The sequence below is a fragment of the Uranotaenia lowii genome, chromosome 1, assembly GCF_029784155.1.
Source record: "Uranotaenia lowii strain MFRU-FL chromosome 1, ASM2978415v1, whole genome shotgun sequence".
Classification (NCBI taxonomy): domain Eukaryota; kingdom Metazoa; phylum Arthropoda; class Insecta; order Diptera; family Culicidae; genus Uranotaenia; species Uranotaenia lowii.
In genome coordinates this window covers 92001189-92552890 of record NC_073691.1, presented here as the reverse complement: position 1 = coordinate 92552890, position 551702 = coordinate 92001189, and the positions used below count along the sequence as shown (strand labels likewise).

Genomic DNA, 551702 nt, shown 5'->3' with positions numbered 1-551702 from the left:
TAGGATGTTTTGCTTACGATAATGAGGAATGCGTTACGCTTTAAATAAATCGTAAGTTTTTCAAATACTGTTCGTGAGACAGTTGTTGAGAAAGCCAACACTATTAATAACTGTTCATTGGTCTTTATAGGAAAAGTTTTCCTAACAATAGTACTAACAGTCATCATCAGAATACGCATGTGGTTAAGGTATTAAATTGCCAACATTTTTAGAGATAATTTTTGTATATTTTTCACTTAATCACAAAAATACAAACATATAACATATTCACTAAAATATTCACCATTTTTTGGAAGCTTAATATCATTTTTCACTTTCCACGGAAGCTTTATACATTCCTCACTTAATTCGGGAATCCAGAAGTCCATACCCGGCGAAATGGCACAGATGTTCGACATCAAAGCAAATGACCGTCACTGTCCTCAGTGTCAAAGCCATGGCCTTCCGGAATTCGGACCAGAGGTAGATCAAATCGTTCCGGACCCTTCTTTCGGAGATGCGACCAACCGGCAGTACCATAACCTGAAAAAGGAGAAAAATATATTTCGATGTAGTTTTTTGTTCGTTTTTTCGGAGGATTTTCCACAACCGTGGTTTGGTGTTCCCCCGTCAGGTTTTCGTACCTCGATTGAATTCTAATGCTACCGGTGTCTGGAAAGTTAGGCATGCTGTAGCCTTTACACGGATGTTTTGAAAAACATCCGGCGCGCCGGGTTGTACACTTGCTGCTAGAAAGGTTCTATTTTTCACAAAGGTTGGATTTCACTGTCGCGTCGTTGTGAAAAAGATATCGAATTCAATGCTGATTGACCGTCAAGATACGGAAGGAACAATCCCCGAAACGTTTATCAAAAACAAAATTGCAAATTTCGCGCGAACTAAACAAAACAAACTGATCAGTGGTGCCAGATTGTCTGAACTTTCAAGTTTTAATTTTTTGGTTCTAGCTAGATTAATTCATAAAAACAATTTAATACAACTAAATGTGCCATTTGTGTTGCGTGCGATGATGTGATGAATATGCTGATAAGTGTCATTTGTGATGTATTATGCGTAAAAAAGTTATATATGATTATCAGCATAGATCCATCTTGATCCAAATTTATATAGAAATAGACGAAATCTAATCGTGAGTAAAAAATCTAGTAATCTTTGAATTCATATAGTTTAATTCAAACTCTGTTTCCGATGAATTAAGTTCATAATACATGGTATCCATCTGAAAATGAAATTTTAACATTAAAATCCTATGGCGTACTGACATTTTATTTAATAAGGGACACCTGGCATCTCTGCCCGGCGTTTTGATCAAATGCATGAACACTTTTGGTAATGGTTCGAGATCAATTTTACGCTTGAAAAATTGAAAACGAATCGATCATATCCATTATTCACTTTATCTGATAATGTTATTTTTAACATGAACGTGAGGGTATCGTTTTAATCGTTTCAGAGCCAAGGTATGATGAAATAGTAACATTTACAGAAAACTTCACTATTTCAACAACCGTTGATGTATCGTGATAACTATTTAAGATATGGTTTTTTCGTATGCGGGAAGTTCTAAAAATCGAGCGCTACCCGCGGGCCACAGGTTGCTCATCAATGTCCTAGAAGTATTTGAAAAAGACTAAATATATAAATTCAAAACAAACCCTAGCTAAGAAAAGAATCAAGAATATTAATTTAAAAAAACTTATGAAGGAAGAAGAAGATAATAAAACAGAATTATTTGAAAATAAAAAGTCTTTAGACGCAAAAATATGTTTAAAAAAAAAGTTGCAGAAAAATATGCAAACATTAAATTGATAAATAAAAGTTGAAATCTAAAAAAAATCAACGCAAGCCTGATTTCAGTACATGCACAGGTAACCAAAGCGACCATGAGACCTCTGAGATGGAATGAATAACTATTTCTTGAATATTTTTTTATGAAATGTACTTTAACAGAAGAGATTAAAAATAATGATATGATTCGTGGAAGATCTTTTAAAAGATAATTATATCATCTTCAACCATTCTCTTCATTTTTGTAAGAACTAGTTTTAATATTATGAAAGTATAAACCTTTGGAGAGTAGGGGCAAAGGAGATTGTAGGATACAGATGAATCGTGAAAAAATGAACAGCTCAAAGTAATGGTTAAAGATTTTGATCAATAAACACATTCGATTGAATGTTTCTTTTATGAGCGTGTAAAAGGCTTTTGTAGAAACGGTTAGGAAAGAGAGAGATGAAAAAGTCAGTCGATTAACGAATTTTGGCGTGAACGGACGCGAGTGCATAAAACCAATTGCTATTGTCCGGAACAATCAATCGACGAATCCGACATCATGGTCTATCTCATTGATTTTTATTATATTGTTTTGATTACAAAAGCTGCTTACACGCCTAGAGAATTGAACCGCTGCTCTCTAGTTTGCAATGAAACTCATCAGCCTCTCGACCAATCCATCAATAGCTAATTGCCACTGTAATGATTAGTATTTAAACTTAATGTCATTTGAGATGATTGAGTGGGTTGGTCAATAGAAGGTACCTTATTTCGTTCAAAGGACTTTCAGTACACAATATGAATCAAAACAAAAATTCGCATCATCAAAATTTATTCGAATATCTTATTTAACATTTATAAGAAAAATTCGAAAAAATCTTGAATTCCATTTGTAAATATCAGTACAGATATAAACAAAACAAATACCATGACAAAAAATTGACAGACATTTTTGACATGTCGCTTAGAATTCCTGTTCAAGCTGTTAGCTTGAAAGAATTTTCTCATGGAGTTTTCTAGAAGGTTCTAAACTATTCTACGAGATTCGGAGTAAATATTGTACTAGAAGGTTCCAGAACAATTTATTTTCTTATATTATTGTTGACTCGCGTGCACTCGAAGATTCTAGAAGATTCGATCATCATATAAATGTAGCTTTGCGTAGTCAGGAGAGTTAGTATTGATTCAAGTTTCTAAGTTGTAAGTTCAAGTAAAGTGAAGTTTAAATAAAGTGTTTCAGTGGAACAAGTGTTTGTCTTTGAATTTTGGAAAAGCGTATCCCTATCGGTGTCAGTTAAGTGTGGACTGTCGTCGAAGTTAGAGTTGCCAGTGCTCTGACTAAGTTTCTTTGAATAGTGAAAATTTGTCTTTCCGTTCCTAGCAACGGAACATTGGTCCTATCGAACCGGATTTACAGTGCAGTGAAGATACAGTGAACAGAAAGAAGAAACAGTTGAGGAAAAAGTGTAAAGGATAAAGACAAGGTAGAAAGTGTGAAGTGAAAAGATAAAAAGTTAAGTTCAAACGACTAAGTGGAAAAGTAGTGATAACCCGCATAATTAAAAACAGTTGGGGATATAGTACTAACTATTAACTTAATATATTGGTAGCAGTACCAGTATGAAATATCTTCCAAGTATCATTTCATTATACATGTTCAAAATTTTATTACCTCAATAAATTATGACAGGATCGTATCAGTGACAGTGACAATATGATATATGATTTAGTAAGTATAGTATAATAAGAGAATAAAAATTTGCAACCTTTGAATATTGTCTCTGGACCTTATCCAGGACTCTAACAGTGTACGACAAAGTTTCCTTATATTTTCTTAGCATTAGACATTAAATTAAAAAAAAAAACAACATTGACAACATTGTATGAGTTAGACAAGTCGTTATCATTTCACCTCTTGCGGATAATAACTAATATTGTTATTTTAAGATGTAGTTGTGAGCTTATGCATTTTTTCGCTCTTGGGTTCAGCATCTGCTAATTTTCACTTCACTTCGTTAAAATTTGTGTCGGCAACCCCACGCCAGGTTCGGAACTGAAAACTGTGTTCAAAATGGCTCCGAAAAAAAAGAATCACGCTGAGAAAAACACACAGAACGCGAAAAGTAAGTAAAACTATATTATATTATCGATAAAAACTAGTGAGATTAAATAAAACTAATGAAATTACAGAAACAAAGATCTCTGCTGAGCGGAGAGCGGAAAAAAAATCAACTGAAAGGCTGAACAATGCAGATCTGCACAAATAGGTAAGATTGTATAATCCATGTATAATATCAGAAATAAAAAATAAAAATCTCAACATTTAAATTTTTTAATTTTATTTTATTTTTTGTGGGAAAGAATTGGAACTATATTGGTTATGGTACAGGGAAGCTCTTTTTAAAAATATTTTACAATATGCGGAACGTATGATTGAGCGTTATTTTTACTACAAACTACTATAAGCAAACTATATCCATTGAAGTTGATGAAATCTATGATTTTGTATTCCAACGTAGCTAGAACATTCAGGTAGATTGTTTTGCTCGCCAAAAGTGGATGATATTTTAACCGTATCCAATAATGTAGCATGAAATATTTGTTCGAAAAAATCGCTCTTTTTGAATGGTAAACATGCTTAACAGCCCTTTCCCCATATGGTACTTTAACAGATAATCATAATACAGATTGTTAATATGGTCTGTGTTATTGTACATATACTGTTCACTTTACAATAAACGATAACGTTTAGAGACAATATAGAATATTCTCTATATATTGTAATTGATTATGCGGGAAGTGATAAAAGCAGAAAAGAAAAAGATCTTTTGAAAATGCCGATTGGACGTTCACCCACAAGGAAAGGCAGCGACACAGCCGGTGTCGGGCTCGAAGCAGCTGAAGGGTTTGCTGGATTTTCAGATGCATCATTACACCGTATGGAAGGGTTTCCAGAATGTTCTTCGGAGCCAGTTGCTGTTAGAAATAACGCAGGTGAAAAATGTAAAAAATATGAAGCTCTTCTACGGAACCGAGGACTCGTATTTGCAAAGGTTCAACGCATTGAGGCCGTCGTGCGAAATCCACGAATTCAGCTAAATTTAGCTCAGTTGAAGGTGTATGTCAAATGCCTGGATACAGCGTATCAAGAGTTCGTGAGTCTGCATAACGAGCTCAGCGAATATCTAACGGAAGACGATTATGAAGAAAACGAGGTATTCTATGGATCCTTTGAGCAGATGTATCAAGAAGTGTCTGCGATTGTAGAGACATATATTCTGGACTTTGCCGAAAATACGACCGCAAAACCGCCGCAAGTAGTCATCCATCAACAACCTCTTAAGGCGCCAATCCCAACATTCGATGGTAAATACGAAAACTGGCCTAAATTCAAGGCCATGTTCCTCGATGTGATGGCCCAATCTCACGATTCAGATACTATTAAACTGTTTCATTTGGATAAGGCTCTGATTGGTGCCGCGGCAGGAGTTCTAGATGCTAGAACCATAAACGAAAACAATTATGAGCTCGCTTGGAAGATTTTAGAAGACCGTTTTGAAAATCCACGGGTAATAGTAGATACCCATATTCGTGGACTCCTTTCATTTAAGAAAATGACTTCCGAAAGCTACCGCGAGCTTAGACAACTCTTAGATGATTGCACCCGTCATATTGAGAATCTACGATACATGAAGCAAGAATTAGTCGGCATGTCGGAGAATATTGTTGTCTACCTATTGACGTCTGCCTTGGATCGAAACACTCGGAAGCAGTGGGAGGCTACACTTTCACGTGGAACACTCCCCAAATATGAAGACACTATTGAGTTCCTGAAGAAACAATGCAGTATTTTAGAAAGTTGTGAGTTGTCAAACCAACAAGTAAAATCTGCCCAACTAGTAGCCAGACCTGTTTCATATGGACGACAAACGAACATGAGAAGTTTCATTGCAACAGATGATGTACCAACAAACGGTTGTAATATATGTCGTGATTCGCAGCACAAGGGGTTTGAATGTCCAGATTTTAAGGCAATGGTGGTCGCAGAACGAGTAGAAACAGCGCGTAAGCTTCGTCTGTGTTTTAACTGTCTACGCAATGGTCATTTTTTGCGCGATTGCCCATCTGATAAGAAATGTTTGAAATGCCATCTGAGACACCACACTTTACTTCATGAAGATGGAAGACGGAATAACTACGAAGCGAATAAATCAGTAACTTCTCAAGTGCTTCAGGAAGGCCCTGCAAACGAAGAATTGACATCACCACATTCATCAACTGAAAGTGCAACGTGCTCCATCAACAGTACACCCGTCAGGCGAACGGTGTTCCTACTCACAGCGGTAGTAAATATAATAGATTCTAAAGGAGTGCCTCATAAGTGTAGAGCGTTACTCGATTGTGGTTCTCAAATCAACTTGATAACCAAGAAAATGGCAAACCAAATCGGGACTCAAATTCTTCCAGCAAATATGAATATATGGGGAGTAAACAACAACACTACAAATACGAATGAGAAGGTTTTCGTCGAAATAAGATCAATGTGTACCGATTATCGTAGTGTGATCGAATGCTTTGTGTCTCCAGCAGTAACCGGAAAAATTCCAAGCTCCTTCATCGACACATCTCGTTGGTTTGTCCCACCAGGATTCCACCTCGCTGATCCTGACTTTAACAAACCACAAGACATTGATATGCTGATCGGCAACGGCCTCTTCTTTTAACTGATGAAAACCGGTTCTTTCAAATTAGAAGAAGGTCTCCCAGAGCTTCGCGAATCTTGCTTGGGTTGGATTTTCACCGGAGAATTAAGAGAAGTTGGCTTTAAGCAAGAATCGAGTTTTGCCAACGTGGTCAAAATAGAGGATTTGTACGATGCTTTGCATCAATTTTGGAAAATAGAAGAAGTTCCTCATTACGACGCAACATCCACGGAAGAAAGGGAGTGCGAAGACCAGTTTCTAGTTACTCATCGAAGAAATGCAGAAGGCAGGTTTGTTGTTCAGCTTCCCCTTAAAGACACCATTGATCAGCTTGAAGATTGTCGTTCACTGGCTTTAAGACGGTTCTACCAATTGGAACAACGGCTTATCAAAAACGAAGATCTCCGAAGACAGTACACAGAATTCATCAATGAGTATCTCCGGCTGGGTCATTGTCATCTAGTTGATGAGCGGCAAGACCCACCACAGCTCCAGAAGTATTATTTGCCTCATCACGCTGTATTACGCCCAGACAGTTCCTCGACAAAATGCAGAGTGGTATTCGACGCTTCGTCTAAGCCTGATAAAGACAGCCTCTCCTTAAACGACGTTCTGAAGGTAGGTGGCAATGTGCAATCCGATCTATTTTCTATAGTATTACGATTCCGCAAGCATCGATACGTCTTTACTGCTGATGTAATACCGTATTCGTTTTCACCACCCGAAAGTGTTGCACCTTCCACGATGAAAACGAGCATGAATCGAGTTTCGCACCCACCTTTGTTGGTGTACGTGAAATCGGGAGTGTCAACAGAAAACATCAAGCTGTCAAAAATCCATTACAGCTGGTATTTGTTTTCGTTTGACTTCGAAAATTGAAATGAAATTTACTTTAGTTGATCATTATCTTTTAAATAATATGAAAATTTTAGCATGAATTTATATACTGTGTTGAATTGTGAAGATTTCAGATTTATTTTGCTTGGTAGATTCGCCTCTGGCTCTGATGATAACTGCAATACCAGCTGATTCTGGGTGGTCTATGTTTGCTGCTGCTAGACTGCAGTTATCCCAGCTTGAAGGTTCCGGTATTTTGAACGTTTATTCCTCGCAAATACCTCGAGTACCTATTTCCGTTTTCAGATGACAAAAGACAAATTCTTGGAAGTCAAATTGGCGAACTCAGATCGCGGAAATCGGGGGAGAAAATTTAGCTAACAGACCGAAACGAAATTCAAGCTCCCAATGCGGGTGTAGTCTCGAACTACCGTTTTTGAAGGGCAACGGGTGGGAATCCGGGACTTGGCGCAACCGAGCATCGTCACCCCACAGCTCGAAGCAGAGTAGCTTCGATGCAGCTGAACGCTTCTTGCTGTGGAGACCAACTTATAGGACCCTTCCGAACAAGAAAACTTTTCGATTTGGGCGATTCCACCAGATCTTTGGGTTGACCTTTTTGCACTCGGATTTGCTGCTCTTTTTCGGCATCGCCTGGAACTGATTGCAGCAAGCCTTCTGGGCACATTTCTTCTTGGAAGCGTTGTTTGCTTTGAAACGTGCCATCCAGGTGAAATTCTCCGCCTCTGTTGGAAACGGCACTGGTATTGAATCCGGAACAAGTTTCCGTTCTTCGGGATAATAAAGAGAAAAAAAACAGCTCGAACGCAATTTATACGGTATAGAAATAAACCAACCAGCTGATATTTGTTTACATCGGGAAGCATGTGCTGTCAAAATTCATGATAGTATTGGTGAGAGCGCAAGTAACACCGAATATTTTCAGAGTGTTCCACCGTCCACTTTATGGTGCACTACCAGTGGACTACCCATCCTGAAAACGAGCATGAAAACAGCAAAAAGTGCACTACCGGTAGTGCCCCGGTGCACCACCACACGAAAACGAATTCTCTATAAGTAAAATGTACCGCCAAATCAATGTTGATTCAGCACACACTTCCCTGCAACGAATTTTTTGGAGAGAATCTCCACATACAAAGTTAGAAGTTCTTGAATTATCAACCGTAACCTACGGAACTGCTTGTGCTCCTTTCCTCGCCACACGATGTTTAAAACAATTGGCTTTAGATGAAAAAGAGCGATTCCCCCTGGGAGCATCCACTGTTATTGAAGATTTTTATGTAGACGACGTGCTATCTGGCGATGACAGTCTGGAGTCAGCCAAGAAACGTCAGCAGCAGCTGGTTGAACTACTTGAACTAGGTAAATTCCCTGTCCATAAGTGGTGCTCTAATTCAACAGAGATTTTGGATTGTGTTCCTCTTGCATTACGTGAACAATGCAAGGTTCTGGAGGATCATGCGGCAAATGAAGTAATAAAAGTTTTGGGCATTATTTGGAATCCCGTTGAAGATATTTTTCTATTTGTATCGGATCCTTTGAACACTTCATCAACAACAGCAACGAAACGCAGCATTCTGTCTGAAATTGCCAAACTCTTTGATCCACTGGGATTTCTGTCCCCTCCCGCATAATTAAAAACAGTTGGGGATATAGTACTAACTATTAACTTAATATATTGGTAGCAGTACCAGTATGAAATATCTTCCAAGTATCATTTCATTATACATGTTCAAAATTTTATTACCTCAATAAATTATGACAGGATCGTATCAGTGACAGTGACAATATGATATATGATTTAGTAAGTATAGTATAATAAGAAAATAAAAATTTGCAACCTTTGAATATTGTCTCTGGACCTTATCCAGGACTCTAACAGTGTACGACAAAGTTTCCTTATATTTTCTTAGCATTAGACATTAAATTAAAAAAAAAAACAACATTGACAACATTGTATGAGTTAGACAAGTCGTTATCATTTCACCTCTTGCGGATAATAACTAATATTGTTATTTTAAGATGTAGTTGTGAGCTTATGCATTTTTTCGCTCTTGGGTTCAGCATCTGCTAATTTTCACTTCACTTCGTTAAAATTTGTGTCGGCAACCCCACGCCAGGTTCGGAACTGAAAACTGTGTTCAAAATGGCTCCGAAAAAAAAAGAATCACGCTGAGAAAAACACACAGAACGCGAAAAGTAAGTAAAACTATATTATATTATCGATAAAAACTAGTGAGATTAAATAAAACTAATGAAATTACAGAAACAAAGATCTCTGCTGAGCGGAGAGCGGAAAAAAAATCTACTGAAAGGCTGAACAATGCAGATCTGCACAAATAGGTAAGATTGTATAATCCATGTATAATATCAGAAATAAAAAATAAAAATCTCAACATTTAAATTTTTTAATTTTATTTTATTTTTTGTGGGAAAGAATTGGAACTATATTGGTTATGGTACAGGGAAGCTCTTTTTAAAAATATTTTACAATATGCGGAACGTATGATTGAGCGTTATTTTTACTACAAACTACTATAAGCAAACTATATCCATTGAAGTTGATGAAATCTATGATTTTGTATTCCAACGTAGCTAGAACATTCAGGTAGATTGTTTTGCTCGCCAAAAGTGGATGATATTTTAACCGTATCCAATAATGTAGCATGAAATATTTGTTCGAAAAAATCGCTCTTTTTGAATGGTAAACATGCTTAACAGCCCTTTCCCCATATGGTACTTTAACAGATAATCATAATACAGATTGTTAATATGGTCTGTGTTATTGTACATATACTGTTCACTTTACAATAAACGATAACGTTTAGAGACAATATAGAATATTCTCTATATATTGTAATTGATTATGCCCCGCATAATTAAAAACAGTTGGGGATATAGTACTAACTATTAACTTAATATATTGGTAGCAGTACCAGTATGAAATATCTTCCAAGTATCATTTCATTATACATGTTCAAAATTTTATTACCTCAATAAATTATGACAGGATCGTATCAGTGACAGTGACAATATGATATATGATTTAGTAAGTATAGTATAATAAGAGAATAAAAATTTGCAACCTTTGAATATTGTCTCTGGACCTTATCCAGGACTCTAACAGTGTACGACAAAGTTTCCTTATATTTTCTTAGCATTAGACATTAAATTAAAAAAAACATGAATTGAACGATATTGTTGTAATCTTTATGAATCATAACATAAATAATCATTAATTATCGGCATCACCAACATCATAACAGAATGCATTGATTTTGTGAGCCGATATCGTCTGACATAAAATGAACCCTAACCATAACAGTTATTTCAAAGTGTAGTTGTGAACACCAGCATACCTGCAACAAATACTGTGACAACATTGTATGAGTTAGACAAGTCGCTATCATTTCACCTCTTGCGAATAATAACTAATATTGTTATTTTAAGATGTAGTTGTGAGCTTATGCATTTTTTCGCTCTTGGGTTCAGCATCTGCTAATTTTCACTTCACTTCGTTAAAATTTGTGTCGGCAACCCCACGCCAGGTTCGGAACTGAAAACTGTGTTCAAAATGGCTCCGAAAAAAAAGAATCACGCTGAGAAAAACACACAGAACGCGAAAAGTAAGTAAAACTATATTATATTATCGATAAAAACTAATGAGATTAAATAAAACTAATGAAATTACAGAAACAAAGATCTCTGCTGAGCGGAGAGCGGAAAAAAAATCTGCTGAAAGGCTGAACAATGAAGATCTGCATGATTTTTTCCTCATCAGTGTAGAAAGAACTGATATCAGAGTACAGATATTGCACTCAATCCATGTATAATATCAGAAATAAAAAATAAAAACATCAACATTTTAATTTTATTTTATTTTTTGTGGGAAAGAATTGGAACTATATTGGTTATGGTACAGGGAAGCTCTTTTTAAAAATATTTTACAATATGCGGAACGTATGATTGAGCGTTATTTTTACTACAAACTACTATAAGCAAACTATATCCATTGAAGTTGATGAAATCTATGATTTTGTATTCCAACGTAGCTAGAACATTCAGGTAGATTGTTTTGCTCGCCAAAAGTGGATGATATTTTAACCGTATCCAATAATGTAGCATGAAATATTTGTTCGAAAAAATCGCTCTTTTTGAATGGTAAACATGCTTAACAGCCCTTTCCCCATATGGTACTTTAACAGATAATCATAATACAGATTGTTAATATGGTCTGTGTTATTGTACATATACTGTTCACTTTACAATAAACGATAACGTTTAGAGACAATATAGAATATTCTCTATATATTGTAATTGATTATGCGGGGCGGGCTATCATCGTGTTAGCCAAGATCCTCATGCAGACCCTGTGGAAAAGCAAGGTTGATTGGGATGATCCTGTAGAAGATGATATTCAAAACAAGTGGCAACATTTGAAAAATTCTCTTCAATGCATAAGAACAGTGAAAATTCCTCGATGCGTGGTTGGCCGTGAAACTCAAGCTTATGAAATGCACGGTTTCGCAGATGCCTCGGAAGTGGCATATGGGGCTTGTATATACATAAGGTGTATATTTTCTGACGGTTCTGCTGAAATGCGGCTCTTATGCAGTAAATCGAAGGTTGCTCCATTGAAACGAATGACCATCCCTAGAATGGAATTATGTGCAGCTCTAATTCTCATCCGACTAAGCAAAAAGGTTCAGGATGCGATGAAAATGAATTTTCAACGTGTTACAATGTGGTCGGATAGCCAAATAGTATTAGCTTGGTTGAAAAAATCACCAGAACGACTTGAGACATTCGTACGAAACCGTGTCATGGAGATCACCAAAGAATCCAGTTATCATTGGTGCTATGTCCGATCAGAATTTAATCCCGCAGATGTAATCTCTCGAGGACAGCAACCGCTAGATCTTATTGCTAACTCTCAGTGGTGGTACGGACCTAAGTTTCTAACCTCAAGTAGCTATAACGAATTCGAAGTCTTCGACATACCGGATGATCAATTGCCGGAATTGAAGGTTAATTCTATCGTGTCTGCTGTTATCGGATGGAAGCCCCTAGAAGTATTTTGGAAATTTGATAGTTTTCGAAAACTGCAAAGAGTTATGGCGTACGTAATGCGTTTTGCACACAATTGCCGCATCAAAGGTGATGATAATCGAATGAAAAATCCAATCCCTACAATCAATGAAATGAGATGTGCCTTGAATGTCATTGTGAAAGTTATCCAGAAGCAGGAATTTGGAGATGAAATCGATAGAATAGAAAGGGGACAACCATTGAAATATCTTCAGCTCTTTCTCCAATCCTGGTCGATGGAATGTTACGAGTCGGAGGACGGTTACAGCATTCCAACTTGCCTTATTGTTCAAGACATCAGCTGATATTGCCCAAGAAGAGTCAAGTAACACGGCGGCTTATACGCACACTTCACGAAGAACATCTACATCTGGGTCCCACAAATTTGGTAAATGTTATTCGTCGTGAATATTGGCTGACCGATGCATATTCTGTGGTTCGATCAGTCATATCGTCTTGTGTAAAATGTTTCCGTACCAAACCATGTAGATCTTCACAGCTTATGGGGCAATTACCATCCTGTAGGGTGAATCCAGCACCTCCATTTTCCAAAACAGGTGTTGACTATGCTGGCCCTGTTCTGGTGAAGCAAGGGGCACGCAAACCTATCATCATCAAAGCGTATATAGCTGTTTTTGTATGCATGGTCACGCGTGCTGTGCATCTCGAATTGGTAACGGATATGTCTACAGAAGCGTTCTTAGCCGCACTCCAAAGATTCATTGGGCGTCGAGGCTATCCTACCGAGATACATTCTGATAATGGCACTAATTTTCGTGGAGCGGATCATGAGTTGAAACGTTTACGAGCTATGTTTCTAGAGGAAGCGAAGCAACATAAGATTGGGAGTTTTTGCCTGAGTAAAGGTATTGAATGGCATTTCATACCACCTGATGCCCCAGAGTTTGGTGGATTATGGGAAGCAGCTGTTAAAAGTACTAAAACCCACTTGAAAAGGATTGCAGGAAATGTGCCTTTAACATTTGAAGAATATTCAACTTTACTCGTGCAAATCGAAGCCGTCCTAAACTCAAGGCCGATATTTGTAACGACGTCAGACCCAGATACCCCTGAAGTGATAACGCCTGCGCATTTTTTCATTGGACGGCCGATGACCGCTTTGCCAGAGCCTTCACTTGAAAATATTCCAATCAATAGACTGAGTAGATTGCAACACCTGACACTCATGCGACAACATTTCTGGAGATCGTGGTCTGGGGACTACCTCCGGAGTTTGCAGCCTAAGAAGAAAAATCATATGATCCAACCAAATATTAAACCAGGAATGATTGTTCTGGTCCATAACAGGAATTTACCACCATTAAATTGGAAATTAGGAATAGTCGACAAGGTGTACCCTGGAGAGGATGGATTGGTGCGTGTTGTAGATATTTATAGTGACAACACAAAATTTCGCAGAGCAATTACGAAGGTGTCTATTTTGCCAATCGAAGACAATAATATTGAGAGCGACAAATGAAAGAGGTTTCATCCGGGGGGAGGATGTTCAAGCTGTTAGCTTGAAAGAATTTTCTCATGGAGTTTTCTAGAAGGTTCTAAACTGTTCTACGAGATTCGGAGTAAATATTGTACTAGAAGGTTCCAGAACAATTTATTTTCTTATATTATTGTTGACTCGCGTGCACTCGAAGATTCTAGAAGATTCGATCATCATATAAATGTAGCTTTGCGTAGTCAGGAGAGTTAGTATTGATTCAAGTTTCTAAGTTGTAAGTTCAAGTAAAGTGAAGTTTAAATAAAGTGTTTCAGTGGAACAAGTGTTTGTCTTTGAATTTTGGAAAAGCGTATCCCTATCGGTGTCAGTTAAGTGTGGACTGTCGTCGAAGTTAGAGTTGCCAGTGCTCTGACTAAGTTTCTTTGAATAGTGAAAATTTGTCTTTCCGTTCCTAGCAACGGAACAATTCCCATATAGGTTCTTTAAAACACCTTCAAGTATCTTAATGGTGCGCCTTAGAATGTTACGCGAACGTTATCGACCTTCTTGAAAAACATTTATGACATGTCGCTTAGAATTCCGATATAGGTTCTTTAAAACACCTTCAAGTATCTTAATGGTGCGCTTTAGAATGTTACGCGAACGTTATCGACCTTCTTGAAAAACATTTTTGACATGTCGCTTAGATTTCCCATATAGGTTCTTTAAAACACCTTCAAGTATCATAATGGTGCGTTTTGGAATGTTACGCGAACGTTATCGACCTTCTTGAAAGAAGTTCCATTGAAAGCGCCTAGAAGTTCTGTTATCGATAGTTTAACCTTTCAAAGGGCGATGGAAGTTCCTGAGTAACTTTTACGCGACAAGAGTCACCTGAAGTTCCCGTAAAACATTTTTTCAGCCAAATGTGAACTTCGGAGTTCCATCTTTAAGTAAAAACGCGACTTTTGGTTGCTTGGGATGTCGTGGTAGCCATCCCCACAAACGCAAACATTGGTTGCAGCGAGATTAATACGAAACAAGTGCGCGTCAAGCCAGCAGTGATTTGACATGAGCCGAGAAATCATGCGAATGAAGTCGCGACTCAAGTTAAAATGCTTAAACCATGCCTTCGTCGGAACCTTAGGGATAATCGTATGGAGCCAACGTCCCTTTGTGCCATTATCCCAGCTAGACTGCCAAGCGTTAATTGCTAAAGTGCGAGGTATTGAAAAGAATTCATTGTAAGTTATTATCCTCTCAAAGATTTCACCTTGTAACGCGCCCACCTTAGCCAATGAGTCCGCCTTCTCATTGCCTTGTATAAGACAATGAGACGGGATCCAAGCTAAGGTAATTCTATACGAATTTTCGATCAGAGCGCCCAATATCCCAGAAATTTCCAGCAAGAAATGGGAAGAGCGCTTCATCAGTTTCATCGATCGAATCGCCTCAACGGAGCTGAGACTATCCGAGTAGATGAAATAGTGGTCTACGGGCAGTGTGCGAATGTGTTCCAAGGTGCAGTAAATAGCGGCTAGCTCAGCAGTGTAAACGGAGCATGGCTCTCGAAGCTTGAACGAAGCTTCAAAGCCCTCATTATACACTGCGAAGCCAGTCGCGTTGTCGATTCTAGAACCATCAGTAAAGAACATTTTTATAGGATCAATTTCACGTACTTTTGAAGCAAAGATTGAAGGAATAATGTTGGGTCGGACGTGATCTGGTATTCCACGGATGTCAGCGGTCATGGACAGATCGAATCTTATCAAGGAACTGCTACTCGGGTAAAAGTGACTCGTGTCCGAATTTAATAAAGAAGGATTTATTTCTAATTGACTAAAAGTTTTATAATTATTTACATATTTTACTTGCGGATTAATATTCATAAGCCTTTCCAAATTTTCTATCACCAAAGGATTCATAGTTTCACTTCGAATTAGGAAACGTAGCGATAAATCGAAGAACCGATTTTTCAACGGCATGACTCCCGCCAGTACTTCGAGACTCATCGTATGTGTCGACTGCATACAACCCATGGCAATACGCAAACAACAATACTGTATTCGTTTTAGTTTGATCAAATGAGTTTTCGCGGCGGACTCAAAGCAAAAGCTTCCGTATTCTATGACCGACAGTATCGTTGTTTGGTATAACCTGATGAGGTCCTGTGGATGAGCACCCCACCAGGTTCCAGTAATCGTTCGAAGAAAATTGATTCTCTTTTGGCATTTTTGAGTCAAGTACCTAATATGTTTTCCCCAGAGGCATTTAGAGTCGAACCAGACACCCAAATATTTAAAACTAAGAGATTGAGTTAGAGTTCTACCCATCATAAGGAGCTCTATTTGAGGAGGGGAATGCTTCCTTGAAAAAACTGCTAACTCGGTTTTACTAGGCGAAAACTCGATGCCTAGATTCCTGGCCCAATGTGATAAATTATTTAGAGTTTCTTGTAGCGGAGGTTTAATTTGAGTGTCTGTTTTACCTGTGAAATGAACAACACAGTCATCCGCAAGCTGTCTTAGCGTGCAATTTTGTGCCATACAAGCATCGATTTCTCGGACATAAAAGTTGTATAGCAGGGGGCTTAAACATGAGCCTTGGGGTAGACCCATGTAACTAATTCGTTCAACTTTGGTTTCTCCATGACTAAAATGCATGATTTTTTCAGACAACAGGTTATATAGAAAATTGTTCAATATTGGTGGAATTCCGCAAGAGTTAAGATTACTAGATAGCACTTCTATGGACACCGAATCGAATGCCCCTTTGATGTCCAGAAATACTGCCCCCATCTGCTCTTTTTGGGCAAACGCCAATTGAATGTCTGATGAAAGTAATGCTAGACAGTCGCTCGTACCCTTGCCTCTACGGAATCCAAATTGTGTACTTGACAACAGATTGTTTGATTCAACCCATTTATCCAGCCGAAAGAGAATCATTTTTTCGAGCAATTTCCGGAGACACGAGAGCATTGCAATCGGCCTATACGAGTTGTAATCAGAAACTGGTTTTCCCGGTTTTTGGATGGCGATGACTTTCACTTGTCTCCAGTCATACGGAACAATGTTCAGCTCCAAACACTTATTGAATAAATTCAACAAGCGTTTCTTAGCGGTATCTGGCAGATTCTTCAACAAGTTGAATTTGATTCTGTCCAGTCCGGGAGCTGAATTGTTGCAAGACCAGAGCGCAAGTGAAAGTTCGACCATCGAGAATTGATCCTCCGTTTCGGAACTATTCTCTGTATCCCGATAGTGTTTCTGAGCTGGTGCTGCGTCCGGGCAGACCTTTTTCGCGAACTGTATCAGCCATCGACTTGAACTTTCTTCAGTTTCGTTCGAAGGAGTGTGATTTCGCATGTTTCGTGCCGTTCTCCAAAGCGTGTGCAAAGACGTTTCTCGAGATAACCCATCCACGAATCGCCGCCAGTACCCCCGTTGCTTGCCCCTGATTAAGTTCTTGAACTTGCGTTCCAAGGCCAAGTAACGTTGGAACTTCTCTGGCAATCCGGTTCTGCGAAACTCAACAAACGCCTTGCACTTTTCACCTCTCGCGCGTGAGCAATCTCCATCCCACCACGGAGTGGGAGGCCGTTTCTGTATCGTCGAGCTTTCATTCTGTCTGACCTGTGCTCCGATTGCACAGTCCACAATTGTTCCAGAAATAAAACTGTACTCTGCCTCCGGAGACAGTTCGTCTGTTGAGTCGATGGCTTCAATGACATCCGATGCATACGTTTTCCAGTCTATATTCCTTGTGAGGTCATAAGGAATATTGATTTCTTCGAGTGGACTACGACCACTGATGATAGAAATATTGATAGGCAAATGATCGCTTCCCTGAGGGTCTTGGATTACCTTCCACGTACAATCCAAACTCAGAGAGGAAGAAGCTAAAGAAAGGTCTAAAATACTATGCTGTGATTGGGATCCATTAATTCGAGTCACTTCCCCATTGTTTAAGACAGTCATGTTGAAGTCGTCGCACAGCTCATAAATAATGTTAGCACGTTCATCATCACGTGAGCTACCCCAGCCCACGCCATGGGAGTTAAAATCTCCCAGAACTAGCCGGAGTTCTGGCAGAAGTGAAATAATATTCGCCAATTGGTTCCGGCTAACGCTTGAAGATGGCGGAATATAAACCGAGGCTAGACAAAGGTCTTGACCTTTTATTCTAGCTTGGCAACTAACGACTTCAATACCTGGAGATAATTGTAGTGGAATACGATAGAAAGAGTGGCATTTCTTGATCCCCAAAAGAACGCCGCCCCCTCTTTGACCATCACGATCCAGGCTAATTATGTTGTGGCTATGGAAGGGGAAATCTACGTTTGGAGAGAGCCAAGTTTCGCATAAGGCGAACACATCACAATTCAAATTGTGTACCAATATTTTAAATGGGTCTAATTTTGGTAGAATACTTCTGCAGTTCCATTGTAATACAGAAACAATTTCTCTTCCCTCATTGAATGAATTAGCCATCAAAAGAAATTGTTTCTGAAATGAGGGTCATGGTGAGAGCTTCCTTTTTTCAAATTTCTCTCAAAAGGGGTACAAACATATTAATCATAGTCCTCCATCCTGCTGGTACACTGAAAAAGTCCAGGATGAACGAAACAATTTCCGAGAATTTCATCTTACCATCAGCCGAAAAGCTGGGAAAACTTTTCGACGATGGATCAGATGCAGTTTCTCTGGAAATTTTTGCATTCCTGTTAGCTACTGATGGGCCTGAATTCTGAAGGGAGGCCTGGGGTTTTGACTTCCCAGAAAGTGGAGGGAAGTCCTTCGGGGATGGATTAAAACCCGGAGGAATCTGAATAGGAGGAGAAGAATTACTATTTCCACTTTGAGGATTTTTTTTAGTTTTAATTTTGCTGGCAGCTAGTAGGGGTTGTGTGTTAGTTGTGCGTTTCCTTTTTGGAGCCTGTGAAACTTTTTTATTGAAGGATGGCCCAGTTGATGTTCCTTCACATGGATCCTCCTCTTCGGACTCATTCTCGCTTAGAAGGCCAAACTGGTTTTCTGAGACGATTGGCAAAGACTTTATCAGCATGTCTCTATACGACTTTTTGACACGAGTTTTTAGAGAAGTCTTGATTTTTTCTCGGCGCGATATGTACTTCGGACACGCCGAGAGAGCATGAGATGCTTCCCCAGTGCAATATAAACACCTGTTTGCTGCTGGTGTTGTCCACGAAGCTTCGTCATGCTTCTCCCCGCACTTAGAGCAGCGTGCCTGATTGCAGCAGTAGGCGGCCGTATGATCCAACTGCTTGCACTTCTGGCAGAACATGACCGAAGGCACATAAAGTCTCACAGGTAGACGAACCTTCCCGATCGCAACGTAATCAGGAAGTGCAGTGCCGGAAAAGGTAACCCGAAAAGAGTTCGACAGGGAAAACGTTCTTTCCTCCCCCTCGCCAGATGCTGATTTTAATTGTCGCGCGTCCAACACCTTGACCGTTGGAAGAGCAGGATCCTTGAATCGGCCAACCCCTGATTCCATTAGGTCATCGACGGTCAAACCCTCTTCAGTTACCACTCCGTCGATTTCCACGTCACGAGCGGGAACGTAAACGCGGTACTCGATCGTAAACTTCGGGTCACAAGCAATGGCATTTGCTTCCTTCAAGCTACCAACAACAATGCGCATCTTATGCGGTCTCATCGGCTGGTAGCTAATTACGGAAGGGTAAGATCGATCAAGGTCCCGGGCGATTGAAATCACATTGAGTGATTTCCCATTCGGTTTGGACCGGATATAAACTACCCAAGGTCCCGTCGATTCAGCTTGGTAAACCCGACGACGAGGGGCAGCTTGAGGCAACTCGTTAGCTTTTTCGAGAGGGGTTGATGATGATGGGGTGTTCACTTGAGGAGTTGACAATGACTGGGAGTTGCCAAACACAAAGGGAGTTTGGGAAGAAGGGGTTTGCGGTAAGGGGGAAGGGGTATCTTCCGTGTCCGAGAGGTACATAGGATAGAAAGTTCTTTCCTCAGAAAATCTTTCTTTGGAAACATCCTCCCGAAGGGGTGGATCTTTGCCCGCCTCGCCGTCGTCATCCATGAGTCGGCAATTTCCGAGCTAATGGGTTCGAGCGGCGAAAAAAACCTTGAAACTCAAAAAAAAAAACAAAACGCAAACAAAATTAATAATAATTAATAAGAATATAAACGAAATGTACAGCAGAATTGAGGGATAAATGAATTAAACCAAACCAATAAAAAACAAATAAAAAAAAATTGTTTGAAGAAAAAAAAAACAATATTAGGTGAGCCCTAATATGCGAGCCACCCTATACCACCTGATGCCAACGCGGTCTTTTGTGTTGGCTTCTGTTGATGAACCTTCTTTTGTTGTTGAGCACTTGAAGATGGTGATAAAACCACTACGCTTCCCGGTAACGGCACCTCAATCCGGATATTTCGGGAACCTTCAACAACCCGCAGGTAAGTTTATTGCGAAGCAATGCAGCAAAACTCAAACCTCACTAATTTTTCGAGCTTCACTAACGCGGGTAAATAAGAAAAGGCGACCACTCACGACGAGTTCTGCGGAACAAATGATAATCGAATTTAGTAAACTAAAAATCGTCTGCACAATTTTAAACGCCAGAAAGTAGACTAAAAAACGAGCTTCAAACGAATATTTCACACATTTAGAACCTATGTGTGACGTTTTATAATGTTCATGTTGTACATATATCACTGAAATATTTCCAGAAACTATGTGTGGCATATATTTTTTAATTGGCAGACAAATTGCAAAAATCTATACAGGCAGACACATACCCCTAATGTGTCGAATTTTTGCAGTGTACTATTTCAGGTTTTATCAGCGCTTCACCAAAATAAGAAATAGGAAATCAAAAAGGAAACTCATCTTATGTAACCGAATACTGCGAATTCCTAAACCATTGTTTTTCAAACATCTAAGAACTAATCTTTATCTGCAAATCGAATTTAAAGGTGAAATATAATTCTGACGAAGCTTTTTAGATTAAGATTTAAATCTAATTTTTAACAAAAAAAAAATCTTATATCTAGAAAACAAATAAAAAACAGAAATTCATATCCCTGTAATTTAAAATCTGAAATTCATATCTTCAATGTAAATCTGAACTGTGAATCCAAATTGAAAATTTATTAATCTGCGTTTTGATATTTTTTTTATTTTTATTTTTTTGTTGTATGTTCACATTTTTGTAGTTTTTAAAATTGTTGTATTTATTGTAGTTTTTTTTAACTTAAATTATGAAACTTTTGATTTTTTGTTTTAGATTTGTAATTTTAACTTCTTTTGATGCAGTTTGTTTTAATTTTAAAATTTTTTTTTGTTTTTTTTTTATTATTTTATTTATTTATATATGGTGTTCCGTCTTACGATCAGAGGTATGAAGTATTCATCGAATCCAATGCAAATCGAAAATCAAAGATGGAACAAAAGATCTCCAAGTATCAAGATAGTCGGACTGTAGTTTTTTCGAACAAATTTTTGGCGTCACCTACAATGTTTATGGTGCTGCCTCCCTACGAGATGGGATCCAACCTTTGCACACTCTAGGCCAAAACATCAAATCCATACATACATACAAGTTTAAACTCGAGGTTGGATCTCATCCCATCAACCCTTATTTGGCGCAAGTTTTTTGTCGCCTAAATTTCGTGGAAGCCGATAGGAACTGATGGAACGCACATCTTATGAACACTTGGTGAATTTTGCCGCACATCTGATGAATTTTGGTGCACATCTGGTGAATTTCCGCCCGTTCCAGCACACAATTCCGTATACTTCAGTACTGTCAATGTGCTTTCCTTTCCTTGCAAATGAACGTTGCACATATTTATATAGCTGCTCATGGCATTAACATGATGAACAATATTCCTCCAATTCCCTCGGTTCATGGCAACCATTCCCAACTTCTCGAGCATCCCACATTCGACAGATCACGCTCCACTTGGTCTATAACCACCTCGCTCGTTGCGTCCCTGCTCGTCTCGTTCCTACCGGGTTGGCAGCGAACACCTGTTTTGCAGGACAGTCGTCCGGCATTCTTGCAACATGCCCTGCCCAGCGTATCCGTCCAGCCTTCACCACCTTCTGGATACTGGGTTCGCCGTAGAGTAGCGCACTCCGTTCTCATGCACGTCGCCAAAGATGGTTCTTTCCACTCGTCGCTCGAATATCCACGTCTCGTGCCTGTAGAGAACAACCGGTCTAATGAGCATTGTGCAGATTTGCCGTAATCTGAAGGTCTGGTCCGTCGTAGACCGTCCCTCCATGAAGCCGGCTCGATAACTTCCCACGAATCTGTTTGCTTGTGGCGTTGGGCGGCGGAGTAGGATTCGGGACAACACTTTGTAGGCGGCATTGAGGACAGTAAATGGGGCATATTACCCCCTTATTCCACTCCTCCGGTAGCTGTTCTGTGTACCAGATCCGGACCATCAACCGGTGTAGGCAATCGGCCAATTTGTCCGGGCCCATTTTGATAAGTTCAGCTGTGATGCCGTCCTTCCCAGCCGATTTGTTGCTATTCTGCTGGCAAATGGCTTCCTTAACTTCACTCATGGTTGGGAGTGGCTCCTCTTCGTCATTGGCTACGCCGGCGATGTAGCTTCCCTCACCGTCTTGGTCTCCTACGTTCTGCCTCTAACTCAAAAAATTGATGTAGTGGCAGAGTAATGCATTCAGAGCCTCGCTTGATGTGCTTCGCATAGCGCCAGTTATAGATAGTGTTGCTATTCTTTGAAGCTTCGCTAGTTACTAAGGAGGCATAGGAGATTTTGGGTCTTATTATAGCTGTGAATATCCAATGGATAATTTTCAGCCTTAGTCCCCATTTTTCCCTGCTCCTATGAGGCAAACCCATAGAGCTGTTGTAGCCTTGGCTATTACATGCTCTAATTGTGGGTTCCATGATAGTTTTGAGTCTAGTATGATTCCTAGATATTTCACCTGTGATTCGAAGTTTAGCACTTCCTCATCTAGTGTTAGAAGTTTTAGTGCAGTTTTTCGTCTCGTAGTGAATGCTATCACAGTAGTTTTGAAAGGGTTAATGTTCAGTCCTTCTTCCCTGCACCAGAATAGTGCGTAGTAAAGTGCAGATTGCATTCTATTAGACAACACATTCTCATGTTTTCCCCGAACTGTAATAACTACGTCATCAGCAAAGCCAATAACATCGAATCCCATAGATACAAGTTTGCTTAGGAGGTCGTCCATGATCAGTGACCACAACAACGGTGATATAACCCCACCTTGGGGACATCCCTTAGTTGGAGTGGCACTGATCGTAAGTCCTCTCAAGTTTGCATCAATGGTTCTATCTGATGAAATGATGCTACTGTGCACCCCTTGTCACTACATTAAGTTAAGCGTGTTCATCGTTTTTGGCTGCACTGCCGCGAGCTGACTCGATGAGCGTATGTGTGTTAGTTGTAAGTTTGCCGTTCTCCCGAATATACGTTTTTTATACTTTGCGCCGTGCGTTTTATTTCCCCGGATAAAACAGTTTTCCGATAGTGTCATTTTCCGTTCGCCCAACGTCGATTCCACTTCGCACCTGTCCGCCTTGTGTCTAACAGGTTATGGGCCCAGTGGAGGTTTTCCGGAAGTGACTTTTTTGTGTTCGGAATTGTCGCGCAAGTGTTTTTTCGTTCGGACGCTGGCCGCCATTTTGTGAAATTCAAATTGTGGTGCGGGAGAAATTTTGCTTCGTGGTTTTTTTGTTTGCCGGTGTGCGGTTACGTGTATCCCGTGGCAACAATGGAAGCAATCAGCAAATTTGAAAAGCTGAACAACCAGAACTGGTCGTCCTGGAAGTTCAGGATGGAAATGCTCTTGACAAGGGAGGGACTTTTCCATGTGGTAGAAGAGCCGAAGCCGGAGCCAGTATCGGCAAAGTGGTCACAGGATGACAAGAGGGCTCGAGCGACAATGGGGCTCTGCATTGAGGAAAACCAGTATAGCTTGGTTAAGGCAGCCCCGTCGGTAAGTGATTTCTTGGAGTGTTTGCGGAGGTATCACGAGAAGTGCTCCGTGACCTCCAGAGTGTCGTTATTGAAGAAACTGTGCAATCTGAATCTGAGGGAAGGTGGCGATTTAGAATCGCACCTGTTCGAAGTGGAAGAGCTTTTTGATAGATTGCAAAGTGCTGGGCAGGATCCGGAAGACTCGCTCAAAATTGCAATGATTTTGCGGAGCTTGCCAGATTCATACAGTGGGCTGGTGACAGCGCTGGAGGGTCGACCGGACGGGGATTTAACAGTGCAATTAGTGAAATCCAAACTGTTGGATGAATATGAGCGCAGGAAAGAACGCTCAGGTGGATTCTCTGGAGAAGCGAAAGCGCTGAAGAGCGGTGCAAATCCGCGAAGAGCCGGTGGGAGCAAACCGGAAGTGGAATGTTTTCAGTGCCGGAAAAAGGGTCATTTCAAACGAAATTGCCCAGATTTGAGGAAGAAAATAAACAAAAGTGAGCCTTCGAAGGCTAAGGTAGCTGTGGAGCGGAATGCTAGTGCAGTGTTGTTTATGGCCGGAAGAAAAATCCCAAATTGTTGTGTGATTGATAGTGGCGCCAGCAGCCATATGTGGAATGTGAGGGGAGTGTTTACGTCGCTCAACGAAGAGAGTGCCCAGGAAATTATTCTAGCGGATGGTTCGGTGGTAAAGTCAGCCGGATGTGGTACAGTGGAGGTGACTGGTGTTGACGGCTGCGGTGGGACAGTTACGATTACTCTCGAAGATGTCCTGTATGTTCCTTCATTAACCACTAGTTTGCTGTCAGTGTCAAAACTGGCATCAAAGAACTTTGAAGTGTTTTTTAATCAAAATGATTGTGACATTTGTGACCAATCAGGCAAAGTAGTTGTGAAGGGAATAAGGTCAGGCAGTTTGTACCACCTGAAGTTGATTGAGACTGTACAAAAGTGTGAAAGTAAGCAGCACAATGAACTTTGTCAACACCAGTGGCACCGAAGATTTGGACACCGAGATCCGACATCCGTTGATAGAATCGCAAAAGAAAAAATGGCTGCTGGCATGAAAGTGAAAGATTGCGGAATAAGAATGGTTTGCGAAACCTGCGTCGAGGGAAAGTTGTCGAGGACGCCGATTCCAAAATCGGCAGAACGGAAGTCAACGAAGGTGCTGGATTTGGTGCACACCGATTTGGGCGGGCCGATGCAGACATCGACACCCAGCGGCAACCGATATTTGATGACCGTAATCGACGACTACAGCAGGTATACGGTCGTGTATCTCCTCGCCAGAAAGTCGGACGCCACCGACAAGATTATTGAGTACGTCAGGTATGTAGAAACCCTATTTGATAGAAAGCCGCGTATTGTCCGCTCCGATGGTGGTGGAGAATATGACAATAAGAGGCTACAAGCATTTTTTGTTGAGGAAGGTATAAAAGCTCAATTTACTACCGCATATACGCCTCAGCAAAATGGCGTTGCGGAAAGGAAGAATAGATACCTCCAAGAAATGGCAACAACGATGCTTCTTGACGCGAATCTCGATAAAAAGTATTGGGGCGAGGCTGTTATCACCGCAAACTATTTACAAAATAGGCTACTTTCACGAGCGATCGATTCGACCCCTTTTGAAAAATGGTTTGGAAGGAAACCGAATGTTGGTCACCTGCGGGTTTTTGGGTCGAAGGCGTGGGTTCACATACCAGATGTTAAGCGAGGAAAATTTGACAGTAAGGCTCAGAAGTTAACATTTATAGGCTACTCAGGGCAGCACAAAGCCCGCATAATTAAAAACAGTTGGGGATATAGTACTAACTATTAACTTAATATATTGGTAGCAGTACCAGTATGAAATATCTTCCAAGTATCATTTCATTATACATGTTCAAAATTTTATTACCTCAATAAATTATGACAGGATCGTATCAGTGACAGTGACAATATGATATATGATTTAGTAAGTATAGTATAATAAGAGAATAAAAATTTGCAACCTTTGAATATTGTCTCTGGACCTTATCCAGGACTCTAACAGTGTACGACAAAGTTTCCTTATATTTTCTTAGCATTAGACATTAAATTAAAAAAAACATGAATTGAACGATATTGTTGTAATCTTTATGAATCATAACATAAATAATCATTAATTATCGGCATCACCAACATCATAACAGAATGCATTGATTTTGTGAGCCGATATCGTCTGACATAAAATGAACCCTAACCATAACAGTTATTTCAAAGTGTAGTTGTGAACACCAGCATACCTGCAACAAATACTGTGACAACATTGTATGAGTTAGACAAGTCGCTATCATTTCACCTCTTGCGAATAATAACTAATATTGTTATTTTAAGATGTAGTTGTGAGCTTATGCATTTTTTCGCTCTTGGGTTCAGCATCTGCTAATTTTCACTTCACTTCGTTAAAATTTGTGTCGGCAACCCCACGCCAGGTTCGGAACTGAAAACTGTGTTCAAAATGGCTCCGAAAAAAAAGAATCACGCTGAGAAAAACACACAGAACGCGAAAAGTAAGTAAAACTATATTATATTATCGATAAAAACTAATGAGATTAAATAAAACTAATGAAATTACAGAAACAAAGATCTCTGCTGAGCGGAGAGCGGAAAAAAAATCTGCTGAAAGGCTGAACAATGAAGATCTGCATGATTTTTTCCTCATCAGTGTAGAAAGAACTGATATCAGAGTACAGATATTGCACTCAATCCATGTATAATATCAGAAATAAAAAATAAAAACATCAACATTTTAATTTTATTTTATTTTTTGTGGGAAAGAATTGGAACTATATTGGTTATGGTACAGGGAAGCTCTTTTTAAAAATATTTTACAATATGCGGAACGTATGATTGAGCGTTATTTTTACTACAAACTACTATAAGCAAACTATATCCATTGAAGTTGATGAAATCTATGATTTTGTATTCCAACGTAGCTAGAACATTCAGGTAGATTGTTTTGCTCGCCAAAAGTGGATGATATTTTAACCGTATCCAATAATGTAGCATGAAATATTTGTTCGAAAAAATCGCTCTTTTTGAATGGTAAACATGCTTAACAGCCCTTTCCCCATATGGTACTTTAACAGATAATCATAATACAGATTGTTAATATGGTCTGTGTTATTGTACATATACTGTTCACTTTACAATAAACGATAACGTTTAGAGACAATATAGAATATTCTCTATATATTGTAATTGATTATGCGGGAGTAACTATCAGTCGCGATGCCAAGTTCTTAGAGTTTGGTTGTCCAAAAGAACAAAATCCTGACACACCACAGATAGAGATAGAAACATTGGTTCCTCTGACAGGTTCCGATTGTGACCAGACGCAGATCCCAACAGGAGAGTCGGAGAGATACGCCGAACTCGACGATTCGGATGGAGATCAAAGTGAGGAGGAGCAGTTTTTTGAATTTAGCCCCGATTCAGCGTCAGAAGATCCATTGAGCGTTAAGTTAGAGCCTGATGAAATTGTCAAAGAAGTCCCTGGTAGCCGTAACTCTAGAAACCGAAAGTTGCCTGGTTATTTGTCAGATTTTGTAGTGGGTGTGGCCTCTCAAGCAGTTGTGGAACCGGTAACGTTTACCGAAGCAACAAAGTGTCCCGAGCGTGATGCTTGGAAGATCGCGATGGAAGATGAGCTAAAGTCTCATAAGGACAACAACACGTGGGAACTAGTGGACCTCCCACCTGGAAAGAAGGTTGTCGGTAGTCGCTGGGTGTATAAGGCGAAGACGAACGAGTCTGGCGAGGTGGCAAGATACAAGGCGCGTCTTGTGGCTCAAGGCCAGACACAGCGGTACGGGGTTGATTTCGACGAGGTGTTTGCTCCGGTAATTCGCCATGCTACTCTGAGGACGCTTTTGGCCGTGGCTAGCAGAGACAAACTTGTACTCAAGCACCTAGACGTCCGTACTGCGTACTTGTACGGTGAGATCAACGAAGAAATCTACATGCGCCAGCCACCAGGATATGCGGTACGTGGACAGGAGGAGAAAGTGTGTCGTTTACGCAGAAGTATTTATGGTCAAGAAGCTGTCGAATGTTCTGGCGAAGATGGAGTTCAAACCTAGTTCCACCGATCCGTGCTTGTTCACTGCCGTGAGGAATTCCCGTAAAGTCTACTTGATTGTCTATGTAGATGATATTTTGGTTGGATGTGCCAGTGAGGAGGAGATAGCCCAAGTTTACGAAGAGCTCATTACACATTTCGATATCAAGTGTTTGGGCGAAGCAAAGTATTTTCTGGGCTTGGAAGTAGCGAAAGACTCGGAAGGAATCTTCAGTTTGGGAGTGCAATCGTACATCGAGCGCTTGGTCGTTGCGTTCGGAATGAAAGATGCGAAGGTTGCCCGGACCCCAATGGACCAAGGTTTCTACAAGGATACGACCGACAGCAAGAAGTTTAAGGACATTACATTATATCGAAGCCTCGTTGGCGCTTTGATGTACGTCGCCGTATGTGCCCGACCCGACATCGCCGCCTCTGCGGCTGCGTTGGGCAGAAAGTTCAGTGGTCCCACGGAGAAAGATTGGACTGCCGCAAAACGTGTGGTACGCTACCTTAAGGGAACTGCTGGTTGGAGGTTGAAACTCGGCGGTGTCAACGATGGAAGTCTCGAGGCGTTCTCCGATGCTGACTGGGCTGGTGATCCAGATTCCCGTAAATCAACGACTGGATTTGTGGTTTACTTCGCTGGAGCTGCCGTCTCTTGGGCGAGCCGACGGCAATCGTGTGTCAGCCTCTCGTCCATGGAAGCGGAGTATGTGGCACTAGCGGAAACGTGCCAGGAAGTCTTGTGGATGCAGCGCTTGCTCGAAGACCTTGGTGAACAACGAGCGGGGCCCACCACAGTGCACGAAGACAACCAAGGGTGCTTGGCTTTCGTGCAATCAGAACGAACCAGCCGAAGATCGAAGCATATCAACACGAAGGAATGTTTCATACGCGACTTGTGTGAACGAGGAGTAGTAAAGCTGCAGTATTGCCCCACAGACGAAATGAGGGCAGACATATTCACCAAGCCGTTGGGAAAGGTGAAGCACCAGAAGTTTGCTGAGCTGATCGGTCTTCGAAGTAACGAAGGGGCACACGTAGAGGAGGAGTGATGAAATGATGCTACTGTGCACCCCTTGTCACTACATTAAGTTAAGCGTGTTCATCGTTTTTGGCTGCACTGCCGCGAGCTGACTCGATGAGCGTATGTGTGTTAGTTGTAAGTTTGCCGTTCTCCCGAATATACGTTTTTTATACTTTGCGCCGTGCGTTTTATTTCCCCGGATAAAACAGTTTTCCGATAGTGTCATTTTCCGTTCGCTGTAAGAAGTCATGGGCTGCAAGAAGAAGAAGAGAGTTGTTTCTTCCTCTTTGCCAGGCTCCGGCTAGCTCGTTAAATGGAGCCCAAAGGGAAACTCAATAGTTGTCTCCAACAGAATCAAAAGTACTAAGTTTTCATGTTCATATTCTGACTTTGTGTCAGACAGTCATTTTATTTCGACCAAATGGCCCATTATCGAGAAATTATGTGGGTGGATAATAACAAGGTAATCGTAACATTTCGACTTACATGTTTTTCTCGTTGTGCATTGCTCCACCTGATGAGTTGCTCGCCGCTGCGGGCCCTTCCAAAGTGTCGCTGAGTTCGATCGTCATCTGCTGACCACAGTTCCCGCTTGCCACCAGGCAATGCGCCTCCGGGGACCGGCTAACACACCCCGGTGGCTCACGGAGCAAACGACCGACCGTCGCTGTTGCTACCTTATGTGCCGAGTAGTACCGACACCAGCCACCAGATGTCGTGGCTGACACCATTGATGAATTTCGTAGAATCGTATGAAGCGACTGTGGCTCGACGATGGCCACCCACTTCCGGACGACAATTGACTCGCTGTTGATGTGGATTCGATAATCCGATCGTTGTTGTCGATTCGGAAGGAAAAAAATGCCGGCTCGGTCCCGGACACTAATCTTCTCCGAACCTCGTTGAAATCACCCGGGGCAACACGGCTGCTGTCGATGGTGACTGACTTCGATCGCGTTGTCTGCTTCCTGGACACTTTGCTCGATTTCGCGCTACCAATTCCCGCCACCAGATGGCGGAATTAACACCACTCACGGATGTTGACAATCCAGATGATGCTCCCGTTGTTCGGTGATTTTTGTCGGCGCTCCCCGAACAGCAAACAAGCTGCTGTCTTCGTCGGCGCAACTCTCCGGATGAATTGCTGTGGCCGAAATCTACTCCCAATCGCCAACAAGGCTCCTCTGCCGTAGCTTATCCGAATATCGGCTCCTTCGCGTTCCCGGATGTTCCGAAATCGACGATTCCAGCGATTGGCGTGCTTCCGCCTGGCAGCCACCCGCTCGAGCAGTACCCGAGATGGAGAGAAACCAAAAGAGAAAAAACTAAAGGGAAAGAAAAGAAGCAAAGAAACAAAAAGCCCTACGGCAATTTTGCCGTTAGATTGTGCGCTTTGGTTGGATCGTGCTCGAGTACTAACCCTTTTTCGAGGGGCTTCTTTGGCGCTTCCTTTTTTCTTCTTCCCACACGGGCGGATTCTTCCGTTTTACTTGTGTGAGCTGGTGAACGCAAAAATAAAACGCGAATAGTTAATGCGTTGTTCGCTTGATGCTTTTTTCGCACTGAAACTCACCAGTATTCCGAGCAATTAACGGATCTCTTCGTGCGTTTTCCGTGATTTGTGCCTCTGTCGTGTTCCAGCGGTAGTTCAAGCAAAAATCGGCTTTTTTGTCTTTTGCTTCCGCGTGTCGTGCCACTATCGTGTTCGCTGGAAATTTCACGATTAGTTCGTTGTTATGGCTTTGCTTTTTAGAAAAAACTCACCGGTGCTGATTTATTTTCCCAGCAAGGGATGGATTTTGCCACGATTTTCCCGGCCGTTTGTCCTAACAGCCTGGCAAGTTAAATTTTCACCGCTGCACTACCGACACACTTCTTACGACGCGAGCACACTAAGCGGAAATGCGCAGTTTTTCTCTTTTTGGTTTTGGTTCGACTCTCTTCTTGATTTGGCAACTTTCTTGTCGTTTGTCGACATCAGGGTTGTGTTTTGTTTATCTCGATTGATGCACAGAGCGAAATGTACAGTTACTTTTTTAGTGATCTGACTGTTTATTGTTATTTTGTTGAACATGAATTATCCGAATTGGTTTATATAATTAGCAAATAAACCAAGTATAATTTGATTGTTACACAGCACTGCCACAACAGAAAATTTTTTTCATGAGACGATGTGAGTCGGCTCATGAAAAAAATTACAAATTCATTTGAAAATTGGTCGGAGATAATATTGATCAGAAGGATTGAGCTAAACTCAAAATGCTTATTAACTAGCTTAGTTGCGTGGCCCTAAAGGCACACCAGAAGTAGTGCACATAGTACAAAACGAAGATACTTATTCTAACCAAAAGTAAGACCAGCGAATTCTGGCAAATGGTGATCAAAGTTGCGTCACCGAAGTGTGACAAGTCACCGACCAATATCTTAAACTTGCTTCTCTCTGAGAATTTCTGCTGCAGCAAACAGGCAGAAACGATCAAAAATCTTTATCAGGCAAAAGGGTTTAGATCGAACAATGATGACGAAACTAACGATACTATGTACAACTATTTACAGAGAGGCATGATGGTTTTATTTACAGGTTCGTGGTAATTCGCAGAGTTCCAGGTAAAGGAGGATTTAGTCTCCTAAATCAGAAAGAGTCCAGAGTAGAGGTTTTACCGCGCCTCCAATTCGCGTTCCTTTTGAATTTTCTTACTGACCCCCGAAAATTTCTACGAATGTTTGTATTTGGATTTTTTGGATAATAAGAGTTATTGACAGAGAAAGTAGCTTCAAATCCTCTACGTAGTACAAATACAAAGAGATTGTGATGGTTGTCGCTTTCGGTATGCACGGTTTGTCTCGTCCGGCAAACGGTTTCTTCTTCTTCAGTACTTCTTTCTATTCGTCATCGGTTTGTAGTCTTCATGGCTATGTGTCAGTTTGTCACGATCTGAGAACGGCTAAGTGTTGTTGCTCTTGAATTCTTGTTCTGTCAAGCTTGGTTCTTTCCTGTGTCAATAATGGTTGTGGTACTTAATAACATTTTCTGGTGGAGAGGTAGTTGTGGTGAATTTTGTTGCTCATCACACCATTTCTGTTGTTTTCGGAGATTTCTCGTTGTTGATAGGCTTCACCGTGTTTACATAGCTTGATTTCTTAGTGCATGGTGCTTTCGGCAGTTCGCGAGAGTCGATATGGAAGTAGCGACCGTCATAATGTCTACCCCTCACAACTTCTGCGCAAAACTCCGTATGTGCTAACTCTTTCGCCCGTTTTGAAGTCCTGATTATCGTTTCGACAGCAGCGACTTGGTGTTTGGAGCTACTGTACTTAGATTTCCCGTAATCCAATATCCCTAGCCTGAAGGGGCTGGTTTTGCCTTCGATGTTTCCTTCGGTTCGTAAAGGTTGATGGTTGGGTGTTGGTTGTTGTCAGTTTGTCACGTTCTGAAAACGGATGTGTGTTCTTGATTCTTGTGCTTCGTTCTATCAAGCTTGGTTGGTTGCTGCGTTAATATGACTTTGGTATTCTTGAACATTTTCAGGTGGAGAGTTGGTTGAGAGATTGTTGTTGCTCGTCACACCTTGGATGTTGTTTTTGGAGCTGTGCTCGTTGTTGACAGGCCTTGCCTTGTGTACATAGCTTGATTACTTAATCTGCTTTGATGTCTTTCGCGTGATAGCGTCCGCGTTTCCCGCTCGAGACATCTTCTAACTCATACAGATTCGCACCTAGCACATTTCGAATGACTGCTGGCACGAACTTCGGATTCAGCTTTTGGTTGACGTGATCTGCTTTCGATGACAGGTTGAACTTTCTTCTCCATACTACATCACCAACTTTGAAATCTACCGTCCGCTTCCTTAAGTTGTATCGCTGCTTGGAGTCTTCGTGACCTTTCTTGATCCTCTTCGTGATGAACTCTTGGATTCGCTTGATTCCTGACAGTCGTAGATCCTGTGTGATCTTTGGATCATCCGCGGCGTTCAAGTGCTGTTGTGCGTAGAGATCCGTGTGAAGAATCAAATCACGGCCGAAATTCGCGAAGTGCGGGCTGACTCCAGTGACTTCGTGCTTCGCGCTGTTGATCGCTGCGGTGATCGCCGGTAGATTCTCATCCCAGCAGCGATGATCTTCGTCTATTAGTGAGCGGATGCATGTGATCAATACACGGTTGGTGCGTTCGGCGTTGTTCACTTGAGGACAGTAGAAGGCAGTTCGCATATTGATGATCTTGTGGCGTGCCAGTAACGATTTGAATGCGGCTGATTCGAACTGTTTGCCATTGTCGGAAAGAATGATCCTGGGACGGGAGAACTTTAGGAACACCTGCTCTTCCAAGAAGCGTACCATCCGAACTGAGTCTGCTGCTTTCATGGGCTGCACTACCACGTACTTTGTTATCCAGTCCACTACGACGAACATCACGGTGTTTCCCTGCTTCGAGCGAGTCAGAGGGCCCACGAAGTCCACCGAAATCAGCTCCCATGGAACTTTAGCTGGTTTGGCGTTGCCCATTTGTGGCATCATCTTCGTGTTCGGCGCCTTGCTAGCTTTACAAGTGTCACAACTTCGAACAAAACGGCTGACATCGTCCTGCATTTTGGGCCAATAGAAGTGGGTTTGGATTTTGTTCAACGTCTTGTAGAATCCCAGATGAGCTCCTGTAGCGGAATCGTGGAACCTTTTGATTACCTCCTGCCGATTTTCAAGTGGAATAACTTTCTTCCATTTGTGTGTCACCAGTCCCGCTTCGTCACGACAGCGACAGTTCTTATACAGTTCATCGTCGATCGTCCGGAAATCTGGATACTTATCCGGCTCTTTTTCCACATGCTGAACAAGCTTGATGTACCAAGTGTCCTTCGTGTCGTCCTTGGAGAGTGTAATTGTGGCGACTGCTCTCGACAAGGCATCCGGAACGACGTTGATTGTGCCCTTTCGATATCGGATTTCAAAGTCGAAGGCGTTCAGACGAAGAATCCAGCGACTTAATAGTGCTGTTGGGTTTTTCATCGATTTTAAATAGCTCAATGCAGCGTGATCGCAATGCACGATGAACTTAACTCCTTCCACGTAGCAGCGAAACTTCTCTATTGACCTTATCACCGCTAAACATTCCCGTTCTGTAGTCGAATACTTCCTCTCCGATGCTGACAACTTTTGGGAGAAGTAGCATATCGGGTGTTCCTCGTCGTCAATCTCTTGGGTGAGCACTAGACCGCTGCAAAAACTGACTTTTTACTCCCATGTGTTTTTTCGATTCCATTTTGCTCTCCAATCATCTCTGTTAAATATAAAATGATTTGGTTCATCCCTGAATTAGCGCAACGGGTTTTAAATTTGTATGGAAATTAGTATGGGGAAAGTTTTTTTTTCAGATTAAAATCGCTAGGGAAGCGATTTTGGGTTTTATGCAAAAAATAACTTCTTCAATGGGTTACTGTATTCTTAAACTTCAATTTTTACTAAGGGTACTTTCAGCTAGATGCTACCAGAAAAAAGTTAAAGCAATCTGTAAAAAAAAATCATTCATAGTAGATCAACAGTCAAAACTGTCAGCAGCACTGGAAACCTGAACTTGCATGCAATATTTCTAGATGAATTCTTGAATACAAGCTAATGCGTGGCATACACAAAGGCGTTTTTAATCGGGTAACGCAGATAGAAAAAAAAACTGCAGCACTATGTAGAAAGTAAGATACAAACTTTTTGAGATTATTGGAGATACACGGTGATAGATGTGGTGAAACGATCCCGAAATTCACAACCAAGTTGAAAAATAAGATTAAGTTACGCAAGTGGTATACCTTTGCATACCGCGAGCGGTCAAATGACGGCAAACACTTTCCCCTAAAACTCTCTTGTTTCTCGACCGATTTCTACAAAGTTTATAGTTTTGGAAAACTCGTAATGTGACTCAAATAAGATTTTCAAACAAAATTTAGCTACAATTATTTTTCTCAAAGTTATTCAAAATCAAAGAAAAAAAATTCGAAAAACAGGCTTCGGCAAAAGGCTATAAATCAGTTATTAAGTACTCGGAAAGAATTTCACTTAGTGCCTGAGAACGCTGCGCTCCAGTGCAAAGCCAAATCTAGGTGCTAGAGTAGTTTCAGAAAAGGCAGATTGATAAAAAGCAAAAAAAGAAACAGCTACCTTTGAAAAGTCGTCAAAAATTCTGTGTTTAAGAAATCTAAAGATGCCAAAATGTCAATAACGTCAAATTTCCAGTTCACTTTACAAGAATTTTCTACTGTAACGAGAACAGCTTTGGTGGTTGATTTAATAAAAATTACGATTTTTACACCACTTTTTTACATTTTTAGTGGCCATGATCTTAAGAAATTTTCAAAAAATATTTCCATTTGTGTAACATATAGCTTCTAACTTCAGCGTTCTCAGACACTAAGTGATTTTTTTTTCGAGTAGTTAGTAACTGATTTATAGCCTTTTTCCCGAAGGCTGTTTTTTCGATTTTTTTTTCTTCAACTTTGAATAACCGTATTTGAGTCACATTACGAGCTTTCCAAAACTATAAACTTTGTAGAAATCGGTAAAGAAACAAGAGAGTTTTAGCGGAAAAAATATGGCTGCTCGCGGTATGAATAGGTATATAAAAAATGTCGGTATGTTTAGTGTTAAATTTGCAATTGATCATCTGAACTTCATTTTTGGGTAAATTTAACACAATACACACAGTATTTGTGAATTAATGATAGAAAACACGATAAATAACACATTTTTTTTTAGAAAAAAACAACTTTAGTTATGGTTTTGGACCTGATTTTAACATTTGAAAAAAAAATCATTTCCTGTGGATTCTGTGAATCAGTGAAAACAAATGATTCAAGAGGTTTTTTACCGAAATCGATTGAAAATTATATAAGTTATGATTTTTTTCAGTGTAATAATGGTGCTTTTTCTCTAAATAATACCACCATAGTGTAAAGTAAAGTTACTAAACTAGTTTATGAAGAATTCAACATTATAAATCTTCACATGTTAAACGGACTGACTTTGGACTAATTTCTGACCGATTTCGGGCCGATTCGGGACCGTTTCTTCGATCTGGGAAGGAATAACTTGCATGCAAGTTTTCAGCCAGCGATGCCATGAGTGAAGTAAACTCGTCTGAGTTTTTAATAAATATTTTCTAAATTCCAAATATCTTTGTTGTGTTACAACTAAGCATCATAGTACCTTCACATCATTTGTAGAGATTAATTCGAGGAATAGTACTCAGCCTCTTCTTTATTTTTCCGAAGTTTCTGTAAATCTGTAGCGATTTTTGAATAAAAAAAATTGATTCCCCATGTAATTCTCCATACAAAATTAAAACTCGTTGCGCTAAATCAGGACTCAATGTATCGCTTCCAAACTTTACGGAGATTTTTGTGTGTGAAAATCCCGTCAAAAAATGGTATGGGAGTTGTGATAACTTATAAATTTCAGATTTCCTATACAAAGCCTGCAGCGGTCTAGTGAGCACAGCTCCAATGGCGACATCGCTGGCATCACATGCGATCGCGAACGGCTTGGAGTAGTCCGGCATGGCAAGAATTGGTGCGGACACTAACATGGACTTCAGCTTTAAAAATGCCTCTTCTGCTTCCTTAGTCCAGCGAAATTTGACCTTGGTTCTGGTGAGTTCCGTAAGTGGTGCTGCAAGCTTGGCAAAATTATGGATGAAGCGACGGTACCAATTGCAGAGGCCCAAAAAACGCTGCAACTCCTTTCGTTGAGTCGGAACTGGGAACTTTACTATGCATGCTACCTTTTCATCGTCGACTTTCCAACCCTGCTCGTTCAAGACGTATCCTAAGTATTTGATCTCCTTCCGGCAAAACATCGACTTTTCCTTGGATATTGTTAGGTTCGCGATTCTCAGTCTTCGAGCGACCTCCTCCAATGTCTTCAGATGCTCCTCGAAGTCTTTTGAACAAACCACGATATCGTCGAGGTAGTGAAACACGTGCGGCTCCATGTCGGCGAAGATGTGCGTCATTACTCTCGCCAGCGCTTGACTAGCCGTGCATAAACCGAAAGGAACAACGCGAAACTGGAAATGACCCCGAGAAGGTACTGTGAATGCAGTTAGCGGACGAGAATCTGGATGTAATGGAAGTTGCCAAAATGCGTCCTTTAAATCGATGGTCGAGATGTATGTGCAACCGCTTAAGTTGTTGATGATTGACGAAATTTGTGGAATCGGGTAACCTTCGTTGATCATCACACTGTTCAGGTGCCGGGCGTCTAGGCAGACACGACATTTTCCGTTTTTCTTCTTCACAGCGACGAGTGGGTTGTTCCAAGGGGAGAACATGGCCTCCTCGATGACATCCATGGCCAACATCCTGTCGATCTCCTTATTTACCTCCTCCAGCACGTATTTTGACATCGGATAATGCCTTTGTTTCTTCGGTGGTGCGTTTCCAACGTCGATACGGTGCTCATATAGCTGTGTTCTGCCTAATTCGCCATCTTCTGCTTTGGGAAATTGCTGTACAACCATCTCTAACCGGTTCTGCTCTTCATCCGATAGTGTCTTCGTAACCTGTTCTTCTGGAGGATCTTCTACATCTGCTTCTGTCGTCATGGATTCCAGCGTACAACACACGGCCTTAACACCAAAGGTGTTCCAGAAGTCCATCCCCAAAATAATACAGTCTGGGATTGACGGAACTAATAAAACAGGGAGTGTTTCGTTACGATTGTTGTAGGCAATAGGCAGGCGAACGAAGTTTGATATCATGTGGCTCGTACCATCTGCTGTCTTTATTCCACCTTGCACCGTTCCTTTCCGTAATCCTAGATCGTCAACTATTCGTGTATGCTTGCCGCCTAGCAATGAGCAATTGGCTCCGCTGTCTAATAGTGCTTTCATCCTTCTACCTAATACTCCGATGATTGCATGCGGTCTGTTGTCATGTCCGGGATTTATGATGATAGCATTTAAGTGTGTCAATATCAGATCTTCATTGAGAGTGTCGCTTGGGTTAATTGAATCATCCCTCTCTACTGACGATTCCCCGCTTCGTAGTTTCCCGCGCTAGAACGACATGATGTGCAGTTGCGCAGAGTGAATCCCTTTTTGCCGCAGCCATGACAGAAATAAAATGTTTGCTCCTTCTCACAATCGACGAATCGATGTCCTGCTTCTTCACAATTCCAACAAGTTGTCAGAGTTCTCCGCTGGTCCTGTAAGTGCTGTTTTGGAGGCTGTGCTTCTTGTGTTTGCCAGGGTTGTCTGTGCTGCTGAAATTGATGTTGAGTTGTCAGGTACCGTTGATTCGGTTGGATGTGCTGATACTGTTGATTGTAATTCGAAGATCGTTGCTGCTGACCTTGCCACGGTTGCTGCGAATACTGGTAGTTGTTGTTGTTGGTTGGGTATCGACGGTTGATTCTGCCTGCTTGTGGTTCTGGGATGTCTACGATCCACAAAAGTCTTGATGGCGTTGATCTGCTCCGTCAGCTCTTCCATTTTCAGGTGCCAATACTCATCGTCGTCTGCATTTGCCGCTTCTTTTTGTAATCGAGTTGTTGCTGCAGATTCTCCCGCGTTGTTCTTCTCCACCAGATTCACCTTCGAAAAACGCTGGTTGTACGACGGTTTTTGTTGGTTCTTCGGAGTGGCCAACCTCGGTGCTAATAATGATTCGCGCGGAATAGACATGCGCTGTTGTCTGTCCAGTAAAAGCTTCATGTTGTCTTGGGTTTTGCACGTCCGAACTAGCTGCTCGAGTGTTGTAGGATTTGCTGCTGTGACTGCTGATAAGTAATCCATGCGCATATTCTTTTTTTACCAGGAACAGCTTTTCTGCGTTGGACATCGGTGGATCGGCAAACCGGAACAACGTAGAAATGTCCTTGAAGTATTGGTCGAACGATTCTGCTTCACCTTTGTAACGGAAAAACGCCTCAGCCCTCAGCAACTGACCATGCTCTTCACCTAGATAGTCACGGCGAATAATACGCTTGAACGCGTCCCACGACACCAGTTGACGTTGGTTATCTGCATACCACTCTAGCGCATCGTTCATAAGCAAATGCTTGACGCCTGATAGCAAAACCTCATCGGAAATATCGTCCGAAACCGCAAAGCTTTCCACTCGATCCAGGAACGTGTTGAGATTCTCGACGTCTTCGCGCCCCTTGAAGAAGAAACGCCAGTGGTGTATCGCCTTCTGCATCCTGCTATTCTCGTCGTTTCTGCGTGGCTGAAGTTGTAGCTGCAACAGGTTGTTCAAGAGCTCGTTTCTAAGATCGTCGAAACGCTCTCTTTCCGTGCTGCTGTATCCTGCCTGTGTTGATCTGGAGTCACGTCGATTACCTTCGTTGTTGTCTTCAGTTGATTGCTGTAGTTGTTGATCACGGTTGATTGCAGATGCATTGTTGTTCAAAACCCGTTGTTGTTGCGCATGAGGATTGGGGAGAAGGTGTGGAGGGTTGCTGGTTTCGAAGTCGTTGTTCAACACTCGTTGCTTTGGAACGGCTCCTGTCTGTTGATGTGGCGAAACTCCTCGCCCTCGTCCTCGGCTTGTGTTGATTGGTGAACCTGCCTGTATTGTGGTGTTTTGAATGCTTGCTGAAGCGTTGAAGATCTCTGCCAGACTGCTTTCTCCTCCGACTCCTTCCTCTTCCACTGCCACTAAACTAGAGTTTGCACTAGCACCGTTTTCAATATGCGCACGCACTTTTTTAAGCAACTCGCTTACGATTGACTGAAGGGACGTGAGAACATCATTAAGATAGTTTGGTGGATCTATAATTTTCAATCTTTGGTCATAATGAAGCAATCTAGCTCTAGCTACTTTAAGATCCTGGTTGTTGTTTGTTTTGCAAGCTAAATCGGCAAAAGTTTGCAGATCCTTAATGCCAACTGTGCAATTTTCAATATTGATTGTTGGACTCATGACATGAATCGAACTTTTGTGAAAAAAGTCTTTAATTTGTTCTTCTTGAAGAAGTGCTTTCAAACGCAACACTTTGCTGCGATGTGTAAGTGAATTCACATTCAAAATGTGTCGTAACGCTAATTCGTAAGCGATCTCTTCTTCTGATAGCAACGAAAAATCCATCTTAAAATTATTTACTTACTTTGTATTGTACTAATGATGATATTAATCTCTTAATGCTACTTATTCTGAAGCAGCAGAATCGAAACATAAATCCAAAAACGAACCAACTGATGAAATCTTAACAAGATTTCGAAATTTAAACGATAAGGAGGAAAAACCATCGAAAAACCATAATTTCTGTTGTGCTGTGTGGGTTTTTAACGTTGGGTGCCAATGTAAGAAGTCATGGGCTGCAAGAAGAAGAAGAGAGTTGTTTCTTCCTCTTTGCCAGGCTCCGGCTAGCTCGTTAAATGGAGCCCAAAGGGAAACTCAATAGTTGTCTCCAACAGAATCAAAAGTACTAAGTTTTCATGTTCATATTCTGACTTTGTGTCAGACAGTCATTTTATTTCGACCAAATGGCCCATTATCGAGAAATTATGTGGGTGGATAATAACAAGGTAATCGTAACATTTCGACTTACATGTTTTTCTCGTTGTGCATTGCTCCACCTGATGAGTTGCTCGCCGCTGCGGGCCCTTCCAAAGTGTCGCTGAGTTCGATCGTCATCTGCTGACCACAGTTCCCGCTTGCCACCAGGCAATGCGCCTCCGGGGACCGGCTAACACACCCCGGTGGCTCACGGAGCAAACGACCGACCGTCGCTGTTGCTACCTTATGTGCCGAGTAGTACCGACACCAGCCACCAGATGTCGTGGCTGACACCATTGATGAATTTCGTAGAATCGTATGAAGCGACTGTGGCTCGACGATGGCCACCCACTTCCGGACGACAATTGACTCGCTGTTGATGTGGATTCGATAATCCGATCGTTGTTGTCGATTCGGAAGGAAAAAAATGCCGGCTCGGTCCCGGACACTAATCTTCTCCGAACCTCGTTGAAATCACCCGGGGCAACACGGCTGCTGTCGATGGTGACTGACTTCGATCGCGTTGTCTGCTTCCTGGACACTTTGCTCGATTTCGCGCTACCAATTCCCGCCACCAGATGGCGGAATTAACACCACTCACGGATGTTGACAATCCAGATGATGCTCCCGTTGTTCGGTGATTTTTGTCGGCGCTCCCCGAACAGCAAACAAGCTGCTGTCTTCGTCGGCGCAACTCTCCGGATGAATTGCTGTGGCCGAAATCTACTCCCAATCGCCAACAAGGCTCCTCTGCCGTAGCTTATCCGAATATCGGCTCCTTCGCGTTCCCGGATGTTCCGAAATCGACGATTCCAGCGATTGGCGTGCTTCCGCCTGGCAGCCACCCGCTCGAGCAGTACCCGAGATGGAGAGAAACCAAAAGAGAAAAAACTAAAGGGAAAGAAAAGAAGCAAAGAAACAAAAAGCCCTACGGCAATTTTGCCGTTAGATTGTGCGCTTTGGTTGGATCGTGCTCGAGTACTAACCCTTTTTCGAGGGGCTTCTTTGGCGCTTCCTTTTTTCTTCTTCCCACACGGGCGGATTCTTCCGTTTTACTTGTGTGAGCTGGTGAACGCAAAAATAAAACGCGAATAGTTAATGCGTTGTTCGCTTGATGCTTTTTTCGCACTGAAACTCACCAGTATTCCGAGCAATTAACGGATCTCTTCGTGCGTTTTCCGTGATTTGTGCCTCTGTCGTGTTCCAGCGGTAGTTCAAGCAAAAATCGGCTTTTTTGTCTTTTGCTTCCGCGTGTCGTGCCACTATCGTGTTCGCTGGAAATTTCACGATTAGTTCGTTGTCATGGCTTTGCTTTTTAGAAAAAACTCACCGGTGCTGATTTATTTTCCCAGCAAGGGATGGATTTTGCCACGATTTTCCCGGCCGTTTGTCCTAACAGCCTGGCAAGTTAAATTTTCACCGCTGCACTACCGACACACTTCTTACGACGCGAGCACACTAAGCGGAAATGCGCAGTTTTTCTCTTTTTGGTTTTGGTTCGACTCTCTTCTTGATTTGGCAACTTTCTTGTCGTTTGTCGACATCAGGGTTGTGTTTTGTTTATCTCGATTGATGCACAGAGCGAAATGTACAGTTACTTTTTTAGTGATCTGACTGTTTATTGTTATTTTGTTGAACATGAATTATCCGAATTGGTTTATATAATTAGCAAATAAACCAAGTATAATTTGATTGTTACATCGCCCAACGTCGATTCCACTACGCACCTGTCCACCTTGTGTCTAACACTATCTATCAGCATGGTACTAGTCGAGTCAACAATTGCCGTGTGGCACCCTCGTCTTTTCATAGCTGATTCGATTGAGTAATGAGATGCGTTGTCGAATGCCCCTTCAATGTCTAGAAAAGAAGCAAGTGCTATTTCTTTCCTAGTTTTTGTGTTCTAACTTAAGCTAAGATACTGAGATTTAATGTGCTCGTCAAGTATCTTCTTCATTATTTTCAAAATAATGGATGTCAGACTGATAGGACTGAATGCCTTTGGTTGAGTTTTATCTTTTTTCACTGGGTGGGAATATGACAGAGGGTCATACTGGCGACGAACATCTCTACCAAGGCAGGTGTTACCATTTGTTTTGCTTGCTGTATTTGGATTGGTATAATTCCATCTTCACCAGCAGCTTTAAATGGCTCGAATGTACTTATCGCCCAGTCAACCATTGACGGTTTAAAGATTGCGCGCGATTTGCGGAGAGCTTCCTCGCGTCTGACATTTCGTCTGGGTCTTTCAGCCGGAGTGTCTACAATCTCTATCCCTTCAATAGATCCTGGAAAATGCGTACTTATTTAGTAGTAATTGAAGTGTTTCTTCTGGGTCTGTAAGCTCCCTATTGTTTTCCTTCAATTGACCCAGTCCATTTGAGTGTTCTTTAGATAGAACTTTCTGGAGCCTGGCAGTTTCTGGCGTAGTTTGAATGGATACACACATGTGCTTCCAACTACTTCTCTTAACTCTTCGAATATTTTTATTGTACTCAGTTAGGGACTTACGATAGTCATCCCAGTTTGAGTCAGCTTTTGCTTTGTTGAAAAGTTTTCTTGTTTTTTTCTTAACTTTTCTAGTTGTCTGTTCCACCAAGGAACTCTTCTGTTTTAAACACGTTCCATCAGTGGACAGCTTGCTTCGAAAGCGTATATGATTTTATTTGTAAAACTGTTTGAAGCTTCCTCTAAGTCATCGGCCATAGTGAGTGCGATGCGATGCGAATCAGCGAAAAATTTACGGACGCAGCCTACGCGAACTCGAGCGGCGGAACAAATTGACATCTGCTTCGCCGCGTTGAGTATGTCAGGTTTAAGCGATTCACATACATTTTCATCAAATGTGGTTCACCGCATTGAATCGCATTCACCGCATCGCATCGCATCGTATTCACTATGTCATCGGCCTAATTGCTTTGTTGTGCGTATTTTCCCATCCAACAAAGGTTTACAAGCTTCAAGTGTGTGTTTGTAGAGATCCAAGTTGGTGTTCCTAGGGTCTATATAAACGTCCCTGATTATTTCTCCTCCCATTATGTCGAACACGCAGAAAAAGAAAGGGGGATAGTTTCAACAAAACGTTTTGTTATTTTATTTTGTATTTTAAAATAAGATTTGTGAATAGCTTTCATAAAAAATTGGAATACAGATAAAAGAAAAATTTTGTTATTTTTACACACTCATTTTTTATTACATGTAATTGAAATTTTGTTTATTTTGAAACCAATATTGACTTCATTCTTTGAACGTGGAACTGAAAAACGATAAATCGAAAAAAGAAAAAAAATAGAAAATTAAGAGAACAAGTTTTCGGCAGCATCGGAACAAAATCTGCTTCCCGTGCAGCGCCAAGGCCTTTATATTCGGAACAGGCCGAATCGATAGCTGTGGACGTAAGCCTAGAACGGACCCCAGAAGGAAAAATTAGGTATGGCACAGGTACACCCCATCCGGAAGACGTCAGAGGAACTCAAAAAAGAACATCAATGGCTGGTAGGACACCATTCGGGCAAAGGCGAAGCTTGCCATCGTGCCTATAGTGATAAAACCATCGGAGGGCGCCTGGCCATGGCCCTGGCGAAGCATTTTAAATTATATCAACGAAAAACAACGGCATTTCTATCAGAGTGTTTATCGGCTAGCAGCTATCAAGGTAGGTTGCGAAATTTTCAAAAAGCCAGAAAACTGCCCATTCGCGTTCGAGAGAACAAAGTTGCAAAGTGAAATTAATTAATTCCAACTTTTTTTTTTATTTTTCAGATGCTACGACCCGAGATAGCCACCGAAAGACTCCCGAAGCACGTCCCGGACTCACTGGCTGTAGCCCATCTGAAATTCTGACGACCGGCATGGCATGACAAAATAAATTTGTTTATATTATATTAGTGATTCTATTTTTTACTTTCCGATAATTCCATCAAAAACATAAATTGAAAAAAAAACCATTTTACTTTAATTGGAAAAACTTAATTTCTTCAAACCTAAAGATTGTTTTTAATGTGATGCACATTTTGTTCATACTTTCGAATCAATGCATTTTTATGTGTTTTACCCAAAGTTTTATTATTTTGCTAACAATCATGGATCATTTTCAAAAAGGGTGTATTTTATTTTAGATCAAACGATAAGTTTAAATTGAATCGATATTTTTAGTCAGTGTGACCAGAAATATATTTGTGCTTTATCCCAACCAAAATTTTTATTATTTTCGGTCGAAATCTTATTGTTTCCAAAATAAATTTTTCTGCGTGAATGTAATATGTCTGTGATCAGACAGTGAGGCCGATGACATAATGAGTGCGATGCGATGCGAATTGGCGGATAATTTACGGACGCAGCCTATGCGAACTCGAGCGGCGGAACAAATAGACATCTCCTTCGCCGCGTTGAATATGTCAGGTTTAAGCGATTCACATACATTTTCATCAAATGTGGTTCACCGCATTGAACCGCATTCACCGCATCGCATCGCATCGCATCGTATTCACTATGTCATCGGTCTGATTCTTCATCCGACATCTCCCAGTTATTTATTTTCCCTAGAAGCAGTGGTGTGCATAGAGTTAAATCGAGGACTTCTTGTGTATTCGCCGCTGTGAACGTAGGTTTGTTTCCCTCGTTGCATATTTCAATATGGTTTTGTGAAAGAAACTCTAATAGAGACTCACCTCTATTGTTTATGTCTGTACTTCCCCTCAGCGTGTGATGTGCGTTAGCATCGCAACAGACGAGAAACTGTTGGTTTTGTGCCCGGCATTTTCTTACAAATTCTACTACCATCGGTAGGGTATATCGGTGCTATCTTCTCTTGGTGTCGGTATTTCCATTCGTATAGCCGTGATTCGTATAGCCGTGATCCATCGATAAATTCTGTAAAGGGAGTAAATTTAATTCTTTTATAAACTAGTAAAGCAGCCCTTGGGTGAGCGCTTCTATCGTCGTAAATAATCTTACCATTCGGCGTGTAAAGCCCTTGTACCTTACCCTTGTTAACCCAAGTTCCTGGATAAAGGCTAGGTCCAGGTTTTCGGAGACGAATCTTCTCAGTAGTGTACTTGAGGCTCCTGTCGTAACCTGTAATCCTGTAATAATTTTTTTTTTTTACCCTTGACGCTTTGTTATTTTTGGCCTTCTGCTTCCTGACTCATTGCTCTGTATGTTTTTTCTCCTGACTATAAAGTTTGACTTTTAGTTCTCTATTATTTTTCATGATTTTTCTACCTTTTTTAATTTAAAGTCCTAAAACTTAACTCCATATCTTTGGCTTTTGAACGTTCATCATTGGTTTTGACTTTGAATATTTTTTTTTAACGTTCGTACCATTGCTTTTAATTATTAAAATGTTATTCTGTCACACTTTTTTTTTTGCTTTTGTTTCTCAACTATTGGTCTTTAAATCCAATATATTTTTTAATATTTGCTCCGTGATTCATGAAACATGTTTTTACTTCTGATACTTCGCTCTCGGTTCATTGCCTTTATATCTAAACATTTGAATTTCCATTTTTCCATGCTCTTAATTTTTTTTTTTTTGCTCATCTAATTTATTCTAACTCCACCGTTTGAATGTTTAATTGTTGACCCTTGATCAAAAATCATCATATTCATCCCTATAACTGATACTAAATTCTTGTCTCCGTAGCCGTAGCTCTTGATTTTCAACTCTCTACCGAACTTCCGAATGTCTACTTTTCTTTCTACAATTTTTGACTCCCGAATCTTAACTTGACTTTTACTACTTTTTTGGTACTTCACTCTTTTTTTTTAACATTTATTTTTTTTTTGTGAGTTTTTTTTTTATCTGGACTATTCATTTATAATTTTCGATTCCTGCTTTCTGATTCATGGCTTCTCATTTTTTTTTCTCTTGACCTTCAACTTTTACTCTTTGTTGCCTGTTATTTTTCATGATTTTTGGACCTTTCAATTTCAGCTTCTCAATTTTAAATTAATTTTTGATCCTGGATTCTTTAATCTTCTGTAAAAATGCGTTTAGATTCACAACTTTTTTTTCTTTGTTACTTAACAACTTGTTGATCTAAATATTTAACTATTTTTCATGATTTCTTATCCTAACTTTTGTTTTTTTTTTTTTATTACTTGCTTCGTGGCTCATGACACCTGTTTTTTTTTACTATTGATTCTCTGCTTTTTTCTTACTTTTTTTTTAATAAATAAATTATAAATATTTCAATCTTGAATGCTTCTTTTTTTTCGTTACTTAACAACTTGTTGATCTTAATATTTAACTACTGACTCTCGACTTCTAATCCTGATTTTTTTTCTCACTTGCTCCGTGGGTCAGACCTGATTTTTTTAATCTTGATTTTTTGCTTTTGATTCGTTGAATATTTTTTAAAATATGTTTTATAATAATAAAATACTATTTTAATCTTTTATTGACTCTCCCTTCTTTTACCTTGACTCGAAATTCCTTTCTTTTTTTTTTTTTAACCATATTCGTAATTCTAGACCAGCCTCTCTGATTTTTTAAATTAGTTTTTGCTTCGTGATTCATGACAGTAATTTTGTTTTTTTTTTACTTCTGATATTTTGCTTTGCTTTTGCACTGACTTTATATTCATAAATTTAATTTCCATTTTTATGATAAATGACTGATAATTGTTTTAGTATTACCTCTTGAATACAGTCTCTCGGAATTTTTTGTAACCTTTGACATTCAACTTAAACTGTTGATTTTCTTGGTAATGAGCGTTTAATTTTGTTTTTGCCAATCAATTTTGATTTATAACCCTTTTTTGTTAAACTCCACCATCTAAATTTCTAACTGTTGACCCTTGGTAAAAAATCATTATATTCATCCTCGCTGATACTAGATTTATGTCACTACGGATCTTGATTTTCAACTCTCTACCACTAACTTTTGAATGTTCACTCTTCTTCCTATATTTTTGACTCCCGAATCTTTACGTGACACATGATTTTGATTTTTGATTCTTTTACTGCTTACTTGATACATCATTCTTGATTTTTTTAAGTTTTTTTTTTCTTTCAGTTTTATTATTTTTTATTTTACCTGGACTATTCATTTATGACTCCTGCTTCCTGGTTTATGGCTTCTATTTTTTTTTAATCTTGATTTTCAACTTTACTGTTAGTTTCCTATTCTTTTTCAAGATTTTTGGATCCTTGAATTTCAGCTCCTAAACTTACATTTTACTGTTGAACCTTTCACCTAGTGAACCTGTATATAATTATATACAGGTTCACTACTTTCACCATTTGCTTTAACTTGAAATTTTTTTTTTTACTTCTGCAAAAATGCTTTTTGAATCCCAACTTTTGTTACTTAACAACTTTGTTGATCTAAATACTATGCTATACTAACTATTGACTCTCGACCTCTGATCCCAGTTTTTGTTATTTATTACTTGCCTAATGGCTCATGACACCTGGTTTTTTACTCTTTATTCTTTGATTTTGATTTGTTACCTTCGGCCTCTGAATCTCCATCATTGGCCCTTCCTTCAATTTCCTTGACTTGAAATTTTTTTTTATTCGTTTTTCTAGATTCTTGACGTTTGAAACTTAATATTTAAATTCTAACTAATTTCACTCTTAATTTTGTTTTTGCCAATGAATTTTGATTCGTGATTTTCTTGTTGCTCGATATTTAATCTTATCTCTTTCCTCTATAATTTTTTTTACCGTTGACTTCTTGAATCATAAATCCTCATAATCATCCTCACTAATATTAGATTCTATAACTCTTGATTTTCGACCATTGGCCATTAACTTTTGACTGTTTACTCATCTTTCTTTACATATGTCTCTCGAATCTTAGCTTGACTCTCGACTGTTTGTTAGTTCCTTGACCCTTTTTATCACGATTCTTGACTCTTGTACTTTTCACTTGACACCTTACTTTTGCTTGACTTTATTAAATTTAGACTTACACACTTGACCCATAGTTTTTGAGTCATGATAACTTTCTTTTTTTTCCATGAATCGTTAACTATTGTTGCTTTCTGACTCTAAATCATTTAAATTATACACTTGATTTTGTTTGTTTTGTTTTATATTTTTCACTGTATACGGACTCTTTCTATCAATCGTGGAATCTTTTGTCTTGAGCCTCTCTTGAGACCATACGAGATATTCTTTTATAGGACTACGCCCGTTTATCATATTCAGTCTCACTTATCATGGAACTCCAATAACCCTACAGGACTTTGATAACATTTAAATTCAGCAATATTACATTTACTAGTTGAGAACTGTCTTAACCTCAACAGTTTTTCAGCTTCTAACGACCTCATATCTCAGAATTTAATCTTTCTCTTAGACGAACCAGCCAAAGGCTGAAAGTCTCTCTAATAAAGACAAAAAAACATTTCTTGTAATCGACCGATTTTTTTTTTCTTCCAAATTCGTTTTTGTTTTAACCCAGTTCCGAACCTCCGTTCATGAAACTACTCTGTTCATTCCCATCCTCTTTTCTATGCAATGTGCGTACCTTCTTCCTTCCAAAAACTCTACCAAGAGTTTCCGCTCATAGGAAGACCAAGATCAAAGACAAAACAACTGTGGCCGATGATGTTCTTTCAATTCTGTGTTTTAACATATAAGACATCTCTATTTAGTTATTAGTATTCTCATTTTTATTATTAGTATTCTTTAAACTTTACTCTTCTCTCTTCGAGTCATCGGATAATTTTACCGTTATCTAGTTATTTCTTGTTTTTTTTTTATAAATTCATAATATCATCTTTCCAGTTGCGCATTCTCCTTTTAATCTTTTTAACTTCTCCTTTTTTTTTAAATAGTTTTATTAGTTTTACTTATGACTCTTGTTTCAATTTACTTTTTTTTATTAACCAAGAATCTCGACTGTTAACATATTACTACCCTTGACTCGGGCTATTTTTTTTTTAAATTTTTGGCTTTTTATTCTAGATTTCCGACATGTTACTAATATTACTTTGTTCTTGGCTATTCACTTTGATTTTTTTTATTCCACCTGTTTGGGACTGTCATTCACCCAAAACAGGACTTAATTTTGGTTTCTTTTTTTTTTTTTTTTAATTTACTCAACCTGTTTGGGACTGTCATTCACCCACAACAGGACTTAATTTTGGTTTTTTTTTTTTTTAATTTACTGAACCTGTTTGGGACTATTATTCACCCACAACAGGACTTCATTTTTGTTTCTTTTTTTTTTCTCTCAACCTGTTTGGGACTGTTATTCACCCACAACAGGACTTCATTTTGGTTTCTTTTTTTTTTGAAATTTACTCAACCTGTTTGGGACTGTCATTCACCCACAACAGGACTTCATTTTCGTTTCTTTTTTCCTTAAATTTTCTCAACCTGTTTGGGACTGTTATTCACCCACAACAGGACTTCATTTTTGTTTCTTTTTTTTTCAACCTGTTTGGGACTGTTATTCACCCACAACAGGACTTCATTTTGGTTTCTCTTTTTTTTCTACTCAACCTGTTGGGGACTGTCATTCACCCTCAACAGGACTTTATTTTCACTAATTCATTTTTCGAAGATACTGATACTCATCAATGCTGATAAAATTTTGACAACAAACATATTCTATAAGCTTTCAAAGCTTTGAAAACGTTTTTCATCACGCAGCGAAAAGTAGTACCATTGAGATAAAAAAAATGCATCTTTGATTCAAAAACCTCATGTACATTGAAACAAAATCCATTTTCCTTAATTCAAGTAAATTTTATATTGTAGCGAATTTTTATTTTATTGAACCAATGTTCCAAGTTTTTGAATCAAAACATTTAAATTAAATTCAAGGAATTTTTGTTTTGATTCTGAATCAATGTAAAAATTCATTGATTTAGATGAATTTTCTTTTGAATCAAAGTATTTTTCCGTCAAACAGTCGACACATCTTCTTTAGCTACTGTTGGAAAACGGGTCGGCGAGAAGTTTTTCCGACAACCAGTCAGACCATTCATTTTCTGGGAAATCTTCCTGCCGCGCAACAGTCAGACAGCACCGGAATCACAAGATCCGGCGCAGGAAAGTCTTGACGGCTAGAGGCCAAACGATAGTGGACTAGGTAAGTCTATCGAAATACATTTAATTTCAAATAAACCGTCAACCTAACAAACTTTTTCAGGGCAACCATTCATCTAATTAATCGCTCCCGATCTGGTCCAAGGAGACATCTGGCGTCGAAACCCTTCATGAGGAACTGTCCGCCAACAAAAATCGTTCAGTAAGTACTTTTCATGCAATGTATATAAATTAATTTATTTTTTTTTTATTGTTACATATATGTGTACATTTTGTTCTCCTCTTTATTTACAGATGTGCCGGTTCAAAAGTCTAATTACAGGGAAAATCGATAATGTGAACATGGACTTACAAATGAATAAAATGCTTTAAACCATAAGTGATTTCTTTTATTTCCAATTGGACGAACATTAATAAAAAGTACTAGAATTTTTAGAAACAAAACATAGAATTGAAAAACAAATGCTTTAAAATTGAAACCCAAATACCGTTGAAATAAACGCAAATTTCATAAAATTAAACGAAAAGGCTTTTGAATCAAAAGCATTTTGTTATTTGGAACAAAGAAAAAGTTTTGATTCAAAGGAAAGCATTTCTTCGAAACAAAAGAAAATGCATTTAAATCAAAGGAATTTTTATTTGTCCCAAAATCAAAGGAAAAAATCCTTTGTTTTTGCGGCACTTTCCTTTGAAACTAATTTCTATTTTTCTGCGTGATCATTATTATGATATATCATCATTTTTTTTTAAATACACTCAATAATTGATAATAATTTTCTATCAACGATAAATGTATTCAAAGTTTTTTTTTTTTTTTTAGTAATAATTTGCAAAGTCTACTTCATCTGTTCTGAATATTTCTCAAGAAGAATTTATATATAATTTTCTTAACATTTGTTAATACATCCCAAATGTTTCCAATACCTTCTTTAATCTTTTTTATGAGCTAGATTAATTTTAAATTAGTATCACACAAAATAAAATATCCCCAAATAGTTACAGACCATTTTATAAAACGAGGACGTCGATTTCTTTCAACTTCAACTGTTTTATTATAATAACTTCATTTCATATTGGTAATTAATTGTTCACTTCGTTTATTAACAGAAACAAAGACATTCAGATTGTTTTAAAAGGTTCTTGAAATGTAAAATGTTGAAGAAAATCGTAATATTAATAATAATGATAATTTTCGACTTAACCATCACAACCCCACCTTTTTTGCCAAAGCACATTCATTTCTAATCCTTGTTTTCAGTTGATCAACTAATGCAACGATTTTTTTTTTCATTTCTCCCAAATATTCAATAAAAACAATTTGTTAGAACTATATTTTTATTTATGACATGTGTTAATCTTTTGCACAAGCCATTTTTCACTCGTTAAATAACTTGATACCATGAAAAATTTCTGAAAAAAATTACTACGAACCAAATCTACAACTTCAATAAACTGATGATCTCAAAGAAAAACTTTTTCTCGTTTAGAAGCCGCCATCTTGAGGCATCAAAGCATATTTAATAATTTCAAGAAAACTGGCTATCAGCCACACTTTTTTTTACTCAAATCACTGAATTTTCAACAATAAACTCTTAACAACATACCTCATGGGAGTCGCGACCACGCCATTGTCGTAACCGATGATATTTTCTTTCACCTCTATTCCGACTTCTTCACACTCCGTTTCACCAGATCTCTACTTTTATTGCATCTGGTTTGATCGATACACAAATGACACACAAAACAACTGAACTGTTCTCGATAACATCTCTTTACAAACTGACGGGACGCTCCAATAATGGAAGCCTTGTTTGCTTTTCTCTCAATAAAGAGCTCCTTTATTCACCACGATTACCTGACCTGAATACCGGGATACGCTCTCGCTCTCATTACTCTCAGTCCTACGTTCATAGTAATTCAAATTGAAGTTATCTCCGCTCCGAAGTTATCTACAGCAAGGTATATTAATAATCAATTAATAGGTTGGGTAGCCTTCGTACAACAAATATCATTACACTTTATTTTTCTTAATATTATAACCATCTATATTCTCTACAGCTCCTAAAGCATGGACCACGACAAATCTATCCGGGTCTATCTCGGAGCTATGTAAACGAAATAAAAATGTTTTGTTCTCAAAATGTAGGGATTTTATTGCACTTTAAAGGAAAAATAATCAAAAAAAATATTCCGATAGTTTTTTGATGAATTTCCGAACTTTTCGTCGAGTACCACTCATTATAGTTTGAACACCCTATTCGCTGACCTCAGCGGCCATTTTGTTCCACAATCTCTTCATTTCTGTTGCATCCCGAGTCGTCCCACAATTCTTCTTAATCTTCTGCTTGATAATTGTCCAACATTTTTCGATAGGGCGGGAGGGCAGTTGGGTGAGTTGATGTCCTTTTCGACAAAATCCACCCGTTGGCCCGATTCCACACTGTAGTACCTCTTTGCTGTAGTGGCAGCTTGCCAAGTCTGGCGAAAACTTTACTTTACTGGCGAAAACTTTACCGTGGTGGTGGGGCAAGACACCGGTTTTTGCCATTTGCACATGTTTGTTTGTCTCGTTTTGGTTTGCTCCATGTGCTGAGGCTTCTTGAACCAGTCTTAGTAGTTCTGAACTTTATGTTAGCAGGTTTGTTGATGGTTACTTTACCTTTAGAACTGCTCATTCCACTCGGGCCATGTTTAGGTTGATCTTGTTCCAAACATGGGCCCATGTTCAACAACCTAGTCCCTTCCGGTGAGTAATCTGCATTGAACTTACTGAGGCTTTCTCATTTTCCCTTTTGTCCCTGAGTCTTGTCCCTGGTCCATAGGTTGGCCCTGGTCCTTCGACTCTGGTTGATTGAGATTGAGTGTCGCCAAGGTACTTTCTTTGCTTATCGACTCTCCTTCTGTGGATTGGACCTAGTCTGTCGCCGACTAGTCCTTGACAAGGCCCTGTTTTGGCTGCCCGGGTTCTTGAGCAGCATTATCGGTGGTGTTCCCTTCAACAGTTCTGCTTTCTGGATTTTTCTTGGTTATTTTCCAAATTTTATTGGAACCAAATCCATAGTATATGACGAAGTTCCTTTTCTCCAACTCTCTCATCGAGGTTTCGTCTACTGTGAAAACCACTTCGAGAGCTTCATTCTTTTCGTGGATATCGTAGAATCTCCAGCTTTCAGTACTAAGCTCGTCGATTTGGCTTTCAATTGTAGCCTGAATCGTACCGATATAGTCCTCGGCAGCTACAGGTAGCTGAGCCTTCAGGATCTCCGATCTTGGGATTTGATTATCTCCGACGGCGACTAGTTCAGCTCTTACCCATGGCTTGATTGTTGATTGATTGAACGGAATACTTGGTAGCTCTGCAAATATTGTTCATATCTCATATCATCTTATAAAAAATGGTAAAAAATGATGAACATGTCTCGGTTTTCAACTTTTTAAATATATTTTTTGATGCTGTTTTATAGGGTAAATTTTAAATAATTTACTTTCAAAAGTTATTTATATAGGATCTACCAATAAGCTTCTAATATGTATGGTACGGCAGCACTGATTAAGAATGAGAGTCGAGCGAACCTGTTTCACGGCGGAGTGTTTGACCATGGATATTTTCTACTTCTTTGAATTTTCCAACCTTGGATGAGTGGGTGGGTGGTTGGTCGGTTGGTTGGAAAAACAACAACGAGAAGCGATGTAACAGATGACGGACGATGATGATGAGCGGGAGAGAGCTCTTTCTCTGTTTTGTTTCTCCCTCCGTTCGAGTGAGGCCGAGGTCGAGTCGAGTCAGTTGAGGCGCCACCACCAGCCAGGTGGAAATTTATGGAAAGTCAGAGAGTGCAAAATTTCCTGATATCCGCGCTCAGCTCTTCTTCATATAGCATATGGCGTATTTTCCTGCGAAGCTTCAGTGAGTGATAACATTCTTCTTTGAGTTTCAAACCTTTTCCCATACCATATGACGATGATGGGCTTGTGCTTGCTTCCGGTCGGATTGGAGATGTCGTTTGGTTGCGAGAATTGCTGAGAAATGCTGAGAGCGATTTATTCGGGGTGAGCAGCAGCACTTGGTATTTGGAGTGGAGCAACAAGCTTTGGGTTGACCGGATCGCGGCTAATCCGGGCGGGCGGCGACGGGTTGTTGTGGGGGTGTGTGTGTTTGGTTGGTTCGGAAGAAAGTGTCTTGGGAAAATTGTGGGGCTGCTACTGTGCAGGGTGATTGGAGAGCGTATTTGACGTTACAGCCAGGAGCCAGCTCTTTATGGAAAGTGAAAATTTGGGGGCCGATGGGTTTCCACACGGGCACTGGGAGCGAGTCTTCTGGTAGGTGTCATGCTGTCCGCGTTCTCTGCTGCGTTCAGGTTGCTGGATCGTTATCCGGATCGAGCTTTGCTGCACAACACATTTGTGGTGGCTGAAGAAATTCTTTCACTGGAATAAAACACTGATGGTGAACTTTTCTGGTGAGTTGTGAGTGTGGTGGGGTAGATATTAGTATTTCTCGTTTAGTGGGGGTCACGGGATAGTTGCTGTGTGGCAAGTTTGGGGCCAAGGTCTATTAGTTTCTTGGAGCGTTGCCGCGAGTTTTTCCATGCTCACGATGGAGCAGTGAAAAAAATGTGTTCTAATAATAATCAAATCACCTGTATTCGTGCTCAGTCGACGAGCTCTATGGGTAACACATTGTGGAAATAAGAGGATGATAGCAGCAACAAGAGGCCAGGCCATTTGAAGACATCCGCCCGAGAGGGGCAGCAGCAGCGTGTATGTGGAGCTGCTGAAGAGTGTGTTTTCATCCTTCAAGTAACATTTCGATGCCCGTTCGCTCTCAGTTATCAGAGTGGCAACATTGGAGAAGGATGCGATTAGCATTTCGTGTCGCGGGTTCGATGGTGTAAAAAGGGGGATACTTTTCCCAGCTTTTTCTCTCTCTGTCTCTCTAATTTGCTCTGTTTGTGGGAAAAGCGCTGATATCGATTTGGCTGGTCGGCCCTGTGTGTTACAACGCGGAGGGCAAAATTTTTACAAACCTTGTGCAAGTATCCGCATTTATAGGAATGAAGAGCAACCGCTTAATATCCGAGATCTTTGCGGTGGATTCTACCACATATTGCGGGTTATATCTAGTTTGAATAGTGACGCAAATAGGTGAAACCATTATCACTATTACCGAGTGCTAAGCGGCTAACGGAAGCATTACAGTGCAGTGCATTATAGTGTGAAATGTCCTGTTATGCTGTTCAGCGAAATAGTAAAAAATCGTTCATGGAAGTGTATGTGAAATTTTTAATCAAAGCAATCTATTCACCTTAGCTAACAAGTTTGGTTCCTATGAAAAGCAAACAAAGCAAGATCCTAGCGATGCACCGATCTAGTACGCGCTGAGATATCGTGATACTGCACTTAGGTATATACAGATATGCATACATCAGCAAATCTAGTGATTCGAGAAACCCATACAGCACATAAAAGCAGTTCAAATGGAAATGCAACAGCTTCATTGTAGAGCACGTATCTTGTTTATGCTCTTTTGAACGTACATAGTTGTATAGAAAAGGGGGCCATCTACGAAATGTTCAATTCACACAAATATTAGTTCTCTCAATTGAAATTAAACGCTGAAACACCCCAGCAGGCTGCAGTCACAGCCTGCTACAAGTTTACCATATAAATCTACATGTAGGTACATTCTAAGTTTGTGTATCAACAACATTACCGCGACGTCCCCGCGGATTGCTTCGATTGATTTGAACTTGAACGAATTTGAAACCGCGCGCTTGGGACAAACAGACACACACACTCGAGCCTCTGGGTACTGTACCATCTGCTCAAATTGGATTCGTCGGTCGGCTCGATTGATTACTTCATCGCCTCGCCATCAAAGAGAAGAAGAGAACATCATCGACCGCACATCTACCTACCTACTGACTGACTGGTTGGCTAGCAGCTACCACTGTCTGTCGGTATTTTCTCATTGATCATCGTCGTCGGAACCGCGATTTATGTACTTGAAAATTGAAAATCATATGGGACGGTCACACCGCAACGCCATCGAATCGCAACCGCCCAACGCCCCCCTGATAATTGATCGTAAACCAACAAACAACCAACAAACAACGAAATGGTCACCTTCCGGAAATAAAATCGAAACATATCTATCTACCCTCGCACGAGACAAGAAAAACCAATAGGTGGATCGGAGATTCGCAAAAATAATACTTGGGCACTTTTCTTTCCATTTTCCGGTTCCATTTTCTGGGGTTTTTCGATTGAAATTGGATTGTGTGGGGACTTATTTTTGGAAACCGGATTGGCTGACGTCCTCCTAGCCTAGGTTAACGACGACGACGATAACGGCTCTCTTTCTCTCTGAGGCACACGCTCCATGAAGACCCCCTCCCCCTCTTTAGTTTCAAGGATAAATCGGAGGGGACGGGGAGACCAAGTGAAGAGTATAGAAGGTAAGCACTCCGGGCAGATTCGATAATAATTAATGAAAACACCCGCCGCGCCGCCATCCGCCTTCCTCCAATCCATCCAAAGCGCCGTTCCGATTTGTGTATTTCGGAAGCCGTCCGTCCTTCTGTAGTCGTCGAAAATGTTGCTTTTAGTTAGTCTTTGTCTGCACCTGGATACCTTTTAGCTGCCTACTTACCTACCTCACCTATGTATGGTTGCATCAGGAGGTGAGCTGAGCAGATAATGGAAATCTACAAACATACCCATGCCCATCCAAACAGGCGGACGGGACGGATATCGTAATTTTCCGAACCCTGATGGGTGTCCGGTCCGGTGTGCAGCTAGCTTTAGAGTGTAATCTCTTATTTTGGGTAGGTCCTAATGTTTTATTTCGAGCTTCGGACACACCACACAGGGAGAAACAATATAAACCAACAACACTGATTCTGGTAAGCTTTCATACATACAATGTTGTTTTGGGTTTCGAATAAGGGTCAGGGGAGTTTTAACTATAAGGGATAATTTCTGGAATATGTTTTACTACTGTTAGGTCTAAGTGAGTTGTTTGGGCTTGAGTTGTTAATGCAGTTGATGGTATTATTCAGAATTGCGAGCATTTTTCTAAAATTGTGCCTCACGTTTTACAACGGAAATGTTGTGTGATGACTACGAGATGTTGTTTGTCATATAAAACTGAAAATTATAGCCATAATCTTCAAAAAACCTTCATAAAAGTTTCATGGCGATGATATTCAGAATGGATACTGATATTTTTCTAATGTGGAATTCCACTGTCGTAGCTACATCAATTTGACCATAGCAATCCACATGCAGTTTAACTACAGTGTGTATTTGCTTTGAACGTCGAATAATTCAGCCACTTTCAGAAAGTTTTGACAGATAAACACAATTTCGATAGTTCATTTAGTGCCATTTTAGCTATGAGTAAATACAGTCCAAAAGAAAGCTCTGAAATTGTGGTTATTTACATCGAAAACATTCGTTCAATTGTGCAGACTGTGCGTGCTTATCGAAAATCTCTTTGTCTAAGAAAATGATGCCTTGGACAGCCTCTTCGTTCTCCTGATTTAACGTTACTACATTTTTTTCTGTGGGCATATTTCAAAAGTAAAATTTACGTCAGCAAACCGAAGAAATTGAATTCTATGTTAATATACGAGCTGAAAATACCACTATGAAGTCCGGAATGCAGGCGATGCAGGCAAAAATATGCGAATGTCCACAAAAGCTCCGTTCTTTGCGTATCAAATTTATTATATTTCTAGAGTTGTTTTTGATTAGGTCGTATGAGCCACCTGACGTGTTTTGAGAAAATCGCTATTGAAGTTTCGTATTACGTTTCAAATTCTCACTTTGTGAGTGTTGCCCGGATCCGTCTGAGAATTTGGAATTCAACATATAAAAGGGCTTAGAACATTCCGATGTACTTAAATTGACTGTAAGTTAAGTCCTCTCCTGTGAAAACGTACTTACGACCTAAAGCATTTCTGAATTGGCGCATACGGCGTTTTACCAAACGATAAGCACCAATAAGTTTGACTGCAAAAACTTGTTCCCCTTACCTGATAATCCGCTAAATTATTCGCAGGTACTTAACGAAACGTATACACATCCCAATCTGATCGAACAGTACGCGGAAGTAACTCCAGGGCAACCGGAATTGTTGCTAAATAGAACTGTCACCTTGGTCACCTAGGGAAATCACAGGGTTTTTTTTCTGGTCCGCACCCGTGACTGTTCAAAGTAGTCGGAATCAGGGCCGTAGGAAGAACCGACTCATGGGGGGGGTTTTGGTGACTGATTTTTTCCAATGATTTTTTGATCAACAATGCACGGATACAATCAAATTTTAAATATATTATGTTTGTAACTATATGATTAATCATTTTGAAGTACGTTTACATTAATAGTTTTTGTATGAAATCGTGACATTAGAAAATTGGTCCTTAAGCAAAAAGGTGAACTTATTTCGCTTTCATAGATGGTTAAAATCTTTGAAATTGTTTACGAGTCTGGTAGGACATACTTAATTGATATGAGCATAAAATAAGTTTTTAGGAGAGCCTTCCATTTAAAAAAAAAGCTTATACTCAAATCAAACAAGCCCAATCTTCCAAAATATTTTACAAATTCAAAGATTTTGAACTTCAATGAAAATAACTCATATTAAAAAAAAAAAAAGTAAAAGATAAAAAACATCAGATATTCTGATCCAATTTGAATGGGAAAAACTTCAACCAAATTAATGCTTTTAGTTGCTGACCAAAGAGATATCGCGTTTTTTAGCATGCTGCTAATATGCTCCGTTAAAATGGAAATTTCAAATGTTATGAATCGAATAATGAAACCTCATTCTACAAAATTTAACACGATAATCAAATAAATTAAATTAGCAGTTTTTTGTCTATTGGTTTCTGAAATATAAAATGCCGAATTTTGGTGTTCTTTATGTATTAATAATATGAAACAATATACAGATAAAATAAAGAACTTTGTGCAGATTTTTGGTTTTATGAAGATCAAGTTTATGTTTCTTTAATATATTTTTCATATAGAATAAATTCTCTAATAAAAATATTGTTGATGATTTTTTTTAAAATAAAATGTGTATTTTTTGCTTAAAACAAAAAAGTGAAATTCTACTTTTTATTTGCGATTTTCAGCTGAATTGTGTTTAAATTTAATTTTGATTAAAAATTTGAAATCTGGAAATTGAATTGACAAGCAATCTTAAGTTCATGATCTTTTGAATTCCTCAGCCTTTTATGTTAATTATAAAATTTATTTACAAGCAAAAACTTTTTTTGAATTTGAATCTGAATTCTAAATCTGATTTCTGAATCTGAGTTCAAAAATTGCGCTTTTAATCTGTATCTGAATTTCCATACGATTTCTGAAATGTACAAAAAATAAAATTTCCGAATCTTATACCAGATCAGAATTTTATGGCCAAGTTGTTGAGACCTAATTACTAAATCTTTTAATTAAATTCTGTTGTTCAGGTTTGATCTAAATTCACTATTTCAATTATTTATTTTAAATCTGTATTGTGAATCAGAATTCAAATATGAATTTCAAATGATCTGAATCTAAGTTTTCAATATTGGATTGTCATATTGAAGCTTTAAATGTTTTAATTTTGTGTAGAATGAAGTTTAAGAACTTCGAATTTGAATACAAAACACTTTTTTTTTATATTCGGAATTGCATATGATCTTGAAAAACATGATTCAAATTTGATATGAAATGCAAAACAAAATTTAAACCAGGACTTCAAAGCAGCTTTTCATTTCTAATTTCTTATGATTATTCGAACTGAAAATCAAGAATCCTGAACTGGATACAGAATCCGAAATTTCGAAATATGAATACAATTTTGGTGATGGGAGTTATGGAATCAAAATCTCCGAAATAGGTTTTATTTAATTTAAAATTTAATATTCAGACCTGAATTTCTATTAAAATATGAAAAAATTTTGATAAAATGTAGCAGAATTTTGAACTTGGGGTGGGTTTTTGAAGTTTGGGCATAAGTTTTTGGTCTAGATTGTTATTCTTGATAAACCTTACCCTTTTATCATAATTTGGTTCTGAATTTAATATTTTGAGTGTAGAGTATAATACTTGCTTGCTTTTTTTGGATCTTCATGGGGGGGGGCCCCAAAACCCCCCCCGTTCCTACGGCCATGGTCGGAATGGTATCCGTTATTTTCAGATATTCTGGCTGACTGTAATGAAAAGAAAAACTCACCCCACAACTAATTAAAGCCAACAATTCTGTGAGGCATGGCTCGAATCACTCCCGCAGACATTTATTCTTAATAATTGCATTTTTTAACGTTAACTCTTACAGCATTATTCGCGGCGAAAGAAAAACGACGCAAAAACCAACTTGCCGAATTGTTCCCAGCAAACATTTTTGTAGGTATATTTCTCAATAAACTTTGCATTACGTTTCATATACATTATAAAATCATCTTATATAACTCGAAAAAACAGCATTTACGTACTAAAGTGGAGGCAATATACATACATGTTTTCATCTTCTGGCTTAAGCGATAAGAGTTGTAAAAATTGGACGATATACAACACCTTTTACCGCACATCCTGACAGTAAGCGAGAGAGCGCAAGTTTTGCTCTCAATGCATGCAAACCGTTGCCAGCGATAGTATTTGCTGCTTCTCTCATTGGCCAGTTTATCCAAATGGACCATCTGATTTTTAGAAATCTGGTTGCACTGCTTATCGCAAAGAGAACAACAAGGTTGTTTTCTCATTCGAATCCCGCACGCGGGAGACCAATTTGCAAACATGGCGGACTTTTGTCATATACGAGTCGGTAGACTTTAACTAACCATTTTTACGATCATTTACTTGGTTTGGTAGGAATTACGATTCGCATTAACATTGTTAACGAGTTAAGCTGACATTTCTAATGCGATGTTATGTTTGCTGGGTTGTTTAGGTCCTTTTGCATGCACGGCAAAACAGGGTGCCGCAAATAGTCGCAAAAACCAAAATGCACTCAGAAAAGTGAAAGTTATTATACGTCCAAAATTCCAATCAATTTATTAAACTTATCAATTAATCAATTAAAACCAAGTTTTTACCGAACATAGAATACATGTTTATCAAACGTTTGCAGCCAATAAATCAATTTTGTTTACATTGGTTCATACGACCTAATCAAAACAAACTCTAGATTTATTCATTTATTTCGTAAACCGTAACGTAGACCAGTTCGATACATGTGCATTTCCTTAAGAATAGGTTAAAGCAGTGTCAGCTTTAGAATTTTTCTAGAGAGTTTAGATTTCTTTGATTAAAATTTTGTTTGAGTTTTTGCCGAGACATTGTAAAGTGAATGGTTTCGCAGTGTTAATTGTAAGAGGCCATCATGCGATTTATTGGCCCGTTTTTTCCGTGATTAATGAAAAATAAATTTCAATTTCGGAGTTGCCGAGAAGGTGCATAAAAGTTTAATTTTGATAGAATGTCTTTTGAGTCTATACGCTGCGAAACGATATCGTTTACAAATGAAACCATTACATATTCGCGGCGTTCTTTTAGTGTTTGTATGTCAATGGGCATGCAGCGCGCTTTATATTATGGAAGTGGAAATGATGTCCAACCTAGTTTACGAAGGGCATATAGTAGAAATTGCTTTTGTACTGATTCTATTCTGTTCTATTATGTGAAATTGAATATGGGGACCAAAATCGCTGCAATATTCTAGTAAAGACCTTACATAGGCAAAAAAAAGGGGGGGAGTGGGGATACTTGATCCACTTTTCTTATTTTCACCATATCTTTTTGGAAAAATTTAGCAACTCGCCGTCTTTGACATTTTCTGAGAGCTTGAAACTTCAAGTTTCTATGCTCCAAAAATTAGAACGATAATTGAACCCGTTGATGAACTAGAAGCAATTTTGTGGGAGTAAAAAATTGCGATTTTTCTGAAGTTAGGGGAGACTTGATCCCCTATTGAAGGAAAATTGATCTGTTATTGAGGAAGCCCTAATCCTTGTATAAAAATCGAACAAAACTCCAAGATAGAATGTTAATTGACCAAGACCAAGATAGAATGTTAATTTGCACCACAGGTAGAAAATGTGAATTTCATTCTGGAATATGCTGATGTCTTCTTCATTTCTTATTTCCAAATAGAGCTTCATGTCGTCGGCATAAATGAGCATATTGAGATTTTTGAGATTTTTGAGAATAAAGGAAATGTCGTTTACATAAAGTATGAAAAGTAGAGATCCTAAATGAGATCCTTGCGGAACTCCTGAAGTGACTTGAATAGGGAGCGATTTCCTTCCATTGAAATTTATTATTTGTTGGTGATTCGTTAGGTATGATTCGAGCCATTTCAGGAGTTTAGAGTTTATTCCATTTTTTTGTGATTTGAAAAGAAGCATTGCGATCAAATGCCTTACTAAAGTCTGTATAAAGGGTTTCCACATGGTTGCCCTTATCCATTGCATTCAATGAAAAGTCTAAAAATTCAATTAAATTAGTTGAGGTTAAACGGCCTTTGAAAAAGCCATGTTACCTGTCAGTTATTCTTAATTTGGGAAAATAATTTTTCGTTTATAATTGCTTCAAAAAGCTTGGAAATGCAAGAGATTATGGCTACTCCGCGAAATTGAAAAGCCAAAACAATAGAGCTGTCAGTTCCATTGCCAAACCTTTCGAAGCGTCTAGATTTTTTAGTCCTTGCAAAATGGGAGTGGCCATTCATTTTATTTTCGAAAATCGGATGAATAATTAAGGTGTTATTCGACTTCGTATACATCCAGATGGCATCAGTCGAGTGCAAAATTGTCTTTTCTTAATACTTTACATGACTTCAGTTTTAATTACCTTTATCTTTTAAGAAGTGATTTTTGGTCTAGTCCATAGGTCGGCAACCGGCGGCTCGCGAGCCGCATGCGGCTCTTTTGATGTAAAGCTGCGGCTCTTCAGGACACTGTTCTAATATCACATATATTTTAAAATTAAATATTTAGTAAATCGTGTAAAAGCGATATTCGTGTCTTGTGACCTGGCATACGGATTTTCATAGATCCAGAAGAGAGTTTTCAAATGCATCCGCTGTAGGAACATGCGGAAAGAACCAAATTACAAAATATTAGTTTTAGGCGCCTAATTTCACAATTTTTTGCTCTTCACTGTTTTTGAAGCATCAGCATAGAGATCAAGATTTAATTTATTATTTATCGTAAATGCAATAAAGAATGTTTTGTAATAAAAAATCGTAAACTTCGTCTAATTTTATATTTGAGGCACTCGCAATCACTTTTTGCCCTCTATGAAGTGATCAGTTGAGATTTCCAAAATCTTATTAGTACTAAAACAACCATTTCAAAAAACATTCTCAACTTTGTCGCTTAACAATATAAAAATATTGAATAAACTATCTCAATCCTATCACATTTATGTATCTGGATATTTACGGTTTATTCGGGGCTTGCCCAGATTTTCAAAAAAAAAAAAAAAGAGTTGGGAGATGAGATGTCTGAGAAAAAGGCCCGGGTTTTTCCAGGAATATACACAATTTGCACGAAATTCCAAATTTTCATCCTGTTTTAGCGAAATAAATCCACGTGTATTTTTCGAAATTGTGTGTTAAGATTTGAACGCCGCTGATGTGTGTTGGTAAAATTTTTTTTCGTATGTTTATTGTTTAGCGTTTCTTTTGCCTGGTTTTGAGTTTTAAATTACGCGAAGAGCTACATGAAATTCAAACAAAAAATTTAAAAACTAAGAATTGATAGTTACAAATTAAAGTTTGACAATTTTTTAAACTCGAATCAGCATTGAAAATGAATGAAAATTTCAACTCTAAAAATCTATTTGAAAACTTAGTCACAAGCTAAATACTTATTATCAATAACAAAATTGACCTTTTCATCCCGAATCAGTTTACTTTAATATGTAATAAAATTGTATGTATTGAAAAGAAATGTAAACCTTTGGGTCTTTGAACAAATTAAAATTTCAACTATGATGCGTGCAGCAAATATTCACCAAAAGCACGCAAGTTACTCATCGTTAATTTTTTTTTACAAGTTGTTTTATCAAAGCATTTAACTCAGTAAGTGGGGGACCGTAATCGTCGCGGCACCGTTAATTTATTTTTATTTATTTTTGTTTTGGAACTTCAAAAGTATTCTAAAACTGATTTTGCCAGTTGAATAGTACTGTTTCTTTATTATTTGTCACGAATTTTCTATGAAGGCCACAAAATCAGATTATTACAGATTTATACTGGTCAAACCACAGATTTTTTTTCTAGTAATCTAAGCTTTGATGAATAATCTAAAATGTATTGTATCCTTTTTTCATTCTATTGAACGCACAATACTGAAGAATCACATGTGACATAAAATGAGATTTTTGAATTTTCCAGATGCTTAAAATTCTGAAGACACGTTCGCTTCATGTCATGAATACCAGTTGTCTTTTGAATAATTTTTGAAGATTAAGATTTTTGACTACATAAATTTAAGTTGAATTTTCCCTCATACTTCTGGATTTTGGAAAGGATCAGCTAAATCAGAGGAATGTCTTAAAAAGCTTGATAATATTAAGAAAATTTATTTCCCTTTACTTTGTTATTTAAAAAACTTTTCTTTACTTTTATAAATATGCTCAAATCTTTTCCTTTATCAACATACAAAGTATTCATTTAAGTTCAAGTTAAGATTTAAGTCCAATATTTCCAAGAGTGAGAAAAATAAAACTCAAACGGATTTAAAGTTATTTTCGTAAAACAAATGTTCATTGATGAAATTTTTTTTATTCAAAACAAAAATAATAAATCTAGAATGTGGCTCTTTCAAACTCTGAAATTTTGAAAATTTGAAGTTTTTGGCTCTTCCAACAAAAAAGGTTGCCGACCACTGGTCTAGTCCGGTTTCGTAGTAGCAGCAGTCGTGTATCACAGCAAAGAAAAGTGTTGCGATATTACATCAAAAACGTGATTATAACTTGAGTCGCAAATGATACCTAATATTACATTCTTTTGATGTGTCAGCTACTCCATAAATGTAACGGAGAAGACAAATCTGAGAATGAAAATAATATTCTAGACGCAATCATTTAAGATTTTACTTAGACTTTGTGATACATTAATTGATTCAGAATTCAGATTAGGGATTTTTATCAAGTCAAAAAGGGATGTCGAAGTTCAATCAAAAACAAACTGAGCCAAAAACATTGAAGCAATTATAAATTTATTACAAATTTATGTGATAAGATTAATTTTTATCAAATTCTTTATATTATACAAAGCCCCAAGCCCCCCTAACTATATTAAAATTTCATATAAACATTTCCTGTTCAGTATTCTCCTTATCTTGAAGCAGAACTTTCATGCTGGAGCTGTCCGAATAAAGGGCAATACGCTGAATCATCATCAATTTCCGGCGAAATCAGAATTCATGTTGGAACGATCACTGGACACTTATCTTCCCAAGTTTCGTTCTCGAATCGATTGGTTTATGCCACTCCGTTTTTTACAGGCCGCAACACATCATCATTGATTTCGGTAGTATTAACAAGCCAAACAAATACTGCTAACCTCCGTAATCCGTTTCAACCTTTTGGAAACAAATAAAATTTTCAACGTCAATTGAGCAAAACCATTGACTACTTGATGAGATATCACATGAAAGGTTGTGAGATTACACCACACGATGTGTTCGCATTGTGTACATCGTTTTGATGTATTTTTGCAACAGAAATCTCTAATACTACATCATCTCCAGAAATTACATCGTTCCTCGATACATTTTTTTTCTGTGTAGAACGTTCAAAAACTGAGTTTTGGTTACCTTTTGTTTACACTTATGAATTTTCGAAATTCAAAATTTTCAAGTTTGACAAGTCTATTGCTCGATTGGAATGACATTGACAAAAAATCTTCCAATTCTCAACGGAACATTTCGTTTTTTTGTTTTTACTACAGTCTCTTTGCACCCTGTAGTTATGAGGAGCTTTTCACGGATTACTACGATTGATTTGATATTCAATGAATCGGGAAGCGCGCACAAGCAAAGAACCTGTTGCTTATTTTACAATCTGAATTTTGCATAGATTCATTGAGAGATTACATATGGACATTAAAATTGATATTGAATTCATGTTTCAAATAAAAAAACGATATAGAATTCCTAGTTTCTACAGGTAAGGGCCGTGAAGATTACACTTGTTACCACTAAATTTTGTATAAAAGCAAATATAATAATAGTAAGTAGAATATTTCTCACTCCCCAAAAACTTGAGCGACACGTGAAATGCGCCTCCATGTGAGGAAAGTTCTTACGAACATGAAAAAATGCTATCGAGAAGATTTCAGTTGCTTTAGACGATTTTTTCTTCTCCGAACAATTACCTATATCATAACACAAGTATACTATTTTTTCATGATATCTTTCATGAAAAGTTAGTTGACTTCGTTGATAAATTTTACACTCGAAATATGATTTTGATTTATCGGTTCAACATGTTTTGGAGTTTTCAAAAAATCAGATATCCCTAAATAAAAGGTATTGATAAAAGCAAAGCCCACGTGAAGATTTTTTTTCCCTTTACCAGCTCATTTATTTTCGAGAAATGTGGATTTCCATTTACCAAATGTGCTCCAGAGCAATTGAGTTGTGTTTTGTGATATTTAATTAATGTAAAATCATATTGCAGAGTAGATTTTAAGATCAATTGTTTTATGCAATTTACTTAGTAAAATTGTTTCATTTTAATGATTTCTTTTATGAAATATTCAGTATTGTCCAAAAACTGAAATTTCGATCAAAGATTGTTCCAGATTTAATATTCAAATAACATGTAGAATCTCAATTTGAAGATATTTTAGCATACTCCGTCGATCGGGACCTTTTTTCCATTCGGCAGAAAACAACACCACTTGAGAACCATAGCAACATATATTGCTACACGGAGAAAAGTTGAAGTAGGCTTAAATTCCTATGCTGAAAATAAAACACAAACAAAATTTTCTGCGTGATCATAGAAATGCGAACTTTTGTAGTTAAGACGCGAACCCTTTGGTCGATGAAAAGAATCTTCAGAGTTGCCTCAGTTTCTCAATGTTTGAAATTTCTTTCTAGTAAGAACTTTCTCCAGAAGGTGGTGCTGAAGTAGGATGTCCTTGCAGAAGTATATGGAGTATGCTTAAAGTTACCAGTGTTGATTATAATATGTTTGATAAAAGTCTAAATAAATAACCTGAAGACTATGTCTTCAGGCTTTGTTCAAACTCCGAAGAAGTTTGATCTCCAAGACTGATTCAGCTAAATGGTCCAAGGGTACCGACATCGATCCATATAAAAAAAATGGGGACTAAGGATCGACTGCTATATAAATTTTTACTATTTTAGTACGTTTTTTTTAGAAAAAGCGTCCAATGAAGAAGTTCGACAATTTTTATTTTTAGGCGCCCCGTGCGCCATCTATAATGTATACTATGAACCACCCTTTTCCCAAATCAAGGCTAATTTTGATTACGTGTTCTGTTCAGGCGAGACTTGTCAACGAAAAATTTCTGGCTGAAGACCTTCCAGATGCCCGCTAAAGAGTTCGTTTTGCCATCAGTTACGTAGTTTTTAAAAATAAATATCTCCCAGCTAGTGGTCCAAATATTTTGAGCATGATTTGACCACCGTATTTTGTTTGTCTTATCGGTGGGCAGCTATTCAACCTTGTAGAAATGAAGTCAGGCCTGTTTCTTAGTCAGCTGGACAAAACAGTAAAAAAATCACTTCCCCAATCGAAATTTCCGGATTACAGATTACTCTTATTATAAATCTTGAATGGAGGCTTGTCTTTTGGCAAATCCGCAACATTGAAATTTGAAGGAAAACATCTAGCACAACATAGCATAAGGTGGCTACACACATCTTGCATTGGATGATGCATGAGGTAAAACGGATAATCAAGAGCAGCAAAAGATGCCAAAATGAGTATCTGGAATCAATATTCATCCCAAGTGCTGCTTTTGAAGATCAGTGGGGTGCCATAATGCACACCGCGACAAGTAAATGTAATTATAGAAGGGATTATTTGAAACAGCAAAAATAACTGTTTAGGTGTAGAGAACTCATACGACCCATAAAGTTGTTTGAGAAAGATTTTGGAAGGAATGTTTAAGTGTCAAATAGGATTGACGTAATATGTATAAAAATAATTGAAATAAAATGAAATAATTTTACCAAAGTCCATTGATAGGAGATGAGGGAAGGAGGCAGCAGGGGTTGATTTTTATTGGACGGTCATGTTGTACTAATGTTGATAATCCCTGCACGGAAAATAAAAAAAAAAAGGTAAACTTTACCGAGAAGCGAGGTGTTTTTTTTCCAAATTTTACCTTTTTTACATTCACCTAGCAGAAAGGTAAATTTTACCTTTTTTCAATTCACCCAGCAAAAAGGTAAATTTTACTTTTCTTCAACTCACCTGCTTCCTCCTGCATTGCGTTAATATATTCTTGCTCTTCTTCGTTACACAGAAAACACTTACAATTCTGTTCACATATTGAGCACTAAGCAAAGCTTCCTTCCTGACTGCCAAAAAAAATCATAACCTTAAAAAACGGGTTCGTCAAATAGTTACTTTTTTTCGAGAAGAATTGTACCGTTTTGTTTAGCTCAATCCAGGTCAACTTTTTCGCTACGAGGTAAGTTTTACCTTGTTTGGATTTACCTTTTTTCTAGGCGAATAATACTTTTTTATTCAGCTCAATTCAGATGAACTTCACCTCGCTAAGAGCTAAGGTTAACCTTTTTTGGATTCACCTTTCTCGGTGAATTGTACATTTTTTCCAACCTCGATTCAGGTAAATTTTACCTCGCTGTGAGTTGAGTTCCACCTCGAAAAGGTAGAAGTCACCTTTTTGGCTTTCACGAGCGTTCACCTTGCTATATCGGTAATTTTTACCTTTATATTATTTTCCGTGTGCATCTTCCAGTCACTGTTGCCTGATAGTCCAGTAAGAGCTTATGGATCACTTTTTTATCGTTGCTTTGTTTTTTTTTCCAAAGAATTTACACTCAATCGTAGCAATTGGCCAAATCAGTGTTTTATGGCGCGATGCCCTTGCGATAAAAATTTCTGACAACAGTTTTCAAGGTAAAAATCACAACCTTATCTACATTTCGAAGACCATATATTTCAAACATATTTTCCTAAATATTTCAGCTCATCTTAAATATATGGATATGTATCTATAACATCACCGAAACCAAAACACCTTTCTTTAAATCTCAATTACGTTTCTTTCACATTGGAAGTACGAGCTGGAATATACAAATATTCCTCATTTTCGAATCACATTTTTGACTAAACTGGAAAATCCTCGAAAAGCACCCTTCTATTTTAAATATTTTGGATTCTCTGGGAATTTAGATTCCATCATGCAAATTAGGAAATGAAAATCTTTTTTCCATTCAGAGGGCGCGGTCCTCGACAGCCATTTTCTTCACAGTTTACAACGGTTGCACATTTTCCAATTAAAAAAATGTAACTATTTTCCACTTAATTTTGCTGATTTTTTCAGATCAAAATTTTGTAGCTACGAAAAACGCTTGGTGCACTTTCAGCCGACGCCTACTTCTTTGAAATTTGAAGGATAACATCTATAAACAAATTCGTCGAGCAATGTTTCGTTTGTACCCGACAGCTTTGCGGGTTTAATTTAACTGTATTCAATGTCAAAAAACACATAACAGGCTATTACTCGGCCATCTGAAGAGATATTTAGTTACGGTACGAAGTTCTTCAGCAGAAATTTTCCTTTGAAGAATTTTTTTCTCAGATTTTTAAATCAGTTTCATGAATTCCAAATTTTTCAATTGATCAGGGGTCTGAAACTTGAAATTGTCTCATTAAAACTTTAGGACCTCAGAGAAATCTAGAATGATCTAGAAAAACACGTCTGACATAGATCACAGTATACTGTTCTTAAATCTGTAACTAACTTGTAGCATACTTTTAAATTTCAACGTTTTGAGTTTTTATGTAAACTCAAAAAGAATGCAATAGTTGAGCTGTTCTATTGACACTATTTTGTTTTCAAATTTATTGGATTGATGAAAAAGTCAATGAAGTCATCCAAAAAATGGATTATTTATTTATTTATTAAGTCAAACTATGTAGACTACAATACTTAAAACTACTTAAAACTAATGTAAGCTATTTTGTTGTTCTATGAAGTTGTTTTTGAATGCCTTTTTTAATTGTGTTTTGTTCATCGCTACGTCTATAATTTCACTTTGTAAATTGTATTTGTACATCATTTGATTAATAGGTTGATGTTTTGCATAGTCTTTGTCGTAAAGTTTAATGTAGAACAAATGTTTATTTCTTAATGGGCGGGAGGGTGCGTAAAAATTTAGTTTTGAAAGTAATTCAGGACTGTCTATTCTTTGTGTAACAACATCATTTACAAATGCAATTTGGGAAAATTCTCTGCGTTTACTGAGAGGTTCTATATCAATAAGCTTACAACGAGATTCATACGATGGCAGAGGAAAAGTTGTCCAATTTATTTTACGTAGCGCATATAACAAAAATTGTTTTTGAACTGATTCGAGACGTTGCTCGTGAATATTTGAATAAGGATTCCATATGATGCTACAATACTCCAGTATCGAACGAACATAGGATATATAAAGTGATTTTATGGTGTATGGGTCTTGAAAGTGTTTGCTGAAACGTTTTACAAATCCTAGCATGCAATTTGCTTTATTGATGATATTGTTCTGATGTTCTACAAACGTGAGTTTTGAATCCAGTATGACGCCGAGATCCCTTACAATTTTGCTTTTTTGTACTGGTTGATTGCCTAATTTTGTTTCAATGATGGGGTAACTTTGCTTTCTGCTAAATGATATAGAGTTGCATTTTTTAACATTCAATTGAAGTAAACTTTTGTTGCACCATTCAAAGAAAACATTGATTTCGTTTTGAAATGTTTCAACATCTTCGGTTGTTTTTATTTTCAGAAATAGTTTAATATCGTCGGCGTATATTAGGTATTCAATCCGTTTTAGAATAAAGGAAATGTCGTTAACGAACAGTATGAAAAGGAGAGGTCCTAAATGAGACCCCTGAGGCACACCAGAGGTCACAGCTACAGATTTGGATAATTCGTTCTGGAAACGAACGATTTGTGTTCGATCAGTTAAATATGATTGTAACCAGGAGAGAAGATTTGGATGAAAGCCAATTTTTTTTAATTTGAAGATTAAAAGGGGTATGTCAATGCGATCAAAGGCTTTGCTAAAGTCGGTATAAATAGCCTCAACATGAAAGCCTTTGCTCATAGAATCGATAACGTATGTAACGAATTCGAGAAGATTTGATGCTGTAGAGCGCCCTTTGAAGAAACCATGTTGTTTACTCGTTATAATATTTTTTACTTGTTGATAAATTTTTTCATTTATTATTGATTCAAAAAGTTTTGGGATGCAAGACAAAATAGCTATTCCTCTATAATTTCGTACATCTGATTTTTTTCCGGACTTAAAAATCGGAATTAAAAAAGATTTTTTCCAAAACTTGGGTACTTTTCTATAATTTAATGACATATTAAAAAGAATCAGAAGAGGCTCTGTCAATTCGGCCGCCAAGTTTTTAAGGAAACATGGGGGAAGTCCATCAGGCCCTGCTCCTTTGGAAGCATCAAGTTTTCTAAGTCCTTCGGAAACATTATTGTAATCAATTTCATTGACCTGAATGTCACACGCTAAATCTGGAATGACTGAAAAGTATTCCCTATCTCGGTCAGCCTCAGTGAAAGAAGTGTACACTTCTTGAAAAAATGTTGCAAATAAGTTAGAAATTTCCAGTGGATTATTTCCAATGCTTCCGTCAAGTGTCAATTGAGTAGGGAAGTTTGAATTTTTCATCTGCTTTTTAGTATAGCCAAAGAACGCTTTTGGGTTTTGTTTAATTTCTTTTTCAATTTTCTGATTGTATTTTTCAAAAGAACTTTTTATACATGAATTAAGCTGGTTGCATAAATTTATATAATTTTGATGATTTGTAACACTTCTATCACTTCTGTAGACTTTATGAGCTTTTTGCTTCCTATTTTGTAAGTTTTTCAAATCCTTGTTATACCAGACAGGGTGTTTAGAGCTGTAGGACCGTCTTTTAAATTTTGAAGGAACATAACTGTTTATTAGATTAATCATTATGTTATAAAAGGTTTCTACTGTTGTATCGACATTTCCTTCATTCTTCAATACACTTGACCACTCTATATTAATTAGTTCTAGTTTCAATAGTTCGAAGTTTGAATTCTGATAGTCTGGCATTTCCTCGTATTCCCAGTCGCGAGGTTTGGCACAGTTATGGATAAAGAGCGAGTATTCTATCGCTTTGTGAAATGCTTCGTTTTTCCATAGTGGATAAGCCGATTCGTTTACGCAAAAGTCTTCTGTACAGTTAGTAAAAAGTAGATCAAGATAATTATTGTTACTATTTTTAACATGATTTACTTGGTTTAAGCCTAAAATAGAAGCTTTGCCGAAGATTAATTGTAACGTTTCGTTTTCGCCTACGACTGGAAGTAGAATTGCTTCATTGTCATCATCCAAAATAAAGTCAGCGTTGCGTTGATTGAAATCGCCATAAATATGTAATTTTGCTTCCGGTTGTTCAGCTAATGTATTTTCAAGAATTTGGAAGAATAATTCAAAATAATGTGAAGTGGCATATTCAGGTGGAAAGTACACGGAAGCAAAAATGTGCATTTCTTTTGCCAATAATGTTTTTACAAAGATAGAATCAAATTCAGTATATGTTTGCGTTGTAATTTCTTCTGAGGGAAAAATAGAATCCAAAGCTACAAGAACGCCGCCACCTGACTTTTTTTTGGACAATGCTAAATTTCTATCGCTGCGGAACACATTAAACCTCGAACCGAAAACTTCTTCACTGTTAACGCTAGCGTCCCAGCTAGTTTCAGTAAAGAGAACAATTTGAAAAGAGGAGCCTAAAAGTTTCAAGCTTATTTCCTTCATTTTTACCGCGCTTCTCATACGGTTCACATTTTGGCAATAAGCTAGAATTTCGATCGAAGATCTAGTACCTACATTGGCACGCGTCGTTGGGGCAGAAAATTATATTGCCCATACATTACCGGGTAATCAAACGCCGTGGGAGCCGTTGGAGCGCGATGGCAGCATGGGGCAGCAAACGGTGTGACGTACGGGTTGGGAAACGGATAGGCAAACGTCGCTTGTGGGGAGACAGGTGGCACTGAAGGCGTCATGTTTCCGTTATGATTCGTTGGCAAATTTGATGGGACGGCAGGTACAGTAATTCTCGGACGTCTTTTACGGCGCGGTGATACTTCAGGCGAAGAATTCGTTGGCAAATTTGGTGGGACGGTGGGTGCAGTAATTACCGGACGTCTATTACGGCGTGGTGACGGCACGGGGCTTGGTGTTCCTCGAACGTTGTCCTTTGGAGGGTTTAAAGTTTCACCCCTTATAAATTGGATACCTCGTTTGCTTCTGCGTTTACTGGGGCTGGCTGGCGGACGCGAAAAAAGGTTTTTGGCCGCCGCAAGAAGCTCTCGATCAGGCGGTAGTGGATAATTCATGTTGTGGGTAGAACGGCTATTGATGTGGGGGTTCATATTATTGTTGTTAATATTACGCGCCTTGCGTTGCCGTCTTTTTTTTGCTCTATCGGCTTTTAGTTGCTGCTTCTTGCGGCGCATCTGTCGATTGTCGTACTCCGTCCAATCGGCTTTCCATACTTTTCTGGTACCCTGAAGGCGCCAACCTGAGTCAATTTTTTGACTTATTTGTTGATTCAATTCCTCGGCCAAACACGTTCTTGGTTCAAGCAAAGGGGTGACTGGTTTTGCTGCAACAGCGTCGTGAATCGACCGTAGTTCATCAATCAGGTCCACGTTACTCGATGGGTTTTGGACGGTTGCCCTTAGTGCATTAAGTTCCAAGGCAATGGACTGGAGCGAAGGAGTAAGCTCCTGTTCTAAATTGGAGAAGCAATTTTTGTGCTGCTCCTCCACCATGGACATAAGGCAATTTTGATGGCCTGAGATCATTTCTTCCAGCATTTCGAAGGTTTGCGCCATCTTCTTTTTATGTGCGTCGAAAGTTGACACGTATTGCTCTTTCATAGACGATGAGAGCGTGTCAAATAAATTATCTGCTGACGGAGATGGTCGCATGGCCGCTTTTATCAATGAGGAGAGTTAATTTTTTTGGATACTTATTTGATTCGAGAGTGTATCGATACCCTCAATCAAAGTTTCAATATATGACAATTTTGAAACCTTAGAGCTCAACTTCTCATGTGCCGTATTTTGCAATTTGAGCTGCTCCAATATTTGTGTTTGCTGGGTCATCATTTTTGTATGGTCAATCTGCTCGTTCATTGAAAGTTGGCAGTCATGGCACACCGGGAGCATGAACCGCCTGATCGATTCTTCGCAATTCCGCTGCACTCCAATACAGGCAGCATGGTACCTTCGGTGGCATGGTCCAGTACACGTCCAAAGGTGGACGCTATCAACGATATTACATGTGGCGATATGGCACGGCATGTTTCTATAACACTTTTTATAAACTTTTGAAAAAAAAAAATTATACTGACGAAGGCACTTCGAGCACTAGACGGCTATGACGAAAAAATAAATAATTTTAACTTAAGGAACTGCGCGAAAACACGTCTGTATCACACGGCGGTTCGAATCGAAAAAAAAGCCTTGATGCACTCATTGAAGACTATTTATGGCAATATATCAGGAATGACATAATTTTGAGAGAATTAGAAAATGATACTACTTATTTCACTTGAATTGGATTCTCCAAATTTCATAGTATGTGGTGGCTCCAGAGACATCAGCGGTCTGTAATGGCTTGAAATCATTTCAATGCACTAAATAATAGCTTGTTGGACAAATTTGCAGAAAGACATAATCTAGTAGGTGTGAGGTAATGACTTGCACTTGAATTGGCGCCTGCTATGTTTCTTAGTATGTGGTGGCTCCAGAGACATCGGAGACATGTGGTCAAATATGTCCCGCATATCATGATGATTCTCTAACGAGTGAATGTGAATGTGATTCTTGCTCTAGGATGAATCAACTACCATCTTTAAATCGAAAGCAGAAGCCACAATGTGAGGTGGTTCCAGATAGCTTGAAGCTGACAGAACATAGATATTATTCATTCAAAAAAAAAAACCATTAAATGTTTTGCACCCTGACACTGGTAAGGCTGCCAAAGTTGAAGTACTGTACATTCAGGTATTTATTCGCTAGGAATTTTCCCATTCCAATCCAAATGTGACAATTTAAATCTCGCAGCTTTATTTCTGAATGTTTGACTGCTGAGTGCGAAAGTGAGATTTTAAATCGTAAAATTGCGCCCAATGGTGTGAAACCGTTGGGATTGTTCGCACTCGTCAACCACTGAGATGCAAACACTTTCGCTGTTTATTTCTGACAATGTTTTTATGTGTCTAGCAAATTTAATGACTGGTGGCTTAATTACATTTGTTGTCTTTCGGTTCGAGAACTATCTACTTTGATATGTGATGATTTGACCGTTAAAACCACCAGCTGATTTGTGTGTTTTCATTCCGTTTTCCACCTCAAGAATTATAATTATGTGATACTCGATCACTGTCAAGTACGAAACACATTTTTATGAACTTTGCCGATGTTTCTGCTTCTGAGTGAATATTTTATAGAATCATAAACATAGTCAGCTTTGTGGTTGGAAACATGATCCATTAGGTAAATTTCCTACAGCACCTAAAGACTTGGACTTATTGCAAACCATCAAAACACATCAAGATAGCAATTTGCCAGTCCGAGGCACACCGGCGCAATTAGAATCCATCTCGTATCAATCCCAGCATCTGCTCCATCATTGAAGAATTTCACAAAATCGTACCTACCTACGCTGAGATGAAGCTCCCAGCAACTGAATTCTGCACCATTGCATCCATCCATCCATCAATCCCGACGAATGCATTCCACGAATGACTATTAAAGTGTTTCCATCTTCAATCGTTGTGCAGGTTGGGCGATGTTAAAGTGGTTCGATCTTAAGCCGCACACGTAAAGTTTGTTAATCTTCTTTGGCTTTAAACTTATTTTTCATTCCAATGACATGTTTATCAAATGCAGTTTTTCCAACTATTGCAATGTTGATGGACCAACCTATAATGACGATATTCAATAGAGGACAGAGGGGATTATAAATCTTCATTACGTCCTACTGCAGCGCACGACTTGGAAACTTCTGCTCTCTGGTCGTCGTCATGCTGAGGGTCGTTTAGAGTTTGATTGAAATACCTAGTTCTTCTGTCAGCCAAAAGATAGATTTTAAGGAAAAATGAGTTGCACAGCCTGTATTAGTTTTTCAAAATCACAGTCAATTATTATTTTTCTTTTAAGTTGAGATTTCAAGTCTGCAGTTTGAAACACTCAAATCGAAATTTGGAACATTTTTTGTCTACAGAGATTCGGAATTTCTAAACATAGCAAGCATAACCTTTGAATATAAACTCGATTTTTTGAGTTTCTGACAATTTTCATTTTTTTTTGTGTTTGGCTAACAAATTTTCAGGAATCCCGCAATATTTAAGCTAACAGAATACGTATTTGCACTCACTTTTTCATCAATTAATAATGCAAAACATTATTACCTCCACCCAACCCACCACCCCCACCTCCCCCCTCCCCCCCCGAGGAGATTTTTTCCATGTAAAATGTTCAATTCAAGAAATGAACTTACTCTAGTAACGCGAAACTCTACACGCAAAGCAATCTACACGTAGCGGCTACGTGAAAAAATTTATAATTTTTATCCAATTGATTTTCACGTTGCATCTACGAATGAAATGTGTAAACGCTCCCCTAATAAGAATTGGTGCAAAATAAATAAAAAATCAACTTGCTTGGATGGTGAAAGTAACGTTCAATTAATTTAGTATCGAGGTAGTATTTTGATCCGTTTCATTGTTTCTTTTCATTATACATACTATTAAAGGGTTATACGGTCAAAATTTGGTCAAGGGAAAACGCGTGTAAATCGGTGAAATCGTTTATTTAAAAAATCAAATTAAATTTCTTTTTCAAGTTTAATTAATATAAAATTCAGGAAAAATATTCAGTTAGGCTTCCGCTTTTCCAAATCCGAATGGCCGGGCCTTACGCTTAACCCCTGCCATCAGATTTTGTACAGCCACCTTGTCCGCCTTCTTCGCCGCAGAAAGCCAGTTTGCCTTGAACTGCTGCTCGTCCTTAGCAGTTTTTTTGGTATTCTTTAGGTTCCGCTTGACAATAGCCCAGTATTTCTCAATTGGACGGAGCTCTGGCGTGTTGGGAGGGTTCTTGTCCTTGGGAACCACCTGCACGTTGTTGGCGGCGTACCAGTCCATGGCCTTTTTACCGTAACTGCAAGATGCCAAATCCGGCCAAAACTGTACGGAACAACCGTGTTTCTTCAGGAAAGGCAGCAGACGTTTATTCAAACACTCTTTCACGTAAATTTCTTAGTTGACAGTCCCGGAAGCAATGAAAATGCTGCTTTCCAAGCCACAGGTACAGATGGCTTACCAAACCAGATATTTCTTCGCGAACTTTGACAGTTTCATGTGCTTGAAAATATCTTCTACCTTTCCCCTTCCTTTTGCCGTATAAAACTCCTGATCGCGCTTTGGCCGTCGTATTTTGTTTATCATCGCGATTTGGAGTCTCTACCTTCTTGTAAGTCGATAATCCGGCTCGTTTTTTGGCTCGACGCACGGTTGTAGACGATACACCCAGCTTATTTGCGGCATTTCGGAGAGAGAGGTTAGGGTTTCGCTTGAAACTACCGGCAACACTCTTTGTCGTCTCAGCGGCTTCCGGTTTTCGATTTCCTCCCGATCCAGACTTCCTGGCTGTCGACAAACGTTCCCCAAACACTTTAATTACATTTGTAACGGTTGATTTGGCAACTTTTAGCGGTTTCTACAGTTTTGCGTGCGAGTAGCTCGGATTTTCGAGAGGCGCGAGCAAAATTTTGATACGCTGCTCTTCTTCCTTGGACGGCATTTTGACAACTGAAGAGTGAATTCCAAAATCAAAATAGGAGCAACATTCTACAAACATACACATCTTCAAAATGAGGGGTGTTCAGGGTTTTTAAATGCAAAATTGAAAGAAATACGTCAAGTTGATATTGACTAAATTTTGAGCGTATCACTCTTTATAACTCAAATGGACTGAATTTGAGTGTTAAACTTTATTCGACAAAATTTAACACAACATTTGCCGTAACTAAAAATAAGTGCAGGGGTTTCTGAGAATTAGATTGCCGAATTCCAATGTTTCTAATTAAAGATTTCTTCCGGTCCTTAATGTGTTAAGATTGCTTGTCAATTCAATTTCTATGATCCAATTTTTAAATAAAATTAGTTTGTAAACACAATTCTATTGAAAATCACAAACAAAAGGTAGCATTCTTTGTTTTATCTGAAAAACCCTATTTTTATTTAAATAAAACATCCGCAGGATTTTCATTGTGCAACTGTTAAAGAAACATTTTCACTTATAAAATATGCACAAAATTGTATATTTTTCCAGTGTATTGTTAAAGATTATTAACACATTAAGAACACCAATATTCGCCATTTTATGTTTCACAAACTAATAAACAAAATTCAAATTGCTAGTTTAATATAGATATTTGAGTAACGGAAAGTGTTGTGTTAAATTTTGTAGAATGAGGTTTTATTATTAGATTCATAACGTTTGAATTATTTTTTTTTATTAATTTATTTATTTATTTATTGTTGACGGTCTTCGATAACTGAATATCATACAGACTGGTTACTTATATTACGCTTAAAACTATCCTTACTTATATTAAAATTAAAACACTCATACACTTGGTTGAACAATAATGCTTTTTAAATAGCGGCAACCGAAAAACACGATGTGTGAATATTGCAGTTTTTAAAGCCAAATTTCATACTAAAATAATGAATTTCGTTCAAGTTTGCATCAAGGAAGTTTTATCCGAAACTCTGATGATTTGTATCTCTTACTTTTTCTTGAAAATTTGATTTATTTTCATCAAAGACTCAAATCTTTGAATTTGCAAAATAGTTTGGAAGCTTGTGCTGGTTTGTTTTGAGTAGGTACAGAATAAGTTTTTTTTTCAAGAAATAGAAGACTCCTATAAAAGCTTGTTTCATGCCCAAATCAACTAAGTTTGATCTACCAGACTCCTAAGCAAATTCAAAGGTTTTTACCATCGATGAAGGTGAATTTAGCTCACCTTTTAGATTTAGGATCAATCTTCTAAAGTTACAATTTAATATGAAAACTCATATAGACACAAACATAATTTGTTTTTTTTTGTATTCGTGAATTGTTGGGAAAAATCATAGGTAAAAATCAGTCATCAAAACTCCCCCTATGAGTCGGTTCTTCCTACGGCCCTGTTCTGAAGACTTTATTAATGATTTTCCGGAAAGAGCATTTCCAGTCTTTTGCAAAGTTCTTCTTCTTCTTCTTCTAACACCAACATGGCCAAAACTTGTATGCATCCTGGAAAATGAAAAATTTGCGTTCCTCATTTTTCTTTTCAACATAGTATCTGATACATAGAACGTGCATTGCAGATACTACTACGGCCAGGCCAACAATGTGATGAAAACGCAAAAGATACAGGAACAAGGGAGAGATGAAGCGTGGAGTTCCCTGCCAAACGCTTCTTATGATTATGTAGGGTTAGGTTATAAAGTGATAATGTTTAAAATGTACAGTTGAAATCAGAAATAAAAACAAAAAAATGGATTGATCTCACCAGAAACTTCTTAGGTTGACGCTTAGCCAGGCAGGTCTGGGACGCTGATTTCTTCCATCAGTATTTTTGAACCGGTGATTCCTGTTCTCCTACTCCAGTAAAATCCCATTTAACTTGTCACTTCGTACCCCAAATTTGTTCCCGAGTTCGCTAAAATCAACGTTCCTGGAAATGTACTTTTCCTTGAGCTTTTTTTATGATTCATCGGTCGTTACGTGTAGACGCTGATGCTCTCAGTACAAGGTTCTTCGTTATTTCCAATCAGCTTTAGCACAGGCTCCAGCTGTTGCAGCGAACAGTAGACATCATCCACCAATTTTGGCAATAAATAAATCTTGTACACCTCAAAACATCAACATTTTTCAACACAAAAAAAAACAATTTATAAGTACATATATTTTTTCCAGGAGTTAAAATTAGCAGCAAAAAAAATCACAACTGTCGTTTACAGACGCAGCCTACTCTTTTTCGTATTTCCAGTCTTTTGCAAAGTTTTCGATAAAATCTGCAGGATTTACATGTTTTCTCAAAAGGGATTCGGTATGGGCCCAAAAACCTCATTCGATACGATCTGAATTTGTACACTTAGAAAAATACTATTATACATATATATCATAAGTTTCTCTTATGGAGTGGCGCCATAAGAAAAATGTATGAAATTCATAAGATTGTCTTATGAAACGAATGAACTCTTCAGATGAACACCTGCTTCGATGAGCGGTTATTGCTTTTCATAACAGGGTCTTATGGAAACAGAAAATTTCACGTTTGGGGCCGTTCACATACCACGTGGACAACTTAGGGGGGGGGAGGGGGGTATGGAAATGTCCACGCTTGTCCACGGAGAGGGGGGTAGGGGTTTGGGTCATGTCCACGTGGACAAACTTACTTTCAAAATATTTTCTAAAGGTGAATAAATATTAAGTATTCGGTATCGAATTTTGAATATGGCGAATGCACCAACATCACTGTTTCGAGAAAAAAACGCGTTCAAAGTTTGACATCTTCATAAGCTCCCAGCAAAAAAAAATATTTTGTTTTCATAATTTCTCGAAAACCAATTATCCTTCAGTTAACGTTGTACCATCAAAATGTAGGTCTCCGAACGTACTTTATCACCATGCTGAAAACACCATTTGTTTACATTTGGCGCATTTCGCCCTATTCAAAATTCACTACCGAGATGTTTAAATCAAAATTTAAAAATGGAATACTTTTCCATTTAAAGTTTATACAATAAGCAGCGACTTGAAAGCAAGTGATAAATATGATAAGTAAGAAATGTAAAAATTTTGAAAAAAAATTATATTAGGACATTCTTAATCGGTTTTACAAATTCAGCCATTTCTATAACAAAAAGGCAAAAAGTGGTGTTTTCTAACTATCAAATTTAAAATAAAAACTTTTTCAAATGTGTCCACGTGGACATCCGGGGAGGGGGGTAGGGGTTAGCCAAATGTCCACGCTTGTCCACGGAGGGGGAGGAGGGGGTCAAAAATCTCATTTTTCTGTCCACGTGGTATCTGAACGGCCCCTTTGATGAGAAAATATCGAGGTAATTGATTTCAAAAACTTTCAGTTTATTTTCTGGATAATTTGTTTAGAATTACTTTATGATCACCATAAGCACACACCAACGCCCGGTTCCAACAGTCATTCTGCCGCACCCGGTCCATTGAATTTATCCTTTTAGCCGGTCAACATACTGAAAAGTAAACAATAAATTGTGTTTAATTTATTGTTTACATATGATTTGAAAATTCACAAAAAAATAAACTTATCATTTAGAATAACAAAATCCCATTCAACTTTCAGGAAAAATGATTGCTCCACAACTGGTTAGTGCTTGGTATGACGGGGGAAAAAGACTGATAGAATGAATGTGTTCATTATTTATTCACAATGCTGCTTCTTCAATTTTTCATAAGAACTTCGTATGAAAATTGAAAGAATTTCATAAGACTTTAATGAAAAAAAAAATTTTGGGCGCAAAAAAACGGGTCATAAGACGTGTCTTATGAAATTTATAATAAGATTTCCTCTGAGTGTACCGAGCCATCGTGTCCTTTGAGAAGAAGATACCAAACCCGGTCAAAACAGTACTGGGTGATCATGCTTGCAGATCAAGGACAGCAGGCGTATTTGGACCCAATTTTACCTTGGTACGTCGGACAGGGCAGAGAGGAGATCCACGATTTTGGCTACATCCTGAACTGAGGTAGTTTTCTTACTTGCGTAAGCACGCATGACTTTCCGGTCCAAAGTTTTGTCCACCGGTATGTATTGTATTATTGTTTCTAAGGAAGGAGTTTCTAAGAAAGGAGTGGCAAAATCAGCTAACATTTTTGCCACTCTTTCCTTTGAAATTATACAACGTTTTCAATCTATAACTTTCTTTCTTACGCTGTAAATTTTTTTGATCCCATAGTAACTTCTCTCGTCTCATCACGATCTTCCGAAACGTAAAATGTAAATGTAAATGTAAAAACAGTAGTCCATTCGATTCCTCGTTTTTTTCTGCATAAGAAAGGATGGTTTACAAGAATATATCACGCGTGTGGTGCTTGAAAACGAAATATGTACCTTTTTTGATCGAAAACTCCCAGTGTGCAATGCCTTGAAAATATTGACATGTAATACAAAGGTAATTGAATAGACCGGCGACAGTAATATGATTATTTCTAAAAGTGTCCATATTGAAGTTTCCTTTCATCACTGCTGATGCTTTTGTAATAATTTGACTTGGCGTTGACATCAAAATCGATGACTTCCTGCTCGACGAAAGTTTTAAAATTTTAAACTGTCCCCATGCCATCCCGAGCAGACTTTGATGCCTGAATCGATAGCAAACAGTATCCAAAATGAGCTATCAATGCCAGAATGATAGCATTTTTAAGTATCGTATTTTACCCGATGACAAATTTAGGTTTCATTAAAGCATCAATATGTTGAAATATGATACCAAAACAATACCTTAATAAGGCGTTGAGACCAAAATGAAAGCACTGTTTGGTTTGGTTTTTTCCGATATAACAAAACGAGGTATCATTAAGGTTTCATTTATCATGATAGAGCAGAAAAGTTAGATCAAAATGATAGCATGATTTGGTATTCAATTTACTGCAACGAAAAATCTGGTTGATTATGGTGTTTGAGTTTAATTTGAACTGAAAACAAACGATGAACTATGTCATTGCCAGTACAGTGTGCGCATTATTTAGTGATGATTTTTCTATCATAGCAAAACTAGTCATGATCAAGGTATCGTTATTTTATATTAGCCATATGAATTTCGTGTATGTTGAGACAAGATAAGATTAATTTTTTTAGTTAGCCTTACGTGGGTCTTAATAAAAAAAAACATTAACCTTCTACCGCGTAAAAACAATATATGGGTCCAAAGTTTGTTTTAAGCATATCAGCATTTCGAAACTTTCATATTTATTTAAATGCCCGAATACGAAAATATTGTAACATAACAGTTCCAGTAATAGTCATAAAACGATTAGAAACAGCGTAAAAAAACGTTTAGAAAATGATATCTGAAACCATAAAAAACATTGCACTTATCTTGAATTCCAAAACGACGGTCTGTTGAATATGGCGTTAAGTTATGTTACTGTTTAAAACTGTTAAAACAATTGTATGGGGCGACTGTTCTACAAACAGTTAAGATAAAATCCAAAAAACGCTCATGGAAAACATACTCGGACAATCAAACTGTTCCTGTTACAGTTATTCTAAATGTTTTCTCATAACCGAACACTTACAGTAACAGTTGTGAAACGATTTGAAATGATGTTCATTCAAACGGTTCTGGGAATCGTGCTCGAAAAGAGCACGCACACAGATGTAAAAACGTATGGGGATTTCGGATTTCTTAATAAATTATGCTATTAAATTTCATTTCATTTTATTACTTACGTTTGAGGTTGTTTTTCATCATATTTAGATATCATAAATTCTTCGTTCGTGGACATCCAATCCGGTACAGATGTTTTTGGAACGCTACCATCTGGAATTTTCGGGACTGCTGAGAAATTTGTTGATGGTAAACCAGCTTTCTTTCAACGTTGAGTTCTCCTGGTTGGCCAAAGATGTACATTCCTAGAGTAACAAAACTGAAATTATGAATATATAAATACCATTATTACCTGTTTTATTACCTACCGGAAGTTTATAATCCCTTATGCCGCTGGCTTTTGTTAGCTTCAGCCTCGGGAATCCCAGCAGCTTAATCGCCATTATTCACCTTCTTGTTTACTTTTTTTACCGGTGCAGCCGGTGTGGGGCAGTGGTGCCAATTTTAGCTATTTTTACGATTATCTACTTTTTATTTCCAAAAACTATACAAATCGAAAAAATTAAAAAAAAAATCTTAAAAGTTTACTAGTGCATTCAGTATTTATGCTCAATGCAATTTCAACGAACAACAAATTCGATTTCAATGGATAGGAACAGGTTTTGACAGCTCAACCGCAATTCGCTTCACGTTCGCGTGCACTATGTCATCTGTCTGACACAGTGAACGCGAAAAGTTACGAACGCGAAGAAAATAAGAATTGCCGTGGTATGCGTTAAACATGTTCCAACCTTCACCCATAAAAGGACATAGAGTTTAAAGAACTATTATTGAAAACTAATTGAACGAAAGTATACTATAGGAGTACCTATACCTATAGGAGTGATATTTCCTAAACTCAAAGTTCTACATAGTTGGGTTATTTTTTTATTTTATCTTTTTATCACCTCATGAGATGTTAAAATAATGCTCGAAAAGATCAAACCTAAAAAATCTTTGTTCGTTAAAATATATAGATGTGTGAATTTAGCATATTAAAGAAACAAAATTTTTTTTTAAGGGAACCGATGTATTAAACTCAGCTAAAAGCACTTTATGAGAAATTGTAGCTTTTGTATCGAACATTTGACCACCATCAACTATAATGCTGTTAATGTTATCGATTCAATAATCAAAATTTAATTTATTTTTCTACAAAAGTTTTTTTCAAAATCTATGCTGAGTTTATTTTCTCGAATCATTTGGCATCTCTGAACCGCATTTTGGTCATTTTTGACATGAGTTTGACAGACGTCATGAACGCTTTGCGTTATGGTTCGAGAACAGTTTTACGTCTATTAATAAAATTGAAGTAAATCGTTAAACCATTCATTCACCTTTCCAGATACTATGAATTATTCACAAGAACGTTAATTTTAAGTTTTTATCGTTGTCGAAGTAAAGTTTAAAATAATAGCTACGTTTACAGAGACAATCACTTTTTCTGAAGCCGTAGATGTATCGTAGAGACTATTTGAAATACAGTTTTTTAGTATGCGGGTGTTTAAAAAAATCAGTAAGCAATAATAAAATTTATATATAACTCTGAGTCGCTTTAAATAAACGGAATTGTAAAAAAAAATTAAAATTTTTGAATTTTCTTCATTTTAAAAATCCAACTCTATAACACAGAGGGAATAAGGTGACCTTTTACATTTCATGTAATGTTTCGATTCATGTGAAGCTGAATTCGTTTCATTGTAAACTAGCACACATTGTACGTAATCTCAAAACTGACGTCAAAACTTTCAATTTGGTAGATATATTTCATTTGCACCTGGGGGAGGAAGACTGAATAAAAAAAGAAAAAAATCTTTCAAACGTCAAATTTCTCTCATCAATCTACCGACCAGTGCGGAGGTTCAAAATTTTACTTTCTTATTTAGTGATTTTTAATAGAACTTGTTTGATGCTGAAAAGCACTTGTTTTGCATAAAACAATGATTTAATTCTATTTGTTTTGCTCTGGAAAATTCTTGTTTAATATGGCGTATTTAATCGCTCAAATTTCGTCAAAGTTTGAAGCTGATAAATAAAAATGGTTTGATTAATTGTTGTTTTAAAAATTTAGCTAAATTTAAATTTAGCACCCAAACAACTGAGTTACATGACTCGCAACACGAAACTAATCATCTAAAGTTAAAATTTGAACGATTACAAATCTTTTCAACAATTGCTTGCTTTTTGCCGAACAGTAAAAAAACGATGCAGAAAATTTCAGTCTTCCTCCCCCAGATTTGCACCTTTTCGAACCTTATTTTACTTCACCGGGTATGAAATATTTATAACACAGTTCAGGCAAAACTATTTCATCGTGTAACTAAGAAAACAAAAACAAACCGAAATGTTTATTTCTCTTCGCGACCAAACAGCGGCGTTGCTACAGAATTGTGGTTTAGTGAATTCCTTACCCTGAACGTTGTTGCTTCCACTGGATCTATCATTTTATACTCGGTTCTAAAGCGCTATTTCAACCCGGACAATAGAAAAGGTAAGCTGAAAAATTTGGTAAGTACACAATTGTTGGGTGAAAATTCATTTCATTTACTTTTTGCAGCAACATCGATAGTAAATTTTCTTCAAGAGTCGGACATCATCAGCTAGAGCCAACACACATCCGACCCAGCAGGTCCAACCCAACATCGAAATCGACCCGGTTCAATCTGATCAGCCGGAAGAAGATATGATCGGCCGGAGATGGCATCGGTGGAGGAGCGCCAGAAAGTGGCTGATCCGAGAGCCGGAGGATTGGCCGATCCGAGGGAAACCAGAAGGATGACAGAGGAGAAAAACCGTGTACCAAAAGTTCTCCAAGCACAACCGGAAGATCCGGAATCGATGCTCCAAGGCTGTGCCCGTGTTGAAAGGTCAATACGTCGCCGACAAGTGCATTCCATTATGCACCAGCACTAACAGAAACCAGAAAAATGCGCATGGAAAATAAACAAGTCAGATAATAGAAAATCCGAGAAATACAGCAGGCCAATAACATCGTATTGGCGCTTTTATGATGTGAATACGCTGTCTCGATAAGGTTTCCTCCAAGCGGTTGATTATTCGACACTTAAATATCATGACTACTAAACCCAACTGTGGATTGGCCGTTCTTGATGCTACCGTCAAAATGGTAAGTCAAATTAGATCTAAATTTCACCTATAATCAGATTCAATATTTGGGTTAGTTTAGCAAAATTTAAAATTTTTGTCAACCTTTGTTCATAATATATTGCCATCACGATTTTCTGAAAAAAGGTTTTTATTGTTGGACTTTGTTTTTCAAATTGTTAAATTGTTCTCTTGAAGCATTGAGTGAATTCATGAAAAATTGATACAAAAACAGAGATGGCAAGCATTTTGTTGCGAACAATTTACAAGCCAACAAACAACAATTATTTAAACCGAACCATTGTTTTTAAATCATAAGTCTGAATACAGCGGATGAATTTGAAAATGTAGCCATTACTAGATAATTTTTTGCCGGTTCTTGCAAACCTTTTTTTTCATAAATTAAATTCTACTTACTAGTTGCCTTGCTTAAAATTAACTAAAAAAATTGTTCAAAGAAAGACAAAACCATAACTTTTTTCATCAAATCATTTGTGTATATTCTCATTGATACCTTAAGAAATAATTTTATGAACATTGCTGATAATATAATTATGAGTTGTTTCCTAAGTCCGTATTTGGAGTATCATTTGATTATAGAAATAGGTTTAATCAGCTTGCATGTTAGACTAATACTGATTAAAAAATAAAATATAATTTAAAAATTTGAGAACTACAGCAGATTTAATTTTCTTTCAGGTCGGTGAATGCGATTTCCTGCAACGAGGTTTGAAGTATCACTGTTGCTCGAATGTAGAATCCTTCGGGTTCACCTGTAAGCAAAAGTACACGTAGAGCAAAAAAGAAAAAAAACTTACCTACTTATATAAGGAGGAAAATATTTTGAAAATTCATTGAGTAATCTTTGTTTTCAATATTTTAAGCACGATGAAACAAAAATCGAATTTTAATTTGATAACGAAATATTTAATCTAAAATAAGAATGAAATTATTTATCGAATAATTTATAGGGACATTCATTGGAGAATAATATGAACTTTTTTTATTATATCAAAAAACAAGTTGAGTAAAAAGAAATGAAAGCATAGCTATTGAAAAAAAAAGTATACAGCTTCTAATAATAAAAATAATTTCCTCTTCGAAATTAATTGTATTTTTTCTAATATTTCATTATCCAAGAACAACGTTTGCATCGTACCGTAACCTAATTTGAAAACCCTTTTTTGATTTTGAAATTTGCTTCGATAAAAGAAATTGGCAAAAGGAAATGTTTTTTTAGGGTTTGATTTAAATAGCAGCAAAAAATGAAATAATTTGGAAACACTCATGTTGCATGAAAGTTTTATTTTCTTGCGGTTTCTTGTGAACTTATTTTTTACTATACTGATAGATTTCCTTATGTCATGTAAATCTACCAGAATTGATGATGAAGATTTACATGAATTTTACAATTTGTTTGTCGGTTTGTCGATTGTTTGTACTAATGTTAAACTACGTCATAAGTATTGTTTCAATTATTTTCAGTTTTTTTTAAGTAAATTTAAAAAATGTCAGCAAAATAACTGTAGATATGTTTAATCATTTGATTTTAAAAACAGTGATTTCAACTCCGCTGTCCAATAAAAAGTATTTTGTTCAGATTGAGGGATAAGTTATGATAACCACCATAAATATTATTATTAACAGCATTTTAAACAGTCACATCGGAATTTGTTCTTAATTCGGAAATTGAGTTTTTGGATTAGTATAAATTTAAGGGTTTAGTTGGTTCGAATAGGAAGAAAGATTTTTAATTCAAATTAAACGCTTGTGAAATGATACCTTTTATGATTTCCCTTCTCTTAATGAACGTTCTAAATCGCCTTAATTTATGCAACCACAGGTGGAGCCAATATTTATAACACATTGCGATGTTTATTTCTGAAGTTGTGTTTTGAGAAGGCGATATTCATATTGAGAATTTTAACGAAAATTTTAGAAACGTCGCTGGTGAACTGGCAACAAAACCCAGACTTCAGACAATCTAGTACTTCACTTTTCTTTGTCAGAAATCTTTCGGAAGTCGGAAGTCCGAACTTCCGAAGTAAAATTTAATGCTGGCGCGTTTATATATCGCTCACTCTAACGCCTGGGTGTTTTTTTGTTTTTGTTGGAGTAAACCATTAAATGGTTTATTAGATGGTTCAATTTGGCGCCCATATTCTAAATACGGATAGACAGTTCTTCCGAAATTTGGTTTCACTGAATGTTTTTAATACCTCGTTGAGCCATCCTTTTCAATGAAATTTTGAAAGCACGACGATACCAAATTTTGTCATCAAATTATACCTGAAAGTGGCATCATTATGCCCTCAATACTCGTTTTAAAACGTTGGCTAAATGAGGCATCATTGAGGTTTCAGTGAAACCTACACTTGGTATAATCGTGGTATCCTTATATGAAAAGTGAGACCCAAATTTTAGCATTGTACCACCTTTATTCGGGCAAAATGATACCTCATTTAACCTTCAAGGCATGATAGCAAAATTAGGTATAATTTTGCCATAAAAGTCTGCTCGGGATTACTTTAATTGAATCTAATAAGCTCGCTCTTCGACGGTTCAGCCATATTTTCAGTGCAGCTACCAAGTTGCTGTTGAAGGTTGAATGTCCATTAATTGTATTTAACATATGCGTATGGGAAATTTCAGTTTGGATGGCGTCGTCGTATGTACATATGAAGGTCCTGTTGGTGGTGCTCGCAACAGAAGTCGCTCGACATTTTAAGCGTTTCGCGAATCCAGCACGAGAAGGTACCTACAGCGGTTGTTTGAATAATTTATCAATTATTTAGTTAAACGGGCCCTACCTCCTATACCATGGGTCATCGCACATCATGATATGGTATATTTGCTCTCAAACACGCCAGAAGTACTGGTTGGAATGTATCGGTAGGGTAGAAGGTCTCTCGAACGGTCCAAATCGAACGAAAAGGTTAATGAATAATTGTTCTGGATTCGATTTACACAGGAAGATTAATATACTTCCTCCTATCTCAGTAAGTACGAGGTTAGTATCATTTATCATGCTACCGAATACACGGATCTAGTACCACAGTAGGCTTGGCTAGGCATACTTGCGTCTGTTGTTACAGGGCCTTGCCACGACGAAATGTAAACATACCAACAGCATATCTACGTATCGATTGTTTAGATCAACCGTGGTTTTATTTTCAATCTAAACCACAATACCTGATGAGTTTCTCATTGACGACACGCTGAGTGGACTGAATATAAGTATAAGTGAGCATGTAATGTTCATATGTAGGCAGGTACATATGTTTGTTGTTCTACGATGAGTTAGAGCAATCATCGACACAGCAGGCCGATCGAAATTTACCCCAACGCCATCAGCTAACGGGGAGTAGGGAGTAGCTAGCTAGCGAGTGGTGTAAGAAAATTATCATAGACATTACGACGATGAAAACGATAACACTATCCGTCGAATCTACAAACAAACGCAACAGGAATCATGGCATGCCATGGCTTTGATTGATACTTATTTCAAAAGGTACCCGGAACGGCAGAACGCTTACACAGACAGATTGTGGACAGTGTCAGTCAGTGCAGTGGTGATTCGAACGAGTGACGTCAATTGAAATAGACTGCTCTGATTGGAGCTTTCGAACAAAAATAATTTCATAAACAATTTCTGCAACGAGTTCCCCATAAAAAATGGATATCCTTAACTTTAACTAACTCACTTTCTCCGCTTTCATTTCCAGCTAGCTTCCGTTCATTATGACCCGGCACGTATAGGGTGAATGTACCTGTATTGAAACTGTCCCAATTTCAATAGTATTTATTGGCAACAAACACCCCTTACCGTTTACTGCCAATCTATTGGTCGATTTTTGAGGCGTAAACGGGAGTCCTTTCGTTTGACTTTTTGCCGCGCCTGACACCCTACAAAAAGTACATAATAACAAAGGCAGGGTAGAAAGTAACGATGGGCGGAATAACTTTATTGCTCTTGTGGCGTGGTAAACATCATGCTGTAGTATTTAGCTGTGTGGATGCCGTTTTTTTCTGCCAGAAACAACACTAATGTGCAAACACTCATACTTATAAGTACTGGAGGGGATCTGTTTGTGGGCATATTTGATCTAAACTTTTTCCTTGCTGTAGGTATTTAGGTAGACTGCAAGCGTCGGGCAGTCAACTTTTTACGAGACATGTGGTAATGGTACATCCGAGAGACGTTTGACGTTTAATATTTTTGGATAAATTACCAAGCTGTCAGAAGAGGAGGAGAAGCTGTACTGGGAGAGCCATTCCTACGAACGTTATTTTTATGTGCCATATATTTAATTTATGATACGAACATTCGTGATGAGTGGCAAGATAGTCAAAGTTTTCAAATATTTGACACATGTTTTATACAGAAAAAGTTTACAAGTTAAGATCATTGTATGTCGAAGTTCGTTAACTTATTCCACAGGCTTAACAATGCCTTAAACCGAGAGAGTTTCTGAGAGGCAGAAATATCTGAGGAATGCTTTGAGACGACGCACACAGGGGTAAATGCACCTAATAAGCGATCAAAATTATTTGCGGACAAACGGTAAACGGTAGAGATTTGATGTCTTCGCAACATTTTTATATTTTTAGATGATCTATCAAATTTTTGAAAGAAAAAGTGATTTTTTCACCTGGAAGGGAGATAAAAAAAATATTTCTTGAAACAATTAGTTTAGAGACTTGATGTCTTCACAAAAGTTGTAGATCTTATTATTTTAAGCAACTTTGTTGAAGACACCATCAAGATCGCATGAAAAACATAAAAGTTACGAGCATTTTAAAAATAACGAGCATTTTAACAAGTAATTTTGAGTTTTTATTTAATATCTTTTTAAGTATACGATTTACAAACTTGGTAAATTTGAGAAAGTTGTTCAAATTGTTAAAACACACAATTTTGTGGAACATTTCAACTACATATTTCAACTAAGAAAGGAGATACATATACTACAAAATATCCAAAATAATGCCTTTTTTCAGTAAGTTATAACTTAAGTGTTCGGACGAGTTCGGATAATTTTTTGAGTGGGTTTTGTAGGTCAAGTTATTGGCTTTCCATTGGTATAGAAATTTAACATTAGTTTTGGATAGATTTTCTGCAAACTAGCAATCAATAATGCGCTTTTTACTCTAGAAACACTTAAAATTCGAAGAAAAAAAACCCCAATTTTTCCTGTTTTTAGAGGAAAAATCTCATTTTTGATTGCTTGTTTGCAGAAAATCTATCCAAAACTAATGTTAAATTTCTATACCAATGAAAAGCCAATAACTTGACCTACAGAACCCACTCAAAAAATTATCCGAACTCGTCCGAACTCTTAAGTTATAACTTACTGAAAAAAGGCATTATTTTGGATATTTTGTAGTAAATCTCCTTTCTTAGTTGAAATATGTAGTTGAAATGTTCCACAAAATTGTGTGTTTTAACAATTTGAACAACTTTCTCAAATTTACCAAGTTTGTAAATCGTATACTAAAAAAGATATTAAATAAAAACTCAAAATTACTTGTTAAAATGTTCGTTATTTTTAAAATGCTCGTTATTTTTAAAATGCTCGCAACTTTTATGTTTTTCATGCGATCTTGATGGTGTCTTCAACAAAGTTGCTTAAAATAATAAGATCTACAACTTTTGTGAAGACATCAATTCTCTAAACTAATTGTTTCAAGAAATAATTTTTTTATCTCCCTTCCAGGTGAAAAAATCACTTTTTTCTTTCAAAAATTTGATAGATCACCTAAAAATATAGAAATGTTGCGAAGATATCAAATGTCTACCGTTTACCGTTTGTCCGCAAATAATTTTGATCGCTTATTAGGTGCATTTACCCCTGTGTGCGACGTCACAACGACAAAAATTACAAAAATGGCAAAAAATGACAAAAATGACAAAAATGACAAAAATGACAAAAATGACAAAAATGACAAAAATGACAAAAATGACAAAAATGACAAAAATAACAAAAATGACAAAAATGACAAAAATGGCAAAAATGACAAAAATGACAAAAATGACAAAAATGACAAAAATGTCAAAAATGACAAAAATGATAAAAATGACAAAAAATGACAAAAATCACAAAAATGACAAAAATGACAAAAATGACAAAAATGACTAAATAACAAAAATGATTAAAATGACAAAAATGAAAAAAAATGACAAAAATGACAAAAATGACAAAAATCACAAAAATGACAAAAATCATAAAAATTACAAAAATGACAAAAATCACAAAAATGACAAAAATGACAAAAATGACAAAAATGACAAAAATGATAAAAATGACAAAAATGACAAAAATGACAAAAATGACAAAAATGACAAAAATGACAAAAATGACAAAAATTTAAAAAAATAACAGTAAAAAAATGACATAATTACAAAAATAACAAAAATTTCAAAAAGCCCAAAAATTTCAAAAACGACAAAAAATAATTAAAATTACAAAAATTATGAAAATTTTAAAAATTGCAAAAATTACAAGTAATGACAAATAATTACAAAAATTACAAAAATTACAAAAATTACAAAAATAACAAAAATTAAGAAAAATTACAAAAATTACAAAATAACAAAAATTACAAAAATCACATAAATTACAAAAATGACAACAAATACAAAAATTTCAAAAATTACAAAAATTACAAAAATGACAAAAATTACAAAAATTACAAAAATTACAAAAATTACAAAAATTATAAAAATTACAAAAATAACAAAAATTACAAAAATTACAAAAATTACAAAAATTACAAAAATTACAAAAATTACAAAAATTACAAAAATTACAAAAATTACAAAAATTACAAAAATTACAAAAATTACAAAAATTACAAAAATTACAAAAATTACAAAAATTACAAAAATTACAAAAATTACAAAAATAACAAAAATTACAAAAATTACAAAAATTACAAAAATTACAAAAATTACAAAAATTACAAAAATTACAAAAATTACAAAAATTACAAAAATTACAAAAATTACAAAAATTACAAAAATTACAAAAATTACAAAAATTACAAAAATTACAAAAATTACAAAAATTACAAAAATTACAAAAATTACAAAAATTACAAAAATTACAAAAATTACAAAAATTACAAAAATTACAAAAATTACAAAAATTACAAAAATTACAAAAATTACAAAAATTACAAAAATTACAAAAATTACAAAAATTACAAAAATTACAAAAATTACAAAAATTACAAAAATTACAAAAATTACAAAAATTACAAAAATTACAAAAATTACAAAAATTACAAAAATTACAAAAATTACAAAAATTACAAAAATTACAAAAATTACAAAAATTACAAAAATTACAAAAATTACAAAAATTACAAAAATTACAAAAATTACAAAAATTACAAAAATTACAAAAATTTCAAGAATGACAAAAATTACAAAAATTAAAAAAAATAAAAAATCTACAAAAATCACAAAATTTACAAAAATTACAAAAATTACAAAATAACAAAAATTACAAAAATTACAAAAATTACAAAAATTAAAAAAATTACAAAATCTACAAAAATCACAAAAATTACAAAAATTACAAAAATTACAAAAATTACAAAATAACAAAAATTACAAAAATTACAAAAATTACAAAAATTACAAAAATTACAAAAATTACAAAAATTACAAAAATTACAAAAAATACAAAATTTACAAAAATTACAAAAATTACAAAAATTACAAAAATTACAAAAATTACAAAAATTACAAAAATTACAAAAATTACAAAAATTACAAAAATGACAAAAATGACAAAAATGACAAAAATGACAAAAATGACAAAAATTACAAAAATGACAAAAATGGCAAAAATGACAAAAATGACAAAAATGACAAAAATGTCAAAAATGACAAAAATGATAAAAATGACAAAAATGACAAAAATCACAAAAATGACAAAAATGACAAAAATGACATAAATGACTAAATTACAAAAATGATTTAAATGACAAAAATGACAAAAATGACGAAAATGACAAAAATGACAAAAATCACAAAAATGACAAAAATCATAAAAATTACAAAAATGACAAAAATCACAAAAATGACAAAAATGACAAAAATAAAAAAAAATAACAGTAAAAAAATGACATAATTACAAAAATAACAAAAATTTCAAAAAGCCCAAAAATTTCAAAAACGACAAAAAATAATTAAAATTACAAAAATTATGAAAATTTTAAAAATTACAAAAATTAAAAAAATTGTTAAATAATAACAAAAATAACAAAAATTACAAAAATTACAAAATAACAAAAATTACAAAAATCACATAAATTACAAAAATTACAAAAATTACAACAAATACAAAAATTTCAAAAATTACAAAATTTACAAAAATTACAAAAATTACCAAAATTACAAAAATTACAAAAATTACAAAAATTACAAAAATTACAAAAATTACAAAAATTACAAAAATTACAAAAATTACAAAAATTACAAAAATTACAAAAATTACAAAAATTACAAAAATTACAAAAATTACAAAAATTACAAAAATTACAAAAATAACAAAAATTACAAAAATTACAAAAATTACAAAAATTACAAAAATTACAAAAATTACAAAAATTACAAAAATTACAAAAATTACAAAAATTACAAAAATTACAAAAATTACAAAAATTACAAAAATTACAAAAACTACAAAAATTACAAAAATTACAAAAATTACAAAAATTACAAAAATTACAAAAATTACAAAAATTACAAAAATTACAAAAATTACAAAAATTACAAAAATTACAAAAATTACAAAAATTACAAAAATTACAAAAATTACAAAAATTACAAAAATTACAAAAATTACAAAAATTACAAAAATTACAAAAATTACAAAAATTACAAAAAATTACATAAATTACAAAAATTACAAAAATTACAAAAATAACAAAAATTACAAAAATTACAAAAATTACAAAAATTACAAAAATTACAAAAATTACAAAAATTACAAAAATTACAAAAATTACAAAAATTACAAAAATTACAAAAATTACAAAAATTACAAAAATTACAAAAATTACAAAAATTAACCCCTACATCGATCCGATCGAGTTGGAATTTAGCACAGGTCAGTTTTTGGGTTATTCTACAAAATGTTAAGGTAGGTTTTTGAAATTGGACATTGTAATTTTGGCTATACAGCAGTATTGCGTCTAGACTATGGTTGCCAGATTTCCCTGTTTTATCCGGGTTTTAGTTAAAAATTAGGGAACAGTTTGGCCTGGCCCGGATTTCATTGAAAAATGCTCCGGATTTGTTTAATATATTTGGCAAATCAAAAAAAAAAAAAAACATTGAATGCCTCCAAAATCATTTTTTTCAGCAAGTTTTATAAAAATAATCATGATACGTTTTTAAGAAGCCAAAAGTACAATTCAAAATCTGTCGATGAGTTTCGATGAAAAATTTTTTTGTTTCATTTTTTTTCTCTTAGTTTTTGTTGAGTAATTTCTGGGTTTTGAGAAAATCTGCCCGAATATTGCCCGGATTTACACTTTTGAAATCAAATGCCCGGATTTTGCCAGGTTTTTATGTAAAATTGCACGGTTTGTCCGGCCCGGATACGTGCTGAAAAATTTCTGGCAACCTTAGTCTAGCTAGAGTAAACCCAAATCGGATCCACAACTAGGATTCCACTACTACCTGAGCCATTTACCGGGGTCTTTAAAATGAGAAAACCGGAAGTTCATATCGAGAAGATAATAATATCTCTTCGAGATTGGTCCTAGTAGTAATTTAGATATTTTCTCCTGATCGGGAATGTAAAAATCAGTTTTTTTTTATCAACAGTGATAAGTCTACTAAGCAACTGGTTTGCGCTCATATTTCTGATATCGAAATTCAAATAATCATCTCTATCCTGCGATCATTTTATTGAATTGAACGATAGTATTCAATTGTATATTCCGTGATTAAATTAGTATATAAGAGTTTTTTTGTCTGCCATCATTAAAGTGGGCACATGCCCTAATATAGAACATGTCCTAATTGTAATTATCCTGAAAGGGAATGTCAGCTATCAGCTGCGATATGTTCCGCATCGGATGTATTTTTAGATCAAAAAGGTTATGTTTTAGGTCAAAAAGGTTACCGTTCACAATTTTTCGTTTGAAATCACGTTATCTTCCCGGATTTTTTTTTGCTTTGGGAAGGGGGGTATTCGGTTACAAATTGGCCCCGGTCGACCTTGCGAATACTTACGCCATGGCAGCCTTTCACGCAAACCTGGATTTATTTTCGTATCTTGTTAATTATTCCCACCACTTTTACTTTGTTGCATTGCAAAAAGGTTGACCCACAAACTTTTCCCAGATCCTATATAACTAACAAGTGCCTTGTGTTCTACCTTATGTTCAGTACATATGTATGTACCTACCTTTCGATAGCACAGTGGTTCCAAGTCAACCTTTAATAATAAATTTCAATCACGGGACATCGTGCTGGCTGGCCACGGACATAAATATCTGCCGTTTTCTTCCCACACCGGTGAGCATTCCTCCGGTCACGGGGCCGAACGGTTTGTGGAATGTTAAACCTGAGGTAAACGATACAAACTTACGGTGGAAAAAAGACACATCGTTCCGTTCCATGCCGTTTCGTGGGACGTGGAACAAAGCTGGATGACCCCGGTGTGAGTTCCGTATAAAAACGACACAGCGAGAGAGCGTGCGTATAAATCTATTAGGGGAAAGACCAATGAGCCGGAAAAATCTCGCAGGCTAAAAATAATGAAAAATTAGCATTCCCCACCAACACGTCAGCAGCTCAGCTCAGCTCTTGGGTGGGATAAAAATGTGAGTCCTGCTGCTAGAGGTACAAATCTATAGGCAAAGAGAACAGACAAAGCAAAGAAGCTGCGGTTTGCAAAAAACTGTCATGACGCTGCTACTTATTATTTTTTCCTGTTCCTGTGGGCGATGATGCTGACAGAGCATAGAAATGGAAATCGAAAGCAAAATAAATAATTGCTTAGAAGAAAATGCGTTGTGCTATAATTCGAAACACCGTCGAATGTCGTGGTTTTGAAAGTCAAATTGCGATGATGAAATGGGGAGAACGAACATAAATTGAAGATGTTGTGGGAAGATGTCCAAGAGTCTCGACTCATAATTTTGTAGGTGATATGATGATGAGCTTCGAATTCGAGCTACAAGCTACCGTTGTCAATCGCAGCAACCCAAAAATTAAACACATAATTTAACAAACTTTCGTTGATTTTTGGTAGTACCTATATTGTGAAGTATTGTCGAAAATTTGGAATAACGAAGCGTGAAAATGTTCCATAAGTTGTCAAAGGTGGTGCGCATTCGTTGCGGAAGTGATACTGTATCACTGCACAGCAAAAAATTTCTAAAAGTATACGCAATCTAAAACACGGGTGATCTATTTTTTCAGCAGTGTAATCCAAATAAGATGTAATTTTAAACTCTTTTTGATCTATTTTTGGTTCGATGGTATAAAATTAATTTATATGATGTAAGTTTACATGCCGTGATCTAAAATTTAATTTCTTAATATAAAATTACATTGAAAACAATGTAAAACATGGCAGATCATTTGTTTACATTTTTTTTCGTGGCATAAGTTTTTCTACTCTGACTCGAGATGGTGGTTTATTTTGCACGTAGCTGAAATTTCTCTTTCGCAGTTGAATAGTTGGACTAAAAAATGATAAGTTAGATAAATAAGTTTAAAAAAAGTGAAACTAAAAATTCTCTTTCGATTGCAGGAATGATAAATTATTGCAGTTACAAATTTTTTGGTGTTAAGTATATTCCGGCTACTACGTTCTTCTGGTAATGTTCGAGGATTAACTGCGATGATTAAATGCAAAACATCGCCGTACTGCGAATCATCGGATACAACAACAATTCCAGCCTGACGCTGCCCGTAATGAGGGGTCATATTCTTGTGCATATTGTATCGGAAATATTAGTGAAATAAAATGACTCATGTGACGTATTTATCTATAGACAACACAAAAATCCTAATATTTAACAAATATTTCTAATATTTACGGTAATAAATTTTTAAATTTACATCCCTGTATATTTTTACACGACGATTCATGTCATCCGATTACGTGCATTTTTTCGATTTAAATTTACACGCCTCAAAAATTACATCCTCGAAAAAAATACATCGCAGTAGAAATTTAGATCAAAAACGATGTTCCGTTTTCGTGCATCGTTTTCGATCTAAAATTACACGATTTTTTCTAGCTGTGTGGTACATACCGATAAATAAGAACTTTTTCCGATTCGGAACCTTGTGTTTATCAAGACAAGCAATAAAAAATCTGGAAGCTGGAAGCGTTGTTTAGGGCAGAGATTCCTGAAAATGACAATTGGTGAGCTCAATCAAATTTTTCTAATCACGAATTTAAAAAAAAAAGATTTTTGCTACTTTTTCATTAGAGTGATAAGTTCGTTTTCTGCTTTATCCATTAATAAAACCTTCAAATTTCAGAATTACGAAGAAAAACTTTACGAATACATTCAATATTATTTACCTACATTCACACGTTTAGCGAGACTTTCGTTTGACGCCTGCCATCAGATTTTGTATGGTCAATTTATCCACTTTCTTCGGCGCAAAACGCCAGTTTGCTTAGAACTGCTTCTCGCTGCTTACAGCTTTTGGGTCTTCTTACGGTTTTGCTTAATTATCTTCTCTATATTTTTCGATTGAGAGAAGTTCTGGTGTGCTGGGAGGGTTCTTGTCCTTGGGCACAACCTGAATGTTGTTAGTGGCATACTAGTGCATGGCCTTTTTTCACTATTGCAGGATGCTCAATTCGGTCAAAACATCGCAGATAAGTCATGTTTCTTCAAGAAAGGCAGAAAACGCTTCTGAAGACACTCTTTTACGAAAATTTCCTGATTGACCATCTAGGCGGCAACGAAAATGTCACTTTACAAACCTCAGGTATGGATAACGTTCCAAACGAGATATTTCTTGGAAAACTACGATAGTTTAGTATTTATGCTTGAAAATGTCTGCCATTTTCCCCATCCGGTTGCTGTGCATATAAGACTCTTGTCCAGGAAGCGGTCTGCCTTCAATGAGGCACACTGGCGCAAAGGAACGCACACTATTGCACGTCGGAGAGAAAAAAGAAATATAAATATAAACAAGCCCTACTTCGCGACGCGTCGTTGTCAGGAACTTCATTTATCCTAGGCAAAATGCGTCGCGAAAATGGTCGGTAGTGACATCACTTCTGTCGTAGTAACTATGTTTACGAAGAAAAAACTTCACTTCTCTTCTACTTTTGCAACGTTTCTTTCTTATCACCTCTCTTTCCACCACATTGGTCTGCCTTGGCGTAGGTTTCGTCGTCCATCACCACGCAATCAAACTTTGTAAACATTGTCGTATACAGCATCCGAGATCTTGTTTTTGCCGTAAGGTTTTGCTTTTCATTGCGATTAGCAGTCACTGCCTGCACGGTTGTAGACGATATTCCCAACTTATTGGCGACATCTCGAACGCAGAGATTGGAGTTTCGCTTGAAAGTGCTAGCCACTCTTCTGTTCGTCACTGCGGCTCCTGGATTCCGATTTCCCCCAAATCCCAGCTTTCTAGTTGTCGAAATACGTTCCACTAACACTTTTATTACTTTGATGACGGTTGATTTCGCCACATTCAACGATTTTGCTATTTCTGCGAGCGTGTAAATAATTTGGATTTTCACGATGCAAAATTCTGATTCGTTGCTTGTACGTTATTTTGAAAACTAAAGATCTTATGTCGAAAGCCAAATAGAAGCAAAAAATGAGGGGTGTTCAGGTTTTTTATATGAACGATAAGAAAAAATACGAAGAATTTAAGTTGACCACTTTTTGATCCGAACACCCTTGAGAAGCTATTCAAGTAGCTTTTCCAAACATTAACTTCATTTGAAAAATGGCATCATTTTGATTGATTTCTTAGATACAACAAACTGATACTGATATTAATAGTTGTTGAAATGAGTAATTCAACGCAGGTTTCAGTGGTGGAATAGAGTTATCTTTATTCATGTTTCGTCTATGAGGTCAGTAGAATACAACTATATTAATTAGCGATAGCTAATTGTCACTTTCCACTTCTTATATTCCCTAACCGGGAAAGTACTCATTTCTCAATGAGTACTTTGATATTCTTACCCAGAATATCTGGCAACACTGTTGTGTTACCACGAACCCAATTTGTGTTGTCTCGCTTGACCGTGTGATGATGTAAACATTTATACCGTGTTTACCATCATCAGCTGTCATCTTCAATCATCACCGTTATTGTTTCAATTGCGAATTGATTCAAAGCATGCGGAACCAAAACAAACTGTTTTGGTTTCGCCGACGGAGCGGCATCGAAAACCGTAAGTATCAACACCTCCCCTCAATTCGCAGATTGAGAATGCTGAACAGCTTCGCGTGCCTCGCCCTTGGTAACGCCTTCGTGAACGCATCAGCTGGCTGATCCTCAGTGGAGATGTGTCGCAAAGATAGCTGACCGCTTCTTATGATGTCTCTGATGAAAGCATACTTAACGTCCAGATGCTTCATCCGCTGATGGGTTCGCGCCTCTTCCAGATACTGGATGCAAGGGATGTTGTCCTCCATTAACGTGAAAGGAGTGCTAACCACACCCAATTCACCAAGGAAGTTTGTTAACCACAAACCTTCCTTGACCGCATGGCAAAGGGCTCCTATCTCAGCTTCGGTCGACGACAGACTAACCGTCTGCTGACGTTTCGTTGACCACGAAACTAGATTCCCGAAGATCATGTAAGCGTAACCTGATACAGATCTTCGATCATCGGAGTCGTTGGCAAAATCTGCATCAGCATATCCGATGAGTGGTTCCGATTTCGCGTTTCTGCGGAATACCAACGCCGTATCGGTCGTACCTCGAAGGTACCGCAGAATACGCTTCAGGCCTTGCCAGTGCCTATCCGCCGGGCTGGCCTGGTACTTGCTCAGTGCGCTAACCGCAGCACAGATATCTGGTCCCGAAGATGTTGCCAGATATTGTAGACAACCGATCAATTCTTTGAATGGTTGTTCGGTGATAGCCTCACCATCGTTCAGCTTCGTCCAGCGAACGTTTATGTCAAGCGGTGTGCTTACGGGTTTACAATCGGCCATACCGAATCGTTGCAGAACCTTCTCGACGTATTCTGATTGCGAAATCTCGATGATGCTATTCGGGAAGTCTCGCTTGATGGTCATCCCCAAGAAAGTCTTGACTTCCAGGAGATCCTTCATCTGGATGGATGAAGTCTGGATAGTCTCCCAAGCTCGGTCTTGATCCAGATAACCTCTGAAACGTCTTTTCCGGCAATCAGGATGTCATCCACGTACAGGATGAGGGTGAGTCCTCGCTTGCAGGATCGGTAAACGCAGCAGTCACTCTTCAACGGATAGAAACCAAGCTTTCTTATCTCGTCGTCGAATCGCTGGTTCCAAGCACGACCCGCTTGCTTTAAGCCGTACAGGCTTTTCTGCAACCGAACGACCTTCGATTTTCCCACGTCATCGTTTGGCAACTGCATGAAGATAACCTCTTCTAAATTTCCATTCAGGAATGCAGTTTTGACGTCCATTTGATGAACGACCATGTCGTATTCGTTCGCCAACGCCAAGACGGTCCGAACGCTCTCCATCTTGGTGACCGGAGCGTATGTTTCCCAGTAGTCCAATCCTGGTCTTTGGGAACACCCTTTCGCGACCAATCGAGCCTTGTAGCGACCATCGTCCTTCACGGTGAACACCCACTTGGACAGGATGGGTTTCCTGTGGCCCGGGGGCAAGCTAACCGCTTCCCAAGTCTTGTTCTCCTTCAGGGCTGTCATCTCCTCGTCGATGGCGACCTTCCAGGAATCCCAGTCCTCCCGGCGCTTCAGCTCCGTGATGTTCTGAGGTAGCTCCTCATCAACAACAGCAGCTACGTTAGCCACGTAACGCTGTGTAGTCCCTCTTGTTCGCTGACTTCGTCTCAGGGCCGGTTCACGGGTGACGGAATCTTGGTCATCATCGTCATCGTCTGGGAATTCCGCGCTGCTCTCGTAGTCGCTCTCGCCGTGATCGTCAACAACCACACTGTTAACCACAGTGTGATCGGGATCAACAGGCACAATGCCCAGACAACCAGAAGTCGTATTTTCTTTTACAGATTACATCGTATAGAATGTTATTTATACTCATTTCCGTATATCTGCACCTACAATGTGCGGTCCATGCATATTCTTTATCGTATTTAAAAGCATTGCTTGAACTCGACCTTTGTGTACGACAATTCGCAAGAAATCCGTGAAACGACCGATATACGGTGATCAGCCGTGATTGAGAGATTTTGTCGTGCTATGCATAAAATAATTCGAAATAAAAAACGTATATAACTGCATTGATTCGTAATAATGTGCATGCAATCGTATACCTTTGCAAATTAATTCGCATGTCTGATTTTCGTAAAACGTATTTGCTGGCAATCGTAAAAGAATACAAAATAGTTCAATAAAATCGTTTATGATAATGGGACATCGATGATTGGAATCGTATTAAAGGAGGCTTCAAAATGTTGGTCTATTTTTAGATCATCGTGTTCTACGATTTAAAAGATTTAAGTTATAGAAATGTACGATTTGCTTTTGGTTTAATGCCTTTGAAGCAAATCCCCTTGAATTTATATATTCCAGATAGCGTCGAGGAACCATCATGAGCTGCTGATCGAATCGTCAGGGGATCAAGTCCAGGCGCTAACAATAAATTCATGAACGTGGAAAAAAAATCAGCAATCAGGCAAATAATAAATGTGTACGATATAAACTTGAATTTGACAGCAAAAAAACACATTTATTTGAAACAATCCTATTTTTATAATTTTTTTGGTGATGAATAAACCAATTGGTTTAAAATCCCAAAAAAAAAATATTTTTTTTTCAACTGACGGAAAATGAGAGCCGCACTCAAGTCGCAAAAGACAACCAAATTAGTCGTCAAACTTTCCATATTGTTACGAAAAATGTCGTATATTACAACCTCAATCATCTGTATGATGATGTGAATTGTCAAAGTATATTCCAAAAAGAATCAGGGTAGTCGCAAATGATGTGCATGACAAGTCGTGCAAATCGTAATTTAATACAATCCAGATCAAGAATATGTTTGCTAATGTACCTATATGGCCTCCAAAATGATACGTATATACTGGTTTTGCTACATTTTATACGATATGTTTACACGTATATTTGCACGTATATTTGCGTTGCAAATTCGAAATACCCACCAAATGGTTGTCTGGGTGGCTAACCGCTCAGATGTGTTTTCTGTTGTTCGCACATCGGCTGACCGCTCGAATGTGTTTTCAGGTGCTTGCACATCGACTGGCTGCTCGGATGTGGGCTGTTGTTCTGGCTCATACACATCGGCTAACCGCTCAAATGTGATGGCCTCTGGTGGGTCTTCGATAGGCTTCTCAATGCCCTTCTCTGGCGCAGCACCGCCACACACTGGCTCCAGAACACTGGTTTCATCGAAAACCACGTTGCGGTGTATCTCGATGGATCGGCTCGAACCATTCCAAAGCCGATATCCATTATTCGCGTAACCCACGAATACCAGACGTTTGGATTTCGGATCAAGCTTCTGCCGCTTTTCTTTGGGAATCTGTGCGTACGCTGGACAACCGAAAATGCGCAGGTTACTCAGCTTTGGCTTCCGATCGTACCACATCTCGAAGGGAGTCTTGTTGACCACAAGACCTCTTGTTGGTGATCTGTTTGTGAGGTACGCAGCGCACAAAACAGCTTCGCCCCACATCGTCTTCGACAATCCGCTACCATGGATCATCGCTCTGGCCTTTTCCATCAGTGTACGATTCGCTCGCTCGCTGACGCCGTTCTGCTGCGGAGTATACGGGACCGTGAATATCATCTGAACTCCTTTCTCAGAACAATGTCTTTGAAACTCGTTACTAACGTATTCACGCCCGTTGTCGCATCGCAGCTTGCACAGCTTCTGACCGAAGTGTGCAGTTGCCATAGCCTCGAACTGCTTGAAGCGCTCGAACACCTCGCTCTTGTGCTTGAGCAGATAGACGGTCATGAAGTGGGTGTAGTCGTCAATGAACGTGACGAAGTAACGGAATCCGTCAAACGTCGGCACCTCCATATACCCACACACGTCCGAGTGCACAAGCTCTAATGGTCTACCCGACCTAGGCAACTCGACGTTGTGGAAACTGTTGGCTGCTTGTCTACCTGCCATACAGCTTTCGCAGACAGCTTGTTTCTCCACCTTGGCTGGAATATGGCAGATACCCTCTACCATATTGTCACGGACCATTCGCTGCAACGCTCCAACGCCAAGATGTCCGAGACGCATATGCCATTGTTTGACTGCTGGCTGACTTCCAAGCAAGGCTTTCCGCCTGGTTTTAGGGCTCCAAAACAAATCCAAGCAGTATAAATCATTCAGGAGTTTTCCTTGGGCGAAAAACTCCCCTGAATACTCGAACTGGACTTGCTTTCCGAGAAAAGTGACCCTCTTCCCGTTCTCGGTGCACTTTCTGACCGAAAGTAGGTTTTCGTCGAGTTCGGGAATCACGAGTACATTGTACAGTAGACTGAGTCGATTTGGGGTCATTTTCGAATTTCTCAAACCCTGGGGTCTCAAAAGCTTCGTTTTGGTCCAAAACTCATCCATGATTTTTTGCAGAATTTTTAAGTAACGTTTACATGAGTAAATTTGGACTTTTAGGTTTGTATGGGAAAATTGAATATTTTGTACTGAAAAATCAACATCATTTTTGTTTCTTCTGTGCAACCGAGCCAGCTCGTGGTTTTTGTGCCAATTTATAAAATTCCTAAAGGAAATTTTCCGCTGAACAACTTTGTCGAAGACCGTAAATTCGTATCATATTAGACAAAAAACTTATTAGCTGTTCAACAGAGGTATGTCTTTTGGCATTGATAAACAATAAATTCAATTGACACCACTGCTTGTGCCCCGCGGAGTATTGCATGAAAAGTAGTCATGCAATACCTCGCAAGGCACACAACAGTGGTGTCTATTGAATTTATTGTTTATCAATGCCAAAAGACATACCTCTGTTGAACAGCTAATAAGTTTTTTGTCTAATATGATACGAATTTACGGTCTTCGACAAAGTTGTTTAGCGGAAAATTTCCTTTAGGAATTTTATAAATTGGCACAAAAACCACGAGCTGGCTCGGTTGCACAGAAGAAACAAAAATGATGTTGATTTTTCAGTACAAAATATTCAATTTTCCCATACAAACCTAAAAGTCCAAATTTACTCATGTAAACGTTACTTAAAAATTCTGCAAAAAATCATGGATGAGTTTTGGACCAAAACGAAGCTTTTGAGACCCCAGGGTTTGAGAAATTCGAAAATGACCCCAAATCGACTCAGTCTATTGTACAGTATAATTGGAACAATGGACTTTCCAATTACACTGCTCAGATGCATTGTTCCAGTTTGCTTGGCTCTCAAACACTCGCCAGTCTTAGCTGTGTTGATGACATATGGCTCTTCCAGAGTCTTGACATCAACCAACAGGCTCTGATCTCGCACCATGTGTTGAGTGGCACCAGGATCGATGACAAATCGAACTTTACGTTTAATCTGGTGGCTGATAACCTCAGCTTGCGAGCGGTGGGACCTTCTAGCAGGCTGTTTTCTGGTAACCCCAGAAGAACAACCTCTCTTGGCCATCAACGCCGTTTCCCGATGATTTCGAGAAACCTTAAGATTCAGCAGCATGGGGTGGTTAAAGTCGCTGGCAACTAACCATAGCCCAAACCACCTCCTCCAGGAGTCCAGAAATTGCTTCCAGCTGTGCTCGAGCATGCTAACAGCAGCGCACAGCCAGAGCACGAGAGTAGCCCTCTCGGCTAGCAGCTCCAACCAACTCCTCCAGGGTGTTTCTCCAGGTTGACCTTCGAACCTTCGCGCTGCCCGGTTGTGGATCCAGAGACTCCTCCCGGCCGTCGGACGTGAGCTCACGCATGCTAACCGCAGCGTGGCTCGTGACGGCATCGAGAGTAACCCTCTCGATCCGCGAACCATCCCGGGCTCGACCATTGGCGGCACCTCCTGGCTGGCCTGGGACATCTCGCTGCCTGGTAGTTCTCCGGCTAATCCCTCTGAGCTGGGTCGTCTCGGCGCAGGCTGGTCCTTCTGGCTGGTGGCCCTCTTCTTGGTGGTCCTCTGGCTGCTGGCTGCTCCACTTGCTAACCGCAAGTTTAATACTTGAGAGTACCCCTCTCGAACTAACTCGTAATTTCCGTATCCAGATGTATCTGGGCCCATAACCTGTTGAAAACGCAGGTTTCAGTGGTGGAATAGAGTTATCTTTATTCATGTTTCGTCTATGAGGTCAGTAGAATACAACCACAGACAAACAGACAGGACACTTAGAAGAGAAATCATACAAATTTTCGCAAGAGATTACATTGCCATCTGGTGTCGGTATTGCCTACCAATCTGTTTTTTTCTAAAATAAAATGATCGAGGTAGTCTAAGATATTGTGATGTGAAAAGTGTAAACAAACAAAGAAAAAGGGAACGAAAACTTACAGAACTGTATTCAAGAAAGAGTACGAAGTGATCCGCCTTGCCAGGTAAATTTTTTGACGTTTCGGAGTTAGGACAAATGTATGGCCGTTTTCAAAAGCTTTCCAAAAGCTCCCTAACTAATCGAAACTTTTCTATGGAGGACATGGTGTCGCTAGTGTTTGCTTAATAACTCCCATTGTTACTAATATTCATGAAAAATCTGGTGCAAGTTAGTGCTCTGGTTGAAACAGAAGGTTTAACGAAAATCAGAAAATTCATAAACGGCAGCAGCACAGTATCCTTCTCGGATCAGACAAGGTTAATCTTTGATTGGGAGTAAATCCCGTTGATAGATACCATTTGGATTCAAGATGGTTCGAGTCGATGATCAAACCATCTACTGATTTAAAGGACATACCTCCAGCCGAAACCGATGAACACTTATCAAATTATACTGCTTCGGATTTAATTGTGAATAAATATAGTTTTTAATACATTTATGTACACCTTTCATTTTAAAGAAAAAGCTTTTTTGATTTCCTTGCATTATATTTTATTTTCTGGCACATTTTGTGAACATGAACAATCATTCATGGAAGGAGGACGAAGAAAGGTTGTTTCGGGGTTTGACCTTTTTTTCTCGTTTTGAAAATGTGGTCCTCCTAATTTATCCACCTTGTCTGCATAATTTGAGTCGAATGGCAATAGCGTAGTGGCCATGTGACGCTGGATTTTAACCTTTCTGTATGACCGTCAACTATTCCGAACTCGACATTGGTCTTAACTTCACCTCGTTTCCGTGCAATTATTAACGTCGAATCCCAATGGTCGTCTTCGGTGACGCTACAGCTGTGAAACAGGTGCCGAAAGTAAGCCCTGGATTTACAATTTATGAAGGTATCCAGTGCGACAATCTTCCAAATTCATTGAGCTTTCGAAAAATTTTGTAATTAATCCAGCTACGTTAAGTTCAATGTGAAAAAATACATCGGTCGCGAAACAGGATACGACCAACTTATAAGCGCAACTCCCAGGGAAATAACACCTAAAATACAAATGCACTTGCTGTTAAAAGAAGCTCGGTCCTGCACGAAAACAGAGAGTTTACATACCTATCGAATGAGCCTTTGACTGATATACTGGTCCGATCCTTTCCGCTGTTTGTAGCGATTCATTTTTCAACGTTGTTATTCAAAAAATTGATTTCTTCCAAAGCGGGAATTTAAATTTCGCTAGATAAAAACAAACGGAAATAAACATTCAATAAACACCATGGTGATGAAAATATTATTACCTTAATCACACAGCTACCATGATGAAAAACTCAGGTTTTCCTCTTAGCGATTCTAGTGCACTCTTGTGGCGACATTGCCTAGCTTTGGAACAGATTTGCGAAAAACGAAAACCGAGTGTCCCATCTGTTTGTCTGTGATACAACTATATTAATTAGCGATAGCTAATTGTCACTTTCCACTTCTTATATTCCCTAACCGGGAAAGTACTCATTTCTCAATGAGTACTTTGATATTCTTACCCAGAATATCTGGCAACACTGTTGTGTTACCACGAACCCAATTTGTGTTGTCTCGCTTGACCGTGTGATGATGTAAACATTTATACCGTGTTTACCATCATCAGCTGTCATCTTCAATCATCACCGTTATTGTTTCAATTGCGAATTGATTCAAAGCATGCGGAACCAAAACAAACTGTTTTGGTTTCGCCGACGGAGCGGCATCGAAAACCGTAAGTATCAACAATAGTAAATCGAAGTTTTTTAACAAAAATAAAGATAATCTTCACAAAGCGATCAAAGAAACAAACGAGTTCTGTAAAATAATTATTGTTCTTAGCTCGAACAATAATGTTTTGGGAGCAGCATACGAATTTCAACCAGGTGATTGGAGTAACCCATAAGCCTTCTTCATTGATCTGATTTCCGTAACTCGAAACACTCGCACCACTTTAAGTTCGCAAAATTGCAATGGTATTAATCACCAAAATCACTTTATATCGACAAAACATGAGATTTTAATTTGTCAGAAAAAACAATCTGAGCAAACAAAAAAACGTGTGCCCTTGGTTTGATAGCAGTCTACTTATTTTTCGGGTTGCAGTAATCTCGAAGTTGATAGAAAATTTGCCCGTTTTAGTAAACATTTCGCCGTCATGACTGAATCACAGACAAACAGACAGGACATCCCAATTTCATTCTTCGCAAATCGGTTTCAGAAATCTAGAAGCTAGGAAATGTACACTGCTATCGAATAAAAGATTCTCGATCGTGGTAGCCTTCCGTTTTTCCATATCATCATGGCCTTCAATGTTATTCAAAATAAACATAAACAAAGTACCTTCGTGTTCGCAAATTTTCCTCTGATCTGAAGTTTTTTTCCGATATCGATAACTTTGGGTTCCGGAATCGGTTGGATGAAAGAAAAGCCATATGAGCAATTCCTCAATGGTTGTGTATATAGTTTAAGTGACATTTCATATGCATTTCGGTGCAAGTTTTTTTTTATCGGCAAATTGATCAGTCCAGTGAAATCGAAAAAACTCTTTCATTCCCTCTCAAAGCCCGGGTAGTAGATTCCAAATTACCCTGGAGATTTGGCAAGGGCTGGAAACTTGAACTGGCTCAAAATTCCTGTTTACATCCTTAGATGATAAAATTTTAGCTGTAAGTTTCCTCAATCGATGTTGCAGCAGAACCGAAGAGTGAATTGTCGCTTTTTTATCATAGATTTTAATAAAATATATGTTGAATGTGTTTTCATTTGTTTATAATCTCGTTTTGTTTTCAAAATTAATATTGAATTGATGTTTATTTTGGTTATGAAAGTAAATGAAAATTATATCAATAACAATATAGAAATCTGAAATTGAAAAAGCTGGAACTAGTTACAAAAAGCAAAATTTGTCGTTATCTTTTCTATTCCGAAGCACAGAACATTGACAATTACAATTTTCTTCCCATAACTTGCAGAAATATTCACATGCAGATTTGCAAAAGTTTTGTCAGCATCAGCCATTCCAGGACATTGATGAGCATGAACTGAACGAAAATATCATTGCTAAGTCATACACTTGTTGTTAAACCTTTGGTTGACTCGATGAATTTGATTGCACTTCGTAGCCAGCAGAATAGGTATCTCATTCAAACCTTAAACAAACAAAAACTTGAGTAAGATTGTAACAATGAATAATACAATACCTCCGAGCAAACGATGAATTGATTGTTTACAATCGGACTTGAAACGCCAAATTATCAAAGGTGACCATGATCCATTTCTCAAAATGAAATTGATTGGTAAGCAATGTCGCCAACAGATGGCAATGTAGTAGTTTTTGCGAAGAATTGAACGGAATTTCTTCAGAATGTCCCGTCTGTTTGTCTGTGACTGAATATTTCATTCAATTTAATGTACTTTGTAATTGAGAATAACAATGATGACCGGCGCATCTACGGTTTCTATACGAAACTGCCTTTTAGTTTAAGATACGGTTCAATAAATTTGGATTAATAAAGTTATGTTAAACGTTCTGGAAACTTTTCTCCTGTTTTTTCCATGTTCGAAAAGAGTGGCTGTTAATGCTCGAAAAGAGTAATTTATCGAGTAGAATTGATAGTTAAATGCACACAAAGATTTATAGAATTTTTGGCAAACACAATTTTTATTATTTTCTTCTATTTATAGTTGAAATACTTTTAAAAGGAATTTCGAGTTAAAGTGACAAACAATTACAAGTTTTCTAAGAATCTGAGAAATTTTACATTATGCAACTAGAGACAGTTATGATGAGCTTGAACATCATCAAAGAATGCTCGATTGGCCCCCATCTTTCCAATGTAATCAAAACTCGATTCAAATAAGATGGTCTAGAAAAAAAAAGTTCGATAACTTGTGTAAAACGATACCTTATCATGGATCCTTATCCTGAATCTGATCTCCATCCCGATGCTACCGGTTCTGATCCTGATCCAGCAGAGCTGACTTGAAAGCATGTATTTAAGTATGATGTCATTAATAGTGATACTTTTTCGTGATACAAAATTCGTGTAGAACAAAAAAAAATAAAGCGGGAATTTCTACGCCAAAAGAGTGTAGAAAGTGGCTCTGAATCAATATTTAAAACTTACCCTTGGGATTTCGAAATTTGAATTCAAAAAAAGATTTAATCACTTTCAAAGAAAATCATGAAAATTTGAACGATATTATTCAAACGAGAATAAACGCTTGAGCATTGATCATTTTACAGCCTACTTTCTTGGGACTCATTCATATGTATTTTGGATTGCTGAAATATTTCCAATAAAAATTTTTTGAACATTCTGTTTAAAAACATGTTTTACTTAAATAAAAAAAACACATATTGAACGTGCATCGGCATTCAAATACTGATATCCAACGGACAACTAAAAATTCACTGCCGTTTTGTTCTGTTCTCAGGTGGCCTTTAAAGTGAGAGCTGGGGAGCTAAAAATATCCCGAAAATTGATTGAATCTTTTTCGGCATACCGTCTTTTCTTCGGCGGAAATTGTGTCGAATTATTTTGGAGCAAACATCTACATACGTATGAAGGTTTCTAGCTTCAATAAAGTTGCAGAGTACCATCATCGCCATCACCATAACCGGCGTCGTTTTTTGTTGTTGGTGGTGTTGTTGTCGTTGTCGGTCATGTAGACACACCTCAGAAAATACCTAGAACGACGTCCGAAGCGAAATGCCGCAGCGCCACCTTCAATCGGGTCTCGCTAAATATATAACCGGTGAATCGTGAATAAAAATGGTCTGGAAAAGCGCTACCCTCCCTCCCTACCCGTATCGATGTATCGAGGAGGCTAAACAAAACCCGGAGCAGCAGCGCCCGCTCATTTGCTGCCCGGGAAATGGGATTGGCCTGTTACCAAGAACGGCAAAAATCACTTTGTGAACATTTAGCACCGTTTTCCGCCAGATTGTGTGTGCTGTTCGATAGTTAATAGCCAGAACAATCCCAGGCAATCCGAGCAGAGCAGAGCAAAGCAAAGCAAAGCGTGTAGACGTCATTATCGATGGTTAAATTGCTCGCATACCTAGGTGCCTACATATTTACAAACGTCGAACTCATCTAGTCAGCCAAGTTGGCAATTATTCGGTAGTTAGATTATCATACCTAACCTATTCATCATCTAAATACCTACCAACATATAGGTATATTCAACTTAGTGGCCTACTATTCTATATTGCTCAATTACATCGCTTGAGGAAAATGTCTAAAAAAAAAAAACATTTTTAAAAAGCAGTGGGTAGATGTTTAGGTTGTAATAATTGTCAACAGACCATATAAATAATTCATTGCGCAGTTTAAATCAAATCATTCAAATTAACCCTTTACGGGCCTCGTTTGAATTATTTTATTTGTCAAAGGTTTCAATTTGGAAAAATAATAAAAGTCTAACACTCACAAGTCTATTGATTATTTATTCCGGTAGAGCACCGTGGGATGAACCAGAGGGGTTGAAACTTGTTTATTGGCATCGAGAATAATGGGTCCGATCACAGTTTGAACGGTTCATTTTTTTTTGCATTGTTTTTCTTTTATTTGCTGAGCCGCAAACGAACTCTTTATCGTCCGATTTTCAGCCACAATCCAGGTGTCCAGACTAAACGGTCAATCTATTAGCAGCATGGTTGTAGGTTAATGATTATGAACAGATTGTTGCTTTACGAGAGACATAAAAACTGTGAAAATCTATTTTTCAACCATCCCCTAAATAGCAGGTCCAATTAGTTGATTGATAATATTGGCATATTAAAAATAAACAGAAATATACAAAGCGTGCGATAACCACGGATCATTATTGGATCCGAGATAAATACTTTGCCTGTTTTTGGTAAAAAAAAGCTGTTTGTGGAGTATAGACAAAAGAATCAATATATTAAACAAGAAAATTTATTATAGTAATTAAATACCTACTTGTCGCTAAACAGGAGAAAAAAAATATTAGTACAGTAGTTTTTCGATTTTATCACGGTAAAAAAAAAATTCACCGTGAATTTGGTGAATCCATGAATTTGGCGAAACTAAAAATTAAACTGGAAAAATGTATTTTTACTGTCTTTAATCAATAATTTATAATGATTTCAGTAGTGAAAACGTTTTGTATCAATAAATTTTTAACATGTGATGTAACTATCAAAGTTTACTAAACACAAAGGATCGATTTCAGTTCAGATTATTCTTGTCTATATCAATTTTCAGATGTTTTTTATTGTAATTAAACCACATAAAACCATGTAGAATATCAATTTGATAGTGTACATCTCATTAATTTTCCTTAACCTGAATTAATAGTTCATTGTAACTGAGAGGCTACGTTTAAGTTAATAAATTACAAATTACAAATTAAAGTGAATTATTTAGTTTTTATGGAAATTTGACAGTCGTTATCTCGTTATAGTTAAAGAATTTAAAGAAAACTGCATTAAAAAATGATCTGCTAATTTCAAATTTCAATATTTTAATCTTCACACCTTTGATTAACTGAAAAGTTTACCTGTTCGAAAACTGTTTTGAAATTTGCTCAACTCAGACTTTGGAACTGTGTTTCTCGAATTTTGCTTTATGGACTGGTATTGCTTTATTGTGGTAATCCTTTCTTTTTCATACGTAGAATATTATAGATAAATCCTAGTCCATTTAACATATTTTAAGGCAAATAAGCAGAATCTTATTTTGATAATATAAAATTATCCATTCAGACAATACTAAAGGCTGCACAATCGGGAATGCACACGCCACCCTTTCAAATAAACAATTTAAAAAAAATTTGAGACACTTACCTCTTTTCAAAAACGCTTAAATTCACTCACATCTTTATATGATTCGCATAACCGAAAAATTATACTTTTTTAGAGCGGCTCACCAAGCACAAATAACAACACTGAAACTTGCGTGACGTTAAAATACTTGAATCGGTTATTACAAAATCCCAATGACGATTTGCTGTATAAACTATACAGCTAAAGTAAGCAGTTCAATAGCATTTTCATATTATTGAATACTTATATATCATACCATAAACAATAAAAAATATTATGACAAAGACGTTCTACACTTTTGAAAGAAACTTAAGGTCCTGGAAATGGTTTTTGAATGACTTCTTAAAAAGCGTGATAAAATCGAAACATTAACCGTGATGAAACCGAGCGTGAATTTGGCGAGTATTGACAAAATCGAACAATGATAAAATCGAAAAACTACTGTATTGGCTTAAATTAAAACTACATCAACCAATTTTTTAACAAAATTATAGAATTTTTTCAATAGGTACTTTAGTTTTGTACCGAAGTTTACACAAAAAGAATGCAGCTTTGTATGTCATTAAACAGAGTTGTACTACATAGGTACTCAAACTGTGAGTTCCTTGGAGTTTTTGGTTTTTTTAATGCAATTCCTTTAAGTTTCACACCTGTCTGAAAAAATTTAAAAAAAATTGTAAACATTCGTACAGTGTAGTATTTTACTTATGCACTTCTGATGATTAAATGGCGTTTGATTTCTAAAATTGTAAAAAAGTATCATTATGAATCATAAATTGATTATTCCACTTTCCTTTAACAAGAAAATCTTTTTTTTTCATTAAAGTATCATTCATCGTGAGAATATTATAATACAGTATCACCCATAAAAAATGCGAAAATTTTTAGGAGTCTGTTGTCTGTTTTGGGTTGTTTTTGACGTATTTCAAGATATTTTTTTTGGATGTATTAGCTGTAACCTTTATCTGTCAATTGACGTAAACATTGCAGTAGTACAGTATACGCTATATCGACAAGAGGAGACAATTCCCGCTCAAAAACCTTCCAAGCCCAAAAAACCTTCGGCGGCTGTAGCATAATACTGAGTCGATTTGGAATCTTTTGAATTTCCCAAACCCTGGAGTCTAAAAAGCTTCGTTTTGGTTTGAAACTTAGCCATGATTTTTTATTCCAAATTTTTAGGTAACGTTTACATGAGTAAATTTTAACTTTGTATGGGACTATTGAATATTTTGTACTGAGAAATCAACATCATTTTTTTCTTCTGTGGAACCGAGTTTGCTCATTGTTTGAGTCCAATTTTTGAATTGTTTAAAAGAAGCTTCGTTCAATCGTTGGTAAAATCGGTATCAACTGGTTTCTGTCAATTGGTAGATTTTCAACGAGCCAATGTTTTGGTCGAAACTAGTCAGGTAGTTGTTCAATGGAGTAAGTTGAAACTAGTCGAAACCGATCCAGCTTGGCAGCAGGATTCGTTTCTACCTGATAGAAATCGGTCGAAGTCAATTGGAAAGAGACAGGTGATCAACTGTCAATCCATTTCTACTTGTTTCGACCAGACTTCATTGAACATACTTGGAGTTGGCTTTTCTACATACCATGATTTCTAAGCCATCTCATGATTGTAGTCCAGTTTTTTTTTATAGATCTCGAACAATTTGGTGGATTTAATCATTTTTTGATGAAATTACCCTTTTCTTTTTTCAGCAGACATACAGTAGCAGAAGCATGGCGAAAACAGTGAAGAATTGTCTGTTTTCGGTAGATAGATAATGCTTGTACCACTTAGTATCGGGTCGCTTAAAATTTTTTTTTGCTATTCTGATAATTTTTTGAACTTTTACCCGAATACCTTCATCAATTTCTGCACAGTGGAAACATCAACCGTATCGGCCATTTTTTTCCACCATTGATGTTTTGATTGATTTGCAACTTTTTTCAATCTAAGTTTGACCATTGTCAATAACTTGTTACAGATCTATGAGCTAGACCAGCCAAGGCAAGGTACTCTAAGAGTATGAAACCTCAGGGTCTGTTTGTATAAATCAATGTTCTGTGTCTTGTGTGGCGTGTATTTGGTTCACTAACCGTGGTTGTGCTGCAGTTGCTGTTGCGCCGCGACCTCGTTGTTCCGGAAATTCAGCTCCGAAAGCAGGAGGACCGGCGATGTAATTGCGTATCGACGGGGTGCCGAAACCGTCGGCGTCAGCGGGCGTTGCATGGACTCAGTCGTTGCAGGCGTCTTCCTTCTTTGGCTATTAATCGGCCTGCCCACGAGAGTGCCCAGTATCCGGGCAGGCCGAGATGGGAAGTCCTCCTTAAGAGTTAGGGATCCGCAGAACCTAAGATGCTGGGTTAGGCGCGAGACCACAAAGGGTTTGCGGACCGAGCCGTGACAATCCGGTATCCGGGTGAATTCCGTGGACGTTCACAAACACTATACAGGAACTCGACTACTCTCACGGACGGCTGGTACCGAAGAGCGCGAATTTTCCGGAATCATGCTTCCTTTTCGCCTTTCATTTTCTCTTTGCTTTTCTCCTTTTCCTCCTCTGTTGGTTGACAGCAGCTAGCAGGAAAATATAGCCTACTGTGGTGCCATCTTGTTGTGAGACTGGACAAGGTACATGAATTTTCAAGAGCCAACCATACAAAACTACAAAATTTAAGCAAAAATCAAACGATTTGTAGCCAACCGATTACCACCTTTTGATGGGAGGAAACTGTGAGCTGTTTAACAGTGGAAGCTAGCAAGATCGGGCCATAACTTCTCGGGGCCTTCATATGACTGGATAAACAGCAAAACGGCAAAAGGAGATCCTGAAGACATTTCTCCTTGTAACTCGTCCAGTGATGAAAACTGTTGTTTTCTGTCAAAAGCCAAATATACAATTTGGCTTGCCAGATCAACAACTTGAGGGAAAATTTATCCGCGAACACAAATTTGAACATATCCAGAGAATTCCCCTTAAGGAAAGCAAGATAACATTTCTCAGCCGTGATTCTTCGATCTCGGGAGTTTTGAAAGTCTTGGCGATCATTATCAGAATTATTTCACCTCTTCCTGATTTTGGAACTGATAAAATCTTTTGACATTTTCTTCTGTGTTGCTTGGATTAGTATTTTTTATGCTTCAACATAAGGTTTAAGAGCAGGGACGCCGTCGGTGATCAAATGAAAAAATAGGGCAATTTAGAAAAAAGTCTGGGTATGTCTGTGCAGAAGCAAGGATTACAAATTTTGTTTGAAAACTAGGGTTTAGCGATTTGTTTGAGTCGAAGATGGGATGTTTTCGAGGTTTAGAAATACAGTAGCGCCCATAAAAGAATGGAATCGGGCGAAAAAGCGAACTTCCTTCCAACGCAGCCCTTTAAAACTCGGGCAATATGTACAATAGATCGCTGCAAAAATTGACTTTTTGCCTTCATATGTTTTTTCGATGCCTTTGGGTCACCAAGCATCAGTGTAAAATTTGAGATCATTTGGTTGATCCCTGAATAAGCGCAACGCGTTTCAATTTTGTATGGATATTTGTATGGGGGAAGAAATATGTGCATATAAATTGATCCAGAGAATTTAAATAATCTTGAAATAAAGTTAGTTTTTAGTTATTGGTTTTTCCTATTCTTAAGCTTCATTTTTTGTCATCTTAAAAAGACGCTTAGTAATCAATGAAAAAAGTTATAACCATTTCAAAGTAAAAAATCTGATTCTATTGGAAAGAGTTCAAAAATCGCAGTCTTTCCTTGCTTTGGCTTTCAATAACTTAGTGAAATATTTTTGCCAAGGTTCAGTAAATCAGTTTTTTTAAAGATTTTTTATTTCATCCTACAGAAAAATAGCTTTCAAATTAGCTTTCAAAAACAATAAAATTATTTTTTTGTGTAACATCGAATATCCTCTCTGGGCTTCATGTTAGGTTTGTTTTTTGTTTACATGAAAGGTACTGCAAGAGTCAAAGAGTATTCTGAATATACTAGGAATATACTGGAATTCGTCAGTTTTTTCATAGAATTCTATTTTTATGAAAGTAAATTGTACGCCACTGTCCTCAAATGCATAAATTCGAATTCCTTGATTTATAAGCCTCTTAAAAATAGGATTTGGGTTGTGATTTTGCATAAAATGCGAATTTACCGCGAAAATATAAAAATTTTCTTGGAAATTGTAATTTTTAGAAACTATTTCTAAGCTCATTTCTAGCTTAAAACTTGAAATATTGCATTAAAACACATCTTACGGTCCTAATGAATCATTTAACATGCATGTTTCGAGTTTATTTATGGTAAAATGGTAAATTTGATGTATTCATCTAACTTTTATCCGAGTTTTGGAATGAATCTAAGCCCTTTGTTCAATATGTTTCATACTGAGATCACATGTTTTATCACGAATTTTAGCTTTTTCAACCAAAAAACTGAAAATTTTTGCGCAATCGACGAAAAACGAAGATTTAAGTTAGTTGTCTATGCAATGTATTGAAATCTCATAACAACTACGTCATCGCGCTCGGCGTGGACTACGCCTGATTTACGGTACCCTGTAATAAAAATACTTTGCTTATCAGCAAACAGTTAACAAATTTTTAGTATTAAATTATTTTACTTCGGAGGTTGAGACTTCCGAATTCACGTCCGTAAAAGAAAAAATACAACAGAACTTTTTGTATTCGAAACACTTTATATTCATGTAGATTTCAATTTAGCGATATTTTAAGTGAAGTCCAAAATAGAATGGAATCGCCTGTTGCTCGATAATTAACCTCGTTTTCAAACCGACACCATTTTGCGTGAGTCGATTTTGATGAAAATTGGCCAGCTACTAGACAACACTTTCCAAAATGATTTCACCTAATTTCAAGACGATGACATGATATTCGACAAAGTAATATCTAATTCTTCTTAGTCCACCTATAATGCTCTAAATTTGTTGAATGATAGTTGATAAGTTGAGAAGGAGTAAGCCATGACTTTTGAGCGAGGCACGCGTTTTTGTTTTCGTACAATTTTTAAATAAATTAAAGTTCAAAATGAAATTTCAGAAAAATACAGTGGAAAATGATTGAAAAAGTGATTGGCGGAAGTTCCCGGAGTGGTAAACACAATCGTGAAATGAAGAAAATGGAAAAGTGGCTCCAGAAACTTAGGTGCTAGAGGTATCAGCTGAGCGAGCACCAGCTCTTGCCCTGCTAAACCTTTGAAGGAATCTTAACATCGAAGACTTATTTGGGGAGGTTAAATCTTTTCCACAATTTAAACATTTTTATTCTATAATTTTCCTTACACAGAATATAAGAAGTTTAGTGTGGCAATTTTCTCCTTGTTCCAGAATCGTTTGCGGTATTTACAACATGGCTGGCCTGCCCGTAGTTATCTATGCAATGCATATTTTATGTAACAGAGATTGAGTTGAAAAGAAAAATAAAGGGCGCAAGTCTTTTCATTTTCCAAGATGCTTACATGTTTTGGTTATGTTGGCAAATGAAAGAAGAAATGAAGTGAATGATAGTTAATAATTTGAACTAGCTTATGCGAAAACTGAAAAATCTGTGTGTAATATATTAACGATTGGTCAAAAGTCTGTGTTTGACAGACAAATCAGGGCTACTGGCATCCCAGTTTATGATTGTAGTTGGATTATTAACATATCATGATTCACAATATCGATCATTACAATTGGGTTTAGTGATTTTTCGGACTAAAGTACGTAGAATTTAGAATTCTCCGTTCGGATTTCTCCCTTTCTCAGAGCATTTCGATAAAGATTTTTTGACTAATGAAAATAGTTTCGGTTCCCTAAAAGATTAACAATATTTTTCAAACTATCCTTCGAAGCTGACTTAAAACTCATCCATCAAAGTCGCTAAGGTCTTCTAATGTCGGTATATAGGTAGGTTTCTGTTTTCCATTTCTCATTTCCAAAAACATACCTCGTTGTAGGTTGTTGCGGCCATTTCTCTTGTGCTCTTGCTTGATATCCAATTTCGTCACCTCGTATGTCTTATCCGACCATCAACCCGATCGGCCGACCGACCGAACGACCCATCATCCTTGGCCAGTGGGCTGGGACGTAAACAAAATTGAACCCAGTGAGCTGTGTGGGTGTTCTCGCCGAACGTGTCATACTAAATTCCACACATTGCTCGTTTCAACAGTAATGCACAATATATTATAATGAGCTGGTTCAAGATTTTGTTCTACATATAAGATTTAGGTGTTCTAATTTATGCTGGAAGTTTGACATTTGGAAAAAAGTCTTAGGAATCAGGCTTACAACGTGTATCATTGGTGTTTGATAAAAAGTTTTGAGTTTGTAGCTATTTTCACTACAAAATATCAATATTGTAGCAGCCCAATGGATCTCGACAGCGTGAAATCGTTCAGTATAAAATTGATGCCATGTCTTGTCCAATACGACGCGAAAACTGTGACCGTTTCGCAAAGTCGTTAGAGAGTCATCTTTTGCCAACCGTTGCGTCGTCCGTCGTAATCCATCCAGGTACCACAACAGTAGTGCAGGGCGGCCGTTCAACGTTCACCCCGACAACTCCCGGGCAGCCAAGCCGATCCCATGCCATCCCTTCGGTTTACGATCAAAACATGGCAATTAACCAATCATTCTTCCCTTCTGTACCAGCTTCAACTCAGCTTCCTCAGCCCACCCATTAGGAATAACGAGCGGCTTTGATGGACGGTTTTGCACTCTCAGTTTACATAAGTCACATTTTCCACGCTCTCGCAGCAGCTTTAATTTACCACGTTTAGGTGGTGAAATCACAGTAATAAATTTTTCTTCATAATCTTCTTTAAGCAATTCGGGATATAAGAGGGTGCTTTTGTTATGTGACATCAGCCTTCTCGATCCGGACGAGACGTGCGGTGACAGTTCTAGAATTTAAAGTATTTCATTCATCGGGACCGAGAATTGATTTCTTCGAAAATGCTATTTGTTTTCTGTAAGGGAGGCAGAAAAATTTCAAAATGAATCACTACATCCTAATGATTTGCGAGCTCTGATTTTTCATGCTTATTTAAATCACAACTTTTTCACCGGAAATATGTGTACTCCAACATATTCTATGAATTTAGATTATGACCTTGAATTAATACTTACTTCATACATAGGTTTTAATCACATCTTACCAGAGTATTTGAATTATAGGGTACCGTAATCATGCGTGAACGTACCCCCACGCCGGGCATGATGACGTAGTTGTTATGAGATTCTTCATACAATCCATAGGAATAAAAAATAAATCTACGTTTTTCGTCATTTTCATACAAAAGTTCAGTAATTAGTGTTAAAGAACTAAAGTTAATGTTGAAACAATTGATTTCAGTATGAAATGTATTGAATAAAGAGCTTGGAATCATTCCAAAACTCGAATAAGAAAATAGTTACGAGAAAAGATGATTTATAGATTTCATATTTTACTGTTAACGAACTCAAAATTTGCGTTTTAAATGATTAATTAGAACTATTGAATGTGTCCTCATGCGATATTTTCAATTTTTAAGCTATGAATTTGCTTAGAAATAATTTCGAGTAATAACAATTTCCCCGAATAATTAGACGTTTCAGCGGTAAATTAGCATTTTATGCAGAACCGCAAACCAAACCGTGTTTTTTAAAGAAGCTCATAAATAAGAGAAGTTGAATTTATGAATTTGAGGACAGTGGCATACAAGTTACTGGCATACATAATGGAATTTCACACACAATTAAATAACAAATAAAACTATTAGGGGCAGAAAATTAGTTTATTTTAAAGAAAGTTCAGCTCAAAACGTAAAGAAATAAAATAAAAGCAAACAAGGAAATTTCGTAATTATCAAAGAATATTTCGACTCAATGCCAGCTCTTGCTGGACCCGTCGATGCTGCCGGACACCTCGATGCCGGAGCTCGCTGCAGTGGTACCACGTTTCTGGATCTGGTTCTGGAGTTTCGTCGGGATTCCCAATGAACCGGGGAGTTGTCGGAGCTTTTCTAAATATACCTCCGATTATGGAAGAAACGCGAGGCAGACGCATTTTACTAGCGTTGACCTCGGCCACACTGTAACTTATCGAAAATCCTTTCGATACGCTCAGTATGGTTTGTAGATGGCTCTGCAGTACTAACTTCCAACAGATATACATTTTATGTTGATTGGATAAACAAGACACACATTGGTTACCATGGCTAGATTTATGAATCTGGTTGCCGGAACTCTTTAGATGGCTTCGCCTACATTGAAGGTCCATATAGAACAATGATTGTTCGTGGCAAAGCCTTCTTCATTATCTTGAAGTGACGTTATCTTTGCCTCGGCCTACTTCCGGGAGAGAAATGGTAAATGAATATCGTAGTTTTCAAGATTGGTCCTTGGCCCTATGACTAGGCACACGATTATGCACTTTGCATCATACAGTGAGCGAAATAAGAATAGCACCACTATGTGTTTTGGTTGTTAAAGTATGAATGATTGAAAATTAGGAAAATTTTCTTCCACAGTTTGTTTTGAATTGTTTAACGGATAAATCAACCATAAGTTTACTTTTTTTGGACGTAGCAATTGGCGTTGAGGACCAAAAATGTGAAAAAAGGGTGCGAAATAAGAATAGCACCACTTGAGTTTTTCAACAAAAAAAAATATTATTTTTGAAAATTTACTGAGTAAAAGTGAATAATAATGCATCTACGAATTATTTGAAAAGATAACTGCATTTTAAGAAGTTTTCAGAATTCCAAAGGTTTTCAAAGGTATTAAAAGGGGGTTTTAAGAGATGCTTCTCTAGCGTTAAGGAATTTGATATTTGAAGTGTAATTCTTTATCAAACTACTTACTTCCTTCATTAAAATGACGTGAAATGATGAAACAAACATTTGGGATTAATTTTGAATCAGAAAAAAGTAGGTTGGAAATCAAAAACTTGGATTTTGTTCAGTAAACCACACTTTTTCCAGTTTCAAGTCATAGATGGCAGCACTATCTTGAAGTTAAAACCAAATTAAGTCTCAATATTGAATTTACAGGTTTATTTAGGCCCATATTCATCATTTTGAGGTGTTTTTTCATCACAGTTTTATGGAAGTTTACACTGCAGAATGATTTTCCGGATTTGCAAAAGAATCACCAACACAAGAATATACAACCGTCAAAATTCCTGCCCATCTTAACTTCCGATTCAATTGCAAATCATACTAATAATACTACTAGCCGTCTGGTCCATCAAGCTCCATCGCAAAGTATAACTTTTTTCTGATAATCGTTCCAAAAATCACTTTTAGTGACCTTGATGCAATTCAATTTTTTTTTAGATTTAGTGATCTTAGAATTTCCAAAGCGTTCACACGGTACATGTTTTTATTTCTTAACCAAAATCATCCAGCACTCCCTAATTAATCCCGGATATTCGAAAATGGACATGAATTTGGTTCAAGGGCAAGATAGTGCTGCCATCTATGACTTAAACCTAGAGAATTAGTGTTTGACTATTAAAACACATTAGTATTTTTGAATTCCAACCTGCTTTTTGGATTCAAACTCAGCTTTAAATCTATGTTTCATCATTTTGCATCATACTCATGAATGTGAATGAAGAAATCAAGCAGTTTGATAAAGTTTTATTGCTCAAATATCAAATTCCTTGTCGCTAGAGGAGCATCTTTTAAAACCCCCTTTTTATACCTTTGAAAACCTTTGAAATTCTGGAAAACTCCTAAAAATGCAGTTATCTATTCAAATAATTCGTAGAAGCGTTATTATTCACTTTAACACAGTAAATTTTCAAAAATAATCTTGTTTCTGATGAAAAAACTCAAGTGGTGCTATTCTTATTTCGCACCCTTTTTTCACATTTTTGGTCCTCAACGCCAATTGCTACGTCCAAAAAAAGTAAACTTATGCTTGATTTATCCGTAAAGCGATTCAGAAAAAACTGTGGAAGAAAATTTTCGTAATTTTCAATCATTCATATTTTAACAATAAAAAAACATAGTGGTGCTATTCTTATTTCGCTCACTGTATAACATCACCAGAGCTCTAATAAAGCTAAAATTAGGCTAATTGGCTTTAGAAACGTCATCATGACCAATTTTTTAAACCTCGATATAATCATTAAAAATCAAATTTTGATCACCAAAGGTTTTATAAAGTTATTGCGCCTCGTCAAATCTGATGGTCAATCATGATGAATTTGATTGAAAAAATATTTTCAAATATTTGACATGGTGAATCCATCAATATGGCGCCATTTTGTGCCATTCGATTTTGCAACCAACATGGCGTTAGTCAATTCAATTTTGTAATACTTCTATGAAAGCCACATAAAAAGCTAAAATTTGACGTTTCTCTCGCAAGCCAACAAATTACACGCTTAGGATAAGTGTTTCTAAGTTGTTAATCATAAGTACAGTAAATGTGGACAGACTTTTTGAATAAACCAATCCATGGATGTCAATGACCCGTGGAATAAACCATGAGATGAAGTCGAATTTTGCTATCCGAATCCATAATGAAATCCAAGATGACGGCTTTCGCTGAACTTTAAAATACTGAAAGTGACTAAAAACCGCATAAAACCCCCACAATATGGGTATTGGCTAAAGGACTAAACTAGAAGAAGTCAAATTTCGATATCAGGCGCCATCTTGAAATCCAAGATGGCGGCTTCCACTGATTTTTTAAATGCTGTTAATTACTTAAAATAAAACGGCTAAACGAGTAGAAGTCGAATTTCGCTATCAAACCCAATCTTGAAAACCAAGATGGTGGCTTCCACTGAACATTAAAATAATTTTTATCACTGAAAATTGCATGAGACTCCCACATTCTTCGTATTGGGTTAATGAACTCAACAAGAAGAAATCGAATTTCGCCATCCGACACATAAATCCAAGACATCTCATAAATCCAAGATGGTGACTTTTGTTAGTGCATTATTTAGTTAGTACTGAGTGTAAGGGCACAAATAGTAGAAAAAAAATTTTGTTGCTTGACGCCATCATTAATCCAAGATAGCGGCTTCCTTTTTAATTTTCAATGACTGAAAACCGCATAAAACCCTTACAATATGGGTATTATTTGAAAGAGATTAACGAGTAGAAGTCGAATTTCGTTATCTGACGCCATCTTGAAATCCAAGATGGCAGCTTCCGCTGAACATTAAAATGTTGATAAAAAAGACTTAAAATTGCATGAAACCTTAAGAGCAAGTTCACTGGTGTTGGGAAAAAGTGGTAGAAATTTCGTCACTTTAAGCACATTTCGAAATTTTTGCCATGCAAAAAAATTTTCAAGATCTGTGGCTTTCAAGTTTTTTAACAACACGTGTTGAAGTTTAGCATGCTGTGATGCAAAAATAGCAATATTTCTGGGCTTGTGATATAGCTCAGTTGGCAAGTCTGTTGTCTTCTGAGCAGATGTCCGCGAGTTCGAGCCCAAGAGTAAACATCGAACACAGTTGTACCGGATAAGTTTTTCAATAACGATCCGCCAACTGTTACGTTAATAAAGTCGCGAATGCCATAAAGATGGTAAAACGACTATAATCGAAACAAAAAAAAAGCAATACTTCTATCGCATACGGCTGAAATAGAAAGAGTGCTGTAAAAAAAATGCAACGCCCAAAGATCTTGAAAACATTTTTGTATGGTAAAATTTTCAAAATGTCAAAATTTCTACCACTTTTTTACAACACCAGTGAACTTGCTCTAAGTGTGCACGGTGTGAACACTTTTTCGAGAATGTCTTAAGCAAGTTTTCACTAGTGCGTGAATTTTGTTGATTTGGTTTATTTTTCCGAAACCTGAAATTTTGCACGAGATAGCCAAACTCATAACACTCACAACACGATATTTTCACGTTATCGGGAAAAAGGAATCTTTCTATTCCAGGCCGTTACAAATGACACCCAATTTTCATTCACAATGTCATCAACGGAAAGATTTACATACAGGCGGTTGAGTTGAGAGACTGGCTCTGTGTTGGATTCTGGAGAATAGTGTCTTCTAAATTTGGGAAGAACAACAACCGATGATAGACCGTAGGTAGAGGGAAGACGAGAAGAAAACTCGACCCACTTTTGAACCCCGTCGTCGGACGGAAATGTTTACCGAGGATGTGGATGTGAGTCAAGTTGGACTCGAAGATCATATCAAATGGGTAAGAGAGTTCTGAAATAAATTTCTCTTTATCATCCGGAGCGTATCAAATTAGTTTCCTTTTTTTCGGGGGTCCGGGTTCCTTCAGTTCATTTCGGGGCCAAAGGGGCTTTCGGACGGAAATCCGACAGGAAGCCAAGAAAAAATAGTATATGAGGCCATCATGGCCGGTTTCTATATAAATAAGGTTTCGAGATTGAAAGAAAATATTGCACGGCTCGTTGCAAATTCGATGCCAAGGGTCTTGAAATGTGGTCTTCATTTTACATTAGACTTTAGATAAATGTTCTGGGTTAGATTTCTTTCTGTCTTTGAGTTTATAACTAGTAAAGCTTTCAATCAGCTGTATCATAGAACTTGAAGTTGTAGGAAAAGTAAAAAAGAAAATGCATTGACATTACCCAGAGCAAAGACACAGATAAATTTCATCGTGATAATGATCCCGCGGTTTAGCCCAGTGTTCATCACAGCAATCTTTGCTCCAAGCGAACGAACGAAACAACAATTCATCACAATTATAAATTGCGGGTACCTACTTCCTCTACTACTACTGACTGTGCATTGTTTTCTTTCCTCCAACAACGATAGAAATAACATAAACAACACGAAAAAAACCATAGCGACGATGGAAGTATCAAAGTAGCTGGTTGGTGCGCTCGCAGTGTGGTTGCAAGTTAATTCCGGAAGATGTAGTTTTTGTTTTATTGTCGATGGGACCCAGCCGGGACCGGGAGCATTTATTTGCTTCATCCCATGAATCCCACGCCACAGCGCAGTGCCGGCTTCGTCCAAATACGGCATCTGCAGATTCTTCCACCACCTAGCCTAGGAGGACAATTGAAAAACGGCGAATCCGACGGCGGCACAATGTGACTCGATTTTATGCTAACCGTTCTCATCCATGCGTGTATCCTTTTTCCACCACGAGGCGAGGGTTTGCCTTCCATTTTATGGTCAACTATGACGCAGAATTGATGGCCATATTCATAAAGTGCTTCACATCGTTCCGAAATGTTACGCTTCACCGGTTTCGGGATGGGACTTTGCTGTGAAAACCGTTCCGTTTTTTTTGGTAATAAGCTTTCGAATTGAATGTTCCCTTTTTGAGAATTGTGTCGTTTTTGTCATAATCTCAGGAGATAGACGGAGGTTTTTCTTTTTTTGGATGGCCAGTTTCCAACCTTTTCCATTTCCAATTGAAAGTAATGTTTTTCAATAATCGAAAGCAGTTTTTCATTTCTTTTTTTACTTGTTGGAGGCCTATGAATGAAGCCGATACTCTGCTGAAACATTCTCCTGCTATTTTTTTACAAAATTGCAGTGCAATATTCCTTAAGCTGTCTTCAAAATTGGTGAATACATTTAAACTGTTATTATTTACAGCTAGAAGTTACGGATTGTGATGGGTTGGACTAATGTATGAAACTTCTGCTACCTTTTGCTGATCGGTTCGCAATTCTCGGAAAGCAGTTGGATACCGCTACAAATCCACCGCCAGCAATAAATGAGGAATCCAATAGGGAGCAGAAAGACAGACAATGGGTGGCCAGAATGCGCGAAAAGGAGATTGAGATGATTCGCACCTTTCGATGCACACACCCAGAGATGAATAATGCAAAAGGCTCCCAAAAGGCTTCACTTTTGGCCTACCTAGCGGCCCAGTAGCCTGGAGGAAAGGTGATGTTTTATTCATCAAGGCTTTTCGTCGCGCTCCACACACACGACACGGACACACAGCGACTCCTCAGGGATCGCCCCCTTTATGGGGCTTCAATTTGTGATGTAATAAATCTTTCCACGCTGCGGTCCATTCCGTTCATATGCACTGTTTTGTGTGACGGAAATCTGTAAAGGCAAGTTTTCGCCAAATGACACGCACAAATGGTGATTTTTGGCTGTAGAGTTACTAAACGATTGAATTGAAATGACTGAGTCACTAAAATATAATCTTTAGAGTTTCAATATTTTACCTAAACTGTGTAAAGCACTCACAATCTCACTCTACTTTACATCTGGTTATAAGGGGTCGTTCACTGATTACGTGAGGTTTAACATTTGCTTACTATTTTTTACAAGCGGGGTAGGGAGGGTTTCCTGAAATCTTACGTAAAATCAATACATGCGGGATTTGACAAACCTTAATGCCTTAATGTGTAAGATAAGTTATCCATTTTTTTTCACATCCGGGCCTGACAAAACGGGCAATTTTGAAGAAAAAGCTGGCAAAAAATTGGATTTCAAAATTTTTAACATAAACTTCGGGCAATATACGGGCAAATCCGGCCAAAAACCAGGTATTTCTCATAGAAAATAAATAGTGAAAGATCAATACATAAGGAGTAGTTTTTTTTTTATTTTGGCACAACAGCGGCCATTGAAATTCAATTTAACATTATGAAAAAAATGTTCGGAAGTTTAATTTAATGAAACAAGCTCAAAAATTCTATAAGTTGACGCTAAAATTATAAAATATGTTAACCTTATTTGAGTTTTTGATTTAGATTTGGTTAAAATTGTGGACAAATCCGGACTTTTTCCCTCGATACCCGGGCTTTACGAAATTTTTTCTCTGAAAATTAAAAAAAAAAACACATATTCTTTTGATTGTACTGCGAATTTTGCATTTTTTTAATCATAACCTTTAACCATATACTTTACTATATTGTGCTAGTTGTGATTGTGATCCCTCAAATTTTGATTTGCACGATAATTTTATGTTGGTTTTTATGTTTTCTGTAAATATTCACTTGTTTTGCAATTTTATATTGTTGATGATTTGTACACTAAACTAAATTCAATTTTAAAATTTCATGTTAGGTTTTTGAAATAATAAGTGTTGCCGCAGCCCGTGGCGTATTGAATAGCTCTCAAGTCTTTCTAATCCAACGGTCATGAGATCGCATTTTAAAAATAAAAAAAAAATCTAAGTGTTAGATCATACTTGAGGGGAGGGGGGAAGGGTGATTTTGAGGGTTTCGAAATTCGAACTATGCTAAAATAATAACAATATCAAAAAATGCACAAAAATAGTTTCTAAAACCATTTCTCTATTCATGAGCAAATCAAAAAATGACAAATTTTACTGATTCGGTTAAAAATACATCAGAATCGAAGTTTCAATCAATGCTATTTCCGGAAAGTCATTCAAAAATTATTTAAATTGATGTTGGTTATTCTGAACTAGAAATTTGCTTGAAAATAAGTTTTAAGCAGTCTTGTTTGAAAATTTTAAATCAATATTTCCGAAACACCAGAAAACTAATACAAATTAAAAAAATTCGAATAATATCAGAATTTAAAGATTCGGACATCAAAATTTAAAATAGAGTACCCACCAGATTTAAAAAGAAAGAAATTACGCATTTTAAAACTAAATTTTATGATCAGATCAGAAATTAACCATGATTGAAAATTAATCAGCAACATGATAGTAAAAATTAATTATTAACCATCTTAATTTACATTATTTTTTTCATTTTCACGTTGGTTGATAGAAAAATTCCTCAAAAATATCTTGAATTGGGAAAAAATCTTTAATTACGATTCAAAATGTGAGTTTTTAAAAAGAAGAAAAATTTCCACTTGAACTTAGGAGAATTTATTCAATGAAAAGAAGAAAATATTTTATTTTGTTTCAAGAGTTGCAGTGATCAAATTCTGAGAAAAAAATCATTATTTCTATTCAAATTCTTTCAAATGTCAAAGGTAAAGGCCAAAAAAGTTAATTTTTGAGGTTCACAATAATAACTTCACATATTCAATTCATCACTGAAAGCTTATACCGGCAAAGTACAGGTTGGCGAATTCGATTTCTTGATTAAGAAACTGTTATATTAATCGCAGTGCACTAAATTGGACTGCGCACTCATGACTGCGGCATTTGTGCGAACTTGTACATTCGTGCGACCTGTCAAATCAGTGTAGAAACTGTCGGAGTTCTACACGCTAACCGCTTTTCAGTCAACCTTTGTACGGATAACTGCGACTGCAAAACATTGCACGAAATCCAATTTTCAATGAAAGAGATAATAAAAAAAAGGAACTCCAAGATTTGTTGTAAATATTGAAAGCACATATCAAATACTGATTAAGTTGAAATTGCGCATTGGCAAGCCAATTATATGACATGTTTGTTAACAGTCATCACAAAAATCTCCATGTTTCTCTAAATCATTTGACAAAATATGGTTGGTGTTGTGAATAGAACTCTTTTTTAAAATCAATGTTCCCTGTCAAGCTTTATTGTTCTCTGATTAAAAAAATACATTTAAAATTTCAATTCCCCAAATCAATAAACAAAATAGAGGAATAATGTTCAATATTGAAATCAAAACGCAGCTAAAAGGAAGCATTCTTTCTACCGGGAATTGACCAGGTTAAATTACCAACACTTTTAACAATCAAACCTTTTTTCATTATAAAGTTATTAAAAAATTTCAAAACTCAAGATGATAAAATCTTAATTTTATCAACATTACATAACTTTTATGCACATTTTAATTTTTGAATATTTTTCCTATTGATTACATTGTTATGTTGAAACTAAATTTCCAACAAATTAAATATACCTATGTGAAAAAAATCAAGACACTTAGTTATAATGTTTCCCAGAGACCAAAGGACAATAAACGGTTAACTCGGTACGTTTCTTCCTTGCTTAGTCTGAACGGCCGACAGCAATCAAGAAGTTTAACAGCTTCTGGATCAAATTCCGGTTGTCCGAAAATTTCTTGATAGTAATTCGAACTTGAAATTTTATTCTTCTCACATTTCATAAATATTAAGTATACATTAAACTTTAGATATTCTGATTCGAGAGTCTTGAAAATTTTCCAGTCGAAAAAAAAAACATCTTCGGCCACAGCCTACCAACTCTTATTAATTCTGGGTCTTCTAAGAAATTCAATAAACACATCATACTTTCTTAAACACGCGAATTTGGAACTAAAAGTTGCTCTATTTGTCGCAGTTTACTATCAATTTATGAACATTGTTTGTGAAAGGGAAAAAATCAGTTTATTGTACAGCTCTTAACTTCAGTTGTAACCATATATTTTAGCATTCGGGGCGGATTCAATGAACAGAAACTTCTGAAACGATTGTTTCAGTTTAAAAAGGAGTTTAAACTAAACACGGTATAGTCTTCCATTTTGTTGTGTATTCGTGGAAAAGTTCAATATCGGTATTATCAGTTTAATATACCGGTTGCTACGGAAGCGAAATACAGACTCCGATCGTTGCCGAACCGAAAATTTTTGAAACGACATTACCTTCTTATTGTTTTCGGACTAAAATAATTTGGACAAACACTATAAACACTGCTATAAATACGTTTTACGCTCTTAAGTGTTGATAGAATACAAAGACAAAACAAACCACTACATCTCTCTTGTTTCTCAATCAATTTTTACAAAATGTATAGCGTTGGAAACTTCTTAACGCAATTCAAAAATGTTTTTCAGACAATATTCAGCAACAACGCTTAAGTTTTCCATTATTGAAAATCTAAAAAAAATCCGAAAAAACATGCTTTGGAAAAAACATTGTAGATCAGCAACAGAATTATCAAAAAAAAAAATTCACTTAGTGTCCAACAATGCTGAAGTTAGAAGCTATATGTTGCGTACAAGGGTATATTTTTTCGAATTTTCTCAAGATCATGATAACAAAAAATGTAAAAAAAAGTGGTGTAAAAACCATACTTTTCAATCAATGAACCGTCAAAATTGTATAAGTCACACCAGATGAATTTTCAAAAGAGAATTGGAAGGTTGGCGTAGTTTGGCACATTTTCGTATCTTAAGATTTTTAAAATACGAAACACACAACTTTTGACGAATTTTCGAAGGTAGCTGTTTTTTGAACTTTTAGTCAATTTGCAATTTCTCAGATTCTCTTACACTCAAATCCTACTTTGCATCCTTGAGTATTTCAACACAAGATTTCCAGAATAAATTTATGTTAACCGGAAAGGCAATTTCATTCCAATTTTTTGGGGTTTGAGTTGCATTTGAGTTGCATTGAGAAGTTTCCAACGCTATAAATTTTGGAAAAAATCGATTGAGAAACAAAAGAGATATAGCGATTTAAGGCAAGAAGTGTCAAATAGACACTCAAGGTCTGATCAGGAAGTTTTTTTTGTCTGGGCTTTTAGTAAGTAATGATGCACAATTAAAGCTAAAGGTGTCAAGAATTCATTGAGGTTCCCAGAAGAAATTGTATTATTTGATTGCACCCGAAAAAATTTGCAGGCCTTCAAACTTCTAATAGTGTCATGACACTCAAGAGCGGATAAAGGTTTAAAACAAAAACATTGAACAAAAGACTAGAAAAGAAAAAAAAAATAAAAATGATAGAGAATGACAAAAAAAGCAAATATTACACAAAATAACAAACATTACAAACAAACAAGAAGAGTGCTTTATGCATCTTGATCAGTGCTGGCTGAGCATGATATGACGGATATTTAATCAATAACAATTGTCCCAAGAATTAGTCTTAGAAGATCTTTCGACCTTCCTTCAGAAATAACTCATAATTTTGATTTTGGTACAAGTTATAACAAATATAGGATTTTTGACTTTTTATCACTCCACCACAGTTTTTGCTCCTAATGGCACGATTCCAGATCCAGCCGAAACAGAGTACAAACTTTGTGGGCCTTATAGGTATTTTAGTGCTATGCAGGGAAAACGGCGCATTTGAAGGCAGTGTTCTTAGTATATTTAGCCATATATCGAGTCAATTGTTATGAAACACCGACTGAATTGCAGCTTCAACAGATCATCAGCCTCCTCAACTACTAGACATCAAATATCTCGATTTTTTTTCGTTGATTATCACCGCAACATGCAGGTGAGACTTGTCAACGAAAAGTTTTTGGCTGGACACCTGCCAGGTGCCGTTTTGCTGTCCATTTCAAAATTTATGAAAATCCCTCCCCACTAGCGGTCCAAATATTTTGCGCATGATTTGACCACCTTATTTTGTTTATTTAACCGATGGGCAGCTTTTTTATCTCGTAGAAGTTAAGTCAGGCCTGTTTATTAGTCAAATTAACAAACCAGTCAGAAAATTGATCTTTTTTTCTCTTCCCATTTAGACATTTTTGAATTGCGCTTGATAGATCCTCTCATATTTCTTAACTTCATGGATAAGAGTTCACAGTTTGATCATCTAGGACTACTTGAAAAATTTACCATTATAGGAATAATTGATTTACAGCTGTCTTTGGGTCTCCCACTGGAACTTTTCTGGATTTTTCTCGATCCAGCCCAAAAACTTTTGTCAATGGGTTGCTGTATTGGAGGCTAAAGTCTGTTTCACATAGAATCTGGTCGGATAAAATAGATAATTTTTCAGCAAAGAAATAACGTACAACAAAAGTAAAAATGTCATTTTGTAGGGTTTTTATTGCACTTTAAGGAAAAAAATACATACAAATCATTCGTCAGCTTTTCGGATGAATTTTTGAACTTTTTTTGTGTTACCACCCATCATTTTCTGCACAGTATTGCTGGTAACCTCATTCGCCATCTTGTTCCACCACTTTTCGATTTGAGCGGTTTTTTCATGGTTCTGCCACATTTCTTCAGTTTGCCCTTAACTATTGCCCAGTATTTCTCGATGGGACGAAAATCCGGGCAGTTTGGTGGATTGATACTTTTTTCAACAAAATCGATCTTTTCTCCTTAACCACTTAACGACATCCCGGCTGTAGTGGCAGCTTGCCAGGTCCGGCCAGAACTTCACCGGACCTTTGTGGGACCGAATGAATGGCAAAACCCTCTTCTGGAGACATTCTTCTTTTAAAACATTTCCATTCATTGTTTCCCCAGTGATGAAAATCTTAGTCTTCTCCCCACAACTACAGATCCCTTGCCAAATCATCAACATACGAGCAAATTAATCTGCGAAAACAAACTTTAATCTACCCGCAACATTCCCTTTACGCTTCGCAAGGTAAAATTTGTTACCGGGTATTTGTCCAAAATCCATTTTGACGTAAGTTTCGTCGTCCATCAAAATACATCCGTTGTAATTGGTCAACACATTTTCGTACAACTTCTTGCCCTGGTTTTGGCAACCAGGTTTTGTTTCAGCGTCCTGTTGGGGTGTTTGCTTGCATGATACGACCGCAAGCCTTCTCGCAAACAAATTCGTCGAGCTGTACTGTGGTTCGTCTTGAAATTTTTCACCAAATCACGCAAGGAGATTCCAGGATTATTGTGAACTGATCGAATTACCTTTGCTCGCAGCTTCCGGTCATATGTTCCACTTTTACGCCTGGTTTGTTTCGCTCGAACCACCGTAAGGATCTCCCGGTATCGTTGCAGCACCGAATTTACAGTCGATTTTGGATGTTTCAGGAATTTCACGATCTTTACCCCTGACCACGTCGGTTTCTCTACGTGAGTGTGCAGAATTTTCTCTCGCCTTTCGCGTTCCATCGTCAATAACTTTTGACTGACTGCTTCAATCTTGATGAAATTTTCACCACTAAGTAAACAAACTATCCGGATCAAAACACTGTCAATAGATTTGCGATGTGACAACTAGGGGCGCTGCAGTAAATGAAAAGATGCGACCAGATTTCATGTGAAACAGACTTTATCCCAAAAAAAAAAAAAAATCTGACAAGACCGCTTGTCAGAATGTCAAATGCTTCACTGAAAATTTTTATTAATTTCCATCCATTCATTCAATAGGTTTTCACTAAACAAAGTGTTGCATTTTTTTTTAGAAAACATTACCCAGTAAGTCATCAAATGTAATTAAGGATTTCATTTTGATTCAAAGAAGATAAAAAGGAGGTATCTATAAATTCTTTGAATTCAAAATGACACTTCTCTCCCACCACAAAAAGTTTGTCTTAATTTATTATTTTCTACCGGCGAGAAGTGTCATAAATTCAAGCATGTATCCATTACCTACTATCATACCATCGAGAGCAGCGAGCGCGTACTCTGGAAGTTCATCATTTATCGCATCCAATTCTGGCTGTAATGGCTGGCTGTGGTGGCTGATTACGGAGCAACAACAACAGTCGGGAGAAAATTGATCTTACCACCATCACTGCTGACTGATAAGGTCCGCTTTTCCACGGATCAATGTTGGGAAGAAGGTGGACAAAAGAGGGTCGGATAGCGAGAAGTTTATTTCACTTCAACGTTTTAAAGGTACCAGCTGATTTTCTGTACGATCTTAAACTTTAAGTTCGACGATAGCTGCTAAGTTCACCTTCCCCTATGTATCTCATTGGTCGATTCACCACAAGTACCAAAGTTAGAAGGTAGTTTGTTAATGTTAGTGCCCTACGCTGCTGCTGGCTTAACTGTAGGGCTCACTAAATCAATCTTGTCTGTTGGCATGGGGTGACACGGAGTTGGTAACTGCCTGAGGGTCGTCGCTGCCCTCCTATCAACTTTTATTATTATTGGAGAAGCTCTGACGGGTGGAGGTGGCCATCAGCGCATAATTACTACACCGATAAGAGGCAGAGCTCATAAAGCGCTCTTTTGTCATAACCGATATTCATCGCCGTCGTCGTCCTTGGTGTCGAAAAACTTGTATCGTTAACCTATGAGAGAAGCGCTGTACGTAAAATTTTCACATGGTACTAACATATGAGGATGATAACTATCATTGTGTAACAGTGCATATAATGATTCCCGCTTTAAAAGTAACAGTAACGGTTGAAGCAATCTAAAATCCATCGTTAAAATAAGTCGAGGCTTTATTAAAGTGTTCTAGAACCGAAGACGAGTTTTTATCCTTTAAAATTACATAAATCAACAGATCTCTCGCAAATCGAGGTCGTCCTCCCAAAAAAACCTCTCGGAAAGGATTAGACCAGAACCGGCTGGCTCCCTGGTGCGTGGCGACCGCATGATTCGGTTTTCTACGCAACCAAACTTTTGCACTAATTTGGCTTAAACTTTTCCACTAACCGTCACAGAGTGTGGAAAAGTGTTGACAACTTTCCTACGCTCGAGTGACAGTGCGGTGCGGTGTCTGTCTGTCTGTCTGTAGGTATCCCTCGCTTTTCAATTCCACGTGTGGTTTGCGTTTAGTTTTCTTCATGTGCATTGAACCAAATCGTAGTAGGCAAGCACCAGCTACAATAGGTCGGCAGATAGTATTCAAACGAAATGTGTTTATCACTTTCAGTCTGTCATTGGGTTGCTGCGTTGTTGTTATTGTTGTTCGAACGTAGAAGACAAGGGACGACCATCGGTGTTAATCAAATGACGGCGATAATCGATGGCTGAGGCAAGACGGCGCGGCGGAAATAACCTTGCAGTGTGACGTAATTAGAGTAGGTACATAGAACCGTCCTCCGTCGTGGATTGGAAAACATACGACACTTGTTGCATTACCAAATGTGTTCGCCGTGATTCAGATGGAGCGTAGCCGAGGGTTGTTAATTCGTTGTGTTCATGGCCATTTGTGGATTTTATGTTTCAAAAGACGCACTGTGTGGTGATGTCTGAGAATTGTGGCAAAAATTGACTAATTTACTGTAGTCATGTATATCGATAGTAAAAAAATCATTCTCACATTTATCCAATTTTGGCAGCAATAAGCAGTCAAGAGCCATTTAGCCCCGTTATAAGCAGCATTAGGGACGAACAACAGCACTTCAGTGCTTGTTAGCCCTAAATTGTATTTTGAAATGCCTATAGGCACTGTGGAATGAAAAAGCGAAATAAGCCGTATATTGGTTCTTCAAGCAGTGCTTTAGGGCTTCCAAGCCCTGCAGAAGTCAGGGTTGCATAAAATTTATTTCAAATGGTCCTCTTAACCCGCTTGATCACCAAGCTCAATTCAATTATTGGTTTTTTTCAATTTATTTCAAGCTGTCCTCTCAATCCGCTTGACTGCCAATCTGTCCTCTCAACTTGCTTATTGGTGTTTTCAGTTTATTTCAAGCTGTCCTCTCAATCAGCTTGAACACCAAGCTGTGCTCTCAATTTGGTGATTGGTGTTTTTAATTCATTTCCAGCTGTCCTCTCAATTCGCTTATTGGTGTTTTCAATTCATTTCAAGCTGTCCTCTCAGTCCGCTTGATCACCAAGCTGTCCTCTCGACTTGCCTATTGGTGTTTTCAATTTTTATCAAGCTGTCCTCTCAACCCGCTTGATCACCAAGCTGTCCTCTCATCTCGCTCATAGCTGTTTTTCCATGTATTTTGAAGCTGTTCTTTCAACCCGCTTGATCACCAAGCTGTTAATGTATATAATTCATTTCAAGCTGTACTCTCAATCCGCTTAATCACCAAGCTGTCCTCTCAACTCATTTATTGGTGTATTCAATTTATTTCAAGCTGTCCACTCAACCCGTGAGAACAACAAGCTGTTCTCTCAACACGCTTATTGGTATTTTTTTTTTAAATTTATTTCAAGCTGTCCTCTCAATCCACTTGATCACCGAGCTGTCCTCTCAACTCACTTTTTGGTAATTTCAATTTATTTCAAACTGTCCTCTCGTTCCACTTGATCACCGAGCTGTCCTCTCAACTCGCTTATTGGTGTTTCCAATTTATTTCAAGCTGTCCTTTGAACCTGCTTAATCACCAAGCTGTATCCACAACTCGCTTATTGGTGTTTTCAATTTATTTCAAGCGGTTTTCTAAATTCGATTGATCACCAAGCTGTCCTCTCAACTCGCTTATTGGTGTTTTCAATTTATTTCAAGCTGTTCTGTCAACTCGTTTAAATGTTTTACTCTCACCAAGCAGTCTTCTCATCTCGCTTTTTGGCGATTCTATTTTAAATAAATTTACCTGTTGTTGTGGCCATGAAAAGCCATTGGACTGTAGGGCGGCGCTTGGCAAAACAACCACCGATGGGACTCACTCCCCCTGCGGGAGCGAGCCTCTTCTAGACAACCCCTGGTGGTTGTCTCACCAGTGGAGGCAGGTCCTCGGACTGGCTGCCTGGAGGCCAAGGCCGGTTGATCACTAGCTTACAGTGATCCCAAACTAAACTCTTCTAAGGTGGGGCTCTGATAAGAGCCGATTGGATCGGAAGCAAGCGAGGAGGAAGCACAGAGGAACAATACACTTTTTAGTACTGGAACATTCTGGATTTTATTCTCTCGGTTTACTATTTACACTTGCTTCGCACTGTTACTGGCACGCAACTTTTGCCTCTGCTTCCGGTGGTCTAGGATTAGACCATTCCTGGATGGTTCGCCTCCTCCTGTGTCGACCACTCCACTGGACCGATGCTGCCGCGATGGTGGTTAAAAATAGACTGATTATACAACGCGCGGGAGCGCGCGTTTTTATACCTTCGTCGCGTCGGCTGCTGCTCGCTGATTGGCTGGCGCTCATCTCGCGTTCTTCTCCTCCCGATCCCTTCTCAGTCCGCTTGTCGGACTGAACATACTCCCCACCGGAAAGTGAGAAGTAGTCCCGGTTGGTGGCTGTCGTCGAACTTTCTGGAACCTTCGACGTACTTTCTGGAACCTTGGAATCAGCAGTGTTCGGCATTACACTGCTTGCCAATGGCTCACTTGCTGGAATGTGAACCCGGGCTGCTGAGCCTGGCATGAAGTCCCGGTTGGTGGTTGTCGTTGAACTTTCTCGAACCTTCGACGAACTATCTGAAACGTTCGAATCAGCAATGTTCGGCGACACACTGCTTGTAAATGGTTCACTTGATAAAATGTGAACCCGGGCTGCTAAACTTGGTATGGATTTCGCTTCTGTTGGACCCGCTTGCTTGGATCGCTCGACCTTGTTGCGATCCTGCGGTGGAAAACTCGCCTCTTCTGGGGGGACCAATTGTCGCTGGAAACTGTCAGGCTGTGGCTGTTGAGTTGGCATTGCTCGAACCCATTCAAGCCGACTCTCGATTGCCACGGACACCTCTTCGTATAGCGCCACGAACTCAAAGTAAATGTCGTCTTGCGGCTCTCGGTCGGCTGGTGACGACAATGCGATGATATTTTGGTGGTGCTTGGAGTACTCAGCCTTAGAGCACTCGACAGTTCGTTGATACACTCTCAATTGAGCTGCAGACCAATTTTCTCCTGGTTGGCTCGTTTCAGAATAATATTTACTCGCTGGATGTTGCGCTGCGCCAATCCACGGATATAGATAAGCGCTTCAAGCCTCTGGTATTCACTCGCTGAATTCGATTTCATCCTCTCTTGTTCGCGTTTTGCTTCCTCCATGCCTCACTCACATCACGTTGCTTCCTGATCCGCTCTCTCAAAGACGGAGGTATTCCGTCGGAAGGTACCGGATTCCTCATCCGGTTCGAAGGACCATTTCATGTTGTGGCCATGAAAAGCCATTGGACTGTAGGGCGGCGCTTGGCAAAACAACCACTGATGGGACTCACTCCCCCTGCGGGAGCGAGCCTCTTCTAGACAACCCCTGGTGGTTGTCTCACCAGTGGAGGCAGGTCCTCGGACTGGCTGCCTGGAAGCCAAGGCCGGTTGATCACTAGCTTGCAGTGATCCCAAACTAAACTCTTCTAAGGTGGGGGTCTGATAAGAGCCGATTGGATCGGAAGCAAGCGAGGAGGAAGCACAGAGGAACAATACACTTTTTAGTACTGGAACATTCTGGATTTTATTCTCTCGGTTTACTATCTACACTTGCTTCGCACTGTTACTGGCACGCAACTTTTGCCTCTGCTTCCGGTGGTCTAGGATTAGACCATTCCTGGCTGGTTCGCCTCCTCCTGTGTCGACCACTCCACTGGACCGATGCTGCCGCGATGATGTTTAAAAATAGACTGATTATACAACGCGCGGGAGCGCGCGTTTTTATACCTTCGTCGCGTCGGCTGCTGCTCGCTGATTGGCTGGCGCTCATCTCGCGTTCTTCTCCTCCCGCTCTCTTCTCAGTCCGCTTGTCGGACTGAACACCTGTTTTTATCTATTTTTATTGAGAATATTATTTCTCTACACTTGAAATTAAGCCTAATTCACTAGTTTTCAGTTATCGTTAAATAATGTTGAAAACGCAGGTTTCAGCGATGGAATAGTTTATTCAGGTTTCATCGTCAAGTCCCTCAAATATAACTTATTACATTAGAGCAAATTCACTGGTGTTGGGAAAAAGTGGTAGAAATTTTGACCCTTACGGCACATTTTGAAAATTTTGTCATGTAAAAACATTTTCAAGATCTGTGGCTTTCTAGTTTTTTTACAACACGTGTTGTATTTTCGCATGCTGTGATGCAAAAATAGCAATATTTCTTTCACATACGGCTGAAATAGAAACAGTGTTGTAGAAAAATACAACGCCCCAAGATCTTGTAAACATTTTTGCATGGTAAAATTTTCAAAATGTCAAAATCTCTACCACTTTTTCCCAACACCAGTGAACTTGCCCTTAATTTTTCCCACTTATTGGTAAAATTTTCTTTGCGTGTATGACTTTTATGAAGTTTGTTTTTAATCTAATTTTTTTTCTTCAAATTTTAGCTTAGCTCAGCTTGGAGTATATCGAATATAAGTTATATACACATTTTTTTCATTGTATTGATTTTATTGATGATTTAAACAAAGAAACAGTTCGGAAGTGTTTTAAAAAGCTTATTTTTACAGTTTATACAGAAATACAAGTAAAAAGGTAATTATTGGTAATATTCTCGGACTTTCGACTTGACGCGTTTCATTAGGTTTTGTACAGCTGAATTATCCCACTTCTATGGGGCGTTCATGGGGCGAAGCTGGAGGCAGCTTCGTGGGTTAATATCTTTCTCAACGAAATCTACATCGAAATCCTCTAACCATCTATGCGTGGATTGAGCGTAGTGGGCTGACGCCAAATCCGGCCAGAACAATGGTGGAGTCGTATGTTTCTTATATAGTGGCAGCAACCTTTTCTGCAAACACTCCTTTTGGTAGATATGTATGTATCTATGTATGTATGAATCTACCTTGGGTTTACGGCAGCGCCGAACACTCTTTTTGGTAGATATCGGCATTTATTGTTCCTTTTGTAAAGAAACTCGCCGACTTCAATCCGCAGGAGCAGATTGATTGCCACACAAGAACTTTCTGGCCAAATTTTTCCACCTCAATCGACTTCTCGTGGACACTCACATCCTCCCCAATAGCTGCAGTGTAGAATTGTGGTCCCAGAAGAGTACTGGAATCCTCTTTTACATAAGTTTCATCGACCATGAGAATGCACGCATCAGCCGTTTGTTTGGACACTTTCTGCTTCTTGTATGTCTTCATGTTGTTCCGCTTCTTGATCCGCTGTACCATTCCGATCGATGTCCCAGCTTTTTTCGCCAAATCCCGTATGGACATCGATCGATTCCGGTTGATTACCTTACGGTCCAGATTTGGGTCAGATGGTCCTGGTTTTTTTTCTACCTCTTCCTGGCAAATCATCGAACGTACCTATAGTGTTCCCCGAACTTGTGGATGATGGATTTTACGCTCGCCGGATGAATGCCGAAACGTTTCGCCACTTCATTCATCGAGATGCCCTTCTCTCGCATCCAAGCGTCCAACACACGAATTTTATCTTCTTTTTTAATTCGCAACATTTTGGGAGAAACGAATGTTTCAAACGTAAACAAAGCGCTGGTTCACTCTTGACAGATCAAGATGATACATACAGGTGAGCACAGTTGTGCGCGTTCACGCTTTAGTAAGTAGAAGGCCCAAATATGTTTATAGTTTATTTTCGATACACTATATACTTAGCTTGATTGACTACGCACATCATGAATCATTGAACCCGAAATGCTTCATAAATTTTTCTAACAGTGACATTAAAGATGTTTTTACATTGGTTCCTAGCAGTGATTGAATTTTGCTGAGCATGAATTGATCAACCATCTCTCGCTCAACGCTTTACTCGGAAGCAAAGGTTGCTTTGAGGCAGCGAAAACGACAAAACCGATGATGCATACGCTCTCACATGGCCCGCCTTCAAGAAGCAATATACATTCGAGGCAGCGAATCCAAAAAACCAAACGAATGGCTCTCACTCATCTCCTGTTACATTCTTGAGGGAACCGAATTTAAAAGGCAGAGCAAACCCGAGTCTCCTCGTTTGTGCCTTGATCGAATACCCGAGGTTTTTCTGCTATTGCTACTATTGCACAGCAACCGCACGCAGGCAGCTAGTTTTTTCGTTTCTTTTCCTCCCCTCTCCTTACTCCATACGTTGCGGGCCTATGCAATGCAATAAGTTTGGTTGTGTCGTTGTTGCCTCAACCTTTGCGGCGAGGTTGAAGATGTTCTCCTCAACGACAGCTATCGGCTTGAGTCCATCAAATTCAATAACGTAAATGAGTATGTGTGCCTCGTCTTCTTCATGCATCATGTAGCGACCGAACGTTGAGAGAGTTCGTTCTGAGCAGCGAACGGATAGTGTCTCTCGGAGCAGATCCTCCTCATGGGGGGAGGTTTGAATGAATGTATATGTATCGTCTCCTGTATTACTATACGAGGCCTCAAAGTGTGTATTTTGAATGCCTCTGATGAGAAAATGGTTGAGGATTTCAATCACTGGTTCCTAGATAAAATTCAGTATCGAGCAATACATTTCGAGTTCCATAATCGCTGGCGCGGCTCATTAGAACCAGTTCAACATCGGCCAATGGTTGCTGCTCCGTGATTGGCCGAGGCCATAATTTTTTATCAAAGGTTAATAGAATGGTGCCTTGGGTTGACATCACATTTACAATGTCCAAAACTGATGCTCTCTCTTTGAACCGTCAGTAACGGCGCTGGCCACGTCTCAGTAGTCAAGCGATAGTTTGGAAATGGTAGAAATGGATGAATGATCAATATCTCGCTTTAAGACCGAGATTACCTTTGCATCCTTACAAAGAATTTTGTGTGAGGAATGGGATAAAGGATTTGATTATTTAGGAGACAAGTTTGACTAGTGTGAAGGTTTTCACAAACCCTGCACTGAACGTAAAACAGTCTGAACTAGAAAACATTGCAAATAAACAAAAACAAACTTCATACAGGTCGTAATGTGTATAAAATAATTACGGAAATCTAGTTTCTAATTTGGCAGCCAAAAATCCTTATCGTTTCAAACATTCAATCAAATAAAAATGATTTATTTTTACTTGTAGAGTCCTAAAAAAGCTTCAGTATTTTGAAGTAAAAATCTATTAACCGTGCTCTACACTTGTCTCCCATATGAAATTTCTGTTCTGTCAGTCTATGCAGTTTAACTTTAACAGTTTAAAGTTTTACTGTTTATAATAAAGATTATCAGTTTATCCTGATTTGATTGACAAAAAAATATTACCGACTCGAACGCAACGATTTTTAATTCTTACAGTTTAGCTGCAAGACCAATTACTCGGTTTAAACTGAACGGAGTTTATGATTGCACAAAAAAATTAAACTTAGAAAAAGCTTCATATTTGTCTTCAGCTCGGACAAGATTTTCATTTCATCACTAACTAAAGTTTTTCTCTGTCTTCAAGAAGTAATAAAACCAAATATGCAACTGTTCGTTAGTCTAGAACTTGAAATTGAGATGACGATAGAACTTCTTGCAATTTTTTTGTGTCAATTTTAGACGAAGAAATCAAATTAAAGTGAATGCTTAGCTTTGGGATTTCTACTGTAAAATAACATATGGATGTATCCCGGCCCGTGCGAAGGACTCGTCCATGGGAGGGGGGGGGGGGGGGGTTTCGAAATTCAAATTTAGCAAGAAATACCAACAATACTAAAATACACAGTAAATATGGCACGGTGTGTTTCGTAGAAAGTTCAGACAATTTTTTTATTTGAAATATTTGAAAAATATATATATTTTAAGAGTTTTACAATTCAGTGGTGCTTATTCTTTAGTTTAAACTTTTAATTATATTAATTGAACTGGTTGACTCAAAATTCTCAACAAAATCTATGAAATATTTAAAATTATTTTAAACCATTAACAGAAAATACTCAATTAAAACAAAGAATATTGCTTTACAAAATATCTCCTAATCTAAAAATTTTAACATAGGCAGGCAAATCTTGTCAGCAATCTTGAAGGGTTTAAGTATCTGAAATCATAAAAATTATCTGTTATTATATGAATCTATAAATGAATCCATTTGAATCCATTTCTTTTTGATATTCTGTTTGAGAAAACATTGGTGAACTTTTTACAAACAAGATTAAAGATTAAGGAAATCACTTAATACTTAAAACCACTTTAACTTTTTGTGATAACTCTTCTCGTGATCCGATCTGGGGCTGAAACGTTTGTCATAATTTAAGCTTTAGGAAACTAAGAAAATCAAACAGCAATTGAGTCAACATTCCACATTAAAATTAAGCTTTGAAGTTGCTATTTCGAATCATTTTTCAACACACAAATTTAGACTTGAAAAATAAAAGCTAACATATTGAATATTTTTATTATTTTTTTAAAGAGTTTGACTATAAAATTTGGTAAATTTATTTAAAAAAAAAACAATAGAATTTGGTTCATTTAATTGGAAATTATAATAAAAGGTTAAAGGCAATTTAACGGCAGTTTCAGTAAAACATGACTTAGTAAGAAGACTTAAAAATTATGAATTTGAAAATTAGTTTCTTGAGGAACATTTTAATGACATGTGATGAAAATGCTTCTAATAAAATTTTACTCGCTCATTTTCAATATCTGTAAATTTCTTCTAACTTTTGATCTGCCTAAATTTAAATATTCTTGAAATTTATGTAATTAATGAAGATAACTTTCAGCAATATGGTCATTTCATATATAGAAATATAAACAACGGGAGAAAATTTCGACTTTTTCAGTGAGTTCACGATTCCCAAAACTCCTTCTTTTCTAAAAATATATAAAATTTTATCATTTATGGAAGACATTTACTCAATGAACATTTCATATAAATTTTAAAATTTATTTATATAATTCAATTGATGATCCAAATAAACGAACTTCTCGAAATCTGCAAAACGATTTGATTTTGGCTTTAAAAATATCTCAAATACAATCTCAAGTTAAAACATCTTTAAAAGTTCGTTTAAAAGCTTTTATCTAACATAGTTGGAAAAAGTGAACAAATAGAAGAGAAAGCTTTAATAATTTTTTTTAATGTTTTGAAGTTTTATTAAAAAAAGTGCAGAATTGTAGGGAAATGAATCCAACTGTAAGTCGAAATTTCAGGGACTAGACTAGATGAAAATTAATGTTGAAAAACATGCAAAAAAAATTCGCCTTGTCTCTCGGTAGGACTTGAACCCACATCTTGCGCCTCTCCGGGGCCCATGTATTAACATTCTACTACAGGAGACAACCTGGCGTATGAAAGTTATATTGGTCGAGTGTCGATGTCTATTGGAATGAAGGGAATTGCTTGCCCATGTGATCATCATCATTTTCGTAGTCTATTTCTATTCTCATCATTTCAACTTACGGTAGTGGGCCACAAGTTTGGATATTTTGAGCATTTTGAGAATTTTTTTACACAATTTATATTTATTTTCAATAGTTGCAATACACCAAAATTAAACAAAATTTGCTCCCAAATTCATTGCACCCAAATAAAATGTGAATTTTGTGGCCTTGTTTAAGTTATCAAAAACCTTCAAATGTTGAGTTGATTATTTAAAATAACAATAAACACAAATTTAAGCTGATTTTGAAATTGGTCGGTTTCTTTAAGAATATTTCATATCAGCATTGAATTTGTTATTATATAATTTTTTTATTATCATCAGAGTGATTAGTAACAACGAGTTGGATGAACTGGATTTCTACATATATTTTTTTAATAAAAACCAATTTCGAAGACAAGATAGGTTTTTGTATCAAATTTTAAATGGAAACTAACAATCAAAAACTAGTTTTATCTTGTAAATGTCATGTACTGTCGCAGATTGAAATGTTTTAGGCCTGGAGTGATGTATGATTGAATTCCACCGGAGGCGAGAAAATTTTACGATATAATTGTTAACACTTATTTTAAAACACCTTTTGAGATGAAGTGATTTCTCGTTACTGAGGTAAATTCATTTCTTGAACTGAAAAATTTTACTTGGAAAAAATCTTCATGGGGGGGGGGGTTATAACCCTAAACCCCCCCCCCCCCCCTTTCGCACGGCCTTGGATGTATCGCTAGACCAAATTCAGCTGTGAATGGACCACTTTCCGCAGCTTGATTAATTCCGTTTGACTGACTGCACCCTCGGAGCGGTTGGCCGAGCCTGATGACTCTGGAGAACCCTCTCACACACATTATTGCTTGTTCCATTTCGTGTCCTTTCACTGGCTTGATTATGATAACTTTTGAAATAAACGAAAATTCAAAGCTTGGAAAAAAAACACGTCTCTTTTCAGTCGATGACTACTTTGATTCCTCTTCAACCGGATTTCTTTCAAATTTTGTAACAAAACACATTTCGATTTTTAAAAACCTGCCACAGTCGTCAAATGTGCAGACTTGAATGTGCCGGGGAATCACTTGGCTCGCTCACACTTAGTGTAGCTTACTGACTGGCCCGCGTACACGCTCGTGTCGGATGACCAAGTGTCGCATTCATCCATACACACACTAACTTTCTCAAGAAATTTTCCTCGATGCAAATGGATCAAAACACAAAAAAATGCTACGAACGCCGCTGCTTTTTTTTCCTTCCAAGCAGCGATAACCTAACCGATGTGCAAATCGAACTGCTACCGGGAGAGCGGGCGGCCGCGGCCGGTGGCGCAAAGAAGGAATGAAATCTAATTTGCCTGCGTGGTGAGGGGGCATGACGCGGGAATTGGTTGGTCGATCGGTATGCGGGAGATGACGTGATGATAAGTAGCGCGAACGACAACGACGATGACGGGGCAGGCGGCTGGCTAGCTAGTGCGGGTAAGCAGCAGCAGCTCTGAATAGCTCGAGCTTGATCACAGCGCAACCACATCGTGACGTACCTGGATTGACTGGATGGATGGATGGATGTGTGGTAGATGTTCTTATGCAGTACAAACGGACCAGCAGAAGTGCGGAGGGAAGAACGAACTGTAACTGTAATAGCGTGTTTTGGGTCTTATACTTAGTACACTTAGTTCAGTAGGTGGTGTCACGGTTGTAAGATTTTTCTAATTCCATTCGTGCGTCCCCGTGGGAAATGAACTGACGTTAAAAAAAAAGATTGTAATTGGGACCAGGAATGCCAACTGTGATTCGAAAAAAGAAAAAAAAATATGGGAAATGGAAACAACCGATGATGTGCTTATGGAAGGAGGCGCATGGTGTTTTAGAGCGAATGTAATCACCCGAAACCGAAGCAGCCTACTGATGGATGGATGGATAGATGAACGGGTGACAAAACGGGGTGGTAATCAGTACGGTACACTTTACGGGCGCATAGGTAATGATATCGCGATGTGCCTTTGCCTACTGCGATTTGTGTGTGACTATGACGACGATACTTTTGCCGCTTGCCGAGTGTTGTGTTGTGTTATACTGTGTGGTCGTGTTTAGGGATTGGAACTTTGGGGATTGGGAATGGTACAGCAGTTTGTCTTTTTTGCGGGATCTCGTTTGACGCGTTTCTTAACTGCTGCTCGTTTCCTTGCCGGCGGCGGTGGCGGCTTGAAGAAGTGTGCGACAAGAAGACTCGAGAGGCCGGAACAATTCTCCAAAGCCCGCGGCAGCCCAAAGACGCCTTTCCGCTGTTTGGTGGGAAGGATAAAAACCACTTGAGAGTCAAGAACACTAGTGAAGGGGGTTGATGTGAGGGCGAGGGTTCTGCTGTTTACAACTTTTACTCACATGTCAGCATCATCGGATGCAGAATAAGAGCAGCACATACTTAATCGAACCGTGAAATCGATTTTGTGCGATCGAAATGTGAAGCAACAGCGCGGTGCGCTTTAGAATCAGCCGATTGGAACGTGCCATTCAGTGCTGGTTAGTCGAGGGTTTGCGAGACCCGGAAGAGAAGTGCGGCCACTGGGTAGGGCTGGAGTGTGAAAGCGGTCATTGTGATTCGTTTGAAAATCGATATGCAAAAAAAAACAAGTGTGAATTGTTCATTTCGATGGTGGTCCATCCACAGAGTGTGTAGTCGGTAGATAGTGCTGTACAGCACCAGCAGTAAAATCATTCATCGCTTAAACCAGCAAGCAGCTGACCAATAATAATTGAATGGCGAAATCTGTATAAAGTGATACACGAAAAGCAACAACCAAAAATGTAGATATATGTATGTGCACACTTGTATGGGTTCAACAACAAATTGCGTCAATTTAATCACTCATCATAAAAAAGAATCAATCCAAAACCCAGAGCGGGAAGAATTCAACGAAAGCGGGAAGTGGTTTTGGAAAGAAGAATCATGTCCAATCCGCGCGCTCTGCGCGGGTTTTCCGATTTGTTATCAACGGCGAGGCGAAAAAAAACCATATATACCCAGTATCACGATATTGACGTACGAACGTTGTTGTGGGTACAGAGCAGTGAGCGAGTGCCGAATTTACTTCAACGGAGGCCTCGTGTTTTCGTGTGTTTTCTCCGCGCTGTAGTCGTCTATGCAGCGGCTTTTGATCATCCTTCCTCTGTGCCTGACTGTCGGTTCTGTTGTTACCATGCTCGAAAAAAATGATAAATCTATTGCGGCAGGGCGAAGCTTGCTCGCTCACCTTTTCCCTTTATTTCTCCTCTGTATGATTTGTCTACAGTCCATTTGGGACGAACTTAATCGATGAATGGGAAAGAGCGACCTGACTTAATTTTCGTTTCTATTAATCAATGCTACCCCCCATTCTGCCGTGATATGCCGAAGTGACGTATATGCCATTTGTTAAGTTTTCAGAAGGTTTTTCTCGTTTTCCACTTCTCCGGGATTTTTAATGAAATGTGATCTGTACTCAGTATCAAATTCCGTGAAAAGTTCCGGAGAAGTTGAAAATGGGGAAAAAGAGAATGACACTCTAATTGGCGGAAATTAAAAATGGCATATACGTCCCTTCGGTATATCAAGGCAGAAAATTTTGACAAATTGAGGAAATAGCTCAGTAACAGGAATATTTCTTAAGTTACTTAAGATGCTTAAAATGAGTTCTGAACTCAAATTCCAAGTATGAACCTGATTCCAAATTTTAAATTTGACACTAAATACTGAAATTGAGTTCATAATTATAAGTTGATTTTTTTTATGTCAGGGGTTGTATTCTTTTCATTCGATATTTTTGAAATATGGCAGGGGTATAAAGTGACAAAAATATTTAAAAAATAGAATTGCCTCAATTAAATTTTTGTTAATTTTTTATTCGTTATTCCAACTATCTCTAGATCTCCAACCAACACAGAAAAAGTGAAACATATCATAAATATTGAATTAGTTATTCCACGTGTGGCAGAAGTTTTGCCTGGATGAAAGCAAATGATCGAGTGATTGAGAGTATATTCTCAAAGTTGTTCAAATTTGTTCAAAAATTGTGTATCAAACTTAACGAAATTGGCAGTAATTGGTTAGAGAGTGTTTCCACATTACCTCTATAAATGTGTGTTTTTTAGTGTGTCATTCATAGTATATTGAGAGGTAAATTAAAAGTTAGAAGCATCGATACCGAATCGAAGCGAGTGATCTAAGTATGTGCTGCTAGAATCTGAGGCAGAATCTGCGACACCGATCAACGCGCAGTCCGAAAACAGATGGTCTGTATTTGCCGCTTGCTCAACAGTCTTTGTCGATGAGTGGTACGAGAAGAAAGTCGCGTTAATTGCCAGGTCGCAGTCGGTGGCACGCTGTTTCGGTGTTGTTTGCCTTGTCGCGGGGGCTCCTCAGCCCCCGCCGCAAACCACCAAAAAAGCAACCAGTCGACAAACAACGACCGTCACATTATCGACTACGCCACCGAAGAAGACGAAGCACTAACTGGCAGCACTACGGAGTTGTATCACAACCTACAGCAGCGGCAGACCATCGGAAATAGTAACTGCAGCACATCGAGTGATCGCAATAGCCCAGAAAACAGCACCAGTAACAACAACAACCGAATCAGCGGCAGCAACAGCAACGACAATCTACAGCAAACGTCCGACGAAACGGAAGCTCTGAATCCGCAGCTCCAGCAACAACTGCAGCAGTCGCTTTCCGGACAGCTGAAATTACCTCACATAGAAGAGGACGAGGAAGACGATGAGTTCGATATTGGTATGCAACATTTCCATAATCCCCTGCTACCATCCCGCATTAAAGCATGTACAATTCGATACGCAGATGTGGTGCGCTCGTTAACTCCTTCGCCGAAAATCAATCTTAATCGCATCAAGATCAAATCAAAGTCATCTGGCGGCTGTGGTAGCAGCAACAGCGCCAGTAGTAGTAACAGTAACAAAGCAGCCCTTGCCGCAGTTGCCGCAAGTGTGGCCTCGCTATCGGCCGGTCGCGAAGGGGCTGGCAGTGACTTCGAGTCGAACAGCAGCAGCAGCAACACCAACGTTTCGACAAAGATGCAGGCCGAGCAGGGTTCGATCGGGGACCTGCAGAAGTACCACAGTCGGTACCTGAAGAACCGGCGGCATACGTTGGCCAACGTGCGGTGAGTACACTGATTGTTTTGATGCTTTTTTGATCAAATATTTGAACCGATACATAATTTCACTATCACAAACATATGGGATGTTAGTTGAGATGACATAAATATTATTTAAAAAATGTACTCTGATGGAGATACTTCTTCCATGGACAAACTTCTTCTGCCTAACGGAACACAAATGGTCACTAAAAGCCACTGTATTCTGACTTACAGCGAATATCTTCTTTATCAGAAGTCAGATAAAGCTCGGAGAATTTGAAATTATGTCTTTTTTTTATGTAAATATGTAAATTGTAAATATTGAATATTTTTTTTTAATACAAAATCTATTTACACAGTATCTTTGTTTAGAACCATAAAACTCTTATTACCATAAACAAATCAAATACAAACTTTATATCTTGGGAATTTCAAATTTTATTTTTACGTTTAACATTTTTAATGATTTCATTAAAAAAAAGAGCTTATTTATGTGAAATCAGTTTCCATTTCATGAAAAGTTATATTTTTGCGAACAAAAACGATAAAAATGAGTGAGTCGGAAAAGTAAAAAGTTCAGATTCATTGAAACTGAGAAACACATTCTTAAATTTTAAATAAATAACACCGGCTTTCAAATTTAGTGTCTAAATTTTTTTTTTAATTACCTATAACTTCATTCTCTTTAATTTTTTCATTATGCCATATGCTAAAACCCATATTGCCAATATTGCTAAGAGATAAAAAATGTATGAGAAACAACTGTTGCATATCATCGCATTGCATTGCATTGAGGATGGCTGAAAGTAGTTGGTCGAAACGTCAAAAAAACGTTGTTATTTGGTTTCAAGTTCACTGAAAAGCATCAATCAGAAAACCAATACATATCATTTTTGTAATTTTCTTTGCCATCAGTTCAATTTATTCATGAGAGTTTCACTCAAATGTTTTTATAAACAATTATTTATTTAATATGGTTCAACCAATAAGTTCTAAGCTTAAATCATTTTTTGCATTTTTACAGTTGTAAGCAAAGGCAAAAAAGAATAGTATTGTGTCTTATTAATGAAAGACTGTTCTGTTCAAAAGCTTAAATAAGAATGAATTTTATTTCACATGACATGCATTGTAATGAGTGAAAACCATGGATTGCCTAGATTTCCACAAACTCATCTTGGATTGCTTCATCTCTAACATCTCCCCCTTAGAAAAGTTCGTAGTACTGGAAATATGATGGTAATCGGCGCTTTCGAGGTGGCGTTATTTTCGCAGCTCGTTTTCTTGTAATCCGAACCTCTTTAGGAATTCGTGGATGAGACGGACCAGCTTCTTCGATGATTTCTGGCAATGTCTGCAGTTGATCTTGTTGTACATCTGCTTCGGAATCAGCGGGTTGACCAACATCTTCATCTTCACTTCTGGATTGCGGAATCTTAAATTCTTCTAGCAAAACTTGAAGGGGAATTTGCTGCTCGGTTGACGTCATGTCTGATACTTTGCGTTTGGGATCATCTAGAAGAACGGTATAGACGACTTGACCTTTTCGCTCGATGATGATACCTTGGGCCCAGTGTTGCTGATTTCGGATGTGAATCGGATGTTGCTTGGAACCGTGCTTCTGGTTGTACTGCTTGTTTTGATTCTCGTTCACCAAAGTTGGTTGAGGTCTGGAACGCTTCATCAAATCGAATTTGGTGAGAATTTTCCGACCCAGGAGAGCTTCAGCAGGAGATTTGTTCTGTGGAAGAGATGCGTTCGGAGTGTACCTACCTGTAGGTTTCGAGGAAAGTCAGCAACGCTTCATCTGGATTTTTCTCCCCCATCTTGAGGAGAGCTCGTTTGAGTGTGTCGACGAAACGCTCTGCTTGACCATTGGACTGAGGATGAAAAGCGGGAGTTCTGACGTGCTCGATTCCATATTCTTGACACATCTTGATGAAAAGTTCGGATGCGAACTGGGTACCGTTGTCAGTGACGATAGAATGTGGACAACTGAAACGGGAAATACATTCACGAACTTTCGCTGCCGTTGTTGAGCAGGTTGTATTGTTGGTTGCAAAAATTTCTGGCCATTTGGAAAATGCGTCGATAATAACCAGATAGAATTTACCTCGAACAGGACCAGCGTAATCCAAATGTAGACGAGTCCACGGTTCCGTTGGAATTGGCCAGGAAGAGAGCGTTGATTTCACGGGAGCTTTTCCTGCTATGGCACAATCGGAACATTTTCGAACAAAATCTTCTTTGTCGCAGTCGATGTTAGGACAATAGACGTAGCTTCTCGCAATCGATTTCATCCGCTGCATACCTGGGTGACCCACGTGAAGTTGCCTTAGAACTGCTTCACGTAATGTTGTTGGAATCACGATTCGGTCCAGAAACATGACACATCCCAGTAAGCGCGTCCTCTCAAAAATCGACAGAGCATGCAATAAGTTGAGAGTTGAGTCACCGAACTTAGAATAAAACGATTAATTTCGACAACACTCCAAGAACGCAAATATTCGCATTCGGTTTGTCCTGCCGAGATACCTACAGGCAACGAAAACGAATGCGTACATGCGAAATCAGTTTGAATCGTACACTCGTACGGTGCAGTCGTAGGACTTCTCAGGCAGGCAAACACGCGTCTCGAAGGGAAACATACAAACACGATTCGGATTGTTTTCGTGTGTTTCTCTGGAGGGCGTGTCTTAGATTATTTCGTGGCACTCACTCAAGGCACGCGTATGGTGCGTTCCTCTCTGCCGATGTGATGATGCAAAATCGTAAGAGTGATCGTTACGATCCCTCTGTCGATTTGAGTTACCTCTCTGCCGATTCATGTTTACTGGGATTCGTCGATTTCGCAAAATGAATCCTTCCTTTTGAAAAATTGCAGCAAATCATCGTTGGATGTGGATGATGACCAATTGGAGGGTTCTGTCCTGTTTGGTCTCGTGCAAAATCATCTGATGATCGACTGGTAATGCTGTCACAGATTCGGCTTGTATACTTTGTATGTCGGTTTCAAGTTGCATGCTAGCGCGATCACGTAGTCTTCATCTGGCTTGGAATGTTGTCCAATCAACCTTGATAAGACGTCTGCATGCCCGAAGCTTTCAGTTGATTTGAACTCGATCTTGAAATCGTATTGTAAAAGAACGAGTGCCCACTGTTGTAGTCTGCTTGCTGTGTGGACTGGAACACCTTTCTTGGATCCAAAAATACCAAGAAGAGACTTGTGATCGGTGTGGAGGGTAAAATGCCGGCTAAAAATCATACGGTGGGACTTTGTGCAGGCAAAAACGAGGGCCACTCCTTCCTTTTCGCCTTGGGAGTAGTTTATCTCAGCGCTTGTGAGTGTTCGAGAAGCGTGACAATCTGCCTTGATGGAACCATCGGGGAAACGGTGCAGTAGAACAGCACCAATTCCATACTGCGACGCGTCAGCTGCTACAATCATCTCCAGTTTGGGATTGTAGTGGGCCAAAAGTAAGTCGGATTGCAATAGTTTCTTGAATTTTTCAAACGACTTATGACAATCTTCTGACCAGTTCCACTTGATTTCTTTCTTGAGCAGCGCATCCAACGGGTTACGTAAATCGTGCATGGACTTGGCGAATATCCCGTAATAAATGATTGCTCCAAGAAACGAACGTAAAGTTGAAACATCTTTGGGGGCTGGCATGTCACGATGATGTCGTCGAGATATCCGCTTGTGTCCTCCAAATCAGCGATCATGTTGTCGACAATTTGTTGAAATTCTCCAGGAGCAGTTTTTACCTCCGGAGAAAGTCGGTTGAACTGGAACAGACCCTTGTGAGTGTTTATTGTCTCGACTTGAAGATAAGCGTCCGACAAATCGATTTGTGAGAAAAACTTTTTGCCGGCCAACATTGCGAATATGCCTTGTGGAAACGGAAGTAGATGTTGGTCCGGGATGAGTGCCTGTAGAATAGTCGGCACAAATCCTCACTTTGCCGTTTGGTTGGGCCCATTCTGCATACGAAACCGGTGTGATGATGCCCAGATTTTGAAGTCGCTCGAGCTCTTCTTCAATCTTGGCGGTTGATGCGTATGGAACCGGACGTTTCTGTCGGAATACTGGCTTGGCACCAGGCTTGACTGTTAAGAAAACCTTCTTCTTTGAACAGAGCCCCAGTTGGTCGCTGAAAACGTTGACTTATTTCTTTTGAAGCCCATCGACTAGCTGAGCAGCTTGAGGGTAGCATTTTGTAGAAATCTGACGACACACCGCGTTGAACGGTACGTCCCAGAGACCAAATCCATTCAGCACCGAACAAATTGAGACCGCTTGCGTTGGAGACAAAACATCTTCCTTCTTTGACCACTTCGTGTAGGGTGATTCTAAAGGGAAGCTCTTTAATAAGAACCATACTGGCTGATATCTGCTGCACTGTCCAGTTGAAGCTTAACATATGTACCGTTGATGTCCGCTTGAACAAATTTCCGTTCGGCAGTATATTCCTTGGGCTTGGGCTTTGGGTCGCTTTAGTTTATTGTTTCTCCTCCTCCACAAACTCATCTTGGATTGCTTAACACTAGAAGGACCGGCAAATTGAATATACCTATTCGGACCGTGACCAGTCAAAATGACTGGTAAAGGGGAAATTTTTTATATCATAATATTTTTAACTTTTTTCTTCTGAAATTATTTTATAATTTGTTCAATAACATTTTCGATAAAAAATGGAAATATTTTTTCACCATGGGTGCACAGATTCACCTCAGTTTGGCATAGTTGACGAATGCGTGTATGTCATAAATTGAATGTTTCAAATAACTATCAAAAAATTAAAACACATTATCAATCTTATTATAAAACCAAGTTAGATGGCTATGAGTATTGACCATGGGTGCACGGTTTCACTTCAGTTTTGTTTTAGTTGATATTTTCTAGCATCCATCGCTCTGAAATTTTTCAACACTTTGCCTATAAATTATACCTGATGTTGTAGGTTTTAAAGCGTATTTTTTCTATAAGTAGAGCAATTTATCATGGGTGCACGGATTCACCGCCATTCATCCAAAATCAATTTTTTGCATGCTAAAGGTAAAACATAAAAACTTTAATATATTTAAATGAAAATTTGTGTTATATTTATGGGTTTTGTTGAGACAGAATGATTTAAATAACGATTTTTATTTTAAGGTCCGTTTTTTATATATCAATAATATCTTTAAATAAGAAATTTATTTATTTATTATTGAATAAACAGGTTTTTGTAATCGGTCTGATCAACATCCAAGAAATTGGAAAACGGTTACCATGGACCGAGTGAATTTTTGAAATTATATGCATCAAGTTATGTTGTGCAACGGAAAACAGTGAAATAAAAATAATGAAACAACATTGTCAAATGTACACGTTGATTTGTTTTTCGATTCACCAATATTGCATTTCAAATTCCCATTATATCTAATTCAAAAATATTTTGTGTTTTGAAGCAAGTTGAAAACTATGTATTCCTACTTATATAATTTTCAACGGCGAATATACAGCTAATCCGTGCACCCATGTTGAAATATCTTAGCGCCGATGTGGTCTATCAGATAGGCTGGCACGAGTATGGTCTAGGTATGCCAGACATACTGGGTTCGATTCCCCGTATCGGCAAGAAAACACTTGGATTCAAACCCCAAAAGTTGCCGACACGTAAGATGTGTTTCCTCTTATAATAAGAATGTTCAGTAAGAATGTTCAATCAGTTGCCATCTGGCCTGGTATATACACGGGTGCCGGAATACCTGTAAGTGAACTTGCATTGGAAATTTGTCGAGCCTAATAATCCAAGAATGCATGTGAATACATACTTGGGCAGAAACTGCGGTGAATCCGTGCACCCATGGTGGATAACCAACATATACAAAATATTCCGTGCACCCATGTTGAAATATCATTTAAATTATTCAGTTTCATGGCTGATGTCTTCAAATTTGAATAAAAAAGGACACAATTCATAATTATTTTACTCATACTAGTTTAGTATAAAACATATTTATCACCTAAAGCTACTCGATTACTCGTATTAAATCTAACATAACTTATACAAATCTTGATGAAATTCCGCCAAATTTTGACAGAAAGTTTAATTATAGTTGAGCAACAAAACAGACCAAAAAAATTGGGAGTAAAGTGCTTGAAGCGCCACACAGCGGCCAATCCGAGAACTTTTTCTATAAATCTTCATGACTTCGCATCGAAAATCAATAATTTTATAACGAATGACACACTTCTGCCCACAATAAATAAACTAGGGCTCATTGACTTGAATGTAGCTTGCAAATGAAACCATAAGCAAGCGAAAAATTTTTATCATGTTTGAATTATAGGGTTGTGAATTTTACCGGTCATTTTTACTGGTCACGGTCCGAGTGTCCATGGCGAAATTTTTCTCGCTTATTAAAAGAGCTAGTGAAATAAAAAATACAAAGTTTTGTAGGGTTCAAATTTTATGAAAAGTCGTATTTTTTGCGAATTTTTAAAGCGTAGTGTTCAAAAGATATTCAACAAACAAAGTGCCCAACCAGTCATTTTGACTGGTGCGGTCTTTCTAGTGTTAATCTCTAACACATAGAAATTTCAGCCTACTTCAACTTTTCTCCAAAGTTTGTTGCTATGGTTCTCGATTTGAGTTTTGTTTTCTGCCGAATGTGGAATAAAATCCCGATCGGCGGAGAATGCTAAAATATCTTCAATTTGAGATTTCACATGATATTCAGGAAATTAAGTTGGAACAAATGTTTATAGAAATATCATTTTTAGGACAAAACTAAATATTTTGTAAAAATAAATCATAAAAAGGCAACGTTTTTACTAAGTAATTGAATAATATGTTCTTAAACCTGCTATGAAATACGATTTAAGATTATTTGAGTCTCACAAAACATAGCTCTAATGCTGGAGCACGTTTGGTAAATGGTAGTTAGCATTTCTTCTAACAATGAATGAGCTAGCAAAGGAAAAAAATGTTGATTAAATTTTGCGTAGACTTTATCTACGAGGCACATCTGGTTTTTTTGAAAACCGCAAAACAACAACTACTAGTCCATTGAAAAAATTGTTGCACCGGTAAATAAAGTCCTATTTCGAGGGTAAAATTTACTATCGAGGTCAACAAACTTATCATGATATTAAGAAATCAATAATTATGCTAGTTGACACCAGAAGCTTTTGGAGAAATTAAAAATTTGTCTGAGGTCTCTTAAATAGGTCTTATTGATAGCATTTATTCGTGTTTGTAAGAACTTTCCTCACATGGAGGCGCGATTGATGTGTCCTTCAAGTTTTTGGGGAGTGAAGAATATTCCTATTATCATTATACATTTTTGATACTTTGCTATAAGTTCATTCTGGCAAGGCGGTCCTTACACGACAAAACCATATGCTTGAATTGAGTACTGCCAGCAAGATTACAGCGATACAGTAAGCACTAATGGTTGGACATAAGACGGGAAAATACCCAAATAAAATCGCGTCTAACAAGATACAACTTATTAATCAATGGTTTAAGGCTCAGCTTTGGGCAATCAAATTTTTGGTGTATTAAAATGTTTGAATGCGTTATCATCAAAAATAATCACAAAAAAGGGGATGTTGCGAAAATGTGCACTTTTCGATGAACGAACCTTCCAAAATTGCCAATAAAATACACTAAATGCTTTTTATAGGGCTTCAGCAACTTCTAAACTCATCATAATGTATGAGACAATTGTAGATCGTGGCATGTGTCAACTTTGTTTCAAAGACAGTGAACCATTTTATCCAACCTACAACGTGTCAGGTCCAAAAAACTGTTTTTTGAAAAGACTTTTTTTTACTTTGACTGTAACTCCTGAGAGTGATGTGATAGGACTTTGACATATTGAACAAACTTATGTATTTTGATCAGATAAACAACTTTGTTGAAGACATCAATTTGAAAAACAAAAAAGTTAGCATTTTTATCTCGCTATCGGTGGACCCCTTGGCAAAAAATTTTATACTAGAATATGCTCCATGTAAAACTGAACAATGTTGCTGAAGACATCAAATGTCTATCTCTTCATCTCTAGATCAACTACTGGTCGCAGTGGGCTCTCCCCTACAGGAAGGATCTCTTCATCTCTGAGCGCTATTAATTTCGTACAGCTAGATTGATGTTCTGCACCACTGTGCATTGTAGAAATGAAGTCAAGCCTAAAGCCTCACTTCATGGAATCAACAATCTTAACTTATATTCAAATTTAAGCTAGCTATTGGGTTCTCTAGGACTTCTTAAGCGATTTACCATGTGAACTTTGGTCGAATAGTTGATTCACAGCTGATTTTGGGTCTCCCACTGGGACTTTACTAGGATTTTTCTCGTTCCTGCCCAAAAAAAAATTGTCTATCTCAGCTATCTCAAAAACCACTTGACAGATTGTCACCAAATTTTGTGAACGTACATTTTACATTATTAGGTAGCTTCACTGAAAATGTCATCAATTTCCGTCCATGCACTCAAAAGTTATGAAGATTGTGAGAATCGTGTTTGACTGTGTTGACAAAAGGAAAGACGAGAGCTGTTTCATCAAATGAAATTTAAATATTTACTTATTCACATTCACCCGTAAAGAAAGACCAATCACGTGAAGTTCGTACCAGACAATCAGTAGGTACGTTATTATCTCACTAATTTAATCTCATAATTATGTTAATATGAATGCACGAAAAATAACTGCAATGAAAGTGTTGTCACCAGATTAGCTCAAATTGATATTTATAACATTTCAAATGACGAATACACATCCACTTAGAAAAATACTCTTATGTTAATTCATAAGATCATCTTATGACGGGAATGAACTCAAAGGATAAACACCAATTCCAATGACATTGACATCCGGTACCAAGCTTTGACATCCGGTACCAAAAAGTTCTTTGACTGCGTTTTTATGCCGGTACACTGGCTGAAAAGTAAACACAAATAAAAAGATTTTCAGCTAACAAATGTTTACGGAATTCACAAAAAGTTAATTTCAATCCATTCAAACTTACCATTTGGAAGATCTTAACCACATTCACTAGCTCTGAGTGCTTCTTTCTGATTAGGGATGAAATTAATGGCCGTCGAAATGAATAACTGGGTATCATTATATTTTGACAATGTCACTTCTTCCATTGTTCATAAAAACAACCCATGACAATAGAAAGAATTTCATAAGACTATAATGAAAGCAAATTTGTAATCTAAAAATCGGTTAATGAGACGTATCCTATGAAAATTATAATAATAATTTGCTTGAGTGTTTGGCATTGTATTGTTTCCAACCACAAGTAGGCCACTACTGGTCGTTCAAAAATTCCAGTCGGCCGGCAGATGTGGATTGGTTGGATCAAAATCGCAATTATTTTATAAATATTGAAAATATCCTCAAGCACAGAGCAACATAGCAGCCAATAATATCGATGGAGAGGTTTGAGTAGGAGTTCGGTTTACAAACAACAATTGCCTTCGAGCCAAACACCACCGCCGAACGGAGATTGAGCCGTTAATTCGGCCGTCTCTGTTTAGACGCCGCGACGTCGTCGTCATCATCGAACGTCGACCGAGGGCAAAAACTGTGCGGCCCACTACCGCGTTATTTTGTTGGTTTTTTTTTCATTCTAAATCGAAAACAAAACAAACTCCCGAGGGTCACCCACCGGGGCTGAATCTACCAAAACTGAAGGGAACGGAACAGGGAAAGCGTGGAAGTGAATCCGAGAAAACATTCCGTTGATGCTGCGGGAAAATTCTACTCATTGGGAAAAGCGGGTTCTCCGGAGGAAGTGTGGAACCTTGCCATTGAGACCTAAACGGCAAGGCAGGGTGGGATAAACACTTGTACCTACCTAATATCTCGAGCGAGCGAGCTGAGAAGAAGACGAGCACGCTTTCGTAGATCGTTTGGATAGCGACTAATTATATGATTAGGAACGTGAATCTCATTCGTGCTTGCTTAAAGTCGGGCAAGCAGCTTGTCTTGCTGCTCGTTTGCTGGGCGCGCTTCTTGTACCGAGTGAGATTTTTTTTCTGCTTAGTCTCGTTCTGTATTCTCACCCGATGCGATGGATGGAATTCTCACTAACAAACAACCCAGTCAGTGTTTGACGACGTTGATTACACTTTCTTGATCCACACAACACTCACTCTGACTACATTCTACTGGTGATAACGTGTCTGGCTTTATTTGATTTTTTTTGTTTTCTGGCACAAGAGATAGAGGGGCGGAAAGAGAAAGTGAAAAGTCGATGCCATCGTTCAGCAAACATTTTAGCACAGATTGATAGATTCTAATTTCTTACGTGCCCGGTCGTACAAATTGACGTTTATAAATAGTTTGGATTATGCTCCGCTGCTGGAGTACCTCCTTACTGGAGAATACCTTTTTCGATAAGGAGTCAACGATTTCTAGTGAAAGATTGGGACCCAAATGAGCTGATAATCGTGGGTTTAGCTGAACCCCAATCTCCCACCTATCCTATTGTCAGTTGTACAAGTAGTGCAGTCAAACGCGAAACATCAGATTGGGGGTACAGCCAGACCCCAGAACAATAATATAGCTCTTTTTCTATTCTAAACATTTTTGTTTAACTTGTTTTTCAAAAAACGTTCGCAAACTAGAATAGAATACATTTTAGAACTAGGAATGGCCACCCGATTGGTTTGGCCCATGTAGCTGAAAAAACACTGCTGTTTTCTACGCCCTTGGTTTGGGTCATTATTTTTCTTAAGAATGTGTTTGTCCTCCTGTCCCGTTTTTAGCATGGATTCTTCATCTCCATTATAATTAATCACAGCAGGCCACAGTGCGTTTTGGCAATAATTTGCTGAAAAACGAAAAAAACCTTTCAAAAAAACCCAAATCACTTTTCTCAACCCTTACTCACGAACAAATGAATTGTTTTCTCTAATATAAACCGACACTACAGTATTCTGATTAAAACATCTTCGCCATCAGCACACAAATATGGCATGTTAGTCAACGAGTGTAAGATGAAATCTTTCTTCAATTCCAGGGGCAGTACGTGGAAGTACAGAAAAACGCCATTGGAACTAGATGCTCTCGTAGATGGATTCCGAAAAACACAGGAAAAAAAAACCTCTAAATCATGAGATCGCACCACATCCGATGCAATACGGCTTCGGATCATCCGGATATCTTTTTAAAAAATATTTTCAATGATTTCACTCCTTAAACGAACAAAATATTTCAATTTTCCGGAAGGAGAAAAAAACGCGTGCGCTCCCATCAAGTCAACGCCTACTCCGCATCATGTTGATCTTAAAACTTAAATAAAACTACTAGATTGCGTTATCTGCCGATAACGAAACACTTCGCAGTTCCATTTTACCAGCGTTGAAATGAAACACAGAAGTTACGCTTCTTTCACAAAATTCTAAAAAGATAGCCGCAATCATGATAGCTAAAATTTCCATCTACAATTTGCTGGTAGTGAAAAAATCATCATTTTTTCGCAAAGAAAAATACAAATGAGCCCACCTATTTTTACATATTTCTTCTACAATCTTTTCCAATTCAGCATTGCAACCTTTCTCCCCACACACAAAATACTATTTTCGCTTTAATTCCATCGCTCATGCAAAGCTGGCAACCAAATAATTTTGCATTTTTTCACTTATTGCCACCAAAAATCACCTAGTCAATAATATTTTCCCCAGGTTTAGTTAAAAGTCCGACCGATAGAATGATGTATATATTCGAGAACTTACATTATTGGTCCGGGAATCCTAAGTACGCCCGCTGCTGCTCATTGCCCATAGGTATCTAAAACGAAGTAAGATAATGTTACAAAAAAAAACTTTAAAAAGAAATTAGCATTACCTTTTCACTACTTGGTGGCGGTGAACTTTTCCAGAAAAAAACTCCAAACCCTCATTCGGCTTTTACTTTTTAAGTTCCTAAACCAAATAGATATAGGTATTACTTGTTCGTCTGGGACATCAATGTAGGTTGATCAAAATTCGAGATCTACTCAAGCTTCAATAATATTTGAGAACTAACTATCAGATTGTATAATGAAGGGTAGGAAAAAATAGCCAAATCTACCAGCTGTTGATCTATTTTAGCAATTGAGCAGTTGAGAAATCTCCTACAGCCAAATCAACTTCACATGAACGCTAGTTTGTTCGTAGTAATCGATGTTGATTAGGCAAAATTATGGGTTCAACCAAAAATCTGTGATATGGAAGAGCCAATCATACGAGTTTTGATAACAACTAGTAGAGTTTTTTATCCGTGTTCAGCGAAAGATTGATTTTTACACCTAAAATGTTTTACTGAAACCTAAAGTTTTTGCTGGTTGTATAGCTTTTCAACATTGCTTTAGAATATTTGATAAATTATCCAACAGGATTTGGAAAAAAATAACACGCCTCTTATTTTATAAATTTTAAAAATAATTATGTTATGTCATGTGTGTCCTTAGCTGAACTTTTCGGTTTTGCGGGTTTTGGGTAGTATGCGGAGTCGAATATTCGACCGGTCGAATATTCGATACATCTTTAGTGGAAAAAAATGGTCTTCTTTCAAATACTCAATTTGGGTTCGTCTTCGAATTTTACTTTTTGGTTCGCAGAAACCTCCTTGTCAACCATGGAAAAGCTCATAAAACTTCAATTCTTATGCCTTATGCCTTCAGAAGATCAAACATCATAAGTAAAGCGTTTCAGAACCTTAAAATAGAGATTTAAAATGTTTCAATATAGTGTATTTATTCCGCGTATACAGTCATAACAATCACTTCCGGCACCGGTCGACACAATCCGCGAGTCCTTGTGGTAATTGATGTAGATTTGCGGTATTTGTTACCTGAATATACTTCTTCTAACTGTAATTATGGCACTGACCACAATTATAGGGCGGCCTCTGGTTCAAAGGGAATCATTTTCTTTAACCCTGCCTTTGGACGACTCTGAGCCTAAAAAATGCAGAAAAAATCCAAAATATGAGCGCTAATAATCATAGCAGCTGCGCCTACTAGCGACACGTGAAAATAATAACGACGCAGCGCGAGATTCCTAGGAGACTTGAAGCATGCGATTGATGGCCTAAGGAAAATGTACAGTAAATTACATAAACAATGTTCGAGTACCTACTACATCGAAATCGCCTACTGGACTGAAAAAAGAAAAACAAATCTGCGAATGACAGAAATCCCGTTAGTAAAAAAGCGTCGCTAGTCATACTGTCGCTATTCGGTTTGGTGCTATACACATAATAACAATTTCGAAACGAAGTCGGTAATATCTCGAAAATTCATCGCCTACTGCTTGTTCTCCGAATCTTCTGGGACCAATTTGTTCCGAAGAATGTAATTTTTGCACAATTTTTATAAGAAAGTCGCTCAAAACGAACTCAAGACTGAAAATCACTATGGTTTCCTATTTCCTTTTTTTTACCTGGAATTCCGAAAAGCAAACTGGCGTGAATTAAGTTCTTCGGATCTTCTGGAAGGACCCACAGAACATCAAAATTCGTCGCTTCACTTTGGTTCTTCGGATCTTCCGGAACCAAGTAGCTTCATTTTGGCTCTCCGAATCTTCCGGAACCAAGTCGTTCAAAAAATTGTTAGCGTCAAGTGGCGTGACGTAAGTTCTCCGGATTTTCCGGAAGAAACCACAGAACATTCAAATTCGTCGCCTCACTTTGGTTCTCCGGATCTTCCGGAACCAAGTCGCTTTACTTTGGTTCTCCGAATCTTCCGAAACAAAGTCGTTCAAAAAATTGTTAGCGTCAACTGGCGTGACTTAAGTTCTCCGGATTTTCCGTAACAAAACCACAGAACATCCAAATTCGTCGCCTCACTTTGGTTCTCCGGATCTTCCGGAACCAAGTCGCTTTACTTTGGTTCTCTGGATCTTCCGGAACCAAATCGCTCAAACACTCAAGATTGTTGGCGTCGCTATAGTTCTCCGGACTGTCTGGAACCAAAGCACTTTCCTTTTGTTTTCCGGATCTTCCGGAACCAAACATCAAAATCATAAATTAATCACTTCCTTTGGTTCTCCGAATCTTCTGGAACCAAGTCGTTCAAAAAATTGTTAGCTTCAACTGGCGTGACTTAAGTTCTCCGGATCTTCTGGAAGGAACCACAGAACATCCAAATTCGTCGCCTCACTTTGGTTCTCCGGATCTTCCGGAACCAAGTCGCTTTACTTTGGTTCTCTGGATCTTCCGGAACCAAGTCGCTCAAACACTCAAGATTGTTGGCGTCGCTATGATTCTCCGAACTGTCTGGAACCAAAGCACTTTCCTTTTGTTTTCCGGATCTTCCGGAACCAAACATCAAAATCATAAATTTATCACTTCCTTCGGTTCTCCGAATCTTGCGGAATCAAGTCGCTTCACTATGGTTCTCCGCATCTACCGGAACAAAAATGCAAAACTCATAAATTCATCGCTTAACTTTAGTAAACCGGATCTTCCGGAACCAAGTCGCTTCACTTTGGTTCTCCGGATCTTCTGGAACCAAGTAGCTTTAGTTTGGTTCTCCGAATCTTCCGAAACCAAGTCGTTCAAAAAATTGTTAGCGTCAACTGGCGTGACTTAAGTTCTACGGATCTTCCGGAAGGAACCACAGAACATCAAAATTCGTCGCTTCACTTTGGTTCTCCGGATCTTCCAGAACCAGTACCTTCATTTTGGCTTTCCGAATCTTCCGGAACCAAGTCGTTCAAAAAATTGTTAGCGTCAAGTGGCGTGACGTAAGTTCTCCGGATCTTCCAGAAGAAACCACAGAACATCCAAATTAGTCGCCTCACTTTGGTTCTCCGGATCTTCCGGAACCAAGTCGCTTTACTCTGGTTCTCTGGATCTTCCGGAACTAAGTCGCTCAAACACTCAAGATTGTTGGACTATGGTTCTCCGCATCTTCCGGAACCAAAATACAAAACTCATAAATTCATCGCTTAACTTCAGTAAAGCAGTATAAATTTTATGCGTCATGCACTTTTATGTGTGGTTCCAGTTTTTCGCATTTAGTACCTCAAGCAAGTTTGAAAGAAATAGCGAACAAGTTTAAGACTTAAATTTATCATTCGCAGCAAATGATTTACTAAATCATGAATGTGTTTCGAAACTTCATCAGTAATTTTATCGAAACTCTTCAAGTGTCTCAGTAAAAAAAATAGCCACAACAATCACCTCATACGACCCGTTCAAAAGGGACTAGATGTTTTTATTTGTTTTTGTTTAACCGAACCGAATTTTTTTACAGTTCTCCCCCCTCGCCTTGGAGACATCTGGTAGATCAGCCAAATAGCATAAAATTGATTCAAAATGATCGTTAGGACTTAACACACTTTTCAAGGCCTAGCTTGTACATCTGTTCATCTATGATTAAAGTATGAAGCGATACTTGTCGGCATGCTTCAGCACGCTCTACAGCGAAAGATACTCTGATACACCTAAAATGTTTTACTGCAAGCTTAAGTTTTTGCTAGGCTGTGTAGCTTTTCCGACAGTGCTTTTGAATGTTGTGTACATTACCCAAAGTGATTTGAAAAAATTAACAAGTCTGTTAATGGTAATTTTTTTTGAATTATTATGTTATGTTACGTTTATTTTTAGCTGGAATGTTCGGTCAGAAAAATATTCGGTTTTGCAGTTTTTCGGTAATATTCGGAACCGAATATTCGACCGTCCGAAAATTCCGTACATCTGTACTGAAAATAAATGGTACACCTCATATGTAGGTTCTAGAACACCACTTTTCTGATCAGAGTAGGTAGAACAAGGGGATGGCAAGCCTATCCTTTGTCATTGAATTTGACAACCATCGAAATTACGGGCCCACGATTTTCTGGGCCCATAACAAACCTGACGTTTTGCTGTCAAGGACCCGAACTAAATGTCAAATCCTAGAGAATTATGAATGATTGCACACTAACACAACAATCGTTCTGGTTCCTCATTGGTTGTAATTTTGACTTTTTCAATTCCGTACTGCTTTGAGAGGAAATCACCATAAAAGTTTCTCCTGAGGGATAGAAAAAAAAGAAAAAGATACTTGTTCGCCAGAAGAGCCAACTTGCCATCCCCCTGAGGTAGAAGGTTTGAAAATACCTTCAAATGTTTTGTTTTGATTATTTATTGAACTTTCAGTTCAGAATCAGAGATCCTTAGCTATAACACAACATTAAACAACTTCATTGAACGATCGACAACTTTGACCAAGTTAGAGATTTAATTAGCGCTTCTAAATTTTAGGTTAGCAATGTCAAACACTGTGTATATAGGCATAGCAATTTCTCGCGATAATTCCCACTGCTATTGTCTGATTTCGTTAGTATACGTTCAGATGATTTCCATTCGATCTTTCTCTAGTTTCTGGCTAGAAATCCGATAAAATGAATGGCTTGAGCGAGTTTTTTGCAGAGCTAATTCGTCCCTATTTCCAACAGCCAACCTCAATCACAAATTCAAGCTCAATTTGACTCAATTCAAACTAACCATGTTCTTTTTCTTTGGGGAAAACAAATCAATGCGTTTAAAAAAAGATTTCTTCATTGAGATTTATTCCAATGCCGAAAAAAATAATTTAAAAGCACGCCTACTGCGGAGTTGACAAATGAAAGATGGTTCCCTAATGACACTAAATGCCATTGAATCCTAGCCAATGTGTATATTGCAGAACGTCAACGAAATGGGTACAGGTAGTTTACCGCAAGGTTAGTGCTACTTTCATTCGGTAGATTTCCTCCAGCCGTTAAAAATAAAATTTAAATCTTCACATGTATCAGGAATCGAAATTTATGCTGTTGAAAAAGGGTTTCGTACGGTCGGACGAAGAACAACACAGAGATACCTCTACCCTTCATTCAATCGAATTGAGAACAGCCATCCAGTACAGCGGCCAGTGAAGCATGGGGCATCATCGGATCAGATTCATGTAAGAATATGTATTACGACGAACGATCATTGAATAGCGCAGGGTTTCGTTCATTTCATCCGGCTTCTGTGCGCGGATTTGAAGCGCAGCCTACTACCTATCTACAGCGGAGTATTCTGGGGACACAGTGGGTCATCCCCTTGGATGATTTTATTTTACAATTTTGTGATCTTCCAGGGTTTCATACGAATGGTTTATGGCAGATAGGACTGCAATGTGATTTTAACAGATCGCGCTGTTCGGTGAACCCACGGTGTGTGTAACGTCGTCACCGTTTCGTGGATGCTGTAACAAACGATTAGCCCGTTGAGTTCCCATCCCATCCAGTCAGTAGCGCAGGCAGGCAGGCAGCCTATCAATTTGTTTCTGAAACTAGACTACCGAGAGCGTATAATTATAAAATGTGTATAAGTGCAGTTTGATTTATTTTTCGCATGAGTCGAGTTAATTTGCACGCCACCATTCCACCCTGCGCGCGCTCTCGCTTACAAACACGCGCTGCGTCGTCATCATCATCGTCGCAACTTGTGTGCGCTCCGCTTCGGATGATCTCTTTTCCCTGTTCCAATACTCACCGGTGCGGCCAGTTTGAATTAGAACCTGGTGCGGAAAAGTTGACATGACTGAATAAGACAGGGGTGCTCCAAACGCTGAGCACTGTGCTAAAGAATTTTTTGGGGGAAAACATCCAATCCGAGTAGGCGTAATACTTCCTTCCAGCCTTTGCTTGGAAGGAACGATTCGCCCTAGCGGATGCTGCAGCAAAAGACGGGAGGGAAAAACTTTACCACGGCTTCTTGGATTCATCGAGTTTTGTTTTTCTTCTGTGGTGGTTAAGGGCTCTTCTCCTGAGACGGGAAATGATCCCGCATGGTCTACTTGGATTAACAGAAAAAAAAATCATTGCTGATTATTCGTCCCATGTTTTAAAAGTTTGAAATTTTGCATAAGCAAAAGTGAGAAGTGAGCGGATCGAAGCGAAAGTGAAAGTTTATTCAGATGGAATCTTGCTCGATTTGTCTCCGGGCGCGGCAGGAAGTTAACGCTGTGAGCAAAGTTTCTTAATGAATTTTCAAGTGCGCATTACAATACGGTTGCAAAAGTTGATAAAAGGTTCCCTCTGTTGTTGGTGGTTTTAAGCTCGAGAGAAAGAAGAAAGCGAATTCGATTGTTCTCCCTGGGTCGATTTCCAGTAGTGCGAATATTGAAGTTAGTAGAAGAAATATTTTCAAAAAATAAACCCATCGACCGAGGCACGGAATTCCTGGAAGTGGAACGGAGAAAATGTTTCCCGATCGCAGTAAATGGAACGCTCGAAGGGGGTCTAGGACACTCAAAGTTAGGTAAGTGGGCTATTAGAATATTGGCTGGGTACGATACGATATGGCTTGGGGATGCTTGGTACGGATCGAAAGCTCTCATCTCCAGTGGGAGTTTATCCTTTTCCGTTTTTGAGCACACGGATATTAAAACAGGAGACCGAGCCCGAGCCCGAACACGCCATGTAAATAATCCGCTGGGATTCCTGACCGAAATCGATTAAATTTGATTGCTATGGGAGCGGCGATGGGCGATGGGTTCAAGTGGCCTCCCCGGCTGATGACATGTGAGGATTTCAAGGTGCTCTCGAGGGGCTTCCTGAACCGAAGACCGAAGCAAAAGACGGTTAAAGAGGATGCTCTCGAAGAGTGAAATCAACATATGCAAGTAAATAAAGGCCTAATTCAATAGAGTACCTGGTGTGAAGAAAATGGACTCTCTATAAACATTCAATTTATTGAATTTTCTGGCTTTTTTGTGAAGCTTGTTTGCTCCGTACACATGTGTATTAAGTGACTCAACTTCCCGATACGTGCACCTGTTAAGATTTTGGCACTCGTTCATGTACATAGATCCCATATGACTTGTTACGGCATTTTAAGTAGGCTTACTCGTGCTGACAGTTGGCAGCCAGCCGGTTTTGGCACTGTCAATATTGGGAGCAATCACTCAAATCGTAATTACAATTCAACGGCATTTTTGATAATCCATACATATACAGCTGCACTCTCTGATGTTGCAATCAATTTAAATACCATAAAAATGCTTTTTTTGTCTTAACAATCGTTGAATCATGGTAAAATAAAACAATATTCCACATTTTCTAGCAACTTTTCAACAAATTCGTTTATTTCTATTTAATCACAGTTCATCGTCAGTAAAAACAAAACAATTTAAAATCCTTCAAACATGGTAGGCGGCGTTGACTTGTGTTTATCTCACCCAGGCTATTTGAATGTGTAGAATTGATTATTTTCATCGAGAAAATGATTGGCAAAACTGTCACCGAAAGTGTTGGCAATGAAATTATTGCAAAGTAGTCCATGAAAAAAGAAGAATATTTTTCAACGGATTTTAGACCAAAAATGACAAAGATGAAAAACATGACAAAATGAAAAGAATGACAGAAATTACAAAAAATGAAATAAATGACAAAAATGACAAAAATGACAGAAATGACAAAAATGACAAAAATGACAAAAATGACAAAAATGACAAAAATGACAAAAATGACAAAAATGACAAAAATGACAAAAATGACAAAAATGACAAAAATGACAAAAATGACAAAAATGACAAAAATGACAAAAATGACAAAAATGACAAAAATGACAAAAATGACAAAAATGACAAAAATAACAAAAATGACAAACATGACAAAAATGACAAAAATGACAAAAATGACAAAAATCGAAAAAAAATGACATGAAATGACAAATAAAAAATAAAGAAAAAAAAAATGACAAAAATGAAAAAAATACTAGGAATAATGACAAAATTTACTTTAATGTGAAAAAAAATTACAAAAATTACAAAAATTACAAGAAAAATAAAAAAAACTAACTTAAACTTTAAAAATTTTAAATAAAATCATAATTACTCAAGTTTCAAAAAATTTTCATAACGAAAACTATGAAAAAAGAGAACTAATTAAAAAATATTTCACGTTCTTTATGGTAAAAAAAAGAACATCTAGTTCGTAAGGGTCATATTTTACTTTTACTATTTTGGTTGTTATTTTCAAAACTATTGATCCGGTGTTCGTAGATTCTACCATTTTGGAATGGTCTTAAAATTCACTATCTATTTATGAAAAAAAATATTTGTTTTTTTATGTCGTCTGAAAACTGAACCAAAAAAACAAAATGGCCAAAAAAGTTGGCGTTTTCGAACGCCGGCGAGGCACCCCGTCTCCCCAGTATGCTCCTCTAGATATAAGACTCTACTAGATACTCGACTCTAGAACTCTAGATACTTTGTACCTCTACGCCATAAAGTCGGGGCCCCTGACCATAATTCCCATCCGAACCTGTAACGAAGGCTGTACCTGTGATGGGAGACTAAGTCCGTGTTTGAGCGCTCATCGGCTTCCTCAGTTTCACGTCAAAACTCCAGCATATACATATACCCTGCCTCTTGTTACGATTCAAGACTGAGGACCTCTCCTCTGACGACTCGAGGTCCGGTCTTTACTCGTAACTCGACTCTCGCTTGATTTTCACGACTATCGTGCGCTCCGCCTCTGTTCGAGACCACCCGCCGACGACGTGAAGTCACTCTACCCGAGAGTCACCGTCGGGAAACATCCGAGTCGTAGCGTTCCAAGTCCCGTACGTGTGCCGTGACAGGCGCGAGTCCAGGACAAGCTGCTCTCGATCTGGCACACAACGGGCAGGAAAATCCACGGGCCAAAAATCCTAGGGTTGCCAGCCAAGGGGTTAAAGAAGACCGGACATCGGTCGGAGTAGACTGACCCCATCGACGGGGGGCTGTCGAGTAGAGTGCGTCCAACCCCTCGGTTTGAAGCTACAAAGATAAGACAATACCTTCTGCGTAGCGGATGCCGTGGGTGCGCCGCGTTCGTGCGTAGGATGCTCCACCTTCGGGGAGTATCTGAGTAGGGCGGTTCTCAACGACAGAAGCTGCGGGGATAAGACTTGACCTTCTTCGCAGTGGAAATCGTTGGGAAAGGGTTATTCCACGTTCGGGGAATATCCACGGGTAGAGTGGCTCTCGACGCCGGGTGAGCCATTCGAGTCGGAGTAGGATGACGTCTTCGTCGGGAATCATCCGAGTCGTTGCGTTAAGTCCCGCGCGTGTGCCGTGACAGGCGCGAGTCTAGGATAAGCTGCTCTCGATCAGGCACACGACGGGCAAGGTGGCAAACCTCGAACCCTTAAGATAAGAGGTCGGGCCTCGAGTCGTTAGAGGAGAGGTCAGGCCTCAAACCTTAAGGTGGAGAGTTTTGCGTGGTTAACCCCGAGTCTTTATGATGAGGGTCGGGTCTCGAGTCGTAAGAGGAGGGATCAGGCCCCCTTATCAACAAGAGGAGGGGTACAAGTGGTTACCTCGAGTCATTGCAAGGAGAGGTCAGATTTCAAGTCGTTAGAGGAGAGATCGGGCCTTAAATCGTGCAGAGGAGAGGTATCCTCAAGTCGATGCGAGGAGGGGTCGGATCTCGAGTCGTTAGAGGAGAGATCGGGCCTCAAGTCACGAAGAGGAGAGGTTTGCGTGGGAATCTCGAGTCACTGCGAGGAGATGTCGGTTCTCAAGTCGTTAGAGGAGAGTTCAGGCGTCGAGTCGTAAGGAGGAGAGGTTTTGCTTAAAGTGGTCTCGTTAATGAGTATTGCCTTGGAGCGCATTAGCGCGAATAGACCTCCCACTATTAAAGCTTAGTGTACTAAACAGTTCGAGGTGGGAACCAGGTCTGCGGCCCCAGGTGGACTTTATGGCGTAGGGGTACTTAGTATCATGAGTCGTCCAATTGCACCCATGGACCCAGAGTAGCAAACTGGGGGGACTCGGTCGCTCGCCGTGCCTTGGAATGCAATCCGTAAATAGGATTTACCACCTGGGTGATCAACTAAAAAAAACTCTACCCGAGAGTATTCCACGGCGTGAAAACTCCTCTCCCTACGAGTTTGACTTTGAAGAAAGTAAAGTCTTATCCTCGCAGCTTCCATCGTAGGGAGCGCGTTCGACTCTGCCAGTTGGACATCGAGGCCTCTCTGGCATGTTTCTGCACATCGGGCATGTGCCTGTACTCGTAGCAGAAGATATCTTACTCTGGAAAAACCGTGATGGGCATGACCCCCACCACAACATCAGCAGCTACCAAGGACACTGTTTGGTATGCGCTGACTATTCGAAGGTTCATCAGCCGCTACACACTGCAGAGCATTTGCAGATTAAACTGCCTTCTCAAGGCTGCCTTCCAGGCTGCCGCTCAGTACCGGAAAATGGACGAGGTCACTCGCCTTCAGCTGCAGCGAATCGCCGAGTTATTCGACATGGCCCGTGAGAGGGCTGCTGTCGCCGTTCCGCTCTTTTGCAGGCGTAGTCGACGTGAGCCGTAAAACTCAGCCGGTCTTCGATCATCACCACCAGGTACTTGATCGCACGCTTGGATACGATTGCGCATGGTCCAGCTGCAATCGTCCCTGATTGAACTGAAATCAGGTTGGTGATCAGCACCATATCGGTCTTGTGGTGAGCCAGAAGCAAGCTCTTGAAGCGCATCCAACTTCGCACCTCCTCAATCGCTACTATGGCGAGTAGCTGGACCTCTCCGGTTGGTGGATCCGCTGCCAGGAGAACCACGTCGTCGGCGAATCCCACAAGTCTCACTCCCGTGGGGAGACGCAGTCTCAGCAGTTCGTCGTAGACAAAGTTCCACTATACCGGGCCAAGTATCGATCCTTGTGGTGTGGAACCCCTGCCGAGATACTCACTGTTTCCAGTCCCTCGCTGGTCAACTACTGTAGTTGGCGGTTACGGAAGTAACACTCCACCATCCTACAGATATATGCCGGAATCCTCATACGAATGAGCGACGACGCCATCACTGCCCAACTGATGCTGTTGAAGGCGTTCTTCACGTCAAGGCGCTGATAACTCTTAAACAGAGAAAATGTAGGGCTCCTCATATTAGGAGAAGTCTGAAAATTTAATGCATCTAGCTTTAACCGAAAAGGCACAGTTCGGGTCATATAGACCCTAAGCGCAAAGGAAGGTTGATGAAGCAAACAATAGCGTGATAGCGATGTTCAATCGAAGTAGCCGGAAAACTTCAACGCCCGAATGTTCAAAAAAACGCGTGAGTGCAGAAAAATAGCATTGGCTACTACGCTAACTTTTTGTCCATTGTACCTCGGTGAAATCTTAAGAATCATCATAAATATCAATAAATTTTGATTTGCTGCCCATATACAAGGAAATGTATGTGTACGAGTGACGCACACAGTTCAATGTCAACATAAATCAGTATATTGTTTAGGAGCAGCTCTGCTGCTTTTAAACTCGTTGAAAATAAAGAAACAATCTGGTGACTTGGTACCAGAAGCAAATTACTATCTTCTATGCATAAAACTTGCTACTGTTCATATCAACATACATATATAGCATGTACGGACATTTTAAAGTCAATCGTATGATTTGGTTGTCTTCCCATACCTTTGTTGTTAAATAAATATTTCGTATACGGTAAATATTCTGAAAAAATAGCTTTTTTGTTGTGCCAAATTTGGAAACACCACCAGTTGAAAGATCAATACAAAAGAGTGGCTCATAAGAATATGTGTTCGACTGCCCACTAGTCGATACGTTCCTATCTATACCTCTACGAGAAAGTTTTTTTTCCCACGCATTTTGTTTTCTTGATTGCCATCCACGGCGGTATGGGCAGCTACATACTACATAGGCTAGCTACGCTACGCTACAAAGGACAAACTTTAGCTGTTAATCCTATGGTGATTCTTTTGCACTTTCTGTTGACAGAAGAAGCATTATTTAGTATGTGACACGAAGTTGGTCTCAGGCGATGCGATCCATACTATAGGAAAGCTAACACATTCCAGTCTCCATTTCGTCTCCAATATAGGTAAGGTGGATAGGAAATGGTGCGACGCTCGGGTAAAAGAAAACAAATTTATTCAAAGAATATGCCATACATGTGGATACATTTCCAACCCCCTCCGGATCGGATGTGCACAAAACTTTTGCCATAAGGAAGGCGAGCGGGAGGGCAGTTGGATGGATGATTCTTTACTTGTCCTGTCGCATTACAGTAACATTCACACTTACACACCACAACGTGTTTGGTATGCTGTGTACCTACCTTTTTCCTATGCATCCATCAAACTACATCAATCATTCGAGACAAGGGATGCTGCCAATTTCATCTATGTAGTGGATCAAAAGTTTTCCCGCCAGGATTTGATAAAAAAAATACCTCATACGATCGAATAACGACCATCTGAGTATTCATTTTGCTAGAATAAACCACTGAATTGGAAAAACTTTCACCAGTCAAAGTTGATTGATTTTTGTTTTTGAGGTTTAAGTCTGAATTTCATGAGAAAGTAACTATTTATCAGGAAAAAAATGGAATTTATATTTGCTAACTGGAAAAATGTATAATGATGTAGGATTTAAAAAAAAAATCCTGCAGATGTTTTTCCATAGAAAATTCATTTTTTAAGAAAATTTTGATAGCCAAGCATTTTGTTCGAAAACAAATCGTAATTTATAAAAATAACTTTAATTTATTGGCCTAATCGGTGAGAAATTATGTCCTTTTTAGTAGGGGCATCTTAAGATTATGAAATTTTATAGATGGATAGAACGTCAGATGAAATGAAAGATGGTTAAAATGAGCGGGTAGCATTATCATCACATATAAATTTTTTGTTCAGCACGGGCCAACTACTATGAAGACAGATACAGATAGAGTTGCATCTACCACCACACATTAGTAGGCCAAGGGTGGTTAGCGGAAAAACTTGCAGTGCGAACGATCAAAAAGATGATATGTGATCGCTCAGATAAGCTCCCTTTAACTCAGAAACGCATCTATCGATGTAAAGTCTTCTCAGTTTGTTATCATCGCATGACACGTATCTCCTGATGAAACTTTCGGGGGTGGAACCTGTTGGAGTTCTGGGTGAAAATTTCGCTGCCTTAGCCCTAGCTGCCCAATTTGTTTAGAAAATTATTCATTAACTGTAATGGGTGAACGGCAACTCTCTGGAGCCACTTTTCCCCGTTTGGTATACATTACACATTTTCTCTAACTTTCGCAATGTTTTAATGAGGAGCTAATTTAAATGTAGTCTACACTGTTTGTTCTAAACTTCTTCAACAGTTCGACTGGGTTCATAATATTCCAAAAATAAATTGATGACCAAAGCCGCAGAGCGAAGAGCGTTCGTCCCTCAAGGCCAGCTATCCCTGACTTCTGAAGTTCACTTTCCAGCAATCATTGATACTCATCAGCATAGATGACTCTACCAGTTTCAAAGATTCTCCCACCCGACCGAGCCCGCACTCTCCTTTCAATTCAAGGAGGAGCCATCCTCCCCCGATCTTTTTCCACTTTTCGGCAGGTCGTTATTCATATCTGATAGCTCTTCCCTGCTTCCACCACCACCACCACCAGCACTAGCACCAACCACTAGAAGCCAATAGCTAAAGTGGAACGTAGAGTGACATGAACACCATCGACCAAAGACACGCGCTTCGTCTTAGAGGTAGATAGATAGATAGATTGGCACCAGCTCGTAGTTAGAGCGAGCGAATGAGGGAGACACAGAAAGCGAAAGACACTTTTGGCCTAGAAACCCTCCGCTGGGATTACGTGTCCCCTTTCTATTACCATTTTGATTGAATTTTTCTTCTTCGCCCATTTTTTTTTTGGACGTCGTCGTTGTTGTTGTTGTATTCCAACACAATCATTCTTTTTAATATGTTTCCTGTATCGAAAATGACTCCGGTAATCCGTAGTCTAAGCTTTGGGATTTTATTCATCTTCGTTTTTTTGCTTACCCTTTTGGTTTGAAACACCTATTAGAGAAAGGAGGAGGAGGGGGGTACCGGTAATCATTGGGAAATTCAAAGTCGTAACGCGATGTATCGTTTTTTTTAAACGAGCAAATTTTTTGTAAACCACCTGTTCGTTTTTGGTTAGGGAATTTGTTTCCGATTTTCCAAGAGCAAGTTCACTTGTGTTGGGAAAAACTGATAGAAATTTTGAAACTTACGGCACATTTAGAAAATTATGCCATGCAAAAACATTTTCAAGATCTGTGGCCTTCTAGTTTTTTTACAACACGTGTTGTATTTTCGCATGCTGTGATGCAAAAACAGCAATATTTCTATCACATACGGCTGAAATAGAAACAGTGTTGCAAAAAAAATACAACGCTCCAGGATCTTGAAAACATTTTTTCAAGGTAAAATTTTCAAAATGTCATCATTCTACCACTTTTTCCCAACACCAGTGAACTTGCTCTAACAATTTTACAACGAGAAGCGTGAAAAGAAGGCCTTGACTTTTTGGAAAAAACAAACTAGTTCACCAAAGTTTACTAGAACAAATTGAATTGTCTCGTTTGATAAACAAGCAAATTTTGTACCAACGTGTGAAACGCGTGAATCTTCTGTGATTTTTTGTATTTTAATAGTGGAAAACTGATCAAAATCCGAACCATACTTAGAAGGAATGGAAGATAGCAACTTAGAAAGATCGAGACCCGGTGGGAAAGAGTGACCCGGTGGAATCGGTACGTTATTGGTTTTTGGCTTAGGAAAACAAATTATTACTGGTCAAATATATCTTTCAGCGACATTATGAATCCTGAAGATTCTGGATAAAATTGAGACATAAAAGTAACAGAGTTTTTCAGAGCTAATCCTGATTCTGAAAGATGATCCAGATCATCTTACCGGTTTATTGTCCTGGGTCCTGTTTCTGTATCACAATGCTTATAAGTATAGAATCTGGACACTGATCGCAGGTTCAAGATTTGAATCTGAATTTATACCGTTGATCCTGATTACAGAACTTACACTTGGATCCAGAATACTGAAATCTTCATCCGATTCCAGATTCTGCATCTGAACCCTAATCTGAAATCCTAAATTTTTGATTTTGATTTTGATCTAGGATCGCTGATCAAGGTGACCGAAGCCACAGAAAAAGCTATAGGTTCACAGAGTTTCAAGTTAAATTTACTCAAAAACATAAGTTTTTGGAATTTTTTATTCTCAAATTTCCCTAAATAGTGTACATTTCTTGGGAATAAAAAGTGTATACCGTCAAACGGGGCATCATGCAACAGCGGGGTTGGATGCAACATTTATATAACACCACACTGAATCAATTTAAAATTTAATGTATTGTAATAAAGTTATCTTTTAATGATTACAAAATGATGATGACATAATTTCTCGCATCTTAAGCTAGATTTTTAAGTTTTTTAATTTTCATATACAATTTGAAAAATTTTTCGATGCAGAAAAAAACTTTACCCAGTATGACGGATTGGCTTGACAATATTACCTACAAACTTTTAACTGGTTTCCTCATGGTATACCAACACAGTTGGTGTAAAAATATGTTTCAAAAAATCGCCCAATTTTTTTAAATAAATATTTTTGTAATTCAGTTTGGTGTTTGGGGTAAATTGCAACAAAATGCAAATCAAAGAAACACCTTGTAAATCTCGTTTCTATGTACTGGAATATGAATGTTTTGCATCACGCGTTTGTAAACATTGAAATTTCATTCATCCAAACATTTATTTTTATGATTTCAGCTTGTAGAATTTTTCGTAGTATTATTTAACCCCTAAATGTATGCAGCATCCTTATTTTCAGAAAAAAAGTGAAAATTAGTTTTTACAGACCAAGAAATTACTGCAATTGATGTTTTCATGCGTTATGGTCGTTAAAGCATTGCAAGTAAATTAAAAACTATAAATTTTCATACGTGTTCATAAGATTTTTCATTAAAAACAAAGTTTGTTGCAAGTTACCCCATTTTCTAAGGAGGGTGAAAATCGCATGTTTTTAGAAAATTAATAATAACTAAAGGAACCAATAATTTTTCTAACTACGCCAATTTGATGTCCCATCATCCTTAAAACTTTTGATGCATAAGGGGTAGGATTAACTGTGAACATTAGTTTTTTAGAAGCCATGGAAGTTGAAAATTGTTGCATGTTGCCCCATTTGACGGTACATCACTTGTGAGCTTGAATTTCTCACTCGAATTCATGCAAATTTGTTTTTCCGATCATTTAAATTGATTGTTATTCAATTTAAATTTGAAGTTGATCAAATTTGAAAATGCATGACATGAACCTTAAAAAAATTCATAAATTCTACTTCCGAGAAACCGTCACATAATGTTTGAGTAGAATCGCCGAATTACAGATACTTTTTCAGCCAAAGCACAGAATTTTCGGCTATCTTGGATCTTTGTTGATCCTGGATTCTGACCCAAGATTCGAGTTCTTAACCAGAATTCTGATCTTTGACTTTGTTGCTGGAATCCAATCCCTAACCGGATACGGGATGCCGGGATAATTACTTGATGCTTCTGAATTCTTGATCTTGATCCTGAACCGGAATCTTGAACCCAGATGCCACATCTTTGTATATCTTGATCGAGGATTCTATGTCTGAACCATGATTCTGGATCCAGATACCGAATTCTGTAAAGTATTCTTAGGGTAAGAATGTAGAGTTGTGAGTATGTAAAGTAATTCTGATTTCGAATTTTGCATGCTAATTCCTGCTTATTCTCGGATTCTCAAAATACTCTTATATTCAGGATAAATACTCGATCCTGATCCTTGTTTCGTTCACAGATCATGATCTTGAACCCTAATCCTGGATTCTTTTATCTAAATACCAGATTCTGAAGATCGTTAGTCTTAATTTTGGATCCTGTGTCTGAATTAGAATACTAATTTTGGAATCTGATCTTGACTCTGATCCTGCAGGACCACGAAGGTTTTTTTTTGTTTCGATTATAGTCGTTTTACCATCTTTATGACATTCGCAACTTTATTAACGTTCCAGTTGGCGGACAGTTATTGAAAAACTTTTCCGGTACAACTGTGTTCGATGTTTACTATTAGGCTCGAACTCGCGGACCTCGGCTCAGGAGGCAACTGACTTGGCAACTGAGCTATATCACAAGCCCGATCTCGAATGTCGATTCCGAATTCCATTCCAGATCTAGTTTATGATCCTGACCTTAATTTGCTCCCTTGTGATACATTAACAAAATTAACCTAATTTCAAATAGTCATACATCGATAAGCTTCATTCAATCTTCCAAGGTTAAAAGTTAAACCTGAATTTAAGGTTTCCATTAAAATCGACTTGGTAGGCTGTGGAAGAACAAAGCGGACGCGTTTTTTTTTCTAACAGTAAAAATTGCAATTCCGAAAATTGAAAATTTATGAAGTTTTCAAAGAAATTATCGAAGATCGAAGCTTTTATGATACAAATTCTTTGAAGAAGCGATCCCGATAGTCTCCCCATCTCAGTCAAGAATTTTCGACACCTGGAAGAAATGGTCAAGTGTCAAGCATCGGCCTCTCCGTAGGTTAGCTTAGGTTTTAACAGCTGTTAACGCCATTTCTGTGCCCTGGATCGTTCGAGGTCAACATTTCCTTTGCTTTGGTGAGCCCGTTCTAACTTTATATGTGATTTCTGCTTATATTTATATCGTTTATCTAAGAATGGTTCTCTTGTTATCATGATTTGGGAAACCGGAGAATACTGTTTCAGATTGAACGCGTTTGTTTTTGTAGGATTTTTTTGTGAATTTGTGCAAGTTTTAGAAGATAGAAATTTGAAAAGTTACTTGATAACGTTAAATTAAATGGGTGTGATTTCATTCAGTGCCTGCGCCAGCGCCAGTTGCCTGTACATTCGGAATAAACTAAAAATTTTATTTCCGGAATTTGGTCTTTGGATGACGCGGTAACGAAAAATGTCTTCAAATTTTTGAATAATGAAGCGTTAGGAAAGTTTTACTGTATGTATCTTTGTTACGATAGATAGGATATCTTCCAAAAATTGTACATCCTAGATTTTTTTTTCAAATTTTCATTTGGTTTTTATTGCTTGGGAGAACTGTTTTTTTCTCTTAACATTTCAAGAATCATTTAACAGAATCTAGTATTGGTTTTATTTGAGGAATTTAATATCCTTTTTCCTTGAAAACACAAGTTTTTTCAGCTGTTAGTTCTAAAAGGCTGACAATTTTGGAATGAAACTCAAAATTCATACAATATGTTCAGAAATACAATAGTTTGATGTAGTGTTTCGTAGTAGCACGTAGCGATGGTTTTGCACAATCAGCGCAAAAAAGTTGGTGGAGTTTAAGTGGATATGGATTTTTTCCAAGAAATGTTTTTAACCTTCCAAAGCCGTTCGCTAAATATCCGTTTCGGGGAAATTTGAGTTGTTGTTTGATTTCGTTCTCCTGGCTGTAAATGTTAATCGATTTTAATGATATTATATTCATTGTGTAGGTAATTTATTCTCCTTATTCAACATCTCAAAATAAAGTCGCTATGTTCTACCAGGTTATCAGAAACTTGTTCAGAAAGTTAAAAGTCTGTAAAATCAATTTTATTTTTAAAATACTCATAACTTCTGACAGCTTTTCTGTATTTGAGTGATTCAATGATGTTTGAAATCGTCAAGAATCCATCTATCCGACAATGTATAGATATGTAGTGGTCCAATGAAAGTTTTGGCCGCTAGCTCAGATCTTCCGGTAGAAAAAAATCCTGCTTTAAAAAAACGACATCCAATTTTGGCTTTGCTCAGCTGTATTTCATTTCCCAATGAACCGATTTTCAAAACTCAAATTTTAATTTTTTATCGTTAATTTGATCATTATTTTCATAGAACATACTTGGTCTGTCAAAATTCTCAGTTCTTCATTATATTGGAATGATGATAAAGAGGTTTGAAATGTCCGCTTCGGGTCATATTGACCCGAACAGCTTTGGAGGGTTAATGATTGTTCCGACTGTCCTGCAAAACAGCTGTTCGCTACGAATCCGGTAGGAACAAGATGAGCGGGGGCGCAACGAACGAGGTGGTTAGACCAAGTGGAGCGTGATCTGGCGAACGTGGGGTGCCCGAGGAATTGGAGAACGGTTGCCATGGACCGAGTGAATTTTAGGAATTATGTTCGAACACACACATATAGGATCTCAGTGAAACTTCATATTTCTTTGAAGAGATCTAATTTTCTTAACTCTAAGGCGTACATCTTTCAAGGATATTATGGCTAGCATCTTACAAATGCTAAAACCACCAGACCACAGAAAGAGTACTATCCCAAGTAACACAGATCAAGCCAATTGGCTTTTTTGAGTTTTAATATTGTTGTATGAAGACTGTTCGATGGCATCCAATTTTTAAAACGGTTTTATTGTAACATAGGAAATGCTTCATTTATCGTGTGTTTTAAAAGAGCCCTGAAAGTTTTGCTAAAACTTGAATAAAACACTATCTTAAGAGTGTTGTAAAAAAGTTGCAAAAGTATTGCTAAAGATTCAATAAAACACATATTTTCCTGTTTTTATTAGAGCTTTGGTACCAGTTTTAATAATGCGCTCAATGCGCTTTTAAAACTAGCGTTCAAGCCAAGTTGAAAAACTGTTTTATTGGAACATTGGATGTAGGCATGATAAAACTAAGTGACAGATTATTTGACAATCGAGAAGAACGTATACACGCTTAAACTTTTTTACCTCTTTTTGAGATAGCATAACCTGTTTTGAAAGGATTATCACTCAAAATTGAGAAAAGCGTGCTATCAAAATGATATAAATTAACACAGTCTAATTCATCTGAAAAATAAAAACAACTTTGTTGTATCCGCATTCATATTTCAAAACAACCGCAAATCAGTCCACATCATTATTCGCTCAATTCGAATAAAAGCCTACTGTGAATAAACGGTTTTTGTGATTCGATAAGAATAACTGTATTAGAAAATTCATTTACAAGTATGCCTATTAAACTACTTGTTTTATTTATCCATCTCTGTCTCTCAATGCGAAGTTGATCTTTATTTACGTCATCCAATCCAGAACTAACAAAATTATTTTCTGATCAACCGTCCTTGAATATTTCTAGAAGACTGCAGAAACCAGCTTCAACTCAGCAAGACGGAGAAATTGAGTTTCATCACAAGCGAAAATGCTCATTCTAAATCAGCCTCAACAAGTTTCAGATGATATATTCAGAATGAAGACCACTAGCATTGGCCGATCATTGAAAATAACGATTTATTTAAAGCGTAATGCAGTTCTGGTAATAGTAAGCAAAACATCCGAAGGACGTTTCAAAGAATCGTTTTATCGCTTCCAATTGTTTTCCCATACAACTGTTTTAACAGTTTTTAACTGTTTTACATAACCTAACTACACATTCAAAATTCAATCATTTCGGAATTCTCGATTCAGGCAATGTTTTTACAATTTCAATAATCGTTTGCTAAACGCTTTATTACGCTTCAAAAATCATTTGATTATAATCCTCATTTATGCGGGTTATTATTTAGCTTTGAGGAAAGGTTTTTGATGACAGAAAATGTTCTATTCCAAAACAGTTTGAGATTATTTGATAGCAATACCTACTTTTTATTTAAAGATAATTGACCATCCTCTATTCATAGTTAAAAGGAAACAAAACAAAAAGCTGCATGAATGCCTTTTGCCAAGCAATAAATCGAAATGTTCTCATTTATTGCGAAAAACTTCTCTCTCTCAAAAATGGATAAATCCATCATCAGCGTGTATTCCATTAAGAGAAACGTCAAACGAAGTTGTGATTCAAGGTCTCTTAAAACCATTTAAAAACTGTTTATTGAAATTGTTTTATTACCACATTTTTCAAACCGGCATAAAACCATTTTAACACTGTTTTACAACTGCCTTAAGATTTTCAATATTAATTTACTGAACGCCATGTTGATTGTGAAATTGATTCGAAATTACTGACGCCATGTTGCTGGAAATAATACTTTAATACTAAAACCTAGACATTTTCATCAAATTTGACAATGTTGGCGGTACTCTTTGTTGTATAGGTGATGAATTTCAACGCAAAACGAAAGTTGCATCTTTTGAGCCAATTTATTTTTTTCCTTTAATTATAATTTTTTTATTTAAAAAATGCTTAAAATATGGTCAACCTTGATTTTCTTTGAGGCGCGCTTAAGTTTTGATGCTATTTCATATATACTTCACCAGAAATCTGAGGATGCAGGAAGTTTCTTGCTTAGATATATTGAAAATGAGAATGAGAATATTTTTAAAATATTTTAAATGGAATCTTTACCTATCATCAAATGCTTGGGAGAGTAAGTGATAAAACGAGAAAAAACACGGAACAGAAAGCTACCACATTAAAATTTCTATTAGATTCCACAGCTCCCACAGTAAAATTCCTATCAGATTCCACGACGTAGTTTTAAAAGAGCTGTGGATAGTCTGAAGAGGGCTTTGAAAGGTTTCTTAAAGCTATGTCTATAAGGTCGAATAAAACTATTCTGTTGGATGTTTTATAATAGCGTATAGAATCAGCTTTAAAAACGTTAACAAAATGGGCCCTTTTGGCCATATGTTAGCTTTAAAGTAGTTGTGCTAAAGCATAGAATGCGCTTTGGCTTATAAAGTAGCTTTAGGAAATAGTCTTAAGCGAACTGTTAAGGTTGGATTAAAACTTAAATTGTTACTTGGGTATGTGTGCCGTGATCGGGATTCGATCTCATGGACTCTGGCTTAGAAGACTGGAACGCTATCCTCTAGGCCACGGCCGGCGGCAAAGTTATGTCGTGAGACGGAATACTATGTAAATAAGTAAATAACACAGTTAACATAAAATGATTGAAAGATATGAAACAAAAGGATCTAATTAAAATAGTACATGCACCAGTTCTGTAGCAAAGTTACAGTTCTTTTGTTTGGTATATATTTTCAATCAAACTTGTTACATCGTCGGTAAATTTGAAAATTTCACAAGAATATCACCAAAGCTTGGAAAAATTGTTTTTTTTTATCAAGATCGCATAACACTGGTCAAAAGTGTCTCCTGATCATATCCTTTTTCCCCCATCCACAAGAAAATAGTTTTGCTAGGATGCAGAGGTGACCTCGGTCCTAAAGTATGAATTTATTTTCTATCATCCCTTTCTCTGATTTTCCTTTCTATCTATTGACTACAAGGACGTGGCCGGCGCCATTATTGATGTTTAAAGAGAGAGCATCAGTTTTGTTCATTGTGAATATGTTGTCAATCCCAGACACCGTTCTTTTGACCTCTGGACAAAATTGATGGCCTCGGTCAATCACGGAGTAGCAACCATTGGTGATGTGGAATTAGTTCTACTGAGCCACGCCTATGATCATGGAATTCGAAATGTGTTTTTTTTTTAGTAACGATTCTGATCATAAAAAAGTAAATCAAAAAAACCCTACGAAGTTATAAGCTGATGAGCTGGAAAGAATGATTAATTTTGAACATAGAACATTTTATGATGCATTTCGAGTTCAATGATTTGAGGTGAATGTGAGTAGTCAATCAAGCTAAGCTAAGCTAATTTTGGGGGGGGGGGGAGGGGGGGGGGTTGGTAGTTTCTAACAGTTAACAGTTTCAACAAATCGATTTTTTTTATTTTCTCATTGTAAAACATTTCAAGAATGTTGTGTCAAATGTTCAAGTCAATCGAAGTAAAGCTGTAGAAATTATAGGTCTTTATCTCCTCTTATCCAATGCTGCAAAAGAGAGAGAGAGAGAGAGAGAGAGAGAGATTTTACAGATAAAAACAGCCACTAAAATTTCATAAAAAAAAAATTTAAGTTCAATTAAATCATTGGGGCCCAGAAAAACATCTATTAAAAATATTTTGCTCTGATTTTTGGACTTCAGATGATTCTGTGCTGAGATACAGTGTCCACCGCAAATCCTGTTTTCTAAAACACATCCTCGAAAGTGCTCCGTCACCGGCTCATTTTTTAATATTTTTCTACGAAAAAATTACTAAATCTTCTTTTAACAATGCTTTGTATAACGCAAAAAATTTGAATACATTTGTTTGAACGATAGCTCTAAAAAAAATCGTGAAAATGGTGTTTTTTACCCGTTAGACCCTACTTACATTAAAATCATCAGTTATTTATTTCTATTTATCTTAGCTTAGCTTATTTGAAAACTCACATCCACCTCGAACCGTTGAACCCAAAATTCTTGAAAAAAGGTTATAATGACGAATTTCAAAATAATAGGGGAGAGTGGGATATCGTGGGCCATGGGGAAACGTGGGCCACTTTTAATATCTCAGATGTGTGTTTAGATAAAAATCTCAAACCAACTGCCATAATCGTCGCTTTGCTTGAGCATGTGTTCCTATATGTTGTTGACTGAAATACGCATCATATGCTTCTTTTATTTATCAAGCTAAAAAAAGTTAGAAAAATTTACTTACATAATTAAAAAAAACTCCCGCTAATTTCATCGATGGGGAACCTAAAGTGCATAACAAAAATATTCTCATACGCTTATGATCTTAGTTTTGTCATGATCTTTCACGTGGAAAAGGAATTTTTGATGAAACATTAATAAGTCACACAAACGCAAGCAATTTGCAAATCATAGCTTGTGGGGAATCGTGGGCCACACATCTTGATTCACCTATATTTTTATGTTTTTATACACATTCAGAACTTAAAATACGTTTTACCTATCTGCAAAGTTTTCTTATGCTAAATGCAGAGTTATGAAACATATTTTGCCCGTCCTATATAAGAAATTTTTCCAAAACGTTCGCGAGCCAGGTTTTGGAATCTATGCGATCAAACACAGCTCTCTTTTTTATTTCATCATCTGAAATTGCTTTTAAATAACGAAATGAATTAGGAAATCACAGTTTTGGGTCAACTCATAAACTTTGCATGTTATATGGTCAATTTGGATTTGGTGGCCCACGAATCCCCACCATTTTTCAAAATCCAAAAACATTGCTTTTTTCAAATCAGTCAGAATTTAGGGAAAATAACTTATTAAAAAATTTAAAAAAAAAATACCTTATGATACCTTGAAAATGTAGAAAGTTATAACATTTTTTATTTTCATTTTATCTTTTATAATAAAGAAGTTATGAAACAACGAAAAAAGTGGCCCATGATTCCCCACTCTCCCATATGTATTTTTTTTCATAAATTTGTAATGAAAACAACAGAAGACTTTTCGAACTCCACGATCGTTGGTGTGGTTCGGTAGAACAAGTTCCACGTCGCCAATAGTGGTTGCTACTCCGTGATTGACCGAGGCCATCAATTTTGCACAGAGGTCAAAAGAAAGGCGCTTTGGATTAGCAGCACATTCTCAGTGTACAAAACTGATGTTCTCTCTTCGAACTTCAATAACAGTGCCGGCCACGCCCTAGTTGTCAATTGATAGGTAGAAATAAGAAAAGGGATGAAAAAATAAATTTGTGCTTAAGACCGAGGTGACCTCTGCATCCTAGAAAAGAATCTGGATTGGAAGGGCGGGTTAAAGAATAAAGTGGGGAGACACTTTTGAAAAGTGTTTTGATTTTTCATTCTTCTTATTCTATTCTTTTTCATCAAATTCATATGATGTTATATAAAAAACAACAGCTCGGTTAGCGGGATTTAATCTTGCCGAATTATCAAATAAGGCTTTTTTATATTCATCAGCCTCACAAAACTGAAAAGGCGTAATCAAACGAAGAAAGTAATTTACCGTAAGTTAAAACCTAATCCGAATAACCTTTGATTGAATATTCTGGACTTGATAACTGGATATTCATCAGTATACGTTAAACCTTCTGAAATCTAGCGGTAAATTTTGCAATTTAACAAGGCCCTATTGCAACTCAAAGCGATATTGAAGCGAGTTAGGGATAATTCAATGTATTTTAAGGATAGTTAAAAATGAACAAGTCATGTAACGTTTTTCTTTCAAATTTCAGCTTGCAGTGTTTAAATGATGCTGTGCATTTCAAAAGTTTGTTTTTTTTCTCATTCGTTCTCAAGTGAGACAAACTGTCCCTTGAAAAGCGAAATGCATTTACGGAATTTTTTTTAAAGAATTCAGATAAAAAAAAGGAAAAAAAACTGTCTTATCTAAAGATTTGAATAAATTAATCAAAAATTATTTTTGAAAACTTAAATTTAAACTGAAAAGTAATGTATGGAGCGGGGCTTTGTGTATAAACTATTAAACATTCCTGTTCACACGGTCATTATAATTGAAACGCATTGGAAACTGAGAAAGTGACATAAAAGAACGGGCTCAGCGGGAATGCTAAACAAACTACCAATTCTAGATGTTGAAGAAGTCCGCCAGGAAGAATGCTTAAACTTGAGGGAGAGTTTTCTGTTCGAATGTTCCGAAAATTTCCATCGCTGGACTGCTTCCATCTTAAAAGTTTCCCCAATTTTCCGGATTTAGAAATTTGTTTCAACTTATGATTACAACAAAAACAAGCCTTCTTCACTCGGCCATAAGGCTATGGCAATTTATTGAAAGTTGTTTTCATCTAGTTATGCGAGTGTAGTCTAAGGTTTTCAGTTTTGATTTTAATACATGTTCATTAATGGCCACCCTATCTTGGATCTATGATAGTAAACGTGGTGGGGAGCTGGGTAGCTTCTTATGTCCTCAATCCGAACGGGGCGGTGCGGCGTGTTGGCATCGAAGGACGGCTCGTGCCATAACCAATGCCATCATCATCGTCTTCATCATTAGGTAGGACCGGGACAAGGACAAGATGACGACGACGACGTTATCAGTGTGGTGAACTAGAGTGTACAAAAATGGTATCGACAAAAAAGGCGAAGAAGATTGGGCACAAGACGACCGAAATAAATTTAATTTATTGGATTACTTGACTGGCCGGAGCAGACCTTCGCCAATTGGCAATCCTTACTACGGAAGTACCCGGAAACCGCACACGCACACAAATACAAAAAAAAAGAGCCGGATCAACTAAAACGGTAGCTGAAAAAGAAGTTAGTCAGTCAGTCAGTGGAGTAGAGATAAATGATTTCTAGATTTAGGAATCTTTCCCTCGGAACGCGTTGCTGAATTTAATCTATTTTCCATCGGGAAGCCCTCACTTACTCACTGTCTCACTCACTCACTCACTCACTCACTCGCTAGAGCGATGGATTTATTTAAGCAAGGACATTCCGGGAGAGTTTTTTTTATCGGTGTAGTACTTTCGCCGATAGAATATAGCGAAGTAGCGTAGCTTCGATAATTTACGGCCAATAATTATGGGATCATTTTTCTCGCCTTCAAATGATCGTGATTCGAATTTGATGTCTCCCATTAATCGCGGCAAAAGAAGGGAATTAGCTACAGATTAAAGTAATATTTTATGCGCTCTATTCAAATGAGCTCTGGGCTTGGTTAAATTGCAATTTGAAAGGATTTATAACGCTCTTTCTTTGACTTACTCTTGGCAATAAGAACTTTTAATCAATGCTTAGTGGCTTCGAGCATTTAGACAGTATTTCAAATGTTATCACAATCTTTATTTCTTTTTGAATGTTGTTAAAATCAATTGAAACTCAATATGATGTTAATTTTCTCACAAAAAAAAAACATTCGTAAGATAGTATAAATTCAGGCGTTTTCTTACAGTATACGCAGTATACGTCACTCATTCTGTTTAGCATGGGCTATTTTCAGTTATTTAGCTTGTGATAATCGGATCTGATTCCAGAATAATTTTTACAGCTCTTCGGTGGATAAATATTTTAAAAGTTATCCTAGTTCATTTGTCAAGAAAATTTTCGTTTTGTCTTTAAATTTGTTAAGTTTAACCTGTTACAAGCTCCATAATGAGCAAATCAGCTCCCAAGTAATGCCACATTTCTGTTTTTGCCATCACCTAGTCTAATAGCTTTCTAAATTTCCCCAACCAACTTTTTATTTCTCTCCTCACTCTCGTAGTCTCCCATCCCGGTAAAAAAAACACTGTCCCAACTGAAATAAAATAAAACCCCGGCAACAGATGGGGTCTATTTAAATAATAATGCTTGGCGAAATCCGGGGCGTGTGGGGCTGCTGGAGCCGTTGGAGATTCGGGAGCTGTGCCGATGTAGGTACCGCCATAGTTTGTTTTCGCTGCCTCTGGGTAAAGAAAGAACAATCTGCCAGTGACGACACAACTGTCGACGACAAAGTTGTTCGGACTAGGTTTAGTAGGTTGGTATATGTACGTTCCTCCTACCCCAGGATACAATCAACAATTTGGGGGACGCTCGCTTTGCTTTGCATTTGGCCCCTATCGAGCCGGACTGGATGGACGCATGGTAGTTAAATGGGTAAACTTGCCGCCACCCCAGGGGATAGTTTCTCATCTGCCGAAGCTTTTGATCTACCAAAAACTTATTCGATTTGAGTTTGCAGCATTTTTATCTTTTTTTTAACGTGTTGTTATAATCATCGATAACTACACGTAAAGCGGGCTACGATGAAAACTTCATCAAACAACAATGTCTACATAGTAAGAAAACCGTAAAGTTGAAACAACAAGTTAAATGCGGTGGTTAAATCCCCAAGTTACAATTTAAGTTTTATTTCAACCTTCATAGCTCGCTTAGGACTATTTCCTAAATCTACTTAATAAGCCAAAGCGCATTCTATGAAACTACTTTTAAGATAACATAGGGACTAGTCGGCCCAGATTTGACAACGTCTTTAAAACTAATTCTATAAGCTATAATAAAACATCCAACAGAATAGTTTTATTCGACCTTATAGACATAGCTTTAAGAAACACTTCAGATCTCTCTTAAGACTACTCACAGCTCTTTTAAAACTATATCATGGAATGTGATTGGAATTTGATTGTAAGAGCTTTCTGTTTTTTCTCGATAACACGATAGTCTCCCAAGCATATGGTGATTTGTGAAGATAGCATTTAAATAATTTTGAAAATACTTTCAATCATTTATATCTTAAAGGGTGATACGGTCAAAATTTGGTCAATATCAACTTGACGCATTTCTTTCAATTTTGCATTTAAAAAACCTGAACACCCCTCATTTTGAAGGTGTTTGTGTGTGTGTGTGTGTGTGTGTGTGTGTGTGTGTGTGTGTGTGTGTGTGTGTGTGTGTGTGTGTAGAATGTTGCTCTTATTTTGATTCTGGAATTCACTCTTCAGTTGTCAAAATACCGTCCAAGGAAGAAAAGCAGCGTATCAAAATTTTGTTCGCGCATCGCGAAAATCCGAGCTCGCTCGCACTCCGGGACAGGAGTTTTATACGGCAACAGGAAGGAAAGGTGGCAAGCCATCTCTACCTGTGGCTTGAAAAGCAGCATTTTCATAGCTTCCGGGACTGTCAACCCAGAAATTTACGTGAAAGAGTGTTTGAATAAACGTCTGCTGCCTTTCCTGAAGAAACACGGTTGTTTCGTACTGTTTTGGCCGGATTTGGCATCTTGCCATTACGGTAAAAAGGCCATGTAGTGGTACGCCGCCAACAACGTGCAGGTGGTTCCCAAGGACAAGAACCCTCCCAACACGCCAGAGCTCCGCCCAATTGAGGAATACTGGGCTATTGTCAAACGGAACCTAAAGAAGACCAAAAAAACTGCTAAGGACGAGCAGCAGTTCAAGGCAAACTGGCTTTCTACGGCGAAGAAGGTGGACAAGGTGGCTGTACAAAATCTGATGGCAGGGGTTAAGCGTAAGGCCCAGCAATTCGGATTTGGAAAAGCGGAAGCCTAACTGAATATTTTTCCTGAATTTTATACTAATTAAACTTGAAAAAGAGATTTGATTTGATTTGTTAAATAAACAATTTCTTCGATTTACACGCGTTTTCCCTTGACCAACGTATCACCCTTTAACATGAAACTTCCTGCAACCTAAGATTTCTGATGAAATATATATATTAAACAGAATCAAAACATAAGCGCGCCTCAAAGAAAGTCAATTTTGACAACATTTTAAGAATTTTTTTAATCAACAAATAGTAATTTAAGGAACACTGAATCAAAGCAATCGAAAGATTCCTTTTAATTCAACCACGGTACCGTGGTTGAATTAAAAGGAATCTTTCGATTGCTTTGATTCAGTCGAATCATTCAACCAAGTAGGCTCATACCACAACAGAGTTAAGGAACACATAAATTGGCTAAAATGATGCATTTTTTTGTATTGAAATTCATTACATTAAAACAAATAGTACCGCAAACATTGTCAAATTTGTTGAAAATGTCTAGTTTTTGGTATTATAATATTATGGCAAGGTGGTGATTGAGTTTCAAAATCAACATGGCGTTTAGTAGGTTAATATTGAAAATGTTAAAGCAGTTGTAAAACAGTTTTAAAATTGTTTTATGCAAATTATAAAAATGTTGAAATAAAATAATACATAGATTTATAAGATTTTTAAAAGAGCTTGAATCACAGCTTCGTTTGACGTTTCTCACAATTGAATACTCGCTTATGATGGATTCAACCTTTTATGATTAAGGGAAGTTTGTCGCAATAAATGAGATCAATTCGCTTTGTTGCTTGGCAAAAGGCATTCATTCAACTATTTGTTTTGTTTTCTATTGACTATGAGGATGGTTAATAGACTGAGTCGATTTGGGGTAATTTTTGAATTTCTCAAACTCTGAGGTCTTAAAAGCTTCGTTTTGATCCAAAACTAATCCATGACTTTTTGCAGAATTTTAAAGTAACTGTTACATGAGTAAATTTGAACTTTTAGGTTTGTATGGGAAAATTGAATATTTTGTACTGAAAAATTATCATCATTTTTGTTTCTTCTATGGAACCAAGCCAGCGGATGGTTTTGTGCCAATTTATAAATTCTCTAAAGGACAACTTTGTCGAATATCATAACTTCGTATCTTTTTAGGCAAAAAAGTTATTAGCTGTTTAACAGGTATATGTTTTATGGCATTGACAAACAATAATTTCAATTGACATCACTGCTTGTGCACCACGAAGTATTGCATGAAAAGTTGGCATGCAATACCTCGCTAGGCACCCAGCAGTGGTGTCAATTGAATTTGTTGTTTATCAATGCCAAAAGACATACACCTGTTAAACAGTTAATAACTTTATTGTCTAAAAAGATACGTAGTTATGATATTCGACAAAATTGTTCAGCAGAAAATTTCCTTTAAAGAATTTATAAATTGGCACAAAAACCATCAGCAGGCTCGGTTCCACAGAAGAAACAATAATGATGATGATTTTTCAGAACAAAATATTCAATTATCCCATATAAACCTAAAAGTTCAAATTTACTCATGTGGACGTTACTTAAAAATTCTGCAAAAAATCATGGAAGAGTTTTGGATCAAAACGAAGCTTTTAAGACCCCAGGGTTTAAGAAATTTAAAAACTACCCCAAATCGAGTCTTTAAATAACAGCTCAATTATCTTTAAATTACAAGTAGGTATTGCTATTTAATAACTTCGATCAGACTGTTTTGGAATAGATCGTTTACTGTCATGGAAAGCCTGGCCTCAAAGCTAAATATTAAGGATTCTTTTTTTCATCGTTCTAAGAAGAAGAAATAATCAGATTTTTGTCGGAACATTGTGTTGGACTTGTAGCCTGTTGAGAAGCTCGGAAACGTTTCCGGAACTGTAAATTTTATCATGCTGTATTGGAAAATGGAAGAAAATCGTCAAAATGTTTTTTTTTCTTTCCGTTCAAAACCTTCAAAATACATACCTCAGCCTTTGTACATTTTTTTCAAAACTTTTTGGCTATGTTGATAGTTCAACACGGTCCATAGCACGCATACAAACTTGAAAAGAGGCCTTAGTCCAACTGAACCTTAAAAAAATATCTAAAAACTTTATTTTTTAAATGGGCGCACTTAAAATGAGGTTTTTATAAGACTAATATCGGTAAATTCCCCCTTTTCAATGATCGGCCAATGCATTTTTCGTCTTTGCTGAGAAGAAGCCAGTGGCTGCAGTCTTCTAGAAATGTTCAAGGGCGGGTTTTTTCGGAAAGAATTTTGTTAACTCTGGATTGGAAGACGTAAATATAGATTAGATTAGAGACAGAGATTGATAAATAAAACAAGTACTTTATTCGGCGTTGAATGAAGCTTTTTCTGAGGACTATGTCTTCAGGATTATATAAATTCCATTCGCACTGGATTCAATTGCAATTTTTAGTCCATAGATACTATCGTTATATGATCTGCAAATACTCTTTTTTATTAAACTGAAAGAGCAAGAATATATTAATAGTCTAATACATTTATTCTTATCGAATCACGAAAAACGTTTATTCACAGTTGAATCGAACCCTAAGAATTCAGCGATTAATGATGTGGACTGATTCGCAATTCTTTTGAAATTTGAAAGCGGATGCAACAAAGTTGTTTTTATTTTTCAGATGAATTTAGCTGTATGTATGTAGGTAATCCACCATGGGTGCACGGATTCACCGTAGTTCCTGCCAAAGTATGTGCTCACATGCATTCTTTAGATAATTAACTTGTTCGAAAAATCTCCAATGCAGCGTACACCATACCCGGACCCCATGGCTTCGTATGAACTGTTATGTGGTGAATGTATTATGTGTTTCTGTTGGTATATTTTGGTAGAAGGAATCAATCAGGTGCGCAACCAGTTGAAAATGTGTAACATCTTGAATGTTATACATTTACCACAGGTATTCCGGCATCCGTGTATATACCTGGCCAGCTGGCAACTGATTGAACCATCTAAAATATATGATTATATAATTCGAAAATAAAATTTACCCACGCCTGGCTACTCACAAACCAGACTCGCGCAACACTTGATCAGCTTCGTGATGTCAAATCTTCTTGGCCTTTTTTATATTCGGTGACAAACAAACAGATTAAAATTTTCTTTAGATACACCCTACCACATCTTCAACTATCGGCACCTGTACCCTGCACCTCCTGTTGATAGCGGGGAGCCTCTGATTTGCCTTCGCACTTCCGCTTGTTTTACTCTGAGCTGTATCAGCCAACACACACTCCACACAAGCCATGAAAATAAACCTCTTGTCGTTTCGCGAGCTTCCATTCGCTAAAGATTAATCTAACTCAGCGGTTTTAGTAGGATGAATACTTTTTCGCTCTTCCACTCTTCTACATGAACTCTTCTTCGAATATATTTTATTCATGCGATTGATTCCCCCACTAACACACGCGCAGTCTTACAATTTTGTGCCAATTTCCATCAAAGCAAGCTCTGAAAAACAAAACAAACCGTATCCCGCCTTCCGGATTGAAATCACAATTCAGCCGATACCACCATTACGATCAGCTACGTACACCTTAAAATAATCCCGAATGGATTCGTATTTTAAACCACTGGTTAACTAAATCTCAGCAAATAACCGGCTGATAAAGCACCACCATTTTCCAATATGGCAAAGTAGACACAACAAAAACCTTCCATGAATCCATTTGCGTGCAAATTAAGACGCCATTTTCAAACCGTAAAACTATCGCTTATTTGCGCACTTCCCACGTACTTTTCTGCAGTTTCGGCTTCATTTTTCGAAGAGATCTTAATCCATCTCGCGTTCTCAACTTTTATGTTGTCACCACTTCAAATAATTCGGCACCTCACGCGAAAAAAACCAACCGCTCTACTCGGAGGTCGCAGCGCAACCTGGTAAAATTTTCCATTCAAACATTTACATAAAAAGAATGCTATCATGATGAATTGACTGTCCTTCGCTTTTCGAATCCGTTAATCTAAGTGTTCGACCCCAAGGATTACGAAACCGCAATCTTCAGCTCTCCTCTTCGTCAAAACAACTACGGCGCTAATAGTGCACTGATCGGCGTTATCAGGACGTTCAACCGATTTTCTGAACACTATTAGAGAATTCGTTTTCAAGTGGTTTTTTATTTTTCAGATGAATTTAGCTGTGTTAATTTATTCATTTTGAGAGCCCGTTTTTGTCAAAGCCATCAATCTAATTCTTTTCGAAACAGGTTATGCTATCTCAAAAAGAGGTTAAAAAGTTTAAGCATGTACGGTCTTCTCGAATTCTCGATTGTCAAATCACCTGTCACTTAGATTAATCATGCCTTCATCCACTGTTCCAATAAAACAGTTTTTCAACTTGACTTGAACGCTAGTTTTAAAAAAGCTTTGAGTGCTTTACTAAAACAGGTACCAATCTTTTTGCCTTTCTTACAGAAAGGTATAGTTATCGGTCGATTTGGGAGATCATTAATTATGGGTCTTAGATATACCTTTATAGGTACCTATCTAATCAGCTCGACGAGTTCTGATGATGTCTGTGTATTTGTGTGTATTTGTGTAAATTTTAGTAAACTTTGTTCTCGACGATTTTGTGAAACTGAGCAGTACAATAAAAATGAATTTTATCTTGAAAAATTTGATTTTTTTTCTTCCTCAACCTATAAAAGAAAGAAAAAAATACAAAATAGTTTGAATTTTTTTTATTTTCATAGTAAATATCAAAAATCATCACTCCAAAAAACATGTCAATTTGGCTTGCTAGTCACAACCAGCAATCACTAAAATCAAGATTATCGTATATATGACGTCAAATTATACGTGACGTCATAGATACGCGCTTGCTATCTAGAAGTATGGATCTGTCGATGTGTGGAAGGGAGAACAGACAGGCTTCACTCCCACTCAGGTTCGATGTCATCGTGACAGAAACCGTGTGGGAGGAAGACAACAACCAAAATTTTCCAGGCCAACCGTTAAATTTTTTCATATAATTGGATCAGTTTGCAACCGAACCATTCCAAAAATTTCGGAACCGAAGCTCCGAGTCATTAAACTTAAAAGTGGTTTTCACCAAGGGGTACGACCCCGAAATAAATGAAGTCGTTGATGAGTACGTCATGCCCACACTGCATGGTACGAAAGCGATAGTAACTTCGCCCAACATTACATTCAGGCACAGATTGCTCTGAGAAGGAGAAAACAACACGGGTACGCGGATGATGTATGTCCTCTCATCTTCTCACATGCCGTTTGTGCTTACGAAGCTTTTTCTTAAGCAGCAACGACAGGAGAGTATTTCGCCCGTGGAAGCAAATTGAATCCAATAAGACAAATGCTACTGAATCCTCTCGAGCTTTAAGCTCTCGGGCTTGTTTTTTTGTTCCCTTTTCTCTTCCTCTCTTCATATCTAACGTTGCGTTGTTGTTGTTGGGGTTGGTGTCTAGAGAAAAACGATGACGGCTTGGAGGTCAATCTGAACTTTCACTTGCTGAAGCCAATGGAAGATGACAACCATACAGTAGCGCCACCAAGCCCTCCATGGTAGAGTTTGAAGCATTTGGGATTTTTTTGGAACATGCATATAATGCTAAAAAGCTAATAATCATTATTGACAAACTTGAAGAAACAGGAAAGAACTCCGAATTAACCATTTTCGCCAGGTTGACCAAATACAAAAATGACAAAATCGACAAAATTGACAAAATTGACTAAATAGACCAATTTCACTAAATTGACGAAATTGACAAACTTGACCTAATTCATTGATTTGACAAAATTCACTTAGTTAAAAAAATCATAAAATTGATAAAATTTATAAAATTGACAAAATCGAGAAAATTGGCAGAATTGACCAAATTGACGATGGCAAAATGGACAAAATTCACTGAATTGACAAAATTGACAAGATTGATAAAACTGAGAAAATTAACAAAATTGAAAAAATTGACAAAATTGACAAAAATAACAAAATTGACAAAAGAGATGACAAAATTCATTAAATTGACAAAATTGACAAGATTGATGAAACTGACAAAATCGACAAAATTGAAAAAATGACTAAATTAACGATGACAAAATCGATAAAATTCACTAAATTGACAAAATTGACAAGATTGATAAAACTGACAAAATTAACAAAATTGAAAAAATTGACAAAATTGACAAAAAAAAAACAAAATTGACAAAAGAGATGACAAAATTCATTAAATTGACAAAATTGACAAGATTGATAAAACTGACAAAATCGACAAAATTGAAAAAATGACTAAATTAACGATGACAAAATCGATAAAATTCACTAAATTGAAAAAATTGACAAGATTGATAAAACTGACAAAAATCGACAATATTGACAAAATTGAAAAAAATTGACCAAATTGACCAAATTGACCAAATTGACGAAATTGACAAACTTGGCTTAATTCATTGATTTGACAAAATTCACTTAGCTGAAAAAATCATAAAAATTGATAAAATTTATAAAATTGACAAAATCGAGAAAATTGGCAAAATTGACAAAATTTACTATGACAAAATCGACAAAATTCACTGAATTGACAAAATTGACAAGATTGATAAAACTGACAAAATTGAAAAAAATTACTAAATTAACGATGAAAAAATCGACAAAATTCACTAAATTGACAAAATTCACAAGATTGATAAAACTGACAAAAATCGACAAAATTGACCAAATTGACCAAAATGACCAAATTGCAAAAATTGACAAAGACAAAATCGACAAAATTCACTATATTTACAAAATTGACAAAATTGAAAAGATTGACAAAATTGACTGGCGAAATTTACAAAATTGACTCAATTGACTAAATTTGGACCAAATTTACAAAATTGACAAAATGACAAAATTGACAAACTTGACAGAATCGAAGAAAATTGAAAAAAATGAGAAAATTGTCCAAATTGACAATGACAAAATCGACGAAATGCACTTAATTGACAAAATTGGCAAAGCTGTCAAAATTGACAAAATTGACAAGATTGACAAAATTGACTAATTTGATAAAACTGACAAAATTGACAAAATTAACAAAACTTACCAAATTGACAAAACTGACCAAATTGACAAAATTGACAGAATTTTCAAATTTGAAAAAGTTGACAAAATCATGAAAATTGTTAAAATCGGCAAAATAACAAAATCTAGAAAATTGGTTAAATTGACAAAATTTACTGAACTAACAATGCTGACAAAATCATGAAAATTGATAAAATTGACATTATTGACAAAATTTAAAAAATGACCAAATTAACAAAATTAACGAAATAGACAAAATCAACAAAACAGAATAAAAATCTCAGAATAACAAAATTAAAAATACTACGTTTTCAAAATTTTCAATATTTTTAATTTTGAAAATTTATTGTACCGATTTTATACATTTTGATATCGTATTTTACTCTAGCATTTGAAATTGTATCCAATAATTTTATCTGTGTATTTGTTTCCTATACTTGAGAGGTTGGATTATTTGAAATACATGGTCAGGCATCTTTTTTCAAATTGTATTCTTAATTTTTAAACCCCTTCCATTTTGAAGATATCATATGCTGTAACTCCAAAAGGAGTAAATTGAGTTAGATTATAATGTCATAGAAACGGAATCATACATGATATTCCAGAATCTAGTCATTCAAAAAGGTTTATTTATATGAAAATTATGATTTTATAAAAATACTTTTATCATAATAAAAACTTGGAATCTTTATTTCCTAAATTCATTTTGGATTTATTGCGTATGAAATTCATTAATCATAATTCATAGTTCATTTTGTTTTATATGTACCCAAATATAATTTACAGGCTGTAAGAAAGGCTACAATCCACTGTAAAGTGTATTAAATCGGGTTTTCATTAGGTGATTGCTTGAGTTAGCAAATATAACAAATGTGTAGCAGAACTGGCGTGCGTGCTGGAAGTATCGAACAAAGCAGTAAAGTAAGATGAGTTCACAGAGAAAAAGTATGGTATTTCAAACAATAATCCACATATATTCAATCATTTATCTGATTGTTGATGAACACTATAGTATTCCATTAGCACACAATCAATCATAACAATATAGTTCAATCTACTGTATTTATAGTTCAATACCTAGAATCAATCATATGTTTGTAGTTGAATCTATCATATTCACAGTTGAATCAATTATACCACTACATTTCAATCCATCATATTTATAGTTAAATGTTAGAGATCAACCAGACATGTATAGTTGAATCTATTATATTTATAGTTGAATAACTAAAATCAATCATAAAATTGTAGTTCATATATAATCATATATACAGTTGAGTGAATTATACCACTACAATTGAATCCATCGTATTAATAGTTAAATGTAAGACGTCAACCAGGATTGTATAATTGAATCCATAATATTTATAGTTGAATGCCTAAAATCAATCTTACAAATGTAGTTGAATCTATCATACTACCAGTTGAATCATTACAGTTGATTCTATTGTATTCATAGTTGATTGCGTAAAGTCAATCATCAGTTTTTAGTTGAGTCTTTTATATTTATAGTTGGATGCGAAAACAACAACTACGCTTAGATGATTGCACAGTGGTCCAAAAGGGCTAAAAGTGGAACTTTTTTCGTAGCGCCTCTGTCTTTTATCTTATCTCTTAAGTGTCTTCAGAACATTTGCTTCTTCAAACATAACTTGAAAGCATCAAAAGTTCGTAAAAGTCTACTTTAAAAAAATTGAAAATTCTTACTTTTTTATTTCAATAGATAGAGCTTTATGTTATACTACATAGTTGTAGAATACGTGAAAAAATGAAACTTTGTTGAATACATCAAAACTGTTTCTCTTTTCAGAGCAGAGTTATGAAGGTTTTCTTTTGAAAGTAATCTAAAAGTTAGTTTTTTAAACTTAACTATAGTTAGATGAGGATTTACATGAATAAAATGTTCTGAACATTTGTTGAAGCATTCAAATCACACGTATTGCACAAGATTTCAACATTCTACGACGTTTTTTAACCAACTTATTACATCTTTAAGTTTTATTTTTACTCAACTTCTCGAGCCTTGCAAAAACGTGCAAGTAAATTTTCAAAACAAACCACATTGAAGCTTGAACTGAGTGCAAAAAATTAGCGTTGTTGTCATTTGTCTCCACGCGCTCATATTTGAACACAACAAGCATATATTTGATGTGTTTTACGTGTTTCTATACAAAAAATGGAAAAATTGATTTCCAGGCTACGCAGATGCCACGCAAAACGAAGGCAGAAGGCAGTTGAAATTATTTTTTTGTCTGGAAACACGTAAAACACATCAAATAAATGCTTGTTGTGTTCAAATATAAGCACGTGGAGACAAATGACAACAACACCAAATTGATGCACTTAGTTCAAGCTTCAATGTGGTTTATTAGTTTTAAAAATTCATTTGCACGTTTTTGCAATAAAAGCTCGTGAAGTTGAGTAAAAATAAAACTTAAAGATGAAATAAGTTGGTTAGAAAACGTCGTAGAATGTTGAAATCTTGTGCAAAACGTGTGATTTGAATGCCCCAATAAATGTTCAAAACATTTTATTCATGTAAATCCTCATCTAACTATAGTTAAGTTTAAAAAACTAACTTTTAAATAACTTTCAAAAGAAAACTTTTATAACTCTGCTCTGAAAAGAGATACAGTTTTGATGTATTCAACAAAGTTTCATATTTTTACGTATTCTACAACTTTGTAGTATGACATAAAGCTCTATCTACTGAAATAAAAAGTAAGAATTTTCAATTTATTCATAGCGGACTTTTACTAACTTTTGATGCTCTCAAGTTATGTTTGAAGAAGCAAATGTTATGAAGACACTTAAGAGATAAGATAAAAGACAATGCACACTGGTACAGAACATCAATCTAGCGGAACTAAATTAATAGCGCCCAGGGATGAAAAGATAGACTTTCGGTGTCTTCGACAACATTGCATAGTTTTACAAGGCGCATACTTTGAAATAAAATACAAAGTCGAGGGGTCCACCAATAGCAAGATAAAAATGCTAACTTTTTTGTTAAGCATTTTAGAGCTTTGGTTTCTTCTACAAAGTTGTTTATCTTAACAAAATACACAACTTTGCTGAACAAGTCAAAGTTCTACAATTTTATTCTAAGGAGTTACAATGAAATTAAGAAAAATACCTTGAAAAAACAGTTTTTTAAATCTGAAACGTTGTAGGTAAGACAAAACAATTTTCAGTCTTCGAAACAAAGTTGTAAAATGTTAAGTTCTACAATCGCTTAGTACATTATGATGTGTTTTGAAATTGCTGAAGCGCTGCAGAAAGCATTTAGTGTAATATATTAACGATTTTCAAAGCAAAGTGGTTCGAATTGCGCAAATTTTCGCACCATCAGCCAATGTGGATTTTATTTTTGGTATTAAGAGGAATCATTTCCATATAAAACTAGCGTGGAACTCGGTGGAACTCGAAGCAATTTTAAGATTGAAAATCTAGTATTTTGTTCACAAATATCACTTTTTCAGACACTTGTTTTTACAACATTTGCTCGGTCAGGAATAAATGGTGTATATCAACGTGTTGTCAGCTCTGGTTTCAAAATGGTCATAAATCCTTTGCTCAAATTGAGTTTGTAATCCAACGAAAACTTATTATCTCAAAAGTGTTTTTATCGTTAAATAGAGCCAAAATTGGCCTGCCACCAGCTACTGAAAGCTGAAAGCTAGTTTACTTTTGGAATTAAATCACTTTCACGTGTTGGTACAGATATCATTTATATAATGATGTACTAGAACAGATTCTATTGATAAATTTGAAACGGAAAACCGGCTAAATCATCTAATTATTTCTTTTTCTCAAATTCTGCAAGTAAATTGCATCAAAGAAACTAAGAAACTAATAAAGTGTCTTAAAAAAAGTGATATTTGTGAACAAAATACTAGATTTTCAATCTTAAAATTGCTTCAAGTTCCACCGAGTTCCACGCTAGTTTTATATGGTAATAATTCCTCTTAATACCAAAAATAAAATCCACATTGGCTGATGGTGCGAAAATTTGCGCAATTCGAACCACTTTGCTTTGAAAATCGTTAATATATTACACTAAATGCTATCTGCAGCGCCTCAGCAATTTCAAAACACATCATAATGTACTAAGCGATTGTAGAACTTAACATTTTACAACTTTGTTTCGAAGACTGAAAATTGTTTTGTCTTACCTACAACGTTTCAGATTTAAAAAACTGTTTTTTCAAGGTATTTTTCTTAATTTCATTGTAACTCCTTAGAATAAAATTGTAGAACTTTGACTTGTTCAGCAAAGTTGTGTATTTTGTTAAGATAAACAACTTTGTAGAAGAAACCAAAGCTCTAAAATGCTTAACAAAAAAGTTAGCATTTTTATCTTGCTATTGGTGGATCCCTCGACTTTGTATTTTATTTCAAAGTATGCGCCTTGTAAAACTATGCAATGTTGTCGAAGACACCAAAAGTCTATCTTTTCATCCCTGGGCGCTATTAATTTAGTTCCGCTAGATTGATGTTCTGTACCAGTGTGCAATGGCGCTACGAAAAAAGTTCCCCTTTTAGCCCTTTTGGACCACAGTGGATTGGTATAACCAACTGAAATAATTAGGACAACTGTGGTCTTTTTCCTCCGTGTTGAGTCGATAGGGGGAAAAAGGAATTCCGAGATACCGGTAGCAGCACATGGAGGGCAGTAGAGTATCAAAATAGGCCAGGCTGATGGTGACCGAAGTAAGAGAGGAGAGGAGAGATTTTTTTTCTAATTTTTACACATTCAACCCATTCAACGATTACTCGTGAGCTGAACAGAAGGACGTTCAAATTTTGTAATGGAACTTCAAAGTTTCTCTCAATCTTAAATTCCATGCTGAATAAAACGAATTTAAGCTCATTGATTGAACTGATTAAGCTATGTTGGATTTCTTTAACAAGACTTTTTGTTGCTTGAGTATTTAACAAACCTTTGAAAACTCATAGATTTGGATCAGTTATTATCGACGTTGTTTGCTTTTTTCGTACGGTGTTAAAATGGTTAAAAATCTGAATCAAAAACAAGTTTTTCGTAGCAGCAGCCTTAAGAATCTGCGCTTCCCGAGCTAATCTGTTTTTTTCTACCGGAAGAGGCCGAATCAGAAACAAATTTTTCATAGCAGCATTCATGACTAGGTATCTGCGCTCTCTGTGCTTATTCTACCAACTATGCCATTTTCGTGATTTTAAAATTCATACGAATCTCAATTCAGAGATTTACTCAGACACGTCTGTTTCTCACAAGAATAATCAGTGATTGACTTTGTTTTGCCTTTTTCTAGTGTTTTTTAAACAACACACGTTGCAGAAGATATTATTTTATTTTATTTATCTTCAGTGTTGCTGAATAAATACATCTATTATTTAATTTTATCTTCTAATATATAAAGATGAGTTGGACTATATATGTTTGTTTGTTTGTATGCACCTTATACAAATCCACACCGCTGAACCGATCAGCCTGAAATTTGGTACAGAGATGAAGTTGAACCAGGGTAAGGTTTTAGTAATAGTTCTGAGCCCCTCCCACCTAAGAAAAGGGACCCTCCCATACAACGTTCTATTTTATTCCCACGAACCAAAAGTCATGGCACCCATTTTGGCAGCCGATTTTCGTTTCCTTTGGCGGGGTTTTTTTTCACCATCATTATGGGCCGAGCATTAGCAACGACCATTCAAAGTTCACGAATACTGGAAAGCAAATCAAAGCTTGCTGATCATTGAATATTTGAAAGGGGGAATTTTGGCGGGTATTTTTATTCCTTCTTCTGTTCTAAGAACGTGGTACTGGTAGGAGATATTTGAATGCAATAATGAGCCTACATTGTAGTGATTTTCAAAGTGCTCCCTACCGCCGCTGGGGTGCTTTGAGAGTCTACATAAATATACAGTGAACTGAACAGTGAACAGTGAATTGACTTCTTCAGCTGAATGAACTGATTTTCATAAATTCCAGCTTTTATGAACCAACTATTGTCGAATTTTTAGAATCTCTCATAGAGATAGAAAAAAAATAATAAGGTTCAGAGTTATAAGTTGAAGGCCTCGATTTCAACGCTTTAATAGCCGTCGGAGAATTTTAACGGGGGATTAGAAAATTGATCGTGTATTATCTGGAAAAACTTTTGGCTCCGATGGAAACAAATCCATTACATGAAACTTTTATTGATTAAATCTGAGGTTTTCAGTTTTCTGCAGATCTATTTCTTTGGCCAATTTATAACTTTTGAGTCAATTTGTTCAATTCTACCATCCAATTTAAATAAAACTTATAGTTGAACCGTTTAGTACTGCGAATTTAAACAAATGAACTTTAAAATTGATCACACTTCACAAGCATTAATGAGATGAATGTCCAAGATTAGGAACATTGAAATGTAACTCACATATAAAATTAAAATGGTTACTTCGGTTCAGAGGTGGTTTGTTTTCAAAAACTTCCAAAAATTAAATGTGGAACTTTCACATTTAAGACCAAGTACTCATAAAACAGTGTGAAATTAAAAATCGAAAATAGTACACAAATAGTTTCAAACATGCAATGTGAGTCTTCAACATGGTTTAACCAGATTCGGATGTTTGTTTAGAAATTTCAAAGTAGATAAAGGTCTAATATACCGTTGTACAGGGAGATCATCCGTCTTGAAAAGTGGAATGATATTCAAAAGAGATTTTTATTAGAGGCAGGAGGGAAAGATATCAAAACAATTTAATCATTTGAAGATAACAAATAAAAGTCCAAATCTTTTCAAGCTTCCTAAAAAAAAATGGTGGATGAAAAAAATGTTTATCGTGATGAATAAGCTTTCAAGGGAAATTATTTTGTATGACTTTTAATTTAAAGCTCATACCTTTAATTTTTTCTATAATATGAAAACGATAAACACAGTGAATAATCTCAGTAAAAAACTGAACAATGGCCAAAGATGCGCAAAATTGCTTATAAAGATGTAGTTTAATATAAAAATTCTAAAAGTCAAACGACTCATTTTGATTTATGTTTTATGTGAACCCGAGCATAGCCGGGTAAAATCAGCTAGTTTTTAATAAAAATTTATTCTTTTTCTGCATCTCATCTCTACACTACTCTCTTCAGGGGAGATCTGAATCGGGAGCATACCTTCGCAATGTAAGTCTCTGATATTGAAACCCACGCTTCAGAGATGGAAGCCTTCGAAGAATCGATAGTTGGGTGAGAGGATTCACAGGCATTCGCTTGAACAACAGCCCATATCAAATAGTAGAGGGGGTTCAAAGTCGGATTGCTCGGGGCCAAAGATCCTTCGGTTAAAACTTCACATTCCCTCCAGCCAGGTTTGGTTCCGTTCTCGGGTTGGGTTCATCGAAGTTTGATCGAATCTACGAAAGCGCCTGATTCTTCAAATTGTCCATGTAGACTTCAGTATTCACAATATTCAATACATTCGAAGCAACCGCTCCAAATACCATTTCTCCGGCGGGTAGTAAATAAGAATTTCACATTCTCTGGTACACCCCAAGCCTTCGAGGTGAAATATACCGATCCGTACCTGAACTGGACACACCGGATCAATCGAAAAAAGTTTCTCGTCTAAGAACACGACGATCAGCTGCTTCTTCTTCAACTTCGACAGCAATCGTTTCAGTCACAGGGCTTCAATTCATTTTGTTATCAAAAGGCCCGGTTTCTAACGATAGAACCATGCACCTGGTTTGCAAGATGGTAAATGTTTGATGATTTTTTTATGCTGCCTCATTACTACATTGAAATCCAAAATTGAGTTTGTATTTCAACGAGAGCCAAGCCGAGCTGTCGTCTGTCATACAAAGGGCCATGGTGTAAAATTTAATGAAGACCTGGTGGAAAACAGAACATTGCCGTCAAATTACAACGAAGGATTCCCCCGGTAAACACGTGTTCTAAACGATGAAGATGAAGCAATAACAACGAACAAAATAATGATCGAAGTAGGCCTGTGCTGTGCGCATCCTTTCATCAGCCATTCGTAGGGATTCGACGTCTACTGCGATGGTAATCAAAGTGGGTTCACGGTGGTTGGTTGGCTTTACGCTATTTTGTCAGCAAGAGTTGTTGGTGGTAAAGATGTGGGCGGAAAGGAAGGCAAACTGGTTGAAAAAATAAGTAGAATAAAGTTCATGTCAATGTTAATGATGATGGTGATGGCGGATAGCGTTGATTTCGCTGAACCAGAAAAAAATGTACGCGTAGATTTTTTTATGTTTCCTTAAATGAGCACCAAGAGTTTCCTGACCAAAAAACGAGGGGCGACCGCAAGTGGTGATGTCCACCAATCAATGTGGTGGGGTCGGTGGTCAGTCACCGTGGATGGGTTGGGTTTTTCTGGGAATTTATGCGCTATCCTAGCGGCCGGATGAACGAGGAGCGATAAAAAAGAACAATAAAATCCAATGAAATGACCGATTTCACTTTGACGTGCCAAAAAAACCGCCTGGTGACAGATTTTGGCAGTTCGTTGATTGGTGTTAATAGAAAATGAAATATGAAATCAATTATTATTAAAGTGATTTGATTAGGTTGGGTTCATCCTCTATGCCAGTCCAATGCCAGGGGTCGTTTATGATGTTTTGCTAGTCGCCGCCTACTGTGACGAAATATGCGTATGTACGATATAGTGTTGACCAATCCAGGGTTGCAATTTTAGACACATTCATCTGAATGTCATAACAGAGGGGAACATCACATTTGGTACCCATGTAACAAAAATAACTTCGAACATGTCCGGTGTCTTGACTTAGAATTAGGCGTTTGATTTTGACTGGGGCCTCAAATTTTGATTGTTGGGTAAAATCAGTCGATGATAATTCATCACCCAAAAAAGGATAAAATTACCGGCAGAAAAAAATCCCCATCAATCTTTGAAATGAAAAATTCAACATTAGCGGTTTTACACGACCATTTCAAATACCAATGAAATCAGCAGCAAGCTTGTAATTTAAAGATCTTTCAACATTAAAATATTTCACTATAAATTTTCATAACTCAGAACCAATTAGTTAATTGAATTGACTTCTATTTGATAGGAATGATTAACAGACACAATAAAACATCAGTTAAAATGATCTGTTGTGGCATTGGTAAATTACTGGCAACGTTTTGCATTTCTACTTTTATAAAGTTCCGGATGTGCACCCAACCAGACCCCAAAACAGTGAAATTTATTTTATGCAGTTTCCCAGATACTCTGGAATGCTTAGGTATTTTTCCGAAATTTTCAAACCGTTTTGAAATTTTGGAGGAAAAAAAAGCTGCCCTGCTCTGTAAAGACGCCGCGTACACCCAATCAAAGAGCAGAGAAGGCTTCGCCAGGGTTAGAGCAAGAGAAAGAAATCATCATATTAAGTGTAGGGGAGCAGCACTAAAGCAATGTAGTAGGTTGGTTCTTTCCCAACAAGAAAAGGAAGAAGAAGAAGCAATATCGTTTCGTGCTGTTTGTTTGCCTACTGTGGTAGGAACAGAAGGAAAAAATTGCACTTCAGTTCAAGGTGTGTATATATAGGAGGTGTAACGATAAGAGAAACTCCCGATTCAGCCATTTTGATTTGGCTACTATGGAGTACGTGGAGTTTGTTTACCAACAAAGCCCTCAGCTCGAAAAAATTTTCCGATGTTTACAAACAAACTCATTGAAGCTCACCGCGCTTTCCTCGCCTTCTTACTGACAAAGTGAACCTTGTGATCAAATAACCTTGTTCCAGTTGTGTGTTTCGGGATTTTTCCTTTTCACACAGTAGTGTTGCTATTGGAGCACCGATTTTGCTCGGCACTTGGCTTCGGCTGTACTCGGAAACGAGTGTACAGCATTTCGGAAGGAAGTGCGGTGCTCTACAAATCGTGGAAGATAACGGTGCGATTTACACAGCGCACTGTCGGAATTGAGAAGTGCGGACCAACCATGTCGGTGGGAAAGTCGAAAAAACTCCTGGTGGTTGAAACTCCTTCAGTTTTTAATAAGCAAAGCTGTATGAAGTCATCAATAAAATCATTTTCAAGTGATTTTCTTCAAAATTCCTTTAAGCCAGTTTTTACATATTATTGCGGTTAGTCTGAAAACATTTAAATTTTTTGAAAAGAAGGGTCTAATCCAAAAAAATATGACAAGCCGAATTTTTTCGATACAATTTTTGTATGGTTTTTAATTGAATTAATCTGTTCACGAATAATTCAAAATATAACCGATAATTGAAAATCCATTTTATAAAAAAATTCAATTCTATGAACATATAAACTTTTCAACATTTTAAGATTATTTACAGTTTTTAAAGCTCCAAAAAATATTCAGTTAAGCAAATCCAAAAATCATGAATTTAAAATTTTAGAATCTAATGAGAACTATCTTGCGAGATTTTTTCCTGCGTAATTCGATTCATTACATTTTTCAAATAATTCAGAAAAAACACTTGACTTGAAAGTTTTGACCCAAATAGCACTGTCTTGTGTACGGGTTTTTTTTTCGAGAAATGGAATGACGGCTGTTTGAGCCACCACACGCTTCGAAAAAGGGAAATATGACTCCCCCCCCCCCAATTGGCTTACACTTTTCATATGGTAGTAAATAAAAAGTGTGTTTGGAATAGAAAGTTTTGAACCAAACTGAAAGAGCTCTTAACAGGAATGCGACGTGAAAATGTACATGGATTCTCGCCATCATAAAAATCACGTGGAACCTACGTGAATTTCGGGTAGCTGTAGTGGATGAGAAAGGTTAGAAAATAATATTATGTTGAATGATCTGATCTTAAACTATTTCAAAATAATATCATAATTCGATTTTTATTAGTGTTTTGAACGAAGATTTCATTCACTCTGTTGGAAGCTTTGGGAAAGAGCTTTTGCTTGAAAACATGGAAGAATAGAAGAGAAAGGTGTGAGGAAAAAGGCAAACGATCTAGGGTTTATTGGAACGGAACGGAGCTTAACCCGTCATTCCAGTTTCGACGCTTGCTTTAGACGTTCAGGGTTTTAACATTGTTCAGATGACCGAAAGGACGTTTTGGGTCGCGAAAGAAGCGCAGGACACGACAGTAGCAAACAGAGCTCGTACCGCAAGCAGAATTCACGTGTTTTTCATATGCGTTGTATGTGAAAATATCGAAGATCGAATGCAAAAAGGGCGTTCTACTACATGCGATTCACGTAGATTTCGTTGAAATAAAAACGTAAGATTTTTTTTCGAACCATTTAAATAAAAAATGTTTTAATTTTAAAGATTTTGTTGTGATGGTCCAACAGGCCCAATCTTTCCTGCACACTATGCTTTGTTAGAAGTTAGAGGGACAGGTGGATAATTTTGTTTGCATTATTTTATCAAATTCTGTACAACTTGTTTGTCTAACTCTCCCTAGTGTCCATCACACAATTTTATATCTGGTATTTCGTCAGGTCTTCATCACTATCATATGATCGTTTTAAGGATTAGTCATTATTTCAAAGTGTCTGTTTAACGTGTTGTATTGCCTGTTTCTTAAAAGTGTAATCAAAATTTTATCATGCCACATAATTTACGTAACAACGTGTATTTCTTTAACTTCCACAACTACACTATTTAAACTTTCACTTTTCATTTCATTAACACAACAACGTCGTCGAAAACAATGCATTTCCTGAAATTGATGTGTCTCTATGGTGGTTGTCTGACGTTGCAGCTGACCCGATTCCCCATTCTGTTGCTATGGTTGTAAATAACAATCAAACAGCTAAATCCTCAGTCCTTAATACTACAAAAAACAGCTTCAAAATGTTTGCCTGTTCTTTTTATGGTTCTGCTTAGCTATCGCCCAACATTTTTCAATTGCCTTTTTTCATAACGGCGGGATGACAAATCCAACCAAAACACCACAGACAAGTCATGTTTCTTCAGGAATTTCCTAATTGACGGTCCCGGCTGCAACGAAAATGTCGCTTTACAAGACTCATGTACAGATAGCTTCTCTAACGAGATATTTCTTGAAAAACTTTGATACTTGAAAATGTCTTCCACATTTCCCCTTCCTGTTGCTGTGCAATGCTCTTGTCCCGGGAGCTGTCTGAAGTCTGCCTTGGCGTAGGTTTCGTCGTCCATTATCACGCAATCAAACTTTGTCAACAATGTCGTATACAGCTTCCGAGAGCTTGTTTTTGTCGTGAATTTTTGCTTTTCATTGCGATTAGCAGTCACTACCTTCTTAAAGTCGAAAATCCGGATCGTTTTTAAGCTTCATGCAGGGTTGTAGACGATATTCCTAACTTATTGGCGACATCTCGAACGGAGAGATTGGAGTTTAGCTTGGAAGTGCTAGCCACTCTTCTGTTCGTCACTGCCGCTCTCGGATTTGGATTTCCCCCAGATCCCGTCTTTCTACTAGTTGTCGAAATACGTTCCCCAAACACTTTTATTACTTTGGTGACGGTTGATTTCGCCACATTCATCGATTATGCTATTTCTGCGTGCGTGTAGTTTGGATTTTCACGACGCTTGTACAAAATTCTGATTCTTAGCTCCATTTGCTTAGACGCCATTTTGAAAACTAAAGACTTAATGTCGAAAGCCAAATAGAAGCATCATTCTACACACACACACCTACAAAATGAGGGGTGTTCAGGTTTTTATATGAATAATTAGAAAAAAAAACAGCGAATTTAAGTTGAACTCTTTTTGATTCGAACACCCTTTACATAATTAAGTTCGAACATGCATTTTTCTGCATTGTTTAAAAAATATAGCGAAATTTGGGGATAGAAAGGCATTAGTTATAACTCCGTTGGTAAGCTCGTGATAACTTATTGTGGCGTCTATAAACCATTTATAAAAAACGAAAGCTTTTATAGGCTATAAAAGTTTCATAACAGTTATTCGGTCGGACAAACGGATTACAAAAGTTAGTCGACGGGCAATTGACCAAAATGTCAACAAAAGAATGTTTTTCGGTGAAAAAAATGACTAAATATGTATTTCCGCTTCTCCTGGGCACATAAAAGAACCGAATTCACCTCTCCGAACGTCTGGAAAATAGAGCTGAAACGGAATTCTTTATGATTGGCTAAGAAAGTGTAGTGTTGTTGAAGTGCATTCAAGTTGAAATCTCAAGTGAAACTATTTGAAAGTTTGGTTTTGAAAATGTTATAAATGTAATAATAAAAAAAACTTATTATTGTGAAATAAAGTTACACTTAATACAAAATTTAAAAAGTATTTGAAAATTTCATTTAATAATTATTCAATGCTCCACCGTTAACATCTCTTGAACCTGAAAAGTTTTATAAGGTATATGTAACGTTCTTTCGAAAATATGATATAAAGGGCCTCTAGACCTTTTCTATTTATAAGATTCCTTAAAAAGATTTTAGGAAACTCATCATGCCTAATAAAGGATTATAGGAAAGACTTATAGATAGCTACATAACTTTGTCGGTTTATAGAATCCCATTCATGCTACCAGTGTCCGGCACAAAAACGCTAATCCGCTAATCGCTAGTTAGTCCGCTATCTTTCGGTTAGCGAATTTATTTTCTCGCTAAATTTTTCTTCAGCTAGCGGATAAGAAAGTTTCGCTAATTTTTATATCCGCTAACTGAAGAACGCTACCTCTTTGAAGTTTAATTTGGCCATACACATATAGATCATAAATTCGGTTTATTCAAATTTAAAATTTTGGATTCGATAAGGTATTTAAATATTCGTTAAAGATTGATTTCAGAAGCTATTCGCTCTCGATTTTGACTGGAATCATAGGAATGATTGAATTGTCTTCACTTGAATTTATGTCTAAAGCATAAGCCTTTTGTGAATATAAAAGAGATGAAAAAGTAGTGAAAAATTGAAATTTCCAGATCAAAATAAGTCAATAAATCAATAAACCTTTTGAGTATAAATGTCAAAAAAGTTGAAAAACTTTTTCAGACAAAAAAAAACATCTGTTTTAAAAGAAAAAAATGATAAATGGATGAATATATTAAAAAATTTGGTTCAAAAGTTTTTCCTTTTACATTCCACCAAATACGCTAACTAAAACTAAAAGTGGGCTGACGCAACTGATATGGACAGAAATAATACGAAATAACTACGAAGACTGCCCCTATTGATAACCTTTAACAACTTTTCTAGTCAATTTTATAATTAAAGATGGCTGCAAAATTTGTGTTTTGCTTATCTTTTTCAAAACTGCCTACTATCGATTAGCGATTAGCGCTTCATTATAGATCGATAACTTTTACGCAACATTTAGCGATTTTAATTAGCGATCGCTAACTTTGACCGAGTCAACGATCTAATTAGCGCCGCTAACTTTTCAGTTAGCGATGCCGAACACTGCATGCTACCCTTTTAAATTCCAAACACTTTTATAAGACGAAAAAGTTATTTAAACAGTTTTTCTATTTTAGAAAGTAATCCTCATATTATTCATGCTATATAAAAGCTCGGCATACTGATGGCTGAAATAGTTTAAAAAAATATTGAACCACTACAACAGAAAATTTTACTAGAAAATTAATATTTTTATATCTATTTTATCGGTTTTTCATTGCTTAAAATAGCAGTTTACTATAGGCCCGTTATTTATTCGGAATTTTTTATTACACATTTGCGGTAAACTTAAAAGCGCAAGTTAATTTTAACCAAGTAACGAAAATTCAGAATGAGAAAATAAAATTGAATTTCTTTACAGATTCATGACAAACAAGTTTTAACTTTATGATTTTTTTTTATTTGATTTGAATGAGATTCATTTGTTTTAAAAATTATTTCTGAAAACCAATTTCCGGAGCGGAATTATTTGTCAATGAAAATAATATGATAAATAAGTTGGTAAGCTAAATTCATACAGAACTTAAGAAATTGAGTTGGCTTGCCAAGGTTTATTAATTTTTTTTTTTTATTTATTTGATGTCTTTGACTATGTTGTCATACAGACCATGAGTATCGATCTTAAATTAGGTTATATAGTTGGCTTAAAATTAGGTTACATCACGAATCAAACATTTAAATTTTGCTTTGGATACATTGAAGTCGAACAAATAAGAAACATCATTAAACACTTGGCAGCATCGTTGTAGTGGATGATTTTGGCCGAATACTGTCCTGCTTCTTGGTAGCCAGAAAAGAGTCTGGTTACGAAGTTGTCGGTCTGGAGCGTGTAGGTTCAAAGAGCAAAGCAGTTGCGGACAATCGATAGCATTCGTAATAATATCATAGACGAACATTCGTTGTAGATAAATTCTCCTTTGGCTCAGCGACGTCAATGATAATAGACCACATCTATCGGAGTACGGTGGCAATCGAACGGGATCTCGCCAAGGCAGATGACGCAATGCGAAACGAAGGAATCTTTTCTGGACCCTCTCAATTCTGTCTATGTGAACGGAATGATAAGGTGTCCAAACTGGTGCGGCGTATTCCAAGACACTGCGTACGAGCGAGCAGAACACAGTCTTTAGAGCATAAGGGTCTTTAAAACTCGAAGTATTTCTGCGAAGGAATCCGAACAAAGCGAAAGCCTTTGCTGTAGTTGTTGCCATATGCTGAACGAAAGAGAGCTTTTGATCGAATGTTACTCCAAGATCTTTTATCACGGTTGTTCTTTCTAGTGTAGTGTCGCGGAACGAGTAGTCGAAGGTAACTGAAGCTCTGGTTCTGAAAAAGCTTATGCATTTACACTTTTCAGCATTCACTTTCATTCCATTTGTTTCACACCAGAGCAATAACCTTTCTATATCCTCTTGAAGCACTGCGCAATCCACAATTGAATCGATTACTCTGTAGAATTTCAGGTCATCAGCATACAGAAGCTTTGATGACTTAAGACAGGTTGCCAAGTCATTTACAAAAAGCACAAAGATAAGCGGGCCTAAATGACTGCCTTGTGGGACTCCAGACGGCATATCGAACACCGAGGAATGTGTTCCACGGATGTTTATGAGTCCTTGGCGATTTATCAGGTACGAGTGCAGCCACCTGGTTGCCCATGTAGGAAAACCATAGTGCTCTAGTTTCATCACTGCAATGCTGTGGGGTACTGTGTCGAAGGCCTTGGCGAAGTCGATATATACTGAATCCACTTGAAGTTTTTTTTCGGTTGCGGTGTGTAATTCATTAACATATCACATCAGGTTTGTCACAGTCGATCTTTTCTTAACGAAACCGTGCTGGAATTCGGTAATTATCGGAGTAGCTGCAGAATAAAGCCTTTCATATATCAAAACTTCAAGAACTTTGGAAAAACAGCAAAGAATTGATATTGGTCGATAGTTCTCAACACGGTGAGCGTTTCCAGACTTATGGATTGGAGATATTGCAGCCATTTTCCAAAAGCTTGGAAAAACACATTCAGAAATCGATCGGTTAAATATCATACTGAGCGGTGTGGCAAGAGAAGCAGCGAGTTTTGATGCCAACGACGATGGAATTCCATCCGGACCAGGCCCTTTCGACGGGTCTAAGTTACTTAAAACATTGAAAATCTGCTGGGCAGTTAAATGAGGCTGTGGCAGTCTAATGTCATAGTTTGGTAGAGCATCAAAGTAGATATCAGAACAGTTCGGAGAACTCTACAGAACTGCAGAAGGGCCTTTTTGTGCTACTAAGCGTTGTATGGAGTTTTATAGACTCTTACATACCCGAACGTGATTTTATAACTTGAACTCATAGTTGGACTGGAGTGCCTTAGAAAACCCAAATTGTTACTTGGGGATACTTTATGGATTTTCTGACAATTCTTTTTGTTGTTTAAAATTTCTTTGATATTTTTTGTCAAAAAATAACTTTCTATTTATTTTGAATATGTAGATATTTAACCTTCAAAATATGGATCTCAAAGTGGGTTAGTGGAAATTAGAATGTAAAAACCTTATTAAGCTAAACCAACTTAAATTTTCTTGTTTTAGAGATATAACGCTTCAAAGAAATGAAATTTTACATTTTAAGAAAAATTTAAGAGTTACTCATTGTTCTCGTTGTTCTCATTGCAAAACGATCATGAATTTCAATACTTAAGATTTTTATTTATTAAGTAGTTACATATATAACTATATTCAGAAAACTATCAATCTCAAGTGTTTTTGCAACACTGAACAAACCACTGTCGGTGACCGCCTCCTACGCATTGAATCGGGAAATTCTCCCCGGGGCATTCCCAACAAGCTAGCCAGCTACATAAGCACGAAATCAGTGCCTACTATGTACGATTACACAAACGCAAAAGAGTGGATCTATGGAACCTACTATATGGATTGCATTGGATTGGATTGGACTCTGATGATGGGGACAGCGATTTGCGACGAGAGATTTGATTTGCTCAAGACGAAGACGACGACAACTTTATCCTTCATTTAATTTTCTTCATTTCCTCGGGGGCATTCAAATCATGCTTTGATACACATCTAAGTAGGTGTATGTAGCGTTTGGCTGGCTGCTTCCGACTGCCAGCCGATGACCGACTATGTACTTACTTTGCTAGCTCGCCGGGGGAAGATGATGATGATGATGACGCCATGCGAAGGCGACAACCGGAGACCATCGAGAATAAAACGGATGGGCGGGTGCGATCGTGCGGTCTCAAAGCCCGGGGAGGATGGTCTCCCTGGATATGATTTGTTGGACGCTTGATGATGCTAAAGCGTGTCCTTTGTGGTATCACTCTCTAGCTAGCTCTAGCTAGATAGCCAAGCCAAGAAAAGATGGATGGCATTGACAAGCAGGGCATAAAGTTTCTAGTTTTGTACGGTGAGGAAGCAGCAGACAAAATCCGTTCCTACATACAGATAGTAGGTTAGGTAGGTACCCAAGAGAATGAAGTGGGTTCCGACAGGATTTTTTAGCCTTGCGCTTGAGAGCAGGCACGGCTGGAGGGAGCAGCTTCAAGTATCCACTCGTCGTGGTTTGGCTCTTATAACGATTGAATTTGCATACACATGAATACTTAACGGATTTGTAAAATCAATTTGTGGTTCGGAGTTGGTGTGTTTATATGCTGGTCCCATGGCTAGACCAGTGAGCCACCACATGAGTATGGAATATTTAATTTTAAAGGATAAACACATCTGTTGAGGGCGCTGTCGAGATGCGGAACTTGCAAAGCTAAAATGCTGGACGGATAGCCGAACCGGGGTTTGCTTCTGTGGTGTGAGGTAGGATCTTTTTCTGACTTTCTGAGGCTCCAGGGATTTCCGCACCATTTCCTGGATACAACAAAGAGCTTACTGTTGCTGCAAAAGTTGGTGAGTTTAGTGTGGATTTAGAAGTGACCTTTATGTAGGTCATTTGCTAACGACTTAATCGGTCAGTGGAATGTTCATTTTTGAACAATACTACACCCAAAATTCAGCCTCTGTGCCAATGGCGTGTAGTCAATTACATAGCATCATTGGTACAAGAAGATAACGCTATCGGTGCTGATTCGATTTGCTCCCACCGGCATTAATCTCCCAAGTTAACCGAATTGCGTATGTCTGAAAGAAACAAAATAAAAACGCTTTCACGTCCCTCCCTATCGCATCACAAGACGAAGAAGGATGGAAATAAATACCGGCCAACACCAGGCAGCCAGCGAACCGAGCACTGTGTGTGTGAATGTAGCAAAAGCAACAACAAAAACATCCTTCTAATTCAATCCCTTCAATCCTCCGGCAAACAACCACGGCCGAGCTGTGCGTGTGTATGCAGTAAAAGCAACAAAAAAAACATTCCTTCAATTCAATTCGCCGGCAAACAACCACGGCTAAGCTGTGCGTGTGTATGTAGCAAAAGCAACAAGAATATATTCCTTCAATTCACCGGCAAACAAGCACCGGCCAAGCTGCCCGGCTTTAGCAGCTGTGTATATGTAGCGTGTGTATGTAATAGCAGGCAGTAAGCAAAGCACAGTTCTCATTCAATGGGTATCCCGTTTCCTCCACTCCCGTTCCCTTTCCCGTTTCCATCGCAAGACAAATGAATACCTTGAAAGGAGGCCAAACGCCGGGAAGCCACTGTCGTGCGTTTCTTTTGTGATTGATCGGTGGCAGAATGCCTATGACAAATATCCCTCTTCCTGCATGAAGCTCAAATAGTACACTGGTTAAGATGTCGGTCTGGCAAGACCATATGGTTGGTGATTTGAGTTCGATTCTCCCTACGGGCGCTGTGGTTTATATTTTTATTTTCTTGTTTCTGGGATGAATTATCCAATAGGAACGAAATCCCATAACATGTTTTTCTTGTTTTGCTTGAATGTAGTGGTCATGCATCATTTTAGTTGGGAGACGAGTCCTTATGCCAGTTACGGATTTTCAAACATATCATCTTCGGCACAGTGCACATTTCAGCGCATTATCGGCACAGAGATGTGCTAAATAGGCATTGGATTTTTGCAACCTCTTCTATGGGTGTAGCTAACCCAGCAGACTTCGTTCTACCATATACCTACATAATGAAAAGTAATTAATATTGAGCTGTTTTTTTTCTGAGCATTTTCTTCTTCACTGAAAAACTGTCTTTGGATCTAATTCTAGATAGACCACCACCCAAGAAATTAATACCTACCTACCTAAGGGTCCAGCGCCGATTGACCGGCGCATTGGGCTGAGATAAAAGATCTCCACTGCTGACGATCCGGAACCAGCATCTTCACTTGCTGCCAGCCAAGGTTCTCGTCAACTGTGCGGATTTCAGCGGCTAGACTTCGCCGCCACGAGCTTTTGGGCCTGCCTCTTCTTCGATGCCCATCTGGATTCCAGTCAAGCGTCTCTCTGCAAATCTCGTTTTCATCTCTTCGCAGCGTGTGCCCAATCCACCTCCACTTACGTTCCCGAATCTCGATTTCTAGCGCCTTTTGATGACACCGGCGATGAAGTTCAACGTTTGAGATCCAGTTGCCAGGCCACAAAGCGCGATAGGTGAAATCTGTGGATATCATGAATACAACAATGCTGTACAGAAATATTCAACTGCATTCATGGAATGGTATGCTAATCTATGAATGCAGTTGAATATTTATGTATAGCGTCGATGTATTCGTGATATCATAAGTCATAAGTTTAGATAATTGAAGTTGTCATTCATCATGATAAATCATGTAGTCATGTCAAAATTTGCGTGTGGACCAAATTCAATAACATGTAGGGAGAAACATCCATCCTGTTCTCTCTTTTTATAAAAAGGAAAAGGTCTTCCACTGCAATATTATTCACTCAAGATTAAAGCTTTTCTGTGTTTTAAATAATAAAATTGGCTTATAAATTCTTGCAGCTGTATCGTATATTCATCGGTTTCGTATGAAACTCTGCTGCTTTAAAAAAGGAAAAAAACTTTCAGTTTATTAAATCGTCTGGTTATTTATTTATTTATTTATTTATTTACATAGTATTCCGTCTCACGACATAACTTGACGAACATAATTCCTAAAATTCACTCGGTCCATGGAAACCGTTCTCCAATTCCTCGGGCACCCCACGTTCGCCAGATCACGCTCCACTTGGTCTAACCACCTCGCTCGTTGCGCCCCCGCTCGTCTTGTTCCTACCGGATTCGTAGCGAACACCTGTTTTGCAGGACAGTAGTCCGGCATTCTCGCAACATGTCCCGCCCAGCGTATCCGGCCAGCCTTCACCACTTTCTGGATACTGGGTTCGCCGTAGAGTCGCGCGAGCTCGTGGTTCATCCTTTGCCTCCACACTCCGTTCTCCTGTACGCCGCCAAAGATGGTTCTTAACACTCGTCGCTCGAATACTCCGAGTGTACGCAGGTCCTCCTCAAGCAATATCCATGTCTCGTGCCCGTAGAGAACAACCGGTCTAATGAGCGTCATATACAGGTTACACTTCGTGCGAGGGCAAAGTCTTCACGACCGCAGTTGCCTGTGGAGTCCATAGTAGGCACGACTTCCGCTCATAATTCGCCTCCGGATCTCACGGCTGGTGTCATTGTCTGCGGTCACCAGTGAGCCGAGATAGACAAAGTCTTCGACTATCTCCAGCTCGTCGCCGTCGATTGTGACCTTGTTATTACTGGACAAGCGGGTTCGGTCGGTCTCGGATCCGCACGCCAGCATGTACTTCGTCTTGGACGTATTAATCATCAACCCAATCCTTCCTGCTTCGCGTTTCAGTTTGCGGTAGATCTCCTCCACCGCCGCAGATGATCTGCCGACTATATCAATGTCATCGGCAAAGCAGATAAGTTGACTGGATCTGTTGAAAATCGTGCCCCGCATTTCGCCCACTGCTCGTCGAATAACACCTTCTAGCGCCACGTTGAACATCATGCAGGATAGACCATACCCTTGTCGAAGCCCCCTGCGCGATTCGAATGAACTCGACAATTCACCCTAGATCCGCACACAGCACTGCGTTCCATCCATCGTCGCCTTGATCAGTCTGATCAGCTTCCCGGAAAAGCCGTTCTCGTCCATGATTTTCCGTAGCTCGTTACGGTCGATCGTGTCGTATGCGGCTTTGAAGTCGATGAATAGATGGTGCGTAGGGACTTGGTGTTCTCGGCATTTTTGGAGGATTTGTCGTAATGTGAATATCTGGTCCGTCGTTGACCGTCCCTCCATGAAGCCGGCCTGATGACTTCCCACGAATCTGTTTGCTTGTGGCGTTAGGCGGCGGAGTAGGATTCGGGACAACACTTTGTAGGCGACATTGAGGACAGTGATCGCTCGGGAGTTCTCACACGGTACTACGTACGGCCATTCGTTTGGAGGCGGCGAAATCTATCAGTCTGAGGCCGTTTTCGTTGGTCAGCTGGTGCGCACTGAACCTTCCAATTGTCGAAATTTGTTGTTTGTTGTTCGTTGCTTATGTTTTTTGTAGTCACGGGCTCTCAAGGCCCGCAGCTAACCCCACCATCTCGCAGGAGGACCGTCGTGATGTTGCTGTTTTGGGTCGCGAACACCACCAGGACGTTGTTGCACTCCGCCCGCCGCCCCTGACATGGAGAACAGACGCGTACGAAGCCCCCTGACTCAGTCTGCATGCGACCAAAACATCCACCGGGGTTGGGTACCCGATCTCCGCTAAGGTTGCTCGCACCCCAGCTAGCACCACGGGGAGATGGAGAATCGGAGTTGCAGACAAGAGGTGAAATGACCACTACCCGAAGGTTGGGTGTATGGGGTTTCGAGTTGCACATTGTCTACCGTTCGCTAGCCCGCTCATCTGGTAGAATTTGAATTAATCACAAGTCGGGACGAGCGTTTAAGAATTGGGGATTTAAGAATTTGGGACGAGCAGAATTAGAACGGTCCATAGCCCAGGACGATCATTTTAAAATTGATTTGTGTAACAGCTAGGGACGAGCTAAAGTTGAATGAGTCCCAGCTCGGGAAGAGCAGAATTAGAATGAATCGCAGCTCGGGAAGAGCATTGAAAAATGATTTTGTGTATTAAGGCCCATTTACACTTCTCGTGAAAATGAACGTGAAAAATCTTTTTTCATCAATATTTCAATTCCGCGATTAAACTAGATTCTGTAACATGGTGGAATCGATGGGGAATGGATGAAAGCTGAAAGTCTTACTGGTCTTGCTGTTGAAAACCTTCTTTTTTATTCCGATTCCCCCGCCATGATGAGGATTCCGCGATGACAACCTTGGAAATCCCAATAAAAACAGTTCTAGAAGGTTTTAAACAAAAAGACCAGTTGAATTTTCATCTTTCAACCATTCCTTTTCTGGGAGAAGGAGATTTCATAGAAATGGTACAAAATTTCTACACTTCTAAAAACTAATCAAGCCATAACAAAAGATCTAACATCTGGTAGGAACTTGACAAGAAACAAATCAAGCAAATTGAACCAAATTTGTCTTCTGAGGATTTCGAAGTACCGTAATCTGGGGTGAGATAAATCACTTTTTTTCAATATTTTCAGATTATTTTTTATGTTAAGGGAATGTGGCATGTTTCATATTTTAAAAACCAGTACTGGAAACCTATGAACGGAAAACATTGTTGCACAAATTTATTAAACTACTATAAATTTGATCTAAAAATCGATTTCATCTTTGTTTAGAATTTGATGCTTTGGGGTAACATTGATCAGTCTTTTTTAACGAGTTTTCTTGACCATAAAGGATGCAAAACACGACACCTTCAAAATATTTACAAATGCTAGTTTTTCTATTGCCAAGGCAGTTCGGAACTAACTCAAATGGTATAAAATTAATTATAATACTCTACAAAATTCAACACAACCCTTTTCGGTGACTCAAAAATACTAAATGTCTAACTTTTAGTGCAGTGAATTTCGCGATGTACAATGCTGAATTTTGGTGTTTCTTGGTTTAGATTTCTTCGTGGTAAAAAACGATATCGCGGTTCTTAATGTGTTAAAGCCCCAGTGAGAACATTCTCTTTTGAGGGGATGCTGGGCACACTTCCTAACTACTGGACTGGTGTTTCATTCATAGCAAAGCCATTCGACTACGAACATAAGCTTTTATAAGTTTTTTAAATTTGGTTAATTTTTTTTCTGATTTTATATGGGCTGGCAGGGCATTGTAACGAGCAATTCCGAAGTTAGTAAAACTTCGTTCAGCTTTTTCTGTGTTTACTCGTCGAATCTGAAGATTTCTTTGACCTCTTGTTGGGTATCTGTGAGAATTTACCGGAAACTCCAAATTTTTGTGTGCTCGAGGATTATCTAAGGAGTTTTTCATTTGGACTAATGTCTGAACTTCTCTTAGACCTTGGACGTAGAAAATTGATGCTGAAGCATTGTGATACAGCTTATCAGTTGAGTACAGTCGCGGTTTCCGGTATACTATATTCAAGCATCTATTTTGAAGTATCTGTATTTCTTTCATTTTCGTTCTAGATGCACTTTCCCATATGGAAACCATGTACTGCAGCTTTGACTGTACGAAGGTATGGTACATGGTTATCATTTGTTTTGTAGGCAGCAGATTTCTGATCCTCCAAAATAAACCACAAGCAGAACTTATTTCTTTCTTTAGTTTATCTATATGTGCGATCCATTTTAACTTGTCATCAATAGTTAAACCCAAATATCTATAATGATTGGCTTGTTCAATCACCGTTGAGTTGACAACAAGATCGGGAATCATCTGTGTCGTGTTGAAACGTGGTCCTTTAAACAGGGTATATTTGGTCTTAGATAGGTTTAACAAAAGTAGATTTTCTGCGAAATAGTTCCCCAATGTTTTTAGATCAGTTTTCATACTGTTGATTATATGTTCTGGATTTTCACCAACATACAACATGGAGGTACCATCCGCAAAATGGCGAGATTTTCCACTAAGTCGGAGATTGGGCAGGTCATTGATGTAAATCAGAAATAACAGTGGTCCCAAGTTGCTACCTTGTGGAACACCGACTGATAGCGGACAAAGTTTGCTGGTGACCCCATTGGCTATTATATATTGGGTGCGATCAGCAAGGTAGCTCTCAAATAACTCGTTTGATGTTCCTCTGATGCCATATATATCCAGTTTTCTCAATAGGATTGTTTGATCAATTGTATCGAAAGCTTTTTTGAGATCCAGATACAGTATTCCTACAGATTTTTTCCCATCATTATTTCATCAAGCAGTTCACAGGCGGCGGTGAGCGTGCTAGATCCACTTCGAAACCCATATTGAGGGTTATATATGATGCGATGCTGGTTTGCAAAATTTAATAATCTGGAAGCCACCATTTGTTCCATAACTTTGCTTAAGACAGATAACACTGATGTAGGTCTATAGTTATTTACTTCCGATCTGCTTCCTTCCTTATGAATCGGAACAACCTTAGCAGTCTTTAGGTACGCAGGATAGCTGCCTGTTTCGATAGCTTCGTTGAACACATCTTTTATGACACTTGCGAAGAGTCTGTGATGTCTTCCAGTCATTCCATCTGGTCCTGGACTTTTATTAGACTCCAGGTCTTTGATTTTTAAAATAACCTTATTTTCGTCCGAAGGTCGTAAGAAGAATGAAGAGTTATTCGGGGTTAAGGTTTGAAATCGGTTTATATCCCGCTGACTGTTGATTGTAGAGGCTAGCTGGGGCCCCATCGTGCTGAAGTATTGATTAAAAATATTAGGTACATTTTTGCTTTCAATTACTAGGCCGTTTTGTATCAGATTAAGCTGTTCTCTCGTATGCTCCTTGCTTCCGGTGATTAAGTTGAGACTTTTCCAAATGTGTCGTTCATTTGATGTGTTGAAAAGGGATTGATAGTACACGTTTTTTGCGCGTGTTTTTTTCACGCACCACTTGCGCTGAGACTTGTTTCAGGTGGGATTTTAATTCGGTGTCGGTAGGCCTTCGTTAGCTTATTGCTAAAAGATTGTGCTTGACTTTTATAAGTTTCCACAAATCAAAAGACATCCAGGGGCAAGTTGATTTGTATTTAGTAACCTTCAAGGTTTTTGAGTATTTAAGCTTCAGATGTTTATAAGATTTGACAAGCTTTTCTTGTTTTTCACTAGAAGAAATAGCCGTAAGACGGATTGAATCGCTTTCAAAAACAGAATTTAACTGATCGTAATCAATAATGACCTTTTCTAGAATCACAGAAGCTGTTGATTTTTCAAGTAATAAAACCGATATAATCATGGAATGGTCACTTATTTCTGATTCTATTGTTGCATTTTTGACTATATTTTGCAACGAACTAGGGCAAACCACGTGATCTAAGATGTTATTGCTGCTTGGTCGTGTGGGGTATGTGTTGGTAACTGCCATATTAAAACACTTTAAAATATCGATATAGTTTTGTGTTAAATCATTAGTAACATAATTGGCTGGGATATTGACGTCTCCAACGAGGAATTTGGCAACACGAGGCTCAGTGTTATGCAGAATTGATACTAGTTTGGTGAAGAAAAATCTGGAAGGGTAGCTTGGTGGTCTGTAAACAGCATGTATGTCTATATGCATACTCGTAACATTCAGACGTATTTGTATGTGATGGAATCCCTTATCATGGCCATTAAGAACTTCATCGGATACTATAGAACTTTTAACATAAACTGCTAGTCCACCTCCTTGCGTTTCAGATCGACAAGAAAAGAATCCTTTGTAGCCATCAATCATAAATAATTTACATTTTGATTCATTTACCCAAGTTTCCCCTATATTTTTTTGTAATAGTGTAGTAGGATTGAGGAAATGGGATAATATTTCGAGGTTTTGGCCATAGTTTTGATTCGAGATTATTATTCTTGAATCATTTAAGACTGTTGAATTTAAAGAAGAACATTTCGCTTTACATTTTTGGACCCACTTAACATCTTTCAATTCAATCAGTACAAACCTGACTTGTTAATAATCTTCTTTTTTCCTAAACTGGGTTACGATTTTAAAGCAATTTCATTGGCTTTATTCAATAAAATTTTTATTCAGTGAATTTGATGAGTTCCTCCATCAAGTAATCATTTTACAACCATGTGTCAAAGAAAATCTAAGCAATCTTTGAAATCTTTCAAATATTTTGGAATCGAAAATTTTTCCCTGGAACAGTGAAGTTGCGAAACAAATGCAAATTCCTTCCGCGCAAACTACGTTTATCCATGACGACGTATTCAAAACGTCACCGATGCAACAGCAGTGGCAGCCGTCATTGTAGAGCGTTGTCAGCGCGTGCATGAATGAAGATACGTTTTACAAATGTTTCCTGGAGTAGAGCGGAACAAACGAACGAAAAAATATGCATCGGTATGTTAGGACAGAACCCACACCGCGGTGCTCTGCTCCCAGTTTGATTAGAATGCCTAATTGAATAAATGCAGTAGGCAGGTAGAGTTGCCTGGCGACGGCGAGTGGGTACTTTGCACAGCCCCTGGCCAAACAAAAACATTAACAACTGCTTATTCAGCTCATTTATGACATTAATTTTCTCCGCTTCTCGGCATTGTTCTCGGAAGTGAACGAATGCAAAAAAAATCCCGAGTAAGTTAGGTACGGGTTGGATTCCTAACAACAGCTGGCTAGCCAGTCGCTGGGTGGCATGAGAACCTGCAAATGAATCGTGTTCACGTCACCGATAATTGGTCGATTGAAGCTACTTACTACACTGGAATCACTAGGTGGTCGATTTTCCTACACCTACCTTGTAATAGGCTGTGATAAGAGGCTGACAATCGTTTATAATTTGGAGCATTTTTTTTGTTCGTGTTTGATCGCAGCAATTATCGTCTAATCGGAAGTTTCACTGCGCTCGCACAACTGGAACAGCCTACTGTTTAGAATTTAGAAGCTAGAACAAAAGGCGGGTTTATTTTAATCTCATTTTCCGACAGCAAACTGAGAGAAAGCCAGTCAGTCAGTTTTCACCCACACTGGGTAGGGTAGATGGAAATGTATCCGGTGCAACGGAAAACCGCTTCACAGATGTCACCCAGTAGTGAAATCTTTTGTTGATGGTTGATGGCTGACATGTTTACGTACCTACCTGCATTTCATTCTGTTTGGGCAACCTGATTAGTTTTGACAGTGAGTGTTTGCTGGCAGTTGTTTCCTTTCCATTTATGATTAGTAGGATACCTCAGGTGTTAAGCGGATATTCGGTTATGAAAATTTGTGAATACATTTCCTCACATCAGCTAAATGGTGTGAATTATACAATCATATGAACTCTTGTAATACGCTTGAGACGAGTTAAAAATTATATTTTGATTCTTTTTGTTGAAACGAAATTATTGCTGTATTTTTTTTCAAGGCCTCTTTGTACTTAGCTAGTTTTTATCAAACATCCGAACTGTTCAGCTGCAGTTGACCAATGTCTACTATAGCCATTGATCCAACCACAATTTTGTTTGTTTGTTTGTTTTCGTAGATTACTTTGACATGAAAACATATCGTATTCAATAATCGAAACATTGGCACCGCCTATGAAAATTTGGCGAATGATACCTACAAACACATATCGATCAGACACGAGTCGAGCATTCAATTTATTTTCTTTGAAATAGATTTCAAAGAAGCCTGTATATGCCTACACCTACTTTGAACGACTTTGAATGTGTCAGTCACTCGACAAACTGTTGGAAAAGGGAGAAAATGTCAACATTTTTTTTTTTATCCCAGGCTCTTCCAGTTGAGACGTTTGATGGACATGTAAGTGTTACGGTATCGGAGCGGAAAACCAAATGAAAAAACTCACTTTTATCAATCTCAGCTATAATCAATCAAGGCCAAATTTCGTTTAGATCTTTCATTTTACCAAAACATTCTAAACGATAAAAAAAACTCGAAAATTTCTTTGCTTTTTCTTTGAGGGAACCGAACGTCTTCTCCGATGCATACATAAACAATATCACTCACCATAAGTAAATTTTACCTTTTCACCCTTTTTTCCAGTTCATTACGTTTAATAACCTCAATGACTTTTTAGTGGGTTGGGTAAGGTTCGATAAAATCCATATAACAATATATGTATGTCAAAACTGTTCAAGTTTTTCAGCAAAATCAAAGTTGTCAAAATTGCCAACATTGTCAAAATTGTCAACATTGTCAAAATTGTCCAAATTGTCAAAATTGTCAAAATTGTCCAAATTGTCAAAGTTGTCAAAATTGTCAAAATTGTCAAAATTGTCAAAATTGTCAAAATTGTCAAAATTGTCAAAATTGTCAAAATTGTCAAAATTGTTAAAATTGTCAAAATTGTCAAAATTGTCAAAATTGTCAAAATTGTCAAAATTGTCAAAATTGTCAAAATTGTCAAAATTGTCAAAATTGTCAACATTGTCAAAATTCTCAAAATTATCAAAATTGTCAAAATTGTCAAAATTGTCAAAATTGTCAAAATTGTCAAAATTGACTAAATTGTCAAAATTGTCAAAATTGTCAAAATTGTCAAAATTGTCAAAATAGTCAAAATTGTCAAAATTGTTAAAATTGTCAAAATTGTCAAAATTGTCAAAATTGTCAAAATTGTTAAAATTGCCAAAATTGTCAAAATTGTCAAAATTTATCAAAATTGTCAAAATTGTCAAAATTGTCAAAATTGTCAAAATTGTCAAAATTGTCAAAATTGTCAAAATTGTCAAAAGTGTCCAAATTGACCAAATTGTCAAAAGTGGCCAAATTGTCATATTCGTTAGACTTTTTAGAAATTTAATTTTGAAGTTTGTAAATTTCGAATATTTTTATAAATTCTATAATGTTTGAATTTTTCTACATATTCCAATATTGAAGATATTGGAACTATTTTAATTTTAACCTTTAGAATAATCCAAATGTTTTTTTTTTTCAAATCCCTTAAACTTGCAATTTTCTTTTTTTATTTCCAAACGTTATTCAAAATTTAAAAAATGAACTTACTTTTTCTTTTCTCAACAAGATCTTTTGATCTCAATTGCACATTCGTGTTCACCAGAAAACCAAACTTGCCAAATCTCCTTTGAAAGTTTGGTAAAAATAAAATAGTATTCTATTATTCAATTGTTTGCAGAAATGGTGAGTGATTTCTGAAAACTGTTTAAAGATAACTGATACGATCAGTAAAAAAGTTAACAACCGCCAATAGCTTCCATATGTATATTCATGAATGAACTCCATCGAATTCAGAAAAAAAAACTTTTATTATTGGCCTATCGTTCGGGCGGATGGTTCACATCGAACCCGTAATTCAGATGTCCCCGTTCCAGTGTCCTATACGATGGCCGAATCACTCGTGTGCTGCTGAGCTTTTCGAAATTGGATTTCGAGCGACAACAAGTGGCGGTGGCCACTTGGGGTTGAAATCCAAACCGGTCTCTCTCTCGACACTGACGACGACGACGACGTGGACATTCCGCTCACCGGAAAATCGTCGGAATGGTTCATCAAATTGATTTGATGTTTACATCATAAAAATTTGTTACAGTACAACTTAAATATTTTGTTAGCGAGACGAGGTTCGTCTGATTTTGTTTATGTAAAGTAGGCATTGAAATTTTCAATAAATTATTATTCGTGTTAAGTAGGCATTGAAATATGAATCAATAGACACGAAAAATTTTAACATTTTGAACCGTTCCATTACCATTCTTATAGAATTGTGTTCGGAACAGAAACAACCAGTAGCGTGCCTAACTACAGGTGTCTAATGTGCTTTAGGTTCATATGAAGGATGGGCAGAGGTCTTTCCGGTTTATGCTTCGACAATAACTGCGACTACATATGCCAACACACTTTCAAGGTTTGGGGACTATTTTCATACTTCACTACCAGGTAGGCAGTGTTCCAACAGGTTATTGTAACGGATTGTTGTATCCGTTCTAAACATGGATGTGAGGTCGGGTCAATTTGCTCGTCGTTGTTGAAAGGCGGCTCCCCACGAAAGTTCCCTTGCAAAAGAACCTGTGGATGGACTCGCTGTCACCACCAGTAGCCTAAAATAAAAAAAAATATTTAAAAAAGGGCAATTCATTGGTATGAGTCGTTTCAAATTTAGAATTTAAAATAAAAAGGCAAATCATTTATCCATTTTCTGTAAATGAATAACATCTTTCTCTGATGACAATATACAGCAAAAACCGAGAAAAAAGATTTTTTTCAAGAAGGCAGGCCCTTTCGATTTGTTGGGCCCGTGAAATAAATGACACTCGGTTGGAATTGAACTAAATCCCCCATTCTGGGCTTAGTTGAGTTTGTCTTATTTAAGGCTGGATTAGTTTTATGAGCTCAATTTCCTGTCATGTGCTTTCGGACAAATGTTAGTTCTTTTTTGTTCAATTGACGGCAAAATTCGGAATAGTACCATCTCGAAATATAAACTATCATATAGACGAGCTCTGCCCCCGAATAGAGCCTTAGCTTTTGATTGTAATTTGCTTGAGCTTGATGTTGATTTACTGTGCACATTTCAGCTCGTATAATATTCTGACAAATTTAATTCAGAATTCAACTTCTTTATAGATGCGTAACTATTATTCTTCCAAGTTTCGGACCCAAAATCTACATAACTCTACATAACTCTGCATAACTGTTAATACCTCATTACACTACACTAAGGGTCCAGCGCCGATTGACCGGCGCATAGGGCTGAGATAAAAGATCTCCACTGCTGGCGATCCGGAGCCAGCATCTTCACTTGCTGCCAGCCAAGGTTCTCGTCAACTGTGTGGATTTCAGCGGCTAGACTTCGCCGCCACGAGCTTTTGGGCCTGCCTCTTCTTCGATGCCCATCTGGATTCCAGTCAAGCGCCTCTCTGCAAATCTCGTTTTCATCTCTTCGCAGCGTGTGCCCAATCCATCCCCACTTACGTTCTCGAATCTCGATTTCTAGCGCCTTTTGATGACACCGGCGATGAAGTTCAACGTTTGAGATCCAGTTGCCAGGCCACCAAGCGCGGATGATGTTCCGCAGGCACCGATTCACAAAAACTTGCAGTTTTCGCGTCGTCACCGCATATGTGCACCAAGTCTCACACCCGTACAGCAATACGGATTTGACGTTTGAGTTGAAGATTAAGATCTTAGGTTCGTAGAGAGATCTGGCGTGAGCGCCAGATGTTTCGGAGACACGCAAAGGCAAATCGGGCTTTTCTGATCCGGGTTTCGATGTCCTTCTTGGTACCACCATCAGGCGTAATCTGGCTACCAAGATACTGGAAGCACTCCACTGTCTCAACCTGTTGTCCAGCTACCACGAAATTGGAACGATTTCCTGTATTGATTTCCATCGACTTGGTCTTTCCGACATTGATTTTGAGACCTGCTGCCTTGGAGCTTTCGGTGAGGTCATCGAGTTTGCTCTGCATGTCTTGTTGTGTTTGGGCGAGCAAAACAATATCGTCTGCCAGGTCAAGGTCGTTCAGTTGCTCCATGGTTGAAGGATTCCACGGCAATCCTCGGTTTGGTCTACAGTCAATCGATCCAGTCAAGATCTCATCCATTACGATGAGAAAAAGTAGCGGTGATAAAATACATCCTTGTCTCACTCCAGCAGTTACCGGGATTGGTTCGGACAAGACACCGTCGTGCAAGACCTTGCACGAAAATGCCTCGTACTGTGCTTCGATGAGATGGACTAGTTTCTCTGGGACCCCTCTTCGTCTAAGAGCAGCCCAGATGTTTTCGTGGTTCAGTCGGTCAAATGCTTTTTCGAAATCAACGAACACCAGCAGAAGAGAGTCCTGGAATTCGTTGATTTGTTCCAGTATTATTCGTAGCGTTGTGATGTGGTCCACACATGATCGTCCGGATCGGAATCCAGCTTGTTGCCGTCGGAGTGTAGCGTCGATTTTCTCCTGGATCCTGTTCAGGATCACTTTGCAGAGTACTTTGAGGGTTGTACAGATCAAAGTTATTCCACGCCAGTTACCGCACTCTGTTAGGTCTCCTTTCTTTGGGACCTTTACGAGGATACCCTGCATCCAGTCGGCCGGGAATGTTGCAGTATCCCAAATGTCAGCGAAAAGACGGTGCAACATTTGTGCTGACAAGGCAGGGTCGGCTTTGAGCATTTCAGCAGGAATGCATTCGATTCCAGGCGGTTTGTTGGATTTCATGTTCTTGATTGCCGCTTCTATTTCAGCCAGCGAGGGCGCTTCCGAGTTGACGCCATTAATGCGACTTACAGTGGGCGCCTCGAGCTGCGGGTTCTGTTGGCCATTGCTATTTGTAACTCGGAAAAGTTGATCAAAATGCTCAGTCCAACGCTTGAGCTGATCTGTTCGATCTGTCAGCAGCTGACCTGCTCGGTTTTTCAGCGGCATTCTTGCATTAGTCCTTGCACCACTAAGGCGGCGAGAAATATCATATAATAATCGGATATCTCCAATGGCGGCGGCTCTTTCTCCCTCTTCGGCTAGGGAGTTTGTCCAGGCTCTCTTGTCTCGTTTAACTGCCTTTTCCAGCTCCGCATATCGTAAGCGGGCGGCTGCTTTGGCTGACCCGGTACATGCCTGCTCAATCCCGACTTTCGCCTTTCTCCGATCATCGATCATCCTCCAGGTTTCATCCGACATCCATTCACTTCGTCTTCCACAAACTTTACCGAGAGTACCATGGATCGTCGTGATAAAGGCATTCTTGATTCCACACCACTGTTCTTCGACTGTTCCGTCTGTCGGCAGCTCCGAGGCTCGGGATTCTAGCTGTTCAACGTATGCCCTTTTCACCTCTGGATTCTCCAACCGGCGGACGTCGTATCGACACCCGACCTTCTCCTCGCGCCGTTGGACACGCGCAACTCTCAGTCGTATCTCGCCAAGGACGAGGTGATGGTCAGATGCAATGTCTGCGCTTCGCTTGTTGCGGACATCAAGAAGGCTCCTTCTCCATTTTCGGCTGATGCAGATGTGGTCAATTTGATTTTCTGTTCGGCCATCTCGGGATACCCAAGTGACCTTATGTGCTGGTCGATGGGGGAAGAGCGATCCACCGATCACCATGTTGTTGTTGCCACAAAATTCTACAAACAGCTCTCCGTTTTCGCTCATCTGTCCTAGGCCATGGCGCCCCATGATGCGCTCAAGGTCCTGATTATCGGAGCCAATCTTTGCGTTGAAGTCGCCTAAGTGGATTTGAATGTCACCCTTCGGAATTCTCTCAACCACGCTGTTCAATTGACTGTAAAACTGCTCTTTCTCCTGCAAATCGGCAACGTCAGTTGGCGCATAACACTGGACCATTGTAAGGTTTCTAACCCGTGTTCTGAATCTGGCTACGATTATTCTTTCGTTTATCGGTTCCCATCTTATGAGGGCCGCATGGGCCTGCGGGCTTAACAGGAAACCAACTCCTCGTTCCCGAGTAGCATGTTCTCCTCGTATGCCAGAGCAGTGTTGGTAAATTTCGCCCGTCACGCTTGACCCGACTAGTTTTGTTTCATCAAACGACTGGCACTGTTCTCGGAGTTGACGGAGCCTCACTACTCGCATGACGGATAAAGCACGACAACAATCAACATTTCTCCATCATCGACTGGCGAAGCTCCTACACATGGTCAACATTTCTCCTGAAAGTGACTGGCAAATCTCATCACACTTCGATCGGCTGCTGACGGCAGGTACAACTAATTGAACGACTTGCTGGCAGAGAGCAACAATAGCAATAAAAAACTGAAAACGAGCTTGCTGGCAGGAGCAACAATAATAATAAATGCGTTTCTTTTTCGTCTTCGGTCGTCTTCGGCTTGCTGGCAGGAGTAACAATAATAATAAATACGTTTCTTTTTCGTCTTCAGCTCGGTCGACGATTCGTTCGAATGCGATTGGTAAATGCTGACTATGAAATTTTTTCAGCTTCAAACGACTGGGGGTTGAATGACTGGCAAACGAAGTGACTGGTCGTTAAGGAACAGTCAATTGAGTTTGACGGACCAAGAGGCTTCACAGTCACAGCTTCACGCCTCATGACGATGAGTTTTGCCAAGCCTGTGCCAGAGTACAGCAGTACTTGCCCGGACTGTGTCTTGTGTTCTCCAGTGTTAGGCCAACGGACTTCGCTCAGTCCTAATATCTCTAGCTTGAGGCGGCTAGCTTCTCTAGCAAGTTGAGCCAGCTTTCCTGGCTGGGCAAGGGTCAAAACATTCCAAGTTCCAATTCTAGTCCGTGTTTTCATGCTAAAAGTCGTTGCCAAAGTTCCAAATCGGTTATTTCTTCTCTCAGTTTCTGTAACAATACAAGATATCAGGAGCAGTAGGTTGTTAGCCTAAAGTCCCTATCCCGCGATGGGGCTGCCATCTTGGACTTAGCTGGCGGGAGTCGCATTTCATAAATTCAGCCGCTTGCTGCAAGACAGACGCTGTTTGAGCCGCCCCTGACCTGGAGAACAGACACTCGGTTGTTGTTGCACGCCGCCCCTGACCTGGGGAACAGACGCGTGCGTCCACCTTCTCAGTCTGCATGCGACCAAAGCATCCACCGGGGTTGGGTACCCGATCTCCGCTTAGGTTACTCGCACCCCAGCCGGCACCACGGGGAGGTAGAGATAGGAGTTGTGAATAAGAGGTGATATGACCACTATGGGGTCTCGTGTTGCACATTATCCACCGTTTACCAGCCGTTTATCCACCGTTTAATACCTCATTGACTTCTTAATATATGGATAAACACATGCTTTGTTTGCAAATTAAGATTAGAATAAGTTAAGTTAAGATTTAGAGTTAAGAAGTTCACTCTTCATCATTTTAAACATTGTTCACAGAGGATTAACACTTCTGTTTGCTATTTCGAAGAAATGCAAATCATTGGTCATTGTTTTTTTTTTCACTCGATTTCCTATTTTTCCCAAAAATAATTTGTTCAAGTTTTACTATCTCGTTAACCCGCTTTATTATACTTATCTCAAACTTTCCTTCAACAAGCTTGATGAATAATTAGAAGAGCTGCCTTTTCAAAACGCTTCAAAATTCAAGTTGTCTTTTTGACTCACTTGAATTATGAACAATTCATTCAAACTATCCTCTTGCAACGGTTCACAGATTGCTTCTTATCTCGAGCTGTTCTTTCATTCCGGTCGCGCATCCTCTCAACTCGCCTTTAAATTTCATGCTGTTCTTTCAATTCGCTTGGAATTCTAATCAGTTACTCAGGCTTTCCTCTCAATTCACAATTCACTTCACTTTCGATTTCAAGCTATCCTCTCAATCCGCTTTTTTCATCAATTACTCAGGCTATCATCTCAATTCAGCTTTCAATTTCAAGAAGTCCTCTCAACTCTTTTGTTTTCTCATTATATACACAGGCTGTCTTCACAACTCGCCTTTTGATTTCAAGTTTTCCTCTCAACTCTCTTGTTTTTTTATTTATTACTCAGGCTGTCCTCTCAATTCGCCTTTCGATTTCGAGCTATCTTCTCAACTCTCTTGTTTTCTTATGAATTACGAAGGCTGTCCTCTCAACTCGCCTTTCGATTTCAAGCTGTCCTCTCAATCTTCTTGTTTTCTAATTAGATACACAGGCTGTCCTCTCAACTCGCCTTTCGTTTTCAAGCTGTTTTCATAACTTGCTTGTTTTTTCATAAATTACTCAGGCTGTCCTCTCAACTCACCTTTCGATTTCAAGCTGTTCTCCCGACTCACTTTTCTTTTCAACAACTACTCAGGCAGTCCTCTCAACTCGCCTTTCGATTTCAAGCTGTTTTCATAACTCGCTTGTTATTCATCTATTACTCAGGCTGTCCTCTCAACTCGCCTTTAGTTTTATGCTGTCCTCCCAACTCGCATAATTGTTTTCAAAACGTTCAGGCTGTCCTCTCTACTCACCTTCCAATTTCAGGCTGTCCTCTCAACTGACTTAAAATTGGGAACATGATCAAGCTGTCCTTACAACTCGCTTGATATTTCATTTTAATTCTAATTTCGGCATTATTTCATTTCCGAAAATAAACGTTGTTGTTTATCACATATGGCACTATTTTTTTTTTGTTTCACTTTTGTTCAAATAGCTTCCAAAAATCATCACACTACATTACCTTAACATACACTTTTTCAGCTTAAACTACTTTTTGCTTTATGAGTTCCTATTTGAATTACTCATTTTACCAGTTTTTGCGTAATGGACAATTAATAAAGTGTTTGATTTCTAAGCATCTTTGATGATAATTTACTCAACGTGAACCGTTAGTTTTCCTTTTTCGGTTCGATTTTTCTTAGGGATGAAGCCCAGGCGTTAAAATCCCAGGAAAAAAAGTTCGATTTTTCTCCATCATTTTCCGTTTAATTAAGCTTACGAGAAATTACCTGTAACCAAAGCACGGAAGCAACACCGATGAAACGCCGGATCACGAACTACCAGGGGAACACACACTTTTATTGACTCCCTCGCTTGATCGCCGACTGACTGACTGTCTGAATGACTGCACGCTAATGACGAATGACGCGATGTCGGTTTAATCCGTTCACACAGTTGAGTTACTTATAAGTTACTTTAAAAAAGCAGTCAGGATTTGTCTCAAGCTAGAATACTTATACCTCCGAGTACTGTTATACGCACGTGGTGAAATATCCGTTGAATATTTGTCGAACATCAATACTAACTTTTGATACAAATGCCCCATCGGAGGCTACCGTTGCTATTCGTCACGTGGCTAATCGACGGTGTTGGTGATACATTTTGAACGTCGCTCTCTAAATCATTCACGAACGTCTATCCTCGCATCATTGTTAAAAATGTTCGTTATTGATCGACGATCATGAATGTTTCAGAAGAAAATATCAGAAGAAATGCTAGGACCACATATTTTAAAAAGCCGTAGCACATGCTCATTGCGGTTACTTAAGTAGTAATGATTTTGTCCTTCTATGCTAAGCGAAAAATAAAAAACCGTCTGATAGCCTCCACAGATCGCACAAAATTGATATATTATCTCTATCATTGAAAATTGGATTCCGTGCAATGTTTTGCAGTCGCAGTTATCCGTACAAATGTTGACTGAAAAGAGGTTAGCGTGTAGAACTTCGACAGATTTTACACTGATTTGACAGGTCGCACGAATAGAGTATTTCCTGAGACAGATTGTGGTAGGGTAGCTTATTGTTTTTGTTTTGAAAAATGTAAAACCAACTGGAAGCCATTTTGATCTTTGATGATAAGCACTGTTCAATGCTTTCTTTTAAAAACTTCTTTAATTAAAAGCATCAACAAACCTTCATGTCTGAACTTGTTATCAATTTACAAATAATTAAATAAAAAATTTCTATGCTTCTCACCAAGGTGCGCTTGCAAAACCACTACAATTGCATTGTCAATTTCAACCGTTACTATCTGGCCATTGAACATACGTAATGTTGTTGTTGTCCCTATCACGATATGCCGAGAAAATGTAAACATGAGAAATCAGCTGTTCGTCTGACAAGTGGAGAAATGCCTTATGTACAAGTTCGCACAAATGTCGCAGTCAGTTATGATCCTAGAAGGCGATTATAATATTTTAATGGCATTGCGGCGAGATGAAACTCTAAGTTAGATTTTTTTTTGATATTCTGAAGAATATAGTTGGATAAATGAAGCGGTCTCGTTCTGTGTGTCGTGTTGAACGGTCAAGTTTTTGGTTCGATCCGTCCGCGTTAACTTCTCGATTCTCGTTTGCCTGAATATGAAGCCGCCTCATGAAGAGTGGAAGTGAAAGTTAAGAATAGTTACTGCATTTTCGAATAATTGCAAGTGAAATTGGAAGAAACATTGTGAGAAGCCCTCGTTATAGTGAAAAGATTCCAATCAAACGTAATGAATTTAATTTTGGTGAAAAATCGAATCAATGGACGCGTCTATACAAGCCAACACGAGCCAAACCAATCGAAGCAAGCGAGGGACACCAACAGCAGAAACTCGGTGAGAACGTTTCAAATCACATGTGCTTTTCTCTATCTATTTCTTTCTCCCCCATGACGAAGGTAACTTTCTTTATTCAGCGTTGCATAAAAAGTATGTCTGTTTGTCTTATCCCTTACATTAGGACCACCAATCAATAAGTTTCAATGATGTAGAGGGAGAGATGTAGACTGTGTGATTTTCCTTCAAAACGCTAAAATTTCCTACCAACATGTGTTACTAGATAAAGCAGGAGGAAAATAGTACTTGGGAAAGAGGGGAGAATGGAAGGAGAAGCAAACTTTGATTGTCGGTATCTAAAATAAAAATTATCTATTCGTAATGTAACACCTGTGTTTGTGGGGGCAGGAAAGGTGTGCAAACTAGACATCGAGACATATTCGCGATTGCTGGGCTGAGAATCAGAGAACCGTAGTACCTGTGTGTATGGATGAAACCGGCATTGGTCATCCGACACGAGCGTGTACGCGGGCCAGTCAGTCAGTGAGCGAGCGTGAGCAGGGAAGCGAGCCACATTGTAGCGAGTGGCACATTGCGTAGTTTCCCCCGGCTGGGGCAGTCAAGTGGACCGACGGCAACGCTACGGAAGACTTGGCCAGTCTGCACAGTACCTATATTCAAAAATCCAGGGGTAGAATAATCTCAGCTTTAATTTGATCATCATTTCTTCGCTCTTAGTAATGTGACCAGTTTTGGTTGTGTTTTTTTTTTCTAAAAACTTATTCGATTCACACAGAATGAAGGTATACTGGCGCGTTTGGCATTGCGTACGCTCCTGCGTTGGGATTGTCTAAATAGTCTCGACTGTCCATGTCGAAATGAAAGCGAATTGAAACAGTAGGGATAGATGGATTTATTTTTGTGATTGTGCTTTAGTTTAAGGTAGAAGAAAAGGATGGAGCTTTATTCCAATCTTTCGCTTTTATGTTTTTCTCACTTATGTACTAGTTCACGGTTTTGAATGTTAGCATTTTCATGTTTTTTCTGAATCATATATGATTTACATTTTTAATATTTTTTACTTTTAAAAATGAAGTAATCTCACTATCAAGTGCTTTTAAAAGGGTAAAATATTTGTAGAACCTTTCGAGCTCTTAACAGACCTCGAAAGGTTTAATGTTCTATTAATGTTTCCGTTTCTTTTTTATTTTCAAGAGCGAGTAAAGGCGCTTTATCCTTGGTCTAAGACCAGAAATGATTGTACACTGAAATCCAAAACAGTTCAACGCAGAAAAATACAAGTAAATTTTTAATAATCTTTCATCAAATAAATCAAATTTGCAAAAAGAATTTTAGTTTCAAGTTTTGTGATTTCTGTGTACCAAATAAATCATTTCCAGCCCAGGAAGAATGGCTCTAGTGATTGGTGAAGTTACATTACATTTAGCATGGTATTTTCATCACGGAGCATTTTTCTTAGCATGCTTCCAACGATCCCCTTTGAAACGTATGGTACTGGTGGTCCACGTTTCTTCCTGTTCCTGTGTTCCAGATTTCTCTGCGTTCTCTGCTCCATGGTAGGCCCAACCATTTTATGTTTTTGATCATTTTGATGTGTTGATGTTAAAATGATCCAAAACATGAACAAAGACAAGAAGAATAATAATACACGCTTATTATTCTTTGGGACTCAGACATAAGTTCTGGCTGTGGAAGTACGATTAGTGATTAGTGAGTGATTAGTGGATGCATTCTTGTTTGTATTCTCTAAACTCTTAACCTTAATGCAATACACAATTAGGGGAGAATGGGGATACTTGATCCCTTTTTCTTATTTCTATCATATATATTTGGAAAAAAAATTACAGATCGCTGTCTTAAGCATTTTCTGACAAAAGTTAGATCGATTCATGAAAACTCATATGAACTAGAAGCGTTTTCGTGGGAATAAATAAAAAAGTTAATGGAGACTTGATCCATCATTCAGAGGGCACTAAGCTTTGGCAAAATCATGCAAAATCTAAAGATAAAAGTTCCATTGATTTTTTTGGCCATATTAGTTTTCATTTTACAGATATTTTTTGTCTAACACTAGACAAAAGGAATTGTGAAAGTTTGTCTTTTAGCTAATTTTCATTGCATACTTAAAGGGGCAGTTTTAAAATCTTTAGATAAAAACACTTTTTGAGTACTTTTTATCCATTATCAATTATTGGATAGGTATTAGTCATTGGATAAACACTAATTATTTTGTGTTTAGCAAGGATTAACAACCATTCAGAGAAAAAATATATCTTTTTGGAGGGATCGAAGGATCAAGTGAGCCCAAAACATAAATTTTGGAAAACTTTTTGTACGAAAATTTTAGAGTTTACTATTGCTTTGAAAATATGACATAAAAAAGTTCATATACCCTGACGATTGACATATTGAAATAAATATTTTTATTATAATATTTTCGTGTGAGAAACATTTTGAAGTGATAAAAAGAGATCTTCAAGTCACATTTGGATAGATTTTTCAAACAAAGTGCAATAACGCAAAAAAATAGAACTTTTAATTTTTTTTTTTTGTGATAACAGGTTTTTTTTTTTTAAACGAACACACACACATAGGATCTCAGTGAAACTTCATGTTTCTTTGAAGAGATCTTCTTTTCTTAACTCTAAGCGCACATCTTTCAAAGTAATGATGGCTAGCATCTTACAAATGCTAAATCCACCAGACCACAGAAAGTGTATTATGTATGCCATGACCGGGATTTGATCTCAGGTTTGTTGTTTTGTTCTATTTGACACATTTTTCCAGAACATTTGATTCATGTAAGATAAACCAGTTTCCAGATATGGCTGAGGAATCAATTTTCCCCAGGGATCCTCAGAGTATGCTCATATTCCCCTACGCCAATATAAGGTAAATAATCTTAAGTTGAACTAAGTGGATCAAGTCGAAGCGGTATGGATATGGGCCATAAAGTTCGGTATATTTGCTAGGTTGCTGGACGAACCACACAGAACAATTGATTGCGCTGGATTAAACCCCTCACGTTCCTTGGCTTCATGGAATCAATCGTCTTTATTTTTATATATCTTTTTAGCTCATCTTTAGATCCTCTAGGTCTCATCAAACGACTTTATCGCATGAATTGTTGTCGAAAAATGAATTTCAAACTATTTTGGAACCACCCAATGAGACTCTTTTTTCACAATCGTGTCCGAAAACCGATGGACTTATTTATTGAATTATATCAATATTATATCATACAAACTACACAGAAAAAAAACACAACCCCTTCTAGGAACTTTTGACGTAAATCGCCAATTCAGTGCAGGAACATACTAGTAGGTTAAAGCACAACAACCCAGAGGTAGGTTGTTGTGCTTTAAGGTCCCAGTGGGTGAAAATTCATACTTTGTTAATTTATGGAAAAAATGAATTATAACTGTTAAATTCTAATTTTATTGTATTTTTATCATATAATACAGATGTAATAAGGATTGTTACTTGAATGTTATTTTATTGCATATCATATTTCTTTCGTATTTTGTAAATGCATGATATTTTCTTTTCAAATTTTGTGTTCCCCATTTAACATTTTATGTAATGCCATTCTGGGATCCATTTGGAATATACATGAACTTTTTTAATCTAATGTTACATCAATGGATTTTTTTTGTCTAGAGTTTACAATAATTTGAAACCTATAGATTAGAACCTCGTTTTAAAATGTAAAGATGGAATGTAAAAACCTTAATTAATTTCTTAGGCACCTACTAACAGAAATCAAATAGACTTTGCTGGTGGTTTATGATCCCATAAGTTTATCAGCTGGGAAATCAGGTAATTTGAAATTTCCACTATTAGGTTGATGATGTGCTGCTGCAGGCAATTAATATCTGTTTTGACATGCTGGAATAAAGTAAAAGGATGAGGTAAAAATTCAAATAGGTATAAAACATAATAATTTGTAACCTTGTATCTGATCGTAGAGAAAGTTTCCATTTTGTATGATTACTGCATCAGCTTTCTTCCTGGTTCCCGGGTAATTTGCCAACGAAAGGCTCAGGTTCAGCTACTGTAAAGAAATTGAAAAATCAGATCTGAGTGGCTGATGTTAATGAACACTAAGGTAGATATTGGATCATTTAAATCTACCCCTGGAAATTTTAAAAATTTATTTGTGTAAAGCGCTAATCATAGAAAAATCGATTAGCCGAAACTCCATCACTTCGTTATAGTAAAAAAAAACTAACCTTAAGCTATCGAAGAAATCCTAATTTGATTTTTTTCTGTCCTGAACGATGTCCCCGTTATTCTGTTGCTACACTTGCCCGTCCCGACCAGAATCGGCAGCTTCCGGAAAGGTTTCCCAACAAAGAAATGATGCTTTAAGGTGTAGTGTTCGCTTAGTAGATGTTTCGACGAGTAGGTCAGATCCCAGAATGGGAACACTGTCGACATAGGGACAAAAGGAATTCGCAGGCGAAATCTTGTACCAGATGTTAAGAATAAAACAGATCTGCCTCTTTGTTACTGGCTTCCGTCCTAACCAGACGTGTGTCGTCTTATTTATTTAAAACACAAGAAACCCCTTTATTAGTGTCCTTAGTTATAAGTGGTAAATCTTAGTAATGATGGGTTACTTCATAAGGTAGGGTTGCCATCCGTCCCGCAAAAGCGGGACATGTCCCGCTTTTCTGATGAATGTCCCGCTGTCCCGCTTTTTCCTCAAAATGTCCCGCTTTATTCATGGAAAACTTTTACAAAATTCACTGACTTACACTGGAAAAAATAAAACTTTATTTTAACACATGTTGAACATTAGTTCAACACAAACAAAAATTGGAATAAGTCTTTTTTTCTGAAAAAAAAGCATCAATTTTTCAGATTTTACATAAGAAAATACTGAATAGCTCTAAAGTTACAATAAGATTCTGATTCAATTAAGCGTTCTTGGAGCTCGTTTAACAAACATCTTAATAAAATTTTGGTATGAAGAAACTATTGTTTAAAATGCTTCCAAATGATTAAAGATCTTAATTTTTCAAAGAACCATAGTTAAATTGCTTTTCATACACCACCTTTTTCGACTCAATTGGCTCCAAAGTATACAATGATGGAAGTTTTCTTGAGATTTCAAATTTTCAAAACAAACTTGTCGGGCTTGTGATATAGCTCAGTTGGCAAGTCAGTTGCTTCCAGAGCCGATGTTCGAGAGTTCGAGCCCAAGAGTAAACATCGACCACAGTTGTACCGGATAATTTTATCAATGACTGTACGCCAATTGCATCGTTTATGACATAAAGATGTTAAAACTATAATCGAAACAAAAAAAAAAACAAGTTTGAATTATATTTGTTATTGCACGAAGGTTTTCTACGCGATATAAAATTTGCCGTTTACATGTTGGACTTGAAATATATCCTTTAAATAACGTGTTAGTTTGCGAGATCTGTGGAAAATATCGGTGTTTATGGCAAAAAAAGTATAAATAGAAGTCACTCAAGGAAAACTGAGCAAAATCAATCTGCTTTAAAGAACCTTATTGTACTTTCTACGAATAACTTTTTCTGATGGTTTGCGTAAAAAGTTTGGGCAATATAATTAAGCTTTTTTAAAAGTTTCTTAAATGTCCCGCTTTTTTCGGCTGTGTCCCGCTTTTTTGTCATGAAATGTCCCGCTTTTTTTTAAAGTATCTGGCAAGCCTACTTTAAGGGAACTTCTGATGGGGCACTCTTTGGTTTTGGACCTTGCTTCTGCATCTGCAAAGAAGGAACTATTCGAGCTAAAGCAGTGTGTTTGAGTTTCAATAAAAGAAATCCGAAAAAAACAAAAAAAAAACTTACCGAAAACTTGTTCTGCAGGTTTCTCCTGAAATCAGTACAAAGCTTGTCCCGAATAATCAATTAATTGGTTCCCGGCTACCTGCGCCTTGAACATTGCAAAAATAATGTCGGACAATGAAGTAAAAATGGTACCTAGTGAGTGGCCTTTGATTAAAATCCTGTAGTAGATCAAAACTACCCACTCAAAACTTCGTACTTTGGGCTTAATAGACATCAACCCAGTGGTGAATAGTCAAGTCACTTGACTCAAGTGGGTAGTTTTGTTTTGTCCGCGTAGAGGAAGAATGTCCCGAGTACACTCAAAATAATCTGCACGCTGGGGCAACGTGAAAAACTACATTATTAACGATTCTCCGGCGCATAGGGCCGTGGTGAAAGACCTCTACTGTTGTCTTCACTTGGACCCAGTCAAGACTCTCGTCGACAGTTCGTATTTCGGCGGCTAGGCTTCGCCGAAACGAGTTTCTGGGTCTGCCTCTTTTTCGATGCCCATCTGAATTTCATTCAAGCGCCTCTCTGCATATTTCGTTCTCATCTTTACCAAGCGTATACCCAATAGACTGAGTCGATTTGGGGTCATTTTTGAATTTCTCAAACCTTGGGGTCTTAAAAGCTTCGTTTTGGACCAAAACTCATCCATGATTTTTTGAAGAATTTTTAAGTAACGTTTACATGAGTAAATTTGAACCTTTAGGTTTGTATGGGAAAAATTGAATATTTTGAACTGAAAAATCAACATCATTTTTGTTTCATCTGTGGAACCGAGCCTGCTAATGGTTTTTGTGCCAATTTATAAATTCCTTCAAGGACATTTCCCGCTGAACAACTTTGTCGAATATCATAACTTCGTATCTTTTCAGACAAAAAAGTTATTAGCTGTTTAATAAGTGTATGTCTTTTGGCATTGATAAACAACAAATTCAATTGACACCACTGCTGGGTGCCTAGCGAAGTATTGCAAGACCACTTTTCTTGCCATACTTCGTGGGGCACAAGCAGTGGTGTCAATTGAATTCATGGTTTATCAATCCAAAAAGACATACACCTGTTAAACAGTTAATAACTTTTTTGTCTGAAAAGATACGAAGTTATGATATTCGACAAAGTTGTTCAGCGGGAAATTTCCTTTCAGAAATTTATAAATTGGCACAAAAATCATTAGCAGGCTCAGTTCCACAGAAGAAACAAAAATGATGTTGATTTTTCGGTACAAAATATTCAAGTTTCCCATACAAACCTAAAAGTTCAAATTTACTCATGTAAACGTTACTTAAAAATTCTGCAAAAAATCATGAATAAGTTTTGGACCAAAACGAAGCTTTTAAGACCCCAGGGTTTGAGAAATTCAAAAATGACCCCAAATTGACTCAGTCTAATACCCAATCCATCTCCACTTATGTTTCTGAATCTCGATTTCTAGCGGCCTTTGGTGACACCGGCGATGTAGTTTCTCACTCGAGATCCAGTTGCCAGGCCACCAAGCGCGGATGATATTCCGCAGGCAGCGGTTTACAAATACTTGCAGTTTTCGCGTCGTTACCGCATATGTGCACCAAGTTTTGCACCCGTACAGCAATACGGACTTGACGTTTGAGTTGAAGATTCGGATCTTAGTTCGTAGAGAGATCTAGCGTGAGCGCCATATGTTTCGAAGACTCGCAAACGCAAATCGAGCCCTTCTGATCCGAGTTTCGATGTCCTTCTTGGTACCTACTTCAGGCATTATTTGGCTTCTAAGATACTGGAAGCACTCCACTTTCTCAAACTGTTGCCCAGCTATCATTAAACTGGAGAATTTACTGCAGAATTAATGCACTTGATGGTATTTGATACAAGAATGTTTATAATACTTTCTTGTTCTAGGTTGGCATTCTAAGTACTGAAAGTAAAGAACAAGGACACATATTCGAAGGTATAGTTATTCTGATACTTCACATGGAATTTACTTACAAGCTAGGTACGTGAATTTTTAATAAGTTTATCGCGATGTAATGATTATTCAATATTGGTAGCCGTAGAAAGAACACGTCTTGTCAGCTTGGAAGTTGCAGTTGAACAGACTGGTTTTATTCAAGCCAATATCAGGGCTAGAAGTTGGTCACTTTTTAGTAACTTTGTCACTTTTTTCAGGCTGGTCACTCAGAAGTTACTTTTTTGAAATTTGGTCCCTAAAGTCACTATTTTGTATATAATTTCCTTACAACTGAGCCTATTTTTTAAACTTTTTCTACTCATTAAAAACGTTAAAAACGTTGGTGGTATGTATTCATTATTTTATTATTAGGTTATTCGTTTATTATTTGACGGATTCTTTTTCATTCCTTTCGAGTCCTGTGGGGAATTCACAAGATCTAAATTGAGAGAATGGCTCGGATTCAGTAAGGAAGATTATTGTTTTGTTTTGCTTTGATATATCGCTTACACTTAAACATTATATGGATGACAATTGGAATTTAAACAAAAATAGTTTTTCGCCTAAAAAATATTTAGTTTTTTGTTTATTTGTGACACTTTTTACCAACGTTTTGGCATTCGTGTCAAGAAAAAAATTTCCTGACGTGACACTATTATAACATGTGTAACCAAGATTTGAAGTGTTATGACTTTTAAAGCTTGAATTTGTTAAAAATAATTCTCAACTTAATTTAAAAAAAAATCAATCAAAATCTGTACAGTGCACTAAATCACATGGCAGGAAACATTCCATGCTTTCAATGCTCTTGGTTGTATTAAATGGGAGGTAAACTTGTGAAAAGTAACTCAATTGAATCGAAAATATCAGATATTTCATTTCTAAGTTCACTTATTTCAGATATTTTCGAATCATTTGAAAGATTTTTAGATATACATAGATTTCAAACCCTTTTTGAAGCTTTCGATAACTTTCAGTAATTTTTGTACCTTTTTAGAGGTTACTTAAATATTTTCTACAATATTCCAATAGGTGTTTCTTGAATGGATACAATATTTCTGAGGTGTTTCTTGGATCTGTTAATTTTTTAAAGAAATTGTCGTGTTGAATCATTTATGAATATTTTTTAAAATTCCTTTTTGAACATCATTTTTTTTTCTAGTAAATCTTTGTAATAATTGATATGTGGATCATGCAATAAAGTCTGCAGGTAATCTCTTAGGAAATGTTCCGTTTTTATAAGTAAATTCTCTTTGAGTTAGTTTTAAATTTAAAAAATTTTATAATCTACCTTGAAGATTAGTCTCGTAAAAAATATTTAGCCTTTTTTGGGTTATTATCATCTTAAGTAAATTTTTTCGCTAAGCTTCTTTAAGTCATTGTCAATCTTCTGTCAACATTATGTCTTTATCTATCATTGTTTTGTCACTGTTTCATGAGGTCCTCCCAATTTTTAATTTCATGACTCTTTCATGAAATGAAATTTCTATAAATGTAAATCTTAACTCAATTTCAAGTAAATTCTTTAAACTTGTCGGGCTAAGTTGTCTCCCTCCCATTGTTTCTTTAGAACTTTAGGATTCTGCGGTCGCTATTCTTAAATTATCTAAGCTCATTTAAAATGTTCCTCTTTTGTCCAACATATTGCTTTACTACAAGCGAGGCCAACAGCCTTCCAAAAAACGTTTTTCAATTAACAGAGTTGTCTTTAAAGCGTTTTATTTCAGTTTTTAATGTCATTTTTTAGTTAGTTTTCGTTTTGATCTGGTCACTAATTTTACCCTAATTTCACTTCAAAGTAACTATTTTGCCCTACTTTTTTACCGCATGGTCGCTTCTAGCCCTGCAATATTACAGATTGCTATGATTGCTTATTAAATAACTTGCCTACTGCGTCTAACACTCCTCCCCGAATTATCCTGGAAGTACGCACATCATATTTCGCAGTTTTTCAAGTCGTACTCGCTCAAGTGGTTTCGCAAGGACGTCAGCGAGCATTTCCTCCGTTGGACAATACTTTAGTTCGATAACCCCTTTTTGATGAAAATCTCGAACAAAGAAATACCGTGTATCGATGTGTTCGCTTCGTCGTTCAATCCGGTTACCCTGCACCATCTTGAGACAGCTTTGGTTGTCCTCAAAAGCCGTGGCCTAATTCAGCTATCAGATTGCTTACCCAAATTAATTCCTGGCAGCCTTCAGCAAGTGCGACAAATTCGGCTTCGGAATGGACTATCACTGGTAATGACTGTCCCCGAGTTTTCCAGAGCCATAATCTAGCCGACCTTGCAGGGCGTAATTAATAGAATCCAACAGCAAAATTATTTTCGAACGAGTCCTGCTCCTAGTGGACATCTTCGTAAAAAAAAACTGACTAACCCTTTAACTTTTTGAAAAACTGGGCTCAAAACCTATTGGATATTGGAAGCCAAGGAACACGTTTTGTCAGCTTGGAAGTTACAGTTAAAGAGACTGATTTTTTTTTTCAAACTAATATTACTGATAGCTATGGTTGCTTATTAGTCGCCTACTGCGTCTAACAATGATGAATATTACGTTAAATGTGGTTAGTGTCAAAATGAAATATAGATTGATTTTACATTTTCTTTTTCTGTGGTAATAGCCAATAATAATTAATGGAACAAAATTGCTTCGGAAATGAAATTTGTTTTCACAATCATTCACAATAACCCACAAGTATCCACTATTCTAAAAAATAATCAGGGTTTTTTCGAAGCATCTGTAAGTTCCTGTAAAAATTGGAAATATTAATTTGAAAAAAAATTCTATGATAAATAGTTTTTCTTGTCCGACACTTTTGAGTGCTTGATCTCAAACAAATGTCCTAGCGAATGACAAGCCGGGTCCAATTTTTGTTACTGTGTGAGATCATCGTTCGATTCCCTGAAAAATATCAACAAAAACTCATCGGAGTTACAGATTTCAAAAAGAAATTATCATGAATCGAACTTCCCAGAATTCAAACGCTTAGTTTTTCTCATGCATCGTCGAATTCCGGTTGTTGAAACCACTTATCGGTGTCCTACCGATCCCATTATCGGTTGTCGGAACTTTTCTAACTAAACGGACAACTTTCCGACCGGTGGAGAAATTATTTTTTTCTGCTTGTGCGTGATAATCGGGTAATAGGGAAAACCAGCCATAACATTCCGCAATTTCACACCTTAACCACAGTCATCTGTCTGAAAGAATTCGTACAAGCAAACCCACTTGAACTTTACGTGAAATTCATTCGGCAGTTAGGTAATTTAAAAATTTACTACGAAACACACGTCCAATCGATGGGATGGGGCCACACAATCTAAGTTGACGTGAAAAATCTCGTATGTAAAATTTCTAAATTACTTTGTGTGTAGTTAGATTATTCCTTCAAGGAATATACGAAATTTTACGTTCCGATCAGGACAGCGCCTACACACAAAAAAGCATAGTAAAACTACTAGATACGTGGTTTAAATGAACAACAGGCAACCATATTTTTTGAGTCAAATATGTTTGGTAGTTTATAATACCTTACGCATAGCTATTTTACCATGTGCTCAATTTGGCTGCGCATAGTGAATTCAACTGCGTTTTAGTAAAACTGTCAATGAAATGATGCATTGTTTTACTTCGTGCATAGTAAAATTTATATGTTTCATGATGAAATTAGTATGTGAGGGAGGAGCGAGGAGCTTGATTTGAATAGTAACATTACTATGTATGTTTGTTTGTTTATTTCCATGCAAACATTATTACATAATTAAAAACATTAAAACTCACACTTCCGACACACGTCGGTCAATGTTAGTGTGTTCTCCCGATGCTCTGGAAAAATTTTCAAAGTTATGAAACTTGAAAGCAGCTCAAAATTTGTTTGTTTACTCACGGGTTTGATGGTTAATGATCCTCAATTAGTATAAACAACAAGAATGTTTACCATAGTAAAATTATCATACGCACTGATGTCTTTGAGTCAAATATGTTTTGTTCTCAAAAGTACCATGTGTGTAGTATTTTGTTGATAGAAATTGGTGCCACAATGTCTAAATTACTATGCGGACGCTAGTTGTAATAGAAATTATGATGAAATTATCAAGACCATAGTATTTTCGACAACAAACATTGAGAGTTATCGAAAATTACCAGGTTCATAGTAATTTCAATATTGTTTCAAACGCACTTTTACAAAATCGATGTTATACTTTTCGTGGTTGAAAATACTATAGCACTGAAATGGTAAAATTATCATGACAGCGTCTTTGGAATAACCACTCAATTTTTTTTCCATGTACTCATGCCTTCAGATTACACTGGGGCATTGGAAAACTTATTTTGGTTCGAATGATTAAATAGGCCTTTTTCATGCTGGAATTTGTTCTCTCATTTGTTTAAAGCCAATTTTAACGAATGTGTTTAGTTAAAGGATGAATCATCCTAAAGGATGAAAATCTCAGAAAAAATGTGTTCATTTTTTGTGAAAAATTTGAATGATTTGAACTTGTACAATACAATGAGTTAGTTTACTGATTTTTTAAATTATTAATTGTTGTAAAACTCTACTATAGTAAAAAAAACCTACAAAATCACCTCGCCCTGTTTTTTCAAACACTTTCAACTCCCAGTGATTTGGGTATACCGATGTAGCTTTGCACAGGTTGGAGCACAGTGGAGCATACCTTAAAACATCATTGAAATGCAACGCAGAATGTGTTACGGTCGGCTGGCTGGGGAAATTGTTTCAGTGAAAAAAGCGAGCAAAAAAAGCCTCGGCCGGATATGGCTTTGTGGATACAGAGAGGCTGCTGCAGCTAGCTAGCTACCGACTGCTGATGTTCCTGTTGCCCGGGCGGAGGAAATTTGTAATTTTTCCCCGCTTCCAAAGGATTGTGGTTTAGGGTAGGTACGCTGGTAAAATCTGAAGACTATTTTGATACAGTTCCAAATTTAATTTTACAATTCAATCGTCGAACTGAAAAAAAAATTAAGATAAGAAAATTTAAAAATGAAATTTCTAAATATTGTTGATCGCGTACCGGTACATTGACCGCAGACGGAATATGGGTGCTCGAACACACACAAATAATCTTACCCTTGGGCGTAAATATACTTCCCCAGGGAATTAAAACTGTGTAAGCTGTCGAAATTACATGGACGATAAGGGAGAGAAAACTAGACTAGAAGCAGTCCTCATTGCCAGATGATCATTGTTAGAAAATTGAAGAAATTCAGTAATGATTCTTGAATTTAAAATTTCCTCAACATTTTGTTCAATCCAAGTTATAAATTCCTTGAAAAGAATGTTCTCTAGTAATAAAGAAAAACACATACTCGCAAGTTTAATTATTCCATCCAAATCCTAATGAAAACTTTCCGAAGATTTTCTCGTCCAAATAAGGGTTGGTTTTTAAAGAGGTGTGTCAATTTTCCAGGTACCATACCAGTAGCATAGCTCAAGTTTTCGCCATCTTCATCATCACTCACTGCAAATTCACCGGTTCGCGTTTGTGCGTCATAATAATCCAAGTCCATAAATATTCAGCATGCAAATCCACTCGATGGTTTTCCTCTCATTTGCTCAGGTCGCCCGTTGTGAGCCTAGGCCTTGCTGCTCTGGGACCTTTCATCTGTATGCTGTAGCTTCTAGGCTAGAAAGCAGCAGCAGCAGCAACAGTTATAGAACGAAGTAAATATTTTATTAAAAATTTGCATGCATAATCAACCCGTCGTCGTGAGACTACGGGTTGAATGATTTTTTTTATAATTATTTATATTTTATTTTCCTTTCCTTGTGTTCTGTTCCGCTTTCATGCAATAAGGCGTAAACCCAACGACTGTTCGGGGACTGATGATCACACGCTGACGACGACATTTGTTTTCGTCATGTTTGGTCCCACGACGGGTGACAACAACCTATACCTACGTTCAATTTTAAGCTGAATTTTCCACTTCAATTAGCAAATTGAAAAATTAAACCGCGGCTCTTCACAGAGAAAGTGGATTCACTTCTTAATCTAAGGATGAAAATTTCAGTTCAAACGCTCCATAGCTTCATGTGGGTACTGTGGTGTTCTTAAGCTTCAATTACCTAAAAAGATGAAATATGTAAGATAAAGATGTAAAAACAATTGGTGACAATTCACATGATTTAAGAGTGCTCAAAAAAATTACCAAAATTACAAAAATTACAAAAATTACAGAAATTACAAAAATTAAAAAAATTACAAAAATTACAAAAATTACAAAAATAACAAAAATTACAAAAATTACAAAAATTACAAAAATTACAAAAATTACAAAAAATACAAAAATCACAAAAATAACAAAAATAACAAAAATTACAGAAATTACAAAAATTACAAAAATTACAAAAATTACAAAAATTACAAAAATTACAAATATTACAGAAATTACAAAAATTACAAAAATTACAAAAATTACAAAAATTACAAAAATTACAAAAATTACAAAAATTACAAAAATTACAAAAATTACAAAAATTACAAAAATTACAAAAATTACAAAAATGACAAAAATTACAAAAATTACAAAAAGTACAAAAATTACAAAAATTACAAAAATTACAAAAATTACAAAAATTACGAAAATTACAAAAATTACAAAAATTACAAAAATTACAAAAATTACAAAAATTACAAAAATTACAAAAATTACAAAAATTACAAAAATTACAAAAATTACAAAAATTACAAAAATTACAAAAATTACAAAAATTACAAAAATTACAAAAATTACAAAAATTACAAACATTACAAAAATTACAAAAATTACAAAAATTACAAAAATTACAAAAATTAGAAAAATTACAAAAATTACAAAAATTACAAAAATTACAGAAATAACAAAAATTACAAAAATTACAAAAATTACAAAAATTACAAAAATTACAAAAATTACAAAAATTACAAAAATTACAAAAATAACAAAAATAACAAAAATAACAAAAATTACAAAAATTACAAAAAATACAAAAATCACAAAAATAACAAAAATAACAAAAATTACAGAAATTACAAAAATTACAAAAATTACAAAAATTACAAAAATTACAAATATTACAGAAATTACAAAAATTACAAAAATTACAAAAATTACAAAAATTACAAAAATTACAAAAATTACAAAAATTACAAAAATTACAAAAATGACAAAAATTACAAAAATTACAAAAATTACAAAAAGTACAAAAATTACATAAATTACAAAAATTACAAAAATTACAAAAATTACGAAAATTACAAAAATTACAAAAATTACAAAAATTACAAAAATTACAAAAATTACAAAAATTACAAAAATTACAAAAATTACAAAAATTACAAAAATTACAAAAATTACAAAAATTACAAAAATTACAAAAATTACAAAAATTACAAAAATTACAAAAATTACAAAAATTACAAAAATTACAAAAATTACAAAAATTACAAAAATTACAAAAATTAAAACATTACAAAAATTACAAAAATTACAAAAATTACAAAAATTAGAAAAATTACAAAAATTACAAAAATTACAAAAATTACAGAAATAACAAAAATTACAAAAATTACAAAAATTACAAAAATTACAAAAATTACAAAAATTACAAAAATAACAAAAATAACAAAAATAACAAAAATTTCAAAAATTACAAAAATTACAAAAATTACAAAAATAACAAAAATTACAAAAATTGCAAAAATTACAAAAATTTCAAAAATTACAAAAATTACAAAAATTACAAAAATTACAAAAATTACAAAAATTACAAAAATTAGAAATTTCAAAAATTCAAAAATTACAAAAATTACAAAAATTACAAAAATTACAAAAATTACAAAAATTACAAAAATTACAAAAATTACAAAAATTACAAAAATTACAAAAATTACAAAAATTACAAAAATTACAAAAATTACAAAAATTACAAAAATTACAAAAATTACAAAAATTACAAAAATTACAAAAATTACAAAAATTACAAAAATTACAAAAATTACAAAAATTACAAAAATTACAAAAATTACAAAAATTACAAAAATTACAAAAATTACAAAAATTACAAAAATTACAAAAATTACAAAAATTACAAAAATTACAAAAATTACAAAAATTACAAAAATTACAAAAATTACAAAAATTACAAAAATTACAAAAATTACAAAAATTACAAAAATTACAAAAATTACAAAAATTACAAAAATTACAAAAATTACAAAAATTACAAAAATTACAAAAATTACAAAAATTACAAAAATTACAAAAATTACAAAAATTACAAAAATTACAAAAATTACAAAAATTACAAAAATTACAAAAATTACAAAAATTACAAAAATTACAAAAATTACAAAAATTACAAAAATTACAAAAATTACAAAAATTACAAAAATTACAAAAATTACAAAAATTACAAAAATTACAAAAATTACAAAAATTACAAAAATTACAAAAATTACAAAAATTGCAAAAATTACAAAAATTACAAAAATTACAAAAATTACAAAAATTACAAAAATTACAAAAATTACAAAAATTACAAAAATTACAAAAATTACAAAAATTACAAAAATTACAAAAATTAAAAAAATTACAAAAATTACAAAAATTACAAAAATTACAAAAATTACAAAAATTACAAAAATTACAAAAATTACAAAAATTACAAAAATTACAAAAATTACAAAAATTACAAAAATTACAAAAATTACAAAAATTACAAAAATTACAAAAATAACAAAAAATACAAAAATAACAAAAAAATCAAAAATTACAAAAATTACAAAAATTATAAAAATTACAGAAATTTCAAAAATTCAAAAATTACAAAAATCACAAAAATTACAAAAATTACAAAAATTACAAAAATTACAAAAAATCCAAAAATAAAAAAAATTACAAAAATTACAAAAATTACAAAAATTACAAAAATTACAAAAATTACAAAAATTACAAATATTACAAAAACTACAAAAATTACAAAACAACGAAAATTACAAAAATTAAAAATTACAAAAATTGCAAAAATTACAAAAATTACAAAAATTACAAAAATTACAAAAATTACAAAAATTAGAAATTTCAAAAATTCAAAAATTACAAAAATCACAAAAATTACAAAAATTACAAAAATTACAAAAATTACAAAAGTAACAAAAAATTCAAAAATTACAAAAATTACAAAAATTTCAAAAATTACAAAAATTACAAAAATTACAAAAATTTCAAAAATTTCAAAAATTTCAAAAATTACAAAAATTACAAAAATTACAAAAATTACAAAAATTACAAAAAATCCAAAAATTACAAAAATTACAAAAATTACAAAAATTACAAAAATTACAAAAATTACAAAAATTACAAAAATTACAAAAATTACAAAACTACAAAAATTACAAAAATTACATAAATTGCAAAAGTTACAAAAATTACAAAAATTACAAAAATTACAAAAATTATAAAAATTACACAAATTACAAAAATTACAAAAATTGAAAAAATTACAAAAATAACAAGAATTACAAAAATTACAAAAACTACAAAAATTAAAAGAATATTAGAAATTTCAAAAATTACAAAAATTACAAAAATTATAAAAATTACAAAAATTACAAAAATTACAAAAATTTCAAAAATTTCAAAAATTAAAAAAATTACAAAAATTGCCAAAATTACAAAAATTACAAAAATTACAAAAAATCTTAAAATTACAAAAATTACAAATATTACAAAAACTACAAAAATTACAAAACTACAAAAATTAGAAGAATTACAAAAATTACAAAAATTGCAAAAATTGCAAAAATAACAAAAATTACAAAAATTACAAAAATTACAAAAATTACAAAAATTACAAAAATTACAAAAATTACAAAACTTACAAAAATTACAAAAATTACAAAAATTACAAAAATTACAAAAATTACAAAAATTACAAAAATTACAAAAAATACAAAAATTACAAAAATTAAAAAATTACAAAAATTACAAAAATTACAAAAATTACAAAAATTACAAAAATTACAAAAATTACAAAAATTACAAAAAGTACAAAAAGTACAAAAATTACAAAAATTACAAAAATTACAAAAATTACAAAAATTACAAAAATTACAAAAATTACAAAAATTACAAAAATTACAAAAATTACAAAAATTACAAAAATTACAAAAATTACAAAAATTACAAAAATTACAAAAATTACAAAAATTACAAAAATTACAAAAATTACAAAAATTACAAAAATTACAAAAATTACAAAAATTACAAAAATTACAAAAATTACAAAAATTACAAAAATTACAAAAATTACAAAAATTACAAAAATTACAAAAATTACAAAAATTACAAAAATTACAAAAATTACAAAAATGACAAAAATTACAAAAATTACAAAAATTACAAAAATTACAAAAATTACAAAAATTACAAAAATTACAAAAATTACAAAAATTATAAAAATTACAAAAATTACTTAGGAAGCGCAGATTTTAAGGCTGCTGCTGTGGATTGTTTGTTTTGATTTTGCCAAGCGGAGATTATTAAGGCTTCTGTTGATTTCTTTAGTTTCTGCCTTCCGTTGGACGGAATTAGCTTACGAAGCGCCGATTTTAAGACTGCTGCTGCGGTTTGTTTATTGTGATTTGGCATTCCGGTGAATAAAGGTGAATTGGCCAGGGATGCGTAGATTTATAAGTTTTTTTTTAGTGATTTGGCAAAAAGGTTTTATTAAGAATAGATGTGAGAAAGAATGTAGAGATGAGATGAAGGATATGCAGAAAACAAATCAATTTAATAAATAATAATTGTTGTAGCTTTATTCTTATGTTGTTTTGATATACGTTCCATATATGTACATTGTAGAAAGATCGTATTAAAGTTGAAAAAACAGTATTTACCTACCAAAATGGTGGCAATATACATACATAAACTTCATTTATTTTTTAAGCAACGAAAACTATACCAATTTGGCGTTATCCGACACCTTATTCGTACCTGTCTGTCGGAAAAATGCAAGAGAGTTTTGCTCTCATAGCCTTTAAATCGTTGCCAGCGACAATATTTTTCAGTCCTTTCATTGGTCAATATTACGCAATTCTCGTCTGATTTTAAGCCATCTGGATTCACTGCTGGTTGCAGAAAGAACATGGCGAGGAAACAAGTGATAACACTTGAAGCCCGCGCGACAGCAAAATCATATAAAAATGTACAAAGATGGCGAATTTTCTGTCATATCCGATTTCCACTGACTTCAGACGACATTTTATACGATCTTATCCCTATGGAGTTGGAATTGCGATTCGCAAAACCATTGTAAACGACTTAAGTTGTCGTTTCCGATACGATTTCATGTTCGCTGGGTGTCTTGATTCTTTAGCCAAAGCTTGAAAAGGGAACTTCTTACAATGATCTTATTTTCTAGAAAAATGTGTCGAATAAGAAAAATTTTTGTTCGCGTTCTAAAATATTGAATAAAAAAATAAACAAAATGCGATCAAAAGATCTCTTTGGCAATTCTGTGCCTGAAAGTAAACTTTTCGACTCTGAATCCAGAATCAAGAAGTAATACTTTTTGATACTTTTCATTTGCTCGTAAATTTATAGTCCACGACCTATTTGATCAAAACATGCCAGGATAGATTGTTCATTAATGGATTTTCAAAGGATTTATTCGAATTTACATAAAATTATGTATGCAACTCCTAGCGAAACTTGATTTATTCAGCACTCGACGTAGTCATTCAATTTTTCCACTTTTTATATTGTTTTCTTTTTCTACAGGAAAAAGGAAAGAATTTTCGAATATTAAATTGTTGATTCTATAGCTTTCTCAATCGGGCTTAATCCGGTTATCTTATCTAAACATTTGACCCTGACTTGTTCACCAACTCACCCAACCCTTAATATTTTTTTTGTCGAACAACAGGATCAAAAGAAAGCTGCTCGAAATTGATGACGTTTTAATTAAGCTCACAAGAAAACGATGGCGTGTTTATAATGAGAGCAATTAAAATTCATGCTGCCGCTTCAACTGCTTCATTTCATTGGCCCAACAAACTGTTCGGTTTGGAAATAATTAAACTTTTCTTCTGGCTGACAGAGCTGAAGCTGACCTCAATGACACTCGGGGGAAATTATCTCTAGACTTCACAGCGTTAGGTAGTCGGGGCATTCGAGTTTTCTATCTACAGATTTGTGTTTCGATCGTTTCTCAAGTAGGCTACTTTAAATCACTTGAAGAAGCTTAAATATTGTTTGTCTGAAGCTCAGGAAACCGCATGGCTTTTCAGAATCAATTCGTTTTGGAAGGCCCTGTATATCGATTACGGAGGATAAAAATAAATATGTACCTACCATCCCCAGAGGAGAAAGGTTAGGGTTAGTTTAAATTTATAAATCACACTCAATGAACATAGAAAAAAATATCCAGGAAAGAAGAGAACATCCGCCTCACTCAGCCACTCGTGTAAGCCGAATTCTATTTGTTTTCAAAGCCTTTTGCCAGGCCGTCCCAAAAAGATCATCTTTTCCCGGATCCATCAAAACCGGAACGAGTCTGTTTCTCCGAACCCCGGATCTGGTTCTACTTAAGAGGGGAGATAATTTTCCACATAACTTATTTGTCATGTCTTCACTCTAGCGTTACCGGAGCGTTAGCTCTAGCGTCTCGTAGGGCAATAAAAACAATAACAAAAAGGGAAGTCGAAGAAAAATCCGCTTGGCTAAAAATAATCATCACATTCTACCTGACGAGCCAGCTCCTCGTTCGTTCTCCCTTTTCCAATATCGACAACTGTCAGCAGGATCCATCAGGGATTGCGAATCGGATTCGGACCATGTCGGTGTTCAACTTGGCACAACAGACAACGGCAGGAGCTTTTCCGGCACAGCTCAACGGCGGCGACAGTTCTGGGACGGGGAGTGGCCTACCTTTCAAAGTTGCGAACGAAAACTTGCTATCTATTTCGGAGAAAGTCAATTTAACAACCATTTATTCGTATTATTGCAAACTTAATCGGGCACTTTGGCGGGATTGCCTTCAGAACTTAATTATTTCTCTTCTTGAAATTTAATGGACAAAGAAAACCAACTAGGAGAGAAAAGTTTAAACAAGTTCAATCAGAAATTTCAATCTCGCCTGCTATGATTGCAGCTCCAGCAGCAACAAATAACACCAACAAACTTGCCCTTACCTTTAGATATACATAGGTTAACTTCCGATAGCTATCGGCCTGGCTATGGGCCCTCCTCTAGTAAATTGAGTTTCTCAGTTTTTGAAAGTAGCTAGCTTGTAAGTAGGTACCTTCAATTTGCCCTCCAGGAATCCGGGCAGGACCATCCCACACCATCATCGTCATCATCCATCCAAACCGAAGTATCCAAGTCGAAGTAGGAAGCTAGACAGCAGGAGACTCTCTTCCTCTATTTACTCGATTGGAATGAAAAGTTGTGCTAAAGGTCAGCCATCCATTAATTATGAAAACGGGACGCGAGCGAAGGTTTGGGCTTGGTTTCGATTGGCTCGGCTTGGCGAAAGGAAACGGAAGCAACAAACCATCACCGCGCTACGCCGTTCAATTTAGCCAAAATCAATCCGTCTGATAATGGTTAGTGGACTGCTCGGCCAATTCCGCAAGGGACACGAATTTTTCAAAGGTCAAGATGAAAGTTTTGAGAATATGTTTAATTTTGAATAGAACGATTTAAATACTACTTTTTGAATAATGAACTTGGAAAAAACAGGTAAACACTGAAAAAGTAGGCATAGATCCGTTTTACAACATGTGTTTTTTAATGTGATCTTTGGAAATTTAGTAGATTTTCAACGTTTTTAAGGTGAACAGAAACCATAAGTAACGGAAAGGGTGACCGAAGGATTATCGGAACACTTCCTTCCGACTACGGATTGAAAAATTGGTAGTGCGAAATAGCACTAGCGTTAAGGAAAGTAGTCATTGGGTGGCAACATTTGGTGAGCATGTATTAATTTTTACTACTCTATCCTGACAATCAGACAGGACACTCTTAAGGAAATCTGGTCATTTCTTCGCAAAGCGATTACATTGCCATCTGTTGGCGACATTGCCTACCAATATCGACATAGTAGAATATTCCATTGAAGGTAGCCATGAAATCTTGACAATCATTACTGAAACCGTAAACAAGCAGTTTGAAATTTTCTTCTTCAAGCTGTTGCAATAAGAAGGGTTTTAAGAAAAGTTTTATACTTTTAGTTGAGATTAGGTTTCCGAAAGTGATAAAAACGACCTTGTCCTTCCAGGTATGCGCCCCTCAGAGTGAAGAAAATTACGTATGTTATCAGTTGTGTTCTATAGAAATGGATTGCCGACCAGTGACAGCAACAATCTAACCAAAAAAATCAACAACTTACCAGATCAGGACTTGAAGTATTGTTACCTCAAATGTTCCGGTTTTATTGAAAACGTACCTAAAGCATTCAAAATAAAAAAAAAGTCATTTGCAAAAAGTTGCTATTTATTTTTAAAATAAAGGTTATTCCAGTTATTTTCGCACTTTTCCTTAAATTCCAAAACAGTATATAAAAAAAAGTTCAGTGGTAATTTCTAATACATATTCAAACAATTTATTTTTGACAAAGAATATTTCCATGCTAAACACCGTAATGCGAGTATTTGTAATGCGTAATGCGAGAGTATTTGTATTATTTGAAGTGAGGCTTTGTTTTTAGTTTATTTGTTTGTTTTCTGCTGCGGGCTTAATTCTTCCTTGAAAACCAATCGCTTCATACATATCTTTTCAGAAAGGTTGGACACGTTTCCCGTCACTTTGACTTTCGGTATAGTTTCGAATGAGCGCAATTTAAGAATTGTATGTTCCGGACCATTTCAAACTAAATAACTGCGAAGAGCCTTTTTGCCATTTAACTGGTCTTCAACAAACAGTTTTTTATTTTGCTCCAGTTGAGCTCTCCACAAGCTAGGGTATTTTCCAAATCTCCATCGCTTCCAAAACGAGATGTGACCAACTTATCTGCATCGTAACCATCGCGTGTCGTAGTTCCTGAAATGAAAATTGGACCATTGGTCTAAACTTCAGTACATTAATAGAATAACGGAAGGATTCAAAGGAATGCCTTACATGCACTGATTCAAGCAGCTCTTGTTGCTCGGTTCGGTTGGTAGGTCTTCTAATAAGGCCAGATCGTTGGAACTAATGACCAAAATCTTGAACACAAAGCTTCGTGAATTAGAACTGAATGAAAACAAACGATAACCATAACATAAGCACCATGGAGATGCGAAAATACACAGCTACCATGATGAAATATTTAGATTTTCCATTTTAATGATACCAGCGCCTCTAGTGTCGACATTGCCTAGCTTCATCAAATTTTTTAGCAGTTTTGCGAAGAATGAAAACGGAGTGTCCTGTCTGTTTGTCTGTGGTGATATATTTTCTTCAGGGAAGTTAGAATTTGATACCTCATGTTTCATTTTCCAATCCGAATTTTTATATGAATCTGACTCTGGAATTTTATTTTAAAATAAAAAAACTGTACTACTGAATGTCGTGGTCCTGAATCTTACTCTGAAATCTGAATCTGAAATCTGAATCTGAATCTGAATCTGAAATCTGAAATCTGAATCTGAAATCTGAATCTGAAATCTGAATCTGAAATCTGAATCTGAAATCTGAATCTGAAATCTGAATCTAAAATCTGAACTTGAAATCTGAATCTGAAATCTGAATCTGAAATCTGAATCTGAAATCTGAATCTGAAATCTGAATCTGAAATCTGAATCGGAAATCTGAATCTGAAATCTGAATCTGAAATCTGAATCTGAAATCTGAATCTGAAATCTGAATCTGAAATCTGAAATCTGAATCTGAAATCTGAATCTGAAATCTGAAATCTGAATCTGAAATCTGAATCTGAAATCTGAATCTGAAATCTGAATCTGAAATCTGAATCTGAAATCTGAATCGGAAATCTGAATCTGAAATCTGAATCTGAAATCTGAATCGGAAATCTGAATCTGAAATCTGAATCTGAAATCTGAATCTGAAATCTGAATCTGAAATCTGAATCTGAAATCTGAATCTGAAATCTGAATCTGAAATCTGAATCTGAAATCTGAATCTAAAATCTGAATCTGAAATCTGAATCTGAAATCTGAATCTGAAATCTGAAATCTGAAATCTGAATCTAAAACCTAAATCGAAATCTGAATCTGAAATCTCATCGATTTTTCAAAGCTATTTCACAGCTTTATCAGGTGAATTTTCCGTCCATTTCCGTCAAAAAACAAAATCGTTGACACTGCAACGTTTTCATCCTTCGGAGTTTGTTGTCGATTCTGTTCACGGCTTCAAATATGATGGAAAACTGCACACCATTATGTGCCATTATTCTTACTGTGCAAGGCAGCGGTCTCGAAACGAACGGAAAAACAAAAATAAAATACCTTCCCACTCAAGAGTTTACCACCCAAAGTGATTCGACAGCGCAATTGTCGTTCGGTGGTCGGATGTCGAATCCTACTCATGTTGACGGTTTGGCTTCAAAACAACAAAAATCATGCTTCCTGAAACGAGACGGTTGTGATCCTCGGTACCTGAGTTATCTCTGGATGGCGGCTGACTCGTGATGCAGAAGGAATTTCGAGAGAAAAACAGAAATATGGTTTGACTCACAGTCAAACGTACCGACTTTCAAGTACCCTAATATGTATGACAGTTTGACGAGAATCTGTTTTTCGTTCCGTTAAAGCCGAATAGAAATTGAGTTGTTGTGTATATTTATGTTGGCTGCACGAAATATTTGCTGACGATGGTACGATACATATTTTTGGCCACATGTGTGCTTTCGAAACTAATTTGGTGGTATCGTTATAAATACTCAAATCAACTTTAAACCACACCCACATATTTATTCCTTAAAATCGAATTCAGAAAGATTGGAAAGATTTATTTACAAATGGTTTAATTAAGGCATTTTACTTACGAAATTTTTATGTGCCGGGAGTATTTGTTTGGAAAGATAAAAAATATCCAATTAGTCTATGCATACCTTGGCATCCTGGTAAAAAAAGAACAAGAATTTGAGCTCATACTGTAACTAAATCAATAAAAGAAATGTTGATTTAAAACAAAATCTAACGAAATATAACGTAAATTAAGCTCGAAATAGAGCCAGAACTAAAACAAGAGCAAAAACTAGAACAACAACAAAGAAAAGAACTCAAACATAAACTGGAACTGGAAATCTAACTAAAACCGAAACTAGGTTAGAGTGTCTGATAAACAACAAATTTTACAAAAATTGAAAAAAAATCTAAAAATAGACAAAACTTGTGAAAAATACAAAAATTACAAAAATTGAGAAAAAGACAAAAATTAAAGAAATTTTATAAATAACGAAAATGACATAAGAAACAAAAATTACAAAACTTACACAACTTACAAAACTTACAAAACTTTCAAAACTTACAAAATTACAAAACTAACAAAAATTACAAAAATTACAAAAATTACAAAAATTACAAAAATTACAAAAATTACAAAAATTACAAAAATTACAAAAATTACAAAAATTACAAAAATTTCAAAAATTACAAAAATTACAAAAATTACAAAAACTACAAAAATTACAAAAATTACAAAAATTGAAAAAATTACAAAAAAATACATTAATTACAAAAATTACATAAATTACAAAAATTACAAAAACTTCAAAAATTACAAAAAATACAAAAATTACAAAAAAATACAAAAATTACAAAAATTGCAAAATTACAAAAATTACAAAACTTACAAAAATTACAAAAATTACAAAAATTACAAATATTACAAAAAATACAAAAATTACAAAAAATACAAAAATTACAAAAATTGCAAAAATTACAAAAATAACAAAAAATACGAAATACAAAAATTACAAAACCTAAAAAAAAATTAAAAATTACTAAAAAATTAAGATACAAAAATTACAAAATATAAAAACATAAATTATCAGAGTTGCTATATTTTCCACTTCCTTTTTAAAGGCGTAAACGCAAAAAAAAACACAACAATGATTTATCTACGATTACATTAAATCAAAAAGTGTGTTATCAAATTCGTAATCAAAACAAACACTCACTTCCTTCCGGCTTTCCAAACCAGCCTAATCTGAAGCTGTATACTCACAGCTGATACCATTAGAATGATTAAATTTGAAGGAACTGCAAAATCTACTTATCATATTGCGGCGTAGCGCTTCGCTTCATAATAAACTTTGATCAAAGCGAGCACCAACAATAACAACAACATCAACAACTACCAAGAGCCAAGAGGATGTGCAGAAAATAAAATTAACAAAAAAAAAACCAACACAAAAGTGAGAAAAAAACTGCAGTAAAATGAAAACTCTGTATCCTCTCTAGTCAGCTGACTGACCGACCATGTTGAACTTTTGATGTAGTCGGCACAAGTGCACATCAACAACATCAAACCGACGTCATCTTTATGTTGTTGGCGGCTCTGTTTTCCTCTCTATCTCTCTTGCTGTCTTGCCTTGACAAATCTGCAGCAGGTCGACTGGGGGGTGACTTTTTGGCATTTTTCATTGCCTACTCGACTTTGTTTTTCGACATTTTTTTCAACAACAGCGCCCCGAAAAACAGCTGGCACTGGGTGATTCTAATTGAAGTTTGTCTTCGAATGTTTTTTTTTTAATATAGACGACGACTACAGAAACAAGTCGATTAAATAGTGCAACATAATCAGTACCACCCTAACCGGGATAATGGCGGGAACATGTGAGTTAAGCAGTCTGTTACCTTCAACTATCATCTCTCGTGCAGTCCTCAAGTTGTTTTGGCCGTTTGTATGAACGTGCTGAACCCGAATGAAAGTACATACAAACATACATATTAAAACGCTTAGAAAGAAATCTAATTTTATCTCGGAACGTTGAGTAAGCTGGTTGCGATTAAGCCCCTTGTATTTAGGTATCTGCTTGTAAGACATCTCTCAGCTCTTGATAGATTCTAAGTACGCAAACCTTGTGCCCTACTCATCGTTTTTCACTGGTTCAGTAGTGTGTTTGTTCAGTTCATGGTGTTGTATCGCATTAATTAGGGGATGTGCAAAACCATAATTTTGTTAACGGGATAATAACTTTTGGAAAAGTTATGTTCGTGATATGAAATTTTGGCAGCCTTGATGCAGGTATTTGAAACGTATAAGAACAGAAAATGGTTTTCTTGCATTTTTTATTAATTAAATGGGGCTTATATCACATATCAACAATTTCTCAAATAAGCTGATACATTTGGCCTGACGGGTCAATCCAGAACCAGGACTCTGTTCCTGGTTGCCAATCCTGATTCCGAATATCGGATACTGATCGTTATTCGCATCCTGAATCCTGAATGTAGATTCCACAATCTTATCGTGGATACTGATTCTGATTTCAAATCATCGTCTTAAACCAGCGCGAACACATCAGTCAGCACTTCAGAAAATTCGTTCATAACAGCGATGAAAAGAAGGGGTCCCAAGTGACTCCTTTATGGAACACCACTGTTGACCGAGAAAGTACTATATCTCACGTTCTCCAGTTTGACGTATTGCGTTCTTTCGATCAGGTACGAACAAATCCATTGGAGACAGGATCCGGTTATTTTATTCTTGCATAATACCGACAGTAGAGCGTTTATATTGATTACATCAAAGGCTTTGGACATGTCAGTGTATATTGCGTCAACTTGAAAATCTTGCATCATCCACTGCGAGGTTCTCGATACAAACTCTGCTAGGTTCGTTACGGTTGAGCGTTTCTTGAGAAAACCATGTTGAACATCTGAAGTCTTTGAAATTGAAAATTGAAAATCCACGGGTGAATCTTATCGTATACAATACTCTCGAAAAGTTTGGGTATTGCAGAGAAAATTGCAACACCACGATAGTTTTCTACGGTGAGCCTGGAACCGTTCTTGTGTATCGGTATAACATGCGAGATTTTCCAAAACTTCGGAAATAAACCGGCACGAATCGATGAAGTGAAGAGGAATTGTAAGGACTCTTCGATTCCACTCACATATTTCTTTAAAAATGAGTTTGGTATTCCATCAGGGCCACAACTTTTCGATTCGTCGAGCGTTAAAATCTTTCGTCGTATATCAGCTGCCGCTATGGTGAATTCGGGTAAGATTTCTACTGGTGATTGGCGTTCTTGTTCTATTTCTGCGTTGCTCAAACGATACACGCTGTGAAAGTATCCGGCTAAGAGCTCGGATGCATCTTCCAAAATTCTGCTTTGTTGTTTTTGTAAGGAACATTTTTTGGTATCAAGTTAGACATACGTTTCGAGTTGACATATTTCCAAAATCGTTTTGGTTCAGATTGTATATTTTGTTGAAGTTCGTTGAAATAGCATGATTGAGTAATATTCCATAAACCACGGTGTAAAACGACAAAACATTGAAATCCAGGGCATTTCCTATTGAGCGATCATTTTCGCGAAATCCCTTGGCTATTCAAGAAATCCAACATAGATCATATACTCGAACTAGCAGTTTCGGGAATATCTTCGTTATGTAGAAAAACCGTATTCCATTCCACTTCCAGAAGAGCTTGAGAAACAGCGTCTACGTCAAAGTTTTTCATGTCAATCGGTACTTTGCTTTCCTGAGCTGACAGTGCATCTGCATATTGAAGAATATTTAGACAGACGTTTATCCCCATGGCCTTGTGATGCACCTCATGCTGAATTATAGGTAAAATCTCATCAACTTGACAACTTTCCTCGTCATTAGTGAATATGAGATCAAGAAACCGGTTATTATGATTAGCGATTCCACAAACTTGCCGCAAATCGAAGGCGGCCATGTCGTCGATAATAATCGATTCTTCAGGCAAACGGACGTTGTTTGGCAGAAAGTGGAGATCACTAGCTTTATCTCGATACCAAGTGGTATTCTTCAAGTTGAAATCACCAATTATGATCACTTTGCTGTCGGGTGATATACTTTTAAACAGAGAACCCACATTTGCAGTATGGGAAACGTGTGTTTGATAACCTGAGGCCGGAGGTATGTAGATACAGCATATGAAAATCTCGATTTTGTCTATGACTAGTTTAACTGTGACTTCTTCATTGCAATTTGATGCATTGATCAGAGTGCTCGTAAAACGATTGTTTACAGCGATCAGTACACCACCACCAGAAGTTTTATCAGAATTTGTGGGCGATCGGTCACAGCGGTAAACTGAGAAAGTTTCGGGAACAATCATTCGGTCGCTTATTGATGCATCAAGATTTGTTTCGCAGAACGCGAACACGTCGTAGTCCAACTCAAGTGAAGACAGTAAAACGGTCTCTAGTCTCTTTTTACTACGGATACTATTCATGTTTTGATAATAAATCGTCAAATATTTTTGTCTCGATGCCTTGATTTTGCACACATTGCACAATGAACCAAATGAAAGATTAGCAAATCTATCTCACTGTACAATTTTGAGAATCTCCTACTGTCAAATTAACCAATAACGACGCCGGCTAAGTTCGTGTAGTCGATAAGAAGAAGGGAAACGCAGCAAATGTGATGATTCAAATCTCACGCTGTGTGTTTAGGGGTATGGTAAGGTGGCAAGGAAATCTACTTGGTAAGAGATGTGACCACTTGAAACATAAGCTCCTCATTTACTAAAATGCCTTAATTTCCTATTGTTGCCTCCGATCAGTTCTCAAGAGGTGTTTAATATCGAAAATACTATCATATCATCATAAAAACAACGAAATTATTATTCAACAAATTTGGTTTAAAAATAATTCCTTTAAGCCCGAAACAATTCTTTTTAAAACATTCCTATTAATCAAATCCTTGAATTCTTGCATTTCTCTAAATAAAAAACTCTACTCTCTCTACTAACTATAATATTTATAATGGAACATTTTCAATAATTTCGTTTCACAATAACACGAATTAATTATGCAATAAATGTTTTTTTTCTATAGGATTTTTAAAAATCAAACTCTTGTCAAACAGAAAATGTATTGCTATGTAACACTTCCAGAAGAAAACTACGTTTCTACTGTTGTCTTTAATTTGTTGGAATCTAACACTTATATTAAAAAGAAAAACAATATTATTTCAGTTCAGAAGGTTGATCATATTTTTCTTAACACATGAATTAACCATACCGTAAACTCCTTGCAAGTATTATCAACACTTCAGCGAGAAATTTAAACGAGGAATCAGAAAAATTAACCATTAACAATGGATAAATTTAAGCACCTAGTGCGTAGTTTTGAGCTAGAGAGATTCCAATCTGCCATCTCTCGTATTTATATAAAACCTTTTTATTTTTAACAAATGACGGTACTGAAACGGAATCAGGTAAGGGTGACATGAAATCATTTAGATTTTACAAATTTTAAACTGTAAATTAAATGCTAGTATTATGAACAAATGACTGGTCATAAAATTTTTATTCCTAAACTATTCAATATAAAAACATTTAAGTTACTTCAATCGAATAAAAAACATAATTTTAAATAATATAGAAAACATCCCAGATGTTTAAACTGACATATTGAAATGAACATTTTAACACAATTGTCTAATTATACCTTTACCTTCATAGCAATGATATTGATTTTAAATTAAACTATTCTTTTTCGTTATGTTTATCAATCAATTTTATATTTTTCTTAATCAATTTGATATTTTTATTAAAAACGATGAATGATAAATAAGTTAAAATTCTTGGATCCGAAAGCAAATTTTATCTTAATCATTTTCATCAGAATTAGACATTTTTTTAGAAGCATTCATCACAATTTTATGTGCTTCGACGCAAAAGATAATTATTTTACTTAATTATATTAACTTCATTCCTATCCTTTGCGCTCATTCTTGTTTGTTATAAAAACAAAACCATTCCTGTGGTAACTATGGTAACTATGATAACGCACTATGAGAGATTGTCATACAAGCAAGCGGACCAACATATTTTTAAGATATTTTCAACAATTCGACTGCCATTTCTTTTGGTTACGATCGTAAGATCATAAGATAACATTTCACGATCACATCTTGGAAGTGGCTTATAAGTTTATAAAAAAAGGGGGGAAATTATACATGTATTTGTGCGGGACGCAGGTTCGTATCCCATCAGTGGCTGTCTTTTTATTTATTGATCACTTAAATACAGCTCTAATTTGTAAATAAAAAACACATTAAAGTCAGGACAATATATTCATGTAAGTTTGAAAGTCAAAGCCGGGCAACCTGAAAGACTGATCTGCTCGTTTTAAAATTATTTTTCATAGAAGGTATGTCCAATAAACTGGCAATCGTGAAATTTTCAAAATGCTCTGAATATTTAGATCGGAACTGAACTCTTCAGAACTCGTTAAAATATCCACGTTAAACTTAAAAAAACTGCCGGGCCTAAATGATCTCATCAGAAAACTTTGATTATTTATTTTTTTCTGTTTTTTTTTTTTCATTTTCTCATGCTTTATCTACTTATTACTCTGAAGCTACAATACAATACAAGAATGTATTGTACGTAGAAGTTTTTTTATCATTCATCCAAAAATTTTCAATAGCGTAAAAATGGAAATTTAAGCTTCTTTTCTTAAACAAAGTGTCTACTTTGTATTTAAAATTAAGTTGAAATTTTTTCCAATTTTTGTCCTAGTGATCTAGTGCAACACAGTGCCATGTTTTGTTGATTTTTTGTGTTTCCCATGCTACTTATATCATGAGGTTTGACAGCTTGGTGCGCTAGTGGCGACTCCTCTCGGAAAATAAGTTTTTTTTCCAGTGATTCATTATAGAGAACTGAGCGCTTCGGCATTAAATGAAGTGTGCCTTGTTTCTGTTATTAAAGAAAACAATTATTTTTACTGTACAATTAAGTGTTTAACGTTTAACATAAAAAAAATCATTATTGAATGTAAAATAGAAAGAAAAAACGAATTTAGAACAATTTCGCAAATCGCATTATTTTTTCCACAAAAAGTTATACAGACTAAATAAATCTAGAATGAAATAGAATTGCAACATTCAACTAGGCACTCGCGTATGCTTTGTAAAGAGAATATTAAGCTTATTGAAAAAAAAATTAACAATTATTTTCATTGGGTTAGAACAAAAATAAATAGTAAGAATCGAATAAGTTAATAAAACTAATCACATCTATAAACGGTAAAACGTCAATCAATTTTTTGCAATTGCAATGAAATTCATCTTTTTAACGACAGAACTTGAAAATTTTCGACGCTCATCCTAGGCTGTTGCATTTTAAACTCACAAAATTGCACAGAAATTAGAAGGTTTGTTCATATTTAGGAACGGACAACTTGAAAGTTGAAACTATGTTTGATAATACGTGAATCGGTAATTGGAAAAGGTCTCTTTCTCTGCATTAATGCATTCATATGCTTGAAATTTGATGCTGGTGGCATTCATACAAATCAAATTAGATCCAGCTAACATTTAAAAATAAAGAAAACAGTCAACGGTACTTATCTGTTTGTTGCTTTGATTCTTCTTCCTTAACCTGATCATTCTGCTCCAGAATTTTCTAAATATTCCAAATGCTCAGATTGCCAAATTTAACTCTCGATGAAGTTCCAACACAGCTTCACAGAGGACCTTGCTCATTTTAATACCTACTCCCGTTAGACACAATTACCAAAAAAATCGAAAAATTTCAACTTGAAAACTTTGCTGTAAAAAATTTGCGTCCACTTTCTCGGGCACAGCCAACACCCTGACAACTTGACGTTTCCCATACAAATTGCGTGTGCCAGTTTTTTCTGGTTCTCTGGTTCTGTCAAATCGAAAATCAAGCGACTTAACATGTCGGAAGGACGCATTTTGGAATATGTTCTCTTCTTTCGTTTCGATTATAAATTGTTTGGCTCAGATATACGAAAAGTGAATCTGTTTTCAAAAGTTCAATCGAAGCGAACGAATAGGACGTTAATCTGTGTGTCCTTCATTAAGTCTTAAACTTCCGGACTGATCAAAATAATTTACTGATATACGGCAGTTTATTGGACAAGTACCGAAACTATTGAGGACAATCTACACAATAAATGTAAAACAAGACATTATCACAACAATCATCAAGTGACTTTCATACACTGCAATACATATGAAAATTTTAGAATGACAAAACATTCATATTATAGCAGAACATTCCCCGTTTTATGAGAAAACTGTTCCAATACAAAAATTTAACAAGTAGAATATTGATTGAGTGTAATAATTTTGGTTGAAACTTTTTTTCATTCATTCGAAAGTTATGAGTTTTCCTAAACGGCACCACATTTGATGATGTGCCCTTTCCATACGCATGGCTCAAAAATTATGTAAACAAGCGGTACACATGCGACATCTGCGATTTTGAATCAGGTACACCAAACTCGCCAGAACTGTCAAGTTGCCAGGGGGTTGGGCACAGCCTACTCTCCTTCCTTATATATCTGGACCAAGCCAAATCCACTTGCTTAAAAAACTGATGACCATCATTGCTCAATTTTAAGCAGAATGTTTTTAACAAACATAACTTTACTTTAAATTTCTGGATATAACAATCTCAGTGAGTGATGGTGGCTCCAGAGAGTTGTACGTTTTTTGACATTAGACAGATTCCTGGTCTTGAAATGAATCTTAAGCTAATTGTTTGCCATTGTTTATTTTCAATTAGAAAAATTGCCATAATTTTGTTCAGGAACTTGTTATGAATAGAGACTAACTAAGTACCAAGTTCAGCAATTTTGGGACGAAAGTGTCAACAAATCCGCGTATTTTTATCTTTTGTTGGCTCAGAAATCATGTTATTAGAAACTTTTCTTCGTGTTTTTTTTATGGAACGAAACTTGCATTTTTTCAAAAATTCTTTCGCTCAAGCGACCATATAATTCACTTTTGATGATGCAAAGTCACATGAATGATTTTGAATTAATGATAGTCCTAAAATTCAACTAAGTGTTTAAATCATTCAGAAGCTACTTTTTGTTACGGCGTACATTAGACCGCCGCAAAAAATTGAAATTTCCATACAAAACTTGCAGCGGCCTGGTGTAAATAGTTGTCGCAGTTTATTCGTGAAGATCGTAGGAGGCTTGCGGTTCAAGGACGAATGTTTGTTTTTAAATTGTAGATATTGTGATTTTTTTCTTGCGCTAGAGTTTACGCACAAAAATTTCGTTCATCTCGAATTTCGCCCTACGATTTCGTACTTTTTCTCTCACCGTCATTTAAGTACGTCTCTTGAAAACCAAACGAAAATACAAGTTTAACAATCGAAGCAATCAAGTCAGTCAAGTGGAATTTGAAGAAAGAAATGAGAAAAAAACAAGGAACTTTGACTTATTAAGGTAATTTGTTTATTGATTCTCTATTTTATAAATTATTTCTATTCCAGATAGAATGAAAGTTATTACGGACGACATCGTAATAAAGTAATAAATTTTCAAATTTTAGATCTCCCTTGCATTTATGCAGTTTGAGTCAGTCAAGATGTTCTGGTTCGGATCGTGGATAATGAAATTAGGAAACTTCTACGAAATTGTAGTGTGGTTGTCAAAAGGAATGGGTTTTTCGCACTAAACAAACGATATATTTAGTGAACCCTGAGTTTACTGCAACCTGCATTAGGCGGCATCCATAAATTACGTAACGCAAAAATTGCACTTTTTTGACCCCCTCCCCCCCGTATGTCACAAATCGTAACGCTTCGACGTACCCCCCTATGAAAATTAAGTAACACTGATAATACCCCCCCCCCCCCCCCCATCGTCTTTTCAGGTTTTTGAATACTGATTTTCGAAGGTAAAAAAATATTTTAACATAATATTTTTTAATATTCTTCAAAACGAAATTAATGTCTTTCCAAATCGCTTCTTAGTACTCATTGATGATAACTTTCTGATATAATAAATTGATTGTCTTATTGCGAGTTGCTCTGTGTTTGTTAACTGATGATCTACCTTGTTTAATTTACTTAGTTCAAGGAGCATAACTTTTTCTGCAAATATACTCCACTTAGTAATATTCGTCGGAATAATCAAAATTGCATTTTTTTTAAATCAATTGAGAAAAATAGTAAAATTCCCGTCTTAAGGTTGAATTGAGTTCTTGGGGGTAAATGTACCTAATATTCGGTTTTCCAATGGATATTTCACGTATATTCAATACTCATTTTGTAATCTTTAAAGAGGAAAGGTTACAAACCAGTTTCAACTAAGTTGAAGCTTACAAATTTTTAGCTGATTTTGGTTTGCATGATTCTGCAAAAAATGCATGACATAAAAATAGCTACGATTGAACTGAAATTTTTAAGGAAAAAATCGTTACGTAACGATGAGCATAACTCCCTCCCTCCCCTATGTCACAATTCGTAACGCTAGAGCTTTCCCCCTCCCCCCCCTAGGAGCGTTACGTAATTTATGGATGCCTTCTTATGTGTTTTTTTTAAATACCTGTTGTAACAGGGACAAGATTGGTCAGGAAAAAGGCATGATTCCGTTTACCTGTTAAGTGGCTTTGTCATTTATGTACTCGATTTAAGCTTTTACTGTTGGTAATTCTAGTCATTCTACATTTTCCTATCAATTCATCTGTTCTATCAAATCTCATGATCATTATGAGTGACCTGAGTTGATTAAAAAATCAAAATCGTTTATCTTGCCGTATATGTGTGGACGCAGCTTAAACTCGCGAATGAAATTTCGTAATACATACATAGTCAGATTACAAAGTATTCGGTTGATATTTATGTGTAAACAAATAATTCAAGAACTTACAAAACAAGGTGAGAAAAAGATTTATGTAAATTATTGACAGCTGAAATAATTTGCATGCGAATCTAGTTGTTCAAGAAAATCACAATATCTCTCGTAAATTACCATCAGTGCCGTGAATCCTTTCAGCTAAAGTTTTCATTTTGAGTTTAATGTTCGATCGAAAATCTCCTGTTTCACTAAGTAGATGTCTCCTTACTTTTTGATCACCCCTATCGTCTGCTGATCGGATAACGGTTCACTTTAGCGGCCAGAAGAACTACCCCGATTGTTGTACGCTGTTCGAATCGTTCCCCGGCCTGATGTTGATCACCGGGATCAGCAAACAGCTCTTGTACCAACTGACACAGCCATCCATGGCCAGGCAGGAGCGTGTGAGCCAAAACGTGAAGGGAAAGACGGACAGATCCCGCGCGGTTTAACGTACGAGTATCGTTCGTGTGTGAGAAAACTCTGTTTGGTATTTGCTTTTCGAAAAAATCCAAATTAAAAATTTGTCATTCCTGGCAGTCGTTAGCTAGTTCGTTCGCTCGGTTCGTGCGGCCTGAGACTCGACTCCGATTTGTCCCGGCTCGCTTGTTCGCAGCGATAGTAGTACGTAGAAAAGCAAAAAAGCGGGAAGTGCGCGCGTGAGAAAACCCAATAACTCTCTTGAGTTGGAAAATTTCAAGCGAAAATCCACCAACCAACCTGTGCAAGTAATAATAAATTTCTGGATACCCTCGTCACACCTTCAGGGAATTCACAGGCAGTGTTTAAAGAATTTCCGGTGTGCCACATCCCGTCGCCGACCGGTTCTTGTCGCTGTGTCGCCGTTTCCTGTTACGTTGTGTGACGAGTCTGCTGCCTGCCATTGGCAATGGATGGAACACGGGAGCAATTTTATCCTTCTCAACGCTGCACACCCATCAGCTTCGCGTATAAAAGTGATCAATGGAATACCTGAATTTTGCCGTCTCTCCCCGTTTCTTTTTTCATAATCACCTTGCGAGAATTTAATATGAAATAGCGTTTCCCTTTCCGGTTACTTTTTTTTCTTCCCTGTTTCCACCATAGCCTCGCTTGGCTATAAATCATAAGCAGTCAGTGTGAGTTCTGTTTTATTGAAAAATTTTTGCCATGAAGGAACACACTTCGTCAAATTGAGAAAAAAAATACCAGAAGAAATATAAGTGTATGTCCCCAACATGCTGGGGGCGAAAATTAATCGTGGGTAAAAAATATTAATGGTGTGTTTATGAAATAAAACAATAAAAGGCGAAGACGACGGCTGGCAGGAAAAAAAGTAACCACTCACTGCTTCTTGCCAGCCCTAGTGAGTGGCTGGCTCGAAAAGCTGCCAAGTGCGAAACACAAGTGACTCTGCAGGGCAAAAACCAACCCATAAGTCAGTAAAGCCGAAATTCTGCGGAAAAGCCATCCCAGTAATTAAGAGTGACACAGAAAATGCGGTGGTCCTTGAAGATTTCGGTGAAGATTTTTCTATGTTCATTCAGTGTGATTCAATCCCATTTGGCTACGATTGTGTTTTTCTTCGGAAATATATTTACTCATGAAACAAATGTTTCTAAATTGATTGTGTTAAATTTTAAAAAATGATATTTCGATTCCAAAGTATCAATCTCAAATAAGTTATTTCAAACTGAAATCTGAATCTGAAATCCGAATCTGGAGTACGAATCTGAAATCTGAACCTGAAATTTTAAATGTGAATTCGAATCTAAGCCATAATTCAAATCTTAGTTTTGTTTTCTGATTTCTGATTTTTTATTTCTGATTTCCGGTTTCCGACTTCCGATTCCGACCTCCGATTTCTGTTTTTTGATATCCGATTTCTGCTTTCTGATTTCTGATTTCTGATTTCAGATTTCTGATTTCTGTTTTCTGATTTCTGATTTCTGATTTCTGATTTCTGATTTCTGATTTCTGATTTCTGATTTCTGATTTCTGATTTCTGATTTCTGATTTCTGATTTCTGATTTCTGATTTCTGATTTCTGATTTCTGATTTCTGATTTCTGATTTCTGATTTCTGATTTCTGATTTCTGATTTCTGATTTCTGATTTCTGATTTCTGATTTCTGATTTCTGATTTCTGATTTCTGATTTCTGATTTCTGATTTCTGATTTCTGATTTCTGATTTCTGATTTCTGATTTCTGATTTCTGATTTCTGATTTCTGATTTCTGATTTCTGATTTCTGATTTCTGATTTCTGATTTCTGATTTCTGATTTCTGATTTCTGATTTCTGATTTCTGATTTCTGATTTCTGATTTCTGATTTCTGATTTCTGATTTCTGATTTCTGATTTCTGATTTCTGATTTCTGATTTCTGATTTCTGATTTCTGATTTCTGATTTCTGATTTCTGATTTCTGATTTCTGATTTCTGATTTCTGATTTCTGATTTCTGATTTCTGATTTCTGATTTCTGATTTCTGATTTCTGATTTCTGATTTCTGATTTCTGATTTCTGATTTCTGATTTCTGATTTCTGATTTCTGATTTCTGATTTCTGATTTCTGATTTCTGATTTCTGATTTCTGATTTCTGATTTCTGATTTCTGATTTCTGATTTCTGATTTCTGATTTCTGATTTCTGATTTCTGATTTCTGATTTCTGATTTCTGATTTCTGATTTCTGATTTCTGATTTCTGATTTCTGATTTCTGATTTCTGATTTCTGATTTCTGATTTCTGATTTCTGATTTCTGATTTCTGATTTTTGATTTCTGATTTCTGATTTCCGATATCTGATTTCTTTTTTTAAGGATTTTTTAACGGCTACAGTCTCGGATTTTTAGTTAAAAACGACTATGTTTCATTCCAACGTTTCGATCCTTATTGGATCTTCATCAGGGGCGATAAAAAGAAGTTTTCTTGTTAAGTTTAATTCGGTTTATCTTGAACTGCTGTCATTGGGTTTTGTTGACGAATTTTCGTAGAATATTCGATTGTCTGTTGAATAGTGGGTGTTTTACAATTTTCTGCATCGGTACTTTGCACTGTGAACTGTTTTGGTTTTCGAGTTGTTTTTAAATTGTAAAACACATAATTGTATAACACATAAAAATTGTAAAACACCCAGCATTCAACCGAAAAACGAATATTCTACGAAAATTCGTCAACAAAACCCAATGACAGCAGTTCAAGATAAGCCGAATCAAACTTTGCAAGAAAACGACACTTTATCACCCCTGATGAAGATCCAAAGAGGATCGAAACGTTGGATTAAAAAACAGTCGTTTTTATTTAAAAATCCGAGACTGATAGCGGTTAAAAAATCCTTAAAAAATCAACCAAAACAGTCATAACAAATTCTTATTTCTATTTTCTGATTTCTTATTTCTGATTTCTGATATCTGATTTATGATTTCTGAAATTTTGGACTAATTTATTTTTGGTTCATGCAATATTTTTATTCAGAAAAAAAGAATTTTTTTTATTGAATAAGTCCCATCAAAAGTGTATTATTTAATCAACTGGATATATTCCCACTGTTTACGCACCGACTAAACAGCATGAAATGTTATTGAATTTCTGTAGTCAACCGTGATGGAAACACACAATTAGTAGGCCATAAAATCTAATTTTATTCGAGACAAGCAGAGGTAAACAAACCGAATCGTAGCGATAGACGACTGTTCTAGCTAAAGGTACCAACCTAGGAAAGCATGTTAATGGAAAAAGCATGGTTCACTTTGACCTCGCCTGTTTCTCATTGAAGGTTAACCGCAGAAAGTAGGCTGTGCGGTGTGCCGCCAGGTTATCAGAAACGAATCACATAGTCTGTGCGAGAGAAAGTGAAGGAAAAAGAATCAAAAAACCTAGTTACAAAAAAAAACTGGAAACGGAAAAGTTTTTCTTTGAACGTTACAATTGACGAGACATTTACAGCCCCGTGTACTCGCTGGTTCGAACATGGAGGAAGAGGATGATAAAGTGTGTCCCCTGGGGGGTTTCATTCAGCAAAAGCAACAGTATATGAGATCTCTGCTAGAGCAAACCAAGCAGCAACAAATGGCACTGGTTCAGGGGCCGGACTCGGAGGCCGATACACTGACGGATTGTACCCCGGGAGCCGAAACGTTTGGAGAATTCATGAAATCCAGCGGCACCCGAATGCTGGAAAACGTTCGATTTCATGGAAATTTTTCAGCAACAAGTGTGAATACGAACGCAAGCGTACAATCGATTCAATCTGCCCAAACTTCGTCATCGACGGCATCAGCAGCAGCAGCAGCAGAAACAGCAGCCGTGTCCTTGGTTTCGACCAAGAAAAGCAAGTTCTCTAGTTTTCTGCAGCGCAGTTCGACAACGACGTCTAGCAGTAGTTTCTCCTCCAGTTCAGACAGCTCCCTTGGATCGTTAAGCTGTTGTGCTAGCCAGCAGCAAACCCTTGCTGCAAGTTCGTCCTCTGCTTCTGTGTCCTCGGAATCCTCAACATCGACCCTCGAAGCAGCGAACGCGACCGAGTTTTTGAGGGCTTCGTCTCCTGCCGTACCGCAGATAGTAATCAAACCTTGCTTCGATAGTATGTTAAGTGAAGTAGAATCTGCCGAACAAAAATTCAGAAAAAATATGCAATTGAATCGAAAAATTTCGATTCTCAGCCCTTCGCATCTGAGCATTCGAAGTGAGCAAACGACCCGAGAAGAACGAACATCTTGTTACATAAACGCTGAATCGTTGCTGTAAGTAAAAAGCCGTAACAAAGTAGGCGGCTGTTTTTTTTCCTTCTATATCTCTGCTCTTACATCATAGCAAGCATGTAGTTCACGTTTCAAGTCTAACATAGAGCCTACTTAGTCCTGCTTCTGATGCATAGCTCACTGGTATCCGACTATCGTTAGTTTATCAGTGTGCTGCGATCTCCAGAATGTATTCCATACTTCACTCCCGCAAAGTATACACACGCCAAAACATTGCTGATAAAATGGTACATGCAATAGCTAGTACACATCATTTCTATTAAGTACCCCAGCCCGATTCCGGTTAGTTTGCAATTTTCCAGTGGCAAAGAAAGGATCGAAAAAACAGAACAGAAGCCACAAAAAAAATCATAACAAAGAGGCATGGAGGAGGAAAATGCTCATCGAGGGTACTAGCATGTTGCTTTTCCATGAATTCTTAATGCGACCGACAAAGGCTTGCACCGAGTGCACCTGGAAATCATCGTGGTGCTACTTTATGGAGCACTAGTGCTAGCCAATATATCTTCCTACCTACCTTCCAGCTAGTGTAGCTGTTTTGTGAGTTGTTTTAGGGTAAAAAGTTCATGCCATGCTCTGAGATGCTACATATTTCGCTTCTTTGTGACTGACGAGCGAAGTTTGGCGTTTTATTGCGAACATGGTACGCAGTGGGCTGGTAGGGTTGTTATTATGCAGCCATTTGTAAGGATAGTCTTCTTGTATTTTGCAGTGAATGGATTTCCGAGAAGTTTTGCAAAATTGTATTTTTTGCAAAACTCAATTTTTTAGCTCCGGACGTTATTATACGACATGTAGATACAGAAAAAATCTTCATGAATTTAATTTTTTCTTAGCACACTGTAAATCGAAGTTGCATGTGAATCATTTTATATGTATGTACAGTAGACTGAGTCGATTTGGGGTAATTTTTGAATTTCTCAAACCCTGGGGTCTTAAAAGCTTCGTCTTGGTTCAAAACTCATCCATGATTTTTTGCAGAATTTTTAAGTAACGTTTACATGTGTAAATTTGAACTTTTAGGTTTGTATGGGAAAATTGAATATTTTGTACTGTAAAATCAACATCATTTTTAGTTCTTCTGTGAAACCGAGCCTGCTAATGGTTTTTGTGCCAATTTATAAATTTCTTACAGGAAATTTTCCGTTGAACAACTTTGTCGAATATCATAACTTCGTATCTTTTTAGATAAAAAAGTTATTAACTCTTTAACAGGTGTATGTCTTTTAGCATTGATCAACAAGAAATTCAATTGACACCAGTGCTGGGGGCCTAGCGAAGTATTGCAAGACCAGGACACAAGCAGTGGTGTCAATTGAATTCACGGTTTATCAATCCAAAAAGACATACACCTGTTAAACAGCAAATAACTTTTTTGTTTAAAAAGATACGAAGTTATGATATTCAACAAAGTTGTTCAGCGGAAAATTTCCTGTAAGAAATTCATAAATTGGCACAAAAACCATTAGCAGGCTCGGTTCCACAGAAGAAACAAAAATGATGTTGATTTTACAGTACAAAATATTCAATTTTCCCATACAAACCTAAAAGTTCAAATTTACTCATGTAAACGTTACAGTGTTGTAAATCTTGACCGAAAGAACGAAAGCCGAACATAACCTATAAATTATTCCCGGTCGAAAAATAAATAAACGTTACTTAAAAATTCTGCAAAAAATCATGGATGAGTTTTGGACCAAGACGAACATTTAAGACCCCATGGTTTGAGAGATTCAAAAATGACCCCAAATCGACTCAGTCTGATGTACAGTCAATAAAAAAAAATTGTCTCTAGAGCACTATCTTTAACATGAAAACAATAAAAAAGGTACAACTTCTTTAGCAAAATTGGTACCATATTATCTTAATTTTCAGTGATAACTCCTCTTTACAGATCAACAATAATTTTTCTTAGAAGTACACCCACTCGTAAATAATTTTAGATTTGTGTGTAATGATTCCACAGAATTGTGTTAGTTTTTGTGGAAAAACTAATGCTTTTAGGAGTATTTTAATAAATCTTATCTAGCGATGCGGTGTTTTAGTAAAATAATGTTTTTAACAGTATACAGACCACATTTCATGAAAAGTCCCGGAGCTGTGGAAAATGGGGAAAAAGAGAAAAAACACTCATATTGGCGAAAATTAAAAATAATACCTTTTAACGTCACGTTAAACATCATGCAGTATAGACCATCGCCTTGTCGAAGCCTCTTGCGCGATTCCGCACACAGCACTGCGTTTCATCCAGCGTTTCCTGCCTTAATCAGTCTGGTCGATTTTCTAAAGCTCGTCACGGTCGATCGTGTCGTATGCGGCTTCTAGACTTCTAAGTCGATGAATGCGTAGGGACTTGGTATTCACGGCATTTTCGGAGGATTTGCCGTAATGTGAAGATCTCTTCATGAAGCCGGCCTGATGACTTCCCACGAATCTGTTTGCTTGTAACGTTAGGCGGCGGAGTAGGATTCAGGACAACAGTTTGTAGGCGTCATTGAGGACTGTGATCGCTCGGTCTCGTAGTCCAATTTGTCGCCATTCTTGTAGATGGGTGTTTTCGGACCTATTTTGATGAGTTCAGCTGCGATGCCATCTTCCCAGCCGACTTGTTTCTATTCAGCTGGGCTGGCGAATGGCTTCCTTAACTTCATTTATCGTTGGGAATGGCTCCACCTCGTCTTTGGCAACGCCGGGGATGTACCTTCCCACACCGTATTGGTCTCCTTCATGTGCGTCGCTCAGGTGTTATTCGAAGTGCTGCTTCCATCGTTCGATCACCTTACGATTTATCGTCAGGATGCCTCGTTCCTTATCCCGGCAAATTTCGGTTTCCGGAACAAATCCTTTGTGGGATGCGTTGAGCTTCTGATAGAACTTTCGTGGTTTTTTTTTTGTTTTTTTTTGTAGCGGCCCACCACACTCCCTCACACCAATAGGCTCAATTGAGCCTCCTAGTAATGGACGCTACTGTTCTCAGCATGTCTGTCAGCAAAAGGCATTGAAAAGCTATACGCGAGCAAAATTTAACTCATGCTGAGAACGCAATAATAGATTATTGAATGCGGGGAAATGTGACGATACTAATTACACCATGAATCTCAATGTAAAGAGATTTCCTTTTAAGAGATCCATGTTAAAATTACATTTTACTTTTCTTTACAACCACAAAACAAATTTACAAAAAAATAATTAATAAGATTTCAAATGTTTTACTAAGATTATACATAAATTATTGCTACAAAAATTTAAAAAATAGGTACTCAAGACTAACTTTGTTCGACTTTTTTAACGACTGAATTTAGTTTTGAATATTTGGAGTAACTTGTTTTTGAACATGGAACGAGAATTGGTTTCTTTTAATTCGTTAGGTAAGAAGTTATACTTTGTAGGGCCAATAAAAGAAATTCTTTCTGACCTAAACTAGTTGTTGATCGACATCGTTGTAATTGATTTAAATGACGAGTATTATGTGTTCTTATTGCAGTCGAGGAATGAATATTTCGGATGATCGTTGTTGAGTGTAAACTATCAAAGACGTATATTATAGTTTGAAAGTCACAAATGTCTACTAGAGGTAAAATATTATGGGATGTGGTTGAGTAAATGAGTCTAGTTGGATAAAGCAAAGGAAGCTTGTAGATATTTTAAACACCGATTTTGTAAGGTTTGAAGTTTTTGGAGATTTGATTCTGATGCGCGTCCCCAAACTAGTATAAGATAATTTAGCAAAGAGTGAATGTGTGCATAGTAAAATTTCAGCCGAACATGTTGAGGTATGAAGTTTCTTAATCTCCAAAGTACACCACAGAGGGGGGAAATTTTTTTTCTCTAAATTTTGTATGTGGCAATTCAAAGAAAGAGTTTCATCTAAATGTAACCCGAGATATTTAAAGTTCTTTACCTTGAGTATCACAAACTCGTTTAGATGTGGGTCCCGGTGGGGAGGTAAAAGTTTTCTAATAGAATGAAATAACATGTACTTCGTTTTTTTGTAGTTTAATGGAAGGAGATTACTGTATAGAAAAGAGCTGTTTCATCAGCGAATAACCTTGCTGTCCCTACACCAACGCAGATGTTTTTAGATTCACTTTCTGTTCCTTCGATAACGACTAATTGTTTTCGGTTATCAAGATAGCTACGAATTAAATCATTAGCTAATCTCCTTATTCCATATTTGTACATTTTAGCCAACAAATTTTCGTGATTTAGCGTATCGAATGCTTTCTTTAAATCGAGAAATAATGCACCAACTATATTTTTCGAATCGATTTCCTTGATTATAGAGTCAACTAACTCAGAGATTGGAACGAGTGTGCCAGATCCAGGTCAAAACCGTATTGTAGTTTATAAAGAGTATTATTTTGATCAAGAAAATTTATAATTCTTTTTACCATTAATTTCTCAAACACCTTACTGAAAATTTTAAGGCACTCTGGAAAGCTACCTGATTCAATGATTAAGTTGAAAAATTTCGTTAAAATATAAGGAAATGGAACGTTATTATTTTTTAACACGCTTGCAGGAAAACAATCTGGTCCGCAACTTTTTTTTGTTTTTTAGAGACAGTATGATAAGATTAACTTCATTTTCATCGGTTGGTTGTAGGAACAAAGAGTTTCGCACTTCATTTATATTAGATAAAACATCAAATTCCAATTCAGTGGGAATTTCCTTTGCAAGATTTGATCCAATTGAAGAAAAATAACTGTTAAATTTGTCAGAAACATGTTTTTTTGTCGGTTATAAGTTCACCATTGTCTGTAAGCTGAATTTGCGACGATTTTTTTGATTTTCCTAAGTGTTGATTAATGTTTTTCTAGAGTTTGGTATAGGGAGTATTATTTAGAAGATTTTCAAAGTACAACCGCTTGCATGTTTGCTTTTTGTGTTTTTGATGTTTGTGTTGTGACAAAATATTTTTCATAATTTAGGCTTAAAGAAAACCCGTTTTTGAAAGAAATCGGCCGACGGGAACCAAAATTATTGATGAAAAACTGGTTTTTCATGTTTCTCCCGAACAAAATGTCCCGAAATCCCATACAAACTTCAGGCTCGTTGAGCAATCCCTTCCCGTGATCCGATCTGGCCCAAATTTGGCATGAGATCTTGTACTAGGACTAGGATCAATTTCAGCCTGCAGCGCATAACATTTCACAGGTTTTGAATTTCCCATACAAATTTGGGGTAGTCGACTGTTGGTGTTCGCTTTTACAATCGAAGTTGATGGTGTTTATAATAAGCTGTCTCAGTGGATAGTTCACTGTTGCAAGGTTTGATATGAACCAGGAAACAAAAACTACCAGTCCTAAGAAACTTTGAAGTTCTTCCTTTGTTTTTGACGTTCGACATTTTAAAATGGATTCAACTTTTTTTTTTGTGCTGGTCCAATTGGTCTATTTGGGTCCAGCCTCCACCCCATACGCTTCTTTAGGAGTGGGAGGGACTGTTTTATCCTCTGGATAATTATGTAAACATTAATGGTTCAATTTCTGTACGACTTGTTCGTCTTACTCCCGCGTATGTCCATCACCGTACAATTTTCTATCTGATGCTTCGCCAGAATTTCATCACATTGACATGATCCTTTCTAGGATTAGTATTTGTATCAAATTGCCTGTTTGAAATATTGTATTGTCAGTTTCTTAAAAACATTCAAGTTTGGACTGTCTTTGATGTTCATCGGTAGATCATTATACATCTTCAATCCGTTGTAGAAAATAGAGCGTTTGCTCATCTCTTTTCTCGTGTTTGGCAATCTAAAATCTTGAGCTCTCCTTGTACTGTACCTGTGGATATCGAATCCTCACTGCAAGCCATCCAATAGATAAGTTGGTAACATTCCTTTCTTCATTTTGAATTTAAAAATTAAACTGTTGTATGTAATCCTCTCCTTAACTGACAACCATTGCAGAGTATCAAGCATAGAAGCACTAGGAGTATATCTGTTGCATCGTAATATCACTCTCATTATCTTGTTTGGAATTCTTTGTACCCGCTTTGTCCGCGTATCTGATGCATGTAGCAGTATTGTAGCGCAATAGTCAAAGTGTGGCGTTATAACTGATTTCACGTAGATTATTTTTGACCAGAATGTCATGTATCTACTTATTCGGCAAAGTACTCCGTATTTCATAGCAATCTTCTTAATAGTATAGTCGATGTGAGCTACAAAATTTAGCTTTTCATCGATTTGTACTCCCAGGTATTTAACTTGACGTACTCTTTCGATTGCACAACCATCAATAGATAGGTTTGAACAAACTCTGATTTTTCGATTTCCAATAATCATCCAGCTAGTTTTATTGAGGTTCAGACACAATTTTCGATGTTTTAAAAAATTAGCAATATTTTTTAAATCCGCATTTGCTTCTTATATGACGTGTTCCAAACAGGCTTCATTTTGCTCATCTTGATCAACAGGAGACAGTGAACTTTTTTGCTCCGAATGATTCTGAGTCTTTTTTTAACGGACATTTCATCCTCTGCTGCTGAGAGAGCGGGAAGATTTTTTTTCTCAAACGAATGATCACTCTTCTACTGACAGATCATTGTTGGTGTGTGACTCTGAAAACACTTAATCAGTGCTACATGTGATAAGTGAAATGAATTGCTCAGTGAACGGAAAAGCATAGTTTCGCTATTCTCATTGTGAAAAAGAAATTCAAATAGCATATGAAATTTGGTATCGTTTGCTGTCGTTTCACCAAATCACGGGGACAGCTTCAATGTGTGATTTGACCGTCCCCTTTCTACGTGGAATTATGGAATATTGGCATCAGAATTTGTCAACCTGCTTTATTGTTGGGGACGTTTAATAATTCTGGCATGCTTTTGTATCTGATTTTGTAAACAAAGAGGTAATTTAAGATTGACACGATGATTTTTCGTAATATTCAGCATTTCAGCATTTACAACTTTGTTCGGTCGTTGATTTTTCTGCCAGTTACTGAGAAGTTAACGAACATTTCTCCCTGCGAGAATGAGATTGGGTAACTGCGTGATTGAAATGCTCTCCAACAAAATGTGGGCTGCTTGATCGTTTTAAGTGTGAGAAAGCATATTTCTCCCAGGGGTTTGACAAGGAGATGAGAAAAAGTGAGCAAAAATCAAGAGAATCGAAGAAGCCTGGTTCCAAATCATTGCCACTCCAATAGGAGACTGAGTCATCCGCAAATAGCTTCAGACGACCATGCTGTAAACATTTTTTTATGTCATTGATGTAAAGTATGAATAACAAAGGACCCAACACACTTCCTTGTGGGACACCTAAGTTGTTTTCTCTGTATCGCGAGTAAGATGAACCAAATTTTGTTCTTTGCTTTCTGTTACCCAAATAGTCCTTGAACCAGTTAAGAACTGTCCCACTGATGCCAATTCTTATTAACACATTAAACAAAATCTCTCGATCAATTGTTTCAAAAGCTTTTTTGAAGTCCAGAATCACAGCAACTGTATGGTTATCATTTTCGATGTTGATCTTCCAATTTCTAAGTACCAAATTCACTGCAGATTCCGTTGAATGTTGCTTCCTGAATCCAGACTGTTCGGCAATTAGTATTTCTTCGTCTTCAATAAAGCGTAAAAACTGCCCTTTCACTGCTAATTCTAGCACTTTTTCTTGAATTTCCATCATGTTTATAGGACGATATAATGTTGCATAATGTTTATAAGAAGATAGAGGTACACCTTTTCCCGAAAGTTTATTTCCAAAGAAAGACAACCTCTTGTTGTTTGTACTTGCATTTGTGGTGATTCAATTGGACCCCCAGCTCTTCAAACTTTCGGACTAGCAGCTTGATGCCTTACATCAAGTTCTCTTTCAGGTTTCATCAAAAAATGAAAAGTCATCTTTAAACTTGACCAAGTTTTTACTACATTACAGTAGATGAAAGCTTTCCATGAGGTTCTGGAACAACTCCGGAGCGCAATTTACTCCGAAAAATAGTCTTGAATCGATAGAGGCCTCAATTTGTTGTATAAGTCGTAATATCTCTGCTGTTCTCCGTCAATATCATATGATAGTATTTATGATTCTTTCAAATCAAGTAATAAAAAATACTGTGCCTTTCGATCGATTATCCGTCAGAATGAGTACTGCCTGGTAAAACGCTTGCTTGCTGGAGGACTTTGTTTGATTACGCTTTTTCAGTTTAGTGAGCCGAGCCAAATTTAATAATTCGGCAAGATTAAATCACGGTAACTGAGCTGTTTAGCACAAATTTCTTTCATCCCCTTCTCTTCTTACTACCTTTCTATTGACTACTAGGACGTGGCCGGCGCCGTTATTGATGTTCAAAAAGAGAGCATCAGTTTTGTGCACTGAGAATGTACTGCTAATCCCAAGCACCTTTTTTTACCTCTGTGCAAAATTGATGACCTCGGTCAATCACGAAGTAGCAACCATTGGTCACGTGGAACTTGTTCTACTGAACCACACCAACGATCATGGAGTTCGAGATGTCTTCTTTTGTTTTCATCAAAAATTTATAAAAAATCAATAATAATACATTATTTTGAAATTCGTCATTATGAACCGTTTTCAAGCATTTCGGGTCCAACGATTCGAGGAGGATGTGTAGTCGAATAAGCCTAGCTAAGCTAAATGTAACGTTTTCTTCATACTTTACGAAAAAAAAAAAATCAGATACAATTATATGTCACGGTTTCGAGAGAATTCTTCATTTTTTCCTGCAACACGGCTCATTAGGCGGCGTACACCTTCTTCGTCCGTCGTTTTTGCTGTCTTATCCCACCAGGTCTTCATCTGATTGATGTTTTTGACAATACCCCTTTCTCTGCATATCATTCTTGAACGACTTTGTTGTAATGGCGGCTTGTCAAATCAACCCAAAACATTATGGATTAGTCGTCGGATCGAATGAACGGCCAAATTCTTTTTTGGAGAAACTCTTTTTGATTTAGTCTCGACGACGTTGTTTAATTTGTAAATTTTTGTCGCAATTTGTCGTAAAAACATATTTAAATATGGCTGGAACATTCCCCCGAGCCGTTGACTTGGAATTTGCCCGAGGTCAGCCTTGACATAGGTTTCATCGTCCAGCAGGTGACATGGTTAGCACCTTCCGAGCACGGATTTTGGCAAGACTATTCTGTTTTATGGTCCTGTTTGACTGTTTGCTAGCTCGATACGACTTGATTCCTTCCCGGAGTCAAATTCTCCTCACGGTACTATAAGCAGCACCTAATTTTCTGGGCCAAATCACGATCCGACAGATTGGAGTTCCTCTTAATAGTCTTCAAAATCTTACCACGCAGTTTCCGGTCGACAGTTCTACTCCAACGATTGGCTTGAGGCTTCCGACTCGTCGTCAAAGTTTCCTTATTTCGTTTGATAAAGCGCTATACGGTATTTCTACAATTGTGCACAATTTGTTCCCTTTTTTTGGCTCCCATGTTGATTTTCTACAAAGTACAGTCGATTTGCGGAATGTCAAAATACATACATGAAGCTGAAAAATTTTTTAACACGTGGGTGCCAAGAACTTCCAAATCCCTACACCAGGAGCGCCACAATATGAGCAAAAGTTTGTTCCTGTTCTAAATGAAGCAAAACTTTATTCTTTAATTTTTAACTTCTTATAAGTAATATTCCATTCAGAGCGCCTCTATGTGTGTTTCAAGTACATGTTGTTTCATATTTAGCCCTTAATCTAGTAGTTTCGCAAACACATCCTCAGTCCTACTGAAATATCGATGCCATTTAACCATCCAATCTTCCGCACTGGGCCCACAGCAATTCATGGCATACTTTTCCAGCCTGGAAAAGCCTGCCTTGCTGTTACGGTGCGGTGATTTTGCTCCCCACGATTTGTTGCACATTTCGTTGTGTGGGTGGTTGGGTGCTGCGTATGTGTGAAGTGTCTCTGGCTGGCTGGCTGGCTCTAGCATTTTACGGTATCGCCTGCCCGCCCGAACAGCAGCCCCAAAACGATACTGCGAGCGTCTGCGCCAAACAACAATCAACACACCAACCTACACCAGCAAGCATGTGATTGATTCTAGAGTCTGGGCAAGCGTACTTGTCCGGCATGGAAGTTCGGCAAGTGCTGGCTGGCTGCTACCGCGAAAGACCTTATTCGCCAGATAGCATTATTTACATCTGAGCTAGTTGAGAAATTTTTCCTCTTCCTAATCGTCCCGATTCTGGGTGCTATTTTCGAATGTTTCCGTTTCCTTTCTTCCAAATCTATGAATAATGTGAAACTCTGTTTTGTGTTCTTTCCTCGGTGCGGCGTGTGAATGTGACTAACCAACAATTCTGAGAATAAACCATATCAAAGGCAGGCAAGAGGCAGGATTCGAGTTCCGGTTCACGACCTGGCCTACTGTGGGAAATGAACTTGCATAATGCTCTCTCTTATCACACCGTCAGTACAGGCAGAGTGCTATTTCGATCCGGAAATTAGGGCACTGCTATTGCTGCTGCTCGTGGTGCATCTTTCACCTGATGGCATAGCCTGCTGCTTTGTGTGAATAGACAACTTGGCGTCATCGTAGGTGAAATTTGTCGTCGCTAAAAGTAGCAACTTTTCCTTCCTACACCGTCTCGGTGCTGGCTGTGGTGTTTGGTGTTCTAAATGGTTTCAACAAAGTGTTTCTGAAATCGTGGGAAGTGAAACAAACAATGATATGATTGTTGCTATATTCGTTCTATTCTCCCTATTCCGCGGGCTTATACAAAAGCGGCGAAAATCTGTCATCCACACTAGTAGTCTGTCGTCTTCGTCGACGACCGGCACAACGACAGAAGAAAGTGGTTCACAGCAGCAGCAGCAGCATCACCGGCAATCCTATCATCTGCTTCACCAGAAGATTCGAAGCGATTCAACGCTGGTGGAGGCCAATCTGAACTCCTCGCTCGAGGACCTGTGCGTGTCACTGCAGAGTGATACGCTTTATTCGTCTGCCACCAGCAGGATCTACGACAAACGTCGCCAGGATTCGTCTTCGATATGCTCGGATATCTTCAACACGGACGAGGGCGGTGGAATCGGTGGCAGCGTTCCCGGCACTGGGGCTCGCTCGTCGCTGGCCGAGGAGCTGCCAACCCGTTACGGCAACAGCAGCACCCGCAAAAGTCTGACTCGCATCCGGCGAAGCTTGTCCCGAACAAGCATGACCAGAAGGAGACGCACAACCGGAAGGTATTCTTTTGTTATCATTCATATGCGTACGGCTGCACATATGGGGTTCAAAGTCCGGGGGAAGGGGGCGGGGGTCTTCAAAAACTTTGACGCATAGCTGAAACAGGTCAGACAGTGGCAGCGGAAGACAAAAGGGATACAGTTGAGCAAATAGAACGGATAAGCTGAGTTGTATACAAATGTGGTGTGCATACCTCCACAGCACCTACCTTTCCTCTCCGCTAGTTATTGCGGTTGACAGATGAGGCTTTGAGAGTCGTCGTCAGGCTGCTGAGTGTGTGTTTACGGAAGAAACGTGCAAGGATTCATTATTTATGCATGTTAATATTTTTGCTTCCGTGATTTTTTCCCGTTTCTCCTTTGCTTGCTTGCTTTTGTATGACGACGTGAATGACTACTTTGCGGTAGAAGTTCTAACGATGGGGTGTGACGAGGATAACGGTAATGGTGATAACTTTACGAGCGGAAAAGTGGATAGTTGCTGAAAATTGCTAACGTAGGTGGTACACTTTTTAAGTACTTGGAAAAGGGGAAATTTTTTAATCTTTGGAAGTGATGATTTGTAAATGTATTCTGTTCAAAATTTTGGTTGAATATTATCAAAATTATCATTTCGAGTGCATCTTCAATTTTAAAAAAAATATGTGCTTCTGATTTGGATAACGTGCCACTATTAAGCCTACCTTTTTTTAACAATCTCTCCTTTAAAAACAATGAATCTTCTAATAACCATATTAACTTTAGATGGACACATTTTCAAAGGTACTGGAAAGTATTCGAAAAACGTGAAATATCAAAGAAAAAATGTAAGCTGTAAATATCGTAGATATTTCGAAAAAGATACATCGGTCACCGACTGGACTTCAACCCGCAATTTCCGCTTCAGTACAACGGCGCGTTAGCCAATTACACCACGATGAACGTGACGAAATAGGCTCCAGCATGCGTACATGTCGAGCACCATCGAGCATGTGTTCTTTGCCCACTGTTGATATCTCTGTTCCTGTTATTCCTCTATCACCACCAGTGATGTCAACCTTCCAGACTTCCATTAACATTTCTTCCCGACAATTTCTGACTTCTGGTTTAGTACGTGAATTGTTAAAATCATGGAAATTCTTAATGTTCATGAAAAATTGGGCGAAAATGAACAGAATTCGTATTTGAAAAGTGTTTTACAGATATTTATAATGAGGAATGCTGCAAACTCATATGTAAATCTGCCCCTTCCAGCACAAAAGTCAAGACATTAACAGTCAAAGCTGGATTAAGGGGCGTTTATTTGGACTTCAGCGGTAAGCTCAACACTATTAAGTACAAAGGTACACATGGGATTCCCTTCTCTCAAATATTTCGAAAATTACAATGTTTGGCACAAATCTAATGGTGGGAATAAGTTTGCCTAAGTGTATCGGAACTTTCGAGATCCTTCGTTGATTAACAGCAAGCAAGGCTTCCGAATAGTAAACAAAACAAACAAAAACTTTAAGGATGCACCATTTGATGTAATTTTTGCTACTCAGAAAATAACCCATAACTCGCAACATTTTCAGAAATTTCAACCGTTCAACGAACACATAAGTTTCTCCAGGTATTCCAATTTTTTCATTGGTTTTAGCCTTTATATATCTTCAGGCCCTAAAAACTGTTTAGAGTTGATCCCCGGTTAAAAAAGCACTTATATAATTCGGAACAGGGCCGTAGGAAGAACCGACTCATGGGGGGGGGGGGGGGGTTTGATGACAATATTTTTCCTATAACATTTTTGCTTGAACAATGCATACACAAATGAAAAATTTATGTATATGTTAGTTCATTTTATTCAAGTAAAAGTTATTTTGCATTAAAAGTTATTTATTTTAGTTGCGTTAAAAAAAGATTGAAACCGCGTGAAACTGCGCTCTCTTTTCCAACTTTGACAAGCTGCCATTTCTCCATCGGTTGATATGTTTTCCATACAAATATCAGTCCAAAAAAGAATGAAAAGCTGTATTTTTTTTCAGCCATTGTAAACACTTCAAATTTTGTATAGCGTTAGTTGGATAGTTGAACAAGATTGTGTAAAAATTTCATGAAAAAATATCAACCGAGAGAGAAATGGCACCATGTCAAAGTAGGAAGAGAGTGCGTAGCTCCACGCGATTTCATTCTTTTTTTTAACGCTACTGTAGCTCAGTTGATAAGCTCAGTTGAGCTCAAGAGTAAACATCGAGCATAAATTTTTCAATGACTGGCGAGCCAAATGCATCGTTGAGAAAAATTGGGAGTGACATAATGATGTAGAAACAACTATCCTAATCGGAACAAAAAAAAAAGGATGTTGAACGTTTCATTTAGAAAAAAAACTTTTTTGTTAACTTACATTAGCATGCTAATTCTTTTGAACCACAAGCAAAACCATTTTAAGAATGGGTGAAAATGTATCAAATATTCAGCAATAAAAGTAAAAAATTAGGTTCACTGTTCAAATAAGGTTTATTTTCAACTCTTGTCAACTCGATTCAAATTAATGATTTTAGTTAGAACCTTTGAAATAAAATTTCCAGGAGGATAAAAAACAAGTTCAAAAATTATAATTTATTATTTTATTATTCATAATTTTATTCCTGTGACTAAGGTTTTCAAAATTTAAATCTAGATTTGTCAAAAAACAAATTCTTTGAAATAAATCCAGATTTTATTTTTTTTATGTGATTTTCACCAGGTTTGTTTTTCTAAACTGACTTTGATTGAATTTAAATATTTGATTATCATTCAAGAATCAAAGTTATGAAACTGTGATCTCCTTCAATTTGAATCCTTAATGAAATTTAACATTGATATTTTAATATTTATTATAAAACTTAAATTTGAACTAAATCTGAATACAAACTTTGGATTTTAGTTCCAAGTCTGAATTCTGCATTTTGAACCCAAAATCAAAACCTTAATCCAAATACCAGATAGGAAATCCTACGAATTTGAAACCCAAAAACGAAATTTGTATCAAAACCCGTAACCAGAAATCTTTTATTTGATTCTGAATTTATGGTTATCAATATGAATTTTGTTTCAATTATTTAGTCCTAATTGAACTTGTAAATTTGAATAAAATAGTGAAGGATGAAATTGTTTTGCATTTTTTTATTCTGAACTTTCTGATGATCCTACCTAAAAATCAAGAACAATAAACTGGATACTTACTAGATATTTTTCTGCAAATATCCAGGCTGGGCAAATCCAGGCAATTTTATTCTAGAATCTTGCGAAATAAGGGCATATTGTTACAAAATTTCAGCAAATTTCGGAATTATTCCAATAAAATGAAAAAAAAAACACATGGAAACTGCTTTTATTCAATCGAAACACATCAGCCGATTCAGAATCATGTTTAAAGTTTCCAAAAAATCTTTTATGTTTATTTTGACGAAATTTGTTTAAAATAAACTGTTTGGAAGTGAGATACATAATTCTTATGACTCAATTGAAATTCCCGTTTGATTTGATAAATATAATGAGAAAATCTGGTAAGCTTAGTCTAACTTTTTTGGACTCAATCACTATCAACAAGTGCGATTTTTTTGAAATTGTTGTCCTGGAATGAGATTTCGAGGTTTTGGAGTCGAGATTATTGCACTATTGTCATGAGTCATTTCAGTTTTTCATTAAAGTTTTATTGAAAATTTCAAATTTTATGTCTAGCGAAAAAATTTCACTTGGCATTTTTGGACCTTTATGGGGGGGGTTTAACCCCCAAACCCCCCCCCCCCCCCCCCCCGTTCCTACGGCCATGATTTCGGAATTCCAAAAACCACCTTATTTCTCTAGTGGATTTGGACCAGTTGGCTTCATTTCGGTTTAAAAACGTTCTCAAAACTGAGCTCACAAGGATATTTACTTTTACAGCAATTTTTTCGGCTAAAGTACCTTTTCTACGCAGTGTCCGTTTAACTCGACTATTTTTGAAAAGTCCCAAACAACCAAAAGTCCCATAAAACAGGTACAAAAATGCTTACTCAGCCCCATCATTGATATGAAGTATGTCTATGCAGCTCAAAATTAAAGTTCTTATTGATACTTTCAAGTTCCAAAACAAGTCTTAATGATCTTCTATTCAGCTTCCAGCGGCCTCTTAATTCAGCTTCCAAAAAATCGCAAAATGAGCAAAAAATCTCTTTCTATCTCGACTGAACCCTTGGCTTCGGTTCATATCACCTTCTGTTGATTATTTACTGTGTTCTGTACCGGTGCCGCCATGATGCCACGCGCCGGATTCCAAACTCGACAAATTGCTCAATTGCTTCTTTCTCACATTTCCTACATATATCGCATCAGAATGGTCTCTCAATTACTAAATTACTTATTGAAAAAAAACTTGCCCGGATTGGGGATCGAACCCCGACCTTCGTGGTGAAAATCGAACACGCTACCACAAGACCACGCCTACATGTTGTTCTAACTGAAAATGAAACTCGAAGTGGAGATTTGATTTTGAAAGCACATCAATGCGCTTTTTGGGACTTACTAAATCCTGTTTTGAATACTTTTGTACCCTTTATGTGACTCACCAAATCCAGTTTTGGGCACTTTTGTGCCCTTTATGTGACTTAAGTCCCGTATAACGTACGTATAGATCACTTTTGCAACTTTCAAGTTCGTTAATGAGTACATATAGTTCACTAAGGGAATTGGGCAGTTAATTCTCTTTGTCAGCCAATATGTAACTTTCAATACCTTCATTCAAGTAAATAAGTGACTTTCGATTGCTTGGAGTGCTATTCGCAAGCATATTTTAGATTGCTATATAAAAGACTTAATGATGAATATTTACTAATTTCAATGCTTAATTGCTGAGATGAAAAAAAGAAATAACTGATTTTCTATTGCAATTCTACCTTAACCGTCTTACCCGACTTTCCCCTACAGATTTTTCCCGCGTTTTTGTTGACTGAGCAAATGAGCACGTTTTTTTAAACCTGCAAAATCTGGCCATAAGTTTGCCCCAAGTTTGCATGGGAATTTCAAACCTGTTAAATATCATGCGCTGCAAGCTAAAATTTATCCTAGGCCTAGTACAAGATCTCATGCCAAATTTGGGTCAGATCGGAGCAAAGGGAAGAGGTCGATCAACGAGCCTGTAGTTTGTAAGGGATTTTGAGTCATTTTGTACGGGAGAAACATGAAAATCCAGTCTTTCAATAACTTATTTCCCCTTCGGAATATTTCTTTTGAATACGGTAAAGTTAACCTATTTTTGAAGCCTTATAACTTTGTTTTATCTTATCTCGAATCGAAATGCAGTCTTAGGATGAAATATTTGTCAAAATTTAGGCTTTAAGAAAACCCGTATTCAAATCGGCCGAAGGGGACCAAAGTTGTTTACGAAAAACTAGTTATTCATGTTCCTCCTGAACAAAATGTTTCAAAATCCTAAAAAAAAAACATCAGGCTCGTTGAGTTACCCCTTTCCGTGATGAGACCTTGTACTAGGCCTAGGATCAATTTTAGTCTGCAGTACATAACTTTTCCAAAAGTCATTTAGGGCACTTTGATGGGCATTTAATTTCGAATATTTCAACACAAAATTCGGACAAATTTAGGAAGAATTCAATTTCCAAATCCAAAAATCTTTGATGAAATGACGAAAAACATTTGAAATTTCAAATTGTTTTTTCGAACGCCTAAATAAACAGTTAAGATAAAGCTAGCTGTACCTATATAAAATTAAGCCCAATTTGAGTTTTCTGTTTGATTCAGACCGTAATTCGGTTTACTTGTCCACTTCAATTTGAAACCCCGGGCATGTCCAAATCGATCCGGAGAATCTGGAATATCTACTCAACAATAAATATTCCACCTCTTTTACTTATTCGAATAAAGTATATATTTTAAAAAAAATTCAACTTCAACATTGAAAATATTACGAGTGCGGAAGTATGCGGAAGTTTTTTCTTCTGTACATGGTTCATGACGTTATGAATTTTCACATGATATAAAATGTGTTGCTTTGACTTGCTGGGAACATAAACAAAAACACTTGTTTAACAAAAAGCTTTGAAAACTATTAACAAAATAAACGGTTTTTGGAGCTCCATGTACAGTATCTGAATCACTTTTTTGCAACAAAGTATCCTTAAATATAACATTCTAACATTCATTTAAATTCTCCATTTCAAAATTTCTTGTTAAGTCACTTCTTAAACCTGTAATCACATGTTGAACAGTGACGCAATTTTTATACGGTGTGTTGTATAATTCCAGTGGATAAAAATATTTAAGAGTTGACAGCTGCTGTTGTTCGTAAAAAAAAAAATTAATGTTGAAAAACTTACTGGTACATAGTGCCATATGCATTCAAGAAGCAATTTTTTTTTAAATTTTGACTTTTGGTCAGGTTTTTGGGTAAAATACTTCTGGGTGCGACGGCTAGAAACACATTTTCCTTAGATTTGTCAAAATTAAAAAAAAAAAAAAATACAGTAATTATCAGTGAGCGAGAGTCAGTGAGAGTGAGTACATAAATGATAGGTGGAAAAAAATCGTCATGCAAATAGGATCATCAGGTATTATTTTGAAAAAAAAAAAATTAGAGAAGTTGCAGCATACAAAGTCTTTCCTTTTGTTAATTTTCAACTCATTACTTGAACGCTTTTGTGTTTTAAAGAAATGCCGCATTTGAATTACAAATTTAAAAATTCCTACTTTAGCTCTGATTGTAACTTTGATTGTCAATTTTAAATTGGAATTTCATTTTTGTAATTTGTTTCTTCAATCTTGATTTGAAATTATGATTTTAATTTCAGACACCTCTTGAACCCTTTTATCTGTATCTCCATGTAAATTCCCCCGATGTCCTAATGCGGCCATGTTAAAAGTGTTTGCTATCAATTTATGATTGTTACACAGTACACAGTCACACAGCATACAGAAAATCTGCAAAATTTTGATGTGGCGACCAAAAAAATGGTCTTTACCTACAAAGTTTTCTAACCAGATTTTTCCAGACAATTTTTTGAAATCTTCCAGACTTTTTGAAAAAAAAGTTGCCATCACTGATCACCACCCATCGACTCGGGATTTTAGCCGAGCGCGCACATGTTCGATTGCTTCAAGTTTGCCGCAACTCACGGTCATATGCAGGGTTGCAACATTTTTTTTCCAAAATTCAGGAAGTTCGAGAATAAAAATCAGGAATAATCAGCCTAACATAAAATGCTCGAGATAAGAGCCTTTTTTGGTCACCGTTGAAATGTTATGGTTCTGGCACACAGTACCGTTCATAACTCTTTTATATTAGCTACATGCTTACTGTCACTTTAACCATTTAATGGGTTATTTTTTTTGTTTTCATGCTTTTTATTAAAATTTTCTATCAAAGATTGACCAACTGATCACACTTTTAACTGACGAAATATAACGTTTTCTAAACATTAACATTTATACTAAAATAATTTTTTTTTTATTTTGGACTTATTTTATTCAAACTGTAATATTTGACATAGTTCCCAAAGCCTACCCAAAATTCTTCATAGCAATGCTCTCGTAGATAATCTTAAATGTGACAGATTTCAGAAGTCTTTGTATTAAAAGATACGCAATAACAGTTTTTTAAACTTGAAACAAAAACTCTGATTTCTGTTGTATAAATTTGAACAAATGTTTGCATACGACAATCATATTTTCCACCCGTAATCCTCTAGTAAATAAATTTTGATAAAAAGTACATTCCGACTTCGAAGCACAAATCAATCATTCATTTCGTTCCATTTTATTTAAAACAATATACAATTGTCTGATTATTAAACCAAAACATGAAACGTATTTCCGTAAAACATCCAGTTTTTTATCTAGAATTTATCTAGAATCTATGATAAATACTGTAGTTTCAATTAATTTTAATTTACTTACAATAACTGTTGCTACACATGAAGTTGCATATTTTTTCGAAATGTCAAATTAACTCAGATAAAGGTGCGATAACACATGCAACAAAATTCGAAATTTGGTGTTAGGTAGACCTTCGAATAAAACTCGACTGATTCTATTCACTATACTGGGGACGTTGGATTTTTAATCGTTGACCAGTGGATGGTTAATTTGCTGGTAAATTTTCTACCATCTCATGTGAAACTTCATCTAAACAATTTCATGACATACTGATCAGTTGGATATTTAAGCAAGCTTTGAATACACGATGTCATGGCATACTTAGAAAAATCCAAAATAACTAAGAGTTCCTAAATTCAATTCAAATATCGAGAAAATGAAAGTTACTATTTATACGTGGTGAGTGTCATGCTTCGTAGGTTGTTTGGGATTTTTTCAACCATCAAGCCCCTGATGTACCCTCTTTAACGTACCGGAAGGAACAAAATTTGATAAATTTTCGAACCAACAAACAAGCAACATAAAACATCAACAATTGAATCCATTTGTTTCCGAAAATAGCGCTTTCCGCTACCAAACAAATGTGTTTACTAAATCATATCATATTTCCAAAGATAATCTCCAATATAAGTGGGACTAGAGGGTTGCTTGAGCCGGTTGGAAAATCACAACAAAGTCTTCGGTGGAAAGGAAAAAATCGAACCCATTTTCCCGGGTACCCGGGACAATAATATGTGTCCCCATCGGATGGGTTCACCTATGAACGACACAAACAACAAGAAAAATATATTTATCCCATGCCACCTACACCTCTATACATAACCCAACCCAACTGTATCGTATTCTTAACCAGCCACGAGCTGCTGCTGCCTGACTGGAAGAAACAACAGGAACGAAACCGTAAGCTGATTGTATTATTCCATTTCGATGTTTATCAACGACGATAAAATCAGTGGCTCGGCTCGGTTTGGCTCGATTGCGATCAGGTGGGGCCTGGTTGCGGTCAGAGGCAGAAAGTCTACCACCAACATACAGATACAACTTGAGCCGGTACAAACTGAGAAACAGGCATCCAAGGGCTCTGTCGGAATTGATGATGGAATACACCGCAAAATCACATCAGGGGTCTGGTGTTGCGGTCTTTAGAATTTCATAGTTTTGTTTTCAATACATTAAACCATGTATTGGTTCAATTTTTTTTATTCATATTTTAATAACGTTTCTACATCATTTAAGTAAGCCTGGACGTCTGCCACCAATAAGGATCAACATTGAATTCAGTCATTAGGCTGGTAATAGTAGATTACTGTTACTTGTAAAAATTGCAATTATTTCAAACAGTTCAACGTCTACTGATCTTATATTCAACGAATATTTAAGTAAACTCGAATTCAACTGGAAAAATGTGTTCGAATTTATGGAAATTGTAATTAAAATCATCAAACCACAATCACATTGTGTAATGACGTTATCAATCAATGACAACATATGTAACGTAATAACTGTATTATACAACTAACGCTAACCCATATACCATACACTACTGTCACATGTCAGAAATTCATGCCGCCATGCGTAACTCCTAACCCAAAACTAATTCCGTGTTCTTTGTTATCTCTCTCTTCCTTCTGTCCAGCAGCTTCGACGTAGAGAATGGTCAGGGTTCGCGATCACCGCTGGAAGGTGGATCTCCGGCAGCAGCAGCCGCCGCTGGACTGGTACTGCAGAATCTACCTCAGCGACGAGAATCCTTCCTGTATCGGTCCGATTCCGATTTCGAGATGTCGCCGAAGTCGATGTCTCGGAATTCCAGCATCGCCAGTGAAAGGTATTGCTATCATTCCGATCCGATTCCGATTCTAGTCTCGCCCAAAACAAACAAAAAATCAATAGCTTCGATTGCGCATTTTGTATTTTTTGGCGCATCGTCACATTTTTTGTTGCCTCTTGCCCAAATCAAAACAAACCTTGTCCAACGAAAAAAAAAACTCTGGAGATCCCTCGATGGACCAACACTGTCTTTTTGCTGGTTACTCTCCTTCATTTTGTTCAATGCAAGGCGAATGCTACCTATCATCTGTTTATTGTCTTGTGTTCATCTACTTATCTAGTACCTAATGTATGTCTCTTTACTTTCCCATATGTTGTTGCCCTGCATTCGACACCAACCTGTGTAATATGCTCCCAAACCAAAAAACAAAAAAAAAACTACCAACTAAACCAATCAACCTGGTTCAACCAACTCTATTGAATACCATCACCAAAATTTACCAAAAAAAAATCCAAAAAAAACACCGACGATGTTCCGAACTCGAACTGATCAGAACTGATAAATTTTCTAGAATCAAAGAAGTGGAGGCGCCAACGATCACCACAACGGAACGAGCGTAAGTACTGACAACCCTCGTTAACACCAACTTGATCTGCGGTAGTTGGAGGGTTTTATTTGTTTGAGACAAACTACTACCACACTACCTACTTCTCTTTTGCCCACTATCTTACTTAACACACTCAACCTACTCGAAATCTAAAACGAATCAGGCTGCCAACACGGTCGACTTCAACGTATCACTGCATAGTTTCCTACCTTGTTCATGTTATCGTGCTCATCATCTGATCATGTCATCACACTAAATGGTTGTTCAATGTGATCTACTACTACTACGCGTTTGACGTTAGTGCGCTGCTATTCTCTTTCAATGACCTATCCATAATTAACTTTCTTGTTGCTGTTATATTTGATCGATATGGATGGACGATCGGTGCAAATTTTGTGTGAGACGGATTTTGCAAAAAAAAAATCTTTTTGATGGATACTACACGATGCTCATTTGCTTTAACACTGACGCTTGAACCACTGACCACACTGACTTTTTTTTAAAAACGAGCACAAATACATACACGATCTCAATGAAACTTGATGCTTCCAATGCTTCGTAATGACTTAGGGTCTGACCTGTCCTGATGACTCGACATCTGTTTCACAAATCGGAAATCGCTTATCTAGGGACAGCTTTTCCTGGCTCCGTAACACACCACATTACTCTCGTCAAACTTCTTCACACCTAGCGAGTGCATTGGCCGCTCGATCACACTCAAAGGACTTCTGACGCAACCACTTGGATGATACTTGACGAATAATTTGTCATTCACCGACTCAGACGAATTTGCTGGCGCCAAAAGTTGTCCTACCTCGACATTTCAAGACATTGAAGTACCGCTTTCTCTACGAGATCAACTGCAGAGAAGATCATTTCCTACATCCGCTGCTGCCCTTGAAGTAAAAGGCATTACCTATGGTGGAGTTTTATTACCCTTGCACAAACCATGGAGTATGCGTGAGTAGGATAACTCCACCGTTGATTATATCTATCGCGGCCTGTTACACACTCAAATTCCTAGGCAAATACAGTCCGGGTGAACTCATCGTTGATCACGTGCCATAAATTCATGTATAATTTAGGGAAATAACTTTCTACCGGTACAGAGATATCGGATTTCCAATTGTGTCTAAGCACAATTTTGATTCAATCCTATCCATTTCGTATGACGTTGAAACAGCTGATTTCCACTGTGTGTTGTTGGTTACAGTTCATCTTAAAACTCTGTGTATTGTGAGCTCCAGTTTTCATAATTTTCGTGAGGATGAGAACCATTTGCCAAGGAAAATCAAAAACATATTGTGCAAAAATGTTGTATCTCCACAACACAACATTTCGCTGAGTCAGATAGTTAAAATGGAAGAAGTAAGCATTGCAGCGGTTTGAAATGCGATTCGGAAGTGTGGAGAGGAGAGCAGCTTCTTGGACAAAAAAATTTTGGCGGAAAGCGGGTCTGGTGGACAAAACTTTGGACTGGGAAGTCGTGCGTGCCTGTGCCAGTAAGAAGACTGCCTCATCTCGGAATGTTGTCAACAAGTGGAATCTCCTCTCAGCACCGTCTGTCGTGCCAAGTTGAGATTGGGTCTAGAGCATGGGTTGCCCGCGGCTGTTTTTTGTGGCCCACGAAGCTTTTTCCAGAATGATCACATTTGAATCTTTGTTCTATGTAAGAGTTGAGGTTTTTTCTTGGTCTCTGTACGATTTGAAGATGAAATTTATCAAAACTTGTATCAATCATTCAAGAATTCAACAGAGAAGTCGGAGAAAAACCTTCTAACTTCAGCTTTCCTGAAAACTGCAAAAACATATTTGACTTACAATACGAGGTTTCCAAAACTTTAAATTTTGTAAAAATCGGTTGAGATTCAAGTGAGATACAGTTAGCGAAATCAGAATAGTACCATTATGTGTTTTGCTTGTTAAAATATGAATGATTGATAATCACCAAAAATTTTTTCTACAGTTATTTTAATTGTTTAACGGATAAATCAAGTATAAGTTTACTTTTTTTGGAAGTAGCAATTGGCGTTAAGGACCAAAAATATGAAAAGAAAAAAAGGGTGCGAAATAAGAACAGTACCACTTGTGTTTTTCAACAAAAACAAGATTCTTTCTAAAAATTTACTCTTTAAAAGTGAATAATAATGCTTCTACGAATTATTTGAATAGATAACTGCATTTTCATTAGTTTTTTAGAATTCCAAAGGTTTTCGAGGGTTTTAAAAGGGGGTTTTAAGAGATGCTCCTCTAGCGTTAAGAAATTTGATATTTGAGCTATAATACTTTATCAATCTGCTTGATTTCTTCAGTAACATTCATTCGTATAATGCAAAATGATGAAACATAGATTTGCAACTGAATTCTAATCCAAAAATTAAACCGAATTGATGCCCATTTTCGAATATCCGCGATTAATTCAGGTGTGCTGGATGACGGCCAAGAAATAAGCACTTGGTACCGTGTGAACGCCTTGGAAATTCTTAGATCACTTAATCAAAAAATTTTAATTGTATCAAGGTCACTAAAAGTGAATTTCTTGGACCGATAATCAGAATAATTATGTACTTTCCAATGGAGCTTGATGGACCAGACGGCTAGCAGTATTATTGTAATGATTTGAACTCCAACAAATCTGTTTTGGAACTTAATTTAGTTTTAATTGCAAGATAGTGCTGCCATCTACGACTTGAAACTGGAAAAAGTGTGGTTTACTGAAAAAAATCACTCATCATTTGCACCCTGTTATTAACAAATGCCAAATATTCATCGATTCTCACCGTTCAAAGAAAAACCACTTGAAGAATTGTAAGTTCGACTCAAAAGTAATCATTGTCCAGAAAGTCGGGAGCAAGTGAATTAATTTTCTTGAAAAAACTCGGCCTGACCGAGATTCTATACTGACATTTTAAATTATCAGATTCTCAATGATATAGAAACTCTGATTTTTCACAAAATTCAATCAAAAGAATTTTCTTTAAATATAGCTGTACATTGTTGTACACAATTCCATGAGATGAATGTATAAATAGATTCACAAGACAATGTTAGAGACCATTTTTATGTACTGTGTGTCTATAGAGTTTTATCTCATTTCTAAATTTTTCACAACAAGTACTTAACTTGACAAATTTGTTAAAAAATAATTTCATGTAATCGGTTTACCGACAACAATAATAAAAGTACTTAGCTTTGTTCCGTATTCCGATGTCTTTTCAAACCAGTAAGCCATCGTCTAGAAGGACCATTTTGTTCCAATTGCGACCATTTTTTTAATCTATTCCGGAATACGATGGTCAGGTTCTGTGAACACTATTTATAAATTTGGCGTTGCATCCGAATACAATTTCAAGAGTTTTCAAAATTTCCTTTTTTTTTTAATTTTTGCTGCCTTATATAAACACACCCGTCACTAACAAGCGTAGCCTACTCTATTTACGATTCAAAGAAAAAAATCGAAAATTTATGTTAACATTAAAAATTAAAGCTCGCTTCATTTAGAATTGGAACAAAATCAATTGCCTGTATATCAGTTATTTTTTATTAGATTCCAGATCTTTTTTCATAGAATTGTAGCATTTTCTTCATACTTTGCCAAGTTGCCAAGTTAAATTTTTCACCTGGAGTTTGCCCGAAGTCAGCCTGGACATAGGTTTCATCGTCCATCAAAAGACACCCGCGAACTTGGTCAGCACCTGGTCGTATAGCTTCCGAGCACGGATTTTGGCCACACTATTCTGTTTTTATTGTCCGGTTTGGCTGTTTGATAGCTCGATACGACTTGATTCCTTCCCGGAGTCGAATGCTCTTCACGGTACTATGGGTAGCACCGAATTTTCTGGCCAAATCACGGTCCTACAGATTGGAATTCCTCCTAATCGTCTTCAAAATCTTACCACGCAGTTTCCGGTCGACAGTTCCACTACGACGATTGACTTGAGGCTTCCGAATCGTCGCCAATGTTTCCTAATACCGTTTGATAATGCACCTGGGCAATTTCAGCTGTTGAGCTATGCAGAACATAAATAATGGATTTTCAAAAAAAAAAAAACTGTGCAGAATTTTTCCCTTTTTTCTGCTTCCATGTTGATTGTTTTCAAAATACAGTCGATTTGCGGAATGTCAAAAATACATACGTGGGTGCCAAGAACATCCAAATTTGTCCACCAGGAGCGCCACAGTATGAGCAAAAGTTTGTTCCAATGCTAAATGAAGCAAGCTTTATAGTTTTGGAACCACCGGAATTTTTAAAAAAATCTGTGAAATTTGTGAGTATTTTCTTAGATTCTTTGATAATTTTTTTCTCAAAATTCTGTGAAGTCATACATTTTTCTATGATTTTGGAAATAACAGCTAACAGCTCTCTCCAAATTACATTTCACAGATTCAATTTGAGTATTTAAAACTTGATTTTGAATAGGAACACTTTTCGATTTCAATTTTGCTCTCGATAAGATGTGGATTCCGATTCAAATTTATCTTCTCTTTAAACGTTCAGTATAACTTCTCGCTCCCGGACGAATGAAAATTTATCAGTATTTTGCATAAAGTTAAAGGCGCGGAGAGTCAGAATGGACGCAAATAGCTGGAAAACGCACTCTATTTGCGTTTGTTCTCTTGCTCGATTCCAGGTTTGTCGAAGAATATTCTCAGACCTAAAACTGACTGAGAGAAAACAATTTCGGACGAGTTATCTTGATCGACATTGGAAACAGATGTGAAGTCATCGCGTTCTCATATTTAACGCTATGTGTTACACAAGTGACAAATCAGTTATCATTATCAGTTCTTCTCAATTCGCTTCCCTGCACATGATAGAGGAGACTCTCCTCTATCCAACGCACTATTCACGAAAAAATCGATCGGGGGGTCTAGAACAACTTTTTTTTGGAGATTTGCAAACAAAATACACGAGCATATTTTAAAATTTTGATCAATAGTTGTTCCTAAAAACTTCAATTAAACAAGACTCCCTAAGCCTAAGCCTAAGACTCCCAACTCATCGTACACAATATGACCTTAATAACCCTCTGGAAAATTCATGTCGCCACTTTAATAATGTTTACCACCTTTTCGACTTTAATTTAAGCAAGTGTTCATTTAGATTAAGGATTAGTTAATAAGTACACATCTGTGCGACATAGTCGAAGGTGAAATAATAAATAAATAAATAAATATTTTTGACCAAAAATGTTTGGCATAAAACAATAAATTTCGAAGAAAATTGAAAATTATAAATAAAAACTTTCTGAACTAGCTGTTGAAGTAACTGGCTACACTGAAGAATATCTACAAAAACATGGTATTTTCTATAATTATTTCTATTGAAGACAGAATGCAGTTTTGAGTTGACGGGAGAAAGTTAGGAAGGTATTGGTGGCCCCAGATAAGGTTTACTGCTTTGGAAAAAAAACGCAAGAATTTGTTCGAATCAATCGAGCTGCGCTATTAGAAATGGCCAAACCTTATTTAAAATGGGATTTGAACAAATAATAGTAAGTAAAAAAGACAGCTCAAACTAATTTTTAGTTCATTTTTTGCAGATCCGTTGCATCTGGTATGATGATAGAGAATTGAATGTAGGTCATTGCATCAGAACATTTCAAGACTCTAAATTCAATAGCATTCTTGTCAAACCTATGTTTTTGAAAATGGGTCGAAAAATTTAGCAGCTTCGCTAGATTACTTTCATGAAGAAAAATGCTCTGTTTGGGACGTTATGACTATTTTTTCGCTACTCCTACTGCTTTGCCGTCTTTAGCGAAGTTACAACAAGTTAAATATAATCTTTGGCTATAGCCAGAGATTTTTCCAGTAAGCTTCATATATTGGAATTTCATAAGCAACGCGTAAGAACAAAATATTCTAGAAAAATTTTAAAAAAAAAGTTACATTCTCCGAACTCCGAACAGAATTTCGCGTTTTCCATAGAAAATTTCAAATCAGAACCCTGGTATCTTAACATCATTTTTAAAATCAGCAAAAATTCTGTCGTTCGTTTTGACCTAAAAGGAATTACTTTAGACTACACGCTTTTTGAAAATCGAAAAAAGTTGCAACTGGACACACCCTAATGCAGAGATCTGGAGGAGATAATTTTTCACTTTTCTCAAAATTTCCTTTATATATTTACATATAACACCGTTAAGCCTTATCCGCACTAGACAACTTGAACTGTTACCTACTATAATACTATAACATCAGATGTTAACTCTGATCCGATTCTGTCGATTTTTTTCCTTCTCAGCCGTTAGCAATCTGTCAATCCGCTTGCAACCGAAATGTCTGCCAAAAGAAGTGTGCTTTCACACATTTTGCGATGATTGTGCCTTAGGCAAAATCCAACTAACGTTCACCATATGGCTACATTTGCAAGTTGTAGCCTTCATCGGAAATTGTCAGCTGTTCATTTCCATCACACAAAAAAAACCGCATACACATATCTAAGCTGCATACTTACCACTGCTAGACTCGTTTTACTTCACCGCATATCGCTTCACTGGCAGATCACCATCAGCATCATTATCAACATCATCATCCTCATCGTCATCGTCATCAACTTCATCTTGCCCTTCGTTCAAGTCACACTTATCAGCATCACACTTTTATTATTTCCATCATATCGAATCGTATCTCGAAATCGCAAAACTTGCTAATCCGTTTCTTCCTTCCCATTTTACCCTCGTCGTCGCGTTTCTCGGCCGCTGCCCGCTGGTCCCGTGGTCCTGGTTCTGGTTTCTGATCCTTGATAAAACCGACGTCATCATCATCAACCGACGACCGACCCCCCTTGGCATGTGTATAATGTACATCAAATACTGTATATGTGTCATCCCACTGTGCGGTGCTGTGGTTGCGGATTTCGGATTTGTGGCTGTGTGACGTCATCTCGCCATCTCGTGCCCGTCTCTTGCATTACAACGTCAAATGAAAACGAACGAACGAACGGACGGATGAAAATCGTAACCAATCTACAGACATGTGGAAGATCTAATCGTTACACCATTTGCGCAAATTCTGGCAAGCCTACGTTCGGTGCGATCGAACCTCTTCAGCTTGACGAACGTAACGCCACCCAAGTGAGTATTATTTTGACTGATTGATAGCAAAAACATTTGAACCGGTGTATCTTTCCGGTTTGTCTATCTCCAAATCTTTATATTATCATGAATCTAAGTTGTTACGTAGGGAAAGTTAAATTCTTTATGATCTTTAAAAGTGATGATCTTTAAAACTGTATTCTTGACTCTCAGAAATTCCATTAGATTTTTTCTGACACAGAGATCTATTTAAAGTATGAAAAATCATAAAACCGTTTTAAAACATCTAAGGTCTTATAAAGTTTATTACAGTTTTGAAGGAACCTTACAGACTATTAGTAGCGACACGTTATTGTAGAACAAGAAGTCAAGTTTCAAGAAATAAATGCATATAATTTTTATGTATGGCTTGACGTCTTTTTCTGGCAGCTTCAATTAAATTCCGGCATGTCTAAAAAGTTTTTACTACTGTAAACGCTTTCCTATCGAAGGCACTATTTGCGAAAAATAATCACTAGGTGGTCTAGAACTTCTATTCAAAAGTTTTGTGTTAAAATTTTACATTTTCTCTTCAAATCAACAATCATATTCTATTATATAAAATTCTCTTGTAACGGTGTTTGTAGTACTACTCCTCCGGAATGACCCAACCGATTCAAATGATATTATTTTTAGAATATTCTGTGGGCATGCGAATCGGTTTATATCGAATAAAAACAACAAAAAGTCGCATCAATTGTCCGTAATCATTAAATTTGTAATAAATTGAATCAAATTAAAGTCATGGCCTTCAATTTTATCGAGATTTTCTTTCTTTTCGGCGCCAGGCGGTTTGTTTTTCGTCTCCATGGTCGAGGCGTCGCGAGCAAGCGTCGTAGGAGGTTAGTAACTATGGCATAGCCAAGTCAACCAAGTATAATTTCAATGCATGTGGTGGCCATATGAAGCCTAGATGTGTTTTTTCTTCTTGATTCCTAGATCATTTGTACAGCACACAGTAAAGAATGACGCTTACATTTGATCCAGATTGATATTTTGCCGATCAAATCAAAACCATTTAAACGATATGAAAAAATTAAAACTTTAATTCGTGTTATTTAAAGAAGGAATTGTTGTCTGAATAATATGAATTTAGTACTGATGCGTATGAAATAATGGTATGACTCTTTGCGGACATTTGCAAAAAGAAAAATGGAAAGATTTGGTTTATAATCCAATTCGCTAGAAATATTTTTCGAACATGTACAAATGTGCTTCACAGAAGTTGTATCAAGCGCCTTTAATTTTATAGAACAAAACCACTAAATCCGTTGCAAATGAACAGACACATGAACTGAACAAGAACCTGTCCTTTAAAATAGATTATATAGGATTGATGTTCATTTAAGGCCGAATGCAAAGAATTGCAAACGTTCAACATTTACAAAAAAATGTATGCATGGTTTCTTAATTTATAAATGGTTGGGCCCAAATACACAATCTGACTAAATAAACTTAACTGTTTTTTTAAATCGTTCACCAAAAAACTGTTTACAGGTTCCCTGTTTGTTTACACAGAATTCAAGTACGTACTTAACATAAATGTGTGTTTTTGTTTAACAAATTTTGACTACATAGAAGAGACTTTAGATCCGATTGTTTGTTGTAAATTTTTTTTGTGATTGATTTTCCAGAAGCATAATTTTTTTGATAGCAGAAGCAGAATTTTTTTTTGATAAGTTTTTATTATGACCTAAAAGTGTTGAAAATAATATTAACTCCTGTTATTTCACACGGTGAAACAAGTGGCAACACGCCTTTTAGCCATGAAACATATACCAATTTTTCTCTAAAATAGTCAGATAGGGTATCCCGAGTGTTAAATTTGAAGCGGATATTTAAAATTTTTAAATGTCGAGGTAAATTTCGAGGTGAATGTACATGAAAATTTCCAGAAAAAAGAATGAATGATCGTAGCCTTAAAAGATTAGTTCTTTTTTATGTATTTAATTTTTCAAAACCTGCATTCCAATTAAATGTTATTGAATCTTGAAAACATCACATTATCTTAAATAGAATCGCAAATCACCTTCAACACTGTTTAGGAAAATTTTAAATCAGACAACAATGGTTTAAATTGGCAGGTATGTCTATAAGGAAAAAATGAAAATAAAAATGCTTTAATACGGTTGAATAACAAAAAAATTAAACATAAATTTTCTCCTTTCATAACCAAATTCAATTCCTTTGAACATTAACCCAATAAATAAAGTCTTCTTGATTTAATTTGCATTTTTTGCTCGAACAAATAAAAAAAAAGGGCGAACTTTTTTTTTGAACATGATTTTGATGAAAATATGGAAATAAAAAACCACTGCTTCCAAAGGCGAGGAAAGCGAAGCTGCTTGAAAATGGTTTGTAAAAAATCTTATCTAATGTTTTTATTTCTTCAGTTCTAAAAAAATATACCATCAAAAACTACTCGGGAGCTAAAAGTGCTGCGTTAGGCAGAATATTGGGCAAAACTCCATAAATTGTCCCGATATTAAAAATTCTTCTTCCATAAAGTTTCATATGCAATGAATTCCAATAAATCATAAACTTTTGATTTCGATTTAAACCTTAAAGTGAACTCGAGCAAAGCGGAGAAAATCAACTAAATGGTATACAATAATTAAAACATAGATATAATCACATATGTTATTTATGGAACAAGTTATAAAGAGTAGATTTTTTTTAAGCAAGAGGCTTGCCAAGTTTGATAGTAACGTTGCAACGCGTTGAGTGCTGAAAAAATCGAATTTGCAACGGGAAGCTTACCTGATTTCATTCGCCAATATTCAAAGCATCCGAATCAAAGAAAAGTAAACGAAAAGGATTCATGTATTATGCATGTAAAATTGATAGGAGAGAATTTTTAAATAATTTATGAAAAGACCCGTGGAATTGAGTTAAAATTCCTAGATTTGATTCCGATATAATTGAGCGGGACAATTCGAGCAAACGGAAAAGATTGATATGTTAAAAAGCTAGGACATGTTCAAGAAAGCGATACGATTAACAACTCAAGACTTGATGTTGTTTTTAAGCCAAACAGCGAAAAAAAAATTTAATTGACGCCAAGTTTAACATAGTAAGACGAAGTTTACCGGGTCTGCTAGTTTATCCAGATAATTTAAAGCAACTCTTGCAGACTTTTTTCAAAAGTTTACCAAAATGAGGAAATTTTCAATAATTTAGACACTCCAAGAACTCTAACGAAAAAAAATATCTCTGACAAAAATTACAAAAATTAAAAAAATTACAAAAATTACAAAAATAACAAAAATTACAAAAATTACAAAAATTACAAAAATTACAAAAATTACAAAAATTACAAAAATTACAAAAATTACAAAAAATTACAAAAATTACAAAAATTACAAAAATTACAAAAATTACAAAAATTACAAAAATTACAAAAATTACAAAAATTACAAAAATTACAAAAATTACAAAAATTACAAAAATTACAAAAATTACAAAAATTACAAAAATTACAAAAATTACAAAAATTACAAAAATTACAAAAATTACAAAAATTACAAAAATAACAAAAATAACAAAAATTACAAAAATTACAAAAATTACAAAAATTACAAAAATTACAAAAATTACAAAAATTACAAAAATTACAAAAATTATAAAAATTATAAAAATTACAAAAATTACAAAAAATACAAAAATTACAAAAATTACAAAAATTACAAAAATTACAAAAATTACAAAAATTACAAAAATTACAAAAATTACAAAAATTACAAAAATTACAAAAATTACAAAAATTACAAAAATTACAAAAATTACAAAAATTACAAAAATTACAAAAATTACAAAAATTACAATAATTACAAAAATTACAAAAATTACAAAAATTACAAAAATTACAAAAATTACAAAAATTACAAAAATTACAAAAATTACAAAAATTACAAAAATTACAAAAATTACAAAAATTACAAAAATTACAAAAATTATATAAATTACAAAAATTACAAAAATTACAAAAATTACAAAAATTACAAAAATTACAAAAATTACAAAAATTACAAAAATTACAAAAATTACAAAAATAACAAAAATTACAAAAATTACAAAAATCACAAAAATTACAAAAATTACAAAAATTAAAAAAAATTACAAAAGTAACAAAAATAACAAAAATAACAAAAATTACAAAAATTACAAAAATTACAAAAATTACAAAAATTACAAAAATTACAAAAATTACAAAAATTACAAAAATTACAAAAATTACAAAAATTACAAAAATTACAAAAATTACAAAAATTACAAAAATTACAAAAATTACAAAAATTACAAAAATTACAAAAATCACAAAAATTACAAAAATTACAAAAATTACAAAAATTACAAAAATTACAAAAATTACAAAAATGACAAAAATTACAAAAATTACAAAAATTACAAAAACAACAAAAATATCAAAAATTACAAAAATTACAAAAATTACAAAAATTACAAAAATTACAAAAATTACAAAAATTACAAAAATTACAAAAATTACAAAAATTACAAAAATTACAAAAATTACAAAAATTACAAAAATTACAAAAATTACAAAAATTACAAAAATTACAAAAATTACAAAAATTACAAAAATTACAAAAATTACAAAAATTACAAAAATTACAAAAATTACAAAAATTACAAAAATTACAAAAATTACAAAAATTACAAAAATTACAAAAATTACAAAAATTACAAAAATTAAAAAAATTACAAAAATTACAAAAATTACAAAAATTACAAAAATCACAAAAATTACAAAAATTACAAAAATTACAAAAATTACAAAAATTACAAAAATTACAAAAATGACAAAAATTACAAAAATTACAAAAATTACAAAAACAACAAAAATATCAAAAATTACAAAAATTACAAAAATTACAAAAATTACAAAAATTACAAAAATTACAAAAATTACAAAAATTACAAAAATTACAAAAATTACAAAAATTACAAAAATTACAAAAATTACAAAAATTACAAAAATTACAAAAATTACAAAAATTACAAAAATTACAAAAATTACAAAAATTACAAAAATTACAAAAATTACAAAAATTACAAAAATTACAAAAATTACAAAAATTACAAAAATTACAAAAATTACAAAAATTACAAAAATTACAAAAATTACAAAAATTACAAAAATTACAAAAATTACAAAAATTACAAAAATTACAAAAATTACAAAAATTACAAAAATTACAAAAATTACAAAAATTACAAAAATTACAAAAATTACAAAAATTACAAAAATTACAAAAATTACAAAAATTACAAAAATTACAAAAATTACAAAAATTACAAAAATTACAAAAATTACAAAAATTACAAAAATTACAAAAATTACAAAAATTACAAAAATTACAAAAATTACAAAAATTACAAAAATTACAAAAATTACAAAAATTACAAAAATTACAAAAATTACAAAAATTACAAAAATTTCAAAAATTACAAAAATTACAAAAATTACAAAAATTACAAAAATTACAAAAATTACAAAAATTACAAAAATTACAAAAATTACAAAAATTACAAAAATTACAAAAATTACAAAAATTACAAAAATTACAAAAATTACAAAAATTACAAAAATTACAAAAATTACAAAAATTACAAAAATTAAAAAAATTACAAAAATTACAAAAATTACAAAAATTACAAAAATTACAAAAATTACAAAAATTACAAAAATTACAAAAATTACAAAAATTTCAAAAATTACAAAAATTACAAAAATTACAAAAATTACAAAAGTTACAAAAATTACAAAAATTACAAAAATTACAAAAATTACAAAAATTACAAAAATTACAAAAATTACAAAAATTACAAAAATTACAAAAATTACAAAAATTACAAAAAAAAATTACAAAAATTACAAAAGATACAAAAATGACAAAAATTACAAAAATTACAAAAATTACAAAAATTACAAAAATTACAAAAATTACAAAAATTACAAAAATTACAAAAATTACAAAAATTACAAAAATTACAAAAATTACAAAAATTACAAAAATTACAAAAATTACAAAAATTACAAAAATTACAAAAATTACAAAAATTGCAAAAATTGCAAAAATTACAAAAATTACAAAAATTACAAAAATTACAAAAATTACAAAAATTACAAAAATAACAAAAATTACAAAAATTACAAAAATTACAAAAATTACAAAAATTACAAAAATTACAAAAATTACAAAAATTACAAAAATTACAAAAATTACAAAAATTACAAAAATTACAAAAATTACAAAAATTACAAAAATTACAAAAATTAAAAAATTACAAAAATTACAAAAATTACAAAAATTACAAAAATTACAAAAATTACAAAAATTACAAAAATTACAAAAATTACAAAAATTACAAAAATTACAAAAATTACAAAAATTACAAAAATTACAAAAATTACAAAAATTACAAAAATTACAAAAATTACAAAAATTACAAAAATTACAAAAATTACAAAAATTACAAAAATTACAAAAATTACAAAAATTACAAAAATTACAAAAATTACAAAAATTACAAAAATTACAAAAATTACAAATATTACAAAAATTACAAAAATAACAAAAATTACAAAAATTACAGAAATTACAAAAATTACAAAAATTACAAAAATTACAAAAATTACAACACTTACAAAAATTACAAAAATTACAAAAATTACAAAAATTACAAAAATTACAAAAATTACAAAAATTACAAAAATTACAAAAATTACAAAAATTACAAAAATTACAAAAATTACAAAAATTACAAAAATTACAAAAATTACAAAAATTACAAAAATTACAAAAATTACAAAAATTACAAAAATTTCTAAAATTACAAAAATAACAAAAATCACAAAAATTGTAAAAATACAAAAGTTACAAAAATTACAAAAATTACAAAAAAAGAAACAAAAACTACAAACATTCCAAAATTACAGAAATTAAAAAATAACAAAAATTGCAAAAATTAAAAAAAATACAAAAATTACAAAAATTACAAAAATTACAAAAATAACAAAAGATACAAAAATTACAAAAATTACAAAAATTACAAAAATTACAAAAATTACAAAAATTACAAAAATTACAAAAATTACAAAAATTACAAAAATTACAAAAATTACAAAAATTACAAAAATTACAAAAATTACAAAAATTACAAAAATTACAAAAATTACAAAAATTACAAAAATTACAAAAATTACAAAAATTACAAAAACTACAAAAATGACAAAAATTACAAATATTACAAAAATTAAAAAAAATACAAAAAATACAAAAATTTAAAATTACAAAAATTACAAAAATAACAAAAATTACAAAAAATACAAAAATTACAAAAATTACAAAAATTAAAAAGATTACAAAAATGTAAAAAATTACAGAAATTACAGAAATTACAAAAATTACAAAAATTACAAAAATTACAAAAATTACAAAAATTAAAAAAATTACAAAAATTACAAAAATTACAAAAATTACAAAAATTACAAAAATTACAAAAATTACAAAAATTACAAAAATAACAAAAATTACCAAAAATTACAAAAATTACAAAAATTACAAAAATTACAAAAATTACAAAAATTACAAAAATTACAAAAATTACAAAAATTACAAAAATGACAAATATTGCAAAAATTACAAAAATTACAAAAATAACAAAAATTACAAAAATTACAAAAATTACAAAAATTACAAAAATTACAAAAATTACAAAAATTAAAAAAATTACAAAAATTACAAAAATTACAAAAATTACAAAAATTACAAAAATTACAAAAATTACAAAAATTACAAAAATTACAAAAATTACAAAAATTACAAAAATTACAAAAATTACAAAAATTACAAAAATTACAAAAATTTCAAAAATTACAAAAATTACAAAAATTACAAAAATTACAAAAATCACAAAAATTACAAAAATTACAAAAATTACAAAAATTACAAAAATTACAAAAATTACAAAAATTACAAAAATTACAAAAATTACAAAAATTACAAAAATTACAAAAATTACAAAAATTACGAAAATTACAAAAACTACAAAAACTACAAAAATGAAAAAATTACAAAATTTACAAAAACCACAAAAATTACAAAAATTACAAAAATAACAAATATAACAAAAATTAAAAAATTACAAAAATTACAAAAATTACAAAATTTACAAAATTTACAAAAATTACAAAAATTACAAATATTACAAAAATTACAAAAATGACCAAAATTACAAAAATTACAAAATTTACAAAAACTACCAAAATAACAAAAATTACAAAAATTACAAAAATTAAACAAATTATGAAGATAACATAAACAACAAAAATTACAAAAATTACAAAAAATGCAAAAATTACAAAAATTACAAAAATTACAAAAAATACACTTATTGAAAAAAAATACAAAAATTACAAAAATTAAACAAATTGAAAAAAATAAAAAAATATCGAAAAAAACCAAAATTACAGAAATAACAAAAATTACAAAAATGACAAAAATTACAAAAATTTCAAAAATTACAAAAATTACAAAAATTACAAAAATTACAAAAATTACAAAAATTACATAAAAAAATGACAAAAATTACAAAAAAAAACAAAAATGACAAAAAAAAATTACAAAAATTACAAAAAAAAATTACAAAAATTACAAAAAAAAACAAAAATGACAAAAATTACAAAAATTACAAAAATTACAAAAATTACAAAAATTACAAAAATTACAAAAATTACAAAAATTACAAAAATTACAAAAATTACAAAAATTACAAAAATTACAAAAATTACAAAAATTACAAAAATTACAAAAATTACAAAAATTACAAAAATTACAAAAATTGCAAAAATATTAAAAATAGAAAAATTACAAAAATTACAAAAATTACAAATATTACACAAATAACAAAAATGACAAAAATTACAAAATTAAAAAAATTACAAAAATTACAAAAATTACAAAAATGACAAAAAATACAGAAAGACAAAAAGACAAAAATGACCAAAATGTCAAAATTGATAAAAATGACAACAATAAATTCGATGACAACAATGACAAAAAATACAAAAATGGCAAAAATTACAAAAATAACGAAAATCACAAAAATTACAATAATTTTGTCAATTTTGGCAATTTTTTCAATTTTGTCAATTTTGTCAATCTTGTCAATTTTGTCAATTTTGTCAATTTTGTCAATTTTGTCAATTTTGTCAATTTTGTCAATTTTGTCAATTTTGTCAATTTTGTCAATTTTGTCAATTTTGTCAATTTTGTCAATTTTGTCAATTTTGTCAATTTTGTCAATTTTGTCAATTTTGTCAATTTTGTCAATTTTGTCAATTTTGTCAATTTTGTCAATTTTGTCAATTTTGTCAATTTTGTCAATTTTGTCAATTTTGTCAATTTTGTCAATTTTGTCAATTTTGTCAATTTTGTCAATTTTGTCAATTTTGTCAATTTTGTCAATTTTGTCAATTTTGTCAATTTTGTCAATTTTGTCAATTTTGTCAATTTTGTCAATTTTGTCAATTTTGTCAATTTTGTCAATTTTGTCAATTTTGTCAATTTTGTCAATTTTGTCAATTTTGTCAATTTTGTCAATTTTGTCAATTTTGTCAATTTTGTCAATTTTGTCAATTTTGTCAATTTTGTCAATTTTGTCAATTTTGTCAATTTTGTCAATTTTGTCAATTTTGTCAATTTTGTCAATTTTGTCAATTTTGTCAATTTTGTCAATTTTGTCAATTTTGTCAATTTTGTCAATTTTGTCAATTTAGTCAATTTTGGCATTTTTTTTTATTTCTGTCCGTTTAGTCAATTTTTTTAATTTTGTCAATTTTATAAATTTTGTCAATTTTGTCTACTTGGTCTACTTTGTCAATTTTGTCAATTTTATCAATTTTTCAAATTAGGTCAATTTTATCAATGTAGCCATTTTTGTTATTTCCGTCGTTTTTGTTGGTGATGTCAATTTGTTCAACTTTAATTCGATCGATTTTTAGACCCTACGTTGCCGCATCGTATTTTACTCCAACGATTGTAATTTTACCCTATTATGTTTTCAATGTACTCATTTTCACTTCAGTGGTCAATCCGGACAAATGTTAAATTATTTGAAACACATCGTTGGGTATATGTTTTTAATTGTTTTCTTAATTTTTGTTTTTAAGTTACCATATGCTGTGGTTCCAGAAAGAGTACTTTACTTATAAGATCAGGGGATTTTTTTTTATTATCTGACAATTTGCGCCGGGGGTCTTAAGATTTTCCCCAAAATTGAAAATTTTATATAGGACAGCCACAAATTGATATTTTTTTCGAAATTTGTAGAACAAAACCTCTTTTTTTTTGTGTTTTATTTTGAATCCCTATGTTGACCTAAAATGACGAAAATTCATATGGGACTGTTATGCGAGTAGAGGCAGTCTACAAAAATAGTGTTTTTTACCTGCCTTTACCTTTGATAAGTTCTTTTGTTTCCATGTTGTTAGAAGGGCGCGCTACCTCCATATGTGAGTGCAGTTGTTCGACCATTGTTTGTTTTCGTCGCAAAAAAGAAATTTATCGTCATTATTGCTTTCATAACTCTTTAAGGAGTTGATGGCCCTCTTTGGTGTCTTCAAATGAAAGTTGCATCATAAATTGAACTATTCAATGGTATTTTTTGCAAAATATTCGGTGGTGCAAACGGTACTTTTAGACGCCATTTAAAGTTTATTTACAACTTTTCATATTCAAGGTCTTTATTTATATTTTTTAAGCTATTTTATTTGGAAAGCTGATAAAATTTCAATGCATTTTGATGTGCTATTTTATAATTTCCGTTGACAAATAACAGAGTTATGTAGCTTTGAAAAATGGTTATTTTTTATTGACAAAAAAATCTAACCGAAGCTAACTCAAAAAATAAAAATGTAAGAAATCTGAAAAAATACATGTGTTTTTAAGTCGCAAAAATGAACCAAATTTTCAATTTTGGGGAAAATCTGAAGACCCCCGGCGCAAACCCGTCAGATAATAAAAAAAATCCCCATTATTCTTATTTAGAAAAAATTCATAGAAACTAGATCAAACAGAACACTCTAGGATCCAGTAATTCAAATATCACAAATTTCCAAATACTGTTATCCTATTTTAATTTTTTAAAGTGTTTTGGATTTAGTGCATTAGAAATTCCTTAACCACAATTTGTAGATTCAGAATTGAGCAAACTATCATTTGTTTATGATTTTGTATAATATGTCTCCACATATTCTTAACAGACTGTAAGAAAGGCTACAATCCACTACCAAGTGTATAAAATCGGGTTTTTTATTTTAAAATTGTTCAATAAACAATAATTGCACAGATTACGTACTTTTGTATGAATTCGCCGCCCCCATTCGTTGCAAACCGGAATTGATGGTGTTGTTGAGTTTCATGAAATATTCAAAGTCCTTCATTTCCACTCGGTGTGGTCGGAGGAACGTCAACTTTCACCACTTCTCTGCTGTGGTTCCGGTCGGCAAATGGCAAAGGCGGTGGAGGAACGGGGCGTAATTAAGTGTAATGCAATCAAATTCGAATTTTACCCCGAACTCAGGAGGCCGCGGGCGAGCGAATCGCAACAGCAACAGCAGCAAGCAAGCAAGTGCGGCGACAAATGATTTACATGGGGTTTATTTCGCGGTTCTGCCTACTTTAACGTGTAGACATGGATGATGGTGACATTTTTTCGGCTTTGACAACAACATCAACAACAACAACAGAAGAAAAACGAAAACCTTCGACTTACGGCATGCTTCGATGGCGGCGATGTTCGTCACTTTTTTTTCTTGCACTAACGAAAGAAATTATTTTGAACCATTGCCTTTTTGTGGTGTTGCTTTCTATTATTTTTTTTTGTTTGTTATGAGCTGGCAGGTATGAATGCTTGCTAAGCCAGTCACTTGACAGCGCTGAATATTTTCCTAGAAGCATCACCGTTTTAGAAATTACTTCGAGTCACCAACTGATACTGATGACCAATTTTACGAGAATATTTTAAAAAGAAAAAAATCTCCTATGAATGGACATTGTAGATAAAATTTGGTTTAATAATATTTTTGTTATTCAATTTTAACTTATGCAGACAAAGCGGAAAATACTGAAATGATTACAAGAACCAGCTTTGAAAGGTTAAGAAAACGTAAAATAAAAAAAAAACAAAAATTGATTACTAAAATTTAAAAAAATAAAATACAAATGATTTTTGTAATTTTTGTAATTTTAATAATTTTTATAATTTTTATAATTTTTTTTATTTCATAATTTTTGTAACTTTTGTAATTTTTTATAATTTTTGTCATTCATGTCATTTTCTCTTTTTTGAAATTTTTGTCATTTTTGTCATTTTTGTCATTTTTGTCATTTTTGTCATTTTTGTCATTTTTGTCATTTTTGTCATTTTTGTCATTTTTGTCATTTTTGTCATTTTTGTCATTTTTGTCATTTTTGTAATTTTTGTCATTTTTGTCGTTTTTGTCATTTTTGTCATTTTTGTCATTTTTGTCATTTTTGTCATTCTTGTCATTTTTGTCATTTTTGTCATTTTTGTCATTTTTGTCATTTTTGTCATTTTTGTCATTTTTGTCATTTTTGTCATTTTTGTCATTTTTGTCATTTTTGTCATTTTTGTCATTTTTGTTATTTTTGTCATTTTTGTCATTTTTGTCATTTTTGTCATTTTTGTCATTTTTGTCATTTTTGTCATTTTTGTCATTTTTGTCATTTTTGTCATTTTGGTCATTTTGGTCATTTTGGTCATTTTTGTCATTTTTGTCATTTTTGTAATTTTTGTCATTTTTGTCATTTTTGTCATTTTTGTCATTTTTGTCATTTTTGTCATTTTTGTCATTTTTGTCATTTTTGTAATTTTTGTCATTTTTGTCATTTTTGTCATTTTTGTCATTTTTGTCATTTTTGTCATTTTTGTCATTTTTGTCATTTTTGTCATTTTTGTCATTTTTGTCATTTTTGTCATTTTTGTCATTTTTGTCATTTTTGTCATTTTTGTCATTTTTGTCATTTTTGTCATTTTTGTCATTTTCGTATATTTTTTGTCATTTTTATCATTTTTGTCATTTTTGTCATTTTTGTTATTTTTGTCATTTTTGTCATTTTTGTCATTTTTGTCATTTTTGTCATTTTTGTCATTTTTGTCATTTTTGTCATTTTTGTCATTTTTGTCATTTTTGTCATTTTTGTCATTTTTGTCATTTTTGTCATTTTTGTCATTTTTGTCATTTTTGTCATTTTTGTCATTTTTGTCATTTTTGTCATTTTTGTCATTTTTGTCATTTTTGTCATTTTTGTCATTTTTGTCATTTTTGTCATTTTTGTCATTTTTGTCATTTTTGTCATTTTTGTCATTTTTGTCATTTTTGTCATTTTTGTCATTTTGTCATTTTTGGCATTTTTGGCATTTTTGTCATTTTTGTCATTTTTGTCATTTTTGTCATTTTTGTCATTTTTGTCATTTTTGTCATTTTTGTCATTTTTGTCATTTTTGTCATTTTTGTCATTTTTGTCATTTTTGTCATTTTTGTCATTTTTGTCATTTTTGTCATTTTTGTCATTTTTGTCATTTTTGTCATTTTTGTGATTTTTGTCATTTTTGTCATTTTTGTCATTTTTGTCATTTTTGTCATTTTTGTCATTTTTGTCATTTTTGTCATTTTTGTCATTTTTGTCATTTTTGTCATTTTTGTCATTTTTGTCATTTTTGTCATTTTTGTCATTTTTGTCATTTTTGTCATTTTTGTCATTTTTGTCATTTTTGTCATTTTTGTCATTTTTGTCATTTTTGTCATTTTTGTCATTTTTGTCATTTTTGTCATTTTTGTCATTTTTGTCATTTTTGTCATTTTTGTCATTTTTGTCATTTTTGTCATTTTTGTCATTTTTGTCCTTTTTGTCATTTTTGTAATTTTTGTCATTTTTGTAATTTTTGTCATTTATTTCATTTTTGTCATTTTTGTCATTTTTGTCATTTTTGTCATTTTTGTCATTTTTGTCATTTTTGTCATTTTTGTCATTTTTGTCATTTTTGTCATTTTTGTCATTTTTGTCATTTTTGTCATTTTTGTCATTTTTGTCATTTTTGTCATTTTTGTCATTTTTGTCATTTTTGTCATTTTTGTCATTTTTGTCATTTTTGCTATTATGATTTATTTGTATTATGTTTTTATTTTATATTTGTATCATTTTTGTAATTTCCTTCTTTTTTTATTTATTGATTTTGTTTTATTTATTAATACTTGCAAAGTAAGAAAATATCTTATAAATTTTTGCAATCGGGTTTGAATGAGCTTACAAAATAATCAAGAACCAATTTACTTTTTTACTTTTAAAACTAGAAACTACAAACTATTAATTTTCTCTATTGAACCATAACAGACAATTTTCGCGAAAAGTTTTATAAGAATTAGTTAATTTCAAATCGTTAGGTAAAGCATTCCAAATATCAATTCCTCGCACAAAAAAGCTATTTCCATAATGTGACGTATTATGGGTAGGGATTACAAAATTAAACAAGCGTCTACTGCGGAAAGGAGTTATTTTATCGAACAAGTACCGTGGTTCAGCAAAACGTATTATCTTAAACAAGGCTATGCATGATCGAACTTTTAAGAAATATATGAATTTACATCCTAATAAATTTTTCTGAAGATGTGTCACACTCGAGTATCTCCCTAAGTTGTAGATCCATCGAACACAGCTGTTGAGAGCAATTTTAAGACGATAGAGAGATGCTGCAGACGCATTTAGAAGTAATTCACAAGCGTAAATAAAATGGGGAAAAATTAAAGTTTTGAATAGCCGAAGTTTGATACTACTAGTTAACGGACTAGCTGAGACTCGCAAAGTGCGCAGACAGGCATATATTTTTCCACATTGCGAATTAATTTGTGCATCCCATTCAAGGTTGTCCTGGATAATTACTCCTTAACTTTTAATAGATCGTACAAAACTAATTGGTACCGAATTGATGGATAGACTTGGATGCTCTCTGTTTTCACGTTGCCTGCTGATAAACATTGCATGGGTTTTTTTCTTCATTAATTGGTAATAAATTGTGTTCAGACCATTGATGAATTCTACCGAGGTCAGCGTTTATTAAAGCTCCTATTTCAGCATTTGTTAACGTAGTGGAACAAAAGTAGACCTGCACATCGTCAGCAAACATATACTTACTTTCTTACTTAATGATCCCGCGCCGATCCTCCGGTGCATAGGGCCGTGGTAAAAGACCTCCACTGTTGACGATCCGGAGCCAGCGTCTTCACTTGGTCCCAGTCAAGATTTTCGTCGACAGTTCGGATTTCAGCGGCTAGGCTTCGCCGCCACGAATTTCTGGGTCTGCCTCTTCTTCGATGACCTTCTGGATTCCAATCTAGCGCCTTTCTGCAAATCTCGTTTTCATCTTTTCGCAGCGTGTGCCCAATCCATCTCCACTTACGTTCCCGAATCTCGATTTCTAGCGCCCTTTGATGACACCGGCGATGTAATTCCTCATTCGAGATCCAGTTGCCAGGCCACCAAGCGCGGATGATATTCCGCAGGCAGCGATTTACAAATACTTGCAATTTTCGCGTCGTCACCGCATATGTGCACCAAGTTTCACACCCGTACAGCAATACGGATTTGACGTTTGAGTTGAAGATTCGGATTTTTGTTCGTAGAGAGATCTGGCGTGACCGCCAGATGTTTTGGAGACTCGCAAACGCAAATCGGGCCTTTCTGATCCGGGTTTCGATGTCTTTCCTGGTACCACCATCAGGCGTTATCTGGCTACCAAGATAAGGAAGCACTCCACTTTCTCAACTTGTTACCCAGCTACCATGAAACTGGAGGGATTTCCTGTGTTGATCTCCATCGACTTGGTCTTTCCGACATTGACTTTGAGACCTGCTGCCTTGGAACTTTCGGTGAGGTCGTCGAGTTTGCTCTGCATATCTGGTTGTGTTTGGGCGAGCAAAACAATATCGTCAGCCAGGTCAAGGTCGTTCAGTTGCTCCATTGTTGAAGGATTCCACGGCAATCCTCGATTCGGTACATAGTCAATCGATCCAATCAGAATCTCATCCATTACGATTAGAAAAAGTAGCGGTGATAGAATACATCCTTGTCTCACTCCAGCAGTTACCGGGATTGGTTCGGACAAGACACCGTCGTGCAAGACCTTGCACGAAAATGCCTCATACTGTGCTTCGATGAGATGGACTAGTTTCTCTGGGACCCCTCGTCGCCTTAGAGCCGCCCAGATGTTTTCATGGTTAAGTCGGTCGAATGCTTTTTCGAAATCAACGAACACCAGCAGAAGAGAGTCCTGGAATTCGTTGATTTGTTCCAGTATGATTCGTAGCGTTGTGATGTGGTCCACACATGATCGTCGAGATCGGAATCCAGCTTGTTGCCGTCGGAGAGTAGCGTCTATTTTCTCCTGGATCCTGTTCAGAATCACTTTGCAGAGTACTTTGAGGGTTGTACAGATCAACGTTATGCCTCGCCAGTTACCGCACTCTGTCAGGTCTCCTTTCTTCGGGACCTTTACAAGGATACCCTGCATCCAGTCGGCCGGGAATGTTGCAGTATCCCAGATGTCAGCGAAAAGACGGTGCAACATTTGTGCTGATAGGGCAGGGTCGGCTTTCAGCATTTCAGCAGGGATGCAATCGATCCCAGGTGCTTTGTTGGATTTCATGTTTTTGATTGCCGCTTCTATTTCAGCCAGCGAAGGCGCTTCCGAGTTGACGCCATTAATGCGACTTACTGTTGACGCTTCGAGCTGCAGATTCAGTTGGCCATCGCTATTCGTGACTCGGAAGAGTTGTTCGAAGTGCTCAGTCCATCGTTTGAGCTGATCTGTTCGATCGGTCAATAACTGACCTGCTCGGTCTTTTAGCGGCATTCTTGCATTAGTCCTTTCACCACTGAGGCGGCGAGAAATGTCATAAAGTAATCGGATATCTCCATTGGCGGCGGCTCTTTCTCCCTCTTCGGCTAGGGAGTTTGTCCAGGCTCTCTTGTCTCGTCTACAAGCTCGTTTAACTGCCTTTTCCAGCTCCGCATATCGTAAGCGGGCGGCTGCTTTGGCTGACCCGGTACATGCCTGCTCAATTCCGACTTTCGCCTTTCTATGAAACATATGAATGATGCAATTTTCAATTACTTCTGGTAGATCATTGATAAACATGGAAAATAGTAAAGGGCCTAATACGGAGCCTTGCGGTACTCCAGAAACAACAGGAAGAAAACTAGTTAACACATCATTAGCATAGACAGCTTGTTGTCGACAGCCTAAATAAGATTTAAGGAGATTTACGGCATTTCTCAAAAAATTGAATTTTGATGACAATTTTTTCAACAGCTCTACGTGGGATACTCTATCGAATGCTTTTGAAAAATCTATTGTAAGCATGCATGCAACCCCTTTTTTGTCAATTATAGAGAGTATGTCGTCATGAACTTTAAGAAGAGCCGAAGTAGTACTGTGTTTTGCTCGAAATCCGGATTGTGAGGGATGAAGTAGTTCGCGTGTATTCAAAAATCCATACATCTGACATTTTAGTATTTTCTCAAACGCTTTTGATAAGCTGCAAAGTATACTTATGGGCCTCAAATTGTTTAAAGTACTGCTACGAGGTTGTTTCCTGATCGGTACGATTTTAGAAAGTTTCCATGCTTTTGGAAAGTTCCCGGTGGTTATAATAATGTTAAAACGTAGGTGAGTTGTGTTATAATTGATGGTAAAAGAAGCTTGATCAGTTTAATCGGTATTTCATCAAGTCCAACGGCACCAGTCTTGATGGAAAAAATAGACAATACAACATCATTTTCCGTTATTGTAGAAAACTTAAAACCAAAGTCGGTGCTATTCTAGAATCTCTCGTAAAATTATTACAAAAATGTGCGTTAATTTCGGAGCCAGAATTATTTGTTTCTAATGGATTTGCGGATTCACCGCTAACTTTAATTCTCTTGAGTTTGGTCCAAAGATATTTGGTGTTATTTGATGAATTAATCCCAGTTGAAATAAAATTTGATTTTGCTTGGTTTATGAGAAAGGTTACTTTGTTCCTAAGTCTCTTATAGACTGCCCTATCAGAATCCAAACGAGTGGATTTCCAGCAACGATATGCTGTATCCCTCCTTACCATGGCACATTGAATATTCGCGTTGAACCACGGTTGACAATCACCAAACTTCTTCCTAGTAAGAGTAACATAACGATTCAAAACGTCAATGAGTTTTAAATTTAGAAAATCAAGAGCTAAATCACTATCATTCATGCTGTACAAAAGATTCCAGTTCACACTTTCAAGAGTACTACACGCTGACGCTATGTCTAGTCGATTCAAATCCCTGTAAAATTGAGGTCTATTATACTTTTGTCTTGGAAGATTTATTGAGCTGAATATAATATCATGTTTCGAAAAGCTAGGAGAAGATACTTGATTAAAGTTGAAAATTAAATTTGGATCATTTGAGAATAGGAGATCAATCATGGAACAGCCGTTGGAATGAAAATGAGTTGGTTCACTATTGACACAACAAAACCCAAAATAGTGCATAACGCTTTGCAAATTACGGCTTATAGAATCAGATTTTCTATAGTCAATATTAAAATCGCCAATCAAGATAAGGTTTTCGTATTGCAAGGATAAGTCGCTCAATTGTTGAAACACTGTGTCTGAGCAATCATTTCTAGGGGGATTGTAGAAGGCACCTATTAACAGTTTAGACTCATTATGATGGATTTCAACAAAGAGATACTCGGTAACATCATCAGAACTAGCATCTGCTGGAATCATTGATTTGCTAAGTACTTTAAATTTGAGATCATCTTTTAGATACATACCTACTCCTCCTCCTCTGCTGTATTGTCGATCGTTTCTTACTATTCGATATCCTTCAATTTTGACAAGATCATCCGAAATAGCCTGCGTTAACCACGTTTCACTCAAACACAATATATCAATTTTGCTTTCAGAAATACATTTTTCGAGTTCATTAAACTTAGTTAAATTACGAGCACAAATGCTTTGAATATTTATATGACATATATTGATTTTATCTGAATGTAGTGAGCAATTCATTGCCACTCGAGGAATAACGTTAAGATCAGCACGAGCATTGATATTTGAAATATTATTGCTATCCTGCATTCTATAGCAGCAAAGAAAAAGCGAAAATCGAAAAGAGTATGTTATGGTTCTTAAATATAAATACTAATTTTAATATAAAACAAAATAAGGCTTTCAGCCTCCTAACTCTAAAGTTCATTTTGAAAATTAATTCACTTGTTCTTGAGATCGAATACTTAAACAGTATTTTCAATTCTTCGAGGATTAAATCCTCACGTGTTTAATTCAGCAGCAATCTCCATCAGCGGTAGTTTCCCTCGACAGCATCCTCCATCCGCAGCAACTTCCATCGGCAGCATCTTCGATCAGCGTCAGCAGCATCAGATAGAATACTTTTAGGAGGGGAATATTTAGTTTAGTTTAGTTTATTTATTTCGTCAACCGTAACGTAGACTACATAGTTTGATACATGTGAATTTCCTTAAGACTAGGTTTAAGCAGTGTCTGCTTTACAATTTCTCCTTAAGAGTTTAGATTTCTTCGATTAAAATATTGTTTGAGTTTTTGCCGAGACATTGTAAAGTCAATGGTTTCGCAGTGTTGATTGTAAGAGGCCATCATGCGATTTATTGGCCCGTTTTTCGCGTAGTTTGTGCGATAGTTATTAATGAAAAATAAATAGGGTGTAAGGATAGCTCAGTAAAGGAAAATTTGGGAAGGAAGAAGAGTAACTTGTTCAGGAAGGGTTTTGGCATATTAAAATTTCGACTTTCAGGAGCGGAGAGTTGACGGGAAAAAAGGATAGGTGCGGGTAGGAAAGAGAACGCTAATATGAAAGGGTTTTAGCTATTTGCAGACTTCATCCAAATGATCCAGAGAATGTATCGGTTCAGCAGCAGAGTTGATATTCAATTTGACGTTGACAGTTCCATTCTTGCTAAACACGTTGAGCAGCTTACCATCTTTCTTGAGTTTCAATGCTTTTCCTTTAATGGCACGAGCTTCCCTGGTGAGATTTTCGTTTAGATATATTCGAGTATTCGTTTCAAATCCCAGATGAATTAACGATAGATTTGGTCTAGCCAGGTATCGAGAAAAAAATTCATCACGCTCCGCCTTGAACGCAAACTGGATCAAAATAGGTGGTCTTGACCCAGCTGTGGGTGTTGGGTTTCGAGGTAGACGTTTGGTGAAGACTTTCGGTTGATTATCCTTAGGATAGCGTAGAGCAGCAGTGATATTGGCAGCATAGGATGTCAAATTTTCGGTATCGGCATACGGAACTCCGGTTAAAAGCAGGTTTTTGTCGTTCAAAATTCGGTGTCATCCCACATTATTAAATTCATGGATTATTCTTAATTATTTTTAGGACCAACACTGGTAGAAATAAATCGATTTCGGATCACTGCATTTGTTTTATTTCTGTAATAAATAAAAATGTTTCTTCCTATCCTATTCTTCCTAATATAAAATGTTCCCATACCAATCCTCAAGTTTTTTTGATTGATTTTTGCATTACAAAATTTTCTATAGACTCTACATTTTTTTTCCTTCAACTAAAATCATCCACAGATCTAAGCGAAACAATGTTCAACCGGCTCCGGTCGTGAAGGCACTGAATCCCGGGGATGAATCGTACTCGAAGCTGGCTTCGGAAACGATGGACGAGCTGGACTGGTGCCTCGATCAGCTGGAAACGGTGCAAACGCATCGAAGTGTGTCCGACATGGCGTCGCTTAAGGTGAGGATTGCTCGTACTTATAATAAATTGATGATGTCACTAATCAACATATTTCTCCCTCTTAGTTTAAGCGGATGCTGAACAAAGAACTCTCGCATCTAAGTGAATCTAGCAAATCTGGTAACCAGATTTCCGAATATATTTGTTCAACCTTTTTAGGTAAGTGCTCGTCGTGTAAAGAGGATATGTAGATACTCATTTTTGAATTTCATTCACAGACAAACAGCAGGAGCTGGATATCCCTTACAGCAGAGATGACATGGAAACGCATAACCCTAGTAGTACGTATGCCCGCAGTCGATCGCCCCGGATGGGAGAACGGATGTCGCAGATCTCCGGCTTCAAGCGACCACTGATGCACACGAATTCGTTCACCAGTGATCGTTTGCCGCAGTATGGCGTCGATACGCCACACGAACACCAGCTGGGGCAGATTCTGAACAGCATCGATACCTGGGGCATCGACATCTTCAAGATCGACACGCTGAGCAACAATCGACCACTGACTTGTGTAGCTTTTGCTATATTTCAGGTGAGCTTCAATTATATTTAAAATTTTCTTCCAAGAACAAATCATTAATTTCAGATTTTTTCCTTCACAGGAAAGGGACATTCTAAACACTCTTATGATACCATCCAAAGTTTTTCTAGCGTTTATGACAACCTTAGAAGATCATTACGTTAAGGATAATCCATTTCACAACTCAACACACGCGGCCGATGTGGCGCAGAGCACGCACGTCCTGCTGAATACGCCGGCGCTCGAGAATGTTTTCACCGCGCTGGAGATCTGCGCGGCACTGTTTGGCGCCTGCATACACGATGTTGATCATCCCGGTCTAACCAATCAGTTTTTAATCAATTCAAGTAAGACGAGTGCAATCGTTGTCAGTTTCACCGGCAAATCTAACTACTCCTCTCTGCGATTCACAGGTTCAGAACTAGCAATTATGTACAATGACGAATCCGTACTAGAAAATCATCATTTAGCAGTGGCATTTAAACTCTTGCAGAATGAAGACTGCGATATACTACGCAATATCCAAAAGTAAGTATAATTTGTTTGCCTTTTTATATTATAACCATGGCAACAACTATGAATTTAAATTTTTAAGCCGATGAAGGTTCATTTTAAAATGGGATTACAAAAGGCCACTTTCATTTCCTGCAAGACGGAAGTGTATATTACAATCATAGAAATATTTTCGTACCCAAATACCTTCTGATAAAAAAATTGATTAAATTTGCTCTCGAATAAGGTTCATTTAGAAATGTGACAGTTACGAATGCGTGAATCTAAAAAAAACCATTCGTTTGATCGAAATACTTTTTTCGAAGGAAATAAAGGTAGGGTAAATGATCTTGAGCGGAACTAGTCAAAATCTGATCTTGAGCGGAACCATTTACTTTTTCTAAGTTCTAGGCAATGATTGTTTATGAATCTTACCAAACTGTTGAAAAAACACTTTTTCAAGATCTTTCCATACAAGCATTGACATTTTTGCTAAAATTTATTAACTCAAATAATGTTATTAGAAGATTTAAAAACATACGCATTTCTGCTGCAATTTTCATCAATCTACGCTGACTTTGAACGTCAATTTATATCACCCTTGACCGTTGTAAACTAATTCTCAATGATTAAAATGGTAGAAAAACAAAAAGCATTATTCGGGTTTTTGTAGCAAGTTTTTCATCAGAATATCAATTAATAGCGTAGTTTTTGAAAGTAAATTATGATCTTGAGTGGAACCATCTTCGATCTTGAGCGGAACTACTAGCTTCCGAAATAAACCGCTAGGTGCGCTGCCTTATGCCTAATGTCTCACACGCAGTTTATACCCCTGAATGTATGCAGCACATTTGTATATTTCTTATTCTATAAAAATGTAAAATTAAGTTCGAATAGAACAAAAACTAATTAATTGGCGCACACAGCGTACCAAACTAGGTACACAAAAAGTTTAATTTTTTGGGGTTCAAGAAATGTGTTTTTGAATCTTTCTTTCAGAGGGACGACGAGAAGGAGGAGAAAGGCTTTCATACATAATGTTTGGCATAATTCGAGAACTAAAGAAGCCAATAAAGTTAAATCATTATTTCAGAATAAGAATCATTCATGAAGCATTCTTATTCGTACTTCATGAAGTAGCTTTCTTTTAAAGAGATTGTTTCAGATGTTCACATTCCAATTGAAAACGATATACTATCTAACAAACAAAAATTCAAATTGTTTTTTACACACATCATTTTAGTTTTACAAAGTGTAGCAAAGCACACCGGGTTAGCTATTTTATAATACTTCACGATTCAATTGGTGGCCTGGTATTGAAAACCTATCCGATTTCCTTGTGTTTGACTTTACACTTGAGCTCGAACTAGAAATTGGTTTGAGAAATAATTGTTTTATCAATTGAGATAAATAATTAATGTTTCAATAAATTTTGAATATAAATAAATGTCAACGTGATTCATGAGAAACTGGAATTTATTTTAAACTTTATTCTATGAATAAGTTGCTTACAGCAAAGTTGCCGAAATAACAGTGAAATCTGTTATTTCACAAAATTTTGAGGAAATTTTTATCACAGAATCTGTGTCACAGAACACGATATTTTGAAATATTTACAGATTCCACAGAATTTTTGAATTGCGAATGGATTTCCATAATTATAATTTTGTTTTGGTCAATATAAAATTAAGGTTTCTTACTTTGAATTAAAAAAGTATGAAAAGATTTTCAACGTAAACTAATTTTTCCCAACTAATATATAAAAACGACACAAATTATCATGAATTTCCAATAAAGTTAAAGGAAATAAGGGAATAAGGATTAAAAAAAATAAGAGTTTATTCTCAAAAACATTGATTTTGAGCAATGTACCGTTTTTTTGCCAAATATGTAATTTAAAGTATCTTCTTTTTTATTACTAATTTTGTCGTTACCTTCAAAAGTTGTTCGGGGCAGTATGATCCTAAACACGCACATTCAAAAAATCAATGAAATATACTAACGAATTTAATTTTTGTGATTAAAAAAACTAAAATTTGAGTTTAGAGAAACGATTCTTTCAAAATAGGATACAGTGCGTCAAAGGGAAAATTGGACTTTTTTTAAGCAAGAAATAAATTTGAACGGATATTTTGAGAACACCTTTGGAACGCTAAGATTCTTTTTTTCACGTAAAAAGATTAATTTTTTAACTTTAAAATCTTCAAAGATGAAATTTAATTGAAGTTTTCACAGTTACACAAGTATTAGGAATAAGAGCTATTAAAGATGTTGAGAGAAGAAAATGGTTCCGCTCAAGATCATATTTTGGTTCCGCTCAAGATCAGAGTGGTTCCGCTCAAGATCAGAATTCTTACTTCAGTAAAACAGCTCTAGAGTTATAAGGATTCACTCTAAAATATTCTAAAAATCATCATTAGAAAGCAGAAACCAAGATCTATCCGCTGAACTGAAAAAAATATTTGTTGGGATATAACCCAAAGCCATACCGCTTGATCAACTGTTCCGAGTTGCGTCGAATTGAGCCAATTGGTTCCGCTCAAGATCATTTACCCTAATCTTATGAAGATTTATGAAAAATTAGAAAAAAATATTTTTCTCGAGGTTCTCCGACTTTAACATTAAGTAGGCGAGGAGTGAGCGGGGCTCTTAATGAGTTTGTTTACAAACATAAGATTATTTGCTCAGCTTTTCTGTGGTTTGTTGGTAAACAAACTCCATGAGTTCCGCAGTTGTATGACCTAAACAGCCAAAATGGCTGACTCGGGAATTTGATATTCGGTAACACCTGTATATACATACCTTGTTTCATACCACTTATACTTTGTCAAATCTGTATTTTGAGTAACTGCATCGAAATGAGGAGTAGGCCTTGGTCGAGTGCGGTCGCGTTTGTTTTTTCTGCGTACAATTTTGTCGTTTTTCTGTCTTTTTTGAGAGAAAGTTTAGATTTTTGAAAGAAATTAACAATTTATGAACGTTATTAATTTTCTGTCTCCGAAAAATTGGTGGGAGGTTGGTGTTTGATAAATAGTGCCTCTGCAGTGAAGATTACTTTTGGAATCAGGCCACTCGGAAATAAAACTAACCTCTGAGATTCGAGTCCGCGTCCTCCGAAGCGGTCTTAAGTTTCCAGAAAGGCAATCTTCAACTGATGATCCAACTTCCGTTTCATTATGCTTCGGTGAGCCCGTTTTTGTGATTATGAACTTATGATTTTTTCGAGAAAAACATTATTTCGTCAATGACATATTATTAGGTTTTGTCACTTGTTTGGCCTTTTTCGTCTGGATGCGTTTTCATAAAAAGTCTTAAAAGCAACAAAAAGTTAATCTGGTCAAGATCAGAAAGTATAAACGAATTCGTATTTATCAATATGAAGGGACAATAATAAGTTTCAATCTGTTTAATTTTCACAAAAATATTGCAAAACAATGTGGACGATTTGTATGAACGTTCCCTTTTTTTCTGGTCCTTGGCCCTGAATTCAATAATTTGAATCCTTAGTCCTTTAAAACTCCTCCAAACCGTCGATTCGTTTCTTTTTACGATCGGTGTAGTTTTAAATTACCAATCTCTCCAATAATTTTGTTTTCGGCTAGATGGATGAGAGTTATTTTTGGAGTAGAAATGTTGGAATTAAGAATAGACAGAAGAACTAATTCATTTATTAAAAAGATATTTAAATATATTTTTATTGATTTCATTGTACTTTTGTTGATGTTTTTGTCTTTCAATTATGTTATGATAAATCAAGTTCTTTTAAGCCTTGAAATTTGAAAAGTACTGCAGTTTGAAAATTCTTTAAGTCATCATACTAATATTTATTAAAAGCATTATAATTTTGCTCATAGTTCATTACAACATTAGATTATAATTGGAAACCACTGAAAAAACTTCTCTGATATATTAAGCACAGAAATAAATTTACTTTAAAGTTGATAACGAATGTTCCTAATTCGAAGGGATAGCTTCTAAAAACCATCTGAAAGGATTAAAAAATATTCCAAATATAAGTAGTCCAAAATGTTTCAAAACATTGATAAGCAAATTATTTCTGCGAACCTTTGCAATTCATCATGACACATAGTAAGAGTTTCATTAGGAAATTTTCAGGGGCTAAGTAGGATAGGTTTTACCGAGGCTACATAGCTTACCAATGTGAATCACACATCACATGTGATTTGGTTCCATTTGCTCGGTTAGTTTTCGAGTTATGCGAAAAAACGTTTCACCATCCTTGAATCCCACTGAAAGGAGAAAAGGATCCGAAAAATCATAAAATTATTTCTCGTATTGAAATTTCCTTCCATGCCAAATTAGGTTCCATTTGCGGGATTAGTTTTCGAATTATTCAATAAAAATTATTTTAAAATTCCCCTCCACTTCCTGTCTTCGTACTGGAAAGAGGGACCGGTTTCAAACTATCATAAAAACATGTCTCGTACCCAAATACTCTCGCGTGCAAAATTAAGTACCATTTGCTCGATTAGTTCTCGCATTCTGCAAAAAAATATCATGAAAGTTCACTCCCCTCCCCGCTTCCTATTTCCCCACTAGAAGAAGAAAGCGGTACCAAACAATTTTAGGAACATTTTCCGTAACCAAATACGCTCCCACGCCAAATTTGGATCCATTTGCAAGATTAGTTCTCGAGCTATTCAAACATATTTCTTCTGTTTGGGAGCCCCCCTTCCAAAAATAGGGAGGGGTCTCACCCTCCTGCCGAGTTTCATGCAAATCGGTTCAATAGTTTCCGAGTCTATAGGGAACAGACAGACAGACAATTTTTCTCACCCAATATCATACAGATTGATAACTTATTCTATACTCTTTACTAATGTGAATATCTTTTTTATTATCATTCTGCTACATCCTTAATACATCGTATTGATAAATCTGTTTTGACATATTTAAATAGTTTCTACTCTCAGGAGCTTTTTTTTTTAAATTTGAAAACCAAAAAGGTAGGGAGAATTTTTTGTGTAAATAAAAGGCGATTCTTCATACTTCAAACAATATTTCGTGATTTTTCAGATTTTTAGAATTTTATTTACATACTATTTCGTTCGAAAGATAAATGCAAATTTTCAAAAAATATATGGAAAATGACCAAACAAAACAGCTTAAAAGCGTTTTTTTTTCTCGAAATTAGTATTTGTGTTAACAGATTATCACCGCTGGTTTTTATGATTTAATTGAATGATTAATGGCATTTCGGTGAACTATACATTCTAAAAGGAAGAATATCAAATGAAAGTAATGAAAATTATAGACGGATAGATTAGATTAGGAAGCATGAAAGGTGTTGAAAATGAGCCAAGAGCGTGATTTTAAAAAACTTCTTGCCGCACAAGACCATTTGTCCCGCACCGTATTGTTGTCTAGAAGAAGCAAAGTTCGCTTCTTCATTTTTTTTTTTTTTTTTGAGATGGTCCCTTAGGCCCATTTGGGTCCTTCCTCCACCCCTCATTCATTCATTTGCTTTGATCCATCCAAGTATCATTGTATGGATCAATGCAAAGTCAGCCTATAGACTTTGCTTCTTCTAGACAATGATACGGTGCGGGACAAATAGTCTTGTGTGGCAAGAAGTTTTCTCAATTCACGCTCATTTTCAACATCTTTCATGCTTCCTAATCTAATCTATCCGTCTATAATGTTCATAACTTTCATTTGATATTCTTCCTATAAGAATGTATAGTTCACCGAACTGCCACAAATCATTCAATTAAATCAGAAATTAGCATTTATGCACTTATATCCTTTTGGCTCCAAGGGCTTCATATTGCTTTAAACCTCCAGTAAACACTTAATTTTATATAAAGTTTCCTGGACAATCGGTAAACCCTTAATTTCATGACTTTTTTTAAATTCCTTGAAAATCATTTCATCACAGTCAGAAATGATGGGTAAATTAGGAAAAAAAAATTAAAATAAAATACGATTTTTCACTTTTTCCATACATTAATTGTTGCAAATTTGTTTCTTTATGAAACGAAGGGTTAATTTGATTGGTTAGTTTGTTTTGATATAAAATCAAATACCTCAAATTTTGGTAAACATATTTATATATCCAACATTAATTTGCATTATTGAATACAATTTAACTTCTATCGAGCCAATGAAATAACGTGTAAAATAGTATTATTCCTTAGTATCTGAATTTGAGTCCTGTTCTAAAGTCATGCAGCATTCACGAGTCTTAAAGTTAAACTTAGATTCTAATGACTGAATTCCGGCAATGTAAGTGACAACCGAATAGATTAAAAGTTTATCCATGGCAAATGACACAATTGATTTTTTGAATCGACTGAAATAAAGATTGTTCTCGAGATTGAAATAAATTAACCTAAGATATTTTTCTTTCTTATTTATTATTCATGTACGAGAAGTTTGATACAAAAATATGCAAAAAAAAACGATAGCAAAAATCAAAAATAATTACTATCTGAAAAATGTAGTTTTTTCGACAAATGTTGAGATTTTCACAAAGTTATTAATCTGCATCAATCACAAACAATCTCATGCACTCAATGAACAATGTTTGGTATAAATTTGCCAAATCGTATTCAAATAAATGACAACTTCATTTTTTACTTTGATGATTTTCATGTGATGGGAAATAACGAATTCAAACCTGTTCAGTTGTATTTTTTCGGATTACAAAAGTCAATTGTACTGCATCATAAAGAAATGATCATGTCACAAACATTCAAAGTGAAGCAACTTTCACTAAAAACCAACTTGCCATATGCCGTCATTAGTGGCTCCAGAGATTATATTATCTTGGATACCTACATGTCACGGTGAACAATGTTTCCTACTGGAATATATGTCTTGCCTTATTTCAAGATTTCTAACTTTTTGAAACTTGGAAAACATTTGAAGATATTAAGATTGAAATTAGTATGATAGTGGCTCCAGAGAAAGACCTTTTTCTACATCGAACTAATTATGATTAAATCATTCAAAGATTTTTTACTGTCTGAAGCTTTAAAACCATTTTTATTTGTAGGGGATAGTGGGGTAACTTAAGCCATGGAGAACTGTAGGCCACTCTGGATATCTAAGATGTGTGTTGAGATAATAATCTCAATCCAACTGCCATCGCCGTCGCTTTGCGTGAGCATATTTTCCGATATGTTGTTGACATAAATACGCATCATATACTTTTATTTATCAAGCTTAAAAAATAAAAAAAATAAACTTTCCTTTTTTAAACAAGCACCTGCTAACTGCCTAGATAGGGAAACTAAAGTTCATAACAAAAATATGCTCATACGCTTATTATCTTAGTTTTGTCATGTTCCTTGGAAAAAGAATTTTGATGAAACATCAATAAGTCACACAAACGCAACCAATTTGCAAATCATAGCTTGTGGGGAATTTTGGGCCATATTTTGTGGGATATCTTGGGCCACCTATATTTTGGTGTTTATATACGCATTCAGAACTTAAAATGCGTTTTTCCTATCTGTTCAGTTTTCTTATGCCAAATGGAGAGTAATGAAAAGTATTTTATCCATCCTATATTAAGAATTTTGCCGGAACTTTCGAGAGACAAGTTTTAGGAATTATTCGATCATACACAACTCTCTTTTTTATTTCCTCATCTGAATTGCTGTAAAATAACTAAATGAACTATGAAATTTAAGTTTTGGGTAAACTCATAAACTTTGCACGTTATCTAGTTAATTTGAATTTGGTGGTCCACAATTCCCCATAATTTTTCAAAATCCAAAATAATACTATCAAATTTTGTGAATAAATAGTGGCTCCAGAGAATGTACTACTAATTCTAAATACGATTAATTTTCACAAGATTTTATAAAACTAGTGTTGAACCTTATCCCATAGAAATTGAGCTAAGCTATCAGGATAAATTTTCTGATATGTTAAGATTTGATTAAATGAGAAGGGTCTCTCTGATACTATAAACAAGTTTATTTTTATTCGCCTGAATGAATAGACATGTTTGTGTCAGAGTTCGCCCGCCCAGAAGTAATCCTCGATGTTTACGACCAATGGGAGATGTTGTCGATACCTATGTTCATACTCGTGATGGGTCTTCTGTATGCCAAGACAAATGTAGGTACAAAACGCAAAAGAAAAATAAAACATCCATGCAAAAGACCACCAGAGAGGCTTATGTAAATTCAACTCACTTCTGAAATCAAAATTTATTGCTCCCCGATGGCTGGTTGAGGGACATGGGCTGGATTGGTTCGCAAATTCCTCCCATCGGTGATGATTGTTGGGTTTTTTTTTTAATTTTATCAATCAGCTTTTGCCGTTGCCGTTGTTGTTATTTCAATTTACGATGCCAATCCATTACCCTTATTGAATCTTTTTTTTTTATTTCCCCATTGCAGGAAACAGCGTCAAACGTTTCGAAAGATGGTTATCGATATGGTGCTATCGACGGACATGTCCAAACACATGTCGCTCCTGGCAGATCTGAAGACGATGGTCGAAACGAAAAAAGTTGCCGGTTCCGGTGTTTTACTGCTGGACAATTATACCGATAGGATACAGGTTCGTTTTGTTAAAATTCAAAACAATCCATTTGTGGTTGTTTTTAATAATCAATTATCCCTCCCAGGTGTTGGAGAATATGGTACACTGTGCCGATCTGAGCAATCCCACCAAACCGTTACCGCTGTACAAAAAATGGGTCTCGCTGCTGATGGAGGAGTTCTTCCAGCAGGGCGACAAGGAGCGAGCCGCCGGCATGGACATCAGCCCGATGTGTGACCGGCACAATGCGACGATCGAGAAATCGCAGGTCGGCTTCATCGACTACATCGTGCACCCGCTCTGGGAAACGTGGGGTGATCTGGTGCATCCGGACGCACAGGACATCCTGGACATGCTCGAGGAGAACCGGGACTACTATCAGAGCTTAATACCACCGTCGCCGCCAGCGCACGACGAGCCGGCGGACGACAAGATTCGCTTCCAGGTAAGGTTTCGATGAGCTCACACAAACATACTCTGGAATTAGAAGGTTTAGTTAGGTAACTGATTTTTAGAACCCACCCTAAACATGTGAAAAAAATAACAAAAGACATTTTACCAAAACTTTAAATTCAAAGTTAATTGGACATGAAATTCTTAAAGTTTTAAAAGTCAATATTTATAACTATAATTATGATTTCGTAGTCTTCATTCAGAATCTGAATACTCAATCTGAGTTCCAAATATAATTTTGTTACTTTAATTTATCGGCCTTATCGGTGAAAAATTGTGTCCTTTTTAGTAGGGACATCTTAAGATTACGGAACTTTACAGATGGATAGAACTTTAGAAGAAATGAAAGATTGTGAAAATGAGCGGGTAAAATTTATTTAGAAGCATTACCATCACATATCAATTTTTTTGATAGATGATAGATACAGATAGAGTTGCTTCTACCACCACACATTAGACACATTCCACCGTGACGTGAAATCGCTTTTCCGGACTTTTCTGCACTGTCAACCAATTTACTTGAAAATGAAAAAAATTGTAGCAAACGGTCGCAAATTGAATTTCGTTCAAAATGAATATAATTTGCTCATTTTTAAATTTAAGTTGTTTTTGTTGTGATTAATTACTTTTGTGACGTGAATTCACGATAGAATTAACCATTTCGGACTTTAGTACATACATCTTTGATTTCTTGTTCTCTCTGTGGAAATAGAATATTGGTGTCTTCAAATGAATTATAAAGAAAATAATTACCCACAATTTGATGTACGGAGCTTCTCGATTGAACAACAACGAACGAAGTTATGCTTATTTGAAGTTGTGACGTGAATTCACTCAGTTCAAACAGAATAGGGTAGTTCACGTCACGAAATATAAAGTTATACTGTGTTTATACTGAACCATTCATTGGAGCCTTCAAATTTTATGTACACTTTCCAAAACGATATTTTGTTGTTCCGACTTTTACAATCATAAATTTTCAATATTTGCACCTAACTTTTTTTTAATTTTGATTGGCACTTGAATAGCAACATATTGAGGGATCATATGTTAAAATAACTACTGTCTTCGTTTAAAGATTCACAAAAAAAATTTTTTATTTTTTTTTCAATCTTTTTGTATTTTTATTTGAAAATAATGAATTTATTAAAAAAATCAACTAAATTATGCTCGATTTGTAAAAAATCCGACCATCTGGAGGGTCAAAACAGCTTTCAGAGCACATTTTTCATATAAAATTTAACAAAAAATCAAATTTTGTGACGTAAATTCACTTATTCGCGCTGTTGTAACTCAGCTAGATTCCAACCGATTTCTATAAATTTTAGAGTTTTAGAATCGTCATTTTCAAAGAAAATCTAATTTTTTTATTTCAAAAAATGTCAGAGTTTTCTCGTAAAATTAAAAACTTTCCTTTTTTGTGACGTGAATTCACTCATTTGAGACTGTTTTTGTTCGCTTTTTAAACCAACTATATTAAATATAAACAAATTCTTTTTTCTACAAAATTAAGCCGTGTTTTTTGGCTTCTGAACATACTGAAAATATTTCCAAAATCTGATTTTCAAAATCATCTAAAACATATGTAAAAAAAACTTTTTTCTCTTTTTTCCGTTGGTTTTGTGTAATTTGAATTGTCAAAATTATATTGACTTTGATGGGCCATAACTTTTATAATACTACTTCAAAACTGTTGAATTTTGTTATTTGAATTAAAATTTTAACTTTTATTGGATCAATAGCTGCTTTTCTCATTTGAAAAAAGTCATGCATTAAAGGGATCTCGATCTTTTTTTAATTATTCAATCATTTAGGTACCAATTAAATATATTCGATTTCTTCTATTTCATCATGAAATTCGATGATCAAAATTTGCTCATACTTCAATTGCCACCCTAACGTTCATATTTCTCTGAATTTTTTCCTAAATACCTGCAAAACTTGCATTTTTCTTAAAACTAGATTTTAGGGAATGTAAGCAATGCTTATTCTTATGCTTTTGATGCTTACACAGCCAGATCTTGTCAGCATCCCGCCAAGTACATTTACTATAACGAGTCTATAGTTAACAAAGAGACGAAATGTCACGATTGGAATTTTCGATTCACTGTCAGTGTCATTCCAATCGAGCGAAACCAAGCAGTCTTAAAGGCAGTCCTACATCAGGATTGCAAGCTTTTTATTTCAAAAGGGATCAGATTGCGCCTCTTTAGTCTCTTTTATTAACTACTCACAACTGGAACACATGGTGGAAGAAACGTGGACAACAGTACCATACGTTTCAATGGTTAGAAAATGTTTGAGATATTCACGTTGGAAGCACATTTGGTGGTCCTTGTGAGTTTGTCTTTCTTTGGGTGGAAATAAGGCTTTTCTGCACAGAAATCCAAAACATTACAGTATAATTTGAATCAATCATAATTTGTTATTTTATAAATAATTCACTGAACGTATAATCAAACTACATGTTTCAGATTATTGTGTAGCATCATCTCTGGTCATATTTATTTATTTTATTTATTTATGTATATAAAATAAAATCATCTGACAAGGGTGTCTTAAAGATCATCTTGATGTTAGTTGAACAAAGCATGATAGTTCTACTTAATTTCGTAGTTGATCACTTAATTCAGATTCAATACGGCGTCGAAAGGTTGAAGTGGATACATTTAAGTCAAAGATAGTATATAGTATAATAACTTAAGAAGCATATTTTTGCTGAACGGAGAGGGTCGTTGCTGCAATAACGCGTACTTCTCGGTGTAGCTTAAAAGTCATTTGACTGTCCAACAAAACGCCAAGATCTTTAATCTTCTCAACATGATACAACTGCTCGCCCATAATACTGTAATTAGCTTAGCTTAGCTTGATTGACTACTCACATCCATCTTGAATCATTGAACCCGAAATGCACCTTAAAAAGTCTTTTAATTTAATAGTATTCTAGTATACTCTGTGTCAAATGAACGGAACCTGGGATTGGCTACACATTCACAATGCACAAAACTGATGCTCTCTCTTTAAAAATCAATAACTGTGCCGGCCACGTCCTAGTAGTCAATAGATAGGTTAGGAAAAATGAGAAAGGGATAAAAGAACAACTTTATGCCTGAAGACCAAGGTCACCTCTGCATCCTTGCCAAAAATTTTGGTTGGGAATGTGGTGGAGAGGAAATAATTAGGAAACACTTTTGACTAGGGTCATACTGATAGCTTTTTCTCCTGAAATATATTTTTAATTTATTTAAACATTTTAGTGAAATAAGAAACAACAATTTGGAAGGTGATTTTGACTAAAACACATTCGAAGTCAATCGTAGAAACTTGATTTCCATCTTCATCTGTATCTGTTTTAGTTGTTACTTACATAACTCAAAGTTCAAAAGGACATTCGAACTGATGTTTTAAATCATATTTATGTAGGAATTTGAAAACGTATGAAAAGTGTCAAAGTTCAATATTTTGGAGAAATATTTGAGAAATAGATTCAAATAAAAAGTGAATTGTTGTATTGGAGAAATCAAGGCCAAATAGAACGATTTACCCTTTTTTTGAGGAGAAATAAAGAGAATAAAAACATGTAAATTTGTTCAGCAATTTTGACTGAATTATTAAAGTAACGATTTCCCGCATTTGATCAGAAACATCAAGATTTAACTTAAGCCCTGTTTATTTATGATTTAATCGTGATATAAATGAATAACGATCGCTTTAAAGTTTCGAAAGGAAAATTTGATAAGAAATTTCGAAATTCTAAACAAATTATTGAATAAGTCAATCCATGTTAATTTTTTAAACCAAAAAGGATCAATTTTGTAATATAATTGATTAAATTTTTATTTTCAATTCTATTACAATAACAATTAATTTTATAACAATAACGAATTTTATAACAATAACAATTAATTCTATAACAATAACGATTAATTTGAAAACATTGAAAATCGTTTTATCAAAATGACGAAATGTTTTTTTGCGGCATTATTAATGTGGCACGAATATTTGTGAATCTTTTCAACATTGACAACATTTTAGTATTTAAATTTAACTTACAAGTTTTGATCAACTAATCTATATATATAAAAATCAATTTCTGTATGTATGTTTGTTTGTTTGTCCTCTATAGACTCAACCGTCTTAAGGGCTAGAGAGCTGAAATTTGGCATGGATGCTCATTAGAACCAGGAAGGATGAAAAATGTTTTCAGATTTTCGGATGACCCCTTCTGAAGGGGGTCGTCCATAGAAGACGAATATTGTTTTCGCGATAATGACGTTACTTTTCTTCGGATCGTATTGAAAATTTGCACATGAGTGTTTGAAAGACGAGCAATCGATTTCAGGTATCAAATTTTGTGTAAAGGGTCAGCCAAAGGGGTCGTCCATATTAACTGTTCGCTGTTTTTGCGATATTGACGTTATTATATTCAGATGAAAATTGGTACACGATAGTTTTGGGTGACGTGCAATCGATTTGAGGTATTAAATTCAGTGTAAGGGGCCGGCAAAAGGATTCGTCCATATTAAATTTTCAGTATCTTAGTGATATTGACGTTTTCATACATCGAATTGGGGTGAAAATTTGCACATATGAGTTGTTAGGGACAAACAACTGATTTCACTTATCCAAACTAAAATCAGGGGTCAGCTAAAGGGGTCGTCCATATTAACTATTCACTGTTGAAGCGATATTGTCGTTATTATACATCGGATTCAGACGAAAATTGGTACACGAGAGTTTTGAGAGATGAGCAATGGATTTCAGGTATTAAATTCAGTGTAAGGGCCGGTAAAGGGGGTCGTCTATATGAACCTTTCAATATTTTTGCAATATCTTTTTTTTTTCCTTAACTATTTATTGGCTTTACCTCTAATTACATAACCTGCCAAGTGTTGTTAAAATAAAAAAGGTTTTAAACATCTATGTTACATGTTACAATAAAATCGGCTATCACTTTATATAAACCAAAGTCTTTGTTTTTCAGAATAATTTCTAAATCCGGAACCATACGTTTGTCAATTAAGCTTCTCCAAAGTGGTCTACGATGTGTTTCATACAGGCTGCATAGGAAAATAATGTGGTTTGGATCTGCTAAACCTTCACCACACGTACAGGTTGCATTTGTGATGATGTTATTCCGAGCAAGATGAGCGGGAATCCTGGAATGGTTCGTGATCAGTTTGGACAGGATAACAATCTGTCTTCTATTCATATCCGACGAGTAGAACCATGGTTGTAAAGTAACTCGTGAACAAATTGCAAAGCAAAAGCGCCCTTTGTTTCCAGTATTCTAAGCATATTGCCAGGATTGCAACACCATTTGTCGTGCAGGATACACAGTATCGAAGGTTGTGAATTGATAGTCTCCTGGAGATCCATCGATGCAAGCCAATTTTGCCTCCTGATCAGCTGATTCATTGATGGATATACCTCGATGAGATGGTACCCATAGAAAATGAACCTGAGAACCCAACAATTCTATTTGCTGGATGGCCTCTTTAATTTCGTACCACGCTACAGGATTTGGAAGTTTAATGTTTTTTCTTTGAAGACTTGAAAGACAACTTAGACTGTCTGACACAACTACATATTCACCGGTAGGCGAATGAAGAATGTTTTTCACAGCTTCTCTGATAGCAAGAAGCTCTGCCATGTAAATCGACGATTGCGCTGGAATTTTGATTCTGGCAATTCGATCACCAAAATGATTCACCACTGCAAAACCAGTTGCCGTAATATCCTTTGAACCATCAGTTGCAAGATAGTTTGCGTTGCTGTACTTTTCTCCCAAGTATCTGGATACTATCTCCGAGGTGGATTCTTCATGAGGTTCTTCATTCTGATTTCTCGAAATAAGTAAGCATTTACACTTTGCAGGAGATAACTCCAAACCCAAAGCTTCAATTTGGACAGCAAAAGAATCAACAGCTGTTTGCAGTCTTCCACAGCTTTGATTGAGTGATGATCCTCGGACAGCGAGGGTTGTATCATCAGCGTAATTAATTTTGATTACTCCAGCAGGAACAGATCGTATTGCTCGGCTAATCACAACGTTAAAACATATTGGGCTGAGTGGGGAGCCTTGAGGCAAACCTTTCCATGTTGTTCGAGAGATGGTTTGAGAATCAGTACAAGCATGAAGAATTCTTTCCTCAAACAGAAAGAAAATGCTACTCACAATGCATTCTGGCACAGTCATGGCTCTAAGTTCACTTATAAGAATGTCGATTTCCACATTGTCATAGGCACTTTTTATGTCTAAGCTGCATAGGACAATATATTCCATTTTCGTCAAAGCATCGGAAGCATTGTTGACCAATGGTAGAAGGGCATCCATCGTTCCACGACCCTTTCTAAAACCATTGATTTGGTCTGGGAATAACAATTTGCTTTCTTTATAATGCTCCAGTCTATCTTTGACAATCAATTCGTAGATTTTGCGAAAACAAGACGCTAGTGCAATCGGACGAATGTTATTAACCGAATTTGGTTGTTGTCCAGACTTGGGAATAGCTACTATTTTGAAGGTTTTCCAAATAGTAGGAATGCAACCAGTGTTGAAAATATGATTGTATATTAAAAGAAGTTGACGCTCAGCTATTACAGGTAAATTCGCAATTACGGAATATGGAATACCATCTACGCCAGGACTAGAATCCTTCCCAGTCTTCAAAACTGCTTTCATGTCATTCAACGAGATACGAGTTGTTGATGGATCGCAACATACACAGCTTTGAAATACCGGGGTCGGTTTCCTAGCTGTTGCAGGCGCTAATTTCTCCATTAGTTGATTAATGACATTTTCGGGTATGCACTGATTACTATTCGAACTACTGCGACCAGTAAATTTCCTGGCCATTCTCCAAAGCGTGGTTAAAGTAGTGGCGCTGTCACAGGAATCACAAAACGTTCTCCAACTTTTAGACTTTTTTTCCTTTACCATAGTTCTGAAATCACGTTCAGCTTTTGCATATATTTCATACGCTTCAGCTGAAAGCACACGTTTCCATATACGAAAAGCATTTCTCGTCACACGTTTTGCCTCTGACAGCTCATCGTCCCAGTAAGGCTGTGGGATTCTGTTCTCCAGCAGAGGTCTCCTTTCAGGTGTAGATTGAAGAAGAGCTCGCCAGATTTTGTCGAAAAATATGTCAAACGATGGTGGTGTTGGCATATCGATAATTGCGGATTCAACAAGTTCAGCAAAATTCTCCCAGTTTGTTTTTCGTATGTTGATTCCCGTATGCGATTCTGATGATCCTGTTGCGTTCCATTGGACTACTATTGGGAAGTGATCGCTTCCGTTTGGATCGTCTAAAACTTGCCAGTCAAAGCACAAACTAAGATCTGATGAAACAAGCGTGATATCGATAGCGCCCCACGACCTGTTAACATCATACCTAGTTGGCTGACCGTTGTTTAGAACCACTAGATTTGCTGCTTCAATTGCCTGGTACAACCGATGACCACGTGTATTCTCGCTTTCACCTCCCCAGAGGTGATGCTTGGCGTTGAAATCTCCTCCGATAATACAGGGTTTTTGGACCGATAGCAAAAACTGTTCTAGATGCTCCGCCGAAACATCAGATTGAGGGTGAATGTAAATGGATACAACAGTTATAATTCCTATGCTACTCCGAAGCTGGCATGCAACGTGTTGCAATGTTCTACGTGGTGAGAGTTCATAAGCGATTGGTCGGAAATCAGATCGAACGGCAAGTGCAACGCCCATAGCATTTCGTCTGTAATCTTTGCGGAAAATGGAATAGTGTGGAAGATTGAAGTGTAAGGAGCGATCTAGGTGTGTTTCGCTAAGTAATATGATGTTACTCTCGTGGGTGTTAATCAAATTTACTAACGTTGATCGTTTACTAATCAAACCTCTGCAGTTCCATTGTAAACATCGAAGCTGTGTGGTGTTTTGTGCATTGCTCTATGTGAGAGTTATCATAAACGCAATTCACCCAAGTAGTTGCGTATTTTTCCGTTTAAAATAGCCCCAATTTGTGGAAGAACCTTATCCTGATTTTTTGCGATTTGTTCCAAATCTGCTTCGTCAATTTCCATAGCCTTCAAAACGATCTCGATGACCTCTTCAGATTCGATGTTTGATTGGATCGATTCGCAAACCCCTTCCGAAATATTTACCTCGAGTTGGGGAAGCTCCTCGTCCGAATCAATTCCCAAGCGACGTTTACTCGGCGGTCCATTGACATGTTGAGTGGTTTGGTAGGAAATATCAGTCGTTGATTTAGGTTGTGATGTGAGGGGTGTAGGTGAGTTGGAAGATTCAACATTTTGAATGTTATTTATTGTTGTTGTAGTAGTTGTTGTTGTTGCACAAAACCAATCAATTCTACCTTGGGAAAAGGTGTTTTGGCGTTCCTTTTCATTTTTCCTTTTTTGAAGAATTTTTCGACATGATTTAAAATCATTTGCTCGGTGCGGACCAAGGCAGTTAACACACCGTGGTGCAGCTGCAGAGCAATCGTGTGTGTTTTCTCCTACTTCTTCGTCTTCCAAATTGTTCAAGCAATTGTTGCATCGGCGAGCACTTTTGCAGGTTTTCTTATCGTGCCCTAAACGCCAACATTTGCCACATTGGCGTACCGGGTAAACATATTGTTTCACCGGGTAGAGCACACGATTCACTTCGACGTATTGTGGGAGAATTTTTCCCGCAAATGTAAAAATCACCGTACCCAGAACATTATCCGTACCATCATCCATTTTTTTCACAATACGACGAAATTGCACTATTTCTGGATTGCCAGATTGAAACAACTTGCATTTGTCGTATACTACCGCAGTCTTCAATTCCTCGTCAGACACCTCAGGCTCAATGTAGGCTACCCCGAGGCATTCTACCAGACGCTGAGGTATGAAAAATCTTATTTCTTTCCCCTTCGCTTCAGCCATTCTGTTGGCAACATCTTTCGTTCGCACCAAAATTTTCATCCGGGTTCTTGAGACCGGCATTGCCCTGATGAAATCGGTCCCAAACTTCCTGATCCTGATTTAGCGATTTTCGATGCAATAATATTGCCATTCAATGCTTCAGCCATTATCAGGTACGAATTTGCATTATCATCATGATACTTGCGAATTCGATCATTCGTCGCCGTCGACCTTGAGTTATTTTCCTCGGTCATTGCACGTCTCAACAATAGCGATATAAGGTGGAGAAGAGAAAATAAAAAATTAGCATCAACTTCTGCACAGTCTAACACAATGATGTGATACGTACCGCAGCACATCATTATCGTCGTTATTTTACATCGGATTGGGATGAAAATTTGCACACGGTAGTTTTCAGGGACGAGCTACCGATTTCAGATGTCAAATGTTTTTCCAGGGGTCGACGAAAGGGGTTGTCCATATAAATTATTTTTTCACTGTTTTTAGCAATACTGACGTTATTATACAATGGATTGCTTTGAAAATTTGCACAAGGGAGTTTTGAGGGAAGGGCAATCGATTTCAGTCATCAAAGATTGTATGAGAGCCCTCGAAAGGGGTTTAGCTTTTTGGCAATAATTGCGTTGTTATGCAATGATCGAGTTAAAATTTATACACGTGGTTTTTTGGCACGGTCAAAGGATTTCTGATTTCAAATTCAGTAACAGACGACAGACATAGTGATCGTCCAATATTTTTGCAATTTTTACTTAACAATGAATTCAGAAGTGCATCTGGAAAATGCTTGGCAATTGGTTTTCATACTAACTGTTCATGACATATTCCAAGTTGAATGCGAAACGGAGTTCGTATGGGATCAGCTAGTTATAAATAAAATTTGAGAATACTTAGCTTTAACGTTTTCCGGATACCAAACATCAACACATGACTCCGAAGGTTTCATCTCCGATGAGTGGCCGACAGCATTCCAGTAAGACATGTCATATAAACAGTGTTGTAAAAAAATACAACGCCCCAAGATCTTAAAAACATTTTTGCATGGTAAAATTTTCAAAATGTCAAAATTTCTACCACTTTTTCCCAACACCAGGGAACTTGCTCCTTGGATCATAACTAATATGTATCAGTTTGAGCGATCTATGTAGGCTATCAGATGTTTTTTTTATTTTTCGCTTTGCGTAGAAGGACAGGATCATGACTAGGTAACCGCAATGAACTGTCCAGCATGTGCTACGGCTTTTTTAAACATGTGGTCCTGTTATTTCTTCAGATTTTTCCTTCTGAAACATTCATGATCGTCTATCAATAACAAATATTATCAACAGTGATGCGAGGATAGACGTTCGGGAATGATTGAGGGAGCGACGTTCAAAATGTATCACCAAATATGTCGATCACCGTCGATTTGCCACGGTAGCAACGGTAGCCTCCGATGGGGCATGGTATATTTTGTTGTATCAAGTTAGTGTTGATTTTCGACATATATTCAATGGGTACTTTTACCACGTGCGTATCACAGCACTCGGAGATATCAGTATTCTAGCTAGAAACCAATCCTGATTGCTTTTCTTTAGCGATTTTCCGAACATTGTGGAAACACGTGAATAGTCAGCGGAAAAAACCTAGTATTCCTACCCATATGTTTCTGGATGATATTACGGGGAACTCTGATCGCGGAATTTGCCCGAAAATTTTCAAATATCTTCACATACAGCTTCCACATCCCCAGAGCATTTGGCTAGTGCTGTCAGGAACATTTCGCCACTGGGCTTTTCATTAAACGGTATTGAAATCGAGGATGCAAACATCTCAAAGGCAGCGGCGAAGCTCAAGAGTTCCTTTTCTACGGGTCCGGACGGGATACCAGCATATTTTCTTAAAAGTGTCATGCCTGTTTTGTTGATTCCTATTCGACTCATTCTTCATGCTTCGCTTGACAGAGCTACCTTTCCTCTACTATGGAAGGAAGTTTATATGTTTCCGGTCCACAAAAAAGGTGTGCCGAGATGCAACTTCCTGACGTTCACTTCTTTAGAAAGCTTTGCTTGAAAATCTCAAACTGATGCCATATACACCTATCTGTCAGCTGCATTCAACAAAATGAACCACGTAATTGTCATAGGGAAACTTGGACGGAGTAAAGACTTGGCTGGTTTTGCAGTTATTTGACTGGGCGCAAATTTTCCAGGCAGTTTGCTGCCTCCTCCGGTGTGCCACAAGGAAGCCATGTAGGACCGATTTTTTTCCTAATCTATTTCAACGACGTGCTTTCACTCCTCGACAGGCAAAAATTGAGGGGGATCACCCCACGTCTCTTCATCAATTAATAAATGGTATTTCAGAATTTGCAAATTTTGTAGGCTCCTGAAAATTCTCGGATTGCAACATCAGTTCAGAATAAATGAATGAGAAAGATAATGGAATGGACTTTCCAATTTCTCTTGTAGCGAATCATTCAACCTGCTGGAGGCGGACGAAATCAACGGAGAATCGTGTGACAGTGCGTTCTTCCCACTTTTAAAAAATTAAGAACGGTACTGTATATGTTTAGGAATTTAGCTCCAGAGTAATACGGTCAGGAAACAGTCATCAAGAAGTTAAAATTATGTTTATGGCTAGACGCTTTCTGGAGCCACCATCTATCAAATAGTCGTTCCAAAGTGGTTCCATGGTCATGGATGGAGAAGCGGGAAGTGGTAATTGAGGGTTGAAGCCATCCTTGTTTAAAATCCCTCTTGAAACAAAAGATACTCTCTGGAGCCACCACCTGACTAAATATGACGTTTAGTTATTGTCAACGCAATTTCGTTTTACCGAGCCCTTTGAAAGTACTGCAAGGCTAGCAAGATAAGAATGATTTAACTTTTCTGATGAATTTTCCGCCGTAGTTTTTAGGAAAATAGGGAACTTGACAATTACATGAAGATTATATTTCATTCGATGGCAACCGTTAAAAAGAGAGAGAATTTCTGTTAATGTTTTTATTTCCAAACTTACGAATTTTAGTTGATGTTTTCTCTCTATGGTTTTTCCTGATGTTTATTATCTTTTTATTTTTATTTTACATATTTGTATGATTATGTAGTAGGCGTCGATTCATTTCATATACACGCGTTTCGAACTTGTTCTCTCGAGTTAAAAACTTGAATTAACAAAAATGTCTGATAAAATTCTCTAAAAGTGCTGTAAATAGATCAAAGAAGTGATGATTACTGAAATGTCCTCACAAGAATCTTTCATCGGAAAAGCCGTTTCAAAAGGGTTTTTGGTTGGCTCTGCAAATTTTAACAAGAGTTTCTCAATGCCACAACTCAGTAAATTGAATCGAAAATTGAATTCAGTAAAAGGCAGACATTTTTTAAGTAATCGGTGAAAATAAAATACAAAATCTATACCACATACTTAAGCCTGAACTTAAATTTTCTACAAATGATTACACTTTTTAACGTGCGTCCTTATTGGATTACTTCCAGGTTACGCTCGAGGAGGAAAGCGCTTCGGAAAATGACGACTCCCATCCCGAGGAAACCAACTAAAGGCAACGCGACGACAGACAAACAGTTAGCGCACACCAGAAGAAAAAACAACAACCAAACCATGTTCGCCATCGCCATCATCCATATTTACCACTATTTCAAAAAAAAACCAACAAACACAATATCATACGGACGCCAAAATTTTGGTTTGACATTTTTCGCTTTTTGTCTCGGCCACGTTCGAATGTGGCCGGCCATGTGAGAGGCTGAATAAAAAAAATACAAACATATAGAAAAATCATACAAATAGAGCAAGCAACAAAGCAAGATAAGCATATACTCATCGTAACGCTGTAACCCATGTAACGCAGATCAGTATCAGTTGTAAAAAAACAAAAACAAAACAAAAAATAAAACGAAGTTTAAAGTCTTAGTAGGAAATAGAAACAAAAAGTGAATCCGAGCTGGAATTTATCGGAGAATAAAAGTGCGGGCAACTATGTAAACAGAAACAGAAGAAAAAGAAGCGAAAAAGCAACAACACAAACAGCAAAACAAAGGTATCAGAGACACATACAATACCAACACAAAACAACAAATACACACAAACAAAACAAACTTATTAGGGCAGGCTCCCAACAAACGGTTAGTATTGTAATATGGATAGGTAACAAAGAATTTATTGATTTGTTGATTACTTATTTAATGGGTTATGAAACAAAATGAAGAACATTTTATTACCAACATAACTCACACAGTCACACACACATTCAAACACTCGAGGAGAAAACAACTATCAAACAGATAAGAAAAAACACAACAATGCAACTATTACGAGTTTTCGAGTTGTTGTTTGTTGAACCCTTATTTTACTATTGTTTGAAAGATGTAGGCCATGCTGAGGAAACCAAAAATTTCTAAACCAAAAGAGAGAGAGATGAGAAGCTGCTGACAAACCCACAGTCACACGAATGAATAGCTAAATTCTATCCAAACCAAAAATTAATTATTTAATTTTTTTATTTAAAAACTAGTAGTAGTTAGTAGCATTAAGCAAACTAATCACGAGCAAATAAAAGCAGTCAGAAAGATACAGAAATGATAGGCCAATGAAAAAAATTTTTTTTTGTGTGAATCTTTGAAGCGATCGCAATGGATCGATCGTTACGATGAGAAGTGTAGAAGTTTTTCGTTTTTCCTATTGTGTCGCAGCATGTAGTATTCTGTCGAGTAAGTACGGTTTCATGATAGTTTGTTCATAGTTTTTTATTCTTATTTTTTAATATTTATGATAATTGTAATTAGATGATCGAAGCAGTCGTACGATTTTTTTAAAGTGAATAATCTATACCAAACAGAGCAGGCTTTGAAAAAATGTGAACGGAGGGAAATTCGTTTACACAAAAACACAACTAAACCATGATGACTTGTTGTAACTAACACGCAACCAATAATGATATTACGTAAGGTCAGAGAGAAAGAACGCGAGTCAAATCCAAGCAGGCGATGGATGCTAGCGATTAGAAACGGAAAAACAAAACAAAACAAACTGTCCTATCTAGAGAGCTATACTAAATAGGTACACTACAGACAAGCAATATCAGAGCAAAGAAGCGAAAACAAAATCATTTCTGAAAGGTGGAAAAAATGGCTTTTTAGCAATGTTTTCCATAATCTCACTCGTAAAAAGTAAAATATTTTTCGGCGTATGTTTTTCCATGTATGTTTGTGTACTGTACACAGCCTAGTAGCTTGAGTGAACTCCAAATTACGCTCGTTGTTTGTTATAACCCATTGGCTAAAGCTTTAAAACAATAAAAGTGTGTTGTTTTTTGCCTAAATTCGATGGTTGATTATTGAGAACGTATTTCGAGATAAAAACAAAAAATCTTCTCGGGAAAACAAATCTTATTTCCATCACAGCAACAAGAAAGGTTGTAAATTGGAAAGGGGTCTGGATGAAAGATTTTTCCATGCTGCTTTTCGTGTTTTTCTTGAACCCAGAACCTCGAATCAACTTTTCGATCAACGTAGGCGTTTTATTTTTATTTTGTGGTGAATGAGTCAGAAACAAAGTAGACCACGTGTTTTGAATTCGTCGAGGAAAAAAATAAGAAGATTCATTTGAAGGCTGTTGTGCTGCCAGTTTTTTTGGTAATCTTTCGGGATTGTCGAAAAAGTTTGAAAAAACCTCAGTTGATTTTTTTTATTAAATTTTGAATTTTTGTATAAGCAAAATTTATGAACAAAAATACAGAAATTCAGTTTTCAGATTGTGAACACAGAATAAAAATTTGGACTTTGATTTGAAAACCAAAATTTGAATTTTTGTTTTGTTTTGATGATCAGGAGAAAATTTAAAAATAAACTAAAAGAAAGTTGAGAAACAAACAGCAAAGCTGATGAATCAGTTAACATTGTTAAATCGTTACCGTTGCCAGCTTTTCATGAATTCAATCAAGAAATGTGACTAAATTATTTTTTTAAATAGTGCATTTTCTTGGATGAAATTCAAATACAATAAACTGTTTTATTCAACTTCTATCAAAACAATTCTTTGTGTTGGACTACAAGAAAATCTTAGTTTCTGCTCAATCAAACACACACGATCATGGAAACAAAAACAAATAAACGAACAAACAAACAAGGAGTCTACATCACAAACACACAAGCGCTTCACTCAGACGGTGGGAAAATACAACAAAAAAGGATAACAGCAAACCGAACTAAAAAAATTCAATGAAAATCATCGGACGGCAGAAAAAAAGAGAGCAGATGGACATAGCGAAAAGTATAAACTAAACAAATAACAAAAAAGAGACGTAAAACCCAATAAAATCGTAATACAACAAACCAAAATGTCTGATCTTGCTAATGGCAAAACCAAAAAAAAAACAAGAAAAAAACACGTCAAACAAAAAAAAACAAGTAACTAGCGAAATATCGATGTGAAACTAGTTTAGAGCGTACTAAACCAAACGAGAAAAGAAAGAAGGAGAAGATACCAAAACAAGCAAAAAAAGAAAATAAAAGAAACCATAATGTTACAGTAAAGCTTAGTTCTTTTAGAAATGGGACACTTTCATTTGCTAATAGCTCGTTAACTAGTTATTGGATATTAAAAATTTTGACAGCATTTTGTTGCCTGTAAAAAGTACTATTCGACCTATTTTTTTCAAAATTTAAAATTTACTCGTTTTTGAGATATGTACGATGCAAGAGAAAAAGAAAAAAATAATTTTGCACAGTTTCCTTTAAAATTCGTCATTATCAAATTGATAGCTGACAAAACCGTTGATTATTCAAAGAATTACTGAGTTTTTGTGGTGGATAAGTATGCAAACACTGTCAATAATGTCCACAAAGTTCAAATCAAGTATTGGAGTGAAGCACATGATCGGCAACAACGGTTAAGGGTCATCAAGGAAGTCAAGTCTCATACCAGCCTTTTTAATTTTCAATAAACGAAAAACTAAGGGTAGATCGCTGAAATGTCCAAAACAATTTTCTCCGATAAGCTGAAAGTGTTGCCTAGTGATGACTCATTGAAACCCAACCTCAAACAACCATTTTTTGATAGTTCCAAAGCTCTTAAGCTGTTAAACCGGTACAAAAAAAAAACGTTAAAAAATGTGATCAAAAATAATCAAATTTGTTCATTTCGAAACAACTGTATATTCACTGAAATGCTTCCAGTTTCTTTTAAAAGAGAAGTATTGGACCGAAAAGTATCAGAAATTGAAGAAGGAAGGTGAAGCCACCTAAAATATAGATTTTACGAAGTATAAGTTGAAGAAACTGATCAATACCATGACTGAGAAAAGTGTGCGCCGGCCAATGGGAGATACCAAAAATAAAGTAGAAATTTCCTTAACAAAAAACAGTAAATATTTTTTTTCAAATTTTTTCATGAAAGATCATAACATTACCTTCATTTTCTTCATAGAAACTATTTCGTTCAAACGAATAGTTTTTGAGATACAGGCATTCGTAACTGTCCCATTTCTAAAAGAACTAAGCTTTAGTAGACGCGAGCCAACAACAAGCAAAAATGAAAAAAAAACAAAACCCGTAACACCGTGAAAGTGTACCATTAGAATTTCAAAGTAATAACAAAGACAAAATCAACCAATAGGAAAAAAAGAAAAGAGAAAAATAGTAACACAACAACAACAATACAATACCGAACTGTGTAGATAGAGTGTAGAGTATTTTTAAGACTAACAGAGAATGAAGTAAACAAAAAAACAGATGCAGAAGTAATCGAAAAAACGGTTGATTTTGACTATAAACTTGTTTGCAGTGGAGCAAGCGCGGCTTTCGGGAAGTTTGGACGGAGGGAAAACTTTTGAGATTATTGCTAAAAGATTTTTTAAGTTTGGTTGAAAATTCTTTGAAATCAAAATTGGATTTCGGATTTTTAATTCATGTTTAGAATACAGAATCTGTTATTTTTGTAATTTTTTATTTTAAATTCCAAGTGAGAGTTTAATGCAACAGAAGTTTGAATTTAATGTTTTATGATGATTATTTTTTCTTGAAATTTTTATTGACAAAAATCTATTTCACAAAAATACTGAAAAAAATATCAAATTGTTGAAACTGAATCTTTTTTATTTTAAAATTTCAAATTTAAATGAATGAATTATTTTTCTCAACTCCTTCCGTGCTTCCAGTTTTTTTATGTTTTTTTAAATCAAACTATTATTCAAATGGTATACCAAAGGAAAGGGAAAAAAGTCTAGTGATTGTAGTTGAATTTTCGAACTTTGCAAATGTTTCGCAGCGCATCGCAAAACAAAACAAACAAATACGAAATCTTTTTCGTGAGAGACAGTCCGAGTACCGAGTAATTTTGCGGTTTACAACAATACGGCATTACAAGTTTGAATCAGTGTTGGCAGATTAAAGGAGGAGGAGAAGGAGGATAGAATGACACCTTAGTATCTTTACCATTACGTAGTTCGAGCGAATTCAAGGCTATTGAGCTCGGCAATCGGGATTGGTCGGGGAAAAAATATACACAGTTTTTTCCTAATTTAACACATTTACCTAAAACTGATTTGTCCACAATTCATCTAAATTTTGCGCAATAAAGTGCCTCTCTAACTATCATTAAAAAATACGTAGTAAAAATAAAAAGATTATAGAAATGCGACATTTAAAATTTAAGATAAAAAAAACATCAACATTTAAACGCTTTACATGTTAGCTATGCAATTCTTGTGTGTATTTTTGAATAAGGCATTAGAAGGTGTAAGTAATCTGGCAACACTTCTCTCAACAGGAGATTGTTCATTTATCATGTTTGCCTTTTTTTTACTTTATCCATCTGATAATCTACTTGAATCCATGTCTGAATTGCGATCAAACGGAACATATTCATAATAGAAAACCAACCCCAAAAATAAACTTAGAAAACCATTAAAACATTCACAATAACAACAACAAAATAAGAATAAAAAAAACTTAATGCTATCCGAATACAACTGTTGTAGACTGGCAGCACTGTTTCAGCTTTTCAGCAAAGAAGGCAAAAAACGACGACTGTTTCACTTGGTTAGTGAGCGAATTTGTGGACAAATCTGTTTGAAAAAAAAATACCCATGTCTTACAGAATTTTCTAATCCATAAACCCAAATCCGAAAATACAAATGAAAAAGATTTGTTCAACATGTTCAACTTTTTTCACCCATACAAAATAAAAATTTCCAACCCAAGTCCCGAGACCCCGAGAAAATAGCCCGAAATCTACACAGCATACACATCATCATTGATATATTTATCACGTGCAGCAGTCGCTGAAGAAAAAGAAATGAAATTAGAAAACAAAACAAAATAAATGATTACACATATACATATAATTTTTAGACGCTGGCCGTCGTTATACGCAATGTTTTACACAAATCATAGTATATTTTTAAGTTTTGAATTTCTTAAGTAAACGAGACGGAGAGAGAGAGAAAAAAACAATAACATGCTTACTTAAGACGAAAGACAGAGAAAGAAAGCAAAAGCCGTACAGTGTTATGAGACAAAGATCGGAATGAGTTAAGTCTACAGAGGAAGAGAAAGAGATCCAAACTCATACAATCAATCGTGAAGATTAAATTTTCCCACATGCAAACACACAAATACCAATGGAGTCAAACAGAAAAAAAAGTGAACTACTGATTTTGGAAACAAACAACACAAAACAACAGTTAAGTCTCCCTTAAGACCTTAGGTTTTGCTTTTTATTGTCAAACTTTGTGAGTGCTCGAACAAGAACAAACAAAGCTCTCGAAAATGGAACCGAAAAAAAAGAGCAAACTACTATCCCCCTACAACAAAACAACACAAACACACACACAGAAACATCAGAACAGACAGATTTAAGAGACAAAAGAATAAACAACATCAACAACAGAAGAAAAAGATTGCTACAATATGTATGGAACAATGGTTTTACTTATTGTTAAATAAATATGTGTTTAAAAATAAAATCGAACGATTTCGGTGTTAGTTGAACGAACAATTCCGAAAATTTTCCCCCATATACAATAATTGATCTTTCTTATAGCGTGCTTTTTTTTATTCCGGATTTGGCTCTGGATCCGTCCGAATAAAAAAACGACTTTCGGTTTTCGAGTTATTCCATACGTAGGTGTGCGTGGGAACGAGCGCAATGTTTACATGCAGCTGTCATTTTGTTCTCCCTTCTGGATTTCTTCACTCGGCTCTTCTCATCCGGATTGTCGTTTTTCGTGTCCTGATTGCACTGGACAACATATAGTACGATTCTGCTTGGCAGAGAGGTTCAAAATCGCGGCAATAATCATTTTCCCGTTCATTATTTCAACGGTTTTGCTACCAGCCACAAACAGCTGTTTATTGTTTTGGCAACAGCATTGAGAGTATTGGTGAACTTCTCCCAAAACTGGCTTTCTTCTCAAGGCGACTCCGTCCGTTTTTCGAGCGAAACTAGTTTGCCTCTAGGCATGGGTGGCCAACATTGTCAACAGGCGGGCCAAATTTCAGAAATGAGATTGGCTGGCAGGCCAAAAAACAATCAAATTGTTCTGAAGTATTGAAAGAAATCAAATACCTAATACATAGGTAATAGTTTTTTTTTAAAACGCATAAGTTATTTTCGTTACTTGCATATTTTTACAAATTTTGCCATATTTGAAAAATAATAGAAATATTACGCAATAGAAAATAAATTATCCCTCCAAACTTATGTATGTACGTCAATCTTTTCAAGGGATTTAAAACCTCCTCGGTTTATTCCTCCCAAAAACTTAAAATCGCGTGACTACAATGGTCATTTAGTCAATTGTTAGGTCTCTAAATAGAAAAAATAACAGCCCATTTTCCAAAGTTTTTAAGTCCACCGATCTTGTTAGCAAAATTTAATAGACAAATAAAAAAAACACAGAAAGGAACTGTTGAAAAAAAGTAACGTTCACAAGCTTTTGACATTTAAAAGAATATTTATTTCAATAAACTTCAGTTATATCATAAACTATATTGATTATGCGTAGTACGGACCTCAACTTCAATTCAATCCAACTTTTTTTATTTTTCACGAAGCCAAAATCAGTTTATCAGTTTTTTACATTGTTTGCCTTAATTATAAATAAGGTAATATAAGATAATAATAAGATAAATTTCAGAAATATAGTCAATCAATCGTAGCCAGGCGCGGTCCTATGGGGGGGGGGGGGGGGGGTGATCGAAGTGATCACCCCCCCCCCACCCCCCCCCCTCCCCAAGCGGCAAAAAACACTTACAAAATACTCGCAAACGCTAGATTTTTTATAAAAACTAAGAACTTTTCCTAGTAGGTGTACTTTCAAATTCTCAAATTTTTCCACTCCGTGGGGGTGTTTGTCCAAAAAAGAATTCATTAATCACTTAATAGCTTAAAATTGAAAAAAAAAGTCGGTCCGCCAAACTAACAGATCTAACTTGCAAATTCCCTATAACAAATTTCACAAAATAACTTTTGTTAAGGTACTCAGCGTTGAAATAGAATTCGCTGACCATATACGCTACCGGGCATAAGTTTGGGATCATCCCCTCAAAAACAAGAAAATCTGTTTGGTCATATCTCAGTCATCTGATTACATATTGCATTTCTTTTAATCTCATTATAAAGTCGATGATAAAAACCTTTTTGTATGTTTTTGGCAAAATGTATATGTTAACTTAATATGACTTAAACTTGGGTTAAAGTTGGAAAATATCAAAATATCGCACTTTATATTTCAACCCGATCAGTTCAGGGTTGGGTGGACCGAATTTAAATATTCAAGTTGTATTTGAATCTTTTTTCATAAATGTCAAAATGTTTTTTTTTAAATTTTGTGCTAAAAATTTGCATAGTGCTTAAAACAGATAAAATAGCTACTTAAGTTATCGATCAAAAGTTTGGGCTCACCCCTCAGTATGGTGTATCGGCAAAAAGTTGGGATCATGCGAAACTTCCATTTTATTCTCGTGCATATCTCTGTCATCAAACAACGTATCGCTTATCTGAAAAGTTATATTTAATGCTCATGAGTTGTTTTCGTTATTTGGATATTTAGCGATTTTTTTTTCAGACTAACTTCGTTAAAAATTTAGCTATAGTTTTTTCATTTTTTGATAATGTTCACCAAATAGTCGGTACGTTCAATAAATACCTGCAAACTTGTTTCGATCATAACTTTATTATCTTACGAGTTATTGAAGATCGGTTTGGCTCTTTGGCTCCAAGTTTGATGATCAACATATCTCGATCCTTTTTAAGTAAAAAAGACTTGAGGCTTTAAGTGTTTGATTGTCTTTGGGGCCGTTCAGATACCACGTGGACAGAAAAATTAGATTTTTACCCCCTTTCTCCCTCTCCGTGCACAAGTGTGGAAATTTGACAACCCCTACTCCCCTTCCCTAGATGTCCACCTGGACAGATTCGATTTTTGTTGAATACATCTAATACTACATTTTCATTTCATGGTTTATTTTTCATTGCTAGCTCCGATTTCTACAGAATGCATCTCAATTTGAGATTCGCTTTTGCCCATATTTTTTCTGAATCGAAACTGTCTAGACAATTTAAGTTAAAAAATACATTTAAATTTTATGAAGGATTAATCACCGTAATTTATGTTTGTAGATTCAATTTATCGGCCTAGCGGTGAAAAGTGATGTCCTTTTTTAGTAGGGACATCTAAAGATTAGAATTTTTTTCATATAGGTGGATAAAAGGTTAGATGAAAATGAAAGATGTTGAAAATGAGCGGGTAGAATTTATTTAGAAGCATATCATCACATATCAAATTTTTGTTCCTCACGGGCCTACTACTATGAAGCGGTAGATACAGATAGAGTTGTATCTACCACGACGCTTGGCCTACTAATGTGTGGTGGTAGATGCAACTCTATCTGTATCTACCGCTTCATAGTAGTAGGCCCGTGAGGAACAAAAATTTGATATGTGATGATATGCTTCTAAATAAATTCTACCCGCTCATTTTCAACACCTTTAATTTTCATCTAACCTTCTATCCACCTATATGAAAAAAAATTCTAATTTTTAGATGTCCCTACTAAAAAAGGACATCACTTTTTTTTCACCGCTAGGCCGATAAATTGAATCTACAATACAATTAAATTGCAGAAAACTTGTTTCAAATAATTTCTTATTTTGGAACGTTTTTGAAAAAAATGAGCTTTGATTGTATTTGCCTCGACGTAGCAAATATAATCGATTTTGATTTATTGATTGACAACGATTCTTCACAATTCAAACTATATTTGATAATTTTTCAGACATTTAGAATTTAAATTTACAAAATTTTACGTTTGAAAAAGAAATTAAAATTTTAGATAAATATATGGAAAATGGCCAAACACGTCAAATTAAAAATGTGTTTTCATTATTTTTAATCAAGTTATAAAATAATTCATAAGCAACCGCTATAAAATGAGAGCTGCAGCTGGAGTTTCGAATTGCAACACAAAGATAACTTAAACTAATATTCTGAATGTTGCTCTATAAATATGTGTTAAAGATCTGATAATTCTTATCTGTCTGGAGGGTCTCAAATTAATCGTACGCATACAATCTAACTTATAAAATATGGTTGTTTTTTCTTGATATGTTCTGGATTTATGCTAAAAACTGATAAAGGAGCCCCCTCCCTTCACCCCCTGCTGAATGGAGGTTGTGATCTTTAATAATCATACCCATTTTTTTCGTTCCCAAAAATCCTCTTATATCAAATAAAGTTCCATTGGTTGATAAGTTTTTAAGATTTACAGCGAAATTTATATGGAGCCCCCTCCTTTCTTCCCTTCTCTACACTGTAAAACGTAAGGGTCTTTAACAATCGCAGAAACATATCTCGTAACCAAGTACCTTTCCATGCCATGGAGACACCATTTGTTTGTTTCATTCGTTAGCATAAATTGAGAACTTATGCTAACAAAATTGTATTGGGCTTACCTCCCTCCTCCTATGTACCTACTCACTGAAAGGAGGAAGGTGTGTCAGATAATCATAGAATCATATAAAAATGATTTTCCATGTTAAGTTTTGTCCATTTCTCGAATTTGTTAAAAAAAAAAGTTTAATACACTAAGGTCGCGGATTTTTACGCGGATTGATTTTGCTCAGTTTTTCTAATATGATTCTTCTACACGGCTTTTGCGAATCGGCACGGTTTTTGAACGAAAATATTCCAACGACGGAATTCATACCGCATAAAAAAACCTTAGTGTATAAGATATCCTCTTCCCTTCCTGTATTCCCTATTCTATTCTCCTACTGCCAGAAGGAAATAGTTTCACATTGAAAAGTTTCTCTTTTTGAAATACCATCCCATGCCAAATTTGGTTTTATTTGCGTAGTAAATTCTTGAGTTTTGCATAAATTTGAAAGGAAGTACCATCCCCCCTTCCGTTCTCCCCCATTGAACGAATGGGTGAGAACTTAATATTCATAAAAGTGTTTTTCGTACTCAAATACTTTTTGATACCAAATTTATTTTCATTTGCTCGATTTATTCTCGAGTTATGCAAAAAAAATGTATGGAAGCCCTCCTTTCACCCTTAATATCTTTCCGCTGGAAAAAAGATGGGGCTCCAATTTATAATAGAAACATTTCTTGTGTCAAAATACCCTCACATGTTAAATATGGTTCCATTTGCTCGATCAGCTCTCCAATTATACCGGAAATTGTGAGGGAGACCTCTCCCCCCCCTTTTCACCCACCTCTTTGAAGGAATGAGGGATACCAAATATTCATAGAAGCATTTCTTGTACCCAAATATCGTTCCATGCCAAATTTGGTTCCATTTGCTGTTGAAGTTCTAAAGTTATTCAGTTAAAATTGTATGAAACTCCCCTCCCTCTTCTCTTTCTCCCCGCTGGAAGAAGAAAGAGGTCTCAAACAATCATTAGAACATATCAAGTTCCCAAATACCCTCCCATGCCAAATTTGGTTCCATTTGCTTAATTAGTTTTGGAGTTTTGAAAAAAATTATAAAAGAGACCCCCTCCCCCCTTTATATCTCCCTACTGGAAAGAGGGAGAGGTCTCAAATAATCATAGAAATGTTTTTCGTATCCAATTACCCTCCCATGCCAAATTGGGTTCTATTTGCATAATTAGTTTTTGAGTTACGTAGACAAATATGAAAGAGGCCCCCCCCACTTTCTACTGGAAAGAGGGAGGGGTCTCAAACAATCTTTGAAATATTTTTCGTATCCAAATACCATCCAATGCCAAATTTGGTTCCAATATCTTGATTAGTTTTCGAGTTATATGAAAAATTGTAAGGTAGCCTCCTCCCCCCTGCCTATCACCCCACTGAGAGGAGGGAGGGGTATCATTTATTCATGGAAATATTTCTCGATCCCAAATACCACCCCATGTCAAATTTGATACCATTTGCTTGATTGGTTTTTGAGTTATGCAAAAAAATGTCTTTTATTTGGCAGGCCCCTCCTCCCCTTCATGAGAGAGGGAGGGGTCTCAAACCATAATAGGAACCTTCCCCTGTCTCCAATACCCCCACCTGCCAAGTTTCACTCAAATCGGTTCAGTAGTTTCCGAGTCTATAGGGAACAGACAGACAGACAGACAGACAGACAGAAATTCATTTTTATATATATAGATGAAACAATCTCACCAAAGTTCCTCGTCAAGAGTGTTGAATCTTCTAACATGTTTCAATCGAAGCAATCCAACTCCCTCTAGCTCGGGGAACACAATATTCATAAAGAAATTTATATAAGCTTGGTGTCCCATTAGTTTGGCTGTTTTTCACAACAACTCTACAGGATAAGGTCACTTCTTTATCACTTGCACTTAAACAACATAATCTTTCTATCCTAAATCCCAGAACCATAAAATTGACCACTTTTGGTAGAGGAAAGGCACTCCAAGCGCAAATCTGCAGTTAAACTTGGCATTGAAATCGTTGGATTCAACAAGACCAAATTTATACAACAGTATAAATACTCGTTTTCAAAAATAAAGCTCTTTAGGCCCATTGAATGAAAAACAAAATCCAAGTACCGACACGAACAACAACACCGCAATCAAGCAAGGTTCTTTCGACTCCATGAGGCAAAAAAACCTCTCCGAAAGACCATATCTTTAAACTTGATTTCGAGGAATCGTAACTTTCGTCATCTGATATGAAACAAGTAGACTGAGTATCCACTAAGATGACCTTCTTATTTTGCCTCATGTTCTTCGGTGAATTACTCTTTTCTTTCTGTCTGGTGTGAAACCGTAACTCAAGACGTCTGCTTTGTCTTGAGAAGCCACGACTTTGACGTCCATTTCTATTGTCCTAAAGTTGATTGGATTCTTGGGGAGAACGAGATCTTGATCTTACTTTTTGGTTACCAACATTCTGTGTTTTTTTTGACAACAGCTTTGGTGTTTGAGGTTCCTTTTTCTGTTGCTGTAGCAACAGTGATATCTCGTTCAGTGACATTATCATGGACAATCGGTGCAACAGCGATGTTCGCAGCAGCCAAGGCGGCTTTCAGAGATGCAATTTCAGCGTCCTTCTCTTTGAGAAGTTTATCTTTGTTCCAGAGTCCTTTGAAAAGTTTTTCAATTTGACGATCCGTTTCTCAGCTTCCATTCTCATAGCGTTGAGCGCTTCGTCCTTCTTTGCGGTTTCGATCAGGAGTTGATCGATTTTATTGTGAAGTTCGTCAAATCGGGCATCGTTACTTTCCGCAACTATCATGGCAGCAGTCTTGGATCTGTGATTGGCTTCATACATCCTTCGAGCTGCAAGGTACCCAACTCCCTGGTCCACCGTCAGGTGCTGAATATCGGTCTCCTTAAGGTAAACTGGACACTTTTTGCTAGCGACTGGATGTGAATAATCATCACAGTGCTTGCAGTAAGTTATTTCCTGGCATGGTTTCTCCGGTGTGTTATCGTGTTTTCCACAGCATACGCCGCATACTGGAACAATCGTTGTACATCTTTTTCTTGGATGTCCTTACTCGAAACATCCATAGCACAGCATTGGTGTAGGGTAATATGGCCGGGTGCGTGCTCTTATCCATCCGAAATTGACGCTTTGTGGTCTTACCGTGCCTTCAATAGTAAGGATGATAGTAGGAGTCGGAACGTTTTTGCCTCCTTCCGTGCGCGTTATCTGCCGTAGGTCCTTAACTCCCTGATCCTTAAGCTCCTTCTTGAGCTCTTCTGCTGTACATTCCATGGATTTTGGGCAGTAAACCACACATCTACATTGGTTGTGGGTAGGATGGTCAATTATTCTGATTGGAGTGTTATCAGCCAACTTGTTCATCTATTTAAATTGATCGATTTGCTTTCTATTTCTCAGTTTGATAACGTAAGATGTTCCCTTGTTTTTTGGGTATGCTTCTTTGATTTTAGTGCCAAGATATGCCTCGACTGCCTTCCTGATTTCAAATGGCCGCTTCGGTAAGACTGTGTCCACTGCCTTTAATTGTAGGACATGCAATTGTCCATAGTCTCCGTTAAGATCGCACCATTCGTCCAGCAAATACTCCATCTATTCTGCTGTTCAATCCAGGATCTCCTGGATCACCGTAAGAACCGGGGTCGTAACCCCCCGACATTATGCCGGGAGGTATACGTGGATCTTCTTTTTAATTTCTATATTTCACAAAAAAACACTCGCGGCAAGAAAGGTTCAGAACTACTGTGTTGAACTACGCACGTGATTCGGTTTGTTTTGATCTTCTCAACTGTCACTGACTATAGTGTTCACTATCGTTCACTCATGCATCCCTCACTGTGAGTTGGGACGATTCACCTCTTATGATCACTCACTTAATTTTCTAGAGAGAAAATGGTGTCCGAAAGACGCTTTTTCCGCAATTGGGGAAAAATTAAATCACGTTATCAACCTTACTTCATAGAGATAACAACGAGAATCCAATGTTCATAGTAAAATTGTCACTTGTAAAGAAAATTTTTAATATCACTCCGTAGATACGCTTCGTTATCACACGGTATTCGCGAAAAACCACTGCGGCGTATATAACGTGTTATCGCGACGAAACTAAAGTGACGACCAGGGTTGCCAACATATATTTTCAAAAATCAGGGAACTGGTGAAATAAAAATCAGGCAAAATCAGGCTACATAAGTAACGGAAATTCCTCTAAAAGTGATGACCTTTTTTTTTTTTTGGTCATCACTCTACATTTTTACTGTGTTGTGGGCCTACTTGGTTGCATAATTCTACTGAATCAAAGCCGAAAGATTCCTTTTCATTCCCTTTTTAAGATATGAATTAATGAGAATCTTTCGATTGGTTTCATTCAGCCACATTTTCGCTTTTTAACTTCAGCAATGGTACCTAATTTAGTTCCTTACTACTCATTTTTCATCACATTCGCAAAAATCAGGCAAAATCAGGCATTTTTTGAAAAATCAGGGAAATTCAATGGCTTTTCAGGTTGTCAGGCAGAGCCTCGAAAAATCAGGCAATCCCTGAAAAATCAGGCATATTGGCATCTCTGGTGACGACTGTGTGGAATGAAAAGTAGATTTTTCAGGCCACTTTTTTGAACATTTTGTGACCATTTCATTAATAAAAATTAAAAAAAAATATTTCTTGGCTTCATGATGTAGACATTAACTTCGGCTTCCATATGCATAAAGCAAATATTTTCAGGACGTGTATTATATGAACTACAGCACTTTTCCTGAGGCATGTTTTATCGGATTTTTTTCTTTAATGCTGAATAACGAGAAAACTATAAGCTTTAGCTACATATAATGTTCTAAACATATTTTACTGACATTACAAGGTTTCTAGTGATATAAGTTTCATTGTAATCGGTTAGATATAAAAAGAGTTATGACGATTTTAGCTTGGAGGGTCAAATTGACACTCCTAGTGCTGATTAGGGTAATGAAATCTAATGCGGATGAGGGTTAAGGTATGTTTTAAACTAAAAGCTTTAGCAACTGAATAGATATAACACTTTTTATTTACACAAAGTTTCATAATTTGATAATATCTACAACTATGTATAAGTAACGAATTATGTCTCTATCTCCTCAGACATAGAAGTTATGTTATGTTTTTATTCTTATCGTAGTAGGCTGTGACAAATTTTTGATACTTTCATGTTAAGAGGGACAGTCTAACTAGCAAATGCCACCTATCAGCTAGTTAGACACCTATCTGCTAAAATGAAGGACAAAAACACCAAGAAAAAAATCCATAACAGGCCTTTTTGGATCACTAACATTGCAAGGTCACGAGATGCAAAGGAAAGATAGACGTGCCACGGAATAATGCCAGGGAAATTCGTAGATCTCAAGCCATTGAGAGGTCGTCAAGTCAGGAACAAAATGGATGTTTTCAAGCCAGAACTTCTTCGAATGAAACCGAAGGTAGGTCTAAAGCTCAATTCTCTCCTTCCCAATAGAGAAAAAAATACCCTGGAGTAAGACTTGAAATAAAAATTGGATCTCCTTCCCAGAACCGAAAATGTCTCAAAAAATGTTCAGTGGAGCGATCCCACACACAAGACTCAAGAGAAAAAGACCTGCGCGAATAGATTGGAATTTCAACATTGAAATTTTTGGCATACAATGCTTAGCTCACGCCGAGAGTACCAATCAAATTATTGCTTACCTTAGGTCTGGTGTCAACTGCTACCTGTTGATGTTATGAACGACATTGATTGTGGAGGCCGTGTTTCTAGTATGTACTGGGTGCTGTAAGACTGCAAGCGCCCAAATCTTAACTCGATCCTGTTCACGGCAAAGACAATAAATTAGGGAAATTAAGATCACTTGGTAATATTTATCCTACCTGGATCTGGGTTTAAGCTGATTGCTGTTGTTTGGCGATTGCCGTTTTTCCTCCAACATTTAGATTCCAAGGTAATTCAGGTATCCACTTGGTCTCGTCGATTAGTTTTCTAATATAATTATGTAAATCTAACTTACTATTTGACGGCATTTTCTTTCAGTTCAATGAAAAAGAAGCCTACTTGTCTCTGTAACAGGTTAATAATTTACAATATTTTATTTTCATAATGGCTATAATATGATCTCTCACAGAATTTCAAACTGCTTTTATCGTTTTTATAGTTTTAGTACTCTAATAATTTAGCTTGGTTTTATGTTTTTCATATATTTCTTTGCACACACAGTTTTACGAGTCGGTGTTTCTAAATTCCTTAGATACCTCAAAATATAACCATTTTCATTCCTGTAAGCTTCTTCGTTTTGGATTTATTGATTGTTACTAAAACAGATTAGAATAAACTTATCATAACTAACAACATAGAGCGCGTATACACGAAATGATGCGTGTATATCGATTCGGCTAACAAAACACAATGAAGGAATGTACAGAACACAGACCGAGAGCTCTGTGCAAAATAACGACGTATCAAACTATTCACTTTTTAACTTACTAGCAAACAAATTCTCAGCTATAAGTGCAGCTTGAGCTGGCGCGTTTTCTGTCTGAAGATTCAACGCTTTTTTTCTATAATTTTCGAAAAAGATTTGCAGTATTTGAACAACAGTGTTATTGCTTTTTAGCTCTTATCAAGTTAACCGGTGGTGTCGCCGGACCTACGACCGGTTTAAGTGCATTTACCTTAATAATTATTCGATAGAAGAGTTGCTTTTTCTCACGGTGCCAACAATCTACTTAAGAACAACGAACGAACGTATCGACACATGCTTAAACTTGATCCTAATTCATTATTGTTCATCCGAATCACGAAGGGTAACTGAGGTGTTTTGTCTTTTTGCTTTCTTCCATTCAACACTTGTTGTGTTCCTAAATACTAGACCTGTACAAAAAGCACTACATAATTATGGACGACAGAGAAAAAATGCTGAAAAAATTGGTGTTGGCTCACATCAATAACAACGACAACGTTGACTTTCTTAAATGCATCAATCGTCTCAGAGCGTTTTTCAATTTTGAGAAATTGAAATCCTAAGTCAACGCAAGTGTACATAGATGGTTTGTCAGATAAAAACTGGGCTTTTAAGTAAAGAAGCCGACGCAACAGGCAACGAAACTTAGACAAGCTTTCTCTGGCGGTTCACATACCTATGCTGTTAATCCCTCAGTGTGCAGTTTATCTTATTTTGAGTTCTTGCGCGAATGCTTCACACTACTTCTTCTGCCAATATGAGCGAATAATATTTTGAGATTATCTTATGATGGCTCCTCTAGACTTCATTTTTAAAAGCGGTGTGTATAGATTAACGCTGTCTTTTTTGTCAGCCTCAATGGCGTAGAAGAAAAACTGTAAATATGTACCTAATCTTTTCGTACTGTATAGAACAACACATTAGCTACATCATGTATAGTATAATTGATAGCATGATATAACACACCAGTGGCCTATGTTGCGATAAGGAGACCATTCGCATCTTTGAATGGTAACCTTCACGATCTTTTTTCTCTCAGGGAGACGACCATCAAATGCTTTTATATCGGTGCTCTTAAAATACGTCGTTGAAAGAGATAATACTAAGATCCCATAGCTACCCTCCGGTGATAAGTTAATGGATGGAAGTTCCAGCGTCTAATGCTCCTTCTTCTTCCAGTTTAGAGAGGAATTTCAGCACCCGCTGAGAAGGATCCGTTTGTCTTGAAAGATCGATCAAGTCGAGCAGCTTTTTAATTCCAACGAATACTCTGTGAAGGGCAAGATTAAGGGAAATTAAGGAAATATTCTAGTCTGTGATAATGATTGCGCTTACTTGTAACCTTTCATTCGTTTGTAGATGGTAGCCAGGTCCTGTTTAGTGAAAACGTCAGGCTCCTGTTCGAGCACCGAAAGAATATGCTCCGGCTGGGATAGATTGGGTACGTGAAGAACGGCGGTGAAAGCCGACAACATCTCCATGTCCTCCAGAACTTGCCTATGAAGAAAAAGGTTGAAGAAAACACATCAAATGTTGAATTTCACGAGTAAAACTTCGAAGAAACTTAGATATTCATACCTGCGACTTGTTGTGCAGAGGATCAGCAGTTTTTTGCCCCTCGGTGGCTGTTTCTTCAGTAAGACCAACAGAGCCTGCAGTGTCAGGTTAGAATACCTTGGCCCGATGGGACCGTAGTCGAGCAGACGTTCGATATTGTCCACCAATATACAACTCAGTGTCGAACGATAAGCGTCGTCGAAGTACTGTTGAAGAAATAATGATGAATAAAAGTTCCACCGATAGAAGCAGACACAAAAACTACCTTTCTGATCTGCAGACATTTGGCATTTTCGCTGAAGCCAACCATCTCGTCCGGCGAGCAAACTTTGACGAATGGGAAATCGGACATTTTTGCAAGCTTGGCGGCTAGCGCAGTTTTGCCGGAATTGGGCGGTCCTTCCAGCAAAATCGATACCAAGCCCGAGCCTTCGGATGCACGAGCCTGCTGGGTGTACAGTGCACCGTCCTCCAGGATGTGTGCCACCGGTAGACCCCAATTGACAATACCACGAATGAGATAATTTTCGAGAGCTTCCTGAGCCGTACCGAAGGCCTGCAAATGAAAAAAAAAAATCACACGATGACGATGTCATGTAATTGAAGGATTTTGCATAAACGTACCGGCTTAATATCGTTCTCGAGCGCGTGCAGGAAATCTCCACGGTTAACCATGAGTTTCTCCATTGCCTCGGGATCAACTTCGACCTTCGAAGCAGCTTTGATCAAACGATTCATGGCCGTTGACTGGGCAGCACGAACTAAACCTTCCAGTTCAGCACCGCTGAAGTTCTTCGTCAATGTAGCTAATTCCTAAAAAAAATGATCAAATGTTTAGAACATTACCTTTATTATCTTTCAAGTTTGTTTTTACCTTATTATCAACATCGGGATTGATTTTCTTGAACTCCTTCATACGTCTGGTGTGGATGTTCAAAATCTGGAAACGACCGCTCTCATTAGGCAGGCTGATCTCCATCTGCACTTCCAGACGTCCGGGACGCAGCAGCGCTTCATCGATCATGTCCCGTCTGTTGGTCATACCGATGACTAGAATGTTATTCAACTGCTCCACACCGTCGATTTTGGCCAGCAGCTGATTGACAACGGTATCGTGAACCCCACTGTTTCCCCCAACACTTCCTCGAGCCTTACAAATGGCATCGATTTCATCGAAGATAATGATATGAAGACCACTGTTCGGACCCAACTGCAAAGAAATGCATGCTTAAAAATCGAACGAAAATTAGAATCTTCTTACTTACCCGCTTCTCTTCTTCCTCAGCTTCGGCAAACAAACGTCGGATGTTAGCTTCCGATTCACCAACATACTTGTCCAGAATCTGGGGACCGTTAACAATTTTGGGTTCTCGGGCGTTCAACATGTTGCCAATCTGACGAGCCATCAACGTTTTACCGGTACCAGGTGGCCCGTACAACAAAATACCCTTAACGTGCTTGCATCCGAGCTGCTCAACAATCTCCGGTGGGAAAACTCGCGAAGCAAACGCACGTCGGAAAATAGCATTGAACTCGTTATCCAAACCACCGATACCCATCTTGCCAAAGTCCCAGTCCGGGTTGATGATCGACTGACGAACGATTTTTCCTTTGGCTTTGCCAACCAAATTGAGTGATGAATTTTCCGCTTTTTCGAAAGTAACCGACGTATTTCCCAGCAAGCGACCAAAGTTGATCCGACGCGGTTCGACCTTGCTTTTGTCTCCTTGGACACTGGCACTAGCATCGATGGATTCCAATGATTTGATGCTCAGACCAAGCAATTTCTTATCCTGGAAGCTGAAAACCAGCGGCTGGCCAACGGTCAGCGCTAATCCGGAGAACTGTAGCACAAAGTCCTTAGCCATCTGATCACTATCGTACGGTTCCAAAGTAGTACTATAATCGAACATTTAGGGTTAAATAGAGCCTGAACGATGTTACTACGTGATCCAAACTTACGTTTTCTTCTGCAAAAAGTCCACCTCAATGCACACATTACAGACTACCTCTGAAGAGCGATCGAAATGGAACGGTTTGACCGATATGTCCTAAAAAAAAGGGGGAAAAAGTAATATGTTAATGCTTTTGTTAAAAAAAATTAAGAAATCAACTAACCTGATTAATTGACAATGTTGCCCACTTGCGTTGCAGCAAGGAAAAGCCGACGCAGTAGTTTGGAACTTCAAGGCTTCGTTCGATGGAGAAGATGTAGTGGGATCCGGGTGCGGTACTAACGTCAATGTATCTGTAAATTGAAAATGATTGTTATTGAACCTATGTTTAATTATAACATTTGACAATCATAGGTACTTATTTCTTTCAAAGATTCGTTTTTGGAACTGAAATCTGAACAGTATGTTGTGTTAGCAAGTGTTTTGCGATTTCATATTCATAGGTAACAAAAGATTCGTGAAATGGTGCTAAAATGTTCATTGTAGTAATTATTTTTTTACAATTCGGTTATTTCAAACGACTTAAACAAATTTGTTTTACGGAGCCGAGGTAAAACAGTTACTTAAATCTCATTACTTAATTAAATTATTTTTACATTGTTGTCCATTCTTTCGTTTTGAGTACTCAAGTGCAATGTGAAACAGACATTATGTTCGTCAAAATTCCATGAACGAAAGTCTGAACTCAGCATGTAAATTTGAAAGATAATTCATGGTTTTGCTATGCAAGATATCAAAATGAAGAACTAACGTTCGATATTTTGAGAGCCACAATTTGAACAGAATAAGACAAGTATAAACTTTTGTTATTTCTTTCCTCAACTTTTTTTACTTCAAAATATAATATTTGCTTTTAATAGCTCTTAGCGTAATCATAAACATTGATGATCTAACTTATAATGGTTTCGATAGAATTCAGATAATCAAAAGAAGCTTAAAATCACGCAATCTGCGCAATGAATGAGCAATGGATCAATCGAAACCCTGCATAAAAAAATTTTAATATTCAACTACGGGGCAATTACCCACGATAGTTACGTTCGATGAGTGGTATATATTGATTAATAATTTATGAGCAGATACAATGCAGCCTTTCGGCTTTGAAGATAACAAAAAATAAATTTACTCACTTTATGTCTTCCGGAAAATCGTTCTTGTTGACGATGGCACGATTCTTGAGCGAGAGCTCGTCCGTCGGACACTTGGATGCTTTCATCATCTGTACGCGGTTGCAGGCAAGTGGTCATCATGACATGGCATCAGAACACGAACAGTTGAGAAATATAAAAAAACAAATTGCGTCATGAGAAAACAATAAGGGATGATTAAACTGATAATTTAATACTTACAACAGCCATCCTGATAGCTTTCCTCTGAAATTATCCGACTATCGAGTAAAACTAAAAGTTTTCAGTTACACTAGTTCAGGGCCCTCCCAAAAAGAAATTTTTAGGTGAAAGAAAAATCGATAATTCGAAGATGGTTTCCTTCGCGGCAGGAAAATGGGGAAAAATCTCTATTCCGATGAACACTCCGCTTTATCCAAGTTGTAGTTGACTACAACCAAATTCTACACCAGCCCGTCTTGTCCGAAATACTCAAGGTCCAAATCCGGATACGGTGTTATTCCTCCGATTTCGGTTAACTATGGAAAATTCAATTGATAATGCAGCCACCCGTATAGTCGAAAAACAACTACTATTAGGCTCAAAATATGAAGCAGAGATGCCTATCTACCTGAGAATATCCTGCGGGAGAGAATTTCGTTAGTAAATCCACTGCGCGCGTCTGATTTCACAAGAATAACTTTTTTCTGAATCTACACACTCCTCCTTCACGAACCTCGCACAGAAAATCCCTCGTCCAATCCAGTAAACTGCTGGGATGAGAAAATTCGTGCCAACCGTGCCAGCCAGCCCGCAGCAGAAAACCCAGAAAACGAAAGCCAAATGTCAACAAAAGTGACATCATCTGACGTTTCGTTTCGTTATTGTCTTCGATCGGTATTGGTCCAAAAGTTCGAATGCACCGATTGGAAGAAAATTTTTTTTTTATATAATTCAGGGAAGGATTTCGCATGGGCCGATAGCAAAAATAATATTTAAGTTTATACTTTTTCCACTTTTATCTCGCAGCACCGTAATACACTGCGTCACCGCACACTGACGGCATGTTCGTGAATTGATTTTTTCTATCGAAGTGATTTTTTATCGATGTTGGCGTTCGTAAATTATTTATAAACAAACGTATGCAAGAGCATTGGAAAGTGATGACATCTACCAAAAAAATTGATCGACTGATGCATCACCCAAAGAAAATTTGAAATTGACGAACACGCCATGATGTTTCTTTCGGAAAAAATGGGAAAGACATTTAAAGACTGATTGTTATCAAAAAGTAGATTATTTTAAACTAATTTTAAGAGGGAGAGCGTTTTTCGCCAAGAAAAATCCAAAACACTGGGGATAAATTGAGTAAATCAATTTTTTTTTCATATTGTTATTTTTCCATTTGAACAGCTCTGAAAGCTTAAAAATTCAATTTGTACACGCAGCGAAAAGGTTTTTTATTTCAAAGGAAAGTGCCGCAAAAACAAATGATTTTTTCCTTTGGTTTTGGGATAAATAAAAAATCTTTTGGTTCAAAAGCATTTTCCTTTGTTTCAAAGAATTTTTCTTTTGAAAAATCTTTGAATCAAAATCTTAATACTTTGAAACAAAAACCAGTTTCATTTGATAAAAAGTTGTTTTCGTTAGCCACAATGTAATTTAGATTTAGATTTAAAAAGATTGGTTCATTGAACTATTTTTCATTTATTCCAATTGGAAGACATATTTCCTGTTGTTTTGAAATTCCTATAAGGAATTTCAAAAAAATAAAAAGAAAGAAATTTATATGTTAAATTTATTTTTATTTACAACAGATTAAACACTTGCACGGAGAAAAAAGACGACAGTTGTTCCAATTATTTCAGCTTGTTATACCAATAATCGAAATGCAGTTGATTTTTTCGCATTCAACTACTTATATAATAGATCCAACTACAAACTTCTAATTGTCCTTACCCAATTAACTATCAATATAATGCATTCAACTGTATGATTTATTTTATGCATTCAACTATAAATACAATAGATTCAACTACAAACTGCTGATTGACCTTATGCAATCAACTATGAATATAATAGATTCAATTGTAGTGGTATAATAGATTCAATTGTAATGGTATAATTGATTCAACTGTAGATATGATAGATTCAACTACAATTGTATGATTGATTATAGGCAATCAACTATAAATATAATAGATTCAACTGTAGTGGTATAATTGATTCAACTGTAAATATGATAGATTCAATTGTAGTGGTATAATTGATTCAATTGTCAATATGATAGATTCAACTACAATTATTTCATTGATTTTAGGCATTCAACTATAACTATAATAGATTCAACTAGTGGTATAATTAATTCAACTGTAAATATGATAGATTCAACTGTAGTGGTATAATTGATTCAATTGTAAATATGATAGATTCAAATACAAATGTATGATTGATTCTAGGTCTTGAACCATAAATATAGTAAATAAAATTATAATGTTATGATAGATTGTGTCATCAGGAAATTCGTCATCAGGGAACCGAAATGCGGCTTGTCGACCATCGGGAATTGGTTGCTCACTCACCAACGAAGGCGAATTAAACGAGGCGGGTAATATTGAAAAAATAACAATTTTTAATTATTTTCAGCGTTTTATAATCTGTGTTCCCCTCTTTTAGGTTCATCCCTGCATGGTGCCCGAATGGAAAAATATTGTGAAAAAACTATGAATTTCATTTTCACATTACCATGGATTTTATGGTTGACACTATAAATACCATGGTACAAGAAACGATGAATGCATTGTAAAATTCATCGTTTTTGACAGTGAAATTCATGGTTTAGACCAAAATTACCATGAAAAAAGGGGGTTGTTAAGCAACTTAACCATGAAAAAATCAACTTTTTTCCATGCATTTCAAAACACAAAACTATCAAGTTCATGGTTATTACAGCTTCCAGTTTTCCTCAAGGAAACTGTGAAATTCAAAGTTTTTCAATGAATTTTCATGATTTTGAGGAAGATTAAAGTCAATGTTATTTCGTGATCGTATTATAAAATTATCATGTACAATTTTCGTTTATATAATCTTTATTTTTGAACTAAACGTATTCATATTTTTGTAATAATTACACTTAAACACCTCGAGAATGCTGCCGTCTTTTAGTTGATCACCAGCTGGAATGTTCGGAAACTCACATTACGGGAGAGCTAAGTGATTTTCCTTCCACTTCTTCACAGTCCGGGGGAAGGGATTATATCGCTGAAATTGATAATAGAAATAGATTTTAAAATTATATTTTTTTCCATGCGTCGATAAAACTCACCATATTGATCATACCCAAACAGTTGACGGTTATTTTTGCCAAAAAATCATCGAATAATGTTGATACCGACCGAAATTTTTGTAATGGGAGTTATTAAGCAAACACTAGCGACACCATGTCCTCCATAGAAAAGTTTCGATTAGTTAGGGAGCTTTTGGAAAGCTTTTGAAAACGGCCATACATTTGTCCTAACTCCGAAACGTCAAAAAATTTACCTGGCAAGGCGGATCAAAACAAAATCGCCTCGCTGGCTGTCAAACCCCTACACGAAAAATTGGAGATGTTTAAATTTTTGTACTAATGGCTAGGATGTACTTTTTACAATGAAGTACATGATCACTTTCGAATTCATTGAAAAATGAATGTAATACCATGGTTCCTGCTATTCGGGTGGTTATCCAGCTGGAAGAAAAATTTCGAACCGAAGCGAGATCCCCGTGATTGTGTTCCTGGTACATGGAAAGCGGACCACCCAATGGCAGCGATGGTGTGGCAGCTTTTTGATCCTGCTGCTGAGATCCGAGGACCTTCAGGCTGGAGCAGTAAGCGGCAGTTCACCAGCTGGAAGGAAAATTTCGGATCGAAGCGAGGTCCCCGGTACATGCAAACCGTACCACCCGATGGCAGCTATGGCGGAAGCTGCCAGTTCTTGTTAGTATTGTAAATTAAATCAATAATAAATGATTTTCTAGCATGGTATAGCAGCTAATCAATATTAAATATGATGACTTTGTATATATGTATATATATATATATGAATTAAATCAAATAAAATTAACTTTCAATTCTATAATACACAATAATTGAATCAACTATAAATATGATTGAATCAACTATTTTTGTATAATTGAATCAACTATATATATATAATAGAATCAATCATACATTTATAGTTGAATCTATCATATTTACGGTTGAATGAAGAAATTCAATCATACATATGTAGTTGAATCTATGATATTTATAGTTGAGTGCGCAAAATCAATCATATCAATATAGTTGAATCTATTACATGTATTGTTTAACACATAAAATCAATTCGACAGTCTATTGTATATATAGTTGATAGTTTAATATTTATAGTTAGCTGAGAATTAATCAGAAATATGATTGAATGTAAGTGGGTTATTGTTAAAAATACTATACTTTTTTCTCCGTGTGGCCACTAAAATCGATCCGGTCCAAATTTTCGTCGACCTGACCGCTGGATTTGGAGCGGTGTCATCGTGCGCACTTTCATCTCGGTTGAGGCATCCAGGGAAACCATCCTTCGGCTCTGGTTCTGTAAAAAACGCAATCACTTATAGAAAATCTTCGATATTCACTCTTTAATTAACATACTTACCATACTTCATCCTGAATCCTTCTACTGACCTACATTTTCACACGACCGGCGAAACTTGATTCGATTTTTCGGTTTTGTATTCTTCTTGCAAGGCAAATCAAAATATCTTTTGAATCAAAGGCTGAAGTTTTTATTTAATGGAATCATTTCTTCAAGTTTGAAACATTTTCCTTTGGTTCAAAAAAAGTTGACTTTATTTTAAAAGAAATAAGCTCAATTAACATTTATTTAGAATCAAAGTATTTGCTTAAAATCAAAATCCAAAAATATTTAGTTCAAAGGAATAATTCTTTGTTTCAAAAAATATGTTTTTGAATCAAAAACAAAAGTTTTTGGTTCAAATAAAACAGGAGTTAGGTTCAAAAAAATGAATGTTTTGAAACAAAATCATTTTTGTTTTGTTTCAAAAGCCTAGTTTTCCCTGCGTGTACGATGAGGAATAGTTTAATGATACAATTTGACAATGTCGCAGTGTTAACACCGTTAAAATCAGTTAAAAGGGTTAAGAGTCTCATAAATTGTCATCGGTCTAACAATTGAGGGGATGAAATAGTATTAATGTTTTTTGACAATTTTCACAGTAGCTAAATAAGTGGGTTGAATGAGTATGGAAGCGAAGAGTTACAACGAATTCCATTACGACCTTGCAGTTATCGTGAAAAGCTTATTGACTTTCGCCATCCGTTGCACCTAACTCGAACCAACACCCACTCGCACAATCTTTAAATTGCAACGTCGCCTGATGAAGGCATGCATCACCCTATTAGCATTGTGTGCGAGCTAGAGTGCCTATAAGAAGAGTGACGTCATGTGTCAAAATTGGAATAAGGCATTTCCCCACTTGTCAGACGAACAGCTGATTTCTCATGTTTACATTTTCTCGGCATATCGTGGTAGGGTAAACATAACAACAACATTACGCATGTTCAATGACCAGATAGTAACGAAATAAAACTGGCAATGCAATTGTAGTGGTTTTGCAAGCGCACCTTGTTGAGGAGAATATAAATTCTTTATTTAATGATTTGTAAATTCATAACAAGTTAAGACATGAACGTATGTTGATGCTTTTAATTGAAGAAGTTTTTAAAAGAAAGCATTGAACAGAGCTTACCATCGAAGATCAAAATGGCGACCAGTTGGTGTTTACATTTTTCAAAACAAAAACAAAAAGCTACCCTACCACCATCTGTCTCAGGAAATACTCTACACGGTAATTTCAAATTATTCAGAGACTGATTTGTTTTGGTTCAGAAGTCTCACCATGTATGAAGATGAAAACAACTGAGTTGGAATTAATCAAAATTCTGAGTTGTTTTCATCTAGGGAGTTTCAAAACCTGGGACTTAGCGAAGACGCACACTTTTTCGTGCAAAATAGGAAAACAACTCAGAGACTTCCAAAACCTAATTTGATTGTTTAGATGCGATGGTCGGACACAGTTAACGAATAATCATGGTGAGTATAACTTTAAATTACATTTAAGATTGACAAAATACAGAATAAAGAAGTTATGTGATTTCAAAAGAATAAAAACAAAATTAAACAAATTTATTCTTCTTCCAGCAATCTCTACGGAAGCAATCATTCACAACTGTAAGTATAATTTTCTCAATATTTTGAAGTGTAAATCATTTTCTTCTATGGCGTTTCCCTTTTTCTTGTTTTTCAAATCAACTCAAAACAAACCGATAGGGCTGGCGGCTGAGTGTGACAAGTTGGACAGCACATAGTTCCACCGGCTGGATGCGGTCAAATGGACCGAATTTTTCGAGGTAAAAATAAAATAAACTGGATATAAATATACGCATTCATATCCTAAATACACCGCACAACAGTCTTTTTCTTTTTCAAATCCGAAATTCTATTAACCCGCTTTAAAATTTCATAATTTTTTGATTTTTTTCCATTCAGTCGATCCCTGAACAAGTCTGAACGACCCTGAACAAAAACAACTCAAAATGCGCGAAAACCCCTACTATTCATTTCTGAGTTGTGCCGTTCTAATCAAAATTTGAGTTTTCCCAGTTTTAGCGCATTTTGAATTGTTTTCCTTCAAATCTGAGTCAAGGAGAATTAGAGTGTATAGCGATGAACTGTCAGTGTCATTCCAAACGAACAAATCTAGCGTAACATTTAAAAAGGGCGAAACTAGCAGTTAGCTCGAAACGAGAAAAACGCGTTTGAAAATTTGGAACACCTATTCAAATCCTATTTAGAAAAAAAAAACGGTTTTAGCGTGCAGACGCCATATTGTTAAGAATCGGATTGCTAATTTGAAAAGTTAAATTAAACGCGGAATACCAAAAATTTACCAAGCAATAGAAGTTTAAAAGAACAATTAACACACCGGCTATGACTACAAACAAAAATCCGGTCCCGCCGGGGCTGGAAAAAGCGAAATATAATCAAACGAAAATCACAACAAGAGCACAAATGAGAAAATCACAAATGGATACCAAGATGGCGGCAAATAATACGAAAAACGGAAATACCAATAAGAGCAACAAGACCACTACCACTCAGAATGTGTCAGGTAATGTAGGAATGGAATTTTTGCATACTAATTACGTTTATTTGGAGGCTATCGACCCGGAACTGGAAATACCAAAACGCGTAATAGACGTAGGGAAAATGCTGCAAATGAAAGGATTCAAAGAATTCCAGAATATTAGGAAATTGGGAAAGTTTAGGTACAAGGTGGAACCGGACAACCAAGCAGCAGGACTTAAGCTGGACAAAATCAACCTAAGCGACTTCAACCTAAAGATAAGAATCCCACCACAAAGTAGAAACACCATAATTTTTGTCAGAGGTGTACCAATTGACTTTGGAGAGCAGGAATTACTAAAGAATACGGTAACAGATTCGCCCATCATCAAGGTAGAGAGAATGAAGAAGAAAACTCAAAAAGATCTGGAGAACACAGAAAATTTAAAAATAACGGTGGCAGGAAATCAAATACCCAGGATGGTCAAAATATTTGGATGTCCATTCCGATGCGAGCTCTACATTTTCCCCCTACGGCAATGTAAAAACTGCTGGAGGTATGGGCACGCGGCCAAAAACTGCAATTCACCGGTGAGATGCAGAATCTGCAGCGGAAGACATCACGAAGAATCCTGCCAAAATGCAAATAAATGCGTCAATTGCAAGCAAGAACATAGCTCAGAAAACAAGGAATGTCCAGAACGAAAAAGAAGAACAGAAATCTTAAATAAAATGAAATCGAGACAAATACCTTACACAGAAGCCGAAGAAGAGTTCCCAAAATTGACAAACAGGTTCCAGGACTTACCGGTAGATGATGAAATACAAGAAAGCGAATGTATGTTTTCGTCCTCATACTCCCCCAAGACCCCCACCAGCAGCTTATCTCATCGCGTCTTATCCAAGAATAAACCACAGATGAAAGAAATAAGAAGAACACAGACTCAATCGCAAAGGAACGAAAGAATTCAGATACTAGAGATGAATCCATATTCAGCCACGGAATTCGAAAGATTTGTATCCAAAATCAGGAAGCTCTTCCTAACAGAGCTGAGATCATCAGAATGGTTAGCTACACTTAAGGAACTGCAGAAGAAAATTGCCAATGGAATCCAAACAGATCCATCAGGCATAAATATGGACTCCCTCTTAATAAGCATCAGCAACGACTTACAACAGATCACAGAAGAATTAGAATATAACTGGGTAATTTCTCCGAATGTAGCTAGAATCGACGAGACTCACAGTGCAGTGTAAGGATCTCATAATTCTCCAACATAATGTACAAAGCTTACGACCGATGGAAAAGAGGGCAGAATTACAAAAATATCTAGAGGAGAAGGAAATATCAATTGTAGCAATGCAGGAAGTATGGTTGAAACCACAGGAAAAATACAAGATAAAAGGTTTCAATGGATTCTACAATTTAAGAGACAAAGGATACGGAGGAGTAGGGATTCTTGTAAGCGAAGCACTTGTTGGAGAAACGTTAAACATAGGAAAATACGAACCGATAGAGACAATAGCCATCAGAATAACAAATGGAGTAGGGCCACTAACAATAATATCGATATATGTACCACCTGACACCGACAAAGTAACACAATGTTGTATACAATTACGACTGTTGATAAATAAGTTGGAAGGACTACAGGGAGAGGTTATTGTATGCGGTGACTTCAACAGCCACCACCCGATGTGGAATAGGACAGCGAACAGGTCGTGTGCGAAAGGAAATCTCCTACTGGAAGAAGTAAATAAAACTAGATTTAGTATTCTGAACAACGGAGATCACACAACAATAGGTTCCCCTTCTATTAGTAGTTCGGCTATAGATATTAGTTTAGCAACCCCAGGAATAGGAAGAAGGACAACATGGGAAATAGAGGATCAAGAGATAGGAGGCGCTCATAAATTTATCAAAATATCAATATCTTCAGCAATACCACTATATAAAACGAACACGATAAGAATAAACAGGAGTAAAGCGATAGAGCTAATAAACGAAATTGAACCAAGAGAGATATACGATCCAACAGAAATGCAAACCCTATTTGATAGATGTGTAGAGGAATCGTCATTCACGGTACAGAACAAAAAGGCTAATTACTTGAAGCAATGGTGGACGAGGGAAATCGACGAGGCATACAACATGAAAAAAATGGCACTCAAAAATTATAACAAGTCGAAAGATCTCATAAGCTATCTAGAATTCCAAAAATCAAGGGCCAATTTTAAGAGAATCACCAGAAGAGAAAAAAGAAAACACAACCAGAAGATGTCGGAATTGATAGACGAAAGTACTCCATCTAGGCAAATGTGGAACATAATAAAAGGAATCGACACGGCACTGACTGATTCTAATTCCTACAAAATAAACATTAGTCGAAAATTCGGAGAAGAAATTATGAATCACTTTTTTGGCAATAATACAGCGACAAGAATAGAAAAGCCAATACTCACAGAAACAACAGAAATTGATTTTGAAATACAAGAAGATGAACTTATGAAAACATTAAAGAAGAGGAAAAATCACTCGGCACCAGGAGAAGACAGAATTTCCTACGGAATGATGAAGGAATTTAAACCTAGTATATTAATCAAAATGTGCGAGTTGCTTAACAGGGTATTCCAAGAAGAAAGAATTCCAAAAACCTGGAGAAGAGTAATTATTTTACCGATTCAAAAACCAGGAGGCAATCCATTAATAGCCTCGTCAAGAAGGCCAATCTCACTAATGAACACCAGCCTGAAGCTTATAAACTCTGTAGTAAAGGATAAACTAGATGAGGTATTAGAATCAAGAAAGCTCCTTCCAGACCTCTCATTTGGGTTCAGAAAAAACCGCTCGGCTATTACATGTGTGAACTATGTAGTAAATAGTATCACCAAAGCAAAAGATGAAGGTCTACTCACACTAGCGATTTTCATCGACCTCTCTAAAGCGTTCGACTCAGTCAGAACCCAAGTACTACTAGAGAAAATGTCCAAACTGAAAATCCCTAATAAAATAATTAACTGGATACATGAATACTTAACGGATAGAACAGTCATATTAGAAACTAATGAAGGACAAATAGAAAAAAGTATATCCGAAGGACTACCACAAGGCTGCCCTCTGTCGCCGGTCTTATTTAACGTATACACGGAAGAGTTACATAAAGATTCCAAATCGGATTGTTTTCTAACACAATTTGCAGATGACATGGCATTGATAATCACAGGAAAAAACATAGTTGAAATGATCGAAAGAGTAAACGAAAAACTAATCGAATTCAGGACACAATTAGATTCCCTAGGACTGAAGTCAAACGCGAGCAAAAGTGCGGCCATTCTATTTTCCAAAAAACGAACAAATCAATACAAAATAAAACTTGGTTCAGAATATATTCCATTCAAGAATGTGCATAAATACCTCGGATATACGTTAGATCGCGGTTTGACACACAGAAATCATATCGAAAATATTAAAAAACAGGCTAATAAACAAGTAAATCTGATTAAAATGCTAGGAAGGAGAAACTCATTAGCATGTAGAGAAACTTTGATCAAAATTGGTAATGCAAAAGTGAGAAGTCATTTAGAATATGGAGCTTCGATATTCGGATCGGCGGCCAAAACGCACCTCAAATCAATACAGACGATACAAAATGCCTACCTCAGGAGAGCCATGAACTATCTTAACGACACACCAATAGTGGTCATACTCTCCGAAACAGGACAGATGCCCATGGACCTAAGAATTGAGATGCTCACAACAAAAGAAATAATAAGAAGCGTTTACTTCAAAACTCCTCTTACCAAATTTATATCAAAAGAACAACAGGAGACAAACACATCTTACCTAACAAAAATCGCAGAACAGAACAAGGAAATCGTAGGACAACTCAACACCGAATATAGCACAGGAGAGGAAGCAGACTATAAACTAATAGAAAAGAAAGTAACCACGCACATCCACCAAAAACTCTTTCGAGACCAAACAAACAAAAAACAACTGCCAGAGACAGCATGGAAAACACACTTCCTCGAGTTATCAAGAAGCAAATATAAAGATCACAACGCAATCTTTACCGACGGTTCAAAAACACCACAAGGTACAGCATTCGCGATATATGACGCCACAGATCAGCAAATTTTAGCAGGAAAAGTGCAGGACGGCATTTCGATCACGAACGCGGAGATGATTGGAATACAGAAAGCCATGGATCTAGCCCAACGAAAAAATTACGAAAATATAGTCATATACACGGATTCTATGAGCGCATGTCAAATGATCTCTAACAAGACAAAATGGAAACAAAATTACCTAGCATTGAATATAGCCAAAAATATAGGAAATAAACAAAACAAGAAAGTGGAAATCCAATGGATACCAAGCCATGTAGGCATAAAAGGAAACACAATAGCCGACAGAGAAGCTGTAGAAGCTACAAAAGGTGATATAACGGAAATAACAGACTTTACCCTGGGAGATACTATGCTACTTATTAAAAATAATGCGTGGAAAAAATGGACGGAGAGATACAAACAAGAATCTTCATCGGTAGGCAGATTCCACTTCTCATTTTGCGACGAACCTGGAAAAAAAATATGGTTTAAAAATTTGGACAAAATTAATAAAGAAGGAATAGCTATACTCACCCGCATAAGAACTGGACACACATTGACCAAAGAAAGATTATGCAAATGGAACTGGGAATTCAATAATAGATGCGAAACGTGTGATGAAGAGGAAAATCTGGTACACCTACTGTATTATTGCCCGAGACACGACAACATAAGAATGAACTACCCATTATTGAACAACAGTATTCCACTAGAAAACATACTTGAACTTAACAGCGAATCAGAACTGCAACAAATTGTAGACTTCATCAAGAAAACAAAAACAACAGTTTGAGGAACAACCAAAAACCCCCAAAGCCCCTTGGGAACGTTGGGAACAACCATCCACTCCACAACAGTTTGAGAAACAACAACACAAGCATCAAAAAGACAGAAGCGAGATGGGCCGTATCGGCTCGTAGCTGTCAGCAAGACACCAACAAACAAAAAAAAAAAAAAAAAATCCTATTTATAAAATCGATCACTTTTTGTTCAACAAAATCAAAAAATGTGCATTATATTCACTTATTGTTCGATGGTTATCGAGAACTTTAACTTTTTTCACGTAATTTCAGAGATTTTCGAGTTTCGCCCTATTATTGTTTTTGATTTCAGTTACGTCTGCAAGTTTCGCCCAATTGATCGGCCGTTTTTGTTTTGATTTTGAAGTTACGCCCATTCATCCTACACGCAAAAACTAATTAGGCCGTTTTGTCACACACGGTCAACTCAGTTACGCCTTTTGGCTCTACACGAATAGAAAAATTCACTCCATTTTGAATAGGCGTAACTTCACGTTCCAACGAAAATGCATCAACAGGAAGTTTCGCCCAATTGAATTTTATCAATTTTTTGAAAGTTTTAAGCAATTTTAAGATGAAACCGCGTTTGATAGGTAGAGTGCTACCGCGTGCATTCGGAATGACTGTTAACTCGATTTGTTTACATTTGGCAGTTTCGCCCTTTTGAAATGTTACGCTAGAAATGACCTGTCAAATTCAGCCTCACTCTTAGCCACTACAACCCAAAATAAAGTTGTAATGCCGCAAAATCGGATGAAACTGGCTCCCGACGAAAATAAGTTTGGGGGGGGTTTTCCCCAACCCCCTGGCAACTTGACAGATCTGGCGAGTTTCGTGTGGCTGATTGAAATCCGCAGGTGTCGCTTGTGTACCGCTTGTTTACATACTTTTCGAGCCATGCGTATGGAAAGGGCAGATCATCAAATGTGGTGCAAATCATAAAATTCGAATGAATGAAAAAAAATTTCAACCGAAATTATTATTCTCATTGAATATTCTACATATTTATTTATTGTATAGGAACAGTTTTCCATAAACCGAGAAATGTTCTGCTATAATTTGAAAGTTTTGTTATACTAAAATTTTCATATGTATCGCAGTTTTTAAAAATCATTCGATGATTGTTGTGGTAATGTTTTGTTTTACATTTATTTTGTACGATCGTCATCAATAGTTTTGGTGGAAGGGGTTCTTTTCCCAAAAATCTGCCGTATATCAGTGAATTATTTTGATCAGTCCAAAAGTTTTAAACGTAATAAAGGACATACAGATTTACGTCTGTGTGCCCTTTATTCGACTGAACTTTTGAAAACAGATTCACTTTACGTATAACTGAACTAATTTTCAATTCTGAACGTTTTTTTCATTTGTTGAATCGGTTAAAAGAAAACATATTTCCATATGCGTCCTTCCGACATGTTAAGTCGCTTGATTTTCGATTTGACAGAACCAGAGAACCAGAAAAAACTGGCACACGCGATTTGTATGGGAAACGTCAAGTTGCCAGGGGGTTGGTTTTCCCAAACTTGAGAATAAATGTCATTCTCGCAACTTAATTTTGGGGTGTTGTCATTCGGCAGGGATTTTTCTTTTTAAGAGTCGTTTATTAAAAGGGATTATACATAGTCAATAAGGGAAATTTTATTATTTAGGATCAATATATTTATTTTATTAATGAATTATGTTTCTAATCCTGCACCCAGGCCGAAATAAAGAACGTAATTTGATAAAAATTGAATCTTTTGGCATCGGGAAGCATGCATGCATTAATCCAGGTTCGTTTGTTTGAGTTTGTAGAACAGAACTGATAGAAGTTTTCTGTTTAACCTGTACGAATCTCGTATACCTGAAATGAAAAATGAAGATAATTAAGAAAAGTGATAACACTACAGCAAGCAACTACTTATGAATATTATTCCTCACCTTCGTATAGTAACTGGAACTGGTGAATCTAGACTGGATAACTGGAGCTGGTGAAAACTATTCTAAATCGCTACTGGAAATGTCTTATTTATGATGGAACGGTTTTGGGGAAACCTTCTCGTGATTTATTCTGTCACTGCAGTCTGTTCCGAGTGGCTCCAGCATAGTGCTAATTGTAAAGTTGGTCCCTCCTACAGTGGGTGGAAGTTCCGATTTCCCGAATAGTTTCTTCCTTCTTATGGCCTGCTGGTTTTTTCGAAATATAGGTTAGAATTTTTTTAGTTACAATCCGCCTGTAGCAGATGCAAAACAGCGTCTTACGGAGAAGAGATGTCCGGAGAATAAACGTTTCCTGGGAAATTCTCTAACAGGTTAAAGAAACCAGAAAGCATATATTAAAATAATACTTACAACCTGTAATCCGGACATTTTTCTCGATTGCGACTCAGGTAGTTGTTTGGGAACACAACAAAACAAACCAAAAACAAAGGGAAATTTTTTGGGGCGATCAGTTCGGTCTACGAACTTTCTTTTTGGGGTATTGACAGCACCCCAAAATTAAGAATGTCAGCTGAACTTTGTTTTGCTGCCCTGGCGTTCTTAATTTTGGGTTATTATTGTTCTGAGTGTTCTCAGGCTCTCTTCATAGGCACTCTTATAGTGCGAGCGAGCGGGCCGAAGACATTTTCAAAACGATCGTTTTTACATCCTTTTCAAATGTGGGCCTCGAAATAAAAAGACAACAACAAAGGAAAAATCGCAGAACTCCATTTTTTACGCTCTCTGCACGCAATTTGCCGGTTTTCCGTACAAAAAGATTCGTGTGCTTCTAGAAATTAAAGATTAATTCTATACAGAATGTCCAAGAAATTGCTGATGCTGCTACCTCATGGCGCTGAGGAAATGGAATTTGTCATTTGCGTCGACGTTTTGCGACGCTGCGGGGTAAGTACAAAAGTGACCTAAAAATTGACCATTCGGGCCAGACAGAAGGTCACCTTTTATTATGTTTATGGAATTAAAATATCTGATTGCTTTTTTTGCGCTATCAAATCAGAACAAAGCTGATAACAATGGTTGTTACTTTTTTATCCTAAAGGTTAATGTTACGGTAGCCGCGCTTAGCGATAAAATCGTCAAGTGTTCCCGGGATGTGGTCATCAATGCTGATACAACGCTAGACGAGGCTGCTAAGGTAAGTGGCCATACACGGGTACATATTCATTCGGAATCTTCGTTTTAAAACAAAAGACGTTTTTAAAAAATTTTAAATGAATTGTATGGGTTGAAAGATACAATTATTTTTGTTATCTTTTGAAATCTTTTTCATAGGAAGATTTTGATGCAATCGCCCTACCGGGAGGGCTAGGTGGCTCTAAGGCCATGTGCGCTTCCTCTCAACTGGGCGAACTACTGAAATCGTACGAATCCAAAAGAAAGCTGATAGCAGCTATTTGTGCCGGTAAATCCCAATCCCAATGACTTTGGACCTAGTGTCCGCAGATTTATTAATGTCTTATGTCGTTTCAGCACCGACTGTGCTACTGACCCACTCCATTGCCCTCGGCAAAACATTGACATCCTATCCGTCCTTCAAGGATGATTTCGCTGGAAAATACACGTAAGTGTGCCGCACTTGACAAGGTAAATTTCATTATTCTAATAAACCATACATTTTTTCACTCAAAAGATACGTCGAAGACAAAACGGTGGTTGTCGATGGCAATCTGGTGACCTCGCGTGGACCGGGCACGGCTTTTGATTTTGCTTTGAAACTTGGAGAGATTTTGGTTGGCTTAGATAAGGTTAAGCAGGTTGCATCTGGAATGTTGTATAACTTGAACTGAACGTCGAATTTAATAATGTGACACCCAACGTTGGAGTATCAATGATCTGGTCATATGTACATAGTGTAAAACAATTTGAGAAATAGAGGAAAAATTACACTCTTGCAGCATTGTTTAATCTTCCGAATTTTTCCGGGAATTTATTTGTTTTTATTGGATGAGGCATTTTGGGGATTTTTAATTTAACAAGATACTATTTAAAATCAAATAAAAAAAATCACCATTCAATAAAAGAAATTTAAGAAATGAAAAGGCGCGAGTTCCAGAATACTTTTTATTTTAACAAAATTTCATTCAAAAAACACATAAGCGGGATAAAAACATCGAGATGGCATCCGAGATTAATTTGAGAAAAAAAATTAAATTCAAACTCGATCCAACGCTTGTTTTAAATCGGCAATCAAGTCGTCGATGTCCTCCAGACCAACCGACAGACGCACCAACCCATCAGTGATGCCCAGAACGACGCGATCCTCGGCCGGAACCGATGCGTGTGTCATCACCGACGGCAGTTCCGCCAGACTCTCGAATCCACCAAGACTTTCGGCTAAGGTAAAAACCTCTAACGTCTTAAGAAAAACCGACGATTGTTCCATTCCACCCTTGATGTAGAACGACATGATACCCGAGTGGCCGTAGGTTTGTTTTTTGGCCAGTTCGTGCTGGGGATGCGAAGGTAAACCCGGGTGGAGGACCTTCTCTACCTTCGGGTGCTTCTCCAGGTATTGAGCAACCGCCAACGAGTTGGACTTGTGGCGTTCCATGCGTACCGCAAGTGTCTTCAGGCTACGATTGACCAGGTAACAATCAAATGGCGACGGAACGATGCCGGTGGCTGAAGGGGGAAACGAGTGGTTAATATAAGAGAGAAAGGATTTTTTTTCAATCGATAAGCACTAACCGTTTTGCAGAAATTTGAGCCTAGTGTATAGGGCTTCGTCGTTCGTGACTAGTGCGCCCATGATAACATCGGAGTGGCCGTTCATGTATTTGGTCAAGGAGTACATCACGATATCCGCTCCCAAATCCAGGGGACGTTGGAGGTAAGCCGACAGGAATGTATTATCAACCACAACCACAACCTGTAATGAGGAATGACAAAGCAATCATTTGATGTTGGTCACTTATGAAAATTTTATTTTTTACCCCAGGATGTTTGTGCGCAATCTTGCAAACTGCCTCGATATCGATCACTTTCAAAGTGGGATTCGTCGGCGTTTCAATCCAGATCAGCTTGGTGTTCGGCTTGATTGCGGCTTCAACCTTGGCTAGATTGGTACAATCGACGAAATCGACGGATATATTCATGTTCATGGCAACATTTCGCAACAGCCGATTTGTTCCCCCGTAGATATCGTCCCCGGACAAGATATGGTCGCCGGCTTTCAGCATGGTCACCACACAGGTCGTCGTACCCAGTCCAGAGGAGAACGTCAATCCATACTTTCCATTGTCCAATGAAGCCAAACACTTTTCCAGAACATCACGCGTCGGATTTCCACTTCGTCCATACTCGAAGCCCTTTAACCGAAAAAAGAAAACGAAAGCCTTGTGAGAACGTGCTATCAAATTTGCGGATTGAAAAAAAAATCAACCTTATGCTGTGCCGGTCCCGTTTGTTTGAACGTTGTGCTCATGCTGATTGGCGGTACTACGGCCATGCTGTTCCACTGTTCGGGAGATTGTCCCACGTGGATCGCCTTGGTGGCGAAGCCTTTCGGTTGGGCCCGGAATCCATCGGCAGCCCTGGTATATAGAAGCAAGAAGTAATGCAAAAAATTAATATTATTGAAACATTAAGAATCTATGTCATTGTATTTTCAAATTGACATCCACTTTCATAAGTAAACTTCAAGTTCCTGACCAGGAACTGTAGGTAATGAAATTTCTATGTTGAGTTTGAAATCAGATTTAGTAAATATCATAATTCTCGTATTTGGAAACACTCGTGTTTGCTAAAGTTAAGGTTTTATGAATCTTGCTTTGTGATTTTAAATGTAATTTTTCAACCAAATTGTTGACTTTGACTGTGAAATTTGAATTTTACATACATCTGTTCTGTTTTACTTATTTTAAAATTTTAAATTATATTTAAATTATTAAATTTCATTTCTTGTCTCCGTTGTAAGAATTTTAGTCAAGATTTATTTTCTATTCTATTCTATATTTTTTATTTATAGAGGATTTTACAAGATTTGTAATTTTGATTGTACTTCTAAATGCTGATTCTAAATTTTTCTTAAGAAATCGTATGGGAAAAGTTGATTCTAATTTTGAATTATAATGATTCATTTTTCTTCCATTTTTTTAATTCCACAAGTATGGTATTTTTTTCAATCGCATTGATTTTTTTTATTAAATATGTGAGTCCAAATTGCTAGACACAAGCAAACATGTTATCTTTCCTTTCTTGTTTGGCTCTTTTGTGTACAACACAACAAAGATTAGCAAAGGCGCGTTGTCGGCTGCTGTTCGCTGATTGTGTCATTGAATTTATGTTTTTTTTTTTCTTTGGCATCATCATACCAAATTTGCTTCATTTTGGACAGTAGGTTGTCCGTGAATTATCAGCTCTTGATTGAAACAACTTGAGCCGTTTTGGGGAAGCTTATCACTCGAACTGGGCAGAGAAGCAATGCCTACATTGATAGGCAATTTTGCAAAGCTCCCCTAATCAGTGTTCACCTTATTGAGATTTTTGCGAATAGCATTACACAGTATTTTTCATTCCTATAGATAAGGCGAAGACATGCGAACGATGATGAATTAACAAATTTTAATGTTATTCTAATCGAAATACATCCTTGCCGAATCTACCTGTTCTCGAGGAAAAGACGGTCATTGATGGATTTAATGTTGCCAATCACAACTAATTGACCACCCGGTGAGATTCCAGGCCATTTGAACCATGATCATCCACAGATCATCCATCTGCTTTGACCGGTTTTGACAATTGGCGCTTCAGGATGGAAGCTTATTTGAAATCGGTGAACGTGCTAAGTTCCTGGAGAAGGACGGAAAGGAGACGTATTTGCTGATTTCGTTCATTCTCGATGACCTGCTGGACCTCGTACGGGACAAGGAGACGTCAAAGGAAATTTGGACAAGCCTGGAGAACGTTTATGCAATGAAATCCGTTTCGTCGCAGACCTTTATCCGAAAGCAACTTGCGAAGCTAAAAATGGTTGAAGGATCCTCAGTGAAGGATCATTTGAAGATCTTCGAAGACCTTATTCGGCAGCTGAAGTTGGCCGGAGTGAAGCTCGAAGAAAACGACGTTGTTGCTCAGCTCTTTGCCACTCTTCCCGAATCGTTTGATCTCTTAGTTACCGCTTTGGAGAATCTTGGAGAGGAAAATCTGAAACTGCACGTTATTCGAGAGCGCTTTTTTGCAGAGGAATTGAAGAAAACGGACCGAGTTGCAGATATCAACCGAGAAAACCACCTCGTGAACGTGAAATACTGTTTCACTGACCTTACGAGACTGGAGACACCGGTGATCATCAATGTGGCGAAAGTTGATCAGTCGCTGATATCCTGGCATCGAGGTACAATTACGGGCGTCAATAAGGAAGGTGTCAAGTTGGTCCTGAAGCGGGAGTTTTACATGTCCAAAGGGATCCAGCGTATACACCACAGCAAAATGGTGTGTCAGAACGATTCAATCGAACAATCCAACCAACAGAAGTCTAACGAGTGTTCTACCTTGCCGGAAGACCCCTGCGGAAATGTGAACAGGCCACAAGCCAGACCTGAGAAAACTTCGGGTTTTTGGCTGTAAAGTGTATGCTTGGGTGGCGGCGCAACAGAGAAGAAAACTGGACCCGAAAAGCAAACTCGCTGTGATGGTGGACTATGCTCCAAATGCTTACCGTCTGTGAGATCCAGAGAAGAATTGTTCCTGTCAAGAGATGTAAAGTTTTATGAAAATAGTTTTCCCTTTGTTGCCAAGGTTCCTTGCGAAAACCCTTCGAATGTGGTCCCTGTTCAGTACGATTTCCAAGTTAAAAAAGTGCGCCCACATGAAAACCACTTTAAAAGCGAAGAGCTGTCTCCGCAGAATCAGAACAGCATCATCGACGAAGATGATGACGTTGATGAAACCGGAGCCCTCCCTTTGCAAACAGACCAACGATGCTAAGTTGCCGACTGTTGTATTACTAGCGAAAACTAATCAAGGACACTTCCTACGTCTCTGAGCCTTGAATGAAGATGGACGGATTGATAGAGATCAAGATAGCCAACTGTCAACATCCCTGATCGATGCACCTAACTGAGGAGATCGAAGAAAAATGCACTTTTTGTGCTTATATGTTTTGTCTCTTACCAATTTCTCTATTTGTGATATTGTATAATTTAGTCTCAAGAAAAACCGCCATTGGCATAGATGTTTTTTGTAGTCTTGTAGTTAAATTAATGTCGTAGTTAGAATAAATGTTTAATTGAAGTGTTGATTTTCCCTAAAATTGCTGTGTAAATAAATTGTGCCCAAAAAAACTCAATGTGTTGTCGCCGAAGGAATCTATCGATCTTCAAGGAACCCAAACCCAAGCCCCCCAACCATTGGAATTGGAAATACAGTCCACGGAAGGTACCCAGCAATCCAACAGCGACAATACGAACCGTTTTGGCTGTAGCGGTGTACCAGAAGATGTTCATCAATCAACTCGATGTCAAGACGGCGACGTTGACGACCTGCTCATCGTTGGCGATCGTCTGTAGCTGATGAAGCAGATCAAGCTATCCCTTTCCAAAAACCTTCAGATGACGGACCTTGGGGAAGTGAACCACTTTCTCGGAATCAAAATCCGATATGATCGTACTGCTGGTTCGATGTCTCTGAGTAAAGAAGTCGCTGTGGATAGTGTGCTGGAGAAATTCGGCATGAAAGATTGCAACCACGTGAAGACTGGACAATGGAGAAGGCCTGTTTTCCCTCAATGAATGAAGGAAATCCGGTCTGTCATCCGTATCGTGAACTCCTTGGAAGTCTCATGTATACAATGCTGTGTGTCCGTCCCGATGTTTCCTTTTCGGTTGCATACTTGGACGTTTTCAAAATCAACCTAGCAAAGCACACTGGCAAGCGCTGGAAAGAGTGGACGATATATGAAAGGCACGAAGAACCTCAAGCTCCAGTTCAAGCGAGACGAAAAGGCTGAAGCACTGATCGGCTACGCAAATGCGGAATGGGCGTCGGATACTGATGATCGGAAATCCTTCAGCGGTTGTGTCTTCATGGTATTCGGCAACACGGTATCCTGTGCCAGTAGAAAGCAACATACCTTTGCATTGTCATCCTGTGAGGCAGACTATGCAGCCTTAAGCGTAGCTGCTTCCGAAGGACTGTGGCTACAAGGAATTCTAGAAGATCTGCAGCAAGTTCCCCCTAGAAAACTGTTCAAGATTTTTGAAGACAATCGTGGCCGCATTGCGATGGCCACAAACACTGAAAACAAGCGTCCGAAGCATATTGATGTGAAACACCCCTTCCTACGAGATCATGTGGCACCCGAAAGACTGCAGATCGTAGCAATAGGAAGAGCAAACCAACTTGCGGATAAAATAATAATCATGCACCACAGCTGGTTATTTAAAGAGTTCATAGAATTTTTTTTCATTTATTTAATAGCTATGCTTTAATGAGGATCAAGATATTTTGAAGAAAACTAAATTGCCGTTCTCTTCAATTACATTCATTCTTAACCGATAGTGATGAATTCATAATGAAGAAACTGATAGGGTGACCAATTCTAGTATTAAATCATAGAATTTCGACAAATTGAGGACCAAACCTGAGGTTAATAGACTATTACTTTACGCTTTTTGTTACCCAGAGCTCACTCTGAAATGTTAAATTTATTTTTAAATATTTTTTTTTTATTTTTGGATTTTAAACCAATTGGTTTATTTATCCCAATTTTCAATATTATAAGAATAGCGAATTTCTGAAATCTCTCGTTGTATGATTTTCGCGGTTCTTAATGTGATAAAAATATGACAAGAACATTAAAATAAAGTATGTTTCCATTGGTTTTTATAGATTCAATAATACATCAACTTAGTTTCATAAATATAAGCTAAATATCATCCTAAGTTGATTATTACGGGCGTAAGGGCACGTGTTTCAATCGGGTTTTTTATGAGCGATTTTCTTGGTGGTATCGAATTTTTTGGTCTTCTATTTTCGGTTCGTGTGAAAGCCAGTGGTTAGAAGAAGTACTGCGTGGTGAAGTCCTACGCTTCACGATCGAGCAAGAGCAGAAATTCATCCAACACTATTTTGCCAAAACATCCATCGAATAGTGTTGTTATTGTTTTGGGTTGGTGGCAGCGGATTGCTATAATCAATACTTACACATCCAGCTGCCATAATCTATCCTGCGGTTTTGTGCTCGACAGCCTAACTCCAGGCGTTTAACTGCTCGAGTACTCGAAATCTCTTCTGCCTCCTTTTGGCGCAGTAAAGGTGACTGGCTGAACCACGTAACACGTGTTGGAAGTCCTTGGATTGAGTGTATTTAAACGAAACGTGGTACCTTCGCCCTTCGCGTTCTCGTATGCGCCTAGGGTAAAGGGCTATACTACTCCTCCAGCGAGTGGGTTTTTTTTTCCGTAGTAGTTGTACCTTAGCCTCTTGCTACTACGTGAGGCGCTATAGGTCAAAAGGCTTCAACGACTTGTACCTTCGTGCGCCTTTGGTCGTTGATATTGGAAAAGGGTAAAGCGCACCGTACCTGTACCACAGATACGTTATTCAAGTTTTTTCTTCGTTCAACTTGCTACTATAGACTGCGTGACACAAGCAAGATTGATTCCTAACGAAATCTTCGGCTAGCCGCATGGCTAGCTCCGAAAGCCCCCCGGGGGGAGGTACCCCGCCGGGATTAACCTTTAGCAGAACACTACCAGAGTGGTTTGGACCACACGAAGACGTCATCATTTTGCAATTGAACCCGACTGATGGAAATAACCTTCCAAAGAATCCATTTACCATCAGCAAGTCCGTCCAACTTGATGGTGGAAAAATTGAATATGCGAAAACTGAAGCCAAAGGAACCAAATACGTCATCAAGGTTCGGGGCCGAAAGTTAGCTGAAAGACTGATGAAGCTGGAAAATCTTATTGACGGAACACCAATCCAAGTGATACCTCATCCACAACTTAATTTTACGCGCTGCGTTGTCTCTTGCCGTGACGCTGTAAGCATCAAGGAAGATGAACTCCTGAATGAATTGAAGGATCAAAACGTAACAAACGTGCGACGGATAACGAGGAAAGTTGAGGAGCAAACGGTGAATACTGCCACGCTCGTGTTAACGGTAGCTGGCATTGAACGGCCTGATTACATCTATTTTGGTCTTCTCCGCATACCAACTCGCCCCTACTACCCAACACCTATGCTTTGCTTTAAGTGTTTGGATTACGGCCACACAAAACTAAAATGCACGGGTAAGGACAGATGCCAAAATTGCTCCCTTGAACATGAAGGAAAATGCGAAAATCATCCTTATTGCCAGCACTGCAAAAGCGGACATTCCTCCCTAAATCGACAATGCCCACGGTATATTATGGAAGAGAAAATTTGCAAGATGCAAGTAGACCTTAAAATCACGTTTCCTGAAGCCCGACGATTGTTTGAATCGAAACACAAACAGCAGTCATACGCCGATGTTGTTTCTCCCGAATCATCTCTGCAAAACGAAATCGACAAGAAAGATCAGCATATACAACAATTGGAACAAAAAATCATCGAGTTGGAAGACACCTGCAAGGCCCTGCAGTCGAACTTCCAAAAAGCTAAGATGTGGATCCAACGCTCCCAAAGCCTTGACAAAAATCGCTCCAGAAGCCAAGACAGAGGTCATCCATTATCAACAAATACCACCCAAATTGTCGTCGAACCACCCAAAAACGAAAATCCATCAAATGCTTCAAGGGCACCGTCACAGCAGACCTATCGTCCAAGTCGTTCTTTGGCACCAGCTCAAGTTCAAGTCAATCGCTCAACAACACCAGTGAAAAGAAATCAAAACGACTCTCCCAAACAAACGCAGCCACCTCAGAAAAAACAAGCAACTTCCCAACCATCCACCGAATCCGAATCCACCGACTTAGCATCTGGGAAGGAAACCCCAATGATGTACTCTAGCCAAGATATGTTCTCCCAAAATTAAAACGACATCATGATCAATCCACCAAATACTCAAACAACAAACGCATCAGTATCAGACTCGGAAATTCTACCAGCATCACCACACCACAGTCCCTGTGCAACACCACCCACGACTCCAGACATTCCAAATTATAACAGCTCAACCACACTGAATCGTAGCATCAACAGAAATCAGTTACCCTCTAGAGAGGAAACCCTAGTTTTGCAGTGGAACCTGTGCGGGGCCCGCCCACGCAGAGCCGAGCTCCAGCACCTAATCAACCGCTTCGATCCAGTAGTAATTGCGCTCCAAGAGCTTCGTACTCCAAATCTACAAGGGTATGTAAACAATTTCACCTGGCTTTCTTCTTCAAGTACATACCCCTATACATCAAGCGCCGGTCTTGGAGTTCGAGATGGCGTTCCCTTCTCCCTAGTAAGCTTAAACACAAACCTCCCAGTTTGTGCCGTTACCATTGAAGTGCCAATCAAAGTTACAATTTTATCAGTCTACATCCCAAACGGTGAAACACTCGCCTCGCTTGAGACGCAATTTGAAAACATAATCCAATCTCTCCCCCATCCCCTTCTGATCGTTGGTGATTTCAACGCCCATAGCACCACATGGGGTGGAAAACGTACCGATCAGCGTGGCTGTCTCATCGAAAAGCTAAGTGCTGAAAATGCTCTTATCATACTAAATTCTCTCGATCACACCTACTTCCACCTCTCCAACGGCACAACCAGTGCTATTGATCTCTCCATGGCCTCACTATCCATCTGCAATCGACTCTCATGGCAAGTTGAAAATGACTTGTGCGGCAGCGATCATTTTCCGATAAGGATAACCATGAACGCTCCTTCAAAAGCGCAACAAGCTCGTCGTCGCTGGCTAGAAAGTCAGGCTGACTGGCAACTTTTTGAAACAACCCTGTTAGAAATACTAGACCCCAACGCCACACCTACATTAAATGAAATAACAGAGGCAATTATCAAAGCTGCCGAGTCAAGCATACCACGTACTAGCGGATACTGCCGCCGCAAAGCTGTTCCGTGGTGGAACGAAGAAATTAAAGAATTGATCCAAGAACGCAGAAAAAAGTTGAGAAATCTACGGAATTTAGCACCAGATGACCAGAAGTTCACCGAAGCGCTCAAAATGTTTCAAACAGCCCGCAACGCGACACGTCGCGCTATATGTGAGGCAAAAAAATCGTGCTGGGAAAATTTTATTTCGTCTTTTTCCTCAGACACTCCAACTTCGGTGATGTGGCAGAACTTCAATCGGTTTTCTGGTAAACGTAAACATCCGAAAACAGTGCTCAAAACCCCCAATGGAATTTTAGATGACAGCCAGCAAATCGCTGATTTTCTCGGCGAACACTTTCAATCGATGTCAGACCAACCACCACTCCCTTTTCCTCCGGCACCACGAAGTAATCGACAGAATAGAAATAGCACATCGGATATGGAGAAACATTTTTCCATCCAGGAATTTTTCATCGCAACAAAATCTAAAAGAGGTCGTTCCGTTGGACCTGACGAAATAAGCAATGAAATGTTGCGTCGCCTCCCGATTGCAACAAAAACACAATTATTGGACTGCTTCAACGAGTTGTGGAAAAATGGAACCTTCCCCTCTGCGTGGAAAGAAGCAATCATAATACCGCTACCAAAGCCTGGTAAGGACCCAAAGTTAGCAGGAAATCAGAGACCAATATCTCTTACAAGTTGCCTTGGAAAAACCATGGAACGCATGGTAAATCGTAGGCTCGTTCAGTGGATTGAAGATCGTAAATTATGGAGCGCGAACCAGTACGCTTTCAGAAAAGGTAGGGGAGTGGAACAGTATCTTACGGAATTGGAAGCAGCTCTGGATACTCCCTTCGATAAAATGCAACACTCTGAGTTAGCATTACTTGATCTCAGCAAAGCATACGATACTGCACAACGAGCACCCATACTCACCACCCTCGCTAAATGGGGTATAAGTGGAAAACCTTACATGTTCCTACAAGACTTCCTCTCTAACAGGAAATTCAAAGTGTCGGTTGGAGGAGCGTTTTCTGAGTTGAAACCACAAAAAAACGGAGTTCCTCAAGGGTCAGTGCTTGCCGTAACTTTGTTCCTTGTCGCAATGGAGTCACTTTTCGCAAGAATTCCTCGGGAAGTGAAAACCTTCGTTTATGCAGATGATATTGTTCTCCTTGTCTCCGGAACACAAGTTAAAAGCTTGAGAAAAAAACTACAAAATGCTGTTACCAAAGTTATAAAATGGGCTGATGAAATTAAGTTCTCAATTTCATCAGAGAAATCAAATATTTTACATGTCTGCAGAAGGAGGAAGCACAAATCAGTCCCACAAATTTTAGTTCACGGAAAAGGCGTTCCGGAAGTTAAAAAAGCACGCATTCTCGGGGTGACTTTTACCAAAACACTGAATTTCTCGCCTCAGATATTTGAAACTAAGACAGCACTACAATCTCGTTTGAATCTTCTACGTGCAATAGGTGGTCGGTCGTATGGAGGTCAGAGGAATTGCATCCTCAATTTGTTTAAAAGTATCGGCGAGTCGAAAATTTTCTACGCTATCAATACAATAGGAAGAAAAGGCACCAACTCATTAAAAGCACTCATGCCTGTTTACAACTCTGGGATACGCATCGCATCTGGAGCTATGCGCAGTAGTCCAATCCTATCAATGCATGCTGAAAGTGGTACATTACCGTGGAATTTTCGACTAACTGAACGACTTGCTATAAATACAATACGCATGCTTGAAAAACCACATGGTGTAACCACTCCCGCTTCAAAGCGGTCGAAAGAGACATTCGAAATACTAACTGGAAAAACTATACCTATCCTTGCTCGCTCTTCTACGGTTAGCAGTCGAGCCTGGAACGCGGAAAATCCAAACGTGGACTGGTCGATTAAAAAGCTATACAAGGTAGGAGAAAGTAATCAAAAGGCAGTCCAGTTATTTAAACATCATGTTGAGCAACGCTATTCGAGTTTTCAAGAAATTTACACAGACGGATCAGTAGCAAACAATAAGGTAGGATTTGGCATTTTCTGCGGAAACCGCGAGGTGTGTCTTCAACTATCCGAAGAATGTACGATATTTTCTGCTGAAGCTATGGCGATCCTTCATGCCCTGAAAAATATAGCAAAAAAATCGAGATATCGTACAGTAATTTTTTCAGACTCTGCCAGTGTCTTGGCTGCTGTAGAATCCGGTAATTCCTCGCATCCATGGGTTCAAGCGATAGAGGAAGAATTGAAAAAACTTAAAGCCACACTATGCTGGATCCCTGGTCATGTTGGCATCGAAGGAAATCAAAAAGCTGATGAACTTGCAGCAAGAGGTAGAAGTAGTCAGAGAATCTCAAATGAAGTACCAGCCCAAGATATTATCACCTGGATAAGATCAGAAATAAGAGCTAAATGGGAGGAAGAATGGCAAGGTAACCGGCAGCTGTTTCTAAGGAGGGTTAAATGTGACACATTACGCTGGAAAGACAGGGATAAACCTATGGAACAACGCGCTCTGACTAGGTTGAGAATAGGACATACACTGCTAACACATATGGAATTCTTTACAAAAGGACTTTTAACATGCATCTCGTGTAATGAGCCACTGACAGTGGCCCATATAATCGGACAATGTAGGCGTTATTCGAAGGAAAGGCAAAGCAGTGGTATAGGTCATGACATCGCAACAGCATTGAACACTGCAAATGAAGATAAACTGATAAAGTTTTTAAAAAGTGCAAACATACTAAGTAAGATTTAAATTTAAAAATAACTATGTAACCTTCTTTTTCCAAGAGGAAGAATGACCAAGATGGTTAAAATCCTCTATAAATAAACAAAATCCAATCCAATCCAATAAGCTAAATATTCATAAAAAAAAGATTTTCTAGAAGAAAATCTATTATTTTTATTTTTTTCTTATATTTCCTTTCGTGACATATGACATCGGAAACCAAATCCTTTTTGGTTTTAAATGAATCTTTGACTCAGCCAAAGTTTAGCTGACATAGTGAAATTTCATAATTTCAACCGGGATGGTCACGATCTTCGTTTAAAAATGGCATCTTTTTTTACCATTTTGTTTTTCGGCTCAATTTTGAGACACCAACAAATTTGTAATAGGTTTAACAAGTAGACGAATCTAAATTGGTATAATTTATGAGAATCGGTTCAGTGGTTTTGAAGATACAGCCAAAATAGTAATCCGGGTCTATATAACCCTAACCGGCTAATTGTCCTTTTTTTAACCGCAAAGGAAGGTTAAATCAGGATATTTGTTATAGCCACATCATCTTCCAATGCAATGTAAGATTCTATACACTCAGAAAAATACTATTATGTATGCCATAAGATTCTCTTATGAAGTGGCGCCATAAGAAAAATTAATGAAATTCATAAGATTGTCTTAAGACGCGAATGAATTCTGAAGATGAACGCCTACTTCAATGAGAGGTTGTTGCTTTTCATAAGAGGTTCTCACAAATCACTTTCTAATAAGAAAAATTCTCGATATTTCATGCTGAAAACATTCACTTTATTGTTTGCTAAATTCGTTTAAAATTAAATCCTTCATTGTCACCATCAGCAGCGCATCAACAGACGGCTCCATCAAAGTTTTTTTTGCCGCATCTTAATCCTCGACCTTTCGTTTTTTGCCGATCAGCTTGCTGAAAAGTAAACAAATAATGTATTTGAGTTTACTAATATATTCTATGTTCACACCAAAAACATCAAATCGAACTTACCATTCCGGAGATAACAATAACATTTAACATTGAAGGAAAACTATAATAACTATGAACTGACGATTGCTTCGTACTGTTAGATGATGAAAAAAAAACTGATGCTATGAATGAATGTGTTCATCATTTTTTCACAATGCCGTTTCTTCTATTTTTCATAAGAACATCGTATGAAAATTGAAAGAATTTCGTAAGACTCTTACGCAAAAAAGTGGTTCATAAGATGTATCTTATGAAATTTATAATAAGATTTCCTCTGAGTGTAGAGTTTGAAACAGTTCAACATACTGGATATTGTCGTTACAGGGAAAAACTGTAAAATCAGTTGAGCGACAATGGATTTTTCTCGGAGAAGGTAAGTTAAACCTAACGTCGGAAGTAGTGCGCTGGATGGCGGGCCACCGTACGATTCCAGCGCACTACTTCCGACGTTAGGTTTAACTTACCTACTCTGAGAAAAATCCATTGTCGCTCAACTGATTTTACAGCGCTGGACTGGCGACACAATATCTACTACAGCTTACACTTTATCATTATGACAACAAGGTCCTACCATTAAATTATCTTCTCATCTGAGAGTTTGCAGCATTATTATAGATGTTCTATACTATACACCACTTGATAAATCACATTAACAAACTGATATTCGCACTGACAGACAGCTGGGATTCGTTAATTGAGTTCCGCTTTATGATGAAAGACGATCGGCTGATTGCACGTTCGCTATCCAAGCAACTGTTTTGCCAAGGACTGATAAATTATAATAGTACGATTCGAATACCATCACTTACCGCTCAACACCATTGGTCACTTTATCGGCTGACATGATTAAAGCTGTTGCTCCTGAATGTGAGCTGGTTTTTCCCTTTTGATCGAACGATATAAACCTAGTACCTTGCTAGAGGTAGAAAGTAGGCGGCTGATGGAAGGTTACAAGACACTGACTCTTTAGCCGGACACGTGGAACAGAGCGTTGAATCCCAGTAGCACGTCCACAGCTTGCTAAGTTCGAGTAGCGACTGAGTGAAGCGTAAATTTGCGACTTATTTTAACATTTCTCCCGTTTCAATTGATTATTTTTTGCCAAGAATCCGTGTACGACTCACAAACATTCTGCCTACCAATTCAGCCATCTATCTTTCTTTGCTTGCTTCGAACGAACGGTGTGAGGTAGAGAGTTGACGCTTCCCGTCACACCAACAACAAAAATAGCGATAAAGACGAACGAAAACAACAACCGCATGCAAAACAACGCTCTCGCGCGTTTACTAATGCCTGCTAAAAGTGGTAGGTGTACCCCAGAGAGCGTTAAATTTTGCACGCGAGAAAGAGTTGGGGACACCATCCAGTAAATATTGTACTAGGTGATACTACTGTACAGAAAACTGCGACACGCTTTGTCTGGAAATATATTTTTGATCCATGAAAATGGATAAACGAATTGATAGCGTTTATAATCCTAGCACGCTGAGTCAAAGACCTAATTGATGGAATATTAGGGTTAACGCGGACAGCACACGTTAACCTGGCTGTGAAGTCTTATCAAATATAAGTTCTATTTTGTTGTTGCTGAACATTTGAATGTTAACAACACGCCGCACAATGAAATGGGATGAGATCTTGTCTAGAACTTTGAATTCAATTCTCTGTGTTCATATCCGAAAAGCATTTTCTTCGTGGAATTACGAACGAAGCTACAAACTCAAACTTTCAGTGGCAGACAAAACATTAAGACAACCATCCACCAAGCTTACCCTATTCTGATACCATCGTAACATTAGGAAGTCCTTAAATTGAATGATCTTATCACAAAATAAAAAGCGAACACGAAATAATTTCGACACCGAAAATATCATGACAATTTTCTTATAATCTTCAGAATCAAATTTAAGAGTAGTTTTATACATTATATTTACTTCAAAAATCAAAAGAAAAGTTAATCGATGGAGCCTTGAGTGTAAAATTGAACGCATTTTCGCTTGATGCCCTCCATCAAAGTCTTTGCAGTGTCATCCAGTACCAGTTTCTCAGTTTTTTTTTTCATTTTCTTAACATGTCCTTCTCGTCTTTGACTGTCTTCTTGCTCTTCCGAAGTTCCCGGTTCATTATTGTCCAGTACTGCTCCACCGGGTGCAGCTCCGGACAGTTTGGCGGGTTCATGTCCTTTGGAACAAAATGGACAGACCACTCCAGGACTGGCTGTGTGGTGGCGGCTTATAGAATACTACCACTGGGATACTGGTCCACGTCGTAAAAGGCGACTTATCCAGTACTTCCCATATGCGTTAGTCATTCTTCAAATGCGACTATCACATTGGGAGGGGGGAACCTTGGCTTGGTTCCAAGCCAAGTTTCTTCAGGGAGGATTCACCAATTGTGCTTATTGCTATTAATGCGCATGCACGAGTTGTATTCTCCTAAATTTTGTAAACACCCGCTTCAAGGTGGTTCTGTGCCTGCGGGCCCCAAAGTGGGGGTAGGAGGGTGTATAATAATCCTATCTTGAGCAGAACGTTGTTAAGGTCTGCACTATAGCCAGGCACTGGTGCAAAGGGCCGTATTTTTCCTGGCAACTCGTGGGATTCAGATTATACACACGATTTTTAAATTTTCATCCTCTAAGGGATACCCCGCTTCATGCGTTGATATGAAGGTGCAGTGGTTCTTGTGTGTGATGGAAATATGTGTGGAATTCTTTGGTAGAAATGCTTTCTATTAAGGTTGCACAGATAAATCTGCAGCACAAAAGAACCGCTACACTGAACTTATGTCGTTTAATCCTTAATGGAACTGCATCAATCGCCTTGGTCCAAGAACCCTGTGGGACGCAGATATTTCAGATTACTTAAATGCAGTTGTCTATATTGCTATTACACATTATTCATACGTTGCCATTTGATAGCCCCTCGTCAGTCGACATAAATATCGTCAGTGCGTTTAACCGACATGAGTCGAGCCAGTCGGGCCATAACCTTCATCGACAACGCCAGCGCGAGAAACGCGTATCACGCCAGTCGGTCGAGTGCAAAGTGTTCCGTTTCCCATGCACCAGGATACCAGCGCAAACCGGAACTAGCCATCAGGTATTTTCCCTCGGAGCAGAGCCCACAAACCCTATTTCCGAAATGGAACTTTTTACTTAGGGAATTTGCTCAAACCAAACTTTACTGTGTTCAGTGTAATTGGAATGACTAATGCCCGAATAATGCCTCGTGCATGTATATTGATAAACAATTCTTTAAATGCAACACTTATACCCAATCTAACAACAAGAGATATTTGCGTCGTTCAGGTTTCGCTGCCTGATAGAAAATACGTCTACTGTTCAGCATACTCACCATATGAACAATCATCCCCTACGGATGATTTAAAAAATGTCATTTCATTCTGTGAATCACAAAATATACCTCTTGTAATTGTAAATCTCAGTAAATTACGAAAAAACTGCAGACGCTCTTGGAACCGAAGGCGCACGGAAGGTTTTGATGCTTTCAAGTTGGCTCGCAGAGCTTACCGGAAAGCAACAAGAGCTGCCGAACGCTCAAGTTGGCAGAGCTACTGCACAAACATTTCAAGCTTGCACGAAGCAAGTAGGTTAAATAAAGTCTTAGCCAAATCAAAAGATTATCAGGTTTCCTACCTTAAAACCCCTAGTGGTGATTATACATCAAACGACGAAGAAACATTATGTTGTCTATTCAATACTCACTTTCCAGGATGTGTTGATCAAGATTCATCGATAAAGCTTGAGTTCTTTTCTGGAAGTCTAGATTCCTTGCATTTTGCTCGAAAAATAGTTACTACAGAATCGATCAAATGGGCAATCGATGGTTTTGCTCAATACAAATCTCCTGGAAGTGACGGTTTATTTCCAGTTTTGCTTCAAAAAGGTTTCGATCATTTCAAACACATATTAAGAAAATTAATGATAAGCAGTTTTGCTCATGGATATATTCCTAAACTTTGGCGGCAGATAGCCGTGAAATTCATCCCTAAAGGAGGACGATCATCATACGACGAATCCAAAAGCTTTCGTCCTATTAGCCTAAGTTCATTTCTATTAAAAGCACTTGAACGTTTAATTGATCATCATATCAGGCAAGAATGCCTTGTTCAACATCCGCTTAATGCGACACAACATGCATACCAAACAGGAAAATCAACATTAACTCTTCTGCACAACGTAGTACATAATATTGAAAATAGTTTTTCACAGAAAGAATCATGTCTAAGAGCATTTCTAGACATAGAAGGAGCATTTGATAATATCACAGAGAACAGACGTATAAGCTCGAACAAAAAATCGTCAAAAAAGTGTGTAAAATTTCAAATGATTTCACCAAAAAAATACGTTAGAAATCGACTACAAACAGTGCCATCTATTGCGCCGTTCGAAAGTCACAAATCAACTTTAAAGTGCCCAGTTTTCGAAAAAGCGTAATCATATATCAACTCACAAAAAATCAAAAAGGGGCTTGGGATTTTTACACAAGTTTCGTGGGCTAGCTTGTACGTCTGTTCTCTGTGATAATATCTCGTTTACATCAATAATGGATGCGGCACTACTTCATGGAGTGCCTAGTGTTATAACTAACTGGATTAGCGCAATGCTAAGTAACAGGAATCTTCATTCGTCTTTAAGACAGGCTTCAATTACAAAAGTTAGCACACGTGGTCACAGGGAGGTGTACTATCACCTCTTTCGTGGAACCTAGTTGCAGACGGCTTGTTGAGAAAACTCAATGACCGTGGAATACCAACCTATGGATTCGCAGATAATTATCTTCTGCTGGTAAGAGGTTTGTGCATAAGCACATTATTTGATATAATGCAACAAGCTCTGTGCTCTGTTGAACGATGGTGTTCTCATGTAGAACTTTCAGTTAATCCTCTAAAAACTAATATTGTTTTATTTACTAAAAAACGTATCACCCGCGGGGTGCGCCCTCTGCTGTTTTATGGTTCCGAAATCACCGTGTCTGATCAAGTTAAATATTTGGGTGTCATTCTTGACTCCAAATTAAACTGGTCTGATCACATCGAATTCAGAATCAAAAAAGCATGCATGGCCTTCGGACAATGCCGACGTGCAATCGGAAAAAACTGGGGACTCAAACCCAAACATATTCACTGGATTTACTCCACAATAGTAAGACCAATTCTGGCCTATGGGTGTCTAGTGTGGTGGCAGAAAGGAGAAGTTGCAACAGTTCGGACTAAACTAAATCACCTTCAAAGAATGCGTCTTTTGGGGATGTCCGGATCGTTCACTACAACTCCTACTGCAGCACTAGAGGCTCTGTTTTCTATCAAACCTCTACACTTGTTCCTAAAACAGGAAGCCTTCTCATGTGCTTTTCGTCTACAGGCAGTTGGTCTCTGGCTGTCAGGAAATATCGAAAGATCATCGAGTCATACAAATGTGTGGCCTCAATTAGTTAGATTAAACAAGTTTAATTTAGCGCCAAACGATTTAACACTCTCGAGTAGTTTTCCCTACATGGGGTTTAAAGTCAAATTTCCTTCTCCTCAAGAATGGTTATCAGGTTTCGTAGAGGACCAAATGTCTTCTCATATTGTATTCTATACTGACGGTTCATTATCAAACGGCCGTGCAGGTGCAGGAATTTACTGTCACGAGTTGAACATAGAACATGCTCAACCTCTAGGAAAATATTGTACAGTCTTTCAGGCTGAGCTATATGCTATTATGTAAGGAGTGCAAATTGCACTTCAAAAGAAGATTATGTTCAGAACAATTTACTTCTGTTCAGATAGCCAAGCAGCTATCAAATCACTCAGTGCTTCCAGTTCTAGATCAAAACTGGTAATCGCATGCCGGAAAGCAATCGAAGAACTTGCTGAAGGCAATGGATTAAACCTTCTATGGGTACCCGGACATAAGGGAATTTTTGGAAACGAATGCGCCGACGAACTCGCTAGAGCTGGGTCGGAAAAGGAATTTTACGGACCTGAGCCGGCTGTCCCAATATCGCCATGTTGGTTCAGAAACCAAATTCAAACTTGGTCCTCTAACCAGCATGAACGATACTGGGAAGAGTTGGACACTTGTCGTCAAACTAAATTATTTTTAGAAAAACCATCTCCAATCATATCGAGTTACTTATTAACTTTAAATAAATCTCATTGCAGCATCTTGATCAGAGCACTCTCCGGTCATTGTAAACTCAACTAGGGAAAATGTACCCAATCTTGGCCCCTAAGGCATGGTTGACTAGATTTCCCATGATTGTAGTTTTCCTGTAATGTGTACCTTCAAAAGTCCTTCGACAAATATGATTGCTTACTAGCCTGAAATGCAGTTAAAATATGTCTTTGCTTGAAAGCGGTTGATAATTTGAGGTAAACCTGATCAAACTTTTGATTGAAATGCTCCTTATTGTAGCCCCCGCGCCGAATTTTGGCCCTTTATGAGTTCCTTAAATTGGCCGTCTCTAGGAAAAACTTGCCTCACTAACACAACAACAGCCCCCACGAATTCATTGAAAATATCCCGAAAGGAAGCACATCAATGTTCTGTATTGTTTTCAAAAAGTCAGAAGTACGAAATGTCAATCAATTTTTATAATTGATATCTGCATGTAGAATTATAATCTTACGTAAAAAAGCTTTACTTGTTTATTTCAGGTATTGTGTGTTTATAATTTCTATTATAAGTTTCAAACTATTGCATTGGTTAACATAATCATCCATTAATCAAGCCAACAAATCGTTTGCATAATCCTTAACATGCAATCATGATAGATCTGTTTCCATTGAAGTTAACAGGTTAACATAAGATAGTAAATATTCATATTTTTTTATTCCACTCCCATAAAAGGAGGACCGACATTTTAAAAACCATTATGATCGAGGCAGGAAGCAAGCTAAAGCTAAAACTTAAGTCAGCGAACAATTCTTTGAATCATACATATTTAAAATGTCGCCCTTAGGAATTTTCTAGCAATCGTTTGCGTACACCGGTCCGGGATAGCAAAACAAGACAAACTTTCGCTCACTCCAGCCAGCCTGATAGAAATAGATTGCATCTCACTCATTCGTTTGGAAACTATAGGCAATGGAAGCGAACAGCAAATTCAAAAGCTGGGTGAAATTCAAGCTGCATCCCACTCGCACTCATACAAAATCATCACCCAAACTCGGCAGCGCTTCTTTCGCATATTCCTTTCCTACAGAGAACAAACGTAATCACCTCCTGCGGATGCACAGTGGTGTATAATAAAAAACAAACTTGGTCAAAATATTATTTTTGATTTCACATGAAATTGCAAACAATCAAAATTCAACTTCGTTACAATTTAGTATTTTCACATTGCAGTGCAATTATTTTTTTAAATAAACATTATATTTAGAGTATCATAACAAAAACAGTTCCTTTCAAAGCGACACATATGCAGCAAATGTTCATCTCCAATACATATCAAATTAAATCAAAATACGCTAAACCTCATTTCCAAATTGTTTTTTTTGGGTATGGATATGGTAACTTCAACATTGAGATCCAAGATATCAATTCGGATTCGATTCCGGTAAATTAATTTATTGAGAGGTAAATTTTATTGAGAAGAAAAGTTCTCGAAATTTACCATAAAAGAACAGCTCAAATTGTAGCATTATAATTCCAATAAGATGCCAAATACGCTTGAGTCGGCTTGATAGATAAATAAATTGATTATAGTTCAAAATACATTCATGATATTTTTAATTTATTTCAATCATTCATTTTACTTGCGACCGGCTTTTCAATTTCCAGACCACTGTGCACCGTCGGCCGACGAACGGCCGCCGGCTGCCGACTGCCTGCTGATGTCGTTTTCACACATACATGCATACTTCTATTTGTGGAATTGAATGCCAAGATTAGGCAAAAAATATTGTGACATGTGGATTTCACATGTCATTTTCATGCCTTCCAATTCTTACATCCTCAGCAGACCACACCAGTGAGAACATGCTGAGAAATTTATTACTAACCGGCATTGAACCTTCAGTTCAATGCCTGCACAAAATTCAGCATCAGCATTTACTGCGACGAACGAAAGTGTCGCATTTCAAATTTACTGAACCTCGCTGTTACCATGTGTGCAGTCATAGCTTTTCGAGGTTTCTGTCTTTGTCTCTTTCGCATGTACATCGATCACGGATTGGTGATCGTGTACATGGCTTTTACATAGAACGGTGCTTCAGGCGTCTCCAGTAGGAACCTTGTCAAGAACTTATCGAACAATAAAAAATCAATCTGAATCCAACCTTCAACGGAGTAAAATCGTATCATGGCAATACCGTGACAAGAGCCAAGTGTCAAAAAAAAAAAACCAAGTCCAGGTGTTAGAAATTTGTGATCTAGTGTAAAGTGTGCATCAATGTGCGAACAGCGACTAATAATGGGAACAGGTGCATCAAAACCTAGTGCATCAGTGTCGGGAGATAAAGATCTCACCATTATAAACAATCAGGAAACCCATAGCGATTTTCACGAAGATCATGCGCTCAAACTGAACATCATCTTAGTGCTAGTTACAATCCAGCTAGTGTTTGTAATTTACAAAATTTGGCACAAAAGAGTGCAGAAAAAAACGATCCTAAGTGTAAAAGCAATGGCAGATCTAGACAAAGTCTAACAAGAAAGGCAAAGTCCAGAGAGAAAAAAAAGGGGACAAAAAAAAAAAAAAAAAAAAAAAACAGTGCTAAAATGAACAGTGTGGCAGTAGCTGAAATATCAAAAGAGTAAAGTGTACACGAGTGACAGAGCTAGTAACGCTCCACCAAAGGGATAACCGGCAACTAGGAGCGTCCCCACCGAAGGGTCAACCGGCAACTTGGAGCGGCCCCAACAAAGGGATAACCGGCAACTAGGAGCGTCCCCACCGAAGGGTCAACCGGCAACTCGGAGCGGCCCCAACAAAGGGATAACCGGCAACATGGAGCGTCCCCACCGACAGCCACCACAGTAACCGGAAACCTGAGTAGAGCAAAAGCGCAGTTAGTATGCCAGCGGCTAACAACAAAACCAACAACAAAACCGACAAACGTGAGGTAGGACAATGTTATAGAAAACTGTAAGTAAGAAAAAATCATAATAGTGTAACAAAAATGACAGCAGAAAACAGAATTAAATAATAATATTAATTTATGGACCAAGTAGATTCACTACTGGCAGATTTGTCGAAAATCTTAGTTAACCTTAAGAAAAATCCTAATCGAAGATACAGGAGAGCAACGTTATTGAACAAACTAAACCAAAGTAGAATCTATTACAACGAAATATTAGATTTAATAGATCTCTTTGGGGGAACCAAACAGATTTTTTTTATAAAGTCGGCAAGGTTACTGTACGGCGAAATAAAAACTTTAATAGATTCAAAGCTTGATCGAAATCATCTGATTTCATTTAAGACCTTAGCAAAAGTGTCGTTATCATTTTTACAGTTACATAAAAGAAACATGGCAAACCCAAAGGTAGACGTAAAATTGGGTACGACGCTGATTCAAATGTATGATGGCGCACCACAGCATTTGGATGCTTTCATTGACTCCGTAAATTTATTCAATGACACGGTACAAAGTGATTTTGCTGCAGCCACGGCCGCACAAATACAAACAGCTCAAGTTACCGTAGTGAAGCTCATAAAATCACGGCTAACAGGCGTAGCCCGGCAAGTAATTGCAGGAGCCGATGATTTACAAGGCATCATAGACGCAGTAAAACAACACTGCGAGTCAAAAATTACTTCGGACAATGTTCTGGCCAAGCTAAAAGCAACCAGACAAAAAGATTCAATTCAAACTTTTTGTAACGAAGTTGAAACTTTAACAACACAACTTAAATCATGCTATGTAAGGGAAGAAATCCCAGCAAACAGAGCCAACACGATGGCAACCAAAAAAGGAGTCGAGGCTCTAATAAGCGGTAGCAAGAATACCGACACAAAACTTATTTTGAAGGCTGGGACCTTCAACAAAATTAATGACGCAATTCAAAAGGTGATGGAAAATAATGAAATCACCAGTAACAACAATTCACCTGCTACAAATGCTCAAATTTTAACAGGTCGAGTAAGCCACCCAAGAGGGCGTGGAACAAACCACAGAGGACGTGGTAATTATTCAAACTTTTACCAACATGATCGACACGTTAGGTACCAAAACTCGCCCCATAATCGTGGAAATTTTTCAAACCAGAGGGGTCATTGGTCTCATCGAAGTAATTTCTCGAATCAAAGAGGCAATTGGACTCAGCGTGGACGGTATCCACCGAATATGTTTTTAGCACACCAAGGCGGTGCACAATATCAGCCGCCAGCGCACCAGGCAATTCAAATACCGTTGCATCCACACATTCAAATGCCACAGCAACAACATATTCTACAGTCAACAAATGGAAATATCCACCCTTTAGGGGTACAGCTGGGGCAGCATATACAATAAATGTGTCTGCCACCAATTACGTCCAACTGATGGTTGATATGTCCAATGTGCAATTATCATTTATTGTTGATTGCGGATCTGATATATCAGTTGTCAAATGTGGATTATTAAGAAAAACTCAGATTTATTATCCAAGCCAAAAATGTGACATAGCTGGAATTGGCCATGGAAACGTAAGTACAATGGGTACTACGCAAACAAATATCATATTAAATGATATTAAAATACCTCAGATGTTTCACATAGTAAGAAACGATTTCCCGATTCCTACTGATGGAATCTTAGGGAGAGATTTTCTAGTAAACCATAAATGCAATATAGATTATGATTCTTGGCTTCTCAAACTGACAAACAATTTTGAAACATTTACAATTCCAATAGTAAACAAGCAAGTCAACTCAAATCTTATACCAGCTAGGTGTGAGATAATCAAACAACTTGAAAACATTAACATTCAGGAAGACAGTGTAATTTTTTCAGAAGAAATATTCCCAGGAGTATTTTGCGCTAATACTCTGGTAAATAAAGGCAATTGTAATGTTAAAATTATTAATACTACAACTAAGGAAGTTTTATTATCGGCAAACTTCTATCCCAAACATGAACCCCTATCAAATTTTTACTTTTGTGCTATTTCAAACAACACAAACAAAGAAAATATTAGCGAACGAGCTCAGAAACTGAAAAATGAACTGAAACTTGAAAACAGTGATCCTCATATCAGAGATAAACTTGAAAACCTTTGCATTGAATTTAATGACATATTTTCGCTTCAAGGTGATTTGCTTACGGAAAACAATTTTTACGAACAAAGTATAGCTCTCAATGACCAAAAACCGACATATATTAAAAACTATAGATTGCCAGAATCTCAAAAAAATGAAATTAATGAACAAATACAGACCATGCTTAATGAAGGGATAATTCAAAATTCAACCTCACCTTACAACTCGCCTATTTTACTTGTTCCAAAGAAATCAAATTCAAATGGAAGTAAAAAATGGCGTCTTGTAATTGATTACCGTCAACTGAACAAAAAAATAACCCCAGATAAATTTCCACTCCCGCGGATAGATGAAATTTTGGATCAATTGGGTCGTGCAAGATACTTTTCTACACTCGACCTAATGTCTGGATTTCATCAAATCCCATTAGACAAAAATTCCAAAAAATACACAGCCTTCTCCTCTGATAAAGGCCATTTTGAATTTAATAGGCTTCCATTCGGTCTAAACATAAGCCCTAACTCCTTTCAACGCATGATGTCCATCGCGTTAAGCGGTCTACCTCCAAACTGTGCATTCCTCTACATAGATGATATTATCGTAGTAGGATGCTCAATTAATCACCATATAGCAAATTTACGCGAAGTGTTTCAGCACTTAAGAAAATTCAAACTTAAATTAAATCCATTTAAATGCCATTTCTTCAAGAATGAGGTGACTTATTTAGGACACCATATTTCGAGAGATGGCATACAACCCGACAAAAGTAAATATGATACTATTCGAAACTACCCAGTACCGAAGAATTCAGATGAAGTTCGGCGATTTGTTGCTTTTTGTAATTACTATCGTCGCTTCATCAAAAATTTTTCAGATATAGCCAACTTCATAGAACAACAAAATAGCTTACATTAGTTTTAAGTAGTTTTAAGTATTGTAGTCTACATAGTTTGACTTAATAAATAAATAAATAAACCCTCTAAACAAATTATTACGCAAGGATTCAATATTCAAATGGAACGAGGAGTGTCAGAAATCATTCGACACTCTTAAGATGAAATTATTATCACCAAATATTTTACAGTTCCCCGATTACACAAAAGATTTTATTATCACTACAGATGCGTCCAAAGTAGCTTGCGGAGCAGTACTGGCTCAACGTTTTGGAGATTTTGAATTACCAATTGCATTTGCCAGCAAGGCTTTTACAAAAGGTGAATCACACAAATCAACAATCGAACAGGAACTGACCGCCATACATTGGGCCATCGAGTATTTTAGACCATATATCTATGGCCGGAAATTCGTTATACGTACTGACCATAGACCACTAATATATTTATTTTCACTTAAAAACCCCTCATCCAAACTCACACGTATGAGATGGGATTTGGAGGAATACGATTTTAAGGTAGAATACATTAAAGGTAGTTCAAATGTGTTATCTGATGCGTTATCTAGAATTCAAATAACGTCAGACACACTAAAAAACATGTATTTAGTAACTAGATCCATGGCAAAGAAAAATGCTGCTACAACAACTACCAGCCAGACACAGAAGCCTGATCAACTTCACGTGTACGAAGCTGTCAGTAGTTTAGAAGCATTCGACTTGCCAAAATTAACATTTTCATATAATAATGATAAAACATCGATAAATATGATAATATACGATAAAAAATTCCGGAAGAGACTAACTCCAACGTTAGCTCTAGCAATAGAAAATCCCGAAAACTTTAGAATAGAATTAGAAAAAGTTTTAAAAATAATCGATGGCAGGCCTGCCGATAATTCAAATACGAAAGCAACATATCCAAGAAAGCTAGCAATACAAACAAACGACATTATATTCACACATGTTGATTTAAATTCATTTAAAAGTTTCGGTAATGCAGTTCTTAGGAACGCTACCATATTAATTTACGAGAAACCTGTTGAAATAAAAACATCGGAAGAAATTAAAAACATATTAAAACAATACCATGACTCTCCGACGGGAGGTCATCCAGGTATAAATAGATTATACAAAAAATTAAAGTCCCTATACTCTTGGCCAAATATGAAACAAACTGTTTCAGACTACGTCAAGGTATGTGAACTTTGTAAAATAAATAAACATGCGATTACAGCAAAAACGCCAGCAATCGTTACTACCACACCTAACAAAACCTTCGATGTAGTGTCCATTGACACCATCGGTCCGTTTGCTCTCACTGAAAAAGGAAACCGCTATGCAGTGACATTGCAATGCGATCTTTCCAAGTATGTAATTGCAATACCCATTCCGGACAAATCAGCTGTTACAATAGCTAAAGCAGTTGTAGAAAAATGCATCCTTATATACGGTCCCATGAGATGTATCAAAACAGATCAAGGAACCGAATACAAAGGAGTGTTTGACGAAATATGCAATTTGCTACAATTAAACCACACTTGCTCAACAGCTTACCACCCTCAAACAATCGGTGCGTTAGAACGCAACCATAAATGCTTGAACGAATACTTAAGGATATTTTCAAACCAACGCACGAATGATTGGGATGAGTGGCTTCCCTTTTATTGCTTTGTTTACAATACAACGCCTAACATACAACACGATTTCACGCCATTCGAATTAATTTTTGGAAAAACATGTAATACTTTTGAATTTTGTAACAATAACGTTGATCCCTTATATAACTTCGACTCGTATCAAAAAGAACTAAAATATAGATTACAAGTTACTCACAACAATGTCATGCAAACTCTCAACAAAGAAAAAATCAAAAGAACAAATGCAGTCAATAATAACATTAATATAACAGATATAAAAATAGGCGATACAGTGTATTTAAAAAGAGAAAATAGACACAAGTTAGACCCCGTTTACAACGGACCTTTCTTGATTACAAAAATAAATACGCCAAACGTAACAATAATAAATGCAGATAATAGAGAGCAGGAAGTACACATATCAAGACTAATCAAATAGGCAGCTAAACCGCCTCCTTTTCCATTAAGGGGGAAGGGGTGCAGGATACAGAAACATACAATTAAAATTAAACGTGATACAGAAATATAACATTATAATTAAATAATACCTATTTTGCAATCATGAACCGAAATCAACATATTATATAGAATCATTAAAAATTGTGAGAGGCACTTGAAGCAAATCCGAATAATTTACCTTTCAATTTTGGCCCGTAGGGGGATGGTGTGACATGTGGATTTCACATGTCATTTTCATGCCTTCCAATTCTTACATCCTCAGCAGACCACACCAGTGAGAACATGCTGAGAAATTTATTACTAACCGGCATTGAACCTTCAGTTCAATGCCTGCACAAAATTCAGCATCAGCATTTACTGCGACGAACGAAAGTGTCGCATTTCAAATTTACTGAACCTCGCTGTTACCATGTGTGCAGTCATAGCTTTTCGAGGTTTCTGTCTTTGTCTCTTTCGCATGTACATCGATCACGGATTGGTGATCGTGTACATGGCTTTTACATAGAACGGTGCTTCAGGCGTCTCCAGTAGGAACCTTGTCAAGAACTTATCGAACAATAAAAAATCAATCTGAATCCAACCTTCAACGGAGTAAAATCGTATCAATATGTTTATATTTTCTTGAATTCTAGATGGAAAATGTACTTTGTTTGGAGTAAGTTATAATTTTAGATTTCTAGCGTAACATTTCAAAAGGGCGAAACTGCCAAATGTAAACAAATCGAGTTAACGGTCATTTCGGATGCACGCGGTTGCACTTTACCTATCAAACGCGGTTTCATCTTAAAATTACTTAAAACTTTCAAAAAATTGATAAAATTCAATTGGGCGAAACTTCCTGGTGATGCATTTTCGTTGGAACGTGAAGTTACGCCTATTCAAAATGGAGTGAATTTTTCTATTCGTGTAGAGCCAAAAGGCGTAACTGAATTGACTGTGTGTGACAAAACGGCCTAATTAGTTTTTGCGTGTAGGATGATTGGGCGTAACTTCAAAACCAAAACAAAAACGGCCGATCAATTGGGCGAAACTTGCAGGCGTAACTGAAATCGAAAACAATAATAGGGCGAAACTCGAAAATCTCTGAAATTACGCGAAAAAAGTTAAAGTTCTTGATAACCATCGAACAATAAGTGAATATAATGCACATTTTTTGATTTTGTTGAACAAAAAGTGGTCAATTTTATAAATAGGATTTGAATAGGTGTTCCGAATTTTCAAACGCGTTTTTCTCGTTTCGAGCTAACTGCTAGTTTCGCCCTTTTTAAATGTTACGCTAGATTTTTTGCCATGTTTTGCTGCAAACAACGGTAATTTTTAGTGATTTTTCCATACGGGAGTGTGTTTTTAAAATCAATCCGAAGATGGCAGATGCACTAGCAAGGTAGGTTCATTTAAGATTTTTTACGAAGATTCTCATTTTATTTGCAATTTGTCATGCGCAAAAAAAATTATTGCACAGTCATTTGGATTCAATTGTGGACAAATGCTATGCAGAATGTTTCCATATGCGATTTCCTTTTATGTTTATTTATTTTTTTCATTTTTAGGCGTATGTTTGACATGAAAATCACCAAAATGCATTTTGGCATGCCAAGATTAGGAGCATGCCAAGGTAAGGCTCACTTACCCTATCACATGCACAACATTCAGCGTGCTGAATCTCCAGTATGTGGTAGTTGTGAATCAGATGTGGAAGATCCCTTCCATCTTATATGTAACTGTCCCTCATTTGCCAGACTACGTTTTCGTACTCTGGGATCTTACGCTTTAAGCGAATCTGAGTTTAAGAAATTAAACTTAAAAAACATTCTATCATTCCTTACCGAATGTAGAAAAGAGCTTTAATGCTAATAATCCCTAGTGGAAAGGCTTTATGCCATCTTAAATAGATTGAATTTATTTCTTCTTTTTATAGGTTTTTCAGGTTTCTCAGGTAAATGATGAAATCTTGGATAAAAAAAGGCTAGGCACAATTTTCCCGTATGTTTGGATAACGTGCCGCTATTAAGCCTACCCCCATTCTGATACCTGATACCTGAAGAGTAGTTTTATACATTATATTTACTTCAAAAATCAAAAGAAAAGTTAATCGATGGAGCCTTGAGTGTAAAATTGAACGCATTTTCGCTTGATGCCCTCCATCAAAGTCTTTGCAGTGTCATCCAGTACCAGTTTCTAAGTTTTTTTTTCATTTTCTTAACATGTCCTTCTCGTCTTTGACTGTCTTCTTGCTCTTCCGAAGTTCCCGGTTCATTATTGTCCAGTACTGCTCCACCGGGTGCAGCTCCGGACAGTTTGGCGGGTTCATGTCCTTTGGAACAAAATGGACAGACCACTCCAGGACACTTTTAGAATAGTGGCATTTGTAGATCTGTAGATCTCGAAAATTTATAGATCTCGCCATTTACTTTGCCCTTTGTCACGAAAGGCTCAGTCCGCAAGAACCGATGGCCTGCCAAACGATTTATTTGGGGCGAACTTCGACATGTTCTTCTTCTTTAATTTGTCACCCACATCGAACTTGCTCTTGCCGGTGTTACCGATTCATCAAAGTCAACATTCGGTACCAATTTAATGGAGGAATACAAATATTTGTTTTGTTTGCGCGTGTTTGTTAATTCGTTTTTGTTATATAGTTTTGGCTCATTATAAATATGTTTAAAATTTAAATTTAAAGTTGCTATACAACAGTTTGCCTAATATGTCGGAATCGGGGTTGACCGGCAAATGACAGGTGTAAAATTATACATCTGACACCGGATCGAGAATAGGCTCAAAAAGAAAGATCGGTAACCTTGGGCTTATGCGTGAACGGAAGCCATTGGCTGGTTCACTTAATTAGGAACACGGAAACGAGAAATACGTCGAAATCCTCACCAAAGTTTTTAAGTAGTTCGGAGTACTTTGAGTGTGCGGAGTGTCCGGCCAAGTGAGCTGAGGAAAAGGGAGGAACCGTGGCCAGAATCCCGTGAGGTCAGTTTTACACAACTTGTGTAACGCTGCGAAGTGCCCGGTGATATTCCCAACCGCGCTGGGAAGCTTCAAGCCGTTTACAAACGCTTTGCCGGGTTTTTAAATGTTCCGTCAGCATTGCTGAAATCACCAGAAGCAGCTCCGAAAAAAGACAAGTCATAATAAAATGTGAAATCGTATTTTCCACCTCTTGTAGTTTAACCAATTGTAATGAGCCCTAGTTTATTTGGCTTGTTCGATTGTATTTGTCCGCTTTGTTGGCAGCGATTGGTCGTTCCTGCCTCCCTGAGAACGTGCGCCGACCCTGAGAACGTAAGTATTTGAGTTGAGCTGGCAGGAAGAGGATGACAAAGTCATTAACTTTCACCGGTGAATAACTCCAAACCCGGAATTTGCTTAAAATTGGCTTTCAAATTACGCGCGAGTTTGCCGTCGATTGTTGACGTTCATTGCGGTTTGTGAACTTCTGTACCTTGCATGTATGTAGTTCAGCTCTCTTCTTTGCATCCTGGACGTAGCTCTGCGACATGCCGATCTTCAAAGCCAAATCACGGCTTGAGACGTTGGGATCTTTAGCCAAAGAGGGAGCAAGAGTGACGGCCAATGGAGATATCCGATTACTTTATGACATTTCTCGCCACCTTAATGGTGCAAGGACTAATGCTAAATGCCGCTTAAAGACCGAGCAGACGGACTGAGCACTTCGAACAACTCTTCCGAGTCACGAATAGCGACGGCCAACAGGACCCGCAGCTCGAAGCGCCAACAGTAAGTTTCATAAATAGCGTCAACTCGGAAGCGCCCTCGCTGAAGTAGAAGCGGCATTCAAAGACATGAAATCCAACAAAGCACCTGGGATCGATTTCATCCCTGCTGAAAGGTTGAAAGTCGACCCTGCCTTGTCAGCACAAATGTTGCACCGTCTTTTGGCTGACATTCCCGGCCGACTGAATGCAGGGTATCCTCGTAAAGGTCCCGAAGAAAAACCTGACAGAGTGCGGTAAGTGGCGTGGCATAACTTTGATCTGTACAACTTTCAAAGTACTCTGCAAAGTGATCCTGAACAGGATCCAGGAGAAAATCGACGCTACACTCCGACAGCAACAAGCTGGATTCCGATCCGGACGATCATGTGTGGACCACATCACAACGCTACGAATAATACTGGAACAAATCAACGAATTCCAAGACTCTCTTCTGCTGGTGTTCATTGATTTCGAAAAAGCATTCGACCGACTGAACCAAGAAAGCATCTCGGTGGCTCTAATGCGACGAGGAGTCCCAGAGAACTAGTCCATCTCATCGAAGCACAGTACGAGGCATTTTCGTGCAAGGTCTTGCACGACGGTGTCTTGTCCGAACCAATCCCGGTAACTGTTGGAGTGAGACAGGGATGTATTTATCTTATCACCGCTACTTTTTCTAATCGTAATGGATGAGATTCTGACTGGATCGATCGACTGTACACCGAACCGAGGGTTGCCGTGGAATCCTTCAACAATGGAGCAACGGAGAACGACCTTGACCTGCCAGACGATATTGTTTTGCTCGCCCAAACACAACCGGATATGTACAGCAAACTCGAAGACCTCACCGGCTCCAAGGCAGCCGGTCTTAAAGTCAATGTCGAGAAGACCAAGTCGATGGAGATCAACACAGGAAATCTCTCCAGTGGTACCTGGGCAACAGATTGAGAAAGTAGAGTGCTTCCAGTATTTTCCAGATAACGCCTGATGGTGGTACCAAGAAAGACATAGAAACCCGGATCAGAAAAGCCCAATTTGCATTTGCGAGTCTCCGGAACATCTGGCGCTCACGTCAGATATCTCTACGAACGAAAATTCGAATCTTTAACTCAAACGTCAAATCCGTATTGCTGTGCGAAACTTGGTGCACATATGAGGTAACGATGCGAAAACTGCGAGTTTTTGTGAATCGCTGCCTGTGGAATATCATCCGCGTTTGGTGGCCTCGCAACTGGATCTCAAACGAGGAACTACATCGCCGGTGTCATCAAAAGGCGCTTGAAATCATTATTCGGGAACGTGAGTGGAGATGGATTGGGTACAAGCTGCGAAAAGATGAAAACGAGATTTGCAGAGAGGCTCTTGAATAGAATCCGGAAGGACATCGAAAAAGAGGCAGACCCAGAAACTCGTGGCGGCGAAGCCTAGGCCGAAATACGAACTGTCGACGAGAATCTTGACTACACACTAAGATTGCAATTATTCCGCTCGGGACTATGATCCTCTGAATCACAGGAAAACAGTTCAAAATGACACTTGAAATGTCAAAAACAAAAGATTTTCCTGTGGCACTGGGAGATAGCAAACCGACTCCCGTAGCACTCAATTTCTCCTGAAATTCGAAAGAAACTTCGAACAAGATTTCAGGTATTTGATTTAATGTCGGGACCGTTTCTTCCTGAATCACGTTTCGCCGTTGTGAATGAAAAAAAAACAAAAGTTTTTTTCGCAACTTGTCTATGTGTGTCGTGTTAAGTTCGTTTTACAGCTTCTTGCACGACAGATTTAATCGCTGTTCAAAGTAAGTTAAATCAGTACGATAAAATTACCAGTTCAAGAGCAATGACAACAGTGTCTAGCTGCTGATTTCCAAGGATTTGAAGGCGTTGTCAAAGAGCGAGTTCTCCGCAACAGGGGCAGTTATGCCTCCGCTGCTAAACTCCTGGGAAGGCTTCCCATGATAGGTTCCATAATCCGTGTTTTTGTTATTAGTGTTCCGTGTGTTCTTCCAGCTATTGTGAACTTCGTGCGACAATTTTTAAAATAGATCTTGTGATAAAATAAAATGTTTGGAAATAAATACTCTATTTATTCATTCATAATCTGTGTTGCTTTTATTTTTAATTTTTTTTTTGCATGGTTGGCATTTAAAAAAACGGTTCCGAACGTACAGGAAACCAATTCAGAATTCCCTACAAATCTCGGGAGGAAAGCGTTTCGAACGCACAGGACATTTTGACAGTTGTTTTCCTGTACTGTTTTGCTGTCCTGAAATCGTCCTGTAATTTCAGCTGTTGAAAATACAGGACGAAATCGTCCCGACCACAGGAGAAAAGATTAAGTGTGTAGGACCAAGTGAAGACGATGCATCGTCTTTACAAGTGTTCTCTAAAAAAAGCTGTAAAGTAGCGTTTGATGAATCTGTTTCTCATTTTTATGTGAAATGGAAATGTTTCTTTCGACAATTAAACTGCGTACTTAGAAAAAAAAAAACTAAACAAGTACGTATAATTTCAATAATTATCTCATCATTGTTCCTAACGCTAACTACACATTATTAAATACTGTCATATCTTTCATTCTCTCTCCACTCTCAGCTTTTGCTATCGTTTGGTTTCATATCACCCATCACATTGCTGTTGCTTGTTTCACTAGTGGCCACTTCCGTCGGTTTCGACTCTACTTTTGCGTCCTCCTCGTAGCTGAGGGGAATGAATCTCGTCTTCTGGTCCATCAGCGGCAGAATGATCGCCTTCGGAGGCCTAAACGTTGGCAGTTCGATCCGGATGGCTTCCTCCGGTGTTTGGGGTTGCACGTCCGCAGGAGCTGCTGTCGGTTCCTCAATCCGATGCATCTTGAACAGCGCATCTTCACTGATAAACACTTTGTTGGTGTTCGGTGGTAGGACTTCGACTTTGTCTTTGGTGCCACCAAAGTTTCTCTGCTCACTGTACGATTGACTGATGCTGGCGGACGCGGCAGTGTCCATGTCGTCGACCCGCCTCGTTGCAATCGGTGCCATCTTTTTAGATTCGGTCCTATTTGTTTTGTACACCGTTGGTACCGGTTCAGTCTGGTTGAATTCGATGTCTGCTTGCTGCAGCGGTAAGTCTTCGTCGGTTTTGGCTTTGAAAAACTGCGGAAACTGTTCCGTCAGCAATGGCAACAAGGTCAGTCTGGCGTACCTTTCTGCCTTTTCGAAGATGTTGGCAAATCGGTATGGGAATAGTTGAACCGTGATGAATTTGTTATCAGCCGTGGGTGGAGGTGGGGGAGGAGCTGACGAAGATGAAGCGTTCCCGATCGGGGCTGGATCAATGGAACGTTTATCGCTCGCGCGGTCATTGCTTTTGTTTTGTAACTTTCGTTTCAGTACTGGTTCGCTGATTGTTGGTGGAGTTGACGTGGGTACCATTGTAGTTGAAGAAGGCTTAACGTAGACTGGGTACGAACTGTTGGAGTCCGTGTTCCGATAGCTTCGCGGCAAATCTATGACGATAGGCTGCCAGGGCTGTTCATCAAGTGTCTTATCGTGACTGTTTGGAGCTTTACCGCGGAAACCGTGCGGGTATGGATTCACATCGTTCCGTTCATTGCTCTGACCTTTGGAGGCATCGTCGTAATCGTCACTTTCATCACTGTCTTCGGGCGAATCAGTCGCTTGATCATCGCCACCACTTCCACTGGCGAAATCTTTCTCCTCTTCACATTCACCCGGCAAAAGAGTCATATGAATTGGCTTGTTGGTTTCAAGCTGCATTTGCTTACAGATCGAAAAACTGAAAAAGGAAAAATCTTGGTTTAATAATGGGATTTAAAAGTACATCGAACAGCGTACATTTTTCCGAAGCCATCACTAAGAATGATTTTCTGGATATTCCACGACGGCAGACCTCTAGTTAGCCAGCCTTTGTAGGCGGTATACGTCAGTGATATATTTTTAGGGAATCCTAAGGCAGGATGGGGGACCAAAATATGGGACAGCATTTTCCCGGATAACATTTCAGCATCATCTTTCCTAAAATTTTACGTATGGAAATAAAGAGTTGTTTCATCAATGCATCATATAAATTCGAGCAAATCTTACTCTGTTATGGTGAAAACTTCAGTTAATCCACCATCACTCTCCAGCTCAACCTCTATTCTGCCCAAAGTCCTCAAGGGTGCGTCGTTGGATGAACTTAAAATTTGAACCTTGTACTGGTGAGCGCAAAATGGTTCTTCCTCTCGTGTTTTCAGGTACAATTGTCCGCGTCCAATCGAACGGTCAGCGTAATAACCCATATTACCACAAACCGACTTCTCGGAACCGTTTTCCATCCGATTGCAGGAGAAACAACTACCCTTCAAAAATTCATCATAGTTGTCACACGGGAAGGCCGGAAACAGACACTTGGGCGCCACGGAATCAATAAAGAACTTGTACGCTCGTCGATGGTTGCATAAAGATCGACCCTCAACCGATGCAGGTGGTGCTAAAACGGAAAATTAATTGAAATTTGATAATTTTAAACCTTATTCAATTTTACCCCAAATGATGTCGGTGACGGCACCGACAAACAGATTTGAGCATCCATGCTGCACGCGCCCTCCATTGGGATAGAAATCAACCGTTCCCATGGGTTGCCACGAACCCAGTCCGCCTAGAATCAAATTCTCGCCATTCGAGTGGATCACATCCACGAAACCGGCATCTGAATCGTCCAGCCGTGCGTGTGGATGCTGTGATTCGAACAGTGGCCCAGCTGGATCGAGTCCCGTGATACGGTTCAACCCTTTCAGTTCCATTCCGGAAAATCCGGCCACGTGTGATCCCAAGCTAAAACCAATCAGATGAACGTGGGACATGTTGAGCTTGTTGTGTGTCTCAAGACCCTTCAGCAGATACGCCAGCTGTCGTCCCACCAAACGAGTGTTGGCCGCTGCCCGGACATAGTTCGGTAGAGTTGCACCGTTTTCCCAATCTACACATATGACCATGCAGTCTTCCTGTAAGCAGAAAACTCATTAGTGAATTCTTCTTTGCGAAAAAAAAAACAGTAGAATAAACGTATTTAATTTGTGTATGAGTTCAAACTTCTTAGATAAAAAAAAACTTTTAACAATGTTATCTTTTTACCCGGGAAGTTCAAGATGCAAACTGCTGTATCTCTCTTGTTTCTCAATTTATAGTTTTGGAAACCTTGTAACGTAGCTCAATTATGATTTTCAGACAATATTCAGCTACAGTGTTTAATTGTAATGTTACTTAAAATCAATGAAAAAAAAACAAAAACAACCTTTTTAAAATAAAATCCGTAAGGAAAGTGTTGCTGAATCCGTCTACATCCGTTTGAAGGATGTCAGGATCATATCATTTGAGGCAAATACGATTTGATCACATGGCATGAATAAATTTTAAAGAAATGTAAAACCAAAAAAAAAAGAAAATTTCAACAAGGTTTTCCAACATTTTGTTGTAATATATTTATTTTTAAAAAATCATGCTTATAGAATCTCAGATCAATCATATTTGTGGGTTTTCTTCCTAATTCTGTTTAAAATTTGAAAAAAAAAAACTCAACAAACGACAAATTTTGCAAAGGTATAAATGATATTATAATGGAATTAGAGACCATTTTGAAATGCCCTTAAAGGAATCTATTTAAAAATCTGTAAACAAGTTAAAAACATTTTAATTATGCTTTTCATCATTGGAACATTAAATCTAAGCTCTTATCATAATGATAAAGTGAGAATGAAAGAGTTTGATACCGATTGGATAGAAATATCACACGGAATTTTACCACAAAATAGCAACGAGGCTTGATGGAAGGGAATTTGTGATACATGGAATTGAAAATTTCAGCTTTGACGTAAGATTTTGTCAGTTTCTATCACTTTTAATTCAATTTTATGAAAAGATTGCCAGTTGACCTGAAATATTGCTCAAATCGTTAATACCGGCATTAAGCTCGCCCAGTTTGAAAAATTGGTTTGGGTATTTTGACTAATTTTATTATAAAATCATTGTGTAGGAGGGTCAAGTGAAGTTATTATGAACTAAATTGTTCAGTTTGGAATTTCGACTCAGAACAACTTAAAGCTAACTCGCAATGAATTGTTTGTGAAAAGAGTCAATTTTTTCACTTGAAAAAATTTCGTCCAACTGTATTTACTCATCGCGAATTCATCACACATTGAAGTCAGTTGAAGTAATTCATGAATTAAAAATCTAGATTAATTTAAGAATTTATATAAATTTATGCTTAAAAGTTATAAATATGGAATTCAATTTTTTTTAAAACCGATATTATGTTAACGGATGTTTGATTTATATGCCGTTTCGTAATGTTTTTGCTGAGTAATAGTTAACATACGTCTTCACTGCTTTCTGCCCTTGCAGGTATTCTAGAAAAGCTTATTACCACTTCAAATTTTAGCTTCAGGTAAAGCAACATTTAGGCTTGACCTCATGGCAGCGTTTTTAGGGTTGCGGTTCAAATCTGGTATCAGGACTATTTTTTTTCATTAGGTTGTTTGATTACTCGAGTAGGCAAATAAAATAAATGTGTAGCAGAACTGGTGTGCGTGTCGGCCTGTATCGAACATAGTTAAAAACAAAGCAATTGAGTGAGATGAATTGAGGTGATGGCAGGAATAAAGATGGATGCCGAGAAACCAGCAGCACCGCTGGAGGGCAACAGAGTATCAAAATAGGGCTGGTGTTGACCGAAGTAAGAGAGGAGAGAAGAGATTTATTTGTTTTTTGCTGATTAAACGATAAATTTTCGTTTATTCATGTAACATAAGACTAAAAAGATTAGTCTTATGTTACATGAATAAACGAAAATTTAAATCTAAATCTAAACGATTACTTGTGAGCTGAACAGAAGGCCGTTCAAATCTGTAATGGAACTTCAAAGTTTCAATAAGAACTTAAATTTTGGGCTGAATAAAACGAACTTCAGCACATTGATTACGCCGATTAAGCTGTGTGCGACCTTTTTAACGAGACTTTTGGTTGCTTGGGATTGCTATCGAAAAATGTAGATAGCAATTTCAAATCATGTGCTAGGGTTTTCGATTACCTATTGTATTTGGAAACTTTTCCGTGTAGAATAAAGCAGTATCATCCGTAAAAAGCCGTGCTGTACTAAGAAGAGGAAGATTACAAATGTCATTAATGTAAATAAGGAAAAGTAAAGGACCTAAGTTACTGCCCTGTGGAACCCCTATAGGGTAGAAGCACTAGTTATTGAACAGGTATCAGATATTGAACACTAGTAAAACACTAACCAACTAAAACAATAATATACAGTAGAAAAATGAACTAAAAATTGTTGTGCCACTGTTGAAGCATTTTCTACCTCTGTTTAAATTTTTATCGGGAATTTCGGACTCTTAAAGCCACGATCCCCGAAACTAGAATATGTGTTCAAATTTTGGCTGGGTTTTTCGACTGGATGAAGAAAACAGCCTTTTTGATTGGGAGAAAAATTGCATTAAAGACAAATAAACGTCTAAGATAATAATATGAGTGTTTCAACTCAGCGTCTCCAATTTTCACATTCACAACAGAAAAATATTTCAAATGAAAGGCCAAAGCATGCTACTGTAAGTATGCTTACGATGATTTCAGTTGAAATTCCTCGGTTTTTCGAATGATGATGACGTTAATGATTTTCAAAGTGCACCTGATGATTTTCAAATGAAAATCGAGATCTTCAATTTCAAACGAAAATGAAAATTTTTATTTTTATGAAATTTTTTGTTCAATTTAGTTTTTTTTTTGTGATTATAAACTATTTTAAAAGGGAACTAAGCCAAGAGCTCTAAATTCATTTAATATTTATATTAATTTTTTATTGAGGTAAGAGGAATCGATTTAAAAGCAACACAAAATTCTAATATTTAAAAAATATTTTTTGGCAATTTTGATATCTGTAAAAAACGTTCTATTTATTTGTATTTTTAGACTAATAATCTACTTATTTGAAGATTTTCAGCAAAGGATGAAAATGAAAGCGATGATTTTCAATCGAAAAAAAAATCTTTCATTTGACTGTTATGCGGAACGGTCTGAATGTTTTGTTTACTGACTTTCATAGCAACCTGAAACTTATAAGTTTTCATTTGGCGGCAAAACAAGTTATTCGATTGTGAACTTCCAAAGCAGTCTAGATTCAAATGATTGAATGAAAATTGGAGACCATGTTTCAACTAAGTATTTTTAGATGATTTCTAGAAAAGTGGCAGCCTTTATTATCCCTGTTTTCTTAAAATTAAGCGAATTAAAGTGTTCAATCATTGGATCACAGAAAACGTCAATGTTTCAATTATTGAACGTTCAATCTTTCAGTACTCGTTTCGTAAAGAAATGCATGTACCTGTTATTGAACATACATCGGTTGATGTTTGGAAATATAAACAAACTGTTTCTTGGTTGCTAGCTCAACCGAAATTGCCCCTGCAAAGCATATTATCAAGCAAAATACCCCTGAATATATACAATGATTTCCAATGGATACGTGTTCAATAATTAGAACATTGCCAGTTCAAAATTAGAATCATTGTGTTCAATCATTGGGACAATAGTACTTTTGAATAAAAAGGCTTAAATAATAATTTCAAAACATATTTCCGTGAAAAAAAAATATCGATTCGAAGCTGAGAAACAAGCTTAAGCTACACTGTAAACATTTTATCCGAAAAACCTATCGTTATTATTTATTGGCCACAAATGCGTTGAATCCCAAAGATAGTGTTCAATATATGGTGTCCTTACCCTACTAATATTTTAGAATTCGCTGGCTATTTCTTCATTCACAACAAATTGTTTCCTTTAAATTCAAATAACTTCGAATTCTATTTGCTTTTCCCCTTATTCCGTACCGTAAACTGGGGAACTTTGATCACCGGGGTAACTTAAATCAACATGATTTTTTTTGCAGATAATCATCATTACCTAAGTCTGAATTTTAAATATCTGAAAAGTGTTTTCTACGTTTTAAAGCCTTTCAATTGAGTTTAAAAAAAGGCTAAATTTGGTTTGTAGTTGGAGATTTAATGTAGTTTCAAAGTTTTAAAATATCTGTTTTTTCGAAGACTGATAAAATGATAGCATTTAGAAACAAATGGGTTATTTTATATGAAAGTTTAACTTTTTTCCTTTATATAGGTACATATAGTTTTAGAGTTATTTTAAAGGTCATTTTATGATAATTTTTGGATATTTAAAAAAAAGACATTTTCTATTAGAAAGCCTGTATAGAACAAATGGCTAAAAACCCTACCAAATGGTTAAGTTTGAATAAAAAAAAGAACTTAGGAACAGTGGGAGGACCTAGAATTGCATGAAGGTATATTTCATTTGTTTTTGAGACCAAAAAATATTGAGAAATGTTCATAATTTTTGCCTCTAAATGTATGCAGCAACATTGTCTTTTTTTGAGTATCGTAAACTGGGGGAACTTTGATCCTTTTTTTATTCATCTGTGAATATTTTGGAAGGGGTTGCTTTTTCGTAATACCTAAAAATTTTAAAACACTTACTGAGGTGAGGAGTATAAAACATAATCATTGATTGCAGTAAATTCAAACGACATTGGTGGTTATAATTAAATGTTTGTTACAAAACCAGATTTCATGTTTCGGGGTAACTTTGATCACTATTATTTCACGTGCCTCAACATCTTCAAAATTATTGTTTTGATGCCAATTAGCACAGAAGGCATAAATATTAATAAAAGAAGTTTTTGTTAGGACTAAACTGATTTTTTCAACGTTTTTTTTTTCAAAAACATTTAAAATCAAAAGCTGGATAATGTTGCTGCATACATCAAGGGGCTTCAAAATCATAAACATTTCTCAATTCTTTTTTGGCCTCTTTTTGGGTCCCTAGGTTTTTTACTATACAGGCTTTCTCATGGAAAATAACCGTTTTTTTCAATACCCAAAAATTTTTACCAAATGAGGGAGTAGGCCTTGGCTTGACCGCAGTGCACGTGTTTTTTATCTCGTCTGTCGAAATTTTTAGAAAATTGAGTGTCTCTGGTGAAATTATTTTGAGAATTAACAAAATACAGCACTGGGAGTGTTGATAGAAGATGCCTTAAAGTGGACAAGTCAAATCTTGGGGTGGATCCACTGGATGAAAATGGAAAATCCAACGGTGATCGAAAAAGGACGGTTTGTTTTTTTTGTGTCGTCGACTTTGCTCTTCGAATTGATTTTCCACGTGTTTTGATTATGGGTGTCCCTGAAGAAAATACCGTACCTATATGATTTTCTAGTGTTCAATGTGTCGCTCATCTCTGCAATATTGTCAATATTATTTGTGAATATTCCAAACAACAACTGTGACAGGGAATATGAAAATATTATAATAAATTGGATAAGTAGTGTTGTGAGTTTTCAATCAGTGCCTTGAAATGCTTAAAGTGCTTAAAATGGTATAAAACTGAACTAAGTTTTAGATTTTACGGGTGAATCTTTAATAGTTGAGTGGGATCGTCAAGAGTGGCAGGATAAATATTTGGAGCCACGTTCCGCTAAAGCGCTGCACGTGCAGAACTGGAAATCATTGAGAGCAGACTGGAAAAAGGAATTCACCATCAATTAACACAGACCAGATGTTTAAGTTTTATTTGGTGAGTTCGTTCCATGATGTTTACTTTACTTACATGAAGTTAAATAAGGGTTAGATTCTGAGTGTTTCCACCCTTAATTCTCCAGATTTAGGCTTCATTTGAATATTATCGACTGCAGGGAATCGATTCCTGAATTTCTGGCACAGCAATTTCCAGAATTTCGTTCATTCATGGTTGAGTGTGTTATATTATATGTTTCATTTTTACCGATTGTTTGTTTGTGTGAAACATTCTTCCAAGAAGGTCAATTTTTAGCTTTTGTGACCAGGACACAATTGAACCATTGTAAAGTTTTGAATTTGGAGATTATTATTATAGTTTATTTATTTCTATTATAAGGGTTATTTTTCAAAAAAACCTTTCGAGTTCGTAAAAAACCTCGAAGGGTTTAATGTTCTTTTAATATTGTCCCATTCTCTTTTTTATTTTCAAGAGCTAGTAAAGGCGCTTCATCCTTGGTCGATGACCAGAAATGATTGTACATCGAAATCTTAAACAATAGAATGAAAATAAAAAATCTTAAAATTTTAAAATCATTATATTTATTAAATCACTTCTACAAAATGCATTTGTTCTTAGGTTTTGTGATTTCTGTGTACACAATGGTTTATTTCTAGCCACTGAAGAGGGACCACTGTGATTTGTGGAGTTACTTCAAATAACGCGTGGTTTTTCCATCAAGGAGCATTTTTCTCAGCATGCTTCCAACGATAATGGTCCTTCGAAACGTATGATACTGGTGGTCCACGTTTCTTCTGTTCCTGTGTTCCAGATGTCTCTGCGTTCTTTGCTCCATGGTAGGCCCAACCATTTTATGTTTTTCATCATTTTAATGTTTTTATGTTAAAATGATAAAAAGCATGAACAAAGACAAAATGGGGCTTGAGATATAGCTCGGTTGGCAAGTCAGTTGCTTTCTGAGCCGATGTCCGTGAGTTCGAGCCCAAGAGTAAACATCGATCACAGTTGTACCGGATAAGTTTTTCAATGACTTGTCCGCCAACTCCATCGTTGATATAAGTCGCGAATGACATAAAGATGTTAAAACGACTATAATCGAAACAAAAAAAAATGAACAAAGACAAGAAGAATAGTAACTAACTTTTATTATTCTTTGGGACTCAGTCATAAGTTCTGGCTTAGTGATTAGTGATTTTTGATACCCAAAAATTTTCACCAAATGACCATAAAAATAACACTTAAACTAAACCTAAACATAGAAATAAGTTGAAATTTCAGTTTTCAGTTTCAGTTTCTAAATGCTTAAATTTGATCAGTAGAGATGTTTGTTTGTGAGCCTTTGAAAAACCTGATATTTTAAGATTTTTAAATTACATTTTAAGTTATACCAAAAATCTTCTAATAAAAATCAAATTTAGCTTATTTGTAACTCAATTTATAGGCTATCAAACATAGTAAACACTTTTCAGATATTTTAACTTTTTACTTAGTTAATGATGATTGTCTGCAAAAATTTCATGTTGATAAACTTTCCGCCGGTTTACGGTATATTTATTTGTTTTTGAAAGAAAACGTTGAAAAATTCAATTGAGTCCAAGCAAAAACAGTTATTGATGTTTTAAGCCTTCTGTGCTAAATTGGCATCAAAACAATAATGTTGAAAATGTTGAGCTTCGTTGAAACCATAGTGATCAGAATTATCCCGAAACATGAAATCTGGTTTTGTTACAAATATTTATTAAGTGTTGAAAACGCAGGTTTTTTTTATCACCCGTACGAAATTTCACATTATTAGCTCTATTCTCTCAAAAATAAAAATGAGTACTGCAGAAGTTTTCCTCATCAAACTGAAAGAGAAAATCTTCAACTAAAAGATATTCATTTTGTACAAAATTTTAAAAAAATGTATTCGAACAAATTTAGATTGAAAAAAGTATCTAAATATAAAAATTAGTCTGCAAGAAAATAGATTTTGGATCTTTGTTAAACGAATGTTACACAAAAACCATTATAATTTGCTGTAAATCGAATGTTCTGAATAGCAGCACGTTGTCCAAACATACAGGAAAATTGATCTATCTGATTCTTAATTTGTGGACTTATTCACCTATTTAATTTGTCATAGTTTTTCATATATTTTACTGTTGACCATAGGGATTTAAGGTTCATAGTAATGGAAAATTTCACGCGGTAATGAATAAATCTGGTGACGAATTGAGTTTTTTTTTAAATTTCTGTTTTATTCACTTTTTATACTCTTGAAATTTTATTTTCAGTTTTGATAAAATTGTGTTCAAAACATTTTTTCCAGGACTGAAAAGAACTGGCATAGCTTTTTTCAAAATCCGAATCTCAACAAAATCAATCTCGCAAATATTCAAAACTTATCACATTGCGGACTTTATTTAATTATGAAATTTATTAAATTTGGTCCAGTGGATTCTGGGATAAAGAACGCCGAGTGTTGATATATTCCCGGCTAAGATTTCTTCACGGTCCTTAATGTGTTAGGATCTTACAGAAGGAAGAGAGATAGATTTGTAAGAAATTTCTTACAAGGGGAGGAGGAAGAAAGGGGTCTGGAAATGTTTGGATAATCAGTGAATGGCACCCTATGTTGATGAGTAAAATATTTGACCATCAAAAAGTCAAAGAAATGTAAGGAAATAAATAAGAACATGTGTTCATAATTACCCCATAGGACGAAAACTGTTGGCTAAATATGAACACACTCGTCTGTGAATCAGTGCGAATACAATTATTCAAAATTCAGACAAAGCATCATAAACTAGATGTAAAACAGTTGATAACAACATTCCAGCTGGATTACCTATGATCAGATATTCAAAACATTGAATACCGTGGCCGTGGCCGTGTCCGCGCATTGAGGCTATGATGAATGTTCTCTGTGCCGTAAAAAATCGTTTTTTGTGCGATTCTGAAAAGAAAGGCACTGGCACGTAGTAAAACTTACGTTGTTTAAGGGAAAAATTTGAATGCGAGAGATTTTCCATTGTAACGTCACAAAAAAGCGAATTTGTAAAAAGTGTTGGCGTACCAATGGCCGCGCACGCTTATGTTGCCTGTTCCAATCGCCACTCACAAGTGTACCAATGGCCGCGCACTTTATAATTTGGTTTAAACAATGAATAAGGTATCCAAACAGTTCAAAATGTTGTTTACATGGCCTTCAGGCTCATTGCGAATATTCTCAGGTAAGGATTTTCAAGATTCACACATCAAACACCGATTTGTCTCCATTGTGTTGTGGAACTAGTGTGGTGCAAAATGAGTATGAGACGCCATTTTTACAAAGTATTATTTTGCCGGAGGATATATTGGAACAATGTTTTCGGTCGCGATTTCGATAAATCACCACAAATTCGGCAAGCTGTCAGAAAATCCACGAGGAAACTGACCAACTTAAACTAAACAAATCCGAATTGCTATCTAACCTCAAATTTCCAACACATTAGATGATCGTTTCTTCTGATATTGTTTTTAAAAATTGTGCTTTTTCAGCCGGTTATATGATGGAAAACATTGATTGGAAAGCTTGCCTGTGAATCTTATGCAAACTTTGTGAACTTCCCACGTTTAACTGCTGATAAATACTAGAAGACTTTTCGTGCGCGGTGATAGAAACATTCAAAATTCAAGTCTACCAATGACCGTGCACAACAAAATTGTCATTTTTTCCGCAACAGAACCTTCAAACTGTTCACTTTTTTCACAATTGATTCATCATACAACCACAAATAAGGCCGGAACAAATATCAATTTCTTCTTTCGTCACCACTCCTTCGAAATTTCCAAAAAACCCAAAGGGGGAAATAATTAAAGTTTGAAGTTTTTTATGGAAATTTCGGAAAATTTATGAAATATCCGAAAGATATTTAACAAGAGCAAAAAACAAATTGTGGGAGATTGGAGTTTTATCACCTTTTGTATGCTTGATTTTATTGATTTTTTCGATAAAAAATTTCTTGATTTATGTATTTTGAGCAAGCTATCATTCAATATATTCCAATTTATTTGTTTTTAGCATTATTTTTTATTATCCCCCCCCCCCCTTGCGTTCATCAAACCCCGAGTGAGAAAAGAAAATTTGTTCCGGCCAAACTTACGTTCGAAAATTGTTGCCAAGGTGCTCGAATTCAACACAAAAAAACTGAACTACAAAAAGGAACCCGCTTAGCTCACTTGCTAAGGACAACAGACAAAATGGCATCCGGCAAAAACGATGTTTGTTTTTTCCAGACCTTTTGAGCAGAATAAATTTATTTCTAGTAAGGCAAGTGAAAGATATTTAGCGTAGGTATCAGAAAATGCGAACATAAAAGTTTTTGTTGTGCTTTCACGGTACTACCAAAAACGATTTTCGTTTAACGGGGTAATGGCTTTATAAAACATCTGAAATGATATCATTAGGATTTGAAAACAGATCGGAAACAGCTATCAATCGGATGCAGGGGTGGTCCTAGATCTGGCTCTTGGGGGGGAGGGGGGTAGGGTGATTTTCCAAATTTTCAAAAATCACTCAATAACGTAAATATAGGGCGAAAAAAAAGTTCATTTGGAGAGAGCGAGTGGGAGAGAGGGGGAGTGTGCAGTTTCAAATGAGACTTAAATATTTGCTGCACAACAGACCCATGCGAAGGACACGTCCACGGGTGGGGGGTTTCGAATTTCAAATTTTGTTTGAAATAATAACAATACCAAAAAAGAGGACAATAATCATCACACAAAATTGAAAAAAAAATTTCTGAAACGAATCAAAATAAATCAGAATAAAGATTTCAAATCAATTTTATTTCTGGTTAGTCATTAATGAATTATTCGAAATGTTGGTTCTTAATCTGTATTTAAAAAAAATCAAGTATTTTCAAAACATCAGAAACGGAATGTGAATTAAAATTTGGAATAAAGCCAGAATTTGAGCCAGAAGAAAAAATACATCAAATATAACACCAGATTTGATAAGAAATTAAACTTGAATTCCTACAAAAAATCAGATCAGGTCAGAATAATTGATAATAATGTTAATTATTAACCATATTAATTTGATTGTTTATTTTTTTTGCTCCATGAGGAAAGAATTGATGACATGTGATTTAAATGCTGCTTATAAAATTCCAATCTTTCATTTTCAATATCCATACATTTCTTCTAACTTCTATTTGCCAAGAATTTTCATAATGTTGAAATGTTCTTAGTTATGTTCTTTTAATTTTCACTGATGTCAATAAATGAAATTAACGAACAAAATCATGGTGATTAAACTCTTCATAAACTAAAATATAATATGAAGATAAAAAGATCAGTTTTCAACATTTGGAAAAAAATTGTTTCTAATAAAAACATCTTACCAAAATAATTCAAGAGATAGCATTTTGGTGTCTAGTGTTTTTATGGTTGATTTAGTATATTTTGGTGCGCAGAACTCGAATCTTCAACTAGATTTGTTTATCACCTCTCGTAATATGGAGCTTATAAATTTTTAAATGAATCAGTTTTGAGTGAAGTCAATCGTTGAAAACTGATGAACTTACAAGGTAACATGGAAAAAGACTGATTCTGAATAACCTACAGTTTTTAATAATTCGGAAAGACAAGTATTTCTGACATTACTAAAGAAAGTTTTTAAAAACAAAGATTTTATCCCATTTAAAAATTTGCTTAAGTCTGAAAAACGATTTGGTTTCTGCTTTGAGAAATATCTTAAATTCAAGGTAGTCATTACTTGTTTAAACATTCGTTGAAAGTCTATTATTTCACATAATTGGGAACAGTAAATAAACAGAAACTTCAAATTTTTTTCACAGAAGTCAAAATTACTTGCGTTCTTGTGGAGATGTGGTATCAACCCATAGTTCGAATTTTAATTGTTATGTTTAAAACTTTTATCAGAAAAGTGCAGAATTTACTAAATAATTTATAACCTATTTGAAAATAATTCGGGCACCAACAAAAATTAAAATTAGCTCATAAATTCTTTTCATCTAAAAAAAAAAGTTAATTCTGTGGCCTTGTGAATTGATAAATACCCTTTTGAATGTGGAGTTGAACATTTAGATAAAAAATAGATGCTGAAATTGGGTTCTTAAAAAAAATCATTTCAGTATTAAATTTGTTATGATTCAAACAATTTTTTTTATCTAAATGATTAATCATCAAAGTAATGGATGAACTTGATAAGATACACTTCTTAAAAAAAAACAATATTAAACGACCATGATGCCCACTGTTTCTCCTCTTCCCTTCAAATTTCATTGAACTAAATTTGTTATTTGTATTTAAAAAAGGTTTGTATTTAACAAAAAAATTGAAATTAGAGAAGTTTAACAAACTTTCTCTACATCCATATTTTGATATCCTTTTAAACAACTTATACATCCCTTTATAAAACAAATATAATATTTACTGCGAACAATTGTTGATAAAAAAAATCATTTTCGTAATTTGTATATTGAGCAGTTTGAAAATTTTCAATTTAAAAACTCTTTAAAGAATCTTGCGATATAAATGTACTTTTACAAATGAAAAAATACACACATTTTTATACAATAAAATGTGAAAAAATTCTCAAGTTATCTACAATATTTTTCTTGACTATCTATACATCACCGCAAAATTCTCACCAAAATTTTAGTGATTCTCGTTTAGCAACAATACATTTGAAAATTCAAACATTTATTTGAGAAAGTGTAACCAATTGCTATGAATTTAAAACTGAATATTTTATTATTTTTCTGAAATATATTGCTGAATCGTGATTCGAAAAAACGAATTAATATAAACTAAGGTTGGCAGATTGCCCGGTTTTATCCGGGTTTGCCCAGATATTTCATACAAAATTTGGGAACAGTCCGGCCCGGCCCGGATGCCCGGATTTCATTGGAAAATGCCCGGATTTATTCACTTTATTTGGCAAAAAAAAAAAAAAAAAACAAATAAAGTTGTAAAAATTGATAATTTATGCCTCCAAAACGAGATTTTTGAGCAAGGTTTTTATAAAAAATTGCCCGGATAGGTAGGTACTGAAAAAATTCTGGCAACCTTAATATAAACTCTTGTTTCGATTCTTCAATTTCTAAATATAAATTTAATTTTAAAACAAAATCTTTAAAATTAAATTCTTGGGTATGCAGATTTCGGTACTTTAATTTTATTTATTTTCTCTTAAATTTCAAGCTCTCATAGATTTTAAAATTTATTGGAACTGAATTGAAAGAAATAGTTACAAATTTGAAACGAATGATTTTGTAAAAAAGTGAAAAATCGTATTTTTGCTTCGTACTCTCAATATGTATATTATCATGTACTCAATATTTTCAAGCTTATTTTACAATTTAAAATTAAAAAAAAAATAAGAAAGGGTTCATTTCATAAAGCTTTTACTATTTTACAATGAAAAGTCTTAATCAATTACAATTGAAATAACGGATTTTTCAGATTCAGGGTAGATTTGTAACTTCAACATTAAGCTGGATTTTTACTTAAAATTTTAATTATTATTGTGTTGATGAGCTGCAGTATCGACGATATAACTGATGTGAATTTGGAACTCCAGCCGTGTTGGTCAAAAATAAGAAAAAATATCTTGAGCGATTACCTTGCTCCCGAGAAAACAGTCCAGTGATGACGGGATATTATTATCAATGGTTTAATCTCATCTGGGAAAATTTAATACATAGGCATGTTTTTGGAGATTATGTTTTAAAAACTGTATTTGGAGGTTTTTTCTTGAACTCTACTTTTATTAGATTTTGTTCATCACCTCTAATTTTAAAGTAGAATTTTTGATATTTTTAGAAAAGTGAATAGATATAAATGTATAAAAATGTATAAAAGAAACATATATGGTCAGCAAATTAAATTAAACACTGTAAGTGCCTTAACAAAAGTAATTTGGTGAAAATCGGTCTAGGGAATTGCAAGTTACAGCTGTTTTAGTTTGGCGGACCCAATTTTTTCTAATTTTAAGAATTTAAGAAATTAATAAATTCTTTTATTTAACAATCACCTCCACGGAGTGGAAAATTTTGAAAATTCGAAAGAACACCCACTAGGAAAAGTTCGAAGTTTTTATAGAAATTGCAGCGTTTGCGAGTATTTTGTAACGGATTTTTGCCGCTTGGGAGGGGGGGGGGGGTGGGTGATCACCCCGATCATCCCCCCCATAGGACCGCGCCTGATCGGATGTTAAACTACCACTTTTGGAACTTGTTCTGTTCATTCTTCCTCCACAGCAGCGCGTATGGCACTTGTTCGGAATCACCCCTTGTTCATAACGCTTGACCCTACTTGAAACACACGATATAAAAGAAGGAACCCTTCAGTTTGTACTCTCTGCCTATTGACAATTTCAGTTTTACAGCATGGTTGAAGACAAAATAAACAGGTGGTTGTAGTTCGAGAACTATTCGAGAAGTTAAGGAAATACATAAAAAACGAGTTAACCTGATATACTTTTTTATTTAAAGAAGTAGCATCGTCACTCCTCAAAGCAGTACAAAATAGGTTCGTTACCCTTTATATAAAGGAAGAAAAATCATGTATTTAGGTCCTAGCTGAAACTTCCAGCTTGCTGCCATTTTTACAATTTAGGTCTCAAGAGGACAAAATGGAACCCGTCAAATAGTAGGTACACGTAAACTCCAAATTTACTTCCTTAAACCTAGGTCTTCAGCAAACTTACCACAGCCATCAGCGCCGTCCGCATCTCGTAAACCCAAACGTGTAAGCATCCTGATCCGAATCCATGGATAATGGCCCGGGCCGTAGTGTTCTCTAGGTTGCCGAACTTTTCGTATATCTTCTCCGGGGCGTAGCTGTGCTTCACGGGAACGGTTTTGTTGGCCGCGGTCGATCCGGGGGCAGTCGTCTGGGCCGCAGATCTCTTCCCAACCGACAGAGGTGGGGATGGGGCAGCCGTCGTTCCGTTGTCACCACTCGTCTTGGCAATTTCATCGTAGTAGAATTCAATGTACGGTTTCTCGCTCCTGAAAGATAGCAAAAAAAAAACAAAATTAATACCTGTATCAAACTACCGCACATGATTCATCATCTCAAGATTAGGTGAAGAGCTTGTTAGCTCCACTCCATAGTGGCTAATCGAGAAGAAATTCGTCATGGGTCGCGTCGATTACAAAATCTCCCGGGGTGATAATCAGGTTACGAGTTACTAAATGCTCCCACTGCCCGAGTTAGTTGCTGATGTAAAGAAACAAGTTCAAGTTATGGCCGGTCTGATCTACTTCTTGCGTATCATCGACTTCGAGGAAGTGGAACGCTTATTATTGGGATGATGTAATTGAAGGTAGGTACCTACAGCATGCAGTGGAGTGTGGTGTATCATTTCCTATTTAGCACCTCTGGCGCGAAGGTGTGAAAGACAGCAGCAGCTCAACAAACCAGTTCAACAAATGTGGCCATTGAAAGGGAAAGCAGGTTAAATTTCTCACGCCTGCGCAAACGTTGTGTGGTGGAAGAAAATCAAAATATGATGTTGTTTTCCCGCCTGTTCATTAATTTTTTTTTTTGTACGGGATTTTCATCCTCTGGGATGATTCATCCCTACCCAATGTTCATCCAGGAAATGTTGTCTCTCGAGACAATTGTAATCGGATAATAATGACAATAATTGTTTCAAAAATAGAATGTTACAAAAATTCTTTTTATTTTGTTTTAAACTCTAAAATCTGGTAGGCCCATGCCCGTGAAAAATCGAAGCTTTCCTTTTGCCATTTTTTGTGCCGATTTGTCTGGAACTGTCTTCAAGGTGTGACTGAAGGAGGCGTTGACTTTTTGACTGTCTACGTGTTTTTTCTGCGTTTATGAAGAATTATAAAATTTTCTTTGTTTTTGTTGTGATATATTAGGAACATTATTCGAAATTTTCTTTAAAGTGTTCGCATTGGATGCATTGAGGTTAGTAATAATTAGTGAACCTGCATGTAAGAGAAGCGATGTCTAAATCCCCGAAAGCATATGGATCAAAAAATTCTCAGCACTGTTCTCTGGCTCTATGTTCAAGTTCTAAAGTGAACGCATAATAAATTCAACAAAATATCAGTTGATCGAATTTTCGGTGGAAAACAGGGTGTCCTATTACGTCTGAGCAGGATTTTGATACAACCCTACTCATTCCGAATAACGTTTAAATAGCTGATTTCTGCCGGGTGTTGTTGTTTACAGTGTAACTTAAAACTCTGTGTATTGTGAGCTCCGCTTTTCATAATTTTCGTGAAAATAAGAAGCATTTTCCCGGAAAAGCGCAAAAAATCGCGCATAAATGGTCTATTATCCCCTACATTTCGCTGAGTCAAAAAGGCGAAAATGGAAGACTTAAGCATTGGAACGGTCTGAAATTAAATTCAGAAGTATGGAGATAAAAACAGCTGGTGATCAAAGTAGGTTGGGAGGGACGTGCGTGACAGTTGCTCCACAAATTTTACAATTTTTTGTGAAAGTGGAAAAAGTTTAAAAAAAAAGCTGAATTGAAGTTCTGAGAGCCTCAGAAGGACGTTAAAATTTTCGCCCCGCAAAAATAGTTTTCCCAGAAGTAAGAAATTAGAAAAAAAAAGATTTAAAACATCGACTCCAGATGATAGCTATGAAAATGAACATTATTGTGAAGTAGCTACTGGGAAAATTTCGTGAATATTTCACACTGCGGAAGGATGTGAGAAGAGATTTCAGAAGTTTCGGTGTCAAATAACGTTAATAAGTTCCCAGTACCAAAAGCGCATCAGGCCTGCTCCGGCAAACTAAGACGCGCGGATCTGGATCAGTGAAATTATGTTTCCTCTCGATGGAAACATTTTTGGTGAGATCCAACCTTTTTACAGATTTATTATACTTTTACATTGCATTTTTTTATAAAACCTATATGAAGCGTTTGGCAGGGAACTACACGCTTTATTCCTTCCCTTGTTCCGGTATCTCTTGCGGTACGGAGGAGCGGCCTGGAGGTCTGCGTTAGAGGTAGAGCGCAACAGATCCAAATTACGGAGCATACATCGGCTGATGGCCATACGAGTTTCCAATTTACAGGACCATATCAGCAGATGCAGCTTTTGTCATCGCGGGCATGGCTCTCATCGACCTAACTCTGGTGGAGGATATGGAGTGTTACAAAGCAAGAGCTGTTAGAGGAGTGCGTAAAATTTAACGAGCAGCGTCAATGCTCAAGTGGCAGGAGCAATGGGCCGCATCGAACAACGCAATATGGACGCATAGACTAATCCCGCGACTTTCAGACTGGGAACATCGGAAGTATGGGGAGGTCAACTTCTACCTGACGCAGTTCCTTTCGGGTCATGGGTGCTTTAAGCAATACCTTCGTAGATACGGAGAAATCGGCAGAACATGCTATCTTTGTCTGCCCCAGGTTCATTTCAAGGCGTCAACAACTACAAAATTTGAACGCTGAAAACATTGTGAGTGAAATGTAGCGCAATCTAATAAGAATCAGGAAAGATGATGAACGGAGAGAGCGAGATAGTCAACCAAATTTGACAAGCTAATGGAAGGTCTTGGGCCTCGTATGACACTACAATTAAAAAGCAACGCGATCTTAGGGCGCGGTATAACCCTAATCTGGACTCATACGTGTGGTGGGACTTAAAAGGTCTCACGTACTCAGCTACGATCTTTCCAGCAGCAAAAGGAAGCGGAGATACCATTCGGGGTGGTCGTGACGGGATTCTAGCTTGGTAGTTTCTCAATCGGCCATGCTTTGATGGTTAGAAATTCTGCGGGAGTGGATGCTGTGACGGACGCGAGTTACTTTGAAAGCGTTACCTAACCGGCAAACGTCTCGGAGTCTGCCGTACCAGTCTGAAGTTGACGATAGAGGAAAAGGAGAAGGAGGAAAAAAGAGAAAGAGGATAAAGAAGAAAGATGATAAGGAGAAAGACCAAAATTGAGAAAGAGGAAAAGGATTAGGGTGAGATGTATAAGTGCATGAGCACAGCCTACCCCTTGATGTAGTATCATAGAGTGAAACCAAGGGGCACATCTGGCACACGAAGCCCAAGGTGGTTTTAGTGGGACGCACCCACTCACGGCAGCAAACACCCGGCTGTTATGGTTTGAAGTCAAATTTCCATCGTGAAAAAAACCACATGGTTGGCCTGGCCGTAGTAATCTCTGCAATGCATGTTTACATGGAACAGAGATTACGTTGAAAAAAAATGAAGAACGCAAGTCTTTTATTTTCCAGGATGCTTACATGTTTTGGTTATGTTGGTAAAAGAAGAAGAAGAAGAAAGTATATGGAGATGAAAGCAGCTTCGTGGACAAAAAAAATCTGGGCGAAAACTGAGTCCGATGGACAAAACTTTGGACCAGAAAGTCATGCGGTGCTTGCGCCAGTAAGAAATCTGCCTCAGTTCAGGACATGGCCAAAAACGTGGATACCTTTCGGCACTATTCACGAGGCCAGAATGGCTTGGTACAAATCCAATAATGTCCAGTTCGTACTGAATGAGATGAATCCGCCAAATTGTCCTTGATCGAGACCGATTGAAACTTTTTAGGCCAATACAAAATCTTATTTGAGAAAACATGTGAAACATTCAGATTCTATGGAAAACATTGCAAAAGGCTTTGCTGAAGCTAATAAGCAGTCTTCGATTAAAAATTCCTTCACTGGTCTTCGATTGACTGGCAACTATTTTTTTTATTAATTCACTGTAAAAGAAGACTATAGAGAACATAAAAATAAAAAAAAATTGCTCCTAAATTATGTTTAGGGGGCATCCATAAATTACGTAACGCTCCTAGGGGGGGGAGGGAGTAAGCTCGAGCGTTACGAATTGTGACATAGAGGAGGGGGGGAGGTACACTCATCGTTACGTAACGATTTTTTCCTTAAAAATTTCGGTTTAATTGCAGCTTTTTAGATGTCATGCAATTTTTTGCAGAATAATAAGCAAACCAAAATCAGTTTAAAATTTGTCAGCTTCAACAAGATTGAAACTGGTTTGTAACCTTTCCTCTTTAAAGATTCTGAGATAGACTCCATAAAATGTGCATTGGATATCCGTGAAATAACCGTTGAAAACCCGAATATTAGATAAGGTACACCGGGGTAAGTGTGGACGCGGGGTAAGTGTGGACGATGGCTATAAAAACAATACTGTGCACTATTTTTTCAAACTTTTGATGCAGAATGTTCAATTTACTTGTAATCTATCCAATAACTGTGAAAAAGATACGATTCAGACAATAACGGTTGTTTACAGCGACTTTTTCGGAATTTTCTATTTTCAACTACGATGTCGAGTTGATGTGCATCTTTTTCAATTGCAAATTTCTCCTAAACTAGCTGGCTCTCGATGAAAAACTCTACATTGAAACAATCCTTACATTCCAAACAACCAGTTAGGAAAAGAAACGGCGGTTAAAAATTAAGAAAAAAGAGTTTATTCACAAAAAACTAAAATTTTGTCTCCAACCCCTACCTGGGGTAAGTGTGGACGGCTTTAAAAAGACTTGATGTTTACACATTTTTTCAATTTTCTGTCCTTCATCCTTTATGAGTTGTATTATTTAGCTATATTAAGCATTCGGATCATGAAAATTTGAGTAAAGTACTTATTTGTTCTGTGTTTTTGATGAAATCGGATCTCGTGTGTTGTAACATAAATTACACACTATAATTATAGTATCATGAACTTTTTTCAAAATTTTGGACGGTTCAAGCAATAAAGTAACGTATTCAACCAAGAAAACACAATTTTTTTGAAAATTTCCTGAGAAATCAAAGGGAAAATCTACCGTCCACACTTACCCCATGAAGCGGGGTAAGTGAGGACACCAGCCGTCCATAACGATTTGCGTGATAACTTTTTTCGCTTTGCTTCTATCGAGCTCATCTCTTCAGCTTTTGTAAAAAACATGTTCTGCATCACATTGATCGTCAATTTATCTAAATTGCTCCACTGCTGATTTTTTAATGATTTTTTAAAGTTGAATTATACGAAAACCCGTCCACACTTACCCCGGTGTACCTTACATTTACTCCCAAGAACTCAATCCAATCCTAAAACGGAAATTTTATTTTTTTTTTCTCAATTGATTCTAAAAATGCAATTTTGAATATTCCGACGAATATTGCTAAGTGAAGTATATTTCGCATAACAAGTAATGCACCTTGAACAAAATAAAGTAAACAAGGTAGATCATCAGTTAACAAGCACAGATCAACTCGTAATAAGGCAATTAATTTATTTTATCAGAGAGTTGTCATCAAAAGTACTAAGAAGCGATTTGGATAGATATTGATTCCGTTTTGAAGAACGTCAAAAAAATGTATGTTAAAATCTTTTTTTGCCTTCAAAAATCAGTATTTAAAAACACGAGAAAATGTAGGGGGGGGGGGTAATTTTCAGCGTTACGTAATTTTCATAGGGGGGTATGTCGAAACGTTACGATATGTGACATACGGGGGGGGGGGGGGGAGGGGGTCAAAAAAGTGCATTTTTTGCGTTACGTAATTTATGGATGACGCCTTATACTGTTCATTTCAAATGGTGATTATACATAATGGGTCAGCCAATAGTTAGGATGCTTTTGGGAAGCTTTCTCCTAACTACGAAACGTTAAAGATTTACTAGGCATCGCGAATTGTGATGAGCATTGGAAATAGTCATCCGAATTACAACAATAATCACGATATGTATGAAGGGAATAGACTAGGAAATAATGTAGAACTAAAATATGCGAAGGAAAAACGAGCGAGGTTCGAATTACGATGCAATATAAGATATGATATCGAACGGAAATAGCTTGTATCTTTAGGAATGTGGACAGTTGAAGAGGAAAAGAGATAACAATAAGTTTGCATTGTCAAGTAATAGTAAGCTTGGAAAATAAAAACCAGATTTAAGATATGGGATGAATCATCCAATAGGATGAAAATCCCTGAAAAAAAAACAGATTTAAGATATTTGTTATCGAGATCGGACGTGTTTTCATTTGGGCTTTGAATCGAAGAAAAGTTACAGTAAAATGACATAAAATCACTACAATGGCTGAACTCTATCTGTATCTATATATAAAAAAGGTGATAAGTAAAATATTCTTAACTACCGTGGTATCACATCACTAGCTACCTGCTCGAAAGTATTAGAGAGGATCGTAAACGACGTTATTTTCTCAGCTTGTCAGAACTGGATCTCTGAATATCAGCACGGATTTTTCCCTAAACGTTCGGTAACCACGAATTTGGCAGTTTTTACATCATATTGCATATCAGAAATGGATGGCGGAAAACAAATTGATACAATTTATACTGATATTTCGGCTGCATTCGATTAAGTGAATCACGATATTCTCCTGAAAAAACTGCAGCGTTTGGGATGTTCTGAACGACTATGTGCTTGGATAAAAAGTTATCTTACGAATCGCCGTTTAGCGGTTAGAATTGGTTCCGCAGAATCTCCTGATATTATTCTAAAGTCCGGGGTTCCACAAGGCAGCAATTTGGGCCCTCTGTTGTTTACAATGTTCTGTAATGACATTAATTTGCTTCTAATTGGCTGTGGAGTTTTCCTGTATGCGGACGACCTAAAAATATTTTTGGTCATAAACAGTTTAGCTGATTGTTACGAGTTACAAGGCTTCCTGAACATGGTTGTGAACTGGTGTGCTGATAATTTACTGGTTTTAAGCGTTGCTAAGTGTTGTGTTATTACATTCGGTCGGAGGAAACATCTATTCATATATGAATACAGCATACTGGGTGAGTCACTGCAACGTGTGGATCAGATAAAGGATTTTGATGTTTTATTGGACCGTCATATGACTTTTAAGCCCCATTACTCTGTAGTACTCGAAAAGGCCAACAGGATGCTGGGATTCATTATACGCCTGAGTACAGAATTCACCGATCCCGTCTGCCTGCGAGCTTTGTATTGCTGCCTGGTTCGATCAATAATGGAATCTGCAAATCTGGCATGGTGGCCGTTTGAAGCTTTGTGGGTTGCGCGTTTCGAAGCAATTCAACGGCGATTTGTGCGGTATGCTCTCCGTGAACTACCTTGGGAAAACCCGTTAAATCTACCGCCTTATCCACAACGTTGTGCTCTGCTTGGACTCCTTACGCTGGCGGATCGTAATTCCATTGGACGATCACTGTTTGTGGCAAAGATCTTGAGAAATGAAATTGACTGCTGTTGGCTACTTTCCCGTTGTAACATTTATGCTCCAGAACGAACCCTTTGTAATCGAGACTGGCTCTCTTTGGAACCACGAAGTACGCGCTATGGCAGTAACGACCCCCTTCGTTCCGAAAAAATACGCTTCCTCCGTTATTATACCCTATTCGATTTTAATGTGAATTTAATTTTTTAATTTGCTCAACGGATTGAGCAAAGCATGAGTGAACAATTAAGAAACTAAATAGCAAACGATTTATGTAAACCTAGATTTAAGTTTAATTCATTCAGACACCCACCTTTGTCAGATGATATCAAGATAATAAACAAAATAAACAAAAAATCTACCACTTCATAGTAGTTGGGCCGTGCTGAACAAAAATTTGGTATGCGATGATAATGCTTCTAAAAAATTCTACCCGCTCATTTTCACTATCTTTCATTTCTTCTAACTTTCTGTCCGTCTATAAAATTTCATAATCTTAAGATATTCTTACTAAAAAGAACCTCACTTTTCACCGATAAGGCCGATAAATTATACCAACAAATTTTATACCAAAATTTACTCCTTGAGAAATCGAACAATCTTTATTCCTGGGATTAGAGTACAGCTAGAATGATGTTTCACACCATTGTGCACTGACATGACACTTTAACAAAAATCCGATTATTTTTTGTCTAATTTTGACACCTATCGTCGGTATTGCGAACCTTGCAGAATTTGACAAACCAAAACTTCTGAATGAAAAAATGAACAAATTGATAAAAAAAGTCAAAAATAACAGAAATAACTAAAAAAAAATAGGCAAATAATTCATCAGCTACAAGCTGGTCATTTTTATCACTTGACAATTTTGTCATTTTCCTCATTGATTATAGTTTTGACTATATATTTGCAATTTTTGTTTAAAGTTGGGTCTTGTATGATAATAATAAAATGTTGTAGGCTAACGAAATTCTGAAATGACAAGTTTCCTTTTTTTACGGGTTAAAAACGAAACTTTGAGAGCTTTGGTGCACCACTAATTTAAGTCCGATTTTGTTTTTTTTTACTTTATTAGAGAGACTTTCAGCCTTTGGCTGGTTTGTCTCTAGGAAAAAGTCTTTTTTTACAATTCGTTAATTATATAAGATTCTTTCAGGAAACACAACATTTTTTCTTCTATCCGATTGAGTTGAAATTTTGAACAAATACGTTTTTTGGGCCTATTAACAAAGAATTTTAATGCAGAAGCATTTATATAGGATTCAAAGTAAAAAAAAATTTTTTTATTACTTTTTCGAGTTCAATAAACTTTTTCCCGAAAGTGTGTGGTGTTGCCTCGACACCTTAACACCGGGCGTTGACTAATTTCCTATGACGGGTTTAGGTACGCTTTAGAGTGCAAATCTCCAGCATCACTTAAGCTAGCTATGTACCTACCTCATATGTTTTTACAAGCCCGCCCGGTGCAATGAGGCCATAAAGTCGCGGGTACTTTTTTTTGCTCTTCGAACTCTGACGGTTCGCTTAAAGTTATAATATCGACGACAAAGCTAACTAACCCTGCTAGTTCAGAGACCGGCTAGACCAGGACCAGATGCCATTAGAGTACGTCGTTTTCGAGAGCATATTGCATTTTTTTTTCCGCTATAAATTATCAACCCAACAATTTGGTTTCCGTCAGTAAGTGCAATTGTGCAAAAGGACTGGACACACTTTAGTGCTTATAATTTCCTGAACTTTTTACTCCAATTTGAACGTTTCTAGCGAGAAAGCTGGTGCATTACATAAGTCACCGAGGTTAATCGTCGCATAAATAACATGCAAGCAAGCGCACAGCGAAAGGTGCGAAATCTCCACGGCTCTTGATAGTAGGTGCTTAGATGGACAACAAAATTCAATCATTTTGCCACTATCAAGCTGCCTCTAATTATAATTTTACCCTAATATTGCGATGAACCACGGAGATAAAAGGTACTCGGGATACTTATTTTGCATCACAATATGTCTTTTGAAGCCCTTAGAGCCTAAGGGATATACCTAAGGTTGCCAGAATTTTTTCAGCACGTACCCGGGCCTTAAAATCCGAGCTAGTTTCATCCAAAAACCTGGCAAAATCCGGGAATTTTATTCCAAGATGTCGACCAAAAATCTAGGCAATATCCTGGTAAATTTAGTCCAAATCTAGGAATTGCTCAACACAAATCAAGGAAAAAAAAACATAAAAAAAAATTTTCATCAGCAGTTTTTAAATCGTATTTCACGCTTTCAAAAAGCTTCTCATGGTTATTTTTATAAAACTTGTTCAAAACATTTCGTTTGAGACGCAAAAAAAACAATACAATTTGGTTTTTTGTTTGTATTGGAAATAAAGTGATTAAATCCGGGCAAAATCCGGGCATTTTTAACTGAAATCTGGGCAACCAGGCCGTGCCGGACTTTTGTCAAATTTTGTGTTGAATAAATCTTATACCGTATTTTTTTTTCACCTAGAGGCAAACCAGCGGCAACCTAGGTTCGCTCTAACTGCTGTCATCGTGCTCATTTATTGCTCTAGAGGCAACCTAGGTTCGCTCGAAAAACGGACGGAGTCGCCCTGAGAAGAAAGTCAGTTTTGCGAGAAGTTCACCAATATTCTCAACGTTGTTGTCAAAACATTAAACAGCTGTTTGTGGCTGAAAGCAAAACAGTTAAAATAATGAACGGGAAAATGATTATTGCCGCGATTTTGAACCTCTCAGCCAAGCAAAATCGTACTATCTGCTGTCCAGTGCAATCCGGACACGAAAAAAGGCAATCCGGATGTGAAGAACCTAGTGAAGAAATCCAGAAGGGAGAACAAAATGACAGCAGCATGTAAACATTGCGCTTGTTCTCACGCACACCTACATATGGAATAACTCGAAAACCGAAAGTCGTTTTTTTATTCGGACGGATCCAGAGCCAAATCCGGAATAAAAAAAAACGCAATTAGTGTGCACTGGTAGTACCAATAAAATTTTTTTTTGCTGAAATGTAGTATCCAAAATTGACTGTTACCTATAAGTTTATTTGTGGGCCTATCTGTAACAAACGCTAAGTTTTATGACGAGAACCAAGCTACAAGCTCGTTTAACTGCCTTTTCCAGCTCCGTTTATCGTAAGGGGGCGGCCGCTTTGGCTGACCCGGTACATGCCTGCTCAATTCCAACTTTCGCCATTCTCCGATCATCGACCATCCTCCAAGTTTCATCCAACATCCTTTCACTTCTTCTTCCACAAACTTTACCGAGAGTACCATGGCTCGTCGTTCTAAAGGCATTCTTGATTCCACGCCACTGTTCTTCGACTGTTTCGTCTGTCGGCAATTCCGGCTGTTCAACGTATGCAACACAGTTTTGTTGGAGTTCACGCTGCAGAAAGTTTTTCCGGATTTGCAAAAAATCATCAGCACAAGAATATACCACCGCAAAATTCCTGCTCATCTAAACTTCCCATTCAATTGCAAATCACACTAATAATACTGCTAGCCGTCGGGTCCATCAAGCTCCATCGGAAAGAACTACATTATTCTGATTATTGTTCCAAGAAATTCACTTTTAGTGACCTCGAGGCAATTTTTTTGATTTAATAATTTTAGAATTTCCGAGGCGTTCACACGGTACCAAGTACTTATTTTTTGACCAAAATCATCCAGCACACCTGAATTAATCCCGGATATTCGAATATGGGCATCAATTCGGTCTAATTGCCAGATAGTGCTGCCATCTATGACTTAAAACTGGAGAAATAGTGTTTGACTATTTAAAAACATTAGTATTTTTGAATTTTAAGTTTGTTTTTTTTATTCGAAATCTGCCTTGTAAGCGTCAGATAACACTTCCATCGAGGTGGTAGAGATTGATCACGGTTTAACGTAACTTTTTCAAAAATCAGTAGAATATCGCAGTTTTTTTTTCGTAATTTTGGTTCTCAACGCCAATTGCTACGTCCAAAAGAAGTAAATTTATGCTTGAATTATCCGTTGAACAATTCAAAACAAGTTGTAGAAGAACATTTTGGCAATTTTCAATCATTTATATTTTAACATGCAAAACACATAGTCGTACCATTCTTATTTCGCTCACTGTAAAAGCCGATTTTAAGCAGATTCCGGGGTTGGAGTTTTTCACCGGCAAGAGCAAGTTCGATGTGGACGACAAAATTAAGAAGAAGAAAATGTCGAAGTTCACCTCCAAATATCTCGTTTGGCAAGCCATCTGCTCTTGCGAACTGAGGAGTAAGCCTTTCGTGACAAAAGACACAGTGAATGGCGAGATCTACAAATCTGGGTGCCTCGAGAAGCGTCTTTTACCGTTTTGGCAGTAGCACGACGAAGGTCCGCTATTTTGGCCAGATTTGGCATCATGCCATTACTCTAAAAGTGTCCAGTAGTGGTAAGAGGCCAATTCTATCCATTCTGTTCCAAAGGACATGAACTCACCAAACTGTCCGGAGCTGCGCCCGGTGAAGCAATACTGGGCAATAATGAAGCCGTAACTTCGGAAGAGCAAGAAGACTGTCAAAGACGAGAAGGACATGTTAATAAAATGGAAAAAATAGAAACTGGTACCGGATCACACTGTAAAGACTTTGATGGAAGGCATCAAGCGAAAATTCGTTCAATTTTACACTCAAGGCTCCATCGATTAACTTTTCTATTGATTTTCGAAGTAAACAATACCTTCTATGTATAAAGCTGCCCTTAAATTTTGGTTTGATTCTAAACATTATAGGAAAATTGGCATGACATTTTCGGTGTCGCAATAATTTTGTGATAGCCCTTTATTCTCAAGCCCAGTAGCTGGGAACGTGTCGGTACCTTTGCAGGATTCTATATTTGTTTCGAACAGTTGGATGGGAGTGAGATGAGTCAAACCAGTGTTCCAAGCCAGTGGTAACGGACCACTTGGTTGTACTGCAATTATTGTTGATTTGCGAGCGAGACTTCCCGTACCGAATCGGGTCGAACGATCATCAGCAACTGGTAAATACATACATATGATACCATACCATTTGTCATTATCATTGTCATTCGACACGAATGCCATAAGGATGATGAAATGTCACTAATAAAATTTAAAAAAATGTCTTATATAGGTTGACGATACATACAAATACATACATATTAGACTGAGTCGATAAATTTCTCAAACCCTGGGTTCTAAAAAACTTCGTTTTGATTAAAACTCATCCATGATTTTTTGCAGAATTTTTAAGTAACGTTTACATGAGTAAATTTGAGTTTTAAGGTTTGTACGGGAAAATTTAACATTTTGTACTGAAAAATCAACATAATTTTTGTTTTTTTTTTCTGTGGAACCGAGTGTGCTTATGGTTTTTGTGTCAATTTTTGAATTCATTAAGAGAAATTAACCGCTGAACATTAAAATTGAAAATCAATAAATTCAATTGACATCACTGCTGGGTGCCTCGCGAAGTATTGCATGAAAAGTAGTCAAGCAATACCTCGCAAGGCACCTAGCATAAGGTTGCCAGAATTTTTTCAACACGTATCCGGGCCGGACAAACCGGGCAATTTTTATATAAAAACCTGACAAAATCCGGACATTCGATTTCAAATTGACGGCCATAAATCCGGGCAAATTTTGTCAAAACTCAGAAATTCCTCAACAAAAATAAAGAAAAAAATATGAAAAACATTTTTTTTATCAAAACTCATCGATTGATTTTGAACCGTATTTTAGGCTTCCAAAAAACCTTTAAATGATTATTTTTATAAAACCTTGCTCAAAAATTTCGTTTTGGAGGTGTAAGTTGTTTTTTTGTTTAATTTGCCAAATAAAGTGAAAATATCCGGGCAAAATCTGGGCATTTTTAAATGAAAAAACCTGGATGAAACCGGGCAGTCTGGCAACCTCAACCTAGCAGCAAGCACCCATTCAACATCTAATAACTTTCGAAAAAGTTGTTCATCGGAAAATTTCCTTCAGAGAATTTATAAATTGGCTCAAAATTCATAAGCAGACTCGGTTCCACAAAAGACACAAAAACGATGTTTATTTTTGTGTACCAAATATTCAATTTTCCCATACAAACCTAAGAGTTCAAATTTACTCATGTAAACGTTACTTAAGAATTCTGCAAAAAATCATGAATGAGTTTTGAACCAAAACAAAGCCTTTTAGATTCGAAAATGATCCCAAATAGACTTAGTCTTAAACATATACAAAGAAAATAAAACTTCTTCAAAAAAAAAAAAAAAAAAAAAAAATGATAACAAAAGTCCGCCATTACCATTGGCAAATGAAAACAGCTTGACAGCTTGATGTCAAAAAGTGCAAAAGTGTAAGAAATGCTTTTCAAAGAAATATAATCAAGACAGGGCCGTAGGAAGAACCGACTCATGGGGGGGGGGGGGGGGGGGGGGGTTTTGGTGACTAATGTTTACCTATGATTTTTTGTCTAACAACACACGAATAAAAACAAAATTAAAACCAATTATGTTTGTAACTAAATGATCATTGATTTTTAAGTACTCATCAATAGTTCACATATGAAATGGTAACTTAAGAGAAGACACGATTGTCACAAGTATGGTAAAGTGTCATTGATAAAACTTTAAAAAAAAGTAACTTGAGAAAAGTGGTCTTAGGCTAAGGGTGAGCTAATTTTTTTTATGAAACCAGTAGAAACAAAATTTGAAATTTGCTTTCATCGGTGGATAAAATTTTTGAATTTATTTAAAAGTCTTGTAGATCAAAGTTATTTGATTTGAGCATAAAATAAGTTCTTTTTAGAGTAGCCCTCAATTTCTTAAAAAAAAAACTTATTCAATACTCAAATCAAACAAGCCCAATCTTCTAAACTCTTTTGCAAATTCCAAGATTCTTACCTTCAATGAAAATAAATTCAATACAGTAAGAGATAAAAAAAAACTGTTCAAATTTGCTTGATGCAAACTTGAACTAAATTTATGATTTTAGTTTGGAATTTGGCTTTAAGAAAAGCTGCAATATTAATAATGTTAAACAATACACCGGGAAAATTAAACATTTTATGCAGATTTTTAAGTCATCTCAGGTTCTTGTTTCTTAAACGGGAAATATTTTTCATAAAGAATCAATTCTAAACTAAAAATCTTGTGGATGATTTTTTTCTAAATATAATTTGGGATATTTTGCATAAATCAAAACTTAGAAAATTGATTCCAATTCTACTTTATATTCGTGATTTTCAGCTGAATTGTGTGTACATACTAATTCTGATTAAAAACTTCGAAATCTGGAAATTGAATTGACAAATTTTTAAGTTGATGTTCTCTTGAATTTCGCAACAATTTTATGTTGATTGAAAAATCCATTCACAAGTTAAATCTATTTCTGAATTTTAAATCTGAATTCAAACCTGAATTCGAAAATGGAACTTTGAATGTGTTTTCGAGTTTTTATTCGATTTCCGAAATGTACAAAAAAAAATACGATTTCCGAATCTAAATTCCAGATCAGAATTTCATGAGCAAAAACTTAGAGCCCTCATTCATGAATCTATAATTTAAATTCTGTAGTGCTACTTTAATCTTAATTCATTATTTCAATTATTTATTTTTCATCTGTTTTGTAAATCTGATTTAAAATGTGAATTTCAAATGATGAATCTGAATCTGATTTTCAATTTTGGATCACCACTTAGAAGCTTTTAATGTTGAAATTTTGTGTTAGAAAAAAAATTAAGAACTTTGAATTTGAATATAGAACAAATTTCTTCTTTTCCATATTCGGAAAACTATCATCAAAATATTGAAAATGCATTTGATCTTCGAAAAACATGATTCAAATTTCATATGAAATGCAAAACCGAAATCGAACACGGGTTTCAAAGCAGCTTTTCATTCCTAATTTCTTATGATTATCGTAATCCTAAACTTGATACAAAATAAGAAATACGAAAATATGTAGAAATACAATTCTGGTAATGAAAATATGGAACCAGAACCTCCAAAATGGGTTCAATTTAAAATTTAATATTCAGACCTGAATTTCTATGATAAGGTTGCCAAATTTCTTGGTTTTAACCAGATTGGCCCAGATGTTCAATATTAAATTTGGGAAAAGTCCGGTCCGACCCGTTTGCCCAGATTTCATTGGAAAAGCCCGGATTTCGCCCGGGTTTGTTCTCATTCTCATTCTTAAATCAAACTTAAAAAAAAAACAAATATGTAGTGTTGTAATTTTTTTTTTATGCGTCCATAATTTTTGCAATAAGTTTCAAAAAATAATCATGAAAGGTTTTTTAAGTTTTTTTTTCTAGATTTTTGAAGGGCAAATCCTTGGTTTTGACCAAAATTGCCCGATTTTGCCTGGATTTGGTCAACAATCTTTAAATCGAATACGTGCTGAAAAAAAATCTGACAACCTTGTTCTATAACAAGTTAGAAAATTTTGAAAAAATGTAGAAGAATTTTGAACTTGGGTTTTTAAGGTTTTGTATTAGTTTTTAGTCCAGATAGATTCTCTTGAATATCTTTGTTCTACTATCATAATTTGATTATGAATTTAAAATTTTGAGTGTAGAGTAGAATACCTCGCTTGCTTTTTTGGACACTCATGGGGGGGGGGGTTTAACCCCCAAAACCCCCCCCGTTCCTACGGCCATGAATCAAGACACTCGAAAATACCTTATCTAGATGCGAAAATAGAGCGAAATACCAAATCATCTTCTGTGAACTAAAACAAGAAATTAATAGCACTTTTGTAACATGCTCCAATAAACCGAATATGTTTTGCCACTATGAGGCGTTTATCTTTCGAGATCTATACCTACCCAAAATTTATAGCGGGAAACGTAGCTTAGTCAGCCGTGGCGTGGTTTCCATGACGCCAAAGCCATAAGGAAGCAAGCAATACCTACAGCTGGAGAGTTGTTTTTAGCTATATTTTTTTTTGTCCTTAAAAGGTCTGCAGGCTGGCCGCTAATCCATCGTGAAAAAAAAAGTGTTGCGTTCGGGTAAGATGATAAATTCACCTATGGGAAACTGTTTGCGGTTTGATTAAACCAAAGACCACAAGCATAAAACGGGTATGTTCAGTCGCTTAGATCGAGGTTTGAATTTAATATGATTGTATTGTTTATTGTGATTAAACTGTATATCTTTTTGCCTTCGGTGTTATGAAGTTTCAATATGCCAGTAACAATTTAGAATACAATACTGCTCAGATAAAAGTTTTTTACATAAGTCAGGCAACAGCAGGTCATTGAACGCGTTATGTGAATGACCAAATATCGTTGGTCGTTGAAAACGTGCAAATGGTTTGGTGACATAATTTCAACAAAAACTTATCTCGTTATCATAACGTCACCTCCTCTAGTCATCAACGGCAATAAAACCTACCCAGAAGTCAGTGGTTTGTTTTTATTTTCTTCTATTTGCCAGCTTATAGTTCTCTTGAACTTTGAAAACAAATGCAGGTTCAAGTTTGCTATTATTAAATTTCAGTGACGTAGATTTGTGATTTCAGGAATAAGGATTAAACAAACCAGTAATTGATTAGGGTAAATAAATTAACCCTATCTTGGGCCTTTACGTTCCTGTTACGTTCACCTTTACATCATGTCCTTCGACAAATATGATGTCTGACCAGCCTGGAGTGCAGTGAAATTATGTCTAGGCTTTAAAACTGCTGCGATAAACACTTTCAAATTATTGATTGAAATACTCCTTATTGTGACCCACTCCAAATTGTGGCCCTTTCTGAGTAGCTAAAATTGGCCGTCCGCGTCGCTGAAAAACTTGAGGCTCACCAATAATGCAACGGAGCCTATGAATTTATTGATAACTAGCTGATCCCATACGAAATCCGTTTCACTTTCAACTTGGAATATGTCATGAACAGTTTGTATGAAAGTCAATTTCCAAGCATTTTCCAGATGCACTTCTGAATTCATTGTTAAGTAATAATTGCAAAAATATTGGACGATCACTTCATCTGCCGTCTGCTACTAAATTTGAAATCAGGAATCAAAAATCACGTGTATAAATTTCGACTAAATCATTGTATAATTACGCAATTATTGCCAAAAAGTTAAACCCCTTTCGGTAGCCTCTTATACAATCTTTGATATCTGAAATCGATTGCCCTTCTCTCAAAACTCCCGTGTGAAAATTTGTAAAGCAATCCGTTGCATAATAACGTCAATATTTCTAAAAACAGTGAAAAATTTATTAATATGGACGACCCCTCTTGTCAACCCCTGGCAAACCATTTGACATCTGAAATCGTTTGCCCGTCCCTGAAAACTACCGTGTGCAAATTTTCATCCCAATCCAATCTATAATAACGACGATATTGCAAAAATATTGAAAGGTTTATATGGACGACCCCCTTTGCCGGCCCCTTAAACTGAATTTAATACCTGAAATCCATTGCTCATGTATGTATGTATGTATGTATGTATCCACCTTGGGTTTACGGCAGCGCCGCGGTTATGGCCAAGAAAATAACCCACGCGTCCATCTTGGCTACTGCGCAACACAATCATAACCCTCAATGAGACTTTTAAGGGAATGGAATCGTAAGCAGAGTCACTTACGGTATCCAGGGTTGTAAAAGGAAGAGTCTCGAGAAACTATAACCATATTGTTGACTAACCAAGATCGCATGTAAATTATAATCCCGCCCCCAAGGCTTCCGAAAAAAGAGTGCGACCTTATTTTACAAAAAGTAATCAAATACGCTCTTTTTCACAACCATGCCAAATTCCCTTGGCAAAAATTGAGAAACTTCTGGTATTCGAAACGGGTAACAAGCACATACAGCTACTCGCTCCTTTTGCAAAACAAGGTTACCCTGATGCCCCTACCCTAGTTGTATGAATGATAATATGAATAATAGAACAATATACATAATTAAATACAATATATGTTATGATATTCGATTATGATATATTGTAATACATTACACTACAATATAATATAATATGATAATGTAATACATTTTGTAATATAATATAACAAAATATATGTATTAAAGTTTTATCTAATATATGATGTTATTCCTGGAGGCGTTGATTATGCTGCGAAATTGAAAATGATTTTTAAGAATCATGAAGATGATGCTCCTGGAATATTTAGCGAATGAAGAATAAATTCGGAATCTTATGTTAAATTGGCAATAATTTACAGCACAATGATGCGAAGGATGTTACCAGCAATAAAATTACAAAATTTCATCTGATATATCAAATAAAAAAAATTAAAAATCTAAATTAGCTACTAAATGAAGCTTATTTTCTTTTCCACATTAGACCTTGAATTTCGGTTACCTACAACGTGCAACTACTCGGAAAGGAAATGTTTTTGAGGGATTTCCATTTCTGTTTTTAACCAAATATACCATTCAAAATTTAGAGAGTGCAATACAAAATCAAAATATTATTTCTGGTTATAAATTTCTATAGTATAACAAGAATGTTATACAACTGGATGATCTGAAACAAAGATGATGAATTTAGAGGAAAAGATGTTTTAAAAAAACATTTGGTGCTGGTACTGTAGCATTATAGTAAGCTGAAGATATTTATGAAAGATGTTCATCTATTTCAACGATGAATGAATGAAAGAAGTATTTTATTCAAATAATGGTAGTTTAATTTTGAAGATACCAAGACTTATTATCAAGAATTAAATAGATGATAAAATGAAATAAAACATAATTTATGTAAATAAAATATTCTAGTACAGTATAATATAAAAACGATGTGAGAAGTGCAATACGGTTAAACCATAAATTTTAAAACATGTAAATGGAAATTTTTTAAATCATATAAAATAGTCAGCAGCAATATTTGTGTTTTCTTGATTGATTCTACTGTCAATATAAATATTATGGTAGTAAGAATTTTAAAAAAGGTACTTTGATGTTTTCTTGGATGATCTGCATTCGTTTTTATACAACAGCAATAATTCAAAGTTTTATGCAAAATTATCATACAATAATTTTGCATGATTATGTCTGAAATGATGTCTTTTATCAAAGCGTTTTCAATAATATACAATATAAAGAATACACAATGAAGAATATGAATATGCTTTTCGGCGATATGGAAACTTGTTAATATTGTTGAAGCAGCAAAACCTACCGCAAACTGCAATTTATGAATGGTGCTGAAAATTCAATAAGTTTAGTTAATACATTCGATAAGAAATACATTGCTGTTAATTTAGAAAAATCAGTACTGAAAAGATAACAATTTTATAATGTTAAAAAATTCTGTTTACTGACTGTTGAATGAACATTAATAAAAATTTAACTTATGAACCATAGAAGGAAAGATGATCTTTATACAATACTTCTGTAGGTTTTATTTCAAATTATTACCATGAATATTATCACCATCAATTAGCTGTAAATTAAATTTATAACTGTTAAATTATAATTTAAAGATCTTTGATGATCTATTCTTGTATGTAAAATTGTAAACTGATAAGCTGAAAAAGTGAAAAGTTATAATATGTCAAGATCAAATTATTCAAGGTGATTGAAATGAAAGCTGGCATTCAGTTTTCATACCACGATCTTTTCACAGATACGAATGAGGTAAGAATTGTAAAATGTCTTTATTAAAATGTCTTTAATAATATTTGTACCTGAAATTAAAAATTGATATTTTACTCTCTGTCATCTAACTTTAATGCAGTATTCGGAAATCAACATTGGAAAAGAAAAGCGATTGATGAAAATCATGATTAGGTTTAAAAACATGAATCTTTTTCCCGAGTTCGTAAGCGAGTAGAGTATCTGTAAGAGGGAGAAACATGAAAAATAAGGCGAAAATCGAATGAAGAAAATAGAATCATAAAAAGTCCATTTAGCTGAAAAAATATTCAAATATGAGACATTCAATTTGTTACTAATCTAAAAACAATGATGTAATAAATTGGAACAATAAATATACCTTCATTAAATAGTATGTCAAAAAATGTTTTTGTTGAAGCTGAATCGCTTTCTCGATACTGAAATATGAATGGATTACTGATAATATAATGTTAACTAGAGTTTGAATAACTCCTTTTTTGTATGATTTGGATTGTAACACTTGTCTAATCAAATTTACTATGTATAATAAAATTTACAAATAACTGATATAAAGACACGAAAATAGAGCTGCTAATATGTTACATAAACGCTATTTAAATACTGAAAAAGCAGAATAACCTTTTGGATAATTTTACAAACAAATAACCCGTGATAAAAATTATACTTAGCTCACGAATGCTCTGTTCCATCTTGCTGCACGATTCATAGCATTTACTTTGCCACCGGATACGGCACAGTAGGCTGTGCAATTTTGCATCTTAAAGCGTACAACTGCTCGAAACATAATGGTATTCGAGCAGTTCTCCTTGCTTTCTTGCAGCTTCGCTGTTTAATTTTTCACCACACCCATACACACAGAAACTTGCTTGGCGATAAGGCCTACTTTCAGATTTATGACGCCTTAAGATAAACCCACTCTCACTCAGATTAAAAAACTTCACATTTTACATTCACTACTCCCAACTTTGCTAGAAGATTTTTATCCACTGAACCAGTCATATGGCTGGATTTTATTTATCGCCACCTCCAAGATGAATAAAAACAAAACGCCCCACGGGAAAGGGCTTCTTCGATATCCAAAAAACGCACATTTCTTCGCGACGATGCTCTTCAGTTTTTCACACGGAACTCAATTTCCAAAATCTGTCTGATGTTGATGAAATCAAAATTTTAAACAGCCAACACCACACTTGTTTCACTTTTTTCGGATCATATCATAAGCACCATTCATTTTTCCCGAACAACCATTATCGAATTAAGGTCGCACCCATTTGCTCATGCTTCAGCAGAGCAAGCAATCGAACGATCTGCACCCGACGAAAGACCGAATGAAACTGTAATACCTGAAATCCATTGCTCATCTCTCAAAACTCTTGTGTACCAATTTCGTCTGAATCCGATGTATAATAACTACAACATCGCATCAACAGTGAATAGTTAACATGGACGACCCCTTTGGCCGACCCCTGTTTTTAATTTGGATAAGTGAAATCAATTGCTTGTCCCTAATAACTCCTATGTGCAAATGTTCATTCCAATCCGATGTATAATAACGTCAATATCACAAAAATATTGAAAAGGTAACATGGACGACCCCTTTTGCCGGCCCCTTACACTGAATTTGATACCTCAAATCGATTACACGTCACTCAAAACTATCGTATACCAATTTTCATCTGAATTCGATGCATAATAACGTCAATATCGCCAAAACAGCGAACAGATAATATGGACGACCACTTTGGCTGACCTCTTACACAAAATGTGACACCTGCAATCGATTGTTCATGTTTCAAAACACTCATGTGCAAATTTTCAACACAATCCGACGAAAAGGAACGTCAATATCACGAAAACAATATTTGTCTTGTATGGACGACCCCCCTCAGAAGGGGTCATCCAAAAATCTGAAAACATTTTTCATCATTCCTGGTCCTAATGAGCATCCATGCCAAATTTCAGACCTCTAGCTCTTAAGACGGCTGAGTCTATAGAGGACAAACAAACTAACAAACAACCCCACAAAAATTGCTTGTTAGATTCGAAGTTATTATTTATTTTTGAAGGAATCTTAACCCATCGAAGGTAAAAATTATAAAACTTTAAAGTCTTAGAAAAATAATTAGCGAAAACATAAAAATTTAGCTCGAGGATTTTGTCCGCAAACCTCAAAAAAAGTCATTCTAGACCCATCGATCGTTTTTTTTTCCTCACTTTTTCAAGATCTTTTCATACAAGCTTTGTCTTTTTGCTAAAATTTATGAAATCAAATAATGTTATTAGAAGCATCAAAACATACGCTTTTCAGCTGCAATTTTCAGCAATTTAAGCTGACTTTGAACGTCAATTTATGTAACGCTAGATTGTTGTAAACCGATTCTTTGAATAAAATGGTAGATAAAGTCATAATAAAGCATTTTCCGGGTTTTTGTAACAAGTTTTCCATCAAAGTAAAATATGATCTTGAGTGGAACTATCTTTCATCTTGAGAGGAACTACTAGCTTCCAAAATAAACCGCTAGGTGTGCTGCCTTTTATGCCTTATGTCTCACACTTAGTTTTTACCCCTGAATGTATGCAGCATCTTTGTGTTTGTCTTGTTTTCAGCTACAGGGACAGAAAAGATGTAAAATTAAGTTCGTATTGAACCAAAAGTTACTTTAATTGGTGTCATACCAAACCAGGCACCCAAAAAGCTTATTTCTTTGGGTCACAAGAGAAGTTTTTTGACTCTTTCTTTCAATGGGAAGACGAGTAGGAGGAGGAAGGCTTTCATTCATAACATTCATACAATTCGAGAATTATTGTAGAGATGAGATAAAGAATATGCAGAAAATAAAACAAATTTAATAAAAAAAAAACAAATTAAAATAATAGTTGTAACAAACAAAGCTATGCATGAAATTCATGAAAATTGTCAAATCACGACAATAACGTGATTGGTAGAACAAGGACAGCGAGAGCAGATTGCCAAGGCTGCTGCTACGAAAAAATTGTTTCTGATTCGGTTTTTGGTAGAAGGACAGATTGGCATAGGGAGCACAGATTTTAAAGGATGCTGCTACGAACAAAATTGTTTCTGATTCCACCTCTCAACAAAGACGAATTGGCTTAGGAAGCGCAGATTTTTAAGGCTGCTACTGCTGCTGATTGTTTGTTATTATTTGGCCTTTCGGTGGAAAAAGACAGAATTTTCTTAGGAAGCGCAGATTTTTAAGGCAGCTGCTGCTACTTGTTTGCTTTGATTTGGCCTTCCGGTGGAAAAAGATGGTAAAACACGGAATTGGCTTGGGAAGTGCAGATTTTTTAAGCCACTGATGCTGATTGTTTGTGTTGATTTGGCCTTCTGGTTGGGAAGGCTGTTTGAAGAATACTATCGAATTATGTCGGCTCTCGTAAACAGAGACAGGGTGACATGAAAAGCACAGTAAGGGAAAGCTGTTGCTAAGAAAGTTTTTCGGAATGTTCCGGATCTGGCAAACAAACACAGAGCGACAAGAAATCCACAGATTGGGAAGGCTTTCGCGATGAGTTTTTTCGAATTGGATGAAGAATATGCAGAAAATAAATAAATTTTAAGATTCGAAAAGCTTTTGCTGAGAATGGAATGCAGTATTGAGATGAGGGATGAAAAATAAAATTTTGTATTTGATAAAAACAAAAGTCAGTAAATAAAAGATTCTATTGAGAACAGAGTAAATAAGGAATGTTGAGATAAAATTATGGATATTTAATAAAAATTGTAGGATGGAGAATAAAGATGTGGAATATGAAATTAAAATTAAGGATATTTGGTAAATAAAATGACCCAATTCATCATGAGATTTCAAAAAAATTGGAGGAAATAACAACACAGAAATCCATCACCGATTTTTTTGAAAAAATCACAAAAAATCAGCTTCTTATTCGCAAAAACACCTTGAGATCAATGTACAATTTGTTTTTGCAAAATGTTTGATTTTAAGCATACTTTCGTATTAATGACTTTGTTGTTACCTTTAAAAGTTTTTTTGGGCAATATGACCCTAAACGCGCACATTCAAATAATCATTCAAATACACTAAAAAACTGATTTTTTTAGATTAAAAAAAATCTAAAATTTGAGTTTAGAGAACCGATTCTTTCAAAATAAGATACAGTGAATCAAAGTGATACTGCTTGATCAACTGTTCCGAGTTGCGTCAAATTGAGCAATTAAGTTCAGCTCAAGATATCCTAAGCCCTTATATAAAATTTTTTTTTCCCCGATGGAAATTTTGCGTTAATAGCACGTTGGAAAAAAATTATTTGCAAACAATCCTTTTATAGTTGGGATAAAATGAACATCTAAATACAGTAGCACGGTCTTCAAATTTTCGTGGAACGTTAGATGAACTAGGTTGTGTCAAAATTTCATGAAAAAATATCAACCGAAAAAAAATGGCAGCTTGTCAAAGCTGGAAGTGAGTGGGCAGCTTCACGCGATTTAGTTCTTTTTTGAACGCTACTGCAGTTATGCGGTGAGTTTTGATTTGATTGGAATCTCAAAGAGTCGATTGCACAAAAAATAACACGCTTTATCAAATGCAAACCTTTATCTGATACGTCGTTTCAAAAAGAAAGAAAAAAACTTTTAACTTACATTTCACACTTGGTTGCATTCAAGGCCAAGACCATAATTGCACTAAAACTGTTCACTTAAGCTGAGCCGATCCTGATAGGTAAAAGCAGCAATTGATTAAGGTCGTAAGCAAATGCTCCACGCATGACTGCAGACCGGTACAATTGATCCAAAACAATATTTAACGCTGCTAAACCAACTCAGATGCGTCTCAGAAAATATAGCTTGGAAACTTGAGGGAGAGACGTCAAAGCCAATTCGATCATCGCATCGATTCGATCGAAACCCATCAAGTGTCATTGTCCTTTCTCGCGATTTCAATGCCGGCTTTACGCATAAGCGAACCCCATTTGGAGCCCCGCATTGCGACCGGCTTTGATCTGAGAATGCTATGCGTAGTAGGCTGTACACGAATTTCCTCGAACATGGGTTGAGATCGAAGTAATCGGCGATGCGGTCAGGCGCCCGGTTCACAATGAACAAAAAATAAATCGCTTATATCGACTGCTTCGACGCAATTTGCAACCATAGACCGCGGCCATTTTTCTCATCATCACCATTTGTCGTGGTTTTTTTTTCGGCTGATTTCTCCAAGGTGCACGTGCTGAGTGATGCTAAAAGCACGAACGATGAATAGAAAATCGATCGCCCGCATATTGACATAATTGAATGCGTGTAGTTAGGCGATTCGTGAACAAGGGACAACCCACCTGGTGCCTGGCTTCTCTCACACCCGCGGCACTGACCTTCGTCGTTGATCGAGGAAAACGGCTTCTCTAGAAATGTGAAGCCGGTTAGCACCCGGCTTTACCTTTAGTTAGGAGCTTGCTGCCCTGAAAAATTGCTCAACTCAATGTGACAGTCAGCATGTAGGTATAAGCCGGGACTAAAATGATCTCTGGGTCACGCGATTATTAGTTTTCTGAGCGAACGAACAGACAAATCGACGAGGTAATTTGTCACACCCAAAATACGACCTTCTGTCCGGTCGTCAAGCAAAGCTAACCTAACTTACCTATGCTTGGCTGAGTACACTAGGAATTTGGTGTTAATTTCCTCCGGCGGCGATGGAAGCATCTCCAAGTAGGCTGTTTCCTCGAAGCACCCCAGCTCGCCATAGCAAACAACTTTGTCAGCGCGTTTTTTCCTGAAACGAAAACAATAAATAATTTGTGAGTTCTATAAAATATAAAGGAAAAAGGGGGTTGTAAATTAATAATCATATTGTTTCAAGTGTGAGCTGTAAGTTCATTGCATTTATTTACAATATACGTACCGGAGGCGGTCAAATGACAGTTTTTGAACTTCAAATAACTATTACGCCTATTATCATTGTTTTTCTGCTAATTTTCTTCACGATTTTTTTAATGCATGTATTTTTTTATTATAATTTTTTTTAAGTATGAAGATTTCGAGAAACGTATGTGGTATCCCTATTTATACCGCCGGGGGTCAATTGACCCCTAACACTTTTTCCGCTAAAACTCTCTTGTTTCTCAAAACTTTACAAAATTTATAGGTTTGGAAAACTTGACTTAAATATTATTCTCAGACAATATTCAGTTACAATAATTTATTTTAAAGTTATTCAAAGTCTAAGAGAAAAAATCCGAGAAAAACATGCTTCGGGGAAAAGGCTGTAAGTCAGTTATTAAGTGCTCGAAAAAAAAATCAATTGGTGCTTGAAAAAGATGAAATAAGAAGCTATATGTTGCACATATGAAAATATTTTTGTTTTATTTCTCAAGATCATGGCAACTAAGAGCAACTGTATCCGTGGTCCAAACAGCCGGTTTAGATCCAAATTTGGACCCGAGCAACCGCATTGATGATCCATTATACCAGTTTCAACTTAACTTTTTTAAGAGCTGGTATAAGGATTGATCCAAAACTGATGAGATTTGGATCCAATTTGACGCAGTTCTGAACCGTTTGACAGTTAATGGAACGCGAGTGCAGTTGCCAGTTTTTTCATTGGATCGGATCTAATTTCTTTGGTTCAATTCGGTATAAATTAGACCCAAGAATAGACCACGAATACAGATGCCCTGATAATGTAAAAAAGTGGTATAAAACCGTACTTTTTAATGAATCAACCACCAAAGCTGTTCCAGTTACAATAGAATATTTTTCAAAGTGGAATGGAAAATTTACGTAGTTTGTGACATTTGCTATCTTTTGATTTATAAAACACTAGCTGACCCGGTGTGCTATGTTACCCCTTCCAAGGAAAAATTTATGTTTTTTAAAATTATTATATTTATTAAAATTTAAATAAAAATTCAACATAATTCGAAAGCAAACTATTTTTATTGGCAACGATTTACCATCGTTGTGGCATGCGTGTCTGCTTAATAACACGTAAGTTACATTTTTTAAATACTAGCTGATCCCGTACGAACATCGTTCCGCTTTCAATCATGGAAACATCAAGATGAGTTAGAATATTGAATCCGAAGCATTTTTTCGACAAAATTGGGTAAAAAATTCAACAGTGTTTAAAGTCGTTACTTTTTCTTGTCCTTTAACTTGAAATTCAAGGGGTTTACTTTTTAATAAAATTTATATGAGAGTGTTTTCTTCTCGATCAGTTGTAAAATCACGACATTATAACAGAAACATGTACCATTTGATTATATGCACGATTCCTCCTCTTGACCTTCACACTAAAATTGTGAGTATCAATAGACTGCCTCCCACAAAATTATTGCACAAAACACTGATATTTTAAAGTGGACGACCTCTTCAACCGTCCCATGGCCCAAAATTCGATAATTGAAACCAATTTTACGTCCCTCGAAACTCCCTTGAACAGTTAATATAGGCGACCTCTTTTTCCGACCCGTGACCTGGAATTTGCTTCCTGGAATCAATTGCTCATATCTCATAGCCCCCATCTGCAGATTTTCATCTCAATCCGATGCATAATCTCGACAATATCGCAAAAACAGTGAACAACTAATATGGGCGACCTCTTTTTTGTACCACGATCCAAAAACTTGACCCCTGAAATCAATTATCTTTACTATTATACTCCCATGTGCCAATGTTAATCACAATCCTATGCATAACTAACCCTTCATTTCGCGATTTTTCATTTTCCTTAAAAGTAATTTTTAACAGTTGGAAATGATGAGTAAACCAAGAAAAAAAAATTAAAATAAAATACTATGTAGATTTAATTTATCGGCCTAGCGGTGAAATGTTATGTCCTTTTTAGATGATGTTTAGAAGATGTTGAAAATGAGCGGGTAGAATTTATTTAGAAGCATATCATCATATATCAATTTTTTGTTTCTCACGGGCCTACTACTATGAAGCGGTAGATACAGATAGAGTTGCATCTACCACCACACATTAGTAGGCCAAGCGTGGTCCGCCCCACAAGGGAAAACTTGCAGTGCGGACGAACAAAAAGATGATATGTGATCGCTCAGATATACTCCCTTTAACTCAGAAACGCATCTATCGATGTATAGTCTTCTCAGTTTGTTATCATCGCGCTTTTGTTACATCCGGGGTTTGGATGCGAAACAGTGCGGTCGATAGACATCATAGCACGACATCATAGCATCGGTGATAGGTCACTATCAGACTATCGACCGTACTGTTTCGCATCCAAACCCCGGATGTAACAAAAGCGATGATAACAAAATGAGAAGACTATACATCGATAGATGCGTTTCTGAGTTAAAGGGAGTATATCTGAGCGATCACATATCATCTTTTTGTTCGTCCGCACTGTAAGTTTTCCCTTGTGGGGCGGACCACGCTTGGCCTACTAATGTGTGGTGGTAGATGCAACTCTATCTGTATCTACCGCTTCATAGTAGTAGGCCCGTGAGGAACAAAAATTTGATATGTGATGGTATGCTTCTGAATAAATTCTACCCGCTCATTTTCAACATCTTTCATTTTCATCTAACCTTCTATCTACCTATCTATAAAAAAAATTTCATAATGTTTAGATGTCCCTACTAAAAATGACATCACTTTTCACCGCTAGGCCGATAAATTAAATCTACAAATTTGTTAATAACTTTATAAAAACTAACAAAACTTATAAACTTTACATGGCTTAACATCTGAAAAATCCTGAGCGACGAGTCATCAAAAGAAACAGCGATTATGTGATTCATCGAATAAATTTAAATGTGGAACAAAATTTGAGTTAGGTCAAGCTATTTTTAAGTATTTTCGGACACGAATGCCATATTCATGGTAAAAGGTCTCTAATAAAATAAATAAATATAAATAAGTGGCTATGAATATAAAGCTTCCGAAATTTTCAGAAGTCAAATGATTCATGTTTATTGATATTTAAACTGGACCCGAGCAAGGCCGGGTAAAAGCTAGTAAGCTTATAAACCTAAACTGAGACAAATAATTATAAAATTTATATTTTGCACAACTGTTTCTTTTTCTAAAATTTATTATTATTATTATTATTATTATTATTATTATTATTTCATCTGACATTCTGAGTCTACATGAATTCTTAACAAACTAAGGTAATTTAAAGCTATACAATAAGAAACATCAACAATTTACATGAGTATAGCTGCGTAATAGATGAGATTTTCTTATGTTTGATTTGAAAGTCTCTGTGGACGTGTGAAAATCGTTTAACTGGTAGAACCAATTGAACACCTTAAACATAGCGCGTAGTGGCTCTTGTTGTCCGTAGTTGGTCCGCTGAAAGTTGATCCGAAGAAATTCCGAACTCCTAAAAGTACGAGGGCGTACATTGATATCGACCTGTCTAAGCAAGGCTGGACAGTCGATTTCTGCATTGATCAGCTTTTTCACAAAAACAGCACGTGCTATCGCACGCCTTTCGTAGAGTGTTTCCATGTCTAAAAGGAGGCAGCGGTGTTTGTAGTCTGGAAGCTCGTTTGGGTTGTTCCATGGAAGAAATCGTAGGGCATACTTCAAAAATCTCGATTGAATTGCTTCGATTCTTTGAGACCAGTATGCTGTATGAGGGCACCACACAATTGAAGCTGTTTCAAGGTGGGAACGAACCAGCGAATAGTACAGCGAACGAAGGCAGTATGGGTCCTTGAACTCCTTCGATAGTCTTGTTATAAATCCCAAATTCCTGTTGGCTTTCGATATAAGACCGTTCAAATGCTCACGAAATGTTATTTTTTCGTCGAGAATGACTCCAAGATCCTTAAACGAGGATACTCGTTCTAGCGCCACGTTAGAGATTCTGTATGTCCAATTAATTACATTAGTTTTGCGTGCGAATGAAATTACAGCACATTTTGACACACTAATTGTCAGCTTATTAATCGTGCACCAATGCTCAAATGTATCAATGATGGATTGTAGTATGGTGCAGTCGCTTTCGGATTTTATTTTGTGGAAAAGCTTCAGGTCATCTGCATAGCAAAGTCGGCATTCATTCGGTAGATTGAGCAGTATATCATTAAAAAAGAGCGAGAAAAGTAACGGGCCTAGATTGCTGCCTTGCGGCACGCCAGATGGATTGCAAAATTCAGTAGATTCATAAGATCCTAGTTTAACCGTCACTTGTCTGTTCTGGAGATAGGACGCTAGCAAAGTGATGAAAGCTTGTGAAACACCGAGTTTATCAAGCTTTGCTAGTAGCAGTTGGTGGTTCACTCGATCAAATGCTGCCTTTAAATCTGTATATATCGTATCAATTTGAAGTCCGTTCTCAATATTTTTTAGGCAAAATGATGTAAACTGGGTGAGGTTAGTACAAATTGATCTTCCGGGAAAAAAACCGTGCTGGTCAAAAGAAATGTACGTTTTAATTTGACTCAGGATGCTTTGGGTAATGAATATCTCGAATAGCTTTGAGCCAGCGCACAAAGATGTAATCCCTCGGTAGTTCTGTATGTCCTGTTTATTCCCTTTTTTGAATACTGGAAACATCGTAGTTTTTTTCCACAGAAGGGGAAACGTAGATGATGACAGTGAGCGATTGAAAAGAAGCGCTAATGGTGCGCTTAAATATTCCGCACAACGTTTTATAACGATCGGTGGTATTCCGTCGGGGCCCGGTGAGTAAGACGGCTTTAGTTTCCTTATTGCGTTATTAATCTGCCTCAAAGAACAATGTTTCACAGCAACATTAAGTGCGTTAGCTGGTACAAACGACAATGCTTGCCTAATGTTAGTCTCATTCACATTCTCTGTGGAAAAAACACTTGAGAAATGTTTTGCGAATAATTCACACTGGTCTGCAGTAGTTTCACAACTTTCATCTGCGAGGAACATCATAGCAGGAAGACCGTTTTCCTTTTTCTTTTCATTGACGAATCTCCAGAATTTTTCAGGATTTTGTTTTAAGTTGGTTTGCATTTGCATCGAATATCTAGAGTAGAGTAGGCGATTGTACTTTCTATATTCATTACTTGCATACGTGAAGGCAGATTTTGAGTATGGATTCTTATCTCTACAGTAACGTTTAAGGGCGCTAGCTCTCTTACGCTTGAGAGTTTTAAGCAGGTGGTTGGACCATGGTGGTTTGGGACGAGTGCGAGGTGATGGAGTATTTTGAATGATAAGTTGATTCACTATATCAGTGAATGTGATGACAGCATCATCAACGGAGGTGGCTTCGGTTAGAAATCGCCAATTAATATTTCCAAGCGCAAGGTTTAGTGTGTCAAAATCGGTTTTTCTAAAGTTCAGAGCTGGGCCTTCAGGGGGAGAGTAATAGCGTACTATAGGTGCAATGGTGACCTCAGCAACAATTACTGGATGATGATTGTCAATCGGGACCAATAGTTCCGTAGTTGTTCCAACAGAACACTTTTCAAATGCGGCGTCATTGACGAAAAGAAGATCAAGGGTGCGGTTATTCATGTTTTTTGAAGCATTGATTTGTTTCATATCTAATAATGTCATACGATCCACAAGGACAGAACTCGAAGCAGAAAGCGCAGAGGAATTTGGGTTAGGACATGCGTAGCCAGCAGGTAGCATGTTCCAATCAATATTTGGCTGATTGTAGTCTCCGAAAACTAAATGAAGATCGTGAGGATGCAGCAGATTGGAAACAGCTGTTGCAGAATCCATATGTGAGCTTATCGCACACTCGTTGGCCGCGTGTTCTGGACTTAAGTAAACAACACCGATAAAAATATTATAGTGTGACGTCATCAACTTAACCCAGAGTTGTTCGATATCAGAGGAGTTCTGAAGAGACACAATCTGTGAGTTCCATGTGCTGTGCACTGCCACGAGGACTCCACCACCACGTGACTTTCCTGATAGAGCGGGGTTTCGATCTAGCCGATACACTATATAATCGTGACCGAATAGCTGCGGAGAGTATATCTCATCGTTTAGCCAAGTTTCCGTCAAAACAATGACGTCATGGTCTGCGGCGTTGAGAGATGCGAAGAAATCATCAATTTTTGTGCGCAGTCCACGTACGTTTTGATAGTACAAACGTACAGTTGCATTTGTCTGCAATACGGACTTTTTTAATTGGTGTGTAGGTACTGTGAGGGCTTCGGCTGGGCATATACTGAGAGAGCTTTTACCTGAGGAACCAGGAGAATCGACTGGTTGAGATGTCCGTAAGCTGAAGCGATGATCAGCTGGTCGACCTTCGTTTGTGTTCGATGAGAATGAGCCAAGATGTATGGGTGCTCGAAGTGGATGAAGTCGGTGTGCACTTTCAAGAGAGGATGCTGATCCAAATTGTTGCTTAAGCGATCGAGCGATGCTGGCCGTGGTCAAGGTTGAGTTGAGATGTGGCTGGAAGTTGATTTCTCTTGATTGGTGTGTAGGGACTGCGGGAGCTTCGACTGAGCATATACCCAAGAATTCATTACCTGAGAAACCAGGAGAATCAACTGGTTGGGAGAGTGCTGAGCCGTTGTAGTAGTTAGATGATCGAGCGTCGCTGGTAATGATTTGATGATCCCAAAAAGAATCAGCTGATCGGTCGGCGTCTGTTGGAGTGGATGTTGATCCGGTATGTATGCGTTTTAAGATTTATCGATGTGGCACAAGCTTCGAAGTTGATGATTGCTACGTCATAGATGGAACATTGCTGTAATCAGTTCGTTTTTTTGTTGCTTTAAGTCTACGTTGGTAGATCGGGCAAACTGAACTGGATGCGGCGTGATTGATATCAAGAATGAGCTCTTCATGTTTTGAATTCTCTTGTATACAATTGATGCATTTAGTATATGTGGACATACAGTCAGCTAATTTATGACTATCAGCGCAATTGGGGCAGCATAGATCTTTAGTGCATTTATCCGAGATATGACCGAATTCAGAACAGTTATAACACCGTCGCACATCTAACTGTTCGGAAACTGTGCAGCGACTCCAACCTATGTTGACGCGTTTCAGACCAAGAAGGTAACTAAAAGTTTTGGGGTCCGGTTCGATGACGGCAAATCGACGATTTGGTTGTCCAGCAATACAAATGATTTTCATGGCAGAAGTGTCGCAAATGTTGTTTTGCTTTACAAGCAAAGTCATGAATGAAGATTCATCGATGTCTTCGGAAAAGCCTGCGATTCTTAATCGGGGTTTCAACGGTGATTGAAGTTCGGTGAAATATTTTGTGTCTAGTGTATTTTTAGCGGCATCTAGTAGTTTTTGAGCTGACTCGACAGAGGCGCATCTGACTGCCAGATCACCACTCGGGAGAGACCGTGCATACTTAACTTGTAGTTCTACGGGGTCCAGCAAACTTTGAACTTCATTTTTGGTTGCGTTCGCATCCTGTGGCTCCTTGGGCTTGATGATCACAGTTTGTGAGACTGTAATCAGACGATTCGAAAGAGCGCGGGATACGGGTGACTTGGGTGTAGCGTATGTAGCAGTACGAGCTGTATGTTCAGTTGAGCTGAGGCGTGTTGTGGTACTTGGAGTGTTTGTAAATGCAGCAACAGGTTGGCGTTGTTTCCCTGATCTCAGCTTACCAGCTGTAGGCAGTGGTGTGGCCGATTTGGGGGTGAATGTGGCAGGTTTGGGGGTGAGGCCAGTAGTTTTATTATTAGTGCGCAGTTTCGAGTTTTCCGTAGCGGTCATAACAGCTTGTGCAAATGTTGGCTGGGTCGTTTTAGGGGTTCCAAGATGAAGAGCGATATCAGCTAGCAGATCTGTTTTGAAGTTGTCAATTTTAGTTTGCACTATTGACATCAGTTTTGCACATTCTGAATTCACATTTCGCCGCACACTAATGCATCGTGTACATACGTGTTTAAGTGAAACGTTTTCTTTAACCGCGGTGAGGCCGGTAGCGGTGAGTCCGGAACAGTGACAGTGAGAAGCTTTGCGGCAGACATAGCAATGCACTCGATCTTTGTCATCCGTTTTTTTGTTGCACACTGAGCAGAGTGTGGAGCTCATCACAGTGGATCGGTGTTATGAGATTCACACAATACACATCGATTCTAGTACTACGATTTGAGTCCACGGTCCGTCACAAAATATGTGCTTGATTATAACCATAAAAACAGTTATTTTTGGTAAACTGCAATGGGAAGTCGTTGAGCACTTCGCACAAAGTACAGAGCAAGCGCATTCAGCATTTGTTCAATCGTTTTCACAGTCTAAAATACTACTTTAGTACCAGCGCTTAGTAAACAATACACTTTACAAATCAGTGATTTGAAATTTAACGGCATAATAAATGCCGAAACGTGGGATAAAGAAATAAAAATCGTTTTAAGATTTTTTTCTTGACTGAAATCGCCGAGAATCAACTTTTTCATTACCCAACCAGTTACGATAACTTAAGCTTTTTGAAAAAAAATTGACATGTCTCAAAGCTTACCTGTTCCTAGTGAGGGTGTTCCTCCATTCGGCGATCGATTTATGGGCAGCCTCGTATTGTCTTCGTTCCTCCAGCAGATCGTTGATGAAATCGTAGTTGCTGTTCTTTTGGAAAGCTGAAAACGAAAGAGAGAAAAATGCCCAATTAGCTATTTGTCGACTCAGAATCGTATGGTTGATACTTAGTGTTCTAAAACGAACGAATCCTTTGAACTATCCTAACATGCGAAAAAGCCCAGCAGAAACATGGGGATGCTGCGCGCCAAAACATTCAGGTTTTCCTCGGGCACGAAGAGGATTTTCCGTAGGGTCGAGCCAAAGGGAGAACTTATTGCGGCCTCTTTTCTGATCCAACTACCAGCGGATACGGTAACATAATCAGAGGCCTCGTATGCCAATATGGCCAAGTCAAAGGTCCAAACCACAGTGTCGGTTATCATAATTGTTATAGGAAATATGTCGAAGTTATTTGAAATACTGTTCACTATTCGTAATGTTTTGTGTGAATGATTGCTGTTTTTATTCGGTAAAGAAAATCGGATGCCATCGATCTCTGCCATCAGGGGCGATCCTGAACAGATAGTAATCACTCGGTTTCACAACTGCATTCACTTCTAACAACTTTCAAATGGAGGAAAAATTACCGCAACCTTTCATCGAGGTGGTGCGGTTTGGGATTAGCACAAGTTTGCATCGGATACGAGACCGGGGGCGCTACTATTTATCAAGCTACGTGTTGCAATAGTGGAAGGTAAGCCACAGCTTGTGGTTGACCCAATTTATGAATAAAAAAATAAATAAACCGCATATATTGGTCGGACTTGTGAATGCGTGTTTTAATTTTCCATTACGCTGATACATGCTATTCTGTTATTGGATGCAGTCAAGTGATTCCATTTTTATCTCCCTTCTCTCCTCAGGCAGCTATCAGCGAGATAGATTACAGGTTTCACAGTCACCTATTTGAGGATAAGATCTGTTGGAGTAAAGTGCAGTTTACACCAATTAATCATACGCAAAATAGGCAACACTATAAAATTGAGTCAGTGCTGTTAGTTCACTGGATATAGGACTAAGTAGTAAGTAAAGCAAGTAAGTAAAATCATATTGCTTTAGGAAGTTTTTTGTTACGTTTACAATCCATAAAGTTATAGCGTAAAGGGGGGGTAGGATGGCTGAAATTATTTTTTCCAATAACTTTTGAATATTTACAAACGGTTCCTTTTTCTTTACACCATGTTATGCATGATGTTTGAACCCCTCTACGTCTACCTCCTGCATAAATTATGATTTTGATGCGAAAAAAATTGTTTTTCATAAATTTTATTTGTTTGAAAAGCGTCAAAAAGATTCTTGAAAATGGTTTTTCGGGTTGGGAATTGTAATTGAACTGTTGATGTAATGATACAGTTTGAAAAGTTTTACACATGCTGACTTTAGGTTAAAATTGTATAACAAAAACTTCGAAACCATTCGTGGGTTCAATTTTACTAAAGTTATCATTCGTTTTTTTTACGTAGAATTACGTCTTAAGGCAGGGGGTCAAATAGAAATTCGCGAACGGATCTCGCGTCACGAAAAACGCCTCTTTCACAGACATCTTTTCCGTACATCATTTTGGGTCGGCTATGTGTTGGTACACCAATACCAATAAAGCGCAAATACTTATTTGTGCTTCGAAAGTTATAAATATGCCTGAGCTCTAGCCAAGCTTCAGTCGTGTTAAAAATTTTTAATGCTAATGTCGGTCGTTGTTACTCTCTTGGCTTTAGCCACCCGACCCCGGTGAAAGCCAAGCAACCGAAACTCCCAACCTCGACAAGGTCTCTCAGCAAAGCAAAAGAAAGGTGCAAAGACGTACGAGCCAGTTTGTAGCCGCTGATCAAAAGAAGACACCCGAAGAAGCTGGAATAGCATAGAAAGCTGCTGCTTTTCCTAACCAAAATAAAAGAGTCCTTATCAGGACTATTACATTAACGACAAGAGTTTCAAAACTTGAATCCAACAACCCTGTTTGAAAAAAATTTCATGTGCTTATTATAAAACTTATTCTAAATCAAATCTAACAACATTTAAATATTCGGATTTTAAATATTCCGGATTTAAATATAATTGGTAACTGTTTTTTTGAATGAAAATTGTGTTTCTCTTTAGGTGAGAAAAATATTTATGATTTCAAAGGATATTTAAAAAAAACTGAACAAATTCAGTCAGCAGACCTTCTTACTTACTTTTTACTTACTTAATGATCCCGCGCCGATCCTCCGGTGCATAGGGCCGTGGTAAAAGACCTCCACTGTTGACGATCCGGGGCCAGCGTCTTCACCTGGTCCCAGTCAAGATTCTCGTCGACAGTTCGGATTTCAGCGGCTAGGCTTCGCCGCAACGAGTTTCTAGGTCTGCCTCTTCTTCGATGACCTTCTGGATTCCAATCTAGAGCCTCTCTGCAAATCTCGTTTTCATCTTTTCGCAGCGTGTGCCCAATCCATCTCCACTTACGTTCCCGAATCTCGATTTCTAGCGGCCTTTGATGACACCGGCGATGTAGTTCCTCATTCGAGATCCAGTTGCCAGGCCACCAAGCTCGGATGATATTCCGCAGGCAGCGGTTTACAAATACTTGCAGTTTTCGCGTCGTTACTGCATACGTGCACCAAATTATGCACCCGTACAGCAATACGGATTTGACGTTTGAGTTGAAGATTCGGATTTTCGTTCGTAGAGAGATCTGGCGTGACCGCCAGATGTTTCGGAGACTCGCAAATGCGAAACGGGCTTTTCTGATCCGGGTTTCGATGTCTTTCCTGGTACCACCATCAGGTGTTATCTGACTACCAAGATACTGGAAGCACTCCACTTTCTCAACTTGTTGCCCAGCTACCATGAAACTGGAGGGATTTCCTGTGTTGATCTCCATCGACTTGGTCTTTCCGACATTAACTTTGAGACCTGCTGCCTTGGAACTTTCGGTAAGGTCGTCGAGTTTGCTCTGCATGTCCGATTGTGTTTGGGCGAGCAAAACAATACCGTCAGCCAGGTCAAGGTCGTTCAGTTGCTCCATTGTTGAATGATTCCACGGCAATCCTCGGTTCGGTGCACAGTCAATCGATCCAGTCAGAATCTCATCCATTACGATTAGAAAAAGTAGCGGTGATAAAATACATCCCTGTCTCACTCCAGCAGTTACTGGGATTGGTTCGGACAAGACACCGTCGTGCAAGACCTTGCACGAAAATGCCTCGTATTGTGCTTCGATGAGATGGACTAGTTTCTCTGGTACTCCTCTTCGCCTAAGGGCCGCCCAGATGTTTTCATGGTTAAGTCCGTCGAATGCTTTTTCGAAATCAACGAACACCAGCAGAAGAGAGTCCTGGAATTCGTTGATTTGTTCCAGTATGATTCGTAGCGTTGTGATGTGGTCCACACATGACCGTCCGGATCGGAATCCAGCTTGTTGCCGTCGGAGTGTAGCGTCGATTTTCTCCTGGATCCTGTTCAGGATCACTTTGCAGAGTACTTTGAGGGTTGTACAGATCAACGTTATGCCTCGCCAGTTACCGCACTCTGTCAGGTCTCCTTTCTTCGGGACCTTTACGAGGATACCCTGCATCCAGTCGGCCGGGAATGTTGCAGTATCCCAGATGTCAGCAAAAAGACGGTGCAACATTTGTGCTGACAGGGCAGGGTCGGCTTTCAGCATTTCAGCAGGGATGCAATCGATCCCAGGGGCTTTGTTGGATTTCATGTGATCGATCACATCACTATTGGTCACCCTGATGCGCCACTTAAACGCCTAAAGGTATAGTGTCCAGCTGAACCCTTCAACCACCGCTTTAATGATGCCAAGTTTTTTGTTTTTATTGTCTTTGTTTTATATTGTTTTAATTCGCGGGAAAAGTTGAAATGGATTGTGAATACGAAATAAAATTTCTCTTTCGTTTCGGACGTCCCACAGAAAAGTAGTGTTTCATTTCCTATCCGCAATAGCTTGGATAAAACATTGGTGCCGTGACCAGGATGGGAAGCTTTCGCCATGAGTTTGTTACTCTTGCAGCGTTAAGCTACCCCGACCTGTAACCTGCAACGTAACCTAGGCGCGATCACGCTTGGTCTACTACACCCGACAGTAAGCCGCCGTTAATATAGTGTCTTCAAAAGCAACATCACCCAACCACAGTTGACCCTTATGGCGTACCGCAACCCGTCAACAGCCTGCTGTAACAACCCGATTCCGGTTCAAAATGTCTCCAGTCCATTACCCACTGATCCAGCCTATATAACAAAAAATAAAGCAACCCGGATGGGTTGTACTGGTATTCATGTTCAATACCAGCCACCCGGGCATCGTCTGCTGTGCTGGCTATCCGACCAGTATTACGCTACGAATGGTTTGTCGCAGTAAATCTGCATCCAGGGATCTCTGTCGGCCCTATTTCCTAGATGAGCCGGAATCCCATTTTACCCAGCCCCGAGACAAACAGCTTTCATGCCGAAACGTCGAACTGTCTTACCGAGGAACTAAGCCATCCACTTCAACTAGCACACGCCAGAAATACGTCTCGAATGGAAAGCACTGATGTCCATTGTCGAGAATCAGCCAACCGGGAACCTGCCGCACTGATCGCCGATCAGTGCTCACTTCATCTTCATCCCAGAAGAATTGATGATCCAGATCTCACCCCATGGTTTCTGAATCCTGTACCCAGCACCAGAAGGAGATCCGATACAATGTCCGTCCAGTTCCGAGCCAACCTGCCCCGTAGTGCCTCAGATATCCTGCTAAAAATCGGTTGGTGTACTGCTTAAAAATATCAAGTTAGCTCAAATCAAAACAAAAGCTAGGGCTACTAGTGATAAAACAGTCGTTTTAGGTGGCCGGTATGATCGATCACATCACTATTGGTCACCCTGATGCGCCACTTAAACGCCTAAAGGTATAGTGTCCAGCTGAACCCTTCAACCACCGCTTGAATGATGCCAAGTTGTTTGTTTTTATTGTCTTTGTTTTATATTGTTTTAATTCGCGGGAAAAGTTGAAATGGATTGTGAATACGAAATAAAATTTCTCTTTCGTTTCGGACGTCCCACAGAAAAGTAGTGTTTCATTTCCTATCCGCAATAGCTTGGATAAAACATCATGTTTTTGATTGCCGCTTCTATTTCAGCCAGCGAGGGCGCTTCCGAGTTGACGCCGTTTATGCGGCTTACTGTTGGCGCTTCGAGCTGCGGGTTCTGTTGGCCATCGCTATTCGTGACTCGTGACTATTGAAGTATAGTGTACTAAACAGTTCGAGGTGGGAACCAGGTCTGCGGCCCCAGGTGGAGTTTAGGGAGTGGGGGGTATACACGGAGTATATCATGAGTCTTTCCATTGTACCCATGGACCCAGAGTAGCAAACTGGGGGGACGCGGTGGTTCGCCGTGCCTTGGAATACAATCCGTAAACCGGGATTTACCAACTAAAAAAAAACTTTACCGAGAGTACCATGGCTCGTTGTGATAAAGGCATTCTTGATTCCACACCACTGTTCTTCGACTGTTCCGTCTGTCGGCAACTCCGAGGCTCGGGATTCAAGCTGTTCAACGTATGCCCTTTTCACCTCCGGATTCTCCAACCAGCGGACGTCGTATCGACACCCGACTTTCTCCTCGCGCCGTTTGACACGCGCAACTCTCAGTCGTATTTCGCCAAGGACGAGGTGATGGTCAGATGCAATGTCTGCGCTTCGTTGCGGATTCACGCTGTGAGATTTCACAAAAATATGAAAATTATAAACGTAAAATCATTCCTGAATTTCTAGAACTACAAGCACCTCGTCCAGCAAAACGTGTTTGTTTGCTCTCCGAGAGGTACGGTGGGTGGTGATTTGGGCAGAGAGCGAAGCCGAAAGACGAAATAATGATGCGTGTCGTGACTAGCAAATGCAAACTACTCTCAATAGTATATTTTCAACCAAGAAATGTACGACACGCATCATTATTTCGTTTGTCGGCTTCGCTCTCTGCCCGAATCACCACCCACCGTACCTACTCGGAGAGCAAACAAACACGTTTTGCTGGACGAGGTGCTTGTAGTTCTAGAAAATCAGGAATGATTTTACGTTTATAATTTTCATATTTTTGTGAAATCTCACAGCGTGAATTGCAGCACCTCACTAGAATGAAGATTAAATGTGCTTTCCAATGAATATACTCTTGGTTGGTCCAAACAAAGTAAAAGCACTGATAATCCGGGTACAACCTGACGGTGGACCACAAAAAGATATGAAATTTCAATTTGTAAAAAAATCGCGCAAAGTAGTGAACTTTGAAAAGTTCCAGTAAATTCAATTTTTGTTGCAGCAAAAATCTAAAGACAACAAAATGTTAGAATTTTTATACATTTTGTAGTCATATTTTTTTCAAAACTCTACCATCGCTCAAACAGTATTTACTAGCAATCGAATGAAAAGTAGGGTTTTTAGACCACTTTTTTCTAACTTTTTGTGACCATTTCATTAAAAAAAATTTTAAAAAAATATTTCTTGTCTTCATGATGTAGGCATTAACTTCAGCTTTCATATGCATAAGGCAAATATTTTTTTGGATGTGTAACATATAAACTACAGCAGTTTTCGTGAGGCATGTTTTTTCGGATTTTTTTTTCTTTCATGCTGAATAACGAGAAAACTTGTAACTGTAGCTGTATATAATGTTCTAAACATATTTTACTGACATTACAAGGTTTCTTTTGATATAAGTTTTATATGAAGTTCATAATAATTCAAACGACTTAAATAGATTTTACTTTTGTGGTGTCAAATTGACACCAAAAGTCGGAAAAGGGAGTTTTTTTGTCCAGGCTTCCAGGGTTCGTCCATAAAAAAGTAAAGATGCAATATTGAAGAACTTTTGAATTCATTTAGGGTCCCCGAAGAAATTTTTGTATTTGGAAGCTTCTGAAAAAAGTTACAAGCCTTCAAACTTGCAATGGTGTCAAAATGACACCCTAATGCGGATGAGGGTTAATATTCCTGATTTATTATTTCTTCAAGTCTTGCCTTTTAATTGGGTTCCTAGAAATTTTCTAATGCACTGCATAGGGGAACTGGGTATAAAATGCGCAGTCAGGATAAGATGCGCCACCATCAGTATTTCACTAAAAAAAACATTGTTCAACATTTCTGAAAATGCCAGTTTATTCTATTTGCACTTTTACGCGTTTATAAACATTTGTGGAAATTCTAAGTTTTCTATATTGCGTAAGTTTGACGAAAAACGAAAACAATTTTTTTGGGAGCTTTTCTAACAATTTTTCAATTTTTTTCGTAAGGAATTACGACATTTATCAGCAAAACACTTACCTAGCATCTCTTCCAATGATGAACATTGGTCTTGACAATCATCACACAATGTCCGTTTATCTTTAACCCTTCGTTTCATAAAGTAACAAATTTGCAACAATTAATGTATGGAAAAATGGAAAAATCGTATCTTATTTTAATTTTTTTTCTTGATGTACTCATCATATTCAACTGTTTAAAATGATTTTTAAGGAAAATAAAAAATCATGAAACGAAGGGTTAAGTATGTTTCATATTTGTTTAATTTATATGCAGTTTTCATCACAACAATTTTAAGGATATTAATATGTTAAATTTGAAAACATAACTTGAATATATACGAATATATTTAAAATTCCTAAATGTAATATAGATTATATAGATAATATATAAACGAATATAATTAAAATTCCTAAATTTAATATAGATTAAATTAGGAATTTTAAATATATTTGTTTAACTATTCACAAGAACGTCAGTATCTCTGGCAGCACTGTGCGTATAAATACATTTTTCCATCTGTGAAGTAAAAAAGAAGTGTTTTTACCTGACAAATACTTTCGGAGGCCCTTGAATTAATAAACACTTATTAATCGTTAAAAGGCGCGTTTGGGTACACACATATGCGCACTTTGCCCCAAACGAAATGAAAATCATACTTCAGAAAGCCTTTCAACTCGGGCACGGAAGCTCTACGAGAAGATGCTGACAAAATGAGGATGCTGTGTGATGGACGATGAAACGTATATAAAAGCCGATTTTAAGCAAATTCTGGTTGGATTCTCTCATGGGCAAGAGCAAGTTCAATGTGGACGACAAATTTAAGAACCAGAAAATGTCGAAGTTCGCCTCCAAATATCTGGTTTGGCAGGCCATCTGCTCTTGCGGACTGAGGAGTGAACCTTCAGTGACAAAGGGCACAGTAAATAGCGAGATCTACAAATCTGAGGGCCTCGAGAAGCGCTTTTTGCGGTCTTGCAGTAGCACGACGATGGTCCGCTATTTTAGCCAGATTTGGCATCATGCCATTATTCTAAAAGTATCCTGGAGTGGTATAAGACAAATTCTAACTATTTTGTTCCGAAGGGGTTCATTTTCTGTCCGGAGCAGCACCCGGTGGAGCAGTACTGGACAATAATGAAGCGGGAACTTCGGAAGAGCAAGAAGACAGTCAAAGACGAGAAGGACATGTTAAGAAAATGAAAAAAAACAACAAAGAAACGGGTAACGGATGACACAGTAAAGACTTTGATGGAGGGCATCAAGCGAAAATGCGTTCAATTTTACACTCAAGGCTCCATCGATTAACTTTTCTTTTGATTTTTGAAGTAAATGTATGTATAAAACCACCCTAAAATTTTTGTTTGATTCTAAACATTATTAGAAAATTAGCATAACATTTTCGGTGTCGCAATAATTTCGTGTTCTTTGCGTTCTCTGCTCCACAGTAGTGTTTTTGATAATTTTAATGTTTTTATGTTAAAATTATTAAAAACATGAACATCAACAATAAGAATGATAACATGTTTTATTATTCTTCTGGATTCAGACATAAGTTCTCGCTGTGGATGGACGATTAGTGATAAGTGATACAGTTTTAAGGTACTTTCGCCCTCGATATCCATAAATTGACTTCATCACTTGTGTTACGACACAATTATTACCTAGATATTTTTTTCGTGTCAATCAACCCACAGCGTTATGCATCTTTTACTGCAGTTTGCTGATGCACTTGTGTCATTAAGATGTGATTGGGCGAATGGGCACTTATTCAACGCTCCAGTAACGATGAGGTGAGATAATGCTGTCAACTTTTTTGTTGTTGTCGTTGCTGCCAACCGACCGAAATGACGCGGGCTTATGTACATAAAAGCGAGCTGTCACCGTTGTTGCCAACAACCGCATCTTGCGGTATCACCTTTTTTTGTGTCTGCCTTTTTAATATAACCAAAGCTCATCTCCGCCAGCTTTGGGACGGATTAACAGTATAGTTTACCTACTTCCTGATATAGCGTGAAATGGACGAGTTTCGGTTTCTCCGAAGAATGGTTGGTTAAAAAAACAGCCACAGTTTTTCAAGATTAAACGTTACACAAAAAAACGAGGCATCACTTTACGCTACGCTGATAATCTTGCGTCATTTAGTGCAATTTTTTCATCACGTGGCCGCAAGCCGGTATGATTCTTCGGCTCAAGGTGGCCATTTTTCCATTAGCCACTAGGACTGCAAATTCCTACTGTTAGCTTGTAGAGTCGCTCGGAATAACAGTAGTATGTAGTAGGCTTGTTGTCCGGGGGGTAGGAATGAGTTTCAATCTAGTCAACCAACCGTAAGGTCCACGCCTGGCTGATCTAGGTAACGATCAGTTCAGGTGGCTCTGCAAAAGATCGTCGTCGTCGTCGTCGTCATCATCGGTCTTCGTATCGGCCCTCCAAGGGGTAATGGTAGACATTTATAGTTTATTAGTTTATGGTAAATTTCTTTGAACCGACCGCAGCCAGGCATTATTTTGCATATTAAAGATCTTCTTCGATTAAATTGTTGCATATTAGCTAATGGGCATTCGGTATACAAAGCGTTGGAATTGAGGGGTGCTAAAATCATCGTGCTAGATATGGCGCAAAGTAGGCGGGATCGGGCGTTTAGGGAATAGAATTGTTATGCAATTTATGCAATGTAGATATAAGAGAAACATGAAACCGATTAGTTTCAACTTGGATAAAAAAAATAATACTGGAAATGAGTCGCACACTTTCAACAAAAAAAAGTGGATTCCCGAAAACGAAAAAGGAAACGCTCATGAAGCCTGGAAATTTCCTCATAGAAAGTGGGAAATTTACGGAAAAATTAAACTCAAACCCCGTGAATTTTTCAGTTTCATTAGAACAAATGATTTCATTTTGCCATACAAAAACTTCAACGTGCCTTCTAAGTTAACCAAAAAAGCTGAAATTTTTCATGGTCTTCTGGTAGACTAAGGAATGGTTTCAGCTTCCAAGGTTATGATTCCAGCAAATGCCCCTTTTAAGACCACCCTAACGTTTACACACGATCTCGCAAAATATACACCCATAGAAGAGGTTGCAAAACCCAAATGCCTATAAGGCAAATTTCTAAGCCGAAAATGCACTGAAAAAGCACTACTGGCATAGAGACTCGAGCTCCCAAGCTAAATGATGCATAACCGCTACATGCAAGCGAAACAAGAATAACATTTTATGGGATTTTCATCCCATTGGATGATTCATCCCAAAAAAGTGAGAATCGAACTCACTGCAACATCGATACTTTAATCAGTGCACCATCTGAATCGGTTAGCAAACGAAAGTTTATTGTTAGAGTCGTTCTGCCACCGCCGATTACCAAAAAAAACGTACTGCATTGGCCGGTTGCCGTTTGGCCGGTGTATTTAATTTAAAATATTAAGTTTTTGACTGCCGTCATTCAGACCGAGTATTAAGATTAACTTATGTTTAAATTAAAATTATATTAAAGCTAGGGAACGTCACGGATTGCACATTCAAACATGTGGTTCAACGGTGTGATACACCGTTGAAAACCTGACAATATCGATTAAACGGGTTGTTTTGTCCTAAAAATGTTCTGCTTCTACTTAGGTAGCCAGAAGGTGGTTTGGTTGCGCAAACGGCGGGCTGGGGTGTGCAAACTCATGCTTTGGAGCAATTGTGGACAGTCAACAGGGTTTGTCAGGATATCTTATACACACATTCTTTGCAAATATGTTCTTCTTTGATTCAGAGACGTTGTAGACAGAAGAGCACACTTTTGTGGGTAGGGAGATAGCCTTACGGGGTCTCGAGGGGGCAATCGACGCGATTCATAACACTTTGTTCTGAATTCGTTCGGTATGAACAGAAGCACCAAAGAACAGAACACTGTCTTGAGAGCGTATGGGTCCTCAAAGCTCTAAGTTTTTTGTCGCAGGAATCCAAACAAAGCGAAGGCTCCAGCTGTTGTTGTCGCGATATGCTGATTAAACGAGAGCTTCTGATGCTGATACAATAGCACTTATCGCCGTTTACTTCTATCCCATGTTTTCCACATCATGTGAGTAATCTATTGGTGTCTTTTTGAAGCGCAACACAGTCCACTCTCGTCAACGATCAAGTCAAATCATCTTCGAATGAAAATTTTGGCGATTGAAGGAAAGTTGCTAGGTCGTTTATTAAAATCACAAAGATAAGCGGTCTTAAGTGACTTCCCTGTGGAACACCAGACGGCATATCGAAACCAGTAGAATGAATTCCACGAATATTTATAAAGCCATGACGATGTAACAGGTAAGAATGCAACCATTTGGTTACCCATTCTGCGAATCCGTAGTGCTTAAGTTTTCCCATCACGATCATATGAGGCACTTTATCGAAGGCTTCGGACAAGTCGACATACATTGAGTCCACCTGCTGTTTTTTAACAGTCGCAACATACAATTCACTGGCATAATGCATCAAGTTGGTCTACGTCGATATTTTGCGAATAAACCCTTACTGCACCTCGACAAGTATCGGAGTAACTGTTGAGTAGTTTTATACTGCTCGACGTGCATCCATGAAACGATACAGAAGATGGAACGGTCAACCAAGTAGTCTCACAACACATATAAGGGAGATTTTTGAGATCGATTTGTTTTGATCAGATTTCTCTTTGAAGTAACGTGTCCGGACTTTGCGAACTGAATTACGACTTCTTCGTAGTTCAGGGTTCCACCAATGGAACTTAAACGGCGTATGTCTGTTTGGTCGTCTAGGAGGGGTGTTCTCACGCAGTATACCCCAGAAACGCTTGGCAAACGCTGAGTGCCAATTTTTTTCAGTTAACGAATCTGTCACACGATCGGTATCACAATACGTAAAATCTAAGCTAAAAATATCGGGGCGAACTGTGACGATAATCTCTTTATAAGTATTGTCAATTAAAGCTGACGTCAGATAGTTATTCATTATTGAATTCAAGATCTTTTTTTATACAAATGTAGCGTTTTCTTCAATCTTTTAAGAAAAAATGCGGATAAAGTTATTCGTCACAGTTTCAAAGGAACTCTCGATTTTTCCTCTAACACGGCTCATTAGGCGGCGCACACCTGCTTCGTCCATTGTTTAGCTATCTTATTCCACCAGGTCTTCATCTTATTGATATCTTTGACAACCTTTCCCTTTGCCTTGAGTCGCTTCTTCATGATAGCCCAGAATTTTCAATAGGGCGGAACTAGGGGCAGTTGGGTGGGTTAAGGTTTTTCGCAACAAACTGGACCCCTTTCTCTGAATACCATTCATTCTTGAACGATTTTGCTGTATGAGAGCTTGCCAAATCTGACCAAAACATTAAAGGGTGATACGGTCAAAATTTGGTCCAGGGAAAACGCGGTAAAATCCACTTTTCCAAATCCGAAATGCCGGGCCTTAAGCTTAACCCCTGCCATCAGATTTTGTACAGCCACCTTGTCCACCTTCTTCGCCGCAGAAAGCCAGTTTGCCTTGAACTGCTGCTCGTTCTTAGCAGTTTTTTGGTCTTCTTTAGGTTCCGCTTGACAATAGCCCAGTATTTCTCAATTGGGCGGCGCTCTGGCGTGTTGGGAGGGTTCTTGTCCTTGGGAACTGTAGGGAATAAAGTGAGAATTATTATATCTGATGGTAAACATGAAAAATGAACGGCTGAGAGATTGGCAACACTTGTACATGAGAGAGCACCTTTCTGTTCATGTACTCGGAAACTTTTAGATTTTGAGAGCGTTCGTTTCAATTAGAGAGAAAAGTTGTGTAGAGTTTTAATAAAAAGGAGAGTTTAGCGAGAGATGAAACGAACAGAAGGATCAGTTTATAGACTAGTTTTACGAAGGAAAGGTCAGTCGGATGAGAAAGCGTAAATTGAATTTGAAACAAAAGAAAAGCGTGACTAGGAAGCGTTCAGTAAAATTGTTGTTGGATTGAGAAAAAAAAGTGATTTGTTCGGTCGGTTACGACACAAGATAAACCAGAACTTTTTTGGTCTGATTTTCCATCAGTTCACTACTACGCTATATTTACGCTTTCTCATCCGACTGACCTTTCCTTCGTAAAACTAGTCTATAAACTGATCCTTCTGTTCGTTTCATCTCCCGCTAAACTCTCCTTTTTATTAAAACTCTACACAACTTTTCTCTCTAATTGAAACGAACGCTCTCAAAATCTAAAAGTTTCCGAGTACATGAACAGAAAGGTGCTCTCTCATGTACAAGTGTTGCCAATCTCTCAGCCGTTCATTTTTCATGTTTACCATCAGATATAATAATTCTCACTTTATTCCCTACAGGAACCACCTGCACGTTGTTGGCGGCGTACCACTCCATGGCCTTTTTACCGTAATGGCAAGATGCCAAATCCGGCCAAAACAGTACGGAACAACCGTGTTTCTTCAGGAAAGGCAGCAGACGTTTATTCAAACACTCTTTCACGTAAATTTCTTGGTTGACAGTCCCGGAAGCTATGAAAATGCTGCTTTTCAAGCCACAGGTACAGATGGCTTGCCAAACCAGATATTTCTGGTATAAAACTCCTGTCCCGGAAGCTGCTTGTAGTCGGCTTTGACGTAGGTTTCGTTATCTATTACCACGCAGTCAAACTTCGTCAGCATCGTCGTGTACAGCCTCCGGGATCGCGCTTTGACCGTCGTATTTTGTTTATCATCACGATTTGGAGTCACTACCTTCTTGTAAGTCGATAGTCCGGCTCGTTTTTTGGCCGAGCTTATTTGCGGCATCTCGGAGAGAGAGGTTAGTGTTTCGCTTGAAACTACCGGCAACTCTCTTTGTCATCTCAGCGGCTTCCGGTTTTCGATTTCCATCCGATTCAGACTTCCTGGCTGTCGACAAACGTTCCCCAAACACTTTAATTACATTTGTAACGGTTGATTTGGCAACTTTTAGCGATTTTGTCAGCTTTGCGTGCGAGTAGCTCGGATTTTCGCGATGCGCGAGCAAAATTTTGATACGCTGCTCTTCTTCCTTGGACGGCATTTTGAAAACTGAAGAGTGAATTCCAAAATCAAAATAGGAGCAACATTCCACACACACACCTTCAAAATGAGAGGTGTTTGGGTTTTTTAAATGCAAAATTGAAAGAAACACGTCAAGTTGATATTGACCAAATTTTGACCGTATCACCTTTTAGTATATTCGAGAACCAAAATACCCACTCTACTTTAGTGGTTGCTTTCTTAGCTGAAGCATGACTTACAGATTAAACATCCAAAATTCAGTCCTTCAAGCTTATTTTTGAGGTCTCCCAATTTCTGATCACATTCCGGTTGAAACGAAGGTTTGCGACCATCTGACTTATCATAATTCTTTTTGCGGAAACAGTTTTGACGCTTGAACTTAAATATGCCAATAATGTTGGATGCTTTACATCAATCGTGACTTTTAGAGCTAGCGATCAATCAAGCGCAAGCGCATGGGCCGGATGGTGAAATTTTCGTTCATCTAATAAATGCCATCATAAAACACGATTAACCTCGTTCGAATGTCATCGAAAAAAACAGGCATAAATCAACAAACCACCGAAGAAATTTGGGTTAATGCGATGTAAAGGTTATTACCAATTCCGTTTACACGGTTTTCTATTTCTTTTCTTCTATGTCAATCATCCTCCTCTTGGAAGAGAGAGACACATTTACGGTCAAACCGCGCGACACCTAAACCACGACCATTTGTCTCAGTAACGATCACTTTTTTCCTCTACAGTTTCCCATCTGCCGCCTCTGAGGCGCATCAACAAAACTAACGAACGGAGAAATCACCCGAAACCTGCCAATGGCGAAACTCCTACCGAAAATCTTACCGTTGAGCTTAGTGAGGTGCTATGCTTTCTGTTGTCCAAATCTAAACCATCCGATAATGGCTTTTAAATCTTTCTGGCACCGTACTAACCCCTGTTATCACCAATTGTTCCGCCGAAAATCCACGTACGAATAGAGAGAACTCACCCGACAAAAAAAAAGTTAACCGTAGCACAACGAATTTCACCGTTTGTACTTGCCCCGCCTGCTTTTGTTTTTTTTTTTTTTTCGAACACAAAATTTCGCTTTTATTGTGTAGGAATACGTTTTCAATTTCGGTTGCTGCACCAATTTGTTGTAGCGTATTATAAAGTGAAGCCCGTGCATCAACAAAAAAACATCAACGGGCACAACAAAACCATCAAACCTCTCACTTGCTAGCTAACTCACTGTTTTCCAGCAAGCCGCCACAGAAGGCCATGCGTGTTCGCGGTCAGGTCATTACAATTGTGCAATTCGGCCTTCGAAATATTTGGCGCGTTCAGCTTACCAAGATTGATTTTTTTTTGTTACTGGGTGCATTCAAGCCAATCAAGTAGGCGACGAGCCATTGAACTGTTAAAAGCAGGTAGGTATAACGAAAAAGTCAAATTGTAGTTTTCGGTTCGGATGCCCTTTTGTTTTGGGGGGCTTCAACTTTCGTTTTTTGAGTTGACAATGAAAATATGAGACAACATAAAAAATGCAGCTGAAGAAGGGGTCCATCTTACTGGTTGAGGTTTTTTTTTCTTGAAAGATTAAAAAATAAAAAATAAAGGTTCCGAAACGTTTTTAATATTTTTTTTTTTTGGAAAATCCTATTTTTTTTAACTTGAAACTTAAGTCTGAAAACTAACCCTTAGTCTTGATCCTGAGTTTATAGGAAATAAATTGAAGCTATGACTTAGGTCATAGCATTTTCTAATAACCTTTGCACACTGATTCTAAAAGAAATTAAATTTCTTTAGCAGATAGCTTAAGTCAAAGTTTCCTCCACGCTTTGGTATTTCTTCCGCTCAAATATGTGTGTACTAATAAGTACAGAGCCAACATAATAATGTTGGCTCTTCTTTTTCATCTTAGTGCATTGTTAACGGGTTGTTTACTTCTTCACTAAACAAAAAAAAAGAGCGCGTAAATATTTTGTTCGACACGATACCGAGTAAAATGCCGGTGAACCTTTATTTAACATCAAACGACAAGATGCCCAACTAGCTGTTCGCCGTGCCTTGCCGGGTGATTCTGCCCAACGATTTGTTTTTGCACAATCATAAAATTCACCCCCCAGAACCGGAGAAACCCTCTGGGGGTGGCGTCGTAAAACATCACCGTTGCTTGGGCTAACAGACGTGTCCTAAGGCTGTTAAAGGTGCTGGCTGAACTCAACCGAACTGTCGAAGGTCAACTGATAGAATCGATTCTTTGTCTATCTAAGTTATGGCTTCAATGGCCCCACAAGTGAAATCAACGTTTTTTTTGCTTCACAGGGTATCGTTTTCTCTTGAGCTGAGGAATATTTATTTAAAAATGCCTGTTCATCACGTATGATTTTCAACTTCAAACGACCTATTAGATATGTCATTAACAGCATGCAACGGATTGCATAACCGTAAAGACCTTTGTGTTATTTATGAAGATAATTATAAAACGAAGATCAACCGTCTCTTAACGGCTGATTTTATATTTGCATCAACCCAATATCCCATATGGACTTATAGACTTCAACTTCTTCTACACAATATTACATCCACAAATTAGACTCTACTCCAATAATGACCTTCCTTGGAGGTGGCATTATCAGCATAAGATTCTAAGCCGGGCCGGCACTAACAATCTTTCTCATCGCCGACATTGTCCGCATTGCATCCGCATCCGTGCATCCTCATCGCATATGTCTGAATGAAATTAAACCCATCACAAGACAAAGCAGGATGGAAACAATCAGTCAGCAAAGATATTGTCGAATGTTGTACCAAACGCTGTGTGAGGCACTAGAAAAAAAACATTTCTTGGTTTCCAACCCCCGTTAAACAACCTTCGGCGAAGATGTCCGTCAGTAAACAGCTTCCCATTCCCATCCCCTTCCCCTATCATTCCCATCAAAAACAAAGGAGGATGAGAAAAAACCACCGGCCACAGGCAGACGGCCAACGCAGTGCGTTTTTGCCTTTCTAACAGAAAGGTTTGGTTTTTTTTTGGTGATCGGGCGTGGCAGTGACAATTTACCTTCTTGCGCTAACTGTTTCGGTTGGTACACTGGTTAAATTATCGGACTGGCAAGGAGAAATTAAAATGCTGCGTTAGGTTCGATTCTCACTTTTTTTTTTTGATAAATTATCCAATAGGATGAAAATCCCATGAAATGTGTTCCTTGTTTCGCTCGAATGTGATGGTCATGAATTGTTGGGAGGTGGCGTAAGATTTTCAATTCCTTCGATAGACTAGTTCGCGATCCACAATCCCAACTATGATATAGATAAGTAATCGGTGGGCTCCAATGGTCCTTCTACTCTCGCATGCACAGAACAGAAAACGCATATGATTTGGCTTCAAAAAAACAACAAGTATATTGACTTTGAACTTATATTACATGGAGTTAACTTAAAACTAAACATTAATATAAATGTCCGTGCTAATTGCACTGATAAGCTGATATAAACTCCGCCTGCGTAGGAGAAAATTTTTGATCGCCCAGAGCTCCTGGCGCCAACTAGCTCATCATTCCCGAAGCTTCGTTTCCCGATCATGCAATGCACACTCACAGTGGGGCAGAACATCAATCTAGCTGTACTTAATTAACAGCGCCCAGGGATGAAAAGTTAGACATTTGATGTCTTCAGCAACATTGTTCAGTCCACCAATAGCGAGATAAAAATGCTAACTTTTTTGTTTTTCAAATAAGGGTTTTGATGTCTTGGACGAAGTTTTTTTTATCTGATCAAAATACATAAGTTTGTTGAATATGTCAAAGTCCTATCACATCACCCTTAGGAGGTACAGTCAAAGTAGAAAAAAATCTCTTGAAAAAACAGTTTTTTGAAACTAACACGTTGTAGATTGGATAAAATGGTTCGCTGTCTTTGAAACAAAGTTGTAACAAGTCACGATCTGCAATCGTTTCATACATTACGATGTGTTTAGAAGTTTCTGAAGCCCTATAGAAAGCATTTAGTGTATTTTATAGGCAATTTTGGAAGGCTCGTCAATCGAAAAGTGCACATTTTCGCAACACCTCCTTTTCTGTGATTAATTTTGATGATAAGCGGATCCATTTCAATTTGAAATTAGCGGGGAAATCGGTTCAAAAAAATATTTTTTCATGAGATTTTTTTTAAACTTTGACTGTAACTCCTAAGGGTGATGTGATAGGACTTTGACATATTCAACAAACTTGTGTATTTTGATTAGATAAAAAATTTTGTCGAAGACATCCCTCTAATTTGAAAAACTAAAAAGTTAGCATTTTTATCTCGCTATCGGTGGACCCCTCGGCGAAAAGTTTGATACAAAAATATGCTTCATGTAAAACTAAACAATGTTACTGAAGACATTAGGATTGGTCGATCTTGGATCGATCCTTGGAAGATCGATCTTTTCATCTCCGATTTTCGATTTTTTGGATCGATTCTTCGGCCAAGAAAAAATCGATTAGATCGGTTTATTTTCGATTCGATCTTTAGATCTATTTTTCTCATTTAGGGAAAAAGGGCATAATGGCCACCTTAAGGAGGACGCTTATTCAACCATAGATAACAGCTACAATATGTGAGTTACATCATTGTTTCGTGTTCAGACACTAAAAAATTAAATTTCCTAACTGGATGAAACTTGAAAAAAAAAAATGCATTTTAAGTTTTTGTACCGAAATCCTAAAATTAGTCACTATATGGGGCAGTATAAACACCATCAATCAGGGCACGTTGAGCTTTTTTTGTCGTAGAATCTAGCAGCGAATTTAATTTGATGAAGTCAACTGAACTTGACTAGTTTACATCTGACGATTTACTTATTGGTAAGGTGTCGGAGAGATAATTAAAAAACTCGAGTTCGATTCCAAGTCGATCCTATTTATTTTTTTTTCATGTATTATTCATGATCAGTTGAAAAATAATTTTTGAAATGTTTAATTCATTTCAACACAATTTTGCAAATTATTTCCAAACCTTGTGAATTGGGTGCAGGAAGGTGTTTGTGATAGATTAAGATTATAAAATTTGCTAAAATTCGCAAATCTTAAGAAATAACAGCGATTTTACAAAAATAAATTTGATTTTTGATTTTTTTTTTGCATATTTTGTTCGATATGTCTCATAAACATTAAAATTTTTTAACAAAGATACCTTGAAATAACTTCTTCTAAACTCTAAAATATTTTTTGTCAGTATAGTACTTAAAGATATCAAAGCTTTTCCGAGATATTTGAATTTTGATTAGTGTTGTTTTAAAACATTAACTTCGGTTCACCTTTCATAAAAGCGCTTAAATTTTTTTTTTCTTTCCATATGTGGAAGGATTTTACAAATTCCAAATTTTGTGTCTTTTTTACATATTTTAATAAAAAGCAGTTTCCTTTCTGTTACAAATGGAAAAGATCGATTAATCGTAGATCGATCTTCAAGCTCCGAATTTTAAGATGGATCGATCCCAGAACCGTTCAACTGAATCGATCTTGGAGATCGATCTTTTCCGGAACATCGAACAATCCTAGAAGACATCAAATGTCTATCTCTTCATCCCTGGGCGCTATTAATTGCACTACTGTGCAATGATACCAATAACTAAATTTCGATTTTGAGTTATGTAACTCAGATAGTTTAAATTTTAGTTTCAATGTATCGGATCAATTCCATTCTTATTGAGAAAGAGTGTTTTGAACTTTATTAATGAAGATTTTCACCGTGATTTTTCTTTGATAATTAATTTTTATAGCTTTAACGATGAATTTTTACGTTCTCTTAGTAAAAACATTTCAAGATTATGAAATTATAGATGGAGAAGAAGATTAGAAGAAAACTATAGGCGTTGAAAATGAGCGGGTAAATTTTTAAGAGGCATTTTCATCACATACTTAACTTTTGTTTAGCACGGATAAACTTTTTTGATTTTTTTTTCACTTTTTGAAAATCCATCTATTATTTTTAAAATATTGAAATGTTCTCTTTAAGAGAACATAAACATTTATTGATAATGCCGAAAAAATTAATTATTAAAGTGTTTTGAACTTTTGAAAAAATTTTCCAAAGGGGAAAATTGAAGAAAATTCAGATAATCTAGAGAGTATTTTCTCTAATAAAATGCCAAGATTACCACCAGAAGATCCTTTTTTTAAAGAACTGTGATTTTTCCGTTAATAAGATTAACAATATTTTTGCTTTGATAATCTTTAAATCTATGAAAAATGTTGACCTTTATTTCCAAATCTTTTATGAAATTCTATTTTTTTAAATTTTACTATTCTAATGATTGGATTTTTTTTAAATATGAGAGTCGATTTTCATATGAGGTATGTATCAAATTTTGTTCCTTGAATTTGAAAGCTCAATGGATCTAGTACATTTCAAATATCGGGACCTTTTTCGCTCGAAAGAAAACAAAACACAAATTGAACACCATAGCAACTTATACTTTTGCACACCAAAAAATTGAAGCAGGCTGAAAATGCTGGGTAGAAATTGAAATCTATCTATATATATATAAATGAATTTCTGTCTGTCTGTCTGTCTGTTCCCTATAGACTCGAAAACTGCTGAACCGATTTGCGTGAAACTTGGTAGGTGGGGGTATTGGAGGCAGGGGAAGGTTCCTATTATGGTTTGAGACCCCTCCCTTTCTCATGAAGGGGGGAGGGGCCTCCCAAGCAAAAGTCAATTTTTCGCATAAATCGAGAACGCATCAAGTAAATGGTATCAAATTTGGCATGGGGTGGTATTTGGGAACAAGGAATATTTCAATGAATATAAGGTACCCCTCCCTCCTCTCAATGGGGTGATAGGAAGGGGGGAGGGGGGCTACCTTACAATTTATCATACAACTCGAAAACTAATCAAGATATTGGAACCAAATTTGGCATGGGAAGGTATTTGGATACGAAAAATAATTCAATGGTTATTCGAGACCCCTCCCTCTTTCCAGTAGAAAGGGGGGGGCTCTTTCATAATTTTTGACATAACTCAAAAACTAATAAAGCAAATGGAACCAAATTTAGCATAAAAGGGTATTTGGATACGAAAAATATTTCTATGATTATTTGAGACCCCCCCCCCCCCCCTCTTTCCAGTAAGGAGATATTAAGGAGGGAGGGGCCTCTTTTATAATTTTTTACATAACTCAAAAACTAATTAAGCTAATGGAACCAAATTTGGCATGGGCGGGTATTTGGGAACGTGACATGTTCTTATGATTGTTTGAGACCCCTTCCTTCTTCCAGAGGAGAGCAAGAAAAGAGGAAGCGGAGTTTCATACAATTTTTACTGCATAACTCGAGAACTACAACAGCAAATGGAACCAAATTTGGCGTGGAACAATATTTGGGTACGAGAAATGCTTCTAAATGCTTATGAATATTTGGTATCCCTCACTCCTTCAAAGAAGTGGATGAAAAGGAGGGGAGAGGTTTTCCTTTCAATTTTCAGTATAATTGGAGAGCTGATCGAGAAAATTGAACCATATTTGGCATGTGAGGGTATTTGGAGACGAGAAATGTTTTTATAATAAATTGAAACCCCACCTTTTCTCAGCGGAAAGATATAAAGGGGGAAAAAGGGGCTTCCATACAAATTTTTTGCATAACTTGAGAATAAATCGTGCAAATTTCATACTAGAAATTTTCCTATGTGAAACGATTCCTTTCTTGCAGAAAAAGGAAAGAATTTCGAATATAGGAAGGGAAGAGGAACTTTTTTTTTACAAAATCCGAGAAATGGACAAAACTTAACATAAAAATTCATTTTGATATGATTCTCTGATTATCTGACACACCATCCCCCTTTCAGTGAGTAGGCACATAGGAGGAGGGAGGTGAACCCAATACAATTTTGTTAGTATAAGTTCTCAATTTATGCTAACGAAGCCAACAAATGGGAACAAATATGGCATGGAAAGGTACTTGGTTACGAGATATGTTTCTACGATTGCTATAGGCTCTTACGCTTCATAGTGTTGAGAGGGGAAGAAAGGAGGAGGCTCCATATAAATTTTGTTGTAAAGCTCAAAAACTTATCAACCAATGGAACTATATTTGATATAAGAGGATTTTTGGGCTCGAAAAAATGGGTATGATTATTAAAGATCCCGTCCTCCATTCAGCAGGGGGTGAAAGGGAGGACATGGGGGCTCTCTTACCAGTTTTTAGAACATATCAAGCAAAAAAACTAGATTTCATAAGTTAGATTGTTTGCGTAAGATTAATTTGACCCTCCTTTTTCAAAGCGAAGCTTAAAGAAACAGATTAAAATTATCATATTTTTAACACAAATTCCAGATCAAGATTCAGAAAATTTGTTTAAGTCATCTTTGTATTGCAATTCGAAACTCCAGCTGTAGTTCTCATTTTAAAGCGGTTGCTTATGAATTATGTTGTTATTTGATTTAAAATAATGCCAACAAAACAATAAAAATTTTAAAAGTTTCTGAAAATAACATTTTTTTTAAAGGTGTAGCAAAGCACACCGGGTCAGCTAGTTTCTATATATTTTTCTACGTGTCATTAGAACACGTGAAGTTCCATTTTCGTAGATGACGGAAAGAGTTAAAGAAACATAAGCTATCAAAGAACGAAAGAACATAAGCCGTAAATATCATGAATTTTTCGAAAAAGATACAACGGCTCACCGGCAGGACTTGAACCTGCATTCTCCGCTTCAGTACAACGGCGCGTTAGCCAATTTCACCACGGTGAACGTGATGAAACCGGCGAACCCGAGCAATCGAGCTCTGCCGATCAACTGCTGGACCTTCTATCGAAAATCCAATGTATATCCCGCATGTGATCTTTCCCGCTATTGATCTCTCTTGTTTCGTGGAGTTATTTTTGAATGCTAGCGCCATCACAACCAGTGGTATAAGAATCACTTACTAAGTAGTTCAGACACGAACATTAGGTTGATGAAAAAGGTGGTTCAGAGTTACACTAGGCGCTATCGGCTTCCACGAAATTCTGGCGACAAAACACTAGCGCCAAATGAGGGTTGACGGGTTGAGATCCAAGCTCGAGTTTGAACTTTTTTCACGCACACACATGCACCAGCGCAAATTGTATTGTTGTAAGGGGCCGTTCACTAATTACGTAAGCACGATTTTGGAAATTTTTTTTTGAACTAAAAATTATAAAAATCTTAAAAAATATTAAGAATAATGTAAAAATGCTACTAGAATCGGTGCGAAAATGTTTAACGACAATTACATTGTTAATAAACCTAAATGCTGAGATTCACTTCAGCGATAAGCGATAAAGTTTTTAGAGATTTTTTTGGTAAATAGTTGGTAAAATTTAGAGTTTGTAGAGGCTTGGTTGGTATCACTGAAAAAACTGTCAAGAAATTTATTATCTTAAAGCCCCCATATCTATTTTTAAAGACTTCCTCTTGATGAAGTCACTTTCGAAATAATATGTTTTCAAATCGTGGTACCAGAACGCATCAATTCCCTTTTTGTTTCTATAAATTTCTCAAGTAAAAAGATTGTTATTATGAAAAGCGAATAGCGACGATCTTTTTAAATAATGTTATTCAGTGCTAAAACAGATTAAATGATTAATAACATAACATCAAAAATTACCAACAAATAGGTAGTGAGAAATAAAAATAAAACCTGAGTAATATGGTTTCATATGGCTGTGACGAATTATCAATGTAAAATTTCTTACGTGAGATTTTTGGAAACCCCCCCTTCCCCCCTAGTAAGAGATCGTAAGCAAATGTGATCCCCCCCCACCCCCCTATGTGCTTACGTAATTAGTGAATGGCCCCTAAACAATATAAACATAAACATTGTGTGAGTGAAGTTACGCTTGATTTTCAAAGTATAAGTGTGATGATGTGCTTCCACTCAAAACTTGAATGCAAAGCTGCAATGCTTGTGTGGAAAGCTGCAATGCTTGGATCCAATCTCGCAGGGCGGCAGCACCATAAACATTGTTCAGGTGACGCCAACGATTTGTTCGAAAAACCAACAGCCTGACTTTCTTGGTACTTGGAGATCTTTGGTTACACCCTATTCCGAGATGATCGGCTATGAATATTGAGTGCGACTTTTGAAAATGTTCTAACTTTAGGTTAAGTTTAAGGTGCAAAATTAAAACATTTTATCTGGGCAAAATACCTCCGAAATAGCTATTGCTCATTATCTTTCAAATGAGATCCTTAGATTTGCAATATGTCTTTAGAGGACTGAGATATGAACGATCAAAATTTGCATGATTTTTGACGGGTGATCCCAAACTTTTGGCCGGTAGTGTATATCAGTTTATCAGTGCTAATTGGTGCTCGAACAAGTTCTGACTTAGAACTTAGAACTTAGCCTTTGCTTATGTCCCCTTTTGGCCACTACTTTTGGCTCCCTCTGATGTAACCTGTGCAAGAAATTCCCCCGTAGCAAGAGCCTTGAGAGCCCGCGGTATCATTGATGGCTCCAATTACTGACGGTAATTATGATGATCCTCTCGAAATTTGATCCACTATTTGGGAGGGAGAAATATTGCTCCCACTGAAGTGATTGTTTGTAACTGCAATCGCTAGCTAACCACGAACAGGTTTGTATCTCCGCAGGAAAATTTCCAAAACCAATTTAACTTTAAATAAAACTGTAGTGTAAGAGCCTTTCTTAAAATTCTTTCGTCTTATCTTCCGTATTTTTTCCTAATCCAACAAAAGTAAAGACATAAAAAAATATAAAATTGCCTGACTCCGGGCGTTTTTTAGGCCCGCAGTTTGCGTTAACTTTAAATAATTTCTGTCGACAATAACTCTCAGAAATCTGAGAAATTTTGAACGTGATCACCATTCAAACTATTATCCCATTTTGAATGTTGCAAATAAACCACCACCAAGAGATTTTTTCTGAGCATTTCATAGCTGATCTACAGTCTTTTTTCAGAAGCATATTTTTGCGGATTTTTTTTTTCATATACTTGGAATAACGGAACACTGAAGTGTTGTATCTGAGTATTGTCTGAGACACATGTTTTAGTTACATCACGAAATTTACAAAACTATAAATTTTGTAAAAATCTATTGAGAAACAAGAGAGATATAGCAGTTCTAGTAAGGAGTGTCAAATTGACACTCCAGGAACTCTAAAGGGTAAAAATTTTTGGAACGGATGAGGGTGAATGAGATATAGACAATTTTTTGTCTAGCTTGTTGAATCTAACTAGCAAATGATGCGTACACAAGTTAAAAACATATGGGAATATACGCCTGCGCTGAGCGACGACGACGGGCAGTTGGATTGATGTTTTCATTTCAACACACATCCGAAATAATAAAGATGACCCACATTTCCCTATATTTTTTTAACAGTCCAAAAATAATCCAAAAAGATATGAAAAATCGAGTAACAAACAAAATTCAAAGCGTGTTTTGCATGACTAGTTGATAGGCAACTTATACTCCTTGAGCACTGAGGGTTTTAAATCAATGCAGGAAATTTCAACTACTTTAAGCGTACCAACACACTTTTGCCTGATTTGAGCTTGTAATTCAATGCATTTTTTTTCCAGAAAAATAGCTGAAGCAAGTGATAGACAATCTTCAGCATTTGTTCTAGAAAAGAACATAACCCGAAGTTAGTAATTTTTACGTGACATATTTTCTTTCATACTGTAAAATTCGATTCTAAATTGAAACCAAAAGTGGGAAATTTGGACTGAATGTATCGCGTTCAAAATTTTAAAAGCATGACTTAACAGTCATAAAAAAAAATTTGGAGGTGGTAACCACGGTATACCGTGGTTGAATTAAAAGGAATCTTTCGATTGTTTTGATTCAATCATTTTACTTTAAGTTTGTACATAAATAGTTGAAGAAACTCTTATGACCTCCTTGTATGTACACTTTTTAGTTTCATGTTCCATGGGAAAATCTGACAGCATGTTTAAAAACTCCTGGTGGTTGATTTCGAAGCCAAATTAGCGTTATTTCCATGGCCAAACCAGCCCACCAATTTTACTTCTTCAAGAGAAGATGAAATTTTGGGGAAAAAAATCGGAATCTGCACATTAAAGTTCACACCAAGTGGAGTTAAAAATGCTCCGAGCTTCGGATTGGGGCGATGAGAAAAACCTTTTTTTTCGGCTCAAAAGCAAAAGCGCTAGATGCTTGCTTTTGCTCGTGCGTTGGCGTTTCTTGCTCGAGTCATCTACTTCAGTACGCATGTAGGTGAAAATGCGGTGCTAAACATAGATTGCACTCATTTATGAGAGCATCATGAATGCGATAATTGCTGCACCTTAGGTTTGATTCGCATTTTAAACGAGCGTGCTTCTCAGCGCTGCATTGTTCATGAGAGATGATTTATCTGGAGTAGGTATGTCTCAACATAAGTATATAGACCTTCAAATGTATCAAAGGGCCGCGCCTCTCGATCTCAACTCGCGCGCTGTTCCGTTCGTTTCAATTAATCTGGCAACCTATGTAAGTATGCTGCTACTATTTATGCTCCGCAGATAGCGGTTATCACTCGATTAGCCTAGATCAAACCAACCGCGTCAAAGCGTATAATAGCATTTGCTCTAACGCATTCATGTGGCGCGCGACCTTAACCCTTAACAGTGCACCGAAACCTCCCAGAAAGAACGAAAGAATTGCTTTTGATCCGGGGAGAAAATTTTCAGGTATAACGTGCTAATCAAACAATAGACTTTAATTTAGAAAAAAAAACAGAAAAGATTCTGAATTATATTTGTAGCCAAAGCATTTGATTCGAGTGCGAGACACAGACGAACCCCCACAATGAAAAGTAAAAGGTATTGTTATAACAAGCTTCAGACGTGGTCGTCGCCGTTGCTCGATGGCAGTGATCTTTAATCTTGACCCAGTACACATGCCTACAACATTATTTACATACGTCGAACAAATGTTTACCTGTTATGTGCTTATGGGAATTGCTTCTGGGAACAGAATTTTATCCCATCTCGGTTTAATATCATACAGTCAATTCAGGTGGTTTATTGAGTGATGCCTTTAGTATTTTAGCCCATTTTGCTTTAGAAAAAAAAGTTCCTGATGGTTTTCAGCTTGAATTTTACGAATATCTAAGGAAACCTGTTTTTGCGGCATCTTATCGGATTCAAACCCTCAGTTCCGACGAGCTTTGAGTTATGAGTTCTTTTTAACTTATAAGGAGACGGAACAATTTTCTAAGCAGAGAAATAGCGATCAGTTAAGGTTATTAAGAGTGCGTAATTCATTTTGTCCATGCGAAAACTAACTTTGACTACAACTACACAGCAAGAAAAAATCGTGTAATTTTAGATTGGAAACGATGCACGAAAACGGAACATTTATCTCAAATTGCATCATCGTTACATTGAGGCGTGTAAATGTAGACCAAAAATGATGCACGAAAAGGAAACAGCTTTTTTTCGAGCAAAAATACACAGCGATGTAAAATTTTAGGTTTTTTTTCGGGATATTTGCAGTTTTATGAAATATGTTTATAAAAATTTTGAGATGAGCTTTATGAAAAGATAAATACACAGTAAAGCATAGCTCGTCTTAAATCTGTACGCACTGTAAATGATATGATAGCGCTCCTAGTGGTCGGATCTGGAATGTTTTGACAGTATACTTTTGTGGTACATAGCAGATAAGAGGAAGGAAGAATAAGAATAAATGAATTAGAAATCTGACCAAAACGATACAAGTTTCGGCTTATATCCGTTGAATTATTCGGTATTTTAAGTTAAATTTGGTTTGTATATATCCTTATACAGTGAAACCCCGATTTTGTCACGCACCGATTTTGTCTAACTCCGATTTGTCACCTTTTTTGACCCGATTTTATCACTTTTTTTTATTTAATGTAAAAATACTCAGATTCAAAACTTCTTCTTTTAGGATGATTAATAATTGATATCGCGTTAATTGATAACATTGTTATACCACATGAAAACATCGATAGCGACTATGAAAGACACAAAGAAAAGATGTCAGATTTTATACAAGTGTTTTTATTCACATTTGAATAATAATGAAGTTGGAAAATACAATCAAATCAATAAATATAACGACACAATGGACACTTGGAGCTAAAGGGTTATAATTGCGAAATTGGTTATTGCGAAAAAAACACGCTTTCAAGTGGGTGTGTTCTTCCAATTTCCATATATTTTTCGAAAATTTGTATTTTTCATTCGAACGCAAAGTAGGTATGTAAATGTTATTAAATGATGTATTTCAGCAGGTGGATGTCGGATGTAGAAATATGGCTTTAATAAAAGATCGAATATACGGTTCCACGTTCAAGATACTAATGAACGAGAATTTATTTCCTTATTTGAAATAGGGTATTCAAATAATTTTTCTGTTTGCTCTCGCTCTCTTGATCGATGAAAGCTTAGTTCATCTTACTCATTTTTTGGTTAAACACAACAGTAAATAAAACTAAAAATTTGAGTTGGTAAGAATGACAGCTTGCTCTGTTAAATTCCTTAAAAAAAACTAAAAATTTGAAAAATTCACCAAACAAAGTTTGAAAAATGAAAAATTGGTTGGCATTAAAAACATTAAATCGACCTTCTTTTTATCTCTTATACCTTTTTGGCTCTAAGGGCCTCAAATGGCTTTCTTCAAAGCAATTTCCCTAATACGCCACAAGAAGATGACGTCATTTATCGAGTAATCTAAAGCATCAGGCCAATCAACTATGTTATCCGTACAGCTTCATTCGAAATAAGCAGAAGGAATGCTCCCCCAGTTGTCAGTTTTGATTTTTTTTTATTGGAAGTTGTTTTGAACATTTTTTAAACTTATTTTAATACCTCTGTGCAGCTTAAATATCCATTCGAAATCACCCATCGTTAATCCGGCCTGTAGCCAACCTGAAAGGTGACTATCGCGTTCGACTAGTGCGTACCGACTGGGGCGACGGTTGAACTGCTCGAATCAGCTCTCGCGGGAATGTGTGCTGTGCGTCGTCCTCACTCATACATTTGTACTATGTACATGTGTTAATCAAACCTGGAATGCGCTGTTAAATCACATACACAATTGCACTACACACAACCTCGATTTGTTTTTATTAGATCATAGGGATTTTTATCACTGAGGATCATTCATTCGTCTTGATAACACCGGTTCAAACACAGTGTTTTAAATAAGAAACATATCAAGAACAGTTTGTGATATTTAGATGAAAAATAGACTTAACGCTTTATTTATCAACTAATAGAACGAAAAACACCCTACACTGTTTTAAATGACGCAGTAATGATGTTTCTGATTAATTTGAACAGAATAATTAAAAAAGAGTGTTTTTTAATAAATTACCCGATTTTGTCACTGTCCCCAATTTGTCACCCTAAAATGTATCATGGGGGTGACAACATCGGGGATTCACTGTAGTTCAAGCTTTTCCTTGGATAACTCAAAATACATAAATTAAACTCTGTATTACAGTAAATTTAGAGAAAACGTTCGAAATCACTAATCGAATTCCTCCAAAAAAGTGGTTTTCGCGATGCACTTGGAAGGAATGTCTCTATTACGGACATCTCTTTGGTTGAACATACAGGGAGCGACCAAGAAAGGGATTCTTGTAACAGTTGAACAAATTATAAAAGTGAAGGTGCAGAATTTCGACTATTGGTGGCAAGCTGTGTTAAAGCAAGATGGCAAGCAAACAGGGTTCCAGCAAGGCGGCTGACAGAAAGCCGCTTTCTAGCCATTCGGGTCTCAACCGTCCGGGTTCCAGTTATCCGGGGTCCAGTTAGCCGATGAGATCGATGGCATCCCGCAAGCTGTTCGAGAGGGAGCTTTTCGGGGAAACCGACGACATGGATATTGAAGACGGCTCTGGTTACGACAACTTTGTTTTAGAATGTTTCCTCTATCAGTGCTGAAAATTTCATTACGATTCGATTAAATAAAGTTACACGTGATGGAAGCCGCGAGACGAAAATTAATGTTGGAGATCTACGTCAAAAATCCGACGTGGTCAGTGTAAAAAATAGCCAAATCGTTGAAAATAGTCAAATCAACCGTGTGTAACGTTTTCAAATGTTTTCGTGAGATGCATTTTTTTTTGTCGGGTCCCTACCACTGCGACCAGTTGTTAGATCTTTAGTGGTTTGCCCCTATTTACTGTAGCTTATCAAGATAGATCACTCTGATTGATTACAGTAGTGTCACTTTCTTGTTGATCAGCATTTTCCCAATTTGGAAGATCAACACGAATGAAGTTATCAACCTTATTGGAACCTAAAGAAAATAAATCAGAAGGATTTGATTCCTTTACCGAGTAGATTAGTTCTTTTTGATATAAGACAAGGGCATTCACACAGAAGGTGCTCCGATGTTTCCTTCTCAGCCTGACAAAAACGACAAATGTCAGATTGACTTCTTCTAATAAGTTTTAGATGATATCGACATTCACAGTGTCCTGTAACCAATCCTGTAAAAGTTTTTAAATCTTTTTTTTGATAATGTTAGAATATTTTTCGATTTGTAAATATTTGGAACAATCATTCGCTTCGATATTCTTGCTCTTTCAATGTTTTTCCAGTTTTTTTCAATCATGCTTTTTTCTAAATTTCTTATTTCTATTTTTAAAAAGCAACGAGACACGCTGCAATAAGGTTCAGGACCTAGGAACGGAATATTGAAGAGCCTTGTCTAGCTTGCATGTCAGCTTTTTCGTTGCCTTCAATTCCGCAGTGCCCTGGCACCCAATATAGAGTAACTGAATTGTTCTGTGCGTGATTTTCAAGTGCCTCAATACATTCCCATACCAGTTTTGATGTACATTTAAATGATTTTAATAATTTAAGTGCAGCTTGGCTGTCTTAAAAAATTGCAATATTTGCATGTTTGTATCTTCTTTTTAAACAAAGGTTTGTGCATTCGAAAATAGCGTAGATTTCGGCCTGGAAAATTGTCACCTACTTTCCAATTGATATCCATATATTGGGTTTAGCCAAAACCCAATCTCTATTGCTACAAATTATTGGATTGATTTTGAATTTGTCGAGAATTTTTAGGTGACCACTATTGGCTTTCCCTGAAAGTGATATATTGTTTTCAAGACTCAGAGCTTGCTTCTTTGCTTCAAGCTGCACACATTGAGGAATTGTAAGAATGCAAAAAATCGCTTCCATAGCTTTTGTGTGTACTACGCATAGCACCAGTTATGCACAATAGAACAGTTCTATGTAGTTTTCCGAGAAGTATTTGTGTAGTATTTTCTTCGGTATTAGGCCACCACACAAGAGCATATGTTATTCTTGGTTTCACAATGGCCGAGTATATCAGTTTGCGTTCGGACGAGCGATTAATTAACTCTCCGTCGTGGAAATTTCGCGGTCATCTTATTCATATTTTATTAAAACGGAATCTGTATCGGAAATTCAAAATGGAAAGAACAAGAAAAAACGCAGTGAAAATAGCTTTTCTAGCAACGGCTAAGCAATCATCGTAGGTATTTAAACATCTTTTAACCCGAGCTGCAAGTGTTCATTCGCTTTAAAAAGATAAAAACGATCGTTGTTTCTACTTGAAAATCTTCGACGAAGCTACTTTCGACGATTTCACCTGTAATATGGACAAGGAGTACCCAGGATGGAGCAAGAATAAATGTCAACCTGGAAGTAGCTTGTAGCGTTTCTCGTTACATCCGTATTTTCAACGTCCCTCCTGAAGTGGAAGATAAGATGATAGCTATTGTTTTAGGACAATTCGGCGTAATTAAACAACATGTGCGTGAAAAGTTTGGAGCAAGCAGTGGATTTCCAGTCTACAGTGGCATACGGGGTTTGCATATGGAGTTGTCAAAGGCAGCGGTGTGTAAACTCGCTTCGGAAAGAATAATTCAGCTGATTTTTCCGAGTTTAACTTGTTGTGTGCAGATTGATTTTATCTTCGTTCCAATCATTACGTGATTGCACACAAAACAAAGAAAACAGTTCTGCATTGATGTTTTCCATGCCTCGCAGGAATAAAATCACACCAACGAAACAACAGAACGAAGCTTACCGTACACGAATGCACACGAGCGATCGTTGCTCGACGGACCGAGTTAACATTCCTCGCACCCTTCTCTCGCTCGTTTCCCGTTCCCTTGTATCTATCGTTTTTAGCCACGCCCCCATGCGTTGTCCGATTGATGTGTTCGGCTGCCGAACGAAAACGATTTGAATTTTGAATTCGCAGAACTGTACGTTCGCTTCGCTGATGTTTCCCCCGATTGCTGTTTACTCCTGCCGAGTTTCCCCGAAGCTTACTTCCTGATGCTTTCCGAGTTGAACTATGGATAGCATCATTGCAGTTTGAGTTTAACGAAATAAAATCGTTCTGCAAAGAAGGGCAAAGTGCGAGTATGTAGACTCGCGATTTTAACATCTCTGGTCAAAGGAACTTCCGGCAAACATCTTCATTGCACATTTTAAAGCACGAATCTTTTCATTGTAGAAGTGAAGCTCATCTCAAAACTGAGTGTCCGAAATTGGTCGGATCAAAACCTGGCGAAGTTTCTACCGCTACAAGTACTATCGCAAAAAATAGTACCTTGTTTAGCCATGTTCTCGCAAACGCAGCTGTACACACATCCGCTAAAACTTATGAGTTACCAGCAGAGTTGCCAACTGTTTTTCGAAAAAGTCTGGAAGATTTTGAAAAAATGTCTGGAAATATCTAGAAAAGTCTGAATAGCTTACTTTTGGGAAGGTGGTGACCTTTTTTTTTGGTCGCCAGATCCCAATGTTGCAGATAGCCACTAATCGTTCGTTTCTAAAACTATCACTTACGTGCGCTGTTTGACTCTCAATTTAACGCACAACCTTCAAGCATTTGCATTATTCCTAGCTTTCAACCACTTCTGCATTCAAAATTCATTAATTCTAATCATTTACTGCCATATTTTACCATGGCCATTTTGAATTTTCATAGTTTCTTAGAACAATTTACGTTCTAAGCCAAAAGTCTGGAATTGTCTGGAAGAAATGTCAAAAGTCTGGAAGTCTGGAAACCTAAAAAAATGTCTGGCAAAAGTCCAAAAAGTCTGGAAGATCCAGACAAAATCTGGAAGGTTGACATCACTGGTTACCAGTTGTGTGTGATGACAACAATGCCGCTTCCAATATCCAAATTGTCTCGAGTGACCTGAAGTTCAGTGCCTATTGCTACGAATACCCAACCGACTACAACTGCTGTTTGCGAAGAAGGTGATTCAAGGTATGAAGAGGAAACTGAACAATCCGATAACGAATCCGATTCTGAATGCGAAATGGAAACTAACAAGTCGAACCTCAAGCGAACCATAAGCGTCGATAGCCCGCATTCGGACAAGGTCTAACCGAGAAAAAAAACCCAGAAGCGGAATGACAAGACAGTAAACGAAGGAAGTCCGATTGACACAATAGGACGTCGGATACACGAGAAGGTATGGAGGAACAACAACTGATTTTCATCAAGGACATAATTTTTCGTCGAACATAATTTATCTGAATCTGTTTATTCAAACCTATCAAGTTTATCAAAATTTAGGGATTTAAATTAGATTTTTAAAAGAGTTGTAATAAGTTTTCGGCCAGTTTCGTGAAAATTTAAAAAATACATTTGACAAAAAAATGAACAAAATTCATTTTTATAATGTAGCTATACGAAATCGATTGTCAAATTGTAAGCCTCAAGTAAATAAATGTTAATGTAAAATAAAAAAAAAGTATATCTAATGTATCATTTTTTATTTCAAGCCCCATTTTTTGCCAAAAGTTTGTTTAGTAATCCATAAGGCTTTAGTAGCTTTATCAATTATTTGTTTCATATGGGCACTCCAATGTAGCTTTTTGTCAAGCTCAATGCCTAAAAATTTAGTGTCAGAAAGTCAGAACTATAACTTAGGGATTGTTCGTTCAGTGTTAGTGAGCCCAAATTAAGTTTGGTTTTCCTTGTAAATGGTATAACGGTTGTTTTTGCGGGGTTCACAATAAGTTCTTTTCGATCATAAAATCTAAACTTTCCAGAAACGTCGATTAAATAAAACAATAAAATCCACGTAAGAACCGAGCTATGCGCCTGTACATCCTTTTGCATACCATCCGGGCGCAAAGCTTGATAAATATATAGATCTTGTGTCAACCTGATGGCTGGGACTACGCGGGAGCTCAGAAAACTGGAGTTCGAATAAGCGGGGTTCTACTATTGAACGTTTCTCCTGACTTTTTGGATAAATGATTTCAATGTTCTCTTTTTGGTGTCGCGGAATATGGTAACCCTAGTCTTAACGGAATTTGGGTCTAAATGGACGACAACTTTATAAACTATTCTCAAGCTGGTCCCCGGCAAGGCCGACTTAATTCAGCTAGTGTAAAATAATTTCTCCCGCTATAAATGCTCTCATTGATGACCTGTACATCGTTACTGCAACCAAAAATGCAAAATTCGTATTGTGATTTTCTTGAATAACTACATTCGCTTGCAATTAATTTCACTTGTCAAAAATTTACATTAATCTTTCTCTCACCTTGTTTTGTACCGTTCTTGAATTATTTGTTTACACATTAAACTGACAGCTTTGCAATGTGACATACAAAATTTCATTCGTATTTTTTAGCCGCATCTATGCAACTGCTCAAATATTATTTTATTCCAGTTTTTTTTAGTTATTTGTTATCGCGTCCGTTGGAAACAGATTCTAACCGCTATTACTATCTTCATCTCCCGTTTCTCTTCGACTCTTTCGTTAAACAGTCATAATCATGAGTCCAGAATACTATTCAATACTTGATGCTAGAAAAGTAGGAAAATTGAAAAAAAACACTGTTTTTAGCACAATTGAACTTTAACTTACACTTTTCAATAGCGAAAATGTATTGGTAGGACTATCTCTGACAGTCTTTCCTGCAAATCTTCTTCGTAGTAGATTTTAACGTCTCGTTGGATCTAGAAAAGAAGTTTATTTCAAATCCAAATTTTACAATAAAATATTTCAAGAGTTACCTGAAGATTTCGCTCGAAGTGAAGCTCCATGAATTTTTGAATTATTTGTTTATTTTTGTTGTGAATGACATGATTGCTGTGATTAATCCGTTCCCATATTCAAGAGGTGTACGGATATGACGGTAAGAGAAAAAGTTCGAAATCGTTGAGCGAAATTTGAGATTGACGAAATTTTTGTGTAAAAACTCTAGCGCGAGAAGAAAATCGCAATATTTTGGCTGTATTTAACCGATAATTTTGAAGCTCAGCTTGAAACGTCTATTCAGCGAACCTTTTGTTATAATGAAAACATGCTGAACTCACTGGGTTTACTCACAGCTTTACAGCTTACAGTTTACAGCTCGGTTTGACGTGCGTTAAAATATGTAGGGTAAATGTATTTAAATTATTAGGCATTAATTACGAGCTTCGAACACAGCCAAATGAGAGAACCGAACAAATTTCAATTGTTACACCCACCAAATTGAGAGTAAGGGTGAGTAGGAAAATATGTAAACTAGAGCAATTTTTCACCCCTTCAGCACATGTTGATCCCACGCCCATTTGTACCAGGCATATGTAGCTGTGAGTGGAAAAAATGGGATAACACGTTGACATGGGAATTTTTATCATTGTGTTTTTTTTTCGTGTGAGATAATGCGAAGTGCTTCCGTATTTTCCTCTTTGAATAGCTATGTTAAACTATGAAGGGTGAAGTGATGAGAATTTTACAACTAGCTTAAAACGTGGATTTCTTTGCTTTTAATTTTTCCGGGACTTGTTTCCGTATCACAGTAGATATATGTAGATATAGGTACTCCCTAGCGTTTTGGTGTCCAGGTTTGCGTACCTACGAAATTTTTTAATTTGACTTTTTCCCAGTCTATGGAAAGGTTAAATTCAGTGGTGTGGGCAGCCACGCTCGATTCATTGATCCTTCAGCATTTAAGAATTCGGCTCTTCAAACCGAACTTTAAATTTACGGCGAGTTTCCATAATTTCGTAAATTACGGATCAATCTTCTTCTGAAATCTTATCTTTAGAGAAACAAGCCGATCCTTCAAGGTATTTCCACTTTTGTATGCAGTTTTCAATCCATGCTGTAGAAGAATCTTACTTATACCGTTAGTTAGTTTCGGAAGAAATGGTAGACTAACTCTACAAGATTTTTCTTTTTCTGGCCCCTAATTTTGATGTTTGTCAAATTCAATGACAAAGAATAAGAATGCCATCCCCCTGGTACAAGGGAATCGGATATCTATATGTATGAATACTGGTAATTGCATGTACCTAAATCTCCGGCTCCATTCAGGGTGATTGTTTACTGTAGGGGAAAACTGTACGAGACGCACCAGTTAAGCATTATCGCTATTTACAGCGATACCAATCATCCATCTAAGAACCAAATTGAAAGTTTACAACGATTCAGAGATCAGATTTACATCTTATCAAAAAGAATAATAGGATAAAAAACATGATTTTGATTATATTTTTGTAGAAAAGTTAACCTACAACCAGAAAACAAACCTCGGGGTAGAACGCCAAAACTTGTGGACAGAACGCACCATACCGAAAGGGTGGTAAGAAATGGAACAATGATTATACGGAACGTAATAATCGAAACATCAAATGTTTAGTTACATGTTCGTCGTATTTTTGTAAACTGCCTATACTTTGGCTTTTCTTATGTTCATCATATCTTTTTGGGGAAATTTAGAAGATCGCCGTTTTTTGCACTTTCTGACAGCGTGTAATTTCAAATTAATATGCTCCAAAAGTTAGAACGAAACATGAACTCGTTAATGAACTAGCAGCAGTTACAGGAGATTTGATTCTTAATTCAGGGTGCCCTACCATGGCAAAAATCCAGTAAAATCAGAAGATAAGAGGTCCGTTGATTATTTTTTGCGACATTAGTTCTCATTTCTCATTTCACTGTTGTGTAAGTATCAGACAAAGAGAATTCTAAAAGTTTGTCTACTATCCTAGAGCCATTGCATACTTTAAGGCGCAATTTTCTAGTTTTTAGATAAATACAGTATTTTGAGTCCTTTCCAACAGATGGATGAACAGTGGATTAACATTAGTTATTGGCGAAAATTAGTAATTTCGTGATACTGACAACCATGGCCGTAGGATCGGAGGGGATTTTGGGTGTAGATTGATTTTCTGTTCTAATAATCATAAGAAATCAGAAATGAAAAGCTGCTTTGAAATCCTTGTTAAAATTTGGTTTTGAATTTCAAATCAAATTTGAATCACGTTTTCGAGATTAAATAAATTTTCAATATTTTGATAGTTGTTTTCCGAATACAAAATAAGAGAAATTCTGTTTGATACTCAAATTCGAAGTTTTTAAACTTTATCTTCACTTAAAATTCAGAAATGACAATCCAAAGTTGAAAAATAAGATTCAGATCTTTTAGATTCATATATTAATTCTGATTCACAATACAGATTAAAAATAAATAATTTAAATAGTGAATTTAGATTAAGCCTGAACTAAAAATTTAAACAATAAATAGATTCATGAATGAGGGCTCTAAAACTTGGTTCATAGAATTACGATCTGGATTAAGATTCGGAAATCGTATTTTTTGTACATTTCAGAAATCGTGTGGAAAATCGGATACATATTCAAAGCGCAATTTTTGAATTTAGATTCAGAATTAGGATTCAGAATGCAGATTCAAAAGTCAGAAATAAGTTATTTAGCTTGTAGATAAATCTTACAATCAACATCAATTGTAGAGGAATTCAAGAGATTATGAACTTAACACATTGCGGACCAAATATGAGATATCTTGTTTTTTCGCTTGCAAAACAGTGTGCTACACTTCGAAATATAAATCGAACGGATTGAATTTAAGTGTTTAACTTTATTGCACAAAATTGAACACAAATTTGCTGTTATAGATAGAATGATAGAATGATAGAATTATAGATATAGAATGCCGAATTTCGTTGTTTCTTGTCATAGATTTCCTCGCGGTCCTTAATGTGTTAGGATTGCTTGTCAATTCAATTTCCAGATTCCAATTTTTTAAACAAATTTAGTTTTTTTAAAACAATTTAGCTGAAAATCACTAATAAAAGGCAGAGATGTTAAAATCGCGAGTCTACATACTCGCACTTTGCCCTTTTTTGCAGAACGATTTTATTTCGTTAAACTCAAACTGCAATGATGCTCCATTTAGCAAAAATACTGCGTTACTTAAGGGTTGTTTTACTAACGCGATAGCAAAATGCTTATTTTGCTTGAATTTAGTAAAAAAGCCAACTAGCTAGCCGCTTTGTTCGGATAGCAGCCGCCGGCTACGAGAGAAAAAAAATCAACGTGAATCAGTACGATTGGCGGAACCTGTGGAACCGGGGCTGATAAGTCAGTGACGAAATGGTAGCCAGACTAACACCGGAAGCGTACAGGTAAAGAACCGATCATGACACGAACAGATTGAATTGAAGATCGATTTTTGAAGCAGGAATTTCTGTTTTTTTTTCTAGGAACTTACCAATGAATGAACAGTAATGCGGTTACGAAATCGGGTTCACTGCTAGTGGTGCCAAGGTGTGATGGCCAAGTGGCCGACGGAAGGTGGATAAAACATCGGAAGCGAATAGGTATGATTCGATTCGACCATGAGAAAATCCGGCTTTTAATATGCGAAATTATTTGTTTTTCGCCAGGTTGCTCCTGCCGGCCATCATTGCAGGATGATCGACAAAAAGGAACCATTTTCACCCGGGTGAAAGACCAATTTTAAAGATCAAGTGGAAAAATTAGTTAAATAATTTCCTTGACCTTATGAAAAGGCCTTTAATTGCTAAAAGGTTTTCGTGTGTAAATAAATCAACAATTACAATTACAATTATTAACATCAAAACATATTAACATCAAATAGTTAAGTGACTTGCATTTTTTTTTTAATAAATGAAGTGAAATAATCTGTGTTGACTTTTTCATATTCCCTTAGGAATTTCCATAGAAAAAATATAAAAAAATCAATATTCCTAATCCCCCGCGGTCTTTTCCGCCGGTTTTTGCTAAAATTTCGGTAAAACATTCCGGCGGCTAACTTTATCTCTCTTTTGCTAAAATTCTAGTAGAAAAAAATTGCTAAATCGTTTGCTAAATTTCTAGCTGGTCAAATTTGAGCAAAATTTTGCTAAATTCCGGCCTCGAAAGTTTTGTGTGTATAGTTCAACTCGGAAAGCATCAGGAAGTAAGCTTCGGGTAAACTCGGCAGGAGTAAACAGCAATCGGGGGGAAACATCAGTAAAGCGAACGTACAGTTCTGCGCAGGGTTGCCAACATTTATTTTCAAAAATCAGGGAACTGGCGAAATTAAAATCAGGCAAAATCAGGCTATGTAAAATTAACGGAAATTTTGCTCTAAGTGATGACCTTTTTTTTTTTGGTCGTCGCTCCACATTTTCACTCTAATATGGTATTGTGAGCCTACTTAGTTGAATAATTCTACTGCATCAAAGGAATCGAAAGATTCCCTTTAATTCTCTTTTTAAATAAAAATTAACGAGAATCTTTCGATTGCTTTGATTCAGCCACATTTTCACTTTTTTACTTCAGCTAGGGTACCTACTCCAGTTCCTTACTACCCATTTTCACGACATTCGCAAAAATCAGGCAAAAAATCAGGCATATTTTCAAAGATCAGGGAAATTCAATGGCTTATCAGGTTGTCAGGCAGAGCCTCGAAAAATCAGGCAACGCCTGAAAAATCAGGCACATTGGCATCTCTGGTTCTGCGAATTCAAATTTCAAATCGTTTTCGTTCGGCAGCCGAACACATCAATCGGACAACGCATGGGGGCGTGGCTAAAATTGATAGATACAAGGGAACGGGAAACGAACGAGAGAAGGGTGCGAGGAATGTTAACTCGGTCCGTCGGGCAACGATCGCTCGTGTGCATTCGTGTATGGTAAGCTTCGTTCTGTTGTTTCGTTGGTGTGATTTTATTCCTGTGAGGCATGGAAAACATCAATGCAGAACTGTACTCTTCGTTTTGTGTGCAATCACGTAATGATGGGAACGAAGATAAAATCAATCTGCACACAACAAGTTAAACTCGGAAGAAATCAGCCGAATGATTCTTTCCGAAGCGAGTTTACGCACCTCTGATAAAAGGTAGAATTTGAGTTTTTTGTTTTATCCGAAAAAAAACCCAAATTGGATCCCAAAAAAGTCATCCACTGGATTTTCATTATGGAATTGATTCTTAATGAAAAATATTTGCTGTTGATGAAACATCTTCACCTAACAAATCTGCCCAAAATTCTATATTTTCGCCGTGTATTGTTTAACATTATTCACACGTTAAAGACACCAAAATTCCGCATTTTATGTTTCAGAAACCAATAAACGATTTTTCTTCTAATTTAATATAGATATTGGTCCACAATGTGTTAATATTGCAGTTTTTTAAGCCAAATATCATACTAAAATCGTTAATTTGGTTCAGGTTGAAAATTTGATCCAAAAATCTGATGACTTTTATCTCTTACTTTTTTTTTGAAAATTTGATTTATTTTCATCAAAGGTTAAAATCTTTGAATTTGAAAAATAGTTTGGAAGATTGGGCTTTTTTTGATTCTAGTATTGAATAAGTTTTTTTTTAAGAAATAGAAGACCCTCCTTAAAATACTTAGAAGAGTTCTGAAATTCTGGAAATTTGGCCCACCCAAAAGAAGACCTTACTAGTAGCTTTGGTTCCTACTAAACCAGCAGTTTTCACAACATCACCGCAGTTAAAGCTGTTCTTGTGTTCTGAATCATCAGTAATCCCTTTGATTTGGTGAGCTCGTTCTTTATTATTTTTAATCTGTTTTTTTTACTTTATGACTAAAACCCTACATAATTCTATGAAGCATTTGGCTTGGAATTATGCGCTTCATTCCTCCCTTGTTCCTTGATATTTGCAAACTCAAAGTTCCCACATTCTTTGTTACAAAGACAACTTTGAAACTTGGACAAAATTTCCACCCACTCTTAATTTTTCGTGAACATCAATAAAATGTGTCAAAAACAAAATTAATTATTTCAAAATATTACATTCCTCATTAAACTGAACATATATTCTTTAAAAAAACAATTTAGAGATGAGCCTTTTCAACTTTTGGTATACCTTCTGCCAACACTCTCATCTTTCCATCCACACCAAAATGGAATCAAAATTTATAATAATAATACCACAAGAATAATTTGCTAAATATATTCTTGATGTTTCAACACAACCGCTTCATTATAGATAAATGTTCAGTATATTTTTTCCTGGCACAGATAATTTGTTATTTGACATACATTTTCTTTAAAATTTATTATAACATTTTCAGTAAAACTGTAAACACAACCAAATCGTTAAGAAGATGTGAGTAAACTTGAGAAATCTCAGCAAAATATGATTTGATTAAAGTTTTGTTAATTTTTTTTTTACATTTTTATAATTAAGAGATAAGAAAATATTTTACACATAGTTTAATTTACTGGTGATTCGCCGAGTGAACTTATACAAATTTAATGCGATTACCATGTCTCAAAGCCAATACATCATCGATCCGAATTGAAATTTCCTCAGTTTCCTGATGATAACATTGATTTAATTTTTTTTCTAAATAAACAGTGTCAACCTCTTATTGATTATTCAAAACATTAGGGGAGAATGAGGATACTTGATCCCTGGGGATACTTGATTCCTTAGCTATATCTCGAAACTGGAATGTCTTACAAAGATCAAATGTTCTAGAAGAATGTGCCAAAATGAGCAAAATAACAATGCTTGCAGTTTAAAAATTTTGAACAAAATAATTGTTTGAGAAATTGAAATTTGTTTGAAAAATTTCACTAAATGTAACTTGAAGATCTTTTTTCATCACTTTAAAATTTTCCTTACATGGGAAATTATGAAAAAATTATTTGTTCCAATGTATCAATCGTTCGAGCGTAAAATGAACTTCATAATGCCATATTTTCAAAGCAATTGAAAACTCTCAACTTTTTTCAGAAAAAGTTTTCTAAAATGTTGATTATGGGTACAATTGATCCCCTAGAGTTGGGTACAATTGATCCCCCTTCCAAACGGCATGTTCTTCTTCTGAATTGATCGCTATGATTGCTGATTACGAAATTACTTATATTTGTCCAAAAACTAATATTTATCAAACAATTTTCTGAAGAAAAGAGAAAAAATAATTAATTTTCTCTTAATTATAAAAAAAAAGCGCCTTTAAGTATGCAATGTTTTAGCGTTGAGACAAAGTTATAGAATTTTCTTCTTATGTCTGCTATAAATTGTGAAATGATAACAAACATGACCAAAATAGTCAATTAACATTCTATCTTGGGGTTTTGTTTGATTTTTATACAAGGATCAGGGCTTCCTGAATAAAAGATCAAGTCTCCTTCAATAGGGGATCAAGTCTCCCCTAACTTCAGAAAAATCGCAATTTTTTTACTCCCACGAAAATGCTTCTAGTTCATCAACGGGTTCAAGTGTCGTTCTAATTTTTGAAGCATAGAAACTTGAAGTTACAAGCTGTCAGAAAATGTCAAAGACGGCGAGTTGCTAAATTTTTCAAAAAAGATATGGTGAAAATAAGAAAAGGGGATCAAGTATTCTACTGTGTATTCTTTAAGCATTGAAGCTCTAAAAACTTCTAAAATATGCGGCAAAGAAGAGGAAAGAATCAAAGAGTTTTCAAAAAGGCATTAAGCATGGGAAACAGTTTGGAAATTTTTTTGTCTTAATATTATAACATAATCCATTTTTAGTTGCTTTCCGTCTTCAACCATTAAAGCCCTTTTGCAAACGCTTTGATTCAACAGGGATCAATGTTAGGAAAAAGAGCTAGTTTTTTTTTTGTAAATTCTTTATTTGAAACGGCTCGTACCTTTAGGCTTTAAGGAGCCAAACTCGTTTTGTTTGATTACAATTGTGTGCTTATATCTAGTTCACTTTTAAAGAAAAAAAGAAGATAGATAGGGAAATATGAAAATAAAAAGAATTATAGACGAAGATCAATAGCTTTCAGGAAAAGGTATATTTCAAACATGTAGTCCAAGTCTATAACAGCCAGCACATCTCTCACTGGAACATAGGGTGGTTTTCCTCGGGCCCGAAGGGATTCTATCAAATTCGTTCTAGCGACAAGATGAACCTCGCACGACCAAACAATATGCTCGATGTCGTGGTAACCTTGGCCGCAACTACACAAGTTGCTGCCAGCAATATCAAAACGATAGAGTACCGCGTCTAAGGAACAATGATTGGACATGAGACGGAAAAATATACGAATAAAATCCCGACTCAGGTCCAATCTATTAAACCATGGATTAAGGCTTACCCTTGGGATAATCGAGTGGAGCCACCGACCATCCTCATCCTCGTCCCATTTGCGTTGCCAGTTGACAAGAGAGTTTCTTCGAACTAAAAAGTAAAATTCGTTGAAGGCGATTTCACGCTGATACGTGTCACCTTCCATCGCCCCCACCTTTGCCAGAGAGTAAAAGAGCTAGTTAATCAAGGAAGAAAATTGGGTGGTATTGATTTGCTATTATTCTATCAATTTTTATTGGACGTTTATGAAATGCCTCATAGAAATAGGAGTTTCCTTAGGAAATGTCTAGGAGCGTAGGAGGTGTATGACAATCATGATCGCACCATTTACCAAAATGGATCCAGATCTTAACCTTTAACTAACTAACACAACCCCTTTCTTGGATACTTGAATATGGATTCGCAGACGTATAGACGGTTTCCATAGTTTGTGATACTAACCTATCTCTGGTTCTGACTTTTTCAATTTTTTTTTTTTTTGAGTATGCAAGAGCGAGAGGTTGCCAGTTGAACTTAAAGAGTATCTTACTAACAATCCTTCCCTTCCCCCCATTGACTACTAGGACGTGGCCGGCGCCGTTATTAATCATATGAAAAAGGGAGAGCATTAGTTTCGTACAATGAGAACGGCTGCTAATCCCAAGCACCATTCTTTTGGACTTTGTGCAAAATTGATGGCCTCGATTAATCACGGAGTAGCAACCATTGGCGACGTGGAACCTGTTCTGCTTAGCCAAGCCAGCAATCATGGAATTCGAAATGGATAGTTTGAAAAAAAAATGTAAAAAAAAGAAGTTCCTCTAGAATCGATTTGAAAAACAAAACCTGTAATGAAGCATTTCGAGTTCAATGATTTATGGTTGATATGAGTAGTCAATCAAGCTAAGCTAAGCTAAGACCCATCTTAAAATACTTATTTTATGCCCAAATCAACTAAGTTTATCCTACCACACTTTTAAACAAATTCAAAGATTTTAACCATCGATGAAACCGAATTTAGCTCACGTTTTAAGGTGTTGGACCAATTTTATAAAGTTACGATTTGAAAAAGTACTTAAAAATAAATAATTATATAGTTACAAAAATAAATTGCTAAAAATTTTTATAGCATTCCTGCACTGTTGGGCAAAAAATTATAGGTAAAAATCAGTCGCCAAATCTCCCCCCATGAGTCGGTTCTTCCTACGGCCCTGCTGACAACCAATGATCACGATCCATTAGCTTAGCTTAGCTTGATTAACTACTCACATCCACCTTAAACCGTAAAACCCGAAATGCTTGGTTGAAGAAAATGTATGCATGACTTGTTCAAAAATCTAATTATGATAACAATCATTTCGAGCTCCACGATCGCTGGCGTGGCTCAGTAGAACAAGTTCCACATCGCCAATGGTTGCTACTCCGTGATTGACCGAGGCCATCAATTTTATTCAGAGGTCAAATGAATGGTACTTGGGATTAGCAGCTCATTCACACTGCTTAAAACTGATGCTCTCTCTTTTAACGTCAATAACGGCGCCGGCCACGTCCTAGTAGTCAATAGATAGATTGGAAGAAAGAAAAAAGGATGAAAGATCTATTTTGTGCTTTAGGACCGAGGTTACCTCTGCATCCTAGCAAAACAATTTCAGTTGGGAGAGGGGTTGAAGGAATTGATTGGGAGACACTTTTGACTAGTGTCACGGTGAACAATACATTTTGTTTTCCTGACTCATAAAGTTTCTATAGAATGCTTTCAGTTCATTAACGAGCATGAGTATGTTAGGTTAAATGGTGATAAAAAAAGTTAACGACTATTACCAAGTATAAACATTAATTTTTAAGAATAATTATTTTATATAGTCGCTTAATCCAATGGCATATCAAGTTGACGTTTAAACGATTTTTTTTATTTGAGAGCTCTCTATGAAAATCCTAACTTGAATTGCAACAAGTTAAGCGACGATAAATGAACATGAAAATTCGATAATTTTTTGATTGACGATTTTAACACAAATATCATAGCAAAATTTACGATTAAAATATCAGTATACGAAAAAAAAAGCTCGGCAATATCTCAATTTTTAAACATAGATATTCTTAATCAGAATTATCAAAACTATGACCCATCTTGACCTAAAATAACTCCGGGCCATTTAAGATCTATTTTTAGTCTAATTTTCTGTTGTTTTGTCTCTGTTCAGTTCTGTATAAATTAGCGGAAGCTTAGATGAAAAAACATCAATTTACGTGTTATGCAATGGATTGAAAAAAAAATAAATGAAACGACACTTAGCTTTGAATCGGGGTCCAAGAATTGTGAAATCCAAACATCCAAGCTTCCAACATCGTTATTGTTTGTAGTCTTTAGTCCAGAGGTTCAACATGCCTGATTTAGTGCTTCGATAACAGATTACTGGGAAAGGGATCCATTGACCTCAAGCTGATCCGGAGATTTGGGCTGCTCTGCTGTGACACCGTAAATCTGGGTACAAAATCACCTCGGCCAAACCACAACAAATCCGACTTCATTCCACGTTGCAATGATCAACTCCACCGGAACTTAGAGGATTTTCAGTATTCGGGGACAACTTCAAAAATTTTTAGAAAGAGCAAAAACTTTTCACGTCTTGCCAACCTGTTGGTTACTTCGATCCCTCACAACCAATGATCACGATCCATTCAGAAGAAAAACATATCATTTTGTTCTCTAGGGATCAATTATAACCATAACATACATTTTGAAAACTTTTTCTTAAAAAATTGAGAGTTTACTATTGCTTTTTAAATATGACATATTATACTCCAACGTTTGTCATATTGGAATAAATATTTTTAACATAATTTTTTCATGTGAGAATCATTTTAAAGTGATGTAAAAAGATCTTCAATTCACATTTTGTAAAATTTTTCAAACAAAGTTAACTCGAAAAATAAAAGTATTAAAATTTGTTGAGATAACAGCATTGTAGTTTTGTTCTATTTGGCACATTTTTCTAAAACATTTGATATTTGTAAGACATTCCTGTTTCGAGATATAGTGAAGGAATCAAGTATCCCCAGGGATCAAGTTCCTCATTTTCCCCTATAGGTAAAACGCCTTCAGGTAGGCAACGAAATTCAATTTCTTGGCAGATGTTCAGGGATTTCATTCTATTAGATGATTCTTGCTATAGCCTATATAGTCGAATATTGGTTCACCTTTTTAACTCGATCAAGGACGAAATTTGTTATAAATATGAATGACATTTTGTTATGTTATTCGGGTTTTCTCAAAAGTTAACTGCATTCAAAATTTGGGCGTGGTCTAGCAGGTATTCTGCCCCAATTTTGATATGATTGGTTTTAGTCCAAATTTGTGGGAAGTTAGCAAAATACAACAAAATATTTATAGTCTTCCGAAAACGCATACGAGTGGAAAAACGTTAAGCTGTAGTTACATCAGATCGAAAAAAAAAACTAAACTAGGAATGAGAACCTGTTTTGAAATCATCGTTAGAATTTGGTTTTGCATTTCATTCAAAGCTGAGTTCATGTTTTTCGAAACTCTTACCTATGCGATATTCTGAGTAAAATGTTACGAATATGAAAAAAAGAAACCATGCAGAGTTTATGGTAATCCTGAATGCATTTCCTAGCTGAAATTTCAAATCCATTAAACAACTCCAATGATTGAGAATACAACCCACAGTTCCCTGATCTGAAAAAAAACGAACACAAACACATACAGGATCTCAATGAAACTTGATGTTTCCTCGAAGATATTCCTTTTTTCTTAACTCTGAGCGCACATCTTTCGAGGATATGATCTTACAAATGCTAAAACCACCAACCCACAGAAAATGTACTATGTATGCCGAGACCGGGATTCGATCTCCTGCCCGCTGGCTTAGAAGACATGAAGACTATCCTCTAAGCCACGGGCTGTGGCAATAACTCATCAAGATAAGAAAGTTTCAGCAAGAATTCAATTTAAAATTAAAATCTAATTAATTTTTTCTCTCAATTTTAAAATTCTCTATTTAGAAATTTTATAAATTTTGTGTACTTTGAAACGTTTAAAGCCAGGATACAACAATAAAAATATCATAACATTCGTATCAAAATTTGATTAATTGTACTTTTAATTCAATTCAGGAGTACAGGGTTCAAATATATTTTTCGAAACATTCAAAGCCAAGTTCTAATGGTTTCTAAACAAGAAAGCTTGAACGAAACTTCCGGATAAATCTGATATTTTGCAAGTATCATCTTTGTTTCACCAAGTCTATAATCAAGCAGACAAAAAAAACCTGTCATCTCGAATGGTACTCTTTGTTTCCACGGTTTGTTTGCAGGGAAATTCGCGAGTGGTGAAATGCTTTCACCGCAACTCCATTGTACAACAAACTATCATCCGAAAATTAATTTCCATAGCCCAGCCGCCGTCCGATTTCTGACAGTGCCGGATCTGCTGGTTTTGAGTTGATCTCTAAACGCGAGAATGACTCATGCCGATCTCCGGGCGAATCATCAAGATAACCCTGCTGCAGAAAGCTTGACAAGTAAAGTACCAACCATCCGCCAAACTTCATCCGCATCTGGCAAGGCCTACTGCCTAGGTTAGACACCTATGATGGGAAAGGTGCATCTCTTCGGTGACGATGTATTATTTCCTGCCAGCAGCCGCCGGAGTCAAAAGACGCTATAAGTTGTTATAATTTTTTTGTACCTTTCTTTTCTGTACGGGACCGGAACATTTTGTCGGCTATTGTTTGAGGGTGAATTAGTTTCGCCATAAAACGAGGTCACCATGGAGACCCCGGCGCTGACAACGGAATCTCGACAGTACTGCTGCAGCGCATAAAGAAACCAGATCGGAGCGCGCAAGGCATCCGAAAGGCGGTAAAAAAAATAACAACAACAAAATGCTCACCAACAGATCAAGTTGGTGGCGACGAACCTGTAGAAAGTACCTACCTAAATAGCCTAGGTAATCTACCTAAAGGGAATAGGGTACTTAAAAATGTGCAACAGTCAAGTGGAAGTCAGATAAATGTTTTTATGGGGTTAACAATACCGGTTTCGGTACAGATCAACTCACTTTACGGGTTTTTTTTTTCCAAAGCTATGCTAGGCATTTCGAAGAGTTCAAAGGTAGAAGTAGAATAATTCACTTTACGTTCAAATCACTTGACGAATTCTGACACTAACAAACTTTACACTTGCAGTTCAAACAATTTATTTAACAGAAATTACACACTTTTATTTAAACTTCTAAAAGACTTTAACGACCTTTATTTAATTTATTACTAAACACTTAACAATTAGACAAATATAATTTTGGGACACTTTTCGGCCTGGCCGTCTAGTCGTCGCGCTGGAACAAATCGAAGTAAACGAGATGATGGCGGATCGATATGCGCAGCCGATCATCGCGGTGCATAAAACGCCATTTCTTCCGCCAAGAAATTCGCGGAGTTCTATCATAATAGGTAGGAATTATTTCACGCGCCGTCAGTGATTGCGCCGTGTCGAAATGTAAAGGATCGATTTTCATGACTTAACAATATGTACCATTTTATGACTGTACTAGAATAATCTTTTAACTCCTTATACTTGGAAATCTGGAATGCAAAACTTTGTTTGAATCGTTCCCACCGGCGCATTAAAAATTTAATCACTTGCTCTATTTTTCATACCATGAAATCTTTTGAACTGTGCATCTTAAATCTGAACTCTGATTTCATCCTTTTCTGATATTGTGATTTAAAATAAAAATTTAAGAAACGTCGCTGGTGAACTGACAGCTGAACACAGACTTCAAAAAATCTTATATTTCATTTTCCTCCTTCTATCTTTGAAAATGGAACTCAGCTATTATAGGGTGTCCTATTAAGAAAAACACGATTGATAATTATAATAGTACACACACCATTTAGGAGCAAATCAAATTTTGTTTTCAGTTTTATATTCTCTAGTCTTCTTTAACAGTGAATCAATAAAAAATTGTTTTCAATTGTAGGCCAGTGATCGAATTTCCTATCGAAGACTACTCATTAGCTTCAGCACAGACTGATTGTGATGATTTTGGCCGCTTTTTTCAAGTCTTTTGCGAAGTTTTCGAAAGAATCTGCAGGCTTCTCGTGTTTTCTCAAATACAATTTGGTATGGGTCAATCGGTCTCGCTTGAGCACAATTTGGTGAATTATTCAGCTTCGATACGATCTAGCCTTTCTGGATTGGTTCCGAGCCATCGTGTCTTTTGATTATGTAGTGAACTGAATGACTAAAAATGCATGCCACACTTTCATATGGCAAGCCGTTGTATCCCACATTTTTATCACATTCCGAACTGAGGCAGTCTTCTTACTGGCGTAAGCACGTACGACTTTCCGGTCCAAAGTTTCATCCACCGGACCGGAAGTTTTCAGAAATTGTTTGTGAATGAAAAAAAAAATATTAAAAAAAAAACAATTTTATATTTGAAATGCTTCTAATTTATGACAGCTTTGCTCTAATCACATGATTTATCAGTTCCATTTTCTCTATTGAAGATGACATCCTCGTCATCGGCGACTCCAACATGCCGGGCTTGAAATGGTGCTTTTCACAAAGCGGATTTCTGTTACAAGATCCCGCACGTTCTTCTTTCACGGTACCCTGCAGCGTCTACTTAGATGCCTTAAGCACAGCGACTCTACGTCAGATAAATTACATTGAAAACGAGAACGGCAGGATGCTTGACCTCTGCTTTTTTAAGGGTTCAGGATTCTGACGTTCGATTTAGCTCCCGCTCCACTCGTCAAAGATGTCCTACATCACCCAGCTCTAGTGGTCTCACTCGGTGCCGCTAGGTCATATTCTTCTATTGAAAAAAACGTCTTATTACAAAGATTTCAAGAATATGGATTCCGAGGCTATCTTGCGCGTTCTGGAATCCATCGAATAGGAAGTCGAGCTCGTTCTTTCTGATCCCAAACGTAGCGTAGGTGCTTTTCTACGGGCTCCGTGGGTCACTAAAGATCTGCGGCAACTGAAGACAGCGTGCCCTTCGTAACTATAACAAGCACAAGTCGCTCTACGCTCAGAACGAATACCGCAAACTGAACTCGACTTATAAAAAGACCAGTAAGCGCTGCTATCAGAATTATCTTAATCGGCTCCAGCAAAACTTCAAGACCAGTCCGAAAAATTTTTGGAAACACGTAAAAAATCAGCGGAAAGTAACAGGGCTCCCGTCCCACATGTTTCTGGACAACAACACAGCTGCTTCTGACCCGGAAATTTGTGAGCTCCTCGCCGGGAAATTCTCAAGCGTTTTTACCACCGAGGGCATTTCTTCAGAGCAACTAGTCAGAGCTGTCCGGAATATTGTACCTCCAGGTTCATCTTTGAATGGATTCCTAATTGGGGATACAGCCATCTTGAAAGCGACAGCAAAGTTTAAAAATTCTACCTCTACGGGCCCGGATGGTATACCAGCAACTTTTTTGAAGCGTTTTATGCCACTTTTGCTGACTCCCATCAAATATATTTTTCAATTGTCGCTGGACAACGCAATTTTTTCCTCACTGTGGAAGGAGGCTCATATGTATCCTGTTCATAAAAAAGGCGACAAGAGAGATGTTAGCAACTACCGTGGGATATCAGCTCTATGCGCGATATCCAAACTCTTTGAACTGGTCGTTATGGATCCTGTTTTCTCGTTTTGCAAGCCTCACATTTCCAACGACCAGCATGGATTCATGCCTAAACGATCCACAACTACCAACTTACTGAGCTTCACATCTTTCGTTCAAGACTGCTTTGCCAGGAAGACCCAAACTGACGCCATTTACACTGATCTCTCAGCTGCGTTCGACAAGGTGAACCATGATATTGCAATCGCAAAGCTCGGACGCTTAGGATTCTGTGGATCTCTACTGGATTGGTTCCGGAGTTATCTAACGGGATGGAAATTATCCGTTCAAACTGGTGAATCCTTATCCAGGCAATTCCCTGCCCTCTCAGGAGTACCCCAAGGAAGCCATTTAGGACCGATAATTTTCGTAATCTACTTCAATGACGCACTCTCGCTCCTTGAAGGCACAAAACTTGCTTATGCTGATGACCTGACACATTTTTACGCCATAAACAACCAAGACGACATCCACTTTTTACAGCAGCAATTTTCCGTATTTGCTCACTGGTGCGACATTAACTGCCTGCCGTTGAACCGCAGCAAATGCTCGGTTGTATCATTTCCCCGTAAGCGGCACACTCTTTGTGCGGAGTACATCCTTGGAAGCGAAACCATCACCCGAGTAGAACACATCAACGATCTAGGAGTTATCCTCGATCAACGGCTGGAGTTCAAGACTCACACGAACTATGTTGTTGACAAAGCTTCTAGAAACCTTGGATTCCTGTTTCGCATGGCCAAAGACTTCAACTACGTGTACTGCCTTAAAAGTCATCATTGCTGCATAGTTCGTTCCATTCTCGAGTACGCATCAGCTGTCTGGTGCCCCGTTTATCAGAACGGAGCTGAACGAATCGAGGCTATCCAGCGGCGCTTCCTGCGGTATGCCCTGCGTCACTTGAATTGGCACGATCTGTTTCGTCTGCCAAGCTACGAAAATCGTTGCCACCTCATAAACTTGGATACGCTTCAAGTTCGTAGGAACGCTACTCGAGCTCTGGTTGTGGCTGACCTGCTGACATCGAGAATAGACTCTCCCACGCTGCTGGATTCTGTCCCTCTCAGTGTACGACTCCGAGGATTAAGAAACCAGCATTTGCAGCTCTACGTTCCCATTCGTCTGAACAACTATGAGGCCAACAGCGCTTTTGTCGGAATCTTAAAAACTTTTAATCGTTTTTCTGCGCATTTCGACTTTGACGTTTCGAGAAATGTGTTCCGAGGCAAAATATTAGACGTGTCCAGAACTGGGTCGAGTGGATTTTAATTTTGATAAGTTATTATGGATTAAGTTATCATTTGGATCAACATGTGATCCGTTGATTTTTTATACGAATAAACAAATAAACAGATGTATAATAGGATTTTATTAAGAAATAGAAAAGGTTCGTCGCTTTTCTGCCAGTTGAAGTCTTTAGTTTTTCGTTCAGCAGACATCAATAATCATTTGTGCTCCACTCCAACCAAATCCTAATAAACCGTCTAATAGCCATGTTTTTTCGCTGAAGAATTCATAGAACTTAAGTTTTAAGGAAAGTTTTCTAGGAAAGTAAGAAATCTTTATCCTCATGAGATCTAATTATTGACCTTCAATCTAATTTACAGTTTATTGTTTTTGCCATAGATAGTGGATTTATATTACTACAAACACATACCTACTAAAATTTGCAGTAGTAATGAAGCGATAGAACTGGAAATGCTATTTTTCAATATTATAAAGATTTGCTCATCAATTTTATTGTTATTTGAGTAGATTTGTAAGTCCAATGTTATTCAAATACTGAAAGTTATAATTTTTTTAAGCATTCCATAAGATGTTAAAAGTAATAAGTTTGCTCTATTACAAGGTTGTTTGAGGTTTCTATTTGTTCATCGTTAGGTTTTACTTACACAACACAATTAGCCACACGATAGATACTTAGCGACAACTAGTAATGCTGCCATGCGTGACAGCTAGACGTGAAGTAGACACAATTGCTCTTTGTTTACAAGTTATGAAAATTTTTGCCAAGCACGAGAGTATGGCCACAGTAAATGCAGAATCGCTTGAAACATGCTTCTACCGAACACTATCATTAGCGTAAATCTAGCACATTGCCTAAACCAACAACAGTCGTCTTGATGATACGCGTAAAAATTCTATTCAGGGCGCATCAAGTGCCAAAATCAGCTATTCCACTTGCGTACGCATGAAGCCAAAATAAATGTGTCACCACCTTTGGAACAACATTCGACGGCAATAATAATAACAATACATACCGCCACAGAATCTCAGACGTCATTGTTGTTTGCTTTTCGTATCGTATATTTATATTTTCATCTAGTCGTTATCGACTCTGAACACTGTACAGTTAGTAAAGCATTTTTTAAGTGAAAACATAAACGCCTATTTGTTTATAAAAAAACGCCATCTCTACGTTTAGCCTAAATTTTCAAATGATAATAAATAACATCCGAATCTTCCAAACTTCCATTCCCATCCATCAGCAGCCGATTGATTGCCAGCCAGCCTGAATTGGTTGGAAGAGGTTTGTGCAATTGATTTCGTACTCATTCGTACGAGTGCCTACCTAAATCAAGTAAGTAAGTACCTGGCTTGGTCGTCCCATAATAAAGTGTGTATCGCAATAAGACTGAGACGCTTCAGCCTATTTATTTATTGATTCGATTACTGCTCACTTGGTATGCTAAGCCATGCTTCCGCGTTATTTGAGCACAGTAAGTGTAGAAGAGACTTGGGCGCGTTTTCGAGATGAGCTATGATTTGAGCTTCATAACGACGACACTGAAGCACTGGAGCAGTTTTGGTACAATCTTTTCAGATACCCGGGACAGTATAGTCGATACCTTACTAGAGGTCGTATTGCGGTTTGATCTCAGATTAACATCAAACGCCAACAACAAGTGGGATGAAGTGCTCAAACAGCGTTTCACTTAAGCTCTAACAAAGTTTTTATGTAACGTCTGCGTCTGAAAAGAGATAGATTGCGAAAACCGGGCAAATTCCAGACTCAAAAACTGTAAGAAAAAAGTGTAGAGAAAATATTTGAAATGTTTTTTTTTTGTCGAAACACATGAACAGTGTTCAACTTGTGTTGAAGGTATCCGAAAAAATTTGGTTTATTTAAAACTGTATCTGAGATTTTTCTTCACTTTTACCAACAAAGCAAGGGGAAAAAAGTGTATAAACCGTGAACCAAATCTATGAAAATATACTTTCCTTCAGTGAAAATGTCCGGAAATTTTATTGGACATAGCTTCAGACGCCGCTTGAGCTTATGAACGGAGATATAGTGCCTTTAAACCCATAATTTCCTTATATTTCGTAAACAATCCGGAAAAACACTGATTTGAACTAGAAAATTTTGAACAAAAACAAACCTTTCATGTGTGATTTTTTCCAAGAAATAATATGAAAACGGTTTGAGCCACCGCACGTAACGGAAAACGGAGTACCTAATCGCTGTTTTTACCCTCAATTCCCCTACATTTTTCAATTTATTCAGAAAAAACGCATGTTCGGACTTGAAAATTTTGAACCAAAATGAGACTTATATTTTGTGATTTTTTTCTCGAATAATCGAATGGAGGCTTTTTGAGCCACCGTACGCATCAGAAGCTGGAGTAATGGCTGTTTTACCCTCAATATCCCAACATTTTGAATATAGTTCAGAAAAAGCTGTGTGAACTTGAAGATTTTGGAGCAAACGAAACTTATCTAGTATGATTTTTTCTGAGAAATCAAATGGAGGCTTTTTGAGCCAATGCACGCATCGGAAAATGGCTGATTTTACCCTCAATTCCCCAACATTTTGCAATTAATTTAGAAAAATGCATGTTTGGATTTGAAAAATTTGAACCAGATAGACCTATCTTTTGTGATTTTTTTTTTCGTTAAATCGAATGGAGGCTATTTGAGCCCCGCACGCATCGCAAAATAGAATTATGGCTGTCTTACTCTCGATTCCCCTATTTTCAACATAGTTCAGTAAAAGCTTGTTCAGACTTGAAAATGTTGAACCAAATGTTACTTATATTATTTGAGTTTTTCCGAGGAATCGGAATAAGGCTTTTTGAGCCGCCGCACGCATCGGAAAATGGGATAATGGCTGTTTTTACCCTCAATTGCCTTACACTTTTCAACTAATTCTGAAAAAAAACGCTTGCGTACGGTGGCTCAAATAGCCTTCATTCGATTTCTTGGAAAAAATTACATAAAATAAATCTCATTTGGTTCAAAACTTTCAATTCCGAACAGGTTTTTTTCTACAATATTTAAACAATGTTGGGGATTTGAGGGTAAAACAGCTAAAACTTCATTTTCCGATACTTGCGGGGGTTCAAATAGCTTTCAATCGATTCCTCAAAAAAAAAATCGCACCAGATAGGTTTTTGTTTGATCAAAATTAATAAAAATATTCAGACAGAAATGATATATATTCAAAAATAAAAAAAAACTAAGAAAAAATAGCTGATTTCAAACACCTGTATCTTTCAAGTTCGGATGTGTTCGGTTCAATTTTAGGATGCATTGAAAAAAGGGCTTTTTTGTTTAATTATTTCATACTAGGTGTTCGCACTAAACACGTCTTGACTGGTCACTGGTTGAGGAAGAAGAGAGTTATAAGACCAAACACGAGCAATTATAACGTTGGCATTATAGTTTGAATGATTCCATGGGTTACTATGATTGATATTAAATTTAAAACTTAACATACTCCCCCCGCCAGAATGAATAGTTTGATTGTACAGACAGATCTTCAATAAACAAAATGTCTGAAAACCTACAAGTAGAAAGATTTTCTTCTAAACATATGAGGATACATTTTCATTTTGTTCGCTTCTGCTGAATTGTACATTTTGCGAGATTTTAGTAAACATTTTAATAAACTATTTTCTTACGTGATCAAAAATAGTTAAACTTGAAACGTACATATATATATTTTCGTAGATCGATAACTCTGTTTTTGTTTTATAAACTGGGAAATAACTTGGAGTAAACTGAATCAAGTAGCGCGGGTCTGCCGGTATGGATTGCGTAGTTGAATGTTCTTTGATTTGCCAAAACTTCGTCAGTGGAATATATTTTTAATGGTTAACTACATTTAAACCATATTAAAGGATGTCTGACTGCATCTGGTTTTTCAAATTATAGTTGAAGGTGATTGTAGATCTGCTTGAATTCATTTAAGTCAATGATGCTTGAGCATAACACGCTCGATATTTTTCAAATGCAGCAGAATTTCAGAGTGATTGCCGAAAATCGAGCCCTAGCCTGAAACAGGGTAACATGTTGAATGCCAAACGCATCTCTAGTTGTCAAAATCCAGTAAAAGTATCCATTTGACATGAATATTCCCGGAAATTCTGTATTTTATGCTACAATACATTGTCCGTGCCATTGAAAGTTAGATTTTGTGCAGTGCTTTGCAGTTGCAAATATCCGTACAAAGCTTAACTAACAAGCCGTTAGTTGAAGGCAAAATTAATGAATTTTCACCGATTCATGAAATGCCAAATCCAATTTAGTGTGCTGCGCATAATAATAAATTTATCTTACTGAAATTTCGTCTGATTGACATTTTCTAGCCGGCAAAGTTATATTAAGGATTATTGAAAAAAATTAAATGGTAGAAATTTTCGCAATGCAGACGTTATGTTGTCCCTAGACCAGTTTCACTCTTTTCATTCGGCTGCTTCCTGCAGGTTTTACGACTGCAATTATTTGTACGGAAATGTTTGTTCTCTTCAGACCCTCCCAGAACTCGTTTACAAAGTTTTCCGACTTAAAGTGTCTTTATATTAAGGTCCGAACAAATTTCCCATTCCGCCTAAATGGCCTTCCAAAATAAAGTCACGTTCGTTCTTGAAGTAATTCAATAGAGTTGACTTCCAATAACTTCTAATATAAAAGTGATGCAATGATTTGTTGATTATGGAACGAATTTACTCTTCTTGAGTGTTACTTATCTAATTATGTAGCACGTCCACATTTTGATTTATTTTAGCTGTATGGACATAACGAGAGTCAAATCCAAATTAAGGTGGAATTATTGAATGGCACTGATTACATGACACACAGCGTTTTAATGTGATATACTGCAGTGGCGTTTAAAAAGATTTGATTGTTGGGATCAATGATTTTCACCATAATATCTTTATTGAGCCTAAAAATGTTCTACTTGTGAGTTTCTTGAATCTCAATTCAAAAATTATAACAACAAATTTTTACATTATCATCTACAAAAGTGACTCTAATAACTAATCCAATTATCCAATTATGTTATCCAGCATTCCAATATTACTTAGGCGTCTTTGTAAACAGTACACAGAAAATCACAATCATTTTCACTTTATTTCTAATAGATTTCAGATTTGTTTCTCATATGTATTAAAGCATTACTTTCAATAAAAAGTAAGAGAATTAGTTCAACTTAAACTTTTTTTTTATTTGATTATCTTCTTGATGTACAACCAGTAGAGGGTTCTGAATGTTACGAACTTGATTGGTCATTTTGAAGTTTTATTGATTTAGCTGGGTTACTCAGGCTGCATAAAAACTCTAAGTTTGTTATGCAATGAGTCAACTAAGCCTCCCATCGAAGAAAACTCAAATCAAGCTTTTGATCTTCGATTCGATCTAATGACCATTACGGAGGATGAACCCATGTTCATCATTCGAGTTTTTAATTTTGATAAATTTCTGTTGTGTCGGATGTATACAATGGTTTTACAGGCTTTTCTGGCAGTGTCTGAAAACCAGGGATTCTTAAACTTTTAATTTACATGCTTTGGAAACTTGATACGTTGTATTTCTATTTGTAGGTCAACTATTTTCCTTTCATTGGCGACATCTGCAGTCAGCTGCTACCTATGCAACTTCAATTTTCCATACGATCTACATCATCTATATATATAAAAATGGGCTTGTGATATAGCTCAGTTGGCAAGTCTGTTGTCTCCTGAGCCGATGTCCGCGAGTTCGAGCCCAAGAGTAAACATCGAACACAGTTGTACCGGATAGTTTCTCAATAACGATCCGCCAACTGTAACGTTGATAAAGTCGCGAATGCCATAAAAGATGGTAAAACGACTATAATCGAAACAAAAAAAAAAAAAAAAAATATATATATATAAAAATGAATTTCTGTCTGTCTGTCTGTCTGTTCCCTATAGACTCAAAAACTACTGAACCGATTTACGTGAAACTTGGCAGGTTGGGGTATTGGAGGCCAGGGAAGGTTCCTATTATGGTTTGAGACCCCTCCCTCTTATAGGAAGAGGGGAGGGGGTCTTTCATATAAAAGTAATAAGTCTTCATAACTCGAGAACTGATCAAGCAAATCAAACCAAACATGGCATGGGAGGGTATTTGGGTACGAGGAATGTTTCTAAGAATATTTGGTACCCCTCCCTCCTTCCAGTTAGGAGATATGAAGGAGGGAGGGGGCCAACCTTACAATTTTTAACATAACTGGAGAACTAATCAAGCTAATGGAACCAAATTAGGCATGGGAGGGTAGGGGTATACGAGGAATGGTTCTATGATTATTTCAGACCCCTCCTTCCTTCCAGTGAAGATACAGGAAAGAAGAAGGGGGCTTTCATACCTTTTAAATAGCATATCTTGAAAAATATTAGATCAAATGAAACCAAATTTGGCTTGGAAGTTTATTTGGGTACGATAAATAGTTCTTTGAATATTTGCTACCCTTCCCTCCTCCCAGTGAGGAGATAAAAAGTGGGGAGGGGGGGGGGGTAGACTCCTTTACAATTTTCAGCATAATTGGATAGCTAATCAAGCAAATGGCACCAAATTTGGTGTGGGAAGGTATTTGATTACGAGAAATGTTTCTATGATATTTTGAGAACCCTCCGTTCTTCAAGTTTTAAAATCTTAAGGGAGGAGGGTGCTTCCATACAATTTTTACATCACTCGGGAATTTACCAAGCAAATCAAAACGAAATTTGATTTGTTAGGGTATTTGAGTACATGGAAAGCTTTTGTGAATATTTGGTACTACTGCCTCCTTCCAGTTGTGTGGTAGGGAGGAGAGAGGGGGCTCCATTACAATTTTTCGCATAACTTGAGCAAATGGAAACAACTTTGGCATGGGAAAGCATTTGGATACGTAAAAAGGTTATTAGCTTATTTGAGACTTCTCTCTCCTTCAATTGGGGATACAGTTAGAGAAGACGGGAGCTCATATACGATTATGTTGCATAAACCAAGCACTTATCTAACAAATGGAACCAAATGTGACATGGGAACAATCTAACAATCGAGCAAATGGATCAGAATTATGCATGGGAATGTATTTGAATACACGGAATGTTTGATCTTGATCCCCTCCTTCCAGGTAGGGGATGATAGGCAGCAAGAGGGGCTCCGATACAAATTTTAAAGCACAACTCGACAACTAATAAAGCAAACGAAACAAAATTTTGCATGGGAGGGTAGTCGAGTACAAAAAATGTTTTTTCGGTGGCTTAGCACCCCTCTCTCCATTCAGTGGAACGATATTATGGGAAGAGGGTCACTCATACATTTTTTTTTAAATATGTTGATAACTAATCGAGAAAATGGAACCAAATTCGCATGGAAGCATATTTGTGTACGGGTAATGTTGTTTCGATGGTATGAGACTCCCTTCTCCTGCCAGGAGGAGAGGAGATGTAAAGTGGGAGAAGGTCACCCATTTTTTGAATAGCTAGAGAGCTTATCGAGAATGACGCCATATATGACATGGAATCGCATTTGTATACAAGAAGTGTTTTTCTGATGTTATGAGACCCCATTCCTTCCATTAGGGTTAAAGGAATGATGGAGGGGGTCACTCTCACAATTTGTATAGTAATTTGAGAAAGAATAGGTAAAATGAGTGTCCTGTGATGTGTCTCTACAAATAAAGAGACAGCGAAGATTCCATACATAAAAAAATTGGCATAATCTATAAACTTATGAGGCATAGAAATCCAGAGTCATAAAAAGGATTGAAACACGGATTCATAAATAAATGAATTAAGCCTTCAAAAAAAAACGTTGAAATTGTATTTTGAAAAAAGATTTTTATGATATTGAAATTGAATTTAGAATTTTGTGAAAAAAAATAAGAGTTAAATAACTAAGGACCAAAAATTTTGGAAGGTGTAGCAAAGCACACCGGGTCAGCTAGTAATGCATAAATCGAAAGGATCAAAGACACTTCAATTGATCGCAACCAAGCTACTACGCTTTTCATACCCATTAAATTTGTCTAAAATCCGAAACATTTTATCTGCACTATCACTCAGGGACTGTGAGGATAATTTTCAACTCCTGCTTCGGCCACAAAAAATAATTTTCACTAAGTCATCGACGTTCTAACTGCCAATAATGGCGCTTTTGTGGATACGCGTGCTGAAAATGGATAAAAAAAGTAAAGTTTAACGATACAGTGTTGCATCGATACGTTTGGACTGCCTGAGCTGTGGAAAACGTCCTTATACAGTGAGCGAAATAAGAATAGCACCACTATGTGTTTTGCTTGTAAAAATATGAATGTTTGAAAATCACCAAAACTTTCTTCTATAAATTGTTTTGAATTGTTTAACGGGTAAATCAAGCATAAGTTTACTTTTTTTGGACGTTGCAATTGGCGTTGGGGACCAAAACTATGAAAAAAGGGTGCGAAATAAGAATAGGACCACTTGTGTTTTTCAACGAAAACAAGATTATTTCTAAAAGTTTACCGTGTAAAAGTGAATAATAATGCTTCTACGAATTATTTTAATAGATAACTGTATTTTAAGAAGTTTTCTGAGATTTCAAGAATTTTCAAAGGTATTAAAAGGGGGTTTTAAGAAATGCTCCTCTAGCGTTTAGGAATTTGATACTTGAGCTATAATACTTTATCAAACTGCTTTATTTCTTCATTATCATTCATTATTATGATGCAAATTGGCGAAAAATCGATTTGAGGCTGAATTTGAATAAAAAAACAGGCTTCAAATTCAAAAATACTAATGTTTTTAAATAGTCAAACGCTATTTCTCTAGTTTCAAGTCTTAGATGGCAGCACTATCTTGCAATTAAACCGAATTGATACCCATTTTTGTATATCTGGGATTAATTCAGGTGTGCTGGATGATTTTGGTCAAGAAATAAGTACTTGGTACCGTGTGACCGCCTTGGAAATTATAAGTTCACAATATCAAAAAATTAAAATTTCATCATGTACCGATAAAAGTGAATTTATTGAACCGATAATCAGAATAATTTTGTACTTTTCGATGGAGCTTGATGAATCAGATAACTAGCAGTATTATTGATATGATTTGAAATTGAATCGGAAGTTGAGATGAGCAGGAATTTTGGCGGTAGTAGGTATTCTTGTGCTGGTGATTTTTTTTGCAAATCCGGAAAAGATGTCTGCAGCTAGAACTCCAACAAAAGTGTGTTGGAAAACTACCTCGAAATGATGAATATGGGCCTCAATAAGCCTGAAAAATAAATAATGAGACTTAATTTGGTTTTAACGGCAAGATAGTGCTGCCATCTATGACTTGAAACTGGAAAAAGTGATGTTTACTGAAAAAAAAATCTAAGTTTATGAATTCCAACCTGTTTTTTCCCGATTTAAAATACACCAAAAATGTTTGATTCATCATTTTACGTCATTTTAATGAAAAAAATAAGTAGTTTGGTGAAGAATTACAGCTCAAATATCAAATTCCTTAGTTCTAGAAGAGCATCTCTAAAACACCATTTCAAAACCATTGAAAATCTTTGGAATTCTAGAAAACTCCTTCAAATGCAGTTATCTATTCAAATAATTCGTAGAAGCAATATTATTCACTTTTACACGGTAAATTTTTAGAAATAATCTTGTTTTCGTTGAAAAACACAAGTGGTCCTATTCTTATTTCGCACCCTTTTTTCATAGTTTTGGTCCCCAACGCCAATTGCAACGTCCAAAAAAAGTAAACTTATGCTTGATTTATCCGTTAAACAATTCAAAACAATTTATAGAAGAAAATTTTGGTGATTTTCAAACATTCATATTTTAACAAGCAAAACACATAGTGGTGCTATTCTTATTTCGCTCACTGTACAAACTGCTGAAATAAAATACTTCCAAATACCCTCATCAATAACGTATACGACCAATTTCTTGTTTTCCAGATGCCACCAACTGTTCGAAAAATTTTCTTTAAAAGGTCTACAGCTTAAATGTTGTTTTGTTTTCCTTTTCGACCATGACAATAAATTGTGACTTGCGAATTATCTTTGCTTGTAATAGGTTATAAGTCGCTAGGCAGCGGCGGAGCTTGCTTTGATACCTGCATTTTTCTTAACAGTTTGTGCAGAAAAATGCCATCAGCATAAATTTCGGATGGAAGCGAAATCCCTTTTTTCACTTCTTAAAAGGAACCCATTTTTCAAAAGTTGAGGGCAGTATTACTTAAATCCACTCCCACGCTAACTATCACCTTAACCTGTTATTGCTTTTCTCGTCACGTGTTCGATCCATTTTGCTATAATTTAGCTTATTTGTTGTTAGGCTAACAAACACATTATACACGTTTATGAAAGTGCAAGTTTTCACTTCATGAAACCAAAGAGATTTAATTCCAGGCTGACCGGAAACAGCAAGATCATCGCTACACTAGTAGCGCTCAAACCAAGCCGAACAAATATCGGCTATTGAGAGAATCCATACTTGAAAAGGATTGATCCAACTAAATTTTTCAAATCCACCACCAAAAGAATTGATCCAATATCAATTCCATCCGACCCAATGTCGCATTTTTTTTTTCAAATGTACAACCAAAAGAATTGACCCAATATCAATTCCATCCGACCCAATGTCGAATTTTCCAAATTTATAACCAAAAGAATTGAACCAATATCAATTCCATCCGACCCAATGTCGAATTAGGATAGATTTTCGTTTGTATGCTTTGACCCAATATCAAAGGCTTCTATCATTATCGTCCCAATGCCAATGTTTTTCTTTTGCAATCCAATATTGCAATTTCCAATCCTTAACCTGAAACGCTGTAACAAAAATCAAATTCTAATCAATAAGTTTACCAAAATCCAAAACCTATCCGATTCGATGGACCACTAAATATGTTCGCACTAAACACGTCTTGACTGGTCACTGGTTGAGGAAGAAGAGAGTTATAAGACCAAACACGAGCAATTAACAACGTTGGCATTATAGTTTGAATGATTCCATGGGTTACTATGATTGATATTAAATATAAAACTTAACACTAGGATTAATAAAACTAGTTTACACAATTTAAAGAAAATCTTAAACATTATTGACCGACCGATTTTTAATGTGAAATCGGGCGCTAAGTCCGAAAATGAAATTCCAAAAAATCTCAATAGAACCGTTTTTGTTATGATCTAAATATGAAATTTTTGAAAAATAAAACAAAGTACTTGTACTTAGATTAAAATATCTCAAACTGCATAACAGTAATTGGATGTCTTTTTTTTGCATATTAATGGTGAAAAAATTTGCTATCAATCATTTAAACATCATTTTTGCGCATCTTCAACAAAAACGCATTTTTCAAGAGAAAATTTTGTTTCAGCGAAAGTTTTAGGCTCGATTAAAAAAAATTATTTTTTATTGGCCTTAAATGTTAATTCAAAGATTTCAAGTGATTATTGATCAAAATTGGTTGAAAATTGAAGAAGTTACGGTTACTTTACCATAACAGTAGTTTTTGCATTTTTTTTTTTTAATAATTTAACGTGGATTTTTTTAATTTAATCGCAGTATACTAATCATAGTATAGGAAGAATTAAACGGGAATAGGATTTTAAGGTACTATCCTCAGGAGAAACAATAAATACTGGTTTTTCATTCATAACTTTTTTTCACTGGCCGATTGTTTTTTAATGATTAATTTTATTAAAGCCTAAGTTGAGACAAATATTTCATTCCAAGACAGTAAAACAATTGGATTTGAATCAAAAAAGATATTGCGGTTCAAAGGCCGCAAATTTAATCTAACACGCAATGAGTACAGCTAGTGAAGTAAAAAGTTTTTAATCAAAAACTAGTATTTTTAGTTCCTTTCGAGCATAATACCTTAAAATCCTATTCCCGTTTGAGAATCAAGCAACCCCTTCCCATGGTCAGATCTTTCTGAAATTTAGCATGCAACCTTCTGGTAAGCTAATAAATAATTTTGACTTGGAGCGAGTAAGATTTACAATGTTTAATTCTTCCTATACCATGATTAGTAAACTGCGGTTTGTTAAATTATTTAAAAAAACCTAAAACTACTGTTATGGTAAAGTAACCGCAACTTCTTCAATTTTTAGCCGATTTTAATAAATAACCACTTGAAATCTTTGAATAAACATTTAAGGCCAATAGCAAATCAATGTTTTTAAATGTCTTTTAAACCATCGACTTAAACTTTCGCTAAAACAAAATTTCCTCTTAAAAAAATGCGTTTTTCATAATTTTTTTCTATCAAAGAGTCAATAATATAATCAAAACTGTTGATGATACGCATAAATGATGTTGAAATGATCGATAGCAAATTTGTTCACCTTTGATATGAAAAAACAAGACTTCAAATTACGATTCTGCAGTCCGAGATATTTTAATCTAAGTACAAGTACTTCTATTTATTTTTTCCAAAATTTCAAAATTGGACCATAACTCAAAAACTGTTTTACCGAGATTTTTTTAAATTTCATTTTCGAATTCAGCGCCCGTTCTCACATTTAAAATAATCTTCAGTTAACTTAGTTCTAAAATGCTGTAAAGTAGTGTAATTTATTGTTTACTAGCAGAGCTTCGATGAAAAAAATTAAGTTCGTTAAAGTTATCATAATCCAAATAAACTTCCTTTTAAATTAAATTTCAACATTATTCTTAAGCGAATTATTTTTCATGGCATCTGAGCTTCTAAATTGTCTTGAGTCTCAACGTAACTTGAAGGTTTGTAGGTTGAAGGAGCCACGCTTAAAATAGAAAATATAGGACCTTAGGATAGAAAAAATAGGACCTACCTTCAATACAATAAATAAGCCCTTTAAATAAAAAAAATCGCCCCTCTTGATGCGGGAGGAGTCAAACAGACGAATTTGCACATAATCAAAAATTGTGTCAAGCTTTTCAAAAACGCTATAACATTGGTTTTGTTAATGATGTGCATGTTACATTTATTAAATTTGAGAGTTTTCATTTTTGAAAATGGGAAGCGTTGGTCAATACAATATATCATTAAATTTGTTACAACTTATTTTTCAATTCAATAAATCATCTTATTATGTCAAAACGCTTACGTTTATCAATTTTTACCAAAAGTTTTTCGAGGATTGTTAAAATTTTGACAGTTTTTGTGTGGGAGCGCCCCTTTCTGGATTTTCAAGGGTTTAAAAGAATTATAGAAACCATTTTCGGTCTTGAAAACGGCTACACACTAGACTTAGTCGATTTGGGCTCATTTTTGAATTTCTGAAACCCTGGGGTTTAGAAAGCTTCGTTTTGGTCCAAAACTCATCCATGATTTTTTGCAGAATTTTTAAGTAACGTTTACATGAATTAATTTGAACTTTTAGGTTTGTATGGGAAAATTGAATATTTTGTACTGAAAAATCAACATCATTTTTGTTTCTTTTGTGGAACCGAGCCAGCTGATGGTTTTTGTGCCAATTTATAAATTTACTTTAGGATTTTTTCCGCTGAACAACAAATTTACTCATGTAAACGTTATTTAAAAATTCTGCAAAAAATCATGGATGAGTTTTGGACCAAAACGATGCTTTTTAGACCCCAGGGTATGCGAAGTTCAAAAATGACCTCAAATCGACTCAGTCTACTACACACCAAATTTCACTATGATCGGTTCAGTAGATTCCGAAAATTGTTCGAATTCTGTCAAATCTTAAAATGTATTATAGAAAGCATTCTCGGTCTTGAAAAAGTCTACAAACCATATTTCAAGTTGATCGGTTCATTAGTTTTTGGAAATTGCTCGAATTGTGTCATAGTTTTATTGATTTTGTATGGGAGCCACTCTCCTTTAAGTTGGAGTGGTTTGAAATTATATTAGAAACCATCTCCAACCCCAAATACTCTTACATACCAAATTTCAAATTGATTGGTTTAGTAATTTTCGAGTCTTTAGGGAACAGGCAAACATTTATTTTTACATATATAGAAAATAGATGAGTGCCCTCATTATTTAAATGGAAAGAGTCTTTCAATACAACATATCATATAATTAGATCAAAACCTGTTTGCCAAATCAATAAATCATCTCATCTTGTTAAAACGTTTATGTTTATCAATTTTTGTCAAAATTTTGTATATAGGCCTCCTTCACAAAAACGGTTAACGTTTAGAAATCTTAAATAATCTCATGACTCATTACATCAAGAATTTTATCGTGTGCCAAATTTGATCAAAATCGTTTGAAAATAGTTCGAGCTTTGATATATTTTACAATGAATAACTAATAACCCCCCCCCCCCTCCCTTCATACAAAAATATTTGTAAATTCCAGTATTGATCCAAATACATCAAAACCTGTTCACCACCATAATAAACCATTGAATTATGTCAAAATACGTTTGTGTGGGAAATTTGATGAAAATTACTATTAAATTGTATGCATTGTGTCAATTTTTATGTGAATTTCGTATGGGAGCCTCCTCTCCCTTAAGTCGCAAGGGTTTGTAACTGCTATAGAAACCATCTCCGACCAAAAAAACCCTCAGACGACAATCGGTTCAGTTGTTTCCGAGTCTATAAGGAACAGACAGACAGACAAACATTCATTTTTATATATAGGTACAGATAACCAGAAATCTGATCTGCCGTGCATTTCAATTAGACCCTGATGTAGCAGTATACTTAACCGGTTCTACATAGGTTGACTTTAAACCTAACGGAACATTTCCAAAGTACAAACAATGTTAGGAACGGTTAACATTGGATTTCGCTGTCAAATACTTAAAAAATGAACAAATCCCTCGTGCAGTTGGGGAAGGATCAATGTGAGTCCTGAGTGATGGCCGAACAGATCAAGAGCGATTGCGCTCATGCTTTTTCAATCGATGAACTTTCTTGTTTCATCTGCCAAAAACAAGAAATGCATTTTACGCTGAACAATCCAGGGCAGAATACAGAAAAGATGGTTGTTGATTTACAGAAGGTTATTGTTTTTTGTGTGATTCAGGTAATCCATGCTTCCTCGACGTGGCGGTTTAAAGTCCGTTTTCGCCATGATTCCAAAGATTCAAAGTAGGTCAGCTAGCGGTGGAAGGTAACTCATTTCCAGACGTTGTTTTATTTATTTACATAGTTCTCCGTCCCATAACATAACTTTTATAACGCGATGCCCGACACGCTTCCGGCTTTAAGCGCCACTTCCGTTTGGAAGACCACCTACCCTTTCTTATTTTGCCCAGCTGATGAGACTCGGTCGCAAGTTCCTTTTGATTCCCTATTTTTGGAAAGAATCGGAAGAGACTCTATGCAAAAAGGGATCCGTACTTCGACACTTAAGGGCCGCCCCGAAGTCGAGACAAAACCCGGGAGAAATCCGTGGAAATGGGAGTTAGCTGTTCGTATCGAAAGCAAACTAGGGGTGCTAATCATCGGACGAGACCAAACCCCTTTACCTGGACCAGAAAAAAGGAATCGATTGGATTCGCGGCCAATCTCCGCAGTAAAAGAAACTAGTAATAAATCCCGAACAACGAACAGCGTGTGACTTCCTTTCCAGTTACCCCAATCAGTCGATCATTGCAAAAGTAGTCGCTATGTCATTGCAATAATTCAATTCGACTTATTGTCTTTGATGTGTGTCGTGTATTGTTTACAGAATACTGTTTAGGCCTAACAATTTTCCCTCTTTCTACTTCTACCTAACAGTGCATTTTGGTGGAGACGCTTGGTTTCTCGCAAAAAAATGTTTAACGATTTTGCTTCAAAAAATCATTTGATTGAATTTAAGTAAACGTAGAAAAATAAAGAATTAATATTGCTTCGGCTTCATGTACCCGTTACAAACTTGATGAACATAATTCCTAAAATTCACTCGAACCATGACAACCGTTCTCCAATTTCTCGAACAACCCACATTCGCCAGATCACGCTCCACTTGTTCTAACCATCTCGCTCGTTGCGTCCATGCTTGTCTCGTTCCTATCGTATTCTTAGCGAACACCTGTTTAGCAGGTATTCTAGCAACATGTCCTGCCCAGCGTATCCGGCCAGTCTTCGCCTCCAAACTCCGTCCACTGCACGCCGCCAAGGATGGTTCTTAGCACTCGTCGCTCGAATCTTCCGAGTGTACGCTGGTCCTCCTCGAGTAATATCCATGTCTCGTTCCCGTAGAGAACAACCGATCTAATGAGCGTCCCTTCCAGACGTAATTCATAAGTAATGCCAGAAGGAATGTCAACAAAATTAAGCTACCGAGGGAATTGTATTCACTACAGACCAAATGAAGTGGATAATAAGTGATGTTTTGATAAAATCACATCTTGGCGAAGAATTTGGCATGCTTGGTTTTATTTTTCAAATCTGGTGTTCATTACTTCAAGCAACAATCTTTAGGTTTTCAATTTTAAAAAGTTAACATTTTCATTCGTATTTAAGCTTCGCCGCATACTTTACAGAGTTGGCTTGGCATTTAAACCTTTTACAAATAGGTACTGTACCGAGATAAGCGTGACGAGGGCTGAACGGAGGAAATAAAGAGCATTTTTATCGATCACAAAAATAACCGGCCAGGAGAAGGACTGGTTCGGTTGAGAATTCAGTGCACCGCCTTTCACTTTTATTGAAAAAAAAACTGGTAGTTAAAGCAATTCTATATTTAGAGCGAAGGTTTGTGAGTGAAATAATTAATGTGTAGTTCGAATCCTTTGAATCAGTAAATCTGTTGTTTAAAGTCTAATTTTAATTATACAAAATATTGGGCAGTTAGTTTAGTTTCACAAATTGTTTGAAATCCTGTTAAATCATACAGAACCCAAAGACTATCAAACGGTAAGCAGGTGAATCGAGAGAAAGAAATATGTTGATCATCCTTTCACAAAAGATTATGGTAAATGGCTATGGGTCGACATCAGTGAGGCAACCCGGAACCACAAAGCTCCATACGGATCCACATTGAGACGTCGACGTCGACATTCATTACTACTCCCGATTCCGACAGAGGCTGCCTGTCTCCCCAGCTATGCCCTGCACTACATAATTGCACACATTTGCCTTGTTGTGGAGCTTTCGCCAGGAAGCAACAGAAGAAGAAGCAAGGAAGTTTGCTTACTTACCTTCAATCAAGTAGAGTTCGGCGAAAATCGTGAAATAACAGCAGATCGTCAGCACTTTTGCCAAAAGCATCATTTGACCGAACACGGACGACGACGTCGACGATGACGACGGCTAGGGCAGGTCGCGCGCACCGTAATTGGTTGCTTGCTGCAGTGGTTGTTGTTGTAGGCCCTGAGCCCTGAGCGCTGCTGTCCGTTGAGAAAAGAGATCGTCCGGGTCTGGTGTTGGCTTCAGGGCTGTCTTGGCTTGGATGCTGATTTCCTTCGACGTTGCTGCAAGTCAGCCTGGGCTCTGTGACGATTGTTGGTGCAATTTCTATGATTACCTAGCCCGGCCTGCTTCGATCAGTGATCAATGCGTCGCGCTGCTACTGCTGCTGCAGTCAAATGGCACAACGTGGTGTTACTTCAACGACAACTGTGCGTTTTTGGTCGTGCCGTTCGTTCATTTATTAAATATTTTAACTAAGTGCAAGTCAATCTCACTTTCATCCCTTACACGGGAGGGTTGACTTTGTTGCCGATGCAGTTGTCAGTGGAAAAGGTTTAATGAGTAGAGTAGGAGAAGCAAAGGACAAGAAATATGCCGGAGCCGGGTTTTTGATCTTCGACTTTTTCGCGTCTGTGCGTTTCCTTTCCTTATAAAAAATAAACTGATCCGACCGACTAGTTGTTCAATAAAAATGTTGCCGCAAACGAAGACAAAAACCAAAAGCAAAATCGATTCGCACAGGCAAGTTTAGTGACCAACAACGGCAGCAACTCATACAACAAAAATAGCTCTTCGGCGCAAAATGTAAACAACTGATTTTTTCTTCTTCAATTGGTACAAACGATGGCCCGCAAAGCCGAACGACGAAGAGGTAAATAACTGCTTTCACGTGTTTGCTTTCACTGGAAATATTGACTACACAAAACACTATTTTTTCGGACGTTTTACTATTGCTTTTTCAGCTTTGTCTAACACTCAACCTTTTAACGCCGACAGCTGCTGCTGCTGCTGATCTCAACGATAGAGATACCTTTTACCTCATGCCGGGTACACCAGTTACTTAACATTTCACCAAATTTCACGCATCAAGTACACGTAACCGTAAGTGAGGCCGTTCGATTCGCTTTGGTGACAATCGGCTTAAACCACCTACAACAACTTAAACTGAGGCCATAAAACCGCTGCACAATAATGCTCACATCGGACCATTTCAATAATGGGCCTGTAATAAAAATATCACTGACGCTACTGCAATGTATGGTATCATACGAAAATTATGTAATTTTTTCGCGCATACGAGCCTGTTTAGAGTAGCTTTGTGCCTCCAGTGTTTGTGTTTTGTTTCGGCAGCGGCGATCCCACTTGTCTTCCACGACGACGACAACGACCACGAGGGTACGCAGCAGCTTCGATGCATTCAGTGGTCCACCGAAACAGCACGGTGCATAAACAACAACACTGGGGAAACTGGTTGACTCCAATAACTAACTTAACGCGCCACCGAGACTTTCCTATATATGCAGAAGTAAGTATCTATATACTCTTGGCTTAAGCCGCTGACTACTAAAGACTAAAGACAGGTCCACGCGCAGAGTAGTTCCACGCCGAAAAAACCGCAAGAGCGCGCGCACAACGTAGTGCCTTTCTCGTTAAACTTCCGAACTGTTCAAACAACCGACGAGGACTAACTGACATCGAGGGAACCAGCCAGCCAGCCAAGTTTGGTCCGCTACTAAGCGCCTCAGCCAGCTCTGTTGTGAGCGCGAATTTCGAGCTTTCAAAGCGCGACAGCAGCAGTTCGATTGGTCGGCCTCCGGTTGGGGAAAAACAAATTTGCTGGCTGAGAGATATAACTTAATGAAATGCAACGTGCTGTCAGCCTCACACTCTCCGTAGTGAGACACTATCTACTAGTAACTGAGCTTTGAGTAGAATCGGATGGGTACTGTGCTTGAGACCCCAAGTCAGATCCACCCAACCCAACACAAATGGCCCACATGACTCTCGGGCTTGGATTGTATCGAAGCGAAATTGCACAAAAACAGAACCAGTGATAAAAGATACACTCGTATATCTCGGTTTGGTTTTGGATGCATGTGGGGACCGTTAAGCGATGCTATTTCGGAAAATAACGTGATACAAAACCTCAGCTTGAATAAGATTTGTTTGCTTCTAAAGTTTTTTAAGTTTCAGACCATATTTTAAAACGATTTCAAAAATTGTTCAGTTAAAGGTATGGGGACTTGGTAGGCTGTGGGCGAAGAAAGTGGACGTGTTTTTTACAGGAAAATTTGCTGCAATCTGATACATATATAGGGGAGAATAAGGATACTTGATACTAATTGGAATACTTGATTCCGTCGCTATATCTCGAAACCGGAATGTCTTACAAATATCAATTGGTCGGGATTCGACCTGACCGAACTGAACGCCAATTAAAAAAATGAGTTATCAATTGCAGCGAATGCGAAATATGATAAACTACCTTCCTATTTTTTTCATTTTAAATATTAGAAAATTTCTGACAGTGGAAATCGCAAAAATGCGTTGTGCCAAAAACTGAGGTGCAAAAAAATATATATAGAAATAAAGTTAAATACCGTCAACTGGTGCTTCTAAAAACTTACATCACAATTAATCCTACCCCTTATGCATCAATAGCTCTCAACGCCCTCAAGGGGGCGGTAGGGATCACTTTGAAAACCACTGATCTAGCCGGATACGAAATTATTGGAGAGATTGGTAACTGAAAACTACAACGATCGTAGAAAGAATCGAATTAACGGCTTAGAGGAGTTTTAAAGGGCTAAGGATTTATCGTATAGAGTTTAGGGCCAATGATCAGGAAAAAGGAAATGTTCATACAAATCGTCCACTGTTTTCTGCAATCTCAGGGGTGAGTTTCTTTTTGAGTGACCTGATTCCAAAAGTGGTTGTCACTGCAGAGGCACGATTTTTTAAACACCACAGCACAGCCTACACATTTTTCGCAGACAGAATAAAAATCACATTCATAAATTGATTATTTGTTTCAAAAATCTAAACTTCCTTAAAAAAAAAAAGACAGAAAAACGACATTTGTTAAAAGCGACTATTTGTTTTGTTTATTTGTCTGGGATTTAAATTAAAAAGGACTAAAAATAATGTATTCATTTAAAAACTAGAAAATAGCGCCTTAAAGTATGCAATACCTATAGGATAGTTGACAAACTTTTAGAATTAGCTTTGTCTGATACTTACAAACTGTGGAATGAGAACTGGAAGAAATAGTCAACGGACCCTTTATCCTTGGATTTTGCCAGATTTTTGCCTTTTTCAGGGCTGTAGTATTCTCTAGAGCAGCTGTAATCGACACGTTAGCTTGATATCCTAGTCAGAGGTCGAATAACAATTAAACTTTCTTCACGTCGTTAGGTGTGTTTCTAAGTAACATCAATAGCGATCGCGGGTGTAAATTTTAACAGATAACTATGATTGTGCAAGAAGTATACTAATGCAAAGGTAGTATCAATCGAGAACTTTTATACATGCAGATACTACAAGGGCACCCTTAATTAAAGATCGAGACTCTTTTAACTTAAATAATAACACAATTTTTTTTCGTCTCACGAAAATGCTTCTAGTTCATCTTTGGTTTCAGGTATCGTTCAGGGCATATAAACTTGAAATTCATGCAGTCGTATTATCATATTATGTCGAAGTATGTTTGAAACTCAAAGAGTATTTTAGGTCATTGAACTCACAAACATAATTATTTTTATATTTTTGTATAGTTTTAAGCAAAACCAACAATATATGTGTCTACTAATGATTGACGAAATAAATAAATAAATAACAAATACATTACATACATGAGATTTGTTTTAAAACTCCAATGGAGTTGTATGGATTGAAATCAACTAGCTTGTTAGTAATATATAAACTATTGTACCAACGGTATGGGATCTGTCAATTCTGTCGAAATCTTGTGCGTGTAGTAATTTAGAGCTCCAAGAAAGTGCTTTGGTTTGCCTTTAGTGATCCTCCTGCTTCAACCACTATGACAACCCAAACCCAACTCAACCATCTACCAGAGAAGTTCGGAACTTCACCAACAGAGGGCCGCTACCAGTAGGACCTCAAAGATGGTGTACCTCAAGCACTACGCCAACCCACACCCTAACGACGAGAGAAGTTCGGAACTTCACCAACAGATGGCTGCTACCATTAGGGCCTGCAAGATGGCGTATTGTGGAACATGATGGGGCAAAATAGGGATGACGTCATGGGCTACCATACGCGGCTGAGAGGTCAATATCCGCATTGAGACAGCTCATTCTGGTTCGCCATTGCTAAAGTCAACACATCGACTTTTGGTGAAGACGCTAAAAATAAATGGTCTGGAAGCCAAGTCCAGAACCGTGGTTTAGACTCCGTGAGTCCGTGTCCGTGAGTCTGTCAAAACCGAGACATCCAGGACCCCGAAGTTTATGCTTCAAGCTTTATGAAGCTTGCCAACCCGCTAGGCCTACATCTGGAACGCATAAATCCCAAGGTCAACTGTGGACCCAGCTCCGAGGCCAGATCCAGTGGATCCACTAGGCACCCATCCCACGCGGTCTACCTACGGCACTGAGGCGACGCTGGAAATTCTGCTCGTCAAGCCGCCACCTGAGGACTGTTACATCGTGGTAGCCAGCAGCTAGTTCGTCCACACCGAGATATCGTTCCGAAGACGAGAGGGAGAGTGGATATTCCGCAGCCTTACCACCCCGTACCACGGCATCGTTTAAGGTAGGAGTTACGATTTACGATAAGGTTGAGAACCGCAAATTGTGGGTAGTGGGACACAAAACTTACCAGTGTGTTCGTAGTGCAATAAAGTGGGAAATTACGACGGGTGAAGTTAAAGTGTTTTCTTGGGCATTGTTCGCGTTAGCTTTAGCCGACCCTGAGGTGTTGTTCGGGGGGTTTCTGCCTAGTTGTCAGCTAGCGAGCCGTTTGTTACAGAATTTCGACGGTATAGCAATACGCTCGGCAAACATAACGCACCCTTGGACGATAGACAAAGAGTCTTGGCGGCCGAAGAAGCGTTGGACCTCGTGATCGGGAATCAATTTTCGGGACTTAGGCCAGCCATTCAGGATGAAACGGAAGACTTCTCCAAGGACCGGATCTGGTTGAGTAGCATTCTGAACCGCCTTGAAATTCAGAGGGATTTGTCTAGCGAAATTGGCTACTACGGATCCCAAATCTTCTTCTAAGTTGACACTGGCAATAATATAATCTTCGTCGGGCTTGATGTGGTTGTTGATCAATCGGGATAATACATCGGCGTTTCCAAACTTGTCTGTGCTGATGTACTCGATGTGAAAGTTGTACAGCAGTAGTTGCAACGCCCATCGTTGCAAGCGGTTGGCAGTGTAGGTGGGTATGCCTTTCTTGGATCCAAAGATGCGTAACAGAGGAGCATGGTCTGTTTGAAGGGTGAAACTTCTACCGTACAACATTTTGTGAAACTTGGTGCAGGCGAAAACAAGCGCCAAACCTTCACGGTCGGGTTGCCCGTATGCTTGTTCGGCTGCAGTGAGAGCCCTGGATGCATGCTGGATGACCTTCACTGAACCGTCCGGAAACTTATGGCTGATTGTAGCACCGACACCTACCGATGAAGCGTCTGCTGAAACGACGATCGGCAAATCTGGACTGTATTGTGTCAACAGAAGATCGGAGGCCAGAATAGTTTTGAACTGATCGAACGCTTTTTGGCAATCGGCTGACCAGTTAAACTGTTTATTGCCTTTGAGCAGCTCATCCAGTGGATAACGCAGTGTTCGCATCGCAGGAACAAAACGGCCATAGTAATTGATGGCTCCTAGGAAGGATCGAACACCCGTCACATCTGTCGGCGGCGGAAGGTTGCGGATGACGTCGATTTTTGCCGGATCTGGGCGCAAACCATGTTTGTCGATGAGGTGCCCCAGATACTTTATCTGTTGTGAACCGAAGGAACACTTTTCAGCCTTCATGGTGAAACCGTACTCTTGAAAACGTTGAAGAGCTGCTTTCAAATTGCGGTTATGCTCCTCCTCATCCGCTCCGCCGATCAAAACGTCGTCCAAATACCCCAAAGTATTTTTGAGGCCGGCCAGTTGCTGGAATGCTCCAGGTGCTGCTTTAACTCCTGGTGATAGTCGATTGTAGCGATATAGCCCCCGATGAGTGTTGATGGTTAATAACTCTTGGGAAGACTCGTCTACCTCGACTTGCAGGAATGCGTCGGATAAATCCAGCTTGCTGAAGATGGTGCAGTTTGAAAGCTTGGCAAATATGTCCTGGGGAAGCGGCAAGGGGTACTGATTGGCTTCAAGCGCGTTGTTCAAACCCGTAGAGTAATCTCCACAGATTCTGATGGCACCGCTTGCTTTACGGACCACCACGATCGGTGCGGCCCATGCTGAATACTCGACTGGTGTGATGATATTGGCGTGTTCCAGTCGATCGAGCTCCTTGTCCACTGTACTGTACATGGCGTAAGCTACAGGGCGTTTCGGACGGAATACAGCTGACTGGCCATCCCTGAGAGTGAGCTTAACCTTCGCCTTCGTACACAGCCCAGGAACGTCCGAGAAAACTTCCGGAAATGCGGCCTTGATGGCATTCCCAAGATCACGGGACGATGTCAGTTGATTGCAAAACTGGTTCATGGGAATTGACCACAGGTCGAACAGATTGATGAGATCAATTCCCAGAAGATGCAATGGCTGCTTGACGATGAAGAACTTGGCACTGCGACGCACCCCGTTGACTTCAATATCGCAAGTGCATTCAGCTTGGAGTTTGAGAGGCTGTCCTGATGCTGTGGATGCTCTCACTAACGCCGGTGAAGTCGTCGGCTTCCCGATTTTCGCCCAAGTTTTCTCCGAAATCACGCTGATATCCGACGCCGTATCCAACTGCAGCTTCACTGGTGTTCCCAAAATCTGCACTGTGACGTATTTCCGTTGCTGCTTGACACTTTTCACTTGCACTGATTTTGTGGCCGCCGATGGCAGTTTCCTTTTGTCACTGTTTGTCTTTTTAGCACTTGCACAGTAGCCGTCCTTGTGTCCATAACCACCGCATGCTTTGCACCGATGGTTGCGGTACGTGCAATCCCTTGCATAGTGCATGGCACCACAACACCAGCAAGGAGAAAATGGCCCACTTTTATTGTTTTTATTTTGGTGTCTATTATAATTTTTGCTCATTTCTCCTTCTGGGTTGTTTTTCTTCTGCCTTTCCGGCCACTTGTTCAACGTTTGTTTGCGATTCACCACTTTTGTTGACACTGATTGGGTGGCGATCATCGCAGTGTCGTGTTTGATCGACATCACTTTTTGGCACTCATCAGAAATCTGCTCCAACTTTACGAGACTGTTGTCTCCGATTCGGCTCAATAGGCGGGTGCGGATTTCCCCATCACTATCCGACTTCAATCCACACACGAACATCGAGCACTTGAACTCGTCTTCGCTCAGTTTTCCCAGCTCGAATTCAACGCAAAGACGGTTCACGCGACAAGCATACGCCTTATAATCTTCGGAAGGCTGCTTCGTCACTTGCAAACACCGATAACGACGGCAGATCAACGATTCCACCGTGCCAAATAAACTTTTTAACTTCCGCACAGTATCATCGAACACAATTTCCCTCGGCAAAGCTGGCAAAATAAAACTTAAATATCGTTCATGCTCAGCTGGACCGAGTTTCTGCAATAACAACCGCATCTTCGGAAAATAAACTGTCGTAACGCGAGTACCAAGCACCAAAAGTGATCCCACTGTCCGGATCGTAACGAAATTCGTTGATGTTAGTACTCAGCGACTCCAAAATTTGCTCCGGGTTAGGTGCCAACGGAGGTCTGTAATCCTGGGACAGGTTCGAGTGACGTTGCGATACTTCCTGCTGATGCATGATGAACTGTTGCATCTGTTGCAGAATCTGCTAAAGCATCGGATCCGTCTGGTACTGCGGGAATGGTTGTTGTTGTTGTTGTTGCTGCTGCTGCTGTTGGAAGTGAGGTTGTGTTCCCGGGACGATTGATGGAAGCAAAGGTGGACGAATGATTGGATTTCCGTGCTGCTGCTGTTGCACGGGATGCTGCCTGGGTGCATAATCCAAATTATTGCCAATTTGGCCATTGGCATTTGCGGGAATCGACGGATTTCTCCCTCCGGATGGTGATCCCATGTGTTCGTCCTCCATCCTTCGCCTTTTTCTGCTAGGGCCGGGAAATCGTGTAGGTTTGTTCATGGCCCCAACAATCAACACTATTGATTCAACAATGTTGGTATATGATAATAAAAGCAATATAAAGTTTGTAGGTGATATCATTAAGCCAATCCATCACACTGGGTAAAGCTTTTTATGGCATCGAAAAATGTTAAAATTAGATTTTTTAAACTTTCTATGAGAATCAAAAACTTTGAAAACATACCGCCAAACGGGGCATCATGCAACAAAAGGGTGAGATGGAACACTTGTAAACCACAATTTTTATTTTAATATAATGTAATAAAGTTACCTTTTAATGATAAGAAAAGAAGATGACATAGTTTTTTACAAAGTGGATAGCTTTTTAAAGTCTTTCATTCTCATAGAAAATTTTAAAAAATCGAGCAATAGATGAACAAATTCTTACATTTTTCGATGCCGTAAAAATCTTTACCCTTTATGACGGATTGGCTTAATGATATCATCTACAAACTGTAGCTTTTATGATATCCTATACCAACATTGTTGGTGTAAAACTATTGTTCGGAAATTTTGTGATTTTAGCGAGTAGATTGTTTTATAATTTTTTTTACCCCTAAATGTATGCAGCATACTTATGTTTTTTCTTTAAAAACATTTTTGACAGAAAAAAATTAAAATTTAATTCGAACAAAACCATGCTTTATATGCGTTATGATATCACAAATATATCGAAATAAATCACCGTGGGCATGGTAAGAGGCTCATTTATATCACTCTGATATAAATGGGTATGCCTTGTCGCGCAAGATCTTAAAATATCGAATAGTGTAAATATCACACCAGATCTTGCGAGCACGAACGGATCACTGATGAATACCAGTGAAACGGAACCTACGTGTTGGCCCCACGGCTTTAAACTAACGTCTTACCAGTGTTCAATATGGTCCGATCAGTATTGATTGTTTGACCTGATATAATTATTCATACAATTTGTTTAATAAAGTTTTATATTTCAGGTCCTTTTTTAAGAAGTCCAGATGTGTCCCCGTATCCTAGGCTTCAAGGAGTCACGGATAACTCGGGATAACTCAATGTGGTAAAGGTAGTAGTATTCGCGTCCCCAATGCTCTAGTAAGTGTGCATTTGCGGTTTATGAATTTCGAAGGCTTATTCTTAAATCAAGCATTTTACAAGAACTAGAGGCTCATTGGATCAGTATGCTTTTTGGACAGTTTCCTGTTAACAATAATTCTTTCTCATTTCAACGCTTTTTGCTAGATTTGCCTAATGTTCGGTTAGGTTTGAAATTCAATTAAGGAAGTCGAAGAAAGATGGTACGATTTGGAAAATCAATAATAAAAAGGTAGTCCAGGAAAATAATATCGAGAATCAAAAATAGGAATGTAATTTATTTCAACTGAAACAGATTGAGGAAAGTTGCTCTGAGAAGTTGTTCAGAGTTAGCGATGAGGCTTTAGAAGAACAGCATTGTCATTAGTAGTATGGTCCTGTTCGGTTAGTAATCAGTTTATTTTTTATTCTTTGTGTAACGTAGAATTTTTACAAGTGCTGCCAGTGATAAACACCCTTCAATGGAGTTTCGGTTTTGTGGTATCCAAGTTGTTAATATAGTTACATATTTGGAAATATCTTTTATTAGCCAATCTATGCTAATCTCAAGCGAAAACAATCATAGGCTCAAAGTTCTTGAATCGAGTAAGGTTAGGTGACAGGTGGGGCCCAACATAATACTATTCACTGTGACAACAAACCTCAGCCCTACAGTGGCTACTATTTGTTGCTCACTCCACACAACACAATACTACTCACTGTGACAACAAACCTCAGCCCTACAAAGGCTACTATTTGTTGCTCACTTCACATGACACAATACTTTCATTGTGACAACAAACCTCAGCCCTACAAAGGCTACTATTTGTTGCTCACTTCACATGACACAATACTACTCACTGTGAAAGCAAAACTCGACCTTACAAAGGCTACTATTTGTTGCTCACTTCAGACGACACAATAATACTATCACGACAAACCTCAGCCCTCTAAGACCAAGCCCACCGCAAGTTGCTATTTCGGTCGGTATTTTAGATATTTTTATTGGTTGCGTTTTTATCTACTTACTTATTTTCGCACCCATTGTTGCGATCCAGGTTGGTATTTGTGTTTGTTTATTTTCTGATAGCGACTACCAGCTGCGTTGCTACCGGGTTGCTACATAAACGCATCCTGTAACAACCTACTGCTCGAATGCTATTTCTGGAATCAACTTAGCAACTGTTGGTGCGATGATGGGTTGATAAATATGTTGCAGAATGTACTCGATTCGAGGTTTAGCAACCTTTGGTGGGCCTGGTCTAAAGCTACTATTTGTTGCTCACTTCACACAACACAATACTACTCACTGTGACAACAAGCCTCAGCCCTACAAAGGCTACTATTTGTTGCTCACTTCACATGACACAATACTACTCACTGTGAAAACAAAACTCGGCCTTACAAAGGCTCACTTCAGACGACACAATAATACTATCACGACAAACCTCAGCCCTCTAAAACTACTATTTGTTGCTCACTTCACATGACACAGTGTTACACATTATTCAACCGATATAAAATACCCTCGCTCGCAATACAGCTCATTGGCAAGCCCAGCCCTGGTTCGCCAGGATTTGACTTGTCAGAGAGCAACCGGAGTTTAAATGAGACAGATTCTTAATCCGCCCGGTGTATTGCGGTCTCCTCCCAATCCTTCCCATTTCATTTACCTAGCTTTCCCCCGCGGTGAAAAATTTTGGCCTCAAAAGGGCCGTGTGATTTCTCATAAAGCTGCCGCATGAAAAAAAAAAACAAAAAAACAAATATATCAAAATAAATCAATAATCACAAATAAACTTTCATACATTTTCATTTGATCTTTCAATAAAAAGAAACAAAGTTTGTTGCACTTTTTGCTTGTAGGGTGAAAATCGCATGTTTGAGTAAATTTAAAAATAA

At 36.7% G+C, this 551702-nt stretch overlaps 7 protein-coding genes and 4 long non-coding RNA genes across 18 annotated transcripts; 4 read left to right on the top strand and 7 right to left on the bottom strand.

Annotated features, from left to right (window-relative positions):
- Positions 1 to 29336: 29336 nt before the first annotated feature.
- On the bottom strand, positions 29337 to 31107 carry LOC129740220 (uncharacterized). Its single transcript, XR_008736150.1, has 2 exons — positions 30731 to 31107; positions 29337 to 30674 (listed from the first exon to the last, which is right to left on the bottom strand). It is a non-coding gene; the product is annotated as an uncharacterized LOC129740220 (long non-coding RNA).
- A 9275-nt stretch (positions 31108 to 40382) lies between these two features.
- On the bottom strand, positions 40383 to 41967 carry LOC129739347 (uncharacterized). The gene is made up of 2 exons (XR_008735829.1): positions 41777 to 41967; positions 40383 to 41720 (listed from the first exon to the last, which is right to left on the bottom strand). It is a non-coding gene; the product is annotated as an uncharacterized LOC129739347 (long non-coding RNA).
- Positions 41968 to 43742: 1775 nt separating this feature from the next.
- LOC129737624 (uncharacterized) lies at positions 43743 to 44306 on the top strand. Its single transcript, XM_055728786.1, has 2 exons — positions 43743 to 44101; positions 44209 to 44306. The coding sequence occupies exons 1-2, from the start codon at positions 43879 to 43881 to the stop codon at positions 44304 to 44306; spliced, it is 321 nt and encodes a 106-aa protein (XP_055584761.1). The 5' UTR covers positions 43743 to 43878.
- Positions 44307 to 84196: 39890 nt separating this feature from the next.
- LOC129740181 (uncharacterized) lies at positions 84197 to 84589 on the bottom strand. The gene is made up of 2 exons (XR_008736136.1): positions 84471 to 84589; positions 84197 to 84407 (listed from the first exon to the last, which is right to left on the bottom strand). It is a non-coding gene; the product is annotated as an uncharacterized LOC129740181 (long non-coding RNA).
- Positions 84590 to 86512: 1923 nt separating this feature from the next.
- On the top strand, positions 86513 to 88044 carry LOC129740182 (uncharacterized). Its single transcript, XR_008736137.1, has 3 exons — positions 86513 to 86632; positions 86699 to 87268; positions 87946 to 88044. It is a non-coding gene; the product is annotated as an uncharacterized LOC129740182 (long non-coding RNA).
- Positions 88045 to 150783: 62739 nt separating this feature from the next.
- LOC129740179 (cAMP-specific 3',5'-cyclic phosphodiesterase) lies at positions 150784 to 355512 on the top strand. Of its 7 annotated transcripts, XM_055731792.1 has the most exons (13): positions 273105 to 273273; positions 276302 to 277268; positions 297957 to 298145; positions 298642 to 298704; positions 305673 to 305774; positions 326479 to 326647; positions 326713 to 326806; positions 326866 to 327179; positions 327250 to 327514; positions 327581 to 327695; positions 336035 to 336197; positions 336265 to 336624; positions 349025 to 355512. In XM_055731792.1, exons 2-13 carry the CDS (start codon positions 276496 to 276498, stop codon positions 349085 to 349087), a joined length of 2670 nt encoding a protein of 889 aa, XP_055587767.1. In that variant the 5' UTR covers positions 273105 to 273273; positions 276302 to 276495; the 3' UTR covers positions 349088 to 355512. The 7 variants fall into 7 exon arrangements, with proteins under 7 accessions (XP_055587772.1, XP_055587773.1, XP_055587767.1 ...); XM_055731797.1 differs by lacking the exons at positions 273105 to 273273; positions 276302 to 277268 and adding an exon at positions 150784 to 151315; XM_055731798.1 differs by lacking the exons at positions 273105 to 273273; positions 276302 to 277268 and adding an exon at positions 168792 to 169555.
- Positions 355513 to 365533: 10021 nt separating this feature from the next.
- On the bottom strand, positions 365534 to 371435 carry LOC129750711 (vesicle-fusing ATPase 1). 2 transcript variants are annotated; one of them, XM_055745727.1, is made up of 12 exons: positions 371189 to 371435; positions 370801 to 371096; positions 370582 to 370670; positions 369615 to 369744; positions 369459 to 369547; positions 368762 to 369395; positions 368371 to 368706; positions 368121 to 368309; positions 367762 to 368052; positions 367518 to 367702; positions 367275 to 367436; positions 365534 to 367209 (listed from the first exon to the last, which is right to left on the bottom strand). In XM_055745727.1, the coding sequence occupies exons 2-12, from the start codon at positions 370807 to 370809 to the stop codon at positions 367074 to 367076; spliced, it is 2250 nt and encodes a 749-aa protein (XP_055601702.1). In that variant the 5' UTR covers positions 370810 to 371096; positions 371189 to 371435; the 3' UTR covers positions 365534 to 367073. The 2 variants fall into 2 exon arrangements, with proteins under 2 accessions (XP_055601702.1, XP_055601696.1); XM_055745721.1 differs by lacking the exon at positions 371189 to 371435 and having other exon boundaries at positions 370801 to 371173.
- Positions 371436 to 385262: 13827 nt separating this feature from the next.
- On the top strand, positions 385263 to 386496 carry LOC129738909 (protein dj-1beta). Its single transcript, XM_055730244.1, has 5 exons — positions 385263 to 385495; positions 385650 to 385745; positions 385883 to 386012; positions 386081 to 386171; positions 386241 to 386496. Exons 1-5 carry the CDS (start codon positions 385409 to 385411, stop codon positions 386395 to 386397), a joined length of 561 nt encoding a protein of 186 aa, XP_055586219.1. The 5' UTR covers positions 385263 to 385408; the 3' UTR covers positions 386398 to 386496.
- Positions 386497 to 386657: 161 nt separating this feature from the next.
- Positions 386658 to 400430, bottom strand: LOC129753160 (cystathionine gamma-lyase). The gene is made up of 5 exons (XM_055748957.1): positions 400119 to 400430; positions 387993 to 388143; positions 387544 to 387918; positions 387299 to 387479; positions 386658 to 387232 (listed from the first exon to the last, which is right to left on the bottom strand). Exons 1-5 carry the CDS (start codon positions 400151 to 400153, stop codon positions 386763 to 386765), a joined length of 1212 nt encoding a protein of 403 aa, XP_055604932.1. The 5' UTR covers positions 400154 to 400430; the 3' UTR covers positions 386658 to 386762.
- Positions 400431 to 419743: 19313 nt separating this feature from the next.
- On the bottom strand, positions 419744 to 542169 carry LOC129738891 (uncharacterized). The gene is made up of 8 exons (XM_055730208.1): positions 540482 to 542169; positions 470918 to 471032; positions 462149 to 462280; positions 436508 to 436811; positions 421744 to 422203; positions 421302 to 421689; positions 421053 to 421232; positions 419744 to 420993 (listed from the first exon to the last, which is right to left on the bottom strand). Exons 1-8 carry the CDS (start codon positions 540552 to 540554, stop codon positions 419808 to 419810), a joined length of 2838 nt encoding a protein of 945 aa, XP_055586183.1. The 5' UTR covers positions 540555 to 542169; the 3' UTR covers positions 419744 to 419807.
- Positions 542170 to 545437: 3268 nt separating this feature from the next.
- On the bottom strand, positions 545438 to 548423 carry LOC129737623 (uncharacterized protein K02A2.6-like). The gene is made up of 2 exons (XM_055728784.1): positions 548276 to 548423; positions 545438 to 548154 (listed from the first exon to the last, which is right to left on the bottom strand). The coding sequence occupies exons 1-2, from the start codon at positions 548421 to 548423 to the stop codon at positions 545438 to 545440; spliced, it is 2865 nt and encodes a 954-aa protein (XP_055584759.1).
- Positions 548424 to 551702: the final 3279 nt, after the last annotated feature.

Bases quoted from the DNA above. Each gene is read 5' to 3' on its own strand.
- LOC129737623 (XM_055728784.1), bottom strand. From the start codon at position 548,423: ATGCAACAGTTCATCATGCATCAGCAGGAAGTATCGCAACGTCACTCG. The intron at 548,155-548,275 runs GTGGGATCACTT...TTATTTTGCCAG, and splicing joins ATTTCGTTACGATCCGGACA to CTTTGCCGAGGGAAATTGTG.
- LOC129738909 (XM_055730244.1), top strand. From the start codon at position 385,409: ATGTCCAAGAAATTGCTGATGCTGCTACCTCATGGCGCTGAGGAAATG. The intron at 386,013-386,080 runs GTAAATCCCAAT...ATGTCGTTTCAG, and splicing joins GATAGCAGCTATTTGTGCCG to CACCGACTGTGCTACTGACC. The intron at 386,172-386,240 runs GTAAGTGTGCCG...TTCACTCAAAAG, and splicing joins GATTTCGCTGGAAAATACAC to ATACGTCGAAGACAAAACGG.
- LOC129753160 (XM_055748957.1), bottom strand. From the start codon at position 400,153: ATGTCAGCCGATAAAGTGACCAATGGTGTTGAGCG. The intron at 387,919-387,992 runs GTTGATTTTTTT...TTTCGGTTAAAG, and splicing joins CGGGACCGGCACAGCATAAG to GGCTTCGAGTATGGACGAAG. The intron at 387,233-387,298 runs GTTAGTGCTTAT...TTCCCCCTTCAG, and splicing joins GCTCAAATTTCTGCAAAACG to CCACCGGCATCGTTCCGTCG.
- LOC129750711 (XM_055745727.1), bottom strand. The intron at 369,745-370,581 runs GTGAGTAAATTT...TTCAATTTACAG, and splicing joins GATTTTCCGGAAGACATAAA to ATACATTGACGTTAGTACCG. The intron at 367,437-367,517 runs GTATGAATATCT...TTTTCTTCATAG, and splicing joins CTCTGCACAACAAGTCGCAG to GCAAGTTCTGGAGGACATGG.
- LOC129740179 (XM_055731792.1), top strand. From the start codon at position 276,496: ATGGAGGAAGAGGATGATAAAGTGTGTCCCCTGGGGGGTTTCATTCAG. The intron at 326,648-326,712 runs GTGAGGATTGCT...TCTCCCTCTTAG, and splicing joins CCGACATGGCGTCGCTTAAG to TTTAAGCGGATGCTGAACAA. The intron at 327,696-336,034 runs GTAAGTATAATT...TCCCCATTGCAG, and splicing joins ATACTACGCAATATCCAAAA to GAAACAGCGTCAAACGTTTC.
- LOC129737624 (XM_055728786.1), top strand. From the start codon at position 43,879: ATGGCACAGGTACACCCCATCCGGAAGACGTCAGAGGAACTCAAAAAA. The intron at 44,102-44,208 runs GTAGGTTGCGAA...TTTATTTTTCAG, and splicing joins ATCGGCTAGCAGCTATCAAG to ATGCTACGACCCGAGATAGC.
- LOC129738891 (XM_055730208.1), bottom strand. From the start codon at position 540,554: ATGATGCTTTTGGCAAAAGTGCTGACGATCTGCTGTTATTTCACGATT. The intron at 421,690-421,743 runs GTAAAATTGAAT...TTTCCGTTTTAG, and splicing joins CGTCACCGACATCATTTGGG to CACCACCTGCATCGGTTGAG. The intron at 421,233-421,301 runs GTAAGATTTGCT...GTAAAATTTTAG, and splicing joins GAAGTTTTCACCATAACAGA to GAAAGATGATGCTGAAATGT.